Source organism: Marmota flaviventris, chromosome 1 (genome assembly GCF_047511675.1).
Source record: "Marmota flaviventris isolate mMarFla1 chromosome 1, mMarFla1.hap1, whole genome shotgun sequence".
NCBI lineage: Eukaryota > Metazoa > Chordata > Mammalia > Rodentia > Sciuridae > Marmota > Marmota flaviventris.
Window position 1 is genome coordinate 184578885 of NC_092498.1, and position 576716 is coordinate 185155600.

Genomic DNA, 576716 nt, shown 5'->3' on the forward strand with positions numbered 1-576716 from the left:
GGTTATTTGTCCATTTTTAACATTAGGTTTTTTTTTTTTTTCCTGTTAAATTGTTTGAGCACCTTATATTCTGGACCTTAATCACTTGTTAGATAAATACCTTGCAAATATTTTCTCCCCTCCTGTAGATTGACCATTCACTTCATTGGTTTTTTTTTTCTGTGCAGAAACTTTTTAATTTGATGTAACTCCACCTGTCAAGTTCTGCTTTTGTTGCCTATACTTTTGGGGGTCATACATCCAAAATCTTTATCCATATTATGAACTGTTTTCCCTGTGTTTCTTAGTAGTTTCATGTCTTACAGTTGATCTATTTTGAGTTTATTTTTGTATAGGGTAGTAGATTGCCTAGTTTCATTCTTCTGTATATATGTATTAGTTTCCCCAGCATCATTTATTGAAGAGAATGTCATTTTTTTTCAATATATGTTCTTGGTTCCTTTGTTGAAAATCAATTGATTGTAGATACATGGGTTTATTTATGGATTTTCTGTTCCATTGGTAGGTGTTTATTTTTATGCCTCTGCCATGCTATTTTGATTATTATAACTTGTAGTCTATTTTGAAATCGGGTATTCTGATGCCTCTAGCTTTGTTCTTTTTGCTTGTGATTTCTCTGGTTATTCAGGGTCTTTTGTGGTTCTATTTGAATTTTAGATGTCTTTTTTTCTGTGAAGAATGTCATTTGAATTTTTGATAGGGATTTCATTGAATCTGTGGGTTGCTGTGAGTAATGTAGAGAATTTAAAAATATTCTTTCAATCCATGAAAATGGGATGTCTTTCCATTTTTGTGTGTCCCCTTCAATTTTTTTCATTATTCTATATTTTATAGTTTCCATTGTAGAGATCTTTCACCATCTTAGATGAATTTATTCACAGATATTCTATTTTTTATTTGGTAGCTATTTTAATGGAATTGCTTTCTTGATTTCTTTTATAGCTCATTCATCCTTGGTGTATAGAAACACAACTGATTTTTGTATGTTGACCTTGTATCCTGAGTTTGTTTAATTAGTTCTAGCAGGTTTTTTTTTTTGTGTGTGTGTGTATTTGTTAGTTTTTTTGTGTATAAGACCATGCTGAGAACAGGGATAGTTTGAATTCCTCCCTTCCAATTTAGAGGCACTTTATTTTTTTTACTCTTGCCTCATTGCTGTGGTTAGGACTTCCAGTACTACATCACATAAGACAGTGGGAATCCTTGTCTTGTTCCGATCTGAGAGAAAATGTTTTCAATGTTTCCCTATTCAATATGATGTTCCTGGTGTTTGTCATATATATATTTTAAATTTTATTCATTTTAGTTGTTGATGGACCTTTATTTTTTATTTTTATGTGGTTCTGAGAATTGAACAGTGCCTCATGTGTGTGAGGCAGGTGCTCTACTGCTGAGCTACAGTTCCAGCTCCCATGGTTTTCATTATGTTGAGATATGTTCCCTCTGTACCTAATTTGTTGAAGAGTATTTATCATGAATATATGTTGAATCATATCAAATGTTTTTTTCTGTACTTATTGAGATGACCATATGGCCCTTTGTCCTTCAATAAGCACTCTCATTTATTGATTCATATATGTTGAACCATCCTTGCATTCCTGGGAACAATCCCACTTGGACATGGTATATAATATGTTTGACATGTCATTGGGTTAAGCTTGCTAGTATTTTGTTGAGAATTTTTGCGTGTGTGTTCAATAAGGATATTGGTCTGTAATTTTTTTTGTTGTGTCTTTGTCTGGTTTTGGTATCAGAATAATATTGGCTTGTAAAAACAAGTTCAAACAAAATTCTCTCCCTTTGATTTTTGTTTTTGGTTTTGAAAATAATTGGTGTGTTAACTTGTCTTTAAAAGTTTGATGAAATTCAGCAGTGAAGGCATCTGGTCTTGGATTATTCTTTGTTAGAGTTTTAAAACTACTGATTCAAATCTCATTATTTGATATTGATTTATTCAGGTTTTTATTTCTTCATGGTTCAATTTGGTCCACAAATGTGTTCATTTCTTCTAGTTTTTCCAACTTGATGGCACATAGTTTCCATAATAATTGCTAAGGATCCTTTATACTTCTGTGGCATTAGTGGTAGTATCTCCTTTTTCATCTCTGATTTTATTTATTTGGATAGTCCCTTTCTTTTTCCTTGCTTAATCTGACTAAAGGTTTATTAATTTTTGTTTATATATTTTTAAAAAAACCTGTTTAATCTTTTGTAATTTTTTATTACTGTTTCATTCATTTCTGCTTTAGAATTTTTTTTTTTGTAGTCGAAATGGACAGCATGCCTTTATTTGTTTTTTATTTATTTTTATTTTATTAATGTGGTGCTAAGTATTGAACCCAGTGCCTTACATGTGCTAGGCAAGTGCTCTGTCACTGAGCTATAGCCCCAGCCCCTTATTTCTGCTTTGATCTTTGTTATTTCTTTCCTTCTGCTAACTTCAGATTTGATTTGTTCTTGCTTTTCTAAATTCTTGAGGTGTATCACTAAGTTGTTTATTTGAAATATTTGTTTTTAATACATAGGCACTTGTTACCTACACTTTTCTCTTTATACTGTTAGCTATATCCATAAGTTTCAATGTGTTTTTCCTTCGTTTCAAGAAAGTTTTAAATTTCTCGGACCCATTGTTCATTCACAAATGTGATGTTTCTTCTCCATGTATTTGTGTGATTTCTAAAATTTCTCTTGTTGACTTCTAGTTTTATTCTATTGATAAGAAAGGATACAGGATATAATTTGATTCTTTCTTGAATTTGCCAAGACTTGTTTTGAGGCCTAACATATAGATCTGTAAATCTCATGCTCATGAATGCATGTCTCTGTCAAGATTAGGGAAGTTTTCTGATATAATTTCTTTTTTTTTTTTTGTTTTTTTTAATTTATTTTTTTTATTGGTTGTTCAAAACATTATAAAGCTCTTGACATATCATATTTCATACATTAGATTCAAGTTGGTTATGAACTCCCAATTTTACCCCAAATACAGATTGCAGAATCACATCGGTTACACATCCACATTTTTACATAATGCCCTATTAGTAACTGTTGTATTCTGCTACCTTTCCTATCCTCTACTATCCCCCCTCCCTCCCCTCCCATCTTCTCTCTCTACCCCATCCACTGTAATTCATTTCTCTCCTTGTTTATTTTCCCATTCCCCTCACAACCTCTTATATGTAATTTTGTATAACAATGAGGGTCTCCCTCCATTACCATGCAATTTCCCTTTTCTCTCCCTTTCCATCCCACCTCATGTATCTGTTTAATGTTAATCTTTTCTTCCTGCTCTTCCTCCCTGCTCTGTTCTTAGTTGCTCTCATTATATCAAAGAAGACATTTGGTATTTGTTTTTTAGGGATTGGCTAGCTTCACTAAGCATAATCTGCTCTAGTGCCATCCATTTCCCTGCAAATTCTATGATTTTGTCATTTTTTAGTGCTGCGTAATACTCCATGGTGTATAAATGCCACATATTTTTTATCCATTCATCTATTGAAGGGCATCTGGGTTGGTTCCACAGTCTAGCAATTGTGAATTGTGCTGCTATGAACATCGATGTAGCAGTATCCCTGTAGTACACTCTTTTAAGGTCTTCAGGGAATAGTCCAAGAAGGGCAATAGCTGGGTCAAATGGTGGTTCCATTCCCAGCTTTCCCAGGAATCTCCATACTGCTTTCCAGATTGGCCGCACCAGTTTGCAGTCCCACCAGCAATGTACAAGAGTACCCTTTTCCCCACATCCTCTCCAGCACTTGTTGTTGTTTGACTTCATAATGGCTGCCAATCTTACTGGAGTGAGATGGTATCTTAGGGTGGTTTTGATTTGCATTTCTCTGAGTGCTAGAGATGGTGAGCATTTTTTCATGTACTTGTTGATTGATTGTATGTCCTCCTCTGAGAAGTGTCTGTTCAGGTCCTTGGCCCATTTGTTGATTGGGTTATTTGTTTTCTTATTGTTTAATTTTTTGAGTTCTTTGTATACTCTGGATATTAGGGCTCTATCTGAAGTGTGAGGAGTAAAAATTTGTTCCCATGATGTAGGCTCCCTATTTACCTCTTTTATTGTTTCTCTTGCTGAGAGAAAACTTTTCAGTTTAAGTAAGTCCCATTTGTTGATTCTTGTTATCAACTTTTGTGCTATGGGTGTCCTATTAAGGAATTTGGAGCCCGACCCTACAATATGTAGATCGGCGCCAACTTTTTCTTCTATCAGACGCAGAGTCTCTGATTTGATATCTAGCTCCTTGATCCACTTTGAGTTAACTTTTGTGCATGGCGAGAGGAGGGGATTCAGTTTCATTTTGTTGCATATGGATTTCCAGTTTTCCCAGCACCATTTGTTGAAGATGCTATCCTCCCTCCATTGCATGCTTTTAGCTCCTTTATCAAATATAAGATAGTTGTAGCTTTGTGGATTAGTCTCTGTGTCCTCTATTCTGTACCATTGGTCCACCCTCCTGTTTTGGTACCAGTACCATGCTGTTTTTGTTACTATTGCTCTGTAATATAGTTTTAAGTCTGGTATCGCTATACCGCCTGATTCGCACTTCCTGCTTAGAATTGCTTTTGCTATTCTGGGTCTTTTATTTTTCCATATGAATTTCATGATTGCTTTATCCATTTCTACAAGAAATGCCGTTGGGATTTTGATTGGCATTGCATTAAACCTATAGAGAACTTTTGGTAATATCGCCATTTTGATGATGTTAGTTCTGCCTATCCATGAACAGGGTATATTTTTCCATCTTCTAAGATCTTCTTCTACTTCTCTTTTTAGGGTTTTGTAGTTTTCATTGTATAAATCTTTCACCTCTTTTGTTAGGTTGATTCCCAAGTATTTTATTTTTTTTGAGGATATTGTGAATGGAGTGGTTGTCCTCATTTCCGTTTCAGAAGTTTTGTCGCTGATATACAGAAATGCCTTTGATTTATGCGTGTTGATTTTATGATATAATTTCTTGAGTAGGTTTTCCATGCCATTAACTTTCTCTCCACCTTCAGGTATTCCAAAAAAGAAGATATTTGTCTGTTTAATGGTGACCCAAAGGTCTTGAATTCCCTCCTCATCTATCTTCTTTCTTTCTTTTTCTTCTCTGGCTGGAATATTTCAAAAGACTGTCTTTAATTTTTTATCTTCTTCCACTTGATCTAGTCTGTTGAAGGCTTCAATTATCTTTTATTTGACTTATTGTGCTCTTTTATATTCATTTTTTTTTAAAAAATCTGCATCTCTTTGCTGAATTTCTTATTCCTATTATGCATTGTTTTCCTAATTTTATTTAAGTGTTTCTGTATTTTCTTGAGTCTCATTGAGTTTTTTCTTTTGTAGTACTGAAGATTGTACCCAGGGGTACTCTACCACTAAGCTACATCCAGTCCTTTTTATTTTTGAGACAGAGTTTTGTAAAGTTGCTTGCCTTGCCTTGAATTTATGATGCTCCCGACTTAGCCTCCTGAGGAGATGGGATTATAGGTGAGCACCACCAAACCTGGCTGTTCTGTTGTATCTTTTGTCCCTTGTTCTCCTTCATTAATCTTTGTGGTTTGGTGGTTTTCTGTAGTGATAACATTACATTACTTTGCCTTTCTCATTTGTGTATCACTCTATCATTGAGTCATATTATTGTGGGTTTTAGTGATAGTAATCATTATCCTTTCACTTCTAGATGTAGGATTCCCTTGAAGTTTCTTGTGAGACAGGTCTAGCGGTGATGAATATATCGAATAATTCTCTCCTGGACTTCAAATATGCTCTTATTATAATGGGAATTCCCTTACACATGATTTGATGTTTTTCTCTTGCTGCTTTTAGAATTCTGACTTTTGCCTGCTTGATTTTAATGTGCTATGGAGGTATGGATTTCCATCTCTCTCTAAATACTTGGAATTTTTTTCATCTATTATTTCATTATCTATGATGCTCTTTCTACCTTTCTTCATGTCGCCTCCTCTAATGCAAATATTTCCTTGCTAAATAGTGTCCCACATTTTCTGTAGCTTTCTTTTTTCTTTTTTACTTTTTCTTTCTTCCCCTTCTGACTGGATGAATTCAAAGACTGGTCCTCAAGTTTAGAATTATTTCTTCTGTTTTATCTCTTCTATTGTTTTTGCTTTTCTTTGTATCTATTTCATACCCGGAGAATTCTTTAGCTGTAAGATTTCTGTCTGGATCACACTGAGTTTTAAAAATCACGAGTTTGAATTCCTTTTCAGGCATTTCACAAATTTTCTTTCCTTTTGGGTCTGTTTCTGGAGTGTTATTGCATCCCCTGGGGGATGTCATGTTTCCTTACTTTTCATTTTTCTTGTGTCCTTGCATTGATACTTGGGCATCTAGTACAATAGTCAGCTTTTCCATTTCTATGGAGCTTTTCTTTATTCATAGGAGAGAGATTCATGTGGATGGGTGCTAGGGTGTCATTTGGGTATGATGTGTTAGCGTGATTCTGGGAGTACTTGGTATTGTGATCTCTGTACCATTTCTTCTACTAAAATCCTCATGGCCTAGATTGCAGGTATTTGACTCTGATGGCATGGCCGAGTTTTTCTGGGGGATGGGACTACTGAGTGATTGGCTGTTGGATTAGGTGTAGGTGCATGTGGGCACTGGGAGTCACCTTACCCACTAGAAGGGCCACTGCTTGGATGGCTGCTGAACAGGTTAAGGCATATGTAGTTGCTGTGGGCTGGCTGGCTGTGTCCACTTCCCTTCTGTGAAAGTTCATCTATTGCCTAGACACTGGGGTGAGCTACCTGCATTTGCAAGGTGGGCTCTTGGCCGTTTTCCTGGGGCTATCCACTGAGCCAATCAGGTTTGTGGTGGTGTAGCCACCCTTGGGAGCATGGTGGAATGTTGGCAGAGTCTTGAGAATGGAGATGTACTGTGAATGGAGCCTGGTGCCCAGGGTATGATGCATTATAGCAGTGGGTCTGGTTGAAAGATGGTGCCAAGCTCCAGTAGCTTAGGTAATGAGAGGTGGTGGTGTATACAGTGTGGACTCCTACTCTGTGGCAATAGAGCTGTGTGAACTCTGGGTAGCTCTTCAATCTGTGTTCATGGGTCTGTGAGGGCTCTACCCACTCCTATGCCGTTATCTGCAATGACAATGAGGACTACTGGTGATCTTACAGTTTACCTTTTCCTTATAAGAAATCTATCTTGGCTTTAAGCTGATCCTTAAAACCAAGATAGAAGGGAAATATTATGGGACTCGTGCTCTTCTCTGGAGCTCTGCTGGGTTTTTGCATTCAAAGGGATCTCACCTCTTCCTTGATACTGTCCAGAATATTTCCTCATTCACTCTAGTTGGGATATAGTTGTTTGTTCTTTGTTGAGGTCTCTCTCTCTTTTTTTTTGTGGGGAATAAGAGCAATAGACAGCATTGTTCAGCCATCTTTTTGATGTTACGCTGAATGATTGAAAAATTTCTATTTGGTTTTGAGTTGATCTGTGTGACTAAAAACTGTCTTATGGTAAGTTTAAAATGATCTTTTAAAAGAAACTGGAAATGAAGAAACATTTAATAAAGATATTGACTTCTCAGAATTAAACCTAGGTATCCTTGAGTCTGAAGAGTTAAGAGTATATTTTCTTTGAGTCTCTGGGGTCATTCATTTTATTTTTTGTATGCCATGCACACCAGGCTTTGAGGAATTATGGTACTTCCTGCTCCCCACCATCTCTCCCCTATATCCTGTCTATATAAGATGTATTTGTGCATCTTTTTTCCAGAAAGACTATATGTCTTGTTTTTGGAGAGAAGGAACCTATACTTGGATGTGACACGAAGGGGTTCCTGAAGATGAGACTGATTGCAGTTGAAATGTTTTTGTGACAAGCTGAATGTCATCAATTCTTGTAAATATATGACTTGTAATCACTATTTTGAAGGAAAAAGTTGCACCAGCACATTTTTTGGTCCTGTTGGTAATCTGCAGTAATTTAGAGTGGTCAGATTCTAATTATGTCTGCTTTTGATAGGCATTCAAAATAAGCCATCTTCTTGTCTCTACAGCGTCGCGAGGCACCCACACAGAAGTAGCTGAGATCTTACTGCAGAACTTCAAAATGCAAACCCTCTGCTCTGGCTATTTTAAGACATCAGTCTATCCACAGTGCATTCTTTCTGCAGTGAACGACCATGGCATTGAATAGAGTATTCAGAAATGGAGGAGAGAGATTAATTCATTGCAGAGCACTCTTAATAAAGTTCTGTTCTCCAAAATGAATTGTTGGAGAAGTCTCTCAAACTGCCTGTTGGCTGTGGTTTTTAGCTATATCATTACTCAGCCAAGCTGATTAAGACTAATTTTGGTCAAAATAAGTTTGTGCCTGGGCAGACAACCAATGTGCCGTCTCAACCAGAGGCAATTAAATCGAGATTCATTTTATGATGCGGAATCTTAATAACTACTGTGATATTCAACATCATTCTGATGAACCAGTGGCACCATAATGTCCCCCCGAATGTCAGACTGTCCTAGAATTTATTTGCTGTATATTTGTTCTCACTTTAGAGTTGATCTTTGCACATCAATGATTTGGCACCTTATTCTTTCTGGTAATGGTTTCAAATAAGATGATCTGATTCATGGTAGTCCAGTGAAGTTTTCCTCAGGAGCTGGTAGGATGATTGTTTTTTTTTTTTTTTTTTAAATAACAACAACCTGGAGAGACAGATGGCAGACCTTATTTTTCTGGCTCATCTGCTTGTACAGGGAATAATTGTACATTCAAAGTAGGTGGCACCAGAAGTGAGATCCTTCAGAGGTTCCTGTCTCATGTGTCCTTGTAGAGAACCCAAGAGGTAGCAGCAGGAACAGCAAGTGCAGGAAGCAGGCCCCTGAGGACATAGTCATCATGCCACCTGGGGCTGGTTTATATGAAGATAGTCCTTTGTCTTGAGATCCTAGCATTCTAGCAACCACATAGAGATAATAGTTTAGTATGTTCTTTGAACATCACGAGTGATGGGGAACCTTCTATTTCCATATGTAGAAAGCAACTGTAAGGGACTAGGGATATAACTCTGTTGGTAGACTGCTTCCCTAAGCATGCACAAGGCCTTGGGTTCAATCCCCAGCATGACCACAGAAGAAGGCAAAAAAAAAAAAAAAAAAAGCAACAGCAATACAGTTCTTCTTTTGTGAGCTGATCTTGACTTCTGCATGGTTTTCATTTATCCTGGACATGCTCTTTGGAAGCAACACAGAACAAACCCATTTCCTATTTTACCTGGAAGCTAGCTTGGCCATGATCTCGAATGCCATCTGAAGTCTTCTCTAGGCTAGCTGTTACCAATTCTTTGGATTATTCTCCATACAAAATGGTTGGGTTGTGGTTTATAAGCCCCTCTGAATTAGAGGAACTAGGAAAAGACAGAATAGTTCAAGTTTGTTTAACTCACCTACGTGACACAAAACCCGTTGAACATTGAGATTCAGGCTCCTAAAATGAAGACACTTGTTGGTTTGACTTTAGAGGATAAAGCAGGAGTTGTCGAAGCAAAAGACTATCCTTCAAGTTTCCTCCTCTTATTCCAGATGGCTAAGCTTTGGGTTCAGGGCGCCTCTGGATTGTCAACAACATGAAGGAGAATTATGGGCTTTACCCTGAGCCTATAAAGTTGGCTCACTCGCTCATCATTCCAGACTTTATTGTTTAGTGTGGGAATTTCTAGATTAGAGGCTTCCAGAAACTTGATGGAAATTTAGAGATCCCTAGAGAGACATTTGCCTTGAGGACTTTGGGGTGACTGGGCAGGCTTTAGAACTAGAGCCTTTTACGTATTGGAATTTCATGGGCTATGTTGTTGATTGCAAAAATAGATTCTGCAAAGTATCCTGATGCGAGGGTGATATAGAAATGAAAGGAAAACCTTGTGGGGGGAATTGCATCACCCCATCCTGACTCTACCTCTAGTTCAGCCCTTATCTACCTTCCCTATAATGCCAGACCAAGGTCTTTATTCTCAACTCAAGATAGCTCACACTCTGAGTGTGGTAGTCATTGCTGTCCTAAATAAATCTCTGCTTGTGCCTCTTTAAAAAAAAAAAAAAAAAAAAGTCTTCCAGCTGCAGAAACTTATTAACCAGGACTGTCTCTTGCTTTCCTTCCCATAGTCATTTCCCAGGCATCCTTGTGTTTTCTTCTGACTCTGAGATTGGATAAGAGCATCTTTGTGAGGCACACAATCATTGAATGGTCACTATCATGTGGGAAATACTGTAACATCAGGGAAGAGATAGTAAAGAGATGGTTCAAATCTCGCAGTTTTGTGGAGAGGGCTTGGGTGCAGGGACTGAGATAGTCACATCATTTCCTGATGGCTAACATCATTAGCTTGTCATGGCCTTTTCGTTTTATTACAGTTTTAGCCTCGTCTGTTCCTCATAGATGCCCAATCTAATGCATCTGAAATATGTGCTTGGGTTTATATATGCTTTTATGCAAAATCTATAGTATTCCTTTGTATTTTTTTGTCTTTTTTTTAAAAAAATAGAACTGTATGTAGTTTACAAAAATGGGATGATCCAAAAAACCAAAAACAAAACAAAACTGCGTCTTGTTTTATGTACTTCAGCATGCAGGCCTGTTTCAATGCTTTTGGTGGTGCTGAGATTTCCAGGGAGGTGGCCCGCCACTCAGTGCTGCCCTCCCACCCCCTCCTAGCCTGCATTCCCTTCTTCAGTGGCCTGAGGTGTACTCCCTGATATTTCAGTCTGTGGTGTAGGGAGGCCTGTGTCGCTAGGTCTGTGTAAGAGTTCGGGGTATGCTCCCAGAACAGGAACCCTGGTTTTAGTATCATTTGTTATAAGTAAGGTGGGCTGACCAGTTTACCCTCTCACTAGCAGAAGACAAGAGTCCTCAAGTTACATTCTTGGTACATTCTTGATATTTTTTCAATCTGCCTAGTTTGAACATGAAGTAGTGTCAAAGTTCATATTTCTGATTACTTGTGAAATGGGGGAATCTCTTCATAATCCTGTTATCTGTTTGGGATTCTCTTTCCATAAATATTGTTTTTTTTCCTTCTTTGTACCGGGGATTGAACTTGGGGGCACTTAACCCCTGAGCCGTATCCCCAGCCCTATTTTGTATCTTATTTGGAGGCACAGGGTCTCACTGAGTTGCTTAGCACTTCATTTTTGCTGAGGCTGGCTTTGAATTTGTGATCCTCCTGCCTCAGCCTCCCGAGCCACTGGGATTATAGATGTGCACTACTGCACCCGTCAAATATTCTGTTTGACTATGGCATTTTTTGTTCTTGTTGATTTGCAAAACCTACTTGTATATCCCTGTGACATTAATCCAGGGACATTTCAGATGTGCAAGTGTCGAATCATAAACATTTTCTCCCCAATATATTTTGAGACTTTTGCTGTCTTCCTTGAATTCCAAGTGAGAGTGAGAATTGGGTAAGAGAGGCTCTTATTACTTTCCTGTGGAAAATTCTGCAAGGGCCTTCAGTTTACTAATTTATCCTCATGTCTATGTGCAGTATTAAGTAAATGTATCCACCAGATGTCAGCTGTGGCCCTCCCTTCTGAACTATGTCAAACTGCTTTGAAAAACTTTCAAATCTTTGAAATTAGACAAAGTAGCCCCCTCCCTAAATCCCATGAACTGTAAGATAATTATTTTATTAAGATCCCCTTGGTTTGGGGTTCTCCTGTTCTATATTAACATGCTACCCAGATGTCTCCCTTCATTGGTTTCTGTAAGAGATGTGTCTGCATCATACATTTGCCAATAATCTGATCATCTACAGTCAAAAGTGGTACAGCATGATGTCACGTCTTGAAATACAAGTGCCTCTGGCATCTCATTGGTTTCCTTCCTGCTGTCCTGTGTCTTAAACTCCATTGCTATTAATTCTTCTTCTATCATACAGAGCCACTTGGCTCTCCCCAGTCATCATGATGCTGGAATGCTTAGCAAAACAAAAGACCCTCTTGTTAGACTGACACCTCTGGAAGCCAGCTGGATTATCAGTGTGCCCTGTAAATAGAAATTACTTGTGGTGTTGCAGCAACAGTGTGTGGTTTTGCAATGGACACAACCGAGAGAGAGGTGAGGTAGCTTTTCTTCAGGCTGTATGTGTTTTTTTGCACTAGTGTAGGGGAATCTTTGAGGACGGGGATTGGCAAATATTTCCAAAGCAGAGTTGCCTGCTCTTTCTTCAGGGCTAAGGTTTTCTACCCTGATCTTATTAGTACATGTTGGAAAAATGGCATGGATCTTGAGACCCATGGACTCTGACACTTGCCAACTCTGTGATCTTGGATGGGTTGCTTACACTGGGGGTCCATTGCTCTATTGTCAAATGAGAATCGTAACACCTATTTTCCAGTTTGGAGATTAAAGGTTAGGTAAATGAACTAGCATGCTTCCTGAAGTAGAGTTGGCCTTCATTGCATGGTGGACCATTATTACATATTCATGCGTCATGATAGGGAAGAACTCTGAGAGGTAGTTCAAACACACAGCACCTTCTTTGGGGTGGTTGCTGGGATTCCTAAGTGGTGAGTAACTGAGTGCTATTTTGTGCAAGTTCTGGGGAAAATGGAGGTGGATTTTTTTTTTTTTTGAGTGTTCAGTGGCATTCTCATAAGCAGTTCCTTTAGCAATGAATGACCCTTGATAGCCTCAGGTTCTTTATTTGTTTGGAGGTATTGGGGATTGAACTCAGGGGCATTCGGCCACTGAGCCACATCCCCAGCCCTATTTCTATTTTATTTAGAGACAGGGTCTCACTGAGTTGCTTAGCACTTTGCTGTTGCTGAGACTGGCCTTGAACTCATGATTCTCCTGCCCCAGCCTCCCAAGCTGCTGGGTTACAGGCATATGACACAATGTTCTGGAGGTTCTTTGTCTTTTGATGTAATTTACTGTTACAAAGGGTTGATCTAGCTTTGACCTTAGGTAGTGGAAAGAGATTCTAAAAGGTCTCGGAGTTAAAAACATCCATTAGACAAAACCATAAAATCCTTAAAATTCACATGAGGGTGCCACATCTTTCTGGTACTAAGTGTTTTTCTTATCTTTGTACCTATTGTGGATACCAGAATTTTCTAACTTGTTAATTTAAAGGTGAGGTTTGTTTTATGTGCATCTGCCGCCTTCATTGCAATTGGTGTTCTGTGCAAGGAAGTTAAAACAGGATGTTATTAGTCTGTCCTGAAAGAAGGCATCTTACTTTACCTTTCTTGTGTGGTGTTTGCCAAAATCTTTGCAATCTTTGAACCAAGTCAAGATTTTTTTTTTAATTTTTAAAATTTATTTTTTGTAATTGTAGATGGACAATACCTTTACTTTGTTTATATTTATGTGGTGCTAAGGATTGAACCCAGTGCCTCACATGTGCTAGGCAAGCGCTCTGCCACTGAGCTACAGCCCCAGCCCCCAAGTCAAGTTTTGTATGGAAAAAATTTCAATGGCTTCTACAAAATTTTCATATATACATATGTATATATATGTGTGTGTGTGTGCATATGTGTATATATGTTTATTTATCCAGAAAAATAATTGCCCTTGAAATGAACCACCCAAAAGAAAAAGTAGCATAGCATTTATAATTATATGATTAGTTTACATGTGTTTGCTTCTGCTACTGCAAGAAAATTTACAAGTGGAATATCAATTTACCTGATCCATTCGCATTAAATTAAAAACCCCTAGATTGACAAATTCACAATCCAGTGAAATATGGGCTTGGTTGTTTGTTGAGCTGTGTGATTCTCTTTGGAATTTAAGTGACCATGCCCTTTCTTCAGATAATTGCAAGAACTTGTTGGCTGGAGGGGACCTTGTATCAGATCATTGCAGGTTTGGAAGTTTTTTAATGGTCTGGAAAATTTAGGGATATGACACCTTTAGGCATGCCTGGGTCTGGATGCTTCCTCCATCTTACCTGACATGTATGGAGCTTCCTATGTTGAGGATATGCCATTGCTGCATTGCAAATGATTATGCTTTCAGACTCAATTTTTGGTGTGGGTATTGTTTGCTTTTGCTTTCTTCCCCTTTTCTTAAATCAGCAAGACTTAGAATATTCTTTGAGGAATCAGCCCTGTCCCAATTCTCAGTCTGCGGTTTAGATGGTGCTCATTATCCCTCATTTCCTCCACCTAGTACCAGGATTTCAAGGGATTAAGCAAATTAGCTCATCAGTCATCAGAACCACCATGATTGCCTTAGAAAGGGCAGAAGATTCAATTTGGGACCAGGAAGAGAATTAGGCCCAGGATTTTCATGGGCATTATTGGAGCAAAGAAACTCTTTCTACTCTATTGGCGCTGTAAGGCTAATCCTGCAGCTACTATTGGCCAGGATCAGGTCAAGGCTATGTGAACTGGAAGCCTACATGAACAAAAAGGCTGAGAGAGGTGCTTTTTGACAATCCGAAGTGACCATCCAGACCCAGCCCTGCCTGTAGATTGTCCTATCCCTAGATTTCTCAATCCATTAAAATCAGTAATTCCTTTTATGTTTAAGCCAGTTTGATTTAGCTTTTGTTCCTTTTTCACAGTGACATGTTGAGGGAAATGGGGATGGAGGTATATGTTGGTAGCTGCTGTATTATTCCATTAATAATATTCTGGAACACTTCGAGATAATGAAACAAATAGTCATTGACTTGCAAAATGAGATCTTTCCTTCTCCTTGTGTCTCTGTGGCCTTCCAAAGAGGTAACCCCCATCAGCCTTTCATATCCCCCACCCCAATACCTTTCTCCCAAGTACATTTGCTTTTTCTGGAGATGGTTATGAACCAAGTGTCCGTAGCATCCCTGTTTTTCTCCCTTTGGCAACAGCTAAAGTGAGAAGAGTAGGCAACTCTGTGCTTATTTAGAAACTAATAAAAATTAAAGAAAGAGGCGGGAAAGTACGTCCATTATAAGCTTTTTCTTTTTTTTTCTTTTTCTCTTTTTTAGAATTTAAGCTTATGAGTTTATCTACGCCCACTATATTCATAATTACAATTTAATATTTGCATACAAAAGCTATGTAAAAATCCATTTTTCCCAAATATACAAATTTTCTTTTTGGATAGTTTAAAACATTTTTGATCACAGATTTCAACAGAGTTTTAGGCTGAGAAAAATATTACCAATCTAGCAATATCACTTAACACTGTTTGCAAAACACACATCTTCCAATGACTGTTCTTTTCTATTCTGTAGCATTTTTCTGATTATCAGGGCATGAAAACATTATGGGGGGAAAGTGTTTTCTCTGAAGACGGCATGGTGGAGAACTCATTTGGATCTATGATGAAATTAAAGATGTTCATATGGAAAGAAAGAAAAGTGGGGTGAAGTCCTGTGAGTGCATTCATGCCCTGATAATTGCCGTATCAACAATACACGTGTAAAAAGTCGTCTTTTGTCTTACATTGTGCTCCATATGTACATGAGTATTATCTGCATCCTGAGGAGGACAGATTTATATTTGATTGTCTTGTGCATAAGGTGGGTCAGCTTTAACTGTGCAACAGAAAGCCACAAACAGCGTTATTACCTGCACGATATTGCTCTTGAAGGCGGCATTAATTAATGTGGAAACACACTAGAAATGCACACTTTTTGCATTTGCAAACATTTATACAGCACAGTAAAAATTCTGTGATAAGGCCAAACCTTTTTTACCCCTTGTTTTTTTTTCTGTGTGTATGTTTTTTAACTTTTTTTTTTTTTTTTTTAAAGATTAAAGTAAAATGTTTCAATTGTAAAAAATACACACCGGGCAAATCCTTACCTGGATAATAAATATCTACATCACAGTACAATAAAATTTCTTCTCTATAAAATTTAAATATGGATTATAGTCTATCACTATGAAAGAAACACTAGGCTAATATTTCCATATTATTAAAATAACAGGAAAAATTACGAGCTTATTTTAGAACCTGATGCCATCGTGGTTGGAAAGGGCAAAGAGATTCAAATGTGTCATCGCTCTCCTTTGGAGGAGGAGCTGTGGCTTGGTTATTCACTTACATTAAGTTCTTGAAAAAGGTTTAGCCTTACAAATGCTGGCTACATTTCAAAAACCATAAGACCGATTTCATAATTTATGACTCATGCAGCAAAAGGTCAATATGACACGAATAGGTTAGAGTTCCATAGAATAAAAATGTATCACTGACAAGGACATGCTTTGGGGGTGCTCAGCAGTTCCGTGGAGGCTGTCTGGGGGCTTAGTGTCGAGGAGGGGCCGAGGCTGTACACCTGTTCACAGAGGAGCAACGGGGAATGGGTTGCTGGAGCCGAGCTGGGCCTGGCAGCCCTCCGGGTGATTGCACTGCAGGCTGAGGTGTCCCTTGGGGCCCAAGTGAGGGGACATCGCTGGGCTGAGCATCAACACGTCAAGCGCGTCATTGAGGACTGAGCTTGTTTGACTATTAAAAAGCTCTGAGGCGGCACGTCGTGTTTTGAGCAGAATCATAAAGGAGGAAAGCTCTTTTTTCCCCCCACTGTTTCTGGAAGGACTACATGTCTGAATTGAAGAGCAAAGTACACTTGAGGGTTAAAAACACACATGCGCACGCACACAACCCTCACGATTGCATACAGACACACGCGTGTGCCCTGCGCACCTGTGCCTATGTGTCCCTAACTGTGAGCAACTTTTAGGTAGGAATCCCTGCAGTGTGGGTATGTCCTGCTCTCCTGGAATGTCTCCCCACGGTTGGGGGCAGGGGTGAAGGCCATTTCCATTAGGTCCATACTTGATTTGAAAGTCCGGACAATATAAGGAAAAAAATGTTTAAAAAAAAAAAAATGTAAGAAATCCCCAGCAAATTCCTCCCAGTAGAGCTTTTTGAGATGCACGAAGTATCTCCGTCAGTTTCAGAAGGAGTGAGTTTAGTTGCTCTGACCTCCACAGTCATGATCCTTTGAATCCTTAAATCTTCTTCCCTCAAATTGAAGTACTGTGAGCTGTCCTACTTAGTGTGAAGTATTCAGCCTTCAACAGGGCTGCTAGACCAGGGGTTTGCCTGTGTAAGGCAGTCATTTAAGGAGTGGGAGATCTAATATTTTCTCTGCTCAGGGCTAGCCGGATCTACCATTGAACAACACCCAATCATAGTTAATCCCCAAAGCCTTCTGATATAGCTTGATAGCAGGGTCTGCACTGCCATTAGCATCTGGGAATCTGATGTCCTGGGCATTCTGTCAAGCAACACAAGGAAACATTCTCTGGAAACCCTGATGCCCTAGAATCCACGAGCCTGTCTAGTAGCTCACCTGCTTGCCTTCTCTGGGTGCTTTTGGAAAGAAAACTTGCTCCACACAGTAAACTTCTCTGTTACTCTGGAGCTAGAAGTGGTGGTTCATTTTGCAGAGAGTTTCCAAGGGGGAGCCAACAGAGGGAGTTGAGATGTTGGCAAGGCAAACGTGTAAGGAGACTGGCTAGAGGCTGCCTAGAAAACCCCAAATCCAAACCAACCCAAACCAACTATATAGATAATATTAAGGCAGGTAATCTGCCTAACAACTTCATGCTTATATTTTAATCTCTTCACCCACTTCCTATATCTGATTAACAAGTACTGTAGCGATAGTCTTTTCCCAGAAGCCAATGTAATTGCTTTAGCACATCAAACATACAATTCCCCTCCCCTCACATTATTTCCAGTCCTGCTGGGGATTTTCAGTGCTGTTTCTTTTCTTTCTCCAAGACCATCCTGTCTTCCTCTAAATCCTTGGCTACCATTGTGCAAATTCGTCTTCACCATCCATATCAAATATACATCTCTTAACTGCTAATGGGCCACACTTGTTTGTCTAATGAAGCTTGAAATTTGATTATAAAAGAAACCATTCAAAGAACGGTATTCCACCCTCACCCCCTGAAATTCATACAATATGGAAGGTGAGGATTTAGGACATCATGTCTTCTTTACCAGATAAGAAAACCAAGAACTAAGGTCCAGAAACCACCAGCTGACAGAGCACAAACCAGAACCTGGGCACCCTGACTTCTAGGCTGGTTCGGCTCCACCAAACCTAAAGAAAATGAGTCCACTTGGTTTTCACAGTGACTATCATTCCTTTGTTTTTAGGTAAATCTCATGGATATGGCTTATTTTCCCCAATATTTCCAGGATAAGGCAGTAAAAGGCAGTTTATATCTACTATGCCAGTGAAGAATGAGATACATTCAATTGCATGGGTACATTCTTTGCCCATTTTCTGATGCTGAAGTGATGAGGTGTCACCGTTTCTTTTCTGGGCACATCTACTCCATGACGGTCATCGGAGAGGGAGGTTGGGTGGGGAAGGTGACAGTGTTCTGGTATGTGACCCTCAGGGGTTTCCTGCTGAATATCTGTCAGAATAGTGCTATAAAGGGGATAGGACCCGTCTTATGTAGGGAGAGTTGAGCGATTTAGTGCCTCAGAGTTGGAGGGAATATTTGTGAATAAAGAAAATCTCTTGAGGACGTGCGACCCGAAGGAAACATTCCCAAGTCACCCAGCACATGAATACTGGATTTCCTTCAATTTGGAATTCAACAGCGCTAATCTCTCCTTGGAATTCTCCAAACCAGACTCAAATTTCAGCTTGTTTATCTCGCCTTGATTAGAAGACTTGATCCATAGGGAAATCTGTTAACTCAGCAAAGGTGCAGCCAGGATAAATAACTTGAGCAGCTCGGGAGATGGCAGACCAGATGCCATTGAAACATGACGACACCCTATAAACAGGTTTGACTTCTGTGGGAATGTTCTGTGACCCTCAGCTCTAGAGAAGTCTTCCTACCATGAGGTAATCGTGCGTGAAGTTTTGGAAACTGCGGAGTCACTAACATTGGTGAAGATTTCCAATTTCTTTGGGCTCGCTCAAGAAAATTATTCTCCCTGGGGCCTCAGTCAGCCAGATACCTGCGTATCTTTTGAGTCATACTCCTGTGTAACTTGAAATTAAATCACAAGGTCACAAAAATGATGAAGGGACAGCTGATTTGTTAGGACACCAGTATTCCTGTACAGTCCAAGTTATGCGGGAAGGAGAGAGTGCTGAAAAGAGCATGCTCTCGAGTAGATGAAAATTTGATTCTTTCCCTAAAAAGCTGAAAGCCACATCTAACCAAAGGTGGTTTGTGCTCTGCTACCTTGAGCCCTGCAAAAATCGGGATTGGATCACGATGGCGGCATTATCTCGGTTTTAAGGCTTCTTTACTCTTCTGCAGTGCCATTTGGCTAGCTTGAGTCTCTGACAAGGGACGGGTGGGAGCTGGTGATGGCCAGGTGCTGGTGAAGTGATGATTGTCCCCCCCTCCCCCCTCCTCTGCCTCCACAACTGTAAAACCTCCAAAGCATTCACATCGAAGGACCGGGGAACAAAATGCAATAGTTACAAGGACCCGCATTCAAGGGACAGTTTCATCCATGTCTATGCCGAGGACGACCTCCCTTCCCCCCAGACGATCCCTCCCAACAAGAAACAAAGAAACGAACAAAAGAGCTAGGCAATGGAATGAAATGACACCCAGTAGTGCTGTAGGAATTATGAGAACAAATCCAGTCCGTCTAATCCTCGAACACTTCCAAGAACAGAGGCGGGAAGAGTTCCGTGGGACATTCCACCTTCATGTGCAGGAAGCGGCTGGCATGGCAGGCTCCGATCATGCGCAGGTCTGTCACCTTCATCAGGAGTTTTGGCCAGAAGTGGGTCACGTGGTGTTTTCGGTAATTGATATAGTGTTCAAAGGCCAGCAGGAAACTATCTTGGTATTTCTCTATTCTCTCAACACAGGCGAGCCCTGGGCGATCTGAGGGGAAGGAAGAATGAGGTTATTAATTTTTGCGGAGAGAAGGGTGCTCAGGGTTGAACCTAGGGATGCTTTATCTCTGAGCTGCATCCCCAGCCCCATTTGTTTTCTGAGACAGGGTCTTGCTAAGTGGCCCATGCCACCCTTGAACTTAAGTCCTTCTGCTTGAGTCTCCCCAGTTGCTGGGATTGATGGCATGTGCCACTGCCCCCCAGCTAACACTTCAGAGGTGGGAAGAGGTGGCTTCTAGTCCTTTAGTGAGAGGTAGGCAGATTGGGGTCTTTTCAGCTCCAAGGAGGGAGCCTGGATGCAGCATGAATTCCATGGCACTAGGGACCAAGTGACCAGGGAGCGGCAGTGCTCTGTTTAGATGAATACCTCTAGCTTAGACAAATCGCCTCCTTGGATGTGAAAGGTGATGCCTCCCTCCTAGGACAATGTAGCTGACCATTGCATAATAAGGGAAACAATCCCCTGGCTGCCTGCAGGAGTGGAGAGGACTAGCACGAACATGTCGGGGTAGGGAAGAGATCTGAGAAGAGACTGGTGACATTGCTGAGGCCGGAAGACTGCTAGACAGTAAGAAAGTCTCTTGGATATAAAGAAACATAATCTCGAATTTTAAGTTGTTTGAGGCTACAATACGCCACACCTTCCCTTCTTGTATTCAGTAGTCCTCCCCCTTATCCATGGGGCTGGGATATTCAAAGACTTCCAGTGGATACCTGAAACTACGGACAGTACCAACACACCTCATATTTATGACAGTTTGTATATAAAATTGGGTTGTACTATCTATAGTTTCTAAAATTGTATACAATTATATATTTTATATATATGTAAAATTCTCCCTCAGTACTCATGAGGGTGGGGAATTGGTTCCAAGACCTTGCAGGTACTTATATCTGAGGAAAATCAAGTCCTTCATTATAAAATGGTATAGTATTTGCACATAAACTACGTACATCCTGTTATACACTTTAAATCATCTCCAGATTACTTATAATACCAAAGGCAATGTAAATACTATGTAGATAGTTTTTATACTGTGTTACTTAAGGAATAATGCCAAGAAAAAAGCCTGTGTGTATTCAGATGCCATCCCACATCCCCAAAATATTTTCCATGTGTGGTTGGTTGAATCCTTACATATAGAACTGAGGATAAAGAGGGCTGGCTCTACTGTTTTTTTTTTTTTTTTCCTTTGCATCGGAATACATTTCAGATATGTTACCCATATATTCAGCCATTGATGTAATACGTACTTTTCAAATGCTAAAACCTAGCCTAGGTGCCTTGTCTTCAAAAGACGAACAGTTCAGATGGAGACACTGTCAAGTTAAGCAGGTAGTTAGAGTGCAAAGGGATAGGCACTAAAGCAGAGCTCACTCAGGTATTCTGCAAATTCATAGGATGAATCTGAAACCACCTTATATTTAAAGATTAGCTTCCCTTAAGTAACAAGATGTGTTCTGTATTTCTTATTTATTATGACATGGTCCCTGAAGAAAAAGCTGTTGGCATTATTCACTGCCCTTCACCCCTGGGAGCAAATTTTGACACTCTCATATGATTTCCACACACACAGCTTAACAAAGAATGATCTGGTCCCTCTCATCCATGTCCGTGCACACAGAAATGGGAGGAGGCAGGATGGGTGATGTCTGCTGAAAGTGGTCAATTCATAGTCGGTCTCTCTCTGTAGTACTGAGGATTGAATCCAGGGCTCCTTAACCACTAAGCCCCACCCTCAGTTCTTTTTATTGTGAGATGGGACCATGCTAAATTGCTGAGGCTGGCCTTGAACTTGGGATCCTTCTGCCTCAGCCTCTTGACCTGCCGGTGTTACAGCTGTGCACCACCATGCCTGGCTGATAGTCTTTATACCTCTTTTGTTCCTGCCCCCTCCTACTACCCTGGAGAATTCCAAAAACCATCAGACATCTGATGCCTTCATTCAGTTCCCAGCCTATTGGCAAACCCCTAATTGAAGGGGGATTGAAGACTCATTTGTGATTTGAATTGGCACCAGACACATAAAACTCCTTTTATACCCAGAACAAATCTAGGCATACTCACCTGAAGACATTAACAGGACGGCCTGAAGGAGGGCTACTTCGGTGTCATCCAGGTTGAAAGATGACAGAGACATGCCCAGGTCAAAGATGGCATCTGACACCACCCCAAGACCCCCGTTTTTCAGCTGGCCCCGTGTCACTGCCATTTCCCCATTCAGGGTTAGAGTCTCACTCTCTGGGTCATAGCGCACTGCAGCTCGAAGGGACATGATCTCCATGCAGCAGCCTTTGAGGAGGATTATCTGGTCTTCACATGGCAGCTGAAAAGAAGCAGCCCACATCAGCAAAGGACAAAAGGAAAATGCCAGTCAAAGCCATATGCAGTGTCCTAAAAGCAACAGGAATGACCTCTGTCACTGACACTCATCCAGCATTTTTGGAGCCCCTGGTTCTCCTCCCCCACCCCCAAACCCTCTATGTGGCAGCAGACTTTCAACAGCTATTCTTAATGGTCCAGGCTAGCTGTAATCTTCAACTTTAATCTCAGTAGTTTGCATTTCTTTTATGACAGATATAAATTTCCAACTGGCATTAGTCATGTATAAAACTGTTCAACCCCATAGTTTGTGGATTATTTTATGTCTTTACTGGATAACTGAGAGCAGGGTTTATGCTAAACTTACCAATTTTTCTACTTTTTTTATGTCCTCCAGTTCTGATACTTAGCAGTTGACTCTACTGTTCAGTTTGCAACAGCTTCTCTTTATTTTTTGAAGCAAGTTGGCTCCTTGAGTCTCTTAAAAAGCGCAGAACTAGGAGGCTATTGACAGATGCTACTAAAGAAGCCCAGAGAGATAAAAGCTTTGTCCTTCCCAGTGAGTCGAGGAGGGCAGAGGTGAGAACAGAATTCAGACGTGTTGGCTCCTAAGGTTATGTTCTTCTCAGCAACTCAGACACCAGAGTTGCTTAACACACCAGATCTTTCTGCCAGTATTGTGATTTCGTTTTAAGCTCATGTGTCTACCCCTTTAATTAGGATTTATGATAATGGGATAACATGAATAATGTACTTTATAAAATAACCAGAAAAATAATGGAAATTTATTTTGTGGTTGGGGAGTTTAAATGCCATTATCAAACTCATTTGAAAGGCTCTTAATGTGTTTTTGATGAATTAGGCATCATGCTAAGATTTACATGCATTCTTATTTAATTTTCCAAGTAATACATTGGGGTAGATATTCTAAATCCAGTTTTATTTACACATGGGAAAACTTGGGCACAGAAAGGGTGAGTGAGATGGTAAGGGTCATGTGAACGTCTTGTGGGTGAGGCTAGAATTTGAAGCTAGATCTGTCAGAACCCAATGCCGGGGGGGGGGGTGGCGATGAGAACACTCAAATATCATGGATATGATTGTACAAACTATGAGTATAAAAGTCACAATAATAGTTTCCACACATAATATTTACCTCCTCCTTAAAGCTCCTTATGAATTCTTTCTGGGAAATGCTCTTGGCAACACTTGACTAGTGCAATTTCGGTTTTTATACGGGAGTGGACATAATGCTATTGAATTATGTTTAAGATGCTGGGTATTACATATTTTGCACTAGCTTAGCCTAGTCACCTTGCCATTTAATTTAAATGGCTTAGCTTTTTCTAAAGACCAAAAGTCATTTAATATTTGATTCTGGGGTTCATATGCATGCAATCTTTACATGAATTCTTTTCTTCCACCTATTTTTAAGAAATCACTGATTCGCTTTTGTTTGGGTTCTGACTTATATTCATTAATTATATCCTTTAACTCATGGCCCAAGGCGTGGTAGGAAGTGGAAAGCCCAAGGTTGGGTAGACCCTGTACTGGTGAGAGGAGAGGGGCCAACTTAAACACCTGTTTCCCATTTCAGCCCCATCCGGATCACCTGTGGTCTTGTTGGGTGTAGATTCCTGACTACACCTCTGAGTTTCTCCATTTCACCCAAATTCCCAAGTAATGCTTACTCTGCAGGTTTGTGGATCCTATTGAGAACCTCTGGCATAGAACAGCACTGAGAAATTATTAATCAGATCAAAACACTTGTTTTTTTTTTTTTAAATCTGTAAAAGTATAAAAATTTGGGCAGACCCCACCTTTGAAGTCAAGTTGTCTTTTCAAGTTTTCTTTATAAAACCTACTAACTCTTGATGACTAGTTCAAATTGAAATGAAAGCTGAATCAGTATTTGCAAGGGATCATCACTGGTTTAAAAACACATCTTTTTGGGGTGTGTGGAATCCTGGTGACATTTGTTTTAATATATAGGCAAATCATCTCTCAGGTACCTGCCACAGTGTTTCAGTGTGAGAAGGCTCCAACATGGGCTGTCAGGCAGAGGCGCTGGATACGCCCCCAGGGTCTTCTGTCTCCTCAGTGGAGCAACGCTCAGGTCAATTGGCAAAGATGATGGCATGATCTCAGGGGGTTCTTACTTGTTGTTCTGGCAGTTCCACTGGCAATGATTTTTAGATATCTGAAAGCCCTGGCTGTCACTCCAGCCTTGTTTAGTGGGTTGACAGGATGTTAGCAGAATAATCACCAGGCACACAGTTTGAACAGCAGAGGCAGCAAACTGCAAGAAACCCCTGGCTCCAAAACAACCTGGGATCCCCATCCCATTCTGTGAGTAGCGCAGAGCCCTGTAGAGCTCATTACCTTCCCTTGGATTTCAAATAGCATGTGAAAGGATGAAAGGTGCCGAGAAGACCCCCCCCAGCCCTGGAAGTACATGTGTCTGCGCTTGTTTGTAAATTATAGACTACAAATGATCAGGGTTGGAAGAGAGATGGAATCATGACAGTGAAGCAGCCTTAAACTTGCAAGGAAAGCTTGACGAGAAAAGCTCTCCACAACCCCATGCTTGGAAATTTCCATGTTGAGCCCACGTCCATACCATGGACACGAGGGCCCATAATGCTTGTTTCTGGGGTTGGAGACGACTTCTTTAAGTGAAATCTCTCTTCAGTGGTTGGTTTTTGGGGAGGTTTCCATTTGTTACAAAACATTGCTGGTGGGCATTCGAAGGGCGCTTGCCATGTGACAGGCAGACTGGCTTGAACTCTCAAACTCCACAGCGTTCTTCTTCAGCCACCAAGTCCTGGGGTTCAAGGGACACAACCAAAGAAAGGCCCAGGTAGACAAAACCAACCCAACAGATAAAGATGACATTGAGCTGGTGAGAGAGAGGGGAAGCAAGCTTGTCTGAAGACATTCAGGGGCATGCTTTCTCACTCCATTGCTATCTGGGAACACATAAGGGCCTCAAAAGGGATCTCTGTATGCCTTGGTCCTTAGATTCCATGGATGCACCCTGAGGAATTGATGATAGGAGCAGGGCATAGTTACCAAAATGTTCACTCATTTATGAGTGAAAATTTGTAGATGAGCCACAGAGCCAGTGATAAAAATAACTTCATTTTTTTGAATACTATTTGGCCATTAAAAATCGTTTTGTGCACGGACACTCATATGTCCTACCACTGACAGTGAAATCAGGTGCAGTGGGTGCTGGGAATGTTCTGTTCCTTGGTCTCAGTGCTGATTATGGGGATGAATTCATGAGCTGCACCCTTAGGACAGGTGCACACCACTCTTTAAGGTTAGAAGTGGTTTAATAAAAACAACATTATTGCATAAATTAATAACACATTTCATGTATATGTAATACACACAAATAAAAAAAAATGCTCCAAACTGATGTCAGTTTTACCAAGAATTTTTACGTTTATTATGTTGCATAAATCTGCAATGAAGATGTGCTGTTTCAAAAACTTTTAAAATTTTCTTGGCACTAAGGATCAAACCCACAGGTGGTTTACCACTAAGCCACATCCCCAGCCCTTTTTTATATTTTATTTAGAGAGAGGGCCTCGCTGAGTTGCTAAGGGTCTTGCAAAATTGCTGGCTTTGAATCTGTGATACTCCTGCTGGGATTACACGTGTGCGCCACCATACCCAGAGAATATGGGCTATTTTTATAACATCCTCCAAAATGGTCATAAATATTAATTCTAAAAAGATGTCATAAGGTACAGGAAGTTCCATAGCAAATACCCTAGTGCTATGGCCTAAATGTTTATCCCTCCAAAATTCCTCTGTTGCATCTCGTCCCTGATGTGATGGCACAGGAGGTGGGCCTTTGGATAGTACCAAGGTTCTGAGGGCAGGGTAGAGCCTTAATGAATGGGATTTGTGTCTTCATAAAAGAGACATCAGAGAGCTCCCCGGTCCCTTCTGCCACGCAAGGATGTAGCAAGAAAACAGCAGTGGATGAACAGATAAGCAGGTCCCCACCAGACACTAGATCTTCTGGTGCCTTGACCTGGGACTTCTCAATCTTCTCAGCTGCTTATAAGTTAACCAGCCTATTGGTATTTTGTTATAGTAGCCTGAATTGACTGATGCCTCATCCCCACCACAGTCAAGTGAGGGGGTCAGAGGGAGACAGGTACTCCCGCACTCACTCTGTACCTTACCCCCAGACCTAACTGACAATGTCCTAAAGTCCATTGCCCAAACCTTGTGGGTATGCCTTCTGTAGAGGCTCGGAAATGAGCAATGAGAAGTATCCCCATCACTGTCTATGGTTGCTCCAATTGTAGCTCCCATTATTGCAAACTCAAGGCCACAATGGAGCTGGAAGCCAAGGTAGCATGGGGTCATTCTAGGTGAGGAAATGCTTCTCCCCGAGACCACAATCTCTCATCATTCAAGTGGCTTTCAGAAGAGACACATAGCCATGTGTGAGCCTTTGTGAGTATCATCTTTCTGGGTCCCCCTGAAAGCGTGAAGAGCCTTAGATTGGCACCTAATGGAGTTTTGCAAAAGGAAAAGTTCTCCAGAAAACAGAATCGGTCCCACTTGATTCAAAAAGGGCAGTTACAGGGAGGGTGGAAATGTCATTGCGGTATTATAGGCAGCTAAAATTTTTTTAAACATTTTTGAGTTGTTGAGGGATCTTTATTTATTTGTATGTGGTGCTGAGAATTGAACCCAGTGTGTCAGGCATGCTAGGCAAGTGCGCTACCACTGAGCCACAACCCCAGCCCCTAGGCAGCTTTAAGGAACTGTCCAAGTACTTTATATTATCCTATTTAAATCTCCCAATAGTTCTAAGATGGATGCTATTTCAATTTCAATTTTAAAGATGAGATAACTGAAGTTTGAAGACATTAAATGTGTGTTTTTTTTTTTTTTTTTTTTTTTTTTAAATTTTGGTACCAAGGATTGAACTGAGGGGTGCTTTACCACTGAGCCACATCCTCAGACCCTTTTTTGTTTAGAGATGGCCTTACTAAGTTTCTGAGGCTGGCTTTGAACTTGCGATCCTCCTGCCTCAGCCTCTTCAGCTGCTGGGATTACGGGTGTGTGCCATGGCGTCAGGTCTGTTCAGGATTCATGCCCATGCAGCCGACTGCAGAGCCCACGTCCTCGGTCACTGCATGACAGGGCTGCTAAAGTTAGGGATGAAATGTCTCTGAGCTCTTTAGGGTTCCCTGAAGATGGGGCAGAAGGTGAACTTAGAGGAAAAGAGGGAAGATCGAAGGGAGATATTGAGAGCCTTGCTTGACTTTAATTCTTAAGCAACCATTATGCAGCCATCTTGCTGGGATAAGTTGTTCAAAGAATATAGACCTATGTCCAAATCCTGGTACTGCTTTTGGATAAGTTCAATTATCTCTTTGATCTTATTTTGACCCCTCTGTAAAATGCGGTTAATAGAACCTATCCTGCAGATCTGTCATAAACATTGGATTTATGTCGGCAAATTTGAGTTCGGTCACTGGGATTTTATTTGCCTATACTTGGAGCCAGGTCCATGGAAGGGTCTTGGTGGCCCTCACGTGGACAAGCTGAGACTAAAGAAGGTGGGGGGAAACAATGGAACAGGGTGCATTTGTACTTTGTACTGACATTGCTTTCATATGACTAAGCTCGGCTAATTTTAATATTAAACTCTAAACAATACCCAGTATTCCTGGAAATTGATGGAACTATGAAGAAAAATAATGCAAAAGAAAACAATGTCCTCACCTCACAAAACATAGGCAACTTTTTGGCAAAATCCACCACTCTGGTGATTGCTGGTGTGATGATTTTTGTAAAATGGCTGAAGGCTTCCAAGTCCACCTTCCCACCTTCTGGGGCATTGACTATTGGTGCTTGTCCAATATCTTCCGGCTGAGGAGGAGAAACAAGAAAGATTTAAAGGACAAAGCTGAAGGGAGATAGAATTTCCTGTAGTTCCTGTGTGGCAGAAGCTCTTCTGAATTGACTTGCTGCTGAATTTTCTGATTTCCATCTCGTTTATTAACAAACTGTAGCGTTCTCCCATCAGTTGTCTTGGAACAAAGATATGTCTTGGTCATTGCCTTAATCAGCCATCAGTGATAATGTTCTCAGGATGGTTGCTAGAGAGGAGGGGAAGGAGGGAGGGACTGCTGAGCCAGTGCCCCCATTCACTGCATGATGAATTCCAGAGATGAAGTGTTCCCAAGGTTCAGCCTAGGAGCTCAAGTGGGTAAGCTCTTCAGATGATGGGGCAGGAAAGAATGAGCTAGTAGGAAAAAGAAGGAAGGAGGCAGAGGAGACAGGCACTTGGGGTCTGTTTTTGCCTGCACAAAAGGGTGCATACCTAAGTCTCTGGGATGGTGTTTTTAGAGCGCTGTACATTCTCTGTGTGTGTGTGTGTGTGGGGGGGGTGAGCACAGTGGGGCAGGGATGCAGCCATATGATGGGCTGGCTATTCCCTAGCAATGGTGCCCTGTAGATTAACTAGATTCACTCTTGTTTCTGACCCACGCTCCTTCCTCTCAGTGGTCCGGAATCTAGTATAAGGTGGTATCCTGCCAAGCACTGAGAGGGGCCATCTCTAGGCTGCCTGTAGGGAACCCAGTTGTGCGCACCTTAGGGCAGTGGGGCCAATTTGTCATTCAGTATCCTTAGGGCATTTTTCTGCTATTTACTTGAGGCTTTCCCTTCAAAGGGTGGTATAGCTGCATGGGTGTCCCCTGGAGATGCTCTTTAGGCCCCTCCCCAGACTCGATGGTGCAGAATCAGTGTTTTAGTCAGGACTCCCCTGTTCCCTGCCAACATCCCTCAGGTGACTTGTGCACATGTTCCATGGGAATATTCTAGCTCTTCATTCTGTATTGTCTTCCCTCACTCTCTCTCTCATTGTCACTCTTTTTCCTGTGGGAACAGTCTTCCCCACTGTCCTTTCTTGTCTTTGTGATCCTAATAACCACAATCTGTGGACTAGAGGTGAGGCAGCCCCCGCTGCACTGCCCTATCTCAGGTGGTCCTCACCCAAGCCTTGATTTGCAGATGAGCACAGAAGGGCTCAGGCAGGGTAAGGTGAGCCCTGGTGGCCCTGACTCCAGGCAGCAGCCTTTCCAGGATCCCTCACCTGCCCAGCCCTCTGCAAGGCTCTTCCCCCTATGCTCCACTACCAGGAAACAGATGTGTTACTCTTCAGGCTGCCTTTGCCCACCTCTCCACCTATTCTTCAGGAAGTTTTGAATGTCACCAAAGAGATCACAGATCTGTGGCCTGCCTGATGGTGGCCACCTTTGCCTAAAGCCACACTTCATAGTTAGGAGTACCCAGGGTAGAGGGCAGGCAGGAGGGAGAGCAGGAACAGACCCTAGAGTGAGTTGAGCAGGACCCAAGCCCTCACTTACAGAGTAGTGACAGTACTTCCCAGGGCAAGGTCCTGGCCAGGCACTGACCCCCAAACTTCACCAGAACCACCAGACTTCTGAGACCCTCCCTCAGTGTTTGAGACTCTGTAGGGCAGGGGTAGAGACTGAGAATCTGCATTTCTAAGTGTCCGGGACATGCTGATGCCATAGGTCTGGACTCTGAGAGCAAGGGCTTGGGGGCAACCCAATGCAGCGCAGAGTAACCTAGTTACCATATTTCCTCCCTCCTGTCTCCTGTTGCCACTCACATGTAGCTTTCAGCAGGAGAAAAGCAACAGATGAGTCTTAACTCTGTTGCCAAGGTCAGTGTCAGCCCAGGCCCTGCAGGTGGGTGGGGTGGGGGTGGGGCTGGGGTGTTATAGTGCCCATCTCAGGACAGGTCTTTGATACATGCTGTATCACATAGCACATTTGCATGGCTTGCCTTTATCTAGTAGGTTCTCCTGTTTTATTTTTTTTTAATTTATATGTTATGCTATTGTTTTGGTGCCTGTGAGTGGATAAAACCTGGTTTCTGTGATGTTTTAGTGGTAAATGGTTATGTTCTGGGGCAGCTGTTAGCATGGAATGTCCACAGAGAGCCTGCTTCGTGGCCTTTCTGAAGACAGAATGGGTGGAATGATCACCTGGACAGCTCCCGTCCCTCCTCCTCCTCCTCAGATGGAGCTGAGGGAAAAGGTACATGGATTCCTCTTCTGAGAGGCTCTGTTTGGTGCTTTCTTCAGACCTGACAGCTCTAAGACCTTATCATTGTGAAAATGAAGCTCCTTTTACCTCTTCTATGTCACAAGTCTGTTATGGAGCTCAATTGATGAAATTGGGCAGGCATTTGAAAAGGTAGGGAGTGTTATAAAACTTCAGAATATATTTTATATAGGTAGGAATATTCTTAGAAATAAAAATACTTCATATAATATGGTTTGGGCCTCTCTGGATCCATCTCCTCACTGAATACTGATAGACCTAATCTGATTGCACAGAAAGGAGAAATTTGGTCTCTTTTGAAATGATGCTAGTGCTAATGACTCCCGTTCAATCTGTGGGTACATAGTGTATTTGAATCACTACCAATGGCCCCTCCAAAGATTTGGAAAAAAGGACTGAAATTATGCAAAGAAATGTAGCAACTTTAATTAAATCTATGAACACATGAGAGGTTCATTTTATTTTGGGTAAAAATATATCAGAGTAGAAGAAAAAGCAACTTTGAAGTCTCTGCATATTAAATGGCAAATACAATCGCTAGAATAAACTATATACAAGGCCAAAGTCTTCTATTATCTCATTAAGGCTTATCTCCATAATGGTTCTCAGATAGAAAAAATACATATTCTATACATGGAATATATATATAAGTAATGTATAAGTAAATAAAACATTTATGAAAATCTACATATATAGGTACTTGATGAGTTAAATACACCCTTGTTTATGACTTCCACTAAGATTTTTCACCTACAAGGACAAAATGTGTTTTGACATCACTTGGATCTGTTAGGTATCTTACTGTAGCTCATGCAGTGATACATAAGGCTATGAGATCCATTTGTCCACATACACAATATTGGATTTATGCTAGTTCAGGGACAGACAGGTCTCTGGGTTGCAGGTGGACCTTTGGGAATGCCCGCTTTTGCCTCTGTGGGTCCAGCTACCTTGCTTGCTTTTGGGTGGGTCCTTCCAACTCTCTCTGGCTTCTTGTCTGTCTTAAATGGACATATACTGGACCAGCCAGCTGGCCTCACCCTGTCTCCCCACAACTTGCCTTATGCTTTCTCATTTCCCGGCTGCCTTCTCTCTAGACACTGCCTTTTTCTGAAAGTCCCACACATTTTTCAAGACCCTACTCAAATTCGGTCTCTTCCTAGACATCTTGCAAGATGATCTCAGTTCTCCCTCACCTGAGAGCACACATGGCAGTCCACATTTATTCCCCCCCCCCCCACATGCACTAGGCATTTATTACTATCACTTTTAATTGTAGGTGCATATCAAAGACAAACTTCTCAAAGGAGTTGGGAATAAGCCTTATGTATTTTTGCCTATTATGTACAAGGCATCCGTCCAAATGGTGGAGGACAGATGCTTATTATTTAATGGAATGAATAAATGTGTCAATGTTTATTTAGCCAATATTTATGAACAAGTACTATGGGCCAGGTCTAGATCTAGATGATGAGATTTCAACAATGCAGCATCAAGGAACTTGTATCCTGAGGAAGACGGGTAATAGATAAGAAAAATACATTGACCAATAAATTTCAGTCTGTGATAATACCCTGTCACTTCTGGTCTTGTCAAGGACCCTTTGAAAAGCAGTGTGCAAGCTTTGACTTACAGAATGTCAAAGGCCTGGGGGAAGGACAATTAAGGGAAACACCAGCACAGAAAGGAGGCTGAGATGGGTAGAGCCCAGTAATGACATGAGGCAGGTAGGAGTCCCATTATATTGGCCCATGGAGAGGACACAGGCTTATTCTAAATGCAAAGGGATGGCCACTGAAGGGGTGTAAAGAGGAGAGAGGTGTGATATTTGTGGTTATTATGGTGTGTGTGCGCCAAAGGAAAACACTGGCAACACCGATAGGTTTGGTTGCAGTGGGAAAGACATAGAGTTTAAGATATGTCTCAGGGCTAAAGATGCACAGAATGTGGAATAGGGAAGCCAGAGTGCCTCCTCTGGAGAGTAAGGATGATTTTTTTTTTTTTTGTGCAAGTGTAGGCTTATCACCTGGGTGGCCAAAGTTATGTAAATCTCTACCTACTGGCTTACTGTTGTGACTCTTTCATGATTATTGTTTGTGGTAAGCAGGAAATGCTGCTAGTTGGCTCTTGGCAGACTTCTTGGCTTAACCTGGCAGCTCTTTGGCACATGTAGAGTGGGATGGGATCTCGGAGTATTCATAGGGTATTGTCTTGCATGTTTGGAGGGCTGAGTAGATTATGATTCAAGGTCCTGAGACTTGGGACATGACTAGTGGCTCCCACTTTTCCTGGGAGGGAGAATGTACACCGTAACCACCTATGTGGTTAACGGGTCAAATGGTGCCTGGCCTATTGTTATCTATTGCTTTTATGCCATCTGGAAGGCCACAGGGCAACTGAGTCTTACAGAAGTGAGATAACTGATTTAGAAGTTACAAAAGCAACAGAGGGGTCAAACTAAAGGTGTCCCTGCCCCAGGGAGGCCCAGAAGGGACACCTGGTGGAGAGACCAGCTTTCCCTTGCTGTCCGTCATCACATTTCACAAGCCAATTGTTGGTAAAACTGGGCTTTTCTGTAGCCTCAGAGATTTGAGAAAACTAGAAAATTACATGATTTCAGTGCTTTTGGAAGCGGTTTTAAAACATGGCTTGTGCCAAAGTTATTCATGGGCCAAATACTCTAATTTTCTCAAAATTCAAATATAGATTTGAAACCCAGGTCAAACCACCCGTCTTTTTTTTTCTATCTGGTCCTAGAGTGAAAAAATGATGAAGTAGCTTCTTTTGGGGCCTAAGTTAACTTACTTTTCCAGATTAGTGAATACTTGTAGCTTTTATGACAATATAACTTTTAATCCCCCATATTACTATTACTATTACTATCATAATAGGCCTTTTCAAATATTTTTCCAAAACAAGATTGGACATCACATAAAAATCCATGAAATAATTTGTGGAACAGTGTTGAAAGCACCCAAGAGGTGGGTGGTTAGGACTCCGCCATGCAGGAGGTACAAACCCTAATGCATAAAAGCCTCTTCAGTTCCCAGACACCTTTCGGTACATGTATACCCTGTAACAAAGCCAACTCTAGGAAAGGATTCTTAACGTCCTTACAGGAATAATGCACTGATCAAAAGGCGGAATGTTCACTCTGAGCATAAACACTTAATTTTTGTATGGAGTATGTAATAAATATGTCTGGGACCAGGGAAATGGTACGTTTAACTTAATTTTGAGTTGTGTTCATCTATTACTGTGTAACAACCCCTCCCCTCATTAGTGGCTTGAAACAATCCCCAGCCCCTCATCCAGCTGTCATTGAATGGCTCTATAGGCTGCTATCATCTGAGGGTTTTTTTTTTTTTTTTTTTTAAACTCACTTTTCTGGTGTCTGGGTTGGTTGGGAATCTTGCCTTACAAGTGGCCTCTGGGCATGGCTAGCTTGGGCATCCTTCCAGCACAAGGGTATGGTATCAGAGGGACCTGGATTTTCCTCCAAGAGACCCAAGTGGGACCTGCAAAGCCACTTGTGATACAACCTTAGAAGCATCTCTTCTGCCCTAATGTGCCATTTAAAGGAATCATAGGCCAGCCCAGGTTCAAAGAGGAGAGAATAATTGTAGCCCTCGGGGTGGGAGTGAAAAGAACATGGTCTCCAACCCCCCCCCCCTTAGGAGATGCAGGCACAGACTGATGGACTGCTAGAAATGAAAGTGATGGTATAGATCACTGGGACAGTAACGGAGTTCTAATGTCCCCCTGTGAGAATGGCTTAGAGAAGCAGTTATTTATATTTGGATCAAGAGGGACAATTTCTTGACCTGATCAAGGATCCACAAAAAGATTTCAAGTCGGCATCATCAGGGAGGGAGACAGGTGGGTAAGAGACTGCTTGGTAGACGGTATCCTCAACAAGACCCTCTTTGGCATGGATCATCTTATGGCCCTGCCAGAAAGTTCAGGGCAAATCATGCTATGCTGTCCCTTTCTTGGTTATTTCTGCACATGGTCAGACCCATGACTGGCAGAAGGCTCTAAATTAAGGGTACAGACTCAAGACAGGTTCTCCTTTGATGAAGAAACCACGGAGAAGTCTGATTATATTTTCTGTTATAGGTTTGTTTCTCAGCTTGCAGACATGGCTCAGATGTCACCTCCTCGGAGAGCCCTTTTCTATTTAAGCACTCGGAGAAATGAAGTCCTCCTACTTCATTCATAAGCACTCTGTCCCTGTACTCATCCCTAGCTATTTAGCTCCCTGAACTGGAATGTAGCTGACATATTCACTTCCTGGCACAGAGTAGCTGCTTAGTGACTTCCTTTAGTGACAGACTAGTATCCATTTTCTTTTGAAAGTAAATAAAATTGTTAACTTTTCTCCCAGGGGTAATTTAAGAATTTGTCTCAAATCTTCCATCAAGCTTGGAATTCAGCTTGAATTCCATTATTGGTCACTACTTGAAGTCAGAATGTGGCATTAGGCCTGAAAGTTTTTTTTTTTTTTTGGTTGGGGGGGCAGTACTTAACCACTGAGCCATATCCCCAGCCCTTAGAGACAGGGTCTCACTAAGTTGCTGAGGCTGGCTTTGAACTTTTGATCCTCTAGTCTCAGCCTCCCAAGTTGCTGGAATTATTGGCATGTGCCACTGTGCCCAGCTTTTCTGAAAGTGGTTTCTAAATGTTCATTTATGCCTGACATGTTTGGGCAAGGGAGGGATTTAGGAGTAGGGTTAGGCAAGACTCTATCTTGCTAGACCCCCAATACATAGGGTGGGAGTGGGGATGCATGATGAAGGCATTATGAGGCGGCCCCTCCAAGGTGCTGTGTGCTCGGGAGGCTTCTCAAGTTTGTGCAGGTGGCCAGGGAGGAGCATGGCTCCTAGAGCCTGCTGTACCTGCCACCACCACATACTAGCTGTGGGAACTTGGACACATTTCTTAAACCTCTCTGTCTCTGTCCCCTCTTCTGTCAGTGGGGATGTCCTCTGTATCTACCTGTAGGGTTGGTACAGGGAGTAAATGTATGCAAAACCCTTAGAATAGTGCCTGACATACAGTAAAGGTCATGTAAGGCTTTGTTAAATATTGCTGTTAGTGGGAACCATTAACAAAATACTGCTATTGTCCTTTCATTACAGCCATCAAAGCCACGGTTTCACAGCAGGTGGATAGGTGCAAGCTTTTTCTTTGCAAAAACTTACTCTAAGGTTATTATGATTTTTAAAAATACTGTTGCATTAAAATGTTGAGGGACAAGCCCAATGATACCGCTGTATCTGCTTGTTCAGATGGGCAGGCACTTGGATGTTCCCTAGGGACATGGACTTATAGACTATCTGATGCCAGAGCTTGGCCTGGTGCTCAGACAGGGCTTCGTGTCATAGCTTAAGCACAGGATCAGTCTCTGAGATGGTGAGTCCATCTAATGAGGTGGGCAGAGAGCTTGGACTTGGAGTCAGAAGTTCCTAGTGAGCTTTTGGGCCCAGTTTGCATATTTAAAAAAAAAAAAATGGGGCTGGTGATCCCAGCTTAATGTCAAGAACTGTGAAGTCTAAATGAGCAGTGGGTGGGGAGGGCTTTCACAGCTGCCAGCTTTTAGAAAAATATTAAATGCCAATATTCAAGGGTCTAGAAAAGTCTGTTTTTCCTACACACCTGCCCTCTGTCCCTACTTCCTTATTTTCATAGTCTTCCATTAATTTCTTTAAAAATTTTGACTTCTAGAGGGCTGAGAATGTAGCACAGCAGTAGAGCACTTGCCTAGTGTGGACCTCAGGTTTGATCCCCAGCACCCCAAAATAGATATACACCAAAATTTTTGACTGACATGATTTTTTTCTTTGTGCTGACGATGGAACCCAGGATTTCATAGGCAAGTGCCCTATCACTAACATAAAAATATATTTGAGGGATGGAATTAAAGGCTATTCTTAAGGATTAAGAATGTATACAGTGGGCATGTGAGGGAAGCAGAGAATGGGGACAGGGAAAGCTGGCAGGTAATGAAGTTTATCAATGAGTTGTTCCAGGACAGGCCTCATTAACAGCAAAAGCAAACTGAGGCCAAAGGCCAGAGAAACGGAATTCAGTGAATCACAAAGAGTAGATGGTAGGAGAGGCCGTTAGGTCTCACATAGGCAGATTACAACTCAGAGGCCAAGAAACTTGCAGGGCCAGGATTCAAATCGGGCCCATCAATAAAATGGGACAATAATGGCCACATCCTTGAGCTATGGAAACGAGTCGAGTTGAGATGGAAAATACCTGGTGTGTAGCTGATCCGGAGCCATGGAAGGAAGCCTTACCAGAAATTTCCGTTTCTGCTTCCAGTGGCTGCCTTGGGCATTGGTGGCCACGTGGGCTTCGGTGACGGTTTTGATGAGTTCCCATTCCTCATCTGTGGGCTCTGGTTTGTGCCCGATGGATTTCTGCAGCTCTTCCCGCCGTCGCTTCTCCCGGTTCTCCTCTATCAGCTTCCTCTTGGCCAGCCTCTTGCTGTCATCCAGCACCACTGGGAGGGAGAGAAAGATGAGATCTACAGATGCTCCCAGGACACAGGGTACCCCACATGTCCTGGAGCCTCTGGGAGGGGCCACTATGGCACAGATGGCCTGGTAAGGGAGTGTGGGGGTCACATTGAAGCATTTGCTCCCTTTGGTAACAAAGTGCCATGGACTAGCCATTGTCCACCATCATCCCGGGAGCAAACTCTCAATGCCCAGGCAGGTTCTCAATGTCCTGAGGGAACTTTGGACACTGGGCACTGCAATGTGATAGAATATAGTTCTTGCAGAGAGATGTGATCTATACTACCCATAGAGTCACAGGCACATCTGTCTAGCCAATCTGAATTCACTCTCGGGATTTCTATTCTCTCCACCTGCCTTAAAGAACTTCAGGTCAAGGAAAATGTCCTGGAGCAGTAATCGGAGACTCCTAATTCCTTCCTCAGAAACAACAACAAAAACCCCCAAAACAAAGAATCAAACTACCCCTTAAGGGCTAATTGGAACATGGCTGGACCTCACAGGTACTCACTATGCATTATTTTCGACTTGATCAACCCTCAATGGTAAAGATCCTAGTCTTTGGAATCTAGAAGGACTTTGGTTTGAATCCTAACACTACCACCACTCGCTGTGTGACCGCTGGCAAGTGACCGGCTCTCTGAGATTTCATTTCTTCTTAGGTGAAATGGAATCAATAATACCCACTGTACAAGGTATGCAATGTGATAATATACTGTAGGTAATCAGTAAATGTAGCTACAACCTTTTTTGCATAAATAATAAGAACAGGTAATAAGAAACCTCTATTTCTGTGGTTAATTTCTAAACCAAAACCATTGCACAAGACTCAGTAGCTACCAGTGGAATGGAAAAGCTCAGGTCTTATATTCCAGAGTCAGTATTTTTAGAATTGGAAGAGGCATTAAATGTTATCCAATTCAGCTCATGGCCCAGGGTTCCTGACTCCAGTTCTACAACATCATTTTTCTAGAGCTACTTGAAGACTCAGCAGGGAAAGAAAAGAAGCAGGTGTAGCAGGAGGAGGGGAACTGGGATACCTGGAGAATGCACAAATAGAACATCAAACCCCAGATGATCCGGACTGGATTTTCAAAGTCATATAAGCATTTACAAATGCAGAAAAATGTGAATGAGCCCTGTTACGTCATTTGGCTCATTTACTAAAGGGTAATAACACCTGTAGTCCCATTTCCCAAATGCTCCCAGTGTGCCAGAGATTGCTGCATTTGATAAACACTATCTAATTTAACCCTGGATACAACCTGCAGAGGTAGACACTAATTTCAGAGAAGGAAAACCTGAGGCTGTATGCCACCAGCTAGCTAGTGGCAGTTGTGGGACTTGAACAGAAGTTTTTCTGCTTATAATGCCTGAGCTTGTAACATGCCTTGTGAGCAGGAAGAGACACTCAGAACTTATTTCTACAGTAGGATTAACACTGAGTTTTTTTAACCCCATAAATTTTCAGATCTTCCCAATGAAACCATGAAATAGATGTTCAGTAATAACGGTTCATTGTAGTGACACATTTAAGCATTTTGTTCCAAGTCAATCATATTCACACATTCTTACTGGGCATATTGTTGGCAAGGGCTAAAGTCTTTAAAAGATAAGGAACATTCACAGCCAGAGGTAGGGATTAACTCAGGATTTCCAGCCTAACACCCTAACCCAGCCCCCTTCCTTTTTGGAAGGTTCTCTACCCTGTCTTATTGAGCAAAGTGCGACATTCTGTGGATTTTTTTTTTTCATTCCTCCTGAGAGAATTCTATTTATCATATAAACATAAGCCATGAGTATTTCCTCCTGTATCAGGAAGAGTCCTTACTGCATTTTCTTTTCTCGGTTTTCCTTTTTAACTAATAGTTGCAATCACTCATGGATGTGCAAAAGTTAATGGCAGTAGAAATCACTGATACTGAAGCCTGGTGGCAGGGAAGCTGCACATGCTGAGTGACATAATTATTCTTTTTAGGATTAATTGAAGCGACTGGTATAAATCCCTTGCACAGTGTAGGGAGGAGAGACCCCCCAAGGGCTAATCTTATCACCATATGCTGTGGCACTTGGAAAACTGGGCAGGACAACTTCGGCTCGAATGTCTTTATGGCTAAAAATACAAGCAAGCCACTGAGAGATGACTCATGCAGTAGCACTTGACTGAATTCTCCAGAAATTCTTGAACATGATGTTTTCCACCAATGCCCCATCTCCAAGAATGCCCATAATGTAAATTCCAACTTCTGCTTCTGGAAAAATAAGGGGAAGTTGCCAGGGCTCTGAGCATATGAACCCTGGGTATGAGAAGTTACTAATCAGGGTCAGTGGACAAGACCCCTCCTTTGTAATGTGCTGCAATCTGTTGCTGCATGCACAGCAGGGATAAATTTAACCCCTTTCCTTCCCCCATCATCTGGATACTTTGAGAGTTGATAAGATGGAAGTAGGATGGGGTCCACGGCTCCCACATATCCCCCTCAGAGCTAAGCCTGAACGGGAACACCAGGTTCTGCACACAGGGGTTCCTGTTTGCTTTTCTGTCTGGTTGATCTTGCACCAAACCCTTCCCCCCAATCAACACTCCTCAAAGAGGAAGCAAATGAAGAAGTTCTACTTACAATCTGTTGCCATGCCAACATAGATGCATTTCTTAAAGCGACACTCCTGGCACTGATTTCGCGTGACTTTGTCTATAACACATTTTCCTTCATATTTGCAGGAATAGGATGGATGGAGATTTTTCTGAATTGTTCTTCTAAAGAAACCCTACATGAAAAAGAAAAACCTCAGATAACAGTTTCATATTTTCTAGTTAACAATTCTGGAATTTTGGATCCACATAACTATGAGATCTTGTTTTGGACCTTAACCTGTATTTGGGTCTCTGGCTCTGCATCCTCAAATATAGGATGGCAGCCCCAAAGTGAACCCCCAAGAGCTAAAGGAGATGTCATAGGGTTGCAGGATCCATACTTTTTTTTTTTTGCCATTTATTCAAGGAAATGAAGCTAATAGGAGAATCTAGCACTTTTTTATTATCTATACATTGAATAATATAAATTATTTCATAGGGTGTTGCGATGATGTTGAATTTAAGCTATGGGGGACTTTAGACTGGGGATTAAAAGAGCCGAATGCTTTTGAGACTTATTAACAATTACTTGGTAATTAAGTAGATGCATTAAGTGCCTTTAGAAATTTAGTTTAATTCCTGTTTTGACTCTTGAGATGGCCAATTCTTTTAGCCTTTCAAACAACAGCACTTAGAAGAAAATTCTGGGTTTTCTGTCACATTTCCCCCATAACTCATTTCTTTTCTTCAATGTCTGTAGACATACACCCACAAATTCAATTTGTTTTTCCTGTCTGAAGGATGCTATTCAGTTATAGGGTTGGGTGACTTACATAACATGCTCAAGGGGATTGTACCCGAAGCTTTCTGGACATGATTCTGAAGTCTTGGCAACTGTACTCTAAATTGCAGGAACTGATAATGGCAGCACTCATTGTGAGGGCTACGTTGCAAAGTGCTGTGGACACGAATGTCCTTCTGTCTTCCCCATAACCCTGGGGGTGGGGCTGTACTCTTAATGTCCCCATCATTGGGATTAAAAAACTAAGACTCAGATTCAGTTGCTTGCTTCACAGTAAGTTCATGCTGGAACTTGACCTGCAACCCCGGAGTTGTAATCCAAATCTTATTTTGCTTAACTGCTTACGTGATATGAAATGACTTTACTGTATTATTTGAATGAACAGAATATCACTAGTTCCCCCCTCACTTGCCCCTCCAAAACATTTCTTTTATCTGTCTTGGCAGACTGGCAAGTTTGAAGGAGTTCACTGCTGAAACTTAAAGGGGGGGGGCCTCTCTCTTTGTTAGAGAAATGGTGGGACGGAAATGCCAGCTTCAGCCCACGTTTTTGTTATCCTGGGTAATTTTCTTTGGCTTTGGTGACGTCCATATGCCCACTTTGCATATTCCTCAACAGACACAAAAGCGCTTCCTTACAATGAAAAGGTCCAACATAGGACGTTATGTTGGCAAAGCAGAAAGAAAAATGACTGAGACTTATAGGCTTGATTTGGGGGCCTGTGTAAATCCTTTACTATTTGCATTGTTCAAGTTCATGAGGTTCCGTGAGGTGAATATGCAGTTACAGGATCCATGGAATCACACACGGTTCAGCTGGGTGAGAGGGCAGCAGTGTTGCTGTTCAGGGTGGGCAATTCCTGAATAGTGTCAATGTCAGAGCATGTCACAGAAGTGAAATGTAAGCTGCGCTACAACCCCCACCCCCAAGGAGGACAGAAGAGGGCTAAAGAAACCCAGAGATTACAGGCAAGATGCAAGGCACAAGCTCAGTGGCAGAGCGCTTGTCTAGCATGGGTGAGGCACTGGGTTCAATCCTTATACTGCATAAAAAACTAAACAAATAAAGGCATGCTGTTTATCTATAACCGTAAAAGAAAAAAATTAAAAAAACCTTCAGGGCACAGACTGGAGGCCAGCACAACCTGTTTCCCTAGAGGTGGGAAAGTCCAAGACAGCCAGTGAGGATGTGGACTGGGCCGCTCAGGACAGGCAGGTGGTTTCTCCATAGAAAGCTGGGGTGACCCTCTTCTCATGTTCTTTCTGATGCCTGCTCCAAGGATAGGACTGGGTTGGGGGCATCCTGAAGAGTCAGCACTAATGAGTGGGTGAGGTGTGAAAGCCAGAATAAGGGGAGCCCCACTTCTCCCCAAGGGCCATTCTATGCACTCTCTAATGGGATGGGTGAAATAATTTCGACTTTGCCTATTCTGAACAAAGGCTGGGGGTGCCTTGCTACACCCATCATTGTGCCATCTTTCCTGTGCCTACATTTGATGACTTTTCTTCGGTGCTTTATGGACCTATTTCCTTTTATACCCTCCTGAGCTATAATAAGGCATACTTTCATAGGATGATGGACCACTTCATCTCAGTTAAATATAAAGATGCTTGGCCTCTTCATCTTAAAAAGTGACAAGATTAAAAAAAAAAACCAAGAGTTGATTTTTTTTTTTTTTTTTTTTTTTGTGTTAGGGATCAAACCCAGGGCCTTGTGCCCTAAGGCAAACACTCTACCAACTAAGCTTATCCCCAGCCCATAAAAGCACACTTGAATAGAAGATCTTTATAATAGTCTACTTAAAAAATCCTTTTAGGGATGCTAAGCACATGGTCTAAGCTAAACCCCCAATCCCTAAGTCCCTGGGTTCAACACTCAGAGTAATATAATGACAAAAGCCTTTCTGAGGTTTTATGGAATGATGACATATTTCATTGGTTTGTTGGTCAGTAGAGGTATCCTTTTTAAGAAGTTTCAATACATCCTGAGAAGATGGACCTATTTCTAGTGATCTGAGATGATGTGCCAATCAGTGACATCAGGAGCTGAGTGTTACCCTCCTAGTTCAGTATTTGGGAAGCTCTTAAGCTTTGGGTCTGTCTTAGAAAATTGTGGAGCAACATAATGCATCTTTTGTAGAAGAAAAAAAATTAACAACTAGCACAAGAAAATATCTCCAAAAGATTTTACTTTTGTTAGAGAAAAAAAGGACAACGTTCTATCCCATAGAAAAAAAATCGCATGTTTAAGCAATATGTGAAGCATAGCTTTGGGGAAAAAAAATCTTTTGCCATTCTTAAAAACTGACTTTTTCCCAATTTGTCATTACCAGCCTGCCCCCATCAAGGAAGGCTCCTTTCTAGATAATAATGGAGGCAATCCCAGAATCAGAATTCTGATGGAGATACAGGCACAGGATTTGAGAAAGCTGCCTTTGCTACATGATCTTTTTTTGTGTGTGTTTGCTGGGGATTTAACCCAGGAGCCACATCCCCAGCCTTTTATTCTTTTTTCTTGAGACAGGTTTTTGCTAAGTTGCTGAGGCTGGCTTTGAACTTGCCATCCTCCTGCATAATACCAGGTGTGCTACATGATTTTTTTTTTTTTTAAAGAAACATTAGCTGAATCAAGCCCCAAACATCCAGTGGTTTTGAGAAATGAGGAAAATTGATTTTAGCGAGGCAGGGACATGGGTTAATAAGCTCAGTTCGCCCTTTAAGTCAATTGCTGGTAATGCATTTAGTGCTCTATAAGGCATATTCAGTCTGGAGAGTCACTTTGGGGAGTTAAGTATTAAATGGAATTTTCATTAGATTCTCTCCCAGAATTCAAAATTTGCCATATGAAATGATTTAAAAGAGTTTCAATGCTGCATAATCAGTCAGGTAAAGCCTTCTGAATTGAGGCTAATTGGTGGTGGTGGGAGGGAAGGCTAGTTTCAATTACTGAGTTTTTGGAATGAGAGAATGTTTCATGGTTTTATGACTTTCAAATCAAGCCAATAAAACTGTGCTTTTAAGAGAGACTACAAGTCTCCTAATTAATAAATAGCTAGGACTTACTTGTAATTAGCTTCATGAAATTCCTTAAGATGTTATTTTCATGGACATAATGGCAACCTTCAGCCCAGTCTTTGTTAAAGAACTATAGCATCCAGATCAAAAGGGTCTGGATGAATGGAAAGTTGTGTAACAGGGTCTCAAACAACAGTGTTGCAGATAAAAGGCCTTGGGACCTTAGGGGATGTACCATGTCAACATTATAAGCAGACTTCTAAGCATTTCCAAATTTCATGCAAGGCAAATATTCCACTAGGGAAGTGGAATACACCTTGGTTTGTAATGGACTAACATGTTAATTTTGGGGGTTAGCAGGAGGAGGAATAGGGTATCAGAAGAAGAAGAGATAAGATGGGTGAAAATGGAGTTGTACAAATTTTAGTTTACATATTGTGATAATTAAATTTCAGATATAAAAAAGGTCAAGAAAATTTGAAAGTCCCCAATTTTTAAATATATCTTCATTTATACTGCATTAGATGAATGAAGGATATAGCACTGGCTTTAGCTTTTTATGACAGACTATTTTTCTGGCTAGGTTGTCAGGCCAAAAGATGTTTTCCATAAAGATTAATTTTGTTGACAAAGATTCTAAGTAGGCAAATTTAGGCTCGCTTTTGACTGCTGATTACTGGTATGTTCTTGTCAAGGATCTTAAGAAAGGTCTGCAGAGAATAAAATTAGTCTGGCTATCCATCAGGTATTTACTACAGCCTTTACAGAAAGCCACTTTGGATAAATTTCAGAACATAATTGAGTCTAAGTAGCCTTAAAGATATTTCCTAATGGAACCCTTAAAAGTGGACAGATTCATGCAGATGAACGGTGGAAGCAGCCTGCGGCAGAGCAGACCCTGTCTCCTCCAGTACTGCAGATAAAATGGGAGGAGAAATGGCATTTTCTTGGGATAGAAATGCATTAAAAAAAAAAAAAAAACTCACAGTAAAAGTTTAAAAATTTTCATTTTCTTCCTGCTTTAAAAATACTTGGAGAGGTAAAGAAACCAGATGTCACACTCTCACAAAACTTCATGTAGTTACTTACAATTTGGTGAAATAGTTCTTTTTTAAAAAATTGTAGATGGATATGATATCCTTATTTTATTTATTGAGGATTGAACCCAGCGCCCCACATGTACTAGGCACACACTCTACCACTGAGCCCCAACCCCAAGAGTTCAGTTCTGAAATGTGTCAAACATGAAGAGCAGCACCAGACCCCTGGTTGGTCACAGGCCACGAATGCTGGATTTGATGTTAATTGGGAATTAACACAGGAAAGGATCAGAAATGGTACAGCTGAGTGCTGGGCACCCAGGGTGCTTACCTTGCAGCCTTCACACGTGATGCAGCGGTAGTGATACCCAGTGGCTTTGTCACCACACACGACACAGAGCTCGTCCTTGTCTAAGTAGCTGGGGATGTATCCTGTGAAAGAGGGCAAAGAGGAAACTGTCAGTCCAGATCCAGCACAGCTAAGGTCATGTGACCAGAGACAGCATGAGTTTCCCATGAGAACCCATAGAAAAGACAATAAATCCAAACAGTAGCTCACACTTGGAGAGTGAACATCAGCCCAGATCCCTTAGAAACAGGTTAGACCACGTCTGCTGTTGGGAGCCTGTTGGAGCCAGTGAATCAAGTAGAGATGCTAGGATCTGAGACTCCTGAAGTGCTCCCAAATTCTGGGCAACAAGTCTCTTTTCACAAGGCTTATTTCAAAACTTCTCTTAACTGCCACCATGTTGGCAATGGAACCCAGACTCTCATGCATGCCAGGCAAGTACTCTACACAGATCTATATCCCCAGCCCTTGTTCTTAAAAGGCTTGGTGCACTTTGGAGTAGAAGTGAACTCAGCTCCATGGTTGGAAAGATCCTGAGGATATTTAACCACTCCTGATGTGAAGACAGTGGCTTCTGGGGGTTTAGCTTTCCACAGGGCCACTAGAAATTGCCAGCAAAGACTAAAACATAGTCTTATTCCTTCTACTTAAACTCTATCTAAAAAAAAAAATCTGGGGAATTCATGATAATACACAATTCAACATTACTGGATAGTGTGGAGTGATACAGGTTCCATTGACCAAGGAAGGAAAACCCAACTATAACTCCCTTCGTTAGTGTCCTTTATTAGTTGAAATTTATTGATCCAGGAGGGAAAGTTAAAAAAACAGACAAAACCCGCCTGCTTCCCCTCCTTCACAGAGAAGCGGCTCACACACAAGAAACTGCTTCAGAAGGGCAAGCACAGCTCCGTACACACTAGCACTTTACCATGGAAGCAGATGGTTTCAGATAAGACCAAATAATCAAGGCATGATTCATTGGGGTGGGAAGAAGGGAGAGGCTCAGAAAATGAATTTATTCTCCTGACTCTGGCTCTCATGAAGGTCTTAGACTTCGTCAACTTTTCTTAGTTTTAGTAAAAATCAGTTGGGTTGAAATGACCATAAGATACTCTCTATTTTACCATGACATTTTCCATAGACCTTTATTAAAATAGGTCACTGAGGGCTTACTCTCCACAAACGGGAGGAAATGAATCCTTTTCATAATTTCTTAGAAACTATTTTGCTCAGCCTTTAATTTAGAAAAGATGTTACTTCTTAGGAGGTAGATAAATGACTTCAAAGAGATTTGGTAATGTACAAATTATATTTTTAAAATATCACGGCTTCTCTCGATTTACTTTTGCATCATGCAAACCATGACTCATCTATTGAGTTCACTTCAAGGTTTTCAAAACTCTCAAACTGTTTTTCCAAGGAGAATTCTGGGAGGGATCTGGGCAGGAGGAGGAGCCAAAATGGGGTGTGTGTGTTTGATCACGAATCTGACAACATTGAGTATATACTCTGTGCTAAGCACTAGGTAGGTGCTGAGAATATAAATGAATAAACATGGTTTCTTCCTTTGGGAAGTGTAGGCAACTTGGTGGTTGCTCTAGCTCTGGTCATTCATCAACGAAAGAAAAAGGTGAAAATGAAGGAAAGAACATGAGAAACGGAAATCCACTGGTATCTCACAGTGAGAGACATCAGTTCCCACTTGGGAGGATGGTTTTAAACAAAAATGACAAGTGGTGGAGAGGATGGTGGAGAGGATGGGTACTTATGTGGTGTGCACACATCTACTTGTAAAGTGTAAAGCAATTTAAACAACAAAATAACCCAATTATTAGAACAAGCATCTTCCTTGTAAAGGCAGCACATTTATATACACATTTGATGGTATCAGGAGAGCTATAGCTGGACTACTTATACTTTTCAACTGTGTATCCCTGAGCAAACAGAATGTTGTTCTTGGTGTGACCCGATATGTTCATCAGCTTGGCATTGCTGTGACAAAAATTCCTGACAACAACTTAGAGGGGGAAAAGTTTATTTTGGCCCACGGCTTCAGAGATTTAAGTCATGATTGATGCACTCCATTGCTCTGGGTGGGAGATGAGGCAGAACATCATGGCGGAAGGTGAGTGGAGGAAAGCTGCTGTGCTCATGGTGTTCGGGAGGCAGGAGAGATGAAAGAGGGGCCACAAGGAAGACGCATACTTTTAAGGCATGCCCCCAGGGACCCACCGCCTCTAGCCACATCCCACCTGCCAAGAGTCATCACCCAGTCAGTCTGTTCCAACTAGGGTGGACTGATTAGGTTACAGCTCTCATAATCTCTGAATATTCCTGCCTTAACACAGGAGCTTTGGAGGGACACCTCATATCCACACCATAATACACGTCTGGGAACTTTAATGACCAGAGCTAGAGTTGCCAAAATTCTGGTAAGTCACCATCTCTCATTCTACCAGCAGGACACTGAGGATTTCTTCCTCTCCTGCTTAATGATTTAGGTGGCCACACCATCTGACTTTTGGGATTCTTGAAAGTCCTGGAATTTGGGACTAACTCATTCAGAGTGGGATGGACTCCTTTCGTATTCTGACTGACAGGAGATAGGTGGTTTGCATTATTTCCTATTTTCTTGGGGGGTAGAGGTGATCAAATGTCTTCAGTTAAATCATCAAACCTTGTTCAGAAATGTCGACCTGAGTTGGTGGCAGTCGCTTACATGATCACACTACTGCACCCCACCCATTGCTTTTTTTCTCTAAAACAGTCACAAATAATGATACATCAATTGTTACGCCTTAAGTCCATTATTCATCCTTAAATAACATCCCACACCTAGTGACTGCAGAGAGGGATTCTCCTCAGGTAACTGGGTACGCTTGGAAACATCACATGGTCACCTTTCTCCCAGAGAACTTAGCCACTTGTTGCTGTTCAATTTCGCTGATTCCTTTTCACATGCACTAAATGAGTCACATGCTGGCCAGTGTGCCCGATGAAGGCAAAATGCACATACAACACTAGCTCTCCTGCTATAACGTGTGGACACTACTGGGTGTGTCAGTGTTGGGTTCTGTCTAGAAACAAACATGAGACACAGTCCTGAAGCTACACTGTTCGTTTTAAAAAATGCAACCATGCTTTGTCCTAGGTAATTGCTTTAAAAAAAAAAAAAAAGCCTGATTAAGAACTCCCCAGAAGAAATTAAGACCTCTTTAGTCAGCTTTTCATCACTGTGACCAAAACAATTCAGAAAGGAAAAATCTATTTTGGTTCATAGTTTCAGGGTTCCGTGTAGGATCAACAGACTCCACAGCTGTGGACCTGAGATGAGACAGAACTTTATGGTAGAAAGTGTGGCAGATAAAAACTGCTCAGTTCATGGCAGCCAAGAAACAGATACTTCACTCACCAAGGACAAAATATAAACACCCAAGGCACACCCCCCAGTGACCTACTTCCTGTAGCCATATCCTACCTGCCCCGTTAATCCATATCAGTGGATTAACTTACTGACTAGGTTACACCTCTCAATCTAATCACTTCAGCTCTGAAAATTCTTGCATTGTCCCACACATGAGCCTTTATGGGACACCTTATATCTAAACCATAACAAGACCCATAATAACATGTGATAATTCAAGACTGATATATTTCTCTGGCTCTTATTTTCTCGTATGCATTACTTTTCCAATGAATGAACTATGCTGTCACTTTATTTAGCATATTTTTATGAACACAGACTACTCAATAAAGGACTTGGGAATTGCTTTTAGTTGACATTTGGCAATGTCTAATTGCTTAGTGTAAAATAGGTTGACATGGTAAAATATTAAGAGATAATTAACTCATCATGTATATAATTCAATGGCTTTTAACATATTCACAGAGTTGTGAAACCATCACCGCTGTCAATCTTATTTTCATCAACCCCAAAGGAAACTCCGTACCTTGAGGAGGAGTTGCCCGCTCCTTCTTCCATCACCTCTAGCCTTTCTGCTCTAGGCAAACCGATACTCTGGTTCCACAGATTTGTCCATTCTGGACATTTTGTACAAATAGGATCATACCATACATGGTCTTTTGTGGCTGGCTTTTCCCTTAGCAGAATGTTTTCAAGATTCATCCATGTTTCGACTAACACTAATTTTTAAAAAAATGATTCTAAGAGGGAATTGGAGTGTGGAAGGGGAAATTATGCAACAGATGGTAAGCTTGGCTTTGGGGTTTAGACTAGATTCCATGCTTTCTCCTGTGTAGGTGAAATCAGAAGTCTGGCTAGTTTAATTTTTTTTTAAGTGAATGATAACAGTATGGCAGGTCCTAGGAGAAACCCTGGTCCTTCTTGCCCCCTTGGCAGACACACAGCCCTTACGCAAAGGAATATGAAGCTGATTAATCTTGATGGTAGATCTAAAGTAGAAGGTGCCCCCTAGGAAGAAGGGGAGAGGGGCAGAGTTTGACAACACTTTCGTGTGGCTAATCTGAACTTTTGTATAAGACTGCTTTCTTACCAGTTCTCTCTGATCCTGGGAAAGACTCTGCAGCTCATGCAAGTTAAGAAGGACCTAGAAGCTACACTGTTCATCTGAGGAACGGCCTCTGCCAGTTTTCTCGAGTAGTTGCTGAAGAAATTTGGTTAATAACCCCCCAAAGAGGTTAAAATGAATTTGATTATCTTGTAGAACTCTGAGTGGGTTAGGCACAAGATACAGGATGAAACTTTCTTCCAATTTTATTAGATTTCATCCTATAGCTCAGAGTCTTATTATTATTTGTTCTTTTTAGATATACATGACAGTAGAGTTTTTTGGGGCATACTGTACATACACGGAATGTAACTTATTCTAATTAGGATCCTCTTGGGGTTGTATAGGATGTGGAGTTACCTTGTCGGGCCTTTCCACCCCTGATACCTTCTTCCACTTCTTTACATACTTAAAACCTCCCAATGGTGTATCCCAACATACTTGATTCCTTTTTCATTCAACTTTTGGTGTTAGGAATCGAGCTTCGTACCTTGTTAATCTTTAACCCTGTGATAAATACTGCATCAGTTAAATCACCCGTCCATTCACATATTGAACAAACGTGTATGAGCCTTCTGTGTGTACATTCCTGGGCAAAAACTTGAAACACCATGGACTTTATAGGCAGCAATGAAAGCCAGCCTCTAGACTGCCAGCAGAACTGCCCCAGGCTCTCCAACTTCACCAAATCTTCCCTCAGAATAGCTACTGTTGTCCTTTTGAAGTCACTGAGCATCTTTTTCCTTATACTTTGCCCAGGTCCTTGGTATTGGGATATAGAAGACAGTGGAGTTCTAAGGCTTCAAACTTACATACATTGGTAGGGAGGTGAAGCAGGCTGGAGATTAATCCATGACCAGGGGCTCTGGTTCCTACCTGAGGTCTTGAGGCAGGAAAAGGGGCAAAGCAATTTTGGATTATTTGTTTTGACTCAAATCCTGAAACTAAAACATAGTTGTTGGGCCAGGCTAGGGTATAATAAAATTTCATGCACAAGAAGTCCTAGCTCGGAGTTCTTAGTAGCCAACATAACCTTTCAATCCACAATTAGAGTGAAAACACTTGAAAATGCAAATCACTGAGAGAGGAAATAAATTGGTATAATGAATTTCAGTCAGAATTTTAATCAAAAGGGTACATGTACTGGCAGTCTACAGTGCTTGGCTCACAGAGTGTTTAAAGCTTGGCTCAGTTTTTTTTTTTTAAAAAGGATTTCACATAAAATCCAGAATGCTTGCTTCATGTGAAAGGTTGGCAACCCCCAATTCCAAATTCTCACAGGGCGGCAAGGAACTGAACTGAGAAGGCCTCCCCACAAACAGGCTTCCTTCCTTCCTACCTCCGCAGTCAGCCCCGGTACTGTTGTATCCAGTTCTGATACTCAATGTCCACTGCCCTTTATTCCTGTATTATATCACTGTATAGGAAATATTTCACGAATTTTTATCAAATAGTCCAAGAAAATTGAAAGAGAACATATTTCTTTTTGAAAGTGAGATTCTTATAAACACACATCTTGGTGGAAAAATTTAAATTAAGCTGCTGTTATGAAATAACGCTACCTTTCTTGTTAATATCAGCTCTTTGGTAATAATGAAGGCATAGATTAGGGAGCAGGGAAGAAGGAAGACTCATCAGAAATGGGTGAGAATGACTTCTAATTTTGAGAGTCAGTTTGTGGCTTTTGGCTCACACAGTTGTATCATCTCCTGCATACTTTTTCTTTTTAATTTATTTATTTTTATGTGGTGCTGAGGATTGAACCCAGAGCTTCACACATGCTGTGCAAGCACTCTACCACTGTCATCTCCTGCATACTCCACAAAAACATGTACCTTTTAATCTAAAAAATCCATTCAGAATGGAATTCAAGGTTATAATTCTCAAAATGTAGGTCATCAAGTCTTCAGCTGTATATTGCATGAAGAGGAAGGGGCCGGATAGGTTTTTTTTAATCGGGAAAATATCACTGCTGTGATAAGCTGATCTCCTTGTCTATGTGCACCTTACAGAATGCCAAGAGCTTAGTGCCTTCCTGGTGCTCATGATGTGATCAGATTTGACATAGACTGTTCCATCATGTGTGCTTGTTTATCACAGGACTACTGTTGGGGTAAAGAGAAAGGTCAAGATGGTGCCTTAGAGGAAGGTTGCATTTCTAGTTGCTCTAGGAGTCAGGATTTAAGGAGTGGGAATACTGCTTCTCAGAGAGGTAGGTGAAAGAGGGAATTCACTGAAATTCAATATCAGATAGGATTCTCTGAGAGACTTAGAAATTTGAGTGCACTGAATAAAGAAACAAGAAAGAAAGAGTACATTGGACCCAAGGGGGTCTCAGCAGTGGCTCCATTTCACTGCAGAGGGGAGGGATAACACCTACAGAAATACAGTGCATAAATGTGATATGGGAAAACCTGTAGAACATAAAAACAGTCTGAATGTAGCTGAACCAGAGTCCACAGAGTGAGCTGGTGTCTGAAAAGTGCAGAGCGGGAGACATCTTGTCACTGTGGCCTTACTGCAGCCTCCTGCTGTGGGCATCCAAAGATTGCCATACTGTCCTGGCAATACCTACTCTTGGGCCTAGGGTGACCTAATAGAACGTGAATCCAACAGGCACGGGGAGGATTGTACCCAAAGGGGACTCAAGTCAGATAAACAGGGGCGTGCACCTCACTTTGCCTTCAAGTCTGGAGGCGCATCTGACCAGCTGAAAAAGTTTGGCAAAGTGTGAGAGACCCATGAGGCGTTGGCTGGCCCACCCTATGAGAATTCTTGGGAGGCTTGTCAGATCCAGATCCCCATCAGAGACCACATCTTTCTGGCTCGAAGGGTGTGTTGATGTAATCTCCAGAGAAGATACTACCCATCAAAGTCCCAAAGGTCTAACTAGAGCTAAGCCCCAACCAGGTCAGTCTGGACAAAAACTCCAATCAGCTGTGCTTCCTGTTCTGTTCTACGTTATACTGGTGAGAGGTGTTTCAACCAGCTTCAGTTTTGGGTCACTCCAGCTGGCAGCTCCGTGAGCAACACGGGAAGGGTCTAACAACCCCTAGTCCTTGCTCTCTCTCAGGGATACAGAGCCCAAAGTGAAACAGAATGCATGACAGCATAGGCAGTGACTGTCCACCTCAAGGGAGAAAATATTTTTAATTAAGAATTTTTCATATATATTTTGTGATTGGTGTGTATGTATGTATATAAACATTTGTTTCTTTTCCCCAATAGCCAAGTTTTCTTGTTCTCTTATTTACTTTTCTCCTCTACTATAGCCATCATTTGCTTCATCTCTTCTGCTTTGTTATCATTTTGAACATTATAAACTTTATTTTCATGTGGGGCTGAAGATTGAACCCAGGGCCCTGCACATGCTAGGCAAGTGCTCTATCGCTGAGCCACAACCTCTGAACTTTATTTTACTCTTCTAACACATTTTCTTTTCCCTTAAGACTATATTTGAGTAATATAATTCCTGCTCCTACCATTCATGTTGTTGCAGTTATTAGTACTGTGGGACACGTGTTGTTTATTGCCAAATCTAGTTTATAGCTATTTATTGTTTTTTGCAGTAATTAGTGATAGAGATATCACAAGAGATACTGGGTATTTATTTTAATGCTGTATGTTGTTTGTTTCCCCCCTCTCATGTGACATTCTGGGAGCCAACTAGGACCCTACAACTTCACAGGGTAGAGACTACTGCTGAACAAAACCCAGTGCACCTTGCTCCACAAACAAATTAACCATGCTCAACCATGCTCAAATTTCAGCAATGTTAATATAAGAGGCCAAACCCCCATACTAATGGCCAGGCCCCCCTCCTGATCATCCTATTCTTATGCCCAAAGTAGAATTAACAGAAAGGTTGTGTACACTACACTTTTGAGGGGTCTCATTCTAGATCACTTGACAACTGTACATTCTAAAGGATTATGGGAGTGAAGAAAAGCAATCATAGAACATGTCCTCCTGAATACAACTGCCAGATCTACAACAAGGACCTCACTGTTTTGAGACCTACAGGGAAAGTTCTGACACAGCATATCAAAATACACTAATCATCACCAAAGGACTAGCAGGGAAACTATACTATAAACCCACTTGGAAAAATTCACAACTTGATATTGCACAATACTTTGAGCTCTAAAGATCCACAGATGAGGGGCGGAGAGAAATTCATCCCAACATAGGAAAACGAAAAAAAAAACCAAGGTAACATGTTGCCTCCTAAAGTTCATAATTCACCAGCAATTGACTGCAAAGATATTGAAGTGGGTGAAATACCAGATAAAGAATGCTAAAGCATAATTATTAAAATGATCAGTGAATTTCAAGAGAACACAGAAAAACTGAATGAATTAAGCCAGTAAACGATCTGAATGATAAAATCAATAAGGATATAGCGATATTGAAAAAGAACCAATCTTGGAAATGAAAGACAATACATCAAATGTTGAGTTGAAAGTCTACTAAAGTAGACCATGCTAAGATAGAATCTCAGAGTTGGAAGACAAAGTGGCCAGCCCTGAACATTCAGATATGTATTAAAGAAAATAAGTAACCATACTGGAATATACAAGATCTCTGGGCCAACATTAAGAGACCAAATTTAAGAATCACTGGAATTGATGTGCGTTGTAAGATGCAAGCTAATGGCATGGATAACCTCTTCAGGGAAATAACAAATTTCCAAACCTTGAGAATAAGATGGACAACCAGATACAGGATTCAAAAAGAACCTCTCCATGACACATCATGATTAAAATCCCTGACATACAGAACAAGGATAGAATTTCAAGAGAAAAATGTCAGGTTGCGTTTAGAAGCAAGCCAATCAGAAGTAATTCAGATTTCTCAGCACAAATTCTGAAACCCAGGAGGACATAGAATGATGTGTTCCAAGTCCTGAAAGAAAATAACTGTCAAACAAGATTGCTATATCTAGAAAAACTATCCTTCAGAATCAAAGAAGAAATAAAAACTTTTCAAGATAGGCAGAAACGGTAAGAACTGATGACTACTAAGCCAGGACAGCAGAACTTAATGAACCCTTCAACGCACAAATGAGAAACGGGACCAAATTAAACATTAGAAATCAAATGGAAAGAATTAGTAAAAATATTTCTACAATAACATTGAATGTAAATGGTCTCAACTCTTCAATTAAAAACCAGGCTGGCAGAATGGATTAAAAAACAAGACCCAGCTATATGTAATTTGCAAGAGAGACACCTTATAAGACGGGAAGGGTCTAACAACCACGGACTGAAAATGAAACTCCTTCCATACAAAGGAAGCCTGGAAATAAGCAGCAGTAAGTTACTCTTGTATCCCACAAAGCAAATTTCAAGTCAAAATTAATCAAAAGAGACAAGGAAGGTCACTAATAATGGTAAAGGGACCCATCCCCAAAGAAGGTATGACATTAGGTGGGCTGGGGTTATAGCTCAGTGGTAGAGTGCTTGCCTTGCATGCGTGAGGCACTGGGTTCAATCCTCAGCACCACATAAATAAAAGGATGTCCAGCTATAACAATAGTAGATATTTATGACCCAAACATTGGTGAACCTAATTACATAAAATAGACACTACTGAACTTACTCAGACAGACCCCCGTACAATAATACTGGATAATTTTTGACAAACTTCTCACCAACACGCATGTCACCCAGGCATAAACTCATACTCTTCAGACCTCAAAGATATTATAAATCAAATGGACTTAACAGACACCCATAGAATATTTCATCGACAACAAGAGCCAAATTCACTATCTCAGCTGCTCATGGAATCTGTTCTAAAATAGGCCATATTAAAACCACACAACAACTCTTTTAGCAAATACAAAAAAATTGATATAATTCCTTGCATCTTATCATAATGGAATCAAATTATAAATCAGCACCAACCAACTCTAGAAACACATGGAGATTGAATAACACACTTTTCAATGATGAACGAGTGATATGAGAAATTAAAAAGTTCTTACATTCAAGTGAGAATAGTGATAAAACATCCAGAACCTCTGCGGTTCTAAGGGGAATGTATATAACTATGAATATTTTCATAAGAAAATCAGAAAGATTCCAAATAACGATGCATCTCAAGGCCTTGAAAAACGAGAGCAACCAATTCCAATCCTAGTAGAAGAAAGGAGATAATGGAGGAACTTTGGATTGGGCAAAGGGGAGGGTAGGAAAGATGGTGGAGATAGACATCATTACCCTAGGTACGTGTATGATTGCATGAATGGTGCATCTCTACACCATGTACAACCAGACAATTGAAGTGTTGGGCTCCATTTGTGTGCAATGAATTAAAATGCATTCTACTGTCATGTACAACTAAGTAGAACAAATTTAAAAAAACCCCAAAGAAATAGAGAATAAAAAAGCATTATAAAGAATCAATGAAATGAAGAGTTGGTTCTTTGGCTAAGTGCTTGTTAATCTTTTCAAACTAAACAAAAGAGACCCAAATTAAAGATGAAAAATGAGAAATGATCATAGAAATCCAGAGTCATTAGGCACTATTTTAAGAATTTACATTTCAATAAATTGGAAAACCTAGAAGGAATGGATACATTATTCTAGACACACATGACCTGTCAACATTGAATCTATGGGGCATGGAAAACCTAAACAGACCAATATCTAGCAATAATATGGAAGGCTTTTTATTACTGCTGCTAACAAAGAAAAGACCAGTACCAGATGGGTTTTGAGCTGAATTCTATCAGACCTATAAAGAAAAACTAATGCTGCACAAATAAATTCCATGAAACGGGAAGGGATGGACTACTTCCAAATTCATTCTGTAAAGCCAGTATCACCCTCGTACCCAAACCAGATAAGGACTCATCAAGGAAAGAAAACTACAGACCAATATCCCTAAATTCTTAGTAAAATATTAGCAAATCATATTCAACATTAAGTCAGTTTTTCTCTCAGGATTGCAAGGATGGTTTAACATGCAGAAATCAATAAATGTAATTTACTACCTAAATAGAATTAAGGACAAAAAAAAAATCAATAAATGCACGAAAATCCCCTGACAAACTTGAGCACCCATTCATGATAAAAATACTGAAACTAAGGATAGAAGGAACTAACTTCAACATTTTAAAGGCCATCTATGACAAGTCCAACACTATAGTGAATGGGGGGGGGGACTGAAAGCAGTTCCTTTAAAATCTGGAACAAAATTTAGGATATCCACTCCCACCAGCCTTATTCAATATAGTAAGAGAAATTTTAGCCAGAGCAATTAGGCAAGAGAAGGAAATAAAAGGGATAGAAGTAGGAAAAGAAGTCAAACTCTGACTGTCCCGCTACTCAGAAGATCCAAAAAGCTCCTCCAGAAGACTGCTAGAGCTAATAAACAGACTCAACAAAGATGATAGAAAATTTAATAACTTTTTTTAATACACCAATAATGATTCTGCCAAGAGAAATCAGGAAAACAATCCTATTCACAAATAGCCTCAAAACAGCAACAACCAAATAAGGGATAAATCTAACCAAGGAGGTAAAAGACCTCTACAATGAAAATGACACAAGGCAACCTCCCATTTTCCTGGATAAACAGAATTAATGGTTAAAAATGGCCAAATTGCCAAAAGCAATACATAGATTCAATGCAATCCACATCGAAATACCAATGACAATCTGCATAGATTAAGAGATAACTGTTCTAAACTTCATTTGGAAAAATAAGAGACCCAGAAGAGCCAAAGCAATTCTAAGCATTCCCGCCCCCCACACAGACAAAAAAAAAAAAAAAAAAAAAAATCAATGCTGGTAGCATTACAATACCTGACTTCAAATTATAGTGTATAGAAAAAAATATTGTGTGGTACTGGCATAAAAACAGACACATAAATCAACTGAGCAGAAGAGAAGACAGATCACCCCAAAGTTAAAAACATATGTTGGAGAAAAGATAGGCTTTTAAACAAATGGTGCTGGATAAACTGGTTATCCATAGCTCATCTTCCACAAATGAGAGAAATAATTGAAAAAGAGACTGGCTCTCTCTCATTCTGCACAAAATTCAACTCAAAATGGATTAAAGACCTAGGAATTAGACCAGAAACTATGCAACTCATAGTAGAAAATGAAGGGTCAGTATTCCAGCATATAGGCACAGTCTTTCTCAATAGATTTCTAAAGCTCAGGAAATAACACCAAGAATTAATAAATATGATGGCATCAATTAAAAAGCTTTTGCACAGCAAAGGAAACAATGTGAAGAGAGAACCTACATGATGGAAAGAAAATACTTGGTTATTCTTTTGACAGAGGATTAATATCCAAATTATATAAAGAGCTAAAAAAATACAAAAAGAAACAATTCACTTAATAGACAATTCTAAGAAATACAAATGGCCAACAAATTATGAAAAAAAAAAGTTCAACATCTTTAGCAATTAGGGAAATGCAAATCAAAACTACACTGAGATTTCATATAATTCCCATTAGAGTGGCAGCCAAGAATATAGACAATAATAAATGCTAGAGAAGATGTGGAGAAAGAGGCACACTTTTACAATTTATGATGGTAAATTAGCACTACCACTATGGAAATTGGTATGGAGATTCCTCAAAAGACTAGGAATGGAACTGCCATATGATCCAGCTGTACCACTCCTCAGTATTTATCCTAAGGAGTTAAAGTCAGCATACTACAGTGATACATGCACACCCATGTTTATAGCAACACAATTCACAACAGCCAAACTATGGAACCAGCCAAGGTGTCCATCAGTGGATGAATGGATAAAGAAAATATGGTGTGTATATTATATATATATATATACACACACACACAATGGAATTTTATCCAGCATTTAAAGAGAACAAAATCATGGCATTTGCTGTAAATGAATGGAGTTAGAGAATACTATGCTAAATGAAGTTAGCCAATACCCAAAACCAAAGGCCGAGTGTTTTCTTTGATACGATGCTGACTCATAAAGGGAATGGAGGGAGGGGGCATGGGAGGTTGGAAAGATGGTGGAATGAGATGGTCATCATGACCCTAAGTACATGTGTGAATACACGAATGGTGTAAATATATTTTGTATATACAATCAGATATGAAATATTGTGCTCTGTATGTGTAATATGAATTGTAATGCATTCTGCTGTCATATATAACAAATTATAATAAAGCAACTAGTTCCAGGGATCTGAGAAGAGAGTGGTACCAAGGACAGCGCATGGCTACTCAGCAGTCTCTGGAAACAGGAAGAATACCTATGTCAGGTAGGTACTGGTGACGGAGAAGATGATGAAGTCCTTAAGTCAGGGCCAGTGGGATAATGGAGTGGGGAGCAGTCTGACCTCAAGCTGAAGGCTTTTGAGGACTGGGAGCTGAGAAGGAAGATTTGATCTTGGCTGTGGAAAAAGTATTCATGGAGGGATGCAAGGTGATGATGTCCATTTCCACATGTGGGAAGTTAGCACCGCCATTCCTTCCCAAGCCCCAGGGATCTGACTTAGTTGTGCAAGGGACTCCCCATCAGCCTTCCTCCTAAGGAATGGAAGTGTGTGCTTTAGGATTTGGTTAGGGCATGAGGTGAGAACCTGGAGAATGTGCCTTTGACAAGATGGATGCCTACTCCTCAGGAAAGGGAAAAGTCAGTTCATTTTATGTCTGTTCTTAAAGTTGTTTTGAAAACTATTACTGCTGTTTACTTTCCTCCCATGTCTGTGGCTGAGAGTCACTTCATTTAACCTTTTGAATAGCAAATGTGTTAAATAAAATACATATATTTATTTAAAATGGTAGTATTTCTTTCTGAAGTGGTATTGTTACTAGTTTATGGGTGGCGGTGTCTAGATTAAAATGCTATCCTTACACCAGCATCCTCACAATTATGTACAGGTTGTTAAAAAAAAAAAACCCACTGTAGTTGTATTAACCATTAAAGTGTTACCTTTACTCACTTATTTTTTGGTACCAGGGGCACTCAACCCCTGAGCCACATCTCCAGCCCTTTTTAAAAATTTTGAGTCAGGGTCTCCCTACATTGCTTAGGGCATGGCTCAATTGCCAAGGCTGGCTTTGAACTTGTGACTCTCTTGCCTCAGTGTTCATGACTTAAAGAGATGATGTCTGTAATTCTCAACAGTTCTCTGGGTGAACTGATGGCATCTGTATTTAACTTAAATTCAACTAGAGGAGGGGAGGAAGACAGAGTATTGGAGGGGAAATAAAGGATGAGGGAAGGAGAACAGGGAGGACATAGTATGTCATCTTACATTCAAGTTTATAGCCAGCAGTGATTATGGAGTGGAATTCATGATCTTCCATGTCCTGCCTGCTTTTCCCTAGACTGGGTATGATTCTAGGGATGAGTACCTGTTTTTCATGTGATATCATTTTGGGGTATAGACTTTTGAATCTCTCCATCCCCAATTCCACCATGTAGCAATTGTTCTCTAAAAGAGGCCAAAGAAATTCTAATTAGAAATCCTATTTCTTTGGGGCTTAACTCTTCTTTTTAATCCAGTCCTCTTTGATGTGGGCCACTTCAAACATCTCCTGACTTACCATTTCATTTCCATTTCTAATGTCACATGGAGGCAACAGAATATGAAAGGAGAATGAATCTTGTCTTACAGATGCAATAAAAGCAGAATCAGGAAGTACAGTTTTCTGTAGAGTTTCTGCTTCAGTTATTTTTCTTTCTGCAAAACTAAAAATGTAGCTGTGCAATCCAAAGCAAAACTAAACAGACCAACACCCCATCTCCTTGGCCCAAGTGAAAACCAGAAAGTCCTTCTCCTGGACTGATAACTGAGTCCGATGCAAATGCTCTAGCAACTAACTTGTTGAAGGTTCTATGAAGATGGCATATAGAAGGGAATGCAGAGTCCTGTGTAGGAGAGTTGCCCAGTACAGACTCCTGGGAAGGATTCTCTTTAAATGGACAGAGGGTGACTGGCAAAGCTGCCTTTCAGGGTGGCCGGATACAAGCTGTTCCAGGACTTTGGAATGTAATTGGAATGTCTGTTGTTAATAGCCCGTAGACAGGAAGAGAGAATGGTGGGGGGACAGAGAGAGAGGGTAGGTAGGTTGGGAGATAGTGGAGATTTGTCAACTTTTAACTATGCTGGAACCCCAGCCACAAAAGAGAAGCACAATAACCTGACTGTCAATTCTTCATCTGATTCCCAAACTTACCATTTCTCCTTCCTCCAGAACGGATGCATGCAATTAGAGCTGGTGACCGACTCAAACGCAACAAATAACGATCATGCCACAAGACAGTAACTAAGTAGCTCATGCCTTGTGAGTGATTGGTTGGGTTCTGTTTGTCCCTAAAGTTTAAAAAATTGAAATTTTGTTTTCTCATCTTCCCCATGAAAAAAATCAGACAAATCCTATGTTTTGAATTTCAGTTCTCCTCGGTGTGAAAATGACATTGACCTAAATCTCCAGTCTCGAAGTTTAATTTTAAACATGATTAGTGAAGTGAAGTCTGACTTCAGACTTGGTTCATGTTTGCAGGGCTTCAGGAGTAAATGACAATTTTTTCCCTCCTTGGTTACAAATGAAAGAAACATAAACTCGAGGAAAACTAAATGTCACTCTAAAGTCTACCAATTAAGTAATCCCTGGTTTTGTATAAGCAAATATTCCCCCATGCTGGTAAGCCTACTACTCTCCTAGCTTTCCTTCCATGTGTACTTTTAATATATATATGTTTTTAAACAAGACGATTAGGAAGCTCTAATTAAAGTTTAGAGAATAAACCATTCAAAAAAAAAAAAAAAAACAGCTGCATTACTGAAGATTCATAGAGCTACTGTGACGGCAACAAAGGAATTATGACTTTCATGAAATAGATGAAAATCCAATTGAAAATGAGGCCTGCCCCCACTGAACACCTGTTTATAGTCTTAATTTTGTCTTAACGAGACACTACTTATATCTTCCAACAATAAAAATCAATAGTGGATCGATATGGATAAACATGTTGGGTACAACCTTTTGTCCTAAGAGACAGTTAACAGCTGGGTTTAGTTTTACTGGGATTTACTTGAAGACTTGTAACAGTAAATAATGGTGCATTTAAGACTACTTGCCTGCTTTGATTTACTGAGTCTGGCAGGTGGCAGTGGCCTTTCGATGGCATATGGCTTTGAGAAATTACATCAATATATGCATATGATGCGTCTTTTCCTCTGGTTCATGCATCAAATTAATTAGTAAAGAATCCCTGGCTTCGTATTTTATAAGCAACTTTTCCCCAGTGCTGCTTGAAGAAAAATATAATGAAAAAAAAAAAAAAAAAAAAAAAGGGAAAAGAGACCAGAAAGTTCTGCAGGAATTTTTAAGAATAGTAGAATCTGCAGCTAGACAGATACCACTGTCTTATTCTGATCCTGCAACATTACTAAAGGTACAACCTGTCATGTTTAATGAGGCAATGTTAATTTCTTCTTTTCAAAGGTATATTACTATGACGTTAAATGAAAAAAAGCACACAATCTGTCTCAAATGTCCCCGTTAGGGAACTTTCATGGCATGTCCCCTGGCAATAAATGGGAAATTTTGATGCCCTTCAAGAGGATGCAGAACTTAAACTATAGAAGAACAACACTAAATGTTTAATGCTATGATCCCTTTCGTAATTCATATCTGGAAGTTGTAGAATAGCACTCTAGCTAGTAAAAAGTTAACAGGGATTTTAGTTTTTAAATGACTTGTTTTCATAGCTGGCTACTTTTAATTACAGAGTCACATTAAGAAAAGCAAATGATAATTTTCATAGGAACCACAAATAAAGCACATTATTTAAAGTTTAGTTTCACAGAGAAATTGTGGTTCCCTAAGCAATGTCTTATAGGTCATAATCAGAAAGAAACAAGTTCTGGCATCTCCATACTAGAATTTAAACTTTTTTTTTTTTTTAAGCACTTCTTGAGAAATTACATCAATAGTTCCAGTAGTAGTACCCATTTGCTTTTATTTTTGTTAATGCAAGAAATGTTCTATGGATAGAAAATTAAGATAAAGGGATATTGCCCTTATTTTAACATTGGATATTCTAAAGGATATTTCACTTGCTTTTATATAGCAAGTTCATTGGAGTTGATTGCAGACATGTTATACTTTACCCACACGCTGTGTCCTTAAAGTTTATCTATTACTGTTGGAGTTTTACATTGTTCCTGTTTGTGGTCACAAATAGATTTTCTACAGTTTACATGGAAAAATTTAAATCTGTGAAAATGAATATTTACAAAGTGTCACCTACCAACTGATAGTACTATAAAAAAATTCACTATTTTACTGCTTACCAAAAATAAACTTTTACTCTAAGAAAAAGTCTAGTGAATTTTTTGGTCTGAACTTGAACCGGTGAGAATGTTCCCAGCTCAAACACTACCACACCTAGCCAGCAAGGGAAGATTTCACGTATTTTTTTTTTTTTTAAGCAAAGAAAGCAGTAATATTTTGGGATGTACATACATTTGTCCTCACATGCCAAACACAGCCCAGAAAACCAACCTATCCTGCTTTTATACATGAAGAAAGAAAATGCTTGGAAATCTTAGTGTTCTCAGAGTCCTTCAATCACCTAGCAACATCTCTCTCTGCTGCTTTTTCATTTCGAATATTCGCCGTTCAAATCCAAAGATTTGAAGAAGCCAGACACAAAACTAACTTTTAAAACGAAACGGAAACAAACACCGAAACTTTGAACAAATGGAAGCAAAAAGGTCCCTACCTTTTTTTTGAGAGTACGATGGCGACTTCGCTTGAGAAAAAGTAGGCTTTTCTTCAGGGAAATATTCAGGTTGGCTGTATTGATTCAGGGCCATGTCCAAGTCAGAGTCCTTGCTTTTCAACATGTTTCCAGGGTAACTACAGGTATAAGGCTGATTCAGTGCCCAGGCCTGTTCCATATATCTGTTGTTACTGGGCACAGCCTGAACATCACAACCACTGTAACCCGGACTATCTTCAAAATACGTGAAATAGTCAGTGGGCTGCATGTAGCAATTGCTGCCGGCAGCCGGGTGCACTTCATATATTTCTTGCATACAGTAGTTCATTTTGTGATCCTGGTTCGGTTTCTACTTTACATATACACACACTCTACGCATGCATTCACCAAACCCATACACCCCGAGAGCCGGGCATATACGCCAAGAAGCAAACATACATACACATGAAATGAGAAGGGGAGATGAATAAACACCACCAACCAACACAGCAACCCAGCCTGCTGTACTTTGGAACAGCACCTGAAGTGCTAAAATCCTATTTAGACGGAGGTGTCTTTGGAGCTCTCCTGCCATTCAAACATATTGGAAAGCAGATTTATCACTATACAGGTCTTAAGCTGGGCATGCAGCTAATTCCTGGGGAAGGTGGCAGGCAGGTAGGAGTGACCTCCACCCAGATAGGGGAGTGACAGCAAGAATGTGCCTGTTGCTCTCAAGCCGGGAAGATTCATTTTATACACGGTTTTAACCCCGTTCAACATGATTAGAAAATGATTACTCATTGTTATGTCATTATGACAGAATGACAACTTAAGCATGAAATAGTATAAAGACATCTTAGAGAATATCCTCGAATACACAGACAATCCTAAAATCAATAATCTAGTTCATTAGCATGGACCAGAGAAAATCCAGTAGTAATGAGCCCGACAACTGACTCCAACACATTAATCTGGTTGTACCAACATTAGTGGTCGAATCTGTTGTTGAGTGTTACTGATTGGCTTTTACTGGCAGGATCCACTATTTTCCCATGACACACAGGTCCCACTGGTTTTTAAAACGTGCCAAGGAAGGCCACATTTGCAAATGGTGTTGGACGCTGTGCATTCTGTCCTGTTCCATGCACCTGATCATCTTTTATGTCATTCGTACTAATCTATGCGAGACCAGCAACTTAACTGTCTTTGTACTTTGTTTATAAGGATGTGAGAGAAAGTATAGCCATCCTCCTGTTCTGTTTGTGCTCAACAAAACTCTGATCATTAGTAGTCAGAAAATTTTAATACACCTGTTTTATTTCCATCCAAATCTGCTTTTGAAATTATTTTCAAGCTTTAATGCGATTTAAGTATATTCACGCACACATTGGTATTTGAAGATGATGATTTAAGAGAGAAAAGTGTTCTCTGGAAGAATAGTCATATCTTTGAACTGAGAAGTTAACAAATATCAAATTGGATTGCAAATGCTCCCCAAAGTGATTACTAATGGCATCTTCTCCCTGTGGAAGGTGGCCAGTGTATGTGTCCATATCCATGTGTTGTTCTACCTCATATGTCAGTAAGAGCTGAAGCTGCTTTCTGTTAAGCTAGGAGCGCCTTAGACACACTGCTGAGCTGGCCTCAGCTTACATTTGGGTCTCTGCTGGTCCATCAATATGTGACCTTGTTGGTATTTCACTCCTGAGGGGCCACAGACAATGCCACACTATAATACTTCACAATGAGATCTTTGCTTTGAATCTGTAGCTCCAGCCATCAGTTGCAACATGGAATTCTGCAGCAAGGGCATACAGGAGAAAGGAGGGAGTAAAAATCATTGGACAGCGGGGTTTGGAGGCTCATACCTGTAATCCAGTGGTTTGGGAGGCTGAGGCAAGAGGATCACGTGTTGAAGGCCAGCCTCAGCAACTTAGTAAGGCCCTAAGCAAATTAACGAGACCCTGTCTCAAAATAAAAAGAAAGGGCTAGGGATATGGCTTAGCGATTGAGCACCTCTAGGTTCAATCCCTGGTAACCCCCTACTTCCCCCCCCAAAATTGACAAACTATGTGGTGACTGTTAAATTTAAAGCAGGGATGGTGGTACTAAAACAAAAACCACACACAGTTCCTACCACTAAATAGCTTAATAGTAGGTGTTAAATATACAAATCAGTGGTCACCATGTAGTCTTTGCTGACATTTTCACAAATAAATAAAAAGCAAAATATGAATTAAAATGAGAAAAACCCCGAGGCAGATCCCCAGGACTCCCCAGAAAACTGCAACTGAATTACAAAACAAGTAAAGGAATGTTCATGTTTGAACCTGGAAAATGAATTGCAACACCCTAGACAGCATTACAGTTTCCATAGGTATAGAGAACACAACTAGCATCTCAATAGTGTTTTTACACTCTGATTACTCTTAAAACAAATAAAGGATTTATTTGCAAGTGTTTTTAAGAACACATACACATAACATCACAATTAACATTTTCTCCCAACTGAAAATGTCAAAACATTTTATTGGAAGCAATGACTATTTTCTGCAAACCCGAGGAAAAAGGATCCAGGCCTTATGTTTTTTGTCTGATCTCATTTATTTATCTCAAATTTCTCAAAACTAATCTGAAAATTAACCTTTCAATAAAGCAGTTTTCTTTCCTGGCAACTATACATGATCCACGGCCTCTTTTTCTGGTTGGGAGCCGTGTGCTGGCTCCATCTGATTTTGCAGTTTTGCCCAGTGCGTTTCCTGGCTTCCTCTCTCCTTCACTGAAGGCACAAATCCAAGCCATGTCTTGCTTTTCACCAGTAACAATATCAACTCAAGCCAGAGTCTCGACTTTCATTCCAAAAGAACGCTTAAAAACAAATTTCAGAAGTCACTAAATGTGCTTGGAAAACCCAACGTTGCCGGGTGTGGTGGCGCACGCCTGTGATCCCAGAGGCACGGGAGGCCGTGGCAGGAGGATCACAAGTTCAAAGGCAGCCTCAGCAGCTTAGGGAGGCCCTAAGAAACTTTGTGAGATCCTGTCTCAAAATTTAAAAAGGGCTGGGGATGTGGCTCAGTGGTTCAACACCCTGAGCTCAATCCCCATTAGAAAAAAAAACAAAACAAAAAAAATCCAGTGTTATTCACCCTAGAACTGGATATACATATTGCAGTTTAAAAAAAAAAGTTCCTGAGCAACTTTATTCCTCTCATTTTCTGCTAAATGTTTGAAATACCCACAAGAGTCAACAGCATTTTTATTGAACTGAACAAAACAACTGAATTCACCCAGAAATCTTTAACTAGGAAAAGAGCACTAATGTCCTCACTCCCCCTATCTTTTAGAGAGAACAATAGCAAATGGGACTGTTCTTTACTTGCACAGAAGGCAGGAAACTCTGCTGCTTGCTGAAAACTGAGCCGAGCACTCAGGGGCTCTCGGGCACGGCCCCTCCCATCCTGATGGCAGCCATCACATCTGTCACCGGAGATCGATCTGCACCCTTCTAAGTCGATAAAGCAATCCGAACATATTATGTGTCACAAATAAGGTGAGCTTCAGTAAGATGTTTCTTATTTCCCTGACTGCTCTAATTTACTTACTTAAAGAGAAGCTTAGAGTTATTTGACCCACAGTGCATCAAACTGCCTTAAATAAACTCAGGAGGGCCTTAAATAATTCTCATTGGAAGCCTTTCAATCAATCTATCATTTATTATATAAATGCACCTTTTTCTATGGCTGGAAGGAAGTAGCTTCAAAGGATAAGACCAACTACCTCTGTGTGGGAAAGCAATGTAGGTAAGCAAAAAGTCCTCAAGATCTCTGAAGGAGGAAAATTGTTTTCTCTATTTTGAACTGTGTAGGTTCTCAAATACAATTGCATGTCATATTTCACCTGACAAAACTTTTCAAAACACTGATACCCAGGTGTCACCTTCAGAAAGTCTGAATTAATCACTAGGGGGTGAAACCTGAGTGTCAAGATTTTTAAAGTTCCCCTGATTTATGTTGCCCAGTCAGCGAAATTTGAGCATGATGGTTCTGCTGGGTGAATGACCCCAGCCTCTTCCACCATGGACCAGGGGGGCATCCTGCCGAGCACTCACAGGGGCTCTGATTCCTTTTTCTTCTTTTGCAGTTTCACTACATATTTTCTTAAATTCTTACTCTACCTGCCCTTGAGTTACTCAGTCAAGACAGTTCAGGAAAGAACTGACCGAGAACAACTAAGGACGTGGGAACAGGACAGGCATCTTCTCAGGGGTCAAGGACGGCTTCACAGAAGAGGCGGCTTGGGATATAGGACTCCAACACTGGGGGCCTGAGAAACGAGATGACTGAGCTGTAGATATGTCTTAGAGTGCTACCAACTACAAGAAGGCACAAGAAAGGAATCAGTAGGGCAACTGGTCAGAAACTTCTAGCTTCTGAATGTTCTTACTTTCCACTTTAGTCATGGACTCTCTAATTTTAGCTAGGCACACGGCCCCTGGGAAAAAACTATATTTGCCAGTCTCCCTTGTACCTGGAAGTGTCCGTGTGAATAAATTCTGGCCAATGAGATACAATGAAGGGAGTGGTATATGGTAGTTTCTAGGAAACTTAAAAGCCAGTTTTTTTTTTTTTTTTTTAAACAACTAGTACATGCCATTTACTTCTGGTTCTAACTGCTGCCTGCAATGTGAAGATGATGGTTGGAGCCCCAATCACTGTTTTGGTCTGTGAGGATGAGGGTCATACTCTAGGGATGCTGGACAAATGTCTAGGCTGCGGAAGTCCACAGCACTGCCATACTAGACCTGGAATGCCAAGCTCGGGACATTTTCCCTCAAGAAGAAATCTTATGTCACAGGTTTTGTTTTGTAAAACAGATAAGAGTGCCTATGGTATTTGTGAAATACCCGTCTTATTTGTAAAGTAGGGATAAAACAGTATCCACCTTATTGTGAAGATTAATGGAATAAACATAGTAAAGCACTTACAATAGTGACATGGCATAGTAGGTGACACAATTATACGTACATAGTAATTATCATTACTGAAGTGTTTTAGCCTGTCTTGGATGTGTGTGCTCTCCTCAGCCTGGGGCAGAGGTCAGCAAACTTTGACCTGTCGGCCAAATATGGCCCACCACTTGTTTTGTAAATAAAGTTTTATTGGAATGCATCTATGCTCAATTGTTTATATACAGTCTATGGCAGCCTTTGCACTACAGCGGCAGAGATGAGTGGTTTTGAGTGACACCTATAGCTGAAAATATTTACTGTCTGGAACTTTAGAAAGTTTGCCAGTGTTTCCCCTAGGTCATCCTCACCCTGTTTTGCAGCTTTAAATAACAGTTATCTGCAGATGACATCCAAGTGTAACTCCATCCGGGATGTTTCCTGTGACACCAGAACCTTATGCCCACCTCACCTGGCCATCTCCATTTGCATACCCAGGAGGCACCGCCCAGTTAATTATTTCTGAAATCTGTTCCTCGTAATCTTCTACCTCAGTAGAAGCATCCAGATAGGAGCTTAAGCAAATACCTACGGAGCCCTCCCTGGCTCCTCCTTCCTCCACCACCTTCCTCAAATCCATTAGTAAGTGCACTGGTTCTTCCCCCAGATTACAGTTCCCATTCCACCGTTTCTCCATCTCTGCTGCCACTGCAGCCCAAACTGCCATCATCTCCGGACAGGGCTTCCCAAATGCTCTCTGCACTGGCCTTGCCTCTCTAGTTCTTTCTTTTTTTTTCTTTATAGCTGGGACTGAACCCAGGGGCATTTAACCACTGAGGCCACCTCCCCAGCCCCATTTTGTATTTTATTTAGAGACAGGGTCTTGCTGAGTTGCCGAGGCTGGCTTTGAACCTGTGATCCTCCTGCCTCAACCTCCTGAGCCGCTGGGGTTACAGGCATGTGGCAAGTACTTTTATTGATCAGCAACTGAAGACTTATGTTTTAAAAACTGCAGATCAGGTTTTATCTCGTCCCTGTTTAAAAACCTCCAGTGGATTCTCATGGCCTTTAGGATAAAACCCACATTCTTTACTAAAAGGTGGTCCTTCCCCACTTCCCACCAACACCCTCCTCCTCTCGCACACTCGACTCCGGCCAAAACAGTGTCCTTGTCATTCTGGGAACACTTCGAGCTCTTCCCTGCCTCAAGGACACTTCACATGTTTTTCTGTCTGAAATGTCCCTTTCTTGGGCTCTTTGCAGAACAGAGCCTTCTCAGCCATCAAGACTGAGCTTAAATGTCACTTTCTCTGCATTTCAGGAGCCTCTTGATTCCATTATAGGACTGAAGGTCTGTGACACATTATATAACAACATATAATAATATTTGCTTTCACAGAAAAAATATGGAGGACTCTCAGTGCACCAGGAACCAAGATCTGTGTGCTTTTTTTTTTTTTTTTTTTAAAGGACAGCATTTTACATATTTATTGCAAAGAACCGTCTTAAGCTTGGAGAGTTCCTGAGAGACATCTATGTCTAAAGCCCATCCAGTTTGCACTTATATATACTTTTGGCACCAGAGACAGACCCATTTATTAGCCCTACCTCAGTTGGGATTATGAATTGCTATCATCATTGCCAATCATCTTTTTCCCCCACCCCCAAAGTTATTAAAAAAGGCCAAAAGATTTCCTGTCCTCCGAAAGAACTATCCAAATTGAGGAAAGTTTCCTTTATAAAGGGGAAAGAGATCCAAGTCTTATCATCTGAGTGTTCAAAGTTATCCAAATGCTAGGTAATATATTTTGGGATAATCTGTAGGGGTATATGATACTTTTTGAGCATGTTCTTTTGGTCTTTTGATGTCTGGAAACTCAGCCTTATTGCTTTACAAAGTGAATACTCCAAATGATCCAGCTGCAGAGATGTCAGGAGGGGCAAGCTCTTGGCACTCTGAAACCACTATCTTAAAGTCATCCAATACAGCTGGGCGCAGTGGGGCACACCTGTTATCCCAGCAGCTTGGGAGGCTGAGGCAGGAGAATTGTGAGTTCAAAGCCAGCCTCAGCAACTTTGTAAGGCCCTAAGCAACCCAGGGAGACCCTGTCTCTAAATAAAATATAAAAAAGGGCTGGGGATGTGGCTCAGTGGTTAAGTGTGCCTGGGTTCAATCCCTACTACCAAAGTCACCTGTCACCCGACACATGGGAAATTGATGTCGGCTGAGACCTCTCCTAGGCTTCCCAGAATCCTACAATATTATAACTGGAACTCCTGTGTTGTGCATTCCATGTGTATTTTATTTGACTTGTGAGGAAACTTGAGTCCCAGGGGGATAAAGTGACTTGTCACAGGGTAGGTGGTAGCTATTGGGATCAGGACTCACCCCTATTTTGACCATATCAAGCCTCCTATTTTAGGTGAGGCCTTTATTTCCTAACTAGCCCGGTGCTTTAGAGTTTAAAAAAAAAATGCTGTGGAGGAAGGGGATTGAAGGGGACGCACTTCCACCAAAATATATAAAAAGCTCTAAGTCACACCATACCCAACTCTAACCATTTGAGCTTTTATTTTCTTAGTCCTAGGTGTGTTATTAGCACGAATTGCCCTCCTCTTGATTACTGTAATTTGTAGTCCTTTTTAAAGGAACATCATGGCTGCTATTGTCCAGGGGCTGCATCTCTGAGCTCCACCCTCACAGCTCACCATGGCTACTGGGTTAATATCCAGATGATATTCCCAAAGGGGTCCCATGATAGCAGCCCTGAGAGAGGCTTTAAAAAAGACAAAAAGAGATTCTGTGGTCAAAGGAGCTTGGGAAATGAAGCATTGTACATTTCCTCCTTGGAGATTCACCCACAAGTGAACTGTTCACCTTTGTGTGACTTTGTATGTTAGCATTTTCCAAACCTGTCTGCTCTCAAAACCTTGAGCTTGCCCCTGCTCACATCTCTGGAGCTGGGTCATTGTGGAGTCCTAACTTTGAAAAACAATAAGACCGAGTTTCCAGATATCAAAAGACCAAAACATTATCTAGCATTTGGATATCTTTCAACACTCAGATGGCTTCTTGTAACATCTGTTCCAAAGGCTCCATGAACTACACTGAGAAACCTGGTTTTCTGCTCTGTTGGGGGTACATGCTGGAGCCGAGGCTGACAGCAGGGATACCCAGCTCACCTGGATCTCCCAGATCACCTTGCAAGAGCAGAGGAGCCTGAAAAGCTGAAGAAGGAGAGTGTCCTTGCTGTGGTCATCACCAAAGAGCCCAGAAGCAGGCTGAACACACAGAAGTGCAAATTCTCAGAGGGCTGCAGAGCAAGGCCAGGGCTTTGGGGCTCTGGGATTGAGTCTGTTTTGGTGGGGACAGATGCTCAGACCTCTCCCCCTATCAAGACCTACTGTATTCTCAATTTTCTCTTGGTATTTCATTAATACAAGATAGTAGTGAGGGGAGACTGGCTCACAATCCATCAAGGAGCAAAGTGAGCTTTTACAAATATTGTACTTGAAACAGTGCCGGCAGGATTTAGTAGCCTATAGGGAAGAGGTTCTGATCTGGTACAATGGAGCAGAAGGAGCTCCGTGGGAACAATGACGTGGGAACAGGACTCTCCTGGGGCCCAGGCAGAAGGAAGCAGGCCCAATGGATGACTGAACCGAGAGCCTTGCAAGCGAAAGGACATTGTCATCAAGGTAGTTCTGGTGGCTGCCTCCATAGGGACATGGTCCCTGCATCCAAGATGTGGAGATTGTTTTATTTCACGAAGGAGGGATGGTTGTCCCAGCAAGTTCATGCAAAAGATTATCACAAACCCAGTCACAACAGCTTTTTACTAGACAAAATATGCCATCGTATAGAGTGAGTTAAAGAAAGCAGCCTTTTGCAGTTCCCCAAAGATCTTAGAATAGACTCCAAAGTCCTCAAAAACTCAAAAGGTGATTCCTGGACCAGCAGCAATAGAAATCGCATCACCTGGAATTTCTTAGAATTGCAAATTCTAGAAAATTCTAGCTCTACCCCAGACCCAATGGGTCTGATTTTTTTTTTTTTTAATTTTTCAGTTGGACAAAATACCTTTGTTTTATTTATCTAGTTTTATGTGGTGCTGAGGATCGAACCCAGGGCCTTGCACATGCTAAGCGAGTGCTCTAGAACTGAGCCACAACCCCAGCCCCTCTACTTGCTTTTTAAAATTGGTCTTTCCATTGATTCTGTTGTCTATCACCTTTTTTTGGGAGGAGGAGCTACTGAGGATTGAACCCAGAGGGCTTAACCACCGAACAACACCCCCAGCCCTTTTTATTTTGAGATAGGGTCTCACTAAGTTGCTTAGGACCTTGTTAATTTGCCAAGGCTGGCCTTGAACTTGTAATCCTCCTGCCTCTGCCTCCTGAGTTTCTGGGATTACAGGTGTACACCATGCCTGCCTTGTTTCTACTACCTTCTAACCATGGAAGTTTTTACCAGGTGACCACACCAACGCTTTAGGTTCAACTACTGCCCCTGTGTGCTGTTGGTGTGTCCTCCAAATCTGCATGGCCAGTCAGGCACCAAATACCTCACCCTGGATGCCCCCTGAAGTACCTCACATGCCAAGACTGCATATACCTATGTGTTAGAGTCTAATTTAATCTTCACAATAGTCTTGCAGGAGTAGATTTCTACAATGTGACTTTTTTTTTTTAACTTAAAATCTATATGTTGCTCTAACAACTTCTGATTTTATGTGGAGAAGTGTAAGACTGAGTTCCTGCCTTTTTAATTTCCAATAAAGATGCTTGCATAACTTTGTTTTTAACTTTATTTATTTTTTAGTTGTAGGTGGATACATTATCTTTATTTTATTTTTTAATGTGGTGCTGAGGATCGAACCCAGTGCCTCACACATGCCAAGCAAGTGCTCAACCACTGAGCTGCAACCCCAGCCCCTGTTTTTTAAACTTTCAATTAAATTAAAAATGCTATTTTCTCCTCAACAAATAAACAAACAAGCAAGCAAAACCAGTCCTCCAGGGCAGCTGATGGCTCACTTTTTAAAAAAATATACGAAAAATCATGTATTTGTCCAAAGTGGCAGAGATGGTAATTTGAAAAGTCAGGATTCAAATCCAGATTTATTTCTACCTTTACTGTGACATCTGGTCACAAAGGTCAGATATTCTCCATGGTCATTCTTCTAATTAAACTCATCATTTCTCCTTAAAAATTGGTCAACCCAGAAGGTTTCTATGCCTCTGATTTTACTCTGATCTTGCAAGTCTCCTTCTATGTAGCAGCCAAGGGTTTTGATTTTACAGGAGAAATCTAAAATATGTCATTGATTTCCTCTCCCTTCAACCCTTTCCTAGTTTGACATCACCCTGAGCTTTCAAAACTAAACTCTGCAGACCTACAGGTCCTTCATAATGGGGCCTGTTTCTTATCTCTTGCCACTTTCTCAATCTGGAGTTGGCCGTTTGTACTTTTGGTTGAACAGTTCTCTACTCTGTGGTTACACACTGTTCCCTTACTTCTCAGCCATACACTGATCCAAGCTGTGATAAGTACTTTCACATAGATTATGTCATTTATGTTTCTCAACTATAAATCTTGTAAGTGGAGAATATTGTTCTCTTTTAGCGATGAGAAACCTGAAGAGCTTATGGTAACTTGCCTCAGGTCACAAGGCTGAGAGGTGGTGATCTAAATGCATGTTTATATCAAAATAGTGTTTTATCTGTGGCTTTTATGATACTACCAGCTCATGCTGGAGTTCAGGATTCTGTAGGGTTATGAGGCCCTGACTGGCAGTGATTCTTCATGTCATTTGTCCTCTTTGAGGGGTCCACAAGCCTAACTCAGAGAAAGTAATTTGCACACTTACAATATTCCTCAACAGTCCTGACTGGACATTTCTTTTTCTTTTTTTGGTACCAGGGATTGAACTCAGGGGCAGTCCACCACTGAGCCACATTCCCAACCCTGTTTTGTATTTTATTTAGAGGCAGGGTCTCACTGAGTTGCTTAGTGCCTTGCTTTTGCTGAGGCTGGCTTTGAACTTGGGACCCTCCTGCCTCAGTCTCATAAGACGCTGGGATTACAGGTGTGTGCCATTGCACTCAGCTACATTCTCTTTTTAATATTGAGAAATAATAGTTTGTTTGCAGTATAAAGTTAAGATTTGTTACATCGAAATTTTCAAGTAATGCTTTGTAGGGTCTAATATTCCCAGAGAAATTTGTGCTATTTGGGGTCCTTCCTTGTATAATGTTTCCAGTGGATGGAGGAATGTTGACCAGCGGCTGGAATTCTAGCACTATCTTGCATCTAGGAGCCCCCAGGAAGACCAAGGGCTTTATTCTAACTGATATTTCCTAATATCAAAGGCAAATCACAAAGTCTCCTTGAGCTTTGTGAGAACGAGCTACTATTCAAAAAGGGATCAGGATCCAGTCCAAAAGAAAAGCGTATGAACAAAAAAGTGAATAGGAAGAAGTATCCTCATGGCGGGGGGAGGGGGGTGGGTTGGGGAGAAGAAAAGTGAGACTTTTGAAATATGTCTCAGACTACTATTACCACCATGGAACTCTTCCCTCTCCTAAGCCCCCCTTTGGAATGTCCACTCTTTTTAATCAACATTTGGTTGAAAAGCAAATCTTTAAGGACTGTTGTATTATAGTCTGATGTGGCTTGGGCCTCACAGTCCAGAAAACAGACAATAAAATTTCAGTTTTGGTATCACTTTAATTAGAACACTGGTTACTTATAATGAGGTCTGCTGCAAAATAATGATGAGGTTTACTGCATAGTATATGCATAACTAGCTGTAAGATGTGGGGGAGGCTTTCTATTCATCTCACAGAGGGAAAAGCTGAGAGGATGGTTTTCTCATGTTTACATAGCCATGAAGGTAAGGAGTTGATATTAAAGTTTAGGTACTCTTTTTTTTTTGGTACCGGGAATTGAACTAGGGGCACTTAGCCACCGAGCTACATTCCCAGTCATTTTTGCTTTTAATTTTGAGAAAGGTTTTCACTAAGTTGCTTAGGGTCTTACAAAATTGCTGAGTCTGGCCTCAAACTTGTGATCCTCCTTCTTTAGCCTCCAGAGTCACTGCAATTATAGGCATGTGCCACCAGGCCTGGCTAGGCCCTTTCTATTCCAGAATTTACTTGTCCCATTTCTCCTACTGCTTTTCTAAATAAAAAATCATTTTAATGTTTTGAAAGTTTTAGGTAAATGATTATGTGTTTCAACACAGTTTCTAAGATCACACGATTTGTGTTTTCACAAAGATGTGCCTGATTTAATGCCACTTCATATGTTTATTATGGTCAGTGTGTTTGCTTCCCCCTGTCTCTAGGAAAAAAAAATGCATGTTTTTAAATGTTTTGTTTTATATGGATATCATTTATGTTTTTCATGACATCCCAGAGCCATTCATTTTGTGTGTTCTTTTATCACTTATAGCAGGTAGACCGGCTCTACTTAGTTGAAAGTGTGAAGAGGATCATTTTATTGCAATTCACACTGGCCCATTTGATTTGAAAAATTGAGTGGTTGCTTGAGTGAAATGATTTGGACATTTAAAAACTAGTATACTTTATTTATCTTAGAATAACATGTGTCAGATTAATTTTGAAACAAATTTCCTCAAGAGTAGGAAGAATCAAGGAACCATCGAGACATTTACATTTACTTTGCCTTTCCACCTTTGAGAGCAACTAGTGCAAAATTGAGATTATACCACAATTGATGTGTTTTCAAAAGATTGACTCTTTGTTCGCCACTAACGATTTCAATCTTCCACTTGAAAATGTTATGAAGAATAAAGGTAAAAAATCCAAAGTGCTGGAACCTAGTGCGATTTGGGTGAACCTCACAAACAATATGCTAAATGAAGATGCTAGTCACCAGAGATTGTGGAGGGTAGCAATTCATGTTCGGGTGGTACCCAGAAGAGGCAAATCAACAGGGACGGAAAGTGGATGAGCAGATGCCAGAGGAATGGAGGGGAACTGTAAATTGGCTCAAAGTTTCTTTTGGGGGGTGACAGTAATGTTCTAAAATAAGAATGTGAGCTGGGTGCAGTAGTATACACCTGAAATCTAGCAGCTTGGGAGGCTGAGGCAGGAGGATCATAAATTCAGGGCCAGTCTCAGCAACTTAGGGAGGCCCTACACAACTTAGGGAGACCCTGTCTTAAAAAATAACATAAATAAATTTAAAAAAAGGTCTGGGGATGTAGCTCAGCAGTAAATTCCCCCTGGGTTAAATTCCCAGTTAGCACCCCCCCCAATAAAATAAGACTGTGGTGATAGTTACACATTTCTGTAAATACACTAATAGTCACTAAGCTGTACACTTAAAATAGGAGAATTTGATGGTGTGTAAGTTATAATCCAATGAAGCTTTATAAAAATAAGTGTGGGGTTGCAAATAATTTGAGCTAATTAAAACTGATTCTCAAAAAAAAATCTAAAAGGTTCATCTCATTAGTGTACTAACAACACACATGTTCCTTCCCCAGATCTAAGGGAGACACATCAGAGGAAGTTAGGGTCCTGGTCTGAAATTCCCAACACATGCAAAAAGACATTGGAATAAGCAGACAACAGCCTCCTACACTGAACGCTTCAAGGATTAAGTAAACATGGAGTAAAACTAAATTATTATCTCTTTAAAAATTTTACATACTTATGGGGTGCCATGGGATATTTGGGTACACGTAGTCACTGTAAGGAATTATTCTTTCTTATACAACACAGGATACATTCTTCATTATTATTCTCTAAGATGAATGCCTGTCAGCCACATACTTTACATTGGTGCTTGGATGTGAACAGGTTTATTGCTTATTTTAAGTCTAGACTTAAAGCTCTGCCAACGAGTCTGAAAAACCCATGGAACAAGGGGTGTGTCTCGTTTAACTTTTCACTCTTGCCGTGGGATGCAGTATTGGCATGCAGAGTACACTCAAGTGAAAACATTTTTGGTATGAATCAAGATGAATTCCCAGTCTCTGGTGGATCCACCAGGCATGTTCAGAAGCCACAGTGAAATAAAGTGGAGCACAGTAAGGACCGTCAAAAAAAAATTGGTGACCCCATGAAGAAAAAAAAATCACCCTACCGGGGAAGAAGGATCACAGAGATCCACCAGGGTGCACTGGGAATGGAAGAGGATGTATCAAAAGAGTTTTCAAAACTAGGATCAGCCAAATCTAGAAATGATGAGCTGAGATTTTTCATTTTTTTTCCCCCAAATGTCAGAATGTTCTAGAAAAGCACACAGTAAATATCAAGATTAACCTAAAATAGACTCCTGTTTTAGTTATGCTGCATTTAATCTGATTGGATTGTGGAAGAAAAAAATATCCAATGAAAATGTGAGACGAGAATGAAGTGGCTGTGTCTCCTTGTGACCCGCAGGGAAGATCCCAGGATGAAGACAAATTTTTTTTTTTTTGTCCTTAAGAGGTCCCTGTCATTCCAACATTAAACATGTCAGAGTGATAGAGAAACAAATGACTTGTATGTTTGAGTCAGTCTCCACTGAAAAGGGTCTAAGTACTTAGGAAACACTTCCTTCTAACTCAGTAAAACAATGAATTAGCTCACCTGTAAAGAGATAAGCCTGCTGGTCACAGTGACGTATACCTGTAATCCCAGGCTGGGGAGGCTGAGGCAGGAGGACTGCTAGTTCAAAGCCAGCCTCAGCAACTTAGTGATGCCCTAAGCAACTCATCAAGACTCTGTCTGTAAATAAAATATATAAAAGGGCTGAGGATGTGGCTCAGTGGTTGAGTGCCCCTGGTTCAATCCCAGTACTAAAAAAAAAAGGGGGGGGGGGTGGTTGGAGGACAGAGACTTCCTTACAAAGACTTCCTTACAGGTGGCTTGGAAGATTGGAAATTATTTCTGAGTCACATGATTAAATTCAAATTTTTATAGAACAAACGTGATGCGATGCAATAACAACTTTTTAGCATTTCTGCTGACAACACGTAATCTGATTCTAATCATGAAGAAATGTCAAACTTCAACGGAGGGACATGCTACAAAATTATCCACCTGTGTTTCTTCAAATATGTCAATGATACAAAAAACAAAGACCGCAAATCTGTGCCAGACTGAAGCCGACTAACGTGAACTTGGACATTATGCTAACTGAAATAAGCCAGGCATGGAAAGACAAACTGCATGATTCACTTAGTTGTGGAAACTAAAAAAAACTTGAGTGGGATTGGTGAGCTGGAGGCAGAGCAGCACAGTAGGGTGGACAGACGTTGGCCAAGGGCACTAAGTTTCAGTTAGACAGGAGGAGTGAGTCCTAGAGATTGATTGCACAGCTTAGAGAATATAGTCAATAACAACGTATGATACACTTGAAAATTGTTGAGATCAGATCTGAAATGTTCTTACCACCCAAAATTACAAGGCTATGAGGTGATAGATACGTTGAACCCCTTGATTCAGTCATGCCACAATATACACACAGAGCAAAATGACATTATGCCATAAATATATTTAATTTTTATTTGTCGACTATACCTTGATAAAGCTGGATAGGGAAGTAAACTAAAGAGAGCCCAAAACTAAATGGAAGGGCACAGTCCTGGATCTTGGACCAGAAACAAAGATTGGTATAAAGTCAGTGTTCCTGACCCAGCCCTGTCCAGAGGAAGAATCCCATGCAAATATTCCAGAGAAAAGTCCCCCTCCAGCCCTGGTCCTGTCCTCAACTCCCTTCTAAAGGGGTAGTAGGAGGGCAGTTTGTGAAATTTAAATAAAGTCTGTAGATTAGAAAATAGTATGTGGCAATGTTAAATTTCCTGATTCTGATCATTGTACCATGATCCTTCAAGAGAATTTCCATTATTTTAGGAGACACCGAAGTTTTTTTTGAGTTAAGGGGCCTGACATCTTCCATTTACTCTCAAAGGGCTCAGAGAAAAGCTAACAGTGGTTATAGATACAAAACCATCCATTTGCACACATAGACTGATGAAGCAAATGGAGCCAAATGTGCATAATTGGTGGATGTAGGTGAAGGGCATATGGGAATTCTCTACACAGCTGCAAACTGTGGGTAAGCCTGACATTACTTCACAATAGAAATATTAAAAGGAATTTATAGGTCTGCTTTAGAGATCTTCCAAGAAAACACACACCTCACTCAGACTTGAAGACTGGTGGTTCTTTGCCAACCGTTTTATTTTTTTTTCAGCTCAACTCTTGGAAACCAATTCAAAAAGTAAGTCGATTTGCAGTAAAACAATGTTCTCATTTGAGAAAAATGGTTCAGGTTGATTTGTGTATTATTCTTACATTTTAGTGCTGATCATCAGACCTATATTCTTGATATTGCAAAGCTTTAAAAAAGCAACAGAGATGGGGACATTCACTCCCTTTTGGGGGGATGGAAAGAAAGAAAAATAAAGCCTAGAATGATCACTTCAAAACAAAGTTCAGAGTGGGCATATCATGTGTGATCAGGAAAGGATAAGGGAGCATTATTCCCCTACGTCTGGTCATAAATATTAAGTGGGATGAACCCAATGCAGATGCCCGTTTCCTTGGAAACCCATTCAATTGAAAGTGCTGCAAAAATTAACATGTATTTTTTCCCCTCTTAAAGGGCAGTCGCTTCTTTTACTTACAGAGTTTTGACCTTTAGTTTTCTATCTTAGGCTTATAATAAGAAGTTCTTTCCTGAGCTAGTCAAACAGAGCCCAATGCGTATCTTTTCATTAATTCGGAGGCTTGACTTAAAATAGTATGGCCTTTCTAGCTGAGCATTCTGGGACAACGATGGGTAGTGGGGTTACAGTCTGCCACTCAGAGCATATTGCCATCTAGACTAATAAACCATCAACCCACACACAATAATCTAACTCAAATGCCAAGTGATTTCATAACATAGATAATTGAATTAAACAGTCGCACTTGTGGCACGGTCTACATTTTAAGAGGCAGTATTTTAATAAAGTCAGGTTTCTCGGGTAAGCCAATACTGACAAATGTCATGGGGCTAGAGTTTCACTGGAGGCAACAATAAAGGTAAGAACCAAACCGTGCTCATCTGTACTAAATGCTCCCTGTGTATCATTCCTAAGATATGATAGAGTGAGCCAGCCCTGTAACCCGAGGAGACTTGGGCTATCTGGATGGTTTATGATCAATATGTCATTCACATATTCATTTAAATATGATTGGAACTGCTTTGTAGATTCAATCTGTGCCCAGGGTCATCCCCCATCAAGCAAGGGCATTTGATATTTGTCTTCAGAGCACCGAGTCACACCTGTTGTACAGTCTACAACCTGCAATCTGTACAGTGCTGCTTGGAAGTCCTGCTCCTTATTTTCTCTTTCTCCCATCTCCTACTATCCTATCCTAGCCCTGATGATGGCCTCCTTCCATTCCCATGTATTCCACTGCTTTTATTGGATCTCCATCAAGGAAAGAAGGAATCTTATCCAATCCATCCATTGGAAATACTAGTGACTTCATAAGACATCGAGAGAGGAAGTTTGCATGTTCAAAGACCACAGAGAAAGGGCAGTGGTACACTTATAGACTTTCAGAGCAACTTGGAAGAGAGATTCTAGGGGAGGGAAAGGCTTTGAGTTCTAGTGGTCACCTACAATTTTTTTTTTTGAGGCTGACCCCTCCCCAAAATAACTTCAATACAAAATCAGTAGGGCAAATATCCACTTGTACCCGATTTTGTTCTGAAAACCAACTCTTGGCAGCGTCAAGGGATTGGGTTCTGGTATCTGTTCCGCTTTCATCCATGATATTCCTTTCTGAAGAAACTTGACTCCTGTCAGTCTCCACTTAGTGGTTATTCTCGTAGGAGTATTTGGCACTCCTAATATCTCATCTGCTCATCATATCTATTCATGCTTCATTATATTACAGTAATAACTTCCATCTACTGAGCACTCACTGGGCTCTATGAAATCCTCTAAGAGCTGCCTTCTTTCCACAATTCTAGAAAAGAAGATTCCCCTTTTACAGATGAGAAAACTGACGCTTGAACAGGCCAAGTGACTCACCCCAAGGTTCAATGGCTGGCAAGGGACAGTACTGGAATATGATCCCGGGCTGTGGAAGCGAGTTGCTGTGGGTGGAACCCCACTGCTCTCGTCATGGTGGTGGGGCTGCCACGGGCCCTTTGATTGGTAGTAGATCTGTGTCCCTGCGATTCCAGATCCCTAAGGCTCTTAGGAGGGTCTCATCACAAAGCCATCTGACGTTGGAGCCAGACTGTCTGAATTTGAATTCTAGTTCAGCTACTTCCTATTTTTGGTGATTTGTTATTTAAAGTTTTAAAAGAGGTTTATTTATTTATTTTTTAAATACACTTGGGTTGTTGCTATGGCCTCTTTCAAGTGTTTATGCTTCCACTCCAGTGGTGATGTGATGTTTTGTTTTGCTTCTCTTTGTTGATCATTACATAGTCCTACACTCTAATTCAAGGTCAGAAAGGTTGGTAGAAACTGGAGGAGGGGGACACAAGGCTAAGGGCTTGTTTATATTCTAAGAACAGTTATCATTTATTTATTCTCTGCTTAGTAGAGACTAAATGCCTGTCACTATGTTAGGTGCTTTATACAAATCATCCTTTATCAGTACAACAAATCTGACAGCTGGATCTAATTAGCTCATTTAAAACAAAGTGGGATGAGGGCCAGAGGGGTTAAAAAGTTGCCCTGAGCTGGTGAATAAAAGAGCAAGAAATCAACTAAACTATCTGGGAAGCATACAATCTTACTATTAAAGAGAATCACATGTTATTCAATAATACCCTCTTGTAAGAAGATTTTGAATACAGTTGTCTATGTAATTAATATTGGCATCTACCCTATACTTAAAAAAATTGTTCTAGTTAGTTAATACATGACAGTCATGCATTTTGGTTCACTATACACAAATGGAGCACGGATTTCATTCCTCTGGTAGTATATGATGTAGAGTTGTACTGGATGTGCTGTCATACATGCACCTAGGTTAATGATGTCCATCTCAGTCCACCATCTTTCCTACCCCCATGTCCCCTCCCATGTACATACAATGATATAGACTTTTAAAGCTATAGATGAGAACACATTATTCTAAATGCATACTTGCTTATATTAAAGTATTCCTAAAACCACTTCTTTTTCAAAATAAGTTAATTTTTTTTTTTCCTCATGGATGCTTTAGATAGACCAAAATTAATGGAATGTTCTCCCATGGATAGACATTTAGAACACTCACAATTTATTGGCAACTAAAACCAAGGTATAAATAACACTTCCGAACACATCTTTGTGCCCTTGTGTGAGTGCTTCTATGGGACAGGGCATTTCGAGAGAGATGGCAAAATTAGATCTGCATTTTAAGGTATGGTAGACACAGCTAAGTTGACGTTGGAGAGCCATGGTGGCCCACCCATGGACTCCATGCTGCATCTAATGAAAACTGAAGTTGGATGGTACAAAGCCTTGTATTTTTGACGTTTGATTTCCTTTAACATTGTTCTCTTTCCAGTTTTTTCCTTCCTCTCTATGCTAGCCGACAGCTCTTCTTTCCTTTTTTGCCCTTCTATTTCTGTCTGCCCTGGTCTACTTATCAAGTCTCTCTGCCATATGCCAGAAGCTGGTAGAGAGCTCTTATTCTCCTGTTGATCACTAAAGGCTCACAGATGCCCTTGAGGTACATCAATCACTGCCCTTCTCAGCAGGGACTCAGACCCTGATGTATGGTGAATAGGGGCAGGGTGGAGAGCCGAGATGGATGAAGCAGATGGTAATGCTGGTGGAAGGGCTCAGGCTTTTTAATCCTCTACCTTCTGAAATACTCATTCGCCTGAAGATGTCCTTGTGTTTTTACTTAAGGACAAAGATAGCAATCAACTGCTGAAAACATGGATGTCTAACTTGAAGGATTGTAAGGCACACAAAGACTTGCATTTGTGTCTCCAATTTTTAGAGCACTTTGTTATTTTGGTAAGTGAGAACTGTACATCATTTAAAATTGCCATCATTGATTTGATTCATTTTTTTTTCTTTGTGAAGAGCATGAGTTTATAGTCTGCCCCTTTGCTGACATAGATATTGTTTTAAAAAATTACTTTAACTTGTCTGACTTGGGACCTGGTTTAATAAATTATGGTACATCTACAAGCAAGAATAATCTATAGCCAATAAAAGTCAGGATTTAGAAGGATATTTAATCATATGGGAAAATGCTCATGATGTATTGTTAAGCATTCGAAGCTTAAATTTTAACGTTAAAAAGGTTAAAAATGGAATGCCTAATAGGATCTTGAGTTTGGGAAAAATAGATATGCAGAGCAAGGACCAAAATAAAATAAAAATTATAATAGTGCTTGTCCTTGGGGGATGGAATTACAAATTATTTTTAAAAATTACTTATGGGGCTGGGGTTGTGGCTCAGCGGTAAAGCGCTCGCCTCACACGTGCGAGGCCCTGGGTTCAATCCTCAGCACCACAAAAATGCACCACAAAAATATAAATAAATAAAATACAGATATGTTTTCAATTACAACTAAAAAAATAAATATTAAAAAATTATTTATAATTTACAATTATAGATTTTTTTTTTCTGCAAAGAACATGTAGGGCTTTCATAACGAGAGAACATAGCTTATTATTAAAATGATCTTGGTTATTCACTTAGGCTTCCTGGCTGTCTGAGACTCATTTTTAAAAATCTATCTTAAACACAGAGAGGATCTACAGAGAAATTTCAATGAGCTCCCTAGATTGCTGGTATCCTTCTGATACTACCAGGGAGGTGGGTCAGTCCCTCTTTTCTTTCTCCCACTGGGTTTCAGTGTTTTAGGAAGGTCCCTCATTGACTTCAAGGGCAAACATCAACACACAGGGGTCTGACTGTCTGGATTTGCCGGCATTGGTTAGGTCCAGCTCTGGGAGTCTGCCCATCTCTTTAGGGCACACCCTTCTTGGACTGGTGGGACCTTGCGGTTCTAGGAGAGAAGTTCAGGGGGGCTTGAAAGGGTACAAGGGAGAAGCCTTGTAAAAATTCAGGGGAGGACAGGGCCCCACTCAAAATGTGGGATTCTCAGAAGGGCTCAAGTCCAAGAGAGATGTGTTACCAGGAGGAATGATGAAGTAGATCTTTTAGCTGCAATTAAGGTGAGCCAGGTCTAAGGGAAGCCTCCATCAAGAATGGAACCCCTCAAGAGACTCCTGGCACAAGGAAGGGAAGAAAATGCACATTCCCAAAGTGCCCACGAGGTGGCAGACTCTTTCCTGTCCAGAGAATTCTCAAGCTCTTCCTGATACAGGGGTCTTAAGAGTCACAGGAGGGCCAAGCTCCTCTCTGGAGCTTCTAATACAGATTCTCATTCCTAACAAGTTGCAGGTGCTAGTGCCACTGATGGGTGGACCACACTTTGAACACTGAATATGTCATCTCAGATTCTGGGAATGGAGGAGGCGATCAACGGGTAGGATGTAGTCCTTCCTTGTGCAGGGAGATCAGCTCAAATTGTGACAAACTGCAAGGAGATGTGGCATGGAAACAGAGGGAGTGTGTGGGTGGTAGAGGTGAAGTGGGGAAGGGAAGGGTGATTGGCTTCTGGTTGGAATAGCCTCCCATACTAGAGTGAATTTGGATGGTGGGCTCTCATTCTAGTCAAATGTGTTAATTAGTAATGTGTTAATTAGTAAGACTGCAGCAGATAAAGACCACAGGTAGCAAATTGAAATAAAAGCAGTATTCAGAGCAAAGTGAAAAAATAAATATTAGATACATACCAAAAATAAGCCCAAAGGAAAAAACATTTAAGAGTGCTATAATCATAAAACAATGGTTTGTAAACGATTTGAAGTGAAAGACCATTAAAAAAACCTGGTATTTTATGGACTAATACATGGTTCTGCTGCATAAGACTTTTGATTAGCTCTGGCCACACATGACTGACCAACACCCTACTGCTCTGTACCCTACTCACCAAGATGAGTCCACTGATGATGCGTTTGGATGTGGATGGCAATACTAAAATGCTATAAGAGTTCCCAAAGCTCCCTCTTGGCTCTGTACTTACATCAGTGAAGAGTAGAAATCAACAATTTGCAAGAAGAGTGGAAGTCTACAAGTCCTTCTCAGCCTGGCTGGGTTACTGGTTTGGGAGATGGGTTTAATGCAACCTCAAGCAGTCAACTTATTATTTTGTATCCTATACCATAGACTTGACTTTTTTGTGGTCATGTCCATTTAGTTATTATCAATTACATTCAGGGTCCTTGGAATGGGGTTAGTTGGTATCCTTTTGGCCCTACTACCATTTTTTTTCATGCTTGGATATCAAGGGCAATATCCTGCACATAGTAGGCCCTCAATGAACACTGAAGAATGAATGCATGGAATAGCAGCCCAGGAATGAGATATCAAGGGTGCTCTGAGGTAGGACAGCCAGTCAGGAAATAAATGCCCAGCATAAACAGGCATCAAGTAGCACTTTCCTTGCACTGACTATGTAGATATAGTAGATAATCAGAGCAGATGGAGGAGAGCCTAGTCCAAAGAGAAAAGACAGATGAATCACTCTGCTTTCCTGGTGCATCACTAAATACAAAACAAAAAGATAAGTCTATGGTATAGGATCCAAAATAATAAATGAGCAAAGTTTAGTTTGTAAGATTCTTGGGCCATGATGATGTAGGTTTCTGGGTGGCCCTTTCATGGTGAACCAGGGCATTGCCTTGTGCCTCCAGAAACTACAGAAAAGCCTGCCTTAGTAGTTTATTATTTTTTTTTAAAATATTTATTTATTTATTTATTTTATTTTTCGGCAGACACAACATCTTTGTTTGTATGTGGTGCTGAGGATCGAACCCGGGCCGCATGCATGCCAGGCGAGTGCGCTACTGCTTGAGCCACATCCCCAGCCCCCAGTAGTTTATTGATTACTACTAGAATCATGAAGATGCACTTCAATCATTTAATTATATTTTCTTACTGAGTAATTCTCCTACTTTTAGTGAAAAGAGCCGAAAGAAACACCATGCCCCACCCCATACGCATCTGTCATTCTTCCCTTACTCCATTCCTTACTAGGCACACAGCACAGTTCAAGGAAGATATGTCATTTTACAATGCACAGCTAGTAATAATTCTCACAGGAATGAAGTCCGTTATTTGGAGAGTACTGTATGTCAGGTACTATGCCAAATGCTTCAATACTTTATCTTATTTCATTCTATCAACAATCATGTAAGTTTACTCAAGGACAGAAAATAGAAGGCTAGGATGCTAGCACCCATAATTTGAAAAATTTGTGATCTTAACTACTGTCCTTTACTTTGGGTCTTGTATCCAGAGACTATTTCCTTTGGCCTTTTGCTTTTTTTTTTTTTTTTTTTTTTGCCTGACCCCAGAGCTCTATGCCTTCCAGGCAAGTGTTTTGCCACAGAGCTGTATCCCCATACCTCTTAAAAAAAATTTTTTTTTGAGACAGATCCTGCTAAATTACCCAGGGTGCCTCAAACTTTTGAAAACCTCCTACCTCAACCTCATGAGTAGCTGGGATTATAGGCATGCCCAGTTCATCTTGCTTTCAAGGTACACTAACAGATCTGAAATATGTTATGTTGGGAACTCTAAATACCTACAGCCAAGGTTTCTCATAAATGATAGTGACATAGATGAATTCTATGAACAAATGAATGTGGATACCAGTTGTGAATGAATCAGATTTAGTTCATGAAGTCCTTAAATCACAAGGATACTACAGTACTGTGGATATTTCACTGTAAACTAAGGTCTGACCTAGTTTTAATGAAGCCTATAAAATTCAAAGATATAATTTGGTCACCAATGCTGACTATATCTCAATTGTATCTGAAACAAATGTACATATGTGTGTGTAAGTGTGCACATCACACACACACAGTCCTAAGTCCTGACTCCTTTGAAAAATCTTATTTTTCTTTTTTCTAAGTATCCCTTACATTTTTCAAACCTCCTAATCAATATGAAGGACAATTCAAACACAAACCTTTCCAAAAGGAACGTGTATAGTTTTGACTACACTTGAACTAGAGCTCGTGACTATTTACTGTTATCTTTGGATAACTCTATTTTCAACTGAAGCAATCTGCATACTCAATTTCCCAGGTAAACTGGTAGCTACAAAGAGCTTTCAAAATGTTTTCAGAAAAGCTAAAATCTTAGCTCTTTTACAGAAATGATAAATTGTGTATGTATGTGTAAGATAGGATAGTTGGCAGAAATCCCTTAATAGCTTTTATGTAGGAGTCTTTACAAATTTTCATTGTTACATATTGGTATACGATGGCAAGATTTTCAAACACACAATCTTTACGATGAGTAGTAATAATTAATAAACCAAAAGAACCTTATTATTATTATTATTTTTTTTTAAAGACCCTCTAAATTGTAAAGAATAGGAAATCTCATGAACTTGGACATTTAAAGACACAAATTGATTTCTTGAACACTTAATGACACAAACTGATTTAAGAAGCAAAGGTTTTGGGGAGCCCTAAGACAATAAAGCGATCAGCACCAAGACATCTGTCAGGGTGGAGGCGACGTGAGGTAAAGAACAGCTAAATCTCATGCAATCAGGAACTTAGGCCAGTTTAACTATTTTTTTTTTTCTTATGAGGTGACAACCTCCTAACACCATAATCTCTCTTTTCAGGATGATGACATAGGATTTAATGAGTAAAGGACAACAACTTAAAACCTCTCTATTGAGCACAAATCGTCTATTTAGGTTAAAGGCAGGCATCGAAATCCCGTTAACCACTGGCACAACTGGGAAAAGAAAAACACACGTGTGTACACACGCCCATACACACACTTCAAAGCAAACCTTTTCACATCCAACAGTCTGTTTCTACTCAGATGCAAAAAAAAAAAAAAAAAAAAAAACAGAATGAAAGCCCAAGCTACCCACACTTCTGCTAATTAAAGCAATAGAAATGTCTTCTCCCCAAAGATATAATTTGGGGAGAAGACATTTCCCCAAGCATCCCAATGCAACCTGAATCGGAACACGTGAATACGGTGCCTTGGAGGAATCAGAGACCGAGTATACAGTTACAGGGAGATTCTTTCTTCTGTATAGAAATATGCAATAAATGTTTTCAAAAAGAAAAAACAAATAAGTCCAGTTACCTTTGCATTTCTTCTCTTCCGTCTGGAAGGTCTGGGCACTTGAGATGCTCTGGTCGTTCACATCCTCATGGTCCAGGTGGAATATGGAGCTGGTCCAAGTGGCCTGGATGAGATGCGGTGACGCCTGTTCATTTTTCAGGGTGCTGCGCCTCTCTGAATGGCTCTTCCTGTGTAGGCAGCCTTCGGACATTCCTACTAGCTTCCAGTCCTCCTCCCGGTCTGGACAGTGCTTCGGTTTGTCCCAGGCTGGAAGGCCATTTTCTAGGGGGTTGAAAAACACGAGGTGACAAGCTGTTGGTGGTGTGGAGGCTTTGCTGAGATGCAGAGTTCTGGAAGGCAGGCGGTTTCTCAATTCTTTGGGGCTGACAGTATTCACATGGACCTCCACTTGAAGGCAGTGACATGATGCGGAATTCGTCAGCCTTGGGCATCTAGCCACCATGGCTAGGTTGCCCGTCCGAGTAATGAACACTCCTGCTTATGCCCAGTGTCTAGGAGGACATGTGTTCCACCCTGGCACGGCTGTACTTTCACCCGTCCCCCTTCCACGGCAATGGCCCAAGAGGAAGTTTACACCCATTTATGTCACTGCTTACATGACCATTTGAGGTCTTGAGAATCAAATCAGGGCTGGCCATGACCTTAGGTCGGATCCTCAGGACATAAAACATCCGGGACTCAGCCTTGTTTGACTTGGGTTTTATCACAGGCTGACCTGAGGGACACCTTGTTACTTAAATGAGAGGCACTCACGTGGCCACACTGAGAGTGACAACTCTGTTCTTACCACCTTCTACCCCGATGGTTGGGGGAAGAGGGGAGGAGAAGAAGAAGAAGAAGAACTGGATCTTTCAAATATAAAAGTTTTGTAAATGATTTCAATGTAGTCCCAAGTTGGCAATGAGATCAGGTGAAATGAAGCAGTTAGTACTTTAGCTGTGGCCTAATAATAGAACGATGAGCCCAAAATCTCTTTGGCAGCTGTACCCGGTGGTTAATTATTTATGTGTTTTATATACTTTTTCCTATTCAATTTATAGGGACTTGAGGGTCTGCCCTCTAGAAAATGGAAAAAGATAGGATAATATAATGAAGAATTTCTTATATTAATCTTCCCTGGTTGCAATTTTTCTCTTTTCATATCTTTATATGGATATAAAGTACAGAGCAAAAAAAAATGAGCAAATGTGTGTATACATCTATGTATGTACACAGATATTTACAGATATATACTATACATATTCAAAAGTACATATAAATCTGTATAGATTCACAGGTATATATATATGTTATATATCTGTGTGTATACACACACATATATATCTGTGGAGGGATGTGAGAGAGTGTGTGTGTGTGTGTATAAAATACATATTTTAAAAATATAACCTATCTGGTCACTCATATTTCTAGAAATTCTTAGCCTTAGAAAAACTATAAAGAGTCTTCCTCTTAAAGTGGTCATACACGGTGACTGAAAGACTGTAATTCACTCATGAATTTTCTTTTATGCTAAAGTTATCAAAAGATCCTAGATGCTTGTATCCCTGGTGCTTTTAGAGATAAGTCCATCTGACCTGTACTCAGCCTAGGGAATTTTAACCTACTTTTCAAACATTTAAAAGGAATTCAAATTATTTAATAAAAGAGTAAAAAAGGCTTAAGGTTTTCATAAGCACCCTCTTTTAAAATTTTATTTATTTATTTTTTATGTGGTGCTGAGGATCGAACCCAGTACCTCACAAGTGCGAGGCAAGCGCTATAACGCTGAGCTATAACCCCAGCCCCGCACCCTCTTTTTTTTAAGGTATCTTTTTTGTTCTTTTTAGATATAAATGTCAGTAAGGTGTATTTTGACATATTATACCTACATGGAGTATAACTTTCCATTTTTGTGGTTGCATTGGAATAATACTCAGCCACAAAGATAAATGAAATTATGGCATTTGCTGGTAAACGGATGGAACTGGAGACTGTCATGCTAAGTGAAATAAGTACCCTCACTTAATGCCACTAGATATCTTCAGCCGAGTTTGATCAGGTTAGCTTCTCTAAAAGTATCAGCTCCTCCAGGTCACTTATGAAAGTTGTATTGGTACTTCTGAATTTTCATGTTACTCTGAAAAAGTTCTGATGCCCAGGCACATTCTACTTCTACACCAGGAGACATCCATGAACAAAAACATCATCATCAACAACAACAAAGGCATAATCAGTGCCTGATTTTTTGGTTATAGTTTATGGAAATGCTATGGCTTGAAGTAGTTCTTTTGGCTTGTAAGCAATGTCTTCTTTAAAAATGTCATACATCATGCTAACTGCTGGGTGTGATATTTAAACTTATTCAGAGAAGAGCTCTGAAAATTGATTCTATGCAAAGGGCCGTGTGAGGCATAGTATCAGGTAAGTTAAATAAATACGGGAACTTTCTTCTCAGAGTTTATATGGTATCACTCATCGCATGGTGAATCAAACAGGTCTGCATGCAGTTCTTCCCCTTTTCAACCAACTACTAGTGCAATTACTTATTCTCACTATCCACTAAAATGAAACAACAGATTGGGATCTTGGCAGACTGCATTGCATCTCAAGCCAAACACGTCTGTGTAGAACTCTTTCAAGCACCTATTATCCAGGAGGGTTTAAGGTTTTCATGAACTAAATATACAGTAAATGAATGCAAGGGTTAATTCTGGGCTTGAAGAAGATTAATTTTATTTCTACAGACATGTGAAGCCTTCTCGCCTATGCATGCTTCTACAGTGCCAACTTTATTTTCAGAGACTCTAAATCCTTAGTGAATTGCACCTTTTAAAGCTTAATTTCAATAATGTTAAAATACTGACATTATTCTTCAGAGTTCCATCCTTTGATTTTTCTGCAATGATTCTTAAAATTTGGTACTAATGCCCCAGTCCCAACAAGAGATTAAGAGATCTGCTCCCTAGAGAAACTTTATGTAAAAGATGCTGAAAAGCACTGCACCCCAAGGGGGCGCTCTGCTTTATAGCACAGCCATTAAAGCTTGCTCAGCATGACCCTCGGGCCAGCAAGGAGGAGTGTCTTCTAAGCAAGGGAGGCCACATTTGGGGTGAGGTGAGGGATAGGATTGCTTTCCACTTTCCTAAGAAAAGAGCTTAAGATGGTTTGGGAAAAGAGCTGTATTCATGGGAGGAATTTACAAGCTCATAATTGCTGTCTGTAATTACATTCACAATAATGATATTCAGTTGCTTAATTGGCAGGTTTATTGGTTGGGGTACTGCTGGGAAACATGGAGACTGAGAAGTCCCGGTTGGGTCATGGGAAAACTTAACAGATTTATTTTAAAAGGATTCTTGATTCTTATCGTCTCCAGAATGGGACACATGCAATTTTTATTCCATTCCCAAGAAAGAATGAGACACCCTTTGCACAGGGCCCTTAAGTTCCACCTACTGGGTATTTTGTTGATAAACTACAAGTTATGTCCACATATCTGTGTGTATGTATGTATGCATACATACACACAGATATAGGTGCATATGGATATTTACATACATATATGTATATAGACACACATAAACATTCACACACGTAGGGAATAATGGTTTTCAGGAATTTTTTGCTATTACTATACTAAGTGCTCAATCTTTGGTTCCCCCACAGTTCACTCCAATGGGATATTTCTTTTCAGAGGGACTAGCATACCAAAAGCTAGTGATTCTCAACTTTGGTATTCATCAGAACACCTGAGGCATTATTAAACACCACCAAAGATCTGAACTTTTGACTTGGGAGGATGGGGCCTGGGCATGTGTATTTCTGCTCAGTTCTGCAGGTGACTGTGACACCAATGGATTTTGAGATCCACAGGGGTGAGATAAATTTAAGGCAAGAAAATACATTGGCAGATTTTAGATGGGTGTGCAGTCTCCACAGGCACTAATGTTTTACATAGCCTCAGAGTAAATTTGCATTATCATTCAAAAATTCTTTAATTGTTTGAGGGTCTTCTGAGTGACACATTAAAAGCCAGATTTTAACTGGATATTGTTAAGCCCAATAAATCCATATATACTTATTCAAAAAGAGTGTTTGGAGCATTATCTGGGATAGCGAGCACATGGTACTAGAACTAATTTTTTTTTTACACTTTTTTTATGTTGTGGTTGGACATTTATTTATTTATTTTTATGTGGTGCTGAGGATGGAACCCAGTGCCTTGTACGTGGTAGACTAGTGCTCTTCCATTGAGCCACAACCTCAGCCTCTAGAAGTCATATTTTTAAAAAGGGGATTCTAGAAAAGATCATATCTTGTTATTCACATGAAGTGTGAACACTTTGCTCTTTAATTGAGCTCAGCTAACATCTGGCTTTTAACACTTCATATTCTAGACATCAAGATAATTAACCAATTTAATCCATCCGTTGTCATGCAAATTAATTTAAATAAATTAACTGGATAAGGGCATATGAACTTCTACTAAAGTAACTAGGAACACATTAACTTGTGTGTCTCAAGGGAGCTTAGACATAAATGAGTGTGAGAACCATCACTTTAATGGCTTTGAATGACAACACTGGTCTAAAGGGTCTTTTTTTAAAAAAGAAATAAACATAAATCTCATTAACATAATTGCCTGTATCATATATCTCTGGAAATTTCATTAAAGATGATAGAAAATAAGTCTGTCCCTCAAAAAAGGGGAATTATATTAAAATATTCATGTATTTCAGGACATAATAGCAAGCTGATACTTTGGAAAAGAGCTAAAGCAAAGGAAATAGGATTATGATAAAATGACCAGAAAGGATGAGAGCAGTAGGCTGGGATTTCACGGTGCTCATTATAAGCAGGTTCAGCTTGCATTAAAAGGCCAACTGAAGCCAACCATGGTGGCGCACACCTGTAAACCCAGTGACTTGGGAGGCTGAGGTAGGAGGAGTGCAAGTTCAAAGCCAGCTTCAGCAACTTAATAAGGCCCTGAGCAACTTAGTGAGACCCTGTCTCAAAAAATAAAAAAGGGCTGGGAATGTGACTCAGTGGTTAAGTGCCTCTGGGATCAATCCTCAGCACATACACAAAAAGCCATTGATATTAGATACTGTGATCCCAGACCATATTAGGGGGACAGGCACATAATACGCTTTGCAAACCCAGGGGACCTGTTGAATGATCATGATTTGGCATCAGACTATTCAGTATGACATCTCTAACTTCCATTTAAATGTTTCACTCCAACTGGTAAGGTTTATTCTTGGATGATTTTTCAGACTATGTACATATCAACTGATTTTTATTTTTACAGCCACATTGGTCAGGAGACTAAAATCTGGCTGAGCATCTCCTACTGAGTTAGGTACTCTTCATCATCTTCACAAACATTAGGGATGTCCATTGGAATATACGGCTTGATTGGCAACCTAAAATTTGAATAAGTTCCTCATCTGCTCTTTCTTATCTTTTGTGCCATTTGAAACAGACATGTTGTCATTACGCACCTTATTTAATGAGTCGCAGTGGACCTATTAATAACCACCGATTAGTGCTTTGAAAGTTCTTAAGAAATGATATTTATTTCCACCTTCAATTACCTCATTACTCACTTATATTCCTAACAGCTCTCCCTGTGTTCCCTCTCAGCCTCCTACAATCCATTGTCCACAGAGCAGCCAGAGGGAGCTTTTAAAAGTATAACAGAGTACATTTCTCTGCTGCTTAAAATCTTCTGATGACTTCCCATCAATTTTGGAATAAAGTTCTCAGGCAGGGCCTACTGTGGCCCTCCAAGCTCTGGGCTGTCCCTGCCTCTCCTGTTCAGCCACGTCAGGCTGAGCTCCTCTTCTGTGGCTTTGTTCCTTGCTCTTTACCCTCCAGCTGCAGAGGCGTCTAACATGGGAAGCTCATTGCCCCCAGAGTCTTTGCAGAAACTCTTTCTTAGAAGCCTGAGGGTCCCTTTCTAAATTCTCATGTAACTAGCTCTCCATAGTGAGGTATCAGAGAGATCTGTCCTGACCAGCTCCCCAGCTATTTTCTTTTCTTTTTGATGGTGCTTGGGATTGAACCTAGGGCCTTATGCATACAGACAAGCACTCTACCAACTGAGCTATATCCCCAGCCCTCCCCAAGGATCTATAGACCCTCTTACCTTATGTTCTCCATAAGACTCATTACCAACTGGGACTTCCTTGTCCGTCTTCACTAGAAATGCGGGCACAACAGAACAGAGACCAGCTCTGCCTTGGTCAATGCTGTGTGTCCATCACCGAGAAGAGAACCTTATACATGATAGGTGCTTGACAGGCTTACCTGTGATGCGGGTTGTGGATATAATGCTTATCCTCATTTCACAGGAGTGGGAACTAAGTTTAGAAAGTGACATGGCTATTCATCACTTGGACTCAAACCCAGGTCTTGTGACTCTAAAACCCAACCTCCCAGCGTTGAGTTAAAGTTGATTATAGTTGCCAAGCTTTGCTCTAGAGTTCTTTTGATAAAGACCTTATATATATATTTTTTGAAAGCCTTGAAGAGATTTATTGGAGGAGCAAGGAAATAAGAAGTTGCTTCTGGAAGTCTGGAGATGTGAGTTTTCTGTAAAATGGGAATATACTTTTTTTAGGGGGTAGGAGGGATTGAACCTAGGGGTGCTTAACCAGTGAGCCACATCCCAATCCCCTTTTTTAAAAAAATATTTTATTTAGAGACAGGTACCTCCTGAATTGCTTAGGACCTTGTTAAGTTGCTGAGGCTGGCTGTGAACTCGAGATCCTCCTGCATCAACTTCCCAAGCTGTGGGATTACAGGCATATGCCACCATACTGGGCTATACTATTGTTTTGATAATCAAATAAGTTAATACATAAAAGGTCTGGCTTCCTAGCTGTTGTGAAAGGCTGGGGAGAGGCATTTTGTTGAGGTAGGCATTTCCTTTAATGTTGGCCTGACCATCATCATACCTGGCTTGATTAACTTGATTAACTTGGTAGCTAAAATATATGACAATGTATTTTAATACATAAGAATCATAATAATGAAAACATTTTGGTCCTTAATCAGCCTTCAAGGTCTAGCTCATTGTTTAAGCTTCTCTGAAGCAATCTGCCCATTCTCCAAACTTCCATAATAGGGCTCCTATATCTCCTTCCCTCCATGGGTTACCTACCACCTTGTGCTACAACCATTTACATATGCATACATAATTCCCTTATTTATGTTGTGCTGCCTAGCACAATATCCCAATAAATATTTATTGTGCCCCAATGATCCATAACTTTGCAAAGAGAAAATTATCTCCTAGTCAGGGATTCTGTTTTCTTATTCAAAAGCAACTGGTCTGTCCTGAGGATGACTCATCAGGACATATGATTCAATGCATATTTTATACCATGGACAATATGTCCTCCCAGAGCTGCTGGTGAAAATGAAGACTGTTTTGCTTTCTCGAAACAGGATAAGATAATGGATAAGAACATGGGCTCTGCTGGTCAAGGTTCAAGTTCTGACTTCACCATATATTCGTTGTGGTTTTTGTGCAAATTACTCTCTGAATCTCTCTCCTGACTATCCTTGTTGTTTGCCATGTCTCTTTTGAAAGGCAAGGACCTACCATGTCCTCTTTGTATTATGTTGATGGTACATACACTTTTCCCTCCTTACAGAACTCTAAATAACTGCTTCATCTTAATTGCCACAGCTCTATGCACAATGTTCTAACGTGACAACACCACAAAAAATATTGGGAAGGAATTGAACAGAATAAAGACAGATCTAAATAGCCCAGAGGCAGAGCAGAGCATGTACAATCTTTGATTTATCCAGGGATTTCTACTCATTGATCCATAATGTGCTCCCTGCCAGATAGAATCATCCAAAACTGGTTAGCATCAAAGTTATGCAACGGAAGGCAGCTTGGCCAGGGATCAGTGCTGTGCACAGCCACTGACATGTTCTGTGAGCAGAGAAGATGTTTCTGTCCTTCCTGGCTGATGAACTGATCATCTTTACTTTGTCTGAACTACAGGGTTAGCTCCCATGAACACTCTGCCTAAACCACAGGCTTAGCTCATTCTTTGCTGCCCAGACATGTGTCTGGTGAGGAGCACCATAAAGGATGCCAGAGTGAGGCTGCTGGCATCCCCACACCCTCCTCCTAGGACCTCCGAGACACTGGCTTCTTCCCATTAGTCTACTGACATCTGGGATGGGGAGGGCTGGTCCCTGTGGGCAGGTGGCTGGCTTGTGTTTCCCAGTGCCTTTGGACCCAACCAAGGTGGCTCTGCCTGGTCTGGGAACCATCAGTAGGAGCCTGAAGCTGCAGTACCTGGCTTCCCTGGACTGTCAATCACTAAGGTCTCCAGTACTGCCCTTCCAGATGTTACAGGACTTAGGGATTTAATATATTAAGGCAAGGGAAGGGAGATTTCTTCAAACTAGAGAAAAGTCAGATTGTTGCCTATTTTTAAAATGCATTCACTAATAGTACTTTCAAGATTTGTGATGGAAAGGCTGCCTGGATTGGCAGAGTCTCATTAGTGAACTGCGGGAGAAGTAATGTGGTGAAGATTACGAGAGCCAACATGCCTACAAGGCCTGGCATTGAGCTGAGGTGCAGCAAGTGCCCTGGGTGTCCCTGTCCTTTTTCACTACTGATAATCATCCAGCTCAGATCCACAACTCTCACCTGTAGGATCCATCCCCATGCTCCTTGTCTCTCAACTCAGATGAACATTCTGAACCCTCGCAGCTCAGTTCCAGTCCTACCCACACAGCCCTCCCCTGCTGCTATTCTGTGAGGAGTTGATGTTAATTAACTTGAAAAAATGTTAATTATTTGTTGTAACAGCAGGCAGCCGTGTATTGTTTCTAAGATCTTATTGGTGTATGTTTGTATTCCCAGTTATGAAGACTCAGGCCTTCAGGTTGGGATCACACACTGCTTTGGTTTCTATAATTGAAACCTGCAGAATGGAGGGGAATGTTCTGGCCATCCTGGGGGCACTGAAGACACCTTCTCCCCAGCTGGGGAGAAGGTCTTCCAGGCTGTTGGCTTCTAAAGGGAATTGACAGTAAGGAGGATGAGAAATAAAGGAATATTTGTTGTTGTATACAAGGTACGAGAATAATGATGCTGATGTTAACAGCTCAAATTTACTGAGTTCTTATTATAAGCCTGGCTACTAGATGAGGCACCCTAAATTTAAAAAAAATACTATTCATTAAATACTTACTTCATCTCAGGTAGCCTCCTAAGTACATTGCCTCATCTAACTTGAAGTAAACCAAGACATAGGTATTGTTTCTGTTATCTCAACCAGTGAGGGCATAAGGGTGTCTGGGAGGAGTTAGCTGACTCCTGTGTTTCCACTTGGAGTGTGTGCCACCGTACTGGAAGGATTAGTTCACCTGTTTAGATTTGTGAGCTCCTGCCAGCTGGGACCTTGGCCTGTAGAGTTTTGTGCCCTTGCATCTGAGGCAGGGCCTGAGGCATTAACAAGTGTCCATTGCCTGAGGGGGATCAAGTTAAACTTAGCATCTTTGCCTTCTTCTCTTCCATGGCCCCATGAGAAATAAGGGTTGGGGAGAGAACCCCCCCACCATGTTTTTTTCTGTCCTCCTACTGCATAGTTCAGTGCCAAAAAATTTCTCATCATGTGTCTTCAACACCCATACCATTTCTCCCAGTTTCTCTTCTTTCATTTCTTTTTTCCCTTTCAAAATACTAAGTGTTGGTGGCTATTTCAAGATCTAGAGCAGAAGTCTCTAAAGAAAGATGACAAGCATTTGGAAAGAAAATAATGAAGTCCTACTTAACGTCTCATCGAAAAATTTAGAAGAGGTTAAGCTTTAATTAATATTGTATATGTACATGTATAAAATGAATGAAGGAACGGATTGAATGCTGGCAGGGGCATTCTAATCAGGGATTCTAATCCTCTGAAGAATAACTCAGCTGCTTCATTCCTGAGACTCTTAGTGAACGTCTACGGATGCCCCATTCAGCCTTTGTCCAGTTACATAAAATGAGCCTTCAGAAATGGCTTCTGTATGCAAAGTCTTGCAAAACTAGTTCCTTTGTTTAGGTAGACTGCCTTCAATTGCTATATGGTTTTATCTTTCTTTTCCTGGGCACCTGACTTAATTTTCCCACTTGTTGAGACTAGACTTCTCTGTCCCTGAGAGCAGGGAATTTAAGTTTGCTATCAAGAGGGGTTTCTCCTATTTCATTGGCAGGGATTCTCGGTCCATTAAGTGAGTGAGATTTGGGAACCACTAAGAGACAAACAAATCTTTTCCTTATCTGGCTGCTCCTACTTCTCTGGTTTTCCTGAATATTCGATTAGGCAATCACTATCCTAGTACACAACAATCATCAGAGACGTAGAAATCTCAAGTGATTATCCTGAAACCAGAAACTATAACGATGATAATAAGAAAAACCATTAAAAAATTGTAAAAGTATGTGTTTGGAACATTTAAATGGAACCCACAACAATCTATTTTAATGTTTAGTTTGAAACAAAGTTAAAAAAAATGAAACAATGTAACTTGCTCAGACAGTGGAAACCCCACTCATCTGCATGTCAATGGCTGGATTCACAGGCAACATCTTACATTTATTTAATCATTTCAGAACTAGCTGACCTCTAGAACTAACCAAAGGCTCTGGGGATGGAAAAAGTACTTCCTGCAAGACACAATGGGATCCTCTCCTAGTAACAGTCATTTGGTTTTCCATAATTCCTACTGGATTTAATCAGAATTCTCAGGTTAGATGACTCGAACTTTGAGGTAATTACTCTAAAGGACACAGAGATTCCATTTAGAGATTAGAAAAGCTACAGCTGTTGCAGAAACATTCATATTAAAGAACCACAAATGCACATAAAAAGGAACAGATGTTTACTGCCAGGATTATATTTCTCCTGTGCAAAAGTTCAGAGCATTAGCAATTCTTATGGCCAGTCTAACTCACATTTTTTAAAAAATACAATACATAAGACTGACAGCATTTTATGCTCCCAAACGTGAAATACCCCTTTCCAAAGTAGATGTGAGTCTTTTCTGATTTTGGAAACTAGGACTGGTATATAATTTGTGGGTAAAGAATAAACTTTGAAGCTGGGAATGGTGATACATGCCTGTGATCCCTGTGGCTCAGGAGGCTGAGGCAGGAGGATCGAGAGTTTAAAGCCAGCCTCAGCAAAAGTGAGGTGCTAAACAATTCAGTGAGACCCTGACTCTAAATAAAATACAAAATCGGGCTGGTGATGTGACTCAGTGGTTGAGTGCCCCTGATTTCAATCCCCAGTATCAATAAACAAACAAACTTTGAGATTTATAATTTCTAAAAAAAAAAAAGCAAAATGTGAATCAGGTCATCAGATCAATTTTACACATTGCACTATAACATCCCTTTCTCATTACTTGGCAGCAAAACACTCATTCTTTCAATATATTACAGCCAGAGATTAACAACATGGATAAAAATATATGTGTTATTAATAGCATATCAAATAGATCTACAAGTTGTTCCTCCTCTGAGTTTTCATAAAAAACTATCATCTTCCATTTCTTTTTGGAAAAAAAAAATCAGCATCAAGGTTATTGCAGACATTTCCTTCATTTCAGAAATATTTCAACCTAGAAAAATTTGGTTTTCTTTTTGTTCAGGAGCAGAGGCTCTGCCTTATTAAAAATATCTGCTTTACTGTTGTTTGTGATAGCAGGCAAGGCTTTTCGATATGAGGCCTCCATCAGAGTAGAGATTTTTGGGAAGTTTAAAGATCCCCACCCCAATACTATTAAATACACCCAAAACATATTCCATTAACTGGGCCCTAGTGGAATGATTTCTGCAGGGAATCCAGTGTTCCTTTTCGAGGGTCTGGTTTAGCACCTGCACCTCACACATCTTGTCCCAACAATAGAAATAGAGGGAAGAATTGCAGTGCGGATAACTTGACGCCATAAACAGGCCCGACTGTGTGGTACCAGCTGTTTCTTGGATATTTTCATAGTAGAGGGAAATGAAAAAAAGTAGGTGGGATTTCTACAGTCCTTGGCTTATCCTTTTGGCTATTAGACTTTTCAACTCCTTAAACCAGAGTTGGTGAGCCTGGGGCTGGGGAGGGATCCAGGCAGTGAGTTCCTGAATGTCTGCCCCCAGCTAGGGTCAGGCGTGCCCCAAGTGCCCTGCATCCTCAAATGATTCTAAATTTCTGAGGCTTTGTTACTCCGAGTGTCATAGGAGGACATGCAGCATCAGCGTCACCTGGGAGCTTCTTAGCAAGGTGGAGTTTCTGGTCCCAGAATTGGTGAGTTAGCACTGGAACAAGTAATTCACATGCACACCGATATTTGAGACACTCTGTTCCAGGGTGACAGTCAACATAGAAAGTAGATAGAATTGGTTCCATGTGTGGGCACTCATTTTGACACTTTGGTGGGATTTAATATTTACTACATAGAGATTAGAGCTATGATTTTCCTATTCAGGAAACGGGGTGGTGGTGGTGGTATTTGATGGATTATAGGTTAGGGGAAATGATAGATCAGAAACTAAAAGGGAAAACGTTTAATGTCTTTATTTCTTAAATAGTTGATAAATTTGGTTCATGAAATGGAAAAATCTAAACACTAAGATTTCTGATTATAATTTCATCTTTTTTTTTTTTCCTGGCAGGTTTTTCTTTCCAGAGACATCCAACAAAATTAAAAAAAAGCACATATATAGCATGCTTACTATATGCCAGACATCTACTCTGAGTATGTTCCATTTAATCTGCAAATGACTATGAGGTTGATTATGTTTTATAAGAAGATACTGGAACACAGAGAGGTTAAACAACTTGCCTAAGGTCACAGTGGATAAATGGCAAAGTCAAGATTCAAACCCAAGTTGTTCTAGCCAAGCACACTACACTTCTACTTCTTTATGGGACTTTGTGGGACTCCAATACCCAGTGACTTAGATAATCATCACAGGAAAAACTAAATTCCATGGACTAAAACATGTATTTAGAAGTCTGAAATGGAGCAAATGAGGCCCAGAGAAGTCATATTCTTGCTCAAAGTTGCCCAGATGGGAAAGAACTGGGATGGGTCTTCTGATTCTTGGTCCCATGATCTTTTAGTTGAAAGCATATGTGTTTTGGGTATACAACAAGGATTTATTTCTCAATCTTAATACTGTCTCAAATTCTGACATTTTCACTCTATACCTCAAACACTAAGAGTTATTTCTCTAATTAAAACACTCTTCCTTCCAGTAAAACTTGCCAAACAAGAGTCATCTGTGCACAGAGGGATTCTGTGTCCCAAACTGGCTGCTGCTGCTCTTGCTGCTGCTGATGGTGATGATGATTTTTAAAAAGGTTAGTGTGGGTTCTGCCTTCAAGTGGCCAAAAAACTTGGGAAGACAAAAGCAAACCACGAAGGTAACTAAGCCCTGAATGTTCAGCTGCCCATCTGGAAGGCTGAAAGGTCACCAAATAATTTAATTCATTTTGTGTTTGGGACATTGAGAGGGCCTAGCATGGCCAGACAGGGCACATACCGAGCTTCATAACTCAGTACAGTAACACCACAAGGCAGATGCTCCTCTGAGCTCCATTTATAGGGGAGAAGACCTTGCCAACACATCCATGTATATAGCAGCCCAATTCACAATAGCTCAACTATGGAACCAAGTTTGGTGCCCTTCAACAGATGAATGGATAAAGAGAATGTGGTACATGTACTCAATGGAATATTACTCAGCCATAAAGAGAAGTGAAATTATAGCATTTGCAGGTAAATGGATGGATCTGGAGACTATCATGCTAAGTGAAATAAACCAATCCCAAGAAACCAAAGACCGAATGTTGTTTCTGATAGGTGGATGCTGACTCATACTAGGTAGGGTGTGTGTGTGTGTGTGTATGTTTTGGGGGGGTTTCACCAGACTGGACGGGGGGGGGGGTGGAAGGAAGGGAGCATGGGAATAGGAAAGACAGTAGAATGAATCAGACATAACTTTTCTTTGTTCATATATGAATACACGACCAGTGTCACTCCACATCATGTACAACCACAAGAATGGGATGTTATACTTCATGTATATCTGATATGTCAAAATACACTCCATTGTCATGTATATCTACAAAAAAAAAAAAAAAGACCATGGCTGAGAAGGCTGAAGGTGCATTTCTGGGGACTGCTTTCCTAACCCCTTGTGACATTCTGCAGGTGAGGTGACTGCAGAGAAGGGAAGCATTTGGCACAGTCCCAGAGCTAGCCAAGGGGCTGAGCCGTGTCTGGAAACTTCCTCAAAGTGGCTTTGAGGTCTGGTTGGCCAGTAAAAACTTCCTGAGGGTGAGCTAGCCCTTAGCTTGAATATTGCTTTGAGAGGCTCACCTATTTCCTCAGGAAGTGCTACTTCAGGAAGAAAAATCACTTCTGAAAAAGGACGGCACCAAGGGCCATTTCTTTAGACATATGTTCAACACATTCTGTCCAAATGAACAGGCTGGTCTGATTTCACCCAGGGAACAAGACCCGTGGATGAGAACATGGATGCTTAGGAACTTGATAGGTGTAATCTGGAGGGGGGAAAAAGTCAGAGCTTAAGATACCAACATTTTCAGCTTTATGAAATTCTGGCCTGAGATATTTTCTGACCAAATAGTAACCAAAAGAAGGAAAATATATTGTGCTGCCAATAATTATCCTGTTTATTCTGGAGCATGTCTACCATCCACAGCTTCTGCAGAGAGAACCAAACTTCCCAAATGGCCTCGTCCCAGTGCTCTCTGAGCTTCGTGTGGCACACCCTCCCTGCATGTTTTTCATTGCTGTATTCATTCAGGATGATGTGACTGGTAAAGGTGCAGCAATACCACCCAAACTTGTTGTACCAAGCAAGATGGGTGGCTCACTTCCTGGCAGGTCCCACCTACAACTGCCTCAGTTCTAGGAATGCATTTGTCCGGAAGGATGAGAAAAGGGGGGAAGGAGAAAGGAATTGCCAACACAGGAAGCCACTTTGGAAGAAAAATCCCATTCCTGCAAATTACCTCTAATAGGAGGCTTATTTGATGAAGCCATATATGTGCTCAAAGGGACATAAAGAAACCTCAGTTCCCATCATGCCACGGGGCTCCTCCGGGCTGGCAGTCCTCACCCAGGTTTTTTGACTTCCTGAGGATAGTTGGTAATGCTTGGAGACATTTTTGGTGATCTTAACTTGGAGGACACGTAAGTGTGCTATGAATGTCTAGTGGGTACCAGCCAGGGAAGTTGAGCCACTCTGCCCCAGGTAAAGCTGTTAGGTGAGCTGCGGTACTGGGGACTGAACTCAAGGGCACTCGACCACTGAGCCACATCCGTAGCCCTATTTTGAATTTTATTTAGAGACAGGGTCTCACTGAGTTGCTTAGCACCTTGATTATATTTTCTGAAGCTGACTTTAAACTCGAAATCCTTAGCCTCCTGAGCTGTGGGGATGACAGGTGTGCACCACCACCCCTGGCAGGTGAGTTTCTCATGGTTCAGTCTCAAAATGTTCTTTCTCTGACCTTCAGCTGCCTGGTTCTGGAGATCCTTGTCTATACCTACTATCATTGTGTCCCCACCCAGCCCGACTGATTTCAGGAGGGCGCATCTGACTGCATTAATACATGCAAAGGTGTGTACACCTGAAGGCTTCAATGCCAGCAGGAACACTTACATTTTAAAGGACTCACTAGTAGATTCTGAAGTCATCTCTCATCAATGGACGTTTTAGCCAGGGTGCTACAATACTGTGGACACTTCTTTGCGGTAGAAGGGAAAGATGGTGGAATTTTTAAAAGTAACACTCACATTGTAAAGTCATAATGTACATAAGCACATCTATGACGTGGTGCCAGTGGAATATGATCACGAATGCATTTTTCTTCCAAGCAATGATTTGCACTTGGCATTGATCACAGTTACATTCCAGGGAGAGAAGAAATACTATATGAAACTTCCTGTGCCCTACACATGAACCTTATTTTCGTTTTTCTGCACTGCTAATATTGACTTGGAGGCTTTGAGTTGATAGGACCCATTTGGTAGGTGACTGAAATGTCCTGTCGCCATAGATATTAGGCTCTTCTCTTGACTGCTGTGGGACTATATTTGGGTGACAGGCTGTGTAGGCTTGTATCTAGAGCAAGTGAAGCAGACAGAGCTTTAGCAAACCAATTAGTAAGGACGAACTGCAGAGTCATTTCTTCTCATTTTAAGGTTTAGAAACGGAAGAGTTTGCTCTTTATGCCAGCTTATGATGTTCAGAGCAAAGGGATCCTACCTTAGCTAACCCATGCTGAGGTGACTTCATGGATCTCATCACCTTGTCCTCCAGACTCTGCTTTTCTGACCACAGCTAGGGACAAAGTATGGCAAATTGAGGTGTGGTAGTATTCCATGCCCAGCTTCAGAGGCAAAGTAACTAGTTCAATTGGTTCTGGTGAATGGGAGAGTAAAATTCAAACAACAGTGGGAACTAAAAGGGACCTTGGGACCTCACCAGTTCAGCCACTTCATTTATAGAAAAAGCAATTGAAGTCCAAAAAGGTGGCATGGTTTGATCAAGGCCACTTGAAAAATTATAAGCAGACCAAGCCTTGACCCCTCTACACGTGTGCCATCTCCCAGTACAAAGCTCTACCAGCAGCTCCCATGGAACACAGGAAGAGCTGAGCAGAATCTGGGGTGAACCTGGGTGAAGGCAGCCGTCATCCAGAGGAAGCAAATTCCTTGTTTTTGGAACCAGCAGCCCTTTTCTTCTGTCTTTCTAATTTGTCCTCAGAATTAAGGCAGCGGTTGGTTAGTTAGGATCAAATAGTATTCCTTGTGATAGAGTAACTGTCAGACTTTCTCAACCAGCTGAGAAGTGGCAAATAGTGGCATTCTAGAAGCAGGGTGGGCACCTAGCAATGTGTCATGTCGTGAACACTGGGAGTGCATGATGTAGGGAAAGACCAGACTCTTAGCTGAGGAGGCGAGGGGGGAGGGGGGAGGGGGGAGGGAGGGGGAGAGAGAAAGAGGGAGAGGGAGGGGGAGAGAGAGAGGGAGAGGGAGGGGGAGAGAGAGAGGGAGGGGGAGGGGGAGAGAGGGAGAGAGGGAGAGGGAGAGAGGGAGAGGGAGAGGGAGAGGGAGAAAGGGAGAGGGAGGGAGGGAGGGAGGGAGGGAAGACTGATTAGGAAGTGTGTCTGATGAAATTATCAATGGACTGAGCCAAGCTGTCCCAGGGCCAGGAGTCCCAAACTCTAACCAATCTGTGTTTTGTCCTCTTGGCCAGGGCACATGGCCATCAAAGGCCTTTATTCAACTGGCACATGGTGGCACATGGAAAGTTTTGTCTTGGGGCTTGACAGGGTCAAGAGGCAAAGAACATTCTTAATCTTTAAAATCTGGACTCTTACCCAGGCCTCTGTTAATTAAACATTCTAGGCCCTGTGCACTTGGAAGGGTAAGCAAAACTACCATGGATACAGATGCCCTTGCCCAAAAACAAAGATTAGCCAATTCCAGCTCCTGTCAATATCTCCTGAATTCTCCTAAGAAAGAGGCTAGATAATCTCTAGAAAATCCTTGCCTGGAAAAGAAGGAACCATAAAATCAGAGGTACTGTGGAGGCAGGCTGGCAGCAAAGGCTACTGGAAACTTCAGCCATAGACTTCCAGTGGTGCCTTATGCACAAATACCCCGAGAAGATATTTAATATTAGTGGATAATCCTCAAAGATCATGCCTGGAAATTGGGACTGGAAGATTCATTAAGAGTGAGGCCTGTGAGTCTTTACTTCTTGGACCATGGAGTAGGGTGTTCAGAAAAGCTGATAGCATGTGGCTGATGCGAGTATCCAATTCATGCGTCTGAAGCAAGGTAACAGGACAGCTGCGTTGCTCCCTTAAGCTTTCCTGGCAGGGGTGGTGTATCTGACCTGTCGATATCATTGGTAGTGGACCATGATCATGGCATCATGCAGCATTATTGGAGACTCATAGTGTTCCAACCAAGGTGCTGGACACATTCCCTTATTTCTTTTGACCCTCACGCTAATGCCAATACTGAGATACATAACAATCATCCCTATTTCACAGGTGAAGAAACTGAGTATTAAGTAAGGGAAAGTGACTTGCCCAAGGTCACAGATGAAGGGGCAGAGTTATCCAGGACCCTGGGTGGATTCAACCTCAGGCCTTTCCCCTTAGCCCCTCTGTTGCACAGGGGTGGGGTGCAGCATAGTTGGGGACATTATAAATGGCTAGTACATGGCTAAGTGGGATCATGATGGTGTATACTTTCCCAGTTTGAAGATGCAGCATCCTCATTATTTTCTTTCACCTTTTCCCTCCATTCTGTTATGCATATAAGATACAAATATCCAAGGAGAATAGAGAAAACAGCTTCAAGGAAAGAATGAATCAAGAAAGTAGAACACAGGCAGACTACGAAACAAGACAAGCAAAAAGGTCCTCTGTCCTGTTTGTAAATCATAGGAAGCAATAAAGTAAGAGTTGTGTTATGGTTTGCAAGTGAGGTGTCCCCTAAAATCTCACGCGGGAGACAATGCAAGAAGGTTCAGAGGAGAAATGATTGAGGTGTCAGTCTTAACCTAATCAGTGGATCAATCCCTGATGGGATTAACTGAGGGGTGGCTGGAGGCAGGTGGGTGTGGCTGGAGGAAGTGGTTAGTTGGAAGCGTGGCTATGGGGTATATATTTTGTATCTGGAGAGTGGAGTCTCTCTCTCTGCTTCTTGATGTGAGCTGCTTCCCTCTGCCACTCTCTCCACCATGATGTTCATCCTCATCTTGAACCCAGAGAAATGGAGCCGGCCTTCTATGGACTAAGACCTCTGAAACTGTGAGCCCTCAAATCAACTCTTCCTCCTCTACCGTTGTTCTGATCACATCCTTTCAGCTGAATAAAACAAGTTGAGAGTCAAGGAGGAGTCAAGAGGACCTGAAGAGAGCCTGGATGCACCCATCTCTGTCTTCCTTCTCTTGTGTCTCCTGGGAGGGCTTGTATGCTCTTCCTGACCTATCAGAGGGCAGGAGGAGCCACCACAACCTCACTGCCCTTCTGGGCCCTAGGAAGTCACTCACTGTTTCTGAAGACCCTCCTCCTCTCATCTGCAATGTAAAGGCCACCAATCTTGAAGAGGGCTCTCTGCTTTGATATTTCGCTAGAACTGAACCAGTATTTGTTTGCAGCTTAAATCACCGTTTCAAGTCCTTGCAAGGTAAACATCCTTCACGGAGGCAAATAAGCATTTCTCATCCTGTCAATCTGATTTTAAATATCAGGAGCAACTAATACATTTTCTACTTGACCTACCCATTTTTTGGGGGGTGGATACTGGGGATTGAACTCAGGGGCACTCAACCTCCGAGCCACATCATCAGCCTTATTTTGTATTTTATTTAGAGACAGGGTCTCACTGAGTTGCTAAGCACCTTTTTTTTTTTTCCCCAGTATGCCCCACCGCACCTGGCTCTGACCTACCCATCTTACAAGGACATCATTATTCACTAGTTTATTCTATGTGGAATTTCAAGGGATAGACCTATCTTCATAGCCAGTTGCATAGAGCTGAAAAGGAAAAAGAGAGAGAGAGAGAGAAATCCTATCCAGTTGTGGCAGTGGAGGGCAGCAGGAAGTGAGAGCACCAACATTTAGAGAGTCCCTGCTGGTGATAACAACTGTCCACTCCTTACTTGTTGATCTAGGCTCTGCATCTCTTGTCCCATCTCTGCCCTTTCCCCAGAGTGTACCATAAGATCTCAGTCGGTTCTCACCACAATTGTAGGATGCTCTCTGCCCCTTTTTACCATCAGGAAACCAAGACTCTGAAAGCTTAAGCAATTTGCTCAAAGTTGTAAGGTTAATAAGTGGCAAACTAAGGGTTTGAACACAAAGACACACGACTCCAAAGTCCATGTTCTTTTTACGACACCATGTCAGTCAACTCCAGAAGCAACTCTAGTTCTTGCTAAAGATGGACAAAATAGAATACTCCAGCCTGTCTAGAGATGCTGATAGTGCCTGGGGGAGGGTCTGATGACTGAAACAGATATATTTGTAAACAAAAAGAATGACTTCATTATAAAACCCAACTCCCCTTTCTGAACTTACTCTATAATATTATCACACAAGAGCTGTCTCCTTGTGACATAGATTCATAACCAAAGTCTGTATGCTCCGAAACTCTCCAACACACAGCTAACCTACATCTCCCAGCCTCCCCTGCAGTGAAACATGGTCATGTGACTTCTTCTAGCCAATAGAAGGAAAGCACTGAGCCTGGCCTCCTAGGTGAACCCTTTCATTGTCTTTCTCCCTTCTGGTGAACGAAGAAAATTCTAAAGCCCAAGAGGTGGATGGGATGCAAGAAGGAGTGAGCCTAGGTCCCCAAATGACTTTGACAAATGGCACCTGCCAATCAAGACTGTATGGCACTGGGTCTTATGAGTTAGAAATGAAATTCTGTTGTATGAAGTCACTGAGATTTGGAAGGTTCACATACTACATCAGAGAGCATCATTTTACTAATAGATGGTATGTAATCCCAAGTAGCTTTCTTCTCCATTATTAAATATTTTACAAATCTAATCAGAATCAAGAGAGGCTCAAGTGAGAAGTGTGAAAAATAACCTATGAGATCAACCAGAGAATCCGTATGGTGCACTGCTGTGTGAGCATGTGCACATAGCTTTAAGTTCATGGGCTTAGTTTCTCTACCTTTAACTTCTTGGTGTTGGGTTACATGATCTCTAAGATTCCCTTCAATTCTGCACTTCCATAAGTCTTCTTGGACATTAAAAAAAATACATGTGGATATGTTCAGGGTCTGTGGTCTCTTGATTGTGAGTTCCTGAAAGGTATGGACTATTCCTCAGGCATGTTTACATGGTCAGTCTCCAATATCTTAGATGCTCAAGTGTTAAATTTCATTAGAATTTTCCATTGAAAACTCAAAGAGTTTACTAATGTTCTAATCTGGGCCAAATAATTCCTTGATCTAATCAAACAGCATCTAATGAAGGAAATTCTCATGAATAGTTTCATTACACATTACTGAGTATGACAGGCTACTTTATATTCATCTACATGGACTTAATGTTTGATTTTATAATAATACTTGAAAGACTTTGATTAAAGGTAATGCCAGCTGTAATTGATATTCTGATGGCTCATTTATATTTCTATTTAGCTAAATAATTCCTACTTAGAGTTGAGAAATTTGGGATAGAGTATAATTCCTACTTAGAGTTGAGAAATTTGGGATAAAAAATATTCAGAATTTCCTCATTTAAATGGCTCTCGAGATCCATAAAAGCAGTATTGGGGAAAACTATGAGAAATTTATGAAATTTTAAAAGGCCCCAGAGAAATCATATAATGATATGAAGCAGTTTAAGCTACTTTCATGAAAAATCCTATGCCTTCTGTTTTTTGAAAAAGATGTAGAAAGTTTTCCTACTTGTTTATGTAGCATGGGGAATGGTCATTTCATCTTGCACATCGATGTCACATAAGTCATTAAATATGTCTTTGATTGCAAAATACTGATTGGTGAATTCTATTACTTAACAAATGTTGTTTGGTAGATAAAATGTTTAAAAGCACAGAGTTCAAGGGGCTTGTGAGTGAGGGGGGAAATAACAAGAGGGTCTTGGTAGAAAAATACTGGGAACCACAATTTGACACTATGCAAATTAAATTGAATTATGGGAAATAAGTGATTTTTTAAAACTCCTTTTTATTGGTGGCAATGGGGTGATGTGTTTTGTCTCCTGTTTTCTGCTGTGCCTTCCCACCTGATATTATTAGAGCTGCTAAGTCTTATATCCTGGGGTGTGCTGAACATCGAGCAAAACACTGGGGCTATTCTTTTGGATTTGGCTGCCCCAGGAACTGATGCTTATTAAATAATGAAGTAATAACAGCAGCAGCAAACATTTTAAGATCCTTATTTTACCAGGTATTGCAGCAACAAAGAGATTGTATTGAAATTACTTCCTTTCTTATGAATCGTTTGCTTCACATTTTTGTTTAGACTACTATTTCACTAAAAAAATCTTTTCATGAAATAATAAAGAAAAATGAAGCCCTTTCTTATCTCTCTCTTACTTTCTAGTAAAAGAAAAGGCCTTAAGCTATGTAGAAAATTCTTGCAGGAAACATTAAGATGCCAAATTTGAAATGTGCCATTGAAAAGAAAATATGAATTACAGGGATGGGCTAAGCAAAACTAAAATATTTGACTTATCTGCAAAACAAGCTTCTTAAAAAAAATACAAACATCCGGGTATACTTTTTTTTTTCTCCCCATTGTAGAACAGTAATTATGTTGGCTATTTTCTTACAGTCAAATAAACATGAATGCCTACCATGAACCAAGTTCTCCCTCATCCTGGCTGTCCTATGTGAAGCCCTTGTGCCTAGATTTGATGTAAAGTGACTTATATAAATCTTACAACCTCACCAGTCTAGTGAGGGGCTTGTGAGTGGGGAAATACTAGTCTTTTGAGAAAAGCTCAGTATTTTTACCATGCGGATTTAAAAACATTCCCTAAGTGAGTGAAATGTGCAGTCTAGGCAAAAATCAATAACCTTGTGGGTACTACATACCTGAGACCTACACTCTCTTGAGGACCTGACACAGAAATTAATTTATTAAATTTTTTTTCTTAGAACCCTATTCTCATAATTGAAAGCCTCATACAACTAAAAACAACTCATTAAAGCAGTATAGACTAGCATTCTAAGGCTGTGCCTATAGAAAATCACTTGCAAAGACTTTTTGAGATAGACACAAATTTCCCCATGGCCGCTGCATTTCTTCCATGAGAAGTGTTGGCTTGGTAGTATGCTCCCAAAGGACTTTTGAATGTTTGAAGTGAAGAGATTTCTACTCTGATGGTGACTTAGATAAATGAGGATGCTGATGCCACTGGGCACAATTTCAGGAACTATGGTTTTGTCATTTATAGGAGAAAGTGACGATATATGCCCAGGCAATCCATAGGAGGAAAACATCATTAATTACATTTCAATCTGTCACCCTTGGCCAGATTAGGCCTATATTAAAGGGTGATAGTTCAGATAGTTTTTGTAGATGCTCAGATGCCAAAACTAATGTTTTCCAAAACATGTCCACTGGTGGGGGAACTGGCTAGACCAGTGGTTCTCAAACTTCTGTAGCAAAGTCACTTTGGAGAGTTAATTAGGCATGCAGAGTCCCTGACACTTGTCACTAGATTGAATTGTAGAATAGAGTTGCTGATTTTTTTTTTTTTAAACAAAACTTCCTGGTGATTCTGATACCACCACCAAGTTGGAGAACAACCATTCTTTTTTTTTTTTTTTTTTTTTTTGGTACTGGGGATTGAAATCAGGGGCACTTAACCACTGAGCCACATCCTCAGCCCTATTTTGTATTTTATTTAGAGATAGGGTCTCACAGAGTTGCTTAGTGCCTCACCATTACTGAGGCTGGCTTTGAACTCACAATCCTCCCGTCTCAGCCTCCTGAGTTGCTGGGATTACAGGTTTGGGCCACCCCACCCAGCTACAACCATTCTTTTCTCAGCACTGGCTGTACATTAGAATCATGTGAGGGCTTAAAAATACATAGATGTCAGAGGCTGAATCCTAGACCCCTGGACTGGAATCTCTTGGGGTGGGACATAGGCTTTAGCACATTTGTGTTGCTTCCCAGGTAACTACAGTGGGCAGCCAGAATGGAAGACCACTCTGTCCCAATCATGGTTCTCAGACTGGGTTGAACTACCTGGAGAATTTTCAAAGATCTTAAGTCTCAAATCCTACCCAGATATTCTAATTTAAGTGGGCTAGGATGGCATGGACATCAGGAGTTAGAAAGCTCTCAGAGTGATTCTGATGTGCAGCCAAGTTTGAGTATAACGTGGTTAGGTCCTCTACAGAAGAGGGGGTCTGCTTCAGTAAGCCAAGGGAAGATGGATTACTTCCCTGTTTTAGGGATTTAGTATGCACATTAGCATGATAAAGGCCAAGAACTTTGTTAAGAACAACAGAACAAATTACACATCATCACTATTTGAAGTCATTTAACTCACAGTGTCCCAGGGTTTGGGAACTGAGAGTTCCGAAACTCAACAATCTATGGGGGTGACCCTGGGGTAAGTCACTTCACCATGCTGGCCTTGCCCTGTCCATGTGTAAACTGAGGCTTAGAGAAAATGACTCTGAGCTCAGCTGTAGCACCAATCCAAGAACACATCTGCACTCTCAGGTTCTGAGAGTTGGAGTTCCACACACTAGTTTCCTTTTTACCATACAGCCAAATTCCAGACTCAGAATATCATCATAGCTAAGACTTGAAAGAAAAGCAAAGATAAGACAGCAGTCTGGAAATTTTCAGCTGGGGATGGTGGCAGGTGGTGGTGTTGTTTAAAATAACTTTTGACTCAACTGCAAACAAAATAACACCATAAATTCATTATGAACTAAATTCTTGAGAAAAATCATTTTCACTTCTTTTGAAGGACCTTAGCTCTATGGCTTCTGGGACTTCAGTGGCATGTTAAGTGATGGCTATTATTACAGTTAGAAGATGTCTAATAAAGATGTTCTTGGCTATAGGCGCCTTGGAGATTGAGGTTGAGATGAGTGGGTGGTGGTGGTGATAGTAATGATGGAAATGGGATAGGGTATAGGGATAATGGGGCCAGGGGTTGGGTTGGGAGAAGCTAAACAGTGGACAGAATGCAGAAGTTGTTGGAGAAGAAATAAATATTTTTCTTCACTCTTCTGCTCCCATATTTTATTTTCTATAAAACTTTGCTCTTTTGATATTTTCCACTTTCTGATCACCTAGCTGAAGCTCAGACTTGGAAAACTAGAGTTGTTCTAGAAGCAATTGTGTATGAATCCTCAGGAGTTTTGAGTGGTTTTCACTGACCTAACAAGTTGGTGAGATTTCATTAATAGGAGCTCTTAAAGAAAGCCCCCACTTTTCTGCAGGAAAATTTAGGGAATTAAAGAGGGGAGGGATGGGAAAAGGATCAAAACTGAGTACAAGAAGCTGGTTCCATTCTAGAAGACTGACTCTATGGTATAAAGTCCAGTATCCTTGTGTTATATGAAGGGTTACCTTTCCCTCTGCTTACTAAGGAAAATGAAGCATTTGCTTTTATTTGGAAGAAAATGCTGAAGTGGTAGCTACATAGAAATTATCTTTTTTTTTTTTTGTGGTTTCTTGATTTTCCCCTTGTTATTGTGGAAACTGGCAAAAACTTTGAACTGAAGTGCTGGTCTCTTTCTCAGAATGGATAAACACCATGGAGGGATTTTCACTCTCTTCTACCAATTTGTATATGTAACAGGGGGGCGGGGAAAGTAAAATAATCAACATTTAAGATTTTCTCTTCCCTTGCTTTCCCAAAGAAGCTCTGTTTATTTTGTGGAGTGGGGTTTTAAGAGGATATGCAAATGGAGGAGGGGGGAGTAAAGGGGCCTTGAGTCTCAAAGGAAATGAACAGGTGGAGTTAGCAGGCAGAGTGCAGGGGAAGAAGATTCCTGACTGGAGTGGGGAAGGGAGGCACAGTGTGTAGAGTGGTCACCCCAGTTTGGTCACCCCAGTTATTAACCTGGGGAGAGAGGGGGACAGGACATGAGGTTTCAGGGGTGATGATGAATGGTGATAAGACATCTGAAGATGAATGAATGAGTTTCTGCTGGATGTGTGTGTAACAGCCTCCCTTTGGCCTTCACTGCATTTTAGGAAAGACTGTGTTGCCTCTCCAGCCTACCTGAAGGCAGACTTTAATTTCTTTTAGAAGTGATAACGAAGCCCAGGAGTGAGCCAAAAGTCCTCAGCTTTGTCGTATGGCTAAATACTCTGGATATAAAATCAAGGTTCTTTTTCGTAATTGGCTCAAGCAACAGTGGAGTTAGCAATTCAGGCAAGTTAGTGTTTTTCTTTCTCTAAAAACTATTTGTGGCAATGTTTTGCAATATGTGTAGAGGACTCTATAAAATCCAAGGCAACATTTTATTTTTGGTCACAACTGGGGAAACAGGAATTCGAAAGAAAGTGAAATAGGCCTTCTGATGCCTTTTAGAATAATTATGCCACTAGGGTAAAAACCCTTCTGAAGCCTCACTGCTCTGGAGCCACGTGGGAAAGAAAGCAGGGCGCCATATTGGCACTCCATGTTGCTGACCTTGACCACACTAGTTTCCTTTTTACCACACAGACAAATTCCTCTGTTGTTTTTTTTTCCTTTGCAAGGGTAAGCAGTCTAAAGACCTGAAGGGTAAGATGAGAAGTTGAGAAAATCCTGTTAACCAAGGCAATCCTGTGCCTAAAGAGAACTGCATATGGAGATAGAAGAATCAACTCATTGTAAGAGTCCTCGAGTTCAGTTCCTCCGTACCCACCAGGAAACATTCCTAAGCTCATCAACAAGAAATAAACAGAAAATTATGCTCCTAGAGAACTTATTGTATATAAACTGAAAAACTTTACTATGTCCCCAAATGCCATGACATCATGGACAAAATAAAAATTAGATGGAGATAATAAGAGAGAGGGAAAAGAAGAAAGGAAATGTGATAAAATGTGAACATTTAAGGATTCTGGATATAGGACAGCTGAGAATTCTTTGTGTTAATCCTGCAACTTGTCTGTAAGAATGAAGTCATTTCTAAAGAAGACAATTTTAAAAAATTAGTTATAGTTGGACACAATACCTTTGTTTTACTTATTTATTTTTATATGGTGCTGAGGATGAATCCCAGCATCTTGTATGTGCTAGGTGAGCACTCTACCGCTGAGCCACAATCCCAGCCCCAAAAGAAGAAATTTTTTTAAAAGGTCAAATATTGCCATAAACAAAAAGCAAAAGTGGACATGCACTAAATTGGGGAAAATATTTGTAACATTTACAATATGTAATGAATTCCTTAACTTGTAAATCACAACCTCTAGAGTTGGGAAGATATAATGGTTAAATGGAGGTTACATTGCTGGTAGTGTCTCAGTTGGTCTAATAATCTGGTTACTGTTTGGCAAAAGAAAAAGGTTTTAAAGTTGTTCATTTCCTCTGATCTAGCATTTCCTTAACTTAGTAGAAATTATACTGATGAAGTAATCAGAGAGGTACAGAATAATGGACAAGGCAGTTCATTATAAAATATATTCATCATAACATTTTTCAACAAATATATATATATATATATATATATATATATATATATATATATATATATATATATATTGGTACCAGGAATTGAACTCAGGGGTACTTAACCACTGAGCCACTGAGCCACATCCCTAGCTCTTTTTATTTTTTATTTTGAGACAGGGTCTTACTTGAGTTGCTGAGGCTGGCTTTGAACTTGCGATCCTCCTGTCTCAGCCCACTGAGCCACTGAGATTACAGGTATATGCCATCATGCCCGGCTTATATAAATAATATATTATTTTTAGTAGCATTATACTAATAGTCCAGGAATCGGATAATATCATGGGTGATGGATTACTAAGTAAGCATAAATAAAATCCTTGTGTGGAAGGGTATATTGATTGACAGTGGGAACTGTGAACAACCTGTATACTACTAACATTAGTTATCTTTGAACAGTCGTGTGTTGTCAATTACCTTCTGACACCATGAGAAACTATTTCATGTAGGTTACAGGACATATGCATGACTCCCATTCTCTTTTTGAAGGAATGAAATGACTGTTAAGGAGAAGCTGAAAACCCCACACAACACTGATGATCTCCCTTTGCAAAGTGAACATATTCTAGGACACTCAGCAATACTGAGTCTTCCCAACTTCAATGTTTTGTTTGACTGAAAAACTTGTTCAGTAGGACAGTCTCAAAATGCAAAAATATATTGCTCCAGGGTTCACTTTTTTAAAAAAATATATACTCAGCTATCAATGTATATATGCCTTACTTTATGAAAATGTAACTTACATTCAATTTTGAAATATAACCACCATGATCTTAAAAAGTAGAAGAGGAGTTAGAGATGAGCTAGTCTTACCTTCTCATTTCATTCATAAAGAGTGGAAAGTTTAGAGAGATTTAGTGGCTTCCCTAGTTAATATCCATGATACCTAAACAACTTTCACAAATAATGAAAAACAGCCAAAGATCATAATAGGTAAATAGACATTACGAATGAAGAGCAAGAGCTGTAGGGCTGTGGCTCAGTGGTAGAGTGCTTGAGGCACTGGGTTCGATCCTCAGCACCACATAATAAATAAATAAACAAATAAATAAATAAAGGATATTGTGTCCCTCTGCAACTAAAAAAATATTTTAAAAAAAGAATGAAAAGCAAGTTACAAATGAAAGGATGCAAGTGACCAATAATCACCAAATATGCTCAACCTCTGGAATAGTAAGGAAAAGGTAGATAAACCTGTTATTCTTAAGTTTATTTATAAATTATAGCCTAACAAAGAAGCAAGCAAAAAAAATGCAAAGATCATCCAGGGGAAACACTGATCAGCCCCTCAAAGTGCCTGTACCTCCCTGCCAATTCCACTCCCAGGACACTCAGCAATAATGCCTCAATAAAAATAAGGAGAAACACCCAACGGGAAGTTGAATGAACAAGCCAGTTATGAGGAAGAATTGCAAGTTAAATAGCTGAATGAGGAATACACTGTTTACATTAAAATGCTCATAATAGTGTGGCTTTAAATTATTGGGGCCCCGTTTCAATGAAAACATTAAATATGTTGCTAACTTCATGCCTTATTCTAATTTTATAAAACTAGGTTCTATGCAAACACACCACATGCTTGTCTCTGTCTCTTTGGGTGCAGCGAAAGAAGTCAGGAGTTTATTTCCTCTGCAAATAAGGCCCCAAACCTCTAAGTTTGGTATTAAAATTTTTAGGCATTCATATCTTAGAACAAATTCCCCTATGCTGTGAATCATGGTTTTATTCAAAATAGAGCTCATTATAATGTCATAAATGTCAGCAGAATTCCCCTCAGATTACCTGAGAAGTGGTGCTTAATTCCAGATGAATAAAATATCATATAAAGGACACTTTCTTATTTTCCTCCTTAAGAAATGTATTTTTCAAAGAGTGATTTCATACAGCCCCAATTTCAAAAGAGGTGGGGTAAAGGAGAAAATTCTGATATTAAATAAACCTTCCCCCCCAAATAAGCAATTTTCCATTTGAGTAAATTCAAAATACATAAACTTAATAAGCATTGTGGCCAAAAGAGCCTATATATCAAAAAATATGCATCCTTTATCTGAAAATGCTGGCCTGCTTGCTTTCAGAAACAGGTTCTGTTCTCAAACTCTTGCTCACTTAAAAATGAGTTTTCTTTTCATAAGGGTTAATTGATCTCCCATACTACATAACAGTAATAGGTGCTTATTATGCTTTTCAAAGAAAAAGTGTGCATACTTGGCTCTTCAATTAGGCGCCTAAAGCAAACACTTTGCAGCTTACGACTTTATTTTGGTCTCCCTTTAGGTTTCTTAAAATAAAAAAAAAAAAGTAGTCTTGGTCCACAGTGAAAGAGAAGGAAAGGGACACCGTTTTATTTCATGTACAAACAAGGTGTCTAAAGCAATGCCTGTCTTCTCTGAGCCCATCACATATGCTGAGCACATTTGGGTATCCAGTAGGGGTGTAGATTTCTTTTGAAAATAGAACTAAATTAGTTTCTACACTAGGAAACAAATCCTGGGACTGAACACTCCCTCTTCCACTAGGAGGCAGCAGGGGTTCCAGCCCAGCCTGCAAGGAAGGCCTCAGGAAGTCAGCTGAAAAGCTAGCTTTATCTAGAACTGTCCAGGAATGAGCCTAGTTCCTGGCTCAGCCTCCCGCTGACTCAGCCAGGGGGTTGTGCTCAATGCCAGGGTGGTCATCCCAGAGTCTAGAACAAGCATCAGCAAATGGCAGCCAGTAGCCAAAGCTGGCCTGCTGCCTGTTTTGTAAATTAAGTTTTACTAAAACATAGCCAAGCCTGTACATACTGTTTATGGTTCTTCTTGCTGCAATAGCAGAACTGAGTAGTTATGACAGACCATATATGGCCTTAGAAGCCAGAAATATTTATTCACTGGCCCATTTACAATCAATCAAAAGTTGTCAGTCATTGATTGGGAGGGACCCAGGTTGGATGGTCGCTATTGCACTTTATCTAGAACTTACCCCTCTGAGCAAGCAAAAATCATCTTATTATCACCTTTTATACCAAATTTTTCCATTGTCAAATGTCTCAGGAGGATATGTTCATGGAATTTGTATCTTTGGAAGTGCTTTCAGGTGGGCAAATTATCGTGTGGCACCAAGCCACCCCTGGGTAGCACATGGTCTCATTGTCCTTTTCCAGAGGGGGACACTTTCCCTCAGTTTTGCATTACTATTTACCTGCTCTCTGCTATCTGTGTGCTCACACATACATATGCCTTCAGTGACTTAGGCTGTCACTTTATCTGATGAGATTCCCACTCATACCAGCATAAATATGACAGCTGTAGCTAAGGTTGATCTATACCAATTTCCTGTGAACATGCACCTTTGTAACACAGGAGTGAGATTTAAGGGTGAAAGAGCTTGACCTTGTTAGCAGAAGAACAGAAACAGGAGTGGGTAGGTTTTGGTATTTGCTGATGTGAAGTAAGAGGAGATGATGAGACATGATTCTGAAATTCTCATTTCTTACAGGTGTGAATCATTCTGATTTTCCCAGGCACCCTATCTTTTTGCTATATCAGGAACTCAAGCACAGGTGGGTAGAGAGGTAGGGCAATAATGCTGGGAGAGAGAATGCTTATGGTCACTGGGAGTCTTCCAAATCTTCAGAAGGCTGAGTAGAAACTTTTGGTTGCTTTAGTTTTTTTTTTTTTTTTTTTTTTTAATTTTGGTACTGGGGATTAAACCAGGGGTGTTTAACCACTGAGCCACATTCCCAGCCCTTTTTTATTTTTTTGAGAGAAGATCTCGGAAAGTTGCTGAGGCTGGCTTCGAACTTGCAATCCTCCTGCCTCAGCCTCCAAGCCAGGGTTCACTTTAAAAATAAATATTATACTCGACCATCAATATATGTATGCCTTTTTAAGGTCTAAAGAGAATAGACTTTTTAAGAGGAATTGTGCTTTCATTTAGTTTATCCCAGGGTGAGGAAGTGACATGGATAGATTATCAAAAGCCAGGCTGCATCTCTAACATGCAGAGGTTTATAGGTATCTGCACTGCTGTCCTGGTAACAAAAAGGAAAGTCCCAGGTTTGAGGTTTAGTCTGGAAGGTATACAAAGTCATAAATGGTTTGATTCCAGTTTGTAACCTTTTCTCCCCAACACTCCACCTTTTGTATGTGTGTGTGTGTGTGTGTGTGTGTGTGTGTGTGTATGCGCACACGCGTGTGAGCTGGGGATTGAACCAGGGGCTTGCTCGTGTTAGGCAAGTGCTGTATCACTCAGCTACATTCCAAGCCCTTCTAAAATTTTTATTTTGAAGCAAAGTCTCCCTGGCTAGCCTTGAATTTGTCATCCCTCTGCCTTGGCCTCCTGAGTAGCTGGATGGCTGGACCATGAGTCTTCAATGCTTTTATAAGTTAATTGCTAACATTTAAAAATTAGAATATTTCACTTAAAATCTAGATTTCCAATTTCTCTTGAAAATCCCAAGTCACTGGACATACACTGGGCTTCATTCCTGCTTTTCAGCGTTTGCTCAGAGTAGGGGGGGGGTTCTCTTTCATGGAGAACCCAAGTTCTCCAGTTCTGTTTATCTTCCTTACACCCAACCTTGGTAATTGTTGGTATTATTCCTCTTGACCTTGGGGCCTTTATCTCTGCTCTATGCTGCATAAAGAATTTGTGCTGTTGCTAAGTTTTATGGCTCACTTGTGCTCTAATCATTTTCCATTCTGACTGCTTGGTGGAATGAACAGCTGACTTTGAGAAGACACATGTACTCTGTGATCACTAAGGATGCAGAGCCATTTATCCTAGGGATCTGAATGGCTGTAAAGAGTAAGCACATCCAGTGTGATGGTGACCTTAGGATGGCTTAAAAACCAACATTTCATTGAGAGTTATCATTTCCTCTCCATCATCTTTCTGGTAATGATGTATCTCATAATTCCTGAAGAAAATGGAAGCACATTTTGTAGGGATGTATTCACTGGGATTAATAATACTTGTTTATTTGGAAAGAATTGTTGCTAAGAGCTGGGTGTGGTGGCACACACCTGTAATTCCATAGGCTTCGGAGGCTGAGGCAGGAGGATTGTGAGTTCAAAGCCAGCCTCAGCAAAAGCAAGGCACTAAGCAACTCAGTGAGACCCTGACTCTAAATAAAATACAAAATAGGGCTGGGGATGTGGCTCAATGGTTGAGTGCCCCTGAGTTTAAGCCCCAGTACTGCCCACCCCCCTCAAAAAAACCCGAATTGTTGCTAAGACTCTCAGGTTAGTCTTTAGGAACCCCATACTTTAGGTGAAACAAAAATGGAGACACACACACACACAAAAAAAAATTAAGAAAGAACATATAGATACCTGTCATACTGTTGGGAGTCATAGGTTAGTAATCATTCTGGATCCTTCTTTTCACTGACATCTCCTACAAAGAGAAAATACAAGAAAAAAGTACCACAGGTTATAATTTGCTTTTTCCCAATCATGTTTTTGTTTCAAACATTATATGCATTATTAACCTTGAGGCAAGATTTGTCACACTCAGAGTTGGGGAAACTGAAGTCTAACTGGGCCATGGGACGTGTATGTTGACAAAACCTCTTTGTTTTTAATCTCAGGGTTCCTTCTGTAAACATGTTAATAAAGTAATATATATCTTTTCCAAGTCACATTCTTCCATCTCAGGTTTTTAAGAAAGTTTCCAGCCCACTGGTTGGCTCTTTCCCTGGCAAGAATTAGGCGAAGATGTATTAGCATCCTTAATGTAGATCTTTGCTTCTCAAAGATGCTGGTCCGAGGATCAGCATTTCAGCATCAGCTGCTAGTTTGTTAGAACCACCTTAATCAGATTCTGCATTTAGACAAGATCCCAGGTGATTCATGTGCTCTTTAAACCTTAGATGCCCTGTTCTACAGAACCAAATCCCTCATCTGCCCATTTAAGACTTTTCTCCAGTCAGAGCTCCCTCCTCCCCCTCGATACTTCATTAATAAGATCCATGAGCAATAGGCAGTCTGGCCCTCAGACTGGGGAAGGAGGCCCAGCAGGTGTCAATGCCCAGTGGCACAATGACCAAGGGGTGAGGGTTGAATGATGCACACAGACGGACACAGGTGGCTGATGAACAGGTCGGTGTCCTTCAGCATATTATTGCTGGGGACAGATCAGAAATGGGTTCTTATTTTTTTTTCTGGAGAGTATTCTGTGTCACGTGGAGACCAGTGGCAGCATGTTGGCTTTGGAATAGCCCTGAAGCCCCGGGCATGGGCTTCAGGGTCAATGCTGTCATGTACTAGCTTTGGGATCATGACAAGTCATTTCAAAGCACTGGAATCTCCATTTCCTTGGTGGAAAACAAGGAAAGTAATGCATGCTTCACTTATTTCAGAAGGATGATGTTTGAATTTTTTAAATTGTTTTTATTAGTTCTTTTTAGTTATATGTGACAGTGGGATCCATTTGGACATAATTATACAAGCACAGAATATATCTTGTTCTGATTTGTTTCTGAGTTTTAGAGAGGATGTGAGTGAGGGTCTGGGTGTGGTGGCACATGCCTGTCATCCCAGCAGCTTGGGAGGCTGAGGCAGGAGGATCATGAGTTTAAAGCAGCCTCAGCAACTTAGTGAGGCCCTAAGCAACTCAGTGAAAATTTGTCTCTAAATAAAATACAAAAAAGGGATGGGGATGTGGCTCAGTGGCTAAGTGCCCCTGGGTTTGATCCCTGCTATCCAAAAAAAGATTGAAAAAAATGTATGTGAGTGAAAATGCTGGGTGGACTATAATGTACTGGGCACAGGAAAACCATCAGAAGAGGAAGAACAATCTCAATGTTGGGGAAGAGGAAGAACCATCTCAATGTTGGGGAAGAGGAAGTATATGAACTATGTTCACAGTGCAGATTTATAGATGACCATTCATTCTAACTCTACATTTAATACTAAGCAATGAAGTCATACACCATCATAGTTCTTGCCACACCCAGTGGAAATTATAGGCTTACATGGCTGCCTTTCCCACTACACTATAATCTCTTCATGACCAGTCCTGCCCTTCTCATTTGTATATCTTTCATATCAAGCGGAGTATCAGATACAAAATGGGCACTCCACAACTATGTGATGGATAATTGAATAAAATAAAACAAATGAAGTTGATACGGCATGATGCAAGCCACCCGAATTGGCATCTGATAGAACAAGAAGATTATTATTAACTATTAGGAAAAAGCATTCTTGCTCCTAATCAGCTTTTCAAAGTTCACCAGCCCCAAGTCTCTGCCCATCCTGATTCCACAGTCCAGCTGGGTTTTGAGGGAGAGGGACCAGGTGTGGAGATGTCCTCCAGTGAGAACACAGGTCACCCCAGCGGTGCTGCATGTCTGAACTGTGTTGCTTTTCTTATAAACTGTGCAGCCGTTAGCGGCCCCCTTCAGACGCGGGGAGCTGCCATGTTTTCACATGACGTGCTCCAGAATGTTCTGGAGATAATGAGCTCTGCTCAAGCTGGGCCAGTCCAGTGCCCCACCTCTGGCCAAACTGGTTCAAGACCTGAAGTAAGCTAATAAGATACCTCTTCAGGATATTTGGAGAGAGGAAGGGAAGAAGAGAGAGAAGAAGGGAAGAAGAGTAGGAAGAAGCCAGGGGAGGTAAAGAGATACTCATCTCCTTTCCACAGAAAGAATTCATCAGAAGTTAAAACCCTAAGATTCTTTGGGTCCATGTCTCTCAGCCACCTGGAAAAAGTCCATCTGAAGGTGAAAGAGGATCAACCTGACTTCAGAGACCCTGAGGTGGAAAGGGAATGCTGTGGCCCAGACCCTCGGTTTCCATTCCCCCCGAGACCCAACTCTGTCCGCTTCTGCTCCTCTAAGGGTCTGGCTACTCAACTCTTCTCTGGTCACACCCTGAGCAAAATGATCTCCTTTTCATATAATCCAATTCAAGTCATGCTTCTGTCAACTGCAACCAAAAGAATTTAGCCCCTGGATTAAAATACAACATTAATACGAATGTGTCAGAAGAGTTTGTATTCTTTTCATCATCTCAAAGTTGGACTACAAAATTGCAGTTATTGCTATATTATCAACTCAAGAATTTATTTTCCACACTCCAATTAAGTAGGCATACATACTACAGAAAAGTATTGTCTGTGAAGCAGAAAGAATCCAGGAACAGGAGAAAAATCTTATTGACATTTTAAAGTTAATGTCAGCACCACAAAACTTAGTACTAATTTTCCTATTTAGTATTATCATCCCTCAACCACTTTGGTATTTCTGTTACAATATTATAGCAGTAGCATTACTATGATGATAGCATTAATGTATACTATTACTATAGTACTTTGGCATTGAATATTATTTAGTGTTTAATATTACTTAGTACTGTTTTCCTTAAATGAGTTCACACAGTTTTTGTTACTATAGTTCCATATATTTAAAGTCAGGTGTTGTAATTCCTCCAGTGTTGATTTTTTGGCTTAGAATTGCTTTGGCTATTCTGGGTCTTTTGTTCTTCCAAATGAATTTCAGGACTTTTTTTTTTTTTTCTTTGAACCTTTAGTTCTGTGAAGAACGTCATTGGCGTTTTGATGGGGATTGTACTGAATGTATATATTGCTTTTGGTCATTTGGCTACTTTAACAATATTAATTCTGCCTATCCATGAACATAAGTGACCTCGCCATCTTCTTGGGTCTTTTTCAATATCTTTGTTTACTGTTCTGTAATTTTTATTACAGAGCCTGTTGTTCATCTCCTTGGTTAGATCTACTCCTAGGTATATTTTGAGGCTATTGTGAATGAAATTGTTTTTCTGATTTCTTTTTCAGCAGATGCATTATTGGTATATAGGAAGGTGATGGATTTTTCTATCTTGATTTTATAACCTGCTATTTTGCTTAATTTGTTTATTAGCTCTTAGCTGTCTTTTGGTGGAGCTTTTTGTAGAGGGTCATACCATCTGCAAACAGTGAGAATTTGTCTTCTTACTTTCTTATTTTTTATCTCTTTTATTTCGTCTCTTGCATAATTGCTCTGGCTAGAATTTTCAGTACTTTATTGAATGTGAATGGTGAGAGTGGATGTTTTCCATATTTTTGAAAGGAAATGTTTTCAGTTTTCCCCCATTCACTATGATGTTGACTTTGTGTTTGTCATATATAGCTTTTATGATATTGAGGTAGTTTCCTTCTGTCCCTAGTTTTTTTCAATGTTTTTATCATGATTGGGTGCTGAATTTTGTTGAAGACTTTCTCTGCATCTATTGAGATGAATGTGTAATTTTTGTCCTTAATCCTATTTATGTGGTGAATTACATTTATTGATTTGCATATGTTGAACTATCTTTGCAGCCCTGGAATAAAACCAAATTGGTCATGATGTACAATTTTTTTAATATGTTGTCAAATACAATTTGTTAATGTTTTAAAGATTTTTGCATATAAGTTCACGAGGGATGCTGGTCTGTAGTTTTCTTTCTTCCATGTGTCCTTATCTGATTTCGGTATAAGGGAGATACTGCTTTATAGAAAAAAAAAATTGGAAGTGCTTCATCCTCATGTTTATTTCATGAGGAACATTGGCATTAATATTTAAAGTTCTGGTAGAATTTTGATGGGGAAGATCCATCTAGTCCTGGGCTTTTCTTTGTTGAAAGGCTTTTTATTACTGCTTCTAGCTCATTGCTAGTTACTGGTCTGTCTAGGTTTTCTGTATCCTCTTGATTTAATTTTGTCAGGTCATGTGTAACTAGAAATGTATATATTTTTTCTAGGTTTTCCAATTTATAGAAATACAAATTTTCAAAAGAATCCCCAATGATTCTCTGGATATCCTTGATGCCTGTGGTCATTTCTTCTTTTGCCATCTGTAATCTTATTAATTTGGGTCTCTCTCTTTCTTTTGGTTACTTTGGCTAATGGCTTATCAATTTTTTTTAAAAATTAAATTATTTATTTATTCTAATTTGTTATATATGATATATTCTATCACATATATATGCAATTCAATTCATATTATACAAATAGAGCAAAATTTTTCTTCTGTGGTCGTGCACAAAGTAGATTCACACCATTTGCGTCTTCATACATGTACTTAGGGTAATGATGTCCATTTCATTCCACCATCTTTCCTACTCCCATGCCCCCTCCCTTCCCTTCCCTTTTCTCTATCTAAAGTTCCTCCATTCTTCCAGTGTCCTTCCCGCTGCATCCCCATTATGAGTCAGCATCATATAAAAGAAAACATTCGGCCTTTAGTTTTGGGGACTGGCTAACTCACTTAGCATAATATTCTTCAACTCTGTCCATTTACTGCAAATGCCATGATTTTGTTTTCTTCTAATGCTGAGTAATACCATTGTGCATATATATATATATATATATATATATATATATATATATATATATATATACACACACACACACACACACACCAGTTTCCCTATTCATTCATCTACTGAAGGGTATCTGGGTTGGTTCCATCATTTAGCTGTTGTGAACTGTGCCACTATAAACATTGGTGTGGCTGTGTCACTGTAGTATGTTGTTTTAAGTCCTTTGGGTATAAACCAAGGAATGAGATAGCTGGGTCAAATAGTGGTTCCATTCCAAGTTTTTTTTTTTTTTTTCCATATATTGTCTCCCTTTATTTCTCTTCTACATGTAAGTGAAAGTATCAAACCCACTTTCACTTATGTGTGTAGGCAGGCTCTGTTGTTCAGGAACCTCACTGTTCAGTATCAAAGTGGGCTTGATAAACGTCCAACACCAAGGAGAGGAGCCTTGGTTCTGGGGTTGACAACCAACTGTTCCAGACTAGAATCGGTGCTTCAAGGGGAATCAAACTTTCCTTTGCCTGAGGCAAGACCTTGGCTCCAGTATTCCAATTTTGTTGGGCTAGTGACCCCTACCCCTGGCGTACAAGGGTCATTCTAAGCCCGCCTCTGCCCTCTCACACAGGGCCAATAGATAGTTTAGGGGTGGAAGACCTTCTGGGAATTGGACAAAAGACACGAAAAAAGCCTGTCCCAGTGAACTCACATACCATGCTGCATCCAATTTCAGAGTGGGTCCCAGAGACACCCTTGGCAGCCCCACCAGGACTCAAGGGGACCAGCTGGAAGCACTGCCGGGAGAAGGACTGGAGGAAAGGAAGGGGTGCAGGCCTGCGCAGGTGTTGGAAGCCCATCCCACCATGTCCCAGCAGTGTGACTTTGAGCAGGGCGCTGCACCTCTCTGTGCAGTCCCAGCATGGAAGCGCACAAGTTAAGTGCCTGGCACACATCAAAGTGGAGCTGCCATGGCTAGCAGCGCAACCCCGCCACCCTGGGAAACTGAGGCGGGACCTGGGGTCACTCCCGAGTGCAAGGTCTGACTGGCCAGGGGGACTGGCCCGCAGCCCTGGACGACCAGCTGGGTGCAGGTTCCGGGATAGTTGGAATCAGGTGGTGCCGCTGAAGCCGCGGGGCCTGTTGAGCTGCCTCCGCGCCCGCCCCCCCCTCCCCTGGCCCAGGGTCTCATTTCTGTCCCTTGCACCCTCCTCAGCCCCAAAAGGCCAACACCACAGCCCGCTGCTCACCAGCCACGCTGCCTCTGCCGCCTCCGCTCCCATTCCAAGTTTTCAAAGGAATCTCCATACTGCTTTCCAGAGTGGTTGAACCAATTTGCAGTCCCACTAGCAATGAATGAGTGTGCCTTTTCCCCCACATCCTCACCCACATTTCTTGTTGCCTGTATTCTTGATGATTGCTATTCTGACTGGAGCAAGATGAAATCTTGAGTGGTTGATTTGCATTTCTCTAATTGCTAACGATGTTGAACATTTTTTCATATATTTATTGATTGTATATTCTCTCCTGAGAAGTGTCTGTTCAGTTCCTTGGCCCATTTATTGATTGGGTAGGGTTTATAGATCTTATTTAACTTTTCCAAGAATCAAATCATCATTTCATTGTTCCTTTCTATTATTTTTTAAAATTCTTGGATCCTTTCTATTTTTAAAAATTCTTGGTTTCATGGATTTCAGCTCTGATTTTAATTATTTCCTTCTTTCTGCTGTTTTTGGAATTGGTTTGTTCTTATTTTTTCAAGGTTCTTGAGATGCATCATTAGGTTGTTTATTTGGGATCTTTCCAATTTTTCTTATGTAGGTACTCATAGCTATAAGCTTTCCTCTTAGAACCACTTCATGGTGTTCCAAAGGTTCTGGCATGTTGTATCACTATTTTTTTTTAAGAGTCAATGTCTTTTTTAAAAATATTTTTTGTAGTTGTAGATGGATAGCATACCTTTATTTTATTTTTTTTTGCTGTGTTAAGGATCAAACCCAGTGCTTCACACATGCTAGGCAAGTGCTCTGCCACTGAGCTAAAACTCCAGCCCTGTATCACTATTCTTATTTGATTGACTAAGAATATTTTAATTTCTTAGGGGAGAGTTTTCAATTACACCCAGTGAAGGTTTGCATGCATATCAGGGCCCTTCAAAGTCTTTCAGCAGCCCTGACAGTTTGGCACCAGTTGAGGGAGAAATGCCATTCCATTGATTCTCTGGGGTGGTTGCTGCTCAAGTGAAAAATACCTCTTGCACGCAGGTCATTCTTTTGCCCAGTCAGTCGGTTGAGAGGCTGTCCTAGAGGCCTGCTCTGCTTAGGCCATGCCCCAGGTTGTGTTTAAAGATGACGCTCAGTCTGTCCACCAGGAGCTTCTAGTCTAATAGACGGAGAGACTCTCTCTCTCTCTCTCTGTCTCTCTCTCTCTCTCTCACACACACACACACACACACACACACACAAAAAAAAGGCCAAAAGTGTACAGGTTTCCCCTTCTTTCTCTCTTCAGAGTAGAGAAGGCAGGAGGGAAGGAGAGGATCTCCTACCTGGGCCTGGGCCTGTCCGGGAAGGCTTCTGAGTCACGTGACCTAGGACCTGATGGCTCTCCTTTGGAACAGGCCTCTCCCCAGGTTGTGACTTAACCCTCTGTTCTCATGCTGTGCTTCTAGGCACATGAACTACTTCACAGGCAAGGAGCCGGTGCATGCAGAGAACCCGGTTACTCCTTACATCATGCAGGGAGTAAAGCAGAGAAGAAATATGATCCCATTTGAAGTTCTAGAGCTTCACTATAGGTGCTGGGTGAAAAGTCAGGTGCTATGGCAGGTCTGGAGGAGGGGAAGGGGCTAGAACTTAGGTGGTGACTGTAGAAGAGGTCAGAGGGCCAGAGATTCAGGACATTTAGTAGGTAGAGGTAGTAAGGCATGGTGTTGAATGTGCTGTGAGCATTTTACCTCTGGTCTGAACTCTGAGGAGGCAGATAGGCTAAGAAGGGAGGCTCTGTGCCCTCAAGGAATTTACAATTCATTTTACAAGCTGGCCAGGCAGGAGCAGCTAAAAATACAAGTCACAGATACCACGTGCTAAGGGTTAGTGCTGAGGCTCATGCAGGCTGAGCTTTGTCAGTTTCATCCTCTTTCAGTTCATGTCCTGGAAGTAAAACTCATTCCCCTTGGAAGAGTGGACCTCTCAGAAACACATTTTTGATTTTTTTTTGGAGGGTTACTGGGGATTGAACTCAGGGGGCACCTGACCACTGAGCCACATCCCTAGCCCTTTTTTTTTTTTGTATTTTATTTAGAGACAAGGTTTCACTGAGTTACTTAGAGCCTCACTAAGTTGCTGAGGCTGGCTTTGAACTTGTGATCCTTCTGCCTCAGCCTCCCAAGTCACTGGGGTTATAGGCATGTGCCACTGCGCCCCACTATTTCTGATATATTTTTAAAGATAGAAGTGATGGAAAGGTTGTTATTGAGTCCTCTGAAACTGAAAAGTTTCAGTTTAAATTATTATTAACGCTTAGGAAACAGGTGGAAGGATCTCGGAAGATACCAGCCCCCCACAACTCTTGGTGAGTTGAGGCTGCTGCTAAAAATGGGAAGGCCACATGGGCTGGACAGATGGAGGTCCACAGCAAATGTGGGCAGCTCCATGTTAAGAGCGATATCTCATGTAGAATGTCCTGGATGATGAAAAACCTATCTAAGAAACATTTAAGGTGACTTTGGTGGCTTAAAGACTCATAGACAGCACAGAAGTCCACCTCCCTGGACACCACTGTCACCAAGATAAAAGGGAGGTGGAACTTCTTCCTTCCTTGCCATTTTCTTCTTTTGACACTGAATTTGACCTATTTGGCCTTTTATGAAAATTTTTTTCTCTTTCAAGGTTAACTTTTATGTTCACTTAACCTTATTGTGCAGAGTATGGAAGCTTGGACACAATAATGAATTTGTCCCCAACTCTATAAGCGTCCTAAAGGCAGCACTAGTTTGTCTTTCCACAAGACCTTTGCATTTTAATAGTGAATCCAGGACCCAGTGAATGTTATGGCTGAATTTATGATGATAGGAAGAAGTTAGGAACTCAAATATCAGAGCACAGAGAGGCAAGATGTATTCAAATCATACCATGCTGTGATCCACCTTTTATGATTCATATAAAACTCCTCATTTAGAAGTATAGTACCAAAAATTCAGTAAGAGAAAAATATTTTAAAAGCCAGCATAGGTAGATATGGGATGGGAGCTGGTTAAAAAGGACTATTAGGCTCCAGGAAAGTTAACGAAGATGTGCAAATACAGTACAAGCTCTGCCGATCCTTCTGCCTAGGTGTTAATCTCGGTGGATCACCTCTTTGCCAGAAGGCAAAGTCAGAATTCCTTTGCTGGGAAAGAGGCAGGAGACTCAAGCCCCACACAGCAGACATCAGCAAATGACTCTTGAAAGGCAAAGCTATAATTTTCATTTCAGATTTTTTAGCAGTCACTATAAGCGTTTTTGCCTTCAGGGAGGGAAACAATACAACCAGGTTCTGTGGTTGAAAGTGAGCTTAATTTGCTGTGGCTAATTTTGTTGTTGTTGTTCTTATTAAAATGATTAGCCTTTACTTCTGCCCCCCCCCCCCTTTCTAATTTATGTCCAATCATCTAATTCCCGGGTGCATTTCTACTTTTCATTTTAACCTTTGTCTGGACCAACCATTGTCCCCTTCCTTCTGTTTTTTTCTTCTCATCTCTCATTCCATCTCTTCAGCAGGCAAAGTCACCATGGCATGTTGAAAAGACCATAGGCCCTGTCACTTACTAACAGAATGACAAGGGATATTAACAATCAAGAGATGCATTCCTAACGTGGGGATACGATCATCTACCTCAAAGGGGAATGTGTTGGAGTCAACAGAGTAAGGGCACTTGATACGTGGTGGTGCTCGTCCACCCTTAGGTACTGGATTCCGGGGACACAGCCTGAGCAAAGTCCTGTTTCCACTTTCAGGACTAGGTTTCAGCAGTGGAAGGGACAGGATACTTGGGGTCAGAGTGGGCTTTACAACGAACACCACCCTATAAATCCAAAATCATCTGCTACTCTAACTTATCACCACCTGGAATAAAACAGAGCACTTCTTTTAACCAACTAATGCAGTGGTAGAAAAGTCAAGGAGAAATCAGCCAATAAAAGTTTTATGAGACCAACTCTAAAAGGCTCAATCATCGCCCGTGCTGGGTTCCTAGTACATTTTCTTGGTGGCTGCTGTTCTCTACAGCTAACTTAACATCTCTGAACGCATCTAAGAAATGGGGGCGAGCCTCAGGTGGAAAGCAGATAGGTGATTTGAGGAAGGTCTGACGCAGCAGGCGCAACCGCTTCAGCAGACACCCCGTTGGCCGGAGCACCGTGCACTCCTCTGCTGACACCTGCTGGAGAGCAGGGTAGCCGTTCGTGCCCAACCTGAGGAAAGCTTGATTGAGGGTGCGCGTGCGCGCACGTATGTGCGCATGTGCGCGCGTGTGCACCTGTGGTGCGCGCCTGTACATGTGCGCGCGCGTGAGATGAAAGGCCTGGAAACGCATTCATCGCGTCGTGGTAATTAAATAATTCCTGAGGAATGAGATGTACCACGCAGAACCGCCAGATGCCTGCATCTATAATTGTGGTTAGGTGACTCACTGAGACACATGCACGAAAAACAACAAACAAGAATGTGAAAATAAAACATTTGCACTGAAGCAAATGAATTATTGATTTTTTTAAAAGTGTTTAATGATGAATAAGACACTAACAAACCGCCCACTCGCTCCATCAATCCTGGACAGCTTCATAAGAAAAGTCGACTCCTTGACTGCTGGATAGCAGTATCATCTACAGAAATAAATAAATATTCAATTTTTGTCCCAAGGAGCAGGCGTCTCCCAGTCTGAGGTCAGGGTCTGCAGCTTTTGGTATCTGCAGTGAGGAATTTGCAGATTTTCAACTCTGGTATAAGAATGGTAATCTTTGTAAAGGGTGTTGTAAAGACAACTTTGCCCTTAAATATCTTGGAAAATGAAAATAAGTTTCTCCCAACGAATACAGACATCCCTTTTTACTAAAATGCTAAATGGTGAGCAGAGGAGGGGAGTGACATTGCAATGTTCCTACAGAAATAGACTTCTGAACGTTGCAGTCTCCACTTCCCTGTTTGTTAAGTTCTTGTTGGGAGCTGCTTGGTAACAGTCCATTTGGCCAACTTTATCAGCAAATTCACTGGTTTCCTGTAGAAATGTCATGTGCACAATCTGACACGTGCACTCGGAGTCTTGTCTTTCAGCGATCTGTTTTCAGGATCATTTTTAGGAATGGACCAGAGCAATCATTAGTTCATACCTGGAGGATTTAATCCATTATGTTTAACTCATGATAAAGAGCTGGGACATTAAGTGGGAATTTAGGTTATTTCTCAAAAAATCACAGAATCCTTGGTTAAGGGAGATGGAATGGGTACATCTGGGTAGGAAGGTGGGAAAGGAAAGGAGCCCCTAAAAGATGCATGTTGTTGTAATTTTCTGTAAGTTTTCCCCCTGGCATTTAAGTTAAATTTAGAATGTGTGTTTTTGTAGAAGTGCTTATCTGAATACCTAAACCTGTCAGAAAGTATATAGTTAAAATATACCTGGGGACAGTGATGCTATCACACAGAGATTCCTCATGTTCTGTGCCTCACACTCTTAGTGTTTCAATGATTTTTTTTCACAGTGACCCCAGATCAAAATAAATACTTAAATGCACTGTTTACTAAACAGTTCAATATAAACAGCCTGGCAGTAGTACTTGCATAGCATCTGACAGCTATTGCTATGCTTCTCTCAAAAACTACAAATATTGCACTGTATTCCTATAGATTTACTGTGGCAGAGTACCTTAGTGCCAAGTTTGGGAATTATGGCTATCACTTATTTAGAAATTGGTGAAAAGTCCCAGGGTATGATCTGCACCCTCTTCACTCAGCCCTCCCTCTGAGATCTTGATCACATAATTTGACCTGTCAGTTTTATACTACTAAATGAGTCTGCCTTACTGATACAGAGTAGAGAGTAAGTAGGAGACAGAGTGAAGTCTAAGGATTTAAGACAGACCTGGGAATAAGTCAGGTTTGGTAATCACTGGATAGTTTCCTGAGCCCCTACCACATGGGTAGGATGTGATGAAAAATCTGGGAGGTAAAATGACACAGATGTAAGGGCAGTGAAGAAGGGGGACACAGCAAGTCACACTGTCACTGGAAGCCACAGGAGTGCCAAAGATGGCTGAGAAGCTGGCCGAATATCAAACGTTTTAAGTTCTTAAGTGAAAATCAAACAAATGAGCATAAGCTCTGTCAAACAAGCCAGAGTCCTTGTGTGGGGACCTCAGGAGAGGGATGAACGGCAGGTGGCCTGCATTCCCATCCTGGTCTGTTTCTGACTTACAGGTAGCAGTGAGCTGCCTCTAGTTACCTTCAGCTTGGGCTGAACTAATGGCCCTCAAACACCTGGTGAACACCTGGAAGGCTGATTAAAACAGATTGCTGGGTTGCACCCTGGAGTTTCTGATTCAGTTATTTCAGGGGTATGGGAGAAGTCTGCACTTCTAACAAGTCCCCATGTCATCTGGCTACACTTCCAGGGACTGTGTGTTGAGAGTCACCAGCCTTAACCATATAACAAGATGCTAAAGAAACTGGGGAGCCATCCTGGTTAGATGACATCCCTGCCTTTCCATCCTGCCCAGCACAGGCCTGGCCTTCTCTAGATCACATTCAGCACAGCAGTGCTCACCTTGGCTGAGGCACCTGGTTCTGTTGGTGGAATATTCCTGCCTCTGAAGACCATGTGTGTTTTATGTGGGTACTCCTGAATTTGGGATATTTAGGTCCTATAGTAATAAAGTGACAATGAGACATGATGTGTGTGGGGTTTTTGCATTTTGGAGAATGGGCTTTGCACTCTGCTTACTTGGAAGCGTGGGGCAAAACCACTGCGACTGCAGGAAGAGTGGTCCTCACTTCTCAGAGAGGGAATTCATGGCTGACTCAGCCAAGGAGCTCTGCCCATCACTTCCAGGGCACAGAGCATTCTCTGGAGAGCTCTGCTCATGGGAAGCACTTGAGCATGAGGATGAGTGTGGGGACAAGTGCTCATCCTTTGATCACTAAAGCCACTTGCTGTGCTGCCATGAGCCCACATGCCTACTCTTGGATTTTGGATTCTCCAGACATGACCCTCCTATATTGTGTCCTATTTGGTTTTCTTAGTCATACAGAGAACCCTCTTCCCCTGCCTCTTACAACCGTTCCTTGCCTGGTGGCCAAATTGTCACCAGTGTGGTTATGCAATACATATTGTTGTGCAGAAGAACAGGTTCACAAAGGGGCATGTGCAAGAGCACCAGCAAATCACAGTCACACCTCTTAGTGGACTTGTACACTTGTTCATTCACACTCATGCTCCTCATCTCCCCACCTTAATTCACTTCCTTAGAGCAGGGTTCTCAAAGTAGGGTCCCCAAGAGTGGGCTCCAGCAGTCTGCGTTGCCACAGCCCTCCAGGTAATGCTTCCCAGACATGTTTTAAGAATGACCACTTTAAACCAGGCACAGTGGAGCTTGCCTGTAATCCTAGCAGCTCGGGAGGCTGAGGCAGGAGGATCTCAAGTTCAAAGCCAGCCTCAGCAAAAGCAAGATGCTAAGCAACTCAGTGAAACCCTATCTCTAAATAAAATACAAAATAGAGTTGAGGATGTGGCTCAGCGGTTGGGTGCCCCAATTTTAATCCCTGGTACCAAAAAAAAAAAAAAAAAGAATAACCACTTTAGAGTTTGGGTGTCCTGCTATCCATTGCCACAAATTAGAAGATCTTCAAATGGTAGGAACTACTCTCCTTCCTTTCCCCACGATTGAGCACTGTGATCAGCCCATAATAGGAACTTAAGAAACATTTCTTAAATATCGAAGTTAGGACAGCTCTGCTTCCTGCTCATGAGAATGAATCAACACGCCCCTGACATGCCACCTCTGCGAGCTTGCCAACACGGGGTCTGAATCATCTTCCATTTCTTATGGGCTGTATTTTCCATATTTACAAATTAGCTTTCCCCAAATCCTCTCCAAGTTTTTTTTTTCTTTAAACATTCCTTTCAATTCAGGAAGCCAAAAAAACAAAATGCCATGCTTTAGCCAGTGTCTGTTCCCTGCTGGGGGTGGGGGGAGGGCACTTCTGCATGATTCTTAAATTCCATACTCTCAGCGTGGTGATTATTTTCTGAACAATAGAACGAGATTGCTGATTCATGTTCGGCTCACATCTCCAAGCATCTTTTTTTCCCCCCTGCTGTTCTTGTGCCGAGGCAACACAATAATGTTCTATTCATTCCCTAGAATTACAAATGCCAAAAGCTCAGATATGCGACCAAAGGATCCCCCCCTCCCCCCACAGCTTATTTAAAGCCTTCCCACAAAGAACACATTTTGAAATATTATATGGTCTTTACTTGGAGCCATTTGGCCTGGGCAAGGATGTTTAGGCCTTATTGTTACTGTTTTTAAATTACAGTTCCTTGCACAAGGCCTGACACACAGTCATGATTATCCTGAAACACTGCTTGTTGAGTGAATTGCATACCACTTCCTGCGGTTCAAGTCTTACCCCTGTATTCTGCCCACGTCTGTGCAAGGAGAGAGTCTGCTCTCATTCAGAGGCTCGTGTTTGAATCCAGCTAAAGAATGGGATCACCTCAAGGTCTGAGGGTCTAGATGGACTCCTGCCAGTGCCATCTCAGTTTGTGCACTGTCTGCAGCTCCAGCCCTGCCACCACTTTGGCAGTGAGACCTCTGTCTGCCTCTAGGCACAGCTTTGCCAATGAGCAGCTGGGGTCATCTGGGACGCTTTCTTTCCTAACTGTACAACCAGACTAGTGGGACTGCTTAGAGGCCCAAAACATGAAGCCTCAACATGGGCTGTACATCAAAATCACCAGGAAATGCAAATCAAAAATTACTTTAAGATTTCATCTCACTCCAGTCAGAATGGCAGCTAAGAAGAATACAAACAACAATAAGTGTTGGCGAGGATGTGGGGAAAAAGGCACACTTGTACACTGCTGGTGGGACTGCAAATTGGGGCAGCCAATCTGGAAAGCAGTATGGAGACTCCTTGAAAAACTGGGAATGGAACCACCATTTGACCCAGCTATCCCTCTCCTGGGTCTATACTCAAAGGACTTAAAATCAGCATAAAAATAGTAAACCAGCCACATCAATGATCATAGCAGCTCAATTCATAATAGTTAAACTGTGGAAGCAACCTAGATGCCCTTCAGTGGATGAATGGATAAAGAAACTGTGATATATATACACAATGGAATATTAATCAGCATTAAAAGAGAATAAAAGCATGGCATTTGCAGGTAATGGATGGAGTTGGAGACTATCATGCTAAGCAAAGTAAGCCAATTCCCCAAAACCAAAGGCCAAATGTTCTGATAATTGCATGCTGATCCATAATGTGGGGTAAGAGCATGGGAAAAATGGAGAAACTTTGGGCAAGGGGGAGGGAGGGGTGGAGAGAAGGCATGGGAGCAGGAAAGATGGTGGGATGAGATGGACATCATTACCTTAGGTACATGTGTGATTGCACCTATGATGCAAAGCTACATCGTGTACAACCAGAGAAATGAAAAGTTGTGCTGCAATTGGGTACAATGAATCAAAATGCATTCTGCTGTCATATCTACCTAATTAAAATAAATAAATAAAATTTAAAAAATTATCTATGTTCAAGATTTGAACCTAGAATGTGACAGTCAAGTTCACTCTCCTTATGTATAAAATGTATAAAAATCTCAAGGAAAGGGTAAAGTCAACCTAATTTTAGCTCTGGTGGCTCTTGAGCTTCTTACTGGTTATCTCCTTCTCAGCCATGGTGTAGGTCTACCTCACCAAGTACTGAAGAGCATGGTATTTCTTGAGACTAATGTCTACACAGTCTCCCCACTCCTTGTGACAGAGATGCCCTCTGCTTTAAGTCCCTCAAAGTTCTTGTGTTGGAGATCTAATACCCACTGCAGCCAAGTTAAGAGGTGGAGGTGACTAGGTCATCGAGAGATGAATGACTGGATGAATACTGTCATCAGTTACTGTGGGTGTGGCTTCCTGACTGACTTGAGTTTGGCCCTCTCTTCTGTCATCTGTCTCTCTCACCCTTTCACCTTCCTCCATGGACTGACACATGTTCTCATCAGATGCTGGCACCATGCTCTTGGAATTTTTAGCCTCATAAACCAAAAAATTTTATGTTCATAATAAAGGTGCTTTGTGATAGCACCAAAAAAAAAAAAAAAAAAATGGATTAGGCTTAAAAAAAAAAATCACCTGGATAAGTTTGAAAAACCCAAGTGCCCAGGCTGCACACCAGACTGATTAGTGTTTTGTAACCCATGCCAGTTTCGTAAAGCTGCCAGGCGAGTCCAGTGTGCAGTCAAGGTTGAGAACCATTGCCTCTGGCTGACAACCAGTAGTTTCTTAAATAGCGTCTGGAAGGCCCTCTATGTCTGCTCTTGTTCCTCTTCAGTGTGGTAGTCCTGGTAGGATAGTCCTGGTAGGATATAACTCAGCTCATGTCACTCTGCTGCTCAAAACCTTGCCCCAGTGCCTAGGACCTGCCTCTTTTGCCTCTGTCTTCTCTCTCCATTTCAGCTTTTCCAAGCCCTTTACCTCAAACCTGTCATCTGTATTACCCACCAGGTGGCACGTGACCAGTTTTTCGGTCCCTTCATTGCTCATCTCTTAGACCCTTCCCTCACCCTTGTCAATTTTGCACACACCTTAACTTCCAGCGGATGCACTTTTGGACATCCCGATCCCTGCCTGGCAAACACCCCTCCCCTGCTCTACTGTCTCCTTCCCACAGAACTTAGCATCTTTTCCCATGGGGACTGTTGACTTCTGTGCCTTGCTGCCTCTGCTTATTGTTTTGACTCCCTCTATAGGGAGTCAGCTTGGCTTTGTTCACTGATGACCCCAAGAGCTGACCCAGCCTGTGGCACATAGCAAGTCCTTAACTAAAACTTGTTAAATGAAGAAGAATGGCCACGCCTTTGGAGGTGGTGCTGAAAGACAGGTGCTGGGTGCGGGAGGGGGCGCTCAGTGACACAGGAAGAAAATAAATATTCTTAAAAATTACAACTGTTGAGGACAAGCTTTGTCACATGATTCTAATTACTAGGAACACAAAGGCAATATCTAGGCTATAAAAATGCAGGCTTTAATAAACAGAAAGTGGATGATTGGTCACCCAGGGCTGGGTGGTGAGGGTGGGGATTAAATCAGGGATAGAGAGTGGCTGATGGATGTGAGGGTTGCCCCAGGGTGATGGAATGTTTTATCCTAAAATGACATTATGATGATGGTTGCACAACTCTGAAAATTTACTAAAATCCACAAACGCATGTAGTTTCAATGGATGAACTTTGATAACTGATAGAACTGTTGAAAATGCACACTTAATTGAAGCAACTCAGAGTATTAAATCTAAAGCTGAAAAAGACACACAGGGTATCATTATGTCTGATCAGGTGCATGAATTGTCTCTGGTTTGGCCTCTGAATTGAGGCATGGAGAACTTTCCTTGGCCCTTATTTGCTACCAGAGAGACCTATTTTTTAATAAGAAAATATAATTCATACCTCTTGATCAAGGCTCAACTCAAGAGTAATTTATATTTTTCTAATACCTTCCACATCTTTCAAAATTCTGCCGTCTTTTTCAGGACTACAAAGCAGCCTCCTGGTGTGAAACTGAGCTTCATGAGTTTTGAATTTATAAGGCCAAGAAAATCTCCAGCTCCACTGACATCACTTACTATCTATGGATGGCCAATGATCCTGCACATCACAGAGGTCTGTGTGCCTGCAGCTGGGAACCGGGACCCTCCTTGGCGTGAAGCCCTGTGAACCTCCAACTTGCTGACATTATGGTCATCGAATAACACTTGCAAACCAATGACAGCACAGAGATGAATATGACGCATGGTGACAGCACAATGAAGACTGTCCACTCTCTTGGGAATCCTGCAGCATATCCTGTTAAGCTACAAAAGGGGAAAGCTTTCTGCTTTTTTGCCTATTTCTCTATTCAAAATCTTGACGCACACCTATTAGAGACAGAGGGTCTGGTTGAAATAAGCCCAGGAACCATCCTGGCCTCCATATTCTCATAAGGGAATCTCTAAGATGGGAGCACCACTGTGCTATAGAAGATTTCTGGGAACGGCTGTTACGGCCTCCAGAGAATTCCTGTGGTCATCAATAACCAGACATCAGCAGGAATGGATGCTCACAGTCATTTTCTGCTCATTGGTGGAACAGAACGAAGGTAAGAGGGATGGAGAACCTTGCCTTTACCACCCCACTAGTGAGGAGTCAGGACACTCATGAGAGTAGGTGCCTGCATGGGTGGGTCATAGTGCTTTCTTCCTGCCATGTGCCTTCATTCATCTGTATGCTGTGCTGGGCGTAGGGGACTCACAACTGCTCCTTCTGGCAAGCAGTGCCTGGTAGAGATGACAGAACATACAAACAATTCTAATTAGAGGAGCTTGTATTTGGTACGTTATCAGAAGCGCAGGAGGCCATGGGAGGGTGTGGATGAGTAAAAAACAAACAAAACTTCAACCACAACGAAACCCAGTTCTACAAAACACAGATGCTCTGCAAGTCACCATGCCCTGCTGCATAGGGGTCATGCCAATCTTCTTGACAAGATCTGGCTGTAAACTGAGGGTCCTTCAGAATACGGATCACGTAGAGTACAGGTGATGGGACTGCAATCATTGTGACCATGCAATCTGGATACTTGGACAGAGTATGTACATCAGCTTGTTTTAATATCAGTTGGCTCCAAAGATGGAGATAGCACCTCCCTTAAAGAGATGTCAGGATCAAATGAGTTCATACAGGAACAATTAGGATAATGCCTTACAGTTAGTAAGCACTCCAGAAGCATGACTTTTTTTTTTTTTTTTTGGTACCAGGGATTGAACTCAGGGGTACTCAACCACTGAGCTACATCCCCAGCCCTATTTTGTATTTTATTTAGAGACAGAGTCTCACTGACTTGCTTAGTGCCTCGCTTTTGCTGAGGCTGGCTTTGAATTTACAATCCTCCTCCCTCAGCCTCCTAAGGTGCTAGGATTACAGGCATGAGCCACTGCATCCAGCAATAACTTGTTATTTTTATGCATGGTTCATCATGGGTTCTGGAGAACTGAGTGTTGGGTACTAGGGACCTAATTCCACAGGTCCAAGAGCAGAGCTGGTATGGGAAGCTATGTTCTCATCACAGAGGCAGTGAGAGGAAAAAGGAGTGGAGGGCTCAAGTGTTCTTGTCACCCATTGAGGACTTGATTTACTTTATGCATTGGTTGAAAAAGCCACAGTATTTGATCCAATATTTGTCAAGGTGAAATGATTTCTTTAAAAGTAGTTGGTAATTTTAGGAGAGTGGGATTTCCCATCCTCTAGCATGACATGTGTAAGACATTTGGTGGTGGGATAACCCACTTCTCTGGTGAAATATCCTGTGCTAAGCCCTGCTGCACAGGGCTTAGCACAGGATATTTCCTGGGAGAACATATAAATCAATACTTTGCACAATATCTACTTTCCCTCAAAGAATATAGTTTTGTTCACAAAATAATAGTTTTTATAAATATAAGTTGGGATGCTTCGGCTGTCATACCTCTATGGTCAATAAAAAAGTTTATTTTAAACAAGACCCACTTTCTGACCCATTTTCCTATATCAAAAGGAAAGACAGTGGACTTTGGCCATCAACTCATGTTGTTGATTTTCTCTGCCATAGAAACACAATCATTTGATTTTCCAAGGGTGTTGGGGGAATCGTGTGATTTAAAAACAAAGATTTCCAGAGAAAGAGGAATCAGTTCTAGAACACCAATAAAACCACGCATACCCCACATGGAATGCATGAATGTGTATCTGGAGCTACTGTTCCTTAGCTTGAGGGCCCAGGCCGACTAGCCAAAATGTGGCTCTTGGCTTTGTAGTAAAAATTTACCACAAATCCAAATAGTCTATTCACAAGATCCAATGAAACTAAATATAGAAAAAAGAAGGTGATGATACTTTAAATATTTTAACCATCATGCATCTTGTACATGTGTATATGGTTCCTTAAAAGGTGAGGATAATCATGATAATATAATAAAGGCAACAATAGCAATAGCAGCTAATATTTATCAAGTGCATGCAATGTGCCAGGGATTCTGCTCAGTGCCCTACACATGCTACCTCCTTTATTACTCTCAGAAACTTCTGAGTGTAGTGGGCACCAACGCATTTTACAGTTGAGGGAACTAAAACCGAGAGATGACTCCCCCCTTGTCCAAGATTGAAAAGATTTAAAGTGAAAGAGTCAGGAATCAAAGCCGGATCTCATGGCTCCAGACTTAATGCTGTAAATCATTACAACTGACTACTACTTGCAAGAATAATAATGACCATGTGTCTTTTTCTTGTCCCTTTGTGCTGTTCATTTCATTTGGTGCTCACAACTTTAATCTATTATCTCATACAAATGAGCAAGCAGAGGCACAAAAGTATCTAAAGATAAACACTTGTATGGAGGGAAGTCAGGATTCAAATGAGGTCTCCTGACCCCAAAACCAAGTTTATTTTTGAAGAATCTGAGCTTTAATCTTTTCTGAACAAATAATTTTCAATGTCAGTACTTATGAAGACAATGATTGCACCTGTGGCTTTTTTTTTTTTTAAATGAACTTTCCAGACAAAACAGCAAGTAGCTAAAACTTTAATGTATAGGACACAGGATTTGGTCAGACTTATTCTACACGTTCACTGGATGAGTCTGAAACTTTCTCACACATCCAACTTTGTATCAGTGAGACACTTATTAAGGGTCAGGAAAACATTTCCTATTAGGTGTGAGACATTTCTGAGTTCAGTAAAGGTTACATGGTTGTTCAGAAAATTAGAAGTTCTATTAATAATCACAGCTCCATTTGATTGAAGATGTTATTCTTATTATTTTGGGGTCCAGTTCATGAGAATAAAGCTCACCCGTGTACCACTTTATCCAGCTGGTACAATGTACCCAAATGAATTGCCCTTAAGTCCCAGCCCTTCACACAGTCCCAGGCTCAGTCCCATATTGATACTGCTAGTGACATTTATGAAGGAACTATCAATGAGCTATTGGAGAATCTGGAATATCGGCGGCTGTTCAAAGGAAAGGTTTGGGAGAGGAAGTACAAGGGAAAAACATGGTTGGCTACCACTTACAAAATCACTTCCCACCCCCGAAAGCTGACTTTGTTCCTTGTTGCCCTTGGGTACAAATCTGCCTCTCTATTCTCCATAACTATTTCCCAGAATCCTTTGCCAGAGACCTTTCTATTTGATTCTGTCAACAGGAGGCGCTAGAGGGTGAGACTGGACAGTGAGAGGAAGACACTTCCTTCCCTTTCTTTCTCCATGTCCTGTGAGCCAGCAGTGGCTGTCTCTTTTAGCATTTCTAGAAACAGTCTCTGCAGCAATCAGAGCTTTCAACAGCAGCTCCTTGCCCTGTTTCCCGGTGCTAGAGCCCCAACTCCCCAGGACTGTGCCGAGTTCCTGAACTCTGCAGTTCCCTCTCTTCTTTTTGTTCCCCAGCTCTAAGCATGAGAGCTACTTCTTGCAACTGAGTTACCCAGTGTTCCTTTTTGGCTTGTTTGATGCTCCGGTACCTACATAACCAATTCCTTGTACTACATGCTGTTTAAATGATGTAGTGTGATTTAGCTCTCCCTTTCTGGAGCCCAGCTGTTGCATGCTGGTGGAGTGCCTACAGCATTGAGCAATTTTCACAACAGAACAGCACCAGCAACAATACCAATGACTGACTTCAAACCTGCTCAAGTTATTTCCAGCCAAGAGCTGAGCATGTGTGAGAAAGAAACCTCCCCTAACCTGAAGGATATTAGGGTGGAAAGTTTTAAAACATCCAGATTTTAAAAATTATTATTTTTTTTTGCAAAAAATAATACTCGTTCACCTTGGAAATGTCTGCAAATATTGAAAATATAAAGGAGGAAAAATTAAGACCTGTGCTAGAGTTAATCATTGATATTTTGGCATATCCTTTATGGTCTTTCCCTCTTATACTTCTAAATATTTTAAAAAGAATTGACATTTTTTTAACCAACATTTGGTCTCTAGCATTTTCTATGGCAACAAGAGGAGTTCAACTTGAAGAGGGATGTGTCATTGCTTCATTATAGAAAGCTTGTCTCTTCTACTTTGGGGCTGGCTCACTCTGGCAGGGGCTGCTTATTTCTGACCCAGAAACTAAACAAGGGCCAAGGCCATAGGTTCCCATCTCTGGTATGTCTGTTATGCCCTCTCAGTTAAGATCAGAAAGTAAATACGAAATCTGTACACATTCAGAAGGAATGCTTGGTACATTATGAGCTCACCCCTGGAGTGAGCCTATGAAAAAATTTTGAAGGAATATAGACTATTACATACGGTCTGTCTGTAAGGTGTGGTGTGTTTGGACAGAGGTGACAGCAATGCCCGTGCTAATTACCCTGATCTGCAGCACAGAGTCACTATTGTGCTACTCAGTCATTCTTCACTCACTTGCTCATTCATTCATTCATTCATTCATTTACTCCGACTAAGAGCACTGCATCCACCAAGGGCGAGGGTAAGGTTGCGCGCAAGGGGATGGGTACGTGGAAAGGACACAAGAGTTCCCCTTTCTCACAAAATTCATACCTGGAAGAACCAAAGCTCAGAAAGAAGGAATTACATGACCAAGCTCACGTGTCCTTGTGCTGCTTTTCCTGGTTTGTAAGATATCTTATCACATGCATTTATCTTGCTTTACACATGGGTGTGCCTGTCACCAACTCCCTGTACCTCTGAGGACGTCTTTAGCTCTCAAGATTTTCTTAACTAAATTGGGGCAGTACTAACTGCCTGTGGGTCCATCTGCCTGAAAGTTTTTTTTTCCCCACATTTTTATTGGTGCATTACAGTTGTACATAATGATGGGATCTGTTGTTATGTATTCGTACATGCACACAATATGACTATCATTTTGCTGGTATCATTCCCCAGCACTTCCCCTTTCTCTCCCCTGCTCCCTCCTTAGTCCCTTTCCTCTATTCTCTGATCTCCTGTTTCAAAAGTATTTACCAAATAGAAAATATATATAATCATCATGAATGTTTATGGCCTGAGAAGCACAACATTGAAATACACAAAGTTGAACATCGGAGGAACTCAAAGACAAATAAATGGAAGCAATTAGTAGCTGTGTTCAACACACCTCGAGTTCCTTGACAGATTAGATATAAGAAAGAACATCTGGATAATCTGATTAATGATTTTAATCTAGAATTGTGGGTGATATTTCATACCTAAAAACAAAATTAGACACTAAGAGAACAAAACTGATTGATTGTAAAATATGACCAATGTTAGGTGATAAAGAAACTTTGCAAGATTAAATGTAATACTAGACATTGAACAATCTTCTCATAATCTAGAAATTTAAAAAGGGAAGAAATGCACACACATACCAAAAGGAAAATTAGAATTTCTTTGAAACCAGTAAAATTCTCTTAACTCTGGTGTAGAGTAAATGAGTCTCAGGGCTAAATATGTGAAGAATAATTTTATAGGCAATGTTAAAACCCATGTGAGTGCCTCAATATTGTACCAAAAAGAAATGTCAGAGTTTTACCCCATTTTTAAATGACTTAAAGGAACATAAATTAAAGATTTATAGAAAAAGAGCTACAAAGTAAAATAAAGCTGAAAGACAAAAGAATAAAGATACAGACAGAAAGCTTATAGAATTAGAAAATATTGTAACAGGATTTATAGATATCCAAAAGTTGATTCTTTGGAGAACCCAAAAATGAAATAGTAAATAGATGAATTACTATAAAGAGAGGAGGAGAGGAAAGAGAGAGGGAGGGAGAAGGAGGGAGGAAGGAATAACAAATTTACGAAATTAAGAGAAAGGAATTAGTTACAGATGTTGGGAAATAGAACAATTTTAAGACTAGAAATTCTATGCAAATAAATTTTCTTAGAAAAGTAGTTTTTACTATGAAGGAACAAAAGACAAATCATAAGACTAATAATCATGGAAAAAATTAAATACAAAGAACTTCCTCCAACTCCCCTAAGAATGCCACATCCAGACAGTTAGTTACACATGTGATCATTTCACAGATCAAAAAATTATTTAAATGTTTTGAGACACAATAAAAGAAGAAATTCTGTCAATTATTTTAATGAAACCAGTATAATCCTAATACCAACATATGAAAAAAAATCAGTACAAAAAAGAAATCTGCCCTGAAAACTTATGCATATTGATGCATAGTTCTTACATATCAGCAAATGACTCTTGGAAAATTAAGAGAATACACCAAAGGGAGATATTTTCCAGGAAAGCAAGGGTGGGTCCCTACTAAGAATGCTAAAATTCCTAATCAAAGCAATAAGTTCACTGAATAAAAAAGTAGTTAATCTTGAAAGATGCTAACAGGGGCTGTGATAATGTGCACTGCTTGTTCTCAAGAGCTTTGAAGCCCACAGGGAAGTCAGAGTGTATGAGTGTTATCTTGACATAATATTAAATATATGAAAATTTGGGGAAAAAGGGTAATGGAGGAATTGAATCTATTAGATATTAAGACATGTGCCTTAAGGAAAACAGTGCTGTACTGGTGCATAAAGGATGGCAGGTCAATGAAGCAGGAGAGAAGTTCAGAAACAGACTTCAGAGGAAATATTTGGCCACTGGTTTTTCAGGATTGGCTTATTTCACTTAGCATGATATTTTCTTGTTCCATCCAATTTATCTGCAAATGCCATAATTTCATTCTTATTTCAGGCTGAGTAATATTCCATTGTGTATAAGTACTACATTTTCTTTATATATTCATCTGTTGAAGGGCATCTAGGTTGGTTCCATAGCTTAACTATTGTGAATTGAGCTGCTATAAACATTGATGTGGCTGCGTTACTATAGTATGTTGATTTTAAGTCCTCCGGGTATAAACTAAACAGTGGGATAGCTGGGTCAAATGGTGGTTCCATTCCAAGTTTTCTGAGGAATGTCTGATAAGCTGATGCTCATCCATAGTGTGGGGGGGTGTGTGTAGGGAAGAATGAAGGAACTTTGGATTGTGTAGAGGGGAGAGAGGGGAGGGGTAGGGCTGTGGGGATGGGAGGGACGGCAGAATGAGAGAGACATTATTAACCTATATACATGTGTGATTACATTACCGGTGTATCTGCACCATGTACAGCCAGAGGAATGAGAAGTTGTGCTCCATTGGTGTACAATGAGTCAAAATGCATTCTACTGTCATGTACAACTAGTTAGAATAAAAAAAGGGATTGACAAGAAAGAAAGAAAGAAACAGACTTAATCATATATGGAGATATGCAGTAAGATGAAAGTTGGCTTACTCAATTCATGGAGATGGGAAAAAACAGTAAACCATGTAGAAAAAAAAAAACAACTTATATCTTAGACCTGTTCAATATGAAATAGCTGAAAAACTCATGTGTAACAAATGAAGTCCTAAAAGAAAAACACAAGAGGATCCTCTCATTGCTTTCCAACAGCAAAGACTTTCTTAACTGTTGCACAAAATGGGAAAACCACCCATAATCCCACATCTTGTAAACATGCACCTCTTGAATACCTGTAAAAGGAGGTATGGCAAATGTCCCTGTCCATCAACAGGGATTAGGTAAATGTAACGGTCACCCAGTAGAGTGCTGTATGTTAAAAAACAAACAAACAAAAAAACACCAACACAAAGGAAGAAACTCTTGCTAAGATGAAGTAATCTTTAGGAGGGATTGAGACTGGGACAGCGCACAGCATGTGACATCCACACATAGAGAAGGAAGAACATATACATACATGTAAGGTATATCTAGTCGTGAGAAACCAGCCACAGTTTGCCTCTGGGGAGGGGACCTGGTTGATTAAGCAGGGGGGCGGGGCTGGAGGAAGTTTTTACTAAAGACCTCTTAATACTTTTTTTTTTTAAATTTAGTTGTGGATGGACACAATACCTTTACTTTATTTATTTTTATTTGGTGCTGAGGATTGAACCCAGTGCCTCATGCATGCTAGGCAAGTGTTCTACCACTGATCTACAACCCCAGCCCCCATATATTTTGATATCTATTCAAAAGAATGAAATGAATACAATACAAAGAAGTGAATGCAAATGAAGCGGGAAAACACAAATAATGTACATTACACACAACTGCCGGGGAAACTAAATACAATAAGGTGATACTGGCATGAAATTACCTAAAAAAAAACCCCCAAAAACCAAAAAGTACTTATGGTACAAATTGTTCTGCATCTATCAGAAAAGAAATACTTAGTCTTTTTTTTTTTCTACAAAGAGTGACTCAGGAGCAAGGGTGGTGAATGCCCTCCGGACCAGACATTCCCTTCTGCAACAGAGACTCAGCAAGGGTCAGCTCTGAACTAGTCACCACAGGGACGCATGTGGCACTGAAGAAACATGGGACAGACCTGTGCCTTCGTGGCACTGTCAGTCTGGAGGGAGGTGGCACAAGCAACTGAACAGTACATGCCACACAGAACAATGGACAGTAAAGAAGGCAGACAGCAATGACACTAGGGACACTGGCCTTACCATCACCTTTAAAAGATAGCAGGGACCCTGTGCCAGAAGTGGTGGTCATGTGGGGTTGTGGGAACAGTTCTGCCAGATCTTTAGATTTTTTCCAGAGGAGACCAGAAATCCCAAATTTGTACTTAAAGTCTCCCGATTTTTAAATCCTAACTCAATTTTAAAATAAAACCACTCCATTGGCCAAATAAAACACATCTCGCCGGCCAAGGCTGGCCCAGTGGATGGCCAGTTCCAATCTCTAAAGAAATGAGATTGAGTTTTAAAACAAACACACCAGAACTTGTAAGCCCTGTCAACTTAGGAAGCTAGGCATGTTTTCCATTTCTTCAAACCTTTCTGGAACTCTTCACTAAGAACCAGTTGCTCTTCAAAGCCATTCCCCACCCCCACCCCACCTTACCACATCAAGAAATTCTGTATCCTTTTGGATTTAAATTTTGTTTGTACTCTGATTTTATTTACTAGATTTGATTCATTATAACATTTTTTTCTTAATTAAATGTACCCTCAAATGACTGAGGGTGTGGTTAATAATATACTCTTGGCCTTAAAGGCAGTCCCCAAAGAGAAGCTGCCAGTATTTAGAATAAGAGCAATATCACTAAAATAAATGTGTTCTGCCAAGGTAACTATTGAAGAGGCTTGAACTTGAATGTGTAGGAGGCAACACGTGTCCTAGCCTTATAGACATTTGTAAAAGGCTCAGTGCTTTGGATTTGGTTGATTGCTAGCAGGGTTTTTCTTTTCTTTTGCCAGTTCTTAGAAAGGGCTCACTTCTTGGGACCTGATGAAATGCTATCAGGCCATTCATTCTAGGGATCCTTGGCATGCCTATCTGCCCAAACAAAGACTTTGTGCCAAACACAAGGAGCAAAATGCCCTGTTTTCATTTTCCTAGGACCAAGGGCTTAGTTTCTGTGGTTGGCTAATGACATTAGTCATGTGCAATCACAGTGAACAATACAGAGCTTTTAAAAATGAGCCTGTGATAGCTTGGATTTTTCCTAACCACATGCATGAATCAGAGGCCACAAGTTTGCATTTTAGAAATATTTGTGGTAGTTAGGAATCACACTGCCCTTGTTATTATTGTTATATTCCCACAGGAATAGTGTCCCCTGTGAAGGGTGTCCAAGAGGCATGGAGATGTCCACCATGATGGAGATTTTAACAGTCCCAAGTGGTCAATTGTTTAAGTCCCCCTGGCTTGAAGTTAATGGAGTCTTCTTAATATTCATCCCATCAATCTAACATCTGTGCTACAACTTTTTTTTTTAAGATCAAGTATGTTGTAACTGTTCATCTGTTCATCCATCCATCCATCCTTCCCTCCCTTCCTCTATTCTATCCTTTTATGAAAAAAAAAATTGAGGACCTACAATTGATCAACTACGTATTAGGCATTAGGCACACATCGTAAAACAAAAATAATCTAAACTATCTGCCCTTATGGAGCTTACTGCTTTTTAGGAGATAAGTGATATTATTCAAGTTAACCATGTAGCTGGGCATGATGGTGCACGCCTGTAATCCCAGCAGCTCAGGAGGCTGAGGCAGGAAGATGGAGTGTTCAAAGACGCCTCAGCAAAAGTGAGGCACAAGCAATTCAATGAAACCCTGTCTCTAAATAAAATACAAAAATCAGGGCTGGGGATGGGGCTCAGTGGTCAAGGGTCCCCGAGTTCAATCCCTGGTACTGCCCCCCCAAACAAAAAAATATTAACCATTTAAGTCAATTATAGCTATGTTAAGTGTTACAGGGCAAAGACTAAAATATGGGATTTGACTTGAGGAAGTCTTCCTGGAAGAAGTAATGAATGGGATGAGATTTCCAGAAGTTCTGATTAGGATGAGATTAGAGGACATATAGGCACTACCTCAGGTGGAAGGAGCAAGATGGGCAATCCCAAGCTAGCTTCATGGAGTGGGGAGCCTGGCCCACAGGAGGGTGATGGAAAGCTGATGTAGGTGGAGTGAGAGTGTGTGGGGACCGTGAGATGAGACAAGGCTGGAGAGGCAGACAGGAACCTGGGCAGGCAGGGCCTTTCAGGCTATAGACAGGACTTAATATTTGTCCTAAATTAAGAAGAGGCTGAAGGGTCTTAAGTGACAGAAGTGGGTATGATTAGATTTGACGTAAAAAAATCATTGTTGGCATTATTCTGCAAAGGTCGAGGGAGGCCTGCCTTCACACACAGGTAAATGGCACCTGAAGGTGTCCACATGGGTGAAATGGCTTTAGAATCGCAGATGGAGCAAGAAGAGAAGTACCCAACTCTTGAGGAACTCCACTACTGAAAAGTCAGGAAGAAAAGATGAGAACCTGATAGTTCTGTGAACTGGCAAGAGAGTCTGGAAGGTGCAAAGAAGTCTCCGAGAACTTTATGTTGTGGGATCTGAAGGACGAGCACTGTGACAAGCAGGAAAGAAGGATCACATAAATCCTGCCAACAAGGTGAGGTCTGAAAACAGTCACTGGACTTAACAGCATGCGGGTCACCAATGGCTCTGACAAGTGTTACTTGGTTGAGTAGGAGGGGACCTGGAGCCAGACAGACTGGGTTGAAGAGGTTATGGGAGATGAACACTCCGGGTTGGGGGGCACATTGAGGGCACTTGAGGAGAAGTTGGGTTGCTAATGAGAGAAGAAATAACTAGGAATTGGCTGTAGGGAATGTATGGGTGATGGGATTTTTATTTTTAACTTAATAGAAGACCTGGGTATATTAAAAGATGATGAAAAGGATGATTACATATTTATACAAATGTGTGTGCACATAATGTATATGTATGTGTGTGTATAAATCTATCTATCTGTATATATAGAAATACTATACACATTACATATATACATTTTTTAAAGAAGGGAGAAAGCATAATTGCCGCTGAAAGATCCTGGGAAGGGATCCCACTGGCAGGGGACAGATGCTTGCTATGGGTATATAGAAAGTATGACTCTTCAACCGCCATAAGGCAGGTAGGCACAGATGGGGGTGGGTCCATGGATTTGATTTGGGATTGTTTCTTTGACAGGTCTCATTTACTTTAGAGGAGGAGGTGGGGTTATGGGATGATGGCATGGGAGGATAGGGGAATATTTATCTACCACAAGGCATGGAATATGGTGAAGTCTGATACCAAGAGACACTTGGGAGGGCTTCAGGCAATACTGATGGCCCCTGGAGGCTGGTTATCTGTACCCAAGCAGCACCATTTCCCTTTACTCAGTGTTTTTTAAAATAGCAGGGATGGCAAAAGCCCTGGCAGGAAATTGGGAGCCCTGGGCTATTGGTTGTGATAGGCATAACTTGTCATGTGGCCCTGGGCACATCTTTCTCTGGCTACCGGATTCTGTCACTTATCAAATAGTTAAGATCAAATTGGATAATACCTAACCATCCACAAATAGCCTCAACATTCATGGAAAGACCCTTTTGCAGCTTATCAAGATTTTGCTGTTGATACCTCTAGTTTTTATTTAAAGACGAATAGCTCTTTTTAAGAGCTATATAAAAACTACACGCTTCACAGGAAAAAAGAAATTTAAGTAATTTATATGGTTATAATCAATGGACCTATAATGCCCGGAGTCTCTTTATCTAAATCAAGGTTGGCAAACTATCTGAACAGGGCTGAAAAACCTTTTTTAGGCTTCAGGGGCTGGATAATTTTTTTTTTTTTGGTGACTGCTTGATCCTGCAAAGCAGTGTCAAAGCTGCCACAGACAACTGTTAAGTGAATGAGCACAGCCCATTAAAACTTTATTTGCCTAAATAGGCTGTACGCCCTTTCCACAATTTACACATAGTAAATTATGTAATGTGCTAAACACACTAATAAAGCGAGTGAATGCACACTGTTATTTAAAAATGGGGCAACTCCCACCGTCGCTATAGGGCCTTGAGAGCGACAGCCCCTGTACCCAGCTGCGCTCCTCCAGCGTGCTTGGAGAACTCTGCAATTAGGAGCTCAGGTCTGTGGTCTGGCGCCCCACACCCAGATCACGCTTCCAAACCAACTGCCTGGAGGGTCACAGTCTGGAGTCTTTTGAGATCAAATTGGTGTTAATAAATCAGAACTCTCTCTTTGCATTCATTTATCTACCACAAGGCTGGAGATATAGGCCTCCGAACAGAGCAGAGGAGGAAAAGTAGGGGAAGGAGGCACGTTAGGAATTAGGATTAGGCACAGCGGCTGAGGCCCAGTCATGATCTGGGGGGAAGGGAGAAAACTTAAGAAGTGCCCCCAGCAATGCAAGGGACGCCTGAGGACCAACAGGGGTGGGAGGCCCGCGCCAGTCTGAGGCACAGAGACAGGAAAAGGCGGAAGGGTCTGCTGCAGGGAGCTCCCCTGGGTGGGCCTGGTTTCAAAACCAAAACAAACTTGGAAGAGTGAGAGGGGAGGAAGGAAAGAAAAAAAAAACCAAGCCAAGTTGCAGCTGATGTTTTCCCCAACAACAGTTCAGCCCTGTGCCAGGCTCTAGGATCTCCAGTGCTCATGTGGCTGGCAAACCCTCCTCCGAAGGTGGGTGGCTTTGTACTATAGTAACTGCACTACACCGCCGTGGCTGCCCAGCTAGACTCAAAAGTGTGGGGCCATTCTGCTTTTCTGTTGGCTACATGCATAAGTTGTAAGGCATGTGTAATGTACCCATCGGGGCTCAACTCAAAAGCAAAACTAATTACAGTGTAGCTTGCAACAGACGTATCATTAATGTGGATACCAATCACCTTTCCTCCATCCCAGGCCCTGTGAGTAGTACCTTACAGGCTGTACCTAGGCAAGCAGGTGTGAACTCCCTTCTCTTTTTAACTGGAATTAACTGAGACACACAGATCCTAAAGGACTAGAATGAGGTTATCAGGAAATAACACAGCCAGGTCACTCTGGGGCCCCAACTTTTCATCTCTCAGAAGCACCGCTGCCTTTTCTAGAATTTAAGAGTTGGAAGGAACCCCAGAGATCACTTGATTCAGCTCCTTATTTTTAGATGTGGAAATGGAAAATTAAACGGCTGGCCCAAGGTCACCCAGCCACTGGCTGGTTCCTTCATGCTGCTGGAGTATCCAGTAACTTCTCCATAAATATCAAGCAAGAAATAGAGGGCAAATAATCAGAATGTATTTGCTGGTGCTATTAGGCAAGGCTCTGCATGGTTTTAACAGTCGTCCTACACCAAGACCAACTGGCCAAGACGAAGAATTTGGAAGTCACTTATAATCACCAGAAATATGCCAAGTGTCAGCACATTTTCAAACAGGGACAAGTTGCATATTTCAATGATGGCATGAATCAGTGTGCTTCCCCAAGCTGAAAGCAAGGAAGTTAATGCAGATACGAAAGAAAGGACACTGTTGGTGCTCAGCTGTGAAGCTGAGGCTGACGTAAGCAGGATGAGCATTTCTAATAGCATCTGCCACTCTGGAGAGAGAGGAACATCTTGCCCTGAGATTCCTGGGGGCATTTGTTCTGAAGGGTCCTAAAGAATCCAGCTTTGAAAAGGAGAATTAACAGTAGATTTTAGTCCAAGTTTTTCAAAACAAACCTCTACAGAGTGGAACCTGGCTTTCCTCCTTTCTTCACCACCCCCCCCCCCTTTTTTTTAAAAAAAAAAAAAAAAAGAGAAAAGCTTAACTCCTAAAAGTTGTTTTCCATTTTAGAGTCTAGACGTTTGCTTGTTTTTGATCATTGGAAAGCCCACAGCATTTAAAGAAAGCTCTTCTATTTGTTTACAGATAGGTGCAAAAGAAATCAGAGGTTTAAATGATTTGCCTTGTTTTCATTAATAAGTCTTTGATTTTTTTCATTTATACAAATAACTTACTTAAATGTATGGTGTGCAAGTTTTCTTTTTTAAAGAACAATTTGAAAAAACTCCCACATAGTATAACTTACCCATACAAAGTGTACAAGACTTGTGCAGTCATGACCACAGTCAATTTTAGAACATCTTGAGTAGCTGGAAAAGAAGCTTTGTCCCTTCAGCTATCACACCCCAGGCTAGGCCCCCTCCCCACCCTAACCAACCGCTGATCTGCTTTATGTCTGTTTTGTATAAATGGAATCATATGATATCGTGGCATTTAGTGACTAGCCAGTTTTTGCTTCTTTTGTTCAAATAGGAACATATGATTAACAGGAGAAGAAACAAAGAGAGATGTCCCCCCCACCCCGTCCAGCACTCGCGGGGTTCACACTTTTGCTTTTGCTTTCCAGTTTGCATTCCCCCACCCCAAGCCAGGCAGCCCTTGCTGTAGGTAGCAGGCAGGACTCACGAACTCTGTAACAGTAGCGAGACATAGATGTGACTCTTGTACCAGGAGGCAACCAGGCTGGGCCTCTAACCTGGATTTTGGACTACAAAAATAAGAGGCAAGTAGGTCTTCAGAAAAGAGGACAATTTCTAGGCTGGAAAGAAATGTTTCCCCATACATCTCATAAGGCATTAGTCATTTTATTTATTTACTTGTTCTCTGGTTTGCTTTCTTACGTCAACTCCGACTGGAGATGGCTGGAAAATTGAGACCATCAAATTGTCTCAGCACAGACGTGTGACCAGGGACCTCAGGTAGACGCCGACTGTTCTCAGGCACTTACCCTTCATTCCCTGGATGGCTCATTCTACGACCCTCTGATATAGCTATTTCACACTTTTCCTGTATCCTCAAATCTCCACCACCTTCTTTCTAACATCCACATGCAGGTTAAATCCTTCTTTCCTTCCTTTTGACTGAGAAAACAGAAGCAACCAGAAGAAAATTCTCCACGATTCTAGGACCACATCCAGCCACCATACCTATATATTCTGTTACTATAGACACGTGGTTCTGTGCATCAAATCACCTGAAGGGCTTTTTAAAACAGATGGCTGGGGCTGGGGATGTGGCTCAAGCGGTAGCGCGCTCGCCTGGCATGCATTTGGCCCGGGTTCGATCCTCAGCACCACATACAAACAAAGATATTGTGTCTGCCGATAATTAAAAAATAAATATTAAAATTCTCTCTCTCTTAAAAAAAACAAAAACAGATGGCTGGACCTCAACCCCAGAGTTTCCTCATCACTTAATCTGAAAAGGGCTTGAATTTTTGTATTTCTAGTAATTCCTTATGTTGCCTGTCCGGGACACACTGAGAACCACTGCAACAGATGATGGGGCTATTGTTCTATGTAAGGTCCATCTCTGTCCGTGTGCATTTGATCCCGAGTCATCCCACTTGGGGACACTGCTCCAGAAATTCTCCTTTTCTCCCCTAACCCTGCCTCAACACTGCCTCCCTTTTTGTTGGGTCATCCTATCAACTAAGGAACATGTTATTTCTTAGATCTTAAAAGTATGTATCTGTGGGTCCCATCTTACACCCCATTTCTTTGCTCCATTTTACAAGAAAAGAATCATCCTTATTCCTTTATTCCAGTTCCTCTCTTGCCCTTTTTCTTTTAAAGCTTCTTCCATCAGCTTTAGCCCCCCCACCCCAAATTGTCCTAGTTAAGCCAACTCATGGTACTCGTGTTGCTAAATCCTATGGTCAAGCCTTGGACCTCATTGTGTTCGACCCTTCAGCAGCGTCGATACTGACAGCTGTGTCCATGTCTCCATTGGTCAAACCACATGTCAGCTCACATCATCCCTCTGCACCAAAACCTACAATGGTTCCCCATCCTACTGGGGACAAAACCAAGGTCACCCATTCCCTTCTCCATCACCTGCTCCTCCTCACTCTAGTCTGACCTCCTGGCTGCTCAAACATATCAGGACCTTTGAACAGGCTCCCTCTGCAAAGCCACCCCCCCACCCCCAGGTGTTCTCCAAGATTTTACCACCCTCTTCCTTAAGCCTTTGCTTGAATGTGTCCCTTTCAGGAAGATTTCATCTAACCACCTAATTACAACCCACCTGATATCTAATCACTTTCCTATTGTCTCTCCAGAGAGCCGGTCACCTTCTGATACAGTACAAGGTTTACTGCTTTATAGTTTTTATGGCCTGTTTCTGCCTTCTTCCCAGTAGATAATAAACACCATAAAGATTTGATTTTTTTTCCTCTGGTACTTTGTTAATTACTCAATCTCTAGTACCTACCTCAGTTCTGGGGAGATGATAAATAAATTAACCTTTTGCAAATATCCTTCCAGCCAATCTAGATGGCTGGCTAACCCTGAACAAGTAGTCTAGCACTGGAAGACAATGTCAGTATAACGTACAGGGCAAACCATTTCATGATTGGTCTTTTTTCTTTTTCTTTTTTTTTTTTTATACTGGGGATTGAACCCAGGGGTGCTTACCACTGAACAATATTCCCAGCCCTTTTTATCTTTTATTTACAGATAGGGTCTTGCCGAGTTGCTGAGGTGGGCTTTGAACTCGTGACCCGCCTGACTCAGCTGAACATTGCAGGTGTGTACCACTGCACCCAGCTTCATGGTTGGTCTTAAACATAATGGGAGAGACTATGCTCTTCAGCTTCTTTATGCCTTTCAGCCATTTATGTACATTAAGAAATTTTGCCACTTTGGGCATTCTGCCAATCTCAACTTGCCTGCTGGGCCATTTCCAATTTCGGTCTCTCTTTTCTTGTTCTTTTTGCTCACCCAACACCTGCCATGAATTGAGCATGTGTACCAGATGCTTAAAAAAAATATTATTTAATCCTTACAAAACCACTGTGATTTGGGGAGCATTGTCTGCTTATCCAGTGAGTAGATGCACCAAGAGGAAAAGTGGATTGTTCAAGATCACATAGCTGATAGAAGGTGGAAAGGGACTCTGTCAGATCCTAAAGCCCATACTTACACTGCACTACATCACGGCTCATATGCATAATACACGGAATGTACCCGATTTCCTAGAGTTCAAGTTTGGGCATTTTATTCCCTATTTACTTTTTGCTATCCCCTAATTATTTTTGAAGATGATAATGTAAACGACTTCATGACCCATTAGATGGTAAACATATTATTTTGCTGACATTGCTTGTATGTCAGAACAAGGGCCGAGACAGAGAGGGTACTCGGTAAATGTTGATGGAACCAGATGCTTGCTGAATTAAACACACGGGTAATTATATTAATACATAGCGCATTGTATTCAGAACATATCTACCATTCATAAATTAAAGATTATTTCTAAAAGCCTTAAAGTAATTATGTGGAAAAGCACGAGTCTGTCAAAGGTTAATTGATGGTTACATGACCTACAAGAAACACACAAGACCTACATCCTCATCTAAAGTGCAGTCTTGGTTCTTAGGAGTTTGGAACCAATGGACATGGAAAGCATGAAGAAATGACATTTTTGCCCCTGTGTGGCATTGGAGGGACATAATTACTGGTTCCTAGTTTTCACCCATCTGGAAGAGCTCTGAGCCTCATTTTTTTTTTTTTAAACATGGGAGGAAATGAAAGCCTAGAAGACAAACCAATCTCTAAAAGACACACAGTAATTAGGATGAGAGTTGAGTCAAGAATGATGGCCCCATTGGTGTTTAAAAAAATAACTGTGTGCTGGGTGCAGTGGTACAGGCCTATAATTCCAGCAGATTGGGAGGCTGAGGCAGGAGGATCAAGAGTTCAAAGCCAGCCTCAGCAAAAGAGAGGCGCTAAGCAACTCAGTGAGACCCTGTCTCTACATAAAATACAAAATGGGGCTGGAGATGTGGCTCAGTGGTCAAGGGCCCCCGAGTTCAATCCTTGGTAATCTCCCCACTCCAAAGAAGTAACTATACTATTACACTGATTCAACTTTTTTTTGTGAGAAGATGCAGACAAATATTGGATGATCCAATTTACCATGAGGCTTGGGAAAGTTTTCTTTATATGTCTCCAATTATTGCCTGTGTTTCCAGCTGTCAAGGTCCAAGTTAAAAGAGATAATATATGAAAATCCCTTCACACAATTGTTGGTACTGAGAAGACACTCATTAAATAAGTATTGTTATTATACCAAGGTCGTTTATAACTTAAGTCATTTATGTTCTAGGTAAGATTAAAGACTGCAATCAATCCTCTACCTGAATATTTGACACTTTGAGCAGATTCCCTCCAACAGCAATTCTGTGGTTTCAAAAAGCAAAACCATACCTGGTTCCTTTAGTGGCAATATTCTAGGAGTCCACAAGAGGGCAGTGCCTCTCATAGCACAGGGCACCAGAGGAGGGTAGAGGGGAACACTGTGGGTGTTGAGGTAGGCTAATGGCTTCCACAGGAGCCTTTTGATGATACTGTTGAGTGATACGGTGATTCACGAAGAAAATAAAACAAAGTAATGGAGTAGAGAATGATTCGAGGGGGAAATTAATGAGAACACTGACCTTTGGATGAGAAAACTTCGTCCTGAGGAGATGAGGGGAAGAATATGACATTGGAAGGAATATCAGTGGATGTGCTCTTGGTCTACTTGAGTAAAAACAAGAAGGCCAGTGTGGCTGGACCAGAGTGAGAAGAAGGCTAAGAAGTCCCAAAGAGTATTAGAGCATGTAAGTGACACAGCTGGGATTACACACCAGGCCTCTCTGATCCCGTGGCTTATGCCCTGAGTTGCTCACTAAGTTACCCCGAACTCTGTAGAAAAAGCCAAAGGACACTGATCAAGACAATTAAAGGGGTATTTTTTTTCTTTTTGTTCCCCACATTTTTTTTCATTGGTGCATTACAGTTCTACATAATAAGGGGATTTGTTGGCCTATACACACAATATAACAATATAATTTAACTAATATCAGTTCCCAACATTTCCCCCCTCCCTCCCCACCTCTCATCATTTGGTCCCTTTCCTCTACTGATCTCTGATTTTCTCGAGATCCCCAACTTTCTTTTCCTTTTTCCTCTTTAGCTTCCACATAGGAGAGAAAGCATACGACCCTTGACCTCCTAAGTTTGATTTATTTCACTTAATAGTCTCCAGTTGCATCTATTATCTTGCCAATAACACAATTTCATTTTTTCTTTATAGATGAAAACAAAACTTTCTGTGTGTGATATATATATAAAAGAGAGAGAGAGAGAGAGAGAGAGAGAGAGAGAGAGAGAGAGAGAGAGAGAGTTTTTTTAATCCATTCCTCTACTCCAGCATATAGACCACAGGCAATGACTTTCTCAATAGGATCCCTAATGCTCAGGAAATAATGCCAAGAGTTAATAAATGGGATGGCACCAAATTAAAATGCTTCTGCACAGCAAAAGAAACAATTAGGAATGTGTAGAGAGAGAATGTACAGAATGGGCGAAAATCTTTGTTCAGTATTCTGACAGAGGGTTCATATCCAGAATAGAGTAAGAACTCAAAAAAACACACAAAAATATCAAATAATAAATGGACAAATGAATCAAACAGATAGTTCTCAAAAGAAGAAATACAAAGGGCCAACAAATATATGAAAAAATGTTCAACATCATTAGCGATTAGGGAAATGCAAATCAAATCTATACTGAGATTTCATCTCACACCAGTCAGAATGGCAGTCATCAGGAATACAAATAATAAATGCTAGAGAGGATAGAGAGAAAAAGGAACACTTTTACACTGTTGCTAGGATTGTAAATTAGTACAACCATTCTGGAAATTAGTATGGAGTTCCTTCAAAAGCCTAGGCATGGAACCACCATGTGACCTAGCTTAATACCACTCCTAGATATCCATCCTACAGCAGCAAAGTCAGCATTCAATAGCAATACATGAGTGCTCATGTTTAGCATGCACAATTCACAACAGCCAACATATGGGACCAGCCTAGATGTCCATCAATGGATGAGTGGATAAAAAGAGGTACTTTTTAGAAATAGGGAACCAATTTAGGAAATGTTGCAATGCCTTTTATTAAATAAGCCATCAGAAATCATATGATTTTAGATCTTGAATTTATGAGGAAAAAGCACTCAAGTCTTACACTAAATTTATTCAAAATTTTATGTCTCAGTGTTTAATCTTGTGCAAGATTTTATCTTCTTTTATAACATTGTACCAAGGTTTACAATGCTGTCCATTAAATTATTTTGCTAAGGCAAAGAAAAATACTTATAAAATATCTTCATTGAAAAGAACTACTAACATATTTTAAAGGAAATAATTTTAAGATTTACATGGAAGAAGGGAATGATATTGGTCAAATTATATTGTTATAGTGTGGGCATATATGAATATGTAAAACCAAATCCCACCATTATGCAAACAACTATAATGTACCAATAAAAAATATGGAAAAAAGTATGGGGGAGGAAGAGATTTATATGGAAGAATTTTTATCCCAGCATTAATGTTCATATAAGTTATAAATAGCATAAATGTTAATAGGGGATTATTTGAGTACTTAACGTGCTTCCAAATTATTAAAAAATAATTTTCAAAGAATATTTAAGGCTATATTAAATATTCATAGGGTACTAAGGAAAAACAAGGAATAAAATAAGAACACAATTGTGTGAAATGTGAACACAATTTTTAAAACCTATATGCAAATAAGCAAAACACTAAGACATGGCAAACATGATATAAGAACAAATGTCATTATCTTCTTCATTACTGTCCTGTGTTAAATTTTCTCTAAGCATGCACTTATTTTATAGTCATGAAATAGTGAAGTTAAATATTTGGCATGGATGGTGTAATCTTTATTTAATCTTCACTGTTTAATGCTATATTTTACATAGAAATTTATATTATATATATATATATTTGGAACCAGGGATTGAATCCATGGGCACTCAACCACTGAGCCACAGCCCCAGCCCTTTTTGGTATTTTATTTAAAGACAGGGACTCACTGAGTTGCTTAGGGCCTCACTAAATTTCTGGGGTTGGCTTTGAATTAATGATCCTCCTGTCTTAGCTTCCTAAGTCGCTGGGATTACAGGCATGAATGCCTGGGGTTGATATGGTTTATGAGAAAAGATCATTGTGTGAAGTTAGATTCTGGAATCTTCTTAATATTTAATGACTAATCAAATACATTTGTTAAAATACAAATCACGATAAAATATTGCCAGCAGCCAAACAGCAAAAGGTCTAACTCTATAACCTCATCTTAAAAAGCATTGGCCACAAGAGTAGAGTGCCCACAGGGATAGTGTGCTCCAACCCTTCACCTGGGACAATGCAGGGAAGGCAGGTCAGTGGGCAGGATTAGGGCTTCTCTAATGATAACTTTGGATCCGAATGGTATGATCTGAGCAAAATGGAGAGACAGACATGGGGGAAATCAGGGAAAACATCTTAGAAAATGGCAGCTCTTGATGATAATTCTAAGACCCAGGAGAAGGCAGGTCTCTGATTCAAACTGAGGACAGAGCTGAAGCCACAATGAAGGATCCCCTACAGCAGGTAGAGGGACTTGGATTTGGGGAAGCCAATGACATTTAGGGAGCCAAGCCCAGGTCCCCATGAAAGCAATACGTGTGCTACTGCTCCCCACTTTCCTCTTTAGAAAATCCAGAAGTTAATACCCAGCCCACAAAATGTACAGAGTATGCAGAGAGAGGGAGACAGGAAGGGAGAAATGGAGAGCGAGGGAGGGGGAGGGGGAAGAGAAAAAATAGTTGAGAACAGCTCAGATTATAAAGAAAACATAGCCCAAGAAAAATAAGGAAGTTTCCTATGAGTACTTGAATAAAATCAGAAATTAAAACAAGATTATAAAAATAATAGTACAAGAAATGGAGAGAAAGATAAAGCTAAAATATTGAGAAGAAAACTTCATGGTCAATGGAGTGGGAAACGACAGTTTATCACAGTTAAAAAAGTGGAGAGAATAGACACAATAGAACATAAAGATAGCTGGTGTTTCCAGGTATAAGTAATATAGTAGACAAGGTATATGAAAGTAAAATATTGGAAACTTATCCTGAAATGAGACTTGGACTGCATTTCAAAAAAACATATGATGTTCCAGGAAAAAAACTGATTAAGAATGATTGTCTGCTGACAAAGATTCTTTGCTTGAACAAACTTTGATCAGGCTCCTGAACCTTCTCCCAGGCTCACCTGTGTGCTCCCTAAAATTCAGCTTTCACAAGAACCTTGCCAATTCAGCCTTTATAATGTCCAAGAACCCTGCTAAGTAGCATTTGTAAAGTGCTTCCATATTTGCAAAATTATTTCCATTCACCCCCTACTTCCTTTCTTCCTCTTTCCTCCTATTTTGTGCAGATGCAGAGAGAAATTATCTAGAAAAAAAAAGTTCTCTAAATATGAGTGCCTATTGTTTCTGGGTGGTAGAGCTTTTGGTTATTATTATTTTTATTTCTTATTTTTTCTGTTATATTTAAAATTAACTAGCAAAATGCTACACCCTGTTACACAAATAACTATTAAATTAAGCAGTGCATATGACTATTTCATAAAAGTTACATTCTAAAAAATAATTTTAAAAAATAGAGTAGTTTCTTACATACTGCTGGCCTTGGTGTTGTGTGAACTCTTAGTGGTCACTGTTAGCCGTGGCCCTCCTCAGGGTATGATTATCTAGTGTGTCACAGAGACCTAGCTCCACAGAGTACAGGGAATTAGGACAATATGAACTTTCTGCTTCATGGCTAATGTATTGCGTCCATCATTTCTCTTCCACTATGAATGGTTGCCCTCTTGCTAAGGAATTCTGTTGAAGTAACAGAATTGTATTAGGGGAAAGATTAAGGCTTTAATGATTTACTAATGCTAATTCCAGGAAACAAGAGCAGAAGTTCCCACAGGCTTCTCAAAATGTGTTTATACAAACATTTAAATTATTTCTGATGAAGAGTAACCACAACAACTACGTCCTCTCACTAGTTTATTCTCTTGACAACAAATTTGAGCAAAAAGATACCCGCTTTATCAGTAAGAAATTTTTATTTTTGTTATGTACATTTATGATTTATGCAGGGATAATTTTGGCCCGTCCTGGTTTAGCTTTTTAAAAATTATTTTTTCCCAAAAACTTTTCCTTTTTTTCCCAACACTGAATGTATTTGAATGTCAAAAAAAAAAATAATAATTCAAGCCATACATTTAACTTCAAAAAAATTAAGCAATACATTTAAACTTTTTAAATTTACCTCAATTTGGAAATATATTTTTTTTTTAAAGTGTGGCCATATAGATCAGAATTACATATTTTAGAAGCATGGAAGGTAACAGATGGTTCTGTTGAAAATAGCAAATTTTGAAAATGGCAACTCAAACACAGTATTGCATCTTTATTTTAAATAATTGGTCTTGCTTCACATCTTTGAAAAGCAAACAGGCCATTTAAAAACATACGTGATGTGCTAGACACTTAATGAGGTTTATTACTGGAATGGGTACAGTTTTATTAAATTTTAAACACATTTTAATGTGCTATGGGTCTAATTTTGCTGCAAAATTACCAAGAATTGCTCCCTCCCTGGATCCCTTTAAAAATGAAATACAAGTGTCAGGTCAGAGATGAGCTGGAAATACCACTTAATTATCAAAATAAGGAGCATGTAAAAGAACCCATGCTGCCATTGGCTCCAGGCAGCCTGTGGTCTTGGGTGCCACCCTTGTGAGCACCTATCTATAATGCCATTACTCAGGCGGGCTGCAAATGAGACCCTTGCAGCCCCCTGCCAGCTGAGGCTTAAGGGTGGCTTTTCTCGGCTCCCTGCAATGCTTGCAAGGGTCTGAGGAGGTATACTGAAGGAGCCAGTAACCAGGGTCACTTTATCAGGATGTGGAGATTTCAGTCAGATTCTGCCCTGGAAATTGTGCAGAGCTGGGAGCTGGCCTACCTGAATTCTAGCCTCACCCCTGTCACCCCGTCAGGCAGAGGCTCTTGGGCAGGTCAAGATCTGATGGAGCAGCTTGGCCTAGTTTACTTCTAAAGTTCTTTCCTTCTCCAATCGTTTTGGTAAACAAAAGCATGAGTTTTCAACTAACCTTACACGGAAGTGTTTAGAACTCTATCTAGTCCCTCCCCGCAACAAGGTTCATATCATCCAAGAGGACAGTAAGGCTCTCGTCTTTCCAAAGCAGCTTGTCCCTTGGAGAGTCAGGTCTAAGAATTTTTTTCTCTTACATTTTCAAAACATAGGCACCCCCGCAAGGCACATGAGAATAATTTGTTATTTTTTTTCCAGAGTCAACTTTTCATTGAATACGATAGTTATTTGAGTATAGGCTGGGAAGTAGTAGGAAAGTTCTGTATGCCAAGAGGATGCTCAAGTGCTGCACCCAGTGTCCCCACCAAGTCTTTTAAACTATCTCTAGAAAATCAAACCAAAGACAAAAAAGAGGTTTTTTTTTTTTTTTGGTGCCTGGGATTAAACTCAGGGGCACTCGAGCACTGAGCCACATCCCCAGCCCTATTCTGTATTTTATTTAGAGACAGGGTTTCATTGAGTTGCTTAGTGCCTTGCTTTTGCTGAGGCTGGCTTTGAACTTGTGATCCTCTTACCTCAGCCTCCTGAGCTGCTGGGATTACAGGTGTGCGCCTCCATGTCCGCCCACAAAATAGGACATTTTATACCTGAACCTGTATGTGTGTGACATAAGAAAATACCATGCAAAACAGAATTTGTTCTACTTAATGAAGATAAGATTTGTTCCTGTGTAGAAGGTCAGTTCCTGAGTGTAGCTAAATTTGAAGAGCAGGTAGCTGTAGGAATCAGTGTTGTGGTGTGACTGAAAGGCTTCTATAGGGCACAGGGAAGACTCCCCCAATACTCTTTAGAAAGTAGGAGCAGAAACCACTCTGGAAAGCAGTATGGAGATTCCTCAGAAAACTTGGAATGGAACCACCATTTGACCCATTTATCCCACTCTTTTGCATATACCCAAAGAACTTAAAATCAGCATAATATAGTGATAAGTCCATGTAATATTCATAGCAACTCAATTCACAATAGCTAAGCTATGGAACCAACTAGGTGAATGGATAAAGAAAATGTGGTACATATACATAATGGAATATTACTCAGCCATAAAGAAATATGAAATTATGGCATTTGCCTATAAATGGATGGAACTGGAGAATATCATACTAAGTGAAATAAGTCAATCCCCCCAAAACAATGGATGAATGTGGATGCTGACTCACAATAGGTCAGGGGGCATAGTGGTGGGGTTGGGGGTGAGGAGTGGAGGTTCACCAGAATGGGGAGAAGGGAAGGGGAATGGAAAAGACAGTAGAATGAATTGGAGATAGTTTTCCTGTTCATATACAAATACACAACCAGTGTAACTTCACATCATGTACAACCACAAGAATGGCATGTATAATTAAAAAAATAAAGAAAGCAGGAATAGAATTCTCCTTTTTTTCCCCCTAGCAAGAGGTTCTCATGAGAAGCACCCACTGGACCTTCTGACTTCTAGAAGCTTCCAATCGCACCAGAATAACTTTCTATCCCCAGAGGAGATCCTGATATTCTCTACAGCTTAACTTCTCAATCGAGAAGTTTGTATGTAGAGCATGGGATAGAACAGTAGTATGCTCTTCCTTCAGAAATAAACAAATTTAATAGGGAGAGTATAGGCATGTGGGCTCTGGGGAACTCTTTATTAAGGGTAAAGGGGAAAATATTCATCACATGTTTAATGATGTAGACAGATGAGTCAAGTACAAAGTTTGTATTTTAACTCAGAATTCTTACATGAAGATATATATTCAAATGCAGCTAAAAATTACACACGATGTTTCCAAGAAGAACTAATAAAAAAAAAAAAAAGACTGCCTTTTTATATTTCAAGTGGTTTGCAAATGTTACTCTCATGAAATGTCCAGAGAAAAATTTCCTGAGGTAATATCCTGTTCACAAATAGCCAGTGAGCAATAACTTGAGCTTTAGGTGCTTAATATTTGATATCTTCTAGTGGTTAAATAAGTCAGTTGGTTACGTCACTGGATTTTTTAAGGGAATAGACAGATCGTCATAAAGATGCTCAATATTCAAGCTGTGCAAAAAAAAGTTGTTTTTTTTTTTTGGGGGGGGGAGGATGTTTTATACATTTTATCCTAAATCTATGGTTTTAAACACTTTTATTCTTTCCTTCAGATGAAAGCTATGAGAATCCTAGTAAGTAAAGCAAATTCACTCAGAGAAGCAATTCTTAAAGTTGCTGGGATGTAGAGGAGGGAGGGAGGAAGAAACTTCACAGAGTCAGCTTCTACAAGAACAGCCCTGAGCACCTGCGACACACCTGTGTTCTAAAACCAACAGGCATCGTGAGTGCCACCAGGAAGGTGTGGGAAATGCAGACTCTCAGGGCCCACCCCAGACCTGCTAAATCAGAATCTGCATTTTAAACCAGATCCCCAGGTAATCTGCACACACCTGGGAGTTGGAAAAATGTTGACCTCGAAGACTGAGAGATTTCATAAGGAAAATGGGAGGCATGAGGGGTCTGTACCAGAGATTCTCAAACGTAGCTCATCAGAATCATTGTTAGAACAAACACTGCTGCATCTCCGACCCTTGTGTTTGATTCAGTAGGTCTCCAATGGGACCCCAATTCTTTCATTTCTAGCAAGTTTCTAGGTGATGCTGATGCTTTTGGTCCAAGGATCAAATTTTATGTAGCACCAGTACATACTATTTTGTACTTTCTTACCTCCCACCTTCTACCTACCTTCCTTACCTATCAGCTCATCTATTCCTCCCCTCCCCTCCCCTTCCCTCCCCTCCTCTCCCTCTCTTCCTCATCTACTGGGGGAACAATGGAGTGAATATTTAGTTTCAGTTTGCTATAGCTACTCATCTTTCACCTCATTTACGACTCTAAGAGTTACAGAAGTGATGTTCATCAATCCTGCTCTCAGGTGCTGTCAGTTCCTTAGGGTCGATAAGAGGAGTACATCAATATCTCTAAGAAAAGGGAGAAATGAGATCAATGCCCTGGAGTACATCCAGATAAAATGCTAAGTCAGTAACAGGAGAGGACTGAAAAATCTCAGTTCCTTCACTTAGTATAATACACTTAATCTCTCTGAGGTGAACCAGGGTCTTGGGAATTCAATTAGGAATTATTGAACTAAGACTTTTTGAACATCAGAATAATAAGTGATGCTTACCCATGAACACTATACTTTCAGGTTCTCTAATGAGAATCAGTCTGGATTTGTACCCTTGTTTTACGTGTTTAAGTATAGATAGTACAGAATGGTGGGATTGAATTTAACTTCTGAAGCTTCTGTCATTTTGTTTCTTTCTCAAAAAAGACCAACAGAGGAATTCGTGGCTACTTGAGGGGACTAGCTATTTTAATTTTAGGTAACTTGGGTTTATATTGATTGCCTTCTCTATGACAGCCGGAAGGATATAAAATTATTTAAACTGATATTAAAGTTAGGTTGAAAGAAGTCAGGCATATGATTTGTTATAGTGGTAGGAGCAGACTAGCTACTGTCTGATATATATTTTTTTTAATTGGTCAGGACATAACATTTCAAACATCTCTAAATATATTTTTGACAAAACACAGTACAATTTACTCATACTGAAATGTAGGTAGGAATATAGCCCATAGCTGGTTCAGAAAGAAGGGGTCCCTGGGGGGGAAACACGGAGTCAAACACCACCTTTTATCTTCCTTCTCTCCCTGGATGCCAGAGACCTATAGTCACTGGCCAGAGACCAATGGTCACACATCAGAACCATCACAACCTTCTAGAAAAAAGTGCAAAGACAAGTCCGCTAAGTGTCTTTGTCATGCAGATAAAACACTTGTGAAAGGCATAGTTAGGAGCAAATTTCTTGCTGGAATGTCATCTGTTTGTTAGATTCACCTCTCATGGCCAGAATGAATGTTCCTGAGAAACACCCAGTGAGCTATATTTCTACCAAGCCAATTCTCTGACAGGTGTGATGCTAGGGAGGACTAGAAAGGCTTGGAGCTCAGCTCAGCAGAGAAAGTAAGGAGCACAGACAAACGGAGAGATGATTCCAAGAGATAAGCCAGGAGCACACACATACACAAAGAACCTAATGAAAGAGGAGCCAGAACAAAGGAGAGGCCCAGGGGACTTGCACTGGCCACACAAGACAGTGGGGGAGGGAAAGGAGAGGCCAAGTGGACCACTGGGAAGTTTACACACTGTATATGAACTCTGAAGAAGCCAGACAACCCCTGCCCTAAGTCAAAAGAGAAAACAGGAACTGCTGTAAGTGGAATATGGGCAGAGTTAGGGTTCAGAGGAAAGCATGACATAGAGCATGCTTGCATTTTGTTAGTTAAATTTAGCACTGAGCTGATCTCACTGTAAAATTTACCTTTTCAAAAAATAATGAAAAACCCAGGGAAAGTCAAAATACAGATGTAGCACAGAGTCCTGGGTCCTTCTTATCTTCCATCCTGATGCAATGGAGAGGGCTGGCTTAAAATCATCATGCTCACAAAGTAGCAGACAGAACCTCTCAGGCAATCATATAGTACAGAATCTTGAATCAAATTTGCTAGAAATATGTCTCATGGGGGTTTCTGAGGAACAGACATTCATTTTTCCTAAGACGTTCGCCATATTTTATTCTCTTTGAAATTGAGGCATTCTATGGACAGAAACTAATGGGTTTAACCACTGTTTTAAACATAACCAAAGTCAACCAATAAAAGACTATGTCATGTGGTGGGGATAATGCTGGCCTGCTAGGAAGTTGGCTACACAGTTCTGGCTGAGGATCATGTCCTGGACAAACCCCACAGAACTAGGAATCTCAGACTGTATCTGTTTCAGCCCTTACACTTTCTATTAAAGGAAACCAAGACTTTAGTTCTTAAGTTTCTACCATTTGCTTTTCTTTCAAAAAATATCCAACAGGAGAATTTCTGGTTACATCAGGACCTCGCTATTTTCATTCTAAGTAACCAAGGCTATCCTCACGGACTCTACCTTCTCCATGGCAGCCTGAATGGTACAAAAATTTTATTTAACATGATATAAAAAATAGGTTGAGAGAAGTCAGGTACATGACTTGTGAAGCTAGAGAAAGGAGGGAAGTGGGGTGGAGCTCAGTGGTAGAGCACTTGCCTAGCTTGAGATGCCAACCTTGGGCATTTATAAGATGATATAGTATTTATTGTACAGTTCCTGGCACAAAATGCCAGCTGCCTTGATTATGATGGTCCCAGGGTTATTATGCTTAGAAGGTAATGGCTACTTATTGATCATTAAGCTCTATCATTATCGACTGGACAGGATCATGGACCATTTGAGGTTTTCCCATTCTATCTTCGGTGGTTGGTGTGTGACTGCAGGATTCTGTCTCACTTCTGGAAAAGACTGCCAATAACTTGCAAGGAATTTGTGGCGCTCTCACATTGGCTTTGCCTAGAAGGGAGAAATACAGCCTTCCTCTTAGTTGGAGATCATTTTTTCCCCTGGCAAAAAAAAATTTTTTTTTCTCATTTAATCACACTTTTGTCAAAACCATCACATGTAAGTCAAGGAAAGAGAACGAAATGAACTTCTTTCTGGAAGGATTAGGCTGCGATCACACTCGGTTTCTTTTACCACTGCTTTCACCTAGCCTAGCCGCGGTTCTACTGTTACTACGTAAATCAGCTCAGAGCTTCAGGCACTGTTTCCTTTTCAAATATTTATCCCTTGAATTATTTTACTGTGCTCATAACCTTTTTCCCTATTAAAGTTCATTGACCTTGCACCTATTTTAAGGCCATCTGAATCCAAAATGGCAAAGAAAACAAAATATTACGTCTTTAAAAAAATCATGTCAACACCAAATGCTTGGTGTTGATTCAGCGTTTTAGATGATCCAATATGTTACATTATCACCTGGAACTCGCTTATGCAAATTTTTAAATGGTAGGACCAATGTGAATCCTTCACACAAACATGTATTTTTTTTCTGATAGAGAGAACGTAATGGGTTGCTCTCAATTAAACACACTCATACACTCGTACACACTGCAACTCAGCTCTCCATAGTCCATGAGCTGACGGCCATAATTTTAGTGTTTGCAGAGGTTGCTAACTTGCAAATCTTTCACTTAGTTAACAAACACGGAGTGGCTACCATGTGTTGGGGACTCTTTTCAGGGCACGGGCTAAAACTGAACGAAACACTTATCCTAGTTCACCATTTGGAAACCTCTTCAATAATACTCAAGAAGCCTAAGCATTGACTGGTACCTCATCACAGGGTTATGGTTATCCTTGGAGGTCAGAAGAAAGTTTGTCATCAGAGGATGGAAATATACTCCATGCAGTGTCATGGCTGAGAGCCCCGAATGCCAATCCTCAGACCTGTGCTCATCAGTGACAGTGATGGGAGTGGGATAGGGGAGGGTCCTTTCCCACAACAGAGATGAAAAGGAGATGAAAAGATACACATCTCTCTCCAATACCTTAGGTGTTATTTTGAAATCCCATGATGGAATTTTAAAAATGAAAAATTTTTCATAACTTATTTGGTGGCAAAAGCTGGCCTGATTTTATATTAGGGTTTCATAGTCTTCATGGATCCAACTTGGTGTGAATATTTATGTGCTTTACTGAAAGAATACCAATGTATTTGATGTAGGGTATAGTTTTATGCACAATAATAGTTTCCTATAATTCTTTCCCCCCAAAAAAGTCCCTGAATTCTGAAACTTGTCTGGTAAGGATTTTGGATAAAGGGTTGTGACCTATATGTATGTACCTTTGTAAGACTGGTAACCATATTTCTTAAAAGGGCATGATGTGTGTGTGTGTGTGTGTGTGTGTGTGTGTGTGTGTGTGTATCTCACATGTACGTATATATATGGATGCAGAAAATATTCTTTCTCTTATATGGTGATAAAGATAACAAATGGTTGGTTGACTGTTTTCAAATATATTTATTTGCAAAATAGGAAGACTGGCAGTCCTTTTTTTCTTCTTTTTTGGTACCAAGGTTTGAACTTAGAGGTGCTTAAACACTGCCTTTTTTATTTTGAGACAGGGTTCTTGCTAAGTTGCTGAGACTGGCTTTGAACTTGGAATCCTTATAAGACAGAGACAGGGAAATTGAATGCTAGAAGAATAACTGATTGATTAACATCAAGTTACCTCATTTTACTTTTTTTGTATGTAAGGATTAAGGTAGAAGGAACATTATTAAGGCCAATCAAAACTGGTCTGTTTGGAAAATCTAGCCATTGTCTCTTTAATCCTGATTATTGGATGGTCAGAAGAGTCATTTAGTTTCAGTGTTGTGAAGTGGAACATCTCTGTGCTTGAAGAGTCCACATTTCATAGAAGCTCTCAGGTGATGCTGACATGCTGGCCCAAGGACTACACTTTGAATAGCAATGGTGTCTTGGGCACCCAGAGCCTCAGGAGTGACTGGAGTGGGTGGGATGAACTAGATTATCTTTGGAGGTTTCACTATCCTTCTTTGCCCTGTAATTCCACAGAATGCGTTCCTCAGAGTGACAGCGCACAACCTCAAGCTATTCTTATTTCCATTCAGTAAATAAAGTCTGTGTCAAAATGACTATTTAGTTCTCAGCCTCTGATGGTACTTGTACAGGTCTAATAGTATGTAGCACATTGAAATAGTGTCTCCCTGGACTAAATTACAGCGTTTGGGGAACAAATAACAAACCCCAAAGTACAAGCAATTGGGGTTAACTGGGAAAGCAAATTAGTGTCAAATATTATTAACTTCCTATAGGTTCATTTGTATTCTCCTTAGGGGTTACATATATAGATATGTTGTATTATCTAACATTAAAAAAAAAAAAACAACTTTATTTAGGAACCAGGCATGAATATGTATATGTAAAATCTGTAAAGTCTTGGTAATGACTAGCTTTAATGACTCAGATCCTTCTCTCCACTTTGTTGATTTCTCTGTTTTAAAATCACAGTTAAGGTTGGATGTGGGGGCGCATGCCTGATCCCAGCGCTGGGGAGGCTGAGGCAGGAGGATCAAGAGTTCAAAGATATCCTTAGCAATTTAGGCCCAAGCAACTTAGCGAGACCCTATTTCTAAATAAAAAAATATAAAATGGGCTGGGGATGTGGCTCTATGGTTAAGCACCCTAGGTTTCTATTGCTGGAACCAAAAAATAAATTAAAAAAAAATAAAATCATAGTTAAAAGAATTTATAGCCTATCTGTAACTGCAATGGTTTGGACGTGGTTCATCCCCTCAAGGGCTTGTGTGTTTGGTCCCTAGTGAGGAGCCCAGTGGGAGGTCACTGGGATTGCTGCCTGCAGAAGGGATTAAGGCAGCTCTTATGGGATCTCTGTGCTCTGAGAAGTGGGTTTTTATAAGAGCAGGCCCTATCTCTAAGTTACTCTCTGGCTTCCCATCAGGAGATAAAATCTCTTCTCTCACATGCACTATTACCATAGTGACACCATCCCCATTAGATCCTGATGAGCCAATGGAGCCTGCCTATGCTTACACTTCAAACCTTCAGAACTATGAGCTAAAATCTCTTTTCCTCATAAAGTTAGCCCGCTCCAGGTATTTTGTTATAGTAACACAAAACTAATGTAGTGACATACAAAACAATTCAAATCACAGGTATCTACCTCGAAAGAATAAAACAAAGACTCACTGTAAAACATTCCATTTTTGATTTCCTGATTAGTATTTATTGGTTCATTAGTTTTGAAGAAACATTGAGCCTAATAGAAAATTGTACTGCCAACAAAGATTTCATTTAAATACCTCATATTCCTTTCCCATGAGAGAAGAGTTTTATACTCTGGTAAAGTTTATACCTATATAGCATATAATATGTAAACTCAAAATATGTGTATGTGAGAATTTAGACATAGGATTATTTTCTATCCAACTACATGGTTGATTGAAGAGAAACAGCAAACAAGTAAGTTTGGGTTCTGGATTCCCACTTCAGTATTTTTTTTTCTTTTTACTTGGTATAGTAGTAATATAGTAATATAAGTAATATAGTACTCATTAGGCTCCATTTACTCATCTGTGAAAGGGGTAAGTAGAGTCTCTATATCATTGTATGAGAATAAAATAATGTAGTTCACTTAGGAGTCACTTAGCCAGGACTTACTGATACAAAGAATTTCTTGATACCCAGAGTTTATAGAGCTCATTAGAACTAATATCTGATCCCAAAAGATGCTATTAGTATTCTAATATGTATTGGGTTTTTGTCTAAGAAAAAAATTTGTTTGTAGAATCACTATTACTTAGATTTGGGACCAACTGGATTTTCAAAGGATAAATCTGATTTTTTAAAAAAAATATGCTCTCAATTTTATTTATTTATGTATTTGCTTATTTTTGATACTGGAACTGAACTCAGGGGCACTCAACCACTAAGCCACATCCCCAGCCCTATTTTTATTTTATTGAGAGACAGGGTCTCACCGAGTTGCTGAGTGCTTTGCTTTTGCTGAGGCTGGCTCTGAACTTGAGATTCTCCTGCCCCAGCTTCGAGCTGCTGGGATTACAGGCATGTACCACTTGCGCCCATCTCAATTTATCTTAAATAAATAGTGCAACTTTGGATAGATCATAACCTTTTTTGGTTATTTTTTTCCATCTATAAAGTGAAGTTATTGGACTAGATGATTTATAAGAGTATATTTTGCAATGTGATACATGTATGCACACATGTACACATGCCCCTGAAGACAAAAGTTTCATGAAACGATATTTAACTTTTCTGTGATATATTCTCATTTCTTTTTAATTTACCATGTTTTATTTTAAAAAATGATATGACCCACTTTATATGACTAAATGACTATTTGTCACAATTTTCAGTTTGAAAACCCTGGACCAGATGATCTCTCTATTCTGTTTTTGCCAGCAAGAACCCTTTCCAGTTTCAACAGGTAGTGAAGAGAATTCTTTTGAGGATGAAGGAGGAGGTCTTCAACTCTCTCACCTGAATTTTAGCACCAGTTTTATTTTTGATTTGAAGAACTCCGGCTGATGCTTTCCCATAAAGCAAGACTCAGGTATCCTGATGATGCCCTCCTATGAGACCAGAAACTCTTCTTCTGTCCTTTGCTCTTCCCAGAAACTACTTGGTTCCTGGCTAGCACTTTTCTGTTCCAAGTATTGTTGAAACAGGGTCTCTACCTCTTGGGTTTCAACACAAACATGTCTTTTTTTTTTTTTTTTGGATAAGGAAGACAGAAAGTAATGCATAAAAGTCATTTTCAATTCACATAAGGGGAAAAAATTGTTATATTTTCCTTGTGCAAGAAGATTTATAGTCTTGAACAACTAAAAATTAAAAAAAATGTTTTTAAAAAGTGTTCTATCCCTTTGTACAATGCGTTAATAATTGCTTCTAACTTCATAAAACTTTTAACATTGACCACACCAACTGGTCTTATCTTAACAATGAACTTTGTTCACCCCTCATCCACTTCCCCGTGTACTAAAATGTTTAGGAACTGCAAGAGAAGAAAAGACCTAGGGAATCTATATTCTCTATTCCTCTATTAATCTCCTCTCCATGTTCTTGCAAAAGCCCATCATACAAGGCCAAATTCAATGTCTTTGTTGTATGTAAATTCACTGAGCAGTATTTTTTTTGGACAGTTTCTTAATCATTCCCCTAAATGTTGCCAGTTAAAGTATAATGACTGACATTCATATTATATAATTGGTTGGTGAACGAACTTTTATGTAACTCCTCTGAAAGCTTTTGCCATTGGCTCTCAATGATCAAGTCAATTATTTATGCACTGGACCTTGACTGAAGTGTGAATGCATTCACCAAACATCTATTAAGCTCTCACAAAGTATAGTGCTTAACGACTTCAGCTTAGGGATGAAGATTCCTGGGATCTAGATTTTACCCCAGGCTCTATGATTTTGCCATTTTGACTTTAAATAAAGGCAAATTTATAAATCTCAGTTTTTCTATCTGTAAAAAGAAATAATGTTGGAACCTGCCTTATTAGCAGTGGTATGAGAAAATGAACTTCAAAACATGAGGACCCAACAGCTATACAGTCAGTGTTTAGCCATCTTATTATTCTGATGTACAAGGAACCAGGCTAGGTTCTGAGGATGTAAAGAGGGATAACTAGATGATTTAAGGATGCAGAAGTGAGCAGACAAACACCAATGTTGCACTAAAGACATGGAACAAGTATAGAGGCTGAATCTGGGTGGACCCAGTGCTCCTTCTGGGGAGGGAAAGTAGTGTGTGCTCAGAGAATGTTGAACGGTATAATACTGGAGTAAAGTTGAGAAGAGAGATCAGTAACAAACCTGCTTTATTTAAAAAAAATTTGCTCTTCTCTAGATGATTAAATGCATACAATTTATAAAAGTTATATAAATATTTTCAAGAAAATATATTTTAAATGTTTAAGTTTCTATTAATTTTTGTTTAATAATGTGATTAAATTATCCCTTTCATGACTCTCAAAGGGAAAAGAGGAACAGAAGTAGATGTCAAAAGTTTTGTAGAGATGCCTGTATCAGGGTGGGAGATTGGTTTAGACCAGTGGTTCTCAATAGGGAGCAGTGCCCCCTCCTCCCCCAGAGACATTTGGCAAGGTCTAGAGATATTCTATAATCATGACTGGGGAGGGGGTGCTGCTGGCATCTGGTGAATACAGGCCAGGAAGGCTGCTAAATATCCTAGGATACACAGGACAGCCCATTATAGCAACCAATAGTCTGGTTCAAAATGTCAAGAGTGCCAAGCTAACTCAGTGATTCTCAAAATACAGTATATACCAGAATCACTTGGAGAACTTATTTAAACTCACATTGCTGAATCCCACCCCCAGAATTTCTGGCTCAGTAGGTCTGGAGTAGGAACCAAGAATTTGCATTTCTAACAAGTTCCCAGATGATGAAGCTGCTGGTTCAGGGACCACACTTTGAGAACCACTGGTCTCTGCAACTCTTACATTCTCCCCCCAATCTAAAATCTCTGAGTTATGTGAATATTTTTTTTTCATTTACACAGAATTTTGGTTGGGAAATCACCAAAGTTATATTGATGTCATTTGTCTACAAGGGCCATTCAATTGGTCCTATAAAGTATGTCATAAAACTAGTTATAAAATTTTAAGAGTACGCCTTCACTGTGCTGCCCCAAATTGTAGCTGCTGCCTTCTGGATGTCTTCTGTTAATGGTTTTCTTTGCCAAAAGTAAATCTCATATGAGTTTGTGGTATAAAGAATTACTAATACTTTCTCTAAAATTCAAGCTTGGTATAAACAGTCAGCCCTTTTACATTTACAGAATAATCAATGCTCTCATTTAAGGGGTAACATCATTAATAATGCACTCACTTGCCAATAGTCATGCTAGGATGTTTGTACCACACATTGGTATGTTTTCATTATGTGTGATTTTCCTTCCAAACAGACAGAAATCTAGTCCTATTTTTCTCATCTTAAGAGGGGTTTGGGGATTTAAGGTGGGTTAAAGAAATCCATAATGATGTTGGAACATATAAAATATGCAGAAAAAATAAAGGGAACAGAATCACAGAACACAAAATAGAAAAGATTCAAATGCCTTCAAGTACACATACTCATTCTTGCACTAATTATTATTTTATTAGATAACATACATGCAATTATTACAGAGTGTGGCTAATCTCCACTTTAAGAACTGACAGAAATAGGCATAAAGTATAGAATGAATATTGTTAAAATTGAGAAGACTTTGTTGTGTAATGTTAAAAAAAAAGGAATCCAGCAGATTTCATTCTATTTGTGAAGTCTGAGAATGTCCTGCCCAAAGGCAGGGAAGGAATACTTGGCCTATAATGCTCTGCTTAGCATCTCTAGGAAAAACTCACTTTAGCTTCTTGAACAGGCAGATTTTTTTTTAAACCAAAAGATGACATATTTTCTATAGAAAAGAACCCAGAATTATGGAAGACACATATCATAACCCTCTATTAAAGTTGCAACATTTGAGAAAACAAGTTTTTTAAAAAATCAGTAATTGTGGTTTTGGAAATCATCTCCTTGGGAATCTTGTTGCTGCCTCCAGATTTTAAACTTCTTACGGGCAGGAATCTTATCTCCAACTACCTGTCATTCCAGCAGCCAGAGCAGCAGCCAATGTGACAGGTGCTTCAAAACCACTTGGAGATGAATATGCGCCATTCATCCCTTATATTTACATTTTAAGTTTTTAACTGTCACAGAACATCATTTAATTGGTTACTTTGATTCTATAAATGTGGAATTGGAAATAGGTACAGCAAGAAGAGAACATATCCAAGAGAAAAACAAAAACACCTAATAATGGAAAACACCAAGAATGCTCCTAAGAGGGAGGGGAATCAATGAAAGGAGCTATGGCTTCCGCAGACAGTTTTGATCCGTCTCAGGAACTCTCTCTTCCCAAGCACTGCAATAAGCTCTTAGGCTATTTCTTGATCAATTCAGAACTCTGTATTTCATCTCCACCTTGCCTAGTAATACAGGAATTACAACACGTGAAAAATGCTGCTTTCCATTTTTATTATTCCCTTTTATTATTCCATCTTCTGGGCTTCAAGCACATGGGGTTCTTAATCTATGGTGCATGGAACCCAAAGTTCTAGGGATAAACCTCTATTTCAGTATAATTTCTTGGTATTCCAGTATATCTTATCTCATACACTTCAAGGCTTTATTCTGAGAAGGGTTCTATAGATTTCACCAAGTGCCAAAGGGGTCCAAGGCACAAAAATGGTTAAAAAAACATTTGGCTGTCTTAGCTGAAAGATGACTTATTATCTTTTTCTCATGAGCTATAGAACTAATGTCTATTGTCATATGTAACTTCCTGGAAGACTGACCATTTAAACTTACCTGTCTATTGTTTCCTAGCTGTCATATGGAATTAAAATGCTCCAGAAAATAGTATTTTTGTTATCATATATCACTAAATAATTGTTGATTGTCCATTCTTAGAATAAAAGTGATCTTGCATTACATCAGTCATTGATGTTAGAAGCCTTTTAGCACTTGCTAACGTTCACTGGGAGGACTGTGCCTTGTTATGGGCTGAACATTTGTGTTCTCCCAAATTCATGTTGAAGCTTCAACTCCCAATGTGATGGTAATTAAAGGTACAGCCTTTGGGAGGTAGTTAGGTTTAGTTAGATTATGAGGGTGGATCACTTATGAAAGGATTAGTGTCCTTCTAAGAAGGTGAAGATAGAGCTCTCTCTCTGTATGCATGTGTCAAAGAAAGGCCATGTGATGGTGAAAAGATACCATCTTCCAATCAAGAAGTGGACCCTCACCAGACAGTGAACCTTCTGGCACCTTGATTGGACTTTCTGGCCTCCAGAACCATGGGAAATAAATGTTTATTGTTGAATCCTCCTAGTGCAGGATATTTTGTTATAATAGTCTGAATGAAGACATGCCTTTCCCCATTTACGGCAACACAGGGCTCAATATTACCAGCATGCTTTTGTAAAATCATAACTCTCTAAAGAAAGTATTATATTTTTGTGCTGCTTTTCAGTTTGGTGCAAGAAGACATCTATAGATGCAAAGAAATAAAAATAAAATCACAGATATGTGCCATTTCTTCATGATTCAACCTATGCCTAGGCTTAGATAATAGGCAGGGGAGAAATTCATGCACAACCGAAATGCATCTAATATTTCACTCCCAACTATTAGGTTCCTCTCCTCCAAATATTTCACACATCTGCCACTGGACAAATGGCAGGTGAGGAGTGTGGATCCCCTCTTAGGCTGAAGGCATAGAATTCAAGCTTGATGCATTTCCCTAGCAGCTTTGTTAAGTCATCTTGAAACTCATAATTTCATTACCTAATTCCAATGGCGACTAGAAGAAACAGAAACTGAATATGGAAACCAAGTTTCCTCATCACAATACATCTCCCCTTTCATGAAAACACCACCTTTTACACCTTTCTTCTTCTCTCTGGTGAGCAAGCATGTTGGCATGAGGAAGGGTGTATTCATCATTTTCTCTCCACTACCCTGGGTAGGATTTGGGGTGGAGGGGTTCCAAGAGGGGCACAATCATAGGGTCCAAAATGGCCCTTGTCACTCTCAGTTTCAATGTGCTCCTGTAAATTGAGAAGGTGAAGATGGAGTTTGACAGACGTTGAAGTTGGGAATATTCCAATGAATAAAATTCAACATTCACAAGAAGTAGACGCTCAGGTGACCGTTTATAGACCTTGTATGTAGCTTGTGGAAACCCAGGCTCCTCCTGAAAGCATCGGCAATGTCCAGTGCGACCTGAAGATACAACACAGTGGGTCTTACCTAGCTGCCTTGTTTTAAGGCTTTCCTTTCTGTTCTTTCCTTGGTCACTGAAGACCTTTGCTTTGACTCCCCGCCACTGGGTGCCTTTGCTTTTACCTTTCTTTTTAAAAAATTCATATGTAAGTCTTCCATAGTCATCATAAAAGTCAGACACCTAGGGCTGCGAGGACTTAAAGAGCCCCTTCTCTGAAGTAGCTCGGGACTAACTAAAAGCAGGAAGAGAGCCCAGCAGTTGGACCTCACCTGTGTCATAGTATGTTCATGTGTATAATTTTGTGGCAACTCTCACACATTCTAAATAATGTAGGTGAAGAGTGCTTATCTGGTCTAGATGAGGAAAATCTGTTGTAGAAAAGTGAAACTGCTACTAGGCCACTGTCTTCTCATTTGTAAGCAAAATGAGTGTCATCAGGGGTCTGGTACCCTGAGGAGTGGTCTTTGCTGGTCCATTTGATAGACAAGAAACTTCCAAAGGGAGATATGCCCCAACACTCTTCAAGCAATCCTAGTGACTGTCCAGGAAATTCTTTTGGTGGCTTTGTAAGTGTTTTCTGGATGGTGTGGGGAGCAGGAAAAGTCTAAAGGCAGAAAACCTGACACCATGTGATAGGGAAACAATTCAGATTTAGGCTCCTGGACTAATGAGACCCAGAGCACTTTCTGTTGTCATCTGATAAATTCTTCTCCTGCTTTGGACAAGTGCTTAAAAAAGGAAACACCACTACCCAAAGACCAAGAGGGGAAAGGAACAGCATTTTATCCTTTACGTGACAAAAACTACCAAGTACAAAATTTACTGTGAAATTATTTTGGATTTCTCTATATTTACAAATTCATAAAAGTTATGGCTCTGAAGCTGAATGGAATAAGGTTCTAACTTGGCGCATCAATACCTCCTGGTATCAGGAGCACCTGATCCATGGTCTCCCTCAAGTTTTCAGAGCATGATTTAGTCTATCCCAAATCTAGAAAACAAGTTTTCACCCCTGGGTGGCCGGAACAGGACAAGTTATTGCCCAAAGTGGTAAAGGAAGGTTGCTTAGATGCTTAAACATGGATAAAAAAAGAAGCCATGCCCAGAAGTCCAGAGAGGGCTCAGCTCCTCACCCCAACAGGGAACAAACTATGGTTGGCAGCCACAGAACAAGACTTTCTAAACCAACATCCCAAGTTGTCTTCCCCACAGACCACATCTGAAGCATCTACATGCCTTGCTACCTGGAAGACAGGCCAGCCCAGCCCAGCCCTCTTTTGCTACCCAGCTGCCATGAGAGGCAAAGTTCTAGGTTCTATGGGATTCCACCCACCTTCTGGGAGCATATGGCAGCACTTTTTACAATTCCCTCTTTTTGGCTGAGGCAATCCACTATTAGTAGACGTAACACCCGTTTATTTCCACTGCTAGTAAACAAAACAAAACAAAACTCTTCTGAAACAAAACAAGGATTTTTTTTTTTTTTTTTACCGGGTTCCTAGCAATGAATAGTCCTTCCTTTTTCTGCTGATATAAGTGACTTTGCAAAGACTTCAAGTTCCAGGGTTGAATCCAATACAGAAAAGCAGTATTTTTCAACTATGGGTTGAAATGAAATTAATGAGTTGCAAGTAGTTCATTTAAAAAATGAAAAATAAGCTGAGCCCAGTGGTGCATGTCTGTAATCCCAAAGGCTCAGGAGGCTGAGGCAGGAGGATCCCGAGTTCAAAGCCAGCTTCAGCAAAAGGAGGTGTTAAGCAACTCTGTAAGACCCTGTCTCCGAATAAAATGTAAAAAGGGGCTGGGGATGTGACTCAGTGGTCAAGTGCCCCCGAGTTCAATCCCTGGTACCAAAAAAAAAAAAAAAAAAAAAAACAAAACCCACAAGAGAGAGAGAAGAAAAATACAAGGAAATAAAAATGGAACATATTGAAGAATATCAGAGTTCACTGCATTTATTAAGAATTTTTTTGGTGAAACTTTTGTTTGAGTTGCAAACACACACCACTTGTATTCTTCGGCATTAGGTAAAATGTCTTTCTTACTTTGGGTTGTGGTCATCAATTTGAAAGCCACTGCACCAGTGTCATGCCAGAAATGACGAAAGAAGTGACTTGCTTAAGGCAATAAAGCCCTTCTGATTTCTGACTGTCATCCAGAGTGCTGGCTAAGAAGAGGGCGGGGATAAGGAGATTCACAAAAAAATGGACAAGAGCCCAGTGTGGGGTTTCAAGCCAGAGCCTGCTGGTCAAATGGGAAGGTTGGCAATTGCACAAACAAGGGCTTTATTGCTGCCGATGATTAGCTGCATGAAGGCTGAGGAATTTTTAAGGAAATCGCATAGGATTAAAGCACCCACCAGGTCCTCAGATATTGCCACTATGTTCTACTAACTGGGACTGATGGCTGATGATCTGCACAAAGGTCTAAATGCTTGGGAAAAGGCAGACAAGAGTCCGAATGTGATTGAGATGCATATTCTATTAGGTTAAGACCTTAAATAATGCCAAGATGTGGTCATTTGAGTCTACAAAAATGGCAATTTTGTATGGTTCTGCCCTCAGGGAAGCTGCATTCCGAGTTTTCTTCGGGTAAACAGCCAGTGTGTTGATATATAACCACCCATCTAGCTGTCCATTTATCAGTCTTGTTTATTTATTTATTTTTGTTGGAGGGAGAAGGCGAAGGATTAAAATACAAGTTGTCTTTCAGAAACGAAATGAAAGCTTAAATGTCATTTGGCTTTTTATGACAGCTGCTACTTCAAGAAAACCTAATTATCTAGAGGAGTTTGTTTCTTGGTTTTGGGGTGTGAATCGCAGCCTCAGCTGAACATCTGAAAAGGTTGTCACAATTCTTCTTTCATGAAATCCCTCTAAAATGTTTTTAAATACTTTGAGCCTCAACTTATTATTCAGTGTTCTCATATTATCGACATGACAAAAAGATTCATTTCTCTAAAATCCATCTCTTGATCTCAAACAAAAATTCAGTTTGGGGCTGTTCCCTCTAATGCTGACAAATCTTAAAATTGTTTCAGCTTTTCCCATGGATTTCTTGAATCCCTAGCAAAGTCCTCAACGTGTCTCCTAAGCTGCCTTATGGTTGAAGGCAATGCTGAGCCTCTCCCTCCTGATCTTCAATTGTGGCAGACAGCATTCAACTCTTCTGGGTATTATTTCCTAGTAGAGAAGAAATAAACGAGAATTGTGCTTCCTTTGTATTTCCTCTGTCACCCAGAGACATGTCTGCAAGGCAATAAAGTTTTTCATAATGTCTGCACTAAACAAGAACAGCCAAGAAAAACCCCAGAACACTGGCAGGGAAAAACATATTTGGTGCTTGGTTACATTTCTTTTTAGATATGAAGAGGGGGCAGGGAATCTTCCAGAAAGTTTAGTAAGTTGCTTTAACGAAATGCAATGTGTATGTCCCTCTTCATGGACCACGCGATTCTCAGCGTCTGTTTGCCTTGTTCTGCAAATAACTGTGAGGAGGCAGCAGGCTGAGTCCCTCCCTGGGCCATTCTAAAATGTCTGAATTGACACAAGAGACATCTTGCAAAGAAAATGTTGTTTCGAGTCAGCGTCAAACCCTAGGCATATTCATCGTAAACTTCAAAAACTATATTCAGCATTTTGAAACTAAGAGATTACGGATTGACGTTTCTCCTTAGATATATTCAAAGGATTTCGGTCAGAGTTTTGATTTTCAGAACACCGGTTTCTGTTCCAAGAAACACTATGCAAAATTAGCTTGCTAGAAATTGGGAAGACAACTTTCTGACAGGAGAATCCTGATATGTCTAGCAATTGTTGATCCTGGGTAGGTGTTAAAATCAGTCACATCAACAGCAAGTGTGTAGCAAGAGCTAACGTTGAAAGCTTTTACTAGGAGATTCCAAGTGGTCATCTAGCCCCAGAAGCTAATAGTTTTCTATGCTCTGCCAGGCATGAAATAAAAGACCTACAATGAGTCTTGAAATTCTTCTAACTAACCTCACTGGGGTAGAGGAGGCAAGAGTTACCCATGTCCTTTCCTTGCAAATTTCCATACCAGATAAGAATGGTTCAGGCAGGTCAATTAAGGAGAACCTGGTCTTTAGGAATCAGCATTGCTGTGTAGAATTAAGCAAAAGACACGGACTGATTCCTGGCTTATTTTAGAACCTTACCTTTCCACACCCAGCTACTGGACAGCCTTTTCTGATAGATCCATAAAACAGGATCCTAATACCCCATTCCCCCTGTAACAGTTTAGAAGCCAAGCTGTGTATGAACCCAAAGTTCAAGTAAAGTCTGGAACTAAATTTCTATGATGAAGCAATTTAAGGATTTTAAAAGAAAGACTCAGAAAATGGCTTTTTAAGTACTGAGCTCAGCCAGTTCCATTTATTGGCAAATGACACAGGGGCTCTCTCAGACTTATCTCAAATATGGGGTATGAACTTCTTGCTTTTGAAGCTCTATCATTCTCTGAACATATGGGTTATTCTTAAGTACGTTTCTTACAAAATCCTGGATTTCTTTCACATTGTCAACAAGAATGCAAATTAATCCTATGTTTGACAACATAGGTTGAGCATTCCTGATCCAAAAATTCACCGTCTGAAATGCTTCAAAATCTGAAACTTTCTGCGATCCGACATTATGCCACAACTGGAATATTCCACGTCAGACCACATATGATGGGTCACAGCTAAAACACAGGTACACTAAAAATAGAACATAAAATTACCTGAATTTTCAGGTATATGAGAAAAGGACATATGAAACATAAATGCAAATATTCCAAAATCCAAACAAATCCAAAAATCCAAATACTTCTGGTTTCAAGCATTTTCAATAATGGATATTCAACGTGCATCTGCCCAAACTTCAAATGCACATACTTTTAGACCTTGTAATTCTATATGTGTTGACATTTATCCCACAGATACATTCATACACACACACACACACACACACCCATATACACATATTCAAACACACACACACACACACACACACACACACAAACTCATTGTGGCTGTGTGACATTACCACTTTGGAAACAAATGTCCATTCACAGAAGACTCAATAAATAAATTTTGGTTCATCTAATAATTCAATTGACTAATACGTGATTGTTAAAACAAATGAGAAAGAGTAACATAAAATGAAATAAAATTATACAGAGAGGTAAGGAAAGGGGTTGAAGTTTCACTATTAAAGAAAAAGTAAGATCTCTTCTGTATAAAAAGATAGATGGATATATCTCCCACAAATACATGCATATACACTGTGTCTATAGAATTTCTGGTAAGGGGTATAATAGAAAAATATTACCAGGGGTCACCTGTAGGAAGTATGGCTGGGAAATAGGGACTCACACATTTCATTTTATACCCTTCTGAACTACTCAATGTTATTCTTTTGGCTGTAAGTATGCAATACTTTCATCAAAATACTCTTTTAAGAGGTGTCATAGTAACTGTCAAACTGGTAATAACTACCAAATTGGTCATAACTACCAAATTGGTCATAGTAACTACCAAATTCTGCTTTTTAGCCCCCAGGGAAGTAAGGGACACATATAATTCTTATACTTGGAGTTATGATGACAGTGAGGTTTTGAATTGAGACTAAGAGAGGCTGAGCCCAAAGACTGTCATGTGAGTTCCTTCTCTAATCTCCCCATGCACTGCATTGTGTGCGCCATCTTGGTCTGTGCTCTTTGTCCCATCTGGATCATGAGCTGCCTACTTGGGGTCAGGAGCCATCTTGTCCACATGAATAAATCCCTGGTTCCAGGCACTGCACCCAGCAAACATTGAGCCCATGACAAACCTTGTTAAGAAGTCAGTGGCCTCGTTCAATTACAGTTCTAACAAGATTACTAAATGTTAGAGATAAAAATTCCATAAGGGAAGTGGGGGGGCATCTTGCTTTGGAACTATTAGTAAGATTCGTCATAACTCCCCAATTAAGTATATAAGGAGTAGGCTCCAAACAGCTAGAGAGCCTCAAACCTACTCTTTGGAAGAATTTCAGCCTCTAGCTTTCATGCTCATAATTCTTAGCTTGTTAAAAGCCTCCTCTCTCTCTTGTGTTAAAGGACAGCTTACTCCCACAACATGTGTCCCATTGGGATTCAGAACTGCTTGGTGGAATCCAACTCCAGAAATTCTAGAAATAGGATTTTGGCAAAAAATACTTGCGTATGTTGATTAAGTTATTCCCTTTGCAGCATTTGTTGGTGTAGGCAGGAACCAAGAGCACATGGTAAACCAACAATAGAACACAGTTGCTTCTGCAACAGGCTGCACCATCCAAACTCTTTCAGAAGTTCTAAGTCAGCCAAACCAAGGATAGAGGTTGTCCTTGACCTTGCTTTGAGAAGCAGTTTCATACAGTGGCTTGAAATCAGGATGTTCAAGGTTCTAATCCAGCTCATCACTTAATTGCTATGTGACCTCAGGTAACAAAATTAATCTCTCTCAACATTAGTTTCCTTATCAGTAAAACATGAATCATTGTAATCCCATCTCATGCAGGATCTGTGAAGGTTACAGGAGATAACATCTGAAAGGAGTTTTGCATAGTGTACCATTAGTAGTAACAGGTGTTACGATTAATTTTCCTTTTGTAAATAATGCTTAAGGGGGATCCAAGATGGTGGGGCAAGAGGGAGGCTGCATTCTGTGTCACTCCATGATCTGGGATTCAAGTAGTGGGAATACTGTTTCTCTGCAAGTGACTGGAGGACCCCTGACAGCTGCTCTTGTGCAGGAATCATGGCCACTGTGTCTGCACAAGTCTCCAGGCCTCAGCATCAGCATAGGACCTCTGGGTGCCCAGGACCACCGGCATCAGCACGTGTGTAGGATTCCTGGCCGTCCACTCACACAGGAATCCTCCGCTGCTGCTCCCATGTAGGACACCCAGCCGCTATCCATGTGTAGGACCTCCGTCCGCCACTCCTGAGTGGACCCTCATCTACCAATGTGGGGCTCCCCCTGTTGCCTCCACCTTGGGACACTGCAACCACTTCCATAGTCTCCTATACACAGTAACCTGCACCTGGAGACACTGCACAGGGTCTGGAGACAGATGCCAGCCACAACACTGCACCCCACAGAGCTACATCTCTGAACGTTGTCCAACATCACCACCTGGCCTGACCCAGTATCCCATCTCTGAAAACAGCCATCTCCATCTTGGGACACCTTTTTCGCCATCTTTAGTTGGGGCAACTCTCAGCTTGGGACACCAGCTGGGGCTTAGAAGGAAAATCAAGGTACCTATGGTCCCCAAATCCCCCCTTCTCTGGCAGCCGCTAACCCAGCACAGTGCTTGCTGCTAAGTGGCTGGTCCATAGCTCACAAAACCAGGTGCTGATCTGCCCAACACAAAACAGCTCTCTGCAACAGATGCTCAGAGCACAGCTCACAAGACCTCCAGAGAGAAAGGTTCCTGATTGGGAAGTAGAAAGGGAGGGGGCAAGTGAGATACAGTTTAGAGACTAAATTAGGGACCAGGAATTGTGAGGTTTACAGGCAATATAGGGAGATAAGACCAGGCACCCACATCACATGAGTGGGCCCCAAAGGAGACCTTGGGGTGCAGTCTCCCATCGGGGTCCAGCAAGTACTATACCCCACCTCCAGGAGCTCTGCCCCCAAGATCAACCCTCCCTCCCTAATAACCTTCACTATCCTGAGGGTGGAGATACCAGCAAACAACAGACAACCCCACCTATTGGATGAGAAGGGAAGCAGGAAGGATACTGATTTCCAACCAAAACAATTCTTATATCTTCCTTTGAGATTTTTTCCCCTTTTCTCTCTCTTCTCCTGCCCTCACATCCCCAAGATTTGTGAAACCAAGTACTTTTCATGAATTAGGCTACTGAGGACTGAAATGTCTGAATAAGTATATTACAGTTGTGTTGTATATTCTTTATCTCCCATTTTTACATTTTTCTCAATTTTTATGTTTATTTGTTTTCTGTACTCAATTGTCTTCTCACTTGTCTCTCCAAAATCACTTTTTCTCTCTTCTCCTGCTTCTAACCAACTTCTTTAGATTCCTCTTTCATGCTTCCTAAAATCTAATAACTCTATATCCTCACCTCCTATCCCCTCAATGTCTCATCCTATACCTCACCCCTGGTTCTTTGTCCATCATCAGAAACTGTAGACCCTTTTGCAAACCTGTTTATATTACAGATAATAATTGAACTCTCCATTTCTGAACATTGTGACAAGACAGTAAATGTCTTAATAGCAGATATTTGGTCGAAGGCTATATATTGGTTGTACTGGGATCTGTTAATATTGTTCTCCCCTTTAAAGGAGAGGTACTGGAACCCTGCAGGGACATTATAAACCTATAGGGTAAAAATTGTAACACCTTGGATCTGCAGTGCTGGAAGGGAAGACAACACGAACAACATGAAAATACAAGGGAGGAAGGTGCCCCCAACAAACCAAGATGCTACATTATTAGAATCCATGGCCACCCAACAGAAGAAATGACAGAGAAGGAGTTCAGGATGTAGATAATTAAAATGTTCTGTGAATTAAAGGATGATATAAGAGAGCAAATACAAGCAACAAAAGATCATTTTGAGAAAGAGGTACATAAGCAAATATAGGAAGCAAAAGATTACTTCAATAAGAAGATAGAGATTCTGAAAACAAACAAACAAACAGAAATCCTTGAAATGAAAGAAACAATAAACCAAATTAAAAAGTCAATAGAAAGCACCACCAACAGATTAGATCACTTGGAAGACAGGACCTCAGACAATGAAGACAAAAGATGGTAAGAAACCATAAGCAGAACATTTAAGAATTATGGGATAATATACAAAGGCCAAATTTAAGAATTACTGGGATAGAGGAAGGCATAGAGTTACAAACCAAAGGAATGAACAAGCTATTCAATAAAATAATATCAGAAAAATTTCCAAACATAAAGAATGAATTGTAAAATCAAATACAAGAGGCTTACAGGACACCAAAGGTACAAAATTACAACAGATCCACACCAAGGCACATTATAATGAAAATGCCTAGCAAACAGAATAAAGAGAATCTCAAAAGCCATAAGAGAAAGGAATCAGATTACTTATGGGGGGAATCTATTAACTATTAGATTTTAGGATATCTGCAGATTTTTCATCCTAGACCCTGACAGCTAGATGATCTTGGAACAACATATACTAAGCTCTGAAAGAAAATGGATGCCAACCAAGAATCTTATATCCAGCAAAATTAAGCTTTAGATTTGATGACAAAATAAAAACCTGCCATGATAAACAAAAATTAAAAGAATTTACAACTAGAAAGCCTGCACTACAGAACATGCTCAGCAAAATATTTCATAAGAAATGAAAAACCACAATAAAAATCAGCAAAGGGAGGTATTACACTAAAAGAAAAACTAATCAAAGGAGAAGCCAAGCCAAGTTAAATACCAAAAATAAACAAAAATGACCAGGAATAATAATAATCATGTCTAAATAATAACCCTGAATATTAATGGTCTAAACTCACCAATCAAAAGACATAGAAAGGCAGATTGGATTTTTTTTTAAAAAAAGACCCCAAAATATGCTATCTTCAAGAGACTCATCTCATAGGAAAAGATATCCACAGACTAAAGGTGAAATGTTGGGGAAAATTATATCACTCACATGGACTGCAGAAACAAGCAGGGGTTTCCATCTTCATATCAAATAAAGTAGATTTAAAGCCAAAGTTAATTAAAAGATATAAAGAAGAACATTTCATACTGCTTAAGGGAATCAGACATCAACAAGACATAACAATTATAAATACATATGCCCCAAACAATGGAGCATCTATATTCATCAAATAAAGTCAAGTTCAATAGTCAAATAGACCACAACACAATAATTCTGGGTGACTTTAACAAACCTCTTTCTCCACTGGATGGATCTTCCAAACAAAAGTTAAACAAAGAAACTATAGAACTCAATAATACAAGAAAGTCAATAACTTAGACTTAACAGACATATATAGAATATTTCATCCACCAACATGTGAATTCATGTTCTTCTCAGCAGCACATGGATCCTTCTCTAAAATAGACCATATGTTATGCCTCAAAGCAACTCTTAGCAAATACAAAAAAAAAAAAAGTAGAAATACTACCCTGCATTCTATCAGATCATAATAGAATAAAATTAGAAATCAATGATAAAATAAAAAAAATAGAAGCTACTCCAATACCTTGAGTCTAAATAATATGCTATTGAATGAACAATGAGTTGCAGAAGACATCAAAGAGGAGATTAAAAAATTTTTAGAGGTAAATGAGAACATTGATACAACATATCAAAATCTCTGGGACACTATGAAGGCAGTACTAAGAGCATTGCATGACCTGATAGAAGAAAAAGTTGGCTTCAATCTACACATTGTGGGGTCGGGCTCCAAATTCCTTAATAGGACGCCCATAGCACAAAAGTTAATAACTAGAATCAACAAATGGGACTTACTCAAACTAAAAAGTTTTTTCTCAGCAAGAGAAACAATAAGAGAGGTAAATAGGGAACCTACATCCTGGGAACAAATCTTTACTCCTCACACTTCAGATAGAGCCCTAATATCCAGAATATACAAAGAACTCAAAAAATTAAACAACAAGATAACAAACAACCCTATCAACAAATGGGCGACGGACCTGAACAGACACTTCTCAGAGGAGGACATACAATCTATCAATAAGTACATGAAAAAATGCTCACCATCTCTAGCAGTCAGAGAAATGCAAATCAAAACCACCCTAAGATACCATCTCACTCCAGTAAGATTGGCAGCCATTATGAAGTCAAGCAACAATAAGTGCTGGCGGGGATGTGGGGAAAAGGGTACACTTGTACATTGCTGGTGGAACTGCAAACTGGTGCGGCCAATATGGAAAGCAGTATGGAGATTCCTAGGAAAGCTGGGAATGGAACCACCATTTGACCCAGCTATCGCCCTTCTCGGTCTATTCCCTGAGGACCTTAAAAGAGCATACTATAGGGATTCTGCCACATCAATGATCATGGCAGCACAATTCACAATAGCTAGACTTTGGAATCAACCCAGATGCCCTTCAATAGATGAATGGATTAAAAAACTGTGGCATTTATACACAATGGAGTATTACGCAGCACTAAAAAATGACAAAATCATGGATTTTGCAGGGAAATGGATGGCATTAGAGCAGATTATGCTAAGTGAAGCTAGCCAATCCTTAAAAAACAAATGCCAAATGTCTTCTTTGATATAAAGAGAGCAACTAAGATCAGAACAGGGAAGAAGAGCATGAGGAAAAGATTAACATTAAACAGAGACGAGTGGGGGGAGAGAAAGGGAGAGAGAAGGGAAACTATGGAAATGGAAGGAGACCCTCATTGTTACACAAAATTACATATAAGAGTTTGTAAGGGGAAAGGGAAAAAAAAAAAAACAAGGGAGAGAATTAAACAACAGCAGATGGGGTAGAGAGGGAAGATGAGAGGGAAGGGGAGGGGGGATAGTAGGGGATAGGAAAGGTAGCAGAATACAACAGTCACTAATATGGTATTATGTAAAAATGTGGATGTGTAACCGATGTGATTCTGCAACTTGTATTTGGGGTAAAAAATGGGAGTTCATAACCCACTTGAATCAAATGTATGGAAGATGATATGTCATGAGCTGTGTAATGTTTTGAACAACCAATAAAAAAAAAAAAGACAGTAAAAAAAAAAAAAAAAAAGAGCATTGCATGGAGTTCATTCCTTAAAAGAAGAAAAAGTCAACAAATAAATGACCTAACATTGCATCTCAAAGCCCTAGAAAAAGAACAAATCAACACCAGAAGCAATAGAAGACAGGAAATAATTAAAATCAGAGCTGAAATCAATGAACTTGAAACAAAAGAAACAATTGAAAAAATTGACAAAAAGTTGGTTCTTTGAAAAAATAAATAAAATTGATAAACCCTTAGCCATTCTAACGAAGAGAAGGAGAGAGAAAACTCAAATTACTAAATCTGTGATGTAAAAAATCACAATGGACACTACGAAATACAAAGGATAAATTATTTTGAAAATTTGTACTCCAATAAGAGAAAATATCGAAGGCATCGACAAATTCCTAGAGTCACATGATTTGCCCAAACTGAATCAGGATGATATATACAAGTTAAACAGATCAATTTCAAGCAAGAAAATAGACGATACCATCAGAAGTCTACTAACCAAGAAAAGCCCTGGACCAGATGGATACCCAGATGAATTCTACAAGACCTTCAAAAAAGGACTAATATCAATACTCTTCAAATTATTTCATACAATAGGAAAAAAGGAAACACTTCCAAACTTATTATATGAAGCCAATATCACCTTGATTTCAAAACCAAACAAAGACATCAAAGAAAGAAAACTTCAGACCAATATCTCTAATGAACATAGATGTAAAAATTCTCACTAAAATTCTGGCAAATCGAATACAAGAATATATTATAAAGATAGTGCACTACAATCAAGTGGGGTTCATCCCAGGGATGCAAGGTTGGTTCAACATAAAGAAGTCAATAAATGTAATTCACCATATCAATAGACTGAAAGAATCATATGATCATCTCAATAGACTCAGAAAAAGCATTTGACAAAATACAGCACCCCTTCATGTTCAAAACCCTAGAAAAACTAGGGATAACAGGAATATATCTCAACATTGTAAAAGTTCTCTATGTTAAGCCTCAGGCCAATATCATTCTAAATGGAGAAAAATTGAAGGCATTCCCTCTAAAAACTGGAACAGGACAGGAATTCCCTCTTTTACCACTTTTATTTAACATAGTTCTTGAAACTCTAGCCAGAGCAATAAGACAGACAAAAAAATTACAGGGATACGGATTGGAGAAGAAGAACTCAAATTAGCACTATTTTCTGACAACAAGATTCTATACCTAGAGGATCCAAAAAATTCCATCAGAAAACTTCTAGAACTAATAAATGAATTTGGCAAAGTAGCAGGATATAAAGTCAACACTTATAAATCAAAGGCATTTCTGTATATCAGTGACAAATCCTCAGAAAGAGAAACTAGGATAACTACCCCATTTACAATAGTCTCAAAAAAATACTTGGAAATCAACTTAATGAAAGAGGTGAAAGACCTCCACAATGAAAACTACAGAATGCTAAAGAAAGAATTAAAGAAGATCTTAGATGATGGAAAGGTCTCCCTTGTTCTTGGATAGGCAGAATTAATATTGTCAAAATGACCATACTACCAAAAGCATTATAGAGATTTAATATAATTCTAATCAAAATCCCAGTGACATTCTTCATAAAATAAAAGAAGTCATGAAATTCATCTGGAAAAATAAGAGACCCAGAATAGCCAAAGCAATCCTTAGCAAGAAGAGTGAAGCAGGTGGCATCACTATATCAGACCTTAATCTATACTACAGAGCAATAGTAACAAAAATGGCATGGTATTGGCACCAAAATAGACATGTAGACCAATGGTACAGAATAGAGGACACAGAGACAAACCCACATAAATACAGTTATCTCATATTAGACAGAGGTGCCAAAAACATGTATTGGAGAAAAGATAGCCTCTTCAACAAATGGTGCTGGGAGAACTGGAAAACAATATGTAGCAAAATGAAATTAAACCTCCTTCACTATGCACAAAACTCAACTCAAAGTGGATCAAGGACCTAAGAATTAGACTAGACACCCTATACCTAATAGAAGAAAAAGTAGGCCCAAATCTTCATCATGTTGGATTAGGATCAAACTTCCTTTTATAGTGAAAGAATTAAAATCAAGAATCAATAAATGAGATGAATTCAAACTGAAAAGCTTCTCAGCAAAAGAAACAATTGATGAAGTGAATAGAGAGCCCATAGAATGGAAGCAAATTTTTACCACACGCACATCAGATAGAACGTTAATCTCTAGGCTATATAAAGAATGCAAAAATCTTAACACCAAAAAAAAAAAAAAATCCAATCAATAAATGGGCAAAAAACCTGAACAGACACTTTTTAGAATATGATATACAATCAGTCAACAAATATATGAGATTTCATCTCATTCCAGCCAGAATGGCAGCTATTAAGAATACAAACAACAATAAGTGTTGGCAAGGATGTGGGAAGAAAGGCACACTCATACATTGCTGGTGGGACTTCAAATTGGTACAACCAATATGGAAAGCAGTATGGAGATCCCTTGGAAAACTTGGAATGGAACCACCATTTGACCCAGCTCTCCTATTCCTTGGTTTATACCCAAGGGACTTAAAAACAACATACCACAGTGACACAGCCACACCAAAGTTTATAGTGGCACAATACATAATAGCTAAATTGTGGAAGCAACCTAGATGTCCTTCAGTAGATGAATGGATAAAGAAATGTGGTATACATATACAACAGAATATTACTCAGCATGAAAAGAGAACAAAATCATGGCATTCACAGGTAAATGGATGGAGTTGGAGAATATTATGCTAAGTGAAGTAAGCCAGCCCCCCCTCAAACCAAATGCTGAATGTTTTCTCTGATATATGAATGCTGATCCATAATGGGGATGGGGGAAAGTACTGGAGGAATGGAGGGACTTTAGAGAGGGCAAAGGGGAGGGAAGGGAAGGGAAGGGAGGGGGTGTGAGAGTAGGAAAGATGGTGGAATAAGATGGACATCATTACCCAAAGTACATGTATGAAGACATGAATGGTGTGACCTACTTTGTGTACAACCAGAGACATGAAAAATTGTGCTCCATTTGTGTAGTATGAACTGAAATGCATTCTGCTGTCATGTATAACAAATTAGAATAAATTTTTAAAAATAATACTTAAGGACACTTGAACAAAATAATACTAGAATGCTGTCAATATGGGGTTTTAGCTGCAAATTTGGACCAGATCTCTGATTCTTGGCTCTCACTGATCTATGTCAGGGATTTTTAGACTATGTAAAACAATGATGTCCCATAAATGACACAGAGCATTTCTATGCAAAACCAGAACTTTTAAAATTTTAATTTATTTAAACTTAGTACATTTTATCAATTTTCTAAAAATACTATTTGATATAATTTCTCAGCTGCAAAGTTTTTGTCTCTTGTAATTTTTTGCACCTGCTACCACTCACTGGTCTGTCCCAGAATCAAGTATGAAATATCAGCTGATTATATCCCAAAATTAGGTAGGCTACTTTTGAAAGTTCAATGAATCATTATTTCGTGGTGCAATGAAAGATTGTCATCACTTCCCGACATTCTGGCACCTGAATGGCTTTGAGAATGTTGAACCATGTTGCTCACTAAGCTATTGAGTTTTCTTATGGTGTGAAGTCACTCCTACCAGTACCATCCGATCACACTGTAGAGGGCACCCTTGCTGGGCAGGTCCCTTGCTGAGAAACCCTCCTGTCACAGAGGAAGAAATGAAAATCAACTGCAATTGCCTTTTTCCTTCTCATTAAGAACCCTAATTCACTATGGTATTCTTATCACTTTTATTTAAAATCAGATATTATGTTGAACATGCAAAAAAGTATAGAAAACAATATAATGAAACCCAGGGACAGGCAACTCCAATTGATCAACTATACTATTTTGTCATATTGCTGGATTTACCATGCATAATTTTATTCTGTTTACTATAAATGTATAGTAATTTATTCTTTTACAAAGAAAACTCTTAAGAAATGAGGCTGGGTTAAGTCAGGTCTCTCAAATGGCCTTCAGGTCCAGGGTATCACGTCCTGAGATTGGGAATATAGTACCAACATGGCCAAAGGCCATCTGGGGACTTAGCTGAAATTGGCTGCGACCATGTTATGAACAGTGTAGTAGAGCAGCTGTCACTGTGAAGACTATGGCACCATGAGGCTGGGGCACCAGGTTTAGTTAAGACTGTGATGACCTGCCCTACATGAACTCTTTCCCACCACCCACTAGATGTTTGAAAATACCCAAATATTCACTTTCCCAGTGCAGTAGGCTGTTCCTATAAAAGGCTTCAATGGATTCTTTGTTTATTGTAGTCATCTTGTCTGTCTTTGGCAATGTGACTTTGCCATTCCTTTTATCAAGACAAGGGGATTCTATTTGAATCTACAGGACTCTGTGGATTGCTATGACTCAGTGAGTGCATAAGTGACACTGGCTTCTGAGACTACAACTTAAGAGACCCTGGAACTTTTATTGCCACTCTTTTGTAGGCCTGCCACCATGCAGTCAGGCCAACTATGCTGAGGCCGCCATGCTGTGAGGAAGCCTCAGCCAGCTACATGGAAAGAGAGATTGTGGGAAGGAAGTCAGATGCCTGGCCAACCCCCAGATTGTCCTGGATGTTGCTGCTGCACAGATACCACGTGAAACAGAAATGCAGCCAGCTGAGTACTGCAGAGACATGAGAACAAAGGTTGTGTAAAGCTACTAAGTGTCGGGGTGGTTTGTACACATAGTTGGGTAACTGAAATCCCTGGACTTCTTTATTGCTAAGGTATGTGACACCCTTCTGGCCACTGCAATGTAAGAGACAGTTTGCTTTGGGGGAGGTTTCTGGAAGAGGTTTTTTTCTTCCTGTAATGAAGATCCACGTGAGGAGAGAGACCTCTTCTAGGATTTGCACGCAACTATGAAGGCATAGGATGCCTAGAGAGATGATGCCTTGTGCCTCTGAGGGGACAGCCTGGAAACGAAAGGCAACATGGGGGAGAATGGCAGAGTAACAAGACAGAGGATACCTTGATGACCTTGTCATGCCACCTGATAATCAGACTAAAACCGACCACTTCCAGAGTTCTTGCTTTGGGAAGTGACACACCTTTAAGTCATTTTTGGTCAGAGATTCTGTAATTTTCAATTAATAACACAAACACTATTGATGTGGCTCCAGGGAACAGAGGAGACTATCCTTTTGCACCAGCTGCATGTGGCTTTCTAATAACACACTTGCTCCCAGCACAGTCATTGGAGGTGCTAACAGAACTAGGATAGGGATTTTTGCACTCAAATGTAAGAAGATAAATTACCTGTGAATTCAACAAAATCTGTTAGCTTTCTGTAATACCATGTCCAAAAAAACCGTGCCTGTAACTATGATACCAGTTCAAATTCTTCTTATAATTACATTTTGAATGCTGTCCCAGGTTTGAAAATTCACCACCTTGGTTTCTGGAAACCCAGTTTAAATACATAAAGGGAGCCGATATTCTTCACGGGAGGTCAGATGTAGGTACAGCATTATATTTATTGAAACTAGCTCAAGATTTAAGCATGAGACAGAAATCTGAACACATTATAAAAAAAAAAAAAACATTTTGAAAAGCCAAACAATGCACCTCTATAAATGATGAGTGACAGTCCCACCCATGAGCATGTACACTCAGAAGTTGCAAAGGTGCATTTTTCTTTGGGGAATAGTTTACTACATGATTGTATGTAACTACTATGCCCTGGCAGTCATTTACATGGATTCAAGTGTGTGCATCTAAGGCTACTAATTTGCGTACAGCTTCCTCACCTGACTTGATGGTGCTTTATAGGGTGACATAGCTGTTTGGCCTGAAGTATAAAGATAAGTTTTGTTCAGAAGTTAAATTTTTCATTTAAGATAATTACTACAGATTCTGTTTTTACTTACAAATTTCATTCCAGCAATTTTGCTTAGTATGTCAGCACTTAATGGCTGCTTTGTGTTTTTGAATCCAATTGAAACTAGCTAGGCTTCCTCACTTTCTGTGACAAACCCAGACAAATTAAATAGTCAAAGGGAACAAACCCGACAGCGAGAGATATTATGAGGCAAAGTTGAGGTTTGGATCCCAAGCCTTGATCAACTGTATATCCTTGGGTTAGTGACTGACCTTCCCCAGGAGTTAAGTTCCCTATCTGCAAAGAGATGGATTTATCCAGTGTGGTCAGATAGAGCTTTCTGTGATAAGGGCAACATTCTCTGTTGGCACTGTCCAATACGGAAGCCATTAGCCTCATGTAGCTACTGTGTACTTGAAATGTGGCTACTCAGAAACTGAATTTTTAGTTGTTTAATTTTATTAATTTACATTTAAATTAAATAGCCCCATGAGGCTAGTGGCTGCAGTACTGGAAGGCACAGATAATTGATCTAAGTCTTTTCTCATCTAAATGTTACTTGCTTCTCCTACTCTAGCTTTCCACTTAGCTTTCCCTTTCCTATGTTCACCTCCGCAACAACTCTCCATTGTCTTTTTATTTCACTTGGAATTAAAGGTCAGAGACATCTCCATTGCCATTAGAGCATAAAGTCAAGAGCCTGGAATTAACCATCAAAATTAAACTACTTCTTGAAAAGGAGAAAAGGACCAGGTCTTAAGAGGCTCTTTGATCTTCCATTAGAGCCCAGTTGGAGAGTCAGGAGTGATTAGCCAAGAATAAGATGCAATATTTATCAAGTCAAAAGGCAGCATGGGTATGGCTTCCTGTTTTAGGATAATGTCAGCTTCAGTTAGAAGCTTTCACTTTTCAAAGCTTCTGCTAATAAACTGTCAGAAGGGGTCGTTCATTTCCTAAAATTGTATATGGCAATGACTTGGCGTGATTCTCACTATGTCTCAATGCATAGGACTAAGTTTTGAGGCTGGGAAAGCCCAGGGCTAACAGAGGAACGTGGTCAGAAGTAAGTATAGTGCATCATGATACATCCTACAATTAGTGTGTGAGCACCACGCCCTAAGAATACAAGGAAAGCGCTAATCCTCCTCCCCTTTCCTGGTGAGCCTGGGAAGGTAGCAGAAAGGAGATATCTCATGCAAGGTGATGATTGGAGGTTTATTACAGCCTCAAGGAGAGGGAGGGCCTTTCTGGCTTCAGGGATGTCAGGTGAGTAAGGTCCGCCATACTCCCAACTTTCAGAGAAATGAGTGCTGGTTTGGCCTCTCACTACAGAGTCTTTTACCTGAACTATCGCTCAAAGAGCTAAGATGATTTGAATGTTGGGTTCTAGATCTTTATTTTGAGGAGCAATTTCTATTTCTATGATAAATGATGCGAGACCCTACCTCATCTAACTATCTCTTGGACAGAGCATGGGAAATTATAGGACATATTTGAGAGAGCACATCATTTGAAGGTACTGAGCACAAGGTAGAATCCAGGTATTAGAAGGGAGGCAAAGCATCAGGAAGGAGCATAAACAGTGTCATTATCTGAAGTGTTGATTTTTCCATTAAAGTAGAACCAGTTTTTAATCACCAGAGGGATTGCATCTGGGAATGCACACCTTACATCTGCATGTCTATCACTAACCTCCATGAAACGGACATTTGGTCTCTACAAATGGTTTGTTTTCCTCATTTCCTTTTCCTACAGAGAAGTCACTAGGGGTGGATGGGGTACAAAACACTGGAGACTGCCTTTCTGGTGAACCACAGAAAGGAATCTCTGCATTGTGGTGATGGTCTTTTCAATTGCTGTACTTACTTATTTGCATGAAATAGATCTCCTAGCTTGCCCCTTTCACTTAGAAATTTACAGGTTAAAAAAAGATGATGACCCAGGCAGGATACTAATCCCCTATAAACAAATACATCTTCATTATAGAAACATATAATAAATATTTGCCTCAAGTAGAAGCCACAAGCCAGGGTGAAATGGTGGGGTGCTGAAGGATTTGACTTGAGGCAATTATATGATATGATATGAAGCCCCTTTGCTGTTCTCACCTGCTGTTGATACATACCCATGAGATTTTCAAGCTCCTTCCCTCTGCTTTATACAGTTGTTCATCAATGATGCTGCACACTCCATCTCTTAGGAAGCTTTTAAAAATCCTAATACTAAGGTTATATACCAGACTAATTAAATCAGGACCTCTTAGGGTGGGGCCCAGTCCTGAACATTTTTAAACTCCTCTGACATGCAACAATTTCCCCCTCCCCCTTGGTACCAGGGACTGAACTCAGGGGCACTCAACCACTGAGCCACATCCCAGACCTATTTTGTATTTTATTTAGAGACAGGGTCTTACTGAGCTGCTTAGCGCCTTGCTTTTGCTGAGGCTGGCTTTGAACTCATTATCCTCCTGTCTCAGCCTCCTGAGCTGCTGGAATTGTAGGTGAGAGCCACCATACCTGGTGACATGTGAGAACTTTAGTAAAGGCCACATGACAAATTTAGGAAAGGCCATTTTTATTTTTACAGCAGTAGTTCCTAGAGTTAAAAAATACATATTTCTGGGCCCCATCTCAGACCCACTGAATCACATCTGGTGGTAGGGCTATTTAATTAAGTTTTCCTCTTACTTAAAAACAAAAACCAGGAAAACCCAAGTCCAATCTGATGTCCACCCTTTATTGCAAACTGCTGTTCTAAAGTGTCCAATTTTGAGCCCAGTACTGTGGTGCATGCTTGTAATCCCAGTGACTCAGGAGGCTTATGCAGGAGGATCGTGAATTCAAAGCTAGTCTCATCAACTTACTGAGACTCTGATTCAAAATGAAACATTAAAAAAAGGGGCTGGGATTGCCGACATTTTGGGAGCAAATTTTTGCCACACATGCATCAGATAGAACACTAGTCTCCAGAATATATAAAGAACTCAAAAAGCTTAACACCAAAAAAAACAAACAACCTAAACAATAAATGAGCTAAGGAGCTGCGCAGATGCTTCTCAGAAGAAGATATACAACTGATCAACAAATACTTGAAAAAATGTTCAACATCTCTAGTAATTAGAGAAATGAAATCGAAACTACTCTAAGATTTCCTGTCACACCAGTCAGAATGGCAGTTATCAAGAATACAGACAACAATAAATGTTGGCAAGGATGTGGGGAGAAAGGCACACTCATACATTGCTGCTGGGACTGCAAACTGGTGCAACCAATCCGGAAAGCAGTGTAAAGATTGCTTAAAAAACTTGGAATGGAACCACCATTTGACCCAGCTATCCCACTCCTGGGTCTATACCCAAAGGACTTAAAATCAGTATATTATAGTGATGCAGCCACAACCATGTTCATAGCAGCTCAATTCACAATAGCTAACTGTGGAAACAAACTAGAGTCCCTTCAATAGATGAATGGATGAAGAAACTGTGGTATATACACAATGGAATATTACTCAGCATTAAAAGAGAATAAGTCATGGCATTTGCAGGTAAATGGATGAATTAGGAGAATATCATCCTAAGTGAAGTAAGTCAATCTCAAAAAACCAAAGACTGAATGTTCTCTCTGATAAGTGGATGCTGATCCATAATGGGGGTGGGTATGGGAAAAATGGTGGAATTTTGATTGGGCAAAGGGTGGGAGGGTGAGGAGGGGGCAGGAAAGATGGTGGAATGAGATGGACATCATTACCCTAGGTACATGTAAGACTGCACATCATGTACAACCAGAGAAATGAAAAGTCGTGCTGCAATTGGGTACAATGAATCAAAATGAATTTTGCTGTCATATATACCTAATTAAAATAAATTTTAAAAAATTAAAAAAAGAAAAGGGGATGGGGATGTGGCTCAATGGTTAAGTACCCCTTGGGTTCAATCCCCTGTAGTAGTAGTAGTAGTAGTAGTAGTAGTAGTAGTAATAATAATAATAAGCCAAATTTCTATTTCCTCTAGAAATGTGAGAGAATTAAGAAAATGAAGTTCATTAAAGATGATGTAGAGGATATTTATTTGGGGGGGGGCATCATTCTTTTCCCCTTCCTTTCTGTTTCCACTTTTTATCAAAGTGTAACACATGAGGACAGATTGTAAATGCATGCCTTGATGAGGATGTGTAACTAGCACCCAACTCAAAAACCTGATGCTTGCCAATCCCCCAGAAACCTTCCCTTCTAGGAACCACAAAACTGATTTTTAATATCTCTTCCTTTTAAATTTTTATTTGTTCCAATTTGATTTTGCAATAAAGTCGCCCTGGTTTGATGCAAATAATTATTGAGAAATAATTCAGATGCCAGTAGTACTTGAGAGCCAGCGGACTAACTAAAAAACACATCTGTACTGCTTTATTTACAATGTTTTTAAACAAGAAGAAAGTGAGGCTGAGAAGAGGTCATGTCCCAGATTTTCATATACTGTTAGTTATTGGGTGTAAATTTTAGACACTGTACACCATTAATCCTAAGCCTGTGATGACTTTGTAGATATCTTTATCATTTCTGCTGAAAAAAATGGAGAGGAAATGAATTGGTAAGATTTGGCCTGGTGTCCCTCTTGTGTAGAAGACCTGTTCCTTCATGTAGTGAGCACCCTGTTTCTCACATTTGTAACCAATTGAGAATTTAATCTTCCATTCAAATCAGCATGAAACAATGCCTCTGGGCATGATTATGCAAAGATCTAAATTGGCTGTTTCTTTAAAAAAAAACTCATTGAAAAAATGAGAAGTCTACTTCTTGCATCACATCAATATGTTTTTTAAGTTACTATGTCTTTTTCCTGATCTGATGAGCAATTCATGCTCATTGTAGAACAAGGTAAACTTGTAGAAGAAGAAACTATGAACTGGGCATTATACCTAAGGCTTCGTTTTCACGTTTGAATTAGCACATTGTAGTTGCGCACAGTATTGAGGTCCATTTTGGCATAATCATACAAGCATGGAATATAATTTGCTCCACTTCAGTCCCGGATTCCTCCTCTGTCTCCCCTCTTCCCTCCCGTTTTCCCCTTCCTCTTCTGGTCTTCCTTTTATTTACTTAATAGTTTTTAAAATTAGGACTTTATAGATATACACAAAGGTGAAATTAGACTGTGGTCTATTCAGAGATGTACATATCATGATTTGGTCAATTTCATTTTATTGTTTCTCTTATCCTTATTTTGGCCTAATTTTCACATGAGAGAAAACATTTGACCTAAGTGTTCTTTATAAATAATAAGAAAGACCTTTAAAAGCCTGGATAGGTCTCCAGTCTTGCTTGAAATGAGGAGAATCAGTTACTTGGTCTTTGGATGCTCTTTAAGAAATTTGATAAAACTTATTCCTGATAAAAATATCTCCTATTTTATCTGGAGCTGGTATAGAACTGATACTCCATTGCAGACAGCATGCTATACTTCTATCTGATCTCTCTTTTTCCCAGATTGCCAAGTATAATTTAATTGCATGTATCCCATATATTTTTTTAGCTGTTCTTATGATTAAAGAAGCTATCTTTTTTTCCTATTTGTTAATCATATTGGCTGAAATTATGAAATTTATCATGAGTACATCTGAATTCTTAACAAATTCCAGCAATCCCTGAGGCTTTTTTTTTTTAAGCAAACATACCAGAGTTTATACCTTTAAATGCATGTGGTTTTTATCTGGAGGAGGAAGCTATGAACCTTTTTCAGTGTGTTCTCATGGCTCAAAATGCTCTGGGAAATTGCAGGAAGCAGGAGCAGGCCAGTGTTGAGTAGCACATCCCCCACCCTACTCTCAGATCCTGGAGTAAAAGGCACAGAGATTTTCTCACTTACTCAGCAAGGACTCTGTCAAAAACAACTGATTACATCTCTAGATCTGTCCAGTCAAATAAAAAAAAAAAATTCTCACTATGCCTCAGGGAGGGCAGAACCCTTTGCAACTCCTGGAATTTAGCATATAGTCATAGGCAACCAGCCTGAGAGATCAGCATGTGCCATTCTTCACCTGAGATTGAGCAATGAGACACCAGAGTTACAGTGACTTTGCTCAGGTATACCAAGAATGAAGGACAAACTTAATACACTATCTCAGGCATTGTGAGTCAAAAGGTTTTCACTTAAAACCTCAAATATGAGTTCTGGCAGGATCTATGTCTAAGTCTGACACCTTCAATCTCTCATATGTACATATACATGGTATAGGTATACCTCATACACTTTTTTCCCCCAACCACTCCCCAGTTGCTGAATATCTACTTTGTTTACAGATTCTTCTTTCCCTTACAACAATGATGCAATAAAATTCTTGTACAGAGACTCTTAAATCCTTTAACTTTTAAGGGCTAGTTTCTAGAAGCTGAGTCATATCACCCATGATATGTGTGGGTATGCTGTATTAACAGAGTTTGAAAAATTGCTTTTCAAAAATTCACAAAGCCACAGGAATGTGTTAGAAGTCCCCTCTAAACTTCCTCTCTTCGTTTATCACAATGGTGGGTATTATCACTCCTTTAAACATTTACTAGTTTTATGGGAGAGATCATATCTCACTGTAGTAACTGAATGATTCCTGCCCAAAAGGTACGTTCATGATTATCAAAATCCCTGGAATCTATGATCATGGCTGTAAAGAGGGCTTTTGCAGATATAATTAAGGATCTGTATATAAGATTTTACTGGATTATCTGGTGAGCCCTAAATCCAATGACAAGGATCCTTACAAGAGACAGAGGGGAGAGACCCATAGGGGCCATATGAATACAGAAATAGAGATTGGAGTTAGGCATACCACACACCAATGAACACCTGGAGCCACAAGACCCTGAAGGTCAAGGATGGACCCTTCTAGAGCCTTCAGAGAAAGTGTGGCCCAGTTACTACCTTGATTTTGGACTTTTTTTCTCCAGAATTGGGAGAGAATAAATTCCTGTAATTTTAAGCCACCAAGCTTGTGATGATTTGTTCTGGCAGCCTCAGCAAATCAATGTACTCATTGCTACCATGAACTTGTACATTTTTCTGAAAACTATTGAGGTCGAGGGTATTTTCATGTGGTTTGATTGACCAAGTGGGTTTGTTTTTTAGTCAGTCGACTATAACTTTTCCACATTTTTCAAAAGTTTTTTTTTGAATGTCAATTCTTAGAGATTCAGTGAAAATGTAGACATTAACATTTTGCTACATGTGAGACACCTAGCCTATTTTTTTTAATTTAGTTTTTTTTTATTATGGTATGTTTGGTTATATTGTCTATTTTTAAAAATTACATGGTATAGTGTGCTTATCTTGTTATTTGTTCCTCATGAGTTAGTTCCCTGTTGATTACAAACACGTCCCTGAAACCTGGGTTATAAAAATATTCTCCATAATTTTCTCAAAGCTGTTTGGGGTGGGCACAAAGTCCCCAAAGATGCCCATGCCCTCATGTCCAGGACCTGAGCACAAGCTGGTTTACATGGCAAAAAGGACTCTACAGATGTGATTAAGGGACCTTGAGATGGGAGACTGTCCCAGATTATCCAAGTGGGCCCAGTCTAGGCACGCAAGATCTTGAGAGAGCAAACCTGTTCCAATATGGTCAGAGGAAGCCATATCTAGGGAATAAGGGTCAGCAAGAGGCAATGCTCCTGACTTTAAAGGTGGAGGAAGGGAGCTATAAGCCCAGGGCTGTGGGCTCCCTCTGGGAATGGTAAGCAAATGGAATCTCCAAGTCTTCAGAAAGGAACGGGGCCCTGCTGATACCTTACCGTGTGAGACCTACATCAGAATTCTTACCTGTAGAATCATACGTTCATGCACTTGCATTGCTTAAGCTGCAAGATTTGTAATAATTTGTTATAGCATCAACAGATAGCCAATATGCTTTTCTGCTTAATTAAAAAAATATGCACCTTTAGGCCTTCACCTATAATTAACTTTTGAATATGCCAGTAAGTAGGGTTATAATTTTAGTTCTATCTGCTATACCGAGATTCATGTGTTTACCCTTTGCCAATCTCATGTTGCTTGATATAGTCATTTCAATATGTTCAAGTATCTAGTAAGGCAAGTTAGTCTCCTCTGTTTTTGTTTAAAAATATTTTTTTAAAACAGGTCTTGTTTTATGTCCTTTAAATTATCATTTCTTGTTAGGTATATTTGTAATTTGGGTTTTTAGGGTGACCATACCTTTTCCATTTGTAACTGACAATTCTTAGAAACCAAACCACTTCACATAACCTTGTCTTAGAGCCTATGAACTTGCTGTTCCCTCTGCCTGGAATGCAGCGTGCTTGTCATAGCTATCTGCATGGCAGGATTCCTCATGGACCTTATGCCTACTCAGATGCTAACTTCTTATCTGTGAAGCCTTCCCTGAGCACCCCACAGGGACCTGCTCACACCGCCTGCCACTCACCTTGTCTGCCAAGCAGTTGCTGTACACTCTGCCTTTTCTCTAGAAGCTTGTCATGGCCTGGCTTGCTTACTTCTGTGTGGTTTATTTTCTATTTGCCCCTATTAAGATCTCAGCTCTATGAAGAAAAGGAAACTTTTTTGTTCATTGCTATATTTCCAGGAAACAGATGCATGGCTTGGTATTCAGTCAGTGTTCAATAAATATTTTTGGAGGGTTTAATTATAAAGAAGACCTATTGATTTTTCTATATTTGTTTTTGAATTCAACCACTTTGTCAAATATCTTTATGGGCTGTAGCAGGTTTTTATTGGAGTCCTTGGACTTTTACAGGCATACAATCATATCATCAACAAAAAAGGATTACTCATTGGGTTGCATTAATTATGCCAATGATTCCTCATCTACTAAATTCACTGGGACTTCTGAAATAAAAGTGGAAGCAACAATTTTATCTATAAAAGATGGTGAAGATGGTCTCAGGTGTCACTTCTCCACCTATTCAGGTCTTCACCTTGAATCCTTGCAGTACCCTCATGCTCTGCCCTGCTAGGTTTATCCATGTGAGTGTTTTGGCTGTAATGTTAGCAGACAGGATGTAAGCAGAAGCCTGAATGATGACACAGATGCTGGACTTGCTTGTGTGCCTCTGCCACTGCCCTGACAGCATGGTTGGGCTAGCCTGCTGTAGGACGAGAATGTTGTAGAGAGTACAATTTTCCCATTATTCTAGTAAAGGCTATCCTGGATCAGCCCACAGCCAGTCAGTCTCAGATACCTGAGCATGCTTCATGGTGGTGACTGAGCTGCCTAGAGGGTCTGTAGCCAAACACAGATGTGTAAGCAAACCCAGCCTGAGCCCTGCACCCCTTAGACTGTGGGTACATACATGCTTATTATTACTTGCTAGGTTTGAGCATGTTATGTGCCATTATTGTGACTATAGATAATGAATACATTCTCTTATGCCCAATCTTACTGAAAAAAGCCTGAGAGTTTCACCATGTAGAGTTTTGTTATTTGTTAGCTTTTGGTGGATGGTCTTTTACTACATGTAAATAGAAATATGGTAATTAAGTTTTTAAAATTAAAAAGGCTGCCGAACTTTACAAATGTCTTTTCCACTGGTACTATTATAATCTTTTCCCTCCTTTACTCATGAGACAAATTATTTGACAGATGTCTTGATTTTTAACCATTTTAAAATCATTTTACATTATAGGAATAAGTCCCTTTTAATCAAGTGTATTCTTGTTTTGAGAGGTCTGGATTTTACTTGGTAATATTTTATTAAAAAGTTTGTCTCTCTGTGTGTAAGTGAAACTGGCATTTTTTTCTTAAGCCTACATTTTCCTCATCAGGTTTGGAATAAAGGTAATGTTGGATTTGGAAAATAATTTTCACACTTTCAGTACTGATCAAGATCCCAATACAAGGCAAGATATAAAGATTTGAATAACAGACCATATAATCTAATAAAGTTTTATACAGAATTCATATGATACGAATTAGTAAAATAGATTTCTGGTTGTCCATGGAACATTAATAAAATACAATTCACAAGACTAAAAATTTTTAAGAAGTTTATTTTTATTTTTTAGTTAAAGTTTATTTTAATAAGCCATAATCTTAGATCATAAGCAAATAAAATTGATATTCTATAAGAAAGCAATTGCTAGTAAATTATAATTACTTGAAAAATAAAGAAATATGCTTTAGAATAATGAGAAAAACAAAATCAAAATGACAAACTAGTATCAATGAAAAAGAATTATTTCCTACCAAAACTTATGGTACACAGCTAAAACGGAACTCAGAGGAAAATGGATAGTTTACAAATACTATAGACTTGTTATTGAAATACTAATAATAAATAAACATAGTACTCATTTTAGGAAGTTTCATAAAGAACAAAATAATAAACCTAAATAATATATGAAAAATGAACTATAAAGATAAATATGGAAATAAAGTAGGGGATAATAATGTTTGAATAATTCAATTCAATAACTGATTATTTTGCAAAATAAATAAGCTCACAAGTGTGACTAGAGACAGAATGGGGAAAATATTAGGACTGAGGAAAGAAACAGATGCTCAGAAAATGAAAATAAGGAAGAACTACATTTAAACCTATTACAATATATGTGAAAACCTAGAAAAATGGATTATTTCACACTAAATTAGGAATTCATAGACACAAGTAGTAGGATAAAAATGTAAGAAAAAGAGATTGAAATGATGACTAAAAGTTTAATATTTAAAAGAGGGGGGGAAGTCCCAGGATTAAGTAATTTCATAGCTGGGTTCCATCTGTCTTTTAAAGAACAGATAATTCCAAAGCTATTGAAACTATGATAGACGGTAAGAAGAAATGAAAGTTCCTAAATTCATTGTCTGAATTACACAGATCTGTGTTCTCAAAGTGTATTTCCTTGGCCATCATAATCATTGTCATCTGGGACTACATTAGAAATGCAGGTTATCTGACCTTATCCCAGACCCATCAAATCAGAAGCTCTGGAGTGGGGGGACAGGGTCCAGGAGCCCAAGGTCCTTGGGTGAGTCAAGTTCATCTACCACTGCTATAGATGCAGCTGGCATACAGTTAATATACAAAAGGCTGTATTGTTGCTTCATCTTCAGGAATTATTATCCTAAATGTATTTGCTTCTTTCCTTTGTTCTCTCAATATCAGAATCTATCTTCCAGGCATGAATTTGAACTTGCCCACATATTTTTCCCTCTTTTTTTTTTTTTTTTTTTTTTGCATAACAGACTTCTCAGATATCAATATCCCTGGGCATTGATTTCTGTTTTGACCTTGAAATTCATTTCTATAGAGTGCAAGGGGATAGAGGTAAGAATTATCAAGTAGAGGATAGGTTGTATATGGTAGTATTAGGAGGGGTAGTAGATGTAGCACCAATACCCTACTCTTGGAGTTTCTGCTAGCAATAGAAATTTTTTTGTGTGGGATGAGGTCAAGGGGGAGGGTGCAGTTATAATTATTACTATCTGTTCATATATACCGGGACAAAAAAATAGGTGGTATTTGTTTTAAAACTAGTTAAGATATGATGTTTTGCAAGTTGCATTATAATTACTGAAAAAAAAGAAGTATATTTTCATCATAAGGGCAGATGGGTTGCAATGAGTTGAAACATTTTAATACTGGAGGAAAAGATGTCTGGGAATTGCACATCAAAGGAACCAGGCTTTCCCTCCAGATCTACTATGAAGAGTAATTATGATCATCTCCAGTTTTTAGATGAGGAAAGGAAAGATTAGAAAAGTCCAGGAACTTGCACCCAGTTCTATGCAGCATTCAAAATCAAGTTTGCCTTCATTTAATCCTGCTTGGCTCCTTCCAACAAGACTCCTGGACCATTTTTCTAAAATCAAGTTCATTACCAAGAAATCTGAGTCTATCTCCTCCCGCAGTGAACTTCAAAAAGTGTCTTTTCCAACAGATAACCTACTTCTCCTTGGTTCATTTAGAAATGCTTCAAAGTTAAAGCCCTTCAATGATTTTATTGCTTTGGCCCAGAGACTAACAAATCATTGCACATGCTATATAAAAGAAACCATTTTAATATTAATAGCCCAGTCAATTGGGGATTAAAGGTTTAGGTTTGCTTTGGCACACAGAGGGAATATTAATTACCTGTAATTCTGGTTTTCGGGAGGCTCATAACTATAATAGATAACAGCTCCCTGAATCTAAATTTCCTGGCACACGACAGGCCTGTGCTGAATAGCTCAGATTTCCCTGTCTCAGACCACCCACAAGGAGGAGGCAGAATCGTCAACAGTGCGGTCAATTCTATGAAGCTGCCTTCCACAGAGGGCTTTAGTCCTCACACTGAGACTCGGTGCACAGGCCAAGATGATTGGTCATAAATAGAGACTCCCTGAGAGCAGAAGTTATAAATGGGGCTAAGGAACAAGGGAGAACTTCTCCCAAAGAACAGCATAAGTTTTCTTTTATTTGCTTGCACATAGCCAAATGACGTGGTCTCTAGGAATGGAGGTGCCCCATCACCCACCTTGAAAGGTGAACAGAATAGCTGGTCTTTTTTCTAAGGCCTGGCATAGTCTGAGGACTTTGGTGAAGACACAATGTATTAGGCTTAAACCTTCTCCTACTACTTTATTATATTACTTGAAATCTTTGAATTGACACTTTACCTTGTAGAAAATAATATGTAATGCCTTGTAATCACTTGGGGTGTGGGGGTTATGGATAAAACTTCTAGAGAGCTAAAAATCTATCTGTGTGCGAATAGGTTCTCTACATTTTCATACAATTAACTGACAAAATTTAGTATGAGCTAATTAATTAGCATATCATAAGGTTCTTAAGAAAGTCCCATTTTTAAAAGCAAACCAAAATTATATTCTTTTTTGTTCCCCCTAAAAATAACGAAGTTTCCTATGAGAGTTCTAGATTGTTTTTATAAATACTTTCAACAATAAATCACAATATATTAATGTTGCTTTATTACTTGGCAATAATTTGTGATTCAACTAAACAAGTATGTACTCACAGATGTTGGCGGGTGAATTTTGACAACCTACACAGTGCCATATGTATGTGAAACACTACTTGAAACCATGAATTATTTTTACACTCACTGAAGAGATATAACATGGTAATGTTTGAGCTAAAACTTATTTGTTTGGAACATAAAGGAACATATGCTCACTGTAGAAAAAGTGAAAAGTATAAAAAATTAAAAAAAAAAAAGACTAGCAAAGCAACTATCCAGATTTCTCAACTATTTTCCTTTAGTTTTGCTATAATCTGTTTTGCATATACAATAGTTGAAATTATCTCATAAATTTCCATTTTATCATTTTCCACCTATGTTATAATTAACCATTTCCATATGCCACAGTCTCTTCATGACCAACAGCTTTAATGACTTAAATAGCCCACTATGTAGACACAACATTATATACATAACAATCTTATATTTAAAGATATTTGATTGATTTCCAAATACCAATAATGCCACAAATAACATTTCTGTGCCAAAATTCAGTTCTGAATTCCATATTTTTTCCTCTAGAAAAAAAGATTTAAGAAGTAGTCCAGAAGATTCCAAAATTATTGCTTGAAAGAACGTAAGCATTAGTTGGCTCTTAATGTGATTGCAAACTGCTGTCCTAAACCATTTGCTGAACTCCTTTCCTTCAGGAGTATTCCTGTGATTTCTACACTCAAAAATGTGTACCAAATTCCAATTGCCTTGAGCTAAGGAGCTAAGGTGTAAAACATTGCCTCCAGGGTTTCCAGACCATTTCCCAATAGCCCCAGGCCCCATAGACCACTGTTATCAAGGCTATTAACCAGTAAGCTAGCTTCTCTTGTCATCACTGATGACCGCACCCCCCCCCCTCGTGAATTCTGTGCACATAGTGCAAAAAATAGGAAGTAGAGTTTTGAAGAAGGTACAGGCTATACAACTGGACTCACTGAGAGATAGACAGAAGGTAGAGCACATTAAAATGATTATGGTAATAGCAAGAATAAGTATGTCCCCTCTTTCTCACCATGCAAAAAACTCAAAGTAGATTAAAGACTTAGGAATTAGACCAGAGACCCTATGCCTAATAAAAGAAAAAGTAGGCCCAAATCTTCATCATGTCAGATTAGGCCCCGGCTTCCTTAACTAGACTCCTAAAGCGCAAGAAATAAAATCAAGAATCAATAAACGGAATGAATTCAAACTAAAAATATTCTCAGCAAAATAAACATCAATGAGGTAATGAGAGAGCCTATATTTTGGGAGCAAATTTTTGCAACATGCACATCACATAGAGCACTAATCTCCAGGATATATAAAGAACTCAAAAAACGTAACACCAAAAAACAAACAACAAAAAAAAAAACCCAAGAAAACCACACACACACACACAAAACCAAAAACAAACAAAAAACTCCAAACAAATGGTACAATCAATAAATGGGCTAAGAAGCTGAACAGACACTTCTCAGAAGAAGATACACAGTCGATCAACAAATATATGAAAAAATGTCCAACATCTCCAGTAATTAGAGAAATGCAAATCAAAACTTCTGCAAGATTTTATCTCACACCAGTCAGAACATCAGTTATCAAGAATACAGACAACAATAAGTGTTGGTGAGGATATGGAGGAAAAGGCACACTCACACATTGCTGGTGGGACTGCAAATTGTTGCAGCCAATCTGGAAAGCAGTTGGAGATTCCTTAGAGAACTTGGAATGGAACCACCATTTGACCCAGCTATCCCATTGCTGGGTCTATACTACAGTGATGCAGCCACATCAATGTTCATAGCAGCACAATTCACAACAGCCAATCTGTGAAACCAACCTAGATGCCCTTTAATAGTTAAATGGATAAAGACATTGTGGTATATATACACAGTGGAGTATTACGTAGCAATAAAAGAGAATAAAATTATGGCATTTGCAGGTAAATGGATGGAGTTAGAGAATATCATGCTTAGCAAAGTAAACCAATCCCCAAAAATCAAAGGCTGAATGTTTTATCTGATAAGTGGTTGCTGATCCATTATGGAAGTAGGGCATGGGATGAGTAGAGGAACTTTGGATGGGGCAAAGCAGAGAAGAGGGGCATGGGGGTAGGAAAGATGGTGGAATGAGGCAGTCATCATTACCCTAGGTACATGTATCATTGCACGAATGGTGTGACCCTACTTTGGGAACAATCAAAGAAATGAAAAATTTTGCTCCATTTGTATACAATGAATCAAAGAGCATTCTGCTGTCATGTATAACTGATCACAAAATAAAAAAAGGCAATGACCAAAAAAATAAATAAATAAGTATGTCACTACACAGGCATAACTCTTGCCAAAGTGCTGCTGAGTTTAGAAACTGGGGTTCTATGAAAGAATCAGGGAGCCTTAGAGTGTAGAATTTGGGCATCATGAAAATTTTGTCTCTTTGCAAATCTTTGTTTCAAGTCTTAGTATATAAAAATCACTGGTGGTACAGATCATCCCCGTTTTGAAATCCAGAACACAGCAGGTAGCTAACTAGGCAGAAATGGTTCTGGAGTGAATGCAATCTTTGCTATAGAGCCAAACAGAGAAATATAACTTTGAGACATGTGGAGCAGGCCTTTTAACAAAGGAGAAAGAGTTGACGGTTTTATTAATAAAGTATCACCTTTGGTCTTTTGCATACCTGTGGACCGAAAACCATACACTAACGTCTTAAAACCCTTGTTAATCACTGGATTCACCGTAGGTAATGCTTTGCCCATGGTAGAAACTCAAAGTTAAAATTGCTGAATTTTAACTGTGTATTTATTTTTCTTTCTACAGCAATTTGAATTGGATTTTCCATGTCTCTGAGGTGACAATTTCCTGGGTATGTGGAATAAGTTCATGTCTCCCTTTTGTTTTTGTGTGCTTACCAACCAAAAGTTCTAGAATCTTCCTTCCTAAGGGAAGATAGAATCTAACTGCCCATTCTTTGCCGTTTAGGTTCTGCTCTCCAGCCATTCAGGTCTCAAATGAAACCTCTGCACTTCATCTTCCCTTTTTCTGTAAAGGTCTTCCCCACCAACTCCCTTGCGGCCTTCTCTCCTCAGCCACATCTGGCTGGAATGCTGTTCTCCCACCAGAGAGGCCTTCTCCCTGCAGCTCACAGTTCTGTTACTTTCTACCCCAAACCCTTGGTCTTCCACAGCATGCATTCCCATCTGAAATCATTTCACTTATTTTGATATTTCAAAAATTTCAGTATTTTTCAAATTTTCTAAGCTGGCAATGTCATATTTTACATAGATCCTTGCCTTTCCCCCGCAACCCATGCAACGGTTTGTGGGAGAATGATGTCTAGTTTCTTCATTCTCGTTTGTTTATTTAAAAAAAAAAACAAGAAGAAAAGTTAATTGTGATCCACTAAATTGATCTCATAACCCACCAACAGAGTACAACCCCAAATTTGAAATACTGAATTGTTTTCTGTCTTTCCCCTCATCCCCTCCCTACAAATATTAAATAAATAAGTAAAGAAAGAAAGAAAAGATCCATGAGGTCAGAGAATATAGTTGTTGTGTGCGATGTTACAACGTCAAAGGTGCATACTTTTTGAAAAAAATCAATAGTTGAAAAAAATGAATAAATTAAAGAATGAAATCTTACTAAATTATTTTTTCTTACTTTGGCATACATGTGCTTTTAAGTTAAAACAACTGGTTAAGTGGAGAGCCATTTTCCTTTTCTGGAAAAAAAAAATGATTTTTGGATTTTGGAATTCTTCAGCAATACACAGAATTTGAAAATACTCTTGAAGAATAGAACGGTGATCCGAACTTTTATATTCTGTAGGCTGCACTATTAAAACTGTTGCTTCAATAAGTTGGAAAACTCTACTCTCCTGCTAAGTCGTGTTTGAGTGGGAAAGAGTGAACAAGTGAGGGGAAAGGAAGCTAAGGAAAAAAACTGAGGAAAGGTTTCCTTTGAACAGACATCTGGCTTTGGGTCCCAAGCCACCTCGCCCTGGGGCAGGGAAGTGCGCCTGCTAACTGCACAGAAGCCGCCTGCCACAGTGGAAGCTGTGTATCTCGTTTCTCTTCTGCTCGCAAAACATTATTCCACATGCCGACTCTGTCTGATACCCAATCATGCTATCCCTGGCTGAGTTTTTCAAAAGAAAAAAGAATTCTGTTCAGAGTAACCAACTTCTCAAGTGATTTAAAATGGCCATTTGTAAGAATTTTCCATGATAGGAAACTATTAATAGCCTTTGCTTTTCCAAAAGATGATAAAATACTATCTTCTCTTAAAAGAAAAGGGCAAGTTTCTCTCATTCAACGCGCAATTTCTCTTATTCAACATTTTTCTTTACAGAAATCACGTTCTCTCTCGAAACTTGAGTGACTGTTCACTTGCTCTAAGGCATCCTCAAACTGGCATGTATGAAGGGCGTCTTAAATAGATTGCTGGGACCCTCCCCTAGAATTTCTCTGTAGCTCTAGTCAGGGCCACAGAACTACACCAGATGCTGATGCTCCTGGTGTAAGCTCATTTTGAAAACCATTGCTCTCAACTGGGGTAATTTTGTCCCCCACTGGACATTTGGCAAAGTCTGGTGACATATCTGATTGTCACCATCGGGTGTGGGGGTGGGGTGTTTCAATACTGGCATCTAGTGGGTAGAGGCCAGGATGCTGCTAACTACCCTACCAATGCACAGGGCTCCCTCACAACAAGATTATTTAGCCCAAAATGTCAACAGCGTTGCTGCTGAGAAATTCTCCTCCACAGGAACACTCTTTCTCATGGCAGCACACTGTTTAACAAGAGTTTAAATAACAAGTAAAACAAGAGCTACTCATTTCAGAAGCCTTAAACTAATGTGGGATGATGTCACAAGCATTAAATTAATTGGGCTGTGTCTCAAGCAGATATCTACTGTCATCTTTCAGTGTCTGTCTCTCACATTCACATGTCCATTAAGCTTATAAAACGCCACCCAGTCCAGACATTTACTCATCCACATGTAAACGAGGGCCTGTGTAAGAGGGACCGGAGGCCAGTTGGGACAAGGAAACACCTTTATTCATTCCCTGGGGGGCTGGCTTGCCCTGTCCAAAGCAGGTAGGAGTTTGGAAATTGTAAATACAGCTACTTCCTGTCCAAAGCAGGTAGGAGGCTGGAAATTGCAAATACTCTTGGTGGAAACTCAGGAGTCATTCCCCCCCCCCCCCATCTCTACATCATTCAGTCCATCTCCAAGTCATGTGGATTCTTCTTTTAAATCTCTCTTCTAGACTTTCCATCCTTTCTACTTCTACGTTGGTGCATAGCAACATTATATTTCCCTTGGATTCCAGAACAGCTTTTCAGACAGACTTAGCCCCTCTTCCTACTCCACCCAGAGTGAGCTCTTGAAAGCACAGATCAGACCATGCAATCCTACTGCTCATTTGCCAGGAATAGATCTAAACACCTTATTATGGCTTACAAGGTGTTGTACGTATAGGTCGCTGCTTACTATTCATAGTTTCTTTTCTCTCCAGTTCCCCTCTTTCCCCACCATGTTGCCACCATCCTGAACCTTTCTGGGTTTCAGAAACATGTCATGTTCTCCATTAATACAGTTGGTCCTCCTCATCCGTGGAATCCACCTCTGTTGATTCAATCAACCCGTGGATGGAAAAATATTTGAAAATATTGCATCTGTACTGAACATGTACAGACTTTTCCTGTCATTAATCCTTAAACAATACACGTAAAATTTGCTTATATTGCCAGTTATGTATTGGGTGTTACAACTACTCTGGAAATGCTTCCAAGCCTATGAGAAGATGTGAGCAGGTTCCATGCAAATACTGGGCCATTTTATGTAAGGAACTGAGCATCTGCAGATGATGGTGTCAATAGTAGGTGGGATGGGGGTATGCATCCTGAAACCAATCCCCTCACGGACACCAGGGGCAACTGTACTCTCTTTTTGCCTGTCCTGTTTCCCAAGCCAAGAATATTTGAATACATGCGCCTGCCTCATGCCCTACTTTCCACTATTTCAAGCTTCAGCTAAAATAGTGCTTCCCTTGGGAAGCTTTCCTTGACTTCCCAACTCTGAGTTAGGTGCCCCACCCATGTTTTCTTATGGTATCTTGTAAAACTCCTCATTATAATTATCCTCTTTTGTAATTGTCTACGCCCCTCCGTCGCCTGCTGCAAAGTGCCAAGAAGGTAGGGTCTCCGTGTCTACTTTCTTATCATTATAGCTTCTGTGCCTACCACCATACCTGCTACATAGTCCAGACTCACTGTCCTTCTTGGTGGGAGGGAATTCCATAAATTATCATGGGCAAGAATTTAATAAAGCTGATGTGAAGATAAATTGAGATAACAAAGGATCCTTCCCAGAGGTCCTTGAAATCAACCCATTTCCTACATTTCCCATGTATATGCCCACCTTCGTGTGACATCATCATTATAAAACCAAGCTCTCCTGCTAATTTTGAGAACCGATCTCCTTTAATAGCTTTCAATACATTTCATTTCCCCCTATTGTACATCTAACTAGATCAAAGAATCAGAGGAAGCCAGAGTCCTCAGCCATGGGGAGCCAAGGTGCAAAGAAGCCATGGGTGAGATCAGTGGGGCTGGGCCACATCATACAGGGTCTGGTAGACATGGACAGGAGCAAAGGTTTTATTTTTAGTCCAGTGCAAACATTTAAAGAGTTTAAATTGAGGTAGTGACTTCATCACTGACTGCTTTGTGGGAAATGCATTGGAGGATGGGTCAAAAATGGAAAGAGCTCATCAGTCGATGGACCAGTGAGACAACTCAGTGGCATGATGTTGGCATGACCCTGGAGGATGGAAATGTAGATTAGCAGAAGTGAGCAGACTCCATATACATTTTGGAGGAAGAATATGTAAGGGTTGCTGAGAGTCTGGGTTCGGGGATAGGGAAGGAGGAAGAAGGTATGATTTCTAGGTTTTTGGATTAAACCCTTGGATGAACGGTGCTGCCAGTTAGTGGGCTGGGAAGCTGGTAACTTCCTGCTAAAGTTGGAAGCTCAGCTCATTCTCAACTCTTCCACAAAGGCTGTCATCAACTGCATCCTTTTCTCTTTCCTCTCAATAACTTGGAAAATCATGGCTTGCACCACTCATTTCAGGTGTATGAACCTGGCTTGAAGGTGAGACGTCCCGTCCCCCTTTCCTATCCAGGAAAGGCCTGGGACAGAGGCAAATTTGAATTGCTTGGTCAATTCAATACAATTCACCTGCAGCAAACATCCTGCAAGCTGCCAAGAAAAATCTTGCCACCCACCAAACATTCACATCCTCCAGATCTTATCCCAATTGGACATTTTTAAAAGACTTTGAAAATCATGTTGCTTTCTAAAATCTCAAAGACAGGCATTTAGCTTCTATTATATACTCTATTATTATTTAGCATGATCTTTTTTCATTTGGTATATAGTTACTTTTCTTTCCCATTAAGTATTACCTTAAAATGCAAGCTAATTTCCTCCTCTCTTAAATGGAAATCGAGGATAGGTTCCTCCTCACTGAAAACACTTTGAGTTATTTCAAGTACATTTCATTTTCTGTACTGTTCATTCACACTTTGGTTAGAATGCTTTAAGAAAAAAAAAAAAAACACCTTCAAGATACCATAATATTGCCTTTCAATTCATTTTAAAAGTTCTTTAAAGATATAAATCTGGTGCATATTTGGAGTTAGAGATGTATTGTAACTTCCCACACAAAGCTAGAATGCTGTCTGCAATATTCTTAACAGTAAAAAGGGAATATAATTAGGAGGGCTTATGTAGTTCTTGTTCTTCCTTTCAATTCGTGACCTTTGAGAATTAGAAACTCTGATTTTTCTTCACAGTCTACTCTAGTACTGGGATAAGCATTTTACCCACCTTTTGTCATTTAATCACTCTGATCACCTATAATAGATTTTGCTTCCCTTTCCCAGCCAAGTGGATGGATATTCAGCAGGATTAAATAATTTGTCCAAGGACACCCAGCTAGAAGCAAAACACCATCATCTGCATCTCAATCCAGGTCTTGGTGACAATAAAGCTCAAGTACACTCCCCTCCCCCACCTCCCCACAATGATTCATTCAGATTCTACTGGTGGGGAAGTGGAAAACCCAGTTCCACTGTACCATTTACCAAACTGAGAAGTCTCCCTGAAGTCAAGCCAAAAGTTCTGAGATGTTCATTCACTGTGAGTCCTACCGTCCAGGACAGGGGTTCTGTATAGACTTTCCAGGGCTCATGAAATCCTTATATTAAGTGCCAGTTTTGCACTTATAATACATGCATTTTTGGAAGAGTGGGTCTCTATTTAAAAATTTATCAAATTGTCAAGGGATCTGTTTCCCCCTAGCCCTTCCCAAAACATGAAACCCTTTTCCCCAGGATGACAGGACACATGTTTCCTAGTCTAGTTCAGTCTTTCCCATCCTCGGGAATAGCTGCTGCTACTCCTGCAGTCTTGTCTTCTCCAGGACAAACATTTCCAGTTCTTTCCACCTTTCTGTGTGACATGAAACATCTCTAAACTCTTAGCTTCTTTGGAACTATTCTGCGAAACATTCCAGTGGTTTCCTCAAGGATAGCACTGGAGGTCCTGAATGTCCCTCAAAGTATGGCCCGAGGTACAGACTGCAATTTTCTCTTCATATATTCTTTCAATATCTTACTTCAGAATAGGGAGACCATGAATTTTCCTTTTATGCATCTCCTTAATTTTTTTTAAAGTTTAGAAAATACAGCATTAACATCTATGCTATATCCCTTTATTATCCTTGTCTCCCAGAAAAATGCTTCAAAATCAAGGAGTGACATTTTCTCTTTGTGACTTCAAGACACAAAAGAATGACCAGACAAGTATGTGTGCATCACCCCACCCTCAGAATTTCTAGAGGAGTGGACCATTAAAGCCCATGCCCTGAATATGGACAGGCTTGGTCTACAGGAAACCGAGAATGTCACAGGTATGGCTTGACACTTACCTTGCTGTTCTGGGGCTCCGAAGATCTGTGGACATCTCCATACCCTGGCCACGAACTTCTTCTATCCAATGTACCGGTGAGACAGAATGAAGTGTTTCTAAGCAAATAAACTGCTTGGAACCAAAGCCAAGTCCTGCACGTATGGGGCTGAGCTACCCCAATTACAAGCTCTTGAAATCCATCTCAGATGCCCATGTTGACCGACGCTGGGCTGGCGTCGTGGCTGCACAGATTTGGCCACATAATGCACCTCCCAGACAAACAGTTCACAGCTCCAGGCTGCTCTCAGGCTGGGGACTCCACACCATGCCTCCCTGCCTGCTCTGGGGAAGCCAGAGTACAGCAGGACAAGGAGCAAGACTGAGGTAACCCAAGCCCCGGGGTGAAATGAGACTCCTTTAACATCAGCAGGCTGCCTGGATAGCTAACACCTGACACGCTACCTTACCCACGTCTACAGCACGATCAGAGCACGCACTCCCCGCCCGGCTCCAGCTCAAGGCCCCCCTGAGCCTGATAATAATAACTGCCCAGAGAGGGGCGGGGAGGGAGAGAGAGAGAGAGTTCATTTCACTAATTACGCTGCTTATAACTGGTGAAGAGGGAAACAATCATTTGGCTTGAAATAAGAATTCATGATCCCCACATGTTTAACGTTTCCTTGGGTTTGAAGCCATTAAGATTCAGGATTGATAACTGAGAGGATGAATTTCAGGTGTGCGTTTTGTTTAAACACCAACAAAGCAGTTTTCTGGAAATGCCCCTTGTTTGTTCCGAGGTAGGGGGTGGGTGCCTGACAATGAATTTCATTTGCTTTATTGCACTCTTCAGAGAACATGTTTCTGCTGGTGTGTAAGGTCTGGAAGCTTGTTTGCATGCCAAGGCAATGCCCCCTAAATGAAGTCTTACATAAACTTGACAAATTATCTTCAGATAGAAGTCATCTCAGTGGGCCATGGCAATGCCATGAAAATAACTGCTGCTGGATTACCAAAACAAAATCTGGCTGAGCGAATTCTTCAGAAAGCCTGAAGCATCTAGGTGTTGGGCCAGTAATATTTCACCATAAGATATTTTTTAAGGTAGGGACATATATTATTCTCTTATCTTTTCCATTCTTTTTGCCCGCCTCTTTTCTTCCCTCCATCCCTCCATCCTTCTTTCCTTCCTTTTGGTAGACTGTTCTCTCCTTCCTTGCACATTTTATTCCTACTTCTCTCCCTCTTGCCCCCCCCCACCTGTTTCCTTGTCCACCCCCCCATCTGTTTTAATTCAGACTCTTTATTTTACTATCAGCCCATTGGATGCTCCTAGATGCTAAATGTCCTGCACTTCTAGTTTTCATCCTCTCTCTGAGATTATGCAGGTTGGGTCTTTTGTAGAAAGTGGTTTATCTACTCAACAGACTTTCCACGGGGTACAAGATAATGTACAAGATCCCTAATCCAGCGCCCACTGCTACCCTGCCACCAGTTCTATCACCTGCACATTCTCCACAGTGTACCTCAGCATCTTGCACCTGCAGGCACAGTGACACCTCCCAAACTAGCTTTGCCTTATTATAGATCTGAGAAGTGCTGCTTCTGCTGGCTCCATTTCCTGAAGGGTAGGGAACTTGACTTTCATACCTAAGTCCTTCCTTTACTTTCTCAGGAAAAATGTTACTTTCCTCCTCTGGTTAACATTGCATTACAAACATCATTTGTTTTCATCTGCAAATAGGTTAAGAATTCCTGAGGCAAAAAATGTTGCTGACTCACCCCCTCCCCCCACCAGGCAGTTGCTCAATGTTTGCTGAATAAACTTTCTCTGAGTTTCTCCTAGATATTTGACATGTATTTTAAAAAATAAAAAAAGGCAGCACAGAATACTATTTATAAGCATGCATGTGAGGTTCAAATCTCATCTGTGGTTTGGGAAAGTTACTTAACCTCTTAGTGCCTCAGTTTCCTCATCGGTAAAATGGAAATAACACATCGTCCACCCAAGAGGAGGTCACAAGAACTAAATGAGTTGCTCTGTGTTATGTAGTTAGAAAGCTGCCTGGAAAATGGAAAGAGACTCATGTTATGTAAAAGTGTGTTGAATAAAAGGGAAGTAATTTTGATACCCCAAGGCTGCCTCTGTTGTGCTTGAGGGAGAAAGTCCTAGAAACTATCAGGACTGGCTTGATTTAGATGAGCAGGTCCTTTATTAGGAATATGCATCTGTCTTACTGCTCTAATCCAAAGGGAAAAAGCTAACGCCAATGGAAAAACTTACAAGAAAGCTAAGAGGGGACCTATGCCACACTCAGACCTGCTGGGTGGGCCAGGGTGCTGGGCCCAGAAAGCTCCTAGTTAAGAAACTACAATTCTTACACACCATATATGGGAAAGTACACATTGGCTCCAACCAGTCTAATAGAAAATGTGTTTATATCCATAAAAGAAGCTTGAAAGAAGCCTAACATGCACTATAACCTAAAAAGATGCATAGAAATTAAAACTCAGGGGTCAGAGACAACAGTCAAAGAACAGCCTGCTTGTAAGTAAACCGAAAAGGAGATTCTCTGGGCTGAAATTCTGCAAAATACAGTTTGACCTCAGTACATCTCCATGACTGGCCCCGTGTGGGTTTCACATCCTGGTGACATCTTTTGCAAGTTTCCTCCTGCATGTGCTTAAGGTTCCAGATGCCCAGCAATCTTAGAAAAGCCCAGGCAGGGCAGCTGGCTCCTGGGATGTCCTCCCCCTCTTTCCTGTGACCCTCACTTGGTTGACACTCCTCTGGGAAGGGTCTCCTTGCTCTCCTCAAGGACCTTTGCTCTGGGCCCCAAAGGCCCAAGAACATGCACATTTCTCTAAGCACTTAATCTGCATGACAATGGTATGCTCATTTTTTTCCCATTTTATTTATTAATTTATTTTGGGTACCAGGGATTGAACTCAGGGGCACTCAACCACTGAGCCACATCCTCAGCCCAATTTTGTATTAGAGACAGGGTCTCACTGAGTTGCTTAGCGCCTCACCGTTGCTGAGACTGGCTTTGAACTCGCGATCCACCTGTCTCAGCCTCCTGAGCTACTGGGTTTACAGGCATGTGCCACCGTACCTGGCTGGCATGCTCACATGTTGTCCCCCTCACCAGGCTGTGAGCCTTTAAAGAAAGAGAAGACTATTTCTAGTTCTCTGTTGCTTCCTTAGTTCCCTGTACGGTACCTGGAACAAAGTAGGTACTCAATAAATGCTCAGTGGATGTGATTGAACAGGCATATTGCCTTGTGTCTGTGGGGAAAAGCTCAGTGCAAGGAGACTGAGGTAGCAATGCCAGTTCTGCCTTGAGCAACCTGGGGATTCCACCCTTGAGTGTGGCTGAGAAGTGTTTTCATTTGACAAAACAAGGATGAGCATACAATTAGGCATCATGACTCTCAGGAAGAGAAATAGTTAGAATTCCTTAAAAGGGTTAGTAACTATTGACATGTAGTACCCTTAGTCAAGAATTTAAAAAGTTGATGAACTACAATATGTAGAACTACAATATTTAGTTATAAGTTAACTCACTTGTCTTAGGTGAGAATGCACTTTTAAGCTACAGTGGGCTGTCACTATACAGCGAGCAGAATGACTACGGGTAAAAAGACTGGCAGTACCAAGGGTTGGGGAGGACGTGGGGCCGCTGTAGAACTCTCATACACCATGGGTGGCAGTTTAAGTTTGTATGATTACTTTGGAAAACTGTTTGGAAACTAACCCACAATCTACAAAATCTACCCCTAAGTAAAAGACCAAGAGAAATGCCTATGACCCCTCAAAGTCAGTCCCAAATTGGAAATAACTCAGTTTTCTATTATTCAATTGAAGAATAAATAAAGTGTGGTGTATCCATATAATCAGTACTACTCAGCAAGAAAAAGTAATGAAATACTGAGAGTTGGAACAACATAGATGAATCTCACTGATGTTACACTGAGCAAAAAGTATCAAATGCAGAAGAGTGTGTATTAAGTAATATGACACATAAGAAGTTCCAGAACAGGCAATAAACAAAAAAAAAAAAATGAAATAAAAACAAACCAACCCCCAAATAAAAAAACCTCAAATGGATTAATGATGATGAAAGTCATAACAGGTAACTCCTGGGGGTTGAGGGGGAGGTGAAGACAGGGGCCTGAAGGAAACTTGGGGGAGGCTGGAAATGTTTTATAACTTCTTCTAGTGTGGCTATTGGGTATATGGGCCTTAAGTACTTTAGTATGTGCAGGTAATATGGCTCTAAAAAGTTCGTATGAGATAGATCACCAGGAGTCTAGATGAGCAGAAGGGTCAAAATACCTCATCATTCAGATAAAACTCAGAGAATGGGTTGTATGCACCCTCCTTTGGCTCAAAGAAAAAGTTGATCACTGAACAAAACCTGAAAACCATCATAGCTGCACAGGTGTGGCTGTGGAGCAGAGCATTATGGTTAACTCAACACACTCAAACAATTCGGGGCACGGATGCCCCTGCCCAGGTGGTCAGACCTGTAATATAACTGCCTTTCTGGAATGGGTGAACATCTCAACTGAACTCTTATGGGATTTTAGCAACAGAGGCCCTCTCAGAGTCATACACCTTGAATCAAGTCATCTCTTTGAGGCAACACCTCTTTAAAACTCATTTAATAATTGATGCCAGGCATGGTGGAGCAGGCCTATAATCCCAGCAACTTGGGAAGCTGAGATAGAAGGATTGCAAGTTTGGGACCAGACTCATTAACCTAGCAAGACTCTGTCTCAAAATAAAAAATAAAAATAAAAAGGATTGGGAATGAGGCTCAGTAGTAGAGCATCCCTGGGTTTAATCCCTAGTAACCCCCACCAAAAAAAAAAACAAACAAACAAAAAAAAAAACAAAAAAAAACTCATTTAATAATTGAATAAAGTTAGAATGATCTGAGGAGTGTAAGCACAATAAAACAGAAGGGGGTAATAAAGTCTTTCTGAAAAGCTTTGCAGAAATGTAAAAATCAGAGAGGATTAGAAACCTCAGATCCTTAAAGCCTACCTGTGTTTACCATACCTGCTCAAGGAATGATACTCCAGGAAAACACTCTTCTTATCATCAAACAGGGCTTGGGCCCCCAACCAGGTTGCACCTGACCTACTACATGGGGACCTGGAGAATTCCCTTTGCTCTTTCAGTGTTTCTCAACTGAATGTTACAGCATTTGAGGAAGGACAAATCTTTGGGTGCAGGCCTGTGCCTTATACTGAATGTCTTTCGATTGGGGAAAATGTAATTTGTCTTTTATACAAATCATATACAGTTTTCATTTTAAATAATTTATGTAAATCAAAATGGTCATTTAAAAAAATGGGGGACAGGTGATAAACTTATGGCAGTTTGGGATGATTTGAGCCCAAGATGGACTTCTAGAACTTCACAACACCCCGCACCCCTCCCCCCCAAAAAAACCCAACTATGTAGGGTTGTACATGAATGTGGATTTTTTTTTTTTCTGGGAGGAGAGTCCACAGTTTTCATCAGATTCCACTAAAGGATCCTGAGGACAAAACATTGGGAACAACTGTCTTGGTGTCAGAGCTATGCCATAAGCCACTATATGGTGATTGAACACTTGACACATGGCTAGTTTGAAGTGAGATATGTTATAAGTGTACAATACCAGATCTTGAAGGATTGATGTGAGAAATGCAAAATATTAAAAATTTGTATACTGATTGCTTGCTGTAATGGTACTTTGGAAATGGAGTTACATAAAATGTAGTTTTAAACTTGCTTTTCTTTGTTAAGGTGGTTACTATAAACTTGAATATTACATTTTGTGACTTGAATTTGTGGCTCATATTATATAGTTAGTGGACAGCACTGAGTTATAGTATGTAGCCAAGAAAAATATTCTCAGATGTCCATAAAAATTACTATTCTGAATACATTTTTAAGCAAGTTTATAAAGGAAGAAACTGGAGAAGAATTTGGAGGGAAAAAAGTCAACTTTTATAAGATATTGATTTGGAGGGAAACAATAATAAAGGTATAAATTTCACTTTGTTTCCTTAATTACTTTATCCAGGAAAATGAGCCAGTAGTGAAAGCTTAAGCCCATTTACCTTTCCAAAACTATGTTTCCATAGGTTCAAGTGAAGAAAAGAATAATTTTTAAAAAGTCCCCAGGAAAAGTAGGTAAGAGTTAAGCATAGTTTCTTTTCCCCTGAAACAAATCAACATCCAGTTTATTGTATTTGCCTTGAGCCATGCCCAGCTTCCCCCACCTCTATTTGATGACCCTGAATAGGGGCAATTAAGTGTCTAAAGTCTTTCTTCTTTTCTTTTAGGGACCTCCAGAAGCTCTAAACTGTCTTTGGGTCTGAGGTCTTGGGGCATACCAATCTCTCTTGAGCTCTTCCCTTTGAACAAAAAGCTGATTGCTTCAGGGGATACTTGCCCAGGAGCACAGGAATATTATCATGAGCACTTTTTTTTTTTTTTCGTCGTTATTATCAAGATTCTGACTCACCTGGAACATTCTACTGAAAGTCATTTCTTGTTACAGGAGTTGGTTATAGGAGTCTCTCCTGTGGCTGAACAATACGAGGGTACAGCCTCATGCTCATTTTATTACATAGTCCTGTATCTCAATCTTTTGCAGAAAAGATCAAAGCCTTTAGCTCCATCTCCCCTCCCCAACATCCTGCCACCTCTTGCAAGTGGCAAAGACTGAGTGCTAGTAAATGGTCAGTCCCAGATTGGTACAGGTACAGAACTCTAGAGTGAATTCAGCTACAGGTGATTTTTTTTTCTCATGAGCATTACATTCTTGCCCACTTGTCTTCCATTACTCCACTCTTTGCTCTCCACAAATTTAAAAAAGTAGGCCTACTAGTGTCCAGAGTTTCCAAGTAGTGATGTCAGACAAGTGGCCCACAGAGAAATTACCCTCATGGTTTCCTCAATGAATTGACTTGTTCTAACACACTTTAGGCAACCAGAGCTCCTAAACACCTCTTCTCTTTTTTTGCTTCCTGGGAGTGGCATTTCTATCCTTTAAAATGGCAACTGCCCCCCAAGCCAAGCAAGACAGGAGCTCTGTTATTGACTGTTGTGTTTTTGAAGATTCTTAGGGCAGCAACAACAAGGACATAATGCAAAAAATCTCTGTGGGGCACAGGGGCATTGAGTACTGGCTTAGGAATCTCCAATGTTACTGTGCATAAATTCACCTGGAGATCTTGTAAGTGCAGGTTCTGATATACCAGACTGAGGTATGTCCTGAGATTCTGCATTTCTATAAGCTCCAGGTGGTACCAATGTTACTGGCTACTAAAAACACTTGGAGTGACTAGTGAAGGAGATCTCTAAGGACCCTTTCATCTCCAGGAGTCTCTGATTCTATGTGATCAGAAACACTGATAGTTAGCATAAACTGGTGCAGATGCTCCCCAGGATCTCTGCTAGAAGACTCTGGAAGTCTCAGAAATGTAACTAAATAGGAAGATTTAGAAATTAAGTCTGAGAGCTTACCCCGAAACCATTTAGATCTTGTAATAGCACCTTGTTATCTACCAGTTGTTTCCAATGTCCATCTAGATACTTGTTTTCCACAGGATCTGCACAAAAGAGCCCCCTTCACATCTGAGCTTGCTCTGGGATAATGTTGGGTATGAAATGGATCCTAAGTTTATTCAGTCACTTGCTACATAAAGCAGCTATTTTCAAATGGAAGGATTTTGCTAAATAAGTATTTACTGCCTAATTTATTTGTCCTGAAAATACTATAATGATTCCCTGTAAGGTTTACTAAAAGTAGTACTTATCTCTTTCAATCCATAGCTAATTATAGGGGGAAAACTTCATGTATTATGATAAATACAAACATTTATAGATCCTTCCATCACACCAATTATTTTTCAATTCTAAGTAAATATGTCTGTAGTCATGTATTTGATACTGATACTCAAATCATTGGACATATTATCTAACTTAATTAGCACTGAATTCTAAAAAAAAAGATAAGGTATACCAAGTGGAAGTCAAGTGAAGCTTTTATGTGATTTTTTCAATATATGACTGCTGCCTATGAAGATGATTTGCACCAAATGAATAGAGTTTTGTTGGCACCAAACACTGTGGCAGGTGTTGGCAGTTAGGGGTTGAGGGGCAAGAAGATGAATAATACAGGTGGCTTTACCAAGGCTCAGCTGAGTGGGGAAGACAGGCACCCAGCAATGTACTTACAAAAGAAGATGACCACAATAGAGACATCTATAAAATACAATGCAGAGGCAGGCTGGAACCACTTCTGGCTGGTCGTGTTGGCCTCTGAGCCCTAACACAGGCTGTCCCCTTATACAGTCTAAAATTTGGGGGAAATAAAAGCATTATATAGGCCCTACCCTAAACCTCCTGGTTAAGAATTAGCATCTTTAACAAGATTCTCTGGTGGCTTGTATGAGCATTAACATTTGAGAAGGCCAGGCACAGTGGTGCATGCTTGTAATCCCAGTGGCTTGGGAGGCTGAGGCAGGAGGATCCCGAGTTCAAAGCCAGCCTCAGCAACTTAGTGAGGCCTTAAGTAACTCAGCAAGATCCCATCTCTAAATAAAATACAAAAAAGGGCTGGGGATGTGGTTCAGTGGTTGACTGCCCTTGAGTTCAATCCTCGGTACAAAACAAAACAAAAACCTTGAGAGGCACTGCTCCAAACCACAGAAGATGCTACATCTGGTGATAAAGACCCCCATTCCACTCTGGCCTGGACCCTACTTCTGAAAGATTTCTGTGATCCTTCCAGCCATCTTGGATACCACCCCTGTGGGCACTTGATTTGCCTGGTTCACCCCACACTGACTGTGGTCAAAGGTGCATCCTTTCTATAACAGATGTAGTAACCTTCTGAGCTTCCTTACTGCAGATCTGAAGGGGTCAGGACTAGGAGTCACTTTACAGCCTTCTGTGTTTTTTCTGAGGCTTTGTCTTTTTCCTTCCCTTTCCCCTTCCTACCTTTCCTTCCTTTCTTCCTTTCTCCCTCCTTCCTCTCTCTGAAGTAATATCCCAAACCTCCCTTGCTTCTAGCAAAAGAGTCTCATGTTCACTCAGAACCTCGGAGATGTATCCTTTGACCTCCAAGCACATCAATCCAATCATTAACACACACAGTTCCCTTTCGTAGAGAAATTCTGTTGCTAGTTCTTGGAGATGTCATTTGCCCATCTTGTCATCATTGCTTCTTCTGCTCCAACCTCTTTTATTGTGAAATATAACACACATGTAGAAAATGTGTGTTGACTCCTTCCACTTCTACTTTTAGTGGGGGAAACAGTAGCTTTTCATTAATAACATACAAAATAAAAATGGCCATCACTCATAGCCCACAGATCTCATATAGAAAAGAACCAGCGAGGCCAAACTTAACACAGAAAACTAAAGGTCCATATAAGATGTTGGTTGTCTATTTCTTAATCCTGGTCACCAGAAAATCAAAATAGGTGAATGCTTTCAATAAGCATATTCCGATGTTGTGTCTATTTTACTGCAAAATGTGTCTTATACTATTTAAAATTAAAAGGGAGATAAAAAATATGCGTGATAGTGTTTTGTATTAAATGGGGACATCTGGATAAAGTGACTGAAATGGATCATTTTAGCAGGGCCCATGTAGTAAGGTCCTGTCTCTTCAGACTGGATTTATCTCCTACTTCTGGCTGTCTATCATCTAATAGTAAGAAGCAGTGTAAGAGAATGGTTTGTGACTATGTTTTCTCTGGGGCTTTGCCAAATATGTGTTTTAAGATGAATTGCTATTTATTAATCACTCTCACAAAAAATTCATTGAGAGATAAAGGTTAAGTTTGCCAAAACATGGTGGTAAGCTCATCGCTGCCATCTGCCCTCTGTTAGCATCCATCACTAGTGGTTGGCATGATACACCTACCACATGAAATGCTTCTTCTCAAAGGAAGAAAAACAGAACTGAAAAAAAAGAGAAGTGGTTGGGCCACCCTCATGTAGTTGTAAATAGTTTTAAAGGGGCAGAGAGCTGTCTCAGGGTCTTTGGATGATCTTTTTAAATCTGACCACGACTGCTAGATTTTCCTCACTGGTTAATTTTGACTCTGAAGCTATGCTATGATGTCAAATGTTCAAAGTAGGAATAAAAACTCTTCAGACATGTTTTAAAGAATAAGACAGCAAAAGTCAAGAAATAAGGCACCCATGGCCTACAACAGCAGCAAATAACAACATGGAAAATAAAATGACTGCTAAATGCTATGAATAGGATTTTGTGTTAATCACCCTTTCTTTCCTTCTATAAAAGTCAAATTCTTCTTATTTTCTAGATTTGATACAGAGTCTAATCCCCTCAGTAAAGGTTTCATAGACCACTTCAATCCACTACCATCTCTTTCTCTTCTTAACATCTTGAATACGTTGTATCCGCTCCATTCACTTTGAATTGCCCAAAACACAACTAACAATGAAAAACTTGAACTGTTATTCATCTTTTTATGTGTATATGTATCTTGATCCACTAAATTAATGTGAAGTTCCTTCAGGGTAGTATAACTGGTTGTACTTTTTGCACTTCCTATTGGCACAGAGTTTTGCATAGTAAAAATCTTAATAAATATTTATATGACAACATGTTTTCCCAAAGGGAGCTGGTAACGAGCTGCTCTACTTATTATTAACAGGAAGCACAGTCACAAACCAGAAATTGTTGGCTTTGGCATGGTCTCCTCACATTTCAAGTCAAAGCTTTCTGATCATTAGTGTGGTCCTCTCAAATCTTTGCCATGGAGAGCATCAGGAAATCAGTCAGTACAACACAGGCCTCAACAAAGGCAAAGATGTGTGTTTAACATAAGCTGGGTACTTAGATCATTTGTGAAAGAGTTGAACATTTTTGGATAAAATAAAAAAAATTATTTATTTTTTTATCCAAGTAAATGCAAGGGGACTATTCCTCATTCCCCTGCTTCTAATGGGTTCCTTTAAGACTTCAGAAATCTGAATTTTGCTCCTAGTGCAACCAGAGACTTTCTGCAAGACTGTTGGCAAATGCTAATGGAAAGGGTTTTAAAACAGTCATCAGAGATAATGAAACAGACTAGACAGGTTCTAATTAGATCCTTCTGTGTAAATTTAATGTAGGATGTTTAGAAAGTAGCCTCATAAATTAATTGCGGAATTAGACCAATTTTAAAAAATGAGAAGATATGAACAATTTGGGAGAAAATATCTAGTTAAGTCTCATACTATATATTTTAATAAATACCATATAACTCAAAGAGTAACTATTTTAAGAAAGCCTAAAAAAGAAACTTAAAGTATAGCTGAATATTTAACTGATTTCTAAATGGATTATTTAAGTATAAAACAATGAAAGGAATCACAAAGGAAAAACTGATACATTTATATAGATTAAATTTTGAAATTCTAGGACAATGGATAAGAATGTAAAAACACTCCCTTCATTCAACAGACATGTACTGAGCACCTACCACATATTAGGCATAATTCTAGGTGCTTGAGATGTCCCTGGAAACAAGATGGTCTCCCACATCCCTGTTATCAAAGGGGCTATATTATAGTAGACAGATATTGATAACAAGGTTGGCTGTGGTGATGCGTGCCAATAGTTCCTGCTACTGGGGAGGCTGAGGCAGGGGGGCTACTTGAGCCTTCACCAGCCAGGGCAACATAAAGAGACCTGTTCTAAAAAAATAAAGACTGTGACAACAGAATAAACATCTTGTACATGAAAAGATAAAAAGTGTTATATGGGGAAAAGAAAGGTAGAGGAATGAAGGGGATCAGGTTTGCCAAGGGCTGTGCTTGATGGAATGTTGAAGTATTAAATAGGGTGGTCAGGGAAGAAGACCTCGATGAGAGGATACAATGTGAATCAAAACTTGCAAGAGGAGGAGGGAGCGAATAGGTACCATGGAGGATACCTGAGAACATTCCAGGTAGAGAGAAGAGTCACCTACTGCTTGAGCAAAGACAAATAAGAAATTGGAAAAACATATTTTCAAAGAATAAGGTGGGAAAGAGATAGTAGACATAATGAATGTAGCAGAGAAAAAAAAGTTATGAAAATCAATTTAGAAAGTCAATGTCCCATAGAAAATGGGCACAGATAATCCTTGGGTAAAGAGAAACACGTGATGGACAGTCATCAGAAATGCACACAGGAAAGAAACCTTTCTCTGTGGTATCCAATGTGTGAAGACGAGAGATTGTGGCTAAAGCTGAAGGGAGAGGAATGCTCTTCTAAGCTGCTAAATAAAGCAAGAGGAAAATGACATGAACTTTTGTTGAATAATTTGATTATATTTTCTAATAGCCTTTATTTTAGAAATTTCCATACGTCTTATGGAAATGATCAGAAATTAAGGTGACATTTATGTCTCTCTACTGCAGCATTATTTATAATGATATATAAGCGATTAATAACTGGGTATTGTCCAAGTTGAAGTCTCCAGGTCAGGATTTATCTGTAAGCAGTTGATGCCTCCACATGAATGTTCCAGAAATACCTCAAACTCTGCATGTGCAAAGCTAGTCTCATTCTCCAGCGCCTGTTCCAGCCCTTAGGTCTCCTCTTGTCCTTCCCAAGATCAGAGACTAGCGCCAACATACACCCATTACACAAATTGCTTAAAGTCGTCTTTGATGGCTTCTCTCTTGCTTCCTGCTTTTTAATCAGCCCTTGGGTTTAATCAACCCTTTTGTCAATTCTAACTTTTGTCCCATTTACTGAATCTATCCCTTCCTCTCCAGAACTGTGTAAGCTCAGCCCTCATCATTTTGCATGGGTGCTAATGAGACAGTTTACCTGGCTGGCTGTGGCCAATTTTACCTCCAACCCATCTGTCTTGCCCTGGCCATAGGACTCTCGAATGTATAAAACTGGATTGAATCATTATTTTATTTAAGATTTTAAAAAAATGGTCCCTTACTGCTGTTCAGATCAAGATCCAAGCATTTTTCTGATCTGACTCTTGACAACCATCCCTTGTCCTGCCAGCCTGAATTCTCAACAATATTATTACAGGTTACATATCCTGCTTCTGTGTTTGCAAAAGTTATTTCCTCTGCCTGCTCCCTCTCTATTCCCCATTTATTCTCTTCATCTCTTCAGACTCAATTAAGAACTCTCATCACCCAGGAAGCCTTTCCTGACTCTGCTCCCAATTCATACTCAGGCTCAGAAGTTCTGTTCATCTCTCAAAATCATGCACAGTCACATGCATGCATAGTACTGTTGTGCAAACATTTTTTTTTTTTTTTTTAGCTTCCAGGACTGTCCTGTCTGGCTGAGCTGCAGGGTTCCACTGGGGGCACCATTCACACAGTGTCCAACCTGCACAGCTACATGGGGAAAGTTCTGCTTCCTTTCCATCAGAAAGAGGTCATTCTCATATCTTTATGTAAAATACCTGGTCTAGATCAAGTGTGGAAGTCGATACTTAGTTACAAAGTAAACAATTGTTTAATGAATGGAGGAGTGATCAGTCAGCCAAATTCTACTTTTCTTGATGAAAAATTATCATAGATTAGTGGTTCCTAAAGTGTAGTTTGTGGATTAGCAATATCTACATCACTGGGGAACTTGTTAAAATGCAGATTCTCAGCCCCCACCCTAGACCTACTGAATCAGAAACTTTGGGGGTAGAACCCAGGAAACTGTTTTAATAAGCACTCTAGATGATATTAATACACGTTTATCTTTGAGAAACACTATCTTTGACTGCTCAAAACTAAAAGCAGTGATTTCATTTAAAGGAATCAGCTAACTTTGCTTGTAAGAAGAGCATTTTTAAAAACTATTTGTTTTAGTTGTAGATGGACACAATATATTTATTTATTTATTTTTATGTGAAGGATCAAAATCATTGAATCACATGTGCGAGGCAGGCGCTCTACCACTGGGCTACAGCCCCAGCCCCAAGAAGGGCATTTGCTTAATTAAAAAAAATGTAAATTATGAAACAGCTCATATCTTTAAAGGGTATATAAAACAGCCACATGCAGTGGCACATGCCTGTAATCCCAGCAGCTCAGGAGACTGAGACAGGAGGATTGCAAGTTTAAGGTCAGCCTCAGCAAGTAAACCAAGTCCTAAGCAACTTAGTGAGACTCTGTTTTTAAAACAGGGGTTGGGGAGACTGGGGACGTAGCAGGGTGGTAAATTTCCCCTGGGTTAAATCCCTAGTACCAAAAAAAAGGTATGTAAAACAATATTATAGACACTCATGTACCCACCACTCAGATGTGCTCTATTTACTTCATCTTCCAATAAGAAGTAAAAGCATATCAAATTGCTAATGACCTATCTTCACTATCCCCTGCACTAAGCTAACCACTGTTTTACAGTTGGTGTGTATTTTTCCCATCCTTGTCTTTATACTTTTAATACGTAAGCGTATAGGCATTTATTTTTAATGAGAGACCTGTGCAGGATGTTACAGAAGAAATCACAACACTTGCCTCAGCAAGCTGAATAGGAAGCCACCTGAAGTAGCAGGCAGCCAAGGCAACCAACCAAACCTGCCCCCCTCTAACACTGGGTGGAAAAACACAGAACTCACATTAGTTTTGCAAAATGCAATCAGATGGGGTTAAAATCAGAAATCCAATTATTCCATTGTAGCTGATGACAAAAGCTAAAATGAAAAATCATTTTTGCCTTTTAGCCAAGGATGTCAAACACACAGAACTGACAGTTTGCACTGACCCAACTTGGTCAATTTTGCCTGGTCCTGTGGATCATGCACACTTGGGGTGTGGGCTTATACAGATATGTCATGAGCTCTGGACACAGGGAATCTACAAATAGTTGCTTTGGGGGCTCTGGCTCCATCCTGTGAAAATCAAAGATAGACCTGCTTTTTGTCAGCTGTAAATGACAAGACATTACCTGCTGCCCTCTGGCTTAACTGAAGGGATATGATGATTATTTGGGGTTATTTTTTTTTTGCTACTTGGGAGCCTGTAATTAAAAATTTATGAAAATATAATGATCAAACTCCTGAATCTATTTCTCCTAAAAGGGAAGGAAGGGAGGAAGGAAGGAAGGAAGGAAAGAAGGAAGGAGGAAGGAAAGAAAGTAGAAAGGAAAAAACCTAGAAACTTAACAGCTGGTTCCTCCCCCATCCTGACTTTCCCACGTCTTCCCGCTTGGCTCCTTATGATGATTTTGTAGTTATCATCACAACTCCTCTTCCTTCTATTTCCTTTAAAAGTCTGTAATTTTGCCTCTTTTATGTTTTGCTTCCTTCTCTCAGGTGATTATTTTGGATGTTAAAGTCTGAAGATCATTGCTTTTAGTGGTATGGAGACCTAGGAAAGTTTTATGTTGCTTTCGATGTATGTGTGTGTTTATTGAGGCATTACTTAGACATGGCTGACGGATAGCACCATTAACTCCTGACAATTTTCTGCATAGAAAAACACAATACAACATTTTTTTTTTTTGCTTATTCCTATCCCCTCCCCTAGAAGCTTAGTTGATGTCTGTCCTGGGGTGCCCTCCATGTACATGCATATGTGTATGAACATGCATATCCGCCCCCACCACATGCATGTGCTTGAATATATACATGTTTAAACATAGTTTTAAATTGAACAGCTAATTGGTGAACACATTTCTCCATGGTCACTTCATTCTTCACTAATTCTATCACATACATTTATTGTGTCCTGTCCCTGATACCACTTTACTAATAATACAAAGCTTCTCACCATGAAGTGGAGTCCTCAAACCTACCTTTTATTGCTCCTTCCCCCACTTTTTTTTTTATCCAGCATGCACCTGGCTAGAAAGTAAGTCTATCTACAGATCTTGGGACTACCAATCTTCAGATAAGATCTGTCCTTCTACAGCATCACCTTGATCTTCTCCATATCAGACGCTGCCTCCAGTAGCTGCCAGGCCCACTAAGTGCCTCCACATGTTTCTTCCTAACCAGATTCCACTTTCATCCTGGGTGGAAAGGTACTCAGTAGCATTTTCCAGCTTCTCTTGTACCATAGAGTCAACCAACAAGATAATAGGTAGAAATTGTGAGAGAGAATTCTTTTTTAAAAAGGTCCTCTAGAGTAGAAACACATAGCTGATAATGGGTACTTTTTATCTCCCTGTTCTCCATGTTTTTTATTTTTTATTTTTGCCTAGAAATTATATGCAAGGGCTAGAACTCCAGCAACTATCTTGATCCAAAAAGGAACCTTGAGAATAAAGCCATGTGCCAAGACTAAGCAATTCAGCAAGAAAGAAGTCTGAGTGCTGGATGATCATAGAATCATGCCTCTTGATCTGGAGAGAAAAGAGAACTTTGTGTGTGTTTAAGTCATTGTTTATGGTTTTCTATTATGGAAGGCTCTAATATTTATTCTCTTCATAAATTTAGCTATTTTCCTAATATATATGATATGTTGATTTGTTTTAATCTACTGCTCCTCTTTCTACAAATGGTGGCTTATAGATGGGCTGATCTCAGCTAACACCCAACACAATGAAGATTTAGGCATTCATTGCTTCATTTCTCCCTCAGTTTTCCTGCCCAGAAACTGAGAATAAAAATGATATGCACATCAAAGTGTTTGCTATTTTTCGGCCAGACTGATTTTTTTTTTATTTTTTAAAACTGTTACTAACTCAATGGTACCAATAGAGAAAATAGGAGACAGGAAAAGGAGATAAAACTCAAACCAGGATATTATCCCACTTGTGAAAAGCCCTTCCCAGTTGCTTCTTATAAACATCAGTGTGAAAAATGTCAATAAGTTGAACCTTAATTATTGCCATTTTACCCTCATTCCCACACTCAGGAATCGCTGAAATCTGACTACACATGTTGCATTATACACAAGAAGAAAGAAAGAAAGAAAGAAAGAAAGAAAGAAAGAAAGAGAGAGAGAGGAAAAAGACATTTTGAGAACACTGGCTCCAGGAGGACCTCTTGCCCACAGTCACTGGAATGGAGAAGACAATTACTGCCTTGGTATTTTCCATTTGGTTAAGTTGACTCCCAATGACGTGAAACACGTCCTTTCAAATGGAATTTAAAAAAAAAAAAAAGGAAGTTCTGCTCAAATTCTTATATTAGGTAATTTCATTTCTGCTCTTATGCACATTAAAATAAACTGGTTGGAGAAAATTCTTGCTAAATTAAATTTGATTTGATTAGGAAATTTGTGTCACATGCAGGCAAAACATGGTATGTGTGGGTTAAAAATGTCCTGATTATTGAAAAAAAAATCATTTTAGCAGATGAGTCAGTTCTGCCATCGCTTCATTAGGGAATTAAACTTGTGTTCATGTAGATCTGTGTTGGGGGTGAGCAAGGCTTTGGCTTTTCGTTGGGAAATCGCTCAAGCAGTAGACAGTTTGTCTTTTCTGAAGAAAAGTAACAGCCTCAAAGGCTGGAATATTTGAGTACCTTCAAATCCTTCCTGCTCTGGCTCCATATGACTCTTTCTTACTACTTCCTACCAATGTCACCATTTCCTTTTCAAAAACCAGTTTCTTTGCTCTGCCAGCCTCAACAGGCACTGAAAGGGAGGGTTGGCTTCTGAGTCTCCTCTGCCCTGCTCTCTATCCTTAGCTGAATTTCAACCAAAATAATTATCTTCCATTTTATTGCCTGGCTTCTACAATAAATGGGAGAATTTAAATAAGGTCGGTTCGAAGTTTTTCAGGGAGATGGAAGGTGCTTGTTAGAGAGAGTCAAACCCCTTATGGCAAGGAGATAGGTCAAAGGGCAACTATTTGATGGTACTTGATACTTGCCCAGAGCACAATGAATCCAAGATGGCCCATTTTCTAAGGTTTCAGTGAAGGCCTGTCTTTTACCCCCAGACACCAGAAGTTCTACTCTGGTAAGACACATGAGAAGAATATTACATTTTATAGTTCACTGAAAAAACACTCAGATGTGTAGGAGCAAATTAAAACATGAGGAAGAATTTCTGGAGCATTATTAATAGTACTTGTCAAAGGAAAGCATGACCAAAACGAGGTTTATATCTGTGAAACAGAGATTACTGGACAATATTCAATCCAGGGACCTGGTCCCACTATGGCATCTCATTTCTCTGGCAATGATCAGTGTGGCATTGGATGGAAGCCACCCATCACCATTTATACACTCAGCACCTCCAGAGGGCGCTGAGCATATTTTGATCTTTGCTCTTATTCACGATATTTCTGATTATTTCAAAGTTCTGGAAAGAGGCTGAGAAGGGATTTTTCTTTTGGGGGAGGTGTAGTTGGCACTAAGACTATCCATCACTCTGAGGCTCACTCAGGATCAACATGATCCTGCAGAATTGTCCTAACGGTGCCAGGCCTGGACTCACACTGTGATGGTTTGGATGTGAGGTGTCCCCACACAGCTCCTGTGTCAATGGAGAACTGTTCAGAGGTGAAATGATTAGATTATGTGCATCACGACCTAATAAATGGACTAAGTCATTTTATGGGCTAATAATTTGGAAGGACTACTGCACTGGGTGGTAACTGTACACGGGTGGGGCATGACTGGAGGAAGTGGGTGTCAGGGGGCACGCCCTTAGGGATAATGTCTTGTGACTCCAGCTCCTCCTTCTCTCTGATTCCTGGCTACCATGAGGTGAGCAGCTTCCTCTGCCACTTGCTTCTGCCATGTGGCTCTGGCTCACCTTGGGCCTGGAGTGATGGAGTTGGTGGACCATGGACTGAACCTTGAAACCTATAAGTTCAAAATAAACTTTGCCTCCTCTAAGTTGTTCTTGTTGGGTATTTGTGGCACAGCAACGAAAAGCTGACTAATGTACATGTCTATCTGCATGGATTAGAAGGAGAAAACCTAATTCTTAAAGTTTTATCATTCCATATCATTTGGCTGACTAAGGAAATAATATAAACCAGAATGGAAATGTAATATGTGTAATATATGTCACATGTGTTTACTTGTGGATCCCTTTATATAGATAGGATTTGATAGAGAGGCACCAATATCTAAACCAATAAAATTGTCCTCACCCCAAAGCACTCTTTGCAGCGGAGAAAAAAGTCACAGAGTCACTAAAACTCAGAGGACCCCATCTTGAAAATGGTGCCTCTGTAAGGATCCTGGAACTTTGGCTTCTGTGGCTGTGGAATCAAGTGTTGTAATCAGGACTCCCCAAACTCCCCAAACTCCACTCCCCAAACTCCCATGGAGCACACCTGAACCACGTTACAGGTCGGGAGACTCCAAAGCGTATTCAGTGATTCATTGTGTGAAATTATCTGAGAAAAAAATTTTCCCCTGTTTTTGTGATTATTGGACAAAGAAAATACTGGAAGAACAACAGCATAGTCTCTGATTTTCAGAAATTTTATATAATGATCTTAGACCCGACTCAATAAATAGCCCAAATAGCTTTAAGAAAGTTGATCACAGTCAATTTCTGGAGACAATATTTCCATTAACTAAATGTCTAATTTATTTTTTGCTTTATGTTCCCTCTTTGTTTTTATTGTTAATGGAAGTATAATTTACATAGATTAAAATGAACAGATGGGTCTTGATAAACGACATGCAACCCACACTTGTATAAAGATATACATTTCCATCATTCCAGAAAATTCCCCTGTGCTTCTTATCCATCAATCCCCTTTTCCCTCCCAAGGTAACCACTATTTTGATTGCTATCACCATTAATTGGTTATGCCTTTTCTAGAACTAAGTAAAATTGATTAGTAGGCTGTGAACTCTTTTGGACCTAATGCCTCATGTTTTGAGCATCTATAGAAAACTCTCCTTAGTTTCCTCATCTGTAAATTAAGGGAACTGCCCTGCAAATATGTGTGCAGCTATTCTGAGGTGCCCTGGGTTTCCTGGTGGGGGTGGAGGACCACAGAAGTCACCTTGATTGGGGGTGGGATGAAGAAGGGGTTGAGGAGTGGAACTCTCCTATATATGAGAACCACGGGTCTCAAAGACTCTTAATGACCCCTTTTCCAGAATGTTCCATAAATCACCATTCGTGTTTTCTGATATGAGAACTGTGACTGGTCCCCTCCAGGGAGGGTTGGAAGGGTTGGAAGACAGAGGCAGCCAGACAGGCCCCCCCCCCCCCCCCCCCCCCGCCCCCCGAGGGAGGGCCTGGGCACCAAGCACTGTAATATTAGTACTGGTTACAATCAGATAGCACCAGTCCAACCGAGGCGCCTAGACAATAGGCCAGAGGCCATGGGTGAGGGGAGGCACAAAGACAGCATTCAAAAGAGCCGACTCCGGCAGCCAGTGGCATTTCTATAGACTCCACCAGGCCCTGGCCAAGCCTGGATGTTACCCTCCTGCCAGAAAGCCATTTTTTTTTTTCATGGTGAGCTTTTAAACTGCTAAAAATAATAAACACAGAAAGGAAAGTGCTGACACAACCTTAAATGCAGAGACAAACTGAAACTGTGTTGTTCTAATAATGAAAACAAACTTGGGCTCCAAATTATAACCCAGAGTTCCAGCCGGCTGCCTGATGTTAATGTGCACCTCAAGACGAAAAGAGAAGTCAGAGGATTTATCAGCAGAGAAAGTAGAACAGCGCTGCACAGGGGCTTAGCCCTCTCTGACTTGCTCTCACCAAATGGCTCATCTAATTCTTATGGTTTTTGTTTGTTTGTTTTAGCATTCCGTGATGGAATGAGGGAATAGATCCATAGGAGAGGACTGTTGAAAAAACAAGTGAAAAATCATACTACAGTGTTTTTCCCACTGTACTATGATTATTCTTTCCCTCAGTGAATTGCTACCCTTCCTTTTCTCTAATGCTTTTATTTTTCCAGGTCATTTGATGTTTTCTGTTTCTCCCAAATACCTACAGAGTTCACTATGGTACATAACGAAAGCAGCAATGCCACCAATCGGAAGACAGTTCCTGTAATGTACAAGAGTGTCAAAATCACAAATTTGCAAACAGCCAACTCAAGCCTGGCATCTGACCTTCTTCGTCATTCGATCACATGTGGAACTTGGCACCACGCAGGTCAGCCGACGGGAGGGAAACCGCAGACCTGGAGAAAAGGAAACACAAGAAGATAAATATAAGTTGGTTTTCTTTTTTGTTGTTGTTGTTTTGTTTTTAAAACTTTCCCAACATTTGATTAATCTGCAGCTGCTCTGATTTCAATGCTTAAATAGTTTCTGGTTTCAGACCTGTCTCTGATTTTGAATAAATGCAAATTGACTTAAGATAAAAATCTCACTGTGAAGGGGACATGGTTTCAGGGAAAGGGACCTGAACACAAGGGCTGATATCACATATTATAAGCATGGGACAACTTTCCTGGCTCCCAAAGACCTATTTCTCTGTGGAATTTCAGGAACAAGACCCATGAGTTTTGGATCCCAAGCCTGGGAAGATGACTGAAAGACAAATGTGAATTTCAAACCAATTAGGAATTCTGTGCTCAAGTGGACCCAGCTTTATGTCAGAGGCTGGGTCATGGGATAGGACTTAGATAAATGCTGCATCCCTGCCATGGCAGAGACACTGCTGGGTGGCACCTCTGGGGAAAGGGCAGATCTATCAGGGCATATGTCAGGGGAGCCACCCGAGCTCCAAGCTATGGAACCCTCTAGATTGGGTGAAGTGTGATCATATCGGGAATACCTCCCACAGACACAAACAAGATGACTGGGGCAGCCAAACAGATGTGGCATCTGTTCATGTGGCAGCAGATGTCTTTCGGTGTCTGTCTATACTGCAAGTGAGAAACTGCTTTTCAATTGGGGCCCCATGATTTTTGTAGTGTCTGTTAAGGTGAACTTAGAAATCATGGAAAACCTGAGGTCAGGAGAAAATCTGGGTTCTTACCACCCAGAGTGGATCACTGTTAACATTTTTTTTTTGTAATTCCTGTTCTTTGTGTTCAATTAAGAAAAATAGAGCAGAGGTATAATCTCCTTGACCAGTCTACCCTAAGCCCAGTTCATAAATCTGTTTATACCTTTCCAGAACACTTTTTTTTGCATTCACATACATATCTATGTTTCCAGGGCAATGAACAGTGTTTGTGTGTTTTTAATTACCTGTGTGATATGAATCTCTCTATATGTATCTCCCCATCTAGATTTGTGACTCCACATTATGCATGTGAGCTTTAACCCTGATCATCTAGAGCAGCTCATTCCCTTTAACTGCTGAGTTGAATAAATATATACTTGGTTATTGTATTTTCCCCCAACACCCATCGTTTATGGCACCATAAAAGCACTAGTTATATCATTAAAGTGATTGTTGGTTATGTGTGGGTGTGCTTATGCATGTGTGTATGTGCAGATTTTCTCTGCTACTCAACTCTGGGCTTCTAGGCAAGTGCTTTGCCACTGAGCTGTATCCCTAGCTCCACTCTGGGCTTCCTGAGGATGTCACCTTGCCTTGTGTTTACTTTGACTCTGCCACATTATGACAGTGCAAAACACACACTCCAAATGTAGAAAGTCAATGCATATTTTTATTATAAATCGACTGGCTTGTTATTAATTTTCTTCCATTTTAAACAATCTATAGGAAGATTCTGAAGTTGTATTTATCCCATTCCTTCAAGATTTCTCTCGACTATTCTTGTCATAAGCCTTCTAATCTGACACCTTCAACTTCCCTGTTTACTAGACCCTCAGAAACCCTGATAGCATGAGGTTGAAGACCAAAACATTTAAAAGCATGCTCTCTCCTAAAAGCATGCTCAAAAGAGGAGATTAATAAACCAAGAAGCAGCTCATGTTTCTAATTGTTGTTATGACATTGTGCAAATTTTGAGTAAATATATATCCTTACCCTGACATTATGTCTAAGAATAAACAGTGCCTTTTGCATAAACACAACATATTTATGTGTGTGTGTATATATATATATATATATATATATATAAAAACATATTTGAAAGTGTAAGTCTGATATAGACTTTGAAGAATATATATGGACTTGACTCCATGAAAACAAAATGAATTCTGATGTAATTAACAACAATAAGCATTAATATGTAACATTTATTCAGCAGTTTGTGGTCTGGGTTGTGCTACTTATTTCACTTCATTTCGCAATTTAATCCTCATGATATGAGGTAGGTAAAATTATTTAAAATCCATTTTCAAGATGAGAAAAAAAGAGGCAGAGAAAGGTTAGATATTTTGCCCAAAGTCAAACAGTGAACAAGAGCCTAGCAGGGATCTTACCCAGGCAGACTGATGTCATGGGCCTTGTGAAAACAGGCTGAGAAGAAAAGACAAAACTGCTGAGAAGAAACTGAAAAACAGTGTCACTGAGGTGACTTCCAAATTTTGCTGTAATACAAACAGAGCATCTTTTTTCCATGATTTGTCCCTAATTGAGAACAAATCGTATCAGAGCCCTTCAAAGTAGACAAATTCAATGTGATTTCCTTGTCATGAAATTTAAAGGAGCAAGGTCACATCCTAAGCCTTTCCAGCTTAAACATATCCATTTTAAATTTGTCTTCTCTTTAGAAAAGAAGAAGCTGTGAATTTGCTCATTCACAGGAGACTTCCCAGTTTTGTTTACATGAGTTTCAAGGCAAAAATGAGAATCACTCCCCTGGACAACTTTAGCTCAGAGCATGCGTTCATTACACATTTTTAATTGGGGCACAAATATATTAACAGTGCAGTTATTTTGTAGTTTGAAAAGAATCTGTTTTGTAACTGATTCATATTTATATTTGGAATACATTTATTTCTGGGCATGAAACAGTTCATTTTGGTAGGCCATCTGACCCGAGGTGAGGTTGGCACTAATTCCCATGGCTGCTCCCAATTAAAGCAAATTGAAGGTTAAAGGATAAATAAAGTCCTTTTGACTTGGTTTATTAATCTGTTATTTATAAATGGCTCTTTATTTGGTCTATTTTGAGGGGAGAGAGCAGTAACTCTGTGCATATGAAACTGCACAGAATAAACTGGCAAATACATAATGAGCATTTTATTGCAAAGTTTTAAAGGAGCTACATTTATATTGAATTTATTTCTTCAGGGTTAATGACATGGCAAAAGTTCATTATATTCATCTTGAATCTGATGTCTGTAGCCTGAGATAGACTGAGTGGCATGAGTAGCTGACATTCCTTATCTGTGATGGTCCTGGGGATGGAACCCAATGCCTCCCACACACTAGGCAAGAACTCTACCACTCAGCTACAGCCCTAGTCTCTTTTGCTTGTTTTAAAAGGACTTATACATTCTTTTAAAATTTTATCTTGACAGTTACATAGTTTCTCCTTATATCATTAAATCAAAATCACACTTATTGAAGGCCAGTGAAGTCTTTCCTTTTGCTATTCCAAATAGGACTTCATTGTATCACTATGCACAAGTGCCAGTTCTCACCCATAAGGTAATGTGTAGGACAAACCTGGAGAAATGGAATTGGCTATTTAATGAGTATGCACGCTTTTACATTTTGATTGACATTTCTGAATTAGACTCCACAGAGGTTGTTTCAATTTATATTCTGTGTCTGAAAGTCACTGTTTCCCCATACCTTTGATAACACACGTTATCCAACATTATTCTTTATATATTGATGTGAGTTTGAACTCACACATCTCTGGGGTAAATAAAGTTGAGAATCTTTTGATATCTTTAAAAGCCTTTGTCTTATTCTGTGAATTTATCTCCCACCTTTTCCTTCTTTCTTTCCTTCCTTCTGTCTTTCTCCCTATGATTTATCCATGTATTTTTTTCTGTGCTGGGTTGATGAATACATTCTTATTGACACTGGTATACTGATGCCAAAGACTCTTAATTCTTTTGGTTTTGCTTGAGAAAGCTTTGTTAATGCAGGACGGATTTTTTTTTCTGTAGTTTTGCTTTTTGTTTTCTTTTTTAAAATTGTGGTAAAACACTTAACATGAGAGCTATCCTCTTAAAAGTTATTATTATTATTTTTTTAATCTACAACATAGCATTGTTAACACTAGGCCCAGTGCTCCGTCTTTCTCTTCATCTACCCTTTATCATGTCACTGTAGTTCTGCCTCTTGAAGAGGCTGAATATTTTTATGTGCTTTTTGATCCTGTTATTGGTCATGTGACATGTTTTACGCAGTAGGATATTGTCAGATATGCTGCATATATATCAATTTGAAAAAGTACTTATTATGTGTGTTTCCCTGCTCTTCTATGATTGCCATGAGAACATGACTGAGCTCCCTGTCTTGGGTGAGAAATACACAGTGTAGTTGGTTTGCATCAGTTGTCTCTGTCAGGTCACCCAGCTGACATACAGCTGACCACAGGTGTCTGAGTGAGTCCTGCTGGGTCTGGAAGAACCACTCAGCCAACCCTTCCTTAGACTTGTGGACTCTCACGAATACTAACTGTTTCAAACTTCTGAATTTTGGGGTAATTTGTCATTACCCCAAAGGAACCTCAAGTGATGTTATTATGCATTAGATAACTGCTACAGGACTCACCCCTGTGGCACTCAAAAAAGAGATGCCCACATAGAAGTTCGTTTGGAATTAGGCAATAAAATTCAGCAAATGTTCTCCAAATGCCAACTGGGAAGTGTATTCAGAGTATAACTATAAGATGATTTAAGCATTTAAATACAAGAAGCATATGCATGCAATTGATTATACAGGTGAAGGAAGGAGCAGGAGGCATAGGAACTCAGCAATGACAGGAAACCCCTAACTCTCAGTATAAGAAGGCAGATGTTGATACTGGAACCCTGTGTGCAGGGCCACCCAACAGAGATGGATAGCCTAATGGGCCTGACCAGTAAGAGCTGGGGCCACAGAGGAGACATGACTATGATTAGAGATCCGTCTAATGCAGAGAATGGAGACATCCTGAGTTCCCCTTTGCTTCAGATCTGTTTTCTCCCTCCAAGGCCTTCCCATGATTAGACCCAGAGGAGGCACAGTCCCCAGGAGGCAGTGTCTCCGGAGAACAGGGCAAGTCAAGGAAGGATCTGGGAGCAAACAGGTGAAAACACCTTTGTGATATGTGGCATGTGCTCGGTGCTGAGTGCCACATTCATAAACACCAGAATTAAACACTGCGGTATGAGGGCTGGAAAGTTCTGGATAGAGAGAATAAGGGGAAGGAAGCTCAAGCCGCAGCAACAGAGGGGACAGTGCAGGAAACACTAAAAAGAAATGGCCTGTATTCTGGTTTGGCTACGAAGGCTGAGTACTTAGGAGGGGGAGGCTGGGGTGGAGACTAGTGATGAGGCTACGAAGGCAGAAATGAGGCCATTCAGAAAAGCTTCAGAATGCTAATCCAAGAAGACTGGACTTTTGTTCTGAAGGCAGTGGGAGATTTCATGGTTCTGAGCAGGGGTAACATCTACATTGTGCACTAGGAGGATTATGCTAATAGAAATCGGAGGGATAGGTTGGAGAGAGAGAAACTAGATCAGGGTTATTAATTAAGTGTAGACTTCAGGGATTTCACAGCCCTCTTTAACTAATTTGCAGAAGTTTGTGCAAGCATTCGATTTCCTGAGAGATGGTGCAGAGCTTTCCCATGGTTTTCAGTGGCATCCATGACCACTGGCCCCATCAAAATTTTAAGCTCCTGAATCAAGGAAGCCATCTAGAAAGTCTCTTCTAATGGAGATATAAAAATATCACAGTGGCCGTGGGAATGGAAAGGGGAATCAGAAGCAAATATTTATGAGGTCTGATATAAACAAATATTCTAGGTGAACAGAAATAATAACAACAACAACAACAATAATAAAAGAGAGATTCTGGAAGGTTTAATTCTGGGCAATATCCATCTGCTACTGTTCCTTTCCTTCCCTCTATAACATGAAAGAAGCGAATTCATGTTTCCAAGATGTCATGAAGATTTACTAAGCTGAAAAGTTCTAACGGAAACATCAGGTATATATGTCACCGCTGTCCCCCTGACATGTTCATCACACATGGTACTAATCAGACACAACCTCTTCTAACAACAGAGTCCAAACACAACCTCCAAATCTGTCTTACACAGCACCACAGGCAGCCACTGCCAATAGATTCAAGATGAAACTTACGTCTCTGCTCTAAGGCTTTTTCTAGAGCTACTCTTCTTTAGCTTCATAATGGTAAAATACCAATGAATGGGTATACTGGGCTGACTGTATTATATACTCCTATGATCTGCATATACGAATTTTTGCGCATCTTTCTCACATGCAGGAAACTTAGTTACAAACATTTGGATTGCTAGTTACTGCTTACCCAAGTGCATAAATTCACTTAATGTTATCTACAAGCACATAACACACGGTTGAATTAAGCTGAATTAGGGGGAAATTTTTTGCGAATTTATTCTCTTATCATCATAGTGAAGTTTTAAAATTAGCACATCTTATTACAAACAAGTCTCCCTATGAGAGATTATTGTTTGGCAAATTCTTAATCACAATCATAGAAAATAGGTATACAGTAAATCATAAGTTATCTTTCAAACTATGGGTTGATATTTAACTTCACGAGGTGGTTTTCTTTTACTTTGGGAAATTTTCTGACATTTGAGTTGCCTTTAATACAGTAATACCCTAGTAAAGACAGATTCAGATACACCATATTTGTTTTCTGCTTGTAGTTGGTCAGCAAGAAAACCATTACTCTCTATATCCACATGAAGGCTTTGCCTGTTCATCTCAACATCAAACTCTAAAGTATGACCTTCAAAATTCAAAACAAATGTTTTTGGAAAACTTACTAGATTAAAAAAAATATTTTCATAAAATGGGATACAAATTTAAATGTACTGAGCTCCCAATAGTAATGATTTGACCGTGATCCACAATAAAAAGTATGTTTTAATCTGCAGTCTTCTCCCACACACATATTTAGGAGTGTAAATATATGTCTAACTAAAACAAAAGTTCCACAAAAATCTCATCAATCCAAGTGTGATGCACTTGGATATTTTCTATTCCATTGGACTCTACCCGAGACGATTCTATTTTGTATACTACTTCATTAAAAGAAGGTTAGCAATGACTTGCTAAATTGATTTCATTATGCACTAATGGGGCCCAGCCCACAGTTTGAAAAGCACTACTGTAGCGAAAAGACTAAAGTACTCTGACTTCATTCACCAATGTAAACATATCCACAAAAGACCAATCCTGAACAACTTAGCAGGGGAAAAAAAATCTCTTGGCTTGCTCCCTAGTATCCTGGATGAAGCCAAGGTTTGCTGAGCCAACTTTTGTACTTGGTGGTTGACAATGACTGAAAACTGAAAGGCAGAGATCAAATCCTCACTCTCCCTCTCAACACATCTCTTCCGCTGGGTAATTTATACCGTGCAAGTAACAAGCTATTCAATTTTGCTGTCATTTACTGTTCTTTTTCCAACAGCAATGGAAACCCGGCATCGGTTTACTGTCTACTCTCTTAGGTAGAATAAGATTATTCTCCCTCCTACCCCTTTAAACAAAGATGGCATTCAGCACTCCAGAGGGCCACCCCCAGAGGATCTCCAAACAAAGCCTGGCAGGGAAACTGCTACCCCTAGGAGCAATAGCAGAAGCTGGGCCTGAGGTTGTCAGTCCAGACTGTATATGAGAACACACACGGTTATGATTCTTTTGCCCAAGTGAACACAATCTGCAATTGGAGCAATATCATCAATAGTATAAACAAGGGCCTGGGGGGTGTGGCTCAGTGGTAGTTCATTTGCCTTGTATGTGTGAGGCACCACATAAAAACGAATACACAAATGTATATATATATATATATATATATATATATATATATATATATATAGAAAGATTATCATTAAAAACTGACAGGCAGGCAGATGATGGAAAAGCCATAAAAGGCTATATGTCTCCACACTTTCTATGTAAGCAAAGCTATTTTTTTTTAAAAAAAGTAAAATAGTTTTTCTCTTTCTAAGAGGAAAATCTTAGATACTATAGATTCATCATACCAGAGATCCTTTGGGGACTATTTTGACATACTTTGGTTCTGGAATATTCTTTCTCGCACTTTGCTTTTTTGACATTTGTCTATTTTGACATTCATCTCCTTACTGTGTGCCCTCTCCTGTGCCCCAGCCCACCCAGTTATCAGTAGTGAGGGCATCAGAAGTCTGAGGGTATTTTGTGTTCTTTAATTTAGCATTTCTAGTTCTCAGAATTTATCTGAAATAAATGATCATGGCTACATACAGAGGTTTATGGACAAAGATGTCTACATGGTGTTATTTATAATAGCAAAGGGCTAAAAGGACATACCATTAATTGCTAAAAGTAGCCATCTGTGGGTGGTTGGTGGTAATTTAAATTTTATTTTGTACACTTAACTCATATTTTCTAAATTTTACAAAATAAAAATAAGACAAAGATGTTGAAAATAATACATCTGTGTTTGCTGTTGGGACACCTGCAAGTCTCCAGGTGGAAGATGTTCACCAGTCCAAGTGAGCCATAATTTTAGAGGGCTCTGGTACCCACCTGAGCTGTGCGAGAGTACACCAGCGCACTCCACGCCTGGGCTTCTGCAAAAGTAAATACAATTATGGTACCTAATTCACAGAGCGATGATGAGGATTAAACTGAATCAGCTAAGTATTAAAATGGGTAAAGTGCTTAGAAGAGTGTCTGGCACATAAAAGCATGGTGTGAGTGTTAGCTCTTATAGTTATTACTACGCTGGCCCAGGAAACTGTGGGTGTTTGTCTGGTTCCGTGCCAAACCCAGTGCAAAGGCCCAGGAAAAGATGTGTTGGATCTAAGTTTCCCTAAAGTTATGTTCCACATCTGGAATATCAAAGAGGAACATGAAAACTTGCGCATCGCATTTCTGTGGCAATGCCTTTATATAGTACACACATGACACAGTTTACCAAATTGTATGTTTAAAATATATTCAGTTTCTTTTATGTTGATTAGACGTCAAGATAGCTGTTTGAAAAATGAAGATGGGATATGCTTTTAGGAAACCATCCTGAGAGAATCTGCCACCAACAGAACAACACTAAAAGAATATTTCAAGAGTGTTCCTCAGGAGGAAGAAGAAAGATCCCAGGTGGGTGCTTGAAGTACAGGAAGGAATTGTGAGAAACAAAAATGGTAAATATGCAATAAGTCTACAGGAATATTAGCTGGTGAAGACAATAATTTGTAGTGTCTTGTGGGATTTTAATTGTATGCAAAATTGAAACATAAGACAATAATAACACAAAAGGAAGGAGTGGAAAGTGGAATTAAAGTTCTCTGAGTCCTTCCCATTTTCTAGAAGGCAGTCAAAATACAAATTTATAGAATGCACTAATAAATTTATAGCATACACTAATAAATTAATGATATAATTTGTAATTTCTAGGGTAACTGCTAAAAAAAAGAGTTAAAGAATAAATGATTAACAAGCCAATAGAGGCAAAATACTTCATTCAAAATAAGGCAACAAAGGAGAGAAAAAGAAACACCAAACAGTTGGGGAAAATAAAAGCAACAAAGTAGTAATATGATAGTCTATCATCCAAACGTGTCAATAATTTCACAAAATATGAATAAACACTTGGAGTAATATGCATATATTAAATTCTTTTAAAAATCCCAGTTAAACTATTTAAATGTGACACAGTTTGTATGTATATAAGGACCCCAAATTTTCAAGAAATAAAAAATTGCAAAATTTGCATATGAATTATATTAATAGCACGCACTGTGAACCTAATGAACTCAATAAAAACAGATGTTGCTAGAGATAAAAACATATTTCATAGTGATAAAAGAATCTCACTATAAGAAGATGCGAGAATCCTAAACTGGAAGAAGTAAGTAAGATTCTAATGAATGAACCCTCTCTGTAACCGGTAGAACAGGCTGATAAAGATGAGTAAGAAAGCAGACATGGAAATGCTTTGATAAATCTCACCTAATTGATCTCTTTAGAACACTCTGGCCAACAGCCCTGGAATTCACAGAATGCACATTGAACATCTACCCATGTTTACCAGGTGCTGCAGGATAAACAAGACCAAACACATTTCAAAGGTCAAAAATCATATAGAATGTGTTCTCTGATCACAGTAAAGTTAAGTAGAAATGCATAGTAACAAAACAAAAAAAAAGTTGCACAAATGGGTGGAAATTAAGCAATACACCCTAATGAACTCACAGGCAAGGAGGAATACAAAGGAAGTTAGGCAACATTATTAAGGGAATTATGAGGCAAATATGACATTAAAAGTGTGAGATGCTGTTAAAGGTATAATGCGTGTATTAGAAAAGAAGATCTGAAAACCAACTACATAAGTATCCACATCAACAAATCATCAGAATACCAGGCAGAAATCAACAAAAGTGAAAGGAAGAAAATATCAAGGAGCAGAAAGAAATGACAGAAAATAGAAGCAATTTAATTGAGAAAATTAATGAGTTCAAGAATTATTTCTCTGACAATGATAATAAAGCCAATGATCCTGTAGTCAGATTAATCAAGAGAAAAGAAGGCAAAAAAATTACAAGTATTACGTGAGAAGGTAAATCACTATAAATCCTACTGACCTTGAAAGGAAAGAGGACTATGAACACTTTATGGCAATATTTGAAAATGTAAATTAAAGGGATAAATGGCTAAAAAATATTTTATTTTTACCAAGCAGGAGAAAAATGACAAAAAAATGAATTTGTATGTAAAATTCTACTTATCAAATGTTTTCCAGTTCTAGAATGTTTTATTGCTAAATTTTCCCAAACACATTTATCTTACCTAACTCATTGAGAACATAGAAAGGTCATGTCTCAGCTCATTCTATGAAACTCATTATAGGAGGACAACACAGCCTTGACCCATAACCCAACAAGGACATTATGAGAAAAGAAAATTACAATCTAATATTCCTTAAGAATTTGCCAGAAAAGCACTAAGCAAAATACCAGTAAACTGAATCCTGAGATACCTTTGAAAGTATAACACACTGTGAGCAAGAGGAACTTACTATAGAAATACAAAGTTTGTTTAATATCGGATAACCAATTAATGCAAACCAGTTTGTTAAGAGAAAAACGGAAAAAAGCACATGGTCATCTCAACGCATGCAGAAAAAGCACTTGATATCACTGAAATCTGTTCTTAATACACTAAGCAAACTAGGTGTGCTCTATGTTTTTAAAGTGTTTTATTTTCCCAGTGCCTCCACTCCCTCACCAGGCTGTTAGCACCCTGCCCAGCTGAGCAGATGCACCAGTGTGGTAAGGCTGGTCCCTGCCAAAGTGCTCTTTCTTGCCTTCCCCTGGATGTGACCAGAAGATATTCACAGACACAAAAGCTGCCCCCACGTGCCTTTCCCTGATTATTCCATCCTGAACCCCAACAAGACATTTGTCTTCAGGTCTTCATGCCCTCTTGGCTTCCCACCAGCTTGGTCGAATCTGTTCCCCTGGTGTTCCTCCCATGTGGCCCCCTGCATGGTGTGCAGAGCGCCCCCCCCCTCAGGATTAGAACTAAAATAACCCTCATAACTTCATATATCTGTCCTGGTGTATGTCCATGGTCATGTTGGAGTGATCCTTAAAGACCCCAACAAGGGGGACATATTCTTTGCAACAACCAAGGATGGAAAGGAAACTTTCTCCACATGATAACATGAAAAGGTAAATCACTATAAATCTATAGCAAACATTTTACTTGATGAATTTTGAAAGCTTTCTCCTAAGGCTTGGAATAATTCAAGAATGCCTTCCACAACCACCCCTTGAATAGAGGTCCTCAGACACTATAATTGGGGGCAGGGTAAGGATAGTTTGAAAAAGGGAAGAGATGAAATTGGGATTAGCTGTGATTAGTCTCTGACATCATAACAGTGTATGAGGAAGTTATAAAATTACATTCATAATACATGTGACTGACAAAGGAATCATATATAGAACTCCTACAAATAAGCAAGAAAGAGACCAACCATATCATTGTTGGCCATTTGCATTTCTTTTGAGAAGTGTCTGTTCAGTTCATCTGACCATTTATTGAATGGGTTATCTGTTCTGTTGGTGTTGAGATTTTTGAGTTCTTTATATGTTCTGGATATTAATCCTGTCAGAAGAGTAGCTGGCAAAGATTTTTTTCCCCATTCTTAGGCTGTCTCCTCAGTCTGTATTTTCTTTTGCTCTGCAGAGTTTTTTAATTTGATGCAATTCTATTTACGGATTTTTGCTATTATTTCCTGAGCCACAGGAGTCCTATTTAGGAAGTGTTCTGAAAAAAAAGCCAGTACTCAACTGGATATGCATAATTTAAAAAAATACTCTAGTACCTTATTTCTCAAGATGCAGAAAAATCAATTCCAGGTGCATCGCTGGTGCAAAGGTCAAAGGTAAAACATTTAAGCTTCAAGCAGATAACATGGGTAAATATATTTATGATTTAGGGGTTAACAAAATTTTCTTAAGCGGGACACAAAAGGGCACCAACAGAACAAGAAACAGAAAACAAAGAAAAAATAAATTTTAAAAAGGAAACAGATAATAAAGGAAAAATAAGAAATTAGATTATATTAAAGTTAGAAACTTTTGGTTACCAAAAGACATGATTATGAGAGGGAAAATTGGGAAATGTTTGCAATACATATGACCGACAAATCATACATAGAATATGTATAGAACCCTTATGAGTCAATTGAAAAAAAACAACCCAACCTAAAATAGCCAAAAGACTTTGATATCCTCACATAAGAAAGTACTCAAATGCAAATAAACATGTGAAAAAACTCTCAACATCATTCTTTGTCAGAGGAGCTCAAATTAAAAACACAATAAAATAACTATATACACCTACTGGAATGGCTAAAGCTAAAAATACTGCCATTATCTAGTGTTGGAGAAGACATAGAGAAATTGGAACTCTTATACTTCCTTGGTAGGAGTGTAATCACTGTGACTGTTTTATAATGTCTCCTAAGGTCAAATATACATGTTACAAACCAGCAATTCCACTCCCAAACCCAACAGAAATGTGCACATATGTTCACCAAAAAGTGTCCAGAGCTGCACTTTTCATAATAACCAACAGGTGGAAGCAGCTCAAATGTTCAGTGGTTCAACTGTTCATCAGAGTAGAACTGGTGTAAGTTGTAACATATGCATACTGGGGAATAAAAGTCAGCAATGATAGATGGTCTTACAAATTGCTCTGACTGATTTACTGCGTAACTTTGAAAGTGTTTTTCAAGAACTTGTTCTGGAAAAGATTAAGACAATTTATAAAGATACACAGGCCATAAAAAGTGGTCATAAATTACAACAAAAGGTGAAAAGGCAAAGGAGAGCAAGACTAGGTGCTAACACCGAGCAGGGGGGGTAGGCTAGTATGCAAAATGCAAATCCTCATGCATTCAGTAATTTTTACTGAGTGCTTCATATGTGCCAGGAACAATGAAGAGACAATGTTTTCAAACTTAGTTGCAGCTGTTAATTGTCCATAGCTTACTACTGAGCAAAAGAAGCCAGACATAAGAAAGTATACATTCTACATTTATCCCATAATATAAAGTTTGAAACAAAGCAAAGTTAATCTCTCAGTTGGGGTGAGACTGAATGAAGGCATAAGGAGAGGTTCTGCTTCCTTTTTGGGGGTGGGGTGTACAAGGGATTGAACTCAGGGGCACTTAATCACTGAGCCACATTCCCATCTCTATTTTGTATTTTATTTAGAAACAGGGTGTTGGTGAGTTGCTTAGCACCTCACTGTTGCTGAGGCTGGCTTTGAACTCTTGATCCTCCTGCCTCAGCCTCCCAAGCTGCTGGGATTACAGGCGTGCATCACGACGGTGCCTGGTGAGGTTCTGTTTCTTATCAAAGTTTTGTTCATGATCTAAATAGTAGTTACATGGTGTAGTTACTTTGGGGAAATTTATCAAGCTGTAGGCTAATGTTTTGCATATATTTCTGGAGGTATGCTTTGCTGTAAGAGTAGGTTTATTTAAGAAAGTTTATTTTTAAAAATATCACATGTATGTTTTCTATTTATCATTCATAAGGATGTAGACATATGTAGCAAGGAATTGTGATAAGGACCTAAAGCATCCATCAGGGTAAATTTCAGACATCTTGCAGAATTCAGAGTGATGCTGTCATTTTGTATGGGTTGGGGGAAGCGAAGAGGCATAAAGAAACAGCCTTAAGTTATCAGAGTTTCTGTAAAGAAGTTGTTTAGTATATTACTCTTTTTCTTTTCATTGTGAGGAATAGTAGAAATATTTTCCTTGCATACAGTTGTGGGAAATGAGTGCCAAAGTTTGTGCAATTAATGATTCTCTTCTACCCACGGCTTCGACAATATTCAGCCCTAAATTTTGCTATATCCTTAGAACAGTGGTTTTCAAACTCCCTTAACTGTGGCCACAGGGGGGAAAATACATTTTCTACAGTGATCCAATATGTAAACACACACATAAATTGGAAACACACATTTAAGGAAATAATATCTTTGCTTTGTGCATTGCTGGTTGATATTTTCTATTATGTTCTAGCCTTTACATCCTAATCCATTAAAACAATGGTCACTCACTAAGATGGTTTCTTGGACCATTAATGGGCTGCAACTAAGTTTGAAAACATTGTCTTCCAGAGTTCCTGGCACATATGAGGCACTCAGTAAAAATTACTGAATGCATGAGGATTTGCATTTTGCATACTAGTCTACCCCCCTGCCCGGTGTTAGCATCTAGCCTTGTTCTCCTTTGCCTTTTCACCTTTTGTTGTAATTTATGACCACTTTTTATGGCCTGTGTATCTTTATAGGTTCTCTTAATCTTTTCCAGAACAAGTTCTTTAAAAACCCTTTCAAAGTCACACAGTAAATCAGTCCAAGCAGAGTCAGAAGAGAAAAATTCATCCAGAGACTCCAGGAACAAGAAGCTCAATACCTGTTAAGACAGACACTTCCTGTCCCATCTGGGTAACAAGGTCTGCAGCACCAGGACACCCGAGAGCAGATGGCGACTGTGACTAAGTGACAGGAGCTCACCTCTACCCTTACAGGGAACTGTATATGCTCTTGCTTTCCATGAAGTTCTCTTGCATTTCCGACAGATGGGAGAGAGGGTGCCAGCTCATTCTAAGAAACACAAAGACGCCTTTAGAAAGAGCGACAGAGTTCTGCAGTGACAATGAGGAGGGGTGTGAGCGTCTATGTGCATCACTGTGATAAAGGAGTTCATGGTCTAGAGTTTCCTTATCTTTCTTTTCAGGGTGTAAAGTCCTTCTCAGGCCATTGAAATGGTGTGTCTACAGAAGCGCCAGAAAACATGTTGGAAGCAACTAGCTCAGGCATGTGAGAATAAACCTTATCTTTCTACCACAGGAACAAATTTCACCTTAATAAAACTTTCATTATAAAGCGTTACCTTTGGTCCGATTGAACGCCACTCTCCCTACAAAAGGTTCTTGGATCACTTTTGGGCAAGGCGCCAATCATGGCTTATCTTCAACACCCAAAGAAAGGAAGATGTGTTTGGGGCCGAGCACCACGGCACGGTCCAGTTGGGTGATGTTGTCCATGGGAAGACAGGGCTATGGGCTATAGAAGGGATGTGAAGGTGACTGATCATTTCTTTAGGCAAAAACACTCATACATTAAAGAGGCTGTCAGAGGGCTGGCTGTGGCAGCAGCCTCCAATGCATGACAAGATTTACATGCACAAATGTCTACAGGAGCATCTGCTTTAGTATGAGATAAGAAGCAGCCTACAATTATAAACTGGAGGATGGAGGCAGTGGTTCAAAAGTGATCATGCAACAGCTAAATCAGTGTTTATAAACCCACAAGACAAGAAACCACTACAATAAAATGCTTCATGAGAAAGCAGAATAAAAACCTGTACATATGAAATATGAATTCAACCATAGTTTTGAAGCATGCAGAACCATATTATTATATGTACATAGACAAAGGTTTGGAAGAAACACTCCAAAATGTTAAAAGGAGCTATAAATGCTGGCCAGTGGTAATAAAAGTGAACATTAACTTTCTTCTTTTATTTTTCAAAATTTCTACTATAGGCATAGATTGCTTTAACAACTAAATAGAAGCCATTTAAAAAATGTAATGATACATTCCTATATAAACTTTAGCTTGTTCATTCACTGATTCACAAATATCTAGATAAAAAATGTTTTTTTTCCTCTAATGACAACTTTAGAGTTAAATTTTCAACTCAGCACAGAGAACAGGAAGATTATGCCTCAGTGAATCACATGCAAAGTAAAAGTGAAACATGAATATATACCCCTGGGTCTATTTGCATGAAGAAAGACCAACTTTAAAAATACTCTTACAAGAAACACTTTATTCTCTTTCTCTACACACACACACACACACACACACATATTTATATATCTATAATATATGTAGCATGTGTATATGTATATGTGTGTATGTTTTTTTCTGAGGGATGTGTGCAACAATTTAAAACTGCTGTCTATAAATAACATTAAAGGTTTAGATGGACTAGCTCAAAACCCACACAGTGAAAATGTCAAACAGTCATGAATTCCCCTGGTAGATTTCCCCAGTCCTGCAGCAACTAATGTCGCCCAGCTGGCTGTAGGCAAAAGTGAGAGACAGATTAATCTCTATAGATATTTGAAAAGGAAATGAAGGTGGTACAAAGAAATGAGGCTGCTGCATTCAAGCCAGGGCCAGAGACTATTCACTGTGAGTTAGCAGGCCCCCAGCACACATGCTAAATAAAGCATCCTCATTTTTTCCTGTGGTTTATAGCTACTTTGCCACTTCACTGAACCCTGCCTGTCAGAATGGGATATCACCAAAAGCTCAATGTTGCCCTGGCAGATGCAGAGAGGAAAAAGAAAGACTGATCTGTCTTATCATTGACTTCTCTGACTTTATATTTTTGACAGATAATTCAATATGGTAAAAAAAACAAAACAGAGAAAGAACACTATCAAGCCTTGTTACTAGCAAGTCATTTAATCAAAACAGTTTTGCTTTTTATTCCTTCATTTAAATAAAACAAAATTTAATCAAGCAGGGCTGAATAGTAGATCTTAAATGTTAAGATTCTGGCAAACCATCTCAATTCCTTGTTAAGCACTGCTAATATTTTTTGACAGTTTCTTAGTAAGGTGCATGGATGCACCACCTACAATATGGTAATCTCCTGCCCTGTCCTCACTTCAAGATTTCTAAATGAAGGGTTTTAAAGGAACTTCAGAGGCTATCAAATTGGACAGCAAACATGTCTATTTTGGACAAAACATGCAATATATAAAGAATGACCAGGATCTAGGCACCATCCTTTGGGCTTTCTTGTCTATAATGGAGGGTAAGCTGTTCAGCATGTTAGAACATCTTCCAGTCCTTGGGCTGAGACATTTGTTACCGACTTTACAATTGATATTGGGTCCTTGAGTGTCTGCACTGGAGGAAATAGAAGGGAGTCAGCCCGGGAGGGAAGAGGGATCAATTCTGTGGTCTGTCTGGATTCTTGCTCTCAAAGAAAGGATTACAGTGCTAACTCATGCATAAAGAGTGAATAAAGTCAAATTTCCAGATTAAGGAAAGAACTTGGTTTGGAAACAAGACTACAAATCTCCTGTGACTGTGAAGACTTTCCTGTGTCATGACTCCATCCCAAGAAAGTCCAATGCCATTGCATAGAGGCTCTGGTAGCTTCTCAGTCATCCTTGAGGGAGATCATAAAAGGCTCAAGATCTTGGGGTGAAGGATTTCTCCATAAATCCACCCTGATGTTAAATAAGTACACGAGCTAACAAATAGGAGGAGGGTTGAATGACAAGTAATGAATGCAGATGGAAGAATAAGAAAACCACTAATGGATGTTAATATTGGGTGGTACAAAGCAATGAGGTGAAAATTTGAGGAAGATAAAGATATTTGCATAGTCTCAAGGCAATTCCTCCCAAATAGCAGTTATTGATTATAAAGGGGAAAATAGTAACTTTACAATGAGAAAACCTGGAAGATACCACTTTCACCAGATAATTGGAACTAACATCATTAATAGTGGAATAAACTGTCATAACGTACTTTGTGATGTGCAGTCCTGAGAAGGACACAAGATCACTCCTCTGGTGTTCCTTTCATCAGAATTTAGCATGGGAGAAACATCAGAAAATCCAAACTAGAGACAGTCTACTAAATAACCAGGATCTGTGTCCTCCCAAAATGTCAAGGTCAAGAAGCACAAAGGAGGCTGGAGAATCATTTCCAAATGGAGACTGATGAGACATAACAACTGTCATGAGAGATGACCTATTACAAGACACAATATCCTGGAATGGATGCTGATTGGGAAAAAAAACTGTTATTGAATACTTATTGGGCAATTGACTCAATATGAGTACAGAATGTCAATGAGATAATAGTATATATATCGCTGTTGAATTTCCTGGATTGGACACTTGTGCTGTGGTTATATCAGATCTGTCCTTGTTCTTGGGAACTATGTGCTGAAGCATTTAGAAGTGACGGCAAAACAAAACAAAACCGGTGGGTATCAGAGACTTAATAGTATGGAACACCATTTTCTCTACCCTGGAATTCCTCCCTGGCCAACTGGAGTCAGGCTAGCTGGGAAAGGAGACTCAATGCTTCATTTTACCTGAAGGGGGAAAGAATGGGCACGAAGTGTAACTACCCACTGCAGGAACAGCTGGAGGATTTGGGGAGAGTTTTTATCATCTCGGCACTTTTAATGTATATGGGAGTCTCATCTAAATATCATCTAAATAAGAAATGTGCGAGACTTGAGGTATGATTCATCCTGAGGCCAAATTTCTCTCCAGCTGTGAACCTGTGAAGCTAGATAAGTCCTGTGCTTCCAAAATGCAATAGTGAGACAGACATTGGAGAGACAGTCCCATTCTGATAAAGGAGAAATAGGACAGAAGGAAAAGATGAGAGATCTCAAGCAAGTCCCAAAATGAGCCAGGCAAATTTAATTGGATATCAGGCTTGAGAATAATCTTCTTTGGTTTGATGCTCTTCCCTTCAGGGCCCCTGGAATGGTGGCCCCACCCCCAGGGCAAGGTTCTTTATAGCAGTTCTGCCCCAAGGCTTTGGGAAAAGACTGTCTGGTCTTTTGAAACCAAGGTGGTGGCCCTGATGATCTGTGAATTGCCCCCCCCCCCACCTGTTATTTTTGGACTAGAGATTAAACCCAGGGCTGCTTAATCACTGAGCTAAATCCCAGCCCTTTTTATTTTTTATTTAGAGACAGGGTCTCACTGAGTTGCTTAGGGCCTTGCTAAATTGCTGAGGCTGGTGTTGAACGCATGATCCTCCTGCCTCAGCCTCCAAAGCCACTGGGATTACAGATATGTGCCAGAGCACCTGGTGGTCCTTCCCTTTTTTAAAGAAGAGTATAGGTTTGCCGCTGAGTAGTTCTCTGGTCTGGTTCTGTAGAATCCTAGAAGCCTGTCAGTCTCCCTTCATTCAGTGCTGTTTGGTCTGACCCTGTTCGTTCAAACTGGCAGTATGTCAGCTGGTCTAACTCCATTCCCACTCCTGACTGTGCTGAGACAATACCAGAATCTCACCTTATGTCCATATTCCTAGCACGTTATCTCAAAACTCTTCCATCACCCAGTTCCAAAGCCACATCCACATTTTTAGTCATTTGTTACTGCAGCACCCCACTTCTTAGTGAAAAAAAAAAGAAAAAAGAAAAAAGTCATTCCAAGAGCCAAGTTAGATAGGATGGTGTGAACTGAAGATGCTAACGGGAAGAAACAGACAGCAGGACTGGATGCCCTCCTTCTCCTGAGCTCATTCAGACTCCTTACCCCAAAGACTGGGTCTGACTGCCCATGCTAAAAGCTTTCCTTATGTAACATCAGAAGGTAAAGATGTTACATAAATTGCTATGTAGCAGTATAAAAAGGGTTTACACTTAAAAATTTTTAGCATCTAGCCATGATGTTCAGTGACATCTAACAATGTCATTGGGCTTATTTTGAGAACAGGTACCTCAAAATAAACACTGCCTTATATTTTTGGTAGATCCTAATGATATAACAAAAATAGAACTAATAAACTAACAAATTTAGACCCAAATAATCTAACAAAAATATAAGGCGGTGTTTATTTTGAGGTACCTGGTCTAAAGATTGAAATCAAAGAAAAAGGGATAGTGGCCCTTCCTTAATTTCACAGGTTATTTTTCTTCTAGTTGCTTTTAAATTTTTTTTCCATTTTACAAAAAGAGCACCAATATTATAAGTTCAAAATTCCAGAGATGAAAGGCATGTTAAGACTTTACCTCATTCGAATTCTTCTTACTGCTAAGGGTAGAAAGGTGAAGAGAATTTCTCAACCTTAAATTTGTACCAGGAGTGGAATCCCTTTTGTCCCTTTTGACAAACATTTTTGTTCAGATAGAAATAAAACATGTATGTGATGGCTGGGTGGGATGGCATTAGCCAGCAATTGCAGGGACTCAGGAGGCTGAGGCAGGAGGTCATTGCAAGTTTGAAACCAGCCTTAGCAACTTAGCAAGACCCTGTCTCAAAAAAAAAAAATTAAAAATTAAAAAGGCTGGAGGTGTAGCTCAGTGGTGAAGCACTCCTAATTTCAATTCCCAGTCTCAAAATCAACAAAACAAATGAAAAAACATACACGGCTAAAAATAATTCAGAAATTTAAAAAGAGCCTACCTTGGAAACTGAGTCATGTTAGAACTGAAGTCCTTGTACACACGTGTTTATATCTATATATCATTTTCCCATAGAAGGATCATAGTATAACTCTATCTTGCTATTTTATTTGGTCCTTAATTTAAACTCTTTTCCTATAATATATTCAAAATTGCTGCCTTCTTTAAAGATGGTTACATAAGTCTTCCATGGTACTTATTCTGCTCATAGTTTATTAAACCACTCCCCTAATGACCTACTTTCAGGTCTTTACTGCTCTTTGATTTTATAGACAAGGCTGTGCTGGCGGAAGGGACATTAACTGTGTGCATCTTTTCATGCATTTCTGTCTCTTGTTTCTTTTTCTTTTTTTTAAACTTCTACCTTGGCAACCACTCCAGGACCATCCTTCAACTCCTGGCCTTGCTTTAGCTTACTCTGTAGCACTTGCCACCGCATGGAATAGGATACACTGGATTCTTTATTGTTTATAGTTTGTACCTGTCTGTTAGAGTGTGGAAGCTCCACGGGATCAGGACCTGCTTATCCTTAGATCTGAGAACAGTGCTAAGCTCTTTGTAGGCACTCAACAAATATTTGATGAACAAATGAACAAATGGTTTGCACATTTTACTATTGGATTATTGGTCTTTTTTTTCTTATTGATTCATAGAGTTCTTTTTCTTTTATTATTATTATTTTCTTTTAGTTGTAGATGGACACAGTACATTTGCTTTATTTATTTATTTTTAATGTGGTGCTGAGGATCGAATCCAGTGCCTCACACGTGCTAGGCAAGCACGCTACAGCTACAACCCCAGCCTCATAGAGTTCTTTATAATGGAATGAACCATTGATTGTTGTTTATGTTATAAATTTATTTTGCAGTGTGGTGTTTATTTGACTTTGTTGATGGTGTTTTCTTCCATAAAGAAATGTTTATTACGTTGTCAAACATAACATCTCTGTCTTGCATAGTTATGGGGTTTTGTGTATTGCTTAGAAAGGCCTTATGGACCCCAGAGGGGTATTTTACTGGTTTGATTTTAGGTTGGAATTTTGATTCACTTGGAATTTAGTTTGGTGTAAGTAGTGGCTATATATATACAGCTTTGTAATTTTCCCCAGAGAGCCAATTGGCCCGACATTAATTAAAGAATAATCTATCCTTCTGTCATTATTCTGAACATCATCTTATCATACACCAAATTTCTAAAATATTTACAACTACATCTGGTCCCTGTTCTCTTTTGTGCATTTGCCTGTCTATTCTGAGTTGGTATGAATATATTTTAATCCCTTTCGCTTTAGAGTATATTTTAACACTGGGGTGACACTGGGCCTTCCTCTTTGTCCCCTTTTCACCACAATTTTTCCATCAATTCTATATGGCTATTTTTCTGTAAGAACATCAGAAGCCACTGAAACAGTCACTATGCTTCCAAAAAAATGTCTCATTGTTAGTTGTTGAGATCAGAGTACTGTATAGATTAATTGAAGAAGAGATGACACCAATAACAGTTCTCTTGACTCCTGAATATTCTTATTTATGCTCTTCTGACTTCATTGACACAAACAAGTAAAAATTAACTTTCTCCAATGGGAAGAGTGAATATGACACACCCCAAAATTACCACTAAATCTCCCTCTTCCAGTTATCTATTGTGGTGAAGCAAACCACCTCAAAATTCAGTGGCTTAAAACAACCACCACTTTTACTACATCTCATGATTTTGTGGGTTGAGAAGTCAAGCAAGGCTGCCCGGAGTGATTCTTCTGCTTCCACATAGTGTTAACTGAGGACACTTGGTAATCAACTGGTGGCTGAGTTGGTCTGGAAGTTTAAGATGGCTCCATTCACTTATAGGACACCGTAGCAGGGATGACAGGAAGGCTGAGCTCAGCTGGGGTGCTACCCCAGAGTACCTACCCATGGCCTCTCCAGCATGGCAACTTCATGGTAGTTAGAATTCAGATGGTGGCCCAGGCTCAGAGACCCCTCTTCCAAAAAAAAGGTGTGCCAAAGAAAACCACCATACATTCCATTAGTAGAAAACCAGACAATTTTTCACTCCAAGACTTGTCTACAATCTTCCTTCTATGTCTGTCATTTTCTGTCACTGGAGACATGGACAAGAAGCAGGACTGGAAAATACTTAATTTTTTCGAAACAAATTTTCAGCGGAGTTCTATTTTTTGCCCGTTCACAAGGGGATGACCACAGCTCTCAGTGTGACTGACTTTATCCATCCTTTCTTTTTGCTCTCCTTCCTGGCCACTGAAATAGCTTGCTGGTGTCTCCACCAGAAGGTGGCAGGAGCAGAGAAAAGTAAACTCTAATTTATCAATTTATAAAGTATGTTGGTTGGCAGCAATTTTGCATAAAGGCAGAAAATAAACTAAAAGTACATGTTTTGAGGAGTAACGGTGAAACCCAATCATGCATTACACAGAACACCAGAGCTGGTTGTTCTTTCCACTGATCCAAGGCCTTATTTCAAAGACCCCTAAAGACATGCTCCAGCTCTCCCCTATACACATTCCTAAATCATGCCTTTCTTTTGTAAACTCCAGAGATTTATTGATTATCTGATGGCTTAGGTACCTTATCCCTGTTTATCCTTGTGTAACCTTACCAGTACTTCAAGGGTAGGAATTGTTATGCTCATTCTACAGCTGACAACCCTGCTGCTTGGAGAGATTACCTACCAAGAGTCACAGAGCAAATAGATGGCAGACCCTATTCCCTACACCTTTCTCCAATTATGTTTAGTGGGCTGATGGCATCAGTATCATCCAGCAGCTTGTTGGAAATACAGAACCTCAGGTTGAAACCCAGACCCATTGCATCAAGAGCTGCATTTTAACAAGATCTCCAGGTAATGCTAATTCGTATTAAGGTTTTAAAAGCACTGTTCTGCATCTCTGGTTCTCAAACATCCCTGCACACTGGAAGTCCATGGAGAGTTATTTTAAAACACTGAGGCCTGAGTTTGTTTCCTCCTTCCCAATCTCAATTCCAATTTAATTGTTCTGGCATGCAACCTGGGCAACAGGAGTTCTCAAAGCTCCCCAGGTAATTCTAATACGCAGCAAAATTTAAGAACCCACTGGTTTATATAGCTTGCGTTGTACTAAGTGTACCTTATATCTGGTATGGGTATTTATTGTTATCTTAGAATACATTCTATATTCCCAAACTTAAATAAATTTTACGTATCAGCTCTCTTTCCAAGGTAGTTTCTTACACAAAATATGCACTCAGTAAACATTTGCTGCTATTGCTGTTGCTGAAAATGGTGCTTTAATTGGTCTGTGGTGGGGTTTATGCATCAGAATTTTTGAAAAAGGGCCTCATGTGCTTCTCTTGTGCAGCCAAGGTTGAGAACCATTGGGTTGGCTCCTACGGTTCCAGCTGATGGTTGCTATGGAGAAATTTGGGTGGAGGAGTGTGAAATGTTCTGATTTTTTTTTTTTAAGAAGAACCTTAAATCTCGGATTTTTAAAATAAATGTTGACAACAATTCAGATTTTTTTTTAAAAAAACTATATGAACAAAATAAACCACATCTGCAGGCGGTATGTGCTGTGAGTGTGTGTGTGTGTGTATGCATGTGTGTGTATGTGCACTAAGGGACATAGGACATTCAGCTAGATTAAAGGTCACGCACTGGGGGATCCATAGCCTCCTAAGTATCTGATTATTATAAATGCCAACGCATTATCCATGAATAACCATTCTACCTTAAAAAAAGAATCACTATATCATTTTTGTCAACATTACAGTATACACAGCCCAAATCAGACAGAGATTGTGAAGTCCTGAAGCGTCATAGTCTGTGCCTCATTTCGTGTTCTGTGTAAATCCTGGGTGTGCCAATAGAAACCATGGAATGTGTGACAAGAAGAAGGGACGGGAGGCATTTGAGGTTTGGGAGGAGAAGCACCCTGCCATGAACTCTACCCACTGCCTGAGCACCATTCAGTGATGAAGCAAAGCCAAAGGAAGAAGATTGGTGAAAGGAAAAGCTAGAACAGGAAATAAAGGTGTGTAAGAGAAATAGCAGGGTCAGAAGAAATCAGTCCGGGTCTGATTTCTGCACCACTGGTGGCTCCTCGTGTCTGGACTCCTTTTCCTGGGCTTACTAAACAGGAGGGCCTCTAATGAAGCCATGACATGGTGCTTGAGCCACACAACCAATGAATGCTCCAACTGTTGTCCTTGCTGGTACCATGTACCTCCTGATTGGAGGCCCAATATCTAAAACTTACTGCTCACATTCTTGCATTTGTCTCAGGTGATAAAAGACACAGAGACAGCATCAACATCAAAGAAAATGATGATGATGATGATGATGATGATGATGATATTTTTGCTATTGATAATAAAGACAGTTATCACTCACCAAATCTTATGGTGGGCTGTGGGCTGTGCTAAACACATTCTGTGTTTTATCTTGTTTATTCTCAGTGCAATGGCCAACTGATTCTTATTTAAAAAAAGACAGATCTTGCTCTTCCCTTCTCAAACCCTTCAGTGGCTCCCACTGCACTCAGTGTAAGAAGTCAGTAAAGCTCTGTATCTACCGGCTACACAGGTTTCCTCCCTTTGCATTTTTCTCTCCGACCTTACCTCCCACTCTGCTCCCCTTCACTCAGTCCATCCCATCTAGCCTCAAGAACCTTCTGCTGTCCCTCCAATGTGAGCCTTTTCACGAGCTGTCCCCTAAGTAGGAAGCTCTTCTCCCAGATACGCTCTAAAGCCATTCCTGTTACCATCTCCTGAGGGTTTCTCACACCAACCTGTTTATAATTCCATCTCTCCATTCCCACACTCCCCTTCCTTCTTTTAGTCTCTCCATAGAATCAGCCTCTAATAGCCAATACTTTTCAGATGGATCATTAAAATCAGTCTCTTGACCACCAGACTGTGCTTCACGAAGGCAGGTGTTCTATTTCGTCCATTGCTGTAGGCCTCATGTCTAGACCAATGCCAGACACAGAGCTGGCCCCGGATAAGTATTTTTAGAATAAATGAATGAATGAATTTAATACTCAAAACTATCATAAAAGAGAGGAGCTATCATTGTCTTGCTTTAAAAAATGCTGTGTATAAGTCGGAGAGATTCCATTCACCCAAGATCACAACGAACAGTTGCTAGAGAAGAGATATGAACCAGGGACCACCTGACATCAACACACAGCATCCATGAGCTACCTTGTTGCTATTTTAACACTTTGGGCCCTTTCTTGGAATATGATCAATGCAACAGTTAGAACTGGAAGTGGACCTATATTGGGTAGAGATGAGACCAGGACAAGTCCTGGGAACTGATGGGAAAATTCCAAGTTTTGGATCCTCTGGTTAGAGGAATCCTTGATTTTTAAAGTAGTTAATGCCATTTCTCAGATGATCGTTTTTTGAGGAGATGGATCTTTGAATTATGATGGTGAGAAATAAATCGAGGGGTTAGCCAATAGTATTTTCTTGGGGGCAAATAAATCAAGGGCCAATTAGATCTTAGGTTGCGTAAGAATTTCATCCAGTGAGAATCAGCAGCAGAAATTTCAGGATCCAAAAACACCGTAGGAAATTACCACTACAAACATGTCCCCAGGACTCTTGAAGGCTTCTGCATGCAGCTCATTAACTCAGTTTTTAATGTTTCCAACACGCCCTCATCCAAGAATAAAGCAGATATAATTTAATTCATGCCAAACACAGGGTGCCTGAGCTGGGTGAGGGTGCCAAAAGCCTTGGGGCACTTGGTAAATATTAAGCAATCTACTTGCCCTGATCTTTCAGTGGGTCAAAGTGCTTAGTCCATAAGACATTTATTTGTATGATGTTTAGTGAAACCAAAAAGCAAAGTTCAAGGAAAGGAAAATTAAAGTATTTTCTTTGGACAATTTTTTTTCCAAACTTTTTTTTGAAATTGAATTTTAAAAAAAAGTACACAAACAGGAAACATCTTTTGGTAAGTAGTGATGAGTTTAACGGACAAAGGATTTCTTAAGTCCTTCATATAATTTAAGGGCAAGAAATAAACTATTGACTTGACATTTTAAGTTCATTAATTTCAAATAACACATTTTGTAATTTTCAGAAAAATCACATGTGTACCTTTTACTAGTGTCAATGTCTAAACTTCAATGCTTAGAACAAAGAAATCAGAAAATTTGGCAGCATTTTGCCTTTTAATATCCATAAACACTCTTAAGCAGTTTGTAGTTATTTTCCATGTCATATTTAAGTCCTAATTGTATACTTTATTACTATGAATGGAGCCAGAGAAGTAACATGAGAATGTCTTGAATTGTTAACATTAATTTTCTGCTCAAGATTATATGAGTCAGTTCTGTACCACTGTAACAAAATCCCTGAGATAATTAATTTATGAAGAGAAAAGGTTTATGTTGACTCCCAATTTTGGAGGCTCTGGTCTATGATCATTTGACCCCTTTTGCTTTGGGATCTATGCAAGACAGTACTTTATGGCAGGGTTATGTAGCAGAACAAAGCCACTCACCTTATAGGGAGAAAAAAAGAGACAGGAAGGAGCAAGGGACCCACAATTCCCTTCAAGGGCATGCCCCCAATGACCTCCCACTAAGGCCAACCTCTTAAATGTTCCACCACTTCCCAATAGTATCCAGTAGTGCTACCTTGGAGACCAGTGCTTCAACACATGGAGCTCTAGGGGACATTGATCATCCAAACTATAGCAAATCTTACTGAAACAAAATAGATACTGGGTTTAGCTCTAAAGGTCTGGCTAAATGTTTATGTATTTATTGGCAAAAATTATATATTGGCTAACAAATATTTTCAAAGCATATGGTGATAGAAAATAAGAGAGAGAGAGAGAGAGAGAGAGAGAGAGAGAGAGAGAGAGAGCGCGCAAGAGAGAAAGACACACACACTTTGGAATTGGACAAAGAACATGAGTAATATGTAAACAGACACATCAGAAAAATCAGGTACAATGAAGAGTTTCCATCAATCATCTATCTGATATATTATTGGAGTGATACCTTGATAGTGTCAACCTAAAGTCAGATAATACAGTGGTTCAGGATGGAAGGAAATCCCACTTTACAAATGTCTTCTATGTGTCAGATTCTTCATGTTTTAGTAATAATAGCTAATATTCTGCAAGGTCTACAGTACAAAAAGAATTACTCAAATTATTTCTAAACTTTACAATAATCTTATTAAGTAGGTATTGTTATCCTCATTTTACAGATGAGAAATCTGAGATTTGAAAAGAGTAAATAACTTGGTTGGCATCACCCTAGGTCGTAAGAGAATAAGAATTAAAACATAGGTCTGGTTCCAGACCCCCAAATCATTCTGCCTCATCATCTGCCTGAAAAATAATTTGGGGTGACTTCTACTAGGGAAAGGGCTGATGATAGGGATCATATGAAAATTACAAAGATGAAAATAAATAAAAGATCAGCCTCTGCAACCTAGACCTTTTTGACGAATGATTGAGAAATGTAGATCTTGAGACACTCTATTGGTAGGGATATTTCAATATTTAAAATAAGGATCTTTAAAATAAGTAAATATAAAGTACAGATGGTTATTTATTATATAGTATTTAAATGAATAAATAAATGTTTTAAAATTTTTAGTTTTGCTCTATAGAAATAAAAAAATAAGTAAATTATATCCATTTCAATGAGATGAGATCTCATTAACATGTACATGTCTGTATATAAACATCTGGGTTTTCCATTCCAGAATGTGCATTAAAAAAGTCTTATTCACTCTTCTATCTTATCTCTAGATACATACAGAATATGCGGAAAAGGAGTTCCCATTGCCTTGCATGTTAGAGCTAAACTGCTTCATTTAAAAACATATTTCTAACCCCTATGTTTATAAGAAAAATCATGTGCCACATTTCTTACCATGGCTATTTTTTATCCAGGAGCATACTTTGCTGCCGCCTTCACCAGGAGTTACTTGAGAGAGTGCACTAGTTCAGCAAAGAGTCACTACTTCAAGTTCATCCCCATGAACTTGCAAGAGCTCAGGGGTGTGCAGGAGGGCAGAATCGGGCAGAGGGCAGGTTGGACACTCCCTATGCCCATGTTTGCAAGCTGACAGACGGCAGAGAGGAAATGATTAATGCCATAGAGTCTCCAGCCAACTTTGTGTCACTGGAATTTATAAAAACAAATAAACTAGAGCTTTTCCATGGACTAGAACTGCTTAAATGACCTTAATAACATGGCTGCTTTATAAGGTCCTGGACAGATTAATCTCTGAAAACTTGGGCTATAGATAAGATTCTCTGTGAAGAGCAAATCCATTAACAGCTCATTTCTGTAAACTGGATCATTACTTTGGGAATCACAAAGAAACATGGCAACTGTGAACTGTAAATAAATGTTTTAAAATTCTGATAGTCTGTCCTTACGGAGGTTAAATAGTTAACCTCCGTAAGGACAGACTATCAGAAAAATTAATTTGATTTTCTTAAAAACTTTCATTTTGAAAGGTTTGAACTTTAAAAAGCAAAAAAAAAAAAAAAAAAAAAAAAAAAAAAAAAAGCATGGTATGATTATAGAAGTCTCATCAAACAACATACTTAATATTTCTTAATCCTTTCTGTTTCCTTCCTTAGTGATGGCTTATTTTATATGTTTTTTAAAAGCTTATGAGAAATACTAATTTATTTAGTTTTTTTCCTCCCATTGATCATCTCACTGTGTTGGCAAAGTAATATCAAAGAAACTTCAAGTACCTTTTGTCACATGTGGAAACTTTATAAAGAAGAAAAGGAAATAAAAAGTTCTAACAGGGATATTTTCATTGGCTGAAAAACCTATGAAAGGTCCAATTGTTTACTTGGCTACTTCTAATAGTAATCAGTTGGTGCATATTTACATATTGAAACTTATTATTTTCATTTTCAGAAATTAAAAAGCAAAATGTGTCTGATCAGTACACCTAAAAATACAAGGGATGAAATATTATAAATTGGGACCAGTTTTGGAAAACTAGCCTACAGAGCCTCACTCTAATATAGACATTATCAACCAATGCAGAAACTAGTCCCCCAGAGACTTCCCCTACCAATTCCAGGTGTTGGCAGCAGAGGATACAAGTGATACAGGTCAGTGCCAATGTTAACAGTAAAACTATCAGCCATAGCTGACATAGATCCCATAGAACAAGAAATCCTAGTTGTAGCTATTTTCTTACCTGTTGGGAACCTGGACAGAATTACCAGCTCTAGCCTAGAGCAGGGTGAGTCCCGGGCAAGCCAGACACCATCTTCCACTTCACAGTTACTGCCATGGCAGCAATGGTAGGAGTGAATGGCCAAGACCCAGGACACATTCATGGTTCCTTTAATAAACATGTACTGTGTCACCGTTGCATGTCAGGGACAGAACTGGAGGCCAAGGATATAAGGTCGACTCAGATGGCAGGGTCCTCAAGTTCAGAGAACTTGCATTTCCTGGGGGTTAGTTCGTGAAAACATTCCACAGCAAGCAGAAGATATAAGGACAGAGTCAAGGAAGCACTGAGTGGCGGGTGAGCATTCACACACGGGACAGGACCAGAGAAGTCAGAGTGGTGGTTAAACATTTGGTCAATTTAGAGGAAGGGATGAAAGATACTTTCAAGTATTAAACAAAGACAAATTACTCTTTAGGTTAGAAATTGTGGCCAGGGGAGGAAACCCTGTGGTCTTTGTCAACCATATTGGGACTAACAGGGATGTGACATACACTTCCTTGGGCTTATTTCCTCAAAAGAGTACACACCAACGTTCAGGCTTGGCATTTGTGGCTACTGTGTAGTCTAGTAGGCTGGCCATTGGGTTCTGGCCTCAGTTTGACCATTCAAGTCCTGCTCTACCACCTAGAGCTGAGAGACAGTAAACAAGTTGATGTTTTCTCATCTGTACTGGGAAAACCAGTGCGTGTAGCATGTTTTGAAGATTTCCAGTTTTGTCAGGCAGTCTAGATACTCTAAAGGACTTTCCAAAAACAATCCGAGTAGGTTGCAGTAAGTAAAATGTTTGAAGAATGGCTGGGCGTGCAGGAAATCTCTAAGGGGTACAATGAACTACAATAAGAAGAAGGAGAGGTGAGTAAATAGGTAAGTTGCAATTGCCATAGGGGCCTACAGAGCCAAAGGCTGAACTAACACCGTAAGAGAAGCCTTTGCCTGGGGCTCCATAGGAGGAGGAAGAGGTAAACACTAGTCTTACTTTAAGCCAAGATCCTTAAAGGGACAAGAAGAGCACAAAAACAGACAGATGGGTGTAGGGAGTCATAGATGTCTGAGTCCTGATATAAGATAAAAAATAAGGCTCAATACATAACACTGCTTTATTATTTATAGATGTTTTCCATATCTTACGTAATTTGATCCTCATGCAATTCCTGTAAGGGAAGTAAAAAAGCAGAATAGCTTTTATCTGCTCTGATGCAAAGTGTCGCTAATGTGAGCTACTAACCAAGGAGACTAGACACAGTGCTAAAACCTCACAGAAAGAGAGGACAGAAAGGTTGGAGAAAAAGTGAAATTGCTCTTTGGGGTGTCAGCACAGCACTGAACTGATCACTAAAGTGAAATAAGCTGTTCTGGTCTAGGTGTACCCTGTTTCCTTTCTTCCACGTACTTGTGCCCTTTGCCTTCCAGGTCAAGAAACCTGTGAGTCCACATGTTATTGATAGCCACCCTGAGTGTGCTGTCTGCCTGCTAGTGCCCAAGAAAACAGAAGATTCAACAGATGAATGGATAAAGAGAATGTGGTCTCTATTACGATGCAGTTTTAATCAGCCATTAAGAAGAATAAAATTATGGCATTTGCTGGTAAATGGATGAAACTGGAGAACCTCATGCTAAATGAAATAAGCCAGATCCAGAAAGTTAAGGGTTGGATGTTTTCTCTGATAGGTGGAAGCTAGTTCAAAATAAGAGGGTAAAGAGACAGAGAGAGAAAAAGGAAAAAGTGGGTAGGATGCCATAAAAACAGAAGAAAGATTGGTGGGCTAGATGAAGGGGATTGAAGGGGAGAGATGAAGGATGGGATAAGGCCAGAAGAGTGGAATGAATCTGATCCAACTTTCCTATGTACATATATGAATATACCACAGTGAATCTCACCATCCTGTACATCCACAAGACACTAATTAAAAACAAACAAACCCAGGAGAAAAATCATCAGAGTAGAGGGAAGGGGACAGGGGAGAAAAGGGGAAGTACTGGGGACTGAATTAGAGCAAATTATATTCCATGCCTTTACAATTACATCAATGAATCCTCATGTTATAGATAACCAAAAAGAACCAATAGAAAGAAAAAAAAATACTGAAAAAATCAACAATTAAAAAAAAAGAAAGAAAACAGAAGATTCTTGTACAACTCAACAATATACAAGCCCTTCCTCCTCCCATATTACCATCTCAGCCATCATCTAGACAGAGTCTACACACGTTCCAGGCTGGGAGTATAACTCAGAAATTCCCTCCTTTGACTATTTTGCATTTTTAGAAAGATCCTACTATTTTTTTCAATATTTTTTTCCCTTTCATTTGGTGCACTATAGTTACACAAACTAGGGGGATTCTTTGTTTCCTATGTGTACATGCACACAAAATAACAGTTTCATTCAAGGGAAGTCTAGAGGGGATGGATGAGGTTATAAAGAGTGATTGTGTATCCGCTGTTGCATAGATAAGGCATTGTAAATGTCATGTAGGTATTACCTGAAACTCATCATAATTCTATAAAGACATCTTATTTGTTTGTCTTGGAAGACAGATAAATGCCAATGCAGGAAAAAGGAGAAAAGGTGGAGTCAGAGGACATTAACATCTTACTACTCCGGGAGACACAGGGTGACACTTTCCATGCTCGATCTGATTTAATCATCGGATTTAATTATCACAAGTCTGCCAGGTGCTGTGGCTTTTATTTTGCAAAGGAGGAAACAGAGTTTAAACCATGCATCCCAGGCTTTCTGCTTGTGAGTGGCAGAGCTGAAGTTTGAGATCAGGCCTATATGGGCTTCAAAGCAATTTTTATTGCATACATTGCTCCACAATAGGGAATTCTGCATTTTGGGAACAGCTGCAGAAAGGAAAGATGAGAAGAAAATAGTGTAACCAACTTGCATTCCAACACCATAAGGAGTCTAGTCATTGGTCCTGCCTGACACTAGCTACACATTCTACTCCCAGCTGAGTCACTTTTTAACATTCCCCTCCTCTCTACAACAACACTCTCAGCCTCCAACAAAAATCAACATGAAACAAATTTAAATATTTCACCCCTTCTCCACAGTGCACACTTTATTCCTGGTTGTCACATACTATGACAGAACTGAGATAATTCAAGATGCGTTTCTTTGACTGTGCCGTCCCAGGATGATCATCATTTACTTTGAATCTATTTAAGGGACCGAAACAGAGGCCAAGGGTTGGAGACACACACTGTACCCAAGGTACTGAATATTGTTCCAGAGCTTCTGGAACTAACTTGGGAAATTAACTCGCGTAGCCATGTCCCATGTGCTGGGGCTGACAACTGGGAGTTCTTCAAATTAACTTTTATGTGTATTTATGTTTATAGAAAGATAGGTAATAAAAGGTGCTAATTTGGAGCTAAAATGTATGTTATGAAACTCAAAAGTAACTGCAACAATCGCTTAGTACTTGGATCAACCCAATATCCTTTTCAGGGGGAGTATTTTATTACTCTGATGGTTTAGAATGGGGTGTGACGATAATAAAAAGTCGGTTAACAGTTTTGTCAGTTCTATAATTGTTTTACAATTCTCTTCAGACAATCGGGCCTCCTCCCTGTCCCCAATGCCTGGGACGGACCATTCCTACTGTCTTGTTCCTTCATAGGCTGCTGCCCTGGAATCTTTATTTAGGAAAAAACAAAATATGGATAAGTCATCTTTCTGACATGGTCCATGACTTCACTTTCCTTGGGGTCCTCTTTGTGCTGTTTGAATACTGGCTTTATTGTGGTGTTGTCAAGATGATTGTGGCTGGGTGTGTGTGAGGTATGCAGGGTGAGTGTGCATGATGAGTAGGAGAAGAAGATTCTTCAGCATCAACTGAAGGAACAAAGTTACACTATTCCAGACTGTTCTTTAACTAATCCCCACTAGAATTAGGGAAAGCCCCCTGATCCAACAACAGATAGTAAGAATGAATCATATCAGGTATACTGCGTGCTACTTTCTTGGACCCAAAGGCTCTCTAAGCTGCATGACTGTCTGACTTTGGCCTGGGCCACACTGGCTCCAGCTTTACCACAATGGTATCATGGGTTGAAGGTCCCAGCTGAAGTCATCACTTGAATGTAGGCCAAGTTACCATTCAACTCATTTTTTAAAAGAGGTTAATGACTTAACATTAATTGAGCTCTGCACGCATATAATTTTCAAAAGAGCCTTGGGAAACAGCGACCATGATTAGGCCCATTTTATGGACAAAGAAAGAGAGGCTTAGAGCAAAAACGAAACTTGTGCAAAGTCAAGTGGGTGACAGAGCTAGAATGGCAGGGCCTTTCTAATGCCTAAATCCATTCTCTTAATCTGTACAGTATTTTTCTAAGCAATGGTGAGGTTAGAAATCCTATAAATAACAGGAAAGCATCCAAAAGGACACATTTAGCTTTCATTATACTCTCCAAGAAAAAAAAAAGGTACTTTTTAATTTCTCTTTTCAACACTCATAAGGATATTTTTACCCAAGAATCCTAGGAGCCCTACGTAACACCATCCAGAGTCCAGATCTTCAGAAAAGAGGAAGGTTGGTTATACCTGAGCATACAGCTCTTAAACGTGACAGTGAGACATGATTCCTCCCATGTCTCCAACCAAAGGGCAAAAATACTACATTCCTTGAAGTATGCAGAGTTGATGTTGTGATCTCATTAATAATAACCATTTGCCTGAAAATTACATTATTTGGAAAATTTCCTTTGGCTTTCATTTGAAAACCCTTATAGAAATTGTCAGCGGTGCTAGAAGTGCTCATGGTTTCCTTTCCATCCAGATCCTCCTGTGAATGAGTGTCACCCACAAGGTCAGAGACTATCTAGCTTCAAGTTCCTTCTATAAGGAGAAATCCAGTCTCTGCTCCTCCCCTGTGTTCTGTCAAGGGATATGAGCAGAAGCATTCTCGGGTTGGAATAGTGCAATTAGAAAGCAGGTGCCCAAGTGCTTCCTGTCTATATCCAGTGGTCCCTTGGAAGCTTTGAAAGCATTTTTATATGTTAGTTTACAGCTCTATTTAAAAGAATAGGTCTAAATACATTACAAGGTAGTTCAACCTATATTTGATATTTATGATTTTCTTTCTCTCTTTCTTTAAAAAAATATTTTTTTGGTTGTTGTTGTTGATGGACCTTTATTTATTTATTAATTTATATATGGTGCTGAGAATCAAACCCAGTGCCTCACACATGCTAGGTAAGTGCTCTACCACTGAGCCACAACCTCAGCCCCTTCCTCCCCATCCCTCTCTCCCTCTCTCTCTTTCTTTCTTCATTTTCTTTCCTTCCTCCCTCCCTCTCTCCCTCCCTTCCTCTCTCCCTCCTTCCTTTCTTCCTCCCTATTTTTTTCCTCCCAGGGTTTGAACCCAGAGGTGCTTAACCTCTGAGACCGGGTCTAAGTTGTTTAGGGCCTCAATAAATTGCTGAGGCTGGCTGTGAACTCATAATCCTTCTTCCTCAGCCTCCCAAACTGCTGGGATTATAGGCGAATACTACTGCACCCAGCAATATTTATGATTCTTTAAAAGCATATCCAATTTTATATTTGTAAGATCTGGTATGAGTGACACACATTCCATTTCTTGAAAAAACTGGGTTTCAGTTCACCACGTTCTTTCTCTGTCTCCCTGATAAGGATGGAAATAATAATACCACCATTTCCAATGGCACCTTTGGTTTTCAAAGTTCTTACACATGTGTGGATTTCCGCAACAAATCTGTGAGACAGATAGAACAGGAATTTTCTTCCATATTTAGTAGATGGGAACATGTAGGCTTACAATGTTTAGTATTCTTCTGCTCACTTCTGCTCAATGGTATTCCAGTAAAACACCCTTTCTGCTCCTAAAGAGAGCCCCACTTTAGAGCATTTGTTTTCTTTCAGGTGTAAATAATCCCAGCACATCTCATTTCAAGCCATCAACAGGATGTTACTAACTGCAGAATTGGGGAGAAAGGTATAGAACAGCCTTTCCTGAGCCACAGCCAGTATTGAGCTCTAGCACCACAGGGAAATCCCCCAACTCCTAACTGATGCTCTTCATATGCCATGGAGTTAAGTATTTACGAAGTTCATTTAAAACAAAGATCTAGCTCAGTGTCCTGGATAGGGAGCCTTAAGATGGTAAGTGTGTGCAATATGGAGTTCTCTTGTGAAAAAATTAGCCATGGATGTTGCTTCTGCATACATTGACATGTTTGAATTTTGATGCTCTCTGGTTCCCAAAGGACCAGAGAAGCTGGCCCTGAAGTGATCTTGGGATGTTCCTTTGTACTGCAGTGAGTCAGACATCAACAACTCCTTCAGTCCAATCTCACTGAGGTATCTTCTAGCCAAACATCTCTAGGCATTTTCCATCCTTGTCTGACCATCCTCATTTTAAAGACAGGTGATGCTAAGTCTAGGAAATTAAACAGTATGCTCAAAGTTTCATAGTACATCAAAGTCAGAGGTATGACTGGGCTAATTCACTACTGTACCTGGATGCTTTGTCCATTGTCATGAGAAACCACAGCAGAGGGTTCAGGATAGCCATTGACAACAATATATAGGATATCAGATGTGCCAATGCATAGGCCTGCAGACCCCTGGCAAGGTCTGTTTATGTTATGGTTTTCACATTATGTCTTACAGAGCCTCAAGGGCCAAGGGCACTTAGTAACCAAAGGGGAGACTGGTCTCAGGGGACAAGACTATGGAACCCTTCCACTCCTGTGAATGTGAATTAAAACACCTCTGCATTCATCTTTTGTATATTTTGGGTGTCAGATTAAGATTTCTTTGAAGAAAGTGTTCTATGACTTAAAAAAAAAAAAAAGACCAAGGCCCAGATTGGTAATTTTCAAACAAAGCTCCTTGGTGTGAAATATTGGTTCTCATAAACAAAAGGGAGCCTCTGACTTCTCTTTTCCCACGATCTGGAGAGATAATGTATGTGCAAACACACTGAGAGTAAAGAAGGTGTGTGTGAACTGAAGTCCACACAAGTCTTTTAACTCTGTCTGATCCTTTCTTAAAGCAAGTAGTTATTTCACTGCCTTGTATGGTGTGACCTTCCTGGTGAGTTTTCAATCATATGACCTCTCAAACAGCCCAGACACTCCAGGTCCTCAGTTGGCACCTTGGAGGCCAGCCACGTCTCCAGCTGCTTTAACAAGGGCACCAAGGTAACCACTTTCCCACACTTGGTGGGGTGACACTATGACAGGCCATGCAGACCTTGGGCAAGCCCTGTCTGAAAACAGACAGAGCCGCTGGGAATAACAATAAGCAAACACCAGGTTTTCAGACTTACAAATAAGTAGATGCCCCATAATGTGCTGCAAATGTAAAACAGACGAACTGGAGAAAAGTGCCTTCTTAGGTAGCTAATGTAATTCGATTATTTCAGAGACACAGGGAATGCCCTGAATTCAGGGATGTAGATTTAACTTACGCTGTGCTGTATTAACTTTGGGGATGCTCAGAACAAATACTAAAGACTTAAATATTTTCAGAGCCAACACCAAATTTATAGGTAAAGATAAACCTACATGCAAGCATATATTTTTAAAACAAATATTCATCCTGAAGCTAAAATGGAGAAGTAAATAGGGAGAAAATACTGTACATATATGTGTGTTCCCATTAGGCTTTTTTATTTTATTGGTGCATTATATTTATACATAATAGTGGGATCCATTGTGACATATTCATACATGTACATAACATAATTTGATAAAATTCATATGTAATGTATATGTATTCAAATATTTATGTGTGTGTTTATACTGCTTTCTTAAGACTACCAAAATGTGATATAATTTCTTGTTAGAACATAAAGTCTTTCAGACTAATACTATTATTTAAAAAGCAGTTCAATAATTTGTAAACATTTCAAGCAACCAAAGCACTTGTAGAATCAATGTTAGAATACTAATCTATTAGGATAAAGATTCTTAAATGTTTTATATAATTCTCTAGATTTTGATGATATAAAATGAACATAAACAGGAATAAAAAGTAAAGAAAGGTTTAGCTTATCAAGGATGCCTTGTTTCTCTTTCTTCTAAGGCTTTTTGCACTTAGAGAAAAATCCTTGAATTATGTTAGTTGCAAATGAATGTAATTTACTGAGGATAGTCGTGATGTACTAGTAAAAAATCCAGAACCTAAGCAGAGGTGGAAAATATTCCCATTACCCTAAAAGCTTAGATTTCACCATCCTTGCCAGGCACACATAAAGTTAATCTTTAGCAAAGCGAATGTGCTTAAAATAGTTAGTCTATTGTTCTCAACAAGTTTAAAGCCTGGACTATAAAATGGTTAAACACTAGAGATACAAAACTCAAATACATCAATTCTTTCACACACATTTCCCCCCTCTGTATTATCATTATTTTTAAAAATAAAGGCTCAGATTTCATGACTGAAGGATTTTTTTCTTTTAAAGAAAAGAAATGCAAGTTTCTTTAAAGAAAGCCAAGTGCTAGTAGCTATATTTTAATAGTAGCATACACTATTTTTCTTTTAAATAACAATTTTGGATTTTGCCGCTTTGCATAATGAAACACTTCATATTCAAGCATTTGATTAATATTTACTTAGCCATACAGAAAGAAAGAAAAAAAATGATCTCTGAGAACATGCTTAAATGTCACCTAAACCTAAATTTTCCTAGTCTTCTATGCCACTAATGATGGAAAATAACAAAAGTCTGGAAAATGTTCTCAACATTTATCATGACTCGGAAAAGTTGTTATTTTTATCCCACTTTCCAGACAGGCAAACTTAAGCCCAGGGATGTAGTGGTCCACTGGGATTTGAACTTAGGTCTTCTGATGTTAGGTCCTGTTTGTACAAAATCATTTCAGAAGATGACCGTGTCCTCATGTAAGAAAAAATAAGGAGACAACTTACAGAAATGCAGACAGATGAGAAAAAAATGATTAGTTGATGCACTCCAGATTAAGTGACCAGCAGCCATCCTTCATTTCAAGAGGCCTAAACTTGACCTCTACATTTTAGAAAACTTTCTGTAAAGTAGCTTTGTAGATAGGGTCAAGCTTAGTGAATGATTAAATTGATTTGTGCTTCAGTGACAGTATTACAAAAAAGGTTTTGACTGTGTCTGTAATGAGGAAAATGGACAAAAAAACCAAACCTGTAGAACAGGAAAAAATATTTGAAGCAACAGTGGCAGGTACAAGACAACAGAGTACATGGCTGAGGTCTTTGAGGGAAGAAAACACAGGAGAAGAGCATCATATTTACTTTGGCTTTCTGCCTTGGGGCAGTTTTCAAATTATTACTCACTTCCAGAGTCCAAATAGAGAGCAGCTCAATGGATGGACTTGGGAACAGCAGAAAGAACAGGAGTTTATGGGACAGGATACTGGAGAAGAAGATGCACAAAGAATGAGCCTCAGAAACAAGCATAAGGGTTCCCTTGAGCCTTGGGCCCCCAAATAAACAAAGCATACTCAACCTATCCCAACAGTTATCCTGTTATCAGAAAATTTTTGAAGGCCACATAATATCAAGAGATATTGGAGTTCCAATCAGCCAGAGACAAGGGGGCTTGCTGAACACTCTCATGATTCAGTTGAGACTCCATAAAGGAATGACTTAGAAGCACTACTCTAGTCCTAGAGTAAGAACCACCCTCATTTTGTCTTAACAAAGCCCAAAACCAAGGTTTGACTCATTCCAGTTGATCTGTCAGAAAAATTGAATGCCTACCAGAACAAAACTCCTCACTCATTAAAGGAAGACAAACTGACATCCAATGTTTTAATGTTGTCACACTCACAATGCCCATCATAAAATAAAAAATTACTATACATGTGGTCTGGCTGACCCTTGAAGTGGATAGTTATTGTTCCTGCCTGTCCAACCTGTCTTATACTTCTGAAAACACAAATTTATAACCAAATAAGCTTTCTTTTCTGTAGGAAATACATTCCATGTGGTTCAGCCAGGGCCCTCCTTTCTCATTAGTGGCCAAATGACCTGGGGAAACAGAATGCCCTACTTCTTGAACACAGGGATGGATGACCACATGACCCATTTGCACAATGTTGGTTCTCTTCACCATTTGTCTCATAAGAATGTTGTTATTCAAGTTAGCATGATGTGATGGTGGGGGTGCTAATGGTATCATGTGAGCTGTATGAAGTGAGTTTCATCAAGAGGTAGGAAAGTATCCATGTGGCTGTGATGTCATCATTGTGCCCTTGGATTTAGCCATGTCAAAGGAGTTGACAAACCTAGTGTGGTGAGTTTCAGAAGTGTTCTAGTCTCAGATTATTAAGCAATCACACTTCTGTTGAGGCCCCAGATATTCAGGGTAGAATGTATGCAGCACCATAACCAAATGTAACTTCTGGTGAGAGAATTGACTTTTGATAACTTTTAAAAATTGATAGCCCTGTTTTCTTGTTAAAAAACCTGGAACTTATCTCTCCTTGTACCCCCATATACTGAGAAGGGACACCTTCCAAGACTCTATGAGTCTAAGTTCTGTGAGTCTATGAAATAAGGAACTTTCTGAAGTCAGCGAGATAATAGGTTAAAGCTAATTTATACAAGTGACTTATTCAAGCCAACAAAGAAAGGGAGTAAGATGAAAGACACAGAAGCTCAGTGACAAAGCCTAGAGAAAAGCTCATATAACTTCTCAACGTTCTAATTTGCTTCTTTGAGCAATTATATTTTCTCTTCTTGCTTGCAAGGTTGAATGAAACCAAATCAATCATTCAATAACAGGGGCTCCAAAGAGACTCACTGTGATTGAGGCAGAAACTGAATCGGGCAAGTGCATTATTGCTTTCTCTAGGCCTACCTGTCTCTTAAAGACTTTGAACAAATCACACTCTTTCCATGCTCAAATATGTAAAATTACCCATGATGATTTAGGACTGACATTATAGATAAAAAGGAGCAAATATGGTGCAAATATTTGGATACATGTAGTGAAATTATATTGGCTTGCCACTTCTGCTTTTGTAAGGATCACAAAAGAAGTGCCGTTTTGGACAAGCATTTGCTTTAGGTCTCAAGGCAGTTCCTGATTTGTTTTCATGAAAAATCTATGTTAGTAGGAAACTTCTACTGTATTTGAAAAGAGACTATCCAATCCACCTTTTAGCCTTGTGAGCATGGAAAGGCCAGCTTTTGAAAGTGAGTGACAGAAATAGTGATGAAGACAAAAACCAAGTGATCTATAGCTGCACTGGGTATTTATTTTCTGACCCAATTGCCTTCCAGATTGGGTGTCCTTGGGCCTTCCCTCTGAAGAAGGGAAACAGTTGAGTAAGGATTGAAGGAAAAGTGAGGAATTACACCTAGGAAATGCAAGAATTGAGGATTTGGAGCTCAAAAAACTCATTAATAGAAAATTATGGTATTTGCTGGTCAATGGATGGAGCTGGAGAATATTATGCTAAGGGAAATCAACTTTATTCTCTTTTTTTCTCTTCTTAATAAAGAAGAAGATTTGATACAAATTGAGGGGGGAGATTTCATCATAAAGAAGAAAACAAAAATTTCTAAAATCCCATAACACAAATAGAGCCCTGATGGAACAGGTGGTATCAAAAGCCAAGAGAAACACCCGGCTCAGCATCCTTGAAGTGGGAAGGGTTTTGAGGTATGGTGGGCTGAACTTGGGTGTCTGTTTATGATCCATATGGTCTGGGCCACTTTCTGCCTTCTATGAATGGAAAGGTCATCCCTATTCAGCATGAGGATTCTGTGACAAGTCTCCACAGTTCAGAGGGGCTATTCAGCAAGGAGAGCTGAGCAGAGTCAATGAATGTTTTATAAATGTGGTGTAAAACTCCTGAGCTTCCTCATACAACACTATCAGTGACAAATCAGCTTGCATCTGGCTGACTACTGAAACCCAACAGTCCACAGCAAACAGATTCTTGCTCTTCTTAAACCGGTTTATTCCCAGTAACCCGTCTTTAAATATCACTTGTCATCACTATGATACAAGTTTCTCTGGCAGAAGAGTTTGGATCTACCTCTTATCTCCCCTCTCTTCTCCTCCCACCTACCTTACTGCATCAAATTCTATCAGATCTGCCTTTTTGATAGGCTGGCATTGGTCCCTTCCTCTATGTATCCACTGACTGCTTGATCCTGCTTGATGTTCTTATGGCCTTCTATGACTATCCCATCATTTTGCTATGAGCAGCATGTAGAGGGAAAGGGCTACTATTAATAATTATTCTGGGACAACAGATTTAAACCTGAATATCCTGAACACACCAGATGTGTGTATGTTACAGAGCCCCCTCGTCACTTTCCCCCATCTTTATTTTTCCTGTACACTGCTGCCACATTCCTAAACAGAACTTACAAGCTCCCTGTTAAGATTTTAATAAAAATCAAATCCAGGCTTCATAATGTATTTAGGATCATTTCCAGATTCCTGAATTGGGTCTCTATAATGTGACTTCTTCCTATTTAAGTTGGGTCTGTGGTTGTGGATCAGAGATAGAGCGCTTGCCTAGCATGTGCAAGGCCCTGGGTTCGATCCTCAGCACCACATAAAAATAAAATAAAGATATTGTGTCCTACTTTAAGTTTTCCCTGTGCTTCTCTTTGGCATGCCCTTGCTATTTCAGTGGAACTTTGACAGTGTTGGCTGAACAGACCAGGATACTCCATCCACCATTTCTCTGTACACTACCTACTCCCCTTCATCCTAGATTTCTATTCCTCTCAAGTTCATTTCACTTCACACACCAGCCCTAAATACTTAACCATACTTCCTAGGACATGCATGCTACCATTTTAGTGCTTGGAAGACATCATCTTATTCTTTGCTTTTTTATTTCTGTGTTCCATCTAGCCATTTAGCAGTAAGAATAATCTGTATCTAGAAAGATCTGCACAGTTTCCAAGGCACTTTCTAAGACATTACCTAATTTGATTCTAAATAACAGAAAAGGTAAGCAATTTTTCCCCATTTTTGAGATAAGAACATTGGATCCAAAAAGACTAAAAACCATAGCCAAAGGTCACACAGCCAACATTTCCTTCCTGCAAATTTGATAAAGTGAATAAACAAAATACAACAACGTTAAAACATAAAAAGAGATATAATCTAGTAAAACAATGTTTGAAAGATGGTGGTCAGGGAGAGAGAGAGAGAACTGTAACAATGTGGAGATCCGAAAGTCATTTCTCTTGATCTCTAAAGTGGTTTAGGAGAAGAAAGCCCTTTCAGGAGGGCAGAGGAAGTTTTGGGGGAAATCTCCAAATGCCCCAAAATTCAGAGGGCAGCATCCTGGGGCCTCAGTAGGCAGCATAGGCTCTGAATATTTTTACAGAATAACCTTTTAAAAAATCATTTTTATTGGTTCTTTTGGGGTACACATAACATTATGACTAATTTTGACATAATTATAAAAGCATGGGATATGATTTGCTCTAATGCAGTCCCTAGGACTTCCCTTTTCCCTCCCCTCATCTCTCCCCATTCCCTTTCCTCTACTCCACTGATTCTTCTGCTATTTATTTATAGTTTTTTTTTTTTTAAATAGTGTCTTGTGGATATACATAATGGTGAGATTCACTGTGGAGTATTCATATATGTACATGGGAAGGTTAGGTCACATTCATTCCACTGTTCTTCCCTCATCCTGTTCCTTCTCCCTCCCGCTATATCCTCTTTCTCTACTCCATTGATCTTTCTTCTAGTTTGATAAAATTCTCCCGCCTTTTTTTCTTTTCTTTACCTCCTTATTTTGGACTAGTTTCCGTCTATGAGAAAAAAAAAATGACTTTTGACTTTCTAACTCTGGCTTATTTCACTTAGCATGATCGTCTCCAGTTCCTTCCATTTGCCAACAAAGGTCATCATTTCACAGAATGACCTTTTAGTGTAGAAGTTTTGACCCATCACTGCTACCTGGACTCATGGAGGTGAAAATGACTCCTTGGGATACAAAGCCTCTGCTGGGAGGTACGTGCACAGGACCAACTGGCTTTATCAAAAGCATAGGTTCCCAAACTCTCTCCAAACCCCAGAATAATCTGAGCCCAAGGCTTCCCACTGATCTACCTGGAACATGACCTCAATATGAAATGCTGAATAAATCCGCAGAACAAAGAGCAGAACCCAAACTCACCAAGTATGACCATCCATAGCCCCAACTGAGTCCTTCTCTCTACTTTCAACCAAAAGAAAAATCAAGTAATACCCAGGCCTTGAACTTCATTTCTAAGAGAAGGTAAATAGGTCTCAGAGAAGATGGGGTGACAATCAAGGAAGATTCCTGGATACAGTATTTGGGGGAACAGATGGTCCAGTTAGTATCTTCCATATTAATAGGAGAAAGACAAAAAATGGCAAAGCAATTATCCAAAAATTTAAAAATTAAAAAAAACATAAAAGAAAGATAGGAGAGAAAGAGAGAGAAAAGTACCAAGCAAAGACTGATAACAAAATACAGTCTAGAAATTATAAGAAAAAAACAACTCAAGAAACAGAAGAAAAAAAAATCATAGAGAAAAAAATACTTGTTATCTTTAAAGATATGGAAAAAAATGAGTTTGATGCAAAACTACAGCCAGACATGAGATAAACAGAAAGTAGCATGAAAAAAAAGTGACTGCAGAGCTTAGGAAACAAAATAAAAAACAAAACACCACTTCCAGAGAACTAATAAATAAATCAGAAAAAGTCCCAAGGTCAAGATATTTTATTAAGTGACTTTTTGGTGCCTAGGACATATATGGAGATAATTGTTTTTCTCCTTTTGCTAGTCAAAAGACTAATATCCTTAATAAACAAAAATAATTTACAATAAGGAGAGAGATCATTAGACAAGTGGATGAAGATTGTGAACAAGTTGGTCATATTGGAAATAACTACAAATGCCCAATAAACACACACACACACACACACACACACACACACAAACTCATTTTAAAGAGAGGCAAATAACAAAGATTTAGCACCAGATTAGCAAATATTAATCACTATGCTGAAATTATTGATGAAAAAGGGAACCAAGCAATCTTAAAATTCATTAGTGATGGTGTAAATTGCTGCAACTTTTTGGGAGGCCATGTGAACAATATTTATTTAATGGTAAGAGTATTGATCTTTAGCCCATAATATCTATGTAATATCTCTGCATCAATTACAATGATGGGGATTTACCACATAGATATGTTTGTCCAAATCTTCAAATGCAAACGGACAATATAATTTTTGTTTGAAATAATATAACTCACTCCTGATTAAAAACACATACACAAACAAGCAAACACTATATGTCTAACAATGATGTACTGGCTAAAATAATTATAGCACATTTGTAACACAAAATACAATAACCTAATTAAAGGAAATTATTGAAATGGGGAGCAGGGAAAATTGAAAACATACTATTAAGAGAAAATGCAAGACCAAAATAAAGACTTTAGGAGAATTCCCTGCATATTAAGAAAAAAGAAACAAACAAAATAACTGCTTTTTATTCTTTATAATTTATATCCAATGCGTAATCATGTGGGATATACTTTTCAAAAGTCTGTGAAATGCATCCATTTTTATTCAACCAATACTGGCCTAACATGTCTTCATTTTCCTCTTGTACTTCTGCAATAGCCTCCTAACTGGATTCCACCTCTGCTCAGACTACATCCTAGGCACCTTTAGTTCTGGGCACCTTTAGTTCCTTGAATGAGCTATAGTTCTCCTGACACTAGTCCTTTGCACATCTCTCACAGCTGTTTGGAACATTCTCCTCCAGTCTACCTGGTTTCCAGTTCTCCTTCAGATTTCAGTATAATCCTCCCTTCTTTATAGAAACTCACATATGCTTTTTTTTGCATTTAGTCTATAATTATTCATTTATGTGTAATGAGTATCTATGTGTCTCTACTAAATGACAAACTCTAGGAATATTGGCAATATACTTGTTTTTGCTTACCATTGAATACTCAACAAAGCACCTGGCTCAGGACTCAAACAATTTCTATCTCTATCTATTTACCTGTCTACCTGTTTGCCCATCCATCCATCCATCCATCCATCCTTCATCCTACATTCCCATTTAAAAATATCTGGAAGATACTATCAGCCATAGTTAACATCTGGAGGTTGGGGCTGATGCAAAGAAACCAGGGTGAATGAAGACTTGTTTTTTATTTTAAATATTTGCATTTCATTGCAATATTTATTTAGTGCATTGAATAATTAAAATAATTCATAATAAAAAAGTTATTGTTGATGACAAGCTATATATGTTAAAATTTTCTTCCGTCTACAAATTAATTAATAATATTTTAATATCCTGTCCCTAGGACTCTAATCACTTTCTGAAAGACCTGCATAGTAACACAATCTCTTTTCTTGCCAACTCAATTCAGTTCTATTTCAAACACAGAGTAAACAGAGCTTCTCACAAGCTTTCTGCATATTTGTGTATTCACACAAAGACGCATCTTTTTTCTCACTAAAGGTGACAGAAAATTCCCCCAGGAAATTCAATCATATTGTCATAGTCTTTTCATAGAAGGGAACAATGTGTAGGAAACAGATTCACTTGATTTTGATTAATGAACAAAGGAACCTCTTTAACCTGATTCACCTTAGATTACCTTCCCTTGATAAAACTACCAGCTCCTACTAGATTTAAGAAGGCAAATTCCCAACAATTAGGGAAGAGTTCTTGACATTAATAACTTAAGAGGTCTTTCTTGGTCTCTGTTTCTACTTAACCTATTGATGACACCCTTTTGGAAAACCTTTTATTCTGAAGAATTATCTCAGCAATACAGACCACCCCAAATCTTGCCACCTTTATATGTGGCCACCAAACATCCTTTCCTTCATTGGATTTAGTTGAACACATGTGTCTCTAATTTTGGTTCCTAAACTGGGCAAGTCTGGACTTAAAATAGAACCACAGAAGTGCTCTCTAATGCAGCCTTACAGATTAGAAGGTGAAGACCTTTGTGTGTTGTTTTCAGATTTCCTGAACTATTGTGTAGAGGAAAATAATGTCTAGCTGCTTACCAAATTCTGCATTTTTAAAATCCTTTTCTTTTCTTTTTGGCTTTTTTGGAATTAGGGATTGGACCCAGGGCTTTGTGAATGCGAGGTAAATGCTTTCCCATTTAGCTACAGCCCAGCCTCAAATTCTGCATTCATATGTGGTGGACACTCTTACAACTCCAAAGACTTTTTGAGTTGGAGATAAGCCCATGAAATATTTTAAGGTATCATTCATATATGTAGCAAAGAAATCTCATTCACATAATAGCCGTTAGAACATTTGGGGGTGGTGCAGAGAGAAGGAAACTGAGTAGGGATTTGATTTTGTCTATGACCTCCTTTAGAGGAGAGAAATACATAAAATCATCCACCTTCGGTATAATTCACCCTTAGTATAATTAGAGTGTGAACTTCTCATTGAAAAGTCCAAGGATTAGTTATTTGACTAGAAAGAGATCCTCTTTTACAAGTGACCTCTGGAAAGCGGCCAAGAATACTTCTTTGTACTTCAGCACACTCCAGTAAATACATTCGGAATTTATTGATATGGAAGCATTGCACTTAAAACCCATGTGTCCCTGACCAATGTCATAGCAGCCAGAATCAGGGTTACCTTTCAGAAGAAATACAGACAGTAAAGAGGCAGGAGGGAGGGAACTTTGTAGATTCTGGAAGTGTTCTAAATTTGCTCCAGCTACTGACTACATAGTTATATACATAAGTAAAAACTCATTGACCCAGACATTTATGATGTGTACTCTACATGAATGCAATACCTTGATCAAAACAAAATTTAAGTAAAAGCACAATTGTTTGCTGGAGGGTTAGGGGATTGCATTGGGAGGACTTTTTTAATAAGAAAAAGAGCACAACCTGATTGTCATTTCCAAGGTCTAACGAGAGTCTTATGGTCTAATAAGAATTCTATTACAAATGATGTTTTGCAGATGTCCTAAAGATGGGACCCATTAATAACTGCAGGAGAATGAAAATGTAATTTGAAATGCTCCATTTGTATTAATGATCTTACAAAGAAAACTGGCTACCAGCTTGCTACTTGGGAGAACACACACACACACACACGACATTTGTGTGTGCTAGAGGAGCTGGCTGTGTTGTCACAGTCTTTAAACATTGGGGAATTCCCTCCTCCATTTTCATGAAGCATAATTTGCCTTGACATCTTCTAGATTTTGGACTATACATTGTAAACATGGATCTTGCAATTATGTGGACATTAGAACAAAAGTAATATTCATACTTGCTCTAAACAAGCCAGAACTAAATAGCATCTGATGGTGGTTTAACAGAAAAAAAAATGCATACACAATGTAGCCAACAAATAATTGAGATGATCCAAACTATCTGAGCTCACTATCATCAGTGGGAAGGCAGGGCTGCATTTCTAAATGGCAGGGGCCTATGAACCTTCTAGAAAACTGCCATATAAATCATCATGCATTAATGTTGCCTTTCTCCTGAAACATTTTACCCAATCCTAAATATCAATTCTACCCTAAGCTGAAAGTTCACATATCCCTTTTTTACCATTTGTAGCCATAATTGCAGTTCCTTTTCATAGCAAATGATAGGACGCATACTAAACATCTTCCCTTACCCTCTATTTAAATGTATGCTTTCATTCTCATCAGCCTTAGGTGGCTTCCACACTGCCAAGTTCCAGGTTCCCCAGTTCCTGGGTTGCCAGGTCTCCTTAGACACAGCCTCTCCCCGGAGGCCCAAACCTCTGTTTTCAGTCTGAAACTGAGACCTCGTTCTCCCCACACCCAGCTTTATCTTCATCCAACATCTTCAGTATCACAAACTCAAAACTTGGGCCAAAGCAATGACTAAATACATTTTTTCCACCTCCAACAAATCACTTCCTTCTGTTCTTCCTACTTGTCCTGTCCTTGTCCTGCTTACACAGTGCCTAGACAATGTTCCGGAGGCTCCTTCTCTTTGCTTACCTGTCTTATTGCTGGGTCTACCCCTCACAGGCAGAGTTACTGCATCCAAGTGCAGATCTCACCACTTCCATGTTTAAAACCTTCCATGGTACCTCATTTCACTTGGAATAAGACTCCAATTCCCTAGCTTGGTATTGAAGGCCGTCTACCAGGTGACTGCAGTCTAATTTTCCAAATTTAATCTCCAAACCATGCTCTTACCCCTGTACCTTTTGCTTTTGCCGTACATCCAACATATACCCCAACCTCAAAATAGCACCTTGTCTTTGCAAAAAACGACTTCCTTCAGCTTGAATGTTCTCTTCTTCTGGGTAAATTTCAAAATCAATTTCAAGTGGGAAAAAAAGCATAATTTTGTTATAAGACATTAGATTTTGGCTTCAGACAACCTGGGTTCAAATCCAAGGGCCACTGCTCTGTGGCCATCAAGGCTCAGGCAAATTTCTTAGCCTCCCCAAGAGCCTCAGCTTCCTCACATTGATACGAAGAGGACAGTGATAGTGTTTATATGTAGTGTTGTTTATATGGCGGGGCTCAGAGGAGGACTAACCAAGTTACAGCACAGAAAGTCCTTTCCAGAAACCTTGGTACTCATCCAGCATTCACACTAGTTATCACTACCACCGGTGACATCATTGTCTACTTCAAGAAGATTTTCCTGCCCCAACCAACTGCAATTATTGCCTTGTTCCCTTTCTATCTCTATACAACTCTGTCATGGCTCTCCTGATATTATTTTTTAGTTTTAAAATAGTTTTTTTAGTTGTATTGGACACACAATGTCTTTGTTTATTAATTTATTTTTTTATGTGCTGCTGAGGATCAAACCCAGTGCCTCACACATGCCAGGCAAGTGCTCTATCACTGAGCTACAGCCCTATCCCCTCCTGATATTATTTATAATAATCTAACGTGTGACAATTACTAATAACTGTCTTACTTCACAGGAGAAAAATATCCCATAAACAGCTATTATCCCAAAACCACATCTTACTCATGAGAAGCACAGACCCAGTGCTTTGCCTTATACCCCTACGTGACACCACCGTTCATTCATGTTTTCCAAGTCTATGTTCACTTAGGTCTATGACCTGGACTGCATGTTAGATTCCTTACTTCCCCACTTGTGTACACTAACATTCCCCAAATCTTGGAGAGTCTACTCTTTCCTTAATACCTTTTATAATCTCACACTCTCTGGCCCAATCAGCATTGCTTTGGTGAATCACTGTTCACAAGTTTGTTATAATTGTTTCTAACTAGAGATTTTTAATCCTTTCAACACTTGTGACCATCCCCGAGAGAGCACGAACCACACTGAGATTGTCTGCTGGTCTATCTGTGTTACCAATGAACACCAAGCTTCTTGCACATAGGGATCATGTTTTGTTCAAAGTGGCAGTTTGATGCCTGGTGTGAAGGAGGCTATCAAAAAGCACATGTTGCCAAAACTGATCCACAGGGATATTCTTCATCACCCAACGTCATTTCATTCCATCTCCATACATTTGGAATGAAACTCAGTACTTACAAATGCCCCAAATGTGGATGCAGAGACCACACCAGTACAGTTCTGAGATTAGATCAAGGGGTTAAGGGTTCCTCAAGGGATTCCAAAGTTCCAGTCCAGTAACTTCTGTGGGACAATACCAGAAGAAGTAGGGAAGGAATGTCAGTTCCAGGGATTAGATGAGACTGTGAAAAACAATTAATGTGAGATCGTCTCTCTGTAAGGTAAGACATCAGACTAGTCCAAAGATGATTGTGACCTTATCTTTGTGTTCAGGGTTAGCAGAAGTACATGTGCCACCCAGATTCCGCTTCGAGAAGGAAGGACTGATTCCCAGCTCCTGGGAGTGAGGCTGATCCACATGGACACCCTCTCACTCAAGCTCATGTTCCTTTCTTAGGCAACCCACGTTGGTTCATGCAGGGTATAAAGGCCCCGTCCCCTCACTCACTTTGGAGCAAATCTGAAAGACACCCCAATCTCTACTCCTGGAAGGCTGGCAGAGACCTCCACTGAGTCTCCTCAAAGCCCAGCTCCTCTCTCTCTGTATCCGAATCTACCTCCTTCCCATCCGTATTACACATGCTGATTTCAAGAACGCTCCCTGGTTAGCCTCCTGCTGGCCAAACTCTGTCTTCATCTGCTTCCGAGAGAATGAGAGAATGTAATCTTCAACTAGTAATGAAAATGGGATGGAATTTGGATAGCACACACCATAACCCAGAGGTGCCCGTGGGCCAAGTAATTGTTTTGTGTGGATCTTGCAGGAATAAAAATTGTGAACTAGCTGTCAACATTAAAAAAAAAAAATATATATATATATATATATAATAAAAAAGGTGAAGCTCTGGCAACAAAGGGCCAGTATTTGCACCCTAAATGCTAGTGTTAAGGGACTGTATTCCACTTAAGTGGTTCTCACACTCTCTGTGCTACAGTCTACAGCCCCTGCCAGTCTCCCACATTCATTTCTTTACCTGCCCAGCCCTGAGGGCCATTTGAGTTGATGGGTCCTGACTGATTCCTGAATTCTGGTTTCCAACCTGGAGACGTGCTACTTCCTTGATCAGGAAGTACCTACCACTCCCCTTAGCTAAATACCTCTTACCTGGCTTTCCCACAAAAATATGGGCTGGCACTTCATTATCATCTCTTGATAGCTCTCCCCAAAGATGCCTTAGGTTGGTGAGTCCAGCAGTTGTTCAAACATGCTTGCTAAGTTTACAAAATTTAAGCAGAAGAGCCCATCACCACTTTTGATAACCACGAGTAAGGTCTACTCTTTTAGAATATTCTAAAGGAGACTCTGGGTGACTTTTTGGATGTGGAAAGATGTTTTCCTGATATACAGTAATAAACTGAACCCTCCTTTCTAGAAGGGAGGACTGGCAGTGTGTTTTCAAGGTTTGTGGATGAACACAGCCTGTTGGAGTGGTTTAAAAACCAGAGGCAATCAATAGCCATGTTACAGGACTCATTTACTTTTGGGAAGTCCCCAGGAGCAAATCTCTGGAATACTCAGCAATGCAGAGCAGGTCTTGGTTTCGTTGGCCACGTGCAGGTAAATGGCTTAAGTAATTGCTGTCCTTGGGCAGTCAGTCAAAATGCAAAGCTGAGACGATAAAAGGGCAAGTGCTCCCACAGAGAAAAAATTATAAAGTATTGTTAGATAGAATAATATATGACTGCTGACATTTCACCTTTTATTATTATCGCAATTCTTTAAGAAAGAAATGTAGTTAAGGTTGTCAGAATTTCATTTTAACCCCCTCTTTGAGGCTGTTAAAAATTCACTCATGCTGAAACTTGCCTTTCAGGTTCTCAGCCAGATATGTGCTTTGTTTTCAATCCGTTGTTCGCTAATGGAATGCAAAATGTAATTCAGGGGAAAAGGTTTTTCCAAGCACCTTTCTCCACACTGCTTCCTATTGCAATTCCCTTTTCCTTACCTGCTCCAAACCCTGCCAAAAAGTTAGTGGTAACAACAAAAACAACCCCCAAAGAAACACTTGACTGAGAGAGGATTAAAGGCTTTTGGCAGTGCTTATAAAAATAGCTTCAGCAATAAGCAATACTCAACAAGTAGGGATCTGCTCAGCCACTCATACTGAAGGCAACTGCAGTCTTGCAATGGTGTAAGTGTCCCTATGGGATGCAGTAGAATCAACAGGTATTTTTGGAGCTCTTTCTTTATAGGTATGAAGTAGAGAGACAATCTGGTAGGAAGGAGGAACCAGAGACATTGTCCATAGGCTACATTTGCAGAGCAAGTCCACTGATTTTGCTTATTCTGTGCTCTTGGTACTCAAAGTCCCCATGTCCCTTCCCAAAAGCCATCTCCCAATGACTACACTTAGAGAAAGGGGAAAAGCCAAAGGTTCATTGTTCAGCTACTATGTCTATGCAGAATGCTAGGCACTTTATAATGATAAGACACCACGAGGCTGTCAAGAGATGTGAGACCTCAAGTCCCTACTCTCCTGCTAAAACATGTGTATCTACCTGCACATAAATGGCTTCAGAAACTCCGATGCCTGCTTTTCTTATCTTAAACTATGGCAGCTGTCCAGCTAGACAATTTGTGCATATCGGCATATGAGATATCACAGTATATAATAGAGTATTTACTTTTGTAGACATCCTGCCAGCACTTTGATAGACATGTTAGATCTTGCATGTGCCATCCTCATTACAGAAGTCCTAACCTGGGAAAATGCTATAATTAGCCTTTTATTATTATAAGCATTTCTGTAATACTTTCCGTTTGAAAACTGCTAAACGACCAACTCTGTACATCTCACAAGAAATCGGATAGGTCAATGCTTGGTAGTTTTGTTTGATGGTTCTGAATCCTCAGGCCCAGGGTTCAAAGAAATCAAGGGTTATGCAGCTGGTTCGGGCTTACGACCAACACAGCTGTTCTGTTTGTAACCATCTTCTCAGCCCGATGCCCAGCTGCTGCCTAGTCCTTGCCCTGAATATGTATACATATGCATATATATATTTTATTTTTAAACTGTTGGAATTAAGAAAATTATAGCAAGAATATTGGCCCCAATTTTCCATTTTTAGCATGAAGAACGCACAACCTGGGCTTTTGCCAAGTACTGTTGCAATGATTTTGGCAGATCTGAGACAGCCTAGCAGACAATTTCCCTCAGCTGGTAGCAAAGCAAAGATGAATCTTTTTGGGGGGCTATTGTGCCCAGGCTGCATTTGTGGCAGCAAAGAGGGAAGGTGTGTCTTAAGCAGTGTTCAGGGGTCTTGTCCCACTGGGCAGAGGCAGCAGTGGGATAGGTGGGCAGGTCAATCAAGAAAGCTGCTGAATCCTGGGAAGGGTCTGTGGAGGGCAGTGGGGCTGCCCAGGAAAATGCTTAATGGCAGAAAATGAAAAGGATGAGGGGTATTGGCTTCTCCATATGGAATATTTAGTCACTGTTTCAAAAAATGGTGGTAGAGTCAAATGAATAAAGTGATAAGTATAGCTCAGCTTTGGGAAAGATCTTGTGGACAGATGTCTGTTTCTTTTTGGAGTCAAGCTCTTTTGACTACCATTCCTGAGTAATGCTATAATTTCATATTTGGGGCAACAGAAATGCTTGTCTTCCCACAAAAAGTCACTTTATAAAATACCTCTAATACTCGTTGATGAATCTAGAGGGGTTATTTCTTGTTAAAATTGTTTTTTAAACTAGCATCTTCACGTCTCCATAATATGTATGCAATGATTGCTTGAAATATTTTATTTTTAAACTTATATTAAGTCCTATTAATAATATTGCTGCCAGTACCAAGAAAGACAATTGTCTCAATTTAGAACATATTTATGAACTAGGTGTCCCTTTCTATTCTAATTCCAAACTTCATTTATTTCTAATCTATTTGCTCCTTTTTAAGCTGATTGGGTGAACTGGTTGAATTCCCAGTTTCAAAACCCAGACTTCTTTTCTCTTCTGCTCTCATTTTCCCCAGATACATTTGCATCATCATTATCATCATCATGGATATTATTTGAGCACTCTTCTGTGTGCCAAGCATTGTCCTGAGAATTTCACAGGTGCTAACTTCCTCTTCATAGAATTAATGGGAATTACCATGACCCTTATTTTAGAGATGTGGATACTGGGACCCAGGAAGGTTAAATAAGTCACACAGGAGTGGCCATGTTGGAATTTGCACACACGCAGTCTGGCTTCAAAGCCTTGCTCCCGCCTCCCCCATTCATGGTGAGGATCCTGCTTAGTATGTTGCAATATCCAGAGCACTTTTAAGTGCATCTTTTCATTTGATTCTTAAAAAAAGTTGAGAGCAATAAATTAATAAATTAAAAACTACACATAAGGTTTTGTTTAAATGGGAAAACTCCATTTTATTTCCTCCAAGTCTGGGGAAAATATTTAATATTTTATTATTGTTGAATTTATTGTGAACCTGGCTATTTTTTTTCCAGATAAAAAAAATTCTACATTGAACTGAGAATTAATTTTAGATTCAATCTAAAGTAACACCATGGACTTTTATTTAAGTAAAATTAAATTCAACTGTAAATCATCCTCAAATCAGTATCCATGGCTTCTTTTTTCCTGTTAGAAAGCAAAGTTCTACATTTCTCAAGGGCTGTGCTGAACTCAGCAGAAACAGGGAATGTATTTAAATGTGTCTTAAGTTATAGCTGACTGCATTTCAAAAATCAAATATTTTAGTCTTTACATATTTATAGTTATATGAGTAACATTTGTACTTTTATGTTTAGATTTATTTATACCAGGCTAAATTCCAGGAAGGTTTTTCATAGATTTGGAACATATTCTGCTTAGAATTCATGTTTACCTCTATTCTCCTTTCTTGATATGGAGAATAAGTAGTTCATTTTATTTTTTTATTATCCCTACTTATATCCACACAGTACTTTAAAAGGACACATATGATAATGTGGCCTAATAAATATAAATGCTAAATTTCTTATTGAACCAATGTGGTTTCTTTTTGTGCTTACTCACTTGCAGTCTCTAATTTATTGCTCTCAACTTTTGAAATATTATCATTAAACAATTTATTGTGTTCCTTTTTTTTTTGTAGAAAAACAACTTGACTTAATTCCATGGGAATGCATATTATACAGATGGCCACCATTTCGACATGACTACTTAGAGTAACTTTCTCTGAACTACTCACTGTCATGAAAAGGTCCCACCTGGTGACAGTTATACATATATGTCTGTTGAACAATTAACCTCTCACAAAAGTATCTTACGGAAGTTGGGGCTTAGGTTCAGCTTTGTGGCCTGTAAATATCTGCACAAACGAGTTCTAGAGGCACCTGGGAGCCATCAGTGGGTTATAATACATTCTACTTATTAACCTAGGTGAATGACATAGATCAAGAAAGTGTTCCAGAAGCAGGCAGCTACATTTCATCTTTGCATATTCTGACCAAAGAAAATAAATACCTGCTGTTTTGAACAGTGGGGCACTTTGCTGGAATGCTGATAGATGGCTGAAATCATGAACGGTAGTCATGTTTTCTTAGGGTGGCAGGAAGACCCCATGAAGTGAGATCCTACAGCCTGCCGAGGAACCAAGGCTTTCAGACTACGAAAGGAACTTAATGACATAGGAGGCAGATCCGATGTGTCCAAACATAAATCCCACTTCCATTTCTGCTAATGGCCCTTTTAATTCTTCAGACTCAAGTTTTAGAAAAAAGGTGCTTTGAAATTGAGCACTCACCACCTCTTTGTTTTAGAAAGTGAGAGGGCTAGAATAGATTGAGCTACCAACTTGTGGTTTTTACATTTGTTTTGTTGGTTAGTACAATAATGATCTTCAATAGGTATTTTTATATTTCCATAAGACAGAAGAAGATGATGAGGCTCAAAAAAATTAACTAGTTCACTGAAAATCACCTTGGCTGTGCAGTAAAGCCAGGATTTGGACTTAGGTATGTAAGATTCAGTGCCTTTTTAACTTACTGCCTTCTTGAGATAAAAGGGTATTTGTCTGGGGGATTTATGGTAAGTGCTAGAAGCTTCCATATGGCTTCCCAAAGCACAGAGACTATGAAAGAAAAATTTGCCAGCATGAAAATCTGTACTTTTTTGAGCCGAAGAGGGAAAAGGAACATGATTTGTTCCTAAACTTGGGGTCTTGTGTATTTCCTAACTTGCTGATGGAATTTGTTCCTGATCCTACCTGCCCACCCCCTGAGAGCACAGAATGAATATGGACTATATTTTACTCAAGTTCCTCCCGAAGCAGTGGTTTTATCTGTTCAAAAGCAGTTTCACAAAAGACAATTCAAAACCTTCCCAGAAGTAATTCTGGATTCAAAAATGCTAGAACAGGTCTTTCAGACAGGTAAAAGCATAAAACAATGAAACATCATTAAACAGGACCACAGCGTTCAGCAAGGCACTTCCTGACTTACAGATCTCACATGGTAGTTTAAATATGTTTTTGTGGTTTAGTGCAACAAAGGAAACACAACTTTTCTGGAAGCCATTAGAATTGCTATCACTCCTCACCTAATTTCTACCCTTTCCCGGCAACGGGGAAAACCTCAACTTACCAAACAGGGACTCTGTATGTAAGTTCTTTGGTATTTCTAAACATGTGCTTAGATTTTCAGCCAGTGTTATGTGCTTCCCAAAAGAGAGAAGAAATAAGCTGGAACTCTCTAGTAATTTATTATTGGTATAGGTGTCCCATCTGCAAGGACCATGAAATTCATCATGTAGCTGAATTTCAGAAAGATAGTAACCACAAGTGAGGCAGCTATTGCAAAAACTCACTCTCAGATATCCACATGCAAAAGAATGAAGTTGGAACCCTTTCTCATACCACTCAGGAGAACACCTACATGTAAGAGAAAAAACTATAAAACACTTAGAAGAAAGTAGAGGAGAAAATTTTCACAACCTTGGGTTATGCCAAGCCTTTTTAGAAATGACACCAAATGTATAGAAAATGAAGACAATACAAATAAATTTGATTCATCAAAGTTAAAAACTTTTGTGCTTCAGTGGGGACTTCTAAGAAAGTGAAAAGACAACTCACAGAAGAATATGTTTTGCAAATCGTATATCTCATATAAGATAAAGAACTCATACAAATACTTAAAGAGCTTTTTTAAAAAAAATATTTTTCTAATTGTTGATGGACTTTTATTTTATCTATTTATATGTAGTGCTGAGGATCAAACCCAGTGCCTCACACATGCTAGGCAAAGTGTTCTACCACTGAGCTACTAAAAAACTCTTACAACTCAATTATGATAAGACAGATAGCCCAACTGGAAATGAGCAAAGGAAATAAGTAGACATTTCTTCAAAGATGGAATACAAATGGTCCATAAGCACACAAAAAAGTTCAACATCTCACCATGAGTGATATGCAAATTGAAACCATAACGAGGTACCATTTTTTACACCCACGAGGATGGCTATCATCAAAAAGACAGATAAAAACAAGTGTTGGCAAGGATGTGGAGAAATTGGAACCCTCACACATTGCTGATGGGAATGTAAATGGTGCAGCTGTTTTGGGAAACAGTCTGGCACTTCTTTAAAAGTTAAATGTAAAGTTAACATATGTCCCAGCAATTTCATATGTAGGTATATGCCCAAGATAAATGAAAATATCTGTCCACACAAAGATACATACCCAAATATTTGTAGCAGTATTATTTGCAATAGCCCCAAAGCAGAACAATCCCCAAATCTGCCTAAACATTATATGATTTCATTTATGAGAAATGTCCAGAATAGGCAAATCTATAGAGATACAAAACAGATTAGTGGTCAGCTGAAATGGTGGGGAAAGAAATTGGTGATGACTGCTGTAGATTTCTTTTTGGGATGATGAAAATGTCAAGTTTGATTATGATGATGGTGGTGGTGGTGGTATAACTCTGTGAATATACTAAAAACCATTGAATTGCACACTTTCTACTTTAAATGCATGAGCAGTATGGTATATGAAGAATATCTTCATAAAGTATGTGTGTGTGTATTTTTAAAACATCACTGTGGACGTTGGTTCACTATAGACTTTGGTTCTCAATCATGGATGCCCCTTAAAATCATCTGGAAATTTCTACAGTCCCAGTGCCTGTCCCATACCCTAGACCAATGACATCAGACTCCCTGTGGTGTGGGTAGGACCCAGACACCAGTGTCTTCTTTGCCTAGGTGACTCCAACATTCAGCCACATTGAGGGGTAAAATGTCACAGCACTCCCTTCTCTCCATGGGTGTTTCTGCTTTGTGTCCCATTAGATGACATCTGTGAAGTGAGCTTCCATGTCAAACCCTTGCCAGGAGTTCTCACTGTGATGTTAATCTGGACTTTTGGGGTCACATCACAGGAGAAGCCAATACTTACAAGAAGGCACTGAGTGTCTTTGGAGGACACCCTGCTTCACCCCTGCACTTGAACCTCCGCTTTCCTTTTCTGACAGGTAAATTGTGTGTTTGTATTTCTATGGATTTTACTTTGGAATCCTTGTAGGAGAGTGTTCAAAAGGCATTCTAAAATAAAATGCATGGAACTAAAGCATTTACCTAATTATTTGAGTAGTTTTCACTTTGGTTCTCTGTATCTTAAACTCCACCACTATTTACTACCTCCCATGATTTCCTTCCTAATCCAAAAGCCAGGAGCCAGAGCAGCAATAGAACTCAACATTAGGATGGTCACTTCAATTCAGTAAGCTCACCAGTTAAATATTTTAAAATATCAAGATATTATTAATGTCATTAAAATCAGCCATAATTCATTTTTAAACAAGGGGAATAAAACTTCATGAATCGAGGAAAAAAAGACAGCATTTTGGAAGATTATGAACACTAGGTTTTCAAAAGAAAAAGTTGAGGATTATTTAAAAATAAATACCCCAGTGCTAGGTTTAAAAAAAAAAAAAAAGAGGTTGAGAATTATTTCAAAATAGACACCCAGAGTAGCCCATTCAAGCAATTTACACTCTTGGGTGTGCTTGTGTGCTTATATAACTTGGCCATATGGCTGCTTCAAGTTTCAGAAACCAGACCCACAACATAAAATCCATCAGCCATCAACAGGTACATAGAAACATCCCTCTGTCTCTTCTGCTTTTTCATCCTTTAGCACATAACATTGTGTAATTCAAGAAAACTTATATTCCTTATAGCTGCAGTAATTTTTATTAGTGTCATTCACAATCAGGCTGGCCCCTGCAAGAATGCACATTTTAGCACCTTTAACAAGTCCCCTTTTTCACAGAATTGACCCCTCCTTATCTGGGGTGACCATTCTGTTTTCAGAGAGGAAGTGGAACACATCTGGTTTGAACAAACCAGTTGCTGATGAGACCAGCCTATACTACACAGAGAAATTTCTCTACTGGTAGCATCAGACCAAAGAATTCTCAGAAAAGGAAAAAAAAAAAGGTGGGGGCAGGGGTCTCTTGAAAATATAAAGGAGACCTAGAAGAGTGGAGGGATGGAGGAGGAAGAAGGGGAGGGAAAGGAGAAATGCCGGGTAAGGATACTGATCAAATTAAATTGTTACATCATATGCATTTATAAATATGTAACAATGAATCCCACTATTATGTATAGTTATAATGCACCGATTCAAAATGTCAAAAACTCCTCTCTAGTGGTCAAGATGTTGTATTTAATTGTAGCTTCCCTAGAAAAATAAAAATGTATAATAAAGTAATAATTCAAAGCTCAAAAGTATCCTCTATTTTGTAATATAACAGCTTACATAGCAATGGAGGGGATGATGTTGAGTAAGAAGACTGAAAATATGTAGTGATAAACATCAGGAATTAACTGTTTTTTCTTTTAGATGGGTTAAGGGAGGGCAAGGAAGCATGAAACAGGGAAAACATAGGCAATCAAAATTTTGGATCATTAAAAAAAATGATCCAAAAATTGGCAAATATAATTTTGTCAATGTTATGCTTTCCTCAGTCTTCCTGAAACCTACAATGGTGGCAGAAGTGACCAATTTGAGGTTATGACTCCTTTCATCAACTGGTAGATACACTAGAAAGAAATGTATTACCCAGAGGGCAGGACTGGTGACATCAATTGTATACCAGAGCAAAATGAAATTGCAAAGCTCTTTGCTGAGACATTATTAAGAATTGCAAGATGGCGACAGCAAAGCATTAAACAAAGCACAAAACCCTTCTGAGATTGTGGCCCAGTGTGACTGCCCAGGTCACAGTCCATGACCCTGGCCTTCTCAAGAGGTAAGAAATGGGAAACAACTATGTGCAACCCACACACCCATTGCTTGTCTTCTAGCTAGTTTAGCTTTTCTTGGCAGAATGCACACACCTACAGACTCTTCCTACTGGAAAACAGCCTAGGAATAATCTTGTGTCACTTTCTCATTTATAGAAATCAACACCAGAAAACTAAATGACTTGTCTGAGACCATGAGTTGAATGACCAAGCCAGAATGAAATCTTGTGTCCCTGACTCCGACACTATCATTTCTGCCCCATTCCACCACGCTGCTGGTCTCCAGCTGAAATCTAAACAGTCAGGAAATAGTAACTACCCAGAGAAGGGGGAGGGGTGGAGTAGGAAGTTACTTCATCAGAACTTCCCTTTCAACTCTTCTGTTCCAAGAATAAAATGCAGCTCGAAAAATCAGTTTTCAAATTCATTTCCTGAGTCAACATTTCCAAGTCCCAGGGTAAAGACATCATATGACAGCTTCAAACCATGAAGCAAGTCACCTTTGCTGGGAGCTCATTTGAGCCCTAGGAGTTAATGATCATTGGCCAAGGTGGTTATTAGTGGAAGGTTATGAGGTAACACGTTAGTAAACTAATCACTGTTCCTGCACAAATATTTAAAATAATTCCAAGATAATTTGAACTTCAACACTGAGCTAGCCAAACACATTTGTAATCTGAACCCAAGGTTCTAATAAGTTACTGCCTTTTGGATGTCCTTCAGTTGAGGGACATTTTTAGAAAGATTAACACTTGAGTGAAAACAAAGACTGGCATTTTCAATCTAAACATGAAGCCTAGACTTTGCTTTATACGAAACCAAATGCATCTATCTTTCTAACTCAGCTATGTGTGCAAATTCAGCACATCAAACATCTTCTGCAAGGACACTGTCATTGAAAGGTACTGTACACATTAAATATAAATGAAACTTTAGAAGCTTATGAAACACTGAAGCAGAGGAGGAAAAACTTCAAGGTAGACTGGCGACAGCGCGCTGCAATGAATAAAACACCACACAGGCAAAGACAGTGACAACTCTGTCCAAACAAGGCTTGGCACCACGAGCTGTAGGGCTAGAGAATCTCCAGTTTGAATCCTAGGTCCACATATATTTCATTTCTGTAAACTTTAGCTAATCCCTATGCAAAATATGGTGAACACTAAAGCCAGATGGCCAGCCCAGATGCTTTCTAGATGTCTCTGTAAACTCTGAAATCTATGGTTCACACACCTTTAATTTTACTACATATGACCCCCTCCCCCCATGTTCACTTCGGGGGAGGGGGCGGTGTGTGGTAAAATTAGTTTTGCAAGTCCAACATTTTTCACAACTTTATGCTCTGTAGGTAGCAATAAGGAAAAACAAAATATTCTCTGGCTCAGATAAATTTTGGCATAATTACAGGTCTGGTGTTTGGAAAATGAGAGCCAGGTAAAAATGGTGCAGAGACATGAATAACCCAAAGTGTCTGAGGCTATAGCACTTACATCTCATTAACTGCCAATTACTGTATTCATAATTTAACACAAAAAGGAAAAACACAAACGGGCTTAAAAAAATTCTCTTTTATCTAGACTTCAGTTTACACTTGGCCTCTAAAGGCAGGATTAATGCAATGGGTTGAGAAAGGGAGTAGTTAGATTGAGCAATAAAAACACTTTTGATAACATGCGGGGCTATAAAAATGGCTTGGCTCAAGCTATTAGCCAAAGATAAATAATGCCTTGCAGGAGAAAAAGAAACAGCTTTTTCTGGATCATAAGGTCTGGTATGTTTTTAAAGACCTGGCTTTCACTGAAAATGCAACATACCCATTTAAAGAGACATTTCTGAAACTCATGATTTCATGACATTTTTGCATCCAAAATCTCGTCTCTGTACTAGCAAGGGCATGTTCAAGAGTTTTGTCAAAATATAGAAAGCAAAATGGTCTTTTAGCTATTTATTTGGTTGTTTCATTATTAATGTTGCTCTTCTTACTAATTCTATTTTATTATTGTTATTCTTCTAACCACTGCTACCAGAAATGCTGCTACTCCCAGTGCTGCCCTATTTAACCAATTTTTGTCTAGCCTCCTAATGAGAACACAGTTTTAACTTTTACTGTGCTTATTGAATTTCTGAATTCCAGTGAATAACACTTTATGACTTGGCCCCCTCGTGTGGGCTGGCTTTCTCTAGGGAGGCTGATTTGTTCTGCATCAGTGTGGTCCATGGATCAGAAACTTCAATATCATTTTGGAGTTTATTTTTAGTGTCAATTCCTGGGTCCTAAGCCAGACCTACAGAATCAGGAGTTCTGGGGGCTAGGGACTCACCTAAGATTCTGATGCTCAAATATGAGAAGCTCTGCCCAACAGAAGGAGTCATCTGGCTGCTGGAGAAGAGAGGAAGAAGGGCTGGGAGAGGAAGCACACATGAGCAGGTGTTACCTGGTCTGCTGAGGGCAGGCTGCCGAAGCTAAAGAGAAGCAAGCAAATTCCAGACAGGTTAAGTCAAGAAGGAAGTCAAATCTGGGTCAGGGTTTCAGGCAAGAGAGCCTCCTCCCTTCCTGCATGTGGTTATGGGAGCTCCTGTCCACACTCCAGGCTATCATAAGGGGGGGCATTACCAGAACTTTCCCTAGTTATTGTCTCTTTCACCTGCTGAATGTTGCAAATTGAAAGACTCCTTATTTTCCATCAATGCAGACATGTCAGATGGAATAAGCTACTGTTTCTAAATTAGTGTGTCATAAATTAGTATCTAAATTAGTATGACATCTGTGCATTTCAGGGTACTGTTCATCCCTTCTCACCCAGTCAAGGTCTCTGGCGGTACAACTAGCTCTCAAATGACTCTTATTACACTGTCAAGTTGGAGAACTGCTCTTCTGCTTTTTTTGGCCTGACTGGACAGTTTGGTATGAAGTTTAAAAATACATTCTCCAAACCTCCTTTGTTCTTCCTCTTCTTCTTCTTCTTTTCTTTTCTTTTTTTTTGTAATAATATGTTACTCAGCAACAAAAGTAGATATTGAAAGAAAACATACACACATATACATATGCATTGAAGAAGATAAAAATTACCTGTATTCCTATCATACACTTTGATAAATATTATATAACAACATGTACTATTTAAGTAAAATTAGGATGTAAAATGCTAACAGACTGTCTATTAAAAAATACCATAATTTATCTTATTTATCATTTATTAATCACTTATCATTAAACCCCTAGAAGCTCTTCTCCAGGCTTTAAGTTTTATAAAGAATAAAATGAAAAACAATTCTGTACAAAAACACCTTTGTGCTCATCCCTGATGGCCAAATGACTTTAATGGTCAACTCTTTAGAAATGGAATTTCTGGGTCAAAAATTATGCCTTCTTTTAAAGTATCTGACATACATTGATTGCTAAATGTCCCCAGAGAGAGAGCACCAGGTTAGAATCTCAGCAGGTTGTAAATTGGCAAAGCCACATTGAAGGTAACTTGACAACAGAGGAAGAAAAATGGATAACCTAGAGTGACTTCAAATAAGGAAACAGTCACAACAGAAAAAGTTTAGAAATGATATAAATAGATATTAATCCAGGAATGAAGAAATGAATATCATATAGCAGTTAAAATGTATAAACTAGATATATATATATATATATATATCTACATAGATCTCTCTCAAAAACATAAACACATTATGTTGAATTAAAAAAATCTTAGTAAAAGCAAATATAGAAAATGGAATAATTAGTATAGAATTTTAAAAAATTATAGTGGGTGTTTATATACATAGGGAAGTACAAAACCACAAACGGAAGTATTCTATGTACTTTAACATAGAGGTTAATGTCTGGAAAATGAGACTGCAGAAAAGGTTAGGAATTTTAGCTGCATCCATATAATTTATTTTATTAGCAAACATTTTTGAAGCAAAAAAGGTAAAATGTTGAAACTTGTCAAATCTAGGGTGCAGTTCTCAAAAATGTGGCCGAGGACTTCCATGGAGATCCAAGGTTATTATAGGATGTCCATGAGGTCAAAATAATTTTTATAATAGTAATAGACATTATTTGTCCCAACTGTGCTGACATTTGCACAGCTAGTAAAATTAATACTGGGTAAATCTGTGGCACAGATCAAGGCAGTGGTACCACTTGTATGAGCCATCATTGCATTCTTCACACTACACGCTTGCACTAAAAATATGAAATACACTAGTTTCACTTTAAAATGTCCTTGATAAAGCAGTAAAATTTATTTTAATGAAAGCTCAGCCCTCAAGCACTTTTTAAAAAATATTCTGACTGCCAAAAGGGCAAGGGTGCATATTACACTGCTGTGCAGAAGTAATAATGAAGCAAGATGGCGGCCTGGAGGGGGACACTTGTGAGACTGTCAATTGTGAGCTGAGTTATTGGCCCTCTTCATTGATGATCTTTTTTTTTTTTTTTTCTTGAAAAGAGCCAGTGAGAGTTAAACTGTGGTTATTCAGACTCGGGTGTTTGGCTGACTTTTTTTTTTAAAGTGATAGAAGAGTCTGTCACTTCAACAAAACCAACTGGCAGTTTTCTCTGCCAGTGATAGAATTTATGCTTTCAAATGCAAATTAGAATTCTAGAAAACTTACATGCACCCCTGTGGACTGGATAGATTCTCAATAATGAAAGACTTTTCTGAGATCAGAGGAGATGTAATAATAGAATTTCAAATTTTGTAAAATCAATTATTTCTACAACTGAAAGATCCACATGACTCAGTAAACCAATATTTCCAATCAATGCATGATGTCACAAAATCATTAAAAAGTCCACTGGAAGTATAAATAAATGTATTTTTAATGTAGTAGTATGAACAGTTCAGTGAAATGGTTTCAGATTCTATATTGCAACTACCCTTTCGGAAACTACCACTTGTTGAATTTTGGTGTAGTATCAAAGCAGAATTTTCACAGAAAAATCTGTAAAATATTCTTACCTTTTCTAACTACATAATCATCTGAGAATTGTTTTCCTTCCTTTATTTACATCACAAAATAGCATATCAGAAAGTAGTGGATTCAGAATCAGATATAAGAAACTATTTGACTTCTAAGACTACATATTAAAAAGATATTCATCATTTTAAAACAATGCTCCACTTTTCAATTTTTTCTTTTTGCTTTGGAAAATTTAGATAGTTTTGTAAAAACATTTATGGCAACATGTAAAGAATCTATTATTGTTATTTTAAGTGAATTAAATATTTTTTAATATTTCTCTTTTAATTTCTAATGTGGCAAATATTAGAAACAATGATAACATTTTGTTGGGGTTCTCAATAATTTTTAAGTGTGAGACTGAAGTTGATAAATGATGCTCTAAAGAGGTAGCTAGCAGATTCTCTTTTATTATATCTTCACTTTTCTCTATGTGTATAACTAAAAAGAAAAGAGTGATACAACCTGCCAGTGACATATGAGCATATGCGTAAATCTGTATCTTTACTATATCTAAGAAAAAAATCATTAAAGGAAAAAAAATACAACCTTGGGAAGCTAAGGGTAAGAAATGTTATGTAATGATTTTAATTTTCATTATGTGATTTTGAATGATGTTACCTGTTTACTGGTGACTTGTGTGTGTGTTATTCTTTTTATTCATTTATTTATTTGTTTGTTCAACGTGTATTTGTTGAGCACTTGGTATATGCCATGCTTGCTTCTAGCTGTATCTGTAATACAGCAATGAGCAAATCACATGTCTACTGCAGGACCTGGCTCACTAACATGGGCCTATTTTTCTCTTTCTGTCAAGTTTTTTGTAACATGGTCATGCTTATTTGTGTACACCCGGTCTACAATGCTTTTGAGCTACCAGAGCAGAGTTGAACAGTTTCACCAGAGTGCAAAGTCAAAGTATTTACTATTTGTCTTTTACAGAAAAAGTTTACTAGTCTTTGGTCTCCTATCTTCTATGGGAACACTTATCTTTTTCCTACATATTGGTAATACATATTTGTAATATTCAAGAAATTATGTCCTGCAGATGTTTTCCTGTTTCATTTATAGACTCTTCATTTTATTCATGTTTTTCATTGTATAGAATCTATGTAGCAACTTGATCAAATCTTCTACTCTATTTGGTCCTTTTTCAGAGCACTGAGTATTCCAGTAATTCATTGGCTATTTCTGTGTTCTGTTTATTCCCATGTAAATTTTAACATTACTTTGTCATATTAATGAAAGAATATCTCGGTGTTTCTGATTTCAGTTACGTTCAATTGTTGGATTACTTTGAGGAGCATTTAGATATTCAAAATATTAATTCTTCTTGTCAATGAACACATATAATGTGTGTTTCCCTGTCATATCTTATTTTGAGGTCATTTCAGAAATTTCTTTTTGTTTGTTCCTGATTATTTTCTATTTTAGAGTTGTTAATGTGATGTGTGTTTTTTTCCTCTTTGTTTTCTAATTGGTTGTAGGTCATAAGCACACTTACTTCAGTAAGTAGATGACAAGACTGAGCTCTTAAAACTTGGCATTTTTCCCAGGTGATTCTCTTTAAGTTTTCAATTTAGACAAATGGGGATCTTCTTAACCTCTCTTATTTTTTTAAAAATTATTTATTTATTTTAATTAGGTATATATCTTCATCTCTCTTTTTAATCATTTCATCCAATTCTTCCCCTTGACATCCTATTTACTAGACTCTGTAGAAAAATAATCATCAACTTATATTCATTTTCTTGTTTCTCAATTTGAAATTTCTCTCTCCCTCTAAATACATACACACACACACACACACACACATATGATTTTACAATGTAGGGGATATTTAACATTTTTTTTAAAAGAGAGAGAGAATTTTTTAATATTTATTTTTCAGTTTTCGGTGGACACACATCTTTATTTTTTTATTTGTATGTGGTGCTGAGGATCGAACCCAGCGCCCTGCACATGCCAGGCGAGCGCGCTACCGCTTGAGCCATATCCCCAGCCCTTAACATTTCTTCAAATAAACATCTTAAACATTGTAAGTTATTAGCCTTCTATGTATATTTTGTCAGGAGTCCTAAGTAGTGTGTAGTAAAGTCAAGTACTCTGGGGCATTTATAGAGATGACATAAAACTTCTCATTTAACTTATTAATCAGATGATTATAGTCAAGATTTATTTCAGAGTAAATTTTTTTCAAGAGCCTGCTTTATTGCTCACGATTTGTTTTTGTTCTTAACGTTTGCTGGATTACACTTGCTGGCATTTTACTTGGGATTTTTCACCCTATGAGTATATTCATAGGAATTTGGTGTAATCTTTGTTAGAACTGTCCTGTACTATAAAAGAAAAATAATTTGGAATGGCCATGTCTTTTTTCCACCCCTAGAATTGTTCACTGCTGTTAAGATGATAAACTTATACAAGTTATTAAGTCACCAGAAGGGTAAATAATATTTAGATAATGAGAATGAAATATGGTCTAAATTTATCCCATTAAATAATGTGGAGAAAAATATCAGGATCATGTAATTAAGAATAACAATTAGAGTCAAATTGAGATTTCTTTGCAAATGGGGGCAACAGTGAGACACCCTCCACACCTCCTAATAACAACGTGTAGGTCAAGGAACAAGGTTCTCCTGCAAGCATTGAACTAATTACATTAGCATTTCTCTTAGGTCTATGAGAGCAGCTACTGGACTGAGACCAACTACAGAGCTTAATCCATAATATTAACACATCCGAAGAAAGAAAAGGTCAACTCTTGGAGCATGGCCACTTTAGATAAACTGGGCTCAAAGAAAACAAACTTTGGCAGTGGGTGTCGGGCACTGCCCACAGGAAGGAAACAGGGCCCAAGAGTCATAAGCATCCAGTTATGATAAATGTGTCCTCTACTGGTGGCACAGGCATTTCCCCAGGCCTCACCATGACCTCGAGAAATGTTCCTCAAGACTATGACCTTTTGCTGATTCTATGCACACCCTCAACTTTCTGATTATGTAGTCAGCAATCTACAGATCCTAGGAAAGGTTGTGCAAGGGGCCTACATCCACAGATTGCTAGTCTGCTGGAAACATCATCCTTCTGTTTTCATGCAAGATTCATTCTCACACATACCTCGAAGGACATGGATGCAATACAAGACCCACCAACTGAAACTGTGCATCTTTCCTTATAATTTGAAATGTGATGGAGAGAGTGACATTTTTAGAAGGATAATTTCAAATACATCCTAATTTATGAAAGAGCTAATCTCAGGACTTTGAATGTTAGAAACAAACTACATATAATGCACCTTGCTATTCATGCCACCTATCTGGATGGATCTGGATCCTCTTACTGGGTAGCTGAGAACTTTTGGGATGGATAATGTGATGGTATTTTCATCCCATGAATCGATAGATCATTTCATCTAGTTCTAACTACCTAAATGATATAGAAGGTTTTCTCAGAAAAGTGATCATTTGGCATTTAGTTTTTCCTAAGATTAGTTTTTGTCTATTATCCAAAGGTGTCAATGGATTCAGAATCAATTCTTATCCTTATTTTTGGTGAAATTTTCTAGTCATGAATGTCTATTCTACCCTTAGATCTCATAATGGAATTCATGTATATTAATATATTGAAAACATTTAACTCATAAGCTAATTATTTGTGTCAGTAAGGCCCTTCCTTAAAGTTATGCCTTTTAACATTACTGAAAGGTATGCCATCTTAAAAAAAAAAAAAAAAACTGCAGATAAAAAGAAATCTTAAAAGGATAAAAATGAATACAATAATTTTTCCCATCAGATTTTACTATATGAATTTGCTGATACCATTTTTGATGTATGATAGATACATTTTGACCTATAAGGCAAAAAAAAAAAAAAAAAAAAAAGTCAAACGTCAGCAATTTTACCTGAACATGACTCCCTTATTAAAGGTTTGTCTGCTTGTTCTTTCTTATAGGTGAACAGACATGTATCCATCAATTTACCAATGACAAGAAAGTCACTCTGAAATAAGTTGGCCTTATTTTTCACTCAATTATTCAGACATAACACTTCTGAGAAGGGAATGACATTTGTTTTTATGATTCGCTGTCATTTGGCTTCTCTTCCTGTATCAGACGGAATGAAACAATATTGTACCATGCTGTTGTGATCACACCAAATTTTGACATATGCTTAGCATTTGGCTCTAAGTGCTACTGTGTCACCAGGTTCACACTTGGATGGAGCCATACTGGAGTGAGTGTGTGAGCGCATGCGCGAGCATGTGCGTGAGCTGGTGTGCAATCGCATTTGGACATTTGTTTCCTGCTAACAGAAAGCCAAGCATATGTTTGAGACCAAGCTTCCCTTTCTTTTTGACACATTTTGTATGATTAGACGCATTAAGAAATACAACAGCATTAAAAATTAGAAGGGGTGTGTATTTGTAAACATCAACTGTGGTTATGGCAAAGACCTTTTTATCAACTGAAACGTGTCTGCTGGAGCCATAATCCAACTAACAAGACACATTTTCATTTACTTTATAGCACAGTTCAAATCATTACAGAATGAAAAAGACCTTTCCCTTGAAAAAAATAAAAATGGTGAACTAACACAGGGCTTATTTGAACATTAAACTATCCTCTATAAAAATGTCAGCCTAACTGGATTACTTCCATCAATGCTGCAAAAATGGAAACAGCAAATGAGATTTTGATGGTGGCAGTTGAAAAAATAATTTTTCCTGGTATTTCATTCTTGTGGTTTACGAGGTTACTAAAAATCTCAGTGTAATTATGGTTTGACACTTTCTATCATTTTTTTTTTATTTATAGTCTTCTAAAGGAAGTGGGGTAAATTGCATTCTTTAAAACATCACTGAACATGTTTTAAGAACCCAAATGTCACAGGGAGTGGAATACGATGACTCAAAACACGAACAAGTCTCTGGTTGCAGATTTGAGACCCAACATTAAGTCAAGTTAGCACAGATAGACCATCTCCTGAAGGGATCCAGGTTTGAGTGGCATGGATAATATTTGAATATCATTTTTTTTAAGCAAGTGTGATAAAGAAATAAAATCATATCTTTTTTGAATAATAAATAATACAAATCTTTATGACAATAACTTGAGGAAGGTGGGATGGTGTAAGCAGGTGAGCCTGCAGGCTCTGGAGCCATACCAGATCTGGCTTTGCTCTGTGTTAGTGTTGCCTGTAGTATGCTGGGCCACTGGATAATCTTTACCCCTCAGTTTCCTTAGACATTCTAGCATTAGGAGCTCAATCTGTCTGGCTTATCTACTGCTACTCATCTGACCCTGACTGTTTGGGAGAATTTTGATGAGGTGAGGTAAATACCAGTTTCTAAAAAACAATTTTCTCCATAGGTTACTAAGGTTGATTGCATTTTGATGAATGCATTTTGAATAGAAAACCTGATTTTAAATATCTGTTCATCATCAGAATGTTCTATACCAACATTGTTGGTAAAAATCCAGCCAACTTCTGGATAAGCAAGAGGAAAAATTTAGGTATCAATGAGAAAGGAGAATCCTTATACAAATGATATTAAGTTTCAGAAGCTCTGCACTGGGAAAATGTGGCTTAGGGCTGGACCAATACAAGCAGAATTCAAAGACAAAAGAAATAGGAACAAATGGATCTTAATGCTGGAACTGAGACGATAAACCAAATTAACCTAACTTGAAAGGCATACATGAAATTCTATACAGGCAATTTAGCAGGAAAAATGCAAATATTCCAAGGGCAGAATTAAATACAATCTTTGGAATATAGGACAGATGCAGAGGGCCATGTTTTCAAGGTGTTTATATTTTACATGACACATAAAGTAATATTAAGAAAATTGTTCCCAGAGGTCCTGTTAATAATTGTTTGACAATACAAAAAAATATTGAAAGGAGTAAGATTCAATCTTCATTTCAATATTTACAAAATTCTTTCCATTCTAGTGAAAAAAAATTTCTTGACTGGGCCCTTATATTTACAGAGTGGCTGGCAAATTTTTGCTCACAGTGACTCATCCTTCTAAGCGAATTATTAGAAAAATAATTTCGTGAGTTTATAAAATGCAATTGATTCAAATATATGGTTAATATCACAAATTCTCCAAAATGTAAAAGTTACTTAAATATCTTATAAGATCGTAGCTGTCCTATTCATTAACTTAAAAAAAAAAACTAAGATAAAAAATATCTCTGCCTTAATGATATTTAGGGGCTTTAAAGGCACTTTTGATTGACAGCCTTCTCTTAATTTTGTATTTCTGCTGTCAATTGGTGTAGGAAGAAAATGCAGATGGCTCATCATCATCAAAGAGATTTGACCTTTGCTTGTCCAGGCTAAATGGTCCTGGGAGTGCTGAGTGGGCAACATTCTCTGTTCTCATCTTTCTCTTGGCCATTGGCTGAGCGTGGTGGCCAGGGTTAGCTGTTCAGTCTGCTGCTGTGAAGCTAATTGAAATTGCAACATTGGCCTCATTATCATCTTGTAAAACCCCTCTGAGCTAACTGGCTCAGACAGCCATGGTTATATACTAAAACCAAAGGCAAGATGATTCATAGAATTATGCACATAGAATTTGGGCTATTTCTAAATATCAAAAATGTAAGATTAAAATTCAGAGCATAATTAATTTACTTGTACCGATATAGTTATCAAATGAACAACTTTTCAAATTTCCTGTCAACATAGGTTACATAGGGACCAGTGAGCCAAAAGAGATCCCTGAGATGTTTTACTTCAATCATGCCACTCTTCTTACTATGGTCAGGGTTAAACTATGTGGCCAAGTAGAATATGCCCTGTGGTTAATTTTTTTTTCAAGCATAATGACAGCGGACCATTGTGCAATTAATTAGCTTGCTCTAGGTTTAGCCTGATGGTATTAATAAGATAATGAATAATAATAACAATAATAATACTAGATGAATTCAAGTTAAAGAAATTTATTATGCTGAGTATTATCTGACTACTTTGATTTAAATCAGTACTTTTCAATGAAACAATATTGTTCCCCCAGGAAACAGCTATAATATATGGAAATATTTTTTTGACTGTCACAACTTGGGGTGGGGGTTGGGAGGTGGGAGGATACTGCTGGAAACTGGTGAGGGACACAGCTGACCATATAGGGCAAGACACAGAATTATTTAATCCAAGACTACCACATGCAAAGGATGAGAAGTCCTGCTCTAAACAACATAATCTGAATGCAGGCATCTGAACACTTGAGCAACATCAGCTCATTTATTTGTCTGAGGGAAAATCAGCAGGCTGAAGCATATTTAACAAATAGTTTAAAGTTTCCAGGACATCTCTAAATATAATATATCATTTGAAAATGAATTTGTGGATAGCTCAGGAGCAGGAGAGGTAAAATTTTAAGCATTGCATATGTGTAGGATACTCTGGTAATGAGTCATTCAAAAATGATTTGTGTTAATTTATAGGAATAAAGGCTGATGGGAATTATTGGCAGGATAACCTATATGTTTTCCAGTTTGCTTTTATAACATGGAATGACAGCATTGTACCTAGGCAAAAGGCTTCTCTGAGAGATGAATGATAATAACTTCATGACCCAATTTGCGTACATATTAGAACATATCTTAAAATTCAATAATTTCACATTTTCATATTGACTAAAAATAGATGAACAGAATAGAATACACATCTTCCAAAGAGTTTTAGGAGAATCTTGTAGAGAAGCCACCACCACAGCAAATCGGTAGTCAAGAGATGCATTATTAAATAGAAATGATTTTGAGATTATTGCTTTAAGAGTTTGGAAACACTCAGTTACTCAAATGTTCTTCATATATCAAAATAAAATACAGGTGTATTAAAAAGTTACTGAGAAAGTTAGAGGAGAATTAGATAAATCTGGTTTCTGGATGTGGGATTATAATTTATTCAAATTCTCCTACTGTGGAAGTAGAAAGAATGCAAAGGAAACCTCAGTAAAACATTTCTGTAGAAGAATCTTATACTTCTCTTTAACAAAACCCCAAATTATCAAAATTCAAAAGCAAACCACAGACTTAGAGCAACATTCATGACACAAATTTGAACCATTTCACTATTTTTTAGAGTTCATGTAAGATTACTTTTAAAAAAAGGCATTATCCAACAGAGAATTGGTCAGAAGATACAGAAAAATTTTTAAAGGAAAAATATTACATTTAACACATACATGAAAACATCTCATTTCAGCAGTGCTCAAAAAAGTACAGAGTAAGGCTGGGGTGTAGCTCAGTGGTAGAGTGCTTGCCTAGCATGTGCAAGGCCCTAGGTTCTATCCCCAGCACCACAAAACAAAACAAGTCCTTTAACTTTAAATAGGAAGGAACAGTTTTCTTATATTACTAGTAGATTATATGTTGGTACAACCTTTGGGTCCACTGAATTCACCTCCAAAAGTAGGCAAAACATCTCAAAATATGAATAAAACAAACTTTGTACACAAAGATGTTTGCTGCAGTTTTATTTAAATAGAGAATTTCTTCTGAATCACTTCAGTGTGCAACAATAATTGAACTGCTAGGAGCTGGGGATGGAGTTCAGTGGTAAGCATTTGCCTCCCCAGTATTACAAAAAAAAAAAATAGTGAAGCGATAATTGTGATGCATCTGTTATGTGGCAAATGAGGTGACAGTGTGAAAATGTATTTATAAATACTTCTAATAAAAGGAGAACACTCTTGTGTTATAATAACAGGTTGAAAAGTTGCTTAGGATGAGTTTTGTGGGTCAAATGGTGGTCCCAGAAAGGTATGTCCACATCCTGATTCTCTTCTAAGAATTCTATATAGTAAATTCTTTGGTGATTAAAAAGAGAGAAGATGCTTAAGTATTGGCAGCAGCATTTGCCACATACATGTAGAAGAGAAATCCAAGTGACCATCAATATCAGTAGTAATGTTCGAAATCGAATTCAAAACATTGAGCTACTTATGCCATAGAACAAGAAAATCTTCCATTTGTGTTACAACAGCTGAGCCTGAATTCATTTTTCAAAAGTTGAACCTTTAGAATATATTTGCATTTGCAATTGCATCTCTGATGTAAGACTTGATCTTACATTTGTATAAGCATAGAAACACTGAATTCCACCCAGTCTACCCTGATGGTAATAGCATTAGCATCACAAAGAAGCTCAGGGAAGATACTGTAGCACAATATGTAGCCATGAAAAAGCATCTTTGTGAAGACAAAACCTGTGTTTCCAGGCACCATAGTGCTGGCAAAAAGTCCTTGATCTTAATTTAGCAAAGTAAATCATCATTCCCACTGTGCAGTATGTAGAACTGACTTTGTCACAAAGTCAAGAAGCCCAAAGTTTGTGGTGAGAAGTTATTTATGTGGTCACTTTCTTTCTCTGTCTTTCCAGGAATGATAAATAAACAGCACATATCTATATCTTAAAAGCCCAGTAACACAATCAAGCAAAAATAGGCTTGAACGATTGTGTGATAATTCAGACCATGAAAAGGTTGAATAAATAAAACCTCTTTGACCAGCCAGCCAAAGCCAAATTGCAAGATTAAAAAAAAAAAAAAAGAATATATAAACAAAATCTTTGCCACTTCAGGATATGCTTCAATGTTCCCAGATAATTCAGTTTTGAATTTTGCCTTTCTGTATATCTAAACCTGCAAGTTTTAAGCCTCTATACTAGTTACCATTTAAAGGAGTAAAATATGAAAAAGCTCTTCAGCTATGTTGTGGGTATAGATGTACTTGCATTACAGGAAAAATAAATATAAAAGATTTCCATGAGTATAATATTGCTGATTTCTATGAGTAACATTAATTGAAATCAATATTCAATTTTGACTATTAATACTGCTCTAGATATTTACTAGTCATAAATTTTGCTAGCCAATCAACATGTCTAATGTGAAATGGTGTTTGCTGAAACCCATCCCTAAGAAGCCCAAATAAACGTGTTCAAGAACAGAGTGTCTTCCCAGGTCATCGATGGAGAACAAGTCTCCATGGATTTTCCAATTGTTCCAAACACTGGGAAGAAGCACTGACTGCCTAGGCTGCAGACTAGCTCTCCAAGGATGCTTTTACAGTGAACAGATTCAGGATATAAAGATAAGCTCTCATTGCATCAAAGGTAAGGCATGCCCATTATAAAATATTTGGGCTCCATAAGCTCAGGATCCCTTCTTATAACACAACTTGCTCTATGAACAAATGTCACCTGAAACTCCTGTGCCTTCTTGCTGTGGAAGTACTGAACGGGTAAGAAAAGTTAAATATGATTCTTACTTAGCTAACAATGAGTGAGTGAACTCTACAAGATTTGACGACTTCAAGTTCTGAACCAATAGTCTGGAGTCATGTTCCAACAAGGATGAATACATATCCCTAGTGCTCACAGAATGGAGTATTTGAAATTCAAATTTGTTTCAGAAAAGTTGTTTTTTAATATAATGGTGTTGGATATTTAAGAGCATGCTTGCAAAATTTCAGGTGAGTTTCCTTCAGGCATATAAAAAAGTACCTTAAGGACATTGTTGCATATAAACAATTTTTGTTTATTTTCTCCCCTATGAGCACTTTTCTGTGGAGTCAAGAACAGGCAAGGAGCAGCTACTGCAAAGGAGACAGAGATGTAATTTTAGAAGATGAGATACTTGAACTCAGAAAAGTCAGGGTCCACTGCTAGGAAGAGACCTAAAGTAGAACAAAGTATATAGCAGATGCCTTTCCCAGAAGTATGTGTATCTGGATTGCTGATGAGATAAAGATGTCGTCAAGTATTCCAATGCCTCCTGGATTTCATTGGGAGCTGGCTTTTAGGAACTATATGTATAGGATGAAGTGCTAATGAATGGTTTGAAGAATTCAAAGAGGGAATAAGAACTCAAATGTGTTAGCCTCCCCTGTGGCCTGTGCAATGTATACCATGCTCTGTTTCAAAAGCTCACCCAGTGGTTTAAGTGGCTGTTTGGATTCATGTAGGATTCTCCTTTCAGAACAGTCCACCCCTTTTCTCTAGTTCTATATTTATCAAGCCACCCGGTAACCTTGTCTAACCTCTGACTGAACTATCCAGGCTGGAAAGGATAAAACGGAGTTTCTGGAATTCTAATACATAGATCACTTCAATCAAAATCACCTTAGGTTGTTAAAAAAATGCAGATTTCCAGACCATACTTTGGACCTATTTATTGAATCACTCTCTAGGTGAGCCCACAAATCTGCGTTTCAGAAAACACCACCCTGGTTGAACTGGATAATGGGCCAAATTTTTGAGATTTAGGTGGTTAGGTAGAATTTATTTCTGATTATGTCTATACAGGTAGACATATAACTTTGCTTTGGAATTTAATAGTTTTAAATATGGAATCAATCTGACCAATAATTCCTTTTTTTTTTGTCAGAAAGGAAAAATAGTTTCATACGGTCGAAGGAAACCTCTTAAATTTATTTATTTTTTTATTTTTGTTGGGGGGAGGTATCAGGGATTGAACTCAGGAGCACTCAGCCACTGGGTCACATCCCCAGCCCTATTTTGTATTTTATTTAGAGACAGGGTCTCACTGAGTTGCTTAGTACCTCACTTAGTACCTCACAGCTGAGGCTGGCTTTTTGAACTCATGATCCTCCTGGCTCAGCTTCCTCAGCCTCTGGTATGACAGGCATGCGCCACTGCACCCAGCTTAAATTTATTTTCATTTATGCATTTATACATATTCACCCTCTATTGATTCAGTAAAACTTATGAAGCAAACACACACACACACAAATATCTTATTTGTTCAGTTGGCTGTCACCCCAAACTGGCATGGTCTATTGATGCAACTACATAAGAGTGAATTAATCAAATAATATTAATGTGTGTCTATGTGAGTAGGCTTGAGAGAATACACCAAGGATGTAAAATAAGTAAGAAAAGACAGAATATCAATGCCACAATGCATTGTTTCTCTCTGGCCTCTGATTCTGGAATTCCTGGAAATAATATTTAAGTTTGACTTCTTGACTTCAGAATACCATTGAGTCTACAGAGCTCATGGAAAGGTTTTCCATGACTGTGTTGGGTTGGGTAGGGTTTGTAAGGTATGTCACTGAAATCTGGTCATTCCCCCCTCTAAAACAAAGCTATTCTTCCCTCTACTCTATGAGCCTGCTGTAATTAAACTCAAACCCTGAAGTCCTGGCAAAGGTCACTAAGGATCAAACTGCCCATTGCTCACATATGGGGATAAAAGGGCAGGGGAGAAGATTCACCTGCTTCTTCTTGCCACTACCTGTTTGCTGTCTACCCAAGTGAAAACACTTTTCCCCGTTGTTGACATGGCTTCCCCACCTGGAGTGTGGCTGGAAAATTCTTACACATCCTTCAGAACCAAACGCAAACATCTTTTCTTCAGCAATTCCTTCACCCCATGTCTGGAAACACAGGTGAGCCTTTCTACAAGTTTCTATGGCCTGTGGATCACTTCACAAGTCTGGCTGTTGGCACCTGGGCTGACACATAAGAGATGAGCTCAGCACAAAATATTTATTTGACTCAATTAACTAACTAAGGTGTACTTTGGGATCATCTGAGATTAGGGGAATAAAAAAAATAATAATGGCTCTCCATCAGGAAGGATCTTTGGACCCAAAGTGAATTCTAGAGGCTGTTGAACTCTCTTGGACTGATAAGGCTGTCCTCACATACGAGCAATTGAGCCTCTGGAAACTTGCCACATGCCTTCACTTAAAAATGATTCCATGTTAGAATAACAATATTGATCATCGAACCTTGAAAAGAGAAAGTAGCATTGATTTCTCCCCAGTAAAGGCTGTTAGCTGAGTGCTTACTGCATGCCAGCATTTTATATATGTTTTCCACTTCTGCCACTAGTTGGGTCAGCTCCATCATTCATTATCCAGCTTCACAAATGGGGAAATGGATTCTAGAAGAATTAAACTATTTCCCTGTGATCAGAGACCTAATTAAGTGGCTGGGTCATTCAAACTTAGGTTGCCTGGCCCAAAGCTCATTTGCTTTCAATGATACTGTCTTGCTCTTATAGGATGTTTGAGTTGAAGTACCTCTTCTGTAGCCTTCTAAACTTTTGTCCAATTCTTTTTTCTTTCTTTCTTTTTATTTTTTAAAGATATACTTGAGAGTAAAGTGTATTTTGACATCTCATACATACATGGAGAATAATTTCCCATTTTTGTGGTTGTACATGATGTGGAGTTACCCTGGTCGTGCATTCATATATGAACATAGGAAAGTGATGTCCAATTTATTCTACTGTCTTCCCTATTCCCATCCCTCTCCCTGAGCTTCATTCCCCTTTCTTGAATCCAATAAACTTCAAATTTATCCAGTTTTTCTCCTTTCCTTCCCTGCTTCTCTCAACTTAGTGCTGTTTAATTATCTCCTAGAAGTCAGGCATTGCTTCAAATGCATTCTATCCTTCAGCTGTTGTTATAGTCTTCTGCCACCCTGTTCTCTTTTATGGTTTGCACATTTATGTGTGTACACATACACTTACAATCAAGTGTGTAGGGATGAAAAAACACCATATTTCTATGATGTTTCCTAATGTTACCTGGCTGAGTAAGCTATGACTATGACACTTTCTAAGAAAATTTTTTATTAGCCCATAAGTTTAATTTATCTAGATCCCCCATACTTTATGCTGGAGGACTTATTCGATCAAGAGCATTGTCTTTTATGACCTTCTATGGGATTCCAGCATCATTTCAAAGTTGTGCTCATTCTTAGTTGAGATTACAATAGGCTAAATGAAAATATTAATAATTTAAAAATATAACCTCTCCTCATCTTATAAAGCAGAAGTTCTTCCACTTCAATAGACACACATATACATACCCTAATTATTGAGCTCATTTGTGAAAATGAAGATATACTTGACAGTAGGGTGTATTTTGACAAATTTGACATATACTAGCCCGTCAAAGCATTTTAAAATAAGTCTCAGATGGACTCTAGGAGTTTGTATTTTAAATAAGCTAACTATGTGATTCTAATGCAGATGTTCTAAGATCTACACTCTGAAATATCAACAGAAATTCCACATTCTTTCCACATTTTTTGGGCATAGGAAGATGCCCTCAATTCTCTAGAAACTTTGCAGCCAACTTCTGGGATTATATTATTCTCACCAGTATAACAAATTTAACATTGATAAAAATGGCTATTTAGTCATCCAACAGATATTTCTTGAAAGTCCGCCTTGAGTTAGGGCTGGTAACTATTTAATAGGTTGGATATGAGCTAAATCTATCACCACCCTCCTACATGCAAGTGCCCATGACAGACATCATTAATCAAATGTGTCATTCTCCTCAGCTGAGCCTGGACCCACAACTGTGAAAATACTTCTAATTGATCCTAGAACGATAGCTAGGACATAACCCTTGGGTCCTTGCTCAGATGGCCCATGAAACAGAAAGAAAACTTAACAATGATCAAGAAATATTGGGACTATTAGGTGAATTTAGAGATGACTCCCTTCCTCCCTTCCTTCCTTCCTCCCCAACAAGTATCCTGTACCACCTCTCCCAGCTTGGTGACAGGCTCGCTGCTATACTAGACCAGCTACTGTGGCTACTGGAAGCAGAAAACTAATGACCTACAGACAGGGGAGGAAGCCGGTCCACCAACAACCTTCAGTGTATCAGGATAGAGGAGTGCTCTTCTCAACTCTTCCTCTCCTCCTTCTTGCCTAAAAACCTCTTTCTAAATGTAAAGCCAATTCAGGCATCCTGCCCCAGGCATTAAAAAACAAACAAAATCTCTACTTGGCTTCGGTTGTGATGAAATTGTTTTACTATAGCTGTTGGATCCTCTTCTTTCAATTCCTAATTGAGAATCAAAGAAGTCAAATGTCTTATCTGAGGTTAAAGCCCAAACTAGAATTCAGGACTCTGAAATCTTAGTCACAAATCTTAATAACCTTGATACAAACACCTTATAAAAATTACAGCACAGTTCTTTGTCCAATAATTCTCATATAATATTTACATAACATTTGAACATATTTACACATTGCATGCTTTTATCTTTGAGAAACTTTCATTTGATCAGCCTCAACCAGGAATAAGTTAGTAGACAGCAATTCCACATTATGTAAACTATATATCTTTAATGAGAGATCAGTCTATTTTGGAAGTGGAGGAAAATATCAAAACAATATCTGCTCCCTGTTCCCCAGGGGTAGGTAATTATTACCTCAACCATGGAGTAGACTGGAGCTCTTAAAAGAATAAGAGCGGGTTAGACACGCCTAGCCTTGAGTCCCAGCTTCATTTCTTCCCTTACACAAATTGCTTAGCCTCTCTGATCCTGTGTCTTTAAATATACAAGTGATGACTTTATTTACCTCCTAGAGTTGTTCTGGAGGTGATAATAGTTAATGGGGGTAAAAATCACATAAATACATGCCTGGTATATAACAGATGTTCAGTGAATGAAAGAAAGCGCACTCTCCTCTTTTCCTTTATGCATCATCTTAGTGTGTTCCCATGGAGTGTGTGAGGTACAGCAGGAAGTGAAAATACAAGACCACTAGCTCAACAATAATTAAGAATTCCAAGATGACACCAGTAGAGTAGTAAATTGAGTGTAGAACCCTTCTGAGTAACTGCATAGGTCACATGCCTACTTATCAAGCTATGGCCATGAGACTATCTCTGGCACAAACCTTCTCTCATCTCTTCCATGGCCTTGTTTAGCTGGTACAGAAGTTCATGGTGAGCACTTGAAGTATCAGCGCAAGATCAGTTTTTTTTTTTTTTCGATTCACACCCCCGCTGCACACTTCCTCTCTATGAACTTTCTACAAATTAAAAATCCCTATAAGACTTGTTTCCTCTCCTGTAAATGGGTCTAATAATTCTGCATTCCTCATAGGGTCCAGGTATAGGTTAAATGAGATCAAAACAGGAGAAACAAGTAACCTAGGGCCTGGCACTGAGGACTCAAGTATTGGCTGGTATGTCTTTCTTTCCCTTATCTATCTCCCAAACCTTCAGCCTCTATTAATGCAACAGAATCACATTTAAGACATTCAACAAAGTAGCAGGATACACACATAAATCAATCACTTTCCTAGACTTCAATAATGAATGTGCTGAGAAAGAAATCAGGAAAACTATCCCATTCATAATAACACACACACACACACACACAAAATATTTGGGAATAAGGCTAACCAAGGATGTAATGAGCTCTACAACAAAAACCAGAGAACACAGAAGAAATTGAAGAAGACCTTAAAAGATGGAAAGACCTCCCATGTTCTTGGATGGCAGAATTAATATTGTCAAATGGCCATACTACCAAAAGCATTATATAGGTTCAATGCAATACCCATCAAAATATCAATGATATTTTTCATGGAAGCAGAAAAAAAAATCCTAAATTTCATTTGGAAAAAATAAAAGACGCAGAATAGCCAAAGCAATACCAGAAGAAGAGCAATGCAGGAGGCATCACAATGCCAGACCTCAAATTATACTACAGAGCTACAGTAACAGAAACGTGGTATTGGCACCCAAACAGACAAGAAGATCAATGGAATAGAATAGAAGACACAGAGACAAATCCACGTAAGATACAATCATCTGACACTTGACAAAGATACAAAACAAAAACAAACAAACAAACAAATGAGAACCAAAAACATGTTGGAGAAGAGATAGTCTTAACAAATGGTGCTGTGAAAACTTATATCCAGATGTAGAAGAACAAAACTAGATCTCTATCTTTAACTCTGCACCAAAATCAACTCAAAGCAGATCAAAAACCTAGGAATTAGAACAGAAACTGCAACTAACCAAAGAAAACATAAGTTCAACTCTCCAATATCTTGATAGGCATTAATTTCCTTCAAAAAATCCATAAAATTTAAAAAATAAAATAATGATTCAATAAGTGGGACAGCATCAAATCCCACTTCTACATAACAACAGAAACAAGACAGTGTCTACAGAATGGGAGAAAATCTTTGCCATCTACTCTTCCGACAGGAGATTAACATCCAGAATATATAAAGAACTCAAAAAACTTAACACCAAAAGACCAAAAACCCAAACAATAATTGGACAAAAGAACTGAACAAACAGTTCTTAAAAGGAGAAGTACAAATGGTTAACAAGCATATGAAAAAATGTTCAACATTTTAATGCAAATCAAAAATTCTTTGAGATTTCATCTCACTCCAATTAGAATGGCAGTCATAGAGAATACAAATAATAATAAACGCTTGCAAGGATGTGGGGGAAAAGGTATGCTCATACATTGTTGGTGGAACTGCAAATTAGTATAGCCATTTTGGAAGGCAGTATGGAGATTCCTCAGAAGACTGGGAATGGAACTATCGTATGATCCAGGTAGCCCACTCCTTGGAATTTAACCCAAAGAACAAAAATCAGCATACTATAGTGATGCAGGTACATCAATGTTTATAGCAGCACAATTCACAATAACTAAGTTATAAAACCAGCCCAGATGCCTGTGAACAGATGAATGGAAAGAAAATATGGTACATATACACAATGGAACTTTACTCAGCCATAAAGAAGAATGAAATTATGGAATTTGCCAGTAAATGGATGGAACTGAAGAATATCATACCAAGTGAAATCATCCAGACCAAAAAGTCAAGATGTTTTCCTCTCCTCAAGTGAAAAGTAGAGCAAAATAAAGGGAAAGAAAGTGGGGAATTCCATAAAAATAGAAGGGAGAATAGTGGAGTAGGGGAATAGGATACAGGAGGAGGGAGGAGGGGTGGGAAAAGGGAGAAACTCTAGAATGAAATTGACCAAATTATGCTATGTACACATACGAATAAACCACAGTGCATTTCACCTTTGTGCTTCAAAACATCCAATTAAAAAAAAAAACTATAAATAAATGGAAGACCAAGAGAATAGAGGAAGGGGAACATGGGGAGGAAAGAGAGGAGGGAAAGGGGCGTAGTGGGACTGAAGTGGATCATATGATATTCCATGCATCTATAATTGTGTCAAAATGAACCCCATTATTATATGTAACTGTAATGCACTAATATAAGCATTAAGAAAAAACAGTTTCCACAAGAAGAGACACTTGGGGCCCTTCTAAGTCTCCCATGCCACAGAGAGAAAAGATGGCAAAATGGCAGACTCCACATTCTCCATTATTTCAATGGGCACTGCAGAACTAAACATGGTGCCTTGCCCTGATGACAACAGAAGAGATGGTGATGTCATTAATAAAATTAACTGATATTAAATATCTAAAATTATAGAGGGGATTCGTTTCCCACCACTTTTGCATCTCGATCTCATTTGAGGTCCCCCTCCTGCTAACCTACTCTGTCTGTAGAGCATGTTACCAACTCCATTTTAGAGAGTCTAACAAAGATTCCAAGACAGTCAGTGATCTGACCGACGACTCTCACCTGATTCCTAGTTCACTGCTGCTTCTACCCCTTTCCACAAAAATGTGGTTCAAATATCAGCGACGTGTCTTCTACCTTTTCTATTCCTGAGTATAACTGTTCTACCTCTCCAACCAACAATAATTATACAAGTAATTTCATGCAGCTTTCATAAAAAGAGAAATGGGACAAGGTAGATAACCAATTTTACATTTGAATAGTCTAGAAGAGCCTGACAGTTTTTTTTATTTATATAATTTTTTAGTTGTTGAGGGCCTTTGTTTTTCTTTATTTATATGCGGCACTGAGAATTGAACTCAGTGCCTCACACAAGCTAGACAAGTGTTCCAACACTGAGCCACATCCCCAGGCCCTGACAAAGCTTTTAAAGCTTGAAATCCTATCTGTAATTGTTCAAAAACTCTGTATGCTGCCCTATTGTTTCCATAAAAAGTGGACATTAAGGAAACCTGGGTGTTGTAGATGGGTGATCATCCAGAGTAAACTAGCCATTCACTGGAATTGGGACCATCTGTGCTCGGGATAGGATATGTATCTCATCTTACTTAGGAAAGTAAGTCCAATGTTGGAGGTGGAGCAGCCAATGAAGCATAGTGGAGAAAGCTGTGCCAGCCTTGCACTGCCTGCCTCTGAATTTTACATGAGAAAATTATACTTCATTTTACTTCCCTTTACTTTGGGGTGTCTGATACACTCAGCTGGAGCTAATCCTGATACAACCACTCCCCCCAATATTTTCTCCAGATGAAAACTTCAGTATTTGACTTCTTTATGATCAATTGGAGGCTGGAGGGACGTGTTTCATTCCACACCCCACACTGACCCCCTGCCCCTTCAGCTGCTGCTAAAGATTTCTTGCCTCCAATACATCTGCTTTCTGGGACATGATCATATTGGTAGGTTATAATTTGAGGACTTTGGGCCTCGAGGTCGGTTAACCTCTTTCAGAATCCAACAGTGAAGGGGGACAGAGAAGGTGGTCTCTAATCTCTCCTTCCTTTCATGCACCTGGCCCTCCTCTGTGAGGAGGTGGGGTCCATTTCTCCACCCTCTTAAATCTAGGGTAGCCTTGTAACTTGCTTTGAGCAAAGAAAAATGGGGGAAGTGGTGTTGTGGGTCCTGGGACTTCTTAGCCCAAGGCTTGAGAGGACTGGAAGCTGCTGCTCCTTCCTCCTTCAAGGCCAGCTTCCAGGTGAGAAGTCTGACTACCCTAAATCCACCATGCTGTGAGGACGCTCACCGGAGAAGAATCAGATAATTGAGAAATTCCTTCTTGGGAATTCCATCCCAGCCTCGCCACCATCCTCATTAGAGGCTGAATTGATGCCAAATGGAACAAAAATTGTCCAGCCATCCCCACCTGCAGTTCTGACGCACAGAATTGAGAGAAATAGTAAATCATTGTTATCTGGAGCCACTAAGTTGCTGGGTAGTATGTTATAGGACAGCATAAAAGCAAAGAAACAACAACAATAACAACAACAAAAACCCACTAAAATATCTTGGGAAAAGTGATCTTTACTAGAAAGAAGAATTCTTAGGAGATAAGAAAGAAGTGGTAAGAAAAAAACCCACTCTGCTATCAGCTTCTCCTGGTTCCCAGGGCCCCAGCCTTGGAATTTTCTAAGCAGTGGAATTCACAACTATTATTTCCACAGGCAAGTAAGTTCTGCCTTCCCAATAACTAGCCTGCCATGCATGTTTGGAGCACAACTTGTCCAGAGGTTGGTGACTTAGTCAAGGCACTTCAGCTGTCATTGCTGACCTACATGTGACGTTAAGTCTCGGTGTTCGCTTATGTGTCAGAACACGGCTTTGTACTGTGAAGAGACATGTAATCCAGGGTAGTCCAAAGCAATTCTAAGAAGGTGAGTAACTGCACTCCACAAGTGTCTGTACGTGTAGTGGAGTATAGCGTATCGAACATAATTATGGGTAATTTTATGCTAATCAATGCTTTTTATGGCAATCCATTTGTTGAATATAGTTTCATTCTAAAAGAAAAAAAGAAAGAAAGAATACCCAGGTATGTATGACCGACTCAAAGCCTTTACTTATTTCCCCACAAAAAGTTCTCTGTCAAAAATTCTCTGTTCCAACCCAGCAGAAGACAAGATAGTTAAATAAAGAAATTTTGTAAAAGGGCTTTTCAGGGACATGTTAAGCACGTCAATGAAGAAATGTTTTAGTAAAACTACCTGCTTGGTTACTAAGGCTCTTCAGTTATTTATAGTTCAGTTAATTTAAGACACATAGATTCAACTTTTGGATTTCTGAAAGTTAATAATTTTTTAAAAATTTTCTGAAGTTAATATTGAAATGGTCGTGTGTCCAAGTGTGGCAGCAGGCACTGGCTCTCACCCCTACTGGCCACTAGAAGCACGTGGATTCCTTCCACACTTTCCCATCTCCATCTCCACAGAAGGTGACTTAATTGTTCTGGGGTGGGCACAGGGCAACAGGATTTTTAATGCTTCCTAGATGTTTTCTACGAGTGAAAACATAGGTGAAAGAGAGTGGGCTTTGGAATCATTCTGAGGTCCAAAGCACTTACTAGTTTTATAACCTGGGGCAAATGGCAAAAACTATCACAACGCTTTATCTCAGTGGCTCTCAAAGTAGGATCCTTCAATAAGCAGCATCAGCAACACCCAGGGAACTTATCAGAAATAAAAATGCATAGGCTTTGCCCAGATTTACAGAATCAGAATCTTTACTCAGCTTCTGGACAATTCTGCCAGGCTCCCGTATGAGAGTCATTGAACTCAGGGGATAAGAATTGAAATGGCTGACTCCGTGTTCCTTCACTGCTCCTCAGTAGCTAGTTAACTTCCATAGAACTAGGGCTTTTCTCCTTCCACTCATCAAAACATCTAGTTTTTTTTTTTTTTAAGGATTATAAGATTCTAATAGTGAAATTTCAAGAAACTAAATGTATTATTTTACTGGTGATTCTGTAATTCCTTTTAGTTATAATTTTAAAAAGCACAAATAATAAAGATTACTGCAATATTATTTTGTAATATCATCATTAAAATTTTATATAGATTTGCTTTGTACAACAAAAGATCATATTATACATATTAATGTTTTAAAACCTTCTTAACCTACTTTTCCATTTAACCATAACTTTTTTTTTTTTTTTTTGGTACTAGGGATTGGACCCAGGGGCCCTTAACCCCTGAGTAACATCCCCAGGCCATTTTTTAAAAATAATTTATTTTGAGATAGGGTCTCACTAAGTTGCTTAGGGCCTCACTAAGTTGCTGAGGCTTTTTTGGCTTTGAACTTGAGATCCTTCTGCCTCAGCCTCCTGTTACATCTTTTATGTTATTCTATTTTATAAAATATTTGTATACAATATGTTTTTAAAGTTATATTGTGTTCCATAGTATGAATAAGCCATAATTTATATAATAAAATCTTAATTATATAAATTATGTTTATTTTATAAATTTTAGTTTAAATATTTTGCTTATATTTTACTTATAAAAGTAAAATTTTCACTAGTTATTTAAAAAATCTTGGTCCTCATCTATGATGGAGATTAGTCTGTAGATGTGATATTGCTGGATCAAAGTGCAGAGACTTTTTAAATGTTGTTAATGCACTCTGGCAAATATTCCTTTTTAAAACCTGCATCCTTAGCAAGAGATGAGAGCACCAATTCTTTGCACCATAGTTAATGGTATATAGCATTGTTTTCCTTAATCTTTGTCAATTAACTCCAGATGGGTTCATATTGTTCTTCTTCAATGAAGTGAAGAGTTTTTTTTTTTTTTTTTTTGGCTTTATATATAGCCCATTTTCACTTCTTGTTTATCCTCATTCTTTGTCCATTTAAAAAATTGTGGGTATTCAACTTCTTTTTCTTGTTGAATTATAAAAGTTCTTCAAATATTAATGATTATTTTTGTCACTATTCAGAGACAAGAAAATGCAATAAAAAATCAACTGAGTATCACCAGAAAAAGTTAACTAATTTGTTGTTCATAGAAAGCAACTAATATAATTCGGCTGAATTATACACTACTGAAAGTTTGTAAATAATCAGTATGTTTCCCTTTCTAAAACTCTTTTATTTTGAACGAACTTTAGTCCTTCTCCGAAGATCAAGAGGTTTGTGGTACCTCAAAGTGATTAATCTGAATTTTCCATTATGTCAAGAGAACGGGATTCAGAAAGCCAGGAGTCCTGGACCTTAGGCCCCTTTTTGAATAATTGAGACTGATGCAAGGAATTTAATTCTCTCAGTGCTTTGGTTTCTTCATCTTTAAAACACAAATAATAAAAATAACCTCTGCTTTTATGGGGTTTCTGTGAGAGATAATATGCATGATGGTCAAGCACACAGATTTCAGAGTGTGACCCTCTGGGCTTAAATTCCCACTCTATCATTTAATGGCTATGTGACTTGGGCACGTCTCTGGTCCTTAGTTTCCTTATCTGTAAATGAGGGTAATAATAGAGCTTAACTGGTAGGTTGGTTGCAAGGATAAAATGAATGAAGATAAAAAGATGAGAGAGAAAGGGGGACACGGAGGAGATAGACAACATGTAGATATGATCTCTGAGTATCATCTAGCTGGCATTTAGAACAGTGCCTGGCAGGTGGTAAGCTCTATGTATTAGCACAATAATCATTATAATCAAATAAAAAGAACTTGCACATTATGTGCTCTCTTAATGATAGCCCACACAAATGTCGGTGGTGGGGGCTATCACTACCAGAGAGGCCATCAGTCTTTGTAGTCGTACAAAATTGGGCTGAGTCTTCACCAACCCCAGATGTACTGTGGAGATGCATTTCCGAATAAGGCTCTGACATCAGCTTGCTTTTTGACGATTCACCTCTTTCTACTGTGGAGTACAGGAATCTGCACCAACAGTCTGGGTTTGATTAGCCAGATACTAACTACAAGACTCATGTGTGAAAGAATTACTTTGCTTCGGCCCAAGGCTCATCTCTGGCAGGCAAGCCATACAAGTGTCATACCCAAGGTGCTCTCCGGCGGGTTATGCCAAGTTTGCTTTCACAAAGCAGAAACATTAAATTGATTTTGAGAGTCATTGTCTATAGCTGGGTTAACTCAATTCCATGTTCTTAGATTTGTACTCTGTACCAGAGAACAGAGAAACTTTTGATCTGAACTCTTCATTTGAATCATAACTAATATAGAAGATGATTAAAAGATTCTCTCAGCATTTTGGTCATTTGATCAGATTCAACTCCCACTTTCGTCCCCACGATTTACACTGTGTAAAAGAAAATACACCCATATGGAATACGCTTGTGAATCGAAAACAAAGCCAGTGCCCAAAATACAAATCAAAAACACTGTCTAGAACAACAGGCCTCAACTAATGAATTAAAATGATTGCCGGTTTCTTTAAAATATTAAGCCCATCGATGCTTGCCAAAAACCCCTTGGCTAGCTGAGGGATTCAAACTGCATTGTTCAGCTGGAGTTTGAAATCCTTTCATTCATCATTGACATGTGGGAGACAAGACAAGGTTTTTGACAAAAAAGGGGATGAGGCGCCAGATGGTTTCCATCTGTATCGCCATTGATTGTAGATGAAAACCCACCTTCCCTAATCGGAAGGCTGTGTGATAGATAGAAAATGAATACCCAGTGTTTATAAAGAAGCATAATCGCCCCTTCCCAACCATAGATGTATAAATATTAATGAACACAATCTGGTTCTAAGCAAATTTAGCATGAACTTTTAGCAACCCTCCCTTGACAACTTCCTCCCTTTTTTAACTGAATTAAGCTTCTAAGTTCTGTGATTAAAAATAGCAAACCCTGCACTGAAGTTGGATTTGTGACTGGGGAAAACCTCTCCCTTCCAGCGAGTAACCAGTTAACACAGTTCATACCATTGTGTGCCTCTTATAACCAAAAAAGGGTCTGAGTTGGAATGGGTTGGAGCCAAGTGTGAGCAGTGAGACACAGAGTCAATACAAATAAGTGGGAGACTGATCGGTAACCTGTCATTTATGCCAGTTCTATTTCCAAACGGACTTGAGAAAATTTGGAGATTGTTAACACACAACATTAAAAGACAGTTGTTCAACAAATTTCTATATCATATTTTAACTTTCCAGTAAACAACAGAGAATATTAAGATAGTTTTTATTACTAATATTCAAAAGAAACCATTAGATGCTTTCTTAGGACGTTTGACCTTGAATGTTGCTATTACACTAATTCTAAGCGAGACTTGCAAATTGTCTTTCTTCTTTGACTCACTCCCAGAAGTTTCCCTTAAAGATATCAGAAAGAGACTTATATTTGGAAATTTCCACTAATCTCTTTCCTTTCCTTCCTTTCCTTTAAGTTCCAACAAGAAAGGTTTGCATATTTGCTCTAGCCCATGTGTCTTTACTCTGTTGAGGCAATGCATTTTCCAAGAAGTATATTCCATATTTTCACCACTAATGGTTCCCTGTGGATCTCAGTGGTCAGAGTCTTAGAGCAAAAAATATCAAATCAGGCCAAAGATAATATGAAAAATTAAATCCATATACTCCGCTATAGTCAGTCATGTGGCTGAGAGTAATTAATCTTTTTTTGACCTCTCCCTTAACATGTAGTGTTCTCACTATGTCAATAAACAAGTTGGTATTGAGTACCTACTATGTTCCAGGGCCTGAGGTATGCACCAAAGACCCCATGACAGACAGTGTTGCTGCTCTCAGGTACATATGTTATTTCAGAGTCATCTATCAGATACTGAGAAAAGAATGTTCTTTGTCGTATGACAGCAGCATCGTGCACAGAGTTCAAAGGTGTCTCCACCTCAAGAGAGCAAGCCCATCTCTTGCCCCCAGTTCCTTTTATGATACGTTTTCATGGGGGTGATTTGCCAGTCTTACCAGCATGTTGGTATTTAAGGTTCAGCTTCATCAGTCTTGATGAGGATTTTTAACCTTTCCTGGCCCAATTTGGTTGTCACCAGCATGGTCAGATGTCAGGATACATCAATAAAGCTAGAGAAGAGGATGAGCTAAAACTTTCTAAGAAAATGCTGAGCAAATCCAACTGAATCTTTGGTCATGTTCTGGGCAAGAACAGGAAGGCTGGACCCACAGCTGGGGCCAGATGGTGCAATGTGAGAAGCACATGACAAAGAGGAAGGAAAACAATTCTTTCTCTCCATTTCTTTTGTAATTTTCATCAAGAATGAGCCTCAAACTGCAAAGAAAAGTCTTTAAGTGGGTTAATTTGAGAAGTAAACTAAAAAAAAAAAATTGAGAAGATGGAAAGTGAGCATCTAAGTGAGTCTACATCTCTAGACCAGGTGCTCTCTAGAATAATGGGGGGAACAAACAAAAAAATAACAACATATAAGAAAAGAAAATTTTGTTCTGCTTATCAAAAGAGGGAACTGGCACAATGGTAGGAAAAATGCAGGTGTACAAAGCAATATCATAACCATAAAACCCATGATTCTAGTTCACATTTAAAGACATGATTTATTAGTACTATTAAAAGAAAGTGACGATGGAATCAACAAGGGGTAGCAGGAGGGGGTTGGGAAGGAGACATCAATAAATATATGATAGATATGATGTGTGATATTTGACATGTGATAGAACTTATACTATATGTTGAATTATATATAATATATAATGTTTACATATAAAACTTGTATACTAGTGGCATTATATGTCTACTTTAGCAAGGTGCTTGACACAGTCTTGAAAGATACCCTTGCACTTAGTAGTAGAATGTGGCCTAATGACAGCAAATGAATGAAAAGCTGAACAATTATTAATCAATGTCAGTTGAGAATAAGGTATATATAGAGATGCTGTTGAAGTCTCTCCTGTTAAAAGTCTTATTAATTTGGGTGAAGATGAGAAGATAGTATAATGATTGTAAACAGTGAACATAAACATGTTTCAAAAGGAATCTGAACAAATGGGTAAAAATAAATTAGATAAAATTTAGGGAAGAAAATATAAAGTACTGTATTTAAGGTAAAAATTTTAATTAGGAAGTGCAGGGTGTAAGTTTGGGAGAAACCTGAATGACTGCAGTTGAACAGAAAAAAAAAGTGAGTCAATAGAGTGGCATAGTGGCAAGCATGAAAATAATTTCAGAAAGATCTTAGAGAAGGAGCAACAGAACATATTCCTTGCCCTATTCATTCCCATTATCAATTGTCATCCTGGTGGTGATGGTGACTTCATCACACATTAGCATGTGCCATAAGAAGACATTATGATGAGCAAGTAGAGATAAACCTGTTTATTATCGATCCATTACGGAATCTAAGAGGATGCACCTAAGGAACTGCCTGACTTGGAATCTAAATGAACTGTGGGGTGGAAGATCCAGGGCTCTTAAAGGAAGCTAAAGAATGAAAATGAAAGAGGGGAAGACAGACAAGCACAGGTGCCAATACAGAAATGACAAATTGTCCAATGAAATAGAATAGAGACTGACAGCAGTCCCAAATATATGAATATTTCATTTGTGAGAGGCTTGGCATTGAAGATCCAAGGGGAACCCAGGGACTACCCAACAAATTATTCTGCTCCAATTGTTTTTCATATGGGAAACAACAGCAAAGTCAGATCCCTACCTCACGCCATGTAACAACAAAATCCATTCCAGATGGAATTACACACTTACTGATAACCAAAATTTTAAAACATACATAAGAAAATATATAGTAGGAAGGAAAGGATTTCTTAAGCAAAATTTTAAAATTACCATAAAAGATGAGGTCAGTGATTTTAACTATAGTAAAATTAAGGTCTGGATGAATGGTTCCTGCAAAGAAATGTCATAAAAGAGTTGGTTCTTGGGCTGGGGATATAGCTTAGTTGGTAGAGTGCTTGCCTTGCATGCATAAGGCCCTGGGTTTAATCCCTAGCACTACAAATTAAAAAAAAAAAAAAAGAGTTGGTTCTTCCATCAACAAAGTGGTTACCCAAGAATGCACAATCCACATTCATAAGGCCTTCCATGGAATGGGTTTTAGAACTGAATCCCTTGGGCACTAAGAGAGATCCAGGAATCTTTTATGAAGGATATGGGAACTCTAGATGTGTATGTCTACACCAGATTCAATAAAGCTGTCTTGGCCAAAGGAATATAGAATGTCTCATAACTTACTGCTGTGAAATTGTCCAGAAAATTCACCAAACAAGCTCTCTTCATTGGTTATCTATGTACCCGTCACCACCTTCAAAACCTTATAATCAATTGTGATTAGATCTAATCACTATTGTCAAATTGTCAAAAACAGTAATAAAATTGCTAAAAACAAAAAAATGGGGGGACATCTGTTCATTTTAGAAGATCACAAAGTTAAATGGAAAGCCACAAAATTAGGAAAATTTTGCAACACTGGAAACTGAAAAGGGAATAGCATTACTGTGTCCCTCCACACACATACCTATAACTACTATGAATCAAGAGAGTAATGGGTGAAGACAGGAACAATAGTTCATAAGCTAGGAAGCATCAATGGTAAAGAGAGGAAAAGATGTTCAACCTCATTAGATCTCAAGGAAATGCTTTTTTTCACATCATAAGATACATTTTAGATGGATAAAAGTCAAGAGTCTGCCATTACCAAATGTTTGAAAGGATGTGGAACAACAAGAACTCTAGTGTAGGGTACTGCTTGCTGAAGGGAGTGTCAACTGGTTCAACCACTTCAAAAAGTAATTTTAAATTACATAGTAAGGAATGCATTTACCCTCTGATTCATCAATTCCGCTTCTAGAGAAAGTCTTATTCAATATGCACCAAAAGACAATTCATACCAGCATCTTTTTTTCTTTGTAATAGGAAATCACTGGAAATAAACTCCTCAAAAGGGAAATAACCTGAAATTTCACACATAGGAAAACAACAGAATATTAGTTAGCAGTGATAAACAGACAAACCCTAGCTTTATATACTGGATAGATAAATCAAAGAAATACAAATGTGACTGAAAAAAACAAATGGCAGAAAAGCATATATGGCACTTCCTTATTATGAAGTCCAAAGATGAGCCAAAATTTAAATTATTAGCCAAAAATGTGTATTATTCAGGAAGACATACACAAAAGTAAACAAAACACCCCTGCAAACTAAATTAAACTAAAAAAAAATCCAAATAATGAGTTCAAAATTCATCTTGTGGTTATCTCACTGAAGAAAGTCAGGAAATAGGATTAAGGAGGAATACTGTGTTCAATAGCAAAATTACTGGTCATATTCTACCTCTTAAAATGGACATTGGCTTCTGGAGAGATTTATTTCATTATTAAGCTTTATAGCCTACATATATGCTAGAACGTGGAAATTTATTTATAAATCAAACTAGGGAAAGAAGGTGGGGGAGACACCAAGGAAGTCTGACCTTCTTAATCACATCAAGGCTGACCATGTTGGCTTCGACAGAAAACCCTAGGCATAAGGGCTTGTTTTATGTTCTCCACACTTCAAAGGGGTTGTCAGTTAAACTGCAGCTTAAAAGAGAATTTTTTTCTGGAAATTAATTAAGTTAATCTCACACCACTAGGACACAGTTATAGAGGTGCACCTTTAAGAGAACAGAAGCTTTCACCACATCCAGCACTATTTAAAGTATATTTCAATATCAGGTTCAATTCTTGGAACTGCATTTTATGAGGAGTGTTTGATAAACAAGAGCTTCCCATGAAAGTTAATATAGACACTGGGGTATCAAAAATCCATTTCACGTGAATGGCTGAACGAACTTGAATTTGAAATTTTCAGCGGAGAAAAGCTTAGGAGAAATGTGATAGTTGACTTCAAAAATTAAAAAGAAAGGCTGTGAAGTTTAAAAAAATTATCTTTCTTCTGCATATGGAGTGGCCACCCACTGCCAATGGATAGAAATGTATTGAGGTTGACTTGAGCTTTGAAAATTAAAATATCAGCTCACAGCAGCTAGCTGGATGACTAACTCTGGAAGGTAGCCTATTATAGGCCACAAATTTCATAGAGTTGATAAAGAATTGGTATCCTTTAAAAGTGATTATAACCTCCATTTTCCTTATAATGGATTACATCTTCTAATCCAGACCACAGGCTTAGCATATATTTTATCTTTAAAAAAATCTAAAATACAATTTTTTTACCTTGAGATAGTGGTAAAGAATGAATAACTCCACTATTAAATAATTACCTAATTCCATGGAAGTTATTTGGTCTCTCTAAACCTCGGTTTCTTTTATCCCCTATAAAATGGGGATAATAAGAGCCCCTATCTGTGACAAGCTGAATAATGTTCCCCTTTCTCAATATGTCCATGTCCTCCTCTCCAGAACCTATAAATATGTCACCTTGGGTACCAACAGGGACTGTGAAAATGTTTTAAGTCAAGGATTTTCTTGTGATGATATGTTTTAGATCATCTACCTGGTGTGGCCAGAATAGTTCCAAAATTCCTTATAAGAAGGATACAGGAAGATCAGAGGCAGAGTGGCACAGGCAGAGGCTGAGATGCGGCTTTTATTAAAATGGAGGATGAAGCCATCAACCAAGGAAAGAAGCAGCTACTAGAACCTGTAAAGGGCAAGAAAATGGGCCCTCCCCTCAGAGCTTCCAGAAGCAATCAAATGTACAGACCCTTTGACTCCAGTCCTGTGAAACTCGTTTCTGAATTCTGACCTCCAGAACTATAAGAGAATACATCTGTGTGGTTGGAGCCACTAAACACATAGTCATTTGTTATAAGCAGTTTTAGCAACCCTCCCATGGGGGCTCTTGTGGGGATCAAATGAGATAAGACAGTACAAAGTTCCTGGCTTCTACTGCTGTCCACCTAATGTGCCCCAAATGAAAGTTGAACCTCACAGTCAACCGTACTAGTTTGCCCTCAGTTGTTTTTCCTCGTAAGGCACTTTCACACCTCTCTGTACATTAATGAGGCGGGAATGGACCCTGCATGGGACTCAGGAGTTCACAGCCATGCACGGTGAGGGACTGACAGCCACTCCACTTCTCCAGGACTCTGTTCCTCAGCTATAATTAGAGACTGGAACATTGCAGCCCTGAAACTCAGTAAGTCTGTGCTGACTTAGGTAGTCCAATAAATGCTTTCTCTGTTTACCTTCTGGATCTCTCCAATGGTTAAACCTGTAGCTAGTGTCAGAATTCTCAAGTGCCACCTGCTCCTAGGTGATCTTTACTTTAGGTGTTGGTTAATCAGGCAGGATTAATTCCATGATTAAAACCAAAAAGGAAAATGAAAAGAGGGATTAGTGGTCCTTTGTTTAAATTTATGCTTTTTTTTTTTTAAAAAAAAGGTAGTCAATGTTTTACAAATTATGTTCTAAGCAAAAAATTCTAGCTTTAAAAGTGTCCATATGGATTCCCCTGGCACCTTCTGTCTTTAATGCACGGCGGGCGCTTTCAGGAACAGGGCTGGCTGGCCGTTCTCACCGAGTGTTCTGCCAAGCTCTCATCCTCCTAAGTGGCAGGACGTTTGACACACTTTCCCTTTTGCTAAAGGTGTAGATAACAGTATGCAGGGATCAAACATGACCAAAATAGAACCGACACCAAAGGGCCATTGAACACCAGCCTCCTTTCATGTCCCCGCGTTCTCCAACTCACCAAGGAGAGAAAGTCTGTGAAAAAGCTTTGCCGTTCATAAATTATTCTGTAAAAGCAAACATTCCTATTTATTTTAGCTCAGCACAGAGTGGGGTTGTGACCGAGACTCTAACAACACTCAGTGGGTAGGATATGCAAGGGAACTGTCACATCAACAAGAGGGAATCTACACAAAGTGATCTTGAAAGAAGACCATGTCTTAGCCAGATGGAGAAGATAAGAAGGACACTTGGGGAAGAGGGAGTAATATGTGCAGAGGCAGAGAGACATCTTCTAAAATTGGAAAGAGTTGGTGTGTGAGTGGCATGTGGTGAGGAGGGGGGTCACACAATAGTAGATGAGGCTCAGGTCAGCTGTGTTGAGTCCATGCTTGCCCTACAGAATTTTTGACACTTTATTATGTTGTGTTCAGCAAGTAAAGAGACTACTGTCATCAGGGAAATGCTCTGTGCAGATTGATTTTTTTAGAAAGAAAAATAAAGCAGTGGAAATACCCAAGATGTGCCAATACTTTAGGGGCTTTGGGTGTGGGGATGGAGGGAAGGTGCTGAACCAGAGTAGCTTTCACTGAAAACAGGTGGGATGTTGGGGAGATCAAGTCTGCAGTGATCTTGACACTTCCCCTCGGCTGATGCAGTGCATGTGGGCAAGCCATTGAAAACAAGAGCAGAGGAAGAGAAAACCAAGTGTGGGACCACAGACACTCAACTAAGAACAGTGGATGGATGGATGGTGGGTAGAAAAATCAGAACCCCAGAGAAGAGCTAAATGACACAGAAAAGGAGACAGGAAATGCATGGGCACAGACACACAGAAGGACATGAAAAAATAAGGTGATTTCAGAGAACCCACTGGGGAAAGATGGCCACGGAAGGGTGCTGGCCATCTGTGACATGAGTGGCAATATGGTCCAATGGGACAAGGACAGAAATAGGTACTACAGTGGAACACCTAAGTTCCCAGGGCGCTGAGCATCCCTATGTGGAGGTGAACATTTCTTCTCTCCCTCACTTGATGAGACAACTCTCTCAACATCTGGTTTACACCTTGTCTGAGGTCTGGGCATGTTGCTACATGGAGTCAACCTCATATTCCCACAGTGCAAGAAGTCAGAGCCCAGCTGCAGCCACACCACTCAAACACTTAAAACCAGATCAGTTCCAAAAGCATTAAAAAAGCAGGAGACAAAACAACGAATAATGCAAGCCCAGCAACGAAACCTAAGCTTAGTTATCAGAAAGCAATCTGAATTTCAGTCATTCTGGCACTGTCCTTGATCCTTGATCCTGAGGTCACAGTTCTAGATGCCACTATTAGAATACGTGCAGGGACACGGTCCCTCCACATCCTCAGCCTGTCCACAGTTGAGGAGAATAGATGATTGTGCCTCGGTATAATTCATTCTCTTTCACAGAAGTAGAAAATAATTGTAGCTGAAGTGACTAGAGAAATCAAAGAATTACATACTTGCTTATATGCACAATAATCATTCAATGTGCCCTTAGGAGCTGTGGCAGGAAGAAATGGAGATTGGAAGAGAATAAAAACTGATGTACATACACTGAGAAGGAGATTAGATGTAATCCAGGGTGAGTCACAAAACAACAGAATTCCCACTTGAGGAAAGAGAGGAAAGAAATAATTGGAATGACAATCAGTATGTATCTAGGGGTAGGCACAAGGGCTGTGCTTTTCCCTGTGTTATGGTTTCGATGTGAGGTGTCCCCCAAAAGTTCATGTGTGAGACAATGCATGAAGGTTCAGAAGAAAAATGATGGGGTTATAAGAGTCTTAATCCAATCTGTGAATTAATCCCAGTGATAGGGATTAACTGAGTTACAGTAAATGAAGCAGCAGGGTGTGGCTGGAGGAGGTAGAACTTGGGGGCATGGCTTTGAGGTATATATTTTGTATCTGGAGAGTAGAAATTCACTCTCTCTGCTTTCTGATCAACATGTAAGCTGTTTCCCTCTGTCACACTCTTCTGCTATGATGTCCTGCCTTACCTGGAGCCCTGAGGAATGGAGCCAGCCTTCTATGAACTAAGACCTCTGACACCATAAGCCCTCAAATACACTTTTCCTCCTCTACATTGTGCTGGTTGGGTCATTTAGTCAGAGCAGCGAAAAAGCTGAGTAAAACACCCTGTCATAAGGAATATGCAAGGGAGGTTGAAAGAGGTGTGACTTTTCTAAGGATAATAAATAAATAAATAAATAAATAAATAAACAAACATAAATAAAATTACAGAGAGGAAAGCCCAGTGGTGTAAGGGATGTCAGAACAGTTACACACCATTCTGTGTTCTTTGCAGTCCTCTGGGAAGAATGGCAGATGAGTTTTTTCGATGCCCAGCAGCCAAGAAAATAAGCTCTGATCCAGGGCTTGACTAAGAAAGACAGTCAGAACTCCAAGTTCAGGTTTCTTAAAACACACACACACACACAGACACACATACACACACACACACATATAGACATAGATGTGGGTGTAGGTTTAGATACACAAACATGTTTCTACTTTTTGAGTTTTAAAAAGCATATCTATTTGAGTACACTGGAAGATTAACTACAGCGATGAGTGGTTTTTAGCTTCACTCTGGGGGCTGGCCGTCCAAGATAATGACAGTTCAAGTTATCAGAAAGCAATCTGAATTTCAGTCATTCTGGCACTGTCCATGATCCTTGATCCTGGGGTTCCAGTTCTAAAGTTAGGGTGTCCATTGTACCTGGATCGAGTAGACTGGAAGATCATGTACCCTGAACCACCTGGGTCCAGCTTCCTTGAACTCCTCTGAGAACTTCTCATTTTCCAGGAAGGATTCTCCTTCTCTGTGTGAAGTGTAATAATAATTGGAGCTCTTCGTATTAAGATCAAAGAACCAGCTAATCAATGCTAAAAATAGAAAGAGACAGAAACATTTCCAGTTCTCAAGTCTGGCTGGTGCAGAAAAAAATCAACTTAGAGAACGAATACCTTTAGGTCTCATTACACAGGGTGGATTCCAAACAAATTATTCAGTCCCTACATCGATCAAATGTGTATGGACCAGGACCTATTCTCCATGAATGAATGAAGAAAAAAACCCAATGAATCTTTGTTATGTCTCTGGATTTAATTAAGAATCCTGCTGCCTACATGCCCCAGTCCAGAAAGGAGATAAGGAGGAGAAAAATGAACACCTCTTAGACCCAGAGAACAAATTTCCATCAGGAAATGGGTTAACCCTCCTCTGCACTCCTACAGAACCCTGTATCTCACGGATGGCGTGCGTTGTCTTCTAACTTAAATGGTTTCATTTGTGTTCATATCTCACCTCTTCTGTTTTGCAAGCTCTCCACAAGCAGGACTGTACTTTAATCCCTTAGCTGACTAAGATCTCAGGTTTGTCAAGGGCTGGCTAATTTCCTAAGATGCTTTTGGATGCACTATTTCCATTGGTCTACATGAGTATGTCAGTTAGGTGGGGCCGGGACATTATTGTCCCTTCATACGTGAGGAAACTGCGATTAAGAAAGGTGATATGATTTGAAGGTCACATGAATCAAGGCTCCCAAACCAGGCCTCCTTCCCTTGCGACAAGCTTTGCCTCCTCCTTTCTGCATGCCCCTTAAACAGCAGGTGATCACCAGGGCCCCCTTATGAGAAGCAAGTCTGGAGAGAACAGAAGAGCAGAAATTTAAGACAGTTAAAAAGAGACAAGGAGGTAGACATCAGTTGATCTTTGTGCTTCTCTAACCTGACAAGTCCCTGGAACACTGCTGCTGGGTATGGGATGACTCCAATCTCTTCATCTCCATAAGAGAGTCAGAGAGCATTACCATGGTCAAGGGGAGGGATCCAGAGATGCACTCTTTCTTTAAAGAATAAAGCGGTATGATGAGGTTCATGGAGTCACCGATGTTGGAGTGGTAGAGCGGCCACCTGTTCAGTGTTGCTGGAGAGGTTGTGAGACAAAACAGAAAACCCAAGCCTGATGGGAGCGGCTCTCTTCACTCAGACCCAGAATACAAGCATGGCGAATGGTATCTGCTCAGTTATTGGCACTGGGTAAGGGCATGTCTGATTAGCCAGCTCCTAGCAGGTAAAGGGACAGATTATAAATCCCTCAAAGAAAGGAAAAGGTCTTAGGGAAGGATCCCCAGAAACAAACCTAAGTTGACAATTCCTATGTGAGTCAGAATCTTAGGGGAAATGTCTGAAGGGATGAAAGCCACATAGGAGGGCAAGGAAATGGCCAAGAGGCACTGTCACAAGTCTGGTCTGCTCCCATCAATTGCTCTGAAGTGTAAGTACTTGGAGGTCATCCCACAAAGAGGCAAGGGAGCTGAGCTGTGGCAGAGGTTGTCCCCAGACATGGGGACAGTAACTTCCTGGAATAGAAGTCATTGTCAAGGGCAATTCTGGATGGAAGAGAAAGCACCGTCAAGGGCAGTTCTCCAGAGGAGAGTGCAGATGTGAGGAGCTGGCAGCCAACATGTCAAGCAGCTGGAGGACAGGGACAGGTGAGGCAATCTAGTGGTGGGGAATCTGGGTGCCACTCCAGCAGCTCCTGCTGCAGTCAGCTTCTCACACCCAGAGGAGTGGCATTCCTCACGTGGCCTGATTCAGCGCTGGCTGCCCTGTCCTGGGGCATGGGGGCAGCTAGGGAGCCAACAGTCTGCCTGAGAGCCTGCTGTACTACCTTCTATATTATAAGACCATATCTACATTTTTTTTTCTTGGCACCAGGGATTGAACTCAGGTGTGCTTAACCACTGACCTCCATCCTCAGCCCCTTCATTTTTTATTTTGAGACAGGGTCTCACTAAGTTGCGTAGGCCCCTCACTAAATTGCTGAGGCTTTGTTGAACTTGCAATCCTCCTGCCTCAGCCTCCTGAGCCACTGGAATTAAGTTTCTGCATTCTTAACATTCAATGAAATGTTCTTTATCATCGTCTCTACATTTGTTGGTGTCTTTCAGTCAATTACTATCTCCTTGTAACAATACTGGCAAGACGTCACAAATCTGTTTTTCTCCACCTGAATTTCAATGGGCTCCATAACTCCCACAGGAATTCATTCTGCTTTGCTACTAACTACAGGTTAGTCACTTCTTGAATAAGGCAAAAATCGATTTCCTTACAATTTCTGTTCACCAAAGTTATATAAAAGAGGTCTAATCCTTAAGTGTCTTTTCTTCTACAGGCTAAAGAGCCCCAGACTGTTCTACAATATAGGACATGATTTCAAATCTGCTTACCCATCTGGTCCTTACCCAATGGAGAAATTCCAGTTTCTCCATGACCCTTTTTAAGGAGGTGCCCAGAACTACCCAACCCTCCAGGAGTGGTGTGACCCACATGGATTAAAGAGAAATATTCCCCCTTGTTCTGGACACAGCAGTTCAATTAATGTAGTCTAAAATTAACTTCATGATTCAAATAAACTACTACAGAACTCATTATGCCACTGATTTACACTGACTTGTAAACAACTAATCTACATATTTTTGCATGCACTCTCTATCTCACCCCATCTTTAGTTTCCAGATTGACTCTTTTTTTTTTTTTTAAATCTTCAGTACAGTCAGGCCTCCGTATCCATGGATCAAAAAATATTAACAAAAAAAATTGTGTCTGTACTGAGCACGTATGGGCTTTTTGCCTTGTCATTACTCCCCAAGCAATGCAGCATAACAAATATTTGCCTAGCGATTACATTGTATTAGGTCTTGTAAGTCATCTAGCCATAATTTAAAGTATGCTGGAGAAAGCTTGTAGGTTAAATGCAGATGCTTATAGCGCTTTATTTAAGGGATGTGAGCATATGCAGATTCAGGTATTTACAGGGGTCTTAGAACCAATCCCCTTGAGGATACTAAGGGACGAATGAATAGGCTTTTACACCTATTCGATTAAAAGTTAATGTTGATCCATCAACCTGAAATTATCTCTTGGGGTCCTAATTCTGTTAGTCAAAGTATGTGCTATGCTTCCAGATTTCATGTCCATCATAACTTTGATACATACACCATCTATATACTCAACAAAATTGTCACTATAAAACCTTGATAAGGCTGAGAGTGGAGCCTTGCAGCCTGCCATTACAGACTATCATCCCGGGAGCCACTGCTGCCCTTATACTGTTTACTTCATGCTTTTTCCAAGAACCAGCTTAAATTCTACAACTGATTCCTTTCTTCTCTCATTCATTGATGAATTCATCTCTACTCTCATATACTAAGTTTTGAAGAACACAAGATAATTTATAAAACATTTGCTATTTCATTCATTTATTAGCATATAAAACCAGAATAGGGAACTGGTAGTTGTTTCATGAACAGAAAATAATCCAAGAAGACAAAGGCCAAAGGCAGAATATAACTTCAGAGCAAAAAAAAAAAAAAAGTCATTTTCATCCAAGTAGAAGAGGATGCCAAGTCTGGGGGAAGCGGGGATAAGAATTTGAGACCTAAATGGGAAAGAATGGAATGAAAATTGTATAAGGAAAACAGATGATCAGAAATCAGACAATACAAGACTAAATGAGTGTATTAGTTATCTGTTGCTGCGATTCCCACAGACTTAGCAGCTTAAAACAACAAAATTCATCATCTTACATTATCCTGAGTTAGAAGCTGTGCTCAAATGAGCTGAACCCCTGGCTCAGGATCTCATCAGGCTAAAATTAAGGCATTAGCTGGGACTGCAAGCTCATCCAGCTCACTGGTTGCTGGGAGAATTCAGTCTTTTGTAGTTGTGGATTGAAGTCATCAGTTTCTTGTGGCTGCCCACTGGGGGCTGTCCTCAGGTCCCCATGGCCACTGTCACTCCCTCCATAATATGGCAATTCACTTTCTAAGGCCCGTAGAGGGCAACTCTCTTGATTCTGCTAAGGGGAAGTCCTGCATTATATAGTCAAAGGAAAGACTATGCCATCATATTCCTAGGTCCCACATGTGACAAAAATATTAAAGAGTGTGTGCAGACCAAAGGGTGGGAATCTTTGGGGAACACCCCAGCAGTCCACCTGCCGCAGTGTCTGAACGTGGCTGAGGCATTGTGGGGAAGTATAGTAGAAAGGGGATCTGGAGACGCCCTTTGTACTCTGCTACAGAGTTTGAACTTTATCCTGAAAGCAATGAAGGTACATGAACAGGTGCCTCTCCCTTTGGGGAGGTACAGGAAAATGTTAAAAGTGAGTTTTAAAAGAAAGTATTCTAGGAAGCATGGTTCTTTGAGAGGGTATCACAGAATGAACTGAGACTATACATGTAAAGCAGAATAATTTGTATATACACTTGATTTGTCTGTTTAAAATTCATCATCTCACTTGCCTATGTGATAGGTCTGAGAAAGCAAAACAAACATCCTAACACTAGTCCCTTCTCACCCCGCAACCCCAGCTGCCAAAGGAGGACTGAGTCTCTCTCCTCTAAGTTGCTGGCTCCCTCAAGAAAATGATTTCAGATTTGACACCTGAGAACAGGCACCTGGGAGGACACACACAGGTCAGATGAGCATGGGAGGAGCTATTGTTTCCCACAATGAGGACTTGGATAGATTAACTGTAACTTGGTGAGTATTTTGTTTGTTTGTTTGTTTTCTTTAAACACCTCCAGGATCCTTTACTTAGAGACCAGTTCTTCTAAAGGCTAAAGAGTTCTCCAAACATTACAAATAGAAACACTTCAGTAATTGATTAGTCTGAGTATTCCATTCATAGCTATGTCCACACACTGCCACCTCAAGAATAAGTGTGGTGCTTATTCTTAAATACAACAATTACACATCTGCAAGCTACTTTGTGTGTTACAGCAGGCACTGTTGTCAGAGGTTATATCCTCGCTGTCAGAGGAGGAAACTTGGCTTAGACTATTTTCAGATTGTTGGAGGTTAAACAGGCTGGGATAAGTGGGGTGGGATGTGAGTCCAGGCCGATTGGTCCTAGATAGTTCAAAATCTTGGAAAGAAGATAGATAGCAACTGCTTTCCTTTGGGGCACTGAATAAATGATTGCTGGCTGGTGGTAAAGTGAAAGGTGTAGCAAAACTAAGGTCTCATCACTACAAGACTGTGTGACAGAAGCCAGGGCATGGGAAACTAGAACAAAGGAACACCACAAGTAGTGCTTAAAAGAAGTCAAATGCACCTCAGAATTACCTACTAAACCAAGAAAAAGCAAGGAGTGTAGATCTAAAAAATCTTATAAATTATTAGAGAATATTGGATTCAACTCCTGTTTTATTGTTTCAAAGTATTTTTAAAAAGTCACCCTTTAAATATGAGTTAACAAAATGGACAGAAGCAGAAATAGAAACACCAAATAGACCAACTGATTCAAGAAAACAATCAAACAACAAATACAAATAACAAACTCTTAAAAGGTTATAAAGCAATTTGTGATTCAAAAGTAATCCTGGCACAGAGATTTCCAGAGGAAATTTCTTTCAAATTATTAAGGAAAATATAATTCCCCTAGATTCAAAGCAAAGGAAGAGACAAAAACATTCCAATCATTATATGAAGTTAATATCATTTTGATATTAAAAATCCATGTCAAGGACCAAATGATTATGAGAATTTGTGCAATAATCTGAATTTGTGTGTGGGGTGGGTAGGTTGGGGAGATATGTTGGGGATCAAATGCTAGGCCACTGATCTACTACCTATGCCCACTACCCCTGAAACAAATATTAAATACAGAAGTTAGTCAAGGAAGCATTTCATCATGATCACATAGGCTTGGTCTCCTAGAATGAAAAGATGATTAAATATTAAGAAATCTGTCTTGGTGGTACATTATTTTCATAGATCGCAGGCAAAGCTTACATAATAATTTTAAAAATAATATGGTACTCTGAATCAAATCTGGTATCAGTGCTTTATACACAATTCTCCTTGGATAGTCCCGATATCCTCCCAAGACATTTATTTGATTTTCCCCTATTATACAGTAAAAAGCTTAAATTGAAAGAGAATGAATAATTTGCTTAAAGTTACGCAATTCTAAGAGGAGGTGTACTTTGAGCCTAGGTCTGTCTGGCAATAAACTGTGCACTCTGGCTCCTGTGTTATATTCTCCTCTTAAAAAAAAAAATCTATCAAAAGGCATTTTAGTAGACCAAGAGTACAGAATAGAGGACACAGAGACAAACCCACATAAATATGGTTATCTCATACTAGACAAAGGCACCAAAAATATTCACTGGAGAAAAGATAGCCTATTCAATAAATGGTGCTGGCAAAACTGGAAATTCATATGTAGTAAAATGAAATTAAATCTCTATCTCTCACCCTGCACAGAAATCAACTCAAAGTAGATCAAAGGCTTAGGCACTAGAACAGAAACTTTGCACCTAATAGAAGAAAAAGTAGGCCCAAATCTTCACCATGTCAGCCTAGGATCCGACTTCCTTAACAAGACCCCTAAAGCACAAGAAGTAAAATCAAGGATCAATAAATGGGATGGATTCAAATTAAAAAGCTTCTTCTCAGCAAAAGAAACAATAATGTGAGGAGAGAGACTACAGATTAGGAGAAAATCTTTACCACATGCATTTCTGATAAAGCACTAATCTCTAGGATATATAAAGAACTCAAAAAACTTAACACCAAAGAAACAAATAACTCAATCAATAAATAGGCCAAGGAACTGAACAGACACTTCACAAAAGAAGAAATACAACTGATCAACAAATATATAAAAAAAGTGTTCAACATCTCTGGTAATTAGAGAAATGCAAACCAAAATTACACTAAGATTTCATCTCACTCCAGTCAAATTGGCAATCATCAAGAATACAGGCAACAATAAATGTTGGCAAAGATGTGGGACTACATTGCTGGCGGGACTACAAATTGGTACAACCACTATGTAAAGCAGTATGGAGATTCCTCAGAAAACTTAGAATGGAACCACCATTTGACCCAGCTCTCCCACTCCTCGGAGTCAATGGAATTTAACCCACCTTTCAGAGAGCCTTACTGGCCTTTTATCACCATTAAAGTTTTTTTAATATTTGCCAGAATTTCCCTGAGTGTGTTACAGTCAATGCAAGTCCAACAAGATATTCTGTAATTTTTAAAGAGTTCTTTAATTAGACAAATTAGTGTATCAGCCTCTTGGAAACTTACGATGTGCTTTAGCATATATATGAAAAAATAATTTTAATGATTACATAAGTTTTATCCAGAACTTTCCACATGTAGTTGACCACTGAATTTTTTAAACATCTATTTAATCAGTATGGTTAACAGTAACATATATTTATGGCTTGGCATGCCTACAATGTATTAGGTTTCTGGGCTGGGTTCTAAGGACACAAAGTAAATCCATTCTTTTAGTACTTGTTGTTCAAATAATTTCAAATAAATTTTAATCAACCCTATAAATCTCTAAGATGCTTGAAACATAAACTAAAGATAAAGATAACTCTTTAGTTATCCTCTTAGGTGTTTCATTTTAACTTATCTAAAAAGGAAGTTATGATTCTAGAAATAATGCATATCTCCTTATATATTAAATCCTGAGAGCTCATATTCCATAGCATCTATAGCATTACAGTTGACAGGACATGTATAGAAAATATGTATAAAAAATAAAAGACTCTCAAGGAAGGAAGATAGGAGATTGTCATTACAAACAGATAAATGTCGTTGCTGAGAGATGAAGCTGATTGTCCCAGACTGCTCTACTGGAGAGTCCCTATATTATATCCAAAGGTGCTTTCTGAATGACATGAACTTTTATAGTCATGAAGGGACACCACCATACACTCCAGGAGTGTGACCCACACTATCATACCCACCAGGAATCCCCTCTTTCATTACCATGTCCCTCAGCCTCCCATCTGCCACTCCCTGTGCCTTTTGATCTTAACGTTTGTGGTCTTGATGGGCACTATTAGTCCAACTTAGAAAACAGTGCAGTGGTACAGTTGGGCCTTTTGGATCTTTACTGCATAAAGTAATGTATACTAGAGTATTAATCACACCCTTATTTTTTAAGAGAATAAGTAACAGTTCTACATATACTACATTCTAGCTCAGCTAAAATAATTAATGCCACTATAACTTCTGAAACTTCCTAGTCTCCTATAATTACAGGGGTTATGGTGATGCAAATATTGCCTTTTTTAAAAAAATGATAAATTATGTAATTTAAAAATAAAGGTAGAGGAGAATTTCTTAGCAACACATTTTAATCATAAAATCAGTGAGCATGGCCTCCTTTTTCCTGTTATTTTTCAACTCAAATCAAATTTCAAGGAATAACCATGCATGTATTTAAATGAATCTGAAGCACTTAATGAATGTTACCATTTAATAATGCATTAAATACAAAACAGCATCAATCCTTCTGTTGAGTATTCCAAACAGTCCACAATTTTGTAAAAGTTAACTAGGTTTAGTCATAAAAAAATAAAAGCCAACTCCTGAAACTTGAAATGTGCTCAACAACTCCAATGGTTCTCATGCCACACCCTTCCTTTTAGTAATGGAAGGGTTTGATTCCAAAAAGAATGCCCTTTGTTTTATCTTGTGCTGTTAATATGTCAATGCTACATTCAATTGCCAGTTGTCAGTTTTCAGTGATATGATCATTATGCCAGGGGGGATATCTTTATTTCTGCTTCGCTTTCACTTATTCTGTGTGTGATCAGTGACCCCCTTCTTTGGAATAAATGGTGGTGTCCAAACTAAATGGAAATTTAAAGTACTGTACACCAAAGCTAAAGATTGGGTCTTGGAGGGAAAGGGATGATAAATCACCAGTGAAGTCCAAGAGAGTTCTGTACTAAGGCTGTGCCGGGGTTTGGTGCTCTGCTGATACGTGAAAAGAAGGACCTATCAGTGGTGCCGCAGTAGTCTCCATGACAAAGAGGAAGTAGCTGCTATTTGTTGAGGACCACCATGGCCACAGACTTCTAGGAAAGGGAGCAACTGTCATCAAGATCAAAAAGGTGCTCATATATGCTTACTGAATGACATGGTCATGAGGACTGTTACTCTCTTTCCTTGAGACCCGTAGCGATCTTGTAGATGGGCACACATTCTAAGCCTGGAGATGGTGAGAGCTGGTTTTAATTGGTGATTTGTCAAAGACAGGAGAGTAACTTCACAACTATAAAAAGACTTGCCTATGTGAACAAATCAGCATAATCCATAAAAACACTAAGCATGGTCAAAATGCTTTTTTTTAAAAAAAAAATCTTTTAAAAAGGATCCATTAGAAAAACTGACTACTTAAGTGAGAAAGGCAATTCCATTGAAAGAGGTTAATCAGAAAGAAGTTTACAGCGTTGGCGGCACTAACGATCACCTTAGATAACGATATAAATAATTTTAGAGATAATCGCTACCATTTAGGAAAGCTAAAATACAAAGATAATCAGAACTTGCCCCCGTGTGCTCCATCAAATAGAGGAGCAGTCTTAAAATGTGAGTCTTTATTCAAATAGACTTACAGACCTTCCATTCTTGCCAGAGCCACAACCTAGAAGTTCATTTCCTGATCACAGATTCACTCCATTAGACACCTGTCATGAGGTTACTGAACACAAAAAACAAATGGTATGGTCTTTGAATTCACATTGTTTGGCCAAACGTATATTAGAATGGTGAAGAGTTACCAAGTTCTGGGCATGAAAACTCAGACTCATACAAGGGAAGGTCCTTCAGAGAAGACACACAGAGAGGAAGAGGGCAAGCCAGCAGATCACAGTGAAGGACGGTCTGCAACCAGTTAAAAATAAAGGACAGAGCTGTCCGCACAAAGACAGGCCAGGGAGGTGTGAATTCAGAGAATGGCAAATGCTCTGGCCAACATCAGGTCAAGGACAAAGGAAAGACAGAAGCCAAAGCAGGAATGGCTGGTTGGTTGGAAGGGGAAGGGAGAATTCTGAATTTGGTAGAGCGGAGTGATGGAAAGCCACGTGGCTCTTTAGTGGGTAACAAAGCTGTTGTTGTAAAGTTGGTCAATGAAAAATAAAGAAAGGACAAAGGGGAACTAGAGGTTCTTTAGAAACAATGATGACAGATTCACGAAGGCAAGCTACTTACAGGCATATTGCGGCACAAGCATGGTGAACGCTGTACTGTGTAATGAATTTTCCTTATTTTCCATCTATTCTCAACTGTTTTCATGGGTTCACATATGCATGACCCATTTTTGAAATCAGGGCAGGCCACTTTCATATTAAAATGCAATATGTCACATACCACTGTCACATTCACCATCCCCAGTAAGGTCTGATTGCTGATTGACAGAAAAGGGCACTTTGTGACAGGAGAGTCCCAGGACCAAGTAAAGTAACCTGTGCTGGAGAACATCACCAGAAAAGAGACAGCAAGATTGTTACAGAAGCTCAGCAGAGAAAGGAGCTAACTTGTTCTTCTTGCTTTTGAATAAAACAACACTTAGTCCAACAACTCTAATTTGCAGTGGAATTTTCTCCTTTCTACCCTGAGAACGGAAAGTCAGGCTAATGGCTTTCTGCACAGTACATATCTACAAACTCCACGAATGGATGTGTATGGTTTAGGGAAGTGGGTGAAGATTTTTCAAAGTAGGAAAGCCAATCTAAAGAATATTAGCCTTATCTTTTAGCTAAAAACTGTCCATGTGAGAATATCTTAACTCAAAGGAGGCACTATACTGATAAGATCTTCTGCACAATTTCTAGTTTTAGTAATAACTTAAAATAATGGGAGGGAAAGGAGATTAAGGCTGGATGAATAATAGGCTAAAAAAAGATATTAACGGGGCTTTTAAGTTCTTAGTGGGACTTTACTCTTTGATTTAAAAATAATGATCAGAGAGGTAGAAATAAGACAATCTAACATCTAAGCCCTCAAATGAACATCATAAAAAGGAAAGAGGAAAGAAAGAAAGTGGGCAGGAAAGAGGGAGGGGGAAGGGAGAGAAGGAGGCAAGTTAAGCTAGCAAGGCAGTTAGCTAAAAGAGAGAACACAGGGGAAGGGAGGAATGAAACTAGACCCCTTTGAACAGAATTTTTAATATTCTTCAGACAACTGAAAATCTTCATTAAGAAAAAAAAAAACTTCCACAGGTATACTATAGAACTGTAGCTCAGCGATTATGAGATATTCAATCTTAGTCTAGAAAGTCTTGGAATTCATGCCAGGGAAATAAGGACCAAATATTCAAAAAGAGATTCCTACAGAGGGGCAGATAACAGGAGAGCCTAAGTTACACAGGACCCCATATTTATACACCGGTGACCCTCCCCAAAGCTGATGTGTCCTAACATTTATTCCTTCTGAACTTTCAGTCATGAGTTTCCAAGTTTGAAAGATAACTCATTATAAAAAATGAGTTTTTTCCCCCCTGGAGGCATGTATGTATATATTCCACATTATTTCTTAAACATGCACAAACGGATATATCCACCAGGACTTCTGTTCTCAATTCACGACAACTCTTGTACTTATTTTTCCTGAAAACTCAAAGATGGGTTTCTGAATTGTGTAATAACAAACTTCATCCTTCTGTACAAATTAAACCAGGAGTTATAAAGTGTAGGTAAATGAAAAACTGGGTTAAAAAAATAAAAAGAGGTAAACCTGACCAATCTATGTCAGGCTCAGCTTTTTTTTTTTTTTTTGAGTGAGAGATTAAAGTGCGTATGGTCCGCTGGTATGAAGTTCACCAAAATGAAATGTCGCAATCTTAAAGTGCTATTGACGAGAAGTTGGTGGGCACCAGCAGTTTAGGATTAATCCATAGATTCTCTTTATTCATCATTGTTTTACCTCAAATAATTCATAGGTATACATAATGGTGGTCTATTATATTTCCAGCAAAATATTCTAAAGATTAGGGCAATGTTTTCTCTAAATGGAAATAAAAATATTCAAATTATATAATTTAAAAAAAAATTTGGCTTTTGTGATCGTAGAAGTGACCCCTAAGCTCAAAAATTCCACAAGGGACTTCTTCATGATAGATAGGGACAATGACAAATTTGTCCTTTCATTTATTCACTGTCTACCTGCTGGCAATGTGTAAGTGACCAAATTGCTTCTGTTGGAAACGTTCTGATTTTCCTGGGCAAGAGCCAAAAGCCACCAGCCACCATATGTACATTTAGCTTTCTAAGTCAAAACCTGAAGGAACCACTCCTGGTATGGGGACCTCCATTCATTTTCCCTCTGCTCCTGAGCAGCTGTTCCTGTTGGCAACGACAGCTCCTTGCAAAGCAAAGAGCGCTCCACTCTGGGTGAAAATGCTCATCTTCTCAATCCCTGTTGCAAGAACAAACTTCCCTGAGAGTCATTTAGGGGGTGAGTCAGACTCACGGTAGATAAGCACAAAGTTGACCTTTGAACTCCAGGCTTTTATAGAGCATTGGGTGATTCCACTTGATGTTTGTGCAACAGTTCCAGGGGTCACAGGGTCTGGGTTTACCAAGGTGGGGTGAAACGGGGAACTTTGCTTCTACTTCTATGTTGCAACTGATAGGAGAGGGGGCTGGGCCGGGTGGGGCCCCAAGCCCCAATCCCAAGTGCACCTGGTATCACTGGTGTTAGGACATGTTCGGGAGTCCTTAGCACCTAGAGGTGATGGGACTACCCCAGTCTACTGGTGAGAGAAAAGAGAAAAGATCTTAAAGGATGTCAGGGAAAACACTTTTTTTCTTTGCTTTTACCTTGTCACAGTGTCCCAGTAAGTGATAGAGCTTGAGGCAAGAGGAGAAATCAGTAATATTGATTCTATCTTTATTTAAAATTTAATATTTTGCTTTTTCTTGATCTTTTTTGCATTAATTTTATTTTTTCAAAAAATAATGCATTAAATATTTTTCTTGATTATTGAAGGGGACCCTTAAATTTTGAACCCAGGGTGATGTCTTTATTCTCCTCACCCTAGTCCTGGCTCTGACTTATCACTCACTGGTCCATCTTACATCATCATCCAAAAATGGAAGCACATGTAGGAAAGGGTGGTAGAGATGAGCTGGGAGATGAGCCCAAATTCATACAGGAAAAATATAACTGAACATGCATTGTGTATCAAGCCCTATGCTGGGAATTTTATATACATTTTGCTCGGTCTTCATCTAGAAGGAAGGCTTTGTGAGAAACATGTTCCTTTCTGCTTTCCTCCATCCCAGGAAATGGCTCTACCAACCACCTGGCACTCAAGCAGAAACCTGAGAGTTGTTCATGACCTCCTCTCCAACCCATGGACTCTATGGCCAATACTGTTAACTGTCCATGGTCACCCTGGTATTAATGAAGAAGTAATGTTCCAAAGTGTGTGGCTGGGGTCTCTTTAATGATAATGTCTCCACTCCTTTTGCCACATCTGTCACCCTTCCAAGGAAAACTGGGTTCTTCTATTTGTTTTGATGTCATATTAGCCAGTTCAGGATGAGGTTCAATTATTTCCCAGTGCTGTTTTGTAAATCTATCCACTATATTTTAATTTGATCTTAAACAGAAGCTCTATCTCTGGCCCAAGACACTATGGGCATCAGATTCCAGCTGTCTGACATCTCTACGAAGATATCTTCTACACATCTCAGACTAATATGTCCAAAATCAGATTCTGAATCTTTCCCTCAAGCTCTGCTTCTGTCCAGTTTTCTCCAGCTTAGGAAAACTGTACCACCGACCGCCTCGTACACAAGCCTGGCAATTGTCTTTGACACTTTCTTCCTCTTCCCCATCCAAACTACCACTGACGCCTGTCCATTAAAGTAGTAAAAACAACTGATGACAGTAGTACTCAATTAGATCAGTCACTATGTGCCAGTACTCATGTGTACAGCTACAGCATGATTAACTCATTCTGTCTTCTTAACAATTCCATGAGCAGGGTCTTAATATTATTTCCATTTTATCACTAAGGAAAGAGTAACACAGAGAATCTCATTTGCCCAAGTCATTTAGCTAAAAAGGTGGAACCAGTGTTTTAACCTAGTCATTTTGGCTTTAGAACACATGCTTTTAATCATTTCACTATTTCCCCAATCCATTCACCTTGTTTGTTTATCACTGTCCCATCATAATCCAACCTTCTGTCCCTCACTCCAGGAACCCTAAAAACCTCCTAAGCGGTCATCTTGGTTTCATTTCAACCTCATTTCCACACCTCAATCTTCATGAAGTCGCTAGCATGATCTTCTTAAAATTTATATTAAATTATATCATTTCCTCTGCTAAAAATCCTCAAAATGATTCAACTACTCTCAACACAAAAGTTAAACTCCTTGATGTGACCCGCAAGGTCCTATGGACTACACACTATTAGGAAGGAAGGAAAAGGAAATTTTCTTCTAGATGATGTGCCTTTCCCAACTTCCCTCCATCATTGGGCAGACTTGAAATCCTGGCCTCGACCTTCTTTCCTGACTCTGTCTCCTACCCATTTCTACCTCGCTTGCCATCTTTTTGTCCCAATGGACCTCTACCCTTCTTGAAACTCAGCAAATTCCTTTCTGCCTCCTGGCCTTTGTATCTGTCATTAGTTCCCTCTGCCTACAAGTTCTTCTCCCCCTCTGGAGGGCTCCATCTAACCCTTCCTATGTCTCAGAGTACTTCCTTGACCCCAGCCCAGCCTGAAACAGACTTTCCTATTATTTTCTTTGCACCCTCTTCTTTTCCTTCACAGCAAAATTTTAAAATGGGTTACTACTCTTATTTGTATTTTTGCTTTATTGTCTTCATTGAAGTGCACTAAACGTTGTCATCAACTGCCATAATTCCAGCTTCTATCCCAGAGCCTAGAACATAGAAGATGCAATGATTATTTATTCAGTGAGTGAATTAACTCTGGGATAGCTCTTTTGAAGACTTCTAGTTCACTGAGTGATACTGTAGTCACCTTGGTTTACATACACTTTGTGATGTTTCCACAATGGCAAAAGCACCCAATGATGCAATTCTCAGAACATGTTTCCATCATTACCCAGCATACAACTACATATGCATGTGTACACGTATATACATGCATATGTACACATGTACACATGTGTGTATTATATCTTTTCTAACATCAAAGTTGTTTGCAAAAATTGTGCAAAAATTATTAAACCAAATACTCCATATTTGGGAAATACATAGGAAGAAGTAATCCAAATTCTAAAGAATATTTTTTTAAAAATAAATTATGGAATTTGCAGGTAAGCGGATGGAGCTGGAGAATATCATGCTAAGTGAAATAAGGCAATCCCAAGAAATCAAAGTCAGAGTGTTTTCTCTAATATACAGATGGTAATTCACAACAAGGGTTGGGGCACTAGGGAAGAATAGAGTTACCTTAGATTAGGTAGAGGGAAGTGAAGGGAGGGGGCTGAGGGTAGCAAAAGGTATGTGGGGATAGGAAGGATAGTTGAATTAGATATTTTTACCTAATGAACATATATGACTGCATGGCCAATGTGATTCTACAACATGTACCATCAGAAAAATGAGAAATTATACCCCATCTATGTATGATATATTAAAGTGCATAAATGCATTCTATTGTCATGGATAAGTAATTAAAACAAATTAAAAAATTTAAAAAATAATATCATAGCATATGTAGCTGTTCTTTAAAGACTTGTTTTGTCATCATGACTGCCAACCCCATTAAGACAAGAATCAACCCCTCAGTTGTTCTTATTCAATGTCAATACATAGTGGTATTCTATAAATATAGATATCTGTTGATGATATGCTGTGGATGATTTTAATCACATGTCTTTTGATGACTTTTTTCTCTTCATAACTAGAGACTAATTTTCTCATTGGTAACAAATCTCTCACCAGAAAACAGCTGAAGCCTCCATTTTCCATGATTTGATATGATCCTGGTGTATCATAGCTGTTTTAGGGAAAAAGGTGGTTCATGTTTCTATATAATAGGCTCTGAACTCAGGGTACTTGTTCCCTGGGATTCCAGTGCTTTTATAAAAGAAAACAAATGTATTCAAGAGAGGACTATAAAATGGGAGAAAAAATTCATCAATCATATATCTGATTAGGGACTTATATCTAGATGACATAAAAACTCAATAATAAAAATGCAAATAAAATTTTGAAATAGATAAGAGATCTGCGAGGACACTTCTCTAAAGAAAAAATAAAACTGGATAATAAACATATGAAAAGATGCTCAACATTATTAGCCATAAGGGAAATGCAAATCAAAACCACAACTAGATACCATTACATGCCCACTAGGATGACTATCGTCAACACGACAAATTAAAAACAAGCATTGGCAAGAATGTGGAGAAATCTGAACCTTTGTAGCCTGCTATGGGAATGTAAATAAGGCAGCATGTTGGAGAACAGTTTGGCAGATCCTCAAAAGGTCAAACATAAAGTGACCCTATGACCCAGCAATTCTAAATACAGATCCAAGAGAAACTAAAATACATGTCCAGGCAAAACTTGGACCCAAATGTTCACGGCAGCATTACTCATAATAGCCAAAAAAGCAGAACAACCCAACTGTCCATTAACTGATGAATGGATGAATAAAATATGATATATCAATGCACTGCAACATTAATAAGCAATAAAAAGAAATGAATTAGCAGGATGTGCTACACCATGAATAAATCTTGAATATATTATGCTAATCGAAAGAAGATAGTCACAGAAGGCTACAGGTTGAATAATTCCATATATTTGATATGTCTAGAATAGGCAAATAGAGGCTGAAAGTAGATAGGCAGTAGCCTAGGGCTGCTGGAGATGAGAAGCAAATGCTAACCAATGAGAGGCTTTATTTTGTTTTGTGTGTGATCAAAATTAGGGTGGTGATGGATACAAACTGCAAATATACTGAAAATCACTAAATCAAATTCACTTTAAATGGGTGAATTACATGGCATGTGGATTATGTCTCAATAAGTCTGTTATGAATAAGAATGGAATATAGTTTGTACTACTATAGTTTAAAATGGGATCTTAGTTTGGCATTTATATGGATAGGTGTAGCTTACCTGGACTACCTATACTTCACTTTCGAGTGCAGGAAGTGAATTTTAAATGAAACTTTCTCACTAAGAATTAACCATCTCCTCTCTGCTCTCATAATTCCTTCTTATCTCCATCATTGGCAAGAGGCAGACTTGAAATCCTAGGGCCAGATTCATTGAATTTTAGAAATAACAACATAAGAGAAATTTCTGATTTTAGAGATAAGAAAACTGAGACCCAGGAAGAAATAAACATCTTTTCCAAGATCACAAAGGTAATAAAAATAAGAATGAAAGGTTTTCCTCAGACCAAAACTTTATTTTTTATTTTCAACAGAACCATAGGAAAGGTAGGGTAGCAAATGGTATTTTCCCTAACAGCTCCAGCCTACAGTTCTCTACAACTGAATTTCATCCATGGAAAAGAATTCTATTTGAATTGTGAAGAGCAAGCATCAACTGCAGGATAGTGATGACTCTTCTTGAATTCGTTCCTTCAGTACCCCTCTATGAAGCACGTGGCCTGGGTGACCCACTGTGGGAATGAAGGCTCATAAGGTCTTAAAGGTGGCATGGAGTAGGCTGTTTAGACTGCAGTATCTAACCCCAAGAGTCAGCTTTTCCTAGGGGCCCAAAACTTGGGCCAGCCACCTGCACCACTCAGTTCCTAAGTAGAGATGGAACATCCCAAATTAAATGTTGAATTTGATTTTGAATTATCTCTTCAAGTTTTTTGTGATAAAATTTTCTTCTAGATGATGTGCCTTTCCTAGCTTCCCTCAGGTCAAGCTCTTGGTTTTGAGATCCTAAAAACTCTCATCCAATAAGGCCTTCGATAAACCCATGCTTTCTTCCGTCATTGTCAGTGGGAAAGGTGGATTGCAAAAGTGAATTCTTAGTGTTGCTGAGAGTGGATGGTGCAAGCATAACTTCAGTTAAATCATTATTTATGATAAAAATTAAAACACTGGTATTAACACAGTATAGTACTTTAAAAAATTAATCAGACTAGCCCATCTGTTCAGATAAGAATTTTGACCCCAGAAGTTAATCTTTCACTTGTACGATCCTTAACTAACTCCACTTTTCAAATCTCCTCTGTTCCAGAATATCTTAACTGCCTAAAAGAATTCTGGCTGCATTCTATGGGTATCTCATATTCACAGGCAGAGAAAAAATCAGCAATTAGGACTGGTTTTTACTCTTGGTTGCTGCATCTGGTTGATGATGGAAAGTGAATGTGCCCAGACCTGGTGCTGGTGTAAGCGGGCTGGAAAATGCGGTGACATTGTTTTGACATTGCTGTTACTGCTCTACTACGTTCTGAAATGTATTTTAGAGCATTTGATCAACTGCTTCACTGAATTTCTCTGCAAATTATTACCTTCTCCCATAATTCAGTAAGAAAGAAAGCACAGACTTTTTAGATTCTCAGAGCAAAGCATTTAAAAATAAGTTGAAAGTGTTTATGAAACTTATAGGAATACATCCATTGGATCTGTTTTGGTTGTCACTGGGTAGAAATTGCCTTAAAATGAAACCAGTTTCTTCTCTATTCTATGGGACTATGAAATAGAATTTTGTGCATGAGAGTGATAAGTGTGTTTAGCCATCTTCCGGAACCAGTTTGGAGACTAGTCAGCTTTATTCATAATTCTCCTTCGGAGGTTTTATTCATCTGAATCACTGGTTAGCTCTCTAGCAAGAGAGTGAAGGGACAAAGGTCGTGAATTCTGACTTCACTTAATTTCTGACCTGTCATTCTAGAAATAGTCTAGGGAAAAAGAAGAAGAAAAAAAAAACTAGCATAAATTATGGGGTTTGGGTTTCTTTTTTGTGTGTCAAAAATTGGCAAATCCCATCTAATTGTGTTTACTGGTTAAACTTCATGGGCTACACACTATTAGGAAAAAAAGGGAGAGAGGGAGGGAGGGAGGCTGGATTAATTCACAAAACTTGAATTAATCTGCAACATCTAAAATCTTGAGTTTTTACACACAAATGCAGATTTTTATTTTTTTCTCCCCCACCCTCGTTGTGTAGTGTGTGTGTGTGTGTGTTTGAACGTAGGGGCAATCTACCACTGAACAACATCCCAGCTCTTCTGTATTTTTTAAAATTTTGAGACACAGTTTGGCTAAATGGCCTGGGCCAATCTTGTCTTGAATTTGTGGTCCTCTTGCCTCAGCCTCCTGAGTAGCTGGGATTACAGGCACGTATCACACACCCATCTTTCTATTTTTTTTTTTTCTAAAAAGACAAGACATAGCCACCCTAAGCCTGTGTTGTTGCCACAGGTCAGCCCTGCTTGTAACAGGCAAGCTACCCCCACGATTCCCTAACATCTTTCCTTGGAAAGTCAAGTACCCTCATCCACTAATCCCTAAAGGCATACAACCCTGGGATCTTCTCATCATTCTTTATCATCAAAATGAACACCTGAAATTTGATTAAGAATGAGGGATGAGAGAATACCTCTTCTAGTTTGAAAAACTGCTCCCTGATATTTGAATATACTTTCCTGTGTGATAAAATGGAGCACAGATCCCCACTTTATAATAATGTTCATCAGCTGACCAAAAGTCTAGATTTCCTTAACATAATCTTAAAAGGCAACAAGATCATGGCATAAAGATAGGAACCATGGGTTTCAAAACAGCTCTGAAAATACCACATTGTTGGTATCTGTGCAAGTGTTTCCTCTGAGTTCTTTCACTTTTCCTATTTTCATTTTGTATAAAACCAGGGCTGCTACAATACTCCTATGTTATTAAATAACCCATTTAAGCCACAGATCACACCAGGGAAATTTTGAAAAACTCAAGAGAAAGGAGCCTAAGACACGTTCTAGCCCTATCCCTCTCAAAAATAGCAAGCAGATATCCTGGCGAGGACATTGGCCTCATGGGTTGGCAAATTTGAAAGCCACAAGAACTTTGGGGTCATGACTACGGCAATTATTCGGTATTGCTTCAGAGTTTGAAAGCAGAACTTCTTAAATATGAATGAATCACCTTGGCTTCTTGTTAAATGCAATCTCGGATCCAGTGGATCTGGGGTAAGCCCTGAGATTTTGCATTTTCTAGAATGTTCCCAACAGACATGCACGAGGTTGGCTTGGCCCACACTGGATAGTGAGGTTCAGGATAAAAGTATCAAGATAGAAGGTAAAAAAAAAAAAAAAAAAAAAAAAAAAAAAAACTTTTTGAGGATAAAAGACAGGAGTCACTGTGGGCTGATAACATCAACCAGACAAGTCATCTCCATATCATTTCTCTGCAAGATGGAGCAGCTAGATTTGGTTGACTGCAGACAAGCTCTCTTTGGAAAGTTAGCCCATGTCAGACTTTAAGGCATTGGACAGTGCTGGCAAAAAAGACCACAGGAGAGTTTTTTTTTTAAATCAAAGGATATTTGAGGTTCTCTCTGAAACTGTTACCGAAGACTGAAATTTGGGTCTGTAGTCTGCATTCAGAATATTTGTCTGTGAATATTTAAAACAGGGGTGATGGTGGGGGGGTGCTTCTTCTGGAACAGGATGGCCTCTCAGGGAACTGTACCTTTTCAAACTTTTCAGGCTTCTCAGTAGGGTCCTAGTTAATGCACTGGATGCTAATAATTTAGCTATTAATTTCCATTTCCTTCCTCTACCAAGCCTTTCACAAATGGTAAAATGAACCGAGTCTAGCTTTCCCTCCTCCCCGACAACATAGTAAATGGTGTCTCAGGAGACTGAAAGCGAGTGTTCCTCTGTGAACACCCAGCGTGCTACCCAGGGGTGAATGGAGCACTGGAGAATTAGACCCATACTGCTTGGACCCACTCCAAACAACAGCAATACTGCAGGGAAGATAATATTTAGATAGGGCTTCAGATGTACCTGGAGGATGGACTTTACTCCTTACTGATGTTGCCTATTGTTAAGTATTCTAAAAGGAAAAAAACAAAACAGGGTACCTAGTTTTTATTTATTTTTATGTGGTTCTAAGGATTGAACCCAGTGCCTCACACGTGCTAGGCAAGCACTCTGCCACTGAGCTCCAGTCCCAGCCTCAGGCTCCCTAGTTTTTATATAAGCAATTATCATGGAAATCTTTTAAGTTGAGACTGTATTTGTATTTTAGAGGCACAATCCCACATTTTTATTTTCATAAGACCTTTCCTTGGATAGAGCAGACAGCAGCTGGGGTCGTGGCTCAGTGGTAGAGTGCTTGCTTAGTACGTGTGAGGCACTGGGTTGGATCCCCAGCATCACATTAAAAAAAAAAAAAAACTAAAAAACTAAATAAACAAAATAAAGAAGGCATTGTGTCTATCTACAACTAAAAAAAAAAAAAATGTCCACCTGGGACATTTGATTCTAAGAAATCACTTCAAACCATATCAATCAGGTAGTGCCGAACATCTTAGGTGCTGTCGCCATTACTTCACACCCACTTCCTCTAGAAAGAGCATGATTCTGTGTTCATAAAGGAGATTTTATTGAGGAGACTTACTTAGTGGCATTCTAGAATATATTATCCAGTGAACTCTCACCTGAACAGCGAAATGGAAAGATTGACACAACTGTCTTATGGCTCTGATATCTGAGATTCATCTTTCTAAAATCACGCAGAAGTTGTATCTTTTCTTGTTTTATACCACACTGTAAAAATGAATCTGCTGGTTTAAATGATAAAACTAACATCATGAGGGCATCCTAGAGTTCAGGGATGACCAGACAAATTGCACGGAAATGTAATTTACTCTCAATCATGTGCGTTGGTAGTAATGGGGGAAATGACCCAGAAAATCTTTACATCACCGAGTTGCTTTGGTAATCCTTCTGATTCTTCCATCAGATTTCTTTTTTTACTTTTGTGATCAATTGTACAGACTAATTATTTAAATGATTTTCTTTCATTCCTTTATCCTGTTCTGATCGAAGGGGACAACACATGAAAGTTTTTGTTTCATAATTAACTCCTGAGATAGGATCTCATAGCTATATAATCAATTTTCATTAATAATTAAGCAACAGGTACTAATATTTTTAGGGGAATCTCATCCAGAACTGGCCGGCCAAATAAGAGATGAGAAACAAGTAAAATGGAGACGACATGCTTCCTGGCATCGATGTTTCCATTTATTAAGTAAAATGTCACAATTTCAGTTGATGAAATTGTGTTTCTCCTGTGTTCCTCCTGTTTGTGTTTTTGAAGAAGATTCTAGAGGACTGAAGAATTGGAAAGACCTAAAGGAAACTGCCTACATGAAGGGGTTTTCAAGCCAAAGACCTAAAATTTGGTTAAAAACTGTTGCATACATTTTCATATACAGTATTTCCTAAGCACTAGTAGTACAGATTTTCAACTTTAATCTCGGGAAGGTTAACAACCACTGCTGATAAAGAAATCAAAATCATCAAGAAAAGATTGGGTAGAGTCACTTTGGAGGTGTTGGCCTCAGTCTTGGGTTTTGGAATGAGGCATATCTGGATTTAGGTTTGCGATCATCCCCTCACTGTTCTACCTTTGGCAAATTACTTAACCTTTCTGATCTTTCTTCTATGAAGTGGTGGTAAACTCAGTGTCTATCTCACTGAACTGTCATGAGGATTAAGTGTAACATTTATAAATGTTACGTGGCACATGGCTCTGTGTAACTAGTAGCTGCTATTTTATTATTATTATTATTTGTCTTATTAGCATTATAAAGTACACTGTGAAGGCAGAGGCTTTGCCAAGTTATGGCAGATAGAATACTTCTTGCAGGTGGCCAAAAAAATAGGCCTGTGGCTAATTAACTCAGTCAAGGCTGAGCAGATTTGTCTTTTTCTAAAGTGATCTGATTTTATTTATTTTAATTACAGAATATTTAATCTAGTGAAATGAAGTAACTTTGAATTTTAAGGACTCCTGGCCTTCCAAAAATTACCTAAATTATAGGATAACTATGCTAGCTACACTGGGGTTTTCATATATCATGTGAAATATTCAAGGATTTATTATATTCAACTATGCTCAAGACAACAAGTTAATACTAAAAAAAAGTGTGTCTTTCAAATGGTCATTAAGGGGACAGATTAAAAAATATGGTACATCTAGAGTGCCGTGCAACTATTAAAAATCATCTTAAGGATGTGGGCTGAGATTGTGGCTCAGTGGTAGAGCGCTTGCCTAGCACGTGTGAGACACTGGGTTCAATTCTTAGTATGGCCTATAAATAAATTTTGTAAAAAAGGTCCATTGACAACTAAAAATATTTTTAAATAATAATCTTAAGGAATAATGTTCAATGACATGTAATAATGTCCATCATACATCAGGTGAGCCAATCTAAAAATTATACGAAGTCGGATCCTGTTTTGTTTAATAATGAGCATGGAAAAAATGCTTGGAAGAAAATACATCACTATTTTTCAGGGTGGTTGGGAAGGAAACAGGTAAATTTCCACAAGGAACATTATTGATTTTGTGATCAGAATAATAAAGGCATTAAGAATGAATGGTTAAAAATGGGACATTTGTCAGCTATATGACATCCCGGAAAGGGTCTCAGAAGGTAAAGACTTGGCTTTGAGGACAAGTCACAGGGACATTGTAATGAGTACCTTGGACAAATTACCACCCTTCTTTTGAGCCAGTGTTGCTCCTGGGAATTGAGAACATTTGAGTAGATGCTTTCTGCATCTTTCTAGTCGGACATTCTAGAATTGTGTGTGTCGTAGCCACGTGTTGCAGAATAACTTGTTTTCAAGCTGCCCATAAAAGGTAAGTGTAAGTAGTGTCATAAGCATATCACTCGGTGGGGTCTTTTTTGTTCTCAACATTTCCTGTGTTGTTGATTTTTTTTTAAATATTAAGGATGCTATTCCTTTGATAATTAAGAAGACTAAATTGTAAAAGATCATTACTATCCAAAGTACATGTATGAAGACACGAATTGGTGTAAATATACTTTGTGTACAACCACAGATATCAAAAAATGGTGCTCTATATATGTACTAAGAATTGTAATGCATTCTACTGTCATATATAAGTAAAAAATTTACATGAAAAATAAATAAATTGTAAAAGATCATTTAAAACCAGCTAGGCACTCAACGTAAACATAGGCTCCCAAACAAACTGGACAGCCTAGCACATATTGCAACTTTAAATGGATTAATGATTTCATTTGACCTTAATAAATCAATTGAAGGACACACCTGACAGCTATGATTCTGGGATAAAGGACTTGAGTCATACAGAGCAGATTCTTGCTTTGAGAAGAAGATGGTTTTCCTATGAAAATGTTCACATGTGAAAGGTTTCAAAATAAATTGCAATTCTCCCTCCAGGCATTTGAGGAGTAAGACTTAGCTGAGTTCATACCTCTGGTCCGAACTACCAAATGTGAGGAAGCTATCTCTGTGATGAAAACTGGTTTATGGTAATAAGTAGCAAGGAAATCAATTTACTTGAAGCCTCAAAATGCAAACAGAACAAAACCTGTTTTAAACTGCTCCCTTGTGGCTCTAGGTTTAAATGTGCTAACTTCTGCCTGCCATGGGTCTCCTGCATGCTACAGGAAGGGAGAAAAATCCTTCCTTTGCTCCGGCCCAGATTCCTCCCCTGGAACCCATGGGCTCTTTCAGCTGCCAGGGAGAAGTTTCCTCAAGATGCTTTTGAAATGGCATTGAAAAGTGGCAGCAGTGACCCAGAAGCCTGGAGAGAAGACCCAGTTTCTCAGGCTTCCAGCTCCACCCTCTTCTGGGCAAGACATCCGGTGAGAGGAGCGGGTACCCCAAAGTTGGTCTGTTCCTGTGCTTGAGCAGAAGCAATGTTTGACCCAACAGGTAACTGTGCTCCTATGACTGCAGAAGGGCCCTCCAAGCTCAGCTTCCTTCCTGGACAGGGGAGATGTGTCCTGCGATTATCCACTTAGGCCCTGACCTTGACAAAGATATAGGTTTGGCCTGGTTAGTAAGAGCAGAATGAAGATGCACCTGAAACCTTAACAGAGAAGTTAAGGGGATGTAGATTTTTATATAATTTGTTATAGGGCAAAGAGGAGGACGGAGGGAAGGGCACTGTCTTCATACCAGCTCATTTTTCTAAGTCTGATAATAATCTCTTCCAAGATCCTGTTGATATTATATTTTTTCAAGGCACAGATAATTACGTTATTGTTACATGAAGCCAGTGTAAAACTGAAATATGCTGCTGAGGGAACTTTCACTCTGATTAGAAATTGCTTCAAAAGTATACTTCTTTTGGACCTAGAGTCTTATGATTGACAGAGTACCTCCCAGGAATTCGGAAGACAGACTTGGAAGCTATGGGTCAGTAAGATTGCTAACTTTTCTCTAAGCATTAATGAATACCATAGGTAACATTGCTCATTTAGGTCACAATGCCCCACTGAGGACCTTGATGAAATACTCTGTTTAGTGATATCCCCCTTGACAGTTATTGACACTCTAAAAATGTACAAGAACACCCTGTAAGACAGAGCTGCACTCATTGGTAAATATGGTATATTTTGAACAAAGTCTATTTATTAAACTTTGGCTCAATGATCAGTGGTGATGGCATTGATCTTTTCTTAGGTTTTGCTGTATTATCTTTCTTTTGTCTAATATGAATGTTGCCACTTTTAGCTTTACTTTGATATTTTCCTCTCGTTTCTTTCAAATATTTTGAGTCACTATGATTTAGGTCTGATGCTTGTAAACTGCAGGCCTGGATTTTGTCTTCTTCAGCAATCTGGCAATCTTTGTCTTCAAAATGAAGAGTTCAGTTCATTTACCTTTTGTGATTTAATATAAATTTGGATTTGTCTTTGTGTGCTTGTTCTTTATTGATCATGTTTTCCTTCTGTTGTTTTTCTTCTCTGCTGTCTACTGAATTGATTGATTGAATTTTCTTTACTTCCCTCCACTGATTTGGAAATCTGACATAATATTTTGGTGAATATCTCTAAATTTGTATACTATGAAAAGCCAAAAAAATCATTATCTCTATCTTTCCTTAAAGTAAAACAAAGACTGTGAAAGATACTACTTCTATTTTCCTCTCTACCTGTGCTATTACAGTAGTTAAACTCTATATTATTTCTAACAAAAGCCATCAAAAATAGTTTCCTACTCTTGTTGTTTTACCAATAGTGCTTATTTACATTTCTCATGTTTATAAATTTGCTGTTTTTTTCTTGTAACCTAGGTTTGGTTCAATTCTCTCGTTATTTAAGCATTTCCTTTAGTACTTCTTTCAGTGAGGGTTTGTGAGTGGTTAATTAGCTCTATCTTATTAATCTGAATAGATTTTCATTTCACCCTCAGTTTTCAATTAGACTTGAGAAGGCATAGAATTTGGGTTGGCAATTTTGCTCAGCATTTAAAAAAATCACATTGAGCCAGCATCTGCTATTGCTGATGAGACACTGGCTGCTGCTTCACTGATTCCTTTGTGGGTACTATTCTCCTTCCCACCTGCTTTATATAAGACAACTGGCTGCATGCTCATCAGGACAAGTCTTCCTGTGGATTTGCTTTCATGTGTCCTGCCCAGGACTTAGAGTGTTCCTTTAACCTGAACTGGTATGGCCTGGCTCTATGCTAGGCAATTTCATCAGCACTATCTTCAATTTCAGGCATTTGTTCATCATTTATATCTAGTCTGCCTTTCCACCAGGCTTAAACAAATTTTGGGGGGATTCTTATTTTTTAATCAGATTTATACTTGCACATAAAGTGCCAAATAATAAAGATTCAGGATGAATGACTACTGTCCTGTCCCATGCCATATTCCATCTCTTCCTCCCTAGAGATAACCACTCTAAGCTCTTTCATTTGCTTATGAGAAGGAGGACTTAACTTCCCTGTCTACAACATGACAGTTTACATGACATTTCGGTGTGTGGCATTAATAGATAATGCCCAACTGGAGGGTGAGGAAGCAGCTCACTCTACTTGTCCACTACAAATGAGCACCCTTCTGAACGTGTTAATGAGTTTCTTTTGTCTATTTTTTTTCTGCTCTTCTTTCCTGATATTTCTCTTATTAAGATATTAGGCTGGGGTTGGGGATTTAGCTCAGTGATGGATCATTTGCCTAGCATGTGTGAGGCCCTGGATTCAACCTCCATGATCCCACTCCCCCCCACAGATATTAAGCTACCTAAACTGTTCATTAATTTGTCTTATTATTTTTTCCTTTAATGCTCCTATTTATCATTTCCTTCTTTTCCTCTTCTTTCTGGGATATTTTCTCCACTTTACCTTTTGCAGATTGACAGAATTAGGCATCATTTAGGGTACCTTCCAATTCAGTATCTTTAGTCTTTCCTCTTGGATGCTCAGAGTTCCCTTAGAAGATGTATTTCAAGTTGCTTCCTGGAGACGGAAGGCTTGGCTGGTGGCTGGTAGAATTCTGAAAACCCAGTGAGGGAGGAGGTCTGGGAACATCTATGTTCCAAATGCCTGTGTTTACCTAACTTTTGTGTGCAATGCATGTGTACACACAGACACACACACCCCACATCCCAACACCTTTGCCATGCTGACTACTACTAATTCTTCAAAACAGAATCAAGCATCCCTTCTGCTGGGATGTTTTCCATGATCAGAGAAGACATCCCAGTCTCATAGACCCAGGGCTTCCCTCTACCTGAGAAGGTATCCTCCTACCTCTGTAACTGCCTACTCAGACATCTACCCTCCTCCAGAACCATTTATATCTGGGATGGGTTTCTGAACCAACCACACAGTTTCTAGCATAAAACAGCTTCAACAGATTCAGGAGTTATTAATTCATTCCTATGGCAGGTTGGAGAAGGGAACTGCTCATACATGCCAGAGCCACACAACAGCTGGAAAAGCACCACAAGTAAACCTCATTATCACAGATCATAGGCATCAACTTGAGCCCACCCTGGGCTCTGCAGCTTCCCAATGAACCAGGGAAGCCTAGACAAGCTTTTCCCCTAGCACATATCTTCAGAAGTCGCCCATGTTCTCCTAATTAGATATTTGCAACTTTGAGAAGCATCCAACCTACTTCTTAGAAAATGTTACTGTTGCTTTACAATATGACGGCCTCAGATACAAGCAAAAATCAAAACACATCATTACTAAGGAAAACTGAGGTAGAAGAAAATCAGGTAAGAAATTATAGTTGCTGGCTATATGAATACATTTTATTAAGTAGAGGGACGTGTTGAAAAGCAGCACGTTGTGAACAGGTGTCTGTGCTGGTGAGGAGTGAGATATGAGTCAAGAATGGAAAACAGTTTGGGTGACTTATTTTTATAGCTGCCTTAACTGTGACAGGCAGGATCTTTCAGAATCTGCATAAAGCTTCCAGTGAGCAAACGGAAACAATGGATCAATCTGATGAAGACTGACACTTCTAGTGAATGAAGCCAGTGTTTTACATAGTGGTAGAAATTTAAGCTCAGAATGTTAGTCCAGGCTCCTCCTCAAGATGTGGATGCCACACATGATGGTCACTATGGAGGGTTGTCTGGAGTCCAAGAAACGCTCCCAAGTCTCAGGCCTGGGCACCTTCTTGGAGCCCACCACTGACAGGTAGGCTTTGTTCCCCTGGGTCATGTGGCACCCAAATCTTACAGAAGTCTAAACACCAGACACTAGATAGGTGCTTTACAAAAACTAGCTTTTTGACTCTTCAGGACAACCTATGAGAAAAGGATTGCTCCTGTCTTAAAAGAGGAAAGGACTGAGTCACAGATACTTCGGAGATGTTACTAAGGATCTTAGCCAATCCTCAGAGAGGAGTCCATAGTACAGAGGCAGTGCTAGGCAGTGCTGGAGAACCTAAACTTCACGTGACCGTCCAGATTCTCATCCCAGTTCCAACACAGACGAGACATGTGACCTTAGAAAAGTTGTTCAAGCGCTCTAAATCTACTTTCTAAGGTTGTTATGAGGATTAAATGAGTTAACATATGTAAAGTATTTGGATCAGTGCCTGGTACTTACTTAGTAAGCACCATAGAAGGATTTGTTAAATATATAAAAGGAGGGCAGACCTGCCAGGTTGATCTGGATCCAATGTAGACATTCTTAACTAGGACTCTTCAACATGTCACTCTGTTAAGCATTGGAAGCAATCATTGTATCATTAAAGCTTTTCTTTTCTCTATATGCTTCTCTTTCCTCAGTGGTCTTTAGGATTGCCTGGTTTCAAGAATTTTGCCCATCTTTCTGGATTTTTGTCCTGACCAAAAGAGCGGGACCTAAAATGGCCACAATCCTTCAGTACATCACAGTAAAATATTACCTCCTCTAGATTTGAGCAAGATTGATCTTTCAATGAAGTTGTTTCTAAAGCAGTAGTTTCCAAGAACATCAGTACCACTTGGGAACTCACTGAAGACATAAATTCTCCAGCTCTAACCCAGACTTCTTGAATCAGAAACTCTGGGGATCTGGCTCAGTGATTTGTGTTTTAACATGCTCTCTGGGTGGTTGTGTGGCAGATCAGGTCAGAGAATCATTGTTTTAATGGAACTGAAAACCACAGTAGGGGTCAAGGTGCCCACCTTGTTCATTAGCTCATACTAAATTGACCTCAGGTGCTCTCTTAAAATTTGGGCCTCCAACACGTACCTAAGGCAGTGCTGCAGTTTCAGGTCCTCCTGCAAGCTGTGTTGATCTGAAATCACTGCTTCAGCTCCTCAAGATTTCCCAATCCATCCTCTGTGGCTGGATACTTCCGCTGCCCCCTCCATCTCCATGACCTCTAAACACTGGATAATCATGTCACTCATATCTCCATGGTGGGGATTTGTATCCACTGACAGAGCCGAGGCAGAAAACTGGAGGTTCTTGTCAAATCTCCACCTCTAGCCTGTTGTCAACCCACGAAAACATCCTGTGCATATGATTGCTCAATTTGTGAAATTTCCTATCATTAGCTTGCATGTCTCCATCTTGCCCAAGAGGACACCATGAGAAACTCGCTCTTAAAAATTATATATATATATATACATATAATATGCATCTTATTATACATGTTTTATAACATATACCTTATCTTATATATAAATAAATAAATATGTATGTATGTATGTATATATATATACTTTGACCAACAAAACAATGAATGTTTGCCTTAATTTGCCCTATGTCTGTTCCCTTCTCTTACTCCTCCTTCTCCCTTAGCTGTAAGAAAATGGCCTAGAAAACATTCAGACTCTCAAAACCTTCAGACCACAGGAATAGGTCTGCTAAGACCCTTTCTCTTTAATGTTTTCCTATTCTTCATAGTCCTTTGAGGTAGGCATTTTAAATATCTCTCTCTCTCTCTCTCTCTCTCTCTCTCTACATATATATATATATATATATATATATATATATATATATATATATATATATATATATATTTCTACATAACTGGAAATTGAAACTCAGGATTTAAGCAACTTTTCTCCAGGTCCTATTCAGATGGTTAGTGGGGATAGCCATATTTATGTTCCAGTCTGCCCACCAAGGCTAAAGTTATGCTGATTCTACTGTGACACATGGAAGAAAGATAAAGATGTTTAGAGGATCTCTGTGATCCTCTTAGTCTGCCCTATATTCCAGAGAATGCTAAACTCAATTGCTGATGGTGAACAATACACATATCCCATCTATCTTAATGGTACCATCTTGAAACATTGATTGGAATTCAGCACTTGGTCACTTCTCTAAGAATCCCCTAACCAGACACATCTGGTCACAATTCATTTTGTCCTAGAGACTACTGGCCCCTAGGAAGGAATGCCAGCTCTGCAAGGGGTTTTAACACAAAGCCAGTTGTCTCCTCCTACTCCCTCTGCCAGTCTTGGCAAAGTTAAGTCCGGGACTTGCCGAAGAAGGTGATTCATCTCTGTATGGAAAGAATGCCAAAATCAACTGTACAAAAGATTTCTTTCTTCACATTCTTAGTTCCTGAGGACCATACAGTCACTTACTGTAATGCGAGCAATTATGAACTTCCAGAATTGACAGACAGTTGAATAATAATGGTTGAGAACACTTATTCAGGCTTTCTCATGGGCAGATTTCAAGGGAGTCCAATCAAATTGATTGGCAGAAGACATAATTCTTTGTGAAATAAGAAACACAGGCCCTGGAGACCTTTAGACAGCCGTTTTGTATTGTTCTTCCCTCTTGGCCAATTTTGTATCTTCTGACTTTGTTAGGCCCAATAGGAGCTTGTCTGGCTTTCTCCTCTGCCATAGCCTCTCACATACAACCTATTTCCTTGTGTTCTTCATGTAAAGGGGCTGACCAAAGCTTTCCGAGAGGATGAGTATTGTAATGGAGGAATAGAGTAGACCATAAAGTTCAAAACGATGAATTACACAAGCAAATAAAATTTAAGTACTTTAAAAGGTAATGGATAATATTTGCTTCCATTTTATTTTAAGAACTTAATCAGGTTCCAACATTTCTGACATTTCAATTTTTAAAGCACTATTAATAATGCGTTTACACACAGTTCCAGGACTGAGAAAACCAAAAGAAATGATGAACAGTTCACTATAGGCTTGGTTTCACATGAGAACATTCCGATGAGGAATCACTCTTATGCAGTCTTCCTGATTAACAAGTTTTAACTGAGAGGGAGAGGGAGAGGGAGAGGGAGGGGGGGGGGGAGAGAGAGAGAGAGAGAGAGAGAGAGAGAGAACGAAAGAAAGCCTTCAGAGTAGTTTCCCTTCAAAAAGCACAAAACAAAAAGCGAAAAGCAATGTGATGGGGGAGTATCTTGAAAATTTAGTCTCCCTGGGTATGGGCACAGGGTAAGAAAACACAAGGCACCAGGCTTGTCACTCTTATTCTTTCCGTTGCAGACATTACTAATCAGCCACAACATTCTTTATGACTAAGTCCAGAGATCTGGCCTGGTGCTTCTCAAATATATCAGCCCTAACAACCACCCAAACCTCCTGGAGTTGGCACAAAACTATTGGCCATTCTAGGCTTGGAGACAGATCTACCAGAATTTATGGGATTAATGGCTGTGTCTCTGCACCACCCCAGGTTTCTTATGTGACAGAAAAACAAACAGAAGAATCCTAAGACAGCAACAAAAAATGGCTACGATAATTCAACTATATAATCCTTCCAGCAAGGATTCTGTCTTTGATACTTCATTAAGAAAAAAAAAATTATTATTATTACTTTTTGATCAGAAGACTGCTACAGACCATGTGTGCTATAAAGGGGTAACGGTGGAGCTAGGGGGCTAAGGAGAAGCTCAACCCCCAAATACTGACATATGGGTAGAGCTGATTCCAACTGTGTGAACCTGTATCAGACTGGTGCATGTTGAAACATCTGCTCTTCTTACTAATTTGAAAAGCACACACGAAATTTGTCCAATATACTGCAGATAGGAGAATGACTTCCTATAGTGAATTACACTTCTCGATTACAAAAAAAATCTATGATAAATCACAAGGAAAACCACTACACTAATATGTGGTTTCCTATAGCCAATGTTCTAAAAACAAAATGTTCTATTTGGCCTGGGCTTCAAAATTCGTCATGTTCTCATTAGTCGTGAGGGCAAGAGGCCCTACTTTATACAATTTCAATCATCATACAACAAGAAACCAGAGTCTGAAATGTGAAATTAGGATTATTTTTTCAAGTGAGCAAAAAAAAAAAATTGCTAAAAATACATTGTAACAAATGTAAATAGCCATAGTTGATATGACTCAAATTAACATTTTAGTTTGTAAAAAAAAATTCATGAAAAAATGCTCAAACACAATATTGAAAAATTAAAATTTATTTCACTTGAAAATAGGAAAATGTAAGTTGACAAATGCTGTCATTCATAATATCTCCAATATACTTTCTCATATGGATTTTCAAATGATATATAGTATGTATAACACATTAATATTTTATACATTCCATATATTTAAGTTATATATCATTTGTATATCTATATGTAAGTTCTCAAATACATAAAAATCTCAAAGGGCCATGCACTATCAAAAAGATGGCACCATTAATAATCAGTTTGAAACAAAGAAACAGGATATTTTCTCTAAAATGAGTAAAACCACATAATTTAACACTTATCAGATAGTGAGCACTGATTATCTAAACTTTTATACCGTATAAAATTATTTTACAATCCCACCCCAAACGTAGCATTCTTAAAGAATATAGACACCATCGGTGTGTTTGAATTTTAATAAAGCAAAGATTCTATAAATGAACACACTAATTATAGAAGAGAATACTGAAAACATTCAGCATATTTTAAATCGCGTTTAATAAAATATCACTTTAAATAACTCACTCCCATCTTTCTGAGGAAATTGAGGAGGAAACAATCATTCCATGCAAATCTGAGACGAGGTGGGCAAGTCAGTCAGACCTGAGGAAGGGGGTGGGCAGAGCTCTAAGGAGTTAGAAGGTTGCCAGCTGCCACCCTCCTGGGTCAAAGGCACTTTCAAAAGCAGTTCATTGTCTGGCACAGATCTGGCCTGCGAGGTTGAAAGCACTTCCCTGGAACCATATCTCAGGCTGGCATTAGCACCCTCCTGCACAAAGGCCTCCGCTTCACCCCAGGACTGGTTCTTTCCCACCGTGGTGAAATCTGACTCTCCCAGAGTGCACAGGCTGCCTTCACTCACACCAGAGCCCGCTCCTTCCTCCTGCAGGTGCACATGTCCTCAGAAGAAAGGCTGCCAGCCTCCCAGCAGGATAGGGCTGAAGCTTTATTGTCTAAATGTTCTTGGTGTTCATTTAGAGTTGCAAATTTTGAATGAATAAAAGTTAAATTTTAACTTATTAAAGATTTAATAAATTTATTTTTAAATTTTATTATATTTCTTGCCAAAATCTTAATGACTAAACTTTCAAATAATTCCTTGTCACTTTGTAGTGTTTTTATTTCTGAAGATATTAAAATTGCACTAGCACTTTTGGGACGTTCTGTATCTCTAAGAACCTACAGGCTTTTGGATTCTAAATTATGAGTTAATGCATGTCCTTTGGCCAGCCTATAGTGGTATTCTTGATTTAAGATGAGTGCTTCCTTAAAGGTCTCTTTTTGGGGATTTTAGGATGTTCTCTGATACAGCATTGTTTTCTGAAGTTGAGTAAAAAAATTCTTATTATCTTTGCCTCACAACTGAGAATATTTTAGCATTTTCATTTGCTATTTAGACATCTTGACAAGGAATCTGAATTGGAGAATATAACTTCAATATCTCAAGTCAAATACTGGTCAATGTGTATAAAGGATATACTAGGTTTTATTATAGTGATTTTCAAGATTTTTTTTTAACTGTAACAGCAGTCAGAATGCAATTTTGCAATTAAAACCTAGGGCATTCATAGAGAGGACAGTATTTGTGTTTGTGTGTGTTCACATTTTTTAAGTGAAAAAAATGCTTCAGAAACATGTGATATACTCTAATACTTTCTATTCTAATCTCTTTTACTTAAAAGTTCTGTTGATTGTAACTTATGTTTATTCAAGGCCCATTAATATGTTGGTAATCAAGTTTGAAAAATAATAAACCAGATCTAAAGGGGTTAGTCAAAAGGTTACTACATTAACCCTTCCATAGTTTATGCATTTTGTTTTGTTCTTTTACTAATGATGAGTAAAGAAGCAAAAATAGTACAAAAGCACTTCTCAAATTCCATGTGCATATGAATCCCCTGGGGATCTTGCTAAATGCAGATTGTGGTTCAACAGGTCTGAGCCTTGCCCTGGATTCTGCATCTCTTACCAGATCTGGGTGGATGTAGTGTGGTGTGGATCTGGCATGGATACTGCTGGTCTGCAGACAGCACCCTGAGAAACAACAGTATAGAATCCAGTGCAAAGAGCATGCAAAGAACAGAGATAACTGCACAGGTCACACCACCACCTTACAGCTAAGGCTGTCAAAACAAGATGCCTAATCCCTCCAAGCACTTCCTCAGGATATGCACAGAGCATACAATGTGGTAAAAGACTTCGCACTCCTGCACATCTCTCCATGACACCAGCCTCTTCAGAATCCTCTCCTCTGTATTTTTTTTTACCCTATTTCCTTTCTCCATAACCTACCCCCAGCCAAAAAAGTACAATTAACACCACCCTGTTTCTCATAACTTAGAAGCCACATTGGAGTGGATTACACCCCAAAAAGTGGACCGTTGCTGCATTAGTCAAGACAAGAACAGGTCACATAAAACCAGTAAAAGAGGCTGCCAACAAGGAGTGTGAAATATTTACGAACGCTTCATTTCAGAAACTTGCTAAACTGTGAAACTCGCTTGTCAAGGTGGAACGGCGCTCATAAACTATGTCTGAATGTGACAGAAGGCAATCCTATACTTCAAAGCCGGATTTCATAATTCGGATCTATATAGTTACAATTCTTAACCTAGGACACATAACACTTATGTTTCTGCACTTTCAACCTCCAGAATTTGGGGGTAAATATACTAGTAAAATAAAAAATACAGTTGTAGTAGTGAGGCTTTTGTGGATGAATCTGGAGGGACAGGGAATGGGTTGCTGCTCACCACAGGACCAGAGCATAGAATTAACACGTATGTGGTATTGGAAAAATGTTTGATAGCACGAGAATGAATGGAGGAACCTCATATTAATAATAATGCTCGGTCCTGCTGTATGACTTATTAGTTGATTTGCCATGACAGTATTTTAAAAGGAGCCAGAAATTAAAAAGTGGCATTCTCCAAACTGCATTTATCCGGTATGCAGATGGGGAGAAAGGAAGAGGAAAGGGCACTGTTCTAGCAGAAGGTGGTCTGTACATCCATCCTGAGAATCAAGCAAAGCCCCCTTGGAGGCCAGCAATCCTTGGGTGGGAATGGGGGCTACCGGCTGCTCTGCATGGTCACGTGCCAATCACCAGCAAGGCTGAAGGGCACAGACACAGCTAGTGCCCCTTGCCTTGACTTCTGCCTGCCAGCAGTTGCTTTTCTTTGGCTGGAGGCTTCCTTTTGGCTGCCCAACTGACAGTCCCCAAATGCCAGGGAATCATTGGCCTCTGGAGGTAGTCTTTACCCCCAAGCAGCCTGGCAGGTTTTGGTAGATACACACCCATTCCCTTGCCCAAGGGTATGGGGGTGGAGGATAACCTTGAACCATGGGTTCTGAGCTATCTCCCACAATACCCCCGTGTGCCAACAAGTGCCACTGTGGTAACTGGTTCAATCATGCCTACTTTATTAGTGCAGCCCTTCCCTGGCTCACTTCCCCACTCTACCACTGGTGTCCTCTTCACCACCGACTAAAATTAACTTGCCCTTGAAGTTGCACCTCAGGGTTTGGTTCTGGGGAGCTCAGAGTCTTTTAAAGGGGGATTCTCCAGTAAAGAGAGGGTCCACAGTACCCATCCTTTTCCAGGGCTGCAAGATTACAAAGGACCAGCTAGCTGGCTTTTCCATCCTGAAGACCAAGTACAGGATCTTAAGTAGCTCCTTAGGGCCCCCAGCTCTGGCCCCACTTCTCGCAAGACCATCAGAATCCCAACTTCAGGCACATTCCAGTCTCTCCCATGAAGAGAATAAGCAGAACCACATCTTTTGCTCAAGGATTGTAGGGATCAAATGACTCCCGGAGTACAAGTATAATCCCTATTAGTCACCAAAGCCCCTACAGTTACATTTGTACAAGCTCTCTAATAAGTAACAACACTGGCCTCTGAGAAGGGGATCTCAGTACAGAGCTGGGGAGAGGCAAAGACGAAGAGCGACGACTGCTGGGGTTCAATGAAATTTTGATGAATCACCGGTGGGGATGGAAAACCACAAAACGACCAAAATGGAACAGTTATTTTAAACACTGCTAAACAATGAACAGAAATGAATTGAAAAAACCCCTTCAGGGCGATGTCCAGTCACTCCTGTTCCATGTAATGGGTATTTTGAGCTGCTAAATATCTTAAGGGGGGGGGGGAATATACAAAAGCTCGGAGCTATGAAAGCTGCTCTAACAGCCCTGTGTCCAAAGGGCTTATTGCATCTGCAAAAGGGAATTCAAACAGTGAGGTGGCTGGACAATAATCTCTGAATGATGTCCCAGTAGTAACTTGAACTGGTCACCTAAGGAAGTCTTGCTGCCATACAAGTGGAGGAATCAGGCTGCCAAGCTTGGGGTTCTAGTCTCAATAAGCCACCATCAAAGAGGTTTCGTTACACATTCATGAGAGTGCGGATTATTGCTGGGCTGCATCTTGTGGAGAACATCTACTTTGGGGCCCCTCACTCTTGCCAACCTACCGAGGAGAAGATCTTCTATCTCAGTTCTGATATAAGTGGATTTTTTTTTTTTTTTTGAAGAGAAAAGACCAGCTGAGCTTTTCTGCAGGACAACCTATTCCCTTATTTATTATGCAGGACAGCAAGGCCTTGTAAGTGTATATTCTGGTTCATCTGAGGACACTTGGTTGTTTGTTTTAAAATTAGATTCATCCTAATTATATGAAAACAGCCAATGTGTGGTTGGCCACAACACCAGGAAGGCATTACTCAGCACCTACCTTCTGGGCTGGCTTTCCACACAGCACCGTACTGTTCAACACAAGGCCCCTGCCCTCTTGGAACTTAAAATCTAGCAAAGAAATATCTCACTGACAAGTACAAGCTTTGGACACTGGACAGTGAAGAAATATATATATAGAAAGTGACTAAACATGTCATATTCCCTGTAGACAAAGGAGTGAGGAAAACTGTCATTGAAATGGCAAATGTCAGCAGATAGGATCAAAAAGAATTTTGATCTTGATTTTTAAATAACCAGGGCAGGATTTCAGGGGCTCTTGAAATTATGTGCAAAACTATACCTTTTTTGGTGTTGGGGATTGATAAACATGTACTCCATCACTGAGTTCCACCATTAGCCTTGTTATGCCATTCCATATAAGGTACTTGAGCATCTGTGAATTTGGTATCCTTGGTAGTTTTTAGAACCAACTCCCCAATGATATTGGGGGACAACTATATTTATAATCGCTCATGACAATGCATTGCATTTTATCATACTGCTATTCTCTGTTGTAGGAATTATTCCAAGGCCCAGATGTTCTGAGGCTAAAGGTTTAGGGAAATTTCTTCTCTCAGCCTTGGAGAGTACTGAAATTTGTAAACCATACCCATATAATTTCCATTGCACAGAAGTGGTGACTGAAGTTCAAAGCAGTTACAAAATTTGCTGGAGAAAACATAGCTAGGCATTTCAACTCAGTCTGCCTTTCATGCCCCGTCAGATGTCTGCCTCCTCCAGTGGCCCCGGGTGCTATCTACCCACTGTCTCTCTCCAGTGTTCCAGCTCCCATTCAATCCAGGGCTTCCACTAACCCAAGAAAGGAATCAGGTTTTCTTCTCCTTGCTCTGTGACAGGACATTAAAAAAGAATGTCACTGGAGCCTACACTATGGCATACCCTGAGCCCCAGAGAATCCAATCATAAGTCAGAAACAACTTTGGCACTGAGAGCATTATTTATTCCCTAACTTGAAATATCAAAAATTAGCCAGGGCTGTTAGTCAGTGGTAGAGCACTTACCTAGCACATGTGAGGCTCTGGTTCAATCCTCAGCACCACATAAAAATAAATAAACAAAATAAAGATATTGTGCCCATGTATAACTAAAAAAAAAAAATTTAAAAAAATTCTTCAAAAAAATAAACAAATAAAATAAAGGTATTGTGTCCATCTACAACTAAATAAAATATTTTTAATATCCATATCTGTGCTTGACAGACATTATAAGGATTAACTTCTTAATACTGCAAATTTTAATTTTCAAAAATATTCTACAGAAATAGACTCGGGAAGAAGAAAGTCTTACCTAGGATAACATAAAGGCATACCACTATTTATTCTTTTACATATCTTCAGCATAATAGTTTGTATTATTATTTCTTAAGAATCTAAAATGAATGAGCCCTTTGTCTCCTCTTCTCCTTTTATTTATTTATTTTTTTTTCAGTGCTAGGGATAAAACCCAGGGCCTCACACATGCCAGGCACGTGCTCTACCACTAAGCTATACTCCCAGTCATCCTTACTTCTTAGAATAAAGCATGTTAATTAAAATTAAATTAGAAGATTTCCAGAAAGGTAAAGCATGCATAGGTAGAAGAAAAGAGCTTCTTTTTCTTTTCACTAACATCACATTTATCATTTGTGCCCCTCTCTATTTCCTTTATGTGAGGTATTTCTACAGATCTGGCTGAATATTTGATAGAAAACATTTATAATTTGGGAAGAAAACAAGCCAACATCTTTTTGACTAAAAAAGAGGTGCCCCCTCAGAACAAGCAATTATAGGATAAATATTAGAATAAATACTAGGAAAATCAGGATTTTAAGCTAAGCTATTATGTTATGAGTCATTAGAACAGACTAAAGTTCTAAAAATTATTTCAGGAAAATGACTTCAACACCTCTAACAACATATTAAGAGTCAGATCTGGCCTCTGCTCCCTGACATGTCTATTAACTAATCTGATGATTATTTTTAAAAGGAACTAAAATTTAAAATATCACTAATATTTTTATTGACTACATGTCAGTAATATCTGAATTGGATAAAATAAAATAAAGTATTGAAATTAAAATCACTGGATGCTTCTTACCTGTTTGCAAATTGTGATTATCAACAAAAATCTTAACCACGTGTGTGGCTATCATTATATTGGACAGTGCTGCGCTACAGGGTTTAACAAGCTATGGCCCTTCACCTGTTTTTGTAAATAAAGTTTTATTGGTACACAGCCATGCTCATTTGTGTACTTATTGCTCATGGTTGCTTTCTCAGTTCAATGGCAGACTTGAATAATTTGAACAGCGACTATATGTCTTGAAAAGTTGAAAATATTAACTGTATGGTCTGTTACAGAAAATGTATGCCAACTCCTAGGCCAAAAGATAAACTGAGGTTACCTAATTTATTTATGAGTACCCTTTTATAACTAAGGAAATTAAAGCTCAGATAGGCCAAGAAACTTGTTTAAAATATTTTTTATTCTTAATTAGGTGGTTTTTCCATAAAGCCATCCTCTCATGCATTCATTCATATTCTTCATCCATCTCTAATCTTGATCATTAAAGAAATAAAATCCTCATCAGCTAGAAAATCAACATTTGATATAATGATTCCCATCACAACAATTATTTCAATAAGGTCACATAGAACTTTGCTTTTGTTAGACATGGGAACTGCAGGAATGTATGTACAATGGCGGAGAAACCTTTAAAGTCATATAGAACTCTGAACAGGCTGTAAGAGGGTCTTTAAGCTTTACTTGAGAACATTTAGAGATTCCATCATGTAATCTGTTTTCAAATTACACTTGAAATTCCCCCAAATGTAGAGCTAGCTTGCTAAAAATATTCATTATTGGAATTAAACTAAAAAAATTTTGCCACATGTTGGAGAAAGTAAAATCTGTTCCCAAAGACATTGTGGCAACTTGTAACTAAATGCCTCATTACTGAAATTCGCCACCTCTCAGTTGATTACCCTGAGTCCTTAACTGGTCTCCTCACTTCCAGAAGCCCTTTTGCTCAAGATCTATCCCCAAACCCCCTTTTAGAACAAAAATCGAATTTACATTCTTCAGTCTCTTCATGCTTATTATGCAAAGTACATCTTCTTTATTGTGGCCAGGAATGTCCTCATCATCTGGTACCTACAATATCAGACTCCAACAGCTTACTGTCCTTTCTTTATACACAGACTGGGCTCCTTGCAATTCCCTGAATGGTCCCACACATTCACACCCACTTCCTGTGTTTGTGTTTTGTGTTCTTCCTGCGTAGAACCGTCCCTACCCCTATGTATGTGCTCCCATGATACATTGTACTTACTACGTCATAGAACTATCAATATTTCAATTACCTGTGAAATATTAATACTCCTCCTACTACAAATAACTACTATTTAGGAATATATAACTAGGGGTCAAGCACTACATTATTTCATTGAATTTTTACATTATAGACAATGAAACTGAGCATGTGCAATGAAGCCAGGTGAGGTCACAGTAGTAATCCACACCTTCCCACTACAAAGCTCTACAACTTTATCTCTGCACTAGTGGTTCTCAGTGGCGGCAATTTTGCCTCCCAGTAGACAATGTCCAGAGACATTTTGGATGCTACTGGTGCTACTGGCATCCAGTGGGTAGAAGCCAGCAATGCTGATAATCATTCTAGAATATACAGACAGTCCTCCATAGCAAAGATTTATCTGGCCTGAAATACCAAGACTGCAGTGATACAGAGGAATTATCTGGCCTCAAATTCTAATAGTACCTGCTATTGAGAAACATGGCTCTAGACTTAATCAGCTCATATGGAATGCCACAGAAGACTCAGCCAGAAGTTTTGAATGTTTGCCATGGTGTCTCTGTACCTAGTATAGTTCCTGGCCCCCAGCAGATGCTAAGGGAATTTGTGACTGATGGATGGATGAATGGGTGGGTGCATGGGTGGGTGGGTAGGTTGAATGGATGGATGGACAGACTCCAGAAGAGGGAAAAAAAATTTATTTTAAGGCTCCATTTTTGTGGCAACTTCTATAAAGATAAATCCGAACACATATTCTTAATGAAAAGTAAAAAAAAATAAATATAGAGCATATTCCAAAACATGCGTTAGCCTTTTATTTATGAACCTATAGAGTGTGATTGAATTAACAAGCCAAATGTACAGGACTTTTTTTTCCCAGAAAGTCTCAGGAAGACAAGGTATTTTTCGAATTGCTCATAAATACTACAACTACCAGATATACTGACAGGTTTATACTCCATGTAGTAGGTCATAACTTAATTTTTTGAAAGACATATTTCGGGTGTAAAGTTTTCCTGGTTCTTTTTTTTTTAAAGAAAAGAAAAAGAAAAACAATACATGAGAATGAAACCTATGCTTTTCCTCATTGTGTCTGTAATTCAGATGTAAGTACCCTATTTTGGGACTCCAAATATTGCAAGTGTAGCAAAAAATACAGTAAACAGACACACAACAGAAATAAACTATTCTCTGGCCTATGTAAATCAATAATCTAAACATTAGAAATAAAGCCAAGGAAAGACAAAGATAATGATCATAATATTTTTAAAGTAACAAATTTAGAAGGATTTTTACAACACTGCAAAACACTTCAATTGTTTTTTTAAATGAAAAAGCAAAAGGTTTCCATTCTGTGGCTTCCTCAATTTATCACTTTTTGTGAAGTACAGTAAGAGGTTAAAACAAAGGAGCCTGATATTTTTTTTTAAAAAGTGAAATATTGTAAACTGTTCTTCATAGCCTCTTGCACTAAATTTCATCACCTGAGGTCTCACACACAAATTCAAAGAATACGATGATCACATACCTTCTGATAACTGATCTTGAACATCCAGAGCACACATTAGTATAAAAATGGGTTCTGAAGTTTTTGCTTTAAGTAGTAAAACTTAGCATTTCCGAACATAGTTGACAAAAGAATAAAATAAGTGAATGGTAAAATAAGTAAAAAATAAAATAAGACAAGAATCTGCCAACACATTCAGTATTAAGAGAAGAGACTGAGCGATGGTGGGATTCGTAGCTTGGAACATCAGCGTGGCTGGCATTTCTCACCATGATTTGGAAGCCTGGCCTGAGAAGTGCAGCAGAAGCCTGGGGCAAGTGGTGGTTTTGTCAATGCATTGTGAACATGACACACACTAGTCCCAGAGACAGATTCTGCATGCATGGACATGCAAGGTGGTAAGACATTCATGCATGTGGGAAAGAAATGTGAAAAAGATGATCAAGCCCAGAAATATCACAGATGTTATCGTCAATCATTCTTTTTTTTTCTTTTGAGTACCTGTTCTGGGAAGACATTGTTAAAAACCTAGGAAAACAGAGTACTCAGAGAAATAAAGAGAGGAAAGTGCACATGAACCATCTTGAGGATCAATTAAAAACACAACATATGTCACAAGGTAAGAATACTCAGTGGTTCCTGAAGATCACGATCAAACATTATGCCACTAAAACCATGACTACATGACTATCTTCTCAACTCTCCTCATTACAAGCCCTCCTAAGCCTCCAAAGTCCTACCAAATGAACCCCAAATAACAAAGACAGACCTGCTGTCAATCCACCTTCCTCCACCCATGCTTTGGCTTTTCCCAACTTATATCACTCACAACTTTTTTGATAAATCTGTAAAACCTTGATCACAGAGAGAGCCATGATTCCCTGAGGCCCTTTTTCAGAACTAGAATCTTGAATGCATAACTTAGTTTACGTCAAACCTTTCCTAACTCTTATAGGTGCTGAGCAATTTTTGAAAGCAGGATTAGGAAAAGTAAAAATTAGAATAAAACATCAAGATCAGGAAGATAAAACTAGAGCTCCCATATGTAGGCCATGATCTTCCTCACAGTGACAAGTTGGATCATGAATTCATGTTTTGGTTTTTCTGTCCTTTGAACATGTCTACAAAAATATCATTGAATTTTTGATAAGCATAGCCCAGAAGACAGTTTGAGGTTGGGTTTTTTTTTTTTTTTTTTTGGTTAAAGCTTTGCATGCAGGTATTCTGGGTGGTTAAGGGTAGACCCACAGACTGCAAACTTAATGGGTCTGAGGAAAAAAGAGGTGATCAATATTCTCCAGCACATCTATGTCCCTTATGTGGGATGTGGGACTGTCCTGGTGGAAATGCTGCAGTAAGCTTCTCCGGGCATAGTCAAGCTTCCTGCCTTCTCATTCCAGGCTCTCCTGACTTGCTGCTTGGAAAAAGACACTCGAGTTCACAGAAATCAGTTTCTTACTCAATAAAAATAGTACTGCCACAAGAAAAGCTGCCAGTACAGAAAGTCTCCACAGCCCCTTGAAATTAGGACAGTAGGGACCAAAGAACATCAATATTGAATGTAGATCACTAATCTAGGTGTCGCCTGGCCAGATTCCTGAGAGGAGGATATGGAAGTACATTACTTGTGACTCAGTGATTTAGATACTCTCCCCTTGCCCCATCCCCACTTTCTTAAGTGCCACAGTTGACAAACAGGTTTGGGAACTTAAAGTGGAGAATGGACATCCTCAATCCAGAAGTGCACTGGCTTAACATATTATTTCCTACACCACTTGGGTACAAGAGAATCCTGGGTGAATCCCACTGGAATTCATACTAATACCCTTGGGCTACAGAAAACCACAAAGCAATCAGCTCCTCAGAAATAAAATGACTTTATTTCAGCTAAGGGTTCACATGAGAAACTCCAAGAGGCACATCCATTTCATCCCCGTGGAGAGCATTTCAGAATCCCTTTGTCTTAATCTCTGTATATTGTCTCATATGTCACTGGCTGCACACCAAACTTCAAGGTGACTAGCAGGATCAGGCACACAGTGGGCACATAATATCTGCAGATGGAATAAGCAATCAAATCAAAGGATCAAAGTGACTGTAAATAAAGTAAGGAGTTAACTTGTCATGCATTGCTCAACCAGCTTTGACACCAGAACAAGCCCTTCTTAGCAAAACAATTGCATGATTTGGCCTATGATGCAATCCAGGCAGTAAACATTCACTTTGGGCAAAACCAAAAGTTAGAAGATGGCACTCACTTACCAACACAGAGGAAAATGAGAAGCACCACCCCTTCTCCCCCTTCTATTCTTCCACTAGAAGTTTACCTGTGCTCTTGTGCCAAACTCCTTATCTATCAGGCACTGGAGTGTCAAGGATGAATAAACCCACTCACAGCCTCTCATCACAATTTAGAGGTGGGGGCAGGAATTGAAACAGACTTCCTGAAGGATAAGAACTACATAGACTAAAAGCACAAGGCAGAAGGTCCACCAATCAGGGAAGTTTATGGCTATAGGGTCATTTTCAAGTACCTGCCTATTCTGTCCTCTCAGATTGCTCTAATGAAAAGCCTGGTGGACACACTGCATGTCTCAGAAAGTTAGTTTAATGGACATGTTAGCCATTCATTCCACTAGGTTTTCTGCATTGAGGATCATCGCCAGAATCTCCATCACTGGATCACAGGAGCTTGGGCCCCAGAGATAACTCATATCAGGTTACTTTTCTTCACTGAGCCTTCTGAATTTTTTTTCTCCCTCTTGAGGACTGGTAAAACACATGACCATATAAACTTTACTTCATTTTCTGTAGAATCCAAGTTGAAGCACTGTCCATGGCATAATTTGATCTTTCATATGAATATATTCTAGTTGCCAGGCACCATGGTGAGCTCTCTACATATTATCTGATCTATACCAACAACTTGCTTGTATGCCCTCCAGATCTCTCTTTCTCTCTCTCTCTTTTTCCTATTAACTTGGCTGTTACAAAGCTCAGAGATAAAGTAAATAAAGCAGTAAACACTTAGGATTTTAGTTTATCTTTCCTTCCCATTTTTAACAGTCTTGTTATTTTGTGGAATTTTTACTATGCATTTACTCAGACACATTTCTGAAAGTCGATTCTCTATAAACAAAAACAAATTACCATAATCATCGATTGTAATTTCCTCTTATTCCCAATTGGCAAGAATTTCCATGAATAATTAATCTGAAGATGACCCCTTGGCTATCAAATTCTGGTCACTTGAAAGCTCACATAATGCAGTATTTTGCACCATCATCTGGTTCAGAATATATGTATGAAAGTGCAACCGGGGGGAAAGAGAAGAGGTTGGCTGACTTGAGTTACAACATACAGTCATCATCAGGTTATTTCCAAATCTATTACCAAGGAGTATATCTATCTTGTGTTGGAACTTGCCAGTCCCATTCCCCTTTCCCTCCCAAGCCACCATTTTTATAGCCTAAACTATATCACCACACGCCCTTGGTCCTCTTAGGACTGCCAAGGCCAAAGACACTGCCAAGACCTGCTGAGTGAGAAGTCGCTGCAATCACTCAGTGATGTCTAGTCTCTGGAATTTGACTCTTAGTACTGACAATGCTCCTGGAACCCATAAAGATTCTGCTAAAATTCAGGGAGTTGACGGTCACTGTCTTCAGGGAATCAAGGTAACATTTGAAAGGCAATCTCCACCACTGCTGAAGGTAGGCAAATGCCTGGAGCAATTTGGAGAAATAACTCTCTACAATGTTGCTGCTATACAGAATGGCAGGCCAGCTGTTATCAGAGAGGGTGAGGAGGTGCAAAGATTGAACCATGTAAACATGGTATGTGTGTGTATTTGCGTGTACAAGCATACACACGAGCCACAAATTTTGGCATGCCCAACTGGCACCCATTTGCAATGCTGAGTCAGGCATTAGGGGAACATGATGTTTGGGCACAACCATTAATTTGTTCAACAAAGATTTACTCAGCACCTACTGTGTGTCAAGTGTTCTTCTAGATGCTGGGAAATCTAGAGTCAATGAAGTAGTCAAGACTCCCATTTTTATGGGCTCTATACTGTAGGCAGAGTAGACAGGTAATCAACAAATATCAAATGAAATGAACAATTCAGATTGCAAAGAAGATGAAAGGAGGAAAAAGATGCAAACAAACAAAGTGAACGTTTTAAAAAGGAATAAGGGACTGTCTTTGCTCCAAGGTGACACAGAACCTTATAACAGAATGAGAAAGAGCTAAAGAAATCAATCACCTATATTCTGATTTCCATCAAAAGATGAGCTTACTAAAAATTTTATTTTATAATCAAACATGCAATCTCATGTGTGGCCCCCTAACATCTCATGCTTCAAACAACTGGAAACACCTTAGGAAAGGAAAGGAATCCTCAGCTTTCCCTGTTCTTAAGGGGATTTTAAGAATTCACCGCCCCCCCAAGATGCTAGATTAAAAGCAAATTGTCTTAGTTCTTCTCTACAACAGAATTTACTACAAAAAAGTGAAAATGGGAGAAATGTAATGCCAGTTACTTTATACAACAATATTCCCAATGTCAATGAAATTATGCTTTTGCATTGTAGAACCAACAGGAATCACTTCATAAAAAACCCAAAAGAATTTGGTAAGCTATGTTCAGTATCATTTACTTTTACTCATAAAATAAAGCCAAACTCTATTTACTAGCAGATGTTTTCACTTCCAATATATAATAAACCTTTGAAATTAATTAAAAATAAAATTCTACCAGCATCTGTTTAACATGCACAAATAATAAATAGTTGCTCACCAGACCCTACATATAAAATACCCCAAACAAATCACTTACTTCTAAATTGCCATTAGGGTCCATTAACTCACTTAGCCAACTGACATGAAAATGTCTTAAAATCATCCACTGTTCAAAATACTTTTGAAATACCTTTTTCATTAATGTTTCTTAGCTTATGCCTCCTTTCAGAGTTAGAATTAAGCAGAATGAATTAGGGAGTAGAATCGTCATCATGAATATTCAGAATGAATCATGGAACATTTTCACTAAAATGCAGTTTTTATTCCTTTGCAATACAGTGCATGTAATATTTTGTTGCAATGATAACAAACTAAGGATAAATGATGTAAAAACACTGCCTACCAGGTTTACTTTATCTAATACATTTATCATTATAAAAATTGTTCTGTTCTCGTATGAATGCACAGTACCTGGAATGCTTCATTTCTTTAACTTAAAATAGTCTTCATAATTGAATCTCACTAGTACCTAAGACCAATTATATGCTGAGGGGAAGGATTTATTTCAAGTATATTTACCAGTTAGACATAGTGTTTGAATCTTCACAAATTCTAAACGTGTGTGGAGAGAGGAGGGTGAAGAGTCTGAACTTGACTGCTCAGGTAAACACTTTCTTTGACTCACGTTTGGAATTGCTATGCTTCAGACCCTTCTTTTAAATTTTCCCATTTGGAGAAAATTATACATTTAGCTTTTAACTGAAAAACAAAAACAAAAACAAAAAACAACCCTCATTCCACCCCACCCCCAGTCTTCTTAAAACAAATCAGAAGGCTTAAGAATTAGCTCCAATAATAATCCTATAATGGTCATCAGGAAATCCTCCTCCAAAATGACAACTGCAGCTAAGAAGGACGAAATTAACTAGGAATAAAAACTACCCAAATGAATCCTTCCCCAAGAGGTGGGTAATGCACATCTGGAACAACTGGTAACACAACCAACTCGAGATGACCCAGAGGAAGATGCTGCGTCGAGAACAGCAAAGCAAAGAAGCGCGACTCGGGAGTCTAGTAGAATCGCCACCGATTTCCCAAAGAGGCAGAGAGCAGCAGAGTTGAGTCGCCAGGCACTGGTAACAGCGCACGACAGCTTTCAGGGCAATTCTCCATTCCAAATCCCGGAGTTCCAGGGCAGGAGAAAAAAAGGGGGACAGGAGACCCAAGTCCCTTTAAACTGCACCCCCCTCCCCCGTGCCTGCCAACCTTTTCCGAACCCCCATGTCACACAACTTCCTCATCATGGAAACTTCCACTCGGTTGGGCGCTGAGGATGCCAAACTCCATTTCACAAGGAGCCTGTCAACAACTGGGCTTGGGGTTTGAGGAACAGCCGCTGCGAATGAAGGGGGCCCCTAGACACCCTGCTCCGCCACTGCCCACGCCGTGGCTCCCTGCCTGCAGCCCCGCGGTGGCGGAGCGCGAGAGGGCACCTCCTCCCAGACCCCGGGCGCAGAAACCCCGCGGAGGCAGGTCAGGAGGCGATGACACCCCCGCCCGCCCACGCCTGCCCGCCCGCGCGCGCCGAGCTTTACCGCCGGCACCCGTCCAGGTTCCTGCGACACCCAGTCCCCACCTTCTGGACGGTGGGAACTGTCGCCCCCTCCTCCGCCTACCCACCACCCCCTGCCTCCTCCGCGCAGTCCTCTTGCCAAATTACCGGAGCCCTCGAGCCTGTTGGGTTGACCGCCCGAGCCCGGGGAAGGCAGCCTGCGGGCGCTTGCCCCGAGCCCGGGGAGCAGAAGGTCTCCTTTCCAAGCGCACTCACATTATTCATGCAAAGTTAATCCCCGCCGCGTCACGGCCGCCCGCCCGAGGATGTGCGCCTTCCTTGGCCAAGCCCCGCAGTCTCCACCCTCCTCCGCCCCCTCCTCCTGGCGGCGGGGTCCCGGGGAGCGCAGGCGACCGGGCGTCGCGCGACTCCACGAAATGTCAACTCCTTGAGCGAAGAGAGGCGGCCGTAGCCAGGGCCGCTCCAACCCTCCCCGGCCACTCCACTTTTATAGGCGTAGGAAGCTAGTGTGGCCGGGGACACGGGAGTCCCCGCCTCTCCGGCCCCCCGCGTGCCTGGCCCGCCCCGGCCCGTTCCCCGCTCGCTGCCTTACTCTGGGCTCTGGGTACCGGTTCCGTGCCGGGTGTGCGACCCGTGACCTGGTTTCCCCTGCAGCCCTCCCGGCGGTCCGACTCGCGCGGCGGCGGCGGCGGCGGCCAAGAGCAGGCAAACCGGGCTCCGCCAGGGGCGCAGCGAGGAAATGGCCTCCTAGCCGCACACCCGCCGCCGCCGCCGCCGCCTGCCCGGGCAGCCCGGCGGGTACTGACGCCCCGCGTCGGCTCCGGGCCCGTACTCCGACGCGCTCTCAGTGCCCAACTCTCTGACCCCCACCCCAGGCGCATCCACACACACCATCCCGGGGCCAACCGCCTCCGCACCTGCCTCCCCAGGTGCGGGAGCTCCCCCTCCTCCCAGTCCCGGCCGTGCCAGCCACCGGGCGTGCCCTTCCAGGGGTGGTGACGTTGCCACGGGTTTGGTGGCCGCACGTCCGCCCACCCGATTGTAGGCGCACGAAGGTTCGAGTTTGGGCGTCATTCCTCTAGTTTCGGAAGAGGAAGGAATGGTGGGGATGAGTGACAAGGGGACCGGGCGGGGGACTTCTAGGAGCATGGCCTTCTTTGCCCGGCGCGACAGGCGCGCCCCGTGCCGCTGCACTCCTTTTAACGCCCCCAAACAACTTGTGGCGCATGTCGGGACGACTCGGAGCTCTCATTGCTCCCGGGGCCTCCCGCTGGCCAGGCCGTCTGGCGGTTTTCATACCCACAGTCACCCTCAGAATGGAAGTTTGGAAAATACCTTGCTAGTGCTTAAGGGAGACGACCCCCTACCCCCGCCACACACACACACACACACACACACACAAAACATTATGCACTCCTGGGAGAAGTGTGGTGCAAGGTTGGAACACTTCACACCCCATTAATAATGGGACACCCCATTATTTTGTCTTTGTCCTGGAAATATACAAATAAAACCCAGAGAACAGAAATAATTCATACCCTTGAAGAGTTCTGCTTTGGCAAATAGCAGTTCTAGAATGTTTCCTACCTCAAGTCCTGAAGGTCAGTGGTTCAGGTTGTGAGAAAAATAAAGCTGGTGACTTGCTTCTGAGCTAGGTTGCTTGGAAAAATACCCACTACTCAGACAGCTAAAATGCAACCAGTGCCAAGTTATATTTGAACCAAACTGCTCAGACAACAGAGTTTTATTTTCTTATAAGCAACATTAAAATAATTTCTACTTCATAATTCAACATACACATTTATTCCTGTAACACACAGTGTAATAGAACTAGGACAATTTGTATCCTCAACTGTCTGAACAATGTAAAAATTAGTTATTAGAGAGTTTTCTACATTTCCAGCCTGCAACATGTGTTTTATTCCAGCTTCTTCTGAGTGTTCCACAGACAGGGGAGCAGCCACCACCCCTGCTGACAGAATCAGGAACCACAACTGTCAAGTACTCCTTCCCTGTATCTGGATGAACAGGGTTTCAGCCTACTTGGAGAGAGAAAGGTGCAGACCCCAAGACTCTCCCATTAGACTCCACAAGCTCCATTTCCCTTCTATCCTTTGTGAGAAATTCGTGCTTTATTCTTTGCTCTGAAGAAGTCTGCACCATAGAACTTGCCAGCTTCTATAGTGGAGACTTGTTTTTGCAGGGAAGTTCCTGGGCTTTCCTCCCAAGCTGCCCTGGGATGTTTTGGATGAATTGAAGGAAAGCCATGCAGTCAGTCCACACCACCAGTCCACACAGGCAGCCCCCTGGTGGCTAACTGTGGGTGGAAATCTGCTTGCTCAAGTAGGCCACATTTACATCTGGGTCTTCTGGTCCTCAAAGGGGCCAAAGGAGTCTAGTGAACAACTTTGTAGTAAGGCGAGATGGTGCTCATCTTCCTTCACATGGTGGATGACCAGCTACAAAGCCTGATGGAACATCTTACTTTTTCCTCCTTCTGAGTATAACTTGGAGCTATTGATTTTTCTAAATTCTTTCTTAAGAAGGATGAATGAATGTTAACAAAAACTTGCTTCTTTTTGTTTGAATAGATTGGTCTTTCTGATCTCATTTTGCCTGGAAACTTCTGAAATAAAGAGTCGATGAAAGCTTTATATAAATAACGTGGCGTTATTCGAACAATTCCTGAGACTATGATTCTAACAATGTTATGTAACGAGGCTACTGCAAGGTTATTGAAACAACAGGAACTAATAGGATTCCATTCCAACAGTCTCTCTGAGGGCAGTCTTCCAGACTGCGTGATGCTAAGGGTTACCAACAGAGCATGACATTTGTCTGGTTTTATACAAGGAGGGTGGGTGGAGCAGGATGTCATGAGGATCTGAGTAAAGGCAGGACATGTTCTTTAAATCTGAGAGCACATGGTCCTGTGTCCCACCAAGTGCAGTTGCCTTCAGAGAACATATGACAGACCCATGTCATATTCCACCTTAACCATTCTCATCACCAGAATCTACACATTTCAAGCTGATGATCAGGTTCAAAGAAGTGATCCATTCATATTAATCCTCCATCAGCTACTGGGGTAAGGAAATCAATGAAACATAGGGCCTAACTTCCGGGGTTTAGGATAAAGTGAAGTCAGTTGTGCAAGTACAGGATCTGAACCTGTTTTTATTTAACACTTGCAGATACTGTTCATTGTGGATGGTTATTATATTAATTTTGATTTTTTAAAACATTGCACTAAAATTTTTTCCCTCCATTCCTGAGCCTTTTGGCAACCCCTTACATTTTGTGCCAGAAGTGAGTGTCTTACTAAGCCTGGTTCTGCCATATTGGGTCCTGCACTACTGTCACCAGAGTCTAATCAGAGTAGTGAAGTTCAAGTTGGAGTTTACTGAGAAGAAAAGATGATTAATATGTGTTAAGAGACTTGAGGTCAGGGGGTTGGAGATGTAGGCATGAGGTGAGGGAAGAGCTCTAAAATTTCCCTGAGGTGTGGCACTGGGACCAGTTCAGCAGGGGCTGACCAGATTTTACATGGGAGTGTGGGCATTGAAGAAGTACCATTTCTGGGGCCTGGATCCTTGGTATTCTGTCATTCACTCAACAACTACTTCTCAAGCTGGCTTACAAGCTAGCCCAAGAGATTCTCATTTTCTTTTCTTTTTTTTTTTTTAATTTTTTATTGTTGGCTGTTCAAAACATTACATAGTTCTTGATATATCATATTTCACAATTTGATTCAAGTGGGTTATGAGCTCCCATTTTTACCCCATATACAGATTGCAGAACCACATCAGTTACACATCCATTGATTTACATATTGCCATACTAGTGTCTGTTGTATTCTGCTGCCTTTCCTATCCTCTACTATCACCCCTCCCCTCCCCTCCCCTCCCCTCTTCTCTCTCTGCCCCCTCTACTGACATTCGTTTGTCCCCCTTGTATTATTTTTCCCCTTCCCCTCACTTCCTCTTGTATGAACTTTTGTATAACTCTGAGGGTCTCCTTCCGTTTCCATGCATTTTCCCTTCTCTCTCCCTTTCCCTCCCACCTCTCATCCCTGTTTAATGTTAATCTTCTTCTCATGCTCTTCGACCCTACTCTGTTCTTAGTTACTCTCCTTATATCAAAGAAGACATTTGGCATTTGTTTTTTAGGGATTGGCTAGCTTCACTTAGCATAATCTGCTCTAATGCCATCCATTTCCCTGTAAATTCTATGATTTTGTCATTTTTTAATGCAGAGTAATACTCCATTGTGTATAAATGCCACATTTTTTTTATCCATTCATCCATTGAAGGGCATCTAGGTTGGTTCCACAGTCTAGCTATTGTGAATTGTGCTGCTATGAACATCGATGTCGCAGTGTCCCTGTAGCATGCTCTTTTTAGGTCTTTAGGGAATAGACCGAGAAGGGGAATAGCTGGGTCAAATGGTGGCTCCATTCCCAGCTTTCCAAGAAATCTCCATACTGCTTTCCAAATTGGCTGCACCAATTTGCAGTCCCACCAGCAATGTACAAGTGTACCCTTTTCCCCACATCCTCGCCAGCACTTGTTGTTGTTTGACTTCATAATGGCTGCCAATCTAACTGGAGTGAGATGGTATCTTAGGGTGGTTTTGATTTGCATTTCTCTGACTGCTAGAGATGGTGAGCATTTTTTCATGTACTTGTTGATTGATTGTATGTCCTCCTCTGAGAAGTGTCTGTTCAAGTCCTTGGCCCATTTGTTGATTGGGTTGTTTGTTCTCTTATTGTCTAATTTTTTGAGTTCTTTGTATACTCTGGATATTAGGGCTCTATCTGAAGTGTGAGGAGTAAAGATTTGTTCCCAGGATGTAGGCTCTCTATTTACCTCTCTTATTGTATCTTTTGCTGAGAAAAAACTTTTTAGTTTGAGTAAGTCCCATTTGTTGATTCTAGTTATTAACTTTTGTGCTATGGGTGTCCTATTGAGGAATTTGGAGCCCGACCCCACAGTATGTAGATCGTAGCCAACTTTTTCTTCTATCAGACGGCGTGTCTCTGATTTGATATCAAGCTCCTTGATCCATTTTGAATTAACTTTTGTGCATGGCGAGAGAAAGGGATTCAGTTTCATTTTGTTGCATATGGATTTCCAGTTTTCCCAGCACCATTTGTTGAAGATGCTATCCTTCCTCCATTGCATGCTTTTAGACCCTTTATCAAATATAAGATAGTTGTAGTTTTGTGGATTGGTTTCTGTGTCCTCTATTCTGTACCATTGGTCCACCCGCCTGTTTTGGTACCAGTACCATGCTGTTTTTGTTACTATTGCTCTGTAATATAGTTTGAAGTCTGGTATCGCTATACCGCCTGATTCACATTTCCTGCTTAGCATTGTTTTTGCTATTCTGGGTCTTTTATTTTTCCATATGAATTTCATGATTGCTTTCTCTATTTCTACAAGAAATGCCGTTGGGATTTTGATTGGCATTGCATTAAACCTATAGAGAACTTTTGGTAATATCGCCATTTTGATGATGTTAGTTCTGCCTATCCATGAACAGGGTATATTTTTCCATCTTCTAAGATCTTCTTCTATTCCTCTCTTTAGGGTTCTGTAGTTTTCATTGTATAAGTCTTTCACCTCTTTTGTTAGGTTGATTCCCAAGTATTTTATTTTTTTTGAAGATATTGTGAATGGAGTGGTTGTCCTCATTTCCATTTCAGAGGATTTGTCGCTGATATACAGGAATGCCTTTGATTTATGCGTGTTGATTTTATATCCTGCCACTTTGCTGAATTCATTTATTAGCTCTAATAGTTTCTTTGTAGACCCTTTTGGGTCTGCTAGGTATAGAATCATGTCATCTGCAAATAGTGATAATTTAAGTTCTTCTTTTCCTATTTTGATGCCTTTAATTTCTTTCGTCTGTCTAATTGCTCTGGCCAGTGTTTCGAGAACTATGTTGAACAGAAGTGGTGAGAGAGGGCATCCCTGTCTTGTTCCAGATTTTAGAGGGAATGCCTTCAATTTTTCTCCATTCAGAATGATGCTAGCCTGAGGCTTAGCATAGATTGCTTTTACAATATTGAGGTATGTTCCTGTTATCCCTAGTTTTTCTAGAGTTTTGAACATAAAGGGATGCTGTACTTTGTCGAATGCTTTTTCCGCATCTATCGAGATGATCATATGGTTCTTATTTTTAAGTCTATTGATGTGGTGAATAACATTTATTGATTTCCGTATATTGAACCAGCCTTGCATCCCAGGGATGAATCCTACTTGATCATGGTGCACAATTTTTTTGATATGTTTTTGTATCCGAGTGGCCAGAATTTTATTGAGGATTTTTGCATCTAGGTTCATTAGAGATATTGGTCTGTAGTTTTCTTTCTTTGAAGTGTCTTTGTCTGGTTTAGGTATCAGGGTGATGTTGGCCTCGTAGAATGAATTTGGAAGTTCTCCCTCTTTTTCTATTTCCCGAAGTAGCTTGAAAAGTATTGGTATTAGTTCCTCTTTAAAGGTTTTGTAAAACTCTGCTGTATACCCATCCGGTCCTGGGCTTTTCTTAGTTGGTAGTCTTTTGATGGTTTCTTCTATTTCCTCAATTGATATTGGTCTGTTTAGGTTGTCTATATCCTCCTGACTCAATCTGGGCAGATCATATGACTTAAGAAATTTATCTATGCCTTCACTATCTTCTAATTTATTGGAGTATAAGGATTCAAAATAATTTTTGATTATCTTCTGTATTTCTGAAGTGTCTGTTGTGATATTGCCTCTTTCATCCCGTATGTTAGTGATTTGAGTTCTCTCTCTTCTTCTCTTCGCTAGCATGGCTAAGGGTCTGTCGATTTTGTTTATTTTTTCAAAGAACCAACTTTCAGTTTTGTCAATTTTTTCAATTGTTTCTTTTGTTTCGATTTCATTAATTTCAGCTCTGATTTTAATTATTTCTTGCCTTCTACTTCTTTTGCTGTTGTTTTGCTCTTCTTTTTCAAGGATTTTGAGATGAAGTATGAGATCATTTATTTGTTGGTTTTTTCTTTTTTTAAGGAATGAACTCCAAGCAATGAATTTTCCTCTTAGAACTGCTTTCAATGTGTCCCATAGATTCCGATATGTTGTGTCTGTGTTTTCATTAATCTCTAAGAATTTTTTAATTTCCTCCTTGATGTCTTCTATAACCCATTGATCATTCAGTAACCTATTGTTCATTCTCCAAGTGATGTATTCTTTTTCCTTCCTTCTTTTATCGTTGATTTTCAGTTCCATTCCATTATGATCAGATAGGATGCATGGTATTATCTCTACTCCTTTGTATTGTCTAAGAGTTTCCCTGTGACATAATATATGATCTATTTTTGAGAAGGATCCATGTGCTGCTGAGAAAAACGTGTAACTGCTTGATGTTGGGTGGTATATTCTATATATGTCAATTAAGTCTAGGTTATTAATTGTGTTATTGAGTTCTATAGTTTCCTTATTCAACTTTTGTTTGGAAGATCTGTCCAGTGGTGATAGAGGTGTGTTGAAGTCTCCCATGATTATTGTATGGTGGTCTATTAGACTCTTGAACTTGAGAAGAGTTTGTTTGATGAACATAGCTGCACCATTGTTTGGGGCATATATATTTATGATTGTTATGTCTTGTTGGTGTATGGTTCCCTTGAGCAGTATGTAGTGTCCCTCTTTATCTCTTTTGATTAACTTTGGCTTGAAATCTATTTTATTTGATATGAGTATGGATACTCCTGCTTGTTTCCGAAGTCCATATGAGTGATATGATTTTTCCCAACCTTTCACCTTCAGCCTATGTATGTCTTTTCCTATCAAATGCGTCTCCTGTAGGCAGCATATTGTTGGGTCTTGTTTTGTGATCCATTCTACTAGCCTGTGTCTCTTGATTGGTGAGTTTAAGCCATTAACATTTAGGGTTATTATTGAGATATGGGTTGTTCTTCCAGCCATATTTGTTTATTTATGTTACTAAACATGGTTTGTTTTCCACTTTGATTATTTTCCCCCCTTTAGTGTCCTACCTCCCACTGTTGGTTTTCATTGTTATTTTCCATTTCCTCTTCCTGTAATGTTTTGCCAAGGATGTTTTGAAGAGATGGTTTTCTAGCTGCAAATTCTTTTAACTTTTGTTTATCGTGGAAGGTTTTAATTTCATCTTCCATCCTGAAGCTTAATTTCGCTGGAAACACAATTCTTGGTTGGAACCCATTTTCTTTCAGTGTTTGAAATATGTTATTCCAGGATCTTCTAGCTTTCAGAGTCTGTGTTGAAAGATCAGCTGTTATCCTGATTGGCTTACCCCTAAATGTGATCTGCTTCCTTTCTCTTGTAGCTTTTAAAATTCTCTCCTTGTTCTGTATGTTGGGCATCTTCATTATAATGTGTCTAGGTGTGGGTCTCTTATGATTTTGCACATTCGGCGTCCTGTAGGCTTCTAGGATTTGGGGTTCTGTCTCATTCTTCAAGTCTGGGAAGTTTTCTCGAATTATTTCATTGAATAGATTGCTCATTCCTTTGGTTTGAAACTCTGTTCCTTCCTGTATCCCAATGACTCTTAAATTTGGTCTCTTGATGTTATCCCATATTTCTTGGATGTTCTGCTCATGGTTTCTTAACAGTCTTGCTGAGCTGTCTATGTTCTTTTCAAGTTGAAATACTTTATCTTCATTGTCTGATGTTCTGTCTTCTAAGTGTTCTACTCTGCTGGTAGTATTCTCAATTGAGTTTTTAAGTTGGCTTATTGCTTCCTGCATTTCTAGGATTTCTGTTTGTTTGTTTTTTATAACCTCTATTTCCCTGTATAGTTGATCTTTTGCTTCTTGGATTTGTTTATGTAATTCATTGTTGAAGTGATCTTTCATTGTCTGATTTTGCTGTCTGATGTCTTCTTTGAGACTCCAGATCATCTGAAGCATGTATATCCTGAATTCTTTATCTGACATTCCATCAGCTGCAGCTATTACCTCTTCTAACGTTGAGTTGACCTGCAATGCTTGTGGTCCTTTCTTTCCTTGTCTCTTCATACTGTTCGCGTTCCTTTCTTCTTGGTGAAACTGTTGTGCTATTGAATTTTCCCCCTATATATTTATATTGGTCTTGTATAGTTGCAAAGTCTCCCTCGCAGGCGCGGGCGGCGGCTCTGCCCCTCCTCCAATTGGGGCAATGTGCCTACCACGCCGGCAGGCCGCTGGGCCTGCTCTGCCAGTCAGTAGCAGGTCCGCCGACCTTGCAGGCGCGGGCAGCGGCTCTGTACCTCTGCGGGCCGCTAGGCTTGTTCTGTCGGTGGTCGCAGTTCTGCCTACTTTGCAGGCGCAGGCAGCCGCACTGCCCCTCTGCAGGCCTCTGGGGCTGTACTGCCAGTGGGTCGCAGGTCCGCCTACTTTGCAGGCGTGGGGGGGGGGCGGCTCTACCCTTCCTCAGGCCACTGGGCCTGTTCTGTCTCTCGGTTGCAGGTCTGACCTGTTCTGATGGTGGTCTCAGTTCCGACTACCTTGCAGGCGCGGGGGGGGAGGGGGCGGCTCTGCCTCTCAGCAGGCCGCTGCTCCTCTTCTGCTGGTGGGTCGCAGGCCCGCCTATCTTGCAGGAGTGATTGGAAGCTCTGTCCCGCCGCGGGCCACTGGGCCTTTTCTGTCGGTGGTCACAGTTCCCCTACCTGGCAGGCGCGGGGGGTGGGGGGCGGCTCTGCCCCTCAGCAGGCCGCTGGGCCTGCTCTGTGTTTGGTCCCAGTTCCCTCTACTATGCCGGCGCAGGGGGAGGGGGCGGCTCAGCCTCTCAGCAGGCGGCTGCTCCTCTTCTGCCGGTGGGTCGCAGGCCCGCCTACCTTGCAGGAGTGATTGGAAGCTCTGTCCCGCCGCGGGCCACTGGGCCTTTTCTGTCGGTGGTCACCCTTCCCCTACCTGGCAGGCGAGGGGGGTGGGGGGTGGCTCTGCCCCTCCGCAGGCCGCTGGGCCTGCTCTGTGTTTGGTCCCAGTTCCCTCTACTATGCTGGCGCAGGGGGAGGGGGCGGCTCAGCCTCTCAGCAGGCGGCTGCTCCTCTTCTGCCGGTGGGTCGCAGGCCCGCCTACCTTGCAGGAGTGATTGGAAGCTCTGTCCCGCCGCGGGCCACTGGGCCTTTTCTGTCGGTGGTCACAGTTCCCCTACCTGGCAGGCGCGGGGGGTGGGGGGCGGCTCTGCCCCTCCGCAGGCCGCTGGGCCTGCTCTGTGTTTGGTCCCAGTTCCCTCTACTATGCCGGCGCAGGGGGAGGGGGCGGCTCAGCCTCTCAGCAGGCGGCTGCTCCTCTTCTGCCGGTGGGTCGCAGGCCCGCCTACCTTGCAGGAGTGATTGGAAGCTCTGTCCTGCCGCGGGCCACTGGGCCTTTTCTGTCGGTGGTCACCCTTCCCCTACCTGGCAGGCGAGGGGGGTGGGGGGCGGCTCTGCCCCTCCGCAGGCCGCTGGGCCTGCTCTGTGTTTGGTCCCAGTTCCCTCTACTATGCCGGCGCAGGGGGAGGGGGCGGCTCAGCCTCTCAGCAGGCGGCTGCTCCTCTTCTGCAGGTGGGTCGCAGGCCCGCCTACCTTGCAGGAGTGATTGGAAGCTCTCGAGATTCTCATTTTCACTGTTATTCCTGGAACTTATTTTTGCTATGAAAGCACCAGTGATTCTGGTCCTAGCAGCTGAATAATAATGGAAAACCTGTGGCTGAGGTTGTGGCTCAGTGGTAGAGCGCTCACCTAGCACTTGCGAGGTCCTGGGTTTGATCCTCAGCACCACATAAAAATAAATAAATAAAATAAAGATATTGTGTCCAACTACAACTAAAAAATAAATAAATATTTAAAAAAGAATGAAAACCCTACCTCAGATCTTTAGGAAAGACAGACTCATAGAGAAGAAGACAGATTCAAAATTAACTAATTGAAGGGTAAAAGTTCAATAAGAAATTCTCCCTTGGTGTTCCTGGGGCATTGGTTCCAGGACACCTCTGTAGCTCCCTAAACATTCTGATGGTCAAGACCCTTATATAAAATGGCGTAGTATTTGCATGTAACCAACACATACCCTCCTTTGTACTTTAATTCATATCTAAACTACTTACAATATAAACTCTATGTAAGTAATTATTGTACTGTATTGTTAAGGATATAAAGACAATGTTCAATTCAGATGCAATTTTTAATATACCACTTTCTACCTGTGGTTGCTTGAATCTGCAGATGTAGAGTCCAAGGATATGGAGGACTGACTGTATCAATAGGTATGTGAAATTGTGGCAAAGAGACCAAGATAACTCAGGAAGAATGAGGAAATCAGGTTAGAATTTCTGCAGAAGGTAACTGGGGTTTAACTTCTAGAAGAAGTTGGGGGTAGAGGAGGGAAGAAAGACAGAGAGGGCTGTAATATTAACAGGGCACAGTACAAAATGAAAATATGGGTTCTTTTTTTCTCAAAAAAAGCAGGGGAAAAATTGCCACGAAATATACAAAACAAACAGCTATTTCCTTTCCCCCTATATTCTATCTTTGAAATTGTCATGGTATTTTTTATTTGCTATTGAATATCATTGTAGGGACAGAAGAATAAATTATTAGCATAAATTTTTTACTGTTCATCCTGACATTGTGCAATGTCAGTTTTAAGGGCAAATGTAATAGCATTTAATTCACGGGAAAAATCAACAAAATTACACTGTTCATATTTCGTAACTTGTATATGCCAGAATTAAACTGCTCCTATTTCACTTCTTGACATGGGCCCCATCCACTAACACTCTGCCTATGGCATGCTGGAAGGTAAGGAAGACCTGAGAAGAATGGGACCTATGGGTAGTTCTATCTCTTTTTTTTTTTCTTTATTATTTTCAGAATAAATGGTTAGCTAATTCAGGGAAGTAACATGAGTAAGAAAGGACACAAAAAGGCTCCTGGGCTGTTGTCTTCTTCCTGTGTTCAACATAAGCTCTGGGTGGAGTGAAAACCATGGCCTCTTTGGGTCATTGTCAGTATCCATACTTACTCAGTCTTAGATGTGACATGCTTCCTTTGTATGTTTACCCTGAATTTGCTAAAGTTTCACACGCTGTGGGTCCTGTCCTCTGCAATTCTGTGTTCGTGAACATTAAGAATATTATATTGTGAGTGGAGCAGTGAAATGATGGTGGACATGCATGTTGAGTGTATTTCCTGTGTTCACGTACACACTCTAGGGTCCCATCAGACTTCCCTGATAAAACACAATTTCAAAGACAAAATTGTTAGGGATTTCTATATAGAGCATTCAACAAAGTTCCAGTCTCCAAGCACCAAACTGTTCTGAGCTTTGTGCACATGAAGCTATATGGATTACGTGCCCATGAAATGGGTTCCGGGATACCTGACCCTTGACTGAGGTAGAAGCCTAGAACATGCTGGCAGTGCACTACACATGTTGCATGGCTGTCAAAAGCAAGGAGTATGTAATATAGCTAACATTTATTTAAAAAATACTTATGCATCTTTTAAAGTTTTTCCAGGAACTCTGTAAAACAATATTAATATTACTCCATTTTCCAGGTAGGGAAACTAAGATATAGGAAGAGTAAATAATCTGTTCAAGCTTAGGCCCAGGTACTAAAAGCAGAAGGTTTCCTTTTGACCAGTTCATCATGCTAGCTGCATGCAAGAGAGGGAATCATGGGGCAGGCACATGAGAGCAGAAAATGTGAGCATGTTCTGGGCATTGTGAGCCCTGGGACAACTAGAAGGGTCCCCCCCCCAAAAAAAATGCATGCCACTGATTAGAAAATTCCCTAATCACATTCTCTTCTCTTGTTTTTCAACTGGACATCGAAGGTTCTGAGGCCCTTTGGGCAGGAGCTCACAAGCCCCAAGCTGGAAGAAGCCTAGGTCCTTAATTACCATGTAGAGGAGAACTAGTGTACCCTGATTGAACTGTTTCAGTCATTGAATAACCAACTTCTTTTGTGTTAGGGACCAAAATATGAAAGTTTATTCATTGCGGTGGCAGTAGTTAGCGTTATCTTAATATACCTGTCAGCAAGGCCGAACTCTATCACAGCATAAATCATCTTTTCTTTGATTAAGTATATACGGTTAATATAAGGAAAGAGTCCTAAGCATATCAACCTAGATCTAAATCTAAAACAAAATGTGCTCAAAATTATAAGTTTTTAGTTGATCGGTAATTTATACACAGCAAAACAGATGAATCCCGAGTATTTAGAAATTCAATAAATTTCATATTTTTATACCCCTGCATAATCATCACCCAGAACAAAATAGAAAATATTCCCAGCAATGTAGGGAATAGGTAGGAACTTTACCTGTATATTTCCTCTATGGATAATCCTACCCTTCTAGAGGTAACCACTATTTTAATTTCTGTCATCATTGATGAGTTTTGTCAGATATTTAAATATGTGTGATATGTGTGTGTGTATATATATATATATATATAGAGAGAGAGAGAGAGAGAGATAGAGAGAAAGAGAGAGAGAGAATATCACTGTGTTCTCTCATATCTGCTTTTCATTCAATGTAATGTTTTTAAGATAAACCCACATTGTGTAGATTAGAAAGTAGTTGTCCTATTTTAAATTTGTTTGATAATCTATCATATAAATATGCCTCAATTTGTTTATTCATTCTCCAACTGATGGACCTTTAGTTAATTTCCAGCTTGCGACAATTAAAAGCACAGAAGTTACAAACGTTCTTGAACAATTCTTTTCTGGATACATGTCCACATATCTCTTGGGCATTTGCTTAGGAGTGGAATTGCTGGTCATATATCACCTCCAAATTATTCTATAAAAGCACTCTCTGAAGTACTAGCACAATTCTAAGCAACTAGAACATGGTCAATTAGCACCCGCTGACTTTGGTTCATTCTTATATTTATTACAAATAAGATATTCAAAGTCACATGGCATCTAACTTGCATGAGTAAATATTATACAATATCCTCAAAATAACCAATATCATCTTACATATCAATTAATTACAATCTCTACTCGTAACTGCAAATCATCTCTTATGAACTAACCCACATACGAAAAACCTATGCAAAAATGAAGATGGTGGTAAATTCAAGGACATCAAGAAAAAGGTACATGGGGAAAAAGAAGGTAAGAATAGCAAAACATTTCTAAATCAAATCTTAATTTTGAGCTGTATGAAAGATAGGCTTAAGATGAACTGAATGATTGCTAATTGGACTGTAATAGCATATGTTCATTGTGAGCACATGAAAGTACAGTGTGTTGTCAGATTCTTTGTCAATCAGGAGAAATCTAGTGGTTCAAGACATATCTTCTCAAAACATGTCAATTAAGTGTACTTCTTTTCTGAGTAATGCTTACATGAATCTGCAGGGGTTCAGATGTGGTTTGTTCTCCCAAGAGTTCATGTGTTGGAAGCTTAGTCCCCAGTGTAGCAGTATCAAGAGGTGATGGAGTCTTTAAGAGGTGAGGTTGTATGGGATGGTAATGAGGTGACCCCAATAACCTAGTCACTGCCTTTAGAAGGGATTGCTTTAGTTCTCAAGAGATCCCAAGTTCATTCTGCTAAAAGTGAGTTGTTATGAAAGAGCAAGACTGATCCCTCCCCATGTGATCTCTTCTCCTCATGTGATCTCTTCCTCTCTCATGTGCTCTCAACAAGATGCCATCCACAATGTTGTAATAAAGCCAAGGGGACAGTTACAGAGGCTGAATCAATGGAGCATTCAGCCTCCAAAACTGTAAGCTAAAAACCTATCTTCTTTACAGATTACCTAGCCTCAGAGACTTTGTTCTAACAATACAACATAAAAAAAAATGGAAATGAAATTTTAAACAAAAATTAGTGAAAATATCCTTTAAGTTTAGAAAGGGAATAAAATAAAAAATAAATAAAATCTTACTGATTTTCATGGAATAAACTCTTAATTCATTTAGAAACAATAACATATAATATGATGCTTATGATTATGGGCTATTTTCAGATTTTTAAATTCTCTGGATTAGTCATATCTGAAATGACAGTCATAAATTTGGATGTACTTGCTTTTGTCAGCTTAAATGAGATTCTCAATTTGAAGGCAATACAGGCCTTCCTGAAATCCTCTATTTTTATGTACTATAGCTAGCTCTTTTTTTATAATAAAACTTGCCTCACCTCCAGTTGACAAAGCATCATATAAAATATTAGTCACAGAGTTCCTACAAACAACTGTGGAACATAATTTGAACATCCATAAATGATACATTTGGGGCTAATCAAATTTACAGTGAGAACAAGAAAGGCCTGAATTTTCATTTATGCAGATTTGGAGCAAAACCCTCCACTGTATTTCATACAGCTATGATGCTGATTGAAGGTTTGAGTTCCAGCTTTGTCCCCTTTCTAATTACGGGATTTGGGCATGGACTTAGCTTCTCCAAATATCATCAGTTTCTTCAACTATAAAAATGGAGAAAATAATATCAACTGGAAAGAGACTGTGTGAAGAATCTATGATACTACACAGGTAATATGGTGCACAGTGCCTAGCACCATAGTAGGTGGTCAATACATGTGATCTGACATTATTATTTTGGAAAAAAGTAATTTATGCTATTTGAAAACTTAGAAAAATTGCAAAGGCAAAATTTTATCTTGAAAGATTTTTTTTTTCCTTATTCAATACATTCTTAGAAATATTTGCAACAATGCAACGATGTACTCCCTGTTTGGGCTATTCTGGGCTCTAGAGTAAATAAACAACACCACATTCAAAATCTTCCTTTTTGTGGGGTTCATATGTAATTGAACTATATATAAATTCCCTGAAAAGGCAGAGACACTCCCATCTTTGGCAAAGGATGAACATAATCCCAACTACATGGCTGAATTCAGACTTGCAGAAATAACAGCCAGAAACAGACTCCTTTGATGATCTATGAGTACTAGTTTTTAATCGAGGTCTTTTGAGGAAGTGATTCCATTCTTAGACCATTTTATGAATATTTTCCCTATAAGGTTTATTCACTGGTACTGTTTTGGTTTGGATATGAGGTGTCCTCCCCCCAAAAAACTCATGTTAGGGAATATGGCCATATTCAGGGGTGAAATAATTAGATCATAAAACCTGTGACCTAATTAGTAGATGAATCCATGCAATGGATTAATAATTTAAATGGATTACTGGGTAGTAACCATAGGTCGGTGGAGCATGGCTGGAGGAAGTAGGTCACTTAGGGGCCTATTCTTGGGAATTATATTTTGTGCCTGGCTTCTTGCTTTCCCAGTCTCTGATTCCTGACTTCCATGAGCTGAGTAGCTTTCCTCTGCTACACCCTTCTACCGTGATGCTCTGCCTCACCTTGGGCCAGAGTAATGAAGTCAGGTGACCATGGACTGAGACCTCTGAAACCTTGATGCCCAAACAAATATTTAGTCCTCTAAGTTGTTTGTGTCAGGTATTTTGGTCACAGTGATAAAAGGCTGACTAACACAACTATTAAACCCTAAATTGGAATACCTTTCTCCAACATCCAGCTTCTAGAATGCCTGTGATTTTTGTTTTTCCAATATAGGAGAAAGTAGAGAGAGACATTCAGAAATCTCCAAATCCTAGATTTGTAAATAATCTGTTCTGAGTCCATAAGTACATGTGTACCTTGGTCTAGTTATTCTCCCCTAGTCGTCCTGTCCATGAGAATAAACACAAAGGACTTGACCAAGTAATTCCTAAAATCCCTCCCAATGCTCACATTGTAATAACCCTATGCAATGCTATCCCCCCAGAGAAAGATCTTTATAAAGTACTCCTTATTCTTTCCTGACAATATTTTTGTGTCCATAAACTTAACAGATACATCTGGGAATTTAATTTTTCTAAAGCTGTTAGATCTGTTATTATTCTCCACTTTATAGGATAAAAATGCAATGGACTTGCGTTCCATTCATGATGTCAGTTTCTTTTGTGAAGACAGCAGCTTCTTTGTTTTCCTGATATTTTAACAGCATTGTTCATTTGATATATAACTCAAATGGCAGGAGGCTTTTATTTGCTTGGTTGGATAAACTATGTACCACTGCTTTTGCCTTTAATTAATGAATGGCCAGAGAATTTGTATATTCGGTTTCTTTTCTGACATTTCTTTCAATGATTCCTACCCATTCTTGTGCTCATTTATGACATTTTTTTTCATGGACTGTGTTCCCTCATATGAGGACATTGGAGATTTCTAAAGGTGATGATGGACATTTCCTCTAGGTTAATTTTCATTGACCTCTTTGACCATTTAAAAAAAGAATAAAAAATGTACTCTTGGTTCACACACTGTTAGATTGATTGACACAAAACTGTCCCTACCCGGAAGCGTGTCACTCCTATCAGTGTGTGCCTACGTTGCACTCCTGCCTCCAAGCTTTAATGTAACAATTGAAAGAAGGCTTTGTGGCTACTGAGGTTAGAGGAAATACCAGCAGCCAGAAATGGTGTTGAGTCATTCGCAGCATGGCCATCAGATCCGCTAATGAACTTCCCTGAGCCCCAGTTTTTTAGTTTGCTTTGTTTTTGTTTTGCTTTTACCTAAAAAATGGAGAAACCCTCTTTGTTAAGGAGATTAACTGTGATGCCCAAACAAATAAATATTTAGTCCTTTAAGTTGTTTGTGTCAGGTATTTTGGTCACAGTATTAAAAAATACTGAAGAACATGCCTGGATCTTGGGTGATCAATAAAAGTTCTCCTTTTCTTCTCACAGATGATCTTCCTTTGGAGTAAAATCCACTGTTTTATGATTGACAGCAATTATAAAATACACCTGAGCTACCTTTGCTCAAGAGAGGCTATAGTGAAAGTTTAGGGGCTTGCTCTCCAACCCCTGCTCTACTACTTACTATGTACTCGCCAGAGCTTGAACCATTAGTTTGACTATTAGACAAATAACCATGTGAAAAGAAAAGAAAAAAAAATGGTTACTGAATATTGGCTTCTCTGAACCTCATTTTTTCATCTGTACCATGGGTATATAGATTCTATCTTTCCTGGAAACTGAAATTAAATTATGAGGATCTAATGAGATAAGCGATGTGAAAAAAATCTCCCGTTTAGAATGTTTCTAGAACATTCTAGAAACACAATACCTCTTTATCTGGGAAAACCCACAAACACAGAAAGAGCCACACTGAAATAATGGGAAATTACAGACTCTTTGAGGAACCAGAGGCAAGGATTTGGAGACTTGGTAAATTTAAGTGACATTCAATTCACCTAAATTTGGCTCAGAACCCAAACTAGCAGATCTTTACAAGTGAAACATGGCAAATGAGCAGTTTCTTCTTTTTAACTTTTGGCTTTGGGCCCTTAATTTAAGCCAGACTCCTCAATTCTCAAAGTTCCTTTTTTTTTTTTTAACCATTTCTAATGTGAGCCTTATCAAGAAGATAAGAAAGATAGTCACCCATAATCCTTTCTGTATCAGGTGAAAGGAACATGACTTCCTACTGGGGCAATGGCTATTAGGAAAATTAGTCCTTTCGATTCTTCCAGCATAGGTTCAACTTTGCCTTGAGACCTTTGTACATGCTGTGCTTTGTACCTTAAGCTTTTTTCCCAGATCCTTGAATGTCTCCCTCTATCACATCTGAGAGGTCCTTCCTGAGTGGTTCACCCAACACAGCAACAACTGCTCACTCTCTAGCCCACTGATTCTCCAAACGTTGTTCTCCCACCAGTGGCTTAAGCATGATCTGATTTTTTTTTAACCAGGGTTTGAGCCCAGGGGTGCTTAACCACTGAGCAACTGCCCCAGCCTGTTTTAATTTTATTTATTTATTTATTTATCTATCTATCTATCTATCTATTTATTTATTTAGAGACAGACTCTCACAAGGTGTTTAGGGCCTCTCTAAGTTGCTGAGGCTTTGAACTTGTGATCCTCCTGCCTTAGCCTCCCGAGCTGCTGGGATTACAGGCATGTGCCACCATGTCTGGCTTGAGAATATTTTTCATATGAAATTTCTCAGTCCCCACCCAAGACCCACTGAATCAGAAACTTGGGAGTATGGTGCCCAGACATCTTAATTTTAATAAGAGTTCCAGGGCTTCTGATGCAAGCTGAGGTATAAGAACTACTGCTGTGTGCTGGGGTTGTGTCTCAGTGGTAGAGCACTTGCATAGCATGTGTGAGGCACTGGGTTCAATCCCCAGCACCACATTTAAAAAAAACAAAAAAACTAAATAAAGGTATTGTATCCATCTACAACTAAAAATATTTTTTTTAAAAAAGAATTACTGCTCCAGCCCTTGGAAGTGTTTTCCTTTACAGTCCTCATTAGCTGCTGTTACATTAACTATTCATTTCCTTCCAGATGTATTATCAGGCTCCTCTATTAGAACGCAAGCCCCATATGAGAGATTAGAGGGCAATGGGAAGCTAAATGCAATCTCTAGATTAGAGCAGAAGGACTTGAATCCCCAACACTTACAGAGCATGAAGTGTCAATGCATCATCTAAATCTCCACCCCAGGTTAAATGGACAATAACCTAGAAAGGACTCAGGGCAGAGTGACCAACTTTGATTTACTAAAGGTAGTACAGTTTGTAAATTTTATGCTTCAGACCGGGACCCAAATTGAACAGTTCTTGTGTAGTCCCCTTACCATTATATTCAGGTTTCAACAATAACTGTAATGACGAGACCCCGAGACCAAGAGGTCAGAAATATTTGGAAAAGAAGGGATGCACATTCACATGCACACACACACGTGTAGGTTTCATTTTCTTTTACTTCATGGATTCTCAGAATCTTTCCCCCCTCTCCCTCCCTCCCTCCCTTCCTTCCTTCCTTCCTTCCTTCCTTCCTTTCTTTTTTCCCCAGTGCTGGGGATTGAACCCAGGGCCTGCTAGGGAAGTACCCTGCCTCTGAGCTACATCCCCAGCCCTCTTCTCTGAATCTTTAACATGCTTATTTGTTTTACAGATATCTGAATAAAAAATGAATGAGTTTGTACCTTAAATAACCTTAGGGGACTAGTGAATTCCACAGACTTTGCCAAACTAACAATTTAGAGCCACCTAACATGTCTCTTCCAGCAGTCAGAGGGTAATATGTTACCTGGGATTCTATACATTAGCTCTCACCACATAACAAACCACCTTCAAAATTAGTAGCTTAGGACAGAAATAATTTATTAGTATTTTTTTATGATTCTGTGAGTTAACTAGGCAATTTCTTAATTTGGGTTTGGATAATCTATGGTTATACGGCTTACATGTCTGCAGGTTGGCAGGCTGGTCAGTTGGTGGGCCTTCAGTCTGAATGGCTCAGCTTTGTTCCTCGTGGTCTGCTCCCCTCCAGCAGGCTTGCCAGGGCTTCTTCAATGTGGTGGTCTCAGGGCCTGAAGACTAAGAGCAGGGCCCAAAGCTTAAGAACTTTTCAAGTCTCTATTTAGGTCATATTTGCTATAGTTTTATTGTCCAAACCAAAGCAAATGTTCAATCCAGATTCAAGGGAAAGGAAAGTAGGTCTTGAGAGGGAGCATTTGCAATGTTGTGTTGTGAGGATGTGTTTAGAGGCAGGAACTAAACATCTGGCTTGAGAAATTTAAATGGGAACAACCATGTGTTCGTTTGTTTTGAATTGCCATTACACTACACCTGAGGCTGGGTATCTTATAAAGAAAAGAGATCTATTCAGCTCAGTGCTGGAGATATACGAACATTATTGCTGGCATCTGCTTGGCTCTGGAAAGACCTATGGAATATGGTATCACGATGTTGGGAGTGTATACAGAAGAGTTCACATCGTGAGACAGAAAGCTGGAGAGGTTCAGAGCCAGAGTCTCTTTGATAACTTGTTCTCCTGGACAGAAGAACACACCTAATCACTTCCCACTAGGCCCTACCTCTTAACGATTCTACCACCTCTCAACATCAACATAATGGGACCTACCCTCCAGCCCATGGGGGGACAAGCCACATCCAGACCTTAGTATGTTCCTTTCATTTTCCTCTTGGAATTGAGCAACATATTCAAAGTAGTCTCTAAGTACCTCTTATGTGTTACTCAGTTTAGGAACTCATCACCATACCAACAAAATTTCAGTATGGAGATTAACCAAAGCTTTCCTCCAGGGCTTCAGACTTTGGTACAAAAGCCAGAGCAAAGACCACTGTATACATGGAGTTGTGAAGAGGTCTTGGAAAATTCCGTCACATGTGACAGGCTGGAACTCACCCTCAGTGACTACATACACAGGGAAGAATAGTCAGGCCAAATAATTAAATATATTTGTGCATAGAACAATGGTGGCAGGGTGTGTTCATCTTATCACAGAGAAGGGAAAAACGCATGTTTTAATGATCTCAGTGCTGTTGAGTGGGCGACTTTTTTTTTGCCAAATAATTCTTTTTTTTTTTTTTTTAGTTTTTCCCTTTATTTATTTATTTATTTATTTTTATTTGTTTTAATTAGTTATACATGACAGTAGAATGCATTTTGAAACATTGTACACAAATGGAGCCTAACTTCTCATTCTTCTGGCTGTACATGGTGCTGAGTCACACCAGTAGAGAGTGGGTGGCTTTTACCTCACTCCTTTGACAATCACTGGTGCAAGGACCCAGGTTCTGAAAAGATTGTGGTGGACCAAATAATTTAATCTCCTCCTTTGTGAAACTTTGAATTAGATGAGATAGAAAGATATTTCAAAGTATATTCAGATGGATAGATAGATGAATAGATACCTACCTATCTACATACATACATATATAAGCATAGATAGATATACAGAAAAAGAGTAGCATGCATAAGAGTGGGTAATGGATACAGGTACTTAATTAAATGGGGTAGTCAGGGAAGGCCTCTTTGAGAAAGTGACATTCCAGCTAAGAACTGAGGGATGAGCATAAAAGATGGAGATATATATATCTGTAAGTATCCTAGCAAGCATTATATCCTTAGCAAGCAGATGTAATCCAGAGAGTATGAACTAAGGCAACAGGTAAATAGATAAACAACAAGAGGATACATTGCCAAGTATTCAGAGAAAGAGAAAGAGAGATATTCACACTCAAATAATTCTTAGATCATTGTAAAAAACATAAAGTACTTTATCTTGAAGCCTTGTCAGTGTTTCTCAGTTGTTTTCCTTTTATCTTGTTGCTGGATTTGAAATAAAAATAGTTTAGAAGAACATCTGCCTTACATTATCATCCTGTTTTAAAGGCTGTGCTCTATAAGCAGAACAGCAAGCAGAAATACAGCATAAACTTTCACAAATTAAAGATCACATGTAACCATCAGCTTGTGCCCTATTAGGAAAAGGAGATCGACTTTCATGGTGTCTGTTGATGTCATATCTTGACTTCATGGTGTGTTAAAATTAGGAGTAACAACAAATAGAATAATCTGTAGGGATTCATGAACACGTAAGTGCTCATGATGGATTGGTTCATGCACTTGTAGATCCTTTAATGAGACGTGGAACACAAAGGAACAGACATTTCCTCCATTCTCATTTCCTAGGTTGAGTTCTTCTGTTGGGGTTGCTATAGTCTCACCTTTGAAAGGAGTCATGCTTCTGCATGGAAAGCTCATCATTTCCATTGGTATTTACCTGCAAGACAAGGTTCTAGGCCCATGTTTGTCAATCATAGCACTGTTGATGTTCTGGGTGGGGTAGTTCCTAGTTATGAGAAACTGTCTCCTGTCTTGTGGGAGGTTGAGCAGCTCCCCTGGCCTCTACCCACTAGATGCCAGTAGAACTCACATCCTATCCTCCACCCACCCTCTAAGTCTGTGACAACCAAAATATCTCCAGACATTGTCAAATGTCCCCGAGGGGGCAAAATCATCCCCAGTTGAGAACTTCTCTTCTACCATCCTCTGTCAGAAAATGTGAATTTTGCTGCTGATTGGTTAATTTCTAGATTAAGAGACTGGTGATTATTGACATGTTTTGGCACCTTATAAAGAGAAAATGTGGATCTTACTAGTCATGTATATTATTTTTATTCAATTCTGCCTAGGACAATCTAATTAAATTAGAACCTTAACGTCATGTATATTATTTTTATTCAATTCTGCCTAGGACAATCTAATTGAATTAGAACTTTAACGTTTTCCTCAAAATTGAGGAAAAACAAAGTTCTGAAGTATGACATTTTAAAGTAATATATTTCTCAGAAGCAGCCCAAAAGACAGATACAAATGTACCAAAAATAAGATGATTTTTACAAACGTTGCTGCAAAGAGAAAAAAGTGCATGCACTAATTCTGAATCATCTGCAATTCTCTTGTCTGGCAATTGGTTCCCCAATAATGTGGCAAAGGAAACTCATAACCTATGAACTGCACAGTACCCCTAAAATGTATCTGAATATCTTAGAATAAGATCACCTGTTCCCTTTTATGGATGTCTGCAAATATAGTCAGTATGTTTAAATTTGTAGTTCTATACTTTCTCCTACCCCACCCACATATGGTCCTTAATTACTCAGTGGGAACATTGCAACATAAAATAATTCATCTTTTTCAGAATAGATCAGCAGTTAAATCATCAAATCAGGTCAAAAGGACTCTTCAAAAAGTTCATTTTCTCAGGTAATAGATAAGACAAAGTGATATATACTTACCACTACTGCCAACACCATAAAATCAGGAGAGCAAAAAGGACATGGTTTATCCAATGGAGGTGAGCCTCCCAAGGATGACTAATGAGTAGGAAGTTGAGAATGTGCCTACATGACCCATGACTAGGTAGCAAAATGTTTACCTCACAAATAATAGCCTCCATCAGGGAACATGTACAGGTCATTAAGAATGACAAATGAAAAACCTGTCTGACCCCAGCCCAGCCTTGCCTAGAAAGACTAATTGACAATGGGAAATAAGGGTAAATCAGACCATCTATCAAAGATAATTGATGCATTGTTAAGAGGGTCCTCACTAATACTTTTCCATCCAGGGAAAGAAGATGTGGGACAAATTAGTGAAGTAAAAAAAAAAGACTTATAATTTAGTTTCCTTTAAATTTCTTTCTATTTAAAACATTTTCCCATCTGTCGTTAAGAGTTACACCCTTGGAAAAGAACAAATGAAAACTTAAATTTGTAGGATATGTATGCATACATGTATAAAGGGCAGTCAGCCTAACATTGAAGTTGTAACCATATTTAATTTTTATTAAAAAATTAAATATAATTTTTAAATATGTTCAAAAAAATTGAACAACAGATTTATTCAGGTAGCATATATAGTATTATGGCATTTCACCTTCCATTCATTTGTAGTAATCTTTTTGTAAGTCATCATTTGATAAAACATACAATTTACTCTGAAATGTGATGATAGCAAAATAGATGTTTAGGTCTTATTATAACATAGGACAATTCTGGAGACAGAAAATGGGAACGTTTTATTCTTCTGGAACATAACTATGGAAGAACAAACATTCTCTGAGGTCCTAAGGACAAACCCCAACCATCGATCCCTTACACCCTCCATTGGTCTGCTTACTCTGGCTGCATTTACTATTCTTATCATGTTTGTTTATCTAGGCTTACATTCCTGGGTAGAGCTGAGCAGCAATCTACGGACACATTGAAAAATGACCTCTGTGATGGGGTGAATGTTCATATGTGGAAAAAGAGTAATGCTGAGAATTAGAATAAATCTCCTTTCATCTCTTTAAGGCAGTCACCTACCTATGTTGGATAGTATGCCATAGTGTCATTCCAAGTGATTACATGGTTGTTAAATACAAGAACATCACAGAGTTCTGGATTGGAGAGGGCTTCAAAGTCTACCCTGATCCTTCTTCTTAGCTTCCCAGCCCATTCTTTAATATGTCAGTCCAGTGGTCTTCTTGCTTGTGTTTAACACCCAGGGAGAATTGTACTGTCTTGTACTCCTGCTCATTCAAATAACTGAGAAAGAATAAGACAGGGCTGAAGAAGTTGCCCTCTGGCACACTATATGAAGCATCCTTCAGGGTGGTATGCATTCATCAACTCAACACGCGTAGATATTGCTTGGGACTCCATGAGAGTCCAATCTGTGCCCGCGTTATCACTCCTGTTTACCAATCCAGCAACCACAAAAATAAAGGAAGTGATTCTCAGGAAGCCCATGTTGGCTCAAAGTATTATACTACCATCTCTTTTCAGGATCTAAGATGGCCTTTGGGAATACATTCTGGAAATGTTAAGCTTCATTTATAGCACATGTCATTTTTTTTTCTTCTTTTCTTGGTTCTGGGGGTGGAACCTGGGGTTTCATGCATGCTAGCTAGACCACTGCTCTACCACTGGTCTTGTTCAGATTAATTTAATTTAACTTAGTTTTAGTGGTACTGGGAATAGAACCCAGGGGTACTTTGCCACTGAGCTACATTCCTAGCCTTTTTTTTTTTTTTAATTTTGAGACAGGGTCTTTCTAGGTTGTCTTGGTTGACCTTTATTTTTTTTCTGGTTATATACATAGTATATTCACACCAATTTGTGTCTTCATACACGTTTGACCTTTAAATTTGCAATCTTCCTGCCTTAGCCTCTCAGGCATGGTCACAGCGCCCTTCTCACATTAATTTTAAGATCTTAAATCAAAAGGCTCCACTTTCTTATGCCTTCTGAACTCAAGATGAGTTAACTACTTGATGACTTTGTCAAAAAGAACAGTTAAATTTTATTTAAGAGCCCCTACTCAAAGAGAGAAGACTAAAACGGATTCATTTTTTAGAAAGTTTTTTTTTTTTAAAAAAAGGATTAAAATGAGAAAATGTCCCAACTATGTTCAGCTTTACTTATGTGGAAAATTCACTTACCAGAAATTTCTCATGCCTTAATTATGTCAGTTATAGGAAGACACTGTAGATTGTTGGTTCTCACTATGTAGACCCCAAATCAGCAACATCATATGACCTGTGAACCTGTTAGAAACATAGGACCTTGGATCCCCCCACCCAGGGCCTACTGATAGAATCAGTGTCTCTGCGTGGGGCCCAGCTCTGACTCTGTGTCATACCATGCCCTCCTGTTGAATCTGTGCACTCTCAAGCTTGAAAACCACTGCTGTAGAGGCTGAAATAGAATTGGGTTATAATGTACAGACTTCCCATGTTCCCAACTTGATGGGAATTGTGATGAAGAAGATGATGATAATTTCAGTAGACAACCTTATCTCACCATCTCATTATGCACGTAAGCCTTGTGCTTACTATAGGCACTATGCCACAATGTCACGTGATTGTGATTGTCAGTAGAACCCAACGTACTACTGTTATTCCCAGTTTATAGATGAGACAATGAAGTGGAGGAAAATGAAGCAAGTTGGCCAAGGTCAGATGGTAATTTGCAGAATTGGGATAAGCACACAAATCTAGTTGATACATGCACACACACACACACACACACACACATATACACACACACACACTTTCTTCATCTTCATGCCATGTTACCTTCTGGAACCAAGAAAAAAGAAATCTTCCAATTTAAAAATTCCCTCTTTTTCTCCATTTTAAAAAATTGCCTCTGTCCAGAAACCCATGTCAGGAAGTATCCCCCTTCACCCACCATATCAGCAGCCAAATATCTAACTCCTGACCTTCCTTTTCAATCTTATTGGAGCTCCAGAGATAAAATCTCCAGCATAATTTTTCTTTCGAGTAAACCTGAATTTTTACTCCATATATTACATATAAAATAGCCCCTGACCATAATTATAAACTACAGTTTAGAAGCTGTAAGAAACCCTCTGTAGATATCAGCTGTATCATTGCTATTCAAATTATGGTACTTGGGTCACTAGCACCTGCCTCATTCTGGGTGCTTGCTAGTAGGGCAGAACCTCAGACCCTACCCCAGGCCTGCCGAATCAAAGTTTTTATTTTAGCAAAATCCCAGGGGTGATTCTATGCACACTGAAATTTAAGAAGCACTGATTTATCTAGATCCGCCTTCAGTTTACCTGAGGAGACCCAAGGAAATTAAATGACCCCCTGAAGGCAACAAATCTAGTTAAATTTGGAACTGACCCCATGTTGGATATACTTTTTATCCTTGAGGTCTTCAATTATGTGCCATCAAATAATGCTAGTCATCCAGAGTTTCTTATATTCTGGACATTGTGCTAAACACTTCACATGGATTTTCTCTTCTACTTCTTTACATATCCTGTGAATTCAGTATTCTTAGTATCTCTCTCTATTTTTTTTGATAGGGAAACTGAAGCCCTACCTACCCCCTAATTATGCAACTACCAATTAGTAAATCAGGAATTATAACCCATGAAGTCTACCTTTGAAATCAGCCTGTAACTCCTGTCCTGCATATAGCCCCTTATCTTGCCATGACTCTAAAAGCTTCTGTCTGTTTAGTTGTTGGGAGACTGTAGTGTATAAAGATGAAATCATGATGCTTGGTGTCTCTTTTCTTTTTTAAGTATTCTTTTTAGTTGTAAATGGATATAATACCTGTATTTTATTTACTTATTTTTATGTGGTGCTGAGGATTGAACCCAGGGCCTCACTTGTGCAAGGCAAGCATTCTGCCACTGAGCTATAACCTCAGACCTCTTCTTTTTATTAATCTCAGTAATAGAAGTTCTTCTTCTATAGGTGTTTAGGAAAAAAAAAGTAAAGGGTCCCTCATCTTTCGCCCATCTTCTCATCCTTTACAGCTCAATGTACTTACCCTCCATCTCAACCCCTCTCCCATAGTCTCAGGAACCTTGATTTGAGAATCCCTGGAAACCTAGAGGTTATGAAGTCCCTGCCTCCAGAGTTGGAAAGATAAAAGGCTCATCTCCCTTTCCAGAAACACTCAAAAAGTAAAGGAAAAACGGAACAGTCATGAGGGAACCCTAACTTGGGTAAATGAATTGCTTTTGTGTGATTTCTTGAATATCCAGCATGTGATACATTATTTCCAGTAAAAACCTTTGCATTCCAACCAACTTCACATCTAAAATGCAACCCAAAAGTAAATTGTAAACAGCCTGTTATGTTCTGATTATAAAAGTTCCACTTATCTATAGCACCTTTAAAAAAGCATTTGCATATTTACTCAGAGTAGAGTGATTTTCCTAACAATGAGCTTGTACATCCTCTTCACATGATGCACACATATTTGACAAACAAAAATAATATGGGAAAGTCCTAGGTCTATAAAAACACCAGAATTAGAATATGATTTAGAAATTTAAATTTGGGTTAACTATCAAGCCTTATGATGACAACATTTCACTTTCACAAAAGCCAATTCTTCCACAACTTTTTAGAATTTAGTTAATGTATATAGTGATGAATTGCATGTACTTTTGCTTGGGTCACCATGGATTTAGATAGAAAACAAACAATTTCGAAATTGTTATATGAGTCATAACTAATAGGATTGAACAGACTTGTAACATCCCCAAAGGAAAGTTCCCCAGAATCTTCTATCTGGAAACAGAATCTTCTATCTGGAAACAGAATCAGTCTAGTTATTGATGTTCTCCATAAAATATATTCATACATGAGCACACACGCATACACACACACATACACACACACGCGCGCGCGCCTTTGGTTCTGAATATTTTCTGTTAATCTCCAAGATACTCAAGGTAAGAATACAATCTTACATATGTTTTAATTTCTCTTATTATGTATGTAACATGTATTCTTGCCTTAATAAATGTTTGCTGAACTGAATACCACACCTTCACAACATATATCTGGGATTTCTGTTGTGAACTTCATTTAACGGGAAATGGAAAAGATTTGTGGGTTTTGTAAGACTATAATTTTCAATCTCCTGATTTTGTGATTTTTAAGGGCTGGCCATAATGCCATATAGTTCTCTGATTTTATTTCTTTGGTACAAAAAAAGCAAAATGAATGAATTGTGATTGAGCCATGGAACCCAGTTGCTTGCATATGTAATAGGAATTCTAAATTGCCACATAAACACAGCTGCAGTTTTTCAGTCTGAAGGCCTAGAGAAACATGCCGACTGGTGGGTTGGGGTATTTGGAGCTCTAAATTTAAGTGCATTATTATGAGCTGCGATAGACAATCATCCCGCCTTATTTAAATCTCTGGGCAACTATAAAACTAGAGTGAGTCAAGCTTCTTATCTATGCCTAAATCTGTACAAGCAAGTTTAGCTCATATCTTAGAAGTTGACAAATTGTACTTTATGGTATGTCATTGGCTGCTGCATTTATGAAGTTACCAGAAGGTTAATAGTGCAAGACTAGTTTATATTTAAATTATCTCATGGTAAATGTTATTTCAAAAGTCATACAAGTTGACATACATCATACTTCCTTGCAGGGCAAATAGTCCCATGTAGGAAAATACATGAAAATATTTCCACCTCTATTTTTTTATAAACACACACACACTAAAAGATTTGTGCCTGATTTTAGTTTAAAAAACAATGAGGAGAAGAAGCTTTTTAGTTTGAGTCCATCCCATTTATTAATTCTTCATTTTATTTCTTGCCACTTCAGGAGTCTTGTTAAGGAAGTTGGGGCCTAATCTGACATGACTAAGATTTGGGCCTACTTTTTCCTCTATTAGGCGCAGGGTCTCAGGTCTAATTCCTAGGTCCTTGATCCACTTTGAGTTTTGTGCATGGTGAGAGATGGGGATTTATTTTCATTTTGCTGCATATGGATTTCCAGTTCTCTCAACACCATTTGTGGAAGAGGCCATCTTTTCTCCAATGAATGTTTTTGGTGCCTCTGACTAGTATGAGATAATTATATTTATGTGGGTTTGTCTCTGTATTTTCTATTCTGTACCATTGGTCTACATGTCTATAAAAAACAACCAACCTAATCAGTAAATGGGCTAAGGAGCTGAACAGACACTTTTCAGAAGAAGATATACATTTGATCACCAAATAAAAAATGTTCATCTCTAGTAATTAGAGAAATGCAAATCTAAACTACCCTAAGATTCTATCTCATGCCAATCAGAATGGCAGTTATCAAGAATATAGACAACAATAAAATTTGGTGAGGGTGTAGGGAAAAAGGGTCACTCATACATTGCTGGTGGGACTGCAAATTGGTGCAACCAATCTGGAAAGCAGTATAAAGTTTCCTTAGGAAACTTGGAATCCAACCACCATTTGACCCAGCTATCCCACTCCTCCTCAGTCTATACCCAAATGACTTAAAATCAGCATGCTATAGTAATGCAGCCATGTCAATTGAGTTCATAGCAGCTCAATTCACAATAGTTAAATTGTGGAAAAAACCTAGATGCCTTTCAATAGATGAATGGATAAAGAAATGGTGATTATATATATATATATATATATATATATATATATATATATATATATATATATATATATATAATGGAATGTTACTCAACATTAGAAGAGAATAAAATTATGGCATTTGCAGGTAAATGGATGGAGTTGGAGAATATCATGTTAAGTGAAGTAAGCTAATCACCCCAAAACAAAGCCAAATGTTCTCTCTGATAAGTGGATGCTGATCCATAATGGGGGGGCATGGGAAAAATGGAGGAACTTTGATTGGGCAAAGGGGAGGGTGGGGTGGGGAGGGTGCACAGGGGCAGGAAAGATGGTGGAATGAGATGGACATAATTACCCTAGGTACATGTATGACTGCAAATATGGTGTAATACTACATCGTGTACAACCAAAGGAAGGAAAATTGTGCTTCAGTTGTGTTCAATGAATCAAAATGCATTCTGCTGTCATATATACCTAATTAAATAAATGAATTAATAATAATTTTTAAAAAATCAATGAGGAAAGGTGAATTTTAAAATAAAATTTCTTTCTAATTTTCCAAACACCCAAATTGGAAGAGCAAAGATACCTCTAAAGAGCCTTATTTGCTAAATTTGTTATTTAAATTAATTTTACAAGAAAAATGTTTAATGACTTAAACAGTGATTTCATAAAATTTGTCTATTCAATGCTGTCTCTTTAATGTTCTTAATCATACTTAAGAAGTCTTTAAGAGAATTAACTCATCACAGATGGAAAGCAGATAGAATCCCATTTCATGCCTGCAGGTTTTTAAACTATTTAATGGCAGTAAATCAAATCAGTAAAGGCTTACATGCTAAATGAAGTCAAAATGATCACTGTACCCTAATATTAATTTAATTAATTCAATAGAAAATTTGAATTAGAGTCAAAGTTATCATTTAGCCATTTTTTCCCCCAAGGCTGTCTGTATGTAAGAAAAGAACAGTGATGAAAGTCACTGGATAATCTGCATTATAAATTATCTACCTTGTGGCATAACCCCAGCAAAATGTAAATCCAAGTCCTTTTCTGTGGGTAACCAATACTGTTATGGATTATCTTCTTCCACAATAACTTCGAAAAATTCAACCTAAACACGGTTGTTGACTCAAATAACACTGAATGATAAACACTGTCACAACAAACAAGCAAAACCAGAATAAGCAACTTGTCTCTTCATCCCAAAGGTCTCAGATCAGAGAGATTCAGGTTGGCCATCATGATGAACAATTCTTGATTGTTCTGTTCACCATCAGAAATGTCAGCTATTTTTAATTGAACAGGTTTTTCTTTTTGATGTTTCCTTAATTTCAAAGAAGTGACACCTAATTTCTAACATTTTCAGACCACATGGTTAATTCAAACTGCCATAAAATTTTACATTTTCCTCCTATAATTGTATTTTAGTTTCCATAAAAAATGTGTCATATATATAAGAACTGACAAAAGTGTCAACTAATTCCAATCAATCCAACGTAAGCAAAGAAAACTGCTGTAGGAAAGAATGCTATGTATCTTCACCAGTAAATCAAATAGAATGAGAACTTAAGAAAAGTGAACAGTTACGAAATCCCTCATTGTAATGAAAGTGTAAGTAGGATCACAGTACCAAGAGCTGGAAGGAATTAGAGAAGTCAGCTGGTAAAAATCCCCTTGTTTGACAGATGAAGAAAAGATTCTCAAGATGGAAACCATTGACCTCAAACTGTTATAAGCCCTTAGAAGTGTAAGACTTGCAACTACTTCTATCTTTGCAGAAAATGGATTGTCCCTGAATATCTTTTCCCCCTTCTTCAACTGTTAAGAGAATTTCTGGTTGGACATATGGCTGGCTACCCAGAATGAAGACTACATTTCCAAGAATTCCTTGCAGCTTCTCTGCAAGAATTAGTCAGGTGAATAAATTCTGGGCAAGGTACATAAACAGAATTGTTGTGTGATTGTCTTTAGAAAGTACCTTTATGCTTTGTCCCTTATTTTTCATTCTTCTCTTCTTCTTGCTGTTTGGACAATTTGTATAATGGCTAGAGCTGAAGTAGTCATCTTGCAGGCCCTTGGGAATACAGGCTGCCCCTGGAATAGCAAAGAGGTTGAAGGTTCAAAGCTTTCATGGTGGAGAGTCTTGGATCTTAGACTCTTAGACTTTTGAATGAAAGCAGATTAAGGAAAGGGCTCAGGGAGAGGGGGTAGGGGGAGGGGGGAGGGAGGTAGAGGGAAGGAGGTAGAGGGAGGGAGGTAGAGGGAAGGAGGTAGAGGGAGGGAGGTAGAGGGAAGGAGGTAGAGGGAGGGAGGGTGAGAGAGAGAGAACTTTTCTCTCATTTAAGCAGTCATTCAAGCAATAAAAAATTATTTTTATTTTTCTATTATTCCTGGTTAAATCCAATCCTAATTCCAGGTCTGTGATGACATCAGAGCCTGGGTAGGGTGTGCTCAATAGATGTCTGGGCAATCTGGGAGGTATCCTGGATATCTTTTTGTTTCCCCATTCAACCCAGCCATGAGTTCTATCAGTTTAATCTCCTGACATTTTTAAATCCATACAGTTGTCTTCATCTCCCTCTACCCAAGTGAATTGAGGCTTTTGCTATGTTCTGCTTAGATTATAGCAGTACCTGTGTTTTGCTCCCCAGAATTTTCAGTTATTCATTGTCATTGAAAGTATTGAATGAAAAATTTCAGAAATAATTCATAAGTTTTAAATTGTGGCTATTCTGGGTAGCATAATGAAATCTCTCACTGTCCCACCCCTTCCTGCCATGGACATGAATCATCCTGTTGTCCAATGTATCCACTTTGTACATATTACCCTCTCATTAGTTATCCAGTAGCAGTCTCAGTTATTAGACTGTCATTACTATGATTTAGATATTAGGTGTCCCCCAAAAGCTTATGTATGAAACAATGCAAGAAAATTCAGAGATGAAATTATGAGATTCTAAAAGCTGTAGCTAATAGTGGTTTAATCCACTGATATGGATGAACTGGGTGGTAAATATGGGCAGGTAGGTTTTGATTAGAGGAGGTAGGTAATTGGAAGAATGACCTAGGGGTATATATTTTGTCTCTGGTGAGCAGAACTCTCTCTGCTTCCTGGTTGTCATGACCTGAGCTGCTTTCCTGTGCCACACCCTCTAACCATGATGTTCTGTGTCATCTTGGGCTTAGATCAATGGAATCAGCCGACCACAGCTGAACCACTGAAACTAAGCCAAAATAAACTTTTCCTCCACTAAATTGTTCTTGTTAGGTATTTTGGTCACAGCAAGGAAAAAAATTTGACAAAAACAGTCATAGTGTCTCAGTGCTTGTGTTGTTCAAGTTATCCTTATTTTACTTAATGATAGCCCAGAAATACAAGAGTAGTAACACTGGCAATTTTAATACATTATATTGTTATAATTGTTCCGCTTTATTACTATTGTTTTTAATCTTATTGTGCCTAATTTATACATTAAACTTTATTGTAGGTATGTATATAGGGAAAAAAAGGTAATATAGGGTTTAGTACTATCTGAGTGTCAGGTATCCACTGGAGCCGGGGTGTTGTAACCCATTTCCTATGGATAAGGGGGAACTATTGTGCTTTAAGACCTTGTGAGTGGTCTTGCCAGAGTACATCCTTTTCTATATAAAAAGGATTCTTCCTGTTTTCTTTTCTTTAGGAGAAAGACACAAATCTTTAACCTAATCTATAGGCCTCATTTCTCTGACCTTATTTTACACTTCTCTGAGATGTTTTTTCCATCCCTTTTCTACTGAATTCACTTCTAAAAGTTCTTCAGGCCTCCCCTCAGCACTTCCTCTGAAAAGACTCCCCCCTCCCACTGCAGAAAACCTCCAATCATTCTTTCATTGCATCACCTACTTCTCTACTCCTATATGTAGCATAGCTCGTCTCTTCAACTAAACAGTAAATCCTAAAAAGGTGGTCACTGCAAATATTTTGCATATGATTGTGTCCCCAGTATCTAGCATGCTCCTGGTATAGAGGAGATGATTAGTAAATGCTTGCTGAATGAATAAGTGGTTGTGCAAAAGTCATTGTTGGATTTGGAAAATCAGAGGGCTGGGCAGTGTCTGAGGCTTGAAAGACAGAAAGAGGGAGGGAGGGAGAGAGAGAACTTCAAATGACACACAACACGTTTTACATTTACCTTGGAATAGCCATGAACTCATTAGATTAATCAAATTCTAAGATAATTTTACTAGTAAGATTGGATGGGCTAGAGGTTTGAAACCCACTGCTTCTCTATCACTATCCTGAATCTGAAATTTAATGATTAGACCAGCAGCCCTCAGGGTGACCCAAAGACCCCTGGGGATCCATGAAATCCTCCCTTTTCCAATCTGGATGAAGTTAAATTTACTTCAACCCAAATAACATATGCACAGATTGAGTACAAAAGCAGCTATGAGATTCCAGCTGTCTTACTATTAAACTAGACTTAAAGAAATTTGCAAAAATGTAAAACAATGTCACTTTCTTCACTAAATACTTTTTAGCTTTGGAAATATAGTTTTTTTTTTAAATAAAAATATGTTCCACACTTTACCATGTAATGTTTATTATTGCTATTTTAAAAATGATCTAGTAAAGACATCTTAAACATTTGTCAGTTTCCCTTCTAAACCGTTGATGCTATTGATGAATATAAGCTACAGAACCAAAGCTCTTTGGGGTTCTCAATACTTTTTGAGAGTGTGAAGCAATCCTGAGGCCAAGACATTTGTGAACGGCTACATTGAAGAATCATTGTTTTAAATGTTTTTTTTTTTAATTTATTAATGCATTATCGTTATACATAAAAGATGGGCTCATTTTGATCTATTCATAAATGCATATAATAGTTTTCTCCATTTCAGTCTCCAGTACTTCCAAGAGTCATTCTTTGGTTTAAGGTTTGATCTTCTCTCAAACTGCAAATAAGTAGGAACACAGTAATAGAAAGAACCAAGCCTTCTGAGGTTGGCAGCAGCAGGCTGGATATTAGGTGCTGCCACGAACTAGCTGAAAAGCTTGGGCAAGTCGTCTAACTTCTGATTGTCTGTTCTCTCTTTTCTAGTCTCAGGCTAAAAACACCTCCATGAATTATTTTAAGAATAAAAGAAAACCATGTGGAAAATAGCATAGTGCTACATACAATAGGTATGTGTTTAACCTGCAGAAATATTATTTTTATTATCAACTATACCTTGGAATGAGTTTACTAATCTTTTGTCAGTTTTTTAAAATTATTATTTTTTTAGTTATATACAATACCCTTATTTTATTTATTTATTTATTTTTATGTGGTGCTGAGGATCGAACCCAGCATCTCGCATGTGCTGGGTGAGCACTCTACCGCTGAGCCACAACAACCCCAGCCCTTGTCAAACAGTTTTTTTTAAGGGGGAGACATGGTGGTACCTAATAAAATTTTAGTAACTAGGTCTAGGTCTCTGGAAAAAGAAAGCAGGGGTGGGGGGTTGGGGTGTGGGGAGAGGGAAAAGGAGAGGGGGAGGGGGAGGGAGAGAGTAGGGGGAGGAGGAGGGGGAGATCTGGTCTTTAGCATTTGCTGATTTCTCTGGTGTAAATAATTCCACCTTGGTGATTTTAGAACCAGTGGGGAAGAGATGGGCTCTTGAATAGATGTGAATCAGTTTCAGCATAGAATGTTCTGGGCCCCTTCAGTGGCATAGGGATGGAACAGACATGTCAGGCAGAACAGATGTCTGGGAACTTCAGGCAAAGCTCATGCTAATTCCATATTTTGTCTCCAGTCCTTTATTTATTTTTTTTGACACTCAAAGTTCCCATTTCTCTTTGATTGAATTGGTCCTTGAAGTCATGAAGAATAACTTTGAACAAGTGTGTATCCAAGTTATCTGCCAGAGACTCTTGTAATTCTACCAGCTGACCAGGTAATACTTGGGCAGTTGTAGTCCCAGAACAGCCTGGAGTTAAGATGAAGGATCTGACAAACTAGTTTGGGTGTCACTGGGGAACAGGTATCATGCCCTGAAACAATGCTGTTTAGGTGAGCAGATGCTGGGAGCCATTAGCCAAGTAGGTATGACAATTTCCTTGCCAGCGTACCCCATGTTGCAGTGACATTGAATGTAGGTGACCTTGCTCAAGGACCAGGGCGGATTAGGGTGTTCTCGGTTTAGGATAATTGGGTTTAGGGCGTTCCAGTTTAGGGCGTTCCAGGTTTAAGATTATTCCTGCTGGGAATAGGGCGTATCCTACTGCCTGAGTTCCCCTTGAGTTCTCACGGGATTCAGACAGTATTTTGTGGGAGATAGAAGCCCAGTGGAGGTGGATTTGGGCAGAGAACGTGGATTTCCCCAGAACGTGATTGTAGACGGCTGGTGTGAGTTCGGGAATAAAGAGTTGCTGTTTGAATCTACAAGCTGTGTGGTGGCTCGTGATTGTGTGCCCAGCCAGACTGCGGCATTTGTGCCCAGCCAGACTGTGGCACAAAATCACGAGCCACCACACAGCTTGTAGATTCAAACAGCAACTCTTTATTCCCGAACTCACACCAGCCGTCTACAATCACGTTCTGGGGAAATCCACGTTCTCTGCCCAAATCCACCTCCACTGGGCTTCTATCTCCCACAAAATACTGTCTGAATCCCGTGAGAACTCAAGGGGAACTCAGGCAGCAGGATACGCCCTATTCCCAGCAGGAATAATCTTAAACCTGGAACGCCCTAAACTGGAACGCCCTAATCCGCCTTGGTCCTTGAACAAGGTCACCTACATTCAATGTCACTGCAACATGGGGTACGCTGGCAAGGAAATTGTCATACCTACTTGGCTAATGGCTCCCAGCATCTCCCCCCTTCTGATTAATTAAACAACAAGCAATGTGGCTTAAGGACCGTGCCTGGTAGGTTGTCCAATTCAACATCTGGTTCTTACCCGTCATCGGAAAACTGACCTTTAGGCGTCAGCCTCCTGTCTTAGGTTGATACCACTGCAATTGGATCATACCCGTCACTGACTACCGGTCCAGCATAAGCCATTGGCCCCCAAATTTTAGACCATCACTAGCAGAAGGGAGGAGGATACAGAAATGCCACGACACCAAGCCAATTGACGGCTCCTTGGGAAAAATTGCATCACTGGTGACACCATCAGCAAAGACATGTCAGCACCACCACAATTAACATGGGGTGCGCTGGCAAGGAAATAAAAATTGCATCACTAGTGACACCATCAGCAAAGATATGCCAGCATTACCACAATTCGCTGCACCAAACGATAGTTACATAGTCCAGGCAAGTTCTGCAAGCAGTTCAAAGCGGAGGAATCTATCAATATGTCCATTTCCTCCCAAAATCCGTTTCCTCCCAAAGTAAGTTAACTCCTTGATTGAGCATTACTTGTTGAGTTATATTCATTGATGCATCAGTTTATACAATTTACTGTGATAGCTATCATAGAAGCTGTCTTCACCGGCACTGGGATGGAGATGGGAATTCTGGCAATGATGCTAAAAAGACATTATCCTGGGTGAAATCTCCATTGCAATGTTTAAAAACTCCACAGTCAAAAAATAAAACTGATCAGAAAAACATTAACCTAGGTTTGTATGAGCTCAAAAAAATAAAAAAATAAAAATAGAACCTTATGATGTAGAAAAATGCAATAATAAAATAGCTATTGAAAAAAGCATCCTGGTTAATCACTGTCGCAGATGTAAGAATGGCCAAGCTAGAGTTCTGGATATCAGCTGTTATGGATTTGAGTCTCTCAAGCATGGTCCCCAGAAGAGCAGCATGGTAACACCTGGTTGTTAGAAAAGCAAATTATCAGAACCCACCCACCCTGCTGAATTGTGAACTCTGGGGGTGGAGCCCAGCCATCCTTGTTATTACAAGCCCTTCAGGTGATTCTATTTGTTCTTTAAAAAGCCTGAGGAGAGGTTCAGGAGCCCTAGAAGGTGGACAAACTCTGGTGCTTTGGAGTGTCCTGGGCATTCTGGGTGTATCAGGTGAGGCAAAGAGGAACTGCTACTGGACATAATGGATACAGTTGGCCGGAATCCATTCTTGGCTTTTTCTAAGTATGTTGGCTGCTGAATGTCCCCTTGTCTGTAGAACTGCCAGGGCTGGCCCACAGTGGGCTCAAAGGGAGGACTTACCCTAAACTGCAGTTCACATTCCTCTGGAAATAGACAAAAGCCAGCAGCTAGGTGGGACCATGTTCTTGCTCACCTTTTCTCCCTGCCTCATCCTGCTCCCCTTTCTTTTCTCTTGAAAACTCTCCCCACAAAAAAAAAAAAAAAAAAATCCCCTCCACAGGAATCTTAATCATGGGCTCCGCTTCTAGGAAACCTGACTTGAGACCATTTGGAGGTTTGTATCTGAATTTCCCCAATTACCAATTAGGTGACTTTAGGTGAGTTAGATAATCTCCCTGTGCCTCACTTTCCAATGCGTTAAATGGAGCCAATGATGCCTCCCTGGAGGGTTTGCCGTGGGAACTAACGGGACCCTGTAGTAAAAATCCTCACACAGCGTCTGAAGGGTGATATGAACTGCCCAGAGCTGCCTTTGATCTTTTACAGACTTGGGCATGTTAATGTTTTCATGCTGTTTCCTCTGTGGGAACTCCTGTGTGTCTAACACCAGGCTACCTCACCAATGACTACAAGTCAGAAGTTTGTTTTCAAGTAGTGCAGTACTTGGCAAAACATGGAGAACAGTCATAAAGCCTAAGCAGCCCTAATTATACAATTGAGGATGGAAAGATCCTGGGAGAGAAGGGTGTGGGAGTTCAGAGGCCAAGAAAGATGAATGTTCTTACCAGGGACTTTCCTGGGACTTTCCCTGCTCTTTAGCCTCACAGGGAATTCGAAGATCCTAGAATCAGCAGCCTGGTTCTCCTTAAGTCTGGGGAGTCTGGTAAACTCAAAAAGACACAGGAAAGTGGTGGAGAAACTTATTTCCCTGGCTTGTCATCACTTATGGATTCTATTTGTCTTTGAGATCTGGACTCAGTTGTCACAACCTGAGCAGCCCATTTCAGGAGGCCTCCACCATCCCTGGCTGATTTATTGTTTTCCAGCACTTTCACTTAGATGTCTGTTGATGAGCTTACTGCCTGTGTATCCTCCATGAGCAGAGGGGTCCCGTGTATCCTGTCCCCTGCTCTATCCCCTGCACACAGTTGGTCCTTGACAAATACCTGGTCTTTGAGCACAGGAGTTCTCATACATGGCAGTGAGAGGGAAATGGGTACAGCACTTTGGAAATCTCTTCAACCCTATCTGGTGAAGCTGAGCATATATCTTCCTATGATCAGGGGCAATTCCATGCCTAGGTATTTATCCACAGAAAGGCAAAGGTGTCCAGCCAAAGTTATGTACTAGAATGTTCACTCCAGTACTTTCTGTGACAACCACAAAACTGCAAGGTATTCAAATTGTCACCAAAACAGGATGGCTAAACAAACTGTAGTATATTCATATAAAATGGGGAGGGTGGATTGGGTCTCTGGGCCCTGGAGTTAGTGGTCTCCCATGGAGACCAGCGGCCAGCCCCACCCTCTCTGTTTGCCCAGAGCAGCTGGACGCTCAGCGGCCAATTGTGTCGGTGGACCCAAGCGGCGCCACCCAGCGTTCCGCAGGCCCCAGGGTGAAGGCCCAGCGCCGGGCTCTTCAAGGCTGGCCAGCCCCGGGTGCACCCGGCAAGCCGCATGATCCCAGCTGGCAGCCGCGGGGCGCCGTCGCCTCGGTGGGCCGCCCCAGTTCCAGCCGGGAAGTTCAAGGCGCGGTGGTTGCAGCCGCTGAGCGGCCCCTGGATGGGTCGGGCTCCCAAGTCGGGCGCTGGCGCTGGGGACGGTCCCAATGTTGCTGGGGAGTTCAAGGCCCCACACTGGCACGGGCTCCGGCCGCGGCCAGCGGGGGAGGGCGCCTGTCCCTGAATGACCCCGCGGCGGAGCAAGGGCAGGCTGCCTGAGCGGGCAGGGGGACCGCGATCAGGAGGGACAAGAGGGCTGAGCCTGGGGTAAGAGAGAATAGGCGAGTGTCCCAGGAGCACAGAACCAGGGCAAAGGGGAAAAGTGGGGCGGGAAATGTCCCCTGAGAGTTCCTAGTCATGGAGAAGGGTGGAGAGTAGGGACTTCAAGAGCCCAGAGCTTGGAGAGAAGAAAAGGCAGAGTCCTCCCACCCTACCGCCCCAGCTGGGGGACTTCCAGCTGGGGTTAGGGGAGAGGGAAGTGGCTCTAGGGACTGCGGAACCACAGGGCTGGAAGAGGGCCTTCAAGAAAGTCAGCCAGAAGTCAGGGTTTAGGTTTCCGTAAAGGTGACAGCCACCCTGAGACCCTTAGAGAACCCAGTCGCCAAAATTTACTTAGATGCTCCTGGCATTTAATGAGAACTTGTAAAGGTTCAGGCAATTTGACATTTTTACTAGGCCTGACTTCACCAGTAGTGACACCAGAGCTTGTCTCCTTACCCCCATAGTCCCCTGCACCCACCATTTAATGGGTCACCAGGCCTTTACACTGCCCAGTGCAAGAGGGGGCAACAAAACCCTTCTGGGTCCCTGGAGGGCTGGCTCTCACCTTCTGTTTCACCTCTCATCTGTGAAGGAAAGAAGAGATTGTGGTCTGGAGCCAGCTGTGTGTGTTAGTGGGGTGGGTAGATTGCCTGAGCTAGTGGCAAGGACAGCACACCCCATGTTTCTTTTGGGGAGCATACACATTTCTCTTGCCTTGCTCCTTCCCTTCTCCCACCCGTTGCTGGGGAATCTGACCCTCTCCTGGGGTCAGTGTACAGGGAGAGTACAAAGGCAGCTTGTCCAGGAATTTAGGCAGGTAGGCTCCAAATTGTAGTTATAGAGGCACCACCAGTGCCCACTTAATTTCCCAATCATCACAGAGGACAGGTTTGGGTTTCCTGAAGTGATTTTAATTTTTAACTGTGTAGCCAATGATAACTTCTGAGAACACCAAGATCTTAAAACAAAGGCTACCGCAGATTCCAGAGAACCACCAAAATAGCAACTGGGTTTTTCCCCAGGACTAGTATCAGTTAGCTTTCAGCTTTCAAAGACCAGTAATATATAAGCATTACTAGGCTGGGAGAAGGAGAGAGAGAGAGAGAGAGAGAGAGAGAGAGAAAGAGAGAGAGAGAAACTTTTATCAATACATACCTTCCATTTTTACCTATTTTTTTACTTGGCCAAAGAAAGAAACACTTGTACCATATACTCAGCATTTCCCCTTAAGTGCAAGTTTAAAAGAAAGAAAGAGAAGAATGACAAAATGGAAGTGTTGAAGCACTGTCTAGAAGCTATTTATTATAATTATAAAAAGATGAGCACTGGATCTATCTTTGGGAGATTCTGGACCTTGCTCTGAATTGAATTTGTTTGTCGAGTGACTTTAATTTGCTGTTTGTTTCTTCAGTAAAGTAGGATGTCACCATAAATAACCCCAGATCTCAAAGTTTCTTTGGGGGGTAAATTAAAATTTTTGATTCAAATAAATTTCCATTTTATTGTAATTAACCATTATACTATCAACTGTGCATCACAATGTTGTATTCACTCCCTTTTTCAAACAGAAGGATCAATGCCTGAACATTCATTTACTTGCTCTAAAACCCTTTGATCTCTCATGATGCTCCAAGTGCTGTGTTGTTGTCTAGCAGGCTTTGCCATTCTATTTGTACCATTTGCAAATGTGGTGAGGGATAGGGTGGAAGGAAGGGAAGAATGGCTGCAGGTTTCTTGGACCAGAGAATCTCACACTTCTCTTTCCATTTTTGCTCTCATTAGCACACAACTTTTAAAAGTTGGCCTGGGCACAGCAACACTTTCACACATCCATACTAAAATCCATGCTAATCTTTCCCACGGGATGTAATTCAGTTGAATTGACATTCTAATAAAATACTGGCGAAGACACAAATCACAGTTTCCCTGTGATGCATAATTAAAATAGCACTATGCAGTGGCTTACGCTTCAGATAATGGCTTCCTACATATTGTTGCTTCTGAAATTTCAGGGTTTTTCATTCCTGGATGTTAATAGAACATTTTTAAAGCACTCACTTTTAGCAAAGTGGACTTAGTTTATCATTGCTGGGAATGCACTAAAACCCGAGTTTGCTTTCAGATTGATTTGGGGCAGCTATTGAGTGTGTCCAAATCTGCCTTCAAATTTGCATTTTCTGTGGTAGTTGACTGAGTCCCCTCTTCTACCTTTAAATCATTAGCACATAGATACATTAGTTTGGGGGCAGTTTGAATTTAGTACAAATGGCAATTGGGGAAATATTGTGACATTGTTTTTACTGCAAGGTGTTTCATGCCGATGAAGCTATCTTCATTAGCATTGTCATTCATGATACGCCACAGAAATATTATTCTCTTTGTGTCTCTACAGTTCCCTTAAAGCTTGTGGTTGCTGAATATTCGATATTCTTTAGGTTATGGATCAAGCCATAGTCAAACTGAACAATTTTACCATGGATACTTTTTGTTTTATGGCCAAAATGACCTGAAATTTTGATGAGGGAACTGGAAAGGGAGAGTGGACCCCTTTGTGGAGTTCTATATGTATCTGGTAAAGCTTGGGTAATTGTGCAACTTCCCCCTCCCCATATAATGTCATTTTTAGCAGTGCCCTTTGCTAAGTATACTCACTTGTGAAATAAAGCCTTACTAATACTTTATGATATTAACCATCCCTGACTTAAGGATGAGATATGAGTCACAGAACTCCCCAGCAAGTAGACTCAGGGAAGGGCCATATCATTTATTGGAGCTCAAGGCACATAATCACTACTGACTCATACATGAATTTTAAACCAGGGATAGGTCCTAAGTACCCCCATGAGGAGAGCATATTCTCCCATAAAAGCAGCCAGTGTCTTTGAATGAACTGCCTATCTAGACACAGTGCTCTCAGGCAGAATGCAGCCACCACTCCAGACTAGAAATCAAACAGCAAAGAGTCCACACTCAATGTCTTTAGGGATTTTGTTCTAATATAACCCATAAGTATTTCAATTGGGATGCTCAGGATCAGAAAACCATATTCCTTATTTGGCTTTCCTTTTTCTTGGGGATTCAAATAAAGCCCCCTCCCCAACAGTGGTACCCTGTTTGGGCTGTACTAATGAAAATTAAGTCCAGGAAATGGAAAAGATACACATTTATATCTGGAAGGTGTGCCAAAACAATGCTAGACAGAAATGTAGCTCCAGAGAAGACTAATGTGGCAATTTGAAGGAGCAAGGTTAAGCCAGACTGGTAATCTGTTGAAAAATTCTCTTATGTTTTATGGTGAAAACTGCTGACTCACCAGAACCCCAGTAGTTTAGATGTGAACCTGGCTGTCTACCAGCTGTTTAGGCAAGGTAGGCTGCAGTAACAAAAATCCCCAACATAAACAATGGCACAAAAAATAGTCCTAGGAAGATGTTCTTGGCTATAGTGTATTGGGGGAAGTGCTCTTTGTGCAGTTCTTCTGGGATCCTGGCTTCTTCTGTCTTTGGCTCCTCCACCTACTAGGGACTTATAATCTTGCATGTAGATAGAAGTGGGGAAGGCAGGGGAGACAGGTCACCAATTTCTTTAAAGTTTTGAACTCAAAGTGGTAGATCTACAGTTTGTTCCACTTTTCTTGGCTAGAACTCAGCCACCCATATTTCCTCTCCTCCCTGTAAGAAAACCTGGGGTATGCATCCTAACTGCGTGGCACAGAAGAAGAGGGAATGGAACTTTAGTAGACAGCCAGCAGCCTAGATCACATCATCCTGGTGTCTTAAGTGTGGCCACAATGGCTAATCCTCATTAGTGTTATTAAATATTAAGGGCTTCATATGCATTTTTGCATTTCATCTTTGCAATATTCTGATGAGATAAGAGACTTCATTCACATTTTATGGGTAATACAATTTAGGTTTAGAGGGGTTTAAACACTCCACAAAGCCTCTTGGCAAATAGAGAGTCAAAATGTATACTTAAAATGCTGTTTGCCATGGGGGCTGGGGTTATGGCTCAGAGGAAGAGTGCTCACCTAGCATGTGTGAGGCACTGGGTTCGATCCTCAGCACCACATTAAAAAAATAATTTTTAAAAAAGGTATGTGTCCACCTACAAATAAAAAAATAAATGTTTAAAAAATGCTCTTTGTCATGGACAGGGAAGCACAGGCAAGTATCTTCCCCCCTCTTGCAAAGGATTAAATAACTAGTACCAGTTTGTTCCTTGCCAAGCTTTCTTTTGGAGATGCTGTGGTGAGGAGAGAGGCTGGGTGTAAGAATTGAAGGAGGGAGATGATGAAATCACCTTAGATCTGTTTTAAGAATCTCCATTTTCAAAAGCTCTCTGTTTTTAACAATGCTTGACTCTGTGAGAGACACTAGCCCCTTTTTCGGGCCAGCAGAGTAACAGAAGGCAACTTCTAACAGACTGGCTGGTGTGCTAAGGTAGCAATTGTATTTAAATTTCAGTATCAGTAACATGGGATGGAATCATGCAAAGCAAAGGGAAGGAAAGGATATTGGGCAGTTTTACTCCTTCAACTGCCCTGGGGGCCTGAATCAGAAAGTTTTATGTGACAGTTTATTTTTACAACTTGAATTTTTCCTTCCCTTTGAAAATTAAGACAGCCTAGGAGAGCCTTATATTTGGGCCAATATAGCAGCAAATTTATGAAGTGAAATAGTGGAGGTTTACATGGTGTCAGAAGCTCACCCACACTGAACATAAATTCGTTACTTAGAATGCTCCAGATTTAAGTTTTATTATAGAGCAAGCATGCTACGAACAAATTAACTTTGGATTTTAGAGTTTTTGAAATCAAACAGCAGCTCTCCGTGCTCATGTAATCAATTTCTTTTTATAGCACTGCTATATCTTGAAAACAACAACAACCCCCAAAAAATCATGGTCTGAAAAGCTTCAAGTTTTGTACGTACCTGGATACAGAAAGTTAGGAAACATCCATTTTTAATTAAGCCAACATTCTGAAATTTAGCATTTAGAAGTTATTTTAAACACAGTCAATATTTTGGATGATCATTTTTAATGCAGTATGATGCATATGTATCCGAAAGCTATGAAATTCAGATAATGCAAGTGCAGAAGTGAGACCAAAAAACGTTTTTTTTAAAGGTGATCTTCTAAACTTCCCCCACAGAGCTCTGTTTATCCTGACCTGGCAAGGCTGCTGTATTTCAATTCAGGGCTTCTTTTGCATACAGAAGTACAGACTTGCAGAGCTGAGCCAAATCTGTCTATCCAATTACTGGGTAAGAGAGCTGACTGTAGGTTTAGGCAAAACCTGTAATCTGTAAAACTCTATAGTATCAGTGACAGCCTAATGAAAGGGAAGGACCAATAGAGTGTATATGTTACTGTAGTGATACACAGATGCATGGCTCTCTCTACAAATAGCCCACTTTAAACCTAATACCAAAGAGCAACAAGATAGACAGAACCTTGAAAAAAAATACCATTTGCCATGTCTCCAATAATTTTTAGATAGAATACCTTACAAGGGAAAATAAATTCCCACCAATATGTTCAATTCACTTAGCTGAGTTACTAGTTTGAAAGCTTTTATTACATTAATTATAAATCTGATTTAGCAACGCTTGCTCTCAACAGCTATTTTAGTGACATTTGCTAAATTATATTTTGTGCAAATGTACCTTATTTGAAAAGAGAATGAAAACAAGGGTAATATTTGATCTTATTTTATCATACAAAATGCAATCATTTCAATTTAAGATGAAATTTAATCTCTCTAAAAACAATATCTAGTAAAAGGAACTGTATACAAAAACTTGTATAGACTGTATGATGGAAGATATGTAAAATTCAAAGGCAGGTGAGATCTATTTACCGTTTAGAAAGGCAAAGTGGTTGGGAGGGTGAACAGAAGATGCTTGGAGCTGATAATGTTCTATTTCTTGACATAGGTCCTGGTTACCCTGGAATTTTCATTTTATGAAAATTCATTCAGTTGTACCCTCATAATTTGTGTACTTTTTGCTATGTGTGTAATAAGCCAATTCAAAAAAACTAAAAAAAATGTAGTTGCAAAAGAGGTAATCAAAGCTAGTTTTTAAAAAGAAATTCAGATTACTCCCCATTTTGTTTTTTTAAAAAATTCCATTTCTATGGAAAAATTAAATTGATTTAATCTGTATTAAGTTGCGATGGGAAAGTAAATTCTTTTTTTCCCCCCTCATGCGTGAAATACCAGAAAGAATAAAATCAGGGCAGGGTATACTTAAGAAGATATTTTAATTAATTTTATCAGCATATCTTATAAGAAACCCAAAACCTCTGTAAGTGAGGTTTTTGCTGGGCCCAGCATTTTTAGTGGTAATGAAGTTTCATGGATATTATCATGAACATCTGGTAATCAATACCCAGGCTATCTACTTCAATAGAAATAAAAACCCTGGTAAAATGTTTCCATTTATAGTGCCTTTTCTTGATAGGGGGTGGGAGCAGATAATAGATAACTTAGTAAGTGTACATTTCTATGACCAAGTAACCACACCAATTTTAATAAATTATAGTTTAACTTGGATTTTTTTTATTTGTTTTAATGTTTTTTAAAAAACACTGACAAGAAATTTAATGTGAATTTAGCCTTGTTCTGTAATGACAAGGCAAGTAACTTAATGTTTTTATTCATTGCACAAACATTTATTGAGGGCTTTCTGTTTTCCAGGCTAGTGGGAAATAATGATGTAGGAAACACGGGAATGTCCTCTGTGAGCTTATAGCCTAAGAGGATTATTAATAATTTATCTGATATATATATTCCCCCCCCTCTCTCTATCTATCTATATATATTGGGTTATTACATATATATATATATATATATATATATATATATATATATATATATATATATATATATCCTACTGTATTACTGTATGTCAAGCTCATTCTAGGTTCTGAGGAGAAGGAACATTGAAATGAAATGTCCTTGCCTTCATGATATGTATGTTCTACTGCAGAAAGAAAATAAACATGATATTTGAAGCAGTCTTCTTCAAGTATATATGAAATTTTCAAAAGTATATGGTATAAAGTATGGTTCTGGTAAACAGAATGTAATGGGATCTTGCTTTTTATCTGGTCTGACAATCTCTGCCTTCTGATTACAGCATTTGTCCTCTGATAGTTTCCACTGGTGCACATTTTGTCTAAGTTGGGATACTCTTCTCTCCCCGCCACGCACAATGCCACCGTCAAAAATCAAGAAATTAACATGAACTATTTTTGCCACATGATCTTCAAATCTCCATCATTCATGTCAGTTGTCTCAATAATATCCATCATATAAAGCAACAATGTCCCCTTTGGCATCATGTGTTATATTTAGTTTTCATGTGTCTGTGGTCTGGGATAGTCATTTAGCCTTTCTTGATTTTCTGGACCTTGAAGGTTGTGGAGACTTAAAGCTACTTGTTTTGTAGAATTCTACGTCAACATTTTCCCCAATTTTTCTCATACGGTTAAGATTATGTATCTTAAGCAAGAGTGCTATAGTGGTGATACTGTATTTTTCTTGTTATATTTCATTAGCTGGTGTGCAATTTCAATTTGTTCCATTACTGATGTTCACATTGGTCAGTAAGTAATGGTGGAATGGTGGTGTCTGCCAGGTTTTTCTACTGTGAAGTTAGTCCTTTCTCCTTAATAATTAATAAGTATTTTGTGGGGAGGTACTTTTGGAAGTAAGCAAATATCAAGTGCTGGGAGCCATTAGCCAAGTAGGTATGACAATTTCCTTGCCAGCGTACCCCATGTTGCTTAGTGGAAGGACTTGTGGAAATAGGACATTTTGCAGTGACATTGCATCTAAGGTGACCTTGCTCAAGGACCAGGGCGGATCCTGGTTTAGGATGTTCCCGGTTTAAGGTTATTCCTGCTGGGAATAGGGCATATCCTACTGCCTGAGTTCCCCTTGAGTTCTCACGGGATTCAGACAGTATTTTTTGGGAGACAGAAGCCCAGTGGGGGTGGATTTGGGCAGAGAACGTGGATTTCCCCAGAACGTGATGTGATTGTAGACGGCTGGTGTGAGTTCGGGAATAAAGAGTTGCTGTTTGAATCTACAAGCTGTGTGGTGGCTCGTGATTTTGTGCCCAGCCAGACTGCGGCAATCAAGTTCTTCATTAAACTTTGAATTCATTCGTTCATTTATTTGTATCAGTACGGACTCATGGTTTCCAATTTTAGATGATAGATTATAATCAATAACTGTCATTATTCATTCTACTGCTTACATGTATCTTGCTGGCCATTCAGCTCGAAACTGAATACTTTTGCCATTTTCACATCTTTCTTTGAGTACTTCCTTACCTTCTGGTACAACAAAAGTTCTACATTCATCTATTCCTTTCCCTGGGTCCAGTCCCACAATCAGTCTTTTCTCTTTTTTAATTGAGTGTCTGTCTGCTCCTCTTGGCCCAGAATCTCACATTCCAGGGCCCCTCCTCTTGGACCCCTCCTCACCTGGCTTTCACAGCTGTCACTCACAGATTTTCTATTTCCATTTCATTCCTTCATGTGGATCCAACTTCCCATCCAGTTTCATTTCCTACGACTTGAAAATCTTCTTTTATACGTTATCTTGTAGAGAAAGTCTTATGGTGGTAAATTTTCTCAGCATCTGTTCATCTTGAAATATCTTTAGTTTGCCTTCATTTTTTTTGGAGGATATTTTTGCTAAATATATAATTTATTGGGTGTAAGCTTTCTCCTGTGAGCACCCTGCAGGTGTCTCAGTGCTCTCTTCTGGCTTGCATTGTCTCTGGTGAGAAGTCAGAGGTAATTCTTACCCTTGTTTCCCTGTACAAAGTAACATGTCATTTATCTCCCCCTGCCTCTTCTTTCTGTTTTTTTTTTCTCTTTGTCTTGATTTTAATATTAACTTACAAAATATTTAGATATAGCCTTATTTTTTATTTAAAAAACCTATGCTTAATTGAGCATTTTGGATGGGTTATTGTTTTTTTCCCCTTCTCAAAATTGGAATAATTTCAGCCATTATTCCTCAGGAAATTCATTTCTGTCCCCATCTCTCCCTCCCTTCTGCAGCCATGCTGGCAGCCACAGTAGTCTGTATTTTCCCTCCAGCTCCAGGCTGGTCAGAACTTCAGTGTCTCCTAGCCCTCTGCCATTCTGGACTCTCAATTCCTCTCTCAGTTCTTTTCCTGATACTTGTTTTCTCCCAGACTTTGTGAAGTTTTGCCCTCACACATGCAGCTTAGCAGTTATTAACCAAAGAAAGCCCCTGGGAACTTCTGCCATTCCTTATCTGCACAGCCCTCTCCTCTTCCAGACCCCTCCTGTCTGTCTCTCCTCTGTAGCCTTGATGTCTATCCTCCTCTGTGCAGCCAGACTACTGTGGTCTACCTGGGCTCTGCCCCACTGCCTTGTGGTTTGGAAAGCACCCCCAGGCAGAAAGACAGGGCTAGAGCAGGGCTCACCTAGAAATTATGCTTCTCTCAGGGAGCATAACCCTGTGCTGCCTACTGTCTAATATCTGAAAATGCTTTTTTCATATGTTTTTTCTAGTTTTGTAGGTGTTTACGTGAGTCGTGCTAATTTGACACCAGTTACTGTACTGTAACGAGGAGTGAACATTGAGTAAATTCTTGAGTATGTTAGGAAGTGGTAAATGCTATCAGAAAACAATAGAAGAGAGTGAGGAGGAAGGGGGAATGAATGCAGGGTAAGGAAGGTGAATTTTAACTTATAGATCAAGACATGGACATTATAATTCAGCACGATAGATCTAAGCAATGGGTACTTAAGGCACCTAAATAAAAGAAGGGGCACTTAAATGATTGGGAGGTGACTGGGAAATGGAGCAGAAGAAGTCATATCTAGTCTAAGTCGGGAAGGGTTCATAGGAGTTAACGGGGCAGTGAGGTAGGGTATGAGATACTGGCGTGTTTACCAACATATTGTGAAAGAGAATATTTTAAAAACTCAGTGAGCAGAGTTAAGCATGCACAATGTTTGTTAGATATAAGTGGTTTCCTGTAGCTGGAGGAATGTTGTGTATTTCAGCAAACTGGGGCATAGATGGCCTTGCAAGCCATATTGAAAGGTCTGCATTTTGACCTATGAGGCTTGAAAAGCCATTAAAAAATTTTAAGCATATATAAAACTTAATCATAACTCAACCTGTGGGAGACCAACTTTGCATGTGACTGAGTCACACTCCCCGGCTGGGTGCTGAGGTGCTCAGTCATAGAAATGTGGCAGAGCTTTTCCCACCCTTCTTGGGTGCGAGGGTCGGTGTCTTGTGCATGGGTGTGTCTTGCTACAGCCCCACCGGTGAAGCTATGCTCACCTGTTCCTTTGTAATATAACCCCTTGCCCTGTTTAGGATAGAATCTTCCATGGAAGTGCCTTGTGTGTGTCCCCTTCTCTTACTGTACCCTTGGGTGTGGCCTACCCAGGTGTCAGTCAACCTGCTGACAGTGGACATCATGAAGATAGACTCAGCCCCCTGAAACCTTACCCCTTGCCTCATTTGAATAGCTTCTCTTCAATAAAAGGGGTCAGCACATGTGTGATCTCTCTCTCTCTCTCTCTCTCTCTTCCTGCGGACCCTTAAGGTTAGAGGAGCCATCACAGTGACCCCAAAGAAAAAGGTATTTGTGTCTCTTGTGTGGTTATTTTGCTCAGCCCAGTCAGCCCAGTTCAACTGGAGTAAACTCTGAGCCTTTTAGTCGTGAGAACAGAAACCCGCATCAACCTCTGAATATGTAAATTCCTATCTATAGGATGAGCGTGTTGGAAATAAAGACATCAGTTATTTCTTTTTACACAAAGTGTTTATCCATATCAAGAGCCAATGACGACTGCTTAATATAAAAAGTTTTGAAAACAAAGTCTTGTAAACAAATTTTTGGAACTTATATTTTCTGAGTGATAAATAATCTCAACATAATAAAGGGAATTCATGGTAAAATAAGAAAAACAACATAAAACTTTTGGTTTTCAATCACCATTATTAAAAGACTAAATTATAATAGAAGGTAGTCAATTGAGTTGTGATATTTGTGAGTACATAAAAAAATCTAGACAAAGTGAATAAAATGTTTATACTGAAGGGTTGGTAGAATTACAAGAGAGAAGAGGGAAAGAATAGAAAGAAAACTAGCAAACAAGAAATTGTTCCTTTTATCTCCATGCCAGATGGGCCAGATAGAAAAAAAAATGGTTTTTTTTTGCTATTTTTTATATTATACTTGATTCAACTCAATTCAACAAACATTTATTGGCTTTCATGCTATGTATTAAAGGAATGAAGAAAAGATGACTAAGACTGTTTTCACACCAAAGGCATTTATAGACTTTCCGGGAAGCAGATGCTCCTAATTATTTGTTACAAATGGAAAAATAAAATGAATGGCTTCCACCTTGGGCTGGGAAGAAAAGGGTGTCTAACTATATTAAAAAGTACACAAAATAAATGCAACAAGGGAGGCACAAACTCCTGTGGAAAATAAAAGTTAATAAGTTCTGAATTGAGGAGCAGAGAACTTTCACAGAGAGTAATGTTTGGACTGTATCAATGGTTTTGCAGGAGTGGGTTTTGCAGGTCTTCGATAGTTGTAGGCTAAGTAGAACGATTACTCCAGGAAAGGTGTAGAGTGATGGATATTGGGGTATATTTGGAAAAAAAACAAGTATTCTTGAGTGACCAGCTAAGGACAACAAGGTGAGGTGCTTGAAGATGGTAGGAAATGTTGTTGCTGCCCTGCCCAGTTCTTCATCAGTAGGTCATGCGAGCCTTGCCCATCTGCAGTGAGCATTGGCTGCTCTTATGCTCCCAGCTCTGCCCTTTGTTGGAGAACCTCTCTCAGTTGAATGAGAACCATCTCAACAGAAAGCTTACCCACTCCCCATCCTCAGCCTAGAGTTGAGCCGCACCCTTAGCTTAGGTGGGATGAATTTTGTGGTATAATTCATGCTCCAGAACCTCCATGGATTGAACTTGAAGGCTAGGCTCCAGCTACATCATAGAGTTGCCCTGTTCCTCCCTTGCTCTAATCTACCCTCTTCATATCCTTTTCTTGTGAACTCTCCTCCATCAATAAATCACAGGTATCAACTCCCTCTCTCAGTCTCTCTTTACAGGCAATCAAGGTAAGATGGCTTGAGCTGTAAAGAAAGGTAGAAATGGACTGGGGAGAGTCTTGAATGATTTGCTAAGTTTAGATTTTGTTGTTGAGGCAATGGGGAGTTTACCTCTGAAGGTTTTTGAATAGGAGTAGGAATAGCTCTTTGGAAAGATAACTCTGACAGCAATTTAAATAAAAATGAGATAAAAGCATTGCAGAAGTAGAAGTTTTAGGTCTTGATATATGACTAGAAGTGAAAGAGGAGAGAAAAAGAAAGCAGGGTCTCCTTCTAAAGAAAATTGTTGAATTTGAGGTGCCAGAAGGAAAAGCCAATGTGAAAATAAATGTCTGGCCAACCCTTGGAAATTTAACCTGTAGCTTACGGACAGGATCAGAATAGAGGTTCAGGAAATATCACTCATTCAATTAACATGTTTAACATCCCTGTGTTTGACTAGCACAAAGAGAAATTGGAGAACACAGAACTGTCAAAAACATGTCAATAGGAGGTGCTGGATCCAAGGAAGATGGCGGAATTGAGAGAGGTGGCAGTCCAGGATGCCTCACATCATAAAGAGGAGGCAGCAAAGAAAGAGCAGAATTGAGAGGTAGGTGACAAAATAAATGCTCTAAGACTCTATAGTACATAGTCCGAGAACTGAAAGGACTGGAAGATAGGGTACCAGAGTAGAAAGCAAATGCAGAGTGCCCTAACCACCCTACTACCCTACCACCTGCCCAAAAGACCAAAAACCAAAACCAAACCAAAACAAAATAAAACAAGACAGTGGATGAGAATGAGGAGGGGCATTTTCTCAAGTTCACCTACTTAAAAATGTTTGGAAAGACGTTTAAAACTTTAAGTGCAATGGTAAAATAAATCTCCATAAAACAGTGCAAATGGCTTCAAACCAAATTATGGAAAGAAAGCTGAGCCTGGGGCTTGCAGCCATATTGTGGAGCCATCAGCTAAACAGGAATCCTCTTAAACCAGCACGGCCATGCCCAGAGAGCAAATTAAACCATGCAAATTAAACCAGAGGGAGGTCCTCTGCAGTACAACTTTTTAAAAATCTGGCCACAAAGTACTTCTAGACGGACTATTACTAGCCCTAAATTGCTGAAACTGCCCTCCTCCTCCTTTCCTCACCATGAACAATGGATCAGGCTGGAATGCAGCAGGCTGGAGGGACCTCTCCCTGGAAATTGAACATCTAGCCCGGCTCAGCCTCTGTGACTCAGGCAAGGGTATCAGCTCACTCCAGACCAAGGCAACAAAGCAGCAGCTTTGGCTCTGAATAGAGGAAGGCAGATTCACCAAGCCTCCAACCACTGACTCTTGGGGGAAACACCATAAGAAGACTAGAGACAGTCTCCGGGATCTGGGTTGCAGGACAGAGATGGGATTGCAGGACCTACCAGAGGGAAGCTGCCTAAATATTCAGTGACAGAGACCCAGCAGGAAATTATCTGAGGCTAAGAAGCAGATAGTGGCTGATACTAGTAGTAACAGGTACACAGCCTGAACTGTGATCATAATTGGCAAGTGACAGGGCATTGTTTGGATACTGGTGGGACCTTGCATCAGATGTTGTAAACAAAGGGAATCAACACAGTCCATTTAAAACCTGGACAGTAGAAACCAGTGTCCAGGTATACTACCCAAATCCCTTTACTACTGTGCCTCAGAGAGCTGTGTTGGCCGGGGGAGTACTTGTGTACCATAGAAAATCCACAACCAGAGTTTTGTACCTGCAGGCAACCATCAGGACCATCACTACTGTGGAAAGGATCCAATAGAGGGAAAAAGGTACACAGTGACACACAGCAATCACAGGGACCCTGCAGAGGCTACACCCTGAATTACTACATACAATAGAAACACTGTGCCATCTCAATGGTCGCTACAGGCCCTTGAGCTGACAAACCAGAAGGCCCTAGTAAGATAATCACAGCAACTAGAAAATTGCCTCTGTGCCCCCATAGCTCAGGAGAGATCCATGGCCTAGAACTGATGGACATCTGCTAAATGTCTAAATTCTAATGAAATTCAAGATTCAACAAGAATTTTCTTCATCTGGACATGGACTGTAACAAACTTAATGCCAACTCTGATCATATAAATAAATAGCTCCTTAACTTGAATGATAATTGTTAACCCAACAGTAAACATTGTAGCTTCAACTCATTTAAATGTATTTCATTTAGTGGTTTAAAGCACTAATTGGAACCAATCTTCCTATCTTTGTGTTCTACTCTAGTTTATACCTGCTTCTCTTATCCCCTACTCATACCCTGGCATTATCTGCTACAACCTCAAATAATACCCATATATCTCACTCTTCTTTCTACCTTGGTGCAAATTATCATTTTATAGTATCCCCTTTCCATCTCTCTTTTTCCCTCTCCTACTTACCCAACTTATTCCTCCCTCCTTTTTGCCCTCTCTTAAGGGTATAGTAAGTTTACTAAATTTAACAACTAATTTTTGGACCTGTTTCAGAACTTTATTATAGGTATATACCTGACTTTCAGAAACAGCAGATATTGACTACAAGTTTTTGTCATTATAAGGTGAATAGAATTTACTATAGTAAAAGGGCTCAGTGGCGTTGCTTGAACTGGGGCTGATATTGGGATCAGCAGAGATCACACACGGAATTAGAATATCATTATCTGGATATTTACCCAACATAGGGCCCTTAAGAAAAAGAAGCTCACAAAATAGTTCTTCACTGGAAAGAAGAAGTCAGAACCATAATGACTGATGGGTAGACATACAAACAATATGAAAAAACAGGGGAACAAACCACCCCAAATAACCCCAAAATGCTTAAACAACAAATTTCAATGACACCACAGTGGAGGAAATGTCAGAGAAGAAATTTAGAGAGTTCATAGTTAAACTATGAGCTACAAGACACTATAAGGAGTAAAATCAGAGAGAAAATATAGGAAGTGAAAGATCTCCTTGATAAAGAGATAGAGACTCTGAAGAAGAACCCAATAGAAATCCTTGAAAAGGAGGAATCCATAAACCAAATTAAAAATTCAGTGGAAAGCATCACCAATAGATCAGACTACTTTGAAGACAGATTTTCAGACCTCAAACTATATAATTGTGAACATAAAGTCAGCCATAGAGAAAAGATGTTAAGATACCATGAACAGAATATATTCAAGAAATACACATACCACGTAAAGGGCAAATTTATGATTCATCAGGATAGATAAAGATCCAACAATATACTGTCTGCAAGAGACTCACCTCACAGGCAAAGACATCCACAGACTGCAGAGGAAACAACAGATATATTAAATAAGCAAGGATTACTATTTCTTGTATCAAATAAAGTGGACTTCAAGCTAAAATTAATCAGAAGAGACAAAGAAAATCGTTTCATACTGCTTAAGGGAATTATGTAATAATAAGATAATGATTGTGAATATTATGACCCAAACAATGGAGCATCTACGTACATTAAACAAACCCTTCTCAAAATTAGGAATAAATTAGATCACAACATAATAATACTGGGTGACTTTAACAGACCTCTCATCACTGGATAGATTCTTCAAACAAAAACTAAGCAAAGATGCTACAGAACTAAAAAATACAATTAATAATTTGGACTTAACAGGTATCTATAAAATATTTCTTCCATCAATGACTGAATTCACTTTCTTCTCAGCAGCACATGTAACATTTTCTAAAGTAGACCATATATGAGGCCACAAAGCAAATCTTAGCAAATACAAAAAAAAAAATAGAGATTATACCTGGAATTATTTCAGACCATTATATAATGAAATTAGAAATCAAAGATAAGATAAAAAATTAGAAACTACCCTAACACCTGGAGACTAAATGATACACTTTTGGATAATGAATGAATAGCAGAAAAAATCAGGGGAGAAATTAAAAAAAATACCCATAGGTAAATAAGAATAGTATACAACATATCAAAATCTCTGGGAGACTATGAAGGCAGTTCTAAGAGGAAAGTTCATAGCATTGAGCTCACTCACTAAAAGAAATATACCAAATAATTAATCTAACATTAATACCTCAAGGCTCTAGAAAAAGAACAAATCAACAACAGAATCTGTAGAAGACAGGAAATAATTAGAATCAGAGCCAAAAAAATCAATAAAATTGAGATTAAAAATCAATTCAAAAGATCAATGAAACAAAAAGTTGGTTTTTTGAAAGAATAAGCAAAATTGATAAATCCTTAGTCAAGCTAACCAAAAGAAAGAGGGAAAAATCTCAAATTACTACAATCCAATATGAAAAAGAAAACATCACAGATACTACTAAAATCCAAAGATTATAAGAAATCATTTGAAAACTTTATACTCCAATAAGCTAGAAAATCTTGTGGTCATAGACAAATTGCTAGAGACATATGACCTACCCAAATGGAACTGAGAGGATATAGAAAACTTAAACTCATCCATTTCAAGTAATGAAATTGAAGAAGCCATCAAAAGCCTACCAACAACAAAAAGCCCAGGACTGGATCAATTCTCAGCTGAGTTCTATCAGACTTTCAAGAAAGAACTAATACCAATCCTTCTCAAATTATTCCATGAAACAGAAAAGGAGGGAACTCTTCCAAATTTATTCTATGAAGCCAGTATCATCCTGATACCCAAACAAAGACAAATCAAGGTCAGAAAACTTCAGACCAATATCCTTGATGAACACAGATGCAAAAATTCTTAATAAAAGATTGGCAAGACACATACAAAAACACATTTAAAAGATAGTGCAGCATGATCAAGTGAGTTTTATCCCAGAGATGCAAGATTGGTTCAACATACAGAAATCAATATATTTCATTGCATCAATAGACTTAAAGAATCACATGATTATCTGAATAGATGCAGAAAAAGATTTTGACAAACTACAGCACCAATTTATGTTTAAAGCACTAGAAAAACTATGGATACAAGGAACATACCTTAAAATCATAAAGGTATTATATATGTGACAAACCCAAGGCCCAACATTTTTCTGAATGGAGAAAAACTGACAGCATTTCCTCTAAAAACAGGAAGAAGACAGGATATCCACTTTCATCATTCCTATTCAACACAGTTCTTGAAACAACACAGTTCTCTTGCAAGACAGGCAAGAGAAGGAAAGTCAAAGGATACGAATAAGAAAAGAAGAGCTCAAATTATATCTGTTTGCCAATGATCCTGTATTTAGAAGACCCCACAAAACTCCACTAGAAAACTTCTAGAGCTCATAAATGAACTCAACCAAATAGCAGTTTACAAAATCAACACCCATAAATCAATCACATTTCTATTCTCCAATGATGAAACTGCTGAAAAAGAAACTAGGAAAACTCCTCCCACCCCTCTCAATATTTATACTGAGGACCTCTACAATGAAAACTATAGAACACAAAAGAAACAAATTTAAGAAGACCTTAGAAGACCTCCCATGTTCTTGGATAGGCAGAATTAATATTGTCAAAATGGTCATACTACCAAAAGTGTTATACAGATTTCAATGCAACTCCCATCAAAACTCCAATGATGTTCTTCATAGAAATAGAAAAAGCAGTCATGAAATTCATTTGGGAAAAGAGACCCTGTATAGCCAAAGCAATTCTTAGTGAGAAAAATGAAGCAGGAGACATCATAATACTGGACCTCAACTTATGTTGCAAAGCTATAGTAACAAAAACAGCATGATACTGGCACCGGAATAGGCCTGAAGACCAATGGAATAGAAGAGAAGACACAGAGAGAGACAAACCCCCATAAATACAGTTATCTCATATTTGACAAAACTGCCCAAAACATACATTGGAGAAGAGACAGCCTTTTAAACAAATGGTGCTGGAAAAACAGGAGATCCATATGTAATAGAAGGAAACTTAACACCATCTCTCACCCTGCACAAAACTCAACTCAAAATGGATCAAAGACCTAGGAATTAGACCAGAAACCCTGTATCTAAGAGAAGAAAGTATAGTTTTAACACTTTAACATGTCAACTCAGGAACAGACTTCCATACCAAAACTCCTAAAGTTTAAGAAATAAAATTTTAAAAATCAATAAATGAGATGGCATCAATTTAAAAATTTCCTTCACAGCAAAGGAAACAATGAAGAGTGTGAAGAGAATCCCTTCAGAATGGAAGGAAATCTTTGCCACCTGCTCTTGAGATAGAGCATTAGTATCCAGGATATATAAGGAGCTGAAAAAACTTAACACCAACAAAACAAAACAAAAACAAATAACCCAGTCAATAAATAGTCAAAGCAACTAAATAATTCTCAAACAAAGCAATACGAATATATATATATATATATATATATATATATATATATATATACACACACACACACACACACACACACACACACACACAATACCTTTACAATTTTAAGGTATGTTCCTTGTATCCCTAGTTTTTCTAGTGATTTATGAATATTTTCATAAATACAAATCAAAAATTTATGAAAAAGTGTTCAACATCTCTAATAATTAGAGAAATGCAAATTAAAACTACACTATAGAGTTCCTGTCTCTGCAGCCAGAATGGCAGTTATCAAGAATACAAGTAACAATAAATGTTGGTGAGGATGTGGGGAAAAGGTACATTAAAACATTGTTAGTGAGATTGCAAATTGGTGCAACCACTCTGGGAAGAGGTAGGAAGATTTCTCAAAAAACTAGGCATGAAACAACCATTTTATTTAGTTATACCACTCCTGGGTATACATTCAAGGGAGTTAAAATCAGCATACTACATGACACAGCCACATCGATGTTTATAGTAGCTCAGCAGCCCCAAGCTATGGAGCAAACCTGGTGCCCTTCAACAGATGAATGGATAAAAAAAATGTGGTTTATATACCCAATCAAGTATTGCTCAGCCATAAAGAAGAATGACTTTATGACATTTGCCAGTAATTGGAAGGATCTGGAGACATTCATGCTAAGTGAAATAAGCTAATCCCCCATAAAACAAAGTCTCTGATATGTGGAAACTAATTCACAATGAGGGGTGGGGGATTAAAAAAAAAGAATAGTAATTCAGTGGAGTAGACAAAGGGAATGAAGGAAAGGGAGGAGGGATGGGAAAAGGAGACAGTGGAATGAATCTGGCATGACTTTCTTATGTACATATATGAATATACCACAGTGAATCTCAGCATCATGTACATACATAAGAAATTCTAAAAAAACACCTATGTGTAAATGGCAGAAAGATAGGTAGAGTGGAGGAAAGGGACCAGAGGATGGTGGGGGGGGGGAGGGAGGGTTAAAAGGGGCGGTCCTGGGGAATATACAGCAGTTGTGTTTATCAAAACTTTGCTTCAAATATGCTGAGAGCCATAGCGGAGTCCGAATGACAGATGGCATTTTTGCCAGAATGGAGTGGTTGAGAGGTGACGCCAGCAAGCCATTGAGATGATAATGGTTATGTTAAGCTGTGTATATTAGACCCCTGCTGTCCACCTCGGCCTGCTACTTTGGAGTTCTCATGGGGATTCCCGGAGAGTTCCCATTGGTTGGGGAAGTGCCGGAGGAGGGATTTCCGGTTGCTGGTTCCTGGAGGAGCTGTGTGGCGTTGGGGAGAGTTCCCGGGAGCGTGTGTGGAGTGTGCTGGTGGAGTTCAGAAATAAAGTTTGTTCCTGCTTCAGTGGCTGTGATTTGTGCCCAGCCAGACTGCGGCAAAATAAGTGAGAAAAGGAAATTTGGCACAGAAATGTGGGTTCCCACATAAAAGATCCATGAATATCTTGTAGGTATATTATGCATCTGCTATAATATGTGTGTATGGAAATTTGGCACAGAAATGTGGGTTCCCACATAAAAGATCCATGAATATCTTGTAGGTATATTATGCATCTGCTATAATAATGTAACTATATTAGTAACCTAGACAGGGTAAAATGCCTTCTTAAATCAAGTATGAAATCTAGAATCCATGAAAAAAGAGATATGATCAGACAAAGTTAAAAATTCCTGTACTGTTGTAAGCTGGTATAGAAAAGACAAGAAACAGGTTAGAAAAATATGTACACCATGTCTAGCAGACTAACAGTTACTATGGGTAAGAGTCCAAGATGTTTTGTACAGCAATAGAAATAAACAGTGTAAAAGTGGGCAAATTGTGAGAACAGGGCAAAAACATAAAGGGCCAATAAACACGCGGAAGAAACTTCAACTTCATTTGCAATTACAGAAATGAAAATTAAAACAAATATAGCCTTTTCCTTATTAGATGGTACTTGATCAAAATATACAGAGAAGAGTAAAATTAGTTTGAGATTAGCAATTTGTCAAATGCAGTACATACACATACTTTTACTCATTAATTTTTTTGTTATTTGACTTGTTGACTGTATTTTAGCCTAGAAAATGATAAAGTGTGTTACTTTATCAACTGGATCATTTTTTGCCCTTTGCAACTTCTAGGTTTCTGCTTGATTTCTTGTAAGTTTAAAGTTTTATTTAAAAAAATATTTAAATCTTTTATTCTGGAATTAATTTTGTTGTAAGGAATCTAAGAGTAATTCTAAGCTTTCACACTGCTGTTCTATTTTTCAAATATCTTTCCTTGAATAATCCATCTTTACGCCACTGGTGAACACTGACTTTTTTCTCATAGACTAACTCCCCTTAAGTATTTTGATTGATTTCTGGATCCAGTTTCATTGATATGTCTGTTTACTTCTCTACATTACCATACTATTTTCAGTATTATTTAAAAATTCTTATTTTTTTCTTTTTTGGTGCCAGGGATTGAACCCAGGAGCACTTTAATAATGAACCACATTCCCAGCCCTTTTTCATATTTTATTTAGAGACAGGGTCTTGCTGAGTTGCTTAGGGCCTTGCTAAGTTGCTGAAGCTGACTATGAACCAGCAATTCTCCTGCCTCAGCCTCTGAGCTGTTGAAATTACGGGAGTGAAACACTACACCTGGCATGATTTAAATTTTCTTATTAGAATGCTGATAAAGCATGTCATCGTTTATCCCTCCTCTCTTTTCAAGTTTCTTTTGGCTACCTTCACGTATTCATTTTTCCAGAGGAACTCCAGAGTTGGCCTGGTTTTTCAAGACTTAACTCCTCTTAGTTGTAGATATTTTAGTGTTTTTGACTGGGACCCTGTTCAATTTAGAAATTCGATTTTTGAGATTATTGAGGTTACCTCTTTGACATCATCTATCTACCATCAACACATATCTTCTCTTATTTACCACCTTTATAGACCTCAGCAGAAAATATTGGTTTTCTTTTTGGAGTGTGTATGTGTTCTACATATATCTTTTGGAACTTACCCAAAGGTTTTTGCTTTTGTCTAGTACTTTCAAATCCATTATATTGTTTATCTTTTTACTGTTTGCATGAAATGGCTATTGAACTTTGTATACATATTTTACAACTACTTGACTGGATTCTTGACAGGGTCTTTTCAGTCATAGTTTTTTGCCTTTTTATTTTATTTTATTTTTTTTGTATAGTTGTTGAGTGTTCTAAAATGTGATTTTTTCAGTCTTTAAAGATTAGGTAAATTTGGTCTATCTCAATGGCTTCAAACAAAAAGAATTTCCAAATTACATTTGCAAAGCCAGCAATTTCTCTTGCATAGATATTCTCTGCAAAGTCAACCACAGATCAGTTTTGTTTGTGAAAACAATGCCAACTACTGAAGAAAATCTAATTGATCCTGGATCCCCTGCCCCCAGTTGATGACCTTAAAATTTTCAAGCACCCTAGCACATCATCTGCAAATGACAAGTTTACCTTCTTCCTTATATTGATATCTTATATTTCCTTTGTCTAAACGCATTGTTTGATTCTGCAGATGCTGTGGTAAACAGAATATCTTTTCCTTTCCTTGACATCAAGGGAAATTTTTCTCAGTTTTTCACTCTTAAGCATAATGCTGAGATGGGTATTAGCATCATCCACAGTTATTTTACTCAGAGTCCTTTTCAGGTAGGAATGTAATTCCAATTTTGTCATAGGTCTTATTTGGCAGTATTTGCAGCAAGGATTAGAATTTTTCCTTGTTCTATTCATGTGCTATTTTAAATCAATAATGTTTTAAATGTTGAGTTATTTGTTTTACTCTTTTTTCCTACTTTTATTTTCATTAGATTATATTTGTGCATATTTTAGTATTTTTTGCATAATTTATATAAGGGGAATTGATCTGATGTTTCATTTTGGTGAGGTATCTGTGTCAGTTTTCTTATCAATATTTGGCTGGTTTAAAAAAGCTTATTTAGAAAGTTTCTTCTTTATGCTTTAGAACAATTTGAGTGGACTGCATTTATCTGATCTTTGAAAGCTGAAATGGTTTACTTTTAAAAACATACCTGGAACTATTCTGGTAGAAAGCCCACCGAAGGTAAAAGAATTGATTTTTTTTTTGTAGGATTATCAGTGATTTTTCCTCTTCTTTCTAGTTTTCTAAATTTTGGGGAATTTTTAAAATACCAACACTTTGCAGTACATAAGAGAAAGGAAGGAACAATAGGAGGGAAGGAGAAAGGGGAAAGGGTTTGTATAGGATGAATGGCTTATGTAGGCAACTATTCTAAAAATCCAGGAAAGAAATGATAAGGATATTTATTAAGGCAATGGCTGAAAACAGAGGGGATGAATAGAGTTGATGATTAACCTTTTGAGGCTGGAAGAAATGGCACAGGAAAAGGTTTAGAGGGGAGGGAAAGTAGAGCTGAGGTCAACCTGAGGTTGGGAACAAGTATTTAGGTTTAGGTACATGCGAATAAATAAACTCAGGTAAGATGAAAGTAGAAGCCCAAGTCTCAGCAAAAGTCACCAAGGGGAAGTCATCAAAAAAAATTTTGCAAGAAAAATGAGATTATACACTGACTTGAGCCCAGAAAGAAGTAGATGGCCCGTAGGGTGAAAAGCTGAGTGGAAATCTTGTAGTGTTAGCAGAACTGTGGCATCCATGGAAGGAGTAGGATTTTTTAAAATTTATTTTTATTTATTTTTTTAAATACATGGCAGCAGAATGCATTACAATTCTTATTACACATTTAGAGCACAATTTTTCATATCTCTGTATATAAAGTATGTTCACACCAGTTCATGTCGTCATACATGTACTTTGGATAATGATGTCCATCACATTCCACCATCATTATAAACCCCTGCCCTCTCTGCCCTCTCTCTTCCCCTCCCACCCCTCTGCCCTATCTAGAGTTCATCTATTCCTCCCATGCTCTCCCTCCCTACCCCACTGTGAGTCAGTCATCTGACATTGGGCATTTGTCTTTTGGGGATTTGTTCTTTTTTTTTTTTTTTTTTTTTTTTGGTTGAGAGCGGGTACCAAGTATTGAACTCAGTCAGGGACACTCCACCACTGAGCCACGTTCTCAGCCTTTTTTTTTTTTTTTTAATTTAGAGACAGGATCTCACTGATTTGCTTAGCACCTTGGTTTTGCTGAGGCTGGCTTTGAACTCTCGATCCTCCTGCCTCAGCCTCCGAAGGAGCAATTTTAAGAGGACAGCAAGAAACCAAACCATGAGTTAGTGAGTAGGTTGGGGAGGGGGAAAGATTTTCCGAATAATTAAATGAAAAGAGGAAAAATGTAACTCAAGTACTAAGTGAAGAGAAGGTTTTTTTGTTTGTTTGTTTTTTGTTCCCACCGCACCCGCCCCAAAGGAAAGAATTATAGATCTGGGGAAAGACCCTTTGTTCTTGGCTAAGCAGAGTAGCTTCCTGTTGCTTTGGATTTTTTTGGTGACTAGAACTGTCTATCACAAAGCAATTCATTTCATTATTACACTAGGTCTAGTTGAACCAGTACGATGACCAGAATAACTCAGGGACACACACACACATACACACACACACAACACACAGAGCTGTTTTTTCAAGATCTAAAAAGGTCTCCATACTGGTCTAAAATATCATGGAAACAGTTATTTCTAGGCTTTGTGGAATTCGGGTTGGAGGCAGTCTCTTTACTGGTGCATCCTTTATTTCTGTTTCTTCTAAGCAGTACCAACCATGAAACGTTTACATGAACTCCTCCAAAATAAATGGAAAGTTATCCACATAACTTGAATATTCAACTTTCCTTATGGGGAAGGGAAAATGAAAACAGCCATGGATGGCTGTTTTATTCTTGGAGAGCCAAGTTCTTCAGCAACTATGCCAAGATTCATTTTGCCAGTTCCTTGCAAATTGGCAGGCCTTATCTTGGCCTCTTATTCTGAAGGTGCCCTGTCTTCCCAAGTTGGCACGAACATCACTTGGGGAAGTTCAGCCTTGGCCACTGACATTGCTTAGGGCCTGAGAAGCCTTTGGCTGGCGTGGCCTCTGGGTAAAAGCCAGCTATGCACTCCATATTTTCAGACCTTCACAAATACCAATAGCTCTTTTCTGGATGATATAACCTACTTAGGTTTTGTAGGCCATCATATCCTATGTTTCACCTGCTATCTATCTATCTATCTATTTTTGTGCCTGGGATTAAACTCAGGGGTGCTTAACCACTGAGCCACAACCCCAGGCCTTTTTATATTTTTTTTCAGAGACAGGGCATCACTAACTTTCTTATGGCCTCACTAAGTTGCTGAGGCTGGCCTTGAACTTGCCATCCTCCTGCCTCAGCCTCCCAAGTTGCTGGAATTATAGGCGTGCTCTATCATTCTTGGCACTTCCTGTTTTTTCAAAGAAAGTTACTCTTTAGTCTACATAATCAATGTAACATATTATCCCTGTACTATGTATCTGAATTTATTTCCTAGAAAGCCAAGACATCTAACATATATGAAACTTGTAGCATTTTTCAGAATAACAGAATCATTTTCACTGGGAAACACTTATTTTAAAATTGAATGTGTATCAAAAGACTATTTTCAAGGATGACATTTAAAAACTTTTTCTTCACAAAGCTGAACAATGAAGTCAGTTTGGGGCTTACACTATTCCTTGTGAGGTCTTTTTTATTTTTTAAAAGCATAAATTTTACCATCACTAAGATGTAAATGAAAACTTGGCAAGACTTTGATTTCTTTAAAAAGCTGATTAGTAGAATATAGGTAAGCTTCATTTCAGGTACAAAAATTGGCAACAAGCAATTTGTCAAACATTTTATCATAAAGACAGTTTTGTAAACAGATGCGTTCTTGTGTCACACTTCACTGTGAGGAACAGGTTTGAGAGGTACAAGTAATAAAGAGGCTTGGTGTTCCTATAGCAGGAGACAGAAGCCAGGAGTTCCTATAGGGTCACTGAGTCTTCATCCTTCCTTCAGAGTATTGGGAGTTGTATCTTGTTTTGGCTTGGTTGGAGGAGGATTTCTCCTTGTCTCTGATTGCTAGTCTCCAATAGGCCTTTCCTATCTCCCAGGGAATGGGGCTCCCTGGGTCTTGGGAGCATGGTCTATTCATTTGGAAAGATGGAGGTACAGATCTTACAGTCCCTGAGTAAGATCACTGTCCTTTCCTTCTACTCAGCCATTGGTGCTTCCACTCATAAGACGACGACTAGAATTTCCTCAACCCACTCTTTTCCAGGAGGGCTTTGTTAAAAACCTTTGTTGCAAAAGTTTTGTTTTGGAGGATCCTTCTGTACTTAGCAGCGAGGCAGAATTGAACAATCAGTCCTGTAAGTGAGCATCAACAACTAAGGCCTTGTCCTATAGAAAAATGAGAACACTTGTTCTTTTATTCTACATTTCTGAACAAATGCCTACTATGAGCAAGAACAAGTTAAGGTTACATGCAAGCACCAGGAGGGACTGAAAGGGGCATTCAGAGAAAGGGAAAGAGAGCTCAGTGAGTGAATTCACTGTGCTCCAGGAACCCTGTGTAATTAACATATTGAATATCTTTATCTCATTTAATCCTCTTTGCAAACCTAAGAAGCAAAAATTATCTTCCCTCTTAAAAAGGAGAGAAATTGGAAGTCAAAGACAGGAGAATCTCCATTTCGCTTAGCTATGACACACCTGGGGGAGATCCTATGGGACTGGTTGCTCAATAGTCCTTCCGAAGCCTCCTCTACTGAGGTTGAAAGCCTAGCACTTACTCTCCCATTCTTCTCATGACTTGACCTACTAAAAAAATATAAGAGGAGAGCTGCCTCTGTAAAAGCTTTTGTAATCTCTTTTTGTAAACAGCCAGATAAATATTTTGCCTTGGTGGGCTATACTGGTCCTAAAATAACTACTCAACACAGCCCTTGGAGTGTGAAAGCAACTGTTGACATTACAATAAATAGGTATGGTTATTTTTTCAATAAAACTTTATTTACAAAGAACAGGCAGTGGCCCAGATTTGGCCTGCTGTCTATTGTTCGCTGACCCTTGGTTTAGAAGGATAGCAAGATATTGCTGGATGAAATAGTGTCATTTTTTTCCATATCTGTCCATCAATATTACTGCCATGCTGAAAAGTTTGAACAGTTAATAAAAATGTGTTCCCCATTAAAAAAAAAAAACAGAGTTATGATCTGTTGAAGAATAGGAATCACATCATATCACTCTCTTGGTTAAAACATTTCCTTGCCTTGTAGGTTTCCAATCATATGCAAAGGCTCAATTCAAGGATTTTATCTTCCTAAAGAGTTTTCTTTTACCACTCAAGGTAAGTGTTCTCCAACCTTATTATTCTCTCTTAGAGCACCATGATATTTTTCCTTGTTAATATCTGTCACTGTCTTATATATTAATTTGCGTGTTTATTTATTTAATGTCTGTTTACCCCTTAGGGCTATGAAAATGGCTTTTGGTATTCACATATTGTGTAGCATAGCCCATAGAAGCTACTCAATAAATATTTGTAAAATAAGTGAATAATGCCATAAAAGCACGCTGTTGGTTTCTGGATATAGCATTTTAAGACAATTTATAAAATTACACATGTAATATGCATTGATTGTTGATAAATTAGAAAACCAAGACTTTGTGAAGAAATGCAATTAAAATTAAGGAGAAGGAAATGATAAAGCTACTACAAGGCAATCCAAGAGCAATCCAAGGGCCAAGGTAAGACCAACTGGAACGTGTTCTCCTCTTGGCTGCCTCAGCATCAGCAGGGGGAAGGGAGAAGGGAACTAGGTTCATGATATTATAATAAAATAACCTCAGGCAAATGTAGTGAGAGGTGGAGTCTCACATGGTTGAAAACTCTACCTTGCAGGGAGGTCTGTCGAAGAATCAGGAATGGTTAAAGGCACACAGAAAAAGAGGTTGACAGAAGGGAAGAAGTTGAGCTACGTAAAATGGGTATACTGGGCCTACAAACCTGGAGGCAGTGTGGATTTGTATCTCATCCTGGTTTTAGTGTTTCTAAGCAGCTGATAAATCCTGAAATGTCAAAGCCATTCTCTCTTACCTGTGGAAGGAAATTAAATGAGAAGTCAGGGATTTATAGAGTGGTTTCAGAGCCTTTCATTTGCAAAGCCCTGGGGTGGGATTAGCAATTCTGTATTTGTAATTGTATTTTTCTTCTTAATAATGGGCCCCCAAGTTGCATAAATTTTAAGCCTCACAGTTTGGCAGAATTGGGTTTTCTTGTTTGCTTATGGCAGAAGTATGTATGTTAGCTTGGGGCTAAAGTTGTTTGAGCAGCCTCATATTTAGATTGTGTTCCTTCTTCTAGGAGGAAAGAAGGGAGTGAGGAAAATACAGTTATCCATTATTATTTTATACAGTGTTATCCTTTGTTAATATTTTGGTATATATAACTTTCATATTAATTTCTAGCTCACAAATGCTTTGGATGTAATATAGATGGAAATTTGTATTAAAGATGAAAATTAGATTTGATGCTGAGTTATACTTAACAATAGGGCCAATAATTCTGGAATCTTCTTTCTCAAGAGCCACTTAACCTTTATAAGCTCTAATTTCTATACAAAAGGAAAATTTGGAACTAGTTAGTAAGAGAAAGAATAAAAGAGTTTTCACACTACTTTGAATGTGAGGCTCAGAAAAGTTAAGTAGCTTGCTGTAGATCACATACTCAGCCAATTATAGAATGAGTTTGAACTCAGGGTGTGAGTCTCCAAAGTTCAAACTTGTAATGAATCTAAAAAGTGTCGCAGGATCAGTAGTTTACAAGCTTGAAACATATTGAAAGCACTGGGCCAGTTTTTAAAAGTACTGATGTCTGGGTTCCAACCCCAGAGACAATTATTTTATTAATCTGAAGGATAGCCTGGGCTTCAGGACTTTTAAAATCTATAACCCAATTTGAGTCCCACTGTTCTAAAGTGTGAAGATTAGAAACTCACCTTTAGTTTTGGATCTGGAGAGCTTTTCTGTCATAGATTGGCAAGTGTGCAGAATGTGGGAAGTCCATAGGCTCTAACCCATTTCACACAAAGATTTTATATTGTTCTGAGGATCTCTAAAGATACTAACAAGGGCTCTCCAACCACATATCATTTCCAGATGCCTGAGTATCAATACCTATGTCACCATCATTACCTCTCCAAACCGATCCACACTGAACAATGTGGATGGACCTCTCTGAACAATACTCTTCACATTCTGGAAAGCTTGCTACAGAAACAAGTTGTAATAATTTGATTAGTGATCTGAATCTTTATGACATATATAGTTTTGTTCTTCCTTTACCTGCACACAGTGTCCTGTGCTGTTTGAAGACCTCCCATGTTGTGAAGTGTTGATGGTAGAAGGGTTTAGAAGGGGTGAGGCGCCTCAGTGTTCAATTCCTCCTGAGAAGATGGTTGCAGGAAACACATTTATGAGACCCTCTGTGGTACCCTTGCAGAGCTCATGCTTGGCTGGTACCTCAGCTTGTCAGTCTCTCTTTCCACGTTGAGGAGACTTATGAGCTCTTCTGAAATCTAGGCCATTCCCTTTTCTGTTAAGATTACACTGAGTGGGCTTGGGTCGTGGCTCAGTGGTAGAGCACTTGCCTAGCATGTGTGAGGCACTGGGTTCAATCCTCAGCACCACATTAAAAAAAAAAACAAAAACAAATACATAAATAAATGTATTGTGTCCATCTACAACTAAAAAAATACTTAAAAAAGAGTACATTGAGATTTGTTGAACATTGAATAATGATGAAGGATGAAACAAATGCTACTTTTTTCAGTGTGTTTCCCTTTTCATTGGGGTGAGGCATCTCCTCTACACCTTTAGGGGATGGAAAGTGATTAATATCATCACAAATGACTGTCATACATAGGAATCTTTGGGGGAAACTGGATGTCATTGGGAAGAAGGAGTATTGTTTAGAGGATATGATTATTATAAAGCATTTTATTCTTTCAAATATAAAGTGGAGAGTAATTGGATTTTATGTTGGTGGGAGAATCAGGATCTTAAAAATAATATGAAAAGCAGAACTCTTTTTCTTAGAGAAATTATACATTGGAGAGGGAAGACAAATAAAATACATAAATATTTTTTTGAAATCATGCATTTTGGAAATAAGAATGTTTTATTTTCCTATCCCATGGAAATGGAAAATGTTAGTATATCTAGTAACAATGGTATTTTAGTCAGCTTTACGTCACTATGACCAAAAGACCTGAGAAGAACAATTAGAGGAGGAAAAGTTTATTTGGTGCTCATGATTTTAGAGGTCTCAGGTTTCAGTTCATAAACAACTGACTCTATTACTCTGGGCCCAAGTGAGGCAGACCATCATGGGCAAAAGGGTGTGGAGGAGGAAAGCAACTCAGAACATGGCAACCAGTAAGGAGAGGGAAGGAGGGAAGGAGGAAGAGAGAGAGAGAGAGAGAGAGAGAGAGAGAGAGAGAGAGAGAGAGAGAGAGAGAGAACGCCAGTCCTGATCACCAGGGACAAAATATAAACCCCAAAGTCATGCCCCCAATTACCTACCTTCTCCAGGTATACCTTACCTGTCTACAGTTACCACCCAGTTAATCCATTCAAGTGGATTAGTGCACTGATTAAGTCAAGGCTCTCATGACTCAGTGATTTCACCTTTAAACTTGAATTTTCTCACATATGAGCTTTTTGGGGGATGCCTGATATCTAAATGGTAACAAATGACTTCAGATATATGTACTTGTTGGAGAGTTTCCCCCTACCCCCAATTTTATGTCCTCCATGGAACCTCAATATATGACCTTATTTGGAAATAGGGTATTACAGATGTAGTTAATTAAATGGGATCATACTGAATAGGGTGGGCCCTTAAGTCAATATGACTAGTATCTTTGTAAAAAGAGGAGAGACACAGAGGGATAATGGCCCTGGGAGGTGGAGACTGGAGTTAGGATGCCATCATCCAAGGGATGTCTGGGGCTCTCTGAACCTAGGAGAGTCAAGGAAGGGTCCCAAATTTGGATTTAAAGGGGCCACAACCCCATAAATTCCTTAATTTTGGACTTCTTGCTTCCAGAACTGTGAAAGAATACACTTTGGTTGTTTTAAGATATCCCATTTTGTGGTACTTTGTAATGGCAGAACTAGGAAATGAATACAGTATGTAATCATGTTAATACCTTAAAAGTCATAGCAAATGTTCCAATACTGTGAAGTATATTAGTAAATTGTGATCCATCAATACAAAATTGTATTGTCTATAAATGTGACAAATATTTGGGAGATAAACAGAAAACTTGTAAATAACAAATAGCAATCACGTGGCATGTGAACAATGATTATAATCATATAAGAACCATATATGTACAACAGAGGTTTAAAAAAGACTTGTTCTCATGAATAGTTGATAGACTATTATTATTTTTATTTCTTTTAATCAAAGCAATAAATATTGCTATAAAAACTTAAAATAATAAGTCACAAAGATAGTTTGACATAAAAGTAACTTTTAACTGACTTCAATTGAGATTTGAATCAAATTGGGTTCATGTGTATGGCTTGATGATATTTTTATTTCTGGGTTTGAACTAGTAGCATATTTTATAAAATGTTATCAATGGCCCTGTAAAGAGTGATGGCCTGTGAAAAACTTCAAGACATATAGGTTGTATTGATTCTCTTAAAGGTTCAACTTCCCGCTAACAGGGGTTAAAAAACAGAGGAAATACAACAACATCAAAGTAGATCTATAGCCAAAAAATTTAGGAACCAATAGGCCTAGAAGCTTACAGCTTTTACTACTTGTTTTTTAGGATGTAAACTATAATTAATACTTCAAGCCCACAAAATGAGCAGGATTGGAGGGGTTGGCTTCTGGGGAAATATTTGCAGTGGCAGTTCGGAAGCTGATGAAAGAGCTTATTAAAGCAGCCACTCCCATATAAATACCATAGTCCACAAAGTGGTGAAATCTTATTAAAAGCCTCCAAGAAAGGTTTCAGAGCCTGGGTCAATTTTCATTAAACAACTGGAGTTGGCTCTTTTTCAGGTCAGCTGACCACTTATTTTGTGCAAGGAGTGTGTCCCTTCTGGCTTCTGTGAAAATAAATATTTGCTCTTTTCTTTCTCTGCAAGGACATTTAGGGAAATCAATGTGTCATCTTGGTTAGTTACAATGGCATCAATGAGTGGCAAATGTAGAAGGGTTAAAATATAATCCAGTGTGGAGGACATCCTTGAATTATTGACCATGCTCACATAAAATGTGGCTGCCACTTTATTTGTAAAACAAAACAGAAAATCGTGCTCTGAGTGAACCGCTCAGTAAGAATCTGTTTACAGGATGATTTGCATTCCCTTCACCAAACCACCAGCATTTAAAGCAACCAATGCTTTCTAAGTTTTATAATAAGGTTTTTCTTCCTGGCAACTGGAAGGCCATGGGTGTTTGGGAGTCACAGTATCAACAGTCATATATCATCTACGAAACAACTTTCCAAGAAAAATACCATCAGTGAGAGGAGTAAAGGGTATTGGTATCCTTGTGGTGAATTTTGTTATTTTTCCCTATTTGTCGAGAATCTGAATGGCAGTGTTTTGAGATTACCAGTGTAAGCATCTCATCAGCTAATCTTGGTAAAATTTCTCCTAGAGATTGTTGTAGGAAATAAAAGCACACACACAAAAAGGCACCTTAGGAATAGAAGAGAAAAAAATCCATATACATTTGTACATTTTCAGTCTAATTTTTAAATGTATGTATGAAAGTACCAGTAGGATATTAGTTATCTTCTGGGTAATTTAGACACTGGAAAAATCTTGGGGAAAATATATGTCTCCTGGGAGCACTTGATAAAGAAGTTTGGCTCACAGGGCTTTGAGGGAGGCTCAGGATTAGGAAGTTTTCAATCTGAAGGTTAACAAGCTTCCCACCATACAGAGGGGAATCATTTGTTAGGTTCTTGACGTGAGAATGTATAATTGTATTTTTCATTTGAGTGGCTCTTGAATAGTTTTAAGCCATTTTCCTAATTTGAGACAATTAAAAAATTCCTAGTGTTATATTTTCTTCTTTTAAATATGTGAGATGCTCCCAAGAATGCAAAGATAAAGGAAGGGAGATGACCTCCACCTGCCCTGGGCCCTCACTGGTCATCTTTCCCATTTTACTGTTGAAGTGGTGCTGCCTTCCATAAGGGGTACTAACTGGAAAAGAGTACAACTTTTTATGAGGGAAGATTTTATTTGGTAATCAGTAGAAATCCATTAGAACTGACAGTGTCTAGTCTTTATATATTTTCCCAGGTTATATTTGGAGCCTGAGAGGTGGCCATTTTCCTGTGAGTATTTTGTAACCTGAGGAATTTTGATATTTTCCTTTATTGTCAATTTCTGGAAATGATGATTCTGAAACACATTTTAATATTTAAGCACTACTGATTTCAGGTTTGAAAATTGCAAATGAAGGCTATTGAAAGCTAAGTCATATGTCATTTTTGAGATCTTTTTCTGAGGTTCATGGAGATTTCCCTTGTCTAACAGTCCATGTGGGTAATATATATATATATATATATATATATATATATGTATATATATATATATATATATATATATATTCCTGATGAAGTGGATTTTCAGTGAGCAGGTGTAACTAACTAGACTTGGTCCCACCTCGGATGATATAATTCTCCTCGTCTCCATTGTTCAGAGAGAGAAAAATTACCCAGGGAAGGGCATCTTGTCAATCAGTCAAACTTGAAAGTCTTCTTTTCTCTTAAATATGTTTTGAACAATAAGTTCTTTACAAATTCTTGCTTGGGTTTACATAACAATACAGGGTAAGTAATGAATGTAGACTGACCAGATGACTCTGTCCAAAACTCTGCATATCTCTAGGCTAATGAATGTTACAGATATTCTAGAATGTATCTGAAAAGAAACATCTATCAAATCCTAAGCACCTATTCAAAGTGGATCTTTTTGAGGTGAGGGGATATAGAAGTATCGCAGGATAACATTCTCACATGGTAAGCAAGGAATTTCAAATTTATCACTAGCTATTCCTATCCTGAATCATAATGATGATGATATTTCCAAAGAACTTTTATCAAGAGTATGTACCAATCAGTGAGCTTTCCTGGGACTGTTTTATTTAACCCTTCCTTTGCTCTTTTTTTTACTTTTTTTTTAACTGGTTGTTCAAAACATTACAAAGCTCTTGACATATCATATTTCATACATTAGATTCAAGTTGGTTATGAACTCCCAATTTTACCCCAAATACAGATTGCAGAATCACATCGGTTACACATCCACATTTTTACATAATGCCCTATTAGTAACTGTTGTATTCTGCTACCTTTCCTATCCTCTACTATCCCCACTCCCCTCCCCTCCCATTTTCTCTCTCTACCCCATATACTGTAATTCATTTCTCTCCTTGTTTATTTTCCCATTCCCCTCACAACCTCTTATATGTAATTTTGTATAACAATGAGGGTCTCCCTCCATTACCATGCAATTTCCCTTTTCTCTCCCTTTCCATCCCACCTCATGTATCTGTTTAATGCTAATCTTTTCTTCCTGTTCTTCCTCCCTTCTCTGTTCTTAGTTGCTCTCATTATATCAAAGAAGACATTTGGTATTTGTTTTTTAGGGATTGGCTAGCTTCACTAAGCATAATCTGCTCTAGTGCCATCCATTTCCCTGAAAATTCTATGATTTTGTCATTTTTTAGTGCTGTGTAATACTCCATGGTGTATAAATGCCACATTTTTTTTTATCCATTCATCTATTGAAGGGCATCTGGGTTGGTTCCACAGTCTAGCAATTGTGAATTGTGCTGCTATGAACATCGATGTAGCAGTATCCCTGTAGTATGCTCTTTTAAGGTCTTCAGGGAATAGTCCGAGAAGGGCAATAGCTGGGTCAAATGGTGGTTCCATTCCCAGCTTTCCCAGGAATCTCCATACTGCTTTCCAAATTGGCCGCACCAGTTTTCAGTCCCACCAGCAATGTACAAGAGTACCCTTTTCCCCACATCCTCTCCAGCACTTGTTGTTGTTTGACTTCATAATGGTTGCCAATCTTACTGGAGTGAGATGGTATCTTAGGGTGGTTTTGATTTGCATTTCTCTGACTGCTAGAGATGGTGAGCATTTTTTTCATGTACTTGTTGATTGATTATATGTCCTCCTCTGAGAAGTGTCTGTTCAGGTCTTTGGCCCATTTGTTGATTGGGTTATTTGTTTTCTTATTGTTTAATTTTTTGAGTTCTTTGTATACTCTGGATATTAGGGCTCTATCTGAAGTGTGAGGAGTAAAAATTTGTTCCCAGGATGTAGGCTCCCTATTTACCTCTCTTATTGTTTCTCTTGCTGAGAGAAAACTTTTCAGTTTAAGTAAGTCCCATTTGTTGATTCTTGTTATTAACTTTTGTGCTATGGGTGTCCTATTAAGGAATTTGGAGCCCGACCCCACAATATGTAGATCGGAGCCAACTTTTTCTTCTATCAGACGCAGAGTCTCTGATTTGATATCTAGCTCCTTGATCCACTTTGAGTTAACTTTTGTGCATGGCGAGAGGAGGGGATTCAGTTCCATTTTGTTGCATATGGATTTCCAGTTTTCCCAACACCATTTGTTGAAGATGCTATCCTCCCTCCATTGCATGCTTTTAGCTCCTTTATCGAATATAAGATAGTTGTAGCTTTGTGGATTAGTCTCTGTGTCCTCTATTCTGTACCACTGTTTTGGTACCAGTACCATGCTGTTTTTGTTACTATTGCTCTGTAATATAGTTTTAAATCTGGTATCGCTATACCGCCTGATTCACACTTCCTGCTTAGAATTGCTTTTGCTATTCTGGGTCTTTTATTTTTCCATATGAATTTCATGATTGCTTTCTCTATTTCTACAAGAAATGCTGTTGGGATTTTGATTGGCATTGCATTAAACCTATAGAGAACTTTTGGTAATATTGCCATTTTGATGATGTTATTTCTGCCTATCCATGAACAGGGTATATTTTTCCATCTTCTAAGATCTTCTTCTACTTCTCTTTTTAGGGTTTTGTAGTTTTCATTGTATAAATATTTCACCTCTTTTGTTAGGTTGATTCCCAAGTATTTTATTTTTTTTGAGGATATTGTGAATGGAGTGTTTTTCCTCATTTCCGTTTCAGAAGTTTTGTCGCTGATATACAGAAATGCCTTTGATTTATGCGTGTTGATTTTATATCCTGTCACTTTGCTGAATTCATTTATTAGTTCCAGTAGTTTTTTTGTAGACCCTTTTGGGTCTTCTAGGTATAGAATCATGTCAGCTGCAAATAGTGATAATTTAAGTTCTTCCTTTTCTATTTTTATGCCTTTAATTTCTTTCGTCTGTCTAATTGCTCTGGCCAGTGTTTCGAGAACTATATTGAATAGAAGTGGTGATAGAGGGCATCCCTGTCTTGTTTCAGATTTTAGGGGGAATGCCTTCAATTTTTCTCCATTCAGAATGATGCTAGCCTGAGGCTTAGCATAGATTGCTTTTACAATATTGAGGTATATTCCTGTTATCCCTAGTTTTTCTAATGTTTTGAACATAAAGGGATGCTGTACTTTGTTGAATGCTTTTTCCACATCTATCGAGATGATCATATGGTTCTTATTTTTAAGTCTATTGATGTGGTGAATAACATTTATTGATTTCCGTATATTGAACCAGCCTTGCATCCCAGGGATGAATCCTACTTGATCATGGTGCACAATTTTTTTGATATGTTTTTGTATCCGATTCGCCAGAATTTTATTGAGGATTTTTGCATCTAGGTTCATTAGAGATATTGGTCTGTAGTTTTCTTTCTTTGAGGTGTCTTTGTCTGGTTTCGGAATCAGGGTGATGTTGGCCTCATAGAATGAATTTGGCAGAGCTCCCTCTTTTTCTATTTCCTGAAATAACTTGAAAAGTATTGGTATTAATTCTTCCTTAAAGGTTTTGTAAAACTCCGCTGTATACCCATCCGGTCCTGGGCTTTTCTTGGTTGGAAGTCTTTTGATTGCTTCTTCTATTTCATCTATTGATATTGGTCTGTTTAAGTTGTGAGTATCCTCCTGACTCAGTCTGGGCAAATCATATGACTTAAGGAATTTATCGATGTCTTCACTATCTTCTATTTTATTGGAATATAGGTTTTCAAAATAATTTCTAATTGTCTTCTGTATTTCTGTAGTGTCTGTTGTGATATTGCCTTTTTCATCCCATATGTTAGTAATTTGATTTCTCTCTCTTCTTCTCTTTGTTAGCATGGCTAAGGTCTGTCGATCTTATTTATTTTTTCAAAGAACCAACTTTTAGTTTTGTTATTTTTTTCAATAGTTTCTTTTGTTTCAATTTCATTGATTTCTGCTCTGATTTTAATTATTTATTGCCTTCTGCTACATTTGCTCTTGTTTTGCTCTTCCTTTTCTAGGGCTTTGAGATGAAGTGTGAGCTCATTTATTTGTTGGTTTTTCCTTTTTTGAGGAATGACCTCCAGGCGATGAATTTCCCTCTTAAAACTGCTTTCATTGTGTCCCATAGATTCCGATATGTTGTGTCTGTATTTTCATTTATCTCTAAGACTTTTTTTATTTCCTCCTTTATGTCTTCTGTAACCCATTGATCATTCAGTAACATATTGTTCATTTTCCATGTGATGTAGGATTTTTCCTTCCTTCTTTTATCATTGATTTCCAGTTTCATTCCATTATGATCAGATAAAATGCATGGTATTATCTCCACCCCTGTATATTTACTGAGGGTTGCCATATGGCATAATATATGGTCTATTTTTGAGAAGGATCCATGTGCTGCTGAGAAATAAGTATATCCACTTGATGATGGTTGATATATTCTATATATGTCAGTTAAGTCTAGGTTGTTGATTGTGATATTGAGTTCTATAGTTTCTTTATTCAACTTTTGTTTGGAGGATCTGTCCAATGGTGAGAGAGGTGTGTTGAAGTCACCCATAATTATTGTGTTGTGGTCTATTTGATTTTTGAACTTGAGGAGAATTTGTTTTATGAACGTCCCAGCACCATTATTTGGTGCATAAATATTGATAATTGTTATGTCTTGTTGGTGAATGGTTCCTTTTAACAGTATATAATGTCCTTCCTTATCCCTTTTGATTAACTTAGTCTTGAAGTCAATTTTATTCGATATGAGGATGGCCACCCCTGCTTGCTTACGAGGACCATGTGCGTGGTATATTTTTTCCCAACCTTTCACCTTCAGCCTGTGTATGTCTTTTCCAATCAGATGTGTCTCCTGGAGGCAACATATTGTTGGATTTGTTTTTTTAATCCATGTTACCAGCCTATGTCGCTTTATTGGAGATTTTAAGCCATTAACGTTTAGAGTTACTATTGATATATGGTTTGTACTTCCAGCCATGTTTGATTATTTATCTTCTTTTTTTTTTAATTTAGTTTGTTTCTCCATGGTTAGTTTCCCCCTGCCCTCTGTTTATAGAGGCACTTCCCACTGGTGGTTTTTGTTATTGTTTTTCATTTCTTCCTCGTGTAGTGTTTTGCTCAAGATGCTTTGCAATGCTGGTTTTCTGGCTACAAATTCTTTTAGTTTTTGTTTATCATGAAAGATTTTTATTTCATTGTCGTACCTGAAGCTTAATTTTGCTGGATACAGAATTCTTGGTTGGCATCCATTGTCTTTCAGTGTTTGAAATACGTTGTTCCAGGATCTTCTCGCTTTCAGCGTCTGTGATGAAAAATCCGTTGTTAACCTTATTGGTTTACCCCTGAGTGTAATCTGCCTCCTTTCTCTTGTAGCTTTTAATATTTTCTCTTTGTTCTGTATATTGGATACCTTCATAACAATGTGTCTTGGAGTTGGTCTACTGTGATTTTGTGTGCTCGGTGTCCTGTATGCATCTACAATTTGTATATCCATTTCCTTTTTTATTTCTGGAAAGTTTTCTGTAATTATTTCATTCAGCAGGTTACTCATTCCCTTGGTTTCAATCTCTGTACCTTCTTCTATCCCGATGACTTGTAGGTTTGGTTTTTTTTATGTTATCCCATATCTCTTGGATGTTTTTCTCGTGATTTTTAACCAGCCTTTCTGAGTTGGCTAGGCTCTTTTCAAGATGATATATTTTGTCTTCATTATCTGACGTTCTGGCTTCTACTTGCTCCACTCTGTTAGTGATACTCTCAATTGAGTTTTTAATTTGGTTTATCGTTTCCTTCATTTCTAGAATTATTGTTTGATTTTTTTTAATAATCTCTATCTCCTGATAAAGATGCTTAACTTCTTCTTTTATCTGTTTATGTAACTCATTTTCAAAGTGTTCTTTCACTGTTTGGATTTGCTGTCTCGTATCCTCTTTAAGGTTCCATTCCATCTGTCTAAGGTATTCCTTGAGTTCTTTATATGACCATTTTTCTGCTGACTCTAGGTCCTCCTGAATATTTAGGCTGTCCTTCATTGTTTGTACTCCTTTTCTTCCTTGCTTTTTTATGCTGCTCATGTTACTTCTTGTTCTGTTTGACTGCTGAGTTACTGTTTACTCTTATAAATTTATTTGATGCTTGGGAGGAAAGATATTAGAATGGAAGGGAAGAAGTCACTAAAGAGAATGAGAGTAGGCAGGTAGAATTAAAGAAGGGGGAATAAGAAAATTGAAAAGAAATGAAAAGACAAAAGAAATGAAAAGACAAAAGAAACAAAAACAAAAAAATTAGAAAATAAAGAAAGAAAAGAAAAGAAAAATTTTTTACAAAAATAATAATGATAATAACAAATGAAAATTAAAATTTAAAATAATAATAATAATAATAAAATAAAAAAAATTAAAAACATTGAAAAAAAGTTTAAGAACAACAACAAATAAAAATTGAAAATGAAAGAAAAAAATGATAATAATAATAATAATAATAATAATAATAATAATTATAATAATAATAAATGCAGTCCTAGAGTTCGATTAACTTCTCTTCCAGTAGGTGGAGCTGTGCCCACTGCGCCAAGCTTCTCCTCTCAATAGGTGGGAACCATTCACTGTGCAGCAGCTCTTTCTACCAGGCTGGGCTGGTCTCCAATCCTGACTGTCTAGGGCCTTCTCTTGTGTTTCCTCAAGCCAGGCCGTGCTCACCTGTGACGCTCACCACAATACTGGCTACATGCCAGGTCTGCTGCTCCTGGGAGCCCTGTTTTCATGAACGCCTGGGCCCACTCTCCCTGTTTGCCTCCCTCAGACCCTAAGTTTGTAGAGCTTGGGGCTGACAACCCCCAGCGAATTTGCTAGCTGGTGCAAGAGACCTCAGTTGTCAGCACTGGTTGGAGCGGTAGCCGGGAGTTCCGTGCCGCGAGTCCCGCGCCACTCCTGATTCCCTCGGTCTGGCTATTGTGCTCACAGGAGAGCTGGGAGGGGCCCTTAAGGTTTCCCCGCTGTGTGGAGAGAGATGGCTAGGGGATTACACACCTGTCGCGCTGGTTTCAATGCAGTTATCTCCTCCGCCCGTGACGTCAGTTCTCTGCCAAGGTGGTATCCCATGCAAATGGTGACCATTCGTTCCCTTTGCCGGGTGACCAATGCATCGGGTGGGTCCTGACTGTCTCTCCCAATCCCCGTTTCAATCCTGTGGCCACTGCCTATGAAGGCTCGGTTGGCTTTTACCTCTGTAAGTTCATAAGGGCCAACCAGTTATTTCAGCGGGATAGTTAGTGCTGAGTCACGAGAAGCAGGCGAACCGGAGCTTGAATGCAGCCGATCCGGGCTCGGTGTGTGTGTTCTGAGGGGCCCAGACTGTGCATCCCAGATCCACGTCAGCTCAGCATTGCCAAGTGATCCTGAGCAAACAGCATTTAGACAATTTACGGCTCCCTATGCCCGTGCACTTGAAGATGTCAGAGACTTGATCTCTCCGCGCCCGCCACCATGTTAGATCGCCTCAATGATATTCATGTTACCCTTACAGCTTCCTGGCATAAGCAAGTTCTTGGGATTATACAAACTGCTGCTTCTGTTTCCAGTCCAGATTTCTAGAAATTAAACCCTGCCACCGTCGCCTCCGCCTCTGGGCTGCGCTCATGGGCACCGAGCTCGTCTGCGACCTTAGCGGAGCCGCCGCGGCCTCCGCCGCTCCTCAGCCCGGTGCCCGGCCTTCCTTTGCTCTTTAGATGACTAAATAAGGCCTCCAGCATATTTGTCATTTATTTTACTCTAAAATTCAAATGTCACTGAATTAGGAATTCCAAAGTGAAACTAGTTTAAAACTCAAGAAACTATGTAATGAATGATCACCCCCAGAGGCAACCTCCTAATTCATTCTCTGATTTTGTGCACAGATGTTATTGAGTGTCCAGGGTTCTCTGACAAATCTGAACTCTTGCCACATATGGAGAAAATGTGCACAAGCAACTTCCAAGCTAATTTTGGTAAATGAGGACACATTTTAGAAGTGAATAATCACCACATTAAACTAATTTTAATTTGCACCCTGTCCCCTCATTCTACCCTTCTTCACCAACTGATGCATTGTTTGCTTTTTAAAACTTGGATCATAATTTCACTAGATAGCTTATTTCATTTAATTCGGCTAAGGGCATTATTCCTGTTTGACTTACTATCACAAGTAACAATGAAGAAGAGTTTCAACTGGAATGACTGTACATACTATTAACTCACTTGCCAGGCACTCTCCCCTAAATACTTTACAAGTATTATTTAATATTCACAGCAACCTCAGGAAGTGGATGCTATTATTCTGTCTTGCAGATGAGGAAGCAATGTCTCAAAGAACTAAATAACTGGTCCAAGGTCACAAAACCAGTAAAATGTGAATGTCTGGATGTGAAATAAATTCTGTTTCACTTCTGAGACTGAACCTCTATGTAGTATCACAGCTTTGAAAACTAAACACATATGAAATTCCTGATGCTACCCTTGTTCAGAACACCTTGTCCTTGTTTTTCATGGTTTTGATATCTTCTCTTATGTCTCTGATGATAACTTCTTTACAGCTGTTATTTCCTTGTATGGTCTCTGTTTCTTCCAGGTTATTATTATTTTTTCTTCTTTAGCCCTGATTTTGCAGCAAAGGCTCTCAGCATAGGTATGATCAAAATCCCCTAGGGAGTTCTAAAAAAATACTGATGCTTGGTCAATCAGAAAATCAAATCCAAACTTCTACTATTATAGCATGTTGTTTTCAAAAATTTACCAGCTGAGGTGAGTGTTCAGATCAGGGACAATCCTTGGATGTCTATATGACCTTCTTCAACAGTGGAAAATTAAAAGCTGATTGCAAAACTCAGGCCAGAATGGCTTAATTGGGAAGTTCTATTGAATATTCATGCAAGAAATAATCCCAGTTTATACAAAATCTTTCAGAATGTAGAGAATGATAGCTTCATTCAACTTAATATCACCCTGATATCAAAGCTATATAGAATCATTAAAAATTCACACTGAAAGAAGATAGAAATGCACTCATGCATGAATGCATGCATACATATACATATGTACATGTATCAGTATCTCCCAAGAACACAAACCCAAAGATCCTTAAATATTAGAAAACAAGTTCTAGGAATGCAAAGTTTAGTTAACATTTGAAAACCAATATATCTAATTCACCATAGTAACAGAATAAAAGAGAAATAATATCATTTCTATAGATGTAAAAATATTTCAGAAAACCAATATCAATTTTTTAAGTAAAACATTTCATCAAATTAAAAACAAAATGATTTTCTTCAATCTGATAAAGGTCATATATGAAAACCCTACAGCTAACATTATATTTAATGTTAAAAGTTTAAATACTTACTTCCTAAGATCAGGAACAAAGCAGGGATTCACTGATATTCAGCATTTTACTAGAGAGTATAGCCTTTGCAATTAGGTAAGAAAGAAAATAAAAAGCATAAAGACTGGAAAGGAAGTAAAAATGTCTCTATTCATGGATAACGTATTTATGTAGAATACCTTAGAAGAATTGTAGAAGAATCTGCAAACATCTACTATCTAAAATTGATAATTTATGGAGGTCATAGGCTAGAAGGTACAAACCTCAGTTGTTTTTTAAAAATTAAAAGCTAACTGCAAGTTCTCGGCAGGAAAGTGGATCTGGTTAATGTTTAGTTTCAGTATGAGGTAGTCTGCTTGGTTGCTCATTGGGATGACCCACCATCAATGTTTTATATCTTTACTCTTGGGCTTGTTAGATTATTCCCCCATCTTCTACCTGGAAGGTAAAATCTTCCACTGTTTGGAAGGTTGGGAATTTCAGCATTTAGTAAGCACAGGTTCACTTAATTGTTCAAATATTACACTCTCAACTCTTCCTGGTGTTCCCAGTTCAAAGGCCTTCCATTGATCCTGTCCAGAGAATAACCTGAGTATTTTGCTAGGGCGAGGGAGGAGCTGTCTCTCAGTGATATGGAGTAATGGAGAGGTTCTGGGATACTTCACATTTTTATTTTAAGACCTCTCGGCTGCGACCCACACAGATGAGACAAAGTGGGTTTAAACAGGCTGGCTGCAACATTAAGCAAAGAAGAAGGTGGCAAAAAATCACACAACACAGTAGTTTTTAAATAGAGCGTGGGTCTGCTCTATGACCTTAAGGGTCCTGCTTCCACACTGGAAGTCCAGAGGGCCCAAGAGCCCACGATTCCTTTATTATATAGAGGGATTAACAAAAGATTTTCGATAGAATGTTCTTCACCAAATAAGGCAGCGGGTGAGCTGGCCAAACCCCAATGGGTAATGCCCAGGCCCAGAGCCAGGGGAAAGTAAACTTCTTTGCCAAGCAAGGGTGAAGACCACATGCATCACTCAATCCAAAGAGTGTGCAATGCCAGAACAGCACCCCCTTGGCTCAAGGCTGAGAGAGGGTGCTTAATAGCTCATGGGTGGCCCCCCACAAAGACCCTCCTTCCTTTACCCTAATTTTAAAAATGCCTATGGCTACAAGTTTCTGAGTCCTTTGAGAAGTTTATTGCAGATCAGGTTAGTTGTCAGTGTTTCCCACTGAGAGCTCAGGACAGGCCTGCTAAATTGACTGATGCTCACTTACCTGCTTTCTAGCTTACATTTTATTGCTCTTCTTTTTTTTTTTTTTCTGTTTTCCCCATCCTTTTATTTTTTTTTAAGAAGCCTCATGACTACCTTTTCTTTAATGTGCCAAATAGATAATTCATTTGAAATTTAAGCATCAAGATCATTGGCTGATTTAAAGAAATGATTTACTTTATAAAAACATTACATAAGAGAATGATAATTGACCATCCTTTTGATAAGATGATATGAGAAAGATTTTGGAAGATGATATGAGAAAGATTTCCAAGATCTATGCAATGTGATACAACAAGTCAAAGTGAATGAGAACTGTAGAGCAAAGCAAGAACATAGGTAGGAAAATAAAATGCACAAGGATGTTCAATATCCATGTAGTAAAGTCCTCCTCCTTGTTAAGCATAAGTTAAACACATATTATTCTGTTTCTGCAGGCATCTGACAGTTAAAAATGTGATCAGTTTTCATAATAAAATTCAGTGACTTAGTTCATTTAAAATTCTATCAAGTTCTCCCATGGATCTCCATGAGGAGAACTTTGCTGACAAATACTGCAGAAAACATCCTAATTAAAAACAAAACAAAACAACCCCCCCCCCCCAAAAAAAAAAAAAAACACAAAACAACAACAACAACAAAAAACAACTTTGAGTTCTACTGGACTAATTCTTTTACATCTTTCTGATAGTCCAACTGTATAAACATAAGGCATGATTTATTGAGAGTTGGTTTGAAAATATGCAAATTTTTCGTTCAGTGTGAAGTCCACTAACGTTTGCAGTTTACAAAATCCTTTCATAAACACTCTCTTCCAAGACAATTTTCAGGCATATTTTGTAATCATTTTCATTTAAATTCAGAGAGTCATACCTGCTAAAGAACTGACCCAAGATTTTCTAACCAGGAAATGGAGAAACCAATTTGAGAGAAAGATTTCTCAATTCTAAATCTTATCATCTTAACAATATACCTATCTTACTATTTTGCCACATCTCAATGACTAAGAAAATGCTACCACATATGGTTAATAAAAAACAAAACCCTTTTACATTGAGTTACAAAATACAAATTGCAAAGGGCATAAAGTCCACTAATATGAAGTGTAGGAATCTCTGAGATTTCACATAGATATGTCTGTGTAATAATCATCCAAGTCAAGATACTTAATATTTTAAATATTGCTGAAGTTTTCTTTGTGCCTCTTATTGGTTTACACTTATATGTAGTGATGACCTTCTTATAGAGGTAATAAAACTATGGCTTATGTTATTATTGATTAGCTTTATCAGTTCTTGAACATTCCATCAAATAACTCATTTTGTATTTTTTTGTGTGTTCTGACTTCTTTTGTTCAGTATAATATCTTTGAGATTCATCTATAATATGTGTATCAGTAGTTGGTTCCTGTTATTTTTTTAAAAAAACACTTTATTGACATCTATTTCATATTCCATAAAATTTACACGTTAAAGTACTGTTTAGCAGTTTCTATTATATTCAGAGTTGTGCAATTATAGCCAAGATCTAATTTTAAAACATTTTAACACTCCAAAAGAAATATGAATTAGCAGCCATTCCCCATTCCTGCCTACTCTCCACCTCCAAATCTCCTCCTGCCCAGGCAACCACTAATCTTTCTGCCTCTATGGATTCCTATTCAAACATTGCACATAATGGAATTATACAATATGTGGTCCGCTATGACTGGCTTCTTTCATTTAGCATCATGCTTTCAAGGTTCATCTTTATTGTCATGTATATCAATGTTTCATTCTTTTTTTTTAGTGCTGAATAACATTCCACTTTATGATGTAGCATATTTATGCATTTATCACTTGATGGACATTTGGGTTGTTTCCACTTTTTAGCTATTCTGAAAAAATGTTGCTATGAACATTCTTGTGCAAATTTTTGTGTAGACATATGTTCTCATTTCTCTAGGGTATAGATGTAGGAGTAAAATTGCTCAGTCATTATCTACATTTAACATTTTGAGGAAATGCCAAAATGTTTCCTATGGTGGCTGCACCATTGTATAGTCCCATGAGCAATGTATGAGGTATATATATATATATATATATATATATATATATATATATATACACACATACATACAGATGGACACAATACTTTTATTTTTATGTGGTGCTGAGGATCGAACCCAGTGCCTTCTACACATGAGGCAAGCACCCTACCACTGACCTAGAACCCCAGCCCTGTATGAGGATTTTAACTTTTCCATATCCTCATCAACACTATCTGTTGTCCATAATTTTGATCATAGTCATCAAAGTGGGTATGGGTTATGATTTATATTTCCCTAATGATTAATGATGCTCAACATCTCTCCATGTGTTTATTACCCAATTAAAAAAAATCTCCTTTGGAGAAATACTTCAGTGATTTGGCTATTTTAAAAACTGGGTTATTTGTTTTTCTATCATGGGGTTGTAAGTTTCTTTATTTATTCTGGATTTGAGACTCTTTTGGGCACAGGGTGAGTATCTACTATCTGAAATGCACAGGACCTTAAGCATTTTGGGCTTAAGAATTTGGGGAATTATGTAATATTTGCGTATATTTAATGAGATAGCAAGGGGATGGGGCACAAGTCTAAACACAAAATACCTTGAGGGTAATTTTATACAGTATTTTTAGTATGCTGGTGTTTTGACTGTGACTCATCACATGAGGTCAGGTGTGGAATTTACCACTTGTGGCATCATGCTGGTGCTCAAAGGTTTTGGATTTTGGAGCATTTTGGATTAGGGGATGCTCCACTCATATGTGATTGACAAATATTTTCTCCTATTCTGTGGGTCATCTCTTTACTTTCTTGATAATCTTTAGTGTACAAAGATTTCAATCCAATTTGACTATTTTAAAGTCCGATTTTAGCAGTCATTAGAATTAGTCTATTTTTTTCTTTTGCTGCTGTGCTTTGGGTGTTATATCTAAGAAACACTTGCTTCATTCCAGGTCACAAAGCTTCACTTCAATATTTTACTCTAGGAATTTTACAGTTTTTCTAGGAGTTTTGCAAGTTGTTAAATTAGGTATGAGATCCATTTTTAGTTTTGGGTGTAAATTGTGAAGTAGAGGTCCAGATTTTCTTTTGCACATATGTATGAAATTTTCTATATAGTACTTATTGGAAAGATAGCTCTTTTCTTATTGTCTCGGCACCCTTATGGAAAGTCAACGGATCATAAATATCACTTATCTTTGGAATTTAAATTCGATTCCATGGATTTTTATGTCTTTTTTAAGTAATTATTTTTAGTTCTATGTAATATTAGGTTACATCTTGACATAATCACAAAAGCATAGAATTTAATTTGCTCTAATTTGGTCCTCAGCACATTCCATTTTCTCCTTCTCTCTCCCTCTGTTCCCCTTCCTCTGTTCTACTGATCTGTTTATAATTTATTTATAGTTTTTAAAATTAATGTCTTGTGGATATACTTGGTGTTTTATGTCATTTTTATAATGCCAGGACCACACGGTGTTGATTACTATAGCTTTGTGCTAGTATAAAATGTGAGTCTGTCAACTTTGATTCTCTTGAAGATTGTTTTAGTTATTCTTGATCCTTTGTCTTTCCATATAAATTTTAAGATCTTATTGTTAGTGATTTTAATAAAGCAGCTGGAATTTTGATAGGGTTACATGGACTCTACAGACTAGTTGGGGAGATGTTTCCTTCTTAACAATGTTAGGTCTTCTGATGTCTGAACATGGGGTGTCTTTGTATGTATTTGGATCTTCTTTAATTTCTTTAACAATGTTTTGTGGTTTTTACTGTAGTCTTGCAGTTCTTTGGTTAAATTGGTCCCAGGTATTTAATTTTATTACTTTGGGGATTGTTTTCTTAATTTCACTTTTGGATGTTTCACTGGTATTGTAGGAGAGTCCTATGTTTACAAATAATTATTTTGTGAATGAGGAAAAATGGAAAGCATTTCCTTTAAAATCTAGAACAAGACAAAGATGTCCACTCTCAGCACTCCAATTCAACATAGTACTAGAAATTCTAGCCAGAGTAATTAGGTAAGAAAAGGAAATAAAAAATATAAAATAGGAAAGGAAGAAGTCAAATTTTCACTGTCATTAATCAAAGAACGGGGATAGGTTTAACTTTTTTTTTCTTGAACAAAATCCCGACATACTTGGGGAAAAATCAAATAGATTTTCTAAATTCTTTTTAAATGGAAAGATAAAGAAAAAAAATCACTGAGATTTCATCTCATTCCAGTCAGAATAGCAATTATCAATAATACAAGCAACAATAAATGTTGGTGAGGATGTGGAGGAAAAGGTACACTCATACATTGCTGGTGGGACTGCAAATCGGTGCCATCATTATGGAAAGCAGTTCAGAGATTCCTTGGAAAACTTGGAATGGAACCACCATTTGACACAGCTATCCATCCCATTCTTCAGTTTATAACCTAAGGGCTTGAAATCAACATACTATATAGTAAGACAGCCACATCAATGTTTATAGAAGCTCAATTCACAATAACTAAAGCATGGAACCAAACCTAGGTGTCCCTCAACAGATGAATGGATAAAGAAAATGTAATATATATACACAATGGAATATTATTCAGCCATAAAGAAGAATGAAAATATGACATTTGCCTGTAAATGGATGGAGCTGGAGAATATCATGCTAAGTGAAATAAGCCAGTCTCCAAAAAAACCAAAGGCTGAATATTTTCTCTGATTAAATGAATGAAGGGAAGGGAGTGTGAATGAGAATAGGAAAGATAGTAGAATGAATCAGACATTACTATGCACATATACAATTACATGATCAATGTAATTCTATTATGTAAAACCAGAAGAATGAGAATTGATACTCCATATATGTATAATATGTGAAACTACATTCTATTATCATGTATGACTAATAAGAAAAAATTAAAAAAATGCTGAAGGCATCACAATAACTTACATCAAATTATACTACAGAGCTATAGTAAAAAAATCAGCATGGCACTGGCATAAAAACAGACACATAAATCAATGGAACAGAATAGAAGATACAGAGACAAACCCACACAGATGCAGTTATCTGATCCTTGACAAAGATGCCAAGAACATGTGTTGGAGAAAAACAGCCTTTTAAGTAAATGGTGCTGGGATAACTGGTTATACATATTATACATATGTAGAAGAATGAGACTAGATCTTTATCTCTCACCCTGTACAAAATTAAACTCAAAATGGACCAAAGACCTAGGAATTAGATCATAACTATGCAACTCCTAAAAGAGAGCATAAGGTCCACACTCCAGCATATAGACCCAGGCAATGACTTTCTCAATAGAACCCCTGAAGCTCAAGAAATAATGCCAAGAGTTAATAAATGGAATTATATAAAATTAAAAAGCTTCTGCATAGCCAAGAAAACAATTAGGAATGTGAAAGATCTACAGAATGGGAAAGAATCTTTCCTAGCTACTTTTCTGACAGAGGAATAATGTCCAGGATATATATAAACTAAAAAAAAAAAAAAAAAAAAAAAAAAAAAAAAAAAACCCAAACAAAATGAGCCCAGTTGATAAATGAGAAAATGAAATAAACAGACACTTCTAAAGAGAAGAAATACAAATGGCCAAGAAATATATGAGAAAATGTTCAACATCATTAGCAATTAGGGAAGTGCAAATCAAAACTACACAGAGATTTCATGTCACCCCAGTCAGAATGGCCGTCCTCAAGGTATGAAATTGGTAGTAGAGTAAAATTAAAGCAAGAATTAGAATAAGAGAGGAATATACCTTTAAAAAGTATATTCATCTGATTTTTGTTTTTCTAAGAGCAACTATAGAAAGTAGAAATGAAAAGAAAAACTTTTTTTTTTTTTTTTCTGAGTAAGAAACACTGATTCAGTGGGGATTTACAGATATGGTTAAAATAGAGATAACATACCAGTTCCTTCTATCTGCTTAGAGGTCAGTCTTTCCTCTATTTTATAGCCATGTAACTCTTGTCTTAAAATGCTATGTAAAAAGTAAAAAAGCTCAGGTGCCTGAGGCAGGAGGATTGCAAGTTCAAAGCCAGCCTTAGCCACTTAGGCCTGAAGCAACTTAGGGAGGCCCTGTCTCAAACTAAAAAAAAATAATAATAATAACATGGGCTGAGGATGTGGCTCACTGGTTAAGCGTCCCTGTGTTCAATCCCTGGTACCAAAAAAAAAAAAAAAAAAAAAATAGTTTGACTTAAATGTAAAGAAATGGTTAGAGAATTAATCAAGACCTCACTCCCACATTGTATCTCTTATTTGATGAAAGGAATCAGAATAATGTAAAAAAAAAATCTGTCATTAATCAAAGAATGGGGATTGGTTTACCTATTTTTTTTCTTTGAACAAAATCCCAGCTTATTTGGGGGAAAAAATCAAATACATTTTCCAAACTCTTTTTACATGGAAAGATAAAGAAAAAAGTCATGAAAATATGTTTAAACTTTAGTTTAACTAAAAATAGGTAGAACTATACATTTCAACATTGGCAAGATTTCGGCTCCTAATGAGAAATGAAAAGGAAGCCAAATTTGAAGAGAAATTGCTAAGCATATTTAAAGTTTGAGTAATTTATTTTGTGGGCACTTTATAGAACATTTTCATTTAGTATTTTTGGGTACGGATGATGGATTATGAAGTTCTTTCTTTTAAAAGTCAACATAGTTAGCAATCTGGAAGTTTAAATGCTTCTTGAGTTTAAGGGCATTGTTTTTATTAACATCCTTTTAATTCCTATTTTCTTGCTGTCTTTTTTTGACACTTCTTTTTCTAACATTTTCTTTGGTTATTTGAACATCTGTGATTATGAGTTTTTCCCTATGTTGAGTCTATAATTCTGTCACCCTCCTGATTTTCAAACAACTTTTCTCAGCCTTTTATTTCATATAAGACGAGTGAAGATTCCTAGCTTTGAAGTTCTGCTTTTGGACCATGACTTCCATTCATCTCTCTCACTGTTACCCTTACAGAACCTGTTCTTTCATTGAAAACCCTCCCCTCCTTTATTTTACACGCTTTTGTTACCTTCCAGGGCTCTGCCACTTCTGCATAAGTCATACCAATTGCTGACCTGGCTAGCAACAAAGAACGGCTATGTCCTTTGGGCTTTCTGGTTTGTGGGCTTTGATACTTCCCAAATTTTTGTTGAACACCAAAATCAGCTCTTTCAGCTGAATCTTTGAGAAACTATTTCCTGGAGGAGGTCACGTGATCATTGGGTTGGCCCTGGGAATTCAGGAGGAAGTCACATGACCTTTCAGATGATCTTCTTGTGTACATAGATCCTCATGTTCTCCTCTTCAGTCCCTGGTGTGTACTTTCCCCAAAGAAGGAGGCTGGCCAACTTGCCTCCTCTCTTTCCTACAATCTCTTCACCTACGCCCCTGTTCTTTCCCGTTTATCATTGTCCTCTTTTCCCTCTAGAGAATTCACACAGAGCTGCCTTTGATCCCTTCTGCCCATTTTGAACCCTGCTCCATCACTTACTTTCCTTCTGTGGTCAATTTCTTAAATTCACTTATGCCTTTTTTTCTAAAGAAATTGTTCTTTCTCTAAGCCAGTGACTCTCAGCTGGAGGTGATTTTAACCCTCCAGGAGATATTTGGCAATGTCTAAGGTATTTTGTGTTTTCACAACTGGTCAGAGGCGCTGCTTCTCTTAATCTTTTATTTACAGGGCAGGAATCTTGCTCAACATCCCATACTGCACAGGACAGATGCCCTTGACAAAAAAATATCCAGCCCCAAATGCCAATAGGGCCATGGTAGAAGAATCCTTCTCTCAACTCAAGTCCAAATTTTGCTTCCCCGAGAAATTTAAATAATATATTTTCACAATCATATTTACGTCTTTGAGTTCTTCATTCGTCTATCTCTCCCTTTTTCATGTCAACTTCTAGAATGGAAGTTAATATTTGCTGTTTTAATATCCTTAACTTTCCCCTCATATTGCTTAAATACATGATAATGACAAAAATTGCTATCTACTAGAGATTATTAAGGTTATAACAGATTCACCTTTCCCCATGAAGCATTTCACAATGACCTTAAAAGGAAATAAAACACATCTCTCATTCCAATTTGTGATTTGATTTATAGTCACATCAGCCTATGAATTCAAGCATAGCTACTAATTTAAACATTTACTTTTATATGGCGGATGAAGAATTATCCTTGCTGATTTTAATACTTGACAATCCTTGACAGTAGCTTTCTGAAAGTAATATTCTTAAAGATACTTTGAAATCTAATTGTAAAAAATAATTTTCATATTTGTATAAATATAAAATTTGTATACATGTATATTTTTTTAGCAATAATAGAATAAATTTTAAAAGGAGTTGCTAGTACAGTTGAGGCAAATCTGTAGAACCTGTGGGAATGTGGTTCTATTATAATATTACACTATTATACTATTCCCCTTGAAAACATCAACAGATACTGTGCCTCCATAGAGACTTGCCCAGACATATGCATTCTTAGAGTGTTGAATAGGATCTTTTTAACCCATGAAAAATAATGCATTTCTAGTAAAATGGGAAATAATTCTGAATTCTATTAACTTTCTTTTATTATTCTAAACCACAATCGATGTAATAACTTCTTATTTATTAACCAGTGACACAGGTAGGAAAACAATTTTTGGGTGAAGGTCTGATTAGGTTGGTAGAAGTGTTTTGAGGGCAGAAGTATGAGCTTGGAAGTGTTTGAGGAAAAAGAGTTCAAACTGTAATCCTATAAGTGACACTTACATTAATTGTAGTGTAAGTGTTAAAGTGATAGATTGGGATGATTTTCCTGCATGTATAAAATGATTTGTTTTATAATCGTCTAAAAATCTTGACACCCAACCCTTGGTACTCTTTTCAAGAAATTTGCTCAGAAATTGAGAATATCCATAATGAATAAGAGGCTCTATTATGAATGCCTTTAAGACATAATGCCATAGCTCTCCAAAGAACAAATGATAAAATCTATGGTTGACAATTTCAGTTCTCTCTGAGTAATTTATTTTTAAATATTCAAAATCAAGAAGAGGAAAAAATAGCTAAAGGAAGTCAACAGAGTTTTGGTTTGACAGTAATTGGAAACCAGTGATTGGAAGCACTTGGTACACTATGTTCCACAAAGGGCTTTTTCAATTTTATTTATTTATTTTTGGCTGCTTGCTGAGATCTTCACTCTTTCAGTGCTGCTTAAGAAAACACAAGTGTCAAAATGGTGCTGAAGTATTTTCCTAACTGAAGGAAGAAGTTTGGAAAAAACAAGAGGTCCACGTTTAGTTAACCTAAATTTCAAATTTTAGGAAAGAATCCTCTCCTTGGTTAATCTAGGGTCTGCTATTTATTTTCCCGGACAATAGAAGATGACTGTGGAGGTAATTTAATTTATAAGCATGGCTCAAAGAATTTTCTGGTTTACGCTTGTTGTATGTATTGGTTAACATATCTTATCTGGAGTCTTATAAGAATCCTGGTAGGATCTTGCTGGATTTAATTGAAGAGTTTAATGAAGGAACTGTTTATAGACACATGAGCAGCCCAAAAGCAACCAGACAACAGCTGGGTCAAAGGACCCATCAGAGAAAGCTGTTAGTGGAAAATGAAGGCAAGAGCTAGGGAAGAAGTTTTGCCCAATAGAAGCCACAGTCCTAGGTAGAAAGACAACCAAGGTCAAAAACTCTGTCTACCAGCAAGCTAGTGGGGGGAGTAAGTGGTCCAACCCCCTTTCTGCTCTTTCCCCTTCCTCTGTCCTGCCCTGGATCACAGGGGCTGACTGCTATAAGTACCTGAGTTCTCTGGCTTCCTAACTGGTTGGGTCATTTAGAATCACTGGTGGGAGATGGGAGGGAAGGGGGAAGGGAGAAGCCTGAGAGTTTTCCTCTCCCTGTCTCCTTCCCAGCTCCAATGCCTACTGGACAGGTCCATCCCAATTTCAGCTAATGCCTGGTGACCTGGTCCCTGGGCTCCAGCATGGTGTCCTTTTCAATTTAGGAATGGAAGAGGGAGCATGTTCTTTCTGTTGTTAATCTCTGGCTTGGTTCTCTGTCCTACCTTTATTCATAGTTGGTCTTCACCTTTGAAAGTCATCCATAGCTTTCATTTCCCTATTAAAAAACAACAACAACAACAACTAAACATGGCTTATGTTTTTGTGCTTGATCTTGAGAAATGCTTTATATTTTTAATTGTTACTTCGAATGGTATTGTAATTTTTATTATATTATCGAGAATCTATACTTGTTGTCTGTTTGGTTATTGATAGTACAGACTTTATATCTGCCAATCTGGCTGTACTGTTTAATTTAGATGCTTTAGTAATTTAAATATTAAACTTTTGTGTTTTAAATATTTCTTTTTCTTTGCATACACCGTTGGAAAAGACCTCAGGTCCCATGTTCAATGGTAGTGATGATAGCACACATTTTTTTTTAAATCATAATTTTAATTAAAGTGTCTTTTGGAGTTTTTTCCACTTTGCTATAATGTTTGTTACAGTTTTGTAGATATGTGAATGTTCACAAATTTAGGAAGTGTCTCCATTTTTAGTTTTCTGAGAGCTTTTAATAAAAAGTTAATGTTGAAACTTCACCATTGCTTTTTCAGGACCTATTGAAATAATTACAATATGTTCCCTCATTTAATTCCTTAATATGGTATGTTGTATAGATAGATTTCCTAATGTCAAAACTTTCCTGCATTTACTAGGAAAAATCCAGCTTACTTATGATGTTTTTCCTTTATAACTCTTTTAATTATATTAGCTGGGAGGTTTTTCATCTGTCATCTCTTTAAGTAACTTTGGATTCAATCCATGTTCACAAATGCAAAAGGGTATTTAATTATCTTTTGTCTATGTTCCATCTTATTAAGGTGTTCAAAGCTCTAGCTTTTGGTTTTGTTAATCTTTCTATTGTTTCTGTGTGTTCTAGTTCTTTAATTACTTCATTTATCTTTATTTTTGTCCCTATTCTAGTTTTTTTGAATTTGTTCTATTGCTCTTTTGCATTGTTCCTTCATTGTTCATTTTTTTCATTATTTTTATTAAGTTTCCTACTGCATATCATTTTACCTGTGGCCTAAACTTTTTTTTTCCTATTTTTCACCCCTTAGCGTTTTTAGATCTTACTTATGGTTTTTCCCCTTTGTGGATGGGTTATTTACTATTAAGTCATTTATTTCCTATTTGTGAAGCTTCTAGGTTTATTATTTTGTTATTGATTTATAATTTATTTCCTAATGGACAGATTATACTAGATATCAATATTTAGTATTGATACTATAGTATAAAGTATCTACTTTTGAAATTGATTTAGCTTTGCATGGTGGAACTCTAAATAATTCTTTGTGAATGTTCTCCATTCCAAGAAATAAATACTTGTTGGGTATCAAATTCCATGTAGATCTATATGTTAGTTTTGATATTTTTAGTATTAGTTATGATATTTTTAGTGTTTTTCTACTTTTGCTATTCTTACTTTATTTGACTCTGAGAGGGATGTGTTTAAATCTTCAATTCTAATTATCAGTATATCCAGTTTTCATTTTATTTCTCTCAGTTGTTGATTTGTAATCTTTAAGTCTATTGTCTAAGGTACATATGTTCATGACTTTCCTATCTTTCGGTATGCTTTTCATTTTTCCAGTGTATAGTGTGGCTCTGTATCTTTTATGCCTTGAGTTCTGTTTTGTGTGATATTATCATTGCTACTCAGGTTTATGCTTGATTCATTTTCTGGGTTATTAATCTTGTGTCAAAAAGGGACTCACTTGTATTTATTTAAAAATTTTTGAAAATTTGCTTTTAGATGTAAATGGTATGAAATAGGGATCCAATTTTATTTGTTTATTTTCTCCATGGAGTCAACCATCACTATTTCCCCCCACTGACCTGAAATATCAGCTATTATATAACAAGTTTCCATATACATGTGGGTACTGGTTCTGGGATCCCAACTCCGGCCCATTTATCTATCTTTGCACCAAATATCCAAGTCTTTCTTGCTCATTTTATAATCACTTTTACTATCAGGTAGAAAAAATTCTACCAAATATTCTTTGGAAATATATTAGTTCTTTACTCTGACTTACAAGTATTAGAAAATTTGTCAAAATATAGAAAACCTTGTTCTTTTTCTTTTAAATGTATAGAACAAACATCTTGATACTTTGAGGTCTTTTATTCACAAACATGTCCATTCTCCTTACTTATATGTATATATATATATATATATATATATATATATATATATATATATTTTTTTTTTTAATTTATTCTGATTTGTTACACATGATGGCAGAATGCAATTCATTTCATATTATACATATAGAACAAAAATTTTCAAGAAACTGATTGTACACAGAATATTTTCACACCATTCATGTCTTGTACATGTTCTTAGGGTAATGATGTTTAACTCATTCCACCATCATTCCTACCCCCTTGTCCCCTCCCTCCTCCTCCCTCTCCTTTGCCCTATCTAAAGTTCCTCCATTCCTCCCATGCTCCTCCACATGGCCATTATGTGTCTGTGTCCTCATATCAAAGAAAACATTTGGCCTTTGGTTTTTTGGGATTGGCTTGCTTTACTTAGCATTATTATATTCTCCAACTCATCCATTTACCTGCAAAATCCATGATTTTATTCTCTTTTAATGCTGAGTAATGTTCCATTGTGTATATATACCAAAGTTTCCCTATCCATTCATCTACTGAAGGGCATCTGGGTTGGTTCCATAATTTAGCTACCCATTCTCCTTATTTACTCTGGTGTTCTTTAATGTTATTCATTAAATTTTCAGGATTCTCAACACAATGGTGCTTTATTTAGAGAACTGGATGAAGCCTGTTCCTACCATCACTTTCAGGTTTTCTGTAGGGATGAAATGATAGACACATGGCAAACGGCAGCCTCCATATAAGATGCTCCAGGCCTTTACTGTTACAGTTGGTTGTTTCTAGGGACTAGAGGCAAAAGCCATGCTGTAATTTGGATATGTGTATCCCACAAAGGTTCATGTGCTGGATGTGTGGGGCGGAGTAGGGAGTTGAGGTGGTGGAAGCTTTCAATGGTGGACCGAGTAGAAAGTAAGAACAGTCTCCTCACAAATGGATTCATGCTTGCTCTTAAGAGTTATGTCTTGTGAGACTGAACTAGTTCCTACTGAAGCAAGTTCAGCTTTCTTTACTCACTCTCATGCTTCTTCTTCCATCATGTAATGTTATCTTCCATGAGGCCCTCATTAGAAACATGTTCTTAGACCTCTAAATCTGTGAGCAAAGCAAACCTCTTTCTTTTCTGAGGTATCTAACCTCAGTCATCTTGTTATAGCAACAGAGAATAGAATAAGACAGGAACCTCATCAAGCTCAGCACAACTCTCTACCACTTGTAATAGCTCTGATCCCCATCTTACTATATTTTGGCATTTATTGTTGCAATATGATTATAAAAGTGCTTCAGGAACATCCCTTTGAAAATCCAGAAATGCGGAATTGTGCAGGAGTATGTCATCCATTTTTCTTATTGTTCCAGGTCCTGTAGGGAGAATGGACAAAGAATGGAGTGTCCACCTCTATTTTCCCATTCTTTTGAACAGGAAGGAAGCTATGCCACAAGGCACAAAGCACCAGTGGATCACCATCTGGTTTTTCTCCATGTAGTTTCATCAGCCTTATAGTTATAAGCTCTTTCCAAATGCTGGCCTTAGATAAATTGTATTAATTTTCAGCATTGTTCTAAGCTTTTCTAAATCTCTGGACTTCAAAAGTATTTTCATTGGAAGGCAGAGAGGCTAGCTCAACACCCTTTAAAATGGAAACGCCCAACTTTACCAGTTTTCACATGAAATAAATTTATGTGCTTTGGCCACATACACAAACACACGCCCACCAAATATTGGGTGTTGAAATTGGAGTTTTCATGCGTGTTTAAATAAGATCCATATTTTCAACCATGACTATTCTTTCCTTTTTATGGGCATGTCATCAATACCATGAAAACCCTAGAGGCAAAATAAGTGAAGAGATGCATGCCAGAATCACATGTGATGTTGAAATGAGGTCAGCTGTCTTTTAAGATTTGACTACGTCTGTTTCTCATATATATCCCAAACTATAATAGTCTAGCTAAATGCTTTCCCAAGTGTAGAACATTTTGTTTTGATGAACAACTGTTCTTTGTAATTAATTATATATAATATATTATGGTAATCTAATGTCAAATTAATATTTCCATTGTTTTCCAGTACTGATAACAATTCATCAAAATACGATTTTTTTTATATATATATTCTGAATATCCAACCAAGTTCTAGATTGAAAAAAAGAAATTCACCCTCTTCAGGTTCAAAACTTATCTTTATAAACTCTTGCATCTGAATCTTGCCTTGTTATAACCACATACCTGTATTTTAAGAACACAGACATAGGCATTTACTGAAATTCTAGTAAACGTTTAAAACTTTGTAAACCTCATCTTTCTAATACAAAAAAATTAAATTATAAGAATACTTTTTAATAGCATTCTTCTAACATTATTGAGCCTTCCATAGCATAGTGCTATGTAACACTTCTTAATAATTGGCTACTCTTAGATATTATTGTCATTATGAATTGAACAGTAGACTGAAGTTTTCTTTTGCTTGTAGGTATTCTAGAACTGTGTTTTCCAAACCAAATGATACTACCTACTAATCACCAAATCAAATAACTGAGGGAAAGGGCTACACTTAACTTATTTTGGTGAGGATTATCCTAGAAGGGACTTCGAAAATCATAAAATATGCCTGCTTTGGAACTCTTAAGTAATAGTAGCTAAATCACATTGTGGTAGTGCTATTTGTCTTATATTGAGAATAGAAATATGCACAGCTTTTAGAAACAGGCAATCCATAGCCATGGCTTAAAAGCTTCCATTCTAAACCAAGCAGAACCAGGCTTTTACTAAAACTTAAATTGGGATTTTTTTTTCCTTTCAAGAATTTCCAACATTTAGATTCTATCTCAAATACAAAATGGAGGAGTCATTCCAATGAAGATATCTGCTGGTGGCATGTGAATTCAGAACAGCATTCTGATGCACAGTGTTTTTCTTTTGAATGGTTTTCCTGAAGAGTGGCTAAAGCTCTTATGTATGTGAGCACCTTGTGCTATGGGAGAAGTGGAGGAAGGCCATTGGTGGCAATGTCTCCTATCTTCTGCTACAAAATGTTAAAAAATATGGATCCAAACCGGGCACGGTGGCTGGAGTTACCCCTGTAATCCCAGCAACTCGGGAGGCTGAGGCAGGAGGATCGTGAGTTCAAAACCAGCCTCAGTAAAAGTGAGGTGCTAAGCAACCCAGTGAGACCTTGTCTATAAATACCTGTCTCTAAATAAAAGTACTAAATAGGGCTGGAAATGTGGCTCAGTGGTTAAGTGCCTCTGTGTTCAGTCCCCGGTACAAAAAAAAATTTTGAATCCAAACATGTGTACCCTACTTATATATAACTGCATCTGCCCTTTTCATTGGAATTTGATTTAGTGATTCACAGAGGTCCTTTGATCATCCCTCCCAGGGGTCTTGCCTCTACTCTTAAGTCATTTATTTAATTATTCCTACCAGCCACATGCACCTATTGCTCCTATTAACTATTGCTACATTACAAACTACCTTGAAACTAAGTGGCTTAAGGGAATAATTATCTTATTTTTCCATGATTATGTGGGTCAGGAATTAAGCCACAATTTGGTGAGGCAATTCTTGGTTAGGGTCTTTCATTGGTATTGAACTAGTCTGGTCTAGAGGGTCAAGAGGTGCCCTTCAGAAAGCCTGTCAGCCCCGGCTCAACTGGGAATTCTTTCTCCATGTAGCATCCTGTTCCTCAGGGGGTCTCTACAGCAGCCGGGTAGATGGACTTTTTAATTCAGCCCAGATAAAATCCCAAGAGACTATTTCAAGAGAACAAGGTAGAAGCTATAGGGCTTCTTTTGACTTAACCTCTGAAATCCTGCAGGATCATTTCTACCCCATTCTGTTGGTAAGAATTGAGTCACAGGCCTGGTCTAGATTCAAGGAGAGGGTGGATGAATACAAGAGAAGTAAGAATGCTGCAGGCAGGGTTGATGGGAGGGCTATCTTTAGAGATTAGTCTGAGAAGCATCTAGATAAAAACCACTCTTGAAATTGGACATAATTCCAATGATGCTGTTGTCACCCTTATAAATTGGCATTGTGAAAACTGCCTCGTTAGTCTACCCTTTACCAATCTCTGTTGATGTCAACAGCTTGTAGTAGTTATTCTGTGGAGTTGTCTATGTTAGAACTTGATGGACCTGAGTTCATTTCAAGACCTTGATTATCACGTATCAATTGATAGAAAGTCTAAATTGGCAACACGGAGTCTCTGCTTACAGGCTGCACCCCGACTCCCATAAAGCTCTAGCTGGAATACATAGCTTGTCCAGTTTCATTACTGTATAGATTAGGCTGACTCATACTGAATAATTAACACCCATGCAGCTTTATAAGTTACTGTAATTTAGACTTTAATAATTATCATTCAGGATCTGATGTCCGATGCTGTTTAATATTGAAAGAAATTTTTCCCCATGTTCCTGCTTCAGTCCTTCTCCTTATAGTCTAATCTATTGTCAATCCTTCAAAACTCTAAGACTCATCGTGACACTTCTCTGATTGGAGCCCTCAATGGTTGCTATTAGGAAAATGCAGGGTTTTTATGATGATTCGTGAGGCCCTATGCGACCTACCTCTTCTTTCTCTCTCCTCTTACATTCATTCAGCATATATTTATTAAGTGCTTACTGTATGCTAAAAGAAAATATGGGAGCAAACAAAACAGAAAAAACAACTGTTCTCTGGAGTATCCCCTATATATTGTTCACTATTCTCCATTTGTGCTGGTCTTCCTGTTGTTGGCAGAATATCTCAAGCATGTTTCCATTACAGGGTCTTTGCATTTTCTGTTTTCTCTGCTTGATCTCTTAATTCATTTAGTTCCTTATGTTCAAAGATCACTTCCACAAAATCTATTTCTTGACCACTCTATATAATGTAGAAGCCACCCCCATACTGCAGTCCCTACTCCCTTTTATCTTACCAATATTTATTACCATATGACAAACTTATATCAAATTGCTTATTTGTTCTTTATCTCTTTCAACTCAAATGGAATAACTGAGGACAGGATCTATCTATGCTTTTTAATATTATAATGTGTTCCCAAAGCACAGTAGGCTTTCAATAAGGGCTTGTTGAATGAATTTTGGATCCAGTAATACAAATTTGTTAACAAAAAGCCAGACAGCCCCTCAGATATGATAAGCCCCCCAGTTATATGTTTTTTTTTTAAATCTGAACTGTTCAACTGTCCAGACTAGATTTCATTTGGTATGTTTCTTCTCCAAGGTTGAATACATTATAATCTATATTTATCTACAGTAGCCTAAGGGGAGAGGGAGTAGGAGCCCCGCTCTGTGGTCCTATTGAAGCAATTAAAGTCCTCCCTTGGACTTTACTTAGAGAAAAAAAAATGTATGGAAGAGGAATCTTGAGTCATCTTAAGATTTTTCATATTTTGTATTCATGCATTGCTCTCCTAATTTATTCTGTTAGGCAATGAAGCAGCAAATGTTGGTTTACTTTAATTAAAAGACCTACTCAAATTAAATGAACATCATTTAAAGTTACATTAAAGACACCATCATATATCATGTAGTAATTGCAACTACACAAACATAATGGAGAACTGGGCAGCAATTTTTAAAAATTTGCCATAGATAATGCCCAGATTGATCAACTTAGGCACAAAACCCCACTTATTTGTCTCCCATAAATTCAGACAATGCCTTGCTATGATGCCTTGCTTCTGTAGACAGATTAATTTCAATCTTTTTCACCTTCCACTTTCAAGTTACATAGGATTTTGAGTTATTTAAAAAACATTAACTCCAAAAAGAAAAAAAAAAACTTAATGGTGCTGAGTTATTCCAGTATATCTAAAACAATATAGGAAAAATTATAATCATTAACCACAAAGGAAATATTAATGTGTTTAATAATTTAATGGAAAGATCAGCAAGCTAAGGCTGCAGGACTCACCCTGTCAGTTGTTTATTTTATTTTTAGATGTTGATGGACCTTTATTTTATTTATTTATTTATATGTGATGCTGAGACTTGAACATGGTAGGCAAGTGCTCTAACACTGAGCCACAACTTCAGCCACAAGTTGTTTATTAAAACTAAGAGCTAGGAATGGCTTTTACATTTTTAAATAATCAAGAAAAATAAAGAATATTTTATAACATGAGAATATTATCTGAAGTTCAACTGTTAGCATCTGTAAGTAAAGTTTGATTAGCACACAGCCATACTCTTCCTTAGAGTTCATCTATATCAGTGGCTTCTTTCACTCTAAAACAGAGGTGAAGAGTGGCCAGAGAAATTTGGTGGTCCATAAAAGCCGAAGAGAAAAGTTCTATCTTTTTGGAAAAAGTTCTCTGACCCTGATTTAATGCATTGTTCTCCCAATTTTTTCAGGAGACCATGTGCATTATTAATTGAGGAATAAAAATGAAGTGCAGATTTTTTTTCCTCCAGGACTTTAACTCTGGACTCTAGAACAGTTTCAGGGCTCAGACTCACCTGGAGGGGAGCAGGAGGCCTCACCAGGCTTAGGACACACTGACACATGCATGTGGAGAGCTTCACTTTGTCCTAGTCAGTCCACTAGGGTATTAATTTCTTGTGCATTGCATCTCATTCACAGTGTGCACAGTTTTCTCAGGATCCATTCTGTTGCCATTCTTGGGATATTTTTAGTTCCACTTTTATGTTAATATGGTGCTTCAAATAAGCTAATATAATTTAAAGAGACAAAAAATCCACAAAGTAATTGTACAGATTAAACAACTAGCCACGTAGAACAGATTTCAGTATTCATAAGCAAAATTGTTACTAGTTTCCCATTAATTTAAATCTGAAGGGAAATGGGTGCTCAGTCATGAATTATTCTGGGGGAAAATAAGGGGTTGGGCTTGTGTGTGGAATAAGACAGGGGACCTTGAATTCCAGTGCATTGCACAGAAACAGCAATGTTAATCTGTATGTTTGACATCTGTCACTCTGTGTCAAGTCTCAGTAAGGATTTTGACCCAAATCCTCTAAAACCAGTTAGATATGCTCCTAGCTAACTGAGTGACCCTCACTCAATCTTTTGTTTGCTTTCTCTTCTTGGTTCTTTTTAATATTGCTGTCACTTATTTAATATGAAAATGTTTTTACTTTATAAATGTCATTGTTATTTTCTTCAGGGATTAATTATCCAAAGTTTAAATTTAAAATACTTTCTTATAGCTCACATGAACAATAAATATATGTTAAATAACTAAACATGACTTGTATGACATTTGAAGTAAGGGGAGAAAGTGGAATATTTTTGCAATCTCATTCTAAATTTGATCTAGAAGAATACTCATTTCAGTTTTATGGATTCATTTTATTTTTAGTTTTTCATAGATTTAGTTTTTTAGATTTAGATTTTCATACATTTAGTTTTTTTAGGCAAACCTTTTTCTGATTAATTTTTTTGGGGGAGATACTAGAAATTTAACCTAGGGATACTTTACCACGGAGTAACCTCCCTCGCCCTTTAAAAAATATTTTTGAGACAGGGTCTTACTTATTTGCTTAGAGCTTTGATAAATTTCCCAGGCCACCCTTGAACTCGTGATCCTTCTGTCTCAGCCGCCAGGTTGCTAGGATTACAAGCGTGTGCTACAGTGCCTGGCTTCTCAATGAAATTTTTGTTGAGAAAATTGTAAATTCATGTGTGGTTTTAAGAAATAATAGGGTGATCTCATATACCCTTTAGCTAGTTTCTCCAGTGAAAATATTTTGTAAAACTATCACACAATATCACAACTAAAATATTCACATTAATACATTAATACAGGCTATCTATCTTTTTCTTGTTTCCCCAACTGTACTTGTAATCCTGTGTGTGTGTATGTGTGTGTGTGCATAGTCCTATACAATTTTACACATGTATAAAATTATTCCTGCTCTATTTTATTTTTAAGAAATTAATATTGGACAGGCATATCTTTTTTATTTTGTACTCTCAATTCCCAATGTTAAATTTGAAGGGAGTTTCTTGTAAAAAGCATATCCTTTTGTATTTCACAATCCCTGTTTCTTGACTGGTACATTTGAATCACTTTTATATTTTGGGTAATTACTGATCTTTTACTGATTAAATGTGTCATTGTGTTTATTTTCTGCTTTGTTTCTTCTGGTTCTCATTCCCATGTTCTCTTTTCCTGCCTTGCTGTGGGTTGGTTGAACATTCTCAGAGCTCTGTTAGGTTTATTTGCAGTGTTTTGGGGTGTGCCTATATAGTTTCCACTGTGGTTTCTCTAGGTTTTACCTTCTGCCCTCGTGACATATAACCATCTACTCATGACAACATTTTGCTACTTGGAGAGAAGCATGGAACCTCACTTAGTTTCCCTTTTACCTTCTTCACTTCTAAAATTATCATATTGAATATTAGATGTTTTATGAATTTTGTTTCAAACATGAAATATGACTAAAAATCACAAGGAGAATGATAGAAACATCACAGAAATCTGATGATATAAATGTTGGACCTTTTCTTTTTGTCCCACAGATTCCTGAGGCTCTATTCATTTATTTTCCAATTTTCTTTTAGTCCTCATATTGTATGACTTTCATTTTTTTGTCTACAAAGTCACTGATTCTATCTTCTGTCACCTCTTCTCTTACTATTCAGCGCATCCAGAGCTTTTCTTAATTTTCGTTATTGTATTTTTCATTTTTATAACTTCCACTTGGTTCTTTTTAAATAATGTCTCTTTCTTTTCTGAGATTTTGTATTTTTCCATTCATTTCAAGGGAATTTGTACTTTATTGTGAAAGCCTTTTTAGGACAGCTGGCTTAAGGTCCTCATCAGAGAATTCTAATTCATCAGTGGACTGGTTTCTTATTCATGTTGTCATTGTCTTGGTTCTTGATATGATGAGTGATTAATTTTTTTTATTTTATTCTGGACATTTTGTCTATTTTGTGAAGAGATTTGGGGTCCTATATTTATCTTCCATGTTAGCATGAAATTGCTCTGCTTAGATTTATCCTGACATAATGGCTGGGCTGTGGTTCCTGTAATAGTATAAATTTTCAAGTCTTTGTGGTGGTATTTTGTTCTGCATGAATTTATCTGGTACCATTGGGACTGCCATTGTTCCTGGTGGTGCCTGTGGGGTTGCAGAATTTTTCCACATTGGGCCACCAGGTATCTCTGGGTGAGGTAGAGGAATCTAGGCCTCCTAAGTATCTTGAGCATCCTGAGGCTCCCTGGCCAGCCTCTTGATGTGATGCGTTAGTTCCTACTTGGGAGAAATGGAAAGCCTTTCTCCAGCAAGGGACTTGTGGTGGCAAGATCTCCCCAGTGACATTCCTCTGTCTCTGGGTGATGAAGGGTGATCTCAGGACTGCAGAGACAATGAGGTTTCAGGCAAGCTTGTACTCCAAAGAGCCTCTGTTGGTGATGCCAGGACCCTCAGTATCTTTTGGCAGGGATGGGGAGAATCAGGCTCAGAGGAAAAGAGACTGCTTCTTCGGGTCACTGTTAGTGGGACTTAAAAACAATTCTCAGCGGGGCCAGAGACTTCCTTGGTGCTATCAGAGGACCTACTCCACCTTCAGGAAGAGTGAGCTTGCCTAGACTGCCTTCTGTTCTGTTTAGGGTTAGAAAAATGTTGGCTCTGGATCACCTTCTCTGTGGGGCGGGGGATGTGAGACCCACTGTCCCTGTGTTTTTCTTCCACGTCTGAGGTCTCAAACCCGTTTACTTTCTTCCTGCCACCTTTTAGAGTTCTTTGCCTCTTGTGCTATTTCCAGGTTTTTACTAGACATGAAGGAACATGGAGAAATGAGTCTATGCCTTCTTGTCTGGCTCCAGAGTCTTATTCAAATAAAAAGTCTTTTATTCAAATACAATGGATGTATATAGAAGAGATATCTTATATAAGGTTAATTGGTGTCACCCAAAGGATATGGTCAACCCTTGCCTCTAGTACCTCCAAATGTGACTTTATTTGAAAATTGGGTTGTTGAAGTTGTAATTAGTTAAGATGAGGTACTTCTGTGGTAGGATGGGCCATGAATCCGATATGACTATTGTCCTTATAAGAGGAGGAGAAGAGGCAGACACATGAGAGGAGAACGGTTTGTGAAGATAGAGGCAGAGATTGAAGTGCTGCAGCTATAAGACAAGGAATGCCTGCCAACCACCAGCAGTTAGGAAGAGGCAAGGACTCTCCTCTGCAAGTTTCAGAGGGCACATGATCCTCCCCATACCTCGATTTCAGATTTCAATCCTCCAGAATTGTCAGATAATCAATTTCTGTTGTTTTAAGCAGCCCAATTTCTGATACTTAGTTATAGCAGCCCTACAAAACTAATGTACCCTCTATTTTGAAAATATTTTCTAGCCAGAGAAATGTGGCCTGATTATAATATTGAGCACCTGGGTCACAGGTATATCATATATATTTTTCTAGTTTACAACTGAATGAAATGGTGCCGGCCATTGTGAGCATCCATGGTATTCAACTATTTCTGAAGGAAGGAGCACAGGACAGTGAGGATCCTACGTGTTTCTTTTTATAACACATTCTGCCTGCACACCTACTGACTGTGATGCACAAACCCTTCATTGCTGCATGGAGACATTTTTATTCATCTCTTGTTGACTTCCGGTCCATTTTTTTTTTCTCTCTAATTTCTCCCACATTCTGCAAATTACTACTTTTCTCCCTTCTAAGTAAACTCTCTCCAGATGACCTGCCCTCCTACACATTTTATGAAATGGAGGTTCATCAAGTGAAATCTGTTCAAGTTCTCTCCCGTCATCTCCCAGGGAGTGTGAAATCAACTTTGCACCTCCTCCTACTTCTTTGTGCAAATCTTTGTCTTTGAAGACAAAATTGTTTTAGGTCAAGTAGGCCCATCTGGAAAGAAAATGTCAGGTAGTGGGAAAAAAACAATTTTAGTATGCTTCCTGGCCATTTGGGACCTGTTTGTTTGTTTATTTCATCCATAAAAGGAGGGTATGGAGTTGGATACTCTGGAGATTCCTTCCCTAATCATCTGGACCCAATTTTAAGAGATTGTCTTTGGTGATGGATAAGTCACAGGAAAGGCTATGTGTTATGGTTTAGATATTAGGTGTCCCCCAAAAGCTCATGTGTGAGACAATGCAAGAAGGATTAGAGAAGAGATGATTGGGTTATGAAAGTCTTAACCCAATCAGTGAATCCACTCCCTGATTGTATTAACTGAGTAGTGACTGTAGGTGGGTATGGTGTGGCTGGAGGAGGTGGGTCATTATGGGGCATGTCTTTGGGGATATATTTTGTATCTGGGAATGGAGTCTCTCTCTGCTGTTTGATCATCATATGAGCTGTTTCCCTATGCCGTACTCATCCACCATGATGTCCTGCCTCACCTCCAGCCCTTAAGAATGGAGCCAGCTGCCCATGGACTGAGACCTCTGAAACTGTGAGCCCTCACATAAACTTTTCCTCCTCTTGAATTGTGTTTGTCAGATCTTTTAGTCACAGCAGTGAAAGAGCTGACTACAACACTATGTTCAAACAGATGTGTCCAAGAGAGCTGGGCAAGCCACAGACCCTCTCTTTCCAACACCCGTGCCTCACCTGCTGGTGGGTAGCAGTGAAGGGGATGAGGGGGGCACCAGAAACCTTTGGAAAGTCAGACCACATGATGAAGGCGAAGAGGTACATTATGTGACACAGAAGAACCTGGGGACACAATGACAGTCATTTTCATCCTCACGCTCTAGTCCTGCTGTTTTTCATGGGAATATTACATGAGCACAAATATGAGTCACATACATGAAAAGCAACAGATGAATCCATGTCAATGATGTATTTTTATGTAACTTAATCTACCCCCAATATTATTATTATTATACATACAATAATGCAAAATTAACACAGAGAACAAGCCTGCAAGTTATTAACAAGGCTCTTTTATGTATCTGTAGTGTTTTATGACTTGTCAGGTCTCTGTTGCAAAAATTATCTAATTCCCACAGTGATGCTGTGTGGTTTCCAACCTCTGCCCCCACCTACTTCCTAGACACATTTGACATGTCAACATGACCCAAGCTAAAATGATACTTCTTCCTTTGTATACTTCTTTTTCTTTCTGATTATTGATCTTAAAGGAAGTTGCCTCGTCATTGGTACATGAGCTTACCTGCGAGACACCCTGGACCCCTACCTCACTTTATACCACCCCTCCTCTCTAAGCCCCGTATCTAATTATTTACCAAGTCCTACTGATTTTATTTTACAAATACACCAGAATTCTAGATGTTTCTTCTCTTTCTTTTTAAATATCTCATCTTGCCAGGCTCAGTGGTGCACATCTGTAATCCCAGCAGCTTAGGAGGCTGAGGCAAGAGGATTGCAGATTTAAAGCCAGCCTCAGCAACTTAGTGAGGCCCTAAGCAACTCAGTGAGTCTTTGTCTGTAGATAAAAAATTTGAAAAGAGCCGGGGATGTGACTTGATGGTTAAGCACCCTGGGTGTAGTCCCCGGTACCCCCCACCATCTCATCTTGATGTTTAAGGACACATAATTTCACGCCTAATGTATTGTCACATTCTTGTAAGTGGTCTCTTGTCTCCATGCTAGCCCCCCAACTCTATCCTCCATAATTGGCTTTCTAAAACACAAATCTGATTGTGACGCTTTGCCGATGAAATTTTAATGACTTCTTGTTTCCTAGGCCAGTGCTTCTCTGAGTTTAGTGTGAATTCAAAATAATCTGGGCGTCTTTTTCAAGTGCATTTATGATTCAATAAGTTTGGGGCCCCTGAATGCATCTTGAATGGGAGATGACGATGCTGCTTACCTACGGACCACACTTTGAGTAGTAGTATCTGAGAGGTTCGAAGATGAATTTCTTAGAATGCCTTCACAAGGCATTTCTCCTGCTCTTAGCCTTAAAACCTACGTCCTTCATCTCCAACCAGGCCAAGCTGCTTATCCACTGTGTAGACTTCCCAGTCTTGGGATAGTCATTTGTTTTTGAAAGTGAAAATAAATTCACCTAAGCTGAAGCCTCAAATTTTAAAAATACCAGGAACATTTTTGTTTATCCTCAATCCCCTACCGGCAAAAGATACTGGGGACAAAACATCAAGGTCTGGCCTCAGTATCCATTCTGCCCTCTTGTGGCTTGTTTCCAAGTTAATTCAAGGACAAATTTCAGTCTTTGCAGATGTTCATGTCTGTTGATTACTCACTGTGTCACAGCATTGCCATTTTCTCTTTTTAAAACATTTTTATTTGTTCCTTTTTAGTTACACATGACAGTAGAATGTATTTTAACATAGCAAATGGACATGGAGTATAACTTCCCATTCTTGGGGTTGTACTTGATGTGGTGTGACACTGGTCATGTATTCATATATGGACATAGGAAAGTTATGTGTGATTCATTCCTCTGTCTTTCCTATTCCCATCCCCTCCTTCCCTTCATTCCCCTTTGTCTAATCCAGTGGGCATTGCCATTTCCAAGTCTCTCTCTTTTTTTTTTTCCTTGTAGTTGTTGGTATTTATTTTCAGAGGTCAGATACTCAACTACATTATGATTAAATAAGTTGACTCTGAGCATTATTAAAAACCTCATTTGGTTGTCAAAATCAGAGCCCAGCCTGAACTTAAGCAAAGAGGAGTAAACCATGACAGCTGCTGAGGTCAAGGTTAAACACTCAGCCCAAGCGAAAGATAGGTGCAGGAGGATTCCCAACATTAGGAACTGGTACTTGAACCTCCTCCCTCTTTCTCTCCCTGTCTCTCATGGAGAAGGAGGGCTATTTTTACCAGTTCCAATATGAAACACTCAGGGAAGAACTTATGAGTAATTTACTCTAGACCAATCATGCAGGCAATGAAGGACCCTGGCTGCTTCACTATGGCCATTTGGAGAGGAGGGGACAGTGGCATGGTGGCCAGGAGGAGGCAGGGCGCTGAGCACCCAATACAGTAAACATCTATTCACCACATCTGGAGAGTCAACTACAGTGTTTCTAGGTTTCCACATACATTAATATTTGGGATTCATGAAAAAGAAATTAAAATTCTTGAGACTTTCCAAAATTACAAGTCATTCTTAAAACATTTCCAGCATTCTTCATATTCTTGAAACTTAATATTATGACTGTCTAGAAATATTTATTAAGTATTAATATTAATTAAGTGTTTAAAAAAAGAAAAAAGAAATATATAAGCAAGGGCAAATGAATACAGGGTAAATGTATCATAGCAAAACTTTGATTAATTATAACCTTTCTAACTACAAACCTTAATTACCTAGAGATTTAAAAAAAAGAATATATATATATATATAATTGACAAAAAGTCTATTCAGAATCTAACATTCTATCTGCCTTCCTAAATTGCATCCAAAATAGTATATGCTGAAAAATATGTTCAGAATGAACAATTTTAAATGCTGAAATGACTCAAATATGACTAAAATGAGCCTATTTTTTTAGACTTTTTAGTAAGGTAAGAAAATGAAAAAAGATAATTCAAGTAAGAATTAAAACCAAATGAAAGCTTTATAGCCAGAAGTATTGAATAAAATAGAACAATTCAATTTCTTTCTTTCTTTCTTTCTTTCTCTCTCTCTCTCTCTCTCTCTCTCTCTCTCTCTCTCTCTCTCTCTTTCTTTCTTTCTTTCTGTATTTGGGATTGAACCCAGGGGCACTTTATCATTGAGCCACATCCCCAGATCTTCTTATTTTTATTTTGAGACAAGTTCTTATTAAATTGCTTAGGTCCTCACTAATTTGCTGAAACTAGCATTGAAATCATGGTCCTCCTGCCTCAGCCTCCTAAATTGCTGGGATCACAGGCAGGCACCTCCACAGCCTGCTAAATTTCTTCACATTCTGGTTCACTGAGGCTTCTTTATACCTGAGTTCCCATGTGGAACTTGGAATGATCATATCTTAGGAGCTTGTAAGCCTTGTGGATTTGCGGTGAGTTATGGGGATTACCAATATCAGATTTATAGACCTGCTGAACCATCCCTCTGAAACCCAGCCTTCCAATGGATACAGCTCTCAACTAAGCTTCTCAGGGGCTTGGGAAATTTCCATTTGAACCAAGCTGTTAGTGGTAAATGGAGTGCTTTGGGAAATTTCCATGTTGTGGGGTGGGGGGATCTGATATCTGATTTCTTCTACTGCGTCCTCTAGGGTACTCTCAAGTACAGTTTAGGGTTATTTGAGCCTTCTCCTTGGACTTATCTCCCCAGGCTCTCTGTCTCAGCTCCAAAGCTGCCTTGGCAGGTGGTTGGTTTCACAGGCTTAAGGTTGCAACAGCAAGGGAATAGCCCATTCCAGAGCTGCCCAAAACTCAGATGGTCACCAAGAGAGAAGCACACCCAGCCTTCCTCTGCTCAGCACTGCAGTGCACCTACTGCCAACAAGGAAGACCACAGCAGTCAGGCAGCTCACATGCCATCAGCAAGGAACCTTTGGAAAGTGCTAGAAGTCTGGAATAATCTTCATTCCCAACTCAGATTGAAACCAGAAACCCAGAGAAACTCGAGTGCTTTTCAACTTTCCAACTCCTTTCACATAGAAACCAATATTTTAAAAAGTTAAAAAGCAAATGTAGACAAATAAAATAATCACCCAGGTAATTACTACTGGGAGAGGGAAGGGAGGGAGAATGGGAGAGAGAGAAGGCAGGGAGAAAGAAAAGAGGGAAGATATAAAGGAAGAAAGGTAGGATGAAAGAGGAAGGAAGGAATTTATTTCCCAGACCACAAGTACAAAGCTAACTATGGAAGGGATAAAATATAAAAATAATAAAGCAGCCCTTGTGCGGAGTGGGGAACAAGGCCTCTCCACCAGGAAACCAGTTCAGGAACATCCTTCGCTGATATTTAAAACTTGCCATTAAATCATAAGATTATTACTATCATCAACATAATTTTAAAAATGATGATGGCAGTGAAGCAACTATTTTAGGCAAGTCACAGAACAACAGTGCTTCCATTTCCCACTATGGCTACTGTTCATATAATGCTGGTGTGGAGGCTGAGGCAGGAGGATCCTTTGAGCTCAGGAGTTCAAGGTTAGCCTGTATAACACAATGAGATCCTGTCTCAGGGGGAAAAAAAAAGTCTGGAGTCTGAGGGTGTAGAATGTGTGCACCACAAAAGAAATCTCACTCTAATATTGTGTTATATTAATATTAATATAATGTATTATATTATATTACATTAATTATATTATATTGAGATTATATAGCTGATGCAGGATTTTTGCCATGTGGGCAGATTGCCCACAGATGGCATGTTTCTGAAGAAGAAAAAAAGAATGAAGTTAAGCTGAGCATCTGTTTTCAACTGAAGACATTCTTTTGTCTTTTATATGCAAACTGAGTTATCCTGTCTGGATGATCCAGTATTTGACTCAAAATCCATCTGGTTTCTTCCACCCAGGTAATTACTATTGGTGCACCAACCATATGCTCTTATATTCCCTAATTTCTGGGCACCCAACCAGTAACCAGTTGTGGCTTTTTCCCTGTAGTTTTCTCTGGACCCCAGGGTCTACCTGATCTATGCATGTGGCAGAACAGAAATGCCTAGGAGATAAACAACTCCCGAGACCCACCTCAACAAGATGAGGAAGATGGTGGGAAAATGCCCCTTCTGTGAAATGTGTTCTACATAGTTAATCAGATTTGCCCAGAGGAACTGGCTACCAGTTTTCCACCTGCTGAGATTATCTGCTAAATAGACTCTTGAATCATATGCAGGAAAACCCAGGCTAAGACAAGCACCAAAGGCCCAATTTTATTTCCTAACCTTCCTCTTTCATCTCTCACACTCCTTGCAATTCCCAGCTCCAATCACCTTGATCTACAAGTGTCAGAAGAACTTTAGCCTAAGGTGGAAATGGGGCCCTTAATTGTCGTATTCTCTCTCCTGGCTGGTACTCACTCCAGCCCTTTCTGTATCCTATTGCACAGCTCCATTCCTCCCTCACTCTGACCCAGCTCTTTCCCTGCCACATGCAAACCCCCATTCCTCCTCCTAATGTTAACCATTGCTAATTTATATTCTAAAATAAAATAAAGCCACATCGATAAAATAACAGATGGAAAAGATAGGTACATATCAGCTTCCTGCACGCAACCTTTCCCAATTCATCAAGACTAGAATTTCTAAGGAACATCCGGAAATCCAGACATTTCCTTTGATTGTTGCAGTTAGTATAAAAGTAAGCAGAACAAATCTCTGATTCTACACCCACCACCCACTCTTCCCCCACTCCAAGATATTAAATTGTTTTAAATAGTTTGAAAGTACCATTGCTTTAGCTCTTACGATATATTGCTTCTGTTATTGCTTTCTATTTATACCTTCAGACCAACAGTTCTTGGAACTGTTCATGCGTAAATCCTAAGCCAACTGCAACAATTCTGAACAAAACTGACAGTCCTCTCTGGATTCTCTTATTAGGAAAGTCTTTAAGGCAAAGATCTGGGTAAGAAGAATGTATTATTCATTTCTGAGCAGATACTCTATGATCTATACCAGGAAGAGCTATTTTTCCCTTTGATTTAACCTATATCTTCACTGATGATCATCCTTTAAACGTTTTCTTCAGTGGGCCAGGGTTTTGTTCTGATCTGCATTTACTCTTACCCCATCATGTAAGTCCCCGGTTTGTGTAATCTTGGAGTTTTCCAAGAAATCAAGTCCCCAGAACTACCACCTGCATCACACACCATGGGGCAGGAATTTAAAAAGCAGATTCATTCAGCCACACTAGGATGACTTAATGCCACATTGGAGAGAGGCCCAGTGATTCATATGTACAGCTAAGAACCACAGGTTTGGGTGTTCAAATACGCAGGAGGGTTTAGATGATAAAGCTCTGACTTAAGTTTTCCTTCTCTTTCCCAGGACTGTATTCATGGCATTGACCTCATTAGTTGGCTGTACAGTGCTAAGCTAATAAACTGTTATCCTGATGCCCATTCTGAAAGTGACAAACACTTATGCTAATCCCTTCTGCTGAAAAGTAGAAAATAAAAAAAACAAAGAAAAATTTTGTTTCCAAAGAGGAACACGCACCCCCCCATTTTGTAATAGAAAAAATATGACATGTGTAATCATAATGCAAGAGGGGCAGAAGCAGGGCTCATATTTTCCCTATTTTGATGGACTTTTCCCTTTGGGATCAAATCTTTTAGGGAAGAAGCTCCAATTTCCTGACTCAGATACTAGAGAAATATCAAAGAGGTTAATTTGCATTGACATTGGGAGAAGAGTGTTCTGGTGTTTTTATGTTTTTCTCTTAAAATCAGTGATCGTGTGTTTTTGGTGATATCTTCAGTTCAAATCTCGTGTGGTCTTATATAAACGTTCTTGGGTTTTTCATCTGTCAAGAGGCTATTAAGTAAATTCAGTCTCTTTAGAAATAATCATTGTTTCCTGGCCCTGGGTTTGGAAGGATTTCCAAAGAAGATGACAGCAGCTTGGAACAGAATCACACTTGGCATTGCTATGACAGGATTTGTTATAGGCATATAGAGTGTGGTTCGGCTCCAGGAGGAGGGGATTTTCTTCTGGAATCCCATAGTGAATGTTTGTGGAGGTCAACATACCACTGTAGACAACATCCATGATTCTATGGAGTAAATAAACACCTTTTCCCTGAGTAGTGAACAGGTTAAGGGTTCTGTTGATCTGTGTAAGAACAGAATAATACTAATGTTTTCTTAAAATTCTCAGTTTTCAGAACCATGTGCAAAATACACATCTTTTGATAAAGAGTTTCACATTTGCCTTTGATGAGGGATGGCAGCATGTGACATTTTCCCATAAAATGTTTGTGTTGTTCTCTGGCTGTGGCCCCATGTTCCTACACCCATTTGTGCAAATGCTATTGTTTGTGGTTCGGTATTACTGGCCATCGTCTGTCCGTTCTGGTTTCTCAGGAGTGGAACTTAGTATGGGGATTAATTAACGGGAATGTGACTGCTGAAGGGGCCATGGGCTCTCTGGTCCTTTGGATGGTTTTTCAATCTCCACTGACTTTTGAGCCTGATAATATGTAGATCCCAGTCCTATAGCTCTTCCTCTCTAATCCTCACCGAGATTTTACCAGGTTGAACATTCTGAAACTACTGCTTTGCCACTTCACAAGCTCAATACCAATGAATCATATTTTGCAAAGCATTCCTGTTTATGAGTCATTGAACCAACAAGCAAAAATTGAATTTTTTCTACATTTTAAATGATCTGAACCTTTGTTATTCTACTCCTAATTAGTGTCCATTGTGTTTCAAAACTGATTTTTTTGTGTTTATTAATAGCAAAAGTATTGAATGAAACCATAGAAACCTCTAGGGGAGGAACAGTTCTATTTCTTTAAAAAAAACCCAAGTAATTCGCTTATTTTATTTTCCAGTGAAATTTAAAAACTTTAGTTTAAAGATGATCACTTAGTAACTGATTTTATTTAATTTTTTTTCCTTTTATTTAGCATTTTAGGCTCTTTGAACTGTCACCTCTACGTATAGTTGGCCAACTCCTTGTAAAGGATTATTTGGATCAATTTGCTTTTTAATGTTTGTTACTGATCCTATACAAGTTTTACTTTTTGTTTTTCTTAATAGATGAATTTCTGAAACATCACATTAAAATCCCATATTTGAAAAGCTGTTCCCATTTCTTTACCACTGATATCATGATTGAACTGAGTTTTCTTTTTTGACTAAGGTTTCTAAAATGTTGACTTTTAGGTTTCTCCTTTAAATTATCCTAAACTCAGTGCCCGATCCCAGCTTAATTTGATAACCTGTAAGTCCTCGCCACTTAAGATATCATCTATAGGCCCGCAAGGTCGAGGACCTTTTTAGAAATGCTGAGTCTCAGGCCCCAATCAGACTCTCTGACTCAATATCTGCATTAACAAGATTTCCTAGGTGACTCTTGTGTTCAAATATGAGAAGCTCTATTTTTGCCTAATTCATTTCCAAAATTATAACCTTATAGTATTTCCAAATTCAAGGTTTAGTAATTCAGTTTTATACATAAATATATAGTATACGTTACATATTAAAATATATAAGTATATTTTAAAATATAAGTATAAAAAGATGCCATAATAACCTGAAGAGGCTGGACCTTTTAGGGAGAGGGCACCCTGATGACAGGTACTGCTAAGCATCCTCCTAGCATCTCCAAAGGTGTCAAGGGCTTTGGTGTCCGCATGGCATACTCCTGGCACTATACCAGAACTGAAGGGGTCCTTAGCACACACGTGTGGTGAGGAAGCTCAAGAGAGACTCACAGGTAAACACAAAATAGAATATGCTCTTGACACTAGAGCGAGGTTGATTCTGTGGGTGGAAGGTGGGGCACAGGACAGTACGGGAAGCCTTCCCGGGGAAGGTGACTTGATTTTCAGCACTTTGCATCATGGGCAAGTTGGAGGATGTCCCAGGTGACAGTCAGGAAGGCAACGAGACCTATAGCATCTCTAAGGAAATTCACATGGCTTGGTTTTGCTGCACATGACGTATGTGTAAGCATGGGGGAGAGGAGGTGGGAGTGGACACTTGGAAGTGAGGAGAGATGCAGCTGAATCACAGATAGATACATACCGCCTAATGTGCTAAGCAGTGTGGCTTTTGTCAGAGGGGGCCTGAGGAATCGTCGATATTTGGATGCTGTGTGGAGAATGGACTGGAGGCAGGTAGGGCAAGAGGAGAGTCAGGGAGGCCAGTGTAGAGGCAGCTGCAGTGGCCCAGGGAAAGATGATGAAGTGGAAGCATGAAGTGGAAGCAGTAGAGATGGACAACACCCAACAGAATCCAAAAATGAAGAGGAGGAATTCTTTTCCTGATCGAATAAGCTGACCCTTCTGCCACCAGCCTTTCTTTCAAACCCTGAGACCATGTTTCTTTGATGAGTCTTTGCTTATTGAGACATTTACAGATCTTGAACTGTTTTCCATAACATAGTCATGGTGGTGCAGGCCTGTCCTCTCAGTGGCTCAGGAGGCTGAGGCAGGAGGATTGTGAGTTCAAAGCTATCCTCAGCAAAAGCAAGGCACTAAGCAACTCAGTGAGACCCTGTCTCTAGGTTCTAAATGTAAAAATAGGGCTGGGATGTGGCTCAGTGGTCAATTCCCCTGAGTTTAATCCCTGGTACTTTACCAAACCAACAAAACCCCAAAACCTCAGGGGGAAAGGGAACAAAAAGTTTAGGTGTACATAAATATGCCAGGTAGACAACAAACACTGGCCCATTTGGCTTTTACAATCCTGCAAGATAAGTATTATAACCTTATCTTATAAATAAGAAGAATAAGGCCCTGAAGGTTAAGGGCCTCACTTTATGATTACTAGCTACTAGGAATATAATTGGAATTTGCACAGAGATCTGTACCACACATTCAATTACCTATTCTACAAGGATGGTTAGAGTAGCTTAACATACTTCTCTGTAGTTTGTTGAATCTATGGGGGTGGCAATAATGACTTCTCTGTCTATGTATCTTGACTATTTGACACATTCCCCAGAACTAGAGGATAAATGCAGAAGATGTCACCAAGTCTAAATTCTCTAAAAGAAAGGACCCCAGAGGAAGCACTTTGTTTGTACACAGTTCTCCCAAGCTTGGCCATATGGTTTTTTTTGCATCCCACAGACAGTTAGAAACAGCAAGTTAAGAATGAGTGGGAAGCAAGTGAGATCTAATAGCTGACAAGTTGACATCAAGAAAAATGTCAGAAAAATGCAAAGAAGCCATAGATATGAAAAGTCAAGAAGCCTAGGTAAAAATTTTTGTCACCAATATAGAGCCAATTAAAGTTCTGTGGGCTTTAATAAGCCCTGAGATCATAACTGCATGACAGTACACATTTTAGACCCTTAGAGTTGATGTCAACCTTATTGCCTACCCAAGGGAAAAAGTCTCCATGTAACATCTTGGGCTAAAGGGTCATTTTGCCTCTATTTGGTCCTCACTGAAGTAGGGAATGAGTCAGTTTGTGAGACAATGTACTTCCCTTTTCTGATGGAAATCATTAGCAATTATAGAAGATTTTTACATTCTGCTAACTAAAATCTCCCTCTTCATAAGAGCTGCCAGTTGAATAGTATTCAGTGATTTTATTTTTTTTACATGATAATCATTCAAATATGGAGAGCCCAGTTTACTGGTATGGAATGGTAATCAGAAACTCAATGATAGTCTTTAAAGACTATATCTTCCTTCTCTTTTAATCTTCTTCTTTCAAAACTGCTTAGAGGTGTTGCTCTACCCCCTTCTAGGCAAGCCCATGGCATTTCTGCTCAATCTTAGGAAATAAAATACTCGGTATCATTTTAAGTTGTAAACACAGAAATAATCCAGTGTTTTCATGTATCCCATCCAATTATTAATTTTTCAATTTTCCCCAGAATAAGTCATCTCTGTCTTCCCCCTTTCTCTACCCCACCCCTCCTCCATCATCTTCTTCTCTTCCCACCTGCCTCTGGCCTTTGGGGGTGAGGGTGTGGCAGGCTCCTCTGCCTTTATCAGTTCTAGTCTCTTGTCTCCATCTCCTCGGCACCATTGCTACTATTTCAAAACACAGAGATCTCAACAGGATATAGAGCAAAGAAAGAGGAACCAGAGAGTTCCTACTTGACTACACTGGCTCTTCAGTTTCCAAGTTTAATGTCCACATGAGTTATGTGGAATTCTTCTTCACATGAAGATTTTGGTTTGGGTAGGTCTGGGGAGGTGTCTGAGATTCTGACTTTCTAGTACACTCTCAGATTATGCAGCTGGTGCTTACTCAAGGCTCATGTTATGAGTAACGAGGGTTTAGAGATTCCCTTGGGGGCCTGTCCACAGCAGTCCTTTTAATGCACACACAACCTCTCCATCAACAAATGACCTTTCAATGATAGACTGAGGTAGTACACATCATTATCTCTTACTGATGGGGACCTTCACCCTGGCAAGCCACCCACTGGTAAGAATATCATGTGACACCACCCGAGGTTCAGTTTCTATGACTAACATATGTGGTCCTTGGGATTCCCTATTTTTGACCTTTGTTTGGACACAAGTACTAGTACTTCCTTGATAGCTATTTGCTACACAGCCACAGAGCACTGTAATTATCCAAGGGGTGAATCAAGCCCCAGTCCCTAGTCCTCTCAATGCAGGAAATTCATATTGATAAGTTCTCCCAACACACTGAAGAACATGCACTAGGTTTGGGATAGGAATTAATAGTTTGAAATTGAACACAACTTTCTCTAAAGAGAAATGTGCATTTAGACACAACTTAGATTCAAAGCTTCCCCATTTCTCTTTCCTTATCCAACAATCTAGCTCTTTTAAATGTTCAGTTTAGAAAAAGGTCCACATATCCTATAACCAGTTCTAGATATTTTCTTTGAATTTTTTTTCCCCTTGGGGACTGCTCTCAGCAAACATTGGTATCTCATAAACTACAATACACATTTTCTTTGTGACAACCTTCCAGTTACTACCTAGTATACTTTCTTAATCACTCTATGTGGAGACTGGCCAACTCAGAGTGTATTGGGGAGATGCGTTTCTTGCTCTACTTGTTTGACTTCCATTAATGTTGCCAGCAGTTGAGTGTATAAGGAAGAGTTATGAGGAAAACGGTGAGTCAATGAAAATCAAAGAAATTAAGATGAAGGGTTAAAGCCATGGAGATGGGGAGGATGACTTCCATGTGTATTTGAAGCATCAGCAAGACTCCTATGTGGAAAATGTCCAGCCGGTGGGGAGCAAATTGGAGATCTGAACATACTAGAAATTAAACCTATATATATAGAGAGATTCAGAGTCATCCTTATAAAGATGATATTGGGTCTCCATAAGTGGGGGATATATGCAGGTTGAGCTGTGGGGCAGAGGGTAACCAGTTCAGGCTGAAGGGTGATGAGTGTTCTTCCAGATTCCAAGAGAAGGCAGAATGTTCTTCTGAACTGGAGAGTTACCTGTGTGATTCAGTGTGTGTCTACCATTGGCCTGTCATGTTGTCTCAAGTTTCCACCAGCTTCATTTATTAGAGTTCTCCCAAGGAGAAGTGTGCATGATGCCACCTGAGAGGGGGGTCACATGTTAGTGGTCTGATGCCTCATAAAACACATGTGTCTGTTAATAACTCATTGCCGCCCACTCTCTCCCAAGCCTGAATCTTAGAAGAATGGGGTATGGGGCTTTGGTGTCTATGAGGAATTAGAAGGGAGGTCTGGATCAGTTGGAAGAAAACAGGTTTGAGGAACCAGGGATTAGGCGGGCCACAGTGGGGGGCTATTTGCAAAATAAGACAGGGAGAGTCTAGAGTTTATTGCTTCAGGGAAATTGTATTTATACAAAATGAATTTATTATATGTTAATATAATAATAATCACTATATTAATAATCCTCATTTTGCCAATGATTTTATTAAAAAATTATGTATTCCAGTTAAAATCACATTAGGTTTACCCTTTTCCTCTTTCTTTTGAAAATTGGATCATATTATGTTGCATGTTATTATATATTTACTATCCAGAGTCAGTGGTGTGGAAATAGTTTTACAATAAAACATGAAGGAATGATGCAAAAGCAGCTTGTTTTCAAGAACAGCCACAAATCTTTTTGTATTTTCCTATTTCAGAAATGTGCTCTTTTACTTAAAGATGGCATGAAACATTTAAACTTCAAAACAGAAATACTAGTTGTAAGTTTTTATTATTGTTTTAATTTGGACAAAGATACATGAGATAACCTGTTTAATCCAATTGCATAACTAAAGACAGATTCCAGTATACTATTACCCTTTTTGATTAAATGTTTTTAAGCTGTCATCTTAACGATATAAGCAGACTAGTGATATGTGGATATCTTTAAACTAGATAAAGTAATCAGTTCTGAAAAAGCTTTGTCCACTCCTGTTACATCTTTTAAGTAGAACGAGTTCAGTAGCATAATTTCTGGTGAAAACTTTTTTTTTTTTTTTAAATTACACAAGCTCCATAAATTGATAAGGTTTTCTACCTTTGACATTGTCTGAAGATGAAAAGCTAGACATCAAAATTCTCAAGATTCTTTGGAAGGGTGTGGGATGCACAAAAACTTACACTGCAAACTTGGCTTTAAATAGCCAAGTTTCTGTTTTTTCATATTCACTATGATTTTCAGTGTAAATGTCTTAGATACTGTTTCTTTTCTGTTCATTATTTGGCAGATGATTTTCTAATAGAGCTTAAATATAGTTTCTAATGTAGTATCTTATTTAAGAAACAGAAATTTCTATGACATAGGTCACATGAGTCTCGTGTTACAGATGCAATAAACAATAGCCAGAGAGTTCAAAGTAATTTTATGATGTTCACATGGTGAGGAAAAAATATGTTCTCCTAAGACCCAGGAGTACTTAAGTTCCAAATTTTGTCACTTACTAATTGTTGGAAAGTTGATGGTCCATATTTAATAAAATGGAACGCCTCACTGTTAGTCATGTTAGGTAAGAATATTTATTGGTACTTATGCCTATTGGTTGTCCCTTCTATACAAATGGAAAGCTGCCCATGGTCCCTAGAATATGTGCTGCAATGGCTGGGGTTGTAGCTCAGTGGCAGAGCATTTACCTAGCATGTGTGAGTTTAATTCTTGGCACCGCCCAAAAATAAACAAATAAAATAAAGGTGATGATGGAATTGGGTGCAGTTGTCTTTGCAGTGTCTACCCATCTATTATGAGAGTCCTCTCTGAGAAATCGCTTCTAGATAATCACTTTTAGATTATGAGAGTCCTCTCTGAAAAATCACTTCTGGATTAGTTCTTTCCAGAACTAATATTAGAGCTGTTTAATTATCAGACTCCAGTGCACGCGCGCACGTGCACACACACACACACACACACACAAAGGGGAAAATTTAGGGTTTATATTATTTTTAGAATCACACATTTACCTCTGGTGATTCCATTTCCCAAATATATTTCAAATCCTTCTCTATTTCCACAGCTACCTTCCTAGTCCCACTCACCATCATCTCCCTCCTGAGTCAACGGCATCCTCCCTGTTCTCTTTCCCTCTAGATTTCCTCCACTTTCTGCAGTCTGTTCTTCTAAGTGCAGCTAGAATGTTCTTAGATTGCAAAGCTTACTATGTCACTTCTATGACTAAAATCCTCTGTTGGCTGCCCACTTAGGTCCTGCCAGATTTGATCCCCTGTTCTAACTCTCTAATTTGCCTCATCTTGAGCTTTCTTTACTGTGTGTGTATGTGTGTGTGTGTGTGTGTGTGTGTGTGTGTGTTTACCTAAGCTTTGGTGACTTTTTTTATGTTCTCTCTCTCTCTCTCTCTCTCTCTCTCTCTCTCTCTTTTTTTTTACTAAGCTCCATTCAGCTTCAGGACCTTGGGGTGTGCCATAGCCACATATAGAATACCTCTTCTCCATCTTTACCTGGCCAAGGACTTTTCAGAACACAGCCCAAATGTTACTTTTCTAGGGCAGCTATCCAAGATTCCCAGAGTAGGACACGTGCTCCTGTTATTCACTCCTACAGCAACCTCTTTCGTAGCATTCCTCATAACCACAGGATAAAATAACACTTTGCTATTGTTTATTAAGTGTGTCTCCTGTACTTAGTTGTTAGCTTCCTGAGAATAGTATCTTGGATCTTTCTTATTTACCAGTATTTTTCCACCTCCATGGCATGATACTTGAGCTTTATAAGCACACAGTAATTTATTTTAGAAAAACACTTTTGCTATGTTTAAAATGTTGAGCTTGTGATTCTTTGATTATATAAGATAATAATGGAACTAAGGGTGTACATAGGAATGGAAGGGATTGAATGAAGGCAGAAAAATAGCAGACAAAGCTCTTCATGTAAGATGAGGTAGCATAAAACACCAAAAGGTGGTATCAGGTAGGGGCTAAGAGGAATAAGGTACCTGAAAAAAAACATAAGGAAGAAAGATATTTTCTGAGAAGAAGTACGTTAAATAGACCACAAGGTCAGGGATAAGTCTGCAAGTTTAGGCTGGAAGAGGTTTCTGAGAAAATTTAGTCATTTTCACCTCTTTTCCTTACTTCCTATTCATGTAAGCATCATGATAGTAGGATCATTTTATAAGCACTGGAACAAAGGTCAAGGCATGGGCAATGATCATAGGAGAACCAAGGTTTTGATTAGGTAATATGCTGGTAACAGTTTTAGTAAGTAAATGTGGGGACGCTATGGAACGTGTATCATAATAGTTTTTAAATCAAATCCATTGGCTAAGAAAGTTGTAAGATAATTGCCAAGTGCTTTGTGATAATGAAAGACCATATAAACACAGTCTTACCCTAGCATCTGACATTATAAAATAATTTGTTTTAGGGGATTCAAACTTTGGCATTTATTTCCCTTGAGTGGTGAGAATACATTATAACTCTTAGCATCTCTTTACTTGAATTCAGTGGTTCTCTATGTGTTTATACTGACGGATAGTAGAAGATGAATATTGCTAGTAATAACTTCATTTTTGCTTTCGCATTTAATTTTAGAAATTTCAAGATTAAAAAAATCTCAGCATTTTAAAATCACATCTGCTGTGCAGGGTAAGAGTGATCTTTAAGCCTTAGGCTTTGCTCTCGAAATTAGACCTTTGCAAAAGCATATGTAAAACTCAATGTTGCTGAAGACAATGATAGTGCTTTTGGTTTTTGAGAAGAGTGTTAACAAGGAAGAGATATTAGTTTGTTTAAAATGAAGGAGGGAGAGAAAAGAGAAGGAGGAAAAGGGGAAATAGGAAGAGAAGAAAAAAAGAGGAGAAGAGAGGACAAAGTCTTCTAAAACCTGATACTCTCCATGAATGGTGGACATGTAACTAGAGTTGAGCACAGATTTCTAACAGGCTTGATTTAATTTTAATTTCTTTCTGTAATTAGAAAAAGAGCATCTTCATGGAAACTCAGAGTCTAGTTCTTTTGTGTAACCTCTTCAGAAGGCTCACCTTGGAGAACTGGAGATATCTAAGGTTCAGAGAAACCTTAAACCCAGGCTGACTTTCTGGCTATGAGTTACACTAAAAGCCCATGGAGAACCCAACTCCAGTGGAAAAGGGGAAGACATATCCAACTTTGAATTGACGTCTAATGTGGGAGCTCCGACTATTTTCAGCATAGTCCACAAAATCAGAAGTCCACCTACACTCAAGCTGTATGATAATTTAAATTGACCATCCTGGTACATCAAGAGAATCCCAAATTTAGTAAAGGAATATGTCCTCTGACCTCAATGAGAGGGAAGTATCCATAGAAGTTTCCTCCCATCTATTCTCCTTTGATCAGGAATAGGCCATAATATTCCAGTTTCCTGCTATCATTTTAGGGAAATGAAACTTGAACCACTAGAAGTGGCCTTACTAGTTATAACCAGTGTCAAATGAAACTGCTATTTGACATAGTCCTACGAGTGGAACATGTGAATGGGATGAGCCACTCATAACTCCATTGGTTGCTAGGCCCTAGTAGGTTATGAATTAGCTAATCTGGTTACACTCAATACACTCAATACACGCCCCCCCACACACCCACACCCACACACACACACACTTTTTTTTTTATCCTCCTAAAACTCTTACGTTAACAGTGGTTTTGAGAATTGGCCTTTGCTCTTGCTCTGTGCTAGCTGCTTAAGAGTTATGAAGTCTGAGGCATTTAAAAACAATATTGAGGTCAGGCACAGTGGTGCCCAGCTGTAATCCCAGCAGTTTAGGAGGCTGAGGCAGGAGAATCCAGAGTTCAAAGCCAGTCTCAGCAACAGCAAGGCACTAAGCATCTCAGTGAGACCCTGTCTCTAAATAAAATACAAAATAGGGCTGGGGATGTGGCTCAGTAATTGAGTGCCCCTGAGTTTAATCCCTGGTTTCTCCCACCAAATAACTACACAAACAAACAAACAAATAAAAACGATATTGATAGTATTCACTTTCGCCAAACCTGAGTCAATGGTACTAGAATAGGGTGTAGGCATTCCTATTTTTTTAAAAAAGGTTCCCAGAGATTGTAATGAGAACCCAATGTTGAGAACCACAGAAAAATGCTATTTCATTTCATTTAGTCCTCTCAATGACCTTTCATAAGTAGGCCTTGCCATTCTATCTTATATATCAAGACCTGACAGTTTAAGGCTTTGAAGATTTGAACCAATGTCTTTATAAATTTTTAAGACTATGGTTTTCCCATCAATTTATATTTCTTAACACTTCTGGTGAGACGAGGGAATTTCCATGGGAAATATATATATAATTGTTGAAAGAGAAAGTAAAATAAAATTCAATTATAATGGTTGGGCTAAAAATAGAAGATTTATTTAAGGTAACAAAAACAAAAGCAAAAACAACCTTAGAAAATTTGCTGAATTCTACAGGTTTGCCATGACATAGAACTTAATGAATTTTCCATGGTTATATAATGTCACATTATATAAAGGACTAAAACATCAAGTTCTTCCCATCCTTCCTACTGCCCAATATATGAACTTTGAAAACAGGGCACAGAAAGATGACATTTCAGAGGGTTTTTTTTCTGCATGCACTTTAATGTTACCCAAAATGAGAGTTTTGAATCATTTTTCTCAGACATTCATTCTCTTTGATAAGAATGGACAATTTTAACTGCTACATATCTAGCATTGGTATCATTGTTGGGTGTTTCTTTTGATTCTCTTGGTTCCTCATTGATGTATGGAGTAGATAAGAGAAGGATATTGAACAGGCAAAATATTATCAAGGGCGTCTTATTCCTTCTGCATTCTCAAAACACAGACAATTAGCCAAATATAAACATCTAAATCTGAGCTTTAGGTAAATCAGATTTATCTAAAATCAAGTAGTACTTGCCTTCCCCCTTTGCCATTTTTTTTTCTTTTCCTGACTTTGGCAGAGCCTCCGGCAGCAGATGTAGTGAGAATGTGTAGGGCCGCCAAGTGTGGAATCAAGTCCTTGGAATTATTGTGGCTGTCACCTCAAATTCCAGATCCAGGAGCATAACTTTATCCACGCATCCAGGAATGATCAAGTTCTTGAGGGGGAGGAATCATCGGTATTGACAAAACTTACAAGCCATCAATTTATATATCACAGTTTGACTTGTGAAATTATAGTGGAAGATTATTGGCTCCAGAAGAGTTTTCTCATTGGGGTCTTATTCTATTTTGTTGCTTGCTTATTCTTTCAGTACCAACTTATTGAAAATCTATTTCTTATAAACATTTTTTCCCCACTGGGTTGGTCTTTACAGGGTAACTTATTATAAACCAGAAATGTTGATAACTGGTTGCAAAGAATAGAAACTCATTTGGGCTTGCTGGAGTTAAAAGGAGGTTTACATAAAAATAATTGTCACATTCAGAAATAAAGTATAGAAAGAACAATGAGGCCTGGAGAACAGTGGGAAGTTACTCAGTCTCACCAACCACATTTCCAGTGCTTAGTCGTTGCACATGGCCAGTGGCTGCCATATTGGACATTGAAGGTAGAGAACATCTCTATCATCAGGAAACTTCTATTGGACAGAGCTGCTCTAAAATAGTGCTTCTGATAATCTGGGACTCTTCTTAGATTGAGATTCTGATTCAATTTTTTTCTGGGTTGAGGCCTGCGATTCTGCTATTTTAGGAAACTCCTAGGAGATAGAGATGCTGGGGATTCATGGACCAATTTGAGAAACAATTCATGGACAATTTGAGAAAAAAGGATATAGGGAACATTATTTTTTAAAATATTTATTTTTTAGGTGTAGATGGACACAACACAATGCCTTCATTTTTTTTTTATGTGGTGCTGAGGATCGAACCTGGGTCCCCCCTGTGCTAGGTGAGTGCTCCACTGCTGAGCCACAATCCCAGCCCCTAGGGAACATTATTGTCTATTAATTTGGGCTGGACTATATTTTGGATGGATGGAGTCATATTTTATCTTTAGGAAGTAGGAAGAGGACCTGGAGTAGCTTGGTTGGAATACAGGTTTTAGAGGAGAGAGAAATAAAAATATACTTGGCTACCTAAGCAAGTGAAACCCTACAAGTCAGTCCAAGGAGCACAGGCTTTTTCCTCTAGAGGTGAGAGATATATTAGTACAGGGGTTGGCAAACTTTTGTATAGGATCAGATAATAAATACCTTAGGCTTTGTGGACCCTTTGATCTCTGTTGCAATGACTCAAGTGTGTGCTGTTGCAGCACCAAAGTGGCTACAAATCTGCAAAGAAACAAGCATGGCAGTGTTGCACTTTGAAAAAGCAGGTAGCATGCTGGATGTGGCCCCCATAGGTCATGGTTTCTTAATTTTTGCACTAGTGGACCATAGTGGGTGCAAGAGTTTAGAGTGAAATTATAGCTTGTCAATTAGAAATTATAATAGCACAGGGCCTTATTATCCTCATTACTAGTTATTAATAATTATATTAACAGGAAATATCCACTATTACTACAACTGGTTTAATTTCAGATTCAAAGCAACAATTTCCTAACACATCCATGATTACCTTTCCGTGATACTGAAGTTGAACTATGATTTGTAGAAATTACAAGGTGCTCCAGAAACACAAACTGAAACAGAGTCAAGACAATTCATTTGAAAGCAAAATCTACTGTCAACTTTTATTATCATGTTAAAGCAGAAAATAATGATCTCAATCCCAGATTGTAGAACTGTCTCATATCATCTGAGGGAAAGAAAGGCCTTGGGATAGTCATTGGTCCAAGGTCTGCGCTTTAATAATCGGCCAATTTGGGATCAAACCAGTGTTCTTATCTCATATACAGCATAGAGTTCTGTGTCATTGCCTCTTTAAGGTAGACAAAGTTTTAATCAAACACTATTCAAGTTCAGGGTGTTCCTTGTCCATAAGACTCTGACTGCATTTGAAATGGTGCTGAACTGTAGCTGTAAACACCATCAGAAATTACAGACACTCATTGACATTTCATAAATAATTTTCTTGTTTTCCTAGACTTTTGGGAGAAAGATCTAGACAATCAACATCTCTCTATAGTGCTATCCAAGAAATTTAAAATCAAGTGTTTAGTCATTCTGCAAGAATTTCTATGACAAGGGGAAAAAAAGAAGAAAAGCTAATTTCATTTATGATTTTTTTTTTCTTTTAAGAATAAAACATTCCTCACTACAGTTTTGTTGGGGGGAAGCTCTGACAGAGATGTTAGGGGATCTTAGTTATAGAAAGGTCTGTTGAGGCTTCTGATGACTTAATTTTCTGAGATTGGAATTCCAGATTACACTTGTCCTCCCCCTCCACCACCTCTGCCTGATTCTCCAGAATCTCTTAATTGTAAACACATGTCTTCCCAAAGGCTTGGCTCTCTTCATACTGCCTCGCTGGCCATCATTCAGCTGAGTCCTAGGTCACCCTAAGCTGGTCATTTCGGTAGGACCATGACACCACTGGAGTGAGAGCTAAAGGACACGTCCCCATGACACCTGTGAGACATGGGGACACATAATGGTGATCTTATTTTATGGATGAGGAAACCGAGGCTCAGAGAGTTGTAGCAACATGCCTAGCCTGCCCCCCCACCCCCTGAAGACATCAGACAGCCTCCACCCGCATCTTCTGTCTCCATGTCCACGCCAACTCTGGATGCTTCTTAGCATTCTGGCAGGCTTGTCATTTCCCAGATGTCTGGTGGGAACTTGGATGGCAACAGGGATCAGTCATGATGGAGACAGAATGTCTCAACAGCCTCATGTGATGGGAGATTCCAGGGCCCAAGTTCTTCTGACGGAAAGAAATAAAGTAATATTCCTTGAACCTTAGATTGTGAACTGATATTTACCTCCTGTACATACAAACAAGAATTTATTACACGAGAACTCTGGTCTACTGCCAGTGGAAATGTCTATTTCAATGAGTGGCACTGCGTAGTCACCCAGTTAACCAAACCAGCCCTAGGGTCAACTTTGACTCTGTACTTGCCCAAATTTATTAAAAATGTCACCTATTTATTTATTTTGATACCAGGATTGAACCCAGGGATGCTTAACTACTGAGCTGCATCCCCAGCCTTTTTTATTTTTTTATTTTGCTGAGGCTGGCTTTGAACTTGAGATCCTCCTGCCTCAGCCTCCTGAGCCACTAGGATTACAGGCATGGGCCACCACTCCTAGCTTCACCTATTTAATTTGAAAACAGTGCTTTATTGTTGATTTTTTTTTAAATGTGAAAGTCATTAATCCTTACAACAACATATAATACACTACAAAGATTATGAAGATAAAAATTAAATTTGTGCTCTTTTGTTTGAGTTTCTCCTCCTGACTCTGAGGTAACTAATGTAACATTTCCTGTGTGTCCTCCAAATGCACACATATCCCTCCTTCCTTCTTCCCTTGTTCCCTTTATCCCTCCTTTCTTCTTTTAAAAACAGGATTATACTATATAGTTTAAAAACCTGTAGCTTCTTATGAAAAAGATTGAGCATATTTTCCTGTTTAGTCACTGTGTGCTTCACATAGCATTGCTCATTTTGGTATTCTACTTATCAGTGTGAGGTACTTTTTAATGTTAGGGATACTGACTACATAGGTGGGAAATGATTTCTGCCAGTCTAGCATTTGTTTTTAATTTTATTTATGGCACCTTTTCAATACAGGTTTTGATCTTTGTACACTCAGCCAACTTTTCATTTCGTGATGTCTGGGTTTTGTTTTTATACTTAAGAAGACATTACTCACCCACTCTTTAAATTATGTACATAGTTCCCTACATTTTCTTCATGTATTTGTATATTAAATATATTAGAAACTTAGGTTACTCATTTTTGTTTTCACATTATGTGAGAAAGAGGTCTCCTTTTTATTTTTATTTTTTTCCAGTTGGATAGATATTTGGGCCAACTGTTGACTAAACAACACCCCCCATTGCCCTGTGAATTGGAATGGTGGCTTTATAAGATATCAAATTGCCCTGTTTTTTTTTTTTGACCAGGGTGGGGGGAGGCAGGTACTGGGGATTGAACTTAGGGGCACTTGACCAGTGAGCCACATCCCTAACCCTATTTTGTATTTTGTTTAGAGACAGGGTCTCACTGAGTTGCTTAGCTCCTTGCTATTGCTGAGGCTGGCTTTGAACTTATGATCCTCCTGCCTCAGCCTCCCAAGCCACTGGGATTAGAGGCATGTGCCACCTCACGCAGCTGCCCTGTTTTATATGGGATATTTTTGGATTTCATGTTCTACTCATGACTTTATTGGTTCTTTTGGTATATGTCTTCTCTTAGAAGTTTCTGGAACAGACGCTTCTACCTGCTGTAATTTATCTATATATCTAGTCCATGGATAAGCTCTTCAGCAAACATGTGTTCTCATTCCTGTCTGGAGCCTGAAGGACTCTCCATATTTTGGAGGATATAAGAGGAACCCTCCAAAGTCTTAAACACAGCCCCTTACTTTTCTGTGACTTCTAATAATGCCAACGTTGCATCCCACTGTTCTGAAAAGAGGAGAGAGGAGATTATCTCAGGAAAACAAGCATCAGGGTTCCATCCGTTCTCCCAAGGTGCAACTCATCAGCCTTTCTCTCTGACTCAACCCAGCCCTTTCCAGATGTCACCAGTCCCAAGTACCATGGCGGCCATCTGCATCCTCCTCCATCCCATAGCTACTCATTTAAGCTTGCGATGATCCAACCATTCACATAAATTAGACACCAGAGAATGTAAGGAGCCCATGAAACTCAAAGTTTTTGCCTTAATACACTCATACATTGTTGATCGGACTGCAAATTGTTGTAACTGCTATGAAAAGCAGGATGAAGATTCCTCAGAAAACTTGGAATGGAATGACACACTCCTAGATTTATACACAAAGGACTTAAAATCAGCATACTATGGTGACACAGCCTCATCAATGTTTATAGCAGCTCAATTCACAATAGCTAAGCTATAGAACCAACCTAAGTGCCCTTCAACAGATGAGTGGTGCATATAGGTAATGGAATATTACTCAGCCTTAAAGAAGAATGGAATATGGCATTTGCTGGTAAATAGATGGAACTGGAGAATATCAGGCTAAGTGAAATAAGGCAATCCCAAAGAACAAAAAGCTGAATGTTTTCTCTGATATGCAGATGCTAATTCATAATAAGGGGAGGGGAGAATAGAGGTACTTTGGATTAGACAAAGGGGAGTAAAGGGAGGGGAAGGAGTATCAGGGTAGAAAGGATAGCAGAATGAACTGAACATTATTACCCTATGTGCATATATGATTACATGACCTGTGTGACTCTACATCATTACAACCAGAAGAATGAGAAGTTATACACCATTTATGTATGGTGTGTCAAAATGCATTCTACAGTCATGTATAACTAATTAGGAGAAATTTAAAAATTTTTTAAAATTTGCCTTCCGTATTTTGAAAGTTAAAAGAGGATCCAACGCCCTATCACTTTTTAAAACAACTTGAATTAATGATAACCCCCTGAGCTATTTTCTAAGTTAAAATAGCAAATAACAACAATAATAATGATAATAACATGTCAAAAGTGAGAAAATTGCTTTGAATTGTTTTAAGTAAGAGAAAAATCCCCAGCCGCTTTCTGTCTTTTCCTCCTGTCAATTTTTTCTCTCACTCTTACCAGGTACCTTAAGTTCCTATGTAAAAATAGATTTTAAATGTGCAGAGATGGCAGCCTCTGAGGCTGCAGTCCCAGAGTAGAAAGCAAACATCTTAAATTACCAACCAGAATAGAAAACAAGAAGCCTGCCCTTGACACTCTTAAATCCTTCTCCAAGGCAGCAGAAATTCTTTCAAGACAGTTTCAAACCACAGCAGGTGGTAAGGAAGTGGCAGGCTGCTGGCTTCAACAGCTGGCACTTGATCCAGCCTGTGACCACTGTGACCCAGCCCTCACCTAGAGACTTTGGAACCTGAGAATCACCGGTTAAGGTATCTTTTCACCACCTCAGGGCTCTTCCATGTTAGCCACTGTCCCCAAATGGTTGAAACGAACATTTCTGGTTACCAAAACCTTTCCAGGTCACATGGAAAAGAGTTTTACCATATATATGTATGCTGGTTCCGAAAAAGACCCACCTCTGTCTCTTCTGAATCATGAGGACTTTTCAAAATTTATTGCCCACGAGGGACAAAAGAGCAAAACAGATGGTGAGATTTCATGCTTTTTCTGGAGAGTTAAAAATACCATCAATCATGTACTTAGGAATTGGCAGTAATTGAATTTTTGTTATTCCATAAGTTATACCAGACAGAGTGTTTTATAAGCAAAAGGGCATGGATGAACCACCCGAGGTGGACATCCTTCATGACTTCTGGCTGTCCAGGGCATTGGTAGAACCCAGAAAATCCATCTCAGCTTCCTCTGTCACTGGTAGACTTGGGACCAGGTTCCACTAGGCAGGCGCAACCACTATGATACCTTGGTTTGGGAGGTGCCATATGGATTCCACAAGGGTGGCAGTAGAAGCTTCCAGAATTCAGGGTAACAATTGCAAGCCTGAGTTTCTGTCCCAGGAGAAGCATCGATGGATGGCAGGGCCACTGTCCTTCTTTCCCTTACCCGGCCAGCTCTGCTGCAGGGTGTAGGACGACAAGCTTGGATATGACTTTCCATTCTCCCTGCAATTCTGTGAGAGGCCCAACATTATTTTCATAAACACTTTTTCTGCTTTATAAACCAGAAGAAGTTCCTGTTACTTGCCAGTAAGAATCCAAACTGAAATAACAACTGTGGTTTTTATTCATGTACATTGAAAGTGAACAAATACTTTGACTTATCCAATCTAGTTAAAGCCATGGATAAATTTTAACCAGATCAAAGAGGTACAAGATGCTCTTTGAGGGGATATTTGAGGGGAGACAGATCTCTGAACTCCCAGAGATCTTCTCTTGGCCCTTGAAAAAAACTCACAGAGCTGAACAGTGGAGCAACTGATTGATCTGGGTCCAGAGCCCTCAAAACATCACTGAAATGGAACAATTATTCTCAAAACATCTTGTGTGCCCCAAATCTGGAGAATTAATTGGTGAGTTAAGTAGATAATTTCTTTGGGTATTTGAACCATTTCCCGTTGCCTTTCATTAAACCATACTTGCCCTATTCAAAGAATCATGCATTAATTATGTTTGATGTTGTTTCTTCTATATTAGATTTAAAAGCCTATTTCAAGGCTCTGAAGAATGTGGATGGGATAGATGCTTCTCATCTGATGAGATGTTTGGGGAAAACGTACTGTGGGCTGGATATTTATCTTTCCTCAGTTAAAAAAAACTGAGAAATACAGTGCACATACAAAAAAGCACTTGTATGTATATGACTTTTAAAGAATTATCATAAAGCAAATGCACAGACTACCATCATTGAAAGGAGACTACAGAGTATTGTCAATCATCTAAAACCCCACATCTACTACTGATTTAATTTCTTTTTCTTTCCCTTTCTAATCAACTGTTCCCCTAACTTTTGTGATAACCACTCTTTTTCTTCCCTTTATTATTTATAAATCTCTAGAGTTATCCCTAAAAAGTAGCATTTAGTTTTTTCCTGTTTCCTGTTTATGTAAATTTACAACATATATTCCTTTGTGTCTTTTCTTTTGCATAACACTATGGTAGTAAAATCTCTCCCTGTTGTATTGTGTGGCTGCTCTTCTTTCATTTTAATTGCTGTGAGTCTGTTGTACGAACATGCCACTATTTACTTGTCCATTCTCCTGCTGGTGAACTCAGGCAGGGATGGTTGCCAGAACTTAGAAATCGCAAATGATACTGTTGTGAATGTTCAGTTTATCCCCTAATGGAGACATGCTATATTTTTGCACAAACTAGCCTAATGGTGGGATTACAGGATTACAAAATATGGACATTGTCCACTCTTTGGTGTAATGCTAAACTGTTTTCTCAAATGGCTGTATCAATATATAGGGTTAACATCAAAATAAGAGAGTTTCCCTGTTCTCATCCACACTTCCTGTTTGTCATCTGGTAGCTTTGTAATGGTATCTGAGGGTGGTTTTAGGTTGCATTTCCCTGCTAATTATCAGTAAGGCTTAGTATGTATTTTTTTTGTAATATATATATATATATATATATATATATATATATATATATATGCTAAATATATATATATGCATATATATATGTAATATATGTATATATGTAATATATGTATATATATGTATATATATGTATATATGTATATATATATATTAATATATATATATATATATATATATATATATATGCTAATTGGTTTATTGGTCCTTTCAGGGTTCTGTGAAGTGCTTGTATTCTTTCCCCTGTTTTTACTGTCTAAGCCTGGGTTGCTCAGGAAGCAGAGCAAATGGATTTATTTGTGTACTTTGTCGTGGGGGGCACATGGAGATGCAGCCGTGTGGAAGAGGAGTGTGGTCCCAGGGAGGAGGGAAGGCACTCCCAACACGTGTGAGGGCTGGCCTAATTTACTATTCCTGCTTAAACAATAAACATTGTACACTCGCAATGACTTAGTAACCATTTATAATTTTAAACAGAAACATACTATGTTATCATTAAGAGCATTCATTATTGTGAAAAATCAATTTCCTACTAAAATTGCACTTACTTTCAAGAGAAATCAAAAGGGTTTTATTTTTCATGATGGGAACTTGGGGAAAAAAAACTAAATTATGAAATAATAAGAGTACCGAAGAAAGACTTGCCTATCATATAAACATGTTAGCTGGCACAGTATTAAACACACTGATGAGAGAGAAAAGGCCATTTAAAACCAATGAGGCAAAACATATTTTAGCCCCAAACCAAGACAAACCAAAACAAAAACCTAAAGCTGTAATTTAGTCCTCATCTGTCCTTATTCCTTCCTCTTCTAAAAAACAAAATGAAACAGAACAAAACATAGGAAACACAGAAATTGGAGTGGGTAGGTAGGAATGGGTAGGTAGGAATCCGCCAGTCATTACATCAAAGGTATAAATGATAAAAGAAAAAAAATTCTTGATCTAGATACAAAACATTTACCCTTCTACAGGAAAGCACACTATAAAAATAATTTTAAAATAATATGGGAAAATATTTGAAACATGTATTCATACATTTCCAGATAAAACAGCCTGTCTAGCAAATTACAAATAAATAAATGAACTGCTAAGAAACATTTGAAGTTTACAAAAATATAAATGGTTTGCTTTAGTAGATGCATGGGGGAAGTTTCCTTCTTACCAGGTAAGAACTTGGCTGGCTGTACCTTCAAATGGAAGTTTTAGCCTGGAAAAAAAGAGATAACCAATAGGTTACTGAAGGCTGAACAGTGTCCAATGGTAGAAATGAGGCAGGAGTTCCCTAGGATAGAGAATTTATTTTCTTTCTTCTTTTTTTTCTTTTTGGTGCCAATCCTCAGAAAGCCCAAGGAAGCCTGGGATGTTTTATTACTTCATCCAGGATATGTTTCTGAAAGAATAATTAAATGTGATGCAAAAAATGTGATCTTTTAAAAAATTAAAATTGATAGAAAACTGCAGGTCAAACAGTGGTTGAAATCTCTTGTCTTACAGGCCAGTAAGACAAAAGGCCCGTGGTCATGCCATTTCCTAGCAGCAAATATACACTGAGAGCCCAGAGTTCTGACTGCCAGTCTAGATGATCTTCTTCTGTGCCCAATTTTCTTTTCTTGTTTTTTTTTTGTCCCCCAAAGTTAACAACACTAAATCATGTTGTGCCAAAAGGCTCCTTTCCCTGAATTTAATGTACATTTGTTCAAGGCTTGGGGAACACTGTACCTAATTCCTTATCAACAGATGAACTCATGGTTTATGCTCCTTGAAACTTTGTGAGGTGAAAGAGAGGAGCCAGTGAAACTCAGTGCTGAATTCCAACCCCTAAAGACAAGTCCTGATTAGTTATGGAAGTGATAATGAGGTGTTGAAAGTTTGTATCCCGGTGGGTCTGAAACTCCAGAGCATCAGAATTAGTTAGTAGGAAGCTTGTTAGAAACCAGATTGCTGGGCTAACCTTGCCAAGGTTTCGATTCAATACATTTGTGGGGAGAAGGAGGAGGCAGGATTCACATTTTTAACATAATTTTCAACTGCTGCTGCTACCACTGGTGTGGGGCTTTGATGGAGAACCACACTGTGTCCCAGCATCACACACATACATACCCCATATATAAGGGAGGATTTTCTTGTAGGTGGAGAAGTCAGGTCAGACATTTCTTTCTCTCTCTCTTTTTTTTCCAGACATTTATCTTAATGCATGTAGTATTGCTTATGTAAAAAAATTGCTAAGATTTATGGAAAAGAGAAAAATAATGCTTTATCTCTTTTTACCCAGCATCTTTGGTCCTTAGCTTTATAGGCAAAGGGATTTAGAAATTACCTTATTAATTTTTTTAAAAAAATTCTGCAGTAGAAAGAGAACAATAGGATACCTCTTTTAATGACATATTTTCAAAATTGTATTTTTATTGTTTTTGAGCATAATACACCTTTAGGAAAAGCTTCGTAAGATTACTTGTTAATTATTCACAACAGTTATAGTTGTTAACCATCATTAATTTTCTCAATAGCTGTTGTTTTATGATTCAACTAATTAACTAAATCATGCTTGACAAGCACTTTAAACAACCGTTCACACGAAGGGCCTTAATGTGTACCACAGGAACGTAAATTAACAGATTTAATGGCACTAGGAAAATTCTCACCTTGTCCTTGGGTTGCAGGGGCTTAAGAACATATTTAGTCAAAGGAGCTATTTAGCTTGCAGGCTTTAAAAATCTAGCTACAAAGCTATTTGTTTTTCAGAAACTGTTTTTCAGAAGTATGGAGAAAATATTTCTGATCTTAACGGTTTTCTAAAGTTGAACACATGTACTTTCCTGTACATTCCCTCAGCTCGGAGACCTGTTCCACCATCTTTCCTCCAAACTAAATCCTTGCTTTTGTCTGTAAACCTGCTTCACCACTCCTCCTGTCCATCCCACAGGACTTAGTTAATAAGATGCCTTGTTGGAGAAGCCTTTAGTGATCCCCCTGTTACACACACCTATAGCATCTTAGCCTGGTGCTTTCAGGCTAGTTTTGCAGAATAGAAACATAGCTGGTTAAGATGAAGATTTTATGTCTATTTTTTTATAGTTTGTGTATTGTAACTATACATGAAAGTGGGATGCATGCACATAACATAATTTGGTCAATTTCATTTCCAAATACCTTCTCTTTTCCTTCTCTACCCACATCCTAATCAGTTCCTCCTATCTATCAGAGTTGGCAGAGTTGATTGGTTATAACCATAGAATATAGGAGGGCTGGAGGTATGTCTGAGATTAGGTGATAATGAAGTACTACAGTTTCCATGTTAGGTGTCCTGTTGATTTCTGTCTTTTTCTGGGAAGAAGATAGCTGCCATGTTGTGAGGGGCCCTGTAGAGATTCTCGTGAGAAAAGGAACTGAAGTCTCTAGTTAGCAGTAGAAAGGAATGGAGGACCCTGCACAACGATGTGAGTCAGCTTAGAGTTGGATTCTTGAACCCAAGGTGAGCTTTGGGATGACTATAGACCAGATGGGCAACCTTTTTGCAACTTTCTGAGAGGCCCTGAGTTGGATCCACCCAGCTGAGGTGTTCTTAACTGCTGATGCTCAGAGACTTTGTATGATCTCAGATGTTCCTTATTTTAAGTTGCTATGTTTGGGGGTAATTGATTATGCAGAAATGGATAACTAAAAACGTTCTGAGGAAGTGATAATGGATGAAAGGTCTAGGAAGTAGCCATAATGGAGTACCTACCAGTGGACAATATAGACCAATTTTATAGACTAGAAAGCCCAGAAATAAAGCTTTACATATATGGTCAAGTGAGTTTTCACAGGAGTACCAAGACCATTCAATGGAGAAAGAAGTTTCTTTTCAACAAATAGTGCTGGAAAAAGGTTATTTTCATGCAAAAGGATGGAGTTGAACCCTCACAGGTACAAAAGTTAACTCAAAATGGATCCAATATCTAAATGTAAGAGGTAGAATTCTTAGAAGAAAACCTAGAGGGAAACTTCATGTCATTGAAGTGGCAATGACTTCTCAAATATGATCCAAAAGCAGAGAAAACAAAAAGAAAAATATATCATTTTAAATCTTTGAAGTTTACTATATGGAATTCTATCAAGTACATTTATTTTCACCATTGGGAAGAATTTGTGTTTAGTAAGTTTCTGAAAATATCTATTCCATCTTTGGAAAATTAAAATTCTATATTTGAGAAAGGTAATATTTGATGGGAGAAGCTGTTTGAATTACATTGCCATATAGCTCTATCAGCAGGAAAAAAATTGATTTAAATGGAATGTTTTCTCCTTATCTAGTTTTCCTTGAAATTCATCTATTATTATTGAGATGGAGTTATAAAATAAACACAATAAATACATATTCATTTCCATTTGTAATATAGATGAGTTCTTAGCTCTAGAAATAGAAATAATTATAAACACCCTAGTAGAAATTATTGGCACTAAAATATTTTTCTTACCTCCCAACTATTTCCTCAAAATGTATTTAATAATATCCATCTAAAATTTTTTCCTCTTAATGTATTGTCATCTTTTGTTTTCTGATCCTAATTTTCTCTATAAAATTTTCTACTTCGCATCAGGAGATATATCTTACTTTGTGATTCATAACACTTTAACTTGCTTAATTTTAACAGTGGATAATTTTTACACTAATTGAATTTCCATTAAAACATACTTACTGAAATATAATTAGTATAATTATGTTTATCTAACATTTATTTATAATTATTAAAGGTAAATGAATTCAGTTGTTACACAATATTTAATGGCGTGATGAAGTACATGTAGGTTTTATTTTGGCACTTGGCAGTTCCATTCACATTTATATAGATGTAAAGGCAGAATATATAGATAGGAGCCAATGTACTAATAGCAACACTGAAGAACAGCAGCTCCTCATTTAGCAGCACAGTTTGCTTCAGATGTCATCTGATCAGCAGAGGGTTTTAATTCTTACTTTGGGTTCTTACTTTGTAAATTTTCATGAGTAATAAATTTGCCCCATGTTAGAGTAAAGCATTTTATTTCCATCAATCAGAGCTGACAATTCGTACTTACTTGGCTAACTGAAGAGAGCTTAGTGCCTTAGGTTAGAAAGCTTTAAAACTCATAATACAAACTGATTGATTACAACATAAAATTCAAAATAATAAAGGTCTTTATGAGGTAAATTCATACATTGCTGGTGGGACTGCAAATTGGTGCAAATACTCTGGAAAGCAGTATGGAGATTCTTAAGAAAACTTGGAACGGAATCACCACTTGACTCAGTCATCCCACTCCTAGGTTTATACTATAGGGACACAGCCACATCAATGTTTATAGCTTCTCAACTCACAATAGCTAAACTATGGAACCAACCTAGGTGCCTTCAACAGATGAATGGATAAAGAAAATGTGGTATGTATACACAATGGAATATTACTCAGCATTAAAGGAGAATAAAATGATGGCATTTGCTGGTAAATGGATGGAACTGGAGAATATTGTGCTAAGTGAAATGAGCCAATCCGAAAGAACCAAGGCCAAATGTTTTCCCTGATATGTGGACGCTAATTCACAATAAGGGCATGGGGAAGAATAGAGGTATTTTGGACTAAATAGAGGGGAGTGAAGGGAGGGGAGGGGTCTGGGGGTAGGAATGATAGTGGAATGAATTGGACATTATTATCCTGTGTGTATGTATGATTACATGACATATGTAACTCTGCATCATGTACAACCATATGAATGAGAAGTTATACTCCATTTGTGTATGATGTGTCAAAATGCATTCTACTTTCAAGTATAACTAATTAGAACAAATAAAAAAAATATTAAAAAAATTTTAAAAAATGAAATAAAAATAAAGATCATTATGACATAAATGGCGGCCAGGTAGAGCTGTACAATCTGAAAAACCTAAACACACCCTTGCAAAAAAGTTGGAATATAGAATGCAAATGAATTCTTGAGAGATGTCCATGAAGAAGTATTTTGTATGTTAATTTATATTTTAAAGTATAAAATTGGAAATTTGCTGGGTGTGGTAGTGCATACTTGTATAGTAACCTGGGAGGCTAGGTAGGAGGATCACAAGTTTGAGACCAGCCTCAGCAAATGAGAGAGGCCCTCAGCAACTTATTTTTTATTTTTCTCAAAATAAAAAATAAAAAAAGGCTGGGATGTAGCTAGGTGGGTAAATACTATTAAGTTCAATCTCCAGTACTAAAAACCAACAAATAAATAAATAAGGTAAAAAATAAAGTTGGAAGTCTTTTCTTCTTTTTCTAGATATGCCTTTTATCTGGTAGGACAAGTTCATTTTCCTTTTGGAAATTAACAGTTATTTATGAGCCTTCATTGTTTTATTTATATTTTTGTTTATTGCATTCTCCCAAAAATCGATAAAATTTTTAATTGACACTATTATAATATTTAGTTACCCTATCCAATAACATGGAATATATTTCACCTTACTTGGATCATCTTCTGTGTATTGTATTATATTTGAAAATTTTTCTCTTTAGAGTATTTGTATATATTGTGTTATTTCTGGATTCTTCATAATTTCTGTGCTTATGGGGACTGGCTTTTTATTTTTCATTTATAATTTCTATTTGATTTTACATGGTGTGGAGAGGTTTTTCTACAAATTTTACTGGAGTTTTATACAAGTTTGTATCCAAAAATTTTACTAAATGTTGTTATTGTTTATAATAGTTTTAAAAACTTTTTTTTTTAACTGGGTGTTCTAGGTGCATCATTGATATTGTCTCTAAACAATGACAGTGTTTCTTCAAACTATGATTTTTCAGCCTCTCAGTTTTTATGTCTTCTTGAAGTTAGTCAGTACTTAAGCAGCAGAGATAAAAATGAGTTCCTTGTCCGTTTTGTATCGTAAAGAGAAGGCATCTAAAGATTTTCCATTAACTATCATATTTCTTTTTATTAATTTAATTTGCTTTTTGTTGTTGTTTATAAACATTGCCAAATAGGTGGGATTTGGGGGTTTCCTGTGAACAGATGTTAAATTTTATCAAAAGCCTTTTTTTCTCAATCTTCTGAGATAGTCATAATTTTCCCCTTTGATCTATCAATGTGGAGAATGACCTGATGATGGGATATTCTGAGGTTGAACCATTTCTTTATTCCCAGGATAAATTCTATTTGATCATGATTAATTATTTTCAATTTTTGGATTTATTTAGAAAGTTTACATTTTATTTAAAACTGTTTATTTCTACATTTATTGCATGAAAGAAATGGCTTGCCTGTATCAATTTTGACTTGTTTTCAAAGGTTTTTATACAATTGACTTATTCCATTTATGTTTTCATATTTATTAGCACATTAATTTTTCTAAAATTTTCCTGTTGCTCTTTAAAACATTTCTATTTTATCTATAGTTGCTTTTCCTTTTTCCATATCTATTTTATTTATTTTCATATGCATTCATGCTATTGACCATTTTTGTGAATCATTTAAAAGAGCCATCTTTAAATTTTGCTAATCTTTGCTAATGAATAAAAATTATTCTTAGTGAATTATTTTCTCTTTATTTTTTACATCAAATTTCTTTGGATTTTTCTGTGGTGCTAGCTTTCTAACTTCTTAAATTGAATATTTAGCTTGTGGGTTTTCAACTTCTCTCATTTCCTGGTCAGCATATTTAAAGCTATAAATTCCCATGTGTTGCTTTAGCTTTGTCAAAAAAATTTGGACATGGAAGCCTTTATTGCTATTTGATTTCAAGCATTTTATTCTTTCTTTTACCTCAAGAAGTAAAAAAATATTTCTATACATAAGGGAATTTTAAAAATCTGTTCTTTTATTAGTAATTTCTAATTTTATTTCATTTTGATAATAAAATCAATATGAACCTAAATCTGTAGGGTTTATTCAAGCTCCCCTTGTGACCTAAACTGTAGTCAACTTTTTGTAAATTTTTCTCATACACTTAAAAAACAACGTGGTTTTTCCTGTTTCTTTGTATTTGAGGTTCCATTTGTTTCTAAAATGTTAAACTTGCTAATTAAATTGCTGTGATAATGTCCTAAATCTGATGATTTTTTGTTCCTTTTATCTCCAAGTCTATGAGACTGGGCATATAAAAGCACTCAACTTTAAGTATTGGTAAAAATTTCTAAGATTTTGTAAATATTCTGAGCGGATTGTGGGGAGAGTATAGGTTTACAGTGGTTAAAATTTTTGCTCTACTGTGTCTTTCACCAATAAATAATGTTCCTCTTTGTCCCTTACACCCTCTTTGGCTTTAAATGGAAAATTTTCAGATATTAAATTTTTGGTAGCCTTTTGTTATTAATTATTTTTCTTCTATAATTTTTCCATCTGTTCTTGGTCTTTCTTATCCTTTATTTTAAATATATTTCTTATACATACTATGTTGTTAGATCTTGTTTTAAAAAATCTTGTGGCTACTGGGTTTGTCTCTAGTACTTTCAAATAACTGCATTTTTTTTTTCTTGACTTTTATACAAGTTTTGCTGATGTTCTCTGCTGGAAGCTTCATTCTATTGTAGCTATTCTGTCATATCTTCAAATAGAGAAATGCATTTTGAACAAACAAATGACAAAAGCCTTTATCTTATTTGTTTCAAGCAAATAACATTAAGGTCACATTATCCTAAAAGAATAAGTGTTTACAGCAGTTAGACACAGGGAAGATGATGGATTTGTTACTTAAAAATTCTTTGAATCAAAGTGAATATAATTCATCAATAATGATTATCATCCATATGTCTTTTAATTTCAGAATCTTCCTTACATAATACAAATACCAAATACTGCTTCTGAAAAATCTGTATTTTGAAGATGAGTTAAAATCTATTGCATTCCCCAAACTGAATCACTGTGCACAAGGGCCTCACATGCATGGCGTAAACAGCCACCCTTAGACATAAATCTCTAATCCAAGTGGCTTCAAAGTGCATGGATATCAGAAAACTTTGCTCGTTGACATTTTTTCAGCTTTTAAACCTACTAAATCTATACCCTTCATGATAGTTGTGCCTGTCTTGTAGCTCAATTTTGCTTTCTGTGATCAAGTCATCCTTGAAATCAAATGTTCATTTAATTTGGCCACAATCAACAATATGAATTGTGAAGATGATAAGAAGTCATTTTAGTGGTCTATTTTTGTTTAATCTATTTGGAAATAACTTTTTGATGAGCATGAAGACTATATCTTGCTAGAAGGAGGGGCTGTATCTGTATTGGATACCACTGTGTTTGTATTGTGGTGCAGTCTCTGGCACACAGTAGGTTTACAATTTTAAAATTAATATTTGACATCTGCTTCTCTCACTGAAGGTGAGGGTGGATGAGTCATATTTACAAAGTCTCTCATCCCCTCCCCTCCACTGCCTTGGCAGTCCTGGAGACTGAATCCAGGCTTTTGCACATACCAGGCAAGCATCTACCACTGAGCCTCATCCCCAGCCCATAATAGGTTTATTAATTGAGGGTTCTGCAGTGATTCTTGAGAGCAATCATCTTACTCAAATTCCAAAGGCAAGTTCAAAAATTTCAAGGCTTATTATGAGTAAAGCTGATAGATCAATTTCTGTGCAGAATATTTAGGCAGAAGTTTGGTGAAATGGTTTTGTAAATTTTCTCTCCTGTAAATAAAGACGAATGGGCCTAGGGCAATCAGTATATTGAATGTGCAAAGTAATTTCAAAATCTTCTCATAAGTTTTCCCTTCAAATGTTCTTAACTCACTTAAAATACCCATTAGAATACACAAAGTTGATGAAACAAAAGTAATGAAAAATCTTAGCAAATATAGACAGTTATCCTCTGGCCTATGCCCATCTTCCTGGGAAGATGGTAAGTTTGAAGTGGAGGACTAGCCAGACACAGGCTACAAAAGAAACTGGTTAGTATAATCCCCAGCCAATTTTTGTAGAAACCCGTGAGTCAGACCTTGAGCTTTTCAATTCAATGTCCCTTTTTTGTGTGATAACATGAGACAAATAGGTGAGGCAAACACATATTTGGGGCTACATGATTTAGTGCACAGCTTGCAACAAAGATGTGGGGAAAACAATATGTGTGGCTGGTATCCAGAGCTCTCTGCACCCAGGTCCAGTTTAACCACTTTTATGCAAAAACCCAACTCCACCCTTTAGAATCACACCTTTGTCTATGTACAGATTTCTTCTAATCTCTTTTCCAGGGTTTGCCCTAAGATGGAGCAGAGGAGACAGCCTGTTTGTGCTTGGTTAACTTTGTCATGTTATTTGTAGAAAGTTCTTCTAGTCTTTTTGTTTGTTTGTTTTGTTTATCTATCTATTTATTTATTCTAATCAGTTAGTTATATATGACAGCAGAATGCTCTTTGATTCATTGTACACAAATGGAGCACAATTTTTCACTTCCTGATTGTACACAAAGTAGGCTCTCACCATTCCCAAAACAAAACAAAAACAAAAAACAAACAAACAAACAAAAAACCCCAGTTTTAATACCATGCCATACAGAGGGGGCCTTTTTACTATAGCAACTGGATCAAGGTAATTGCTGAGGCGATTGACGCATGTGAGTTCAGTCTTTGCGGAGACCTCACCTCTATTTGGCGAACTACAATTGTGCTCTGGGCTTGCATTCCTTAAAGTTGCAAGTGTTGAAAAATGATAGAATATGTCTATTTCCTATGTAACTCATTGACTTGGAAAGTATTCTTCAACATTTTATCCAGCGTATTCTATTTTTCATCAATTAAAATACAACATTAACTTTATAATGTCTAATATGAAATCATACATAGGTATATACACATAAAACTCTAGTATCGACACTATATAATGCTTTATTTTCCAAACCCATATTATTCCTTTACTGAAATAATGAAATCTGATATATGAAATTCTTTTTTTTACCATCTTTCATCAGTGATAATTTCCTTGTTTTTATTTTTATTGTTTTACAAAAATGAATAAGGTATAGGAAAAATAAGAGTTGTTAAGATTAAAGAATGAATAAATAATTATATATACTTACATATAATATAATGATTACATATATAATTATATATATATATATACATACACACACACACATATATAATTCATTCAAGCTTTATGACAGATATGTTCATATTGTATATGTGACTTGCATAAACTAAGTTTTTTTTTTTCCCTTTTAGGCTTTTGATTCAAATTAGTCCTGATCTTAAGGGCTTTTCATAAAATTGTGAGGTGTTCTGTTTAGTATAATATAAATTTGACCAAGCCACAGTTACTGTTTGAATAGATAGGAGTAACCATTGTAAGATTACCATGTCCAAATTTAAGGACAGTGCAGAATGACTAATTCTAATTTCAGGAAAAATACATGACTGAAAATATTGGGGCCTCAGAATAATGGTAGTTAGGACTTACTAATTCACATGTATTTTACCATTTTTTTTAAAAAAACAGACCAAAGAAGAGGTTATAGGAATTAAGATTCCAGGAATTGAAGTGCAATTGCTACCTCAACTACTCTTTCAAATGAATGAGGGCATTTCTGAAGAGGATGTTTTTCATAAAAAAATGACAAGGGGAGAAGAGATATGAAACTTCATGTACTTTAAATAAACTTTAAGGAACTATTTTTCAAGAATACAGCTTACTAGAGTGTGTAAATGAGATGAGCTAAAAATCCATCATTCAAACCTTACTTCTTGTTGTCTTCTTTAGTAAAAGGTTAGATTGGGAGTGCTTACCCTGAGTCCAAGTCCTGAGATCACATGCACAGAAGACACTTAAAACTCTCCAGGAAAATTTTCTGGAAAGAGTCTCCCAAAAATTATAAGCTAGTGAAGAAAATGATTTCACTATGAAAATATATAAATATATTTTAATAGTATATAACTTAGCACTAACTATTCCCTGTTGTTGTTTAAATATGAGGTGTCTTCCAAGAACCCATGTGTAAGACAATGCAAAAATTTTCAAAGATGAAATGATTAGATCATGAGAAGTGTAACCTAATCAGAGAATTAATTCACGGATGTGGATTAACTGGGTGATCACTGTAGGCAGGTAGTGTGTAGCTGGAGGAAGTTGGTCACTGGGTTGTGTCTTTGGGGTTTATATTTTGTCCGTGGCAAGTGGTGCTCTCTCTTTCTGCTTCCTGGCTATTATGAGCTGACCAGCTTTCCTCCACCATGTGCTTCTGCCATGATGTTCTGCCTCACCCTGTGAACAGAGCTCTGGATTTGGCCAGCCAGGACTGAATCTCTGAAACTGTGAGCCAAAATAAACTTTCCTCCTCTACATTGTTCTCATCAGGTCTCTTGGTCACAGTGACATAAAGCTGAGTAAAACAGCACCTTAGATATAGTAGTAGGAGTGAAGAATGTGCATCTCTTTTATTTTTTAAGACCTGGTAGAGTAAAAACAAGTAATCCATGTAAGTCTATATGAAGGGTAAACGGAATAAGTTGCAAACAATGAACGTCTCCACCAGGCCCTTTTAAAACATTTATAACCAAATGAATTGCCACTTTTCTATAATGCATACTAGACAAATTTGCCAAATAAGGCTGGGATACACATCCAGAAAAATTATGGAACTTTTTACTTTTAGGAGATAAGGTCTTATTTTCTTAAGTGTTATTCCAATTTTAAATCACTAATGAATCTGAAGATTTGTGTTTGCAAAAAAAAAAAAAAAAATTCACATGACAAATGACACTTAAAACTAGTTTTCTTTATCTTGCCAGAGCCTTGTGATGACACTTTTAGTGTCATTGCACTTTAGCAATGTTATTGCAAGATTAAATCAAAATTAAATTGTATCATTAGCAAAACTAAGGGCATTGTTATTATGGCTTAGTTTTTATATTACATATTTTGATAACAGATATTAAGACATAAGTGAAATCAGAATCACCCATCAAAATCTGTTCATAATGTCTTTTAAGATGAAAACATGCTGCTGTCAATTCAGTTTTTGCGAGAACCCTAAGTCGACCCATCTTCATGCCTCTTGAGTAATCCTTGGCAAGGTGCACAGCTGTAAATCATCTTTCATTATTGTAGGCTGGCAGAAGTTAGAGTTATCTGTAATTTTTAAATCATTTCTCCTCATCATGTTTCATTGGAAATATGTACTTTTTTTTTAGTGATTCTGATGGAATTTTAGAGTTAGGACTTTGCCGCTAATAATAAAATAATGGCTGGCACCTTCTTATGGACTCCCCACTCCTCTGCTTTCCCATTTATTTTAACTTCGATTTTCAAAGTTCATGGCTTCTAACCCTTATTCATGAAAGACAGTTTGGCTGGATATAAAACGCTTGGCATGTATGTTTTTCTCATGGGTATTTTGTAATTGCTTCATGCAGTTTGGTATTAAATGTTGCAATGAAATGCTCTGATGCCTGCTTAGCATATTTCCCTTATAGATGAATTGATATTATTATTTGGCTGCCAAAGGATTCTTCATTTTCAAATTTGAATAATTTTAATAGTATATAACTTAGCATTAACTATTCCATGTTAATTTTAGCTGTACTGTGGTGATCATTTTTAAAACATAAATTTGAATGCTTTGTTTAGTTTTAAGAAAATTTCATTGGATTGTATATATATATATATTTTTTTTTCATATTTGTTTTATTCCATTGTTTTGGTTTTCTTCTTTCATCTGTGGTTGTATTTTTGTTTCCTTTGCTGTCTCCTGTAGGTAGCTTTCCTCTTTCCCTTTCCTTACCCTGTTTTGCCATGTGTCTTTTGCTTGTTAATGCCATCTCAGTCCCAGATGTTCGATATTTTCTATGGTACCTATTTTCTGGTAGTTTAGAATTTCTTCAGACACTATTTTGTCTCGTCCTTCTGTGTCTTCTCTGACCTTTGCCCGTCACTTTCTCACCTTCTCCCATTATCTGGCCTTGTTTGTCCTGATGCCTTCTCTATATATCTGCTCTGTGGTTTTCATGGCTGCACTTGCACTAATTTTCTAAAGAATTTACTTTGGAATATCTTCATCATTTTCATATGCAGGGAGTTTTACTGATTTTTTTAAAAATACATTTTTATTTGTTTTAATTAGTTACACATGACAGTAGAATGCACTTATGCACTTTGATATATCATACATAGATGGGATATAATTTCTCATTTTGCTGATTGTACATGTTGCAGAATCATATTGGTCATGCAGTCACATATATACATACTGTAATAATGTCTGTTTCATTCTACTATCTTTCTTATGCCCACATCCCCTCCCCTCCCTCCCATCACTTCCCTCTACCTAATCTAAGGTAATGCTATTCTTCCCTAGTGCCACCCCCACCTTATTGTGAATTAGCATCTGCATATTAGAGAAAACATTTGGCCTTTGGTTTTGTGGGATTCACTTATTTCACTTAGCGTGGTATTTTCCAACTCCAACATTTACTGGCAAATGCCATAATTTCACTCTTCTTTAAAGCTGAGTAATATTCCATTGAGTATATATACCACATTTTCTTTATTGATTTATCTATTGAGGGACACCTAGATTGGTTCCATAGTCTAGCTGTTGTGAACTGAGCTGCTGTAAATATTGATGTGGCTGCGTCACTATAGTATGCTGATTTTAAGTCCTTTGGGTATAAACCAAGGAGTGGGAGAGCTGGGTCAAATGGTAGTTCATTCCCAGTTTTCTGAGGAATCTCCATACTGCTTTCCATAGTGGTTGCACCAATTTGCAGTTCCATCAGCAATATATGAGTGTACCTTTTTACCCTATCCTCGCCACCATTTATTGTTGCCTGTATTCTTGGTGATTGCCATTCTGATAGGAGTGAGATTAAATCTTAATGTAGTTTTGATTTGCATTTCTCTAATTGCTAGAGATATTGAACACTTTTTTCATATATTTGTTGATTAATTGTATTTCTTCTTCTGTGAAGTGTCTGTTAACATTGTTTCTAATAATATTATATTTTACATGAAACAAGAGTGAAAATACTCTAGTAGTGTCAGAATTGTTTATCTTTACTCCCAGTGTTGATAAACAATTTTACCAACCAGAGTATAGTAGTTAGGTACATTTTTTTTTCTGTCTTTAGTCTTATAGAACCCCTTCATTTCCAGAGTGACTTAGGTCAGGAAATTTCCCATTCCCAATCTCTAGGTAAGATTGTTTCATACGTTTTAACACAGTTTATTGTCACATTCTGCATTCCATCTATCTTAATATATTTTATGTTGCTATGACAGAATACCTGAGGCTGGGTAATTTATAAAGAGGAGAGATTTATTTAGCTCACAGTTATGGATGCCCAAGCATCCATATGGCATCCATATGGCACTAGCATCTGCTCAGCTTCTGGAGAGGGGCTCATGCTACATAATATCATGGTGGAGAAGCAGAAAGGGGGAAGCAGGTATGTCCTAAGGAGCATGTGTGTAAGAGAGAGAGGGAGGCTGATCTACTTTATAGCAACCCACTCTCTCAGTAACTAACACAGTCCTTCAAGACCTAATCTCGTCTTTCCAGATAGGCATGGATCTGCTTATTTAGGTGGTGCCCATGACCTAAACACCTCCCACAAGGCCCTGACTGTTAACAGTCTCATCACCTCCCAATACAGTTAGTTACACTGCTGACTAATTTTCCTGCATGTGAACCATTAGAGAACAACAGCATCATCCTGACTGAATCTTTCCAAATATGCCTACATGAAGGCTTACTCTTGACTATGTAGAGTTTTATGCCTTTTGATAAATGCAGAGTGTGATGTTTCTATTCCTTAAAAAATTCCTTGTGCTTTAACCTTTTCCCTGAACACTTGGAAATCACTGATTTTTCACTCTTATTGTAGTTTGATCTTTTTTGAAGTGTCACACAACTGAAATCATACAGGATGTAACATTTTCATACTTCCTTCTTTTACTTAGCATTATGTATTTAAGCTTCATGCATGTTTATGGCTTAATTGTGCAATTTTTTTCCTGAATGATATTCTACTGTGTATGTATATGTATATGTGTGAGTTTGTGTGTGTGTGTGTGTGTGTGTGTGTGTGTGTATATATATATATATATATATATATATATATAATTATTTTATTTATTGTAGTCAGGGTTGCTTCCAGTTTTTGATGATTATGAATAAAGCTGCTACAAACATACACATGTGGCTTTTGTGTGGACATATGTTTTCAAAGCAACATGATTGCTGGATCATGTGGTAAAAATGGATTAGCATATAAAGAGCCAAACCGCTCTCTACAGTATCTGTATGATTTCCTTTTCCAGCAACAATAAGTGAGAACTGGTCTTGCTCCAAATTCTTACTAGCAATTGGTATTGACAGTTTTTTTTTGTACTTTAGTTATTCTAATAGTTATGGAGTGACATCTCGTTATTATTTTATTTTGCATTTTCCAGATAATAAATTATATTGATCATGCTTTCATATGTTTTATTTGCCATCTGTATTTCTTCTTTGTTGAAATTATTTATTTTAGATCTTTGGCATATTTTAAAATTGGTCTGTCTTCTTATTGTTGTGTTTTTAGTGTTTTTTTAAAAAATATATATTTTGGATACAAGTCCTTTATCAGATACATGCTTTGTAAATATTTTCTCCAAATCTGTGACTTGCCTTTTCATTCTTTTAACAGTTTCTTTCACAGGCTAGAATAAAGTCCAACCCTTATCATTTTTTTTTTCTTTACTGGATCATGCTCTGGGTGTTTGACCTAGAAACTTATTGGCAAATCCAAGGTCACCTGGATTTTTCCTGGGTTTTATAGTTTTTATAAGTTTGCATTTTACATTTAAGTCTATAATTCTTTTTGAGTTATCTTTGTGAAAGGTATAAGATCTGTCTCTAATTCCATAGTTGTGCATGTAGTCATCCATTGTTCCATCAGCATTTGCCAAAAATCAATCAATCAATCAATCAATCAATCTGTCCTTTCTCCATCAAAATACCTTTGTTTTTTGAAAATATGATACAGTCAACTGCATCTGTATGAGTCTCATTCTGGGCTCTCTGTGTTGTTCCTTTGCTGTAGGGATCTATTAGTTCAATGTATCCTTAACCTGATTACTACAGATGTATAGTGAGTCTTGAAATCAGGTAAGGAGAATTCTCAAGTTCTGTTCTTCAATACTATCTTGTCTATAGTAGGTCTTTTGAAATTCTGCACCAAACTTATACTCAGTTCATCAATAACTATAGCATATCTTGTTGGATTTTGATTGAGATGGCATCGAATCTATAAATCAAGTTAAGAATAATTTATCTCTATTAAAATTATTCAGTCTTCCATCTTTGATCACGGACTCCATATATTCACATTTTCTCTGTCTTCTTTCAATTTTCAGCTTTTAGATCCTGTGCATGTTTTATTCAATTTCTTCTTAGTTATTTCAATTTTTAAGTATGTTTTCAAAATGACATTTTAAAATATCAGATTCGACTTATTCTCTATTGATATATAGGAAGGAATGAATTTTTGTATGTTGGATTTATATCCAGTGACCTTACTATACTCACTTCTTAACTGAAGATGGTTTCTTTGTTAAGATTTTGTGGAGAAGGGGTTTCTACACACACAGTCATCATGCCACCTGAAAAAAAATGCAAATCTTGTTTCTCTTTTCCCAATTTGTCAGGCTTACTTCCCCCCTTTACTGTATCAGCTAGGACTTCCAGTACGACAATAGATAGGAGTTGTGAGAGAAGATAGCCTTGCCTTTCCCCAGCTGTAGGGTAGAAAACCATCCAGTTTTCTGTTAAGTATGACCATAGATGTACAATCTTTTGGATGTTCTCTTTCTAGTCAAGGAAGTTTCACTATTCCTAGTTTGATAAGAATTTTTATAATGAATGCATGTTTGATTTTTGTCAGTTGATGCAATCATATCATTTTTAAAACTGTCGACTAATAATATATTTTCTACAAGAATTGGCCTTTTATCAATATGCAATGTCCTTCTTTCTCCCTAGTAATGTTTCACATTCTGAAGTCTTCTTTGTCTGAAATTAACATAGCTATTCCAGTTTTCCTCTGATAAATGTTAGCATGGCTTATTTTTTCCTATCCCTTTCTTTTTAACCTAATCTTTATATTTAACACAAAATCACATAGCCAACATAGAGCTGGGTCTTGTTTTGTTTTAATCCCCTCTCACAATCTCTTGTTTTCTCATTGATGCCTTTAGAACATTCACACTTAAAATGGTTATTGATGGAGATGCATCAATGGCCACCATGTCTGTAAGTACAGTCACATGGCATCTAATGACACTTTGGTTCATCATGCATAGCATATGCAACAGTGGTCCAAGAAGATTATAGTAGAGCTGAAAAATTCCCATCACTTAGTGACAGCTGTAGTTGTCATGACATAGTTCAAAGCATTACTCACATGTGTGGTGATGCTGGCATAAATAAGCCTGAGGTGCTGTCAGTGCTATAAAAGCACAGGACACACGATTATGTACAAAGCATAATACTCATAACAATAGCTATGATACTGGTCTATGTATTGATTATACTATGCTTTTATTGTTATTTTAGAGTGTTCTTCTACTTATTTAAAAATGTTTACTGTCAAAGAGTATGTAACAATAGGCAGTGACCTCCCCCATCTCCTCTTTGCTGAGGGTTATATCAAGAGTCCAGGAGTGACTGACCCATACCATTTAGGTTTATAAGTCTGTGACGGTCTCACAATGAAGAGATTTTCTAACAGTGTATTTCTTTGAAGATATTCCTGTCACAAAATGACGCATGGCTATATTTGTTTCACTTTTCTTTGTTTCATTTTGCCCCTCTCCTTTTCTGCCTCACCTGGTCTTGAGCACTTTGTATGATTTAATGTTATATCTTCTTTTGGCATATCAATGATGCTTTTTTTTTAGAAAGCTTTTTTAATGATTGCTTTAATGATTATAATATAAATTTATAGCTAATGTATTCTACCTTCAGATAACACTAGGCTATCCTTCTTCACTGCTAAAGAAGGTATTATATAATAAGGCATTCCCAAGTCCTTCCTCCAAACCCCTTAGAGAATCATTGTCATTGATTTCACTCAATAATATGCTATAATCACTCAATAAACCTTTATGACATTGAACAACATTTACTATGAGGTAAGAGAGGAATGAGAAAAAAATTGTATATTACAGTTATAGTTATAATTCCTTCTTTGATGATTTAAATACACATATATGGAATATATATATATATATATATATATATATATACACACACATACATATGTATATGTAAATATGTATACATGTATATATCAACATGCATATATATAAATATGTATGTATATATATATATATATATATATATATATATATATATATATATGTATCTGAGCCTCTGAATTAGTATTTTCCTTCTCTCTGAAGAATTTATTTTAGCATTTTCTTCAGAATAGTTCTCTGGCAATGAATTTCTCGGTTTTATTTGTTTGAGAGAGTCTTTAATTCTTTTATTTTGAAAGATAATTAGATAATTTTTCTTGCTAGAGAATTCTAGGTTGCTGTTTTATTTTTCCTTTCAGTACTTTAACATTTTAACTCCATTTTTTTCTTGCTTCCTTGATCTTTGATATACAGTCTACTATAATTCTTACCCTTTTCCTGTACAAGTAAGATCTTTTATTTCCTTGGTTTCTTATAAGATTTTCTGTTTATAAAGTTTTACAGTTTGTTTGTGATATAGATAGGTATAGATGATGTCATTTATTTATCTTGCTTGATATTCTGGGTTTCCTGGATTGGTAGAATTTGAATTAGTGGATTAATGACTATCATTAATTTTGGAAAATTTTCATCCGTTATTTCTTTAAACATTTCTTTCTCTCACTCTCTTGTCTTCCTCGCATATTCCAATTACAATTATGCTATGCCTTTAAAAATTCATAGCTCTTGGATATCCTGTTATTTTTTACTGTTTGTTTTTCACTTTGGGGAGGTTCTTACTGTCTTTAAACTCACTCGTTATTATTATTAATTTTTGCCATGATGAACTTATTGAAGATATTCTTATACTATTTTTTTCTGTTCTAATGCATTTTTATTCTTTCTTAGCGTTTTCATCTCTCTGTCTGTTTACATTATTCATCTGTTCTTGCTTCTTGTCCACTTATCCTACTAGAGGCCCTAACATATTTAACCATATTTAATTTAAATTTCCTGTGTAATAATTCTGACATCTGTATAATATCTGACTCTGATACTTTCCTTATCTATTCAGTCCACTTGGACTTACCTTTTAGTGTGTCTTGTCATTTTTTCTTGAAAGCAATATTATATCACTTAATAAGAAGTGTAGTAAATCAATGTGCAATATGATGTTATATTTTAGTTTGTCCAGGAGCTGGGCCATGTTTCATGTTTGCTGTAGCTAATTTTGCCAAATACTTCAAAAATTCTATCCTTGTTTTTGCCTCCTTGTCATGTTGGAGTCTCCCTATCAACTCCTCTTCTCAGCATATCTTTTAACTCTCTTGGTTTTTGTTTTTAAATATTTATTTTTTAGTTATAGGTGGACACAATATCTGTATTTTATTTATATCTGTGTTTTATTTATATGTGGTGCTAAGGATCGAACCCAGTGCCTCATGCATGCTAGGCGAGCACTCTACTACTGAGCCACAACCCCAGTCCCTCTCTTGGTTTTAATGCACTAGAATCCTGCTGCTATGATGGAAGGTCTGGGATTGGATAAGAATTCTATAATCTTATGAGTAACTATCATTCTTTTATTGAGTCTGTATCCCTGGACCATGACTTTCTCAAGTGTTTCTTAGGTTTTACTTCCTGCTTTAGTTGAGATAGTCTAGAGGAGAACAGATTCAGAGATTGCCTTTCTCTTGGGTGAGACAAAACTCCAGTAATAACTTTTCCCTGGAGAATAAGTCTTTTCCATAGAAAATGAAGTTGGAGGATACAATGCTAAGTGAAGTTAGCCAATCCCCAAAACCAAATGCTGAATGTTTTCTCTGATATAAGGAGGCTTATTCATAGTGGGGTAGGGAGGGGGAACATGGAAGGAATAGACAAACTCTATAGATAAGGGAAAGGGTTGGGAGGGGAACGGAGGAGGCATGGGGTTAGAAATGATGGTGGAATGAGATGGACATCATTATCCAAAGTACATGAATGAAGATACGAATGGTGTGAATATACTTTATATACAACCAGAGATATGAAAATTTGTGCTCTATATGTATAATATGCACTATAATGCACTCCACTGTCATATATAACAAATTAGAGTGAAAAAAATTAAAAACAAGAGAAAATGTTCTAGCTATATTTCTCAATAATTACTCTTCCTTCTTCCTCTTCCTAGTGATGGCGGAGGGGAGGGCTCCTTGTATCTTTACTATGAGCACCTGGTGAGTTTCTTTATGATAAAACTTACTAAAGAATGGAACCTCCAAGGATCTCTCACTCTCAAGCTATGTCTTCCCTAAACTTCCAACAATTAATCAGAATCGCCATTTATGTGTTCCTACAACTTTATGACTTCAGTGACTACAGTTTCAGGTAAATAATCTTGTCTCTCCAGATTTCAGGGTGGTGACATGACTTGTCATGTCGTTATATATTAAATCTTTGATAGATCCAAAATAAGTTATTAATTTATTTTGGTTTGTTCAGGGTTTTTTGTTGTTGTTGTTGTTGTTGTTATAAGAATAGAGTGATCATTTCTGATCTCTCCACATGTTACAGCTGAAAACAGAAATCTGTTTATTCTTTTCCATGTAACCAAATTTGACTTGCATTGTTCTGGACTAGCCTTTGCAGGAGATTTATCTTGGTAATAGGGCTGTGTAGCTTAGTTCCTCTTGCTCTAAGAACCTAACTGGATTCCAGGGTGATTCTGCCACCACCATAAACTTGGTAGAGTCTTGTACTGGCTGCTACCACCAGGACACAGCCTCCTATCACCTACTACATCTTCTTTTTCAAAAGGTGACATATTTTGAGATCAAATGTCTGTGGATTGCATTCAGGATTTTCATGCCTTTCTTCACCTTCTCTAGCAATTATGACCTATTATATTTAATTTCGGTTAAAATAGGTCTTCCTTGGAGTGGGATGTTTGTTGATTTGTGACATTTGATGCCAAAGATCTCCTTTCTATTCCCCATAATACTGTGGTAGCTTCCTGCATAGGACTTGCTGATCCCAGTTTCTTTTGGCCACATTGACACATAATTTTGGAGTTTGTGGATTTATTCTCTGGTCTCCTACTTTCACTAAAGATGTATTTCATGGTTTTATTTTTGTTCTCCCTGTTGCTGCATTTGGTTTCCAGGAGGTGAAGTGGGAAGATTCAAAACTAAGCAGTCGCCATGTTCCTAACCTCTGTTCCAAATTTAGAAATAATAAGAAACAGTTTAAAAAAAAAAAGTGGAAAGTTAACACCAGGGTCACTGTGTTGACAGATTCAGAGTGCAATGCAAATGTGCCCTCTGGACTGGCACAGTGCTTCAGGCTTCACAAACACAACCTTTTGTCTGTCGTTCTTACTCCTGTGATTGAGAAACTGTATGCTTTACCTTCTTGATGTTACTTGCTCCTCATTTGAATTTTGATAAAGAACCAAGTAGGGATGAAAATGCAAAGTAATTTACTCTGACTTGGAAGAGTCAGGCTTTCTGAACTTGACTCTGATGAGATAATATAAGTGAGAAAAGCAATTAAACTCAGTTTTACTTGGCCAGGATTTTCTTTCCTTCATTTATGAACCACAACCCTTATAAACAAATGATGGTTTAATGATTCTAAAGGTCCCTGCATCTACCTTAATGAACATACATTCCCATAGGGGAGGTTTTTAATTTTTTTTTTCTTTTATGTACACAGGCACTCCAGTGACATCTTTAGGAGAGGATTGTTTCTTTAGTAGTCTATGCCAGTTTCCTTCTGCAAGGCAGATGATTTTAAAATGAAAATCCTTTCAGCCAATATGGTTTTCACATTGCTTCTGTCTAATTACTTACACCATAATATCAAAAATTTCTAAATATATGTGCATTTACATGAACTTAATTATGTCCATGCGATTTGTGATTAAAAGAAATCTGGCTATTTATTTAGAGGGTTAAAAGAAACGTCAAAATCTGTTCTTAATAAAAATCTATTTTATTGAGTTTCATAAGAATGTGTGTTGGAGGAGAAATGGAATTTATTTGGTGTCAGTCATATTTTATTACAAACTTAGGAATAAATGACATAGTTTTCAGTTCCTCAGTACCTCTCTCCTGTGGCCAGCTTGTTTGGTCCTACACAGGTCTGTTTAACCACAGTGCATTAGCCCTGGGGAGCAAAGTGGCCTGAAGACATTTCCAGCATAACTCCACACCTGGGGACCTAACACAGCCTTTCTAGCCCTAAGAAGAAAGGCTTAGGAACTGATTTTGCAACTGGAAGCAAATGGTCTAGAGTACAGACCCCTGGGGAAAAAATAAAATTAACTTAGAGAAGGAGTCCTTTACTAATACCCAATCAAACACCCTATAAGCTGAGCAGGGAAGTGAGGATCCAGAAAACACAGGGAAGATCCCAGGGAGCTCTGCAGTGGCCAACCTGGGAAAGCTCAAGAAGTGGGTAGCAAGGACATAGAAAGCCCATGTGTTTTCTAAGATTGTGCAAATGGTCTGGGCCCTTAGGAGAATGGAGAGAATTTTGGACACAAATGCAAGGCTTAGGAAAAACATAAAGGGAATTCTCTCATACTCACAAAATTAAACAAAAATTCCCTTGGATTGGGGAAATTTGAGACAGGAAGCAATGAAGGCTCTTTGATCCCATTCCTGAGCAGAATGTTAGGGAGGAAGGAGGCTTAGGGGTGCCATGCGTGGTTTAGTGCTCTGTGGCTATCTTCTAGAAAGCTTAATGATTTTATCTGCAAACTTGTGTTTTTTCATGGAAGACCGAGAGGGAAATGGAGCATGTAGATGCCCAGAGGACCCATTTAGTAAAGCACCAAGAGCTTGGAAATCCAGCGGCCTTGAAATGAGTGATGTTATGTCTATGACTAAAGAAGCAGGGGCAACCCCAAGAGCCCCTTAGAACCAGAGAGAAGGCTCCTTAAGAAACACAAGTGACCCCAACCCCAACAGATCCCTCCTTAGGTGTGTTCCTTCCCTGTATTAGCCAAACACCTAAGGACACCTTAGGAAGAGGGAAAGACTGGTGATCCATAGTTCCTTTCCTTTTAGTTCCTTTCATATCAGTAACCTGAAGGTAGAATGTGCACATATCAAGAAAGGAACAAAAAAGTTGAGTTGATTTTGTGCTACCCTTTTGCTGTCCCGGTAAACATGAAATACATATGTATATACAAGTTACAAATGCCAAATTGTGTAATTTAGGTGATGGTGTATATGTGTTAAATGCTCCCATAATTGCACTTAAAACTGGCACTGCACAAAATAAAGATGAACAGTAACATCCGTGCTAATTATTTAAGATATTTTTTTTATTTAGAATAACATTAGATAGCAAATAAAATGCACCATGACAAGTTTGAAAAAGCAGAAAAAAGAAAAAAAAGTTTTTTTAAAAAAAATTTAGTGCTTTGAGTCATGCTTTTAAGACAAGTTATATAGCTGCCTCTGAAATAGCAGATTACTTGTCCATGTAGATTCATCCAGACTCTGTGCTTGAGGTGGAGGAAGGGTCTGTGCACCTGATGGGGCCACACAGAGAGGAATAGCAGCTTCTCAGCAGCCAGTGCCCAGATGGATGACTGATAGCCAGCTAGGTTTCTCTACTTGCATCTAGCACTATGTCAGATGCTCAGGAGCTTAACAAATGCCCATGGAAAGGGAAGAGACACAACAAGGCCAAGTTTAAAATTCTACATTAATTCCCTATTGCTGTTATGACAGATTATCATACCCTTAGTCACTTAAGGCAATGAAAATGTAGGTGACAGTTCTGACTGTAAGTCTCAAATGGGTCTGCAGAACTGTGCTCCTTCCAAGACCCTCTAGGAGACTCAGATTCTGTGCCCTTTCTAGTTTCTAAAAATCACCTGCCTTCCTTGGTTGGAAGTCTTTTCCTTTATCATCACATCCATCCACGTCTCATCCTTTCTCTCTGCTTCCATCTTCAAATTGCCTTCTGTCTTACAAGGACACTGTGATCATATTTAGCCCACCTGGATAATCCAAGACCTTTCTGTCTCAAGGTCCTCAGCTTTATCAGGTCTGCAGAGTCTCTCTTGCCACATATGGTAACATATCCCTTGGTTCTAGGGGTGTGGGTACTTTGGAGGGGGCCATTATTCAGCCTCATATACCTATCATCCATCCAATTGATCCTCAACATAGAAATGAAGCTTAGTTAGAATAAATCATATCTAATGGACATGTGGGTTGAGATGCATACTCACAACACCAGAGTTCAAATTAGAAAGGGAAGAAAATACAATAATCACCATTAAAATCTCTATCAATGCTAGTAGCAAAGTTTGATTTTACAATCAGGTGGATATCCCCTTAAGTTATTATTGTTAAAAACTCTGGTTGGGAGGGGCAAAGTATATTTTTTAAAATACATTTATTAAAAACACAGTTTTTGTTCAGTTCATTAATTACACTATCTAATATACCTACATGTTAAAAAGACACCCATATTAGCAGAAAAAAGAAACAATAAAGCCTTTGGGAGAGTTCATTAATTCCATGGGCTTTAGACATCCAGACTCAATTAGAAGGGGTAGCACATCCTGCCCAGTGAAGGTTTTCATCCTGGCTACTTTTCCATCCACCTGACCCATTCACAGTTTGGAGAGTCACTTTCCACCACCCAGCTCTCTCCTTGATGGTTGTCACTTCTAAAACTGTGGTGTGCGTTTGAACTACCTAGGGAGCTAGTTAAAAAGCAGATTCTGACTAAGAATTTGCACTTCTAATAAGCTCCCATGTTGCTGGTTCTGCTGCTCAAACTTTGGAAAACTAAAGTTTTGGATGTGGACCTCATTTCCAGCTCCAAGATGTGGATCCTGTGTAGCCAACACCAAAGATGGCCATTCCATTTCCCTTGCCAATATTTAGACTGGAAATCGGAGTGTGCTCCGATTGCAGCCAATATGATATGAGGGTGATCCTGCTGCGAGAACTTTGAGAAAATTTTACTGCTCTTAAAGCAGAGATGAGTCTCTCCTCTGCTCACCTTGCTGGGTCTGTTTGTGAACCCTAGAGTTTCAGTGGACATCTTGGGACCATAAGATGAGTCAGCCTGGGTGCAAAGCTGCTCTATGCAGGGGGTCACAGAGGAAGCATGGAAAGAGCCAATTTTAGATGCATCTGCCGCCCACAGAGCCATCTGATCCTGGAGTCAGCTGAGCTCAAGACTGCATTGAGTGAGAGAGTGCTTTCTTATTGTTTAGGCCCCTTGCTTTGGGTTTCTGAATTGGAATTGCAGCCCAGTTCAGGAGGATGAACTCAGCTCCTTTGTTAATTATTTATGGGAACATTTGTATGAATGGTTAGAAGCTCTCAGAGGAGTAAATGTTGGCCTTAGAAGTTACATCTGATAGATATAACTATGAAAGATGTTTATATTCTGCTGTCAAATTCATTGTCAAGTCCAGAATCTTGCAGCAACTGGAAAGTAATCACATAATTTCTGCCTGAAGATTTCTTCCTTTCAATTCATGTTCAAAAATGTACAGTGCAAAAAATCTATAGTTTGAAAATGCAAGACTAGAGAAAAAAAATCCTTAAAATGACTTATTTATACCATAAAAACAAAAAGAAATCAATTGTTGTAAGATGCGATAGGTTAATTCTTATTAAAGGGAGTGAAACCCCAGAGGGTGAAGGACAGACCCAGATGATAGTTTAGAGGGCTGTGCTGGATGGAGTGCAGTAGATTTCCTTGCTCACCATAATAGCAGGGCATCACTACTCTCAGTGCTTATGGTTGTTTTTTAAATAATGCTATTTGTTAAGTAATTGTCATTTGTCATCCACATGTATGAAGCAAATCTGGGAGATGCTGATAGAAGACCATCTTTGATGACAGTCTACCTCTGTCTGATTTCAGCTGCCTGAGTTGGCTCTCACCCCTGACTACTGGCCTTGCTCTTTCCTTCTCTCCCTCACAGGGGCTCCACAGACAGATTGGGTATAGTATTTCTTAATTTGGGCTGCACATTGGAATCACCTGGAAGATATAAAAATACTGATGCCTAGGCCTTGTTCCCAGAGACTCTGATTAAACAATTTCAGTGGGATCCAGATATGAATCTTTTTTTTTTTTTTTAATTAAGTTTCTATACAATTTCAGGCTTAGAGAAAGATACAATAAAGGAGTCCCAGATAGCTTTCACCCAAATCTTTTCCTTCTTCCCTCTCTATAATTTTTTGTACCCCTTTAAGAGTACGTTGCAACCAGGCATGGTGGCACATGCCTGTGATCCTAGTGGCTAGGGAAGCTGAGGCAGGAGGAGGACGTCAAGGTCAAAGCCAGCCTCAGCAAAAGAGAGGTGCTAATCAACTCAGTGAGATCCTGTCTCTAAATAAAATATATAAAATAGGGCTGTGGGTGTGACTCAGTGGTTGGAGTGCCTCTAAGTTCAAACCCTGGTACCCTCCATCCCCCAAAAAGAGTATGTTGCAAAGAAAAATGAAATTATTTCATTTGCAGGAAAATGGACAAACTAGAGACTATCATGTTAAACAAAATAATCCAAACTCAGAGGGTCAAGGGTCACATGTTTTCTCTCATATGTGAAAGTTAGAGAGGAAAAAGGAAAAGAAAGGTAGGGGATTGGGGAAAAAAGAGTACATTGCAGACATAATACTCTTTAACCTCTAAATGATTTCCAAATGCAAGGAATTCTCATACAGAAAAACCTCAGAATAACTATTAAAAATCAGAAAGTTAATACTATTGCTTTAACCATTAGCCTTATTAAGATTCTGTCAGTTGTTCTAATGTCCCATATAATAAAAGAAAACCCATCATCAAGGGAAGAATGTGGGTTTTTTGTTCGGTTGTTTGTTTGGGATTTTGGTTTTCCGTTTTTGTCTCTGAAAATCTGAGGAGAGAATGCACCTACATTATGTTTTTGGAGACAGAAATTTTTATTTGTTAATTTCAGAATTTTTCATTCACAGGTACTAACTATATATTAATGGAGTATGGCGTGATGTTTCAACACCCGCGTACGGCAGGCATCGATGAAGTCGGATTTGTTAGCATTTCCCTCTCCTGGCCATTTCTCTTTGTTTGGAGGCTTTGCCTTTCTCTCTTCTAGCTCCATAAAACAATAGATTATCTTAAATCATGTTCACCCTGCTGCTCTTGCCTGCCTTAGCTTGTAGAGGAGAATTAGAAAAGAAACTTGTGTTCGCTGAAGCTGGGGATGGTAGGAAAAGGCTCCCATGGTAACAAATCCTTCAGGAAGATTCTAGTGCCCCAGGAGGGGGCATCTGTGGGGCAGTGTTTGAGAGGTGAGGAGGGCCTGGAGATAAGGCCGGGTAGGCATTGTGCTGGGACCCACACTGCACCAGGGTCCTGCTCTAGTGACTCCTCTAACCCTGGATCGAGAGATGAGGCTGACCCTGAACTTCACCATGAACCCTGCCCCTCACACTCCACACAGAAGGCTTTGTAGCATGGCTTTTAAAAGTCTTGGGCTTCTCTCCACCACTGCCTTGCAGCCCTAGATGGAAGCCAGTGGGTTAATACAACTAAAGCTGCTTTTTCTTGACAGTGGTCCAGAATCAGACAGCTCAGCAGGGGCACGAGGCACTGAAGGGTCACTGGTTGTGTCCTCCAGGGCCCTGGGGTCTGGTAGGAAGCTATGCCAGCATCAACAGGGAGAGCAAGAGCACCACCACCAGTGTGCCCCAGCCAGGCCGTGTCCGCTGGCAACTTCCCTAGAGAGAGTTTCCTCCATCTGTGCAGAACAGGTGCCCAGCAGCTGCGCAGGAGAATGAAGGGCTGCAGCCCGGAACCAACCAGGCACAGGGAGAGGGAGGAGAACTGGTGGTGGAAGAGAAGCCTGTTCTCTGACACCAAGTGGCTTGACCTCTTCCAACCTGTTTCTGGAAGAGCCAGAAGTGGGGAAGTAACTAGGGAATGCACATCACGCTGAGATGCTTTTTCCTAGTAGCACTTGGTAGGCAATCGGACAGCTAAGATTTTGCTATTTCTCAGGATTCTGTGGGGCTGACTGGGGCTGAGATGAATAGATTTTTATTTGATTTCTTCTCTCTCTATTTTTGCTGGTCTTAGTTGGGGTCCTCTGGGTCACGGAAGCCCGGTGGTGATTGCCAGGACTGGAACAAGTTGGGTGGGTTCACTCACTGCCAGGTGGGGATGGCTACAAGGCAAGGAAGCTGGGGCCATCTCTGTCTCTCTAGAGGAGATCTCTGGCATCCCTCTATCTGCCTGTCCTGGTGGTCTGTCCATGTCTGGACTTTTTACATGGTGGCTCCGGGCTTTTCATACTGCAGCATTGAAAATTGTCAATCCTTTGGTCTTTAGCTCAGATTGGATACTGCTCACTTCTGTCAAATTTTATTGATTCAAAACACAGGGTTAGTCCCACACAATGAAGAGAGTAACTATCCAAGGGTCTGAATCCCAGGAGGCATGGTTTATATGGGATCTATTGAAGAGGCTGGACACCAGAGGGATTTTTATGAAGTAGGTTTATTGACTGCAGCCAGTCTGTCTAGAGTGTGGCTCATGCCTGAAACATTCTCTGAACAGAGATTTTGGAAATTCTTTGAACTTTATACCCAGTGGAGGGGTGGGGCTTAGAGGTTCTCATGACAAGTGCTCTCTGTTCCATTCCCTAAACCAGACACAGGTTTCACAAGTCGTTTCCCCCCCCCCAAAAAAAAAAAAAAAGAGATAATATCTTTTTGTACATCAAGCTTGCAGGCTCTATCACACCTTTAGTGTGCAAACCTGGAATTTACAAAAAAGAGGAAGCTTCAAACCACAATGCCTTCTGCAGACATCCTGCCTGCTGATACTCTTTGTAAAAATCTTTATGATGAGAGAAGCTTAATTATGGCACAGGCCTTCTGAGTGGGGGTCTCTTCTCTGTTTCACTCTCTTTGGAGACAGGGTGCCACTTTATTGAGAAGCCATTGATGATGTCCTAGCCAGATATTATAAAATAGAGTAACCCTGGCCACAAGTCAGAGTCAGTACTGTAGGCTGTCACCCTAGCATGTAGCCAGAACTAAGCAGGTAATGCTCATGTGGCCCATGCAGGAGTGCAGGTCCTAACCCTGGCTTCTCAGTGTCCATAAACATTTCTATGCCCCCAAAGCACTGACATCATAGGAGGGGCTGTGTGAATCAGGATCGTTTGGGTCTAAGAGGAAACCTTATGTTAACCAGTCTGATAATAGTATCTCACAAAGGCCAAGGTTAAAAATCCTTACCAGAATGCCAGGTTGGATGAAAGAAAAAAGATTAAGATATCTTTTGGTATACTTGGTTTTGTGGCTACATATTTTCCTTTTTTAAAAAAAAACTAAAGAAACAAACAAAAATTTTAGATTCCTCAAAGCTCTTGTGATACACCATCTTCCACATTTAGCAAGTTTTCCTGCACACTTTGAAACTGCCTACTCTACTCCTGCCTGGTAGTTTTAATTTTCAGAAGACTGTGAAGAAAAATCAAGATGAATTACAATTAAATGTGATTAAATATTTTAACCAATAACTTGGGAATGGAACCACCATTTGACCCAGCTGTTCTTCTCCTTGGTCTATACCCAAAGGACTCAAAACTAGCATACTACAGGGACACAGCCACATCAATGTTTATAGCAGCACAATTCACAATAGCTAAACTATGGAACCAACCTAGATGCCCTTCAGTAGATGAATGGATAAAAAAATGTGACAAATATACACAGTGGAATGTTATTCAGCAATTTCTGAAATACTCCAAGGAAAATAACGCTGGCACGGATTTTGGACTTTTCTAGACAAATGAAAATTTTAAACTAACATAATCAACCACTTTTGTGTCACTATGTCAAACATCATTTATTCTTCTCTATCAATAGACTTTCTTTCTATTTATTTATTTTTTAATTTTAAAAAATTTGTTCTAATTAGTTATATATGCGAGTAAAATGCATTTTGACACATTGTACACAAATGGAGCACAACTTCTCATTTCTGTGGTTGTACATGGTGCTGAGTCACACCTGTAGAGCAGTCATACATGTATGTAGGGTAATAATGCCGTCTCATTCCACTGTCCTTCCTACTCCCACACCCCTTCCCTCCTGCTTATTCCCTTCTGTCCAGTCCAAAGTTCCTTCATTCTTTCCTATGCACCCCCGATTATGAATTAGCAGCCACTTATCAGAGAAAACATTTGGCATTTGGTTTGGGGGGTTTGGCTTATTACGTTTAGCATGATATTTTCCAGCTCCATCCATTTACCACTAATCGCCATAATTTCATTCCTCTTTAAGGCTGAGTAATATTCCATTGTGTATATGTACTACATTTTCTTTACCCATTCATCTGTTGAAGGGCATCTAGATTGGTTCCATAGTTTAGCTATTATCAACAGTCTTTCATTCTCTACCAATACACATTCTTTTCTATCAGCAGATATTCATTATTAAAACAACAACACCTTAACTCAAATATTAAGATTTTAGTCAACCTCATAAACAATCCCTAAATTATACTATTTAAATTTACGATCTACTAAGTCACATCAACATCCAGGATTTTTTTGGCAATATTATTTCCATGTTCCTCAATAAGATTTAAATAGCCTTAATTGCCTAAACTGGAATGCTCTGTGAAACTCCACTGTAAAAATGTAAAAAGGCCAAAACTTTCCCTTTGTGCCACTGGTAGTCCGTCTCCAGGGAGGCACAGAGACCCAGGGAAGGGAGGCACAGAGACCCAGGGCAGGGAGCAGGCAGCTGAAGTGAGCCTGTCCCTTGGTCCCACCTGACATTGCCAGTCCTTGTTGATGCCATTTCTAAGAAATTTCCTGCACAATTGCGCTGGGTGGTAAAGTAGTCTCCAAAAATAACATCTTCTGGCTTCTCAATAGGGCTGCTAAAGAATGCCTGGCTTTACTGTATGGGGCATCTCTAGGAGTAATCAATGGAGCTCTTTTCTTCCTCCGGGGAAACTAAATTGTACTGGCCTGTTCCAGTAATGAACATTAGTGTAAGTCTTGTAACATAAATACAAAAAACCTGCTTTGGGTGATGGACTTTAAATTTCCAAAAAGGGTTAAATCATGTATTTAAGGTTCTTCTGCAGCTTGAATTCTATGATTCTATGTTGTAGGTTAATGTTTAAAAAATGCTATAATATAAAAATAGAAAAGAAAATAGAAGATAATTTTATAGTTTCCCAAGGTTAAGGCAGGAGTGTACCAAACAGAAAGGGGAGAAAATTGAATATATGGAATATACTATATGAGAATTTTTATCCTTTATTTCAATTTTTACCTTTAAGTAACAAAATTATAATTCTGCTGGGATGTATGATGTAATCTGTTATGTAAAAGATATAGATAACTTGAGAGATTGTGCACAACAAAATATATAAAATAGTTCAGTACTTTAAAGTGAGAGTCACCTTGCAATGTCCTTTAGAAAGTAAGAACTTCATAGAGTTTAAAAATTACTCCTATTATGAGTGTATTTACAATGAATATAAGTTGCTATTCTATGTTCACAATGAATGAGGTTTTAATGAATCATATTTACTGTAATATGCAGCAGAAATGCATAACAATATAGAACAGAATTGAATATTCCTTATGATAGAATTAAACTGAAATGGTCTTTCTAAAAACTTACAGGTTTTAGCATACAAATTTCAAAAAATTTATTTTAAAAATTATTTTTTAACATCTATCCTTCATAGCTGGGTGGGATTGCATGCAACTGTTATCCCACCAAATTGGGAGACTGAGATAGGAGGATTGCAAATTTGAAGTCAGCCTTAGCAAATTAGCAAGACTGTAACTTAAAATCAAAAACAAAAAAGACAGGAGATGTATATTAGTGGTAGATCACCCCTGGTTTTAATTGCCAGTACTGCAAACTAAATATAATTTTAAAATAGATATATCCTTCATCAAATTGGTTTTGAGGTTAAAATCATCATTTAGTAGTTACCCTATGCCCAGTGAAGAATGAATTTGTTAGTATAGCAAATGAAGATAAGAAGCACAGATCTTTAACCACAGAAGAGGATGGACAGCATTTCAACAAGCCATAACCAGAGTTTGGTACCACATTGCTCTTACCTGTTGTGACTCACTATCTGTTCAACAGATAGTTGTTGAATGCCTGTTATATACAAAGCACTATGCTTTGAGAATTGCATTTGAGGAGTTAGATTCCAGCTTATCAGGTTATCCTTGGGGAATTCTTGTGACTTCGTGAGGTTAGTTGTACAGTATGATGAACTAGCGAAGGTAAGTTTTGTGCTTGTTCTATTCAATTCTATAGAGAGGTGCCAGGAAGTTATCTCTATCATAGGAGATTGAAATTTATCTTTGATGCATTGAGGATAATTTCTGATCTCCTTCTCTCGACCTCTCCCATCTCACCTACATTCTCTCCCTCAGAAACATAGAACATTTAGAAAAGGGAGAGATGGTAGCTTTATTATCTGGAAATGGATTATAAGGGTACAGTTTCCTGTTTATGATTCTAAAGAGATAATTGCTAGACACCAAGGAGATAGGAGCTTGGGAAGGGGCTTTAGCTTTCAGGTACTTAAAGTCACAGTAGCCCATATCCTCATTGTACAGAAGTATGTATCTCAGCGGGGACTGCTGTCCCCAGTCCTTAGGCCAGTGCTCAGTATAGAGACCATAGCCTCAATGAGACTCAGCAGTTCTCAACTACAGGTGATTTTGTCCTGAAAGAAATACTTGGCAATGTCTGTAGACATCTTTGACTGTCATGAGTAGAGGGAGTGGTGCTATTTGTATGTAGTGAGTAGTGGCCAGGGATTTTTACTAAACCTACAGTGTTTAGGGAGTCCACCACAACAAATAACTGTGATTTCAGTAATATTGAGTTCGAAAAACCCTGTTGCAGCTTGAGGGTCTAAGCAAAGGCCTTGTGTGTTGATGTTCATAAATGTTTACTAAATACAAGAGTGTGAGTAAATGACGAATAATACTTTGCTAAAACTAACTTTGGAAAATGAGTACTGTATCCATTAAATATGGTAATGTACTGAACTCTTTGTCCAGTAGGACTCAAGAGACCAACTCCAAATTGGCATGCATGCATCATAGAAAAAGTGGATTTCTGCAGTTTACTACTATTTGTTGCAATTCATGATTTATTAGTCTATTTTAGCTTATATTCATTTAACATATATTTCTTGAGCATTTATTATGTTCCAGATACAACTCTAGAAACTGTGTATACAGCATAAAAACACAACAATAGCTTCTGTCTTCACAGAGCTTATAACCTACTTAAGTGAGAGAAACAGTACTATATTTCTCTTTTTTTTGCTTTTATTTTTAATTGTTCTTTTCAGTTATACATGGCAGTAGAATATATTTTGACATATTATACATACAGGGAGTATAACTTTCCATTCTTGTGGTTGTACATGATGTGGAATTAAACTGGTTGTGTATTCATATATGGACATAGGAAAGTTATATCTGATTCATTCTACTGTCTTTCTTATTACCATCTCCCTCCCTTCCCTTAATTTTCCTTTGTCTAATCCAATGAGCTTATATTTCTAAAGTTAAATGTACATGGATGAATCTGGAGAAAACATGAATTTAAAAATATGGTTTAGATCTAGAGAGAGTGGACTAGGTTTGGGTGTTGGTCAAGGAATATTTTATTTGTAAGGTTTGAATATATTTAGAAGAATGTACTTATGCATAATTATATAATTAAAAGTTGATCATAATTGAATATTAATTTCAGAAAAGTAGCAGTATTACATACCCTAAAAGCATGCATTCATTTCATTTTTGTTAACATTTTTGCATTTCATATTTTCCCAACATTCACTCTATACACATTTCAAGCATCTAGAGAAGTTGAAAGAATTATATGGTAGACACCCAGACTCCCACCTAGATTCAACAATTAATGCTTTCATATATTGCTTTATCCCATATCCATGCCTCTATCCACCCGTAAATATATCATATTTTTTTATGTATTTTAAAACAAGCTGCAAACATAAGTGATTTTCTCTCAAAATGCTTTGGCATGAATATCATTAACTAGAACTCAGTACCTGTTGACAGTTCAAGCATGCTTTTTATTAACACTATTTGGATAATAATAGTAGAAGTGCCTGGAAGGTAAATTTGAGCTCCATTATATGGGCGAACTGTTGGTTCCCTTATGTAACTTGGCCAAGTAGGATCAAAACTAGAGGTCCAGCCAGGCATGGTGATGTACACCTGTAATCCAAGTGGCTCAGGAGGCTAAAGCAGGAGTATCATGAGTTCAAAGCCAGCCTCAGCAACTTAGCAAGGCCCTAAGCAATCAGTGAGACCCTGTCTCTAAATAAAATATAAAAAAGGCTGGGGTTGTGCCTCAGTGGTTAAGTGCCCTGGGTTAGATCCCTGGTATATACATAAAAAAAAGATTAGAGGTCTGGCCTTAATAGTGATTATTAGAAAAACAAATTTATTTGGCCTGCATTCCATTTCACTAATTTTATCTTCAGTTTGTAGAATCTTCTGTTAAATGTATCCATTGAGTTCCTAATTTTTTTCAGTTTTTTTCAGTTCTAGAGTTTCTATTTAGTTATTTTTCAAAGCTGCTGCTTTTTTTAGATCCTTACTTCCACAACAAAAATTTCCAAATATTCATATCTTCTTAACCTTATTAAGCATAGCTGATCCAATCTGGGTCTAGTAGCTACAAATGCCTGAAATCCCTTTGTATCTGTTTATGTTGTTTTTAATTTTTTAATTTTTATTTGCTTCTTGGTTTGCCTTAAATAGGTAATTTGAAGCTGCGTATTATATTTTATTATCTGTGTAAATAATTTAAGGCAGATGAAGATGTTATCTTCCTCTGACAGGAGTTTTATTATCTTGCCAGGTGCCCACTGGATTTGAGATGACCTTAGTCCAAGGATTAGAGCTTAATCCTTTCCAGGACCACCTGGCGACTAAACACCAAAACAATTAAAGTAATAATGACTACATTAATACGGCAAGAGATAGGCAATACAGAAAGATATAAAAGGGAACAGCAAAAAAAAACAAAAAAATCAAAAAAAAAGGGGGGGAAGAGTGAGAGGAATGAAATTTTTTTTTAAATCTTTTTATATTTTCTTATCTTTATGATCATGTCAAGTTGCTTCCTTTTAAAATAGTATGTTAAAGTCAGATGCTGTATTTTGTAAACTTCATGGTTTCCACAAAGCCAAAATCCTAACAGAAAAATCAAAGCTAATAAGAAAGGAATCAAAACATAGTGCTAGAATAAATAATATAGCCACAAAGAAAGACTGTAAGACGATGAGAAAAAATGAAAGGAATTAGAAAACAAGTTACAAAATGTGTGTAATAAGACCTTACCTACGGATAATTCACTAAATGTCAATGTATTAAATTCTTCTATTAAGAGACATAAGGTGACTGAATGGAGGAAAAAAAACAAGACTCAAGTATCTTATCTTGTGTACAAGAAACTCATTTCACTTCTAAGGATATGCAGAGACTGAAAGCAAAGAGATAGAATAAGGTTATTCCATGGAAAAAGAATCTAAAACTAAGTTAGGAGTGATCCTATTTATATCAGGTAAATAGACTTTAAGTTTAAAGCAACGAAAAATAGACAAGATCATTATATAATAATTGAGAACTCAATTCAACAGATGAGATAACAATTTTAAATATGTATACATTCAATATCACAGCCCTCAAATATACAAAGTGAATATTGTTAGATTGAAAAGAATGGCTGGATTCAATACCATAGCAACAGGGACATTTTACCATACTTTTAGCCATGGCCATGTCATCCAGACAGAAAATCAACAATGAAACAGTTCAATTGTACTCTATACCAAATGGAGCAAACAGATACCTACAGAACATTGCATCCAACAAATGAAGAATACACGTTCTTCTCATCAACACATGAAACATTCTGCAGGATAGATCATATGATAAGCCACAAAACAAGCCTCAACATTTTTTAAAAAATTGAAATTAGATTGTCTTTTTTGACCACAATGCAATAAAACTAGAAATAAAGAACAAGAAAAACTTTAGAAACTATACAAATACATGGAAATTGAACAATTTCCCAATGGATCCAAGCAGAAATCAAGAAGGAGGGGTTGGGCACAATTGTAGTTTAGTGTTGAGTGCTCGCCTGACACATGTGAGGTACTGGGTTTGATCCTAGCACCACCTAAAAATAAATAAATAAAATGAAGATATTGTGTCTATCTACAACTAAAAATATGTTCAAAAAGAGAATTCAAGAAGGAAATTTAGAAATTTCTTGAAACAAATGAAAATGGACACAACATACCAAAACCTATGTGACACAGCAAAAGGACTTTGAAGAGAGAAGTTCATGGCAGCCAACACGTACATCAGAAAGGACTTATGATTCTGTTGCCACATCTTACAGAACTAGAAAAACAAGACCAAGCAAACCCAAAATTAGTACAAGGAAATAAATAATAAACATCAGAACAGAAATAAATGAAATAGAGACGAATAAAACAATACAAAAATCAGTGCAACAGAGAGCCGGTTCCTTGAAAAGACAGAACAAACCCTTAGCCAGACTGAGGAGACATGACTCCAATAAGGCTCAGCACGTGGCTCCGTGGTAGAGCACTTGCCTCGTTTGTGCAAGGCCCTGGATCTAATTCCTACTACTACAAGAAAGAAATAATAAGTAAAATTTTAAAACTCAAACAGAATGGAAAGGGTGACGTTATCACAGATAATACAGAAATATAAAAGGTCATTAGAGATTATTGTGGATAATTATATGTCAACAAATTTTACAACCTAGAAGAAATGGATAAATTCCTAGGTACATATACCTTAGCAAGATTGAATCATGAGGAAATAGAAAACCTGATCAGACCAAATAACAATGGGATTAAATCAGTAATAAAAAGCCTGGGATGAGATGGCTTTACTGCTGAATTCTACAAACATTTAAGGGAGAACTATTAACAATTCTACCTAAATTATACAAAAAGATTTATTTATTTTCTTTCAGTTTGCTGGGAACACTGCTAATTAGGAATCACTTTAAATTGAATTTTGTAATTGAGGCTTTTTGTACTACATGTGCAGCAGGAATTTCAGATTTTCACTCTTATGAGGCTTAGCTTAGAAAGTGGACATCCTTGTAAATAAAGAAACTCTGGGTGGGGCAAGTGGTGTACACCTTGTAATTCTAGCGACTTGGGAGTTTGAGGCAGGATGGAAATTACATTTCCAGTGATGACTATTTTGTTTTAGGTGCACAGACTCAGACACATTTTTGTCATCTTCACATTTATTTCCTAAAGAACTGAGATAAAATTAAGATTAAAAAATGGAATTTCACCCAAGAGCAATAAAAATGATCAATGAAATCAAAAGTTAGGTTGACATCAAGAAGTAAATTGTAAGAAAATATTTTTCAATATATCATGATAAAGGTGTTATTTCATAAGAGGACAGGATAAGTTTCAAGTAACAGTGTGAATAGAATCTTGGAATGTTTTATAACCCAACTGATGAACAGAGATAAGACACATAAACACTGAGAAAAGATTTAAGCTCCATGCTGTTTGGACAGAAGATATTAACTCAGAAGATGAAAATGTAAGTCATAATATGTCGGTATAATGAGGAGGTAGCTGACAAGCTACTTAATGAATACCATCAATTTCAAAGTGTGTTTAAGATTGGTCACTGTGCAGGAAAATGTAATAATGCCTTGAAACCTTCTGGCTCAGAAATGCAAATAGAAGTTTTAGTATTCTCGACTGCAGACTTAAAAACTTCGATGTTATTAATAACAAGTTACAAGGCAGAAAAAAACTATTTATTTATTTTTTCTTACAGTGCTAGGGATTGAACCCAGGACCTTGGCCCTGCTCAGCAATCCCCAGTTAAACTATCTTAAATATTTATAAAAATTATTCTTGATCAAACATGTTGGAAGAAAGACAAAATTATTGTTTTATCTTTTCAATAGAATTGATATTGACAAAGCTTTTATCATACAAAGAGAGAATCACAGAATTTGCGTCAGAAATACTATTAAATTGGTAGTTAGGCAATTATTTAATGAACCATGCTATATTCTTCTCCTGGATTCTCTGAGGTTTGTGATATTTATTGGCTTTTTAAAATGTATATTTTGTTGTGATTTCTTAATCTAAGTACGTGTTTTAAATACTTATATTTATAATGATCTTGTTCTATCTTTTGCTGCTATGACAGAATACCACAGAATGGGTAATGTATAAGTAAAAGAAATTTACTTCTCAAGGTTCTGGAGGCTAGGAAGGCCAACATCAAGGTACCGGCCTTTGCTGAGGACCTTCTTGCTGTGACATAACATGGCAGAGGGCATCACTTGGCAAGATCAAGGGTTGGGTTTCTCTTTCTCTTCATATAAAGCCACTGATCTCATCATGAGAACCCCTTCCTAGTGACCTCATCTAATTCTCATGACCTCTCAAGGGCCTTTACACACCAACATATGAATTTAGGTATTTAAGGGTCTAATACCTGAACTTTGGGGAGCTACATCCAACTGCGGAAGCAATCTTTATTCATTTCATTAATGCAAATTCCTTCCATAACCCTGAAGCTCTGGACCCCAGAAATTCTGGATGCACCACAGCTGGCTGGTTTGTCCTAAATCCCAGGGCAGAATTACCCGCCAGCCTCTTTATTGTCTCCTGTGTGTTACAGTCATTACCTATGGACCGAGAAGTGTTTTGTAGGACCCCTGCTCACACCACTGTCTTCTTTGTTGACATCAAATGGCAGAGCCTGGAGGCCACCAGGGTTCTATGCAGAAATCACAAGTGGATCTAGGAGCTTGCTTATACTCCACATCTCCTGATTCTTCCTTTTTCTTCTCTTTCTCTCCTCTCCTCTTCCTTCTCTTACCATTCCTCCCCTTTCCCGTCCTCTTCTCCTTTCCCTTATTTTCTTCCTTACCAGCTTCATAAAATGTATACATTTTAGAAAATGTTTCCCCATCACTTTAGTTGCTTTTAGTAAAAAAAGACTTTCTAGGTATTTAATCCAGTATCCTTCTACAAATTAAAATGACTGCAAATTCTAGTGTGCAAAATTATATATGTACCTGGATTATCAGAATTTTTTCCTCAAGACCTCAAAAATCTCTTTCTCTATAAGGTTATTATAATTGCAACATGAACTGTACATTTTCTTTCCTTCTAAGATGATATTCAACACCATTTATCATTTATTTCAGGACTCTTATCTAAGATGACCATCAGCCATTGTACCATCCCAGAGTTATGACCTTGTGTCAGTACGTGGGCACCAAAAACTTGCTAGCTTTAATGGGTAAGCACTCCCTTGCTATAATTCCACATATGAGTCACTAAAAATATTAAAAATGGCAAATAATAATGCTACTCAGGTTCTCATTGAGAATGCATTTTGAAAGTTATGGGTTCTTACCAGGTTTTCTGGAAGGAAATTCCCCCTGACTCCATTCCAGGGCTAGGTGGATAGTGCTGCATTTAGGATCTCTCTCTCTTTCCCCCTCTCCCTCTCCATCCCTCCCCCTACCCTACCCCCACAAGAGTGACCCAGATCCAAAGCAGGATTCAGATTCTTTCCCTTTTTCTGAAAGAGAGGCTGCAGAAGAAATGGAAATTTTTAATGTTTTTTAGGCTGAGACAGGCATTTTTACTTGTTTAGCATCCAAATCAGAGACTATGTGTTCTGTCAATGGGTTCCTTCAATGAGGGGGGTATAATCTGCACCACTCAAACATCAGTCATTAGCTCTGTTTTATTTCACACTCAGCATCCAGACCATAGTCACCTGCATCCAATTTTTTTCACTGTTCTTCATATATTGTGAAGAACTAGTATACTATGTTTTTTAAAAATTTGCATAAGGTTTTTAATGCTCAGAGAAAGCACTTCTCCTCCTACTCCAAGAAGAATTTCATCATGTGGTTTGATGGTAAACCAGGTTCTGCAAGCAAAGCAGTACTGGAAAGGGTTGCCACACTGACATTGAAATTGCCCTGATTTCCATCAGGCTGATGAATTTTTTCATGAAGTCTTCTGCATGGTGTAGTCCAGAGGTGCATGCAAGCTGTGCACTTGAGCTTTAACGGGAAGGGAAATCTTTCTTACGTGATTGTTGCCAGCCAAAAACACTATTGGTCTTCCAAAGTGGCCAGTTGATTGTTTCTTCTACAAATTATAAACATAGGTTTTTGTATCTAGAGTTCACAGATATAGAGATAAGTAGGACACAATCCTAACCCTACAAGAGTGTCCAGTCCCATTTTAAAAGGAAAAAAAAAAAATTTAAAAAGAGACAACCTTTATTGTGAACTTATTGTACTATGTTCATGAAGCAACAGGATCTTTATTTAAGCCTGTTGGTAACTCTGTAAGTAAATAGCATGATTTACAATTCAGATTCACTCTTTTTTTTTTTTTAATTGCAAAACTGATATTCTTTTACATTCTTCTGCATCAGTCAGTTTTGTATTTTGGTTGCCAGGTTCTAAGTGCTGGACAAAAAGATAATTTTGTCTTTTCCCTTTTCTGAACCATTTCAGAAGCTTGAAAATACATCTGTATAATAGATGTTTGTACATGAATATCATACACAGGCACACTTAGTGTGATTATCATGATTTAAGTGAAATTATTTATGTCTTCAAGTAAATGTCTGGAATTGCTATAGCAGGATATTTAAGTGGTAGACTTCTTTTGTTATCAACTTAAAATGAATGGTGTGATATAAAGCTTTTTCTGGTGGTGATGGTTATATATTGGGAACTGTTTGGATTTGTGGGATTACAGAATCAGTGAAGTCATCAGGTATTGTATTTATCCTACTTGATGTAAGGTAAGAGAAACCAGTGTTTTATGCTTAAATCATCTGGTAACTGGCTAAAATAAGCTAAATAACCATGTTTAAAGTAATTGCTACTATCAAAACAAGATGTCCATAGTTTTATGCTGTGTTTCGATTTTGGTTGATTGACAACAGTTGCCTTGAACAGAGAGGTTTTGAATTTTATCCCTCTCCCCCTCTTCAGAAGGAATTTCAGTCTGTGTTTTGTTCAGAGGGAGAAAGTACACTGGATGGAATTGTCAAGTACTTGCCCCCCGCTGACCTTAGTAAAATTACTATGTAGAAAATATCAAAAAGTGCTCCTTTTATGGTCCATTAATCATTGCGAAAGACCAAGTTCACTTACATATCTCTATATCAAATACCATTACTAAATGAAAAAAATATCTAAAGCAGCAGGATATTCTTAAATGTAAAGGAAGATTTAAGATAAGAGTCTTGTTAATTAAATGTACCTTTATGGTTGAAAAGGCAAATTTTATATTCACTGATGATAATCAACAAACAAGACTTTAATCAAATTATTTTTTGTATAGGCTGTGATACAAGCCAAGGATCATCACTATAGCCAACCATGATATCCTGATGTAAATGCTTTAAAAAATTAAAATGGTAAGGCAATAAGTTAATGACTGGGTTGTTTTCTTACCGACATGTCTGTTATCAGTTATGGGTGTGTTTGGTTGCTAAGAACAGAGGATCTGGTTTTAGTTTCGGTGACTGTAATAAAAGTTTATTTTTTTCGTAGAGTGAGAAGTTAGTAGACAAGGGTTTCTGGAGCTGGCTTGGCGGCTCCATAGGGCTCTCAAGGGCTAAGCACTTCTTATCACTGTTGGCATTATCCTGTGTTTGCTTTTATGCTCATTCTTGTTCCCAAATGACTTGACAACCCAAGGCTCCTTACTGAAAGGGCAAACAGCCTTCTCCTTAGAAAGCTTGCTCTTTTTATTTGGAATGAAATGCCTCTTTCCCATAAGGTTTTCCTTATATAACTTTAGCCCAAAATGGGTCACTCGTCCATTCCTGTGCACATTATTGGCAAAGAGAAATTGTCACAGCTGGTTGAATCCCCTGGATCTGGGGATTCCCTCAACACAAACCTGGAACAGGGGCTGTGAACAGTAGATGTTGTCGTCCACAAAGTACACACACACAAAAAAAAATATTTTAGGGGATACAGAATAACATCATTTGAATTAGAGTGTAGTTTTCTTGGCAAAATAGCTTGAGATAAATATTTGCCAGTTTCTTAAAGTTTAAAGATTTACACATTTCTTTCCAATAAAAGCAAATAAATATTATTAGGGAACCTAAATCATCATATCATTAACCACCATGATCCAAGAAATCGTGAGCTCAGTCTAAGTAAAGCTAAGCTAAAGCTAAAACGGTCCGTTTTCATGTAAGAAGTCTTAATGATTCTTGGTTAAGTTCTATCTTCTCATACTACATATGACATTGTTTTAGAATTAAGACTGTATTCATTGTAGTGAATAGCACAGAAGGGGGTTAGCAGTGTTGTGTTTTGGGAGAACACAGCAGAATAGTCCATAATCACTTTCTTAGAAATTTTGAAAACTAAGTGGTAAGGCTGAAAATGAAGTATCTGAGATTTTACCCTATTACAAACTAATGGGTTGGTCTGCCATTGTTTCATATGCATACAATGACAGAAAACACCAGACTTCCAGTCAGAGACAAAGCCAACTGTTTTTTTCCTTTTTATTAGTTCTTTTTAATTGTACATAACATTAGGATTCATTTGACATAATTATAAAAGCATGGAATATAATTTGTTCTAATTCAGTCCCCAGTACTTCCCCTTTCCCTCCTCTCCTCCCTCCCCCTGTTCCCCTCTCTCTACTGAACATTCTGCTATTTACTTATAAGATTTTTTAAAATTAGTGTCTTGTGGATCTACGTGATGGTGAGATCCACTGTACTAGATTCATACATGTATATAGAAAAGTCAGGTCAGGTTCATTCCACTGTTCTTCTCCCATTCTTCCTCTTTCCCCTTCATCTATCCCACTGATCTTTCTTCCATTTTATATTACCCTCCTTCATTTTGGATTAGCTTCCCCATAGCAAAGAAAACATTTGACCTTTGACTCTTTGGAACAGGCTTATTTCACTAAGCATGATAGTCTCTAGTTCCATCCATTTACCAGTAAATGCCATAATATCATTCTTCTTAACAGATGAGTAAGATTCCGTTGTATATATGTACCACATTTTTTTTATCCATTCATCTGTTAAAAGGCACCTAAGTTGGTTCCATAGCTTGGGTATTGTGAATTCTGCAAAACCAGCTTTTTACTCTTACTCGAGAGAGCAACCAGAGAAAGTCCTCTTGTCAATTCCCCATCCCCTCATTCCCATAAGAGGATGGGGCAGGTGCCAGGTATTTATCTGCATGTGCAGTGCTCCATTGGGACAGCATCCAAAAATCTGGAGACTCTATGCTTTTATGGGGCTGCTAGCACATCTTCCTGCCTCCCCCTGCAGAGAGAGAACCTATTATACTGAATGGAAGCAAATCTCCCCAGAGGAGAGAGCACTTTACTATCCTTGGATGTCTCCAAAAGAGCACACCATCTCTAACTTCCAATGCTGCATGTTCCACAAACATGTCATTTGTTTAAAAGATCTGGGCAGTACAGGAGGGTAAGAAATCAGTGGAGAATTGTCTAGCAACAGTGGGCCCATCAACATGTAGAACTTACACTGCTGCAAGAAAGACAGACAGTAGAGCAGGTTCAGACACAAGGTATGTGAAGCTCCATGATACTCTGTGAGCAGGTGACAATGGTCTAAGGTAGCAGGGAACAGGTTCCCAGAAAAGATGAGAGCATGCACAAGGAGAAGGAGTGATCTGGTGAAAGAGGCGGGGGAGGAAAGGATAGTTTGAGGCAGAGGGAGTTGACTGTTGTTTTGGAGGATGGGGAGAGACAGACAGACAGACATAAAGAAAGTTAAGAGAGAACATGAAGAGAGAATGTTCAAGGAACTGAGAAAAATCCAGTGGAACTAAGGTATGGGAAAAAATGAGCATGAAAGTTCGTCTAGGTCAGGGTCACAGAGAAATGCATGCACCATGGTCAGGTGTCAGAATGTGCCAGAGATCAGTGGCACAACCTAAATAGGTGTGGAGCTGAGCACCAACACAAACAGACTTGCATGTTGGAAGGGTTTTCACTTTTGTTATAAAGAAGGCACCATAAAGGGCAATAGGTGACACATGGAAACCCATTAGGTGACTGTCTTAGGTCCCTCTAGAAGCAGCTGTGAGTTGAGGATTTTTGTATAAATGATTTATTAAGGAAGTGACAGAGGAGACCTTTAGAGAAAGGGAGAAAGACAACTAAGTGTCCAGTCAGAGGAAGAGACTCAGCCTCAGCCTGGCCCCAAGGGTAGCCTTTGAGAGTAAAGGCCACCAATTTCAGAAGAAGGTAACAGGGCTTTCCTACTCCTGCCAACCTGTCATGGGACATGGGCTCGCCCCAGGATTATGTGAACATCTGTGGGCTTCCAGTTTTCTTTCTCTGTGGGTAAAGCAGCCCCCGTGGTGGGTCAAGGGCTGTTCTCTGGAAGTAGCTCACTAGTGCAAGTTGTGAGATGTAAAACACAGAAAATCTAGGAGAGGGCATACAAAACCTGCAAAGGGTCGAACGTGGCGGTGCATGCTTGTCATCCCAGTGACAGGAAGCTGAGGCGGAAGGATCTTGAGTTCATGGCCAGCCTCAGCCCTTAGGGAGGCCCTAAGCAACTTAAGGAGACCTGTCTCAAAATAAAAATAAAACTGCCTGGTGATGTGGCTCAGAGGTAAAGAAGCTCTGGGGTCCCCAATAGCAAAAGCAAAAATAAAACCCAAAACAAAATGAAACAAACAAACAAAAACACCCCAGGCAAACAAACAAACAAACAAAAACCCTGCAAAGGTTTTGGGGAGGGCACCAGCAGAGTCCCTGCAGTGGCAGTTTTAGTCATCTAGAAATCAGGAGTGATAGAGAAAAAAGAAGGGAGAATGATGATTCCTTCCGTGGGAATATAGTTTATATATTTTAACTTGAAAATATATTAATAAATATCAACCTAAGATTCTAAAATAAATAATAAGCACATAACAGTACATAAACATAACCAATTAAGTTTAAATCATTAAGAATAATATTTATGAAGAGGACTGGCTGCAAAATTCAAAATAATGCTAGTGGCATTTGCAAGTTCTTAAGGGCAATGTCCAGACGGAATGCATATACTTGCCAACCCAGTGAAAAGGAGCAACGAGGAGCATAAACCTTCACTGAAAACAAATCAGGGCTAAAATGCCATTTTCCAACAAAGTCATATGTATCTTAATCAGGCTGCTGCTTTTGTGATGAGCTCCAAAACAGCAGATTCAGTCTCGTTGCTCGGCAGGGTTGACAGGGTAGAACTGGACTTCCTTTTTTGCAATGCTTTTGGCTAATCTCTCAGAGTTGATTTAATAAAAGGAAGACAACATATTAATTTTTCTGAAAGCCTGTTTGCTTGGATGCCCTTGGAAAAAAGCAAATAGATGAATCAAGAAATTAGTTTCATTAGCCAATATTAAAATTCTGCTATCTCCTTGAAATATTTTGTCGACTGTTCAAGTTGATTTCACTAATGGAGAGACTGGCTAGAAAAACATGTAGGAAAACATAGTGTACTGATATAATTCAATAATTTCCTGTAAAGCTTCTTGGAGAAATGCATATCTGAAAATGGATTTTTTATTTAACAGTCTCAAAATAACACTTGAATAACTTAGAAAATGGGTTTATCAATGAATTCCTTGCCTAATGGGTATTTTACGAAAACAGGCAGTATTAACATTCCAATTTTTTTTTTTTTTGCTTTTTGCTTTTGGCTTTTGGAACCAGTAACATTTCTTTAGAAAAAGAAAATCAAGTTTCAGAAGGCTCTAGAACAGAACCCAGGTCTGTAGAAGAAAGTTTACATTGCTTAAGACACAGATGGGCAACACTAGATGAGACCAGATATTTTACTTACCTGTCAACGGCACTCACACATATCACATATTTCTCCTAGCCTTGATTTGATTTTAGGGGCAAGAAACACTGACAATTTTTTTTCCTAGGATCATCAGCATTGCTTAACCTTTCTTCTGAATGGGAAGACCCCCGCTTTCTGGCATGTTTATGATTGGGCTCTTGCTTGCAAGTATGCAGACTGTTGACAGAGGACAAAAAAGTGTAGAGAATTGTTAAAGGCGATGTTAATTTATGTCACCGATTTCTTTTTTCCATGCTCTGTCTAGCTCTTCCATTTATTTAGGGAAGATCCATAATGTAGTCAATTAATTATTTTAGATCAATGGGGAAAACTTGAGGCCTGTCTTCATTACCGAAAGCAACTGATTCTGAAGTAAAATTTCAGATGTTCTATAATCCTGTCTACTAGACGTCCAATACTTGGTGTTTAAGATATTTTAAATAACTGATTGTTGGAGTGATGGCCACTATAAGCTAATGTATGGCTAATATTATTAAAGCAGTCTTAGCTGGGCACAGTGACACATGCCTGTAATCCCAGTGACTTGGAAGGCTGCGGCAGGAGGATTGCAAGTTTGAGACCAACCTCAGCACCTTAGTGAGGCCCTAAACAACTTAGTGAGATCCTGTCTCAAAATAAAAAATAAAAATAAAAAATAAAAAGAGCTGAGGATGTAGCTCAGTGGCAAAGCCTCCCCCGGGTTCAATCCCCAGTACCAAATTAATTAACTAATTAATTAAGGCAGTATCTTACCGTAAGTTTGTATAAAGCAATACTACCTAAACACTTATGGTCACTTACCTAATGCAGTCCTCCATGTCATTAGTTCTCTGCCCACCGTATGTCTCATTTCCTTTATTTGTCAAGCAACCAAATTTCCTCATTCCGGTAAGCCCCTGTTTTAGCTGATACCCATCTTGTCCATCAGGTCTTGTTACCAATCATGAGTCATCTTGCCTGCCCTCCCTCTTTTTCTTCTCTCTGGTGTGCCTGTTTTTTCACCCCTGCACCTCTCTTAACTTGTTTTTTGCAGACTCTGGGGTGAGAAGTCCCTCCTTTCCAAGTCTCTCTGCACCCTCAGTCTCCTGCCTACATAGGATTGGAGAATATGTGGTTAGGAATCCTGACACATCATTTCTATTAACTGTCACAGACTGATAAATGGCTCCACTAAAGGCAGCACTTTTCTTTAAATAAATCGAAACAGACTGACCTTCCCTTGGTTAGCACCAGAGGCACCTAGAATTATTCCATCCCTTAGTTTTCTATGTGCTACATTTCTACATTATCCATTATGTAATCTTGTTTGTGTTTTGTTTTTTCATAATGCACCCCATTATCCCATGCTTATAACTGAGATTTCATTTGTTATATATGAGTTGGATGTTTCCTGGGAATATGGAAGATCCCGGAGGTCTGTTAATCTTTTAAATATTGTATTTCCTCAAGGTTAAGACAGAAATGTCTACTCTTCTCTCCTGTTCCTGCTTCCTGGGCCATCTGTTTCATACTCATTCAGGTATTAGCTATATGTAAATTGCCCACAGTTTTTTATTCTTAGTCCCAAACTCCTCTTCTCTGAACTCCTTTACACATAGACACACATATGCATGCATACACACACACATATTTGACATGTGTTATACAGTCTGAATTTGTTAAGCAAATAAAAGAGCAAAATCACTTAGTCCCAACTAAGTCTCATTTACAGGAAAAACATGAAAAGAAACAACATATTTCATATACCCCAAATTCCAGGACCTACCTTACTTTTGTCTGAAGTTATATAGTTTCAATTTTTATTTTAAGGTTAATTTGATACTTCCACAGACTCTAGAATGTTTTTTTCCCAAGAGTTGTCTTTAGTCTTTCCTTGTAGATCTTATAATTTATGTTTTGTGTTATTAAGCCCTTTTGGTCACGAAAAGGAGCAAACTCTCACTGTGAATTTAGATCTGTCTAACCTCTTTCTTTTGGCACCACCATCCTTGGACTTCTGAGTGCCTACACACCATCATCTCAGTCTGAGACATCACAAATAAGGAGTGGACTCATAGTAAGAGAAGTAAAGCAATGAGCTTATAGGATTTACTGGTCTGATCACATGCTCTATTTCCTGTATGGAAAATGTCCCCAGTGGAGTGGTGGAATGGTTTATTGAAAACTCTTGTTTTGGCACCAGCTGGGAGTGAACATTATGAGATTTAAGTATTATCTTGTGAGATGTGCACATACTCTGAATAAAGATATATATATAGGATGTAGTTTGATTGTTTTTATAATCTACATAAAGGCTCAAGTGCCAAGAGATGAGAGTAAGCCTATTACTCTTTTTCTAATGAATCAGTTGGAAAGCATATGCCTTCTTTTCCAGATCTAGGAGCTGCAAATTCAGGTGTTAGAGCATTCTAGAAGTAAATGCTTCTACAAAAATGTGTTTTCCTTGAATTGTGGACCAGGACAGCCACCTGGCCATTTTGAGTTCCTGATGCCTTTAGGTGAACAGGTCAAAGTGGATTACAGTGTTGGTTTTGATAATTGATACTGGGCATCAAGGAGAAATGGTTTCTATTATACAAGGAGGACAGGAAGGAGTGAGTACAATACTGGTATATTCCCTTTGATGCCCCAAATCCTCAGAAATGGAGGTCATGCCATTTTATCAATTAAAGACTGATCAGCTGATGTCGTAATAATTTAAAATGGAGACTAGCAGAAATAAGTCATAAATACCAACTATGCCAAGTGATCAGTCATAAATATGAATGCATAACCCTTTAATTTCTTGCAGTTATGTATACATAATAACTTAAGCTAGCTTTCAAATTTATACTGCTTACTAACTTGATTCTCTTTTCATTCTTTTTTGCTTTTGTGTTGTGCAGCATGTGTTGGAAATGATTAACTGTCTTGTTGAGTCCAGAAAGGAGTATGGAAGCAGGACCATGACAAAATCATAAGAATTACATCACCTGCAGATCCTAAATAATGAAATTATTAAGTTTTCTCCCTTTGGTAAGGGCAAAATTTTAGAATAAAAGTTGAATATTCCTTATCTGAAATGCTTGGGATCAGAAGCATTTTATTTACAATGTTTTTAGGATTCTGGAATATTCACATAGACTACTGTTTGAACAGCCCCAATTCAAAAATATGAAATCTGAAATGCTTCAAAATCCAAAACACTTTGGGTGTCATGTTGGTATTCCAAAAGTTTTGAATTTTGGAACATTTTTGGATTTCAGATTTTCAGATTAAGGATTCTCAACCCATATGGGATAAATGTATTACACCAGCTAGGAGCGATTTTATAAAGTAGGGGGTGGAGCAGCTAGAGAGCTGGACTATAGAGAACTTCTGTGTTTTTTTGTTTGCTGCCCAGCATCTGAAACTTTGCCCTTGTGTTTGGGAAGTCTCTATTTTATAAATCCTTGAAGTGGGCAGAGAGCATTTAGAAGTTTTAAAGTCTGGATGTTCAATTACCTAGTGAAAGTGACAGCTGAGAAGCAGGTGCCTGGTTTAGGTTTGGTCAGTCATAGTTGCATGGCCTGGATTTGATGTGAGTCTGCTGGTAGAGCTACAAAGAAGCTACAACCAGTGAAGAATAAATTTCACATTAAGCAGCAGCTAGTTTTAGGAAGCTAATCTAGCTTTCCGTCATTAGTGGATGTGAAAATGTTATCCTCCAGGCACCAAATCTGCACCAATGTATCCAATGGCTATTTCCTTTGTTTTCTGCTATGTTCCAGTTCTGCCAGTTTCCAATTCCCTGACCTTCATGGTGATTCTGGAAGGTACCCATATATTCAGTAAATTATTTTTCTGCTATGTCATCTCTGGATGACACTTTCCATTTCCTCCAACTAAGAAGCTGGAGTTATGTACTAAGGAGCACATTATACTTCCTTCTCTGAGAGATGAGCCTTCTCAACCCACAAGCATGTGGGATGCTGGCTATATTTCCAAAGGAACCCCAGGACCCCACTCACTCAGAAGCTCCCAGAAAACCCTGCTTGATTGTGCAAAAATATGTGTCCATATACAAATGTTTATCCTCAGCATTTGAGCAGTGCCAATAATCCTGTGGTTGCCCGGACTATGTGATTCACAGAGACAGCCTCAATTTTCTGAGTCATAGAAAAACCTCAGGTGGGCTGTGAAGCCCCAGGAAACTTTTGTGGTATTTTCTTCCTGATGTTGCAACAGGAATATGATCTATAAATCTGGTCTGCCAGCCTCAAACTGCCAGAAAGGCATTAACATAAACGTTTTAAAAAACAAAATGAGTAAAACAAAGAGGAGGCAAGTAGAAGGAAATGGATTCCCAAATGTGTGGTTGTGATTCCATTCACAACGGTAAAAATGATCAAAGAAGGGGGGGGGCAGTTTTTTGATGGAATGGAAATCAGCAAAAAGTTTGTTATATAAAAAGGAGATAAAGGCAAATTTCCAAATGAGCAAAAAATTTAAATGAATCCTTTTCAGAACTTTGAGATAATTAGCTAATCACAGGGCTTGGCCAAAGGGGCCATTTGGATTATCTAGTTGTTTACTGGAAAAAAATGTTAGCTAGAACATGATTATCTGTTTCTTTTTAATATGAAAAATATGTGGCTATTCAGAATTCTCATGAATAGGGAAGAAATATTGAAAATGTAACCAAGAAAGCCAAATCAGATAATAGAGTAAAAAAAACAGGGCATGTTTATGATCTTAGGAAGATGAATGAAAACAATTTTAGATTGAATTGGACCTGAAGGGAGTTGAAGTTCAATCACTGAGAGGGAATTTTATGGCAAGGGCAGAAATGGGAAAAGCTAGAATTTAAAAATATAGATAAAGAAACATTGTGAAGTACTATAGAGTGACAATTTCACCCAAGGAAGACTGTTCTTGGCCATTGAAAATAAACAGGAAAGGTGAAAATAAGGACACATTACTATGGATGAGCATAATATTTTAGTTTATGCTCATCTATGGTAATGGATTGTAATGGAGTATAATAGCTTATAATTCAAGGATTAAGTTTTGGGGTTATGTGAGCAAAAGCTTGGACTTAGCCAGGCCTGAGTTCAAATTCTGATTCTCTTTCTCTCTATTGCTTTTCTAGGGATACCATAACAAAGCTATCACAAACTCAGTGGCTTTAACAACAGAAATTCATTTTCTCATCGTTTTGGAAGCTCCCCTCTGTACATGTCTGTGTTCAAATTTCTTCTTCTTTTAAGCACACCAGACATATTGGATTAGGGCCATATTAATGAGTTAATTTTAATTTAATTACCTCTTTTAAGAACCTCTGTTCAAATACCGTCACACTCTGACATGCCTGGGTTCAGACTTCAACATACAAATATTGGGAGAGACAAAATTCAGCCCATAATACTCGCTTCCTTTATTTTGGTGGTGGTGAGGGGGGCAAGTCAGTTCTTCTGAAACATCTTTGACATAGAAGCAGAAGATTACTGTAATATGAGAGCTAAATCACTACAACTGTGACTATTACATAATAAAAATGAAAAACATCAATATTGCTATTATTGCTGATAAAGTACAGTGTGAGTCATAGTTAAATGCACAGAAAAGGAGATCCTTAAACATCAAAATTATATTACTTCAAGACTATCAGCAAGCTCAGAAAAAATCTCTCTTACTCCACAAAACATGTCTTTTATCCTCCCCATAGGGAATGTCTGGGAACAGATGTCATGTTTTCTGACCCATCTGGGTGGTCAAGATCTCTTAATCAGCCAGGAAAATAGGCATCTGGCTAAATAAAATAGTCAAAATTTCCTGCCCAAATATGGGTTCAGGTAAAAAGTCAAACTGGAAGGAAGTAAAAGAGGTTAATTTCGAGTATATTACATTTCCTGAATGCCGGCGGCAACCACCTTATCACTTCAAACCTGAGGGTTTGGTCTCTTGAAGTCAGAGCTTAACTGAGAGAAGCCAGAAGAGGGCAGCAAAGTGCTAAGCAGTGAGACCTGCCAGGGACAGATTTACAGAAAGTGTGGCTCCATCTTAGCAGGTGGGTGGTTCATATTTGCTGAATGCTAGAACCTTCTGGGGAGCTTTAAGGTCTCTGGATGTCTAGCTTGCATAATTAATTGCAGGTAAAATTTAAAAATTGAACAGTAAACTGGAGGGGATGTTGCGGCATCTGAACCAGTCCCTTAGAAATCTAAAGGAACAGATTTGGAAATTGGGAACAGACTAGGACAGACAAGTAAAAAACAGCCAGATTCATTACTTAGGTTATTACCGCTATCCTAGAAAAGAGAGCTTTGGAGTTTCTAAGTTGTGATCAGATTAAAATGATTTCATAGTACTTTGAAGATTGCCTTTCAAATACCTTGGAACTGTTGTGGATAAATGAAATGATATTCAATAGGGTTATTTGATGAGATATGGTAGATGCAAAATAAAAGCAGGAAGATTTGGTAAGAATATGAATAAACATAAAGACATAAGCTAGAAGTCATAAGGAGACTTCATCTTCAGGGTATGATTTGTCTATAGGCAGGAGGAATGTAATCAAAAGCAGGTTCAAGGAAGTGCATATAAGCCCTGATATCTAGAAAGAAACGAACTAAGAGAGCTTTTAAAGAGTGTTTGTGGACTGAGGATTTACAGGTTATAGAATTAAAATATCATGGAGAGAGGAGAAAGAATACACCACACCCTCAGCTCTTGAGGACATCCTCAGCTCTTGAGGATAGTCAGTATAAGCCAGGTGTCTTTCCTATATACAAGAGGAAAGACATTTTGAAAGTCAATCTGTTTGTTATCTGAGTAGCTGGAGTGAGGTGGAGGTCTTAAGATTCTGTTTGTCCATCATTTGAAGAAGTTGAAATTGTGTGCTGTGATTCAAATAATATGGGTCATTTTTTAAGCCGTCTTACCCTTGATTTTTAAAAAGTCAGTTATGAAGTCCTAAAAGTAAACAAAACACAATATTTTTTTTTAAAGTAGTAATTCTTAAAATTAAGTGTGCATTGGCAGGTCTGTTAGAAGATAAGATACATGAGACTCCAGGGTTTCAGATTCAGGGTTTTGTTTTTTTTCCCCCCTAGCAAATTCTCTGGTAATGCCAATGCTGCTGGTTTGGGGACTATACTTTGAGAGCCACTGCTTTACAGGTAAATGTTATTCCAGACAGAAAATAACTGATAATTGCGGAGGCACATCACAATGTTCACCTCTCTTAGTGAGGTCAACTTTGCACATTGAAATCATCTGCAGAGAACTGGAAATACTGATGTCCCAGTGCCACCCCCAGAGGCTGTTGTGATTGCCTTGGCAAATGGCCTGGGTACCAGGATTCTTAAATCTGCAGGTAAATCAAATATGCAATCAGAATTGAGAGCCATTCACCAGTCAGCATCTGGGTTCTGGTTTAGTCTTTGCTCATATTTCAGAAGAGCCTCTGAAGTTATGGAACCAAGATGATGACGAATCCAAGCCAACATTTGTTGTAAGATTCTTCTGGGTCAGCAGAGTATGAAGCCCTTCATGAGGAATATCTCATTGGAACTTCACAGTGAGCCTATCTCATCTCTTATTCCTACAGGCATAGTGTCAGAGTCTATGACTCTGAAGCAAAATATGGAAACTGAGAAAAATATATTGGCTCCCAAATGCAAAAGGAAAACTGAAAAATTGAAACTAACATTAATCATTTTGACAATAAAACAATAATAAAATTCCCTCAAATAATTTTAAATGGCTGCTTATATTTAATAGGGAATGCAAGAATTTTTTAAAAAATGCTTACTGTTTAATAAGGTAGTATTCCCAAAGTGATTAGCAACTATGACTGTCTTAAGATGGTCCTACTCCCAACATTCTATGATAGAAATTATTGCTAACCTCATTTTATAGATAAGAAAATTAAGCACAGAGAAATTAAGAAATCCTTAGCCACACATATTTAGCCACACAGCTGAGTATGGGATAAAGAAGAATTTAAATCCAGAAATTCTGACTGTGAGTGCAAGTAACACAACACAACAAGGTAACATCCATACTGTATCTTATGCATGCAAACACACACAGGGACGCCTATGGGGCCAAAAGACCTGTTCAAGGAAATTGTAAAGGAATTGCAATCTAAGGCTGTTTCAAAAGCTGTCAGAGAATCTGTGGATCATTATGTTCTTTAGCCTGTTCTTCAGCAGGGAGGAGCCACTGAACACAACTGTCTACAAGGCTCAAGGCACAGTCGAGGATGCTCTCTGCACAGGTGGTAAGGCAGTGGCCTCTCTAGTGTTGGGCAATGTGGCTGACCTGCAATCGTGCCACCAGCTCACAAATCTTGCACACAGATCTTGTTAAATATTGCCTCAAAAAAAGAAAAGTTAGAAGAGTATTCAGAGGATGCCCTTGTTTTTCTTCAGAATTATATGCTCTTGAGTATTGGGCAATATTTGATGCTTTTGATTAAAATGGAGGAGGAGGAGGAGGGGAGGGAGATGAAGAAAGAAAGAAGAGAAAGAAAGAAAGAAGGGAGGGAGGGAATAAAGGAAGGAAAGGAAAGGAAGGAAGGGACTGTGGCAGGCCATGAGGTTTGCTCCCAATCCTCCTGCCAG

The 576716-nt window shown here is 38.9% G+C and overlaps 1 protein-coding gene across 3 annotated transcripts; it reads right to left on the reverse strand.

Moving 5' to 3' along the window:
- Window positions 1-15092: 15092 nt before the first annotated feature.
- Window positions 15093-387717, reverse strand: Thrb (thyroid hormone receptor beta). 3 transcript variants are annotated; one of them, XM_071619528.1, is made up of 10 exons: window positions 387633-387717; window positions 238840-238910; window positions 120484-120547; window positions 87940-88200; window positions 44547-44647; window positions 39406-39553; window positions 36563-36768; window positions 27880-28026; window positions 21865-22123; window positions 15093-19785 (listed from the first exon to the last, which is right to left on the reverse strand). In XM_071619528.1, the coding sequence occupies exons 3-10, from the start codon at window positions 120503-120505 to the stop codon at window positions 19544-19546; spliced, it is 1386 nt and encodes a 461-aa protein (XP_071475629.1). In that variant the 5' UTR covers window positions 120506-120547; window positions 238840-238910; window positions 387633-387717; the 3' UTR covers window positions 15093-19543. The 3 variants fall into 3 exon arrangements, with proteins under 3 accessions (XP_071475629.1, XP_071475622.1, XP_027778991.1); XM_071619521.1 differs by lacking the exon at window positions 387633-387717 and adding an exon at window positions 387296-387488; XM_027923190.2 differs by lacking the exon at window positions 387633-387717 and adding an exon at window positions 387188-387287.
- Window positions 387718-576716: the final 188999 nt, after the last annotated feature.

What these genes read in the sequence shown, in the direction of transcription:
- Thrb (XM_071619528.1), bottom strand. Translation starts at nt 120,505, where the DNA reads ATGACTCCCAACAGTATGACAG. An exon ending in TCACGTGTGAAGGCTGCAAG is followed by an intron (nt 39,554 to 44,546) that starts GTAAGCACCCTG and finishes TTTTTCATGTAG; the next exon opens with GGTTTCTTTAGAAGAACAAT. An exon ending in CGTCCTGTTAATGTCTTCAG is followed by an intron (nt 19,786 to 21,864) that starts GTGAGTATGCCT and finishes CCTTCCCCTCAG; the next exon opens with ATCGCCCAGGGCTCGCCTGT.